Source organism: Cupressus sempervirens, chromosome 3 (assembly GCF_028749045.1).
Source record: "Cupressus sempervirens isolate cs-2001-9-10 chromosome 3, ASM2874904v1, whole genome shotgun sequence".
Classification (NCBI taxonomy): Eukaryota; Viridiplantae; Streptophyta; class Pinopsida; order Cupressales; family Cupressaceae; genus Cupressus; species Cupressus sempervirens.
Window position 1 is genome coordinate 252,104,111 of NC_143120.1, and position 576,716 is coordinate 252,680,826.

Here is a 576,716-nt window from a genome sequence, read left to right on the forward strand (position 1 = left end):
TACCAAAAGAACAATTGTGAAAGTTGGAATTTCCTTGTTTTGGTAATTCATTGCTTGGTGGATTTATGGATTTGATATATGGGATTGCATATTGTGCGAGGATTTGTGACAATATCAAATTTTGAGTTGTATGGTTGTATTTCATGTGTATGCTCTTATTTGTGTTTGATGTCCCATTTGGTCATTTTCTTATGATTTTTTTTATTGCTTGAGAATTGGTTTTGAGACCACATTCCCAACATTGTATTTGTGTCTATGTTAATAGAATAATAAGAGATTCATAAGCCCAAATTGAGTGCTCCTTATTTGAAAAGTAGAACTAAGACCTTTATGAGATATGTGGCTTATGTTTTGGCCTTTTCACCTTCTTATTGGTTATCCACCTTGTACTAGGATTGATTGATATACTAGAGTAGGTGTTGAGACTATGTCGAACATAATTGAAACATGCTAATTGACAAGATACACGGGATGTGCTCTTGGTTGAGGCCAATTGAGATTATTTTTATCATATCTTGAATTTCACACTTGGGGTCTTTAATTTCATTGGTTGCATTGTCCTCATTGTATAACAAGATGATATCATTTTATAGATGAGTTAAAATTTGGAGCGACTCTTCAAGGCATGGGCATAAAGGGGTTATCAAGGTTACCCTTGGAGGGTTCATAGTAACAATTGATAACTAAATAAATGGATGGGTTTAAACACAATTGCAAGAGTTAATAGTGAGTACTTATATGATTACCTTTTCATCTATGGATATTGATAGAAGACATGTCTTTACTAGGTCATCTACATATGTTAATCGATGGAATATTGTTTGGCAATCTAAGGACATTGATCAAAGACAACATCTAGCCATTTGATTATGTTGATCAAAGATACTTATTATCTTTTCCATTTGTAGCCTTGGAATGAAACCTAATGTAGAGATCCCTTAATGATGGATTTCTCAAATTTGTAGGGGTCATAGTGTACTCTATTCAATACACTCCCCTTTTTAGTCTCTACTTCAAACCTTTGTTTGGGCTTGCATAGTTACCTTGGTTTAATACATCTTTGTACATGTTTTAGTGAGCAAGTACTAGACATCAACTCCACTTGGATCTACACATCTAAGCTTGATATATTTTACTCAAAGATGGCTACCAATAATTAGAGGAATCAATGATCATATCACTATAATATCCTATTCTTAAGTGTAGTTAATTTTATTACATGTACCATCTTTGACTATTGATAGTACTAGCAACTATACTTGATATGTGCATGTTTTAGTGAACAAGTACTAGACATTGACTCCACTTGGCTACACACATCTAAGCTTGTCATATCTAATAACAACATAGTTGATAGTTACATTAAGCATCCATGAACTGTGTTTGATATATTACACCTTTGATATTGAGTGAGTGAAATATGGACTTCATTACACCATTGTGTTATACTAGTATCTATCTTTGAATTGTATATTATCTATCATTATCATGGTGAGTTAGGATTTAAGTGCTAGATTAATTATTGGTAATTATCTCATTATTTTTTACAACTTTTCTATAGTCCATTCTAGATTAATGGAATTGGATTAACTAACCTTTATGGGTTTTTGGATTATTTTATTATCATTACGTTGTTAAGTAGAATTTTGTCGATCTTCATCCTTACCCTAAAAGTGATGAAGAATTGAACTTGATTTACTTACTATGGAATTCTTGGAGAACGAATTTGTAAAAATAGTCTTATGAGCATTTTTCTTAATTAATTTATTAGTAGTCATTGACCTCTCAAAGTTTTGTAAGCATTGAATCTTTAGAACCATTCCATAATTGTTCTTCTTTCTTGAGCTTTTAAAATTATTTTTGTGCAATTTTCAAATTCTTCTTTCTTTTGATGTTTTCACCATTTGGCAAGTTAGAGTTTCTTAAATGTCTCATTTTAAGCCATTTCTTGGGATAATGTTTATTGCATTTAGTTTTTGGGTTGAGAATTAGCATTATCTGACAGTTTTGGATTGTTATATTATGCGATTGGGCATATGTGATTATAATTGGAATGGAAAATGTAATGTTATGCTGACCAAATTTTATTGGTTGATTGAAAACTGAAGTTTACTGCAATTTTTCTTTGCTGGGAAAATTTTGAAGCCAAGAATGTATTTTTTGAAGTTTAATCTTTGAGGTTTGAAATTCTGAGCCTTTTTCGTGGTCTCTAATGACAACTTTGGCCTTGGGACTTATGTGGATACCACAAACACATTTGTCAAAGTTGAAGTTTTCTTGTTTTGGTAATTGATTGCTTTGTGGATTTATGGATTTGATAGATGGGATTGCATATTCTGTGAGGATTTGTGACCATCTCCACAATTTTTGAGTCATGTGACTGTCTTTCACGCATATACTCTTATTTGTGTTTGATGGACCATTTGGTCATTTTCTTACAAATTTTAGTAATTTGTCAATAGTTGGTGTTGAGATAAAATTCCCAAAATCACGAGTCATGTTGATGCAGTACAAGGCAAGTGTACCTCCAAAGGAGATGTCCACGCCCACAAAAAATACAACACACTAAAAATATAACAAGATGCAATAGTAAATAACACACTTATAAAGAAGAGATCTTCATATACATCACTAAATACTAGTTGATTACACAACTTACACAACTTACTTACAAAATGATAAGAAATATGATAAGAGGGATGCTAGCAATTAGAGACAATCGATGATTATATCACTAAAACATCCTATTATTAAGCACACTTTAGTTTATTACAGGTGTCATCTTCGATTGTTGATACTACTAGCATCTATACTTGATATGTGCATGTTTTAGTGAACAACTAATAGATTTTAGTGAACAAGTAATTTAGACATTGAATCCACTTGGTTCCACACATCCAAGCTTTTCATATCCCCAATAACAACATAGTAGATAGTTACCTTAGCCATCCATGAACAATGTATTTGATATATTACACCTCTTATATCATGTGAGTGAAATATGAACTTCATTGCACTATTGTGTTATACCAGTATCTATCTATGTATTATAGATCATTTATCACTATCATGGCAAGTTAGGAGTTAAGTGCTAGATTAATTTTTACAAATTATTTTATTATTTTTGACAACTTTTCTATAGTGCATTCTAGATTAATGGATTTGGATTAACTAACCTCTATGGCAGTTTGGATTATTTTATTATCATTATGTCTTCAGTGGCCTTTTATTGATGTTCATCTTCTAGACTCAAAAAGTGACTCATAATGAGAATTTAACTTGATTTACCTACTATGAAATTTTTGGAGAACAAATTTGTTAAAATAAAAATTTGAGCATTTTTCATAAATAATTCATTGGTAATGATTATCATATCAAATTTTTGCGAGCATCGACTCATTGGTTGCATGCCATAATTGTTCTTTCTTGAGCCCTTTGATTGTTTTTATGCAATTTTCAAATTCTTCTTTGTTTCAGCATTTCATCATTTGGTCAGTTACAATTTCTTAAATCTCTCATTTTAACCCGTTTATTGGGATAATGTTTATTGCATTTAATTTTTGCATTGAGAAATAACACTCTCTCATATTTTTGGATTGTTATATTACTCGATTTGGCATATTTGATTTAATTGGTACGGGAGATGTGATGTTATGCTGCCCAAATTTTTATGGTTGATTGAAAACTGAAATTTGTTGCATTTTGGCTCTGTTGGGAAAATTTTGAAGCCAAAGGGTATTTTTTTTAATTTTAATTTTTGAGGTTTAAAATTTTGAGCTTTTCCATAGCCTCTAATTAGAACTTTAGCCTTAGGAGTAGTTTGGATACCAAAAACACATTTTTGGAAGTTAGAATTTCATTCTTTTGACAATTGATTGCTTTGTGGATTTATGAATTTGATATATGGGATTGGATATTGTGTGAGGATTCATGATCTCCTCAATTTTTGAATTGTGTGAGTGTATTTCATGCATATGCTCTTATTTTTATTTGATGGAACATTTGGTTATTTTATTACAAATTTTTTTGTGATTGCTTGAGAGTTGGTATTGAGACCACATTCCCAACTTTGTAAGTCATGTCTATTTTAATGGAATTATAAGAGACCCCTACTCTTGCATGTGCCCAAATTAAGTGATCCTCATTTGATGAGTAGAGCTAAGACCTTCATAAGATTCGTGGTTTATGTTTTGGCCTTCTTACCTTCTCATTGTTGATCCACCTTGCATTAGGATCACTTCATATGCTAGTGTAGGTGATGAGACTACATCCTAGAGAATAGTTGAAATATGCCTAATTGACAAGATACGAAGGGAGGTGCTCTTGATTGAGACTAGTTGATCTTATTTTATCTTATCTTGACTTTTGGACTTGGATTCTTCAATTTCATTAGTTGCATTTTCCTCATTCTATAACAAAATGACATCATTTGATATATGAGTTAAAAAGTGGAGTGTCACTTCAAGGCAAGGGTGACTAGGGTAACCCTTGAAGGGTTTATATTAACTATCAATAGCTAAATAAATGAATGGGTTTAAACACAATGGAAAGAGATAATAGTGAGGACTTATATGATTATCGAGCCATCTAAGAATATCGAATGAAGACATGTCTTTTCTAGGTCGATGACCTATGTTTGGTCATCTTAAGACTTCAATCAAAAGCCAACATAGAGACTCCTCTATGAGATGGATTGCACATATTTGTAGTGGTCATAATGTACCCTATGATACACTCCCATTTTTAAGTCTATGTCAAGCCTCTGTTTAGGTTTGTATAGGTACATTGGTTTACCTACATCTTGATAAATTCTTTCTAAGTGATTGCATTGCAATTATTGTTATGTCTCCCTAATTACCATAGAGCGTGTGTTAGCATACTCTTTGTGAATGTGCATTACATGTCTTTCTGACTATATTTGAGAACACATTGTGGTGAACTCGAGGTTACCACATGATCAAGTAGCATGACACATTAGTTTTGGGGACCAATGCATAGGCAATGGACTAGTTCCACTAATGTAGCATCAAACATTTTGTGCTCATCTCTATCCCTTATTTTTTCAAGTCAATGGTTTCACATTATATTTCTATGCTTTGGAGACTTCTTCAATTATGTTTATTATGATCATATCAAGTAAGTTGGGCCTTAATTTCATGTATTCAGTACTCCCCAGTGCGGAATTGTTCATTATAAAATTGCATGTTAGAGTTGGCATTTCTATCCATTTATTCATTTCCCATGTACACATGTCCTTTAAATTTTAGCATATGTATTGCAAGATTCGTGCATATGTAATAGTCCCATGTTTCATTTGTGTGGAAATGGATGTTAGATTTGGTTTTCCTATTATCTTGTGAACATTTTAATATAGATACTTCCAATTTTCAATCTTGTTTTGACCTAGTTTAACTCATATTTTGTTTGGCTTTTAAAATGAATCTAGTGTTCACTATCTGAGGGATTGATTTAGTCTCCTTGATTATTGATCGTAGACGATTGTTTAATCCCACCTTGTGAGTTTCATATCACATGGTTTTGGCCTATGCAAAGCATATTAATGAACATGTAAATATGTTTTATGTGTGTTTGGGGTTGTAATAGAACCCTTGGAATTGTTTGTGAGAATTCCTCTTGTGCATGATTATTGTATCTTTCCTTATTTTCTTATGGAATGTTCTTAGTGACACTTTCATCCATGATGTTATCGTGATGCTTTAAAAAAATTGATTGTGCAAGTATTACCCTCATGTTTCCAGGGTTTATTGGTAATCCATTGCAATATCAAGCTTAAGGATGAACATCAAAGCCAACTCCACCAGCATTACTAAAAATGTCAACTAACTTTCTCGGTGCTCTTCCTACACTTACTAAAAATACTTAGTGTAGGAGAATCATCCTGAGAAGGCTCCTATAAAAGGTGTTAAACTCATTAAACTTGTCTAAACAATAAACTCCTTTAGTCAACAACTCCAAGATTCCCTAGGTCCATTGATTAGCCTATGAGAATATCATCAATAGGCTAATGGTCTCTCTATGCTAGATTGACTTAAAGAAGGGGACATTACGTAGTTCAATTGGTTGCAACCTCATGCTACTCCCTTATCCATGCAAGGAAACCACTATAAAGATCTCCCAAGTTCATGTTACTCCTATCTCAAGGCTACTACCTTATTTAGTACTTGTTTAGAATGCTCTACCAACATACCCAACATTGTGCTCCCAAAGTTTTGTAAATAATGCTACAACAATATATCCATTCAAACCCTGTTATTTCCTATCAAAATCCCACATACGACATCACCTATAATATCAAAAAAAAAAAAGAGACTTGATCACCCAATAAATCAATCCTCATGCCCAAGTATCCTTCAAAAAATCTTTAAGAAATGAGACCCATTGTCTCCATTATAAACCTCACTAAAATGCATTAATAATTTATCTTCCTTGAAAAATTTACAAATAAAATTTCTTACTATTAAATCCCTTCATGAGACTTGTATGATTTCACCTACAAATCAGTTAATTAGGAATTATGCACCACTAATGTCAATTTGATCCAATAGATACACCTAGGAATGTATGTGTCGTACTGTACAAGATGTATATGTGCATGTGGGTGTGGGCATGTGCATGCATGTGTCCATTACTATAATATTGTTTCATTTGATATAGGTGTTTTTTTAGGGCATTCCATGACTCCAATATCTAGAAATCCACAAATGGCCTACCACTCAATAACATAAACTATTTATTCCTTTCTTTATCACAACCTTGATATTTCCAACTAAATGCATGACCTCTTGAAAGAGGTAGATGCCATTATAATTTTTGTAACAAATTTCTTTATACATTGGACAATTGTGTTGGCAAGAGTACAAGGAACATAACTTATGAAGAATACATGGTCAAATGGAAAGGGAGGCCAATAGATGATTCAACATGGTTAGCAAAGAAGGTTAATCATCTTGGTTTTCCTCTTAATACTCGAGACGTGGCGGGGTCACTTCTCCAATTACCACAAGTGTTTGATGCAAGAGCATCTTAGGTGTAAGAGCAATCTTGCATCACCCAAAAAATATTTCCTTTCATTTGTTTCAAAGTTGTCTTAATACAAAGTTGTTGTCTGTGGAGGCTTTCTACTTAGTAAGTCAGTCATATGAGCTCAAAATGTTCTAATTTCAAAGGTGAAGGTTCATTTTAGATATATCAATTTGTCAATGGAGTTTCATGGCCAAATTTTATGTATTTGTGAAGTTATTACAGATTTTTGGTGTGTAATTTTGGTATAAAACTTTAGGCTAAATTTTTGAAAGCTTTAGAGGCCCCAGATGAGGCTCACAAACTCAACGGATGGGCACTTGCACAAATCTAAACATGTAGATCAAAAGGTGAGGTTTCCAAGAAGTGGTTATAATAGCCAATTAGAGAAATGGTTCGAGAGTTATGACCTACCAAAGTTAGACTATTTAAAATTTTTAAAATAAATGTCAAAGGTGTATTTGGTCGATTCTATATGTATTGTCAAGGTCTGTCAGCCCTAGGCATTAAGTTTGAGTGTCTAGAACCTTTCTGGGTGGCATAAAATTGTCTATTTAAGAAAGGCTTGAACATTATCTAAGACAACTCTAGGTGATAGTTTGTAACTTGTCCTACAAATTTTTGTAATGAAGGCATCCATGTAGGTTAGCATATTTTAATTCTAACTTCTGTAATTCTACATTTGTGGCGATAATAAGAAGCCAATATTTTGTTCTTGAAGATTTCAATTATTTCTTTGTTTATTTTATGTGCTTATGGTACTAAGGGGAGTACCCTTTATCACAAACCTAGGTGAACCCACAAGCAAACTAGACTAGGACCACATACTTAATGAAACTTGGGCTAGCCTAGACAGCAAGGGGCTCAACTCTAGTATTATAGTAGAAAACATCGTGCATGCTCTATAATAGTTACATATTCTCAAGTTGGAATCTTCTACAACTTAAATTATGGGAAATCTATACTTTTATATTTCAATATTTATAACACAATAATAAACAACTCTAGGAAACTTTCCAAGTTGAAGTCATGGGACTAACTTAAATCTACATATGTCATTAGGCAATACAAAAATGCTAGTTTGGAAGAATTTAGAATAATAAAATTAGGAAAAGAAATTCAAGTTGGAAAATTGGTTCATGGTGGGAGAAGGAACTACAACCAAAAATTAAAAAAAATTAAAAAATAAAAATAAAAAAATAAAAAATAAAAACATAGCTATCAAAGAATTGGGTTTCCTCACAACTTTATTTTTAATGAACATTTACTGGGAGAACGGGCCCCACCCTAGATGCACTCAAGGTTGCACTAAGTCCTCACTAGAGCACATTGGGGCATATTGAGTATGCACTAGAGCACGCAAGGATGCACGATAGACATACCTTCAGTGCACCTAAGACAACTAGAGCACATTGGGGCTGCACCTTGATTTTTGCCCATTTGTCCAACTTTTAGATTCAAGGCACACTATTGGTATGAAGAATAGCAATAAGTACTATTGTGCCTTTTCTCAAAATAATGAGATGACAAATATAAAAAAGTATTTTAAAGTTAAAAACAACCAAATTTACAACTATAATAAATATTAAATGATAAATAAAATTAAAATTTATAATTTTTGCTTCTGGATTTGATTGTGTCAATTTTTTTTAGCATCAACGTTTCGGATCACACTCTGTGATCCATCATCACTTTTTCATTCTTGCATTCTCTCATCCTAATGATGGATCACAGAGTGTGATCCGAAACGTTGATGCTAAAAAAATTGACACAATCAAATCCAGAAGCAAAAATTATACTCTAATGGATTGTGGAAATCTAATAAGATTGGAAAATTAAAATTATCATTTGAGTCAAATGAATTTCAGTGAAAGAAGGATTCTGTTAATATTTCACGATTGTAATTATAGTACAAACAATTACAATTTAAGTCTCTTAGAGGCAAGAAGTGGAACTAGAATCAAAATGCACATATTTATAAAGATGGTATGGAAGTCCTCATAGACAATTTATGTTCTATCACTTGACAAAATTTCGATGCATTTAGACATAATCCTTATAATGTTTCACTTCTCACTAGTATTTTGATAAGAAACATTTTTTTGCAAAAAATAATTTGTACACTTCATGCAAAATTTAGTAGAAGTTGTGGTGTAAGTCATTTGTTTTATTTCTCTTAGCTCTTGTTGATGAAATATAATCACATGAGGAAAACAGGAGAATTAATATGATAGAGGAAGATAATTATATAGTAAGTAAAGTGATTTTGAAGAGATTTTCAAGGAAAACTTCCATGAGACAGTGATGTAAAGAAATTTCATATCAAATCTCCTCACATCTATAGACATAACCATATACATCTCCAAGGTGTATACAAGTTTCTGGTAAAGAATATGAGTATCAAGGGTCAAGATACTAATTGATAGGTAAATATGGCTTAAGGTAATTAATATATACAATTAACTCTGACTTAAAATTTAGAAAACCTTGAATTATTTTTAAATTTAATAAGAATAAAATATTATGATGCTCTAAGTCTTGGAATTCTTCATGTAGTCTTCTGAAAGTCGCATTTTCATAACCATTTGTTGTTCCTCAATGAGGGATTGGCCTGCTTCCATAAGATTTTCAATTGTTTGCTGCCAAAAAACAAATCCAACAATGAAAAAGTGTCATTTCAATTTTCATTCTTAACACCATGCATTGTGACATTATAGACTTTTACAAGAAAACAAAACAGCTCATTGAAAGTCAAAACATCCATATTTGTATGTTTTGGCATTTGCACATGTCAACTATCATCCACTTCCACTTCAAAAGTTTAAACACAAGATGCACCTTCATGTTATAGGGAAATTCATCAAACTATGAACACATTGGACCTGAAGATTCTTATTACAAAATTCAACATCTTTGTTGTTCAAGACAATTGTCACATCCATGTAGAAATTGAGGATATAAATTATTATGCTGGTATAGTTTCCTTTTTCACCAATTTGATAATTTACTCGTAGTTTAATTGTACACTAAACAAAAATGCTAGTTTAGGATCACTCTGCCTCATGAATGCAGTATTTTATGTCTCTAGTTCTAATTTACAAGAACAGTAAGGGGTACAAATGCATCTTAAGATTTCAACTACTGTTGACTGCAAGGTGTGTTATCAGTGTTGCACCTATATATGTGGGTTTTATTGCATTGACGCTACAAAAATATATCTATGAAGTTGATTATTCAAATTATAATAAAACAGTTACATCCAGAAATGCCTAATATCGTACATGGTTCACCTGAAAATCCGTTCTACTAAAAATAATTGCCAATGCTTACTTTTGACTGCAAAATTTTTACAGTTCAGATATTAAGGGATAAAAATGTCCTCGAAGAGGATGGCATTTTTTGACATGTCCAAGTGATTTTGGTTTTGGTACAACAAAATCCATTGTGTATTTGTAGAGCTAAGATGAAAATTGTTATGGGCCTGATTAAAACCCTTGAAAATGTTGCTTGGGAATAATGCCAAAGTGTCAATGAGAAATTAGAACAGAAACTGAAATATAACACCAAGGCATGTTCCAAGACACTTGAACGTCAAGTTGTCAATGAAAATTGTTAAATCTGTAACTTGTTAATCATTTTGATCCGATAACAGATCGATCAGATCTGATATAGCATGATAAGTAGAGGAACAAGCCTTTGCTTTATTCCTTCTTCAAGATCGGTGTCTATCTTTAGAGAGGTTGTTTAGTATTAATCTAACGACATTTGTTTGTGTTTGTAATTATTATTAATTACCCTTAGAAAGTCGCCGACTTCTAGAGGTTAGGCAAAGTGATTTGTTGAAGAGACATGTCCTTTATAAGGACATGTCCCTCGACTCCTATACTTATAGAGGGCAAGGATGAAGTCTAAGAGCACACAAGATCAAAACAAGTCTGCTCCTTAGTCATTATTGCCCACATACGAATTGCAGAATTAAAAGACTTAATTTTGATTTACATTTCTAATTCAATTGAAGGCAATACTTTGAACTTATTCTCAGCAATTCACAAAGAGAAGAAGAAGATCGAATCCAGTCTAAATTCAGTCATAGAATTTGCAGAAACTTTACAAAAATCACACTGAAAAGTGTTGTGTCTAAAATTACAACAAAAATACATAAGTTGTGCCAAAAGACTCACAAGTCTTCTTGAAGAGAGGTCACCTAAGAGGCAAACTATGTCCAATTATAATATAAAGCCAAAGACGCAAAAGCATGTCCACTACAGAGAGAATTTATGTTATGCATTCAAAACCTAAAGGACACCTCTTGCAGCAAGTATTTCAGCATCTCAGTGACCACTAGCAGTAAACTCTGTAAGTTTCATCAAAATTGGCTGAGAATTAACACGTGTTTCCTTTCTTTAAACATCCAAAGTAGTCATTATGGTAGAAATTAGCATCTCCTCCTCCGTTTCAATAAAAGCTTCATCTTCAAATTCAAAGAAAGGTTATACAATATATTCTATTTATTTTTGTTTTGCCCTAAAAGGTGCATACTAAAATGTTAATTCGTAGCTTTGCTGTTAATAAGACTAAAGGTAGACTTTAAATAGGCCTAAACACTTATAAAAAATAAACTCTAAATATAGCCATGAAGCCTGGAAGTAACACTAGTGAAACTGATGCAGAATCATCTCGCATCATAAAATAAAAGGGCGCATGATATTAAAAAAAATTAAAATTCGAGAGAAAAAGTGACGAAAATTGGAGAAAAATAAATAAATAAAAAATTTTAAAATGGAGAAAAGAGGGAAAAGGCATTTAATGTTTGTTGACAAGCCGACTTGTGGCTTGAGTAAGGGTTTATTTAAGGTATAAGTAGAGGGTCTTGTCTTGTCATTATTCATTCAGCATGGGATCCAACGTGCAAGAAGTTAGCTAGAGAGGAGTAGCTGAGAAGAGCGAAGTTTGTTAGCAGAGCTAGTAGCTGCGGCTTGGAAAAATAAGAAGGTTGCTTGGTGGTTTGTGAGCACAAGTTTAGATTCTTCTTGAATTTTCTACTAGATTGTGGATCTGGGCTAACTAGGGTTTGGATCTTGTGAGATCTTGTAAAGCGGTGGTTGCATTTTCTTATGTATTTCGCCATAACCTGGAAGGCCTTTTAGCCGAACATGTTGGATGTAAACTTTATGATTATATTATGAGAATTGACATTATTTGGATCTAAATCTCTATGTTATTGTTACTAGTCTGATGTATGGTTATTTGCTGGGGGCTAGGACATTTGCTCTGGGGATTTTCCTGCCTTGCACCACATCAAGTGGTATCAAAGTGGAGTTTGATCTTGTGGTGGATTGTTCCTTCTAGAGTCCTAGACATCTTTGTTGTGAGGTGGCAGATCGTGGTTCTGACTTACAATTGCAGAGGGCTCGCAGATGGATCATGATACGAAGAGATGGTTGCAAAGATCGAAATTCGATCTTGACCGAAGGTTTGATCTAGTTGGTGATTGTTAAAAGTGTAGATTTGTTGTAGACGGTTTGCAAAGATCTCAGAAGATGCCCTTGAGAAGATTGGACCCTGGGATGACTGCAAATCTCCGTGATGTGGTGGAGACAAGCACTTCAGAGATGTCTACTTGGTTGGAAGCCAGTTTGACCGATCAAGTTAAGGAAGGAATAGTTGAGTTTCGCAGAGATTTCTGGAGCTAGATTCTACCGATCTGAAAGAAAGTGGTCTGGCCAGTTAAGAAGATTGTGCAAAGAAGAAGACACTTTGTTGTTAAGGAAGAGGTAAAGGATGACTTCACTAAAGCTGAAGAGGATATTTGTTTTCATAATCAGTTAGATAGATCTGACATGGAAATTGCAGAACATCTTATTGTGGATGATGAGACTGTTGATTGTGAGAATTCACAAATGGATGTTTCTACTGATGTGGAGTTGGATGTTGCTGGTATGGATCCATTGGTTGCTGATGTGACTGAGGATTTGAATGTTGCTTGTATTGTTGATTTGAGCTTACATGTTGTTTTGGCTCGAGAGTTACCTTATGTTGTTGACATGGATTTCATGTTTGAGGATATTGTTGTTGGTGGTTGTGATTAGTTGCAAAGATTGTTGGTGAAGTATTATGTTAAATTTGTTCCTGGGACTGATTTGTTTATTGGGTTGCTCAGATTCATTCGATTCTGGTATTTGAATGGATGAAGCATAGATGGTTGATTTTGAAATTTGTTCTTCTGTCTAGTTTGGTGAAGATGAAGTTGTGTGTAGATATTTCTTTTGGCATCAAAGTATGGAACATACTTTTCTATCTACCTGGGGAGTCTGATGTAGGAGCATCTTGCATCATAAAATAAAAGGGGGCATGATGAAAAAATATGGAGAGAGAAAGTGACAAAAATTGGAGAAAATAAATAAATAAATAAAAAAATAAAATAAAAAAATAGAAAAGAGGGAAAAAGGCATTTAATATTTGCTACCGAGCCAACTTGTGGCTTGAGGGCTTATTTAATGTAACTTGCTAGACTGACTTGTGGCTTTGTTTGGTATAAGTAGAGGGTCTTGTCTTGTCATTATTCATTCAACATGGGATCCAACATGGAGGAAGTCAGCTAGAGAGGAGTAGCTAAGAAAAGCAAAGTTTGTTAGCAGAGCTAGTAGTTGCGGCTTGAAAAAATAAGAAGGTTGCTTGGTGGCTTGCGAGCACAAGTTTAGATTCTTCATGGGATTTTCTACTAGATTGTGGATTTGGGCTAGCTAGGGTTTGGATCTTGCAAGATCTTGTAGAGCGGTTGCTGTATTTTACTTATGTATTTGGCCATAACACGAAAGGCCTTATCACTAGGCATGTTGGATGTAAATCTTATGATTATATTATGAGAATTGACATTATTTTGGATTTAAATCTCTGTGTTATTGTTTTTGATTAGGAAAATAGGGTTTGAGAGGACCTGAAACCCCATACAGATGGATTTTGGCGGGGATCCAAAACCCACAAGATGGGACGCTTCCTAGGATAGGGATAGAGTCCCAAATCCAGAAGAAAAGAACAGCAGCCAAGAGAAGAAGAACATCCACAGAACAGACTGCAAACAGAGGTAATAAAGGAGCCAAAGACCCCAAACTATTACCAGATCAGCATAGAGAAACAACCACTAACAACCTGCTCACTCGAGGAGCATCCAGGGCCAACAAACAAGCTAACCACTGAAACTGCTGCACAAAGATAGGAAGATAAAGCTAGAGCAGCATGCAAGGCTAGGAGGAAAGAAACCCCCCTTTCACATTGATACAACTTGCCAGACAATGGATGAGAAAGTTAGAGATCACTGGCATACACACGACTCTCCAGATATGGACGAGCCCAAAAGGGTTTTGAAAGGCTCCCCCAACCTTTAATGAAGAGGAAGGAGAGAGGAACACTCCCCTCACCACCTGTTCACAGCCAACCCGACAAAAAAAATACAATCAATGATCACAGGCTTTAAAGAAAATCTCCAGCAGTGGCCACCCAAACCTCCAAATCTCCAACCCACCTCTTCCAACCAGCTTCTTGCCACCTCTATAGGCTGAGCCTCCACCTCTAAAAGAACTTCCACCTCAAAAGGAAGTACGAAAGAGGAGTGAAGATTCAGGGAACAAAACCCAAAGGTCAGGAAGAACCACCACAGAAGCCAGGGGACAGCCCCGCAAAGGCCTCCCCCCGAAGGGATTTGAGAATGAACATCTCCTTCCAGCAGAACAAACCGCAGCAAAAGATAAATAACAAGAAATGGAGCAGCTGCATCATAACACTTTGGGCATAACCCAGATAACTTCCCCGTAGAAGAAAACTCAACTGGACACAACCAGCCACCAAAAGACAATATGAAAAGTGGAACCTTCCAAAGCAATTGAGATCCCTCCTGCAACAGCAATCCTCCTCTATCGGACTTGTGTCCACGTCCATTATTGTTATTATTCTGTTGTGTGGTTATTTTTTGGGGGCTAGGACATCTCCTTTGGGGATTATCCTGCCTTGCATTGTACCGAAAACAAGTAGATTAGAGGAAATAAAACAATGTAGCCCCACTAGAAACAAAAGACAAATAATTCTAAAGCTAGGAAATGGAAAAAACCAATCAGTATCCCACAAGAAGGGGCTGAAAACAACAGAAAGAGGGTTAAAAATCACTAGAAGAAAAAGACTTATCACCTCAAGAAAGCTTAAATCTGAGAAGTTCCAACGAGCTATTTTAGCCCTATCCACCAAATGATTCTAGCACATTTCCTCCAAGCAAATCTTGTTCTCTAAAAGTCAGACACAAAAGGAGTCAAAGGGCTACTAGTACACCAATCAAAAGGATGCACATGAACATCCAATAGCCAAGATGGAGAGCTTACAAAGCTTGGACACACCAATTAAGTCCTCAAGCCCTTAGTAACAATATCCTTCTCCATGCAATCCATCTAGAAGTCATTATGAATGGTAACATTGGCACTTGTCCTTACCAAAGAAGGACCACCCACCACCGCACAGGCAACATTTCCTTTGGTGGAGAGTGACAAGGAACATTCTGATCGTTTCTCCTCCAATAATTCTGAATCCTCCTGTTATTCAAACAAGCACCCTTACAATGGCCAAGCATGTGACATTTTTTGCAAACAACCATGGAGCTGACTAATACATAGCTCTTGTACTTATGAACCAGACGTAGTAAAGTTTGTTTGGGGTCAGAGGTAGACAGACCAGAAAGGGCATAGACAACCAAATCTATGTTTATGTTTTCATTTATAGTATCAGCAGAAAATTGTTTTCTCAATCAAGGTTTTGCATCAGTAAACAGTTCAAAAGAGCCAGAGAGGATATTGATTTTCTTTATTTTGCAGAAAAAGCATTATGTATTTCATAAAGAAAAATTGGAATATATTCCTAAGTTGAATTGCGGAGTTACAACTTACGACACAAATCTCTCTAAGTAAAATCACTGAAAGAAGCCTTCTCAATGGGCTACATATCAACATCTTTAAAGGAGCTTTCATCATCCCACAACAATAAAATACAAGGTTGACTGGGTGTGGGATATTTGTCAGCTTTCTCACTTATATTTGTCTACCAGCAATTAAGGAATTAAGCACCAATTTTGGGTTGATACATATTTGAGGGAATCTAGCAGTGTAGTAGCCCCTCATCCATGGAGTCATGTGAATCAATTCTCTGCTGCAGCTTCAAGGAGGAAACATGGGATTTGGAAAATCAAAGGTAGATCAAAATCCATGAACAGGGCCAAACTGGTTGCCACATGTAAGATAAGGAAAGCATCGTCATCTAAAACGGAAAATCACACCATTAAGGGAAGTCACAAGTCCAAACTATGGCACTACGGAAGAAAAGAAAAAATATTATTGCAATTGCCCGATTGCATGGAGATGTGAAGCCTGGTTTATTGAAGAGTTGTGAAGAGGTTAACGACTCCAGCCAATTTGTGGATTGAAAAAGTGTTAAGAAGTCAGCTTGTGTGAAATTGAATCTATATTGTTTATGTCTATCCTCAAGTTAATAATACATAACTGATTCATTAATTGTATATATATATATATATATGTCTTATTATTATATATATAATAATATACATATACATATATACTTAAGATTATATTTAAAATCTACGTAATGTAATCAGTTTGTATGTAATCAAATTGTCGATAGCACATTATGTTAAATAATAGTTTAGTCACATTGATATAATCATGAGATTCATTATAAATGGTAAATCATCATTAGATATATATTCTTTATACATATATATTGTCATATATATAATATATATTACATATTATATTATATATATAATAATTTATATATTTATTATTATACATATAGTTAGTTATATTAAATATACTAACCAATGATGATTAACTATAGAGACATGTCTCCTCCTCCTCATATTTATATGAGAAGCAAATCTGCATTTGGAATACATCAATTACAATGGCAATGTTATTACATTTGTAGAGATCCTAAAATAACAAAAAGAACATGAGATTTCCATTGGTAATTGATTTTCTTCTTGTGCAAGCTCGCAATGATATTAACGATGGATCCTATATAAAGCTGACACTTCAGTTCATCTTGCTGAGCAAAGAAAGTGATATAGACTTGGGCATAGAAGCTCAATCTGATGATCTGTAAATTCAATAGAGCTGGACATAACCTGTAGACTTTCCAAAATGGAGTTTGATGCTCCTTAATCTGCTATGTTCAAGAGAGATCTTTTATAGTATGAGGTCAGAATTGTAATAGAATTTCTGTCATATTTGTATTTCATCATAGTAAGATGAAGCTCTTTTGTGCATAGCAAATTAAACCATGCCAAATAAGAAATACAACCAACCATAAATCCTACAAGAGGAACTCCAAATTGTTTGGAATGATTCCTAACAGCTGTGTTGGACGAGTGGAAAAAAATTTGCCATTTGAGTTAGCATGGATATTACATTCAAGAGAGTTAAAAGACCGTTAGTTTGATAATTGCAAAATTCTACATTAAGATAATATCTACTTGGCTGAATTTAACAAGGAGTTTAGTGGGATTTAAACAGCCAAAATTGAATATGTACACATCAAAACAAGCTTAAATTCTTCATCAAAAAGTGTCATTAGTTTCTATTATGCACAAAAACAGATAGGCATGAGACAAGTAACAACTAGAATGAATTTACGAGTGAACTTTTTTTATTTGAATTTATTTCATCCATGAAAAAGATATTATTCTTTCATCCAAAATATTTAAGATTAGCTATCACCTTTGGGGGGACGAAAGGAGGAAGTGCATCATCCTTATGCCTTCTAAGAAGTTTTTCGCCAAGTTTCTCAGCACCTCCAATGTCTTCAACCCACTATCACATTAAACAAACTAGATATGAAAATTTCATAGTTTTACAATTTGAAAAGTTAAATATGAATTCAACTCCAAAGGCACTAGGAAAATATGACTTATAGACAAAAATATGATTGTCCATAGTTTTCTCAGTATTGTATTTAATACAGATCTACAAAATTGAACATTCTAGATTGCTCAGTAAACTAAACATATTAGAAGCTTCTATACCTGCATATGTCTAGATCTAACATGAAGCTATAAAAAGTGGTTTGAGCTATTCATTGAGCACAAGAAGATTATAAATCAGCAGCTAGAAGTTAGAGTTCGAATCTTGTTTGAATCTGTAGGTGCTATTTTTACTTTTTTATTTAATGTTAATCATTTTTATGAAGTGTGCTCTATGTTTTATTTCGGTAGTGCCTTGTTTTTCTCTGTTGTGCTTATTATAGTTAGAGATTATTTTACTGGAATGCTAGTAGAACCATTAACATTACTTTTAAATCTATTTCATGTTATTAAAGCATCGTTTCTTTTGCTGAAGTGTTAAGGCATTGTTTGAAATAATTGTTTAAATTGTTTGGCTAGATTTTCTCAAAGTTGCATATGCAAGTCCCTCATCTTGCATATGCAGTTGGGATTGAAAAAACCATTGTATGATCGGAGTATACAAGATTGAAAAAACCATTGTATGATTGGAGTATACAAGGGAAAGCAAGCTAATTGTCACACCATGCAAATGCAGTTAAAAAACCCATTTTCATGCATTCCATGTTCCTTATTCATACATATTCTACTGCTGCCACATGACTTAAACTTCATGATGGTAGTTGCTTGTCAGTTCACTCGTAACAGAAATAAAAATCCTTATTACAAGTAGAGGCCATACCATGCATCTTTCACGTATCCTTCCATTCATAAAGATTCTTGTCTGCACATGCAATCCCCTTGGAAAAACCCATTTTTGGTTTTTCTCAACATATAAGTGACCATTTTGGGCCCAAACCCATTCATCTTTCCACTGTCCCAAAGTTTTTGAGCTGTTTACCTTGTGCATAACATCCCAAAACTCATATGTATGCATCAAAAAGTGTGCAACGGATCCATCTAATGAAGATGTTGCCACCTTTTGGAATTTTCATGTAACAATTATGTGAGCTCATAGGGTTGCTATGCCAGAACAAATTGCACCAACCAGGTTGCTATGTCAGAAGAAACTACACCAGCCAAAGGCAAAGAGAAGAAAAAAATGAAATACCAATATGATCAATATTACAATCTTGTTCCTCCTTCACAGGTTACTTCATACTGTGAAGACATCAAGGACACTGATATTTCACATATGGATATTGAATATTTCCTCAAAAGAGTGGATGTTCTAGTAGCAGAAGATATGTTCTACATAAAGCAGAGCAGTATACACTTGGTTTCCACTTGCCACTTGGCTGCCCTTGAACCAGAGTTTGTGTTTTCTTGTGCTCAAAACTTCAATGATCCATCTATAACCATCAGATATCAAAACAGAAACACTGTCATTAGTCTTGTTTTCCGCATAGGGTAATTAAGAAATGCACAGAGACAATGAACAACAAAACTCCTTAGATTATTCGCATATGCTAGAACATTACATTATCCTTCATAAGATGAATGATGATTTACAATAATCCCAAACGGGATATAAATACTATCTGCCGAACCTTCTCAAAGGAGTTCGTCAGCCACAACATTATGTCCGCTACAAACTATTTACCCATCGGCTACAAAATCTTTACCGACGACGTCGGCTATAGAATACAAAAACACTGATGACAATCAAGTCGACTGACACAGTTTCTATCGACGACATCAACCCATCGGCTACACAATATTTACCGACAACATCATTCCCCCCAAAAAGAAAAGTCGTCTCCTGACGACTATTACAAAATATCTGAGACAAATTAACAACCAAAATACATTAACTGACTAACTGGTCTTTAACACTGTCACCTTAGCCAATCTGACATCTGACCCTGATAGCCACTTGTGCCGCTTTCTCTGCTTCCAATTCCTGGGTACATTGAGCCAAGTGTTGCTCTACTGCCCTCAACTGGATGATCAGCTCCTCTCGAGCTCTCTATGCATCGACCAAGACAGCCTTACACCAAACACCTACTCCACTCTGGTACATAGACACTCCACGCCTGCAGTAACTCCAGGTCTCCATCAACTAGTCATACTTCCCACAAATGATATCTGCAACGACTGGGGGTCGAGGGGCAACGCCCCTCGCCGCTAAGACCAAATTAGCACTTTGAAACCCACACAAAACTGCATGGAACACACTATTTCTGTCAGCTTCTTCTGATCTGATACTCTTTTTGGCAACCACTGATGCCTCGCCTTCCCTTTGACATCATCTACTACTTATTCCGAACAATTTGAATCTATCGTCGTTTTTTTTTTTTTGGAAAACCTCCTGTCACCCTTCTTCTGCATCTACCAGTGCACCGCAATCTTCTTCTCCTTCAGTTTCCACCGTATGGAATGGCCCCCTTCTTGCATTGAGGATGTTCTCCGACGTAAGCCGCAAGGAGTTATAAAGCCACCCGCGGAAGAAACAGGTGAGCAAGCCTGCAGGGAAAAAAGAACCCGCACACTAGTCGTCCGTGGAAGAAAGGTTTTCAAAAGTTGGAACCGTTAGCCACAGAAGAGCACAGACAAGCCGTGGAGAAGTAAACCCAATCATCTCCGTGAAAAAAAGAGATAAAGGTAGCGGGATGAAAGGATGAAACCTCAGCGAAAATAAACAAGTTGCAACCCGCGGAAGAATGAGACACCTGCGGAACACAAGCAATACGCTGGTCTGCAGTGGAGGTCGTGGGAGACAAAATGAAGTTGTGGCTAGAAAATCAAATCGCGAACTAAGGTGAACTTGAGGAGAAATAATGGCAACCCATAACAACAACTTCATCCGCGGAGAAAGAGTGCTTAGCCACGAAACAGGAAGAGTTTGAAGTCGCGAAAAATAAGAGGAACCCGTGGAGAGATAGAACACCCTGTGAGAGAAATAGGAAAATAACTATTCACGGAAGGGAACAAAGACTATCCGCAAGGAAAGCATAAATGCTTGCGGAAAACAACAAACACCCGTGGGAAACAAGCTAGACGATTGGCTATGCAACAAAAATAGAGGCATCCGTGGAGGGGAAAATATAACAAAAGATATCCGCGGGAAGAAATACAAAAGACATCCGCGGAAGGGAGATACACACCAGCGGGAAGACAAGAATCCCGTGGAAAAAAGACTTCCGCGGACAGTCTGCCCGCGGCCCACAATCTGCGGAACTTTTCTTTTCAATTTCTTTTTTTCTTTTTTTCTTTTTTTTTCCCAATTTTTTTTTTTTTTTTATTCTTTTTAATAAAAAAATACAACACCTCAATTGTGTCTCCAGACCTCGCCATTCTACAATGACGACGACAAGGGAGCCATCAGATCATTCTGATCATTCTACGACGAAATCTTCAGCGACGGCGACGGCAACGAAATCTTTATGGCGCGGTATGCTTCCAATTTGGATCTGTTGACTGCCTGAGGTACCTCTTCCCATCCAAGGTTGACAGTTTGATTGCTCCATTGTCGCCAACCTCCCGGATCTGGTATGGTTCGACCCATCTAACCTTAAACTTTCTTAGCTTGATTTCATTCTGTCTGTCGTACTTGAGTACCAATTGCCCCAGCTGAAACTTGTTGAGTTTGAGATGCTTTTCATGCCACGCCTTACGTCTGTTCTATGTCACCTCCTCGCCCACAGCGCCTGCAGTCGTCGCGCATCTAGATTATTTTCTTGCTGTCGGCACCCTTCAACTAATTTTATGGTGCAATGCATTCTTTTCTTTTTGTGTGGTCTGTTCACCATGTACCGAACAGTGGGATCTTTCTTTTTCCCAAGTTCGGACTGTATGTTCTTCCCCTCAACTTCAACCGTAACTGCCTTTCCTTCTTCCGCTTCTCTGTATTCCTTTGAATATTCATTTTCCTGTGTTTTCTCACCTTCATCGACCTTTAACATATTACAACTCGGAAACAATTTGTAGTCTTCTATCTACCAGTGGAGAAGGCCATTCACCGAGGTCGTCGTCGTTCGATCTTCCTTCTAGTGTCAATACTCCTTCGTCTGATTCCATTCTCCTCTTTCCTTCGTTGTCACTTTTGCCTTCATCTTCTAAATCTGACAATGCTACCTCCTCACCTACCATTTGTATGTGCAGGTCAATTATGAATCTTTTGCCTCCGCGCTCCATTGATAGGATATTATGTTTCCAATCATTTTTTACTTTTGCTTGCACCAACCAATTACGTCTCAGAATAGCATCATATCCTTTTCTTTTCAATGGAATGACCACGAAGTCCAATAAAAATGGTTGCGTTTCAATTTTTTCCGATTGCGCCCTCAAGGTTCCCAACGATTTGATCCCGTGCTGGTCTGTCGTGAGCAACTGGAATGTAGGTGGCCACAACATTGGCTTTCCCAACTTCTTCCAAGTATCCTTCGGCAACACATTCATGCCAGACCCTCCGTCGACAATTGTCTGTTAGAACATTTCCCAAAATCCTCATCTCGACGACCGCCAAATGCCTTCCCATTGTGAGTGCCAAAAGCATTGGGTCTATTGCCGTCGTTCCACTACTGTCCCTTCTTGTGTCCTCCGTTGCTTTCGAAAATGGTGTATGATTTAGAATGGCCGTTCGTAACTGGGGCATTGTGAGAAGGTCACTTATCTTGACCAGTACCTCCGTTTGTAAGATCTATTGTACAATGTTTTGTTCCGCGAAATTCCTTGCCAAGGTGCCGATGATGTCCTTCAACTGAGATGTCTCCCCCGATGATGCCTTTTCAATTTCTGCCCGCGCTTCCCCCAATTTTCTCTTTTCTTCCGCTGGGTCCGAGTACACCTTCACTTGCCTCTGTGTAATTGCCAGAACCTCTTTTTCACTCGTGCCGACAGTGATCAAGTTTACTCCAGACTTTGGGCACTTAGCATCTTCATGGTCGCCGGGTCCGCACCATCTACATAAAATTTTAGTGTGTTTGCCATTGTACAATCCCGCGCAAAATGACCCCACAAATTACATGTTCAGCATTGAACGATCGGCCGTCCATTTGCATCATACTGGATTCGACTTCGGTGGCCATTATTATTGTTATTGTTCGCATTGATGTTGTTATTTTGCCCTTTGCTATTATTCCTGTACCCACCCGGAGTAGCACCCTCAATGTTTGCATTTCTGTTCCCTCCTGACGTGGAAGCTACCTATGTAAGAAGCACCTGTGGAGATCCTCTGGTTTTCATGTTAAAGGGGCATTCCTTTGTTGAATGGCCCATGATCTGACAAATGTCACAGAATTGGTTCTTTGGATAGGATCCTTTAGTATGACCGTCGGTTTTACACTTTGTGCACCACAACTCACTGTTCTTTGTCTCCTTCTGCATATTTTTGAACTCCATCATGCGGATCATGTCCTTCTGTAGGGCGCGGACCTTCTTGCTATTGCCTTCATCGTCGCTACTATCTTCTCTGGAAGGCTCGTTGTCATCAGAATCAAAGGAGCTAGTCTTCTTCTTCTTCTTCGTCTTCTGTTCACTTTCGAGGTTCAATGCCCTGTTATAAGCTTCTATGTATGATGACGGCGGCACAATTTTCATTTTCTTCTGCAACTTCGAACATAGGCCTTCCACGAACCATCTTTTCTAAAGTCCGTCCGCTGGCTTATTTTCCATTTTATTTATCAAATCTTTTAATTTTCTGGTTTAGACGCGGACAATTTCATTATTTCCCTGCTTGGTATTGAAGATCTCGCCAACAATTTCATTATCATCGCGCAACAGCTGAAATTCTGCAAGAAACTCCTTTTTAAGGTTATTCCAACTGTCTAGCTTTTGTGGATCTGTACTAGTAAACCAGCCAATTGCCACTCCCCGTAGGGTGGCTGAAAATTGTCTCATCCAGTCGCCTTCATCAGTTATCCCATTTGCCCTCCAGATTGTTTCACATGTTTTGCAATGTCAAATGGGATCGATCGTACCATTGCCATCAAACTTTGGCAGTTTCTCTTTTGATCCCGCCATCATGATTGGTTTCTATAAACAGGCATTGCTCGGTCCTACAACACTGGCGCTCTTCACTCCCACACCGCGGTCTGCACTCCCACATCGGCGGACTGCACTCCCACACCAGCGATCTGCACTCCCACACTGGCGGACTGCACTCCCACATTGGTGGACTGGTCTCCCACACCAGTGGACTACACTCCCACACTGACGGATTGTTTTCCCACACCGTCAAACTCAACAGCTACGAACCTTGGTGAAAAAGGGTGTTCTGAAGTTGTCCCTTGCGGAAGTATATCCCGGATGAAGAGTTCACTCCATGCTCTTGCTCCGTCGGCACTCCAAGCCATGCGAGTCGATGCTCTTCCATCTGAATTCTCTTCCCTCGGCAAACACAAATTCATAAACTCCTCCCATGCTTCTTCGACCAATTCCACCCACTACCGTGTTTCCGCCAACAATTCTTCCGTGCTCCAGTTTCTGTTGGCAATCTTCTGGAATCTCCTTTGGTGTTCGGTTTGCTATGCCAGAATTAAATGTTCTTGCGCAGTACGGATTCCATCTTTTCCGTTGGCCTTATTCCAATCCTTGTTAAGCTGATTTGGCATTAATCTTCATTCCTCCCACCTTCCAAGTTCATAGGGCAATGGCGCCAAATGTTTTCTGCATAGGGTAATTAAGAAATGCACAGAGACAATGAACAACAAAACTCCTTAGCTTATTCGCATATGCCAGAACATTACATTATGCTTCATAAGATGAATGATGATTTATAATGATCCCAAACAGGATATAAATACTATCCACCGAACCTTCCCGAAGGAGTCCGTCGGCCACAACATTATGTCCGCTACAAACTATTTACCCGTCGGCTACAAAATCTTTACCGACGACGTCGGCTATAGAATACAAAAACATTGACAACAATCAAGTCGATTGACACAGTTTCTATCGATGACATCAATCCGTCGGCTACACAATATTTACCAACGACAAGTCTAAATCCTGAGATTATTGATAGAATCTTCTGAGTTCCTCTTGCTCCATTAGTCACCAATATCTTAAAGAAAGAGGCTTTGGGCAAATGGAATGAAGACATTGCATGTTGCATCAAATATGTAAATGATAATTGGCTCATCAACAAGAGGCCAAACCTTGTAAGATGGCCAAAGAGGGAAAACTGCACAAATTTCAAAGAGGAGATCAATGATCTCATCACACTACTTAGCTGCATCGAAGGCCTCAAAGTACATGTCTATCATTGTCAGAACCAAGCAAGAAATCTTTGGGGAGAAATGATCACTGATGTCCTCTGTGAGAAGTTGTCCCATGTAACTATCATTGGGACATTCTACAGGAATTCCTACTTTGTGTGGATTGTTGCTGTCCTGGGTTCTTTCTCAGGACTATCTATCAAGGGGGATCTGATGTTAGTAGATGTGTGGGAGTACTACCATCAGCTTCCTTTAAGGGTTAGCTGAATTCATTACAGAAGAGTAGAGGATGCCTTCTATGGGCATTACATGTGTTTATTTGATAAGGAACTCCCACATAAGTGAGTGTCTAATGAGGCATAGTTCAAAGTGAATCAATATGGCTATCTGTTTCTACAGTTCCCTGACTTCACATACATACAAGTTGGATATTTTAGAAGCAAATTGTATACACTCCCATGATACCCTACTCACAAAATCATTTTGACAGACTTGGGAAGGCAGCTCATGGAAATACCAGGATATTAGTCTACATTGCATAGGCCAAGAGTGGAGATTTCCTCAAGTAATCTATTAAAAGCTGGTGGATACTCTTTGTGCATTTTCCCAAGGTGAAGAACATGGAGTTCAAATGCCAAAGGATCACATTGAAGACGTTCATGCCCATGAGTTGTTTTGACTAGAGAGGCCTCAATGACAAAATGAGGAGGCAATTTATGCATGTACATTGCCTTGAGGACAGATGGATTAATTTTTGCACAGAGGTGGACATCCCAAGGACTATTTCCAATTGACCATCAATCAAATTGTTGGCATCAACCTTGCAGAGATCCTCATTGGTGTTGATGATGAGGATGATGTTCTCGGTTCAAAAAACATGAAACATCATGTGGAGAACTTTCTCATTATACCTTTGACATGGTCATCTAAGGAGAGTACCTCAATCTGGGATCAATTCCGATACATACTTGCTAACACCAAAATCTAGTTGAAGAGAAGGAGCCTTAAATGTATCAAAATCAAGCTAGGTAAAGACTAATTCTGCCGGTTCAGTTGGTTTGAGGTACGAAATTAAGAGCAAGCATAAGGATAGCATGTCTACCTCAACCTCAAAGCCTCTAATTGCATCCAATTCAAATGTCAACATCAAAAGATTTAAGACTATGGGGAGGGCACTTGAGGTAAAGGATGTGGAACCTCAAAAGATCCAAGTTGATTCTAGTGATGATGATTTGACATCAAAGCCAGAATAGTCTACTCTTGTGGCACCCCCTCCTATCAATACGTCAGTTACCACTGCACTTCCTAACTCTTCTTTTGTGCCAAATGAGTCTTCTAAACATATGTTTGGAACATTTGATGATGACTATTGATGGGATGGATTTCATGGATTTGACATCCATTTTGATTTGACAATATGTAGAATTTTAATTTTTTTATATCTGTGTATACTATTTCCTTCAACTACAATGTACCTCTGTACTTCTGACATATGTAATGATGTATGTTTATGGATGTGATCAAATTGCCTTCTATTTCATGATATTATTGTGTCCTTAAGCATTATTCAATAAATAGGTGCATAGAATGTTATTTCAATCCTTAAAAATCTGTAAATTTCAAGGGTTTTGTTACTTTGTTGAGTCACTACTTTGTCTGAGTCAAGTCACAAGTCAAATTTCCCTTACCGCATTAGAGTCAAGTAGGAGTCTCGGCTCTATAATCTTAACAACCAATAACACATGGTCAATGGGTGTTTTCAAGAACTAGTGTACAAAGTAACTACTAAGGATGGTGAGCTTGCTGAAGAAGATTGTCTTTAAGTATTATTCAATAATAGGTGCATGGACTATTATTTATATCCTAAAAAATCTGTAAATTTCAAGGGTTTTATCACTTTGCTGAGTCACTGCTGAGTTTGAGCTAGGTCACACGTCGAATTGCCCTTGCCGAGTTACAGTTAGGTCCAAGTCTCGGCTCTATAATCTTAACAACCGAGAACACATGGTTAGTGAGTGTTTTCAAGAACTCGTATACAAAGTAACTACTAAGGATGGTGAGCTTGCTGAAGAAGATCTTTTGACAGAGTTCATGAGAGTTATTCATCTACAACTTTTGGCAGATAACTTTAATTTCAGCACAATTGAAACACTAACAAGCTGCGAAGCTTCATTAATTAGTCTGCAAAACCAATTGGTAGAGTGAAAATGTTATCTACGAGAGTGTAATCATAATTTAAAAAGTAACTGTTATTTCACAACAAATAGGAGCACCGGATGCAACAGTTGTACATGAGTCTCTACAAAAGTTTGAGGATTTCATCGATGCTCTGTGAAGATATCAAAGTGTCCTAGATGTGAAAGATATAGTAGCAGTTATGTTCCTTTTCCAAAAATGACCAAGGATAGCCTTCCTCCACTGCAAAATTGCACCTTAGGAATTGACTTCCGCTGAGCTTGGAGGCGAAATTAGTGTCCGTATGGTGGGAGGGAAATAGTGGTTGTATGGTGATCACAAATAGGAGCCATATGGTGGAAAAGGGATGGCCATCGGTAGGATATGCAGTCCGTACGGTAACAACCTAGAATACAAGCAGGTTGTATGGTTGAGGGTGCAAGCCATACGGTTGGTGATATAGGCGTATGGTTAGGAATGCTGGTCGTACAGTTGGAGATGCAAGCCGTTTGGTGAGAGGGAAAAGTGTATGGAATGAGGGTTGCGGAAGGGTGATGGGGAATGTGTATGGAACAAGGTAGTTGTTAATCATTCACAAAGGAATTAGTAAACATAGAGCACACACTGATATTTGCATAAAAAATGATGCTCCGACTTACCAGACCTGAGCAAGAAATACAGAGACAGAATAGGGTGAGGATTGAATCCCACCGAAACCGCAAGAGCTAAATAGGGAAGATCTTTCACTTCTGAAATGGCGGACAATACAAAACTCCAATAGGAATTTGCAGTACAAAGAAATAATCTAAATTGCATACCAACTACTACCTACATGTCATGCTTAAATACCTATCGGGGAAACCTTACAAGGGTTTACAAAGATAGCTGATGGCAATACCTATGGAAACAATTAAAATAAAAATGGGTCCGAGATATACTAAATCAATCAAAACAACAAATACAAATATTATTAACTTGGCCACATATTAATTAATTAAAGTAACTAATTAAAGGTTCTTTTGTCATAGTATTTAAATTCTGGGACGAGTTAATTAATTAATTAAATTAAATTATTACATTAAAATGTGGGGACATGACAAATCCTCACTACCCAAAGATTGCTTGCCCTCAAGTAAACTACCATCAAACAAAATGCCATAAGCTCCAAGGTCCCAAATCAAATGCGCAAACGAGACAAGTGAAATGAAATCAATCCTCCACAACACATTGCCATCAAATTTTTGCTACACTACTCTTATATAAATATTGTCATGTCCTAAGTCACCAGGATCCCAAACCAAACAAGCAGGCGAAATGAGTGAATTTTCGTCAAACCTCCCTTGCACCACACTATCGTTAAGCATCCACTACACCACTCTGAGTCACCAAGATCCCAAACTTGAAATTCATCTTGTAATCCATGATGATTGCCACTAGGGAATAGACTTCATAATCAACCAACTGTAAAGATTGCTTCTACAAATAATCCTCGATCGAATTGACATCACCAGGAGGCTGAACAATTACCGGTAGAGCTTACTTATTCAGAGGGTTGCTTGTAGAACCCAAATTTCCATCAAGTTGATCGTCAAGCATTGGTTCAATGATATTTGTGCAAGAACCCTTTTCCAGAATCATTTTTGTTATCTTGGACTCAGGTACCAAGTAGATTTTGTCTTTGTGGTAAATGATTTCGCCAACCACCTTGCATCTCTCATCATGTACTTGACCATCCAATAGTTGGCACGCAAAAGTATTCTTCGAGAGTTTAACTAACAAACGTACCATCCAATCGGCTTGAAACTGAGCCATAGTGTAATCCAAGTCAAAGCTCTCCATTCTCCCAATAGGCTATTAGGATCACCAGCTCTGATGCCACTATAATGTTCCTTTTCTAGTAATGACCAAGGATAGCCTTCCTCCACTACGAAATTGCACCCTAGGAATCAACTTCTGCTTAGCCTGGAGGTGAAATTAGTGTCCATACGGTGGCTGGGAAATCGTGGTTGTATGGCGATCACAAACAAGAGCCGTACGGTGGAAAAGGGATGGCCATATGGTAGGGAATGCAGTCCATACGATGGCAACCCAGAATACAAGCAAGCCGTACGGTTGGTGATGCAGGTTGTATGGTTGCTGATGTAGGTCGTACGGTTGGGAATGGTGGTCATATAGTGAGAGGGAAAAGAGTATGGAATGAGGGTTGCAAAAAGGTAATAGGGAATGTGTACGGAACAAGGTAGTTGTTAATCACTCATAGAGGAATTAGTAACAATAGTGTGCACACTGCTATGAATAAAGATAGATATGTTCCAGAAACACTGATATTTGCATAACAAATGATGCTCTGATTTGCCAGACCTGAGCAAGAAATACAAAGACGGAATAGGGTGAGAGTTGAATCCCACCGAAACCACAAGAGCCAAATAGGGAAGATCTTTCACTTCCAAAATGGCAGACAATACAAAACTCCAATAGGAATTCACAATATAAAGAAATAATCCAAATTGCGTACCAACTACTATCTACATGTCATGGTTAAATATCCATCGAGGAAACCTTCCGAGGGTTTACAAAGGTAGCCGATGGCAACACCTACGGAAACAATTAAAATTAAAATGGGTCTGAGATATACCAAATCAATCGGAACCACAAATACAAATATTATTAACTTGGCCCCATATTAATTAATTAAAGTTACTAATTAAAGGTCCTGTTGTTATATTATTTAAATTATGGGACCAGTAAATTAATTAAATTATTACATTAAAATTTGGGAACATGACAGTAACATCGGTCATAATTGAAGGACAAACCTGGCAACTATTCATTTGTACATGAATGTGTATCAATTTACTTGGTGAACTGAAGTCTGATACACATACATATACACAAACATAAATAATATTCTTACCACCTGCAAATCGTCCTTGCAATTAACTGACTGCCCATATCATGCTAAGCAAATTTTTGATCATCCACTCTTGAACAAACATTATAATTTGCTTTTGGAATGTAAATCAAATCCTATGAACGTGTCTCTTAACGTTGAATAGACACATCTTCTCTTGATCAGCTATTGGTAGATATATTAATATGATCAACTGCAAGAGATATGAACCATTGAAAATCATAAATAGTTCTATCTGTGCAGATCGAACTTGAGTATATATTATTCATATCAACATCAAGACTTATATATTAAACCTGAATATTTTCTGATATACTTACACTCTGAATTTCTATTACCTGCAAATATAATACTGAGATCAGTATTCTGTAATCTCTAATATCAGAGTCTGCTATAGTTTAAGTATCATTTACATGGTATTAGAGCGAAGTTCAGAAGGTCTGAGTTAAATTTGAGAAATCAGACTACCTATCTTGATAAAGTACAATCACACTTTCATCTTTCAGAATGACAGACCCAATCAGATTTGAGGATCGCCTTGAGGGTGCCAACAATTTCATAGCATGGAAACTGAGAATTGTGATTATATAAGAGAACAACATAATAAAAGAGAAAAAGACAGAACCTAAGGATGAGCCAGAAAAATTCCAATGCATTGAAAATAACAAAAAAGGTATGAAATTGATAGTGGATTCTATGAGAGGCCACATAGTGCCTATACTGGAAAAACAAACCACTGCATAACTTATGTTCAAATCTCTAGAGAACACCTTAGAGGTAAACAATACCAATAGAACCCTTGCACTCAAAACACAATTGAATCACATAAGTATGAACAAAGGAGAATCTGTGAATGCCTTCCTCATGAGAATAATAGAATTAAGGGATCGCCTATCAAACATCGGGTATGAAATAGAAAGCAAAGAATGGTCCCTAATAGCTCTAAGTGGCCTACCAAACTCATGGGAATCACTCAAACAAGGAATAAGTGCAAGGCCAAAACTTCCAAAGTTAGACCGCCTAAGATCTGACTGTCTACAAGAAGCTAGATAGTTACCAAAAGGAATTAATCAAAAATCAATAAATGAAGACATTGATGTTCTAAATATCAACCATCATAAGAAAGGAAGGAAGAACTTCAAAAGGAAGAAAAATTATAATGGAAAGGGTTCATTCAGACAAAGAAAAGATGCTTCTCAAGTTCTATCTTTTAGATGTGATGAATCTGGTCACTATGCTACCAAATGCCCTGATAGACTTAAGAAACAAACATCCTATGCTAAAGTTTGAAAAACAAATACAAAAAAATATTCTGAAAAGTTCTTATTCTATTCAGCACTATCAAATCATGTATCAAATAAATTCAATTCTTGGGTGATTGATAGTGGGTCATCTAGAAATATCACTTGATTCTGAGAATATCTAGATACTATGGTTGAAGAAATTGAAGAATAGGTAACAATTGGAGATGACTCTGTACACCATGTAAAAGGATTGGGAACTTGTAACATTAAATTAAATTCAGGCATCACTATTCAACTACAAGTTGTACTATTTGTACCAAGAATTAAAAGAAACCTAGTATCAATATCTTCCCTAGAAGACAATGGATAGAGTCACTTTCATGGATGGAAAAGTCTTGGCATGGCCAAAGAATGCTACATTTAAGAAAGCTAAAACAATAGGTATAAGACATGGATACCTATACAAACTCTACACCGAGTCAAAACAAGCACTCATTCATGAAACCTATGACTCCAATGCAATTTGGCATAGAAGATTAGGGCATATACACTTTCATGCCCTAACATCCATGGAAAAATTAGTGATGGGACTTCCCAAACTAAACCCAATCTATAATAGGACATGTAAGGGGCGCGCTTTGGGTAAAAACACTATAGGATCATTTCAAATTCATTTGAGCAGAATCAAAAATGTATTGGAACTAGTTCAATCAGATTTAGGTGGACCTATGTCTGCCCCTCCATCTGGATACTATGGTTGAAGAAATTGAGGAATAGGTAACCATTGGAGATGAATCCACACATCATGTAAAAGAATTGGGAACCTGTAACATTAAATTAAATTCAGGCATCACTATTCAACTACAAGTTGTACTATTTGTACCAAGAATTAAAAGAAACCTAGTATCAATATCTTCCCTAGAAGACAATGGAGAGTCACTTTCATGAATGGAAAATTCTTGGCATGGCCAAAGAATGCTACATTTAAGAAAGCTAAAAAAATAGGTATAAGACATGGATACCCATACAAACTTTGCACCGAGTCAAAACAAGCACTCATTCATGAAACCTATGACTCCGATGCAATTTGGCATAGAAGATTAGGGCATATACACTTTTGTGCCCTAACATCCATGGAAAAATTAGTGACGAGACTTCCCAATCCAAACCCAATCCATAATAGGATATGTAAGGGGTGTGCTTTAGGGAAAAACACTACGGGATCATTTCAAATTCATTTGAGCAGAACCAAAAATGTATTGGAACTAGGTCAATCAGATTTATGTGGACCTATGGCTACCCCTCCATCTAGATACTATGGTTGAAGAAATTGAAGAATAGGTAACCATTGGAGATGACTTCGCACATCATGCCAATGGATTGGGAACCTGTAACATTAAATTAAATTAAGGCATCACTATTCAACTATAGGTTGTACTATTTGTATCAGGAATTAAAAGAAACCTAGTATTATCTTCCCTAGAAGACAATGGATAGAGTCACTTTCATGGATGGAAAAGTCTTGGCATGGCCAAAGAATGATACAAATAAGAAAGCTAAAACAATAGGTATAAGATATGGATACCTATACAAACTCTGCACCAAGTCAAAACAAGCACTCATTCATGAAACCTATGACTGCAATGAAATTTGGCATAGAAGGTTAGGGCATATACACTTTCGTGCCCTAACATACATGGAAAAATTAGTGATGGGATTTTCCAAACTAAACCCAATCCATAATAGGACATGTAAGGGGCGTGCTTTAGGGAAAAACACTACAGGATCATTTCAAATTCGTTTGAGCAAAACCAAAAATGTATTGGAACTAGTTCAATCAGATTTATGTGGACTTATATCTACCTCTCCATCTAGATACAATGGTTGAAGAAATTTAGGAATAGGTAACCATTGGAGATGACTCCACACATCATGTAAGGGTCGTACTTTAGGGAAAACACTATAGGATCATTTCAAATTCATTTGAGCAGAACCAAAAATGTATTGGAACTAGTTCAATCAGATTTATGTGGACTTATGTCTACCTCTCCATCTAGATACTATGGTTGAAATAATTCAGGAATAGGTAACCGTTGGAGATGACTCCACACATCATGTAAAAGGATTGGGAACCTGTAACATTAAATTAAAATTAGGTGTCACTATGCAACTACAAGTTGTACTATTGTACCAAGAATTAAAAGAAACCTAGTATCAATATCTTCTCTAGAAGACAATGGATAGAGTCACTTTCATGGATGGAATAGTCTTGGCATGGCCAAAAAATGCTACATTTAAGAAAGCTAAAACAATAGGTATAAGAAATGGATACCTATACAAACTCTGCACAGAGTCAAAATAAGCACTGATTCATGAAACCTATGACTCCAATGAAATTTGGCATAGAAGATTAGGGCATGTAAACTTTCGTGCCCTAACATCCATGGAAAAATTAGTGACAAGACTTCCTAAACTAAACCCAATCGATAATAGGACATGTAAGGGGTGTGCTTTAGGGAAAAACAGTACAGGATTATTTCAAATTCGTTTGAGCACAACCAAAAATGTATTCAAACTAGTTCAATCAGATTTATGTGGACCTATGTCTACCCCTCCATGGGAGGATCTCTATACTATGTAATTTTTGTAGATAATTTCTCCAGAAAAACTTGGATCTACTTCCTAAGATGTAAAGAGTTGGAAGAAATTCTCAGGAAATTCAAAGAATTCAAAGCCCTAAAGAAGAACTCATCTGGAGAAGAAATTAAAACCCTAAGAATTGACAATGGGAAAGAATTCACTTCAGAAATCTTTAAAGAATTTTGTATTGATGTTGGGATTAAGAGTGAGTTTATTGTACCCTATAATCCTCAACAGAATGGGGTGGTTGAGAGGAAAAACATAACCATTGAGGAGGCTGCAAAGTCAATGCTGTATGACCAAAACCATGATACTTCATTTTGGGAAAAAGCTTTAAGAACAACTGTCTACATACAAAATAGATGTACCCATTCACATCTTGATAATAAAACACTAGAAGAGGCCTTTATCGGAATAAAACCTGATATAAGCCATCTAAGGATATTTGGGTGCCCTGTATACATGCATGTACCTGAGGAGTAAAGGACAAAATTATAACCTTCTAAGAGAAAAGAGATCTTTGTAGGTTACAGTGAAACTTCTAAAGCCTATAGAATATACCTACCTAAACAAAGCCTATTAGAGCTAAGTAGAGATGTTATCTTCAAGGAAGACATTGCCTTGAAAAGGTCAAAAAGCTCAAATGAGTTAGAAATTCAAGACTCACCTAAACACATGGAGGAAGAATCTACTTCTAAGCCTCAGAGGGAGGAATGAGAAGAAACCTCAAAATATTTTCCAAATTGGTCTTGAGATTCAAAGAGAGCATCAAAAGGAAAGTCAAAATATTAACAAAAGGAAACAACCACTTTACGCTAGGAAGATTGTTGAGGAAGCTGAAAACTTTGTGGCACCCAAAGGAACCTTTAGAGAGCTCAGAGAGTCCTAATATATTATCAAACTATGTGCTCTAATGAACAAGATTATAAACTTAGAACCTACTAGTGTAACAAAAGCCCTTAAACAACAATTATGGAAAGATGCTGTGACAGAAGAGTATCAATCCATTCTGGAAAATGATGTATCAGATATAGTACCTAGACCTGAAGGGAAATCTATTGTCTCCTCTAAGTAGCTATTCAAAATTAAACATGTTACAGATGACAATATAGAAAAACATAAGGCACATTTTGTTGCAAGAGGATTTTCACAAACGGAAGGAATTGACTATGAGGAGACATTCACACTTGTTGCCATATGTACTTTCGTTAGAGCAGTTATAGTCATTGCTACAGCTAAGGGAAGAATGACACACCTAATGGACATAAAAACTGCATTCCTAGATGAGACTATCGTAGAGTTAGTTTACATAGAACAACCTGAAGGTTTTGTGATTCATAATGCAACATCCTATGTTTGCAAATTAAGGAAATCCCTATAAATAAATCACTTTACCTAAGCAGCGATTCAGTGTACCTCTTAGCTTAAAACCCTTATACCTCAACAAGGGCACAGGAAACAGCCTCATAATACATCACAAAGATGACAAGCAAATAGACAAATAAATAATCATATGCTTTTGTGATCAAGTCTCCTTATATTTATAATCTCCAAATGGCACCAATTTCCCAAAAAGAACTCCACTTAAGAAGCTTCCTCTACACAATATTAAAATATAATAAAGTGTCATTAATATAATTTATTAATTGTTTTTGGCTTCAAAAATGACCTTTTCCACCATAACTTAGTATTTTGACATGCAAGGCCATTGTTTCTTGTTTCCATGATTTACAACTTTTCTTCCCAGTTTCAATGAGCTATGATACTTAGGTGACCAACAAACATCACCAACAAAAATAGCTACCTCAATGTATTTATATGAATAATAATAATAATTCACTTGTGTTGTGAAGACAACTAAAGAAGCATCAAAATTGAAATTTGACAACACCAAAGTGATCTTGATGATAAAAGACGATGAATGAACTTGATGGGGTGACTTACTATAAATAGACACTCCCTCCAAGATTCTTGGAGCCCAAACCAGAAGCCTGAAGTAAAAACTGAGAGCATCACTCAACTCTTCTAACTGAACTAAGCTCATCGGAACCAACAGATTGACTTACTATAAATAATAAGTCCCTCAAATGGAGTCAAAATGGACCATAGGCTGTTGAAAAGCCTATAACCCCACAACTGAGACCCTCAGATCCCATTGTTAGCTCACGAGAGTCACAATTGTGAACTGACCAAGCCAACTGCAGGAACCTACTTAAAATAGGGATATTACATAAAGAAACTTGGCATGGTTGAAATGTAATTCATTGAGACTAAATCTCAAACTATGTTCTATTTTTACTAATATATCTATATATCTATGTATATTAAAGATTTTAAATGTTTAAATTGTTTTGTCATATGTGTTACTCTAATAATTTATGGGCTTCCATTGTGTATATTACTGAAAGATGACAATCTTTTTGATAATGTACACTTGCATTCAACATTGTAAGGCGACAACTTTGCGATGTTTACTATCATGACGAATATCATGTTGACTTGATATTCATGGGAGTGTCTTGACTATTAATATCTCTTGGACTTGTTGATCAATATCATGCTGACTTGATATATGTTGTACATCAATATGTTCTTAATGAGATAATCATGGTGGACATTATGTGATGTAATGTCCATGGACATGCCATGACATGTTATGGTAGACACCGTGTGACGTGGTGTCAATGCACATACTATAACTAGGATATGCAAATATCCTGCTGACTTGATACCTTGTATACTCATTGATATCATGTGATAGGTGGTATCCAAACTGGTTCACACATAGTATTCCTCCCTAGCTAAGAGGGAGTGTAAAAGATGTAGTAGGCTCGGTCAGAATTTAAGGGCACACCTAGCAACTATTAATAAGTACATGTATGTGTATCAGTTCACTTGGTGAGCTGATACACATACATATACATAGACATAAACAGTATTCTTACCATCTGCAAATGATCATTGCAATTAACCAACTGCCCAGGCTAAGTGAAATCCCGATCATTCACTCTTGACCAAACATTATAATTTGCCAAATCGGTCATGCACTAGATGACTACTACATTTTCTTATCAGCGATCATGTTTGATAAACTAATAACTACTGATTAAGACCAATGCCTATATTAGTTTGTTAGTTATCATCCAATTAGGATTGGGACTTTTGAAATGTAAATCAAATCCTACCAACGTGTGTCTTAAGATTGAATAGATATATCTAATCTTAATCGGCTATTGGTAGGTATATTAATATGATCAAATGCAAGAGATATGAACCATTGAAAATCATAAATAGTTCTATCTCTGCAGAATGAACTTGAGTTTATATCAGCCATATCAACATCAAGACTTATATATTAAATCTCAATACTTTTTGATTTATTTAGTTTACCTGCAAATATAATACTGAGATCAGCACTTTCTAATCTCTAGTATCACAGTACGTTATAGATTTAACTATCATTTACGCTAGAGACTTCATTTCTATGCTTCCTAGGAATAGGTGTAGTGTTTATGATAGATTGTATGTCAAAGAAAAACACTTTGTAAATATAGGAAAACATGTACCTATATAGTCGCTTCATGCAATCAGATTACAAGTGTATTAGGCAGTGCAACTTTGAGTAAGTCATAGGTAGTTATTGAATAAGTCAAAGTGGTTGTGGGTTTCCTCTTTTCTCTCTCATCTTTTCCCATATAAAGCAAAGAGCTCGTTGTATATTTTCATCTTTTGTTTTAGCAAAGAAGGCTATGCTTGGAAATTTTGTATTGTTGAAAATTTGTGTTTAGAGGTGCAATTTTCAGAATTGAATAAAAGAAGCAAGATTTTCCAAACTTTCTGTTGCAAATCTTAAGATTAAGTGATGTTCTCTTATGTTGCATTGTTTAATCGTTCTTGAGTTCATCTAATTGCTTTATTGTGTGAATCATTTGAGTTTCAATCTATCTTCTAAAAGACTTGAGCTTTAGGAGAGGAATTGCTTTATTTAATAGTGGCTACAAATTACTAAGCGCTAATGACTTTGAGCTTTAGTTTGAAGTATTTCTAGTTTGAAGACATTAGTCAGCAGACTTTGTGCCTTGCTAAGTGTTTTTGTTAAATCATAAACTTGGGCTAATCACAAGAGATTGGGTACATGTTGTCATTCCACCAAAGTATTATAGTTAACTGTTACCTTAGGAGTTGCTCTTATGTCAACCATTGAGTCACCAATATTATTTTAGCGATAGGAGATTCTTGTAGAGTTTTAAGTTGTAGTTACTTGTAAATTATTCCTAAAAATGAAGGAATAAGATAAGTTAATATAAATCCATTAATGCCCAACAAGAGACCACAAGGAAGGTCTAAGGGACTGAAAGCATACAAGGCGGCGACAACCAACAACAACAACACCAAATGGCACCCGTGGAAAGAACACGCAAGAAAGAAAAAGAACCAAAAAGAGAAAGACTCAAAACACTTCTCAAATGACAAGTAATCCATAACCGAAGAATATGGTCAAAGGCGAGAGTGAACCTCGAGCCATCTCAAAGAACTTCTAGAGGTGGGTATTGTTGTCAAGGATAACCTCTACGAGGCCTTACAGACCTAGTGTGTCAAGAAGTAGAAGGGTCGAGTGGCTACTTTGTGCCTTGAGCCGGAAACACAAATGTGAAAAAGAAGATGATAAGCTGATCCAAAGTCTGTCTCGACCGGAATTAAAGCTGCAAAGTATAATCACAAAGCCATGCCACTACCTAGAGATAAAGTGCAAGACATCATTCATCAATGTATTTGAAAAATGAAGAAAGGGATCTGCACTCTTTAAAAAGGCAATAAAACCTCACCCTGATCTTGTAGTATGTGATATCCCCTCTAATAAGAAAATCTAATACTTAGTCAAGATTGATATCCCCAATTATAATTGATTTTAAGGATGTACATATCTAATAGATAATTGATTGATAAACAAAATACATATATATGTTAATAATAATTTAATAAATATATAATTATTGATGGATAAACCAAAACACATTACACATTCAATATAATTTAATTAGTATTAATAATAGATATCAATAAATAACTAATATTAGATAATTATATAAAAAAGTCTAAACTAGATAGCCATTTATTAACTAAATCCTAATAAATATATTAACAAAATAATAACATTTCAATTCATAATATTCACACTTCTATTAGCAAAATAACTTAGTCATGCGGTTTGATGGGACTCGTACCTTTTCCGTGCATATATATTTGACGTCACTAAGGGAGTATTTAAAGGAGCAAAGAATATAATACAAAAAGGAAATTATTTAATAAAGGGTAAAAAGATTATATGGAAAGGGAGAAAGATACGAATGCATAACTTGGTAGGAGAACAAAAACAAATAAGATGAGAGGATTAAGGGAATACATCCTACACAGGAAGTAGGCAACTCAATAGATATCTGAAAAATCTGAGATTATAGGGTGATTGGACTATGAATGGACTTAAAGTGGTAAACACTAAAATAAGGAACTTTCAAGGTATGTTTTATTTATTTATTGTATAATGTTCCTTTCAATGTTTGATATATAATAGGATCTTATAAATGAAATAAGTTGTGATAAATTATAAATATGAATGAATATGTATTGAATTCATTTATTTATTATTATAAAGATTATAGTTAGAAACGAAACCCATTCAAAAGATATATATATATATGGAATATGATTTTTATTTATTATATAATGTGAATGTATTTTATTATGATAATCAATATAATTCCTTATGTGATAAACATTAGATCTTGAATAATATATTGTTAGCCTATGGGGTTAACACCATGGAGATTAAGGGGATCCAGGGCATGGGGTATGAGAGGTGTTAAGGTCTCGATCTTACTACCATGACTAAAATTAATTGATAATCTTCATGTGCCAAAATATTCTAATGATGTCAACATATGCATATGTGATTGGCCTTGGATAGAAGATGTCTTGTCCAAGAAGAATCTTAAGGGGAGCACTCCTAAGAAGACGACTAAATAGCTAAGGGTTATGAAGCCCAATCTAGAGACATTCTTAAGGTTGGGGTTAAAATAGAGGGTAGTATAATTGGATTTATTATTGTTATGATTCTAACATTTGTTTTGCATGTATTACTCATCCCCAACTAACCCTAATAGTAGCGGACATTACAGTGGTACTAGAGCAATGATCTTGCCATCCTATGGGGTAAACACAATTATAAAAAAAATAATTAGACTATTGAATACAGGCGATGATGAATCTTGTATATATGATTAAACAAATGATGAATATATATTTGTATACACAAGTGAGTTCTGTTGATCTGGGATAGGCAGAGCAAATCCTTGCGAGATAAGTGAATTCTAAGATGGGCAAGGACATGGTTTCCAATGCCTTGAGGAAACATTCCAAAAGGCATATGAACATGAAGTCCTAATGCCTTGAGGGAGCCTACTTGTAGATGATTGTCTAGCCCCCTACAACTTTAAAATTCTCATCCTTCTAAAGGAAAGCATGGAAGAAGCAAGGAACACTTTATATTTAAGTCATTTATTAAAGGGATCATTAAATGAATTATTATTTACAACAATAAGATGTTGAAACTATTTAGATCAATCATGCATTCATGTTGTAACCATCAATCAAACAATTTAAGCTGGCTTGATTAGGCAACTCATAAAAAATAACAAATTGCTCCAACTTGGACGTTATGAAATCTATCAATCAAGCAACAATTCGTCATTATAAGCATTCAATCATCTGATAGTAAATAAGAATCATTATCACATTCACCATTATAATTATCCTATAACAAATCAAAACATTCAATTGATTATATCAACAAATTCAAACACTGAAAAAAACAACAATGTGTAATAAAGACTAGGTGTTGGCTAAGATCTATGGACACAATGGAAATTGTAATTGCTTGAGGACAAACAATTTTGGGAGGGCAGGACAGTAATATCCCCTCTAATAAGAAAATCTAATACTAAATCAAAATTGATATCCCTAGTTATAGTTGATTAAAGGATATGCATGTGTAATAGATAATTGATTGATAAACAAAATAAATATACATGTTAAATAATAATTTATTAAAATATATAATTATCGATGGATAATCTAAAACACATTATGCTTGCAATATAAATAAATTAATATTCATAATGGATATGAGTAAATAACTTATATTAGATAATTATATAAATATGTATAAACTAGATAGCTATTTGTTAACTAAAACCTACTAGATATATTAACAAAATAATAACATTTCCATTCATAATATTCACACTTCTATTAGCAAAATAACATAGTCATGTCGTTTGATGGGACTTGTACCTTTTAGATGCGTATATATTCAATGTCACTAAGGGGACATTTAAGGCAGGAGCATAAAAAAGAAGACACCATATAATACAAAAAGGGAATTATATAATAAAGGGTAAAAAGATTATAAGCAAAGGGAGAAAGATACAAATGCATAACTTGATAGGAGAACAAAGATAAATAAGGTGAGAGGATTAAGGGAATATACATCCTACATAGGAAGTAGGAAAATTAATAGAAATCTGAAAAAATCTGCAATTATAGGGTGATTGGACTATGAATGGACTTAATGTGGTAAACACTAAAATAAGGAACGTTCAAGGTATGTTTTATTTATTTATTATATAATGTTCTTTTTCATGTTTGATATATAATAGAATCTTATAAATGAAATATATAAGTTGTGATAAATTATATATATGAATGAATATGTATTGAATTTATTTATTTATTATTATAAAGATTATAGTTAGAAATGAAACCCATTCAAAGGATATATATATATGATTTTTAATTATGATATAATGTAAATGTATTTTATTATGATAATCAATATAACTCCTTATGTGAGTAACATTAGATCATGGATAATATTGTGTCAGCCTACGGGGATAATACCATGGAGATTATGGGGATCCATAGCATGGGGTATGAGAGGTGTTAAGGTCTCCATTTGACTACCATGATTAGGGTTAATTGATAATTTCCATGTGCCAAAATATTCTGATGATGTCAACATATGCATATGTGATTGGCCTTGTGCAGAGGATGTCTCATCCAAAAAGAATCTTAAGGGGAGCACTCCCAAGAAGAAGACTGAATGGCTAAGGGTTATCAAGCCTGATCTGGAGACGTCCTTAAGGATGGGGTTAAAATAGAGGGTGCAATAGTACAATTACATTCATCATTATTATGATTCTAACATTTTTTTTGCAAGTATTACTCTTCCCCAGTTAACCCTAATAGTAGAGGACATTACATAGTAGATGAGGCAACGGAAAATAAAGTATCTCTTCTTCCGCCTCCACCAAAGTACAAAGGAAACAACTCCGATCTTCTTTGTCAAACTGATGGTCTGTTAGGATGCGGAGCTGGTGAGAGTTAACTTTGAAAGAGCCCAAAGAAATGCAAGGGAATGAGTCCAATGATGAGAAAGGTACAAGACGCTCAATAACTACATCCTTAATATCCATATAGTGCTTTGCACAAAATGTCATTCTCAGACGGTACCCAACTCTCGAGGGGTTGCTCCATGTTGTGATAATGCATTGTATATAGATGTCGAATCTGATACACTTGTTCAGTGTCTTCTAAGTGTGAAGGAGGTGAGCAGGAGCATCCAAAGAGAAATGAAAGGGGGGAGATGAATGTAATGACTTTAAATAAACATCAATTTTCTTCATTAATCAATGCTTCTGTGTTTTGTCAAATGCTTGGCAGTCATACCCTAGTAAAGGTGGGATAGTGATCTTAGTGTTTTCACTTAGAATGTTAGCTAGAATTTCGTAAAAACTCAAATATTCAAAGGATTAATTCGTATAACTAGATTTACTGTCAATTCTCCACTTAATTCAATATTTGAACTTTACAATCACATTGATATTAGAAGAATGTTTAATTGTTGAACGAGTAATTCCTCTTCAATTATTATCTTAACTCAAATTACAATTGATAAGTAGGAGATAATTTCCACAGCAAGTCAAATTGTGATATTGCTATCAAGATTTAATTGTGTGATTTTGAGTCAAACTCATTGACCCATGTTTCATGAGTAGTGATTCAACATGAATCCATCTCTCATGAGAATAAATGGCACACTTAGCACTCATTGGATCTAGGTGATGCTCACAGGGGTGAAGCACCGAGACTTCCCAGGAGGTCACCCATCCCAATACTACTCTAGCCTGAGCGTGCTTAACTATGGAATTTCCTCCATGGTTAAACCCAAAGCTTGCAACCCCATTTGCAAAACCTTCACCAAGTGTTGTGCTGTATGAACCATTCATTAGAAAGCCCCTTAAGCTCATCAATTGATAAGTAGGAGATAATTTCCACAGCAAGTCAAATTGTGATATTGCTATCAGGATTTAACTATGTGATTTTTGAGTCAAATTACAATTACTAAACACCACACAATTATATTTAAATGTAGCAATGAACCTAGAGATGATTGGCACAATGAACCACAAGCTACTCCACCAAATCGCTGGTATGAAATATATCACCACAGCAGTCACAAATGGCACTAGTAGTAGTGTAGAGATTCAACAACTGCAGAAGCCAAACATGTTGGGAAAGAGAGACACCCACAGAGAAATTTACCTCTGTAGTTAACATAGTTATACTGCCCTGGGGGACGAGGGGATGGCGGAATGAGGGGACAAGTTACGGCGGTGGGGGACAAGAGGGGTGAATATATCTATGCATATGGTACTTAAAAATGCTAGTTATGAAAATATGTATTGCAATACAGGATATAAAGATATAAAAGAGTGAATACTTGAATATTGCATTGAATTGGAACATTAAACATTAAACATAAATAGTCGAATCTGCAAATAGTGAATATCAAGATGTCCCCCATCTTCGGTGGAGGTGGCAGAATCTGGTGGCGCCGTTGGGGATGGGGAGACAGAGTCCCCAAGTCTCTGGCGCGCTAAAGTCTCTGAGACGTCAGGCAAAAAGGGGGGGGGGGGGGACGCATCCTTGTGTTACTATGGTAATTAATGTCATTTGTGTAGAAAAATATCCACCCTAGACCAATGCTAATCAATGCCCAAAGAGTAGGTCGAATCACCCAAGTTGGCATTACATATCACACTCCAAACTATGTTGTAAAATCACTCCAAATGCCTCCAGTGTGCAACAACACAAGCAGGGATTAAGGCATCTTTGAATAGAATAATGGGCACCCTATTTACAAAGAAAGATTCACACCATAGAGAGGAATTGAAGCCTAGGAAATGAGCTAGAATATTGATGCGAATAATGCAGATTTCAAGGCATCCAATTAGAGCAGTGGAGGTTGAAGAGGTAGCAGGGATTAATTACCTCACAATGAATTAACAAATTGCTACAGGAATCAAGAGGAATCAATACTCAAGAATTTACACTTCAAATGTTACATCTCAATTTTTGCCTAATTTAAAATTGCTCATATAACAGTTGAATTTCATGTGAAGTCGATTGACTGTTAAAACCAGTTTTGATCATGTGAAATGATAAGATGGCTAATCGTTATGATTTCATATAAAAATGACATGTTAGTTAATCGTTATGATGTTATTATGTTGTTAACTTGAAATTTTGGAAAGTTCGATATTCATTCATGGGAAATGAAATGGTGTGATGTCCCCTCTTCCACGTTAGGACCGAATGTTATGCCCTGCAACAAATTGTTAGTACAATATCAAAATTTGCATGTAGAAAATATCAGAAACCTTGAATTAGTAAATATTAATCTAAAATTCTACCTAAGCTACCCCTCATAATCCCTCGGAAGAGATCTTTCTCAAACCACGTAACCCTCTGATGAGATAGATAAGATAAAATAAAGTTATTAATGTCCAACAGAAGACCAAAAAAGATCTATGGGACTGAGAACTATATCTTGATTAGATGATTATCATTAAAAGATCATCTTCCTTAGGCCTCTTTAGGATCTCTGGAAACATTACTTGGTAGAGATCCCACCTCTACCAAGTCTCTTATCTCTAACATATGCATATGACTGACCACTACAATATATATTGTCTCTAAGAGATTCTCTACAAATTTCTCTCTAGGGTTGAAATTTGGAATCCTGACATTCAATCAAGAATGCCCCCTAAGCTTTGAGTTCCCTTATAAGGAACTCGACATTCATAACGAATGTTCTCTACTAAGATCTTCTTGATCTCTAACACTATGAATTATCACTTAATGATATTAAATCTAACATACCTCTATTAGACAATCTTATCTCAGCAATAGTTTCTTATTACTCTGGTCATTAAATGGACAAACTTTAGTTTATATGGTTTAAATCTCTACCATATAATTTAAGTATTTGCTTTTCCCTTGAATAGAATGAGATCTCGTCTCTATCGGTATAGCTAGGAGAGCTCTTGTTTAATATTTCCTTTCCACACACTTTCTCTTCTGTGTAGTAGTTACTATGTAGTCTGGTATTTATATCTTTCTTTCTTGATGATCTTATACCACTTGGTGCTTTTTATATCCCTGATTTCTATTATTTTTCTTTTTTAAGTGTTACTTGAGATGGTTGTGAGTCATCCTTGTTAATCTGCATTTACTATACCTAACTCGTTGCTTCCACATGTCAAGGGTAGTGATAAATTTCCTCTCCCCCACTCACACAATTTTATTATGTTTGGTTTCTTATCCATGTTGGCAAAAGATGTTGGTCTTACACCGTATATTGCCTGTTTTCTTCTATAGTCTTTATTATGTTCGATTGAAGATTCGTAGCTATGTCTGATCATTGTTCCTCACGATGTATAGTTTTGGACTTCTCTAATTGATATATATATATATATATATATATAAAATTATAATTATCAATTCTATGACGATTTCTTATGGATATCAGTTGTGCATGATTCGGTGTATGGAAGTGTTTGTTTTCCATTTTAAACTTCTGCAAAATGTGTGATTTGATCCTTCCTTCAACTCGTGTGGTTTATCTTTTGAGTTCGACAATTGACGAAGGTAACGATAGTCATGTCTTTTCCATTAATTATCTATCACTTGCACTGGAGAAGTCTGGATATGGGTGTCATGTTTTATTCTTTTCTCTTTGATGGATTCCTTTTGCTTTGGTTGCTGTCATGGATTTGTATGTTTTCTTTTGTCTAATCTTTGCTCTTTGTTTGTATTCACTATTGCATACATATTCTGAATCGATGATGACCTTTATTTGTATGATTATCATTCCATGATTTTCCTCTTGTTATATCTTTACCACTTATCTCTCTTTTCTGTGTTAGCACATATGGATTCTTAACCTCAAATCTCCCTACTAATGTCGATGTGGCCTTCACAGCTGAGAAATGGGCAATCTCTGAAATTGCATCTTATAACGTCATAAATGTTATTCCCCTTCATCTTCCCTCTCCTCTTTTCTCATCCCTCTTATATGCATGGGCCCGAACATCCTAGTGCCCCTTCATGGCAGGGATGCGACCCTTAGATATTCATTGAGTTATTATTATTATATTATATTATAATGGTAATTTAATTTGACGTTAGTTATATTATATTGAGTATTTATGAAATGTAATAATATTATTCAATATTATCAATTATGTTTATTTTATGTCTAACATATATATAGTATCAATATTTTAAAGTAATATGAGGTATTATTAATATACATATGATTATCTTATAATTATCAGTCTCATAACTAATTAATTAGTTATATTTCAATATGGTCTCTTACTATTTTGAAGCATTTGTATATTTATATTCTGACTATACTTTCATTATTAGGGGGATATTACAAATGGTAGTTAGCCATTATGATGTTTATAATTGATAACTTGTTATAGTAATTATGATTATTTGAGGAATATGCTATTATCGTGGAGAATTTCTTCTTGTAGGAGCACATCGAAGGGGAGAAGCATTACAAGGAAAGGAACTCAGCAAGGGACACCACTTCACGTATGAGTTAACAGGTATGAATTCTAACCACCAAGGCTAAGGGGTAAAACAACTAGGCAGGCCAGAGTATACTAGGGATTATCATGAGCTACTTGGTCAATAAATATGCATTTTTTAAAAGATCACTAAACATTTACTTAAAAGGTGTTACTTTATAAATATGATGGCCTCATAGCTTCATGTGATATTGCCATACCTTAATACAATATTATCATATTATCTACGTATGCACATATATATACACATATATGTATGTATGTGTGAATTAGAATAAGATGTATACGTTAAATACGATATTATAATATCACGCATATATATAAGTATATATATACATACACAAGTATAGGTAGGTGGTGTATGATATTATTATACTAAGGTTATTAGCATGGGTTAATATTATTCCTTGGCAATAGTTTATCATTCGTCTTGAGCGGCTATATTTCTACATTTCTTTTCATCGACCTTATATTATTTTGTTTCGATGGCCACATTAATAGTTTTTGCCACATTGAATTGATGGCCTTATATCTTGTAACTCCTTACCACCCTTGCGATCTTGCTCACAACTCAGCATGCAACCGATAAGGCTAAGTCCTTGGTGCAAAAGCTCATTTTGATATAACATTCTCATCTCTAGCAGAATTATACAACCACGAACAGAATTACTTATTTCTATTGCTCTCATTCTTGCTTCACAATTATCCCTTTGAGATTTATACACACCTTCTACAAGCGTTGAATCAATCGTAGTCAATATTATGGTGCCTAATTAGAGCGACAGTAATCAATTGTTGCTTCCTTGCTTCGATAGCCATCAGTGTTTGGGCATTCTGAGCATCATTCAAGTATTGTTCAAATTGTGCAAGGACGACCACCATTAAGGTCATGATATCATCATTGTTTGCTTATGTTTATAATTTAAAATGATATAGTGAGGCTTAGGTGAAGCTACTTGGAAAGTTTAGGTAATGCTGATTAGAATCGATCATGATATGAACCAATGTTCTCTCTTTATGCACACATTGTAAGAAGGTCCCAGAATTGTGGCATTTCTCATTTAAGAAAATTCTCATTTAGAAAGCATAAATAACTAGAGTGTGACTTACACAAGGATATTTGAAATATATTCCCTAAGATAAGAAACTGCACCTTGTGAATCAAGAAAAGTATTTTTTTAAAAATTGATTACCTTTTCTTAGTGACAGAGCCAAAGTGATAGAGGTAATGGTTGTGAATATTAATGCTTAAACATACAAAGCTATCTTTTATAATGCTAACGCTAGAATGGAAGATGTATTGGTTGTGCATATAAATGCTTTAACATTCAGATTTCTTTTATAATGCCAATGCCAAAATGGTATATGTATTGGTTGTGTATATAAATACTTTAACATTCAGACTTTCTTTATAATGTCATTGCAAGTTCGATAGATACATTGGTTGTTATTACAATTGTTCATACGTCCACCTAGTGAATCATTCAAGATGACCAACATGGTCAAGATTAAGGGTGTGAAATGGCAATCATTGAACTATGGTTTATTCCCACGTGATAAAAAGAAAAAAACCATCAGTAACTCAAGAAAGTAATATGATTTGTTTAAAAACGTGTGTCATCGCATGATAGGCCTTAGTGCAATCTTGTTGTCAAGTAGAAAAATGCGTGATCGGGTACACAGTGCCTTCACAAATTCTTGGCCAAGGCAGGTTAGTGGCATCCTTGTTGTTGTGATCACTAGAGGTGAAGGTTGCTAACAGTTGGCAGATAGGTGTATGGATGGTATCCTAAGCCTAGCTGATTGTTTACCCGACGCTCTAACACCAGGATGCTCAATCGCTGGATAGTGGAGCCCCAAGCTTAATTCCCAAGGTAGGGAGGGTCTTTCTCAGTAGAGATTGTGTGGGTATACTTAAGGGTTTGTGGTTGGGAGGTTAAGTCAATAATAATACTTCTCTTCTCCTTTGGTAACCAAGGCTGTAATGTCCCATCTTTTTAGCCTCTTAGTGGAGTTCTTAGTCTTTACATTCTCCAAAGGCTAAATGGATTAAGGAGCAATTGATTAAATTAATTTTTTATAAAGTCATTAAATAAAGTATGATTAAAAGGTGACTTTATATTTAATTAATTTAATTAAAAGTGAATAAAGTTAAATAAATAAATTAAAAGAATCTTCTAGGAGGAATTAAATATTATTTTATTTTTTCTAGAAGGAGATCCATCTATTGGAGGAAAAGAATAAATAGGGAGGACAAACTCATTGTTGATCATCGAATGTGTTGTCATTTACTCTACCTAATAACTTGTGGAGTCAAGGGTTTCTATAGTTGCTACATTGATCTTTGGGAATAAACACTCACATTGATTTGCATAACTGACGTGGTGAAATATCTTCCAAAGTGTTGCAGCTATTGGAGAAGACAAATCAGTCTTTTCATTGTGCCAAATTTGTGCCTTAGGGCCAAATTTGTGGAGTGAGATTGAAGGAATAAGTCGGATATTACTACAGTAACTCCATTACAATAACGCTGCTACAATAACTTGCTACAGTGTCGTGATACTATAGAAACTCGCTACAGTAAAAATTCAGATTTTCTTGAGCAATTTCCAATTCCTATCCATTTCATTTTGTATTGCATGGAGGATAGATTTGAATATCCTAGGGCAGGTGTAAGAATTTAGAAATCATTTTTAATCTGATTTATATAAGAGTTTTACATCAGAATTTGTTGCCCTAATGTCATATTGATGTAGATGCATATTTTATCATTTATAGTCAATGCTCAATGTTTCAAAAAAATACCAAAAAAATTGTGTCTTCATTGTTAGATGTTTGGAGTGCTTTGCAAGCATATTTATTAAAGTTTGGCATTTAGAAAGAAATTAGAATTTAGACCTACAATATATCCCTTGTGTGCAAAGTGTTTGACAAAATTCTCAAGTTAAGAAATCAGAAAATTAAAATCAGAATTGCAAGGGATATTACAAAGGCTTGCACAACTCAAGGTCAAGGTTTATTTGCAAACATGTAAAATTCGGGTACTTTAATTTATATTTATGTTTTGCATTTTCAGTTAAGTATTATAGATTGATGATATGGTTAGTTCAGAACTCTTTATTTGGATTAAAAATAGTTAATTCAATTATTCTTTACTTGCTTATGTATAAATGGAAAGGAAATGATACCTTGAAAAGAAATGTTATTTTTAGATATTTCCAATTCACTAATTTAGTATGGATTTGTTCTTGTTACATCAAACCTTCACCAGAAAATATCAAAAAGTCATAGACAAGAATGAATATATTTGCTTCATGAAGCTTCTATTATAAAGCACTTGGCTTCTCCAATACAACTTTCATTGAAGCTGCTTCATCAACACACCTTTCAAATTGTAGCTTCCATCTAATTATTTCAAATAAATATCTCTCAAGCACGTGGCTTCATGAAGACACTTTTCACTTAAGAGGCTTCTTCAACACACCAAAAAAAAGACACTTATATGATAAATTCTTTTATTAAGATAATCTTAATAAACAACTTATAGTATAAAACTCCATGAATTCACCCAATCAATCATTGGAGAAGCCAAAGCACCTGTTGCCTCAGCTGCACTGCTAATAATAGAAAATGCCAACAATTGACTTACTATAAAGAGCAAGTCAATCCACAAAGACCCTCAAATCACACTATTAGCTCACGAGGGTCACAATGATGAACTAACTAAGCCCAACTATAGGACCCTGCTAAAATAGGGACATTAAAGAGTCCACAAGGGACATTTTGGATGTGATGTCGAGAAAGTGATGTCTGAAGCACTGTCTCTCTAGCATAGCCAAGCAGCTCAAAACCTTATTAACATGGAGCTACATTGCAGGTCTTAGCTAAAATGGGGTCCAAAGAGCTTAACCCTTAAGTGTAAAAGGATGAAATCTCAATCTCCATGCCTTGAAAGTAGAAGTGGAGATGGGAGGTCTTTAAGCAAATGAAGATCATCACCTGACTCTTGCTTAGGTTCACAACTAATTGCCGTGAATCACAAAAGGAAACTAGACCATCAAGAAGTCGTTGAAGGCCCTCTGGAATGGAGACCAAAAGAACCACATCACCAGTGAACAATAAAATGGAGAACAGTATCCGGTGCAAGTAATAGTCATCGACAGGGAACAAGAAATCCCGAATAGATTGAGAGAACTACCCCTTTGTATAGTTTTAGTTAAAATCCTATTGTAGCCACCTACGGTAAGAAGGAAGCCTCCCCATTGCTAAGATGGGAGAATTATTTAACTATATTGTTGCCTAAAGTGACAATATTGTATGTTTTAGTCTTAGTGACATACAAAAATTTTAACTAACAGGAGAATTCTTACACCAACTTTTAAATAATAATAAAAACTCATCATCAAGCCCGTATTTGTAGGGCACTCGTGGCATTCTTTCATGTGTCTTTGTGCATGTTCCTTGGTTATGTTGATTTCCTTTTGCTTTCTTCTTTTTTTGTGTTGCTTGAGTGTGCCTTGTATTTCATGACCTAGTGTTGTCTAATGTTTGATTTGTTAGTGTATAGATTAGTTAAGATGTTATTAATAACTCTTATATTATATTTGTATTATTACATGAGATATTATATATATATATATATATATATATATATATATATAGATATTCTAATATACAATGTGAATAAAATAATAAATCATTTACATCAATATTAACACTTCCTTCATTGACTTTAATATTGTTGATTGTTATCGGGCATCTTTAATATGGACGTCGAGTGATATGAGTTATCGGGCAGGATTTGTGTAGACTGTCGATTATACTAGTCACGCTAATAGACGTGACTCAATTATGAGTCACAGCTATTGGCCGTGACTCCTTAACCCAACGCCCATATATATAATGCAGATCGACCTCTGTTTTGTATACAATAAACACAAAATTAATACAGTCTTCAAGTAATTTCACAGCAGGAGATACTTATTATCAATGTGCAGAACGTATTATATTGCAAAGAGTTTTATACCAGTTTCAGTCCAATAATATCTTGAGCAGTTATCCTTTATAATAAAAGTCTGATACTTTAAAGTCTGATAAATATTGAATATAAAAATTATATTTAATATATACATTGATCAAATATATATTTTGAGATCATTTATATATTGACATATATATAATTCAAGAACTTAGAAATTCAACTGTAAATTTTAAATAAATCTGATCATTAATTTTCAACATGATTAACAAGGTTTTCATCTGTGTTTTCTTTATTTGGTGGTGTTGGGTGGATATTTTGCAACCAATGGTTTTGTGAAAATCTAGTCACAAAATAGCATGACCAGCCACAATGTATGAGACAAAGTCTCTCCTACCTTAAAGGGAAGGCTCCCCCTTCTCACCGTTCCTTGTATCAACTCAAGGTAAGCAAGAAGTTAAGAGATCTCAAAAGAGTATCACCAATATTCTTTCCTCTTAACTTTCAGGAAAGAATCCACTTACCCGCAAAGTGAGTAATGGGAAAAATGAAATCTCTAACTACACTTCTATCTAAAGCTAAAAATAGTGATACCAATAAACCAACACTAACTCAAAGGCTAATTAAAAGCATACCAGTTTGGCTCTAAGTGTAGTCTCAATTTATTCTATAAGAATGATCTTTACTATTGGAGCTCAAAGACTTCCACAAGTAAGGATTCTAACTATTTTTGTGAATTAAGAAGGTAATAAAAGCTATAGTTGGTAATTCATGGTTATATGTTCGACATCTTGGACGTTATTGTGAAATAATGAGTTATATACATGTAGAGAATCTTTTGGTCTTATTATAGAATTGTATTTCATTTTTGCTTACATCTGAGTTCGAATGTTGTATCTGAGAAAAGTTGATTAAATTTCTATTGGAATTTCTACTAGTTTCCAAATGTGTTGGAAATGATCTACAAAGTTTTATTTCTGATTATATTGCTAAAAGAGAAATCAATAAATATCCGGTTTAGGATATTACAGTTGTATTAAAGTTGGTTTTCCTACTAGCCTGTGTGGGTCCCTAGTAATAGTTTTAATAGAGATTACAGCTTTAGAAGTCATTTCTATCCGGTTCAAAAGGAGAATATAGTTTATATCAGTTGATAGTTGTGAGGAGTCATTCTTGTTGTGGCTTTTGGGATAGCATAACAGTTGTAATAATGGAAGGCATGAGATTTTAACAAGGTCGATTCTTGCTGCCGGGAAGGAAAGATTACCATTGTACATGGAATTTTAGATTTGAGATAAAAGCTAGAAGACACAGTAATCTCCACATCATATTGACTAGTTCAAATTTTGTTCAGGGCATCCCATTAACCAGCATGGTTGCCAACTTGAACTGTCAACCACATTTGGTTGCCATTCTAAACCACTAAGGACCAACCGACATAGTTGTAACTAAACACACCATTGGTAAGGGTGTTAGATGTCATGTGTAGGCATTAAGTATACCATACCAAAACAAGAGAGACAAAAGAAAAACATCAATCATTTCTATAGGCATCGCATTTTTTGAAGATGTCACTGATAACAAGGGAGATAAACTTCTCCTTATGACATCTGTTGGTGTAGTGGATACTAGTCCAGATACAACTTGAGACAGTCACCAGTCTTGACAAGTCAAAAAGATACGAATGGGACATGTTGACTAGTGACCTAGAGTTGATTAGGCGCACAATGATATAGTTTATAGAACATACACTATCTTGCTAACTTCAAACAAGGAATCTCCCAAAAAGTTTGGCATTAGCCGAATCAAGCTAAACTCAACTATTTCGGAAATCGCAAGTGCAAGCACCCATAGATGGCAGGTTCTATATAGAGGGTGAGCTTTGGGAATAGGAATTATCAGCTAGATGGTAAGGGGAACATTGACTACAATCAGAAGAGGATTTAACGTCACTGCTAGATATTTTCAGATTGCGGTAGTGTAGACGGTTCCATACTTGTGATCCTCAAGCATGACTGAACAATGTACATCTCCAGTCGGGTTACCCCCTTGAGACAGGCTGGTATTGATAGAAGTCATACGTCTGAAAGGGTGTGAGAGCACACGGATGCAAGTTCATATCAATTCAAGGAGTATTGAAGGAAGCATTAGTTTCAGCGGAAGGAGTTACGTTCCCTTTGAAAAAAAACGACAAGAATAATATAATGCCCGTCAATTGATGATTTTACTATAAGATGGACCTTCTTTCGAGAAAATAAAAAACTTTACAATGCGGAAAGTGTTGTTTCTTCTTACACCACATCAGGGTCCCACTGGCAGTGAAAAGAAGAGTCAAGTTGCCAAGAAATTTATACCAAAGGAGAATTCATAGGAAAATGTAAGCTATTTTGGGAGAATTGGAAATTTCGCAACACACATACTACAATATTATGTTCAATGGCCAATGTTCGACTATAAATTTGCATTAGAACCCTAAAGGAAAGTTGGTTTGGTAATGTGGAAGGAATTTTTCAATTTCTGAAAGTAATGGCTTATCATTGGTGACAATTAATAAATAATTTCTTGAAGGTAACGACACCCACACAAAGACCTTATAAAGCATACGTGAGGAAGCACATAGAAATGAAAACATTAGTATTATAACAAATACATTTGTGGACAAGTGCATGTGCTGGCACGTTATTGTTTGCCATTTGTGGTTACCTCCTTTCCGAAGTCAATGAACAACTAATTTCAACGTACTTCCTAATAAATGAAGCTTCTAATGTCCCTAGTGATAAAGTAGAAACATCGACTGTGCATAGGGAAAAGAGAAAATGCTTAACGTACAAATAGTTACAACATCTAGATGATTTTGAACTTACGAATGTTGTAGTCTTTGGTCATGAAAAATTTCAACCAATACAACACCAAGCATGTGAGGTAGCTATGGCTGGAAATGATTGCTTATTCTTATGCCTACGAGTGGTGGGAAAAGCTTATGCTATCAGCTACCTGCAGTGCTCTCTCCAGGTGTGACAATTGTAATATCACCTCTACTGTCTCTCATCCAGGACCAAATTATTACTTTGGTTGCTAAGCTTGGCATACTAGCAACATTTTTGAACTCTCAACAAACCAGTCCCCAAACTGTGGCAATTATGAAAGAACTAAGGTCATCTTAATCTCTATGCTTGGTCTGATAGGAAAGTTAAGTCATCATGCAAATTTTTGTATGTGACTCCTGTAAAGGTTGCCAGAAGTGCGTCTTTTCAAGATATTTTAACATCCTTGCAGCAAACGGGACAAACTATTGTGCCTTTGTATGAGCATATTAAGAGAAATATCCTACAAACAGGATGTCACATCTACATACAGGAAGTAGGCATATCACAAGGAAATGTGGAACATAGATTACCAACTATCTTAAAATTGGGGAAGTTTATGAAATCGGGAGACTGTGAAGAGGAGTTTGGTTGCAGTCGGGCTGAGGAGACTCCATAGTCACAAACAACATAGTGACTAAGTGTCCGGAAGTGGATGCCGAGCAGGCACTTACAGCACAATCAAAAATTCACATCAGTACCTCCCACTAATAACAGGAATTCGATTGAGTAGCAGTGATATTGTTTTGGATTTAAATTCAGCACCAGCAATGTTAAAGTCTGACTGATGTGAAAACCAGAGATTTGGGGAGGGTTCTCATGTAGGAAATAAAAGATCTCAGAAGCAACGAATAATTATAGTGATTTCATTTGGTGTGGCAGGGTTAGGATTAAATCATGACTAATTATGAAGTTACAAGAACAGTTAGCCCAGAAGTCTGAGGCCAACATGAGAGCAGAAATCCTTGACATCTACGAAGAGTATAAAGAATTCCCTATCCAAATTCAAAATGATTTATCATTCAGCGACTACATGGAATTTTATCTAGGGCAGCAAAATATGACGGATATGGCAAAAAGAAGGTATCTCGAGTTGGTCCAGGATCTCTTTGCAAACAAACAGAACATAGGGGTGTACAAAGAAAGTCCGATACACCAGAATATCATTTCAATGGTCTTGAAATAGAAGAGCAGACAACTACCAGAGATTTGCAGCCTTCTCACGATCACGTAGAAGATGTTACTCGAGATAAAAATTTCTTCATTGGTGACTTAGAGGTGAGCTTGGTCAAGCAGAATAATGAAGTAGATTGCACACAAGGTAATAAAAGTTTAGGACTTGGGTATCATAAACTATATAATCATGATACTCAAAACATGAATTTAGAGGAGCAACCTAAGATGACACAGCAAGACAATGAACAGTTTCAGCAGGGAGATAATGAAATACATGCCCTATAGAATCAACTGAAGATTAGTGAAAACATGGTTGTGGCATCCTTGGTGCAGTATGACAGTACCCACGAATTGGTTGAGGAGCTCTACAGGAAGGTCCGAAGGGAAGGGAGAGGTCACTGGCATGTGGCTGAATTACAGAAGGTCAAAACAGCCCTCGAGACTATGAAATCAGATTACTTATACCTGTTGTTCGATAGGGATTATATTCTTAAGGTTGTTGAGATTTATGCAGCACAATCAAATAGGGAACAGGATGAGATTAAGGATCTCAACAGGATGCTTAAGTATGTTCGGGAGACACTGAATGAAACTCAATTTTCTCTACAGGGAGTAGAAAATCAAATCAATCTCATGGAACACTCTCGAGAGCATGAGAACATAATGAGGCAGGAGTTCTTCCAGGAAGTAATTGATGAGCTTGAAAGCATTCAGCACATGTATGACTTGGATAACTGCCCCAAATGGTTAAGTAGCAAAACTTCAGAACACTTTCAGCTTGTTGACAACCCTTTGTTTGAGTTGTTGCTGATTGGACGTCCAACAACCCTCTTTTTGTGTTAAATGAGGGATCATCTCTTGTTTGCCATGAAAAGGAAGAGTTTGATTTCAGACTTTGGGATCCTGGCTCATATCCTAGCAGTGAACCCGGATCTCAGCATGGGAATGGTGAATCAACTTCTGTTGCTTATCATTTGATCAGCCCCAACATATTTTCAGATTTCATCCCATTCAGGAGTTGGGTGAATTTTCTTCATCAGCCTCTGAACAATTCTTGGTGGAGTATTTATATAAGGTTTTTGGTTAGATTCTTAGCATCTTTCATACTCATAGCACCTATGCGTTTGAGAATTCTCCAAGCTTATGCCAACAATATGAACTTTGATGTCCATGGGATGGTGGTTTCAGCTTTTGAGCAGTTCATTTCTTACATCATCCACTTAGGTCAGGGCTTCAGATTCTATTGGATTATACATGGATCCTAGATATATTTCTATCTCATCATAGCAGCAAGGCAACATAACAGAGTTTGGGATCTAGGTGTTGACAAATTGTATCTTTAATTGGATGAGGTTTTTTTTTGTGGTCCTATCCAATTTGAGGTTGAGTATGGTGATGATGATTATTGATCAGTTTACAAGTGCTGAGTTTTTTCAAAGAGTTATATGGGATCCAGGGATCCGGTTGATAGATGGATTACAAAGAGTCATCTGGCTTTGTAGTGTGGTAGGAATTGTTCTCAGTTTGGACTATAGGGCTGCCTGCAGACTTGAATGGGATCCTAGTACTAATTGTCCCAGGAGAGATCAATTCAGATGTTTCACATGTGCTTACAAGTTCTTATTTTAGTATTCCGATCTGAGTGTTAATCTGTATTTAGGATTGGATTAGTAGTGTTGGTTATTGTATTGCTATTGTATAATACAATAATGTATTTTAGAGAGTTATATGAGTTGCTGGTTTTACCTTTTTAATTGGTAATCCATGGTTATATGTTTGACATCTTGGATGTTATTGTGAAATAATGGGTTATATAAATTGGAGAATCTTCTAGTCTTATTATAGCATTGTATTCCATTTTTTCTTACATCTAAGTTCGAATGTTGTATCTAAAAAAAGTTGATTAAATTTCTATTGGAATTTCTACTGGTTTTCGAATGTGCTGGAAATTATCTACAAATTTTTATTTCTGATTATATTGCTAAAAGAGAAATAAATAAATATCCGGTTCAGGATATTACAATTCCACTTAGATAGCCACCATGGAACATAGAGCAAGTTTTAATGCATACCAATTTAAAAAGAATCATAGAACTTATAAACACACTATACACTATAATACTCAAAGTATTTGGAGATGAAGGTTATTGTTTGAAAGGTATGCGTCTATGTTAATGGGAGCAATTGAAGAGTTTTCTTTAATCATATCCTTTCATTACATGAAATGAATATTCTATTTTGGTATAATTCTCAAGTAGTATATTCCTAATATAGTAAATCCCTCATCTTTTTTTTTCAATACCTACTTTAAGAGCTATTTGCCTTGATCTTTATCTCCAAGTATGTTATTGCATGAAAAGGGTGACTGATATCAAATTCAGAGTGAGTCTAAGACATCTTCAAAGACAATTTTGGATGAGGAGCTCAGATGAATGATATTCAGAGGGAGTTTGAAAGTCCATGTGTGTGACGAAGCTATTAATCACTTGTACATCATCAGTTTGAAGGAAGGTTTTTCTAATGCTTTTATAGCTAGAGATTGAGCAATTAAGTTTTAACTTTCTATTGCTATGTGAATTCTATGTTGATAAGGATTCCAAGTTTTGGTGTAGCTCTATGAGGTGAATTGTAAATTGAACTGAGATCAAGATGATAAATTCATTGGTGGCAGCCTCTTGAGTAGATAATTTTCACGAAGACTTTCCTTGCTGCATGTTTTCCATAATTGATGCAGAATTGGTTAATGATTTAAGAGTAAGAATTTTACATTGTGGGGGGTATAATAACTAGTTTTACGGGACTCGGACTCACCTCTAACTTGGAAAGGTCAAAATCAAACTCGGACTCAGACTCGGCGACCGGACTCGGCAAGGACTCGAAAAATTGAAAAACTCGTGAAATCCAAAGATTTTTAAGGATTTTAAGATTGTTTCTTGCATCTTTTAGTCAATTAACATCAAATACACAATAATTGATATAAATAGAACCTACTTAATACACATACACAATTTTGCATAGATCACATAAGTATAAAAGCGAATTTTTGAAGGAAAAAAACTGAATAACCACAATATAAAGTTATAAACTATAAAGTAATAAACACAGTGTCACTCCAATATCAAAGACTCAAATGTCTACAACATTCATGGATTACAAAATCCATGGTATCAAATTCAAAGGTTCAAAACATATATCAAAATAACAACTAGAGCCATCGTCTATGTCCTCCTACGAGTGCACCTAAAATAAGTCATGGAAGACTCTAGAGCCATCCTCTCTGCCTGTGTCTGAGGCTGACCCTGAACCTCCTCCTCATCCTCATCATCATCATCCTCCTCACGCACATAATCCTCGTCATCAGCCTAGGATCCATCACTCCTAGTCTCAGGGTCCACTCTGTCTCCTCGTGCTCTTGCCTCCTCAACTGCAATCGCTACTGCCTCAGCCTCTCGATCCACCTGATCTACCCACTCCACATCTTCATCATTGTAGACAGGATCATCCACCTCTGTGTTCCACTCTGCATGAGGATCAACATTCTCTAATACAATCGGAGTTGTATCGGTGCCAAGGATCTGTCTATGGCGAAGGCGAAGGTTGTAGTGAACAAAGACAAGACCATTTAATTTTTGCACTGCCAACCTATTGCGCTTCTTTGAGTGTATGTGCTCCAAAAGACTCCAATTACGTTAGCATCCTGATGCACTAGATGGCTGGCTCAAGATGCGAATCGCAATCCTCTGTAAATTTGTCACCTTTGTGCCAAACATCTCCCACCATGCATCTGAAACAAGAAATTTTTGAATCATATCAATAACTTTGAATTTATCAAATTAAGATGGTAATAGAATTACTATTAGAAATTAGGATGTAGAATCAAAGATTTTTAGTGTTTGTCAGGCATCAATACTGTCCTATTTCTTTTGCACAACTCTCGTGCAAATAAGTCCTCTTGAGCTTTCTTAAATAGCTCAATCTCACGGACTATATCTGTGCTAACTGCTAAATTAGGTGACATTCTCTCTATAACATCGTAGAGGCCGCTCCACACCTCATCATCAGCTTTGAAATGTGGGCTGAACTGGTATGCTAGATTAAGGAAGTAGGCCGCTGCATGTATAGGCCTGTGAAGAAGATTGTGTCATCGTCTATCAATGACATCCCATATAGGCCCATACCTATCTCGATTCCCTGCAAAAAAAGTGTGAATGGCCTCCTTCACCCTATCCATGCCCTCATAAATGTAGCCCATTGAGGGCTTCTCTCCATCAGTTGTTCGTAGGAGAACAATAAGCGGCTTTACAAACTGCAATCATTATGAAAGTTGGAAAAGAAATAATCAGCTTTAAGTTTTTTCTTTAAAAAATGAACAATAATTTATAACATAATTTCATAAACAAAATAAAGTTGAAATGAGGACAAAAAGGAAAATTACCGTCACAATATCAGCAATAGGTGTCCAAAAAGAGGGCTCGTCAAAAATATGATCACCTGCAGCAATCCCTGCAGTGGTCTTTGCATATGAGGATGCAATCCACTTCTCACTAACAAACATATGTCTCAAACCTCCCTTTGAATCAAGCAAGGATTTCAATGTGAGAAAGTTGGTTGCAAATCCAGTGACCCCTAGACGAGACAACTCACTTTGCTCATTGTGTTTCCTCATGAGGTTGAGGACCCATGTATGATTATATATGAATTTGCATACACTCCTTCCTCGCTCTATAACTGTTTTGATCCAAGGGAGTTTACCAAGATCCTCTAACATGAGGTCAATGCAATGAGCAGCACAAGGGGTCCAAAATAGGTGAGGGTGTCTCTCCATAAGAAGCTTTCCTGCAGCAACATAATTTGCTGCATTATCAGTAACTATTTGCACCACATTCTCCTCACTTACATCCTTTATCACTTCATCCATTATCCCACAAAGATATTCAGCATTTTTTGTTTTTCTCAAGGCATCAATGGATTTCAAAAAAACCGTGGCACCTAAAGAAAAAGAAACAAATTAGTATAATGATTACTGATGAATCATAATTTATAAATTCAAAATTTATAAACTTAATCACTTAAGTACAAGTTCTACTTCTAAATTTTTAATGTCTAAGACTCTAAGTACAATTACAGTTTACCTGATGAAGAAACAAGAAAGTTGAGGAGTGTTCTACTCCTTCTATCAGTCCAACCCTCAGTCATGACAGTGCAACCTTTTTTCTTCCACACCTCACGCTACTCCGTGATTTCAACTTGTACATCAGCCACCCTTTGGTTCAAAATAGGACCTCCTAGCTTTTCAGCACTAGGGGCTTTGAACCCCAGACCACAAACAGCAACAGCATCGATTCCAATTTGCCAATAAGGGGACCTAAAACAAATAGAATAAAATTTAAAGTTAAACAAATTAGTATATTATAAATAAATTTGAAAACAAAATACAAATTAAAATAAACAAAATAAACATATTATTGAAAGCTGAAAGCTGAAAGCTGAAACTTGTAACTTTGAAAGCAAGAGAAGACTTAAATTTAAATTTACATAAATAATTACCTTGCTGCATTGAATGAAATGTTGTTGTAGATGAAGAAGTCCCCAAGTGCCAATTTTGCATAATCATGTTTATCCTTGTTCCAACCCATGCCCTCAAGCGATGGCTGTGAACCTGGAGCCGTGCGTGGAGCAAACATAGAATCAAGTGTCGATTTTTGCTTACGAATGCGAGGCCCAATCCTCACACTCGTAGAAGCAGTGGTATCCATAGGTGGAGCAGTGGATAATGGAGAGCGAAAACTAGAAGACCCCTGTTGGGCTCCGGCTAGTTGCGCCATTTCTTCATGTTGCTTCTTTTTCAATTCTTTTTGCTCCATTTTTTCCTCTAGAAGAGTTTGGATGTCTTGCATAACATCTTGGGGTACATCTTTACATTTTTAGCATCACGTCTAGGTATATGTGCTAGGTGATACTTCAATCTATTTATTGCTCCCCCATTATATACCACACCACAATGCCAACATGTAACAACTCCCTTTTTGTGCCCCGGAATGGCATGTTTCCAAGCCCTATCCCTTGCTATTGCAATTGGGTCTGCATTAGGGTTAAATGGAGGCCTATTTCCACTTCCCTCACCTTGTTGTTGAGACATTATATCAAATTTCAATAAGTTACTGTTTGCTGTCAGCCTACTGCAATATAAATGTAAACAAAATGAGAAGTAAAAAAATAGTAGACTAGTAGTAGAGAGTAGAGACCAAACAAATTTAAACAAAATGAGAAGTGAAAATACTTAAAAAATATGAATGTAAAAGTTTAAAACATAGTATAAAACAACACAAAGAAATGCAACAACTTGTAGCTTACCTCTTCAAATTTGCACAAACAATGGAAATGCAAGTTTGTAGAAACCTCCTCCAAATGCTCCCTCAAGCTCCTCTCAATGCTTTAATGCAAGCTAGAAAGATGCACAAACCATTAGCAATCAATACGGGAGAGCAAACCGGTTTGTTGATTTCTCTCTCAAAACCCCAATATTCTTCTTTAACTCTTTCCTCTCTCTTGTGAGCACAAGCAAATGGTGGAATGACCTTTTTAGGTCAATAACATGTTATACAAACCAAAAAAATCCAATTAAACAAAGCATTTTATGTTTTTTTTGCCTTTTTACTTGTTACCTGCCGGTGAGAGTCCTGGCATCGGGACTCGCCGAGTCAGGCGAGTCCATGGACTCGGACAGGACTCGGCAGAGATCGAGTCAAGAGGAAGTCTACCTCAGAAAGGTGGACTCTGCCTCTGACTCGCCGAGTCCAAGGCTGACTCGACGAGTCCCGTTACACTGATAATAACCAATGGTCCATTCCCACTTAAACCATTAGTATTACAAAGTAACTGGTAAAAATACTTTCTTATTATTAGCAGAGACTGAAAGGTCAATATATACAAAAGAATAAAACGATCTTTCTGTAGGAAATGATCGCAAAGAATAGAAACATTCTATTCTAACAAAAAAAGCAGAAAAAGTGAAAGCTAACTAAAGCTAACTAGATATTTACAATACATTACCATTAACTAATAATAGACCATTATTTATTATCGTAATACCCTCCTTTAATGGTTAATCTATCTAGAACACCAAGCTGTCCTCTGAATTTGACAAACTTATTAGGACCAAGAGGCTTGGTGAGAATGTCTACAATCTCATCTATGGTAGGAACATACTACAAATATATAGTCCTGTCTTCAACTAGTCGTCGTATGTAATTATAGTAAACATCCACATGCTTGGTTCATTCAAGGAAGACTAGATTTCATGTTAACTTGATAAAGCCTTCATTATCAACAAATAGAGTAGTCGGTCCTGCTGGTGACATCTGCATATCCCAAGCATCTGACGAAGACAAACAACTTCACATCCTGCCTTAACAATCCCTCTGTATTCGGCCTCTATAGAGGAGAGAGAAATTACCTACTACTTCTTACTGGTCCATGTAACTGTACCAGATCCAAAATTGAACACATATCCAGAAGTGGACTTTTAATCATCAACAGAGCCTGCCCAATATGAGAATATGAACCCATTGAGTTTAGGATTAGAATTTCGAGAGTACTGAAGTCCATAACCTGAACTGCTCTTCACATAACAAAACACACACTTTGCTGCCATCCAATAATCAATCTTAGGAGCTTTCATAAAGCGTGAAATATAGCTGACTGCAAAGCTGATGTTAGGCCTAGGAGCAGAGAGGTAGATGAGGCTGCCTATTAGTTGCCTGTATGTAGTCTCATCAAAGGAAGGAAAATCAGAATATGTTTGAGGTTCAAACACACTATAAATGTTGGCCATGAGAGCAAAGTTAACAGACTATAGTTTTGCTCTTTTTCGAGCAGTTCTCCCATCAATGAGCTCATCATCATGAAGATCAACAACTATCTTATCCCACCACTTAGGTCGTATAGGAGAATATCCAACATTAGTATCAAAAGGTGTGTGATCATCAGGTTCCTCATTAGAAGAGTCTAGATCAAACTTAGGTGAAGCATCTACAAAGTGAGGTGATCCTACAGGAGAAGCTAGAGGTGTCTATATAGGTATCACTGTATAACTGGAGTTGCAAGGTAGCCCTCTCATCAGGTGGACCTAATGGAAGCCAAACTCCCAAATCATGAATCGTCATAGACTGGTTTGCTGGATCAGGAACAAGAGAAATAGGCATGAATGGTCCTCGTTGCTCATCAAAGACTACATCATGACTGTAGATGAGACGAGATATCTCAACATCGATCAGGCAGTAGGCTTGCTGAAGACTACTGTATCAAGCAAGCATGAGTTTCTGACTCATTGCATCCAACTTGGTGCGTGACACATCAGGGATCTAAAGAAAAGCAAGGGAACCAAAAACCTTTAGGTGACTAATTCTGGGCTTCCAACCAAACCAATCCTCTTCCAGAGTTTTACTTTTAACTCCCACTATGGGTGACCAGTTCAATAGATAAACTGCAGTGTTAACTGCTTCTACCCAAAACTTCTTTGGAACATGTCTGTGTTTGAGCATGGATCGAGTCATCTCGGTGATTGTCTGGTTCGGACACTCAACTACACTATTCTATTGTGGCGTGTGGGGTGTGGTTAACTGGCGTTTGATGCCATGTGTATCCAAGAAGCTAGAGAAAACATTAGAACAAAATTCCCCCTAATTGTCTAATATAAAAGTAATAATAGATTTCCTAGACTAAAGGTTTAAACTTCCGAAATACAAGAAACACATCTAATATCTTTTTAAGGAAATACGCCCACATTTTTCTACTGAAATCATCAACAAACAATAGGAAATACCCGGACCCAAGGATAGGAGTGGTCATAGGGCCGCAAATATTGGCATGAACAAGCTGAAGTACCTAAGAAGCTTGCCATGAATAGCCATTGGTGAAAGGTGTGCAATGTTGCTTCCCAGCTTGAAGTGTATCACAAAATCCAAGCTGTTGAGTCTGAATCTGTAGTAATTCAAGAACAAGCTCATCCCAAGAAAGTTGTGAGAGATAATGGATATTTAAGTGCCCATATTGCTGATGCCAAAGTGTGCTGACAGAAGACCACTGAGCAACCATAGCTAAGTCCCGAGAATCACTAGACTTAGTAAGTTTGAAAAGACCATGATCCTCAAGACCCATTGCAATGGTAGACTAAGTCACCCAATTAGTGATGGTGCACTAATGTGAACTGAAGGTGACGTTCAAGGTGGAAAATGTTGTAGCAACTAACTGATTGAGAGTAGATTTAGTTCCATCCCTCGAACATAGTACACATCGAGGAATATGAGATTTCTCCCTGCAAACTAAATCTATATGTTGCCATTGCTGACAACCGTATACTCTTCTCCGCCACCAAAAATAACAGTGTCTTAATAAGGTTGGTAATCAGTAAACTAGTCTCTGCAGTGAGTTAAATGACGAGAGGCACCTGAATTAATGCATCAAGCAAACGACTTTTCATGATCTACAGGTCTTTTAGCCATGAAGGCGTAAGAGGTAGACTTTGTCTACTCAATGTGCTCTGCATTGTTCGGTTTGGGCTACGAACTTGATTTCTTAGATTGTGCAGCTATGCGTTTCCGACATTCAACCTTCATGTGTCCAAACTTGTGCTAGTAGTTGCATTGAATGTTCTTCTCTCGGAAGCCATTTGATGCTAGAGCAGAAGACTTCTACTGAGATGGTTGTTGAAACTTGGCTTTATCCTTCTGAAAGGATTTTGCAGCAAAGGCTTGCTCTGTGGAGGTGCAGCTGGAGCTACTACCGAATTGTTGTTTCCACCGATCTTGTTGAAGCAGAAGTGTGCAGAGATCAATGAATTTCAAATCAACACCAGAAGATGTGATGTTGAGTCTTGATAAAATGCTCATAGGACTTAAGTATACTCCGAAGAGTGATAACCACAATATCATCTTCCTCCATCTTGCGACCGATGGCAAGTAACCGATCGTGGATTTTCTGAATCCGATTTAGGTGTGCCTAGAGTGAGCTGCGTTCATCCATGACAATAGAAAACAAAGTGTTCTTCAGAAAGAAAGCTTTGCTTTTGTCAGAAGTTTTATGAAGACCTTTGAGATGTATCTAGATCTCGACAATTGTCTTGTCAGATCGAATCTGAGAAAGCTAGTCATCAACCACGGATAATTTGAGAAGCATTACTGCCTACTGATTATTCAAATCTCATATATCCTGATCAGGACCCGAAGCAATCGGTCGCTTCGTAACACCCAGTACAAGTTGATCCGCGTTCCAATATTCAAAAATTTCGATGATCCACTACTTCCAAGTGCCATAGTTTCAACCATTGAATTTGGAGTTGTGCTCGAGTAGAATGTTTGTTAGAGATGCCACGGCATGTTTTTTCAATGAAAAGATGTGAAAATCTGTGAAAAATGGAAGACCTAGAAAATTTAGAGTGAGACCCAAAAGAAAGCTCAAATAATTCAAAAGGAATATGGTGCCATTTTCTAGATCTATTGGCTCGAAAATTGAGGCACCCAGAAAAATGAACGAAAACCCAGTTGAGCTCTTGAAAAACCCACCACAAATTTGTAATAAAAAAGATTTCGAGTCCAAAAATTAGGGTTTTATAGGAAACCTTGGTTGGCAGCAATGCAAGAAAAAATTCAGAAAAAATGGCAAATTTGTGGAAAAAAATGTCATTTTTCATCACAAATCGCAGCTACAGGAAGATGTGGCATGGAAGATGATTGTTTGGCTCCAAACAAGGGTCGAATGTACCATCACAGGTGCTTTAAAAAGAGGCAGAGTCGTTTGATAAAAAATGCAATTTATGCACAAAAAAACGAGTTTTTAAGGCGCGATTTTGTTGGAAATGACCATCAATGGAAAAATGGAAGAAAGAAACCCACGTTTGCAAACCAAAGATGACCAAAATGGAAGAGATTTTTGAGCCGTGATTTTGAGTTATGCCTAAAAACGCGAATTTTTCAGATCTTCAAAAAATAGAACCCTAAAACGACAATCGGAAAAGAATTTCCCAAGCCAGGAATCTCTTGGGAGGTTGTAGAAAAAAGAAAAACTCGAAAATAATTTTGAAAATTTAGAGCATAGATAATTTCGAAAAAAATTATAAAATTTTCGAAAAAAGTTGAAGTATTGCTATAATACCATATTACGAAGTAATTGGTAAAAATACTTTCTTATTATTAACAGAGACCAAAAGGTCAATATATACAAAAGAATAAAATAATGTTTCCTTAGGAAACAATCGTAAAGAATAGAAACATTCTATTCTAACGGATAGCTGAAAAAGCGAAAGCTAACTAAAGCTAACTAGATAATTACAATAGATTACCATTAACTAATAATAGATGATTCTCTATTATCGTAATATTTAGATGAGAGATGTAAGGGAAGGGACATCATCAAAGTTTCAAATCTGAATTATCTTTTGATTTGATGCATATGGGTCTTCATTGGAGCAACTTGTATTAAGGATGTTGATGTGCACAAGAATATTCTTTTAGGAAAATAATAATGATGCATTAGGAATGTTGTTGAGTGATAACATATGAGACTGAAATAAAGACAAGGGGCTCTTTCATCAAGAGTGAGCAGATTGCGATGGAATTTTTTTCTATAATCAATATTGATTGTTTAGATGATCTTATAACATTAGTTCAAGAGCGAGTAACTAGCAACCTTGGATCTTGGTCATTTTGTTTCATCAGAGAATCTTGGACATTTTGTTTTAGAGGGAGTGCAACAAGCAACCTTGGACGTAAAAGTCAACAGATTGAGATTTTCTAAATGAGGAAGAAGTTTGAGGTGAAATTCCTTGTAATGCATTCTTCTCTATGAGAGAGAAGCTTGAGGTAAAAGCCTTTGTTCCACCCTCTACAAGCAGCTATGATGGATCCACCCACTGACATGATTCATGGTGGATATCATGTGAGTTACTAGTTTGCATATATGGATTATGTCATGAAAGTTGATGATCTTTTATTGATCTATGTGTGAGATCACTATTGTAAGGTGACGATCCTACCAATAGTTTAACATATTATCATGATAAAAAATGTATCATGACAGACTACATTAAGTTGTTGTCCTCGACTATGCCGGAAGTCATGATACTTGTCATGATAGTGATTATGATAGGCTGATTACTTGTTATCTGATAGAGTACAATAAGTTGTCCTCGAATGCCGGAAATTAGATAACTCATATCCTACTAGGACATAATGTATTCTCTTGGTAGGCATCACAGATTTGATGCCAATGCACATACCACAAGAATATGAGATTAATAAATATCATATGGTTGATATTCCATGTTGAATCATACTTCAGATGATATTGAAAGATAACATGTATCTTGATAAACATATGTGATATCCTTAAATATGCCATTCAAGAATATCACATTGAGATGATATCTATATATGCTTGAAAGCCTAATGTGTCCTACATCAATCCTCCCTAGCTAAGAGGGAGTGTTAAGGTCATAGCTTTGTTTGGATTGAACTGACAGGAAACTGGCAATGACAATGTACATCAGTTAAATCAAGGAAATTGGGTACACAACGAGCAATCTTGGCAAGCCACCATTAATGCTGAAGATGCTGCCAATTCCTTCGTGCTCTTGACAACCACATCCCAAACTGCAACACCAGAAAAATTAACCAGTGAAAATGATTTTACGTTTTCCTTATTCGATTTTTGTTTTCATGTGCATACTTCCAACCGGAATGTATAGTCCAGCAGGGACATAATGTAATAGCATAACATTAAACACTTTGATAGTAATGGTTCATATTTGAATTGGTGATTCTTTCACCCCGGTCATAATGTTCTCATGTACCTAGCTTTTCACACTATATATATATATATAATTTTTAAAAAGGCTCAAGGTCAACAAACCATAGGCATGCAAAGATACATTGCAGCTCAAGAAAAAAACTTGATTTTGTGGGTAAAGAACCCTAGCTGCATGAAAAATACAAGAGACACTGACAAAATCACATAGGTCTACAAATCACAGCCTCAAAAGAAAAATAGAGTGCTATTCTCCAACAAATGATGCCCAAAAATTGAGCTATAGAAGCTTACATCATACAATCGTCTTGGACAAGTTGTAGACAAAAACATGCAGCTTGTAAACAAAGTCACCCGTAAAGAAAAATAATATTTATTGGCTCACACAAAAAAGACTTGGCATGATACAGGTAGAAGTTCCTTGCACAGGGTGAAGAAAGCACGAATAGATCAAAAAACTGGCCCAAAAATCCTTGGTTGGCAACCTTGACATTACATTTTTCTGCAAAAATCATGTGATTTGTCAAGATTTTGTGCAAGTAGAAATGCAGGTAGAAGAAAAGCCATTTGCAATCGCTCACTGCAAAAAACCTCAAATTTCAAAAATGATTTTTATTGCAAAAGAGCCAATTAGAAACAGCTATAGTTTTTGAAGAAATTTATGGGTACAGATTTTATTTTAAAAAACTTAGCTCTAATACCAGAAGTGCTAACCGAAAGAATTGAATGGGGTGAGAAAGAATCCTTATAAAGAGATTGCAAAACAATGTTGCTAAAACAAAAACAATCATGAACTTAAAATAAAAGAAAGTTACTAAAACTAACCAACCTTATTTAAATGATTAATGTCACCATTAAATATAACATTAACACTTTAATATAAACAATTTCTGTACATCTTGATGCTTCTTGTCCTTTATAAATCTAAAAGCTTTACCAAGAGAATAACACAGGCTGTTGGGAGTTGTCTCTAAATTCCTGTAGAACTTTAGTGATTACTCTCTTGTTTGTAGATCTTGATGGTTGGTTAACTAATTCTGTAGTAACTGAGTATTACATTTTAATCTTAGCTTTATCCTCACCATTTGAAAATCTGTATAACAACACTGGAAGGTGCTTTGGTAACATCTTTGCATCAATATGTTGTCTTTATTCTTTTCCAAAATAAAAGAGTAATATGAAATATCACTCCAAGCTATACGGCCCAATCCTAACACACAATCAGTCTTGATCAATTACTTTTTTGTTAATATAATTACTAAATATCATGCAATCTCAAGAAACAGATATTGGATATAAATCCATGATTTGACTGCAATGTTCCTACTGCGATTTCCTCTAGTTTTTTAAGATAAGTTTCCAAAGGAAGGTAAAGAAAAATACCTTTAGAACAATTCGATCGTATGTGCGGGATCTTAATGCACCATAGAAGTCAAGTGCTGCAAGAAAATGACCTAGTCAACATGTGTATTCCATATGCACAAACCAACAAAATCTATATAAAGCTGCTGAAAGAACCAAATTGAACAAACTTTGTTGAGGATATTGGCCAAATTAAAACCCAGTCTGTTATATTATATATGAGGAAATGAAAACTATATGGAATGAATTGTGTTCTATGTCAAGTGATTCACAGCTTGCACAAGCATTTTAAGTTTTCTCTTTAATGTCGTTTTGTTCCATGTGCATAAATCTCTTCAAGAGTAGTCACCACACTAATGGCAATTTTATTCGTGTATGATAATAATTACCAGGGGACCCATTGAACACACTAGCACTTATAACTCTGAGCATTTTTTGTAGGGAGGGACAACAAGAGAGAAAATTGAAGAATGCAAGTTAGGAATAATGAATTTGATCAATTAGGTTGAGCTTTTATTTAATAACCCCATTTTATTTGTAGCTGCCAGCATGTTTAGAAGGGTAATTTGATGCTACCAATGAGCTCGGATGAGTTAGAGGAATCATATGATACTTTAAGATGTTATTTTCAGCTTCTGATTTGGGCTCCAAGACTCGTGGAGTGAGCATCTTTTTTTAGTGACTCAGTTGGGTCCATTAATAATTATTCATCATTAGGATCAATCCTACACGGTCAAATTTCAGTTCTGATGAATTTCAATCATTTTTTTCTGATTGAGTGTATTTTTGCATTTTATTTAACATTTTTCACTAAAGTTACTTTTTTAAACTATGTTTATTGGAAACCTCAATGTCATAGCTTGTTGGCAAGAAAATGGAAAAATTTCAATGAAGAGGTGCTTAAAAGTGACTAGGTGCTGAAATGTTTTTAATGGTAAATTAAATTGCTTTTTGGAGTTTAAAGGCTTAATATGTGAATAAAGTGTTTTTAGAAGGGAGTTTCTAGAAGTTCCATAAAAAGCTTATTAAAAGGTGGATGGAGAGGCTCATTTGGTATGTTGAGTTTCATATTTTTGACATGGTTTTGGCGTTGTATGTGAGGATGAAATCCCTCACAGGCAACATTCGTTGTGGTGTTCAAAAAACCAATTCTGGAGAATCTCTTGGTGATATCACCTAATGATCATAGATGGGTTTTATTGGTGTTTTGTTAACCTCATCTTTAGTTCTTAGAACTTCATATCTTCGTAGGGCTGATAAGAGGATTTTAAGTCTTTACTGCAAATCTTTGGGTCTGATTTCTGCTGGTCTTACCTTCTATGGTTGGCCGTACCATTGAAGGAGGCAAGTGCTTGTTGGAAGAGATTGGGACCAAAGTTTTGAGTTGGTTTGATAACTTGTTGGGTGACTTTTGGACTGTTCTCAACTATATTATTCACCATGCAGCCCTTTGAGAGTTACTTAAAGTCTCATATACATTTCTACAGAGCCAATTTGCATATTTTGTTAACAACTCAAGCCATTTCATTCCTACATTTTTTGGGTGTGTTGTAAAGACACCTGTAGTGATATTTTGTGAACTGGGTTTCTCTTACATTGGAGAAATATTGTATATTCAAGTAAAAATTTAAATCAAAAGTTTCAACTTACTTTTGAATTTTGTCAATTTTATGAGTTCTTGATTTGCTGCAAAATCTTTATTATCTGCACCTTATTTGTCAATCCAAAATGATTGCAAAACACTTCTCAAACAAAATGGAAAACAAGTTAAATAGAGCAACATATTACAATGTTATTAGAGCAGTGTATCCCACAATCCTGTAGGGTCCAATAAGAAGATGAAGAATCTTGGAAAGCAACAACTAAAGAACTGATAGAATTAAAGCAAAGTTATCAAAGACCAAATGCAAGTTTCAAAATTATAGAAATGTAATTCCCCCACTTAGCCAGTTTGGAGGTATGTTGTCGTTAGCCCATTCTTGTATGGTCCCGAGGGCTAACTAGGACTTCAAAAGGGATCCTAAGGTTATTTGGCCTAGTCAAATTTAATTACAGGCCAAACGGAGTTCGTTTGTTGGGTTTTCAGAAAGACTTACTATTTTTAGTAAGCCAATAGGGGGATGCAGTGCCTTCAATTTTCAGTGACAGGATGAGATGCGTTTTGTTGGGCTCTTTTTGATGAGCTATTATATGTGGGATTTCGAGTTTATTTGGTATATTATTTTAATGTTTGAAGTTACAACGGTAAAGTGACTATTTGAATTAAATATTATAATGTTTCATAAAGTCACTTTATAAAAAATCAAGAGTCCCCCTTTTGAGTACATACATGGACTTTGTAAAAAGAAAAAAAAAAGAAGTAATATTAAAACTTATGTATTATCCCACATTGGCAAGACGGAAGCGTGGAGCAAGTGAGGAAGGGATTAAAAGAAAGAGGATAGCTCTTATTTATTCATGCTTGGAAATATCAAAGAAATTGGAAAATTTTCTGGAAATTATATCTCAATAGTTTGAAAGACGAAATCCCTTCAAGCTGGAAATCTTGACGCCATTGAAAGATATGGTCTTGAGATTCAACATAGTAGCAGTTCGAAAAAGCGGAACCGAAAAAGCGGAACCAAAAAAGCAAGCTGAAAAAGCGGGTATGAAAAAGCAGTCCGAAAAAGCAGAACCGAAAAAGCAGGCCGAAAAAGCAGTTTGAAAAAGGCAAAGCAGAAAGGGCAGCATTGAAAGAAATTATTACAGCCATCTACAACCAGGTTCTTTTGTTAGTATTGTTTTTTAGGGTGTTATAAGCTTTCAGCTGTAAGTGTGCATTATACCAGCATTATCATTTTGTAATCTATGTAAATGCCAAAGTCTTGGCCATATTTCATGAGCATTGTAATTTTCATTGCAATTAAGAAGATAATAGTTGCTGGTGTCATTTAAGCAATTTGATATCATTATTTTTCAGCTAGTTAGTTTGCATACCAACTGTTTGTAAAAATGTCAGTTGGCTCTAAGTGTTCATTTCTTATGCTTAGATCATATATATGCACTGAATATTGTCAAAATTAGTAGCACACTCATGTTAGGTCATTGTGTAGTCCATTGTAGTCTTCTAGCACAAGATTCTCATTGATGCAAATTGAAGAAAAAGTCATTGAAGCCAGCTGAAATACTATATCAGTCATACGTACCTTGCATGTGAATTGTTTGATGAAATTCCTTGAGCTTTCATCAGCATTTTTGAGAGCAGGTTTGAGGAGGGTTATTACAAGAAATATTTGAGAAATTTTAAAAGTACTTGCGCGAGCATTCTAGGTGGTTAAGCTTCATGTTTAAAAATAAAGTACAAGTAAATGAAAAGGATTCTTCTAGTACAAGAAAAAATAAGAAACAAGAAGTTGGAAACAGGTATGTAGCAGATTATTCATATGAAGATATTGCCTTGGCACGCGAAGATTGTATGACAGTTTAAGGAAGGCTTTTGGGACATGACTGTGGTCACTATTGATCAGTGTGTGCATGAAGGGAAAGATAATACAATAGCCTTGATTACACATTTAGAGCTTTTACAAGGAAGATGACAATATTGCAAATGTCACGGAATAGTTGATATTATTGATTCACCTTCAGAGGATGGGCATAATGAGAAGATATGATGATGTCCTTTTGCAAGCTAATGATGATTCCATATCTTAGTTCAGTGATAATGATGCAAATGGTTTTTTGTTTGATTTTCAACCAAGCCCATGGAGAGGGTTGGCTATGACAATGTTACTAATAAGCAGTTAGAGAATGAAATATTTATAGAGGCTGCCAATCATCAGGAAAATGACAAGAACATTATTTTATGTACAAAGAAATCAAGTTTTCAGCACTTGGGATCCAAGTGTATTAGCACTTAGTGTTGAGGTTGTTTGTTACTGATGTCAAATCAGATTAAGTTAATGTTTAAATGCAGAAATCAGATTGTAAGAAAAAATACACATAGAACATATTTGACCAATTTGAGACGAATGAACAGAAATACCTGATCATTTTATACTGTGTTCAGTTGTATATCTGCAAATAGAATGACTGTTGAATAGAAGTTTAAAAATTACAATAACATAAATTCAATGTCCAGTAGTTAAAAAGGAATATTAAAATACACCATATAGATCATTGTGCACAAAGATACCTTGATTTGGAAAAGTATCAACTATTCTAGCAACTGCATCTTTCAATATGCCATCATTTTGGTACATTCGATGAACTATATTTATGAGATCTTCACGTGTTGGCTGCCTGTGTTTGTAAAGAATGTGAATAAGTTGATGCATATAGAAAATTAACAAAACTCATCTTTAATGAGTCACTTATACTACGACAAACAAAAATGATTTTCATTAATTGAATATGGAACAAAAAGATACAAATGGAAATCTTTTAAGGTTTAGATCCTCCCTTAGTAAGAGCTTTAAAAAATTGAATTCAAAAATCACATCTGAATGGAAACAAATTCCAAGACAAATAGTTTATCCCTGAATTACAAATTGTGATTCCTTTGAACCAGTCTTTTCACTTGGATGCAACAGGCACTTTGAATTCTATATATTTTGATGTTTGAATTGTGAACAACTACATTTTGTTTAACAGTGGTAGTTCGTGATTTTGTACTCAGAATGACTAATTTATTAACAATATCCAAGTTTACCTCACATCATGCATCAATTACAATCCTATTGATGCACACAAGTGATTGATGGTCATGCATAAATTACAGGTCATCTGGAGTTTACATTTCATTAGTCCCTTAGATTAAATATAGTGATCAACTCAATGAGTTATCTGAACTCAATAGATCAATCAAATGATAATCTGTATTTGTTTACTAAACCTTGTTATACAAAAAGATCTTAAAAATTTACAATGAAAATACCATTTATCTTGAAATTTATTGGTAAAATTCATCAATATCTAATTACAGATTCAAGTAATTTTTTTTTTACAAAATTATTTTAAAAATAATGTCTGTTGGCACTCAATTAATATTGTTTTAAACCTATCTGAATCTTCTGGATTTCAGGAATTTATTGTCAATGTCGTTAGTATGAAATTCATTATCTTGAATTGTAACCGTTTCTAACTACAACAAACATCAAATTACTTCACTTTTAGATGTTTGACATTTTGTCAAACACTTTGCATGAAACCTCTATCTTGCTGTCACTTTGTTTTAAGATTACTTTTGCTTACTTGTAATGGTTTCAAATTTAGTTTAGACACTTGCAAATGGTTATGAAATATCTAGGCAAAGAAATTGAAGTACAGATACAATTTTTTATGACCATTCAGATGTATATATATGATTTCAACAAGAAAAATATGCATCTACAGCCAGTAAACAATTTTACAAACACTGGCATGCATACTAATACCTTAAACACATAGCTACAATCTGATATTTCATCAAACAACTGTGGTACAACCTTATAACTCCTTATTTAATGCCAAACAATTTACAATGAACACTAGTAGAGCTGAAGTAAACAATGCCAAAATCAAACTAATGATATTGCGATTCATGGTATCATCTCTAGGGAAATTACAATTAAAAATTTAGGAGCCTGTAAGTGGCTGCTATAGCTAACAACTTGCAGCAAAATAGTAATACGAACGGCCTACAACAGTGAGTTCAAACTCAATGCAGATCGCAGCCAATGTATGCTAAAGGCTGCCCAAACAAGGTAGCGCCAATCTCCTCCATGTTAGGCTCTATGCAGACTATCAATGATCAAAACTCAGTTCAGGAAGATGCAGAGGATGATGGGATAAGCTTAAATGTGAAATACCAAAACCAATTTTTTGTGTATTTTCTATTTTTTAGTATTTTGCAGTTTTGGAGACCTTCGGAGCATTTATGGGCCTCGGCGATTCCAAGGTGTAGCACTATGCTTAAACCTTTCAGCACCAAATGTAGAACTTTTGAAGATATTTCTAGGAAATCCAACGGTTTCTGATTTCGAGCTACGAGTAGAAAGTTGACTTCTACAATTAGATGTAATTTTTAATATAGATTTTCATAGTTTTAGTAGTTTTTAGAGTTTATTTTGTAATTAAATAACTTGTGGACTTTTCGTTTTCATTTCCAAGGGCTCGTGGTGATCCTTGGGATCCATCAAACATTGTATAAACTTTATTTTCAATTTCAAAGAATCACTTTTGGCTTGCTGAAATCAATTGTTTATTTTCTACCATTTTCAACCAATCACAGCGCCGCAGGTTCTACACAAGTTATTGAAGTCTGAATTCTTAATTCAGATCAGTCAAGAAGGCCAATGTCAATAATATGAATCCACGCCAAAAGGCATTGAAAAGACACGGCAGGGATTTCCCTTCAATGGCGTCCAAATGCAGGAGATCAATTGGATATTGTGACACAATCAGAGTGCCAACCGCTGAGCGGAAATGTCGCTTAACTAGAATGTTGACAGAAGATGACTCTATTCCTAATTTGCAGTGCAAAATTCATCCTCAAATCACAGTAACCACAGTCCTGAAGGCTGGAATAATCAAACACCCAATTCCGTAGAAAGCTTTGAAACAAATCGTTGCAAATGAATAACAATCTTGGCATACAACAGCACGAAGATTAATTGTGCAATTCAACCTAAAAAATTAGGCACAACTATGTGTTTCAATGACTCAAAGTGCAAATCAGTTTTGGAGGAATCAGTAAGAATTTGGGATTGTACTCACCATTGCCTGTACCAAATAAGCCTTAGAAAGATATCAGTATGGACTTTGTTCACGGTTTGCCTAGAACTTGGAGAGGTTATGATTCTATTCTATTAGTGGTTGACAGATTTTTTAAAATGGCCCATTTCATACCTTGTAAAAAGACATCTGATGCAGTACACGTGGCTGAATTATTCTTTAAGGAAGTAGTGAGATTGCATGGATTGCCTAAAACTATTGTTTCAGATAGAGATACAAAGTTCATTGGTTATTTCTAGAGAACACTTTGGAAGAAATTGGATACAAAACTAAAGTTTAGTTCTACATTTCATCCGCAAACAGATGGATAGACTAAAATCATGAATACGAGTTTGCGTAGCTTTCTGAGATGCTTAGTTGGAGATAATCCTGCTATTTGGGATTTTGGTTTTAGCACAAGTAGAGTTTGCATATAGCCATTATATGCATAGAAGCACCAAGAAGACACCTTTTGAGATTGTCAATGGATTGAATCCTAAAGGGGCTATTGAGTTAAGAGATTTGAATATGGGAATGAAGAGAACTATTGAAGTAGAAGAATTTGCAAATTTCATGAAGACTCTATAGAAGGAAGAAAAGAAGAATCTGGAAAATAGTAATCTTGAGTATAAGCAGAGGACAGATAAAGAAAGGAGACATAAATCTTTTGAGGTTGGTGATGAGGTAATAGTTCATTTGAAGAAGAACAGATTTCCAGTTGGTACCTACAAAGATGAAGATGAAGAAATTTGGTCCTTGTAAGATCCTAAGGAAGTTTGAGAGTGGAAATGCTTTTGAAGTTTAATTACTGGAAGACATGGATATTTTACTAATATTCAATATTGCAGACATCTTCAATACTTTGAATCAAATGAGGAATTAAAAGATATCCTAGATTATCCCAAGAGGAAGACTGACAACATTGAGAAGGTTTTGGATAGCAGAGAAAGTGAGGGTACTAGAGGAAAGCATTACATAGAGTATCTAGTTCAGTGGAAGGATAAACTAGTTGAAGATAGTTCACAGATACCACAAGCTGAGTTGGATCTTTATAATTCGACTCAGAATATTAAGGTTTTCTGATGTGGACATCAGTTCTTTAATTACCACAGGTGTCTGATGCAGTAGTATCTAGGGTCAATGAGTAATCTTGAATCAACCAAAAATATTGCTTTGTTTTCTCAGATAATTCTTGTTAAGGAAGAGCTCCACCATCAAAGAAAGAAAACTAAAGAGTTGTACCATCAAGAAAAGAAAGATAGAAACCCTTACTGCCAACATAAAAGGCCCTAAGAATTTCAAATAATCATCATTTCCTCACAAAACCATAGTGAAGTGCGAAACCTATGTAATTGCTTTTTCAAATAAAATGAGATCAAGATGGCTATAACTAGGTTAGGCATCGCGAGAGTATTTGCACTATTGATATTCAGTGCTCATATTGCTTTCCTCATAGTCGTAATTTAGACAATGTAATGGACACCCAGGAATGCCCAAAAGATGAACAAAGGCTGAAATTATATTAATGCTGTGAATGCTGCAATCAATTACAAAGAGATGTATTCCAAAGGCCAAACCCTAAGGGAATGACATCTAGAATGTTACAACAGAGAATGAACGTCCTCTATTGCCAAAAGAAGGGAGTGTGATTCACACATCCAAGCTCTTATCAAATGCAAGTCATAATCATCCGATGATCAGCAATGAGACTTTCAGCCCTATTTATCCTTTTCTTCATCCTTTTGGAAGGAACTAAAACATTAATTAATTGCAAGAGCTAGAAGCTTCCTCCTTCCAATAATTAATGCATACCCTAGAAATTCCTCCCCGGCAATAATTAATTAAATCATGAGAGGCTTCCGTCCTTCCAATAGTTAATACATACCCTAGAAGCTACTCCCTTGTAATTAATAATTAAATTAATTAAATACAAAGTCACCTTTTAAGTTTTAATTGAATGACTATAAGAAATTAATTTAATTTCTTCTTATCCTCCACTTAGACTTTGGAGAACATGAAGGCCAAAAGATGGGATCATTACAGACAATCCAATATAGATATTATTTAACTTACCAATTTTAAATTTCATGCATAAGGAACAGTGAGACTAACATTTCATTATACACAAGGTTACAAGAGATAAGCGTTTGAGCTAAAACTATACTAATATTAGATTTGAAAAACAAAAGAAAAAGCATTGGCATATACCAGTAAAATTTCTCCATGCGGCCATCACGAATGAGAGGGGCATACAATGTTGAAAAGTCATTTCCAGTGACAATGATAGGCACACGATTGGTAATATCTGATTCCCTCCAATCTTGTCCAATGCTCACCCTTGTAGGATTATCTGCTAAATTCATTAATGTTCCCATAACTATTTGATTGTTAACTGTCACTTGAGTGTTCGCTGTAGTTAAACACATGGAATGTGTAAGCAGTGAGATATGAATGACAAGGAAAGGAAAATATAAACCCTCTTTCCTGATCTACAATGCTATTTAACCTAAAACAACGTCCGTCCTGAATGCACTACTCTCTGTTAACATAGATGGACACATTAAAATGTATAGAATTTCAATCCCTAGAAGCATATATGTGATGCCAACTAGTCTGAATTATAACAGATGAGATCAACACAGTTCAAAAGGAGATGCCATATTTTCTGGGTTCAATAAGTGTCCTTGCTTTCTAATATTGAAATGCAATTAACACTAATTTTAATTTAAACCATGTCATTTTATACTTGTTATACATGAAGATATAAGCAGCAGTAACACAATAGATGAAGTAGTCTCCTAAGAATAAGTGTATATAAAGTGCTTCAAAAGATGCATACCAAATCTTCCTACACCTGCATCAAGATCATTGATCATCAAACAACTCATTTTGCCCTGTATAAAATGAGGCCACACATTATAAGTATAGAAACATACATAGGAAGTTTATATACCAAAAGAGTAAATAAGCAGATCCCACAATTACACATATACATATATATACGTACATATATACATTTATATGTGTGTATGTATGTATACAGCAATAAATGTGAGTACAAAGACAGGTGTGCTCTCCACAATCCCATAATGATGTTTTCTATGACATATACTGTTATGCTTTACAAATCTTTACGGCTAATATCTTCTCATAGAAACCTTTACAACAAAACTTGGAGACCAAATGAAAATATATATTATCTTATTAGCATTCAAAAGAACTGAGCTAGCACGTATTAATCAATATATAAAATATACATGGAAACTATGAGCATCATACAGTTTCATACTCCTCCCCACATGCTTGCAATAATATCAGGATTGGAGCTGTACTTGATAAACTTGTTTACTTAAAGCCTTTATGCCTTAACCCACAATCTTCTTGTACATTGACAATATATTAATCAAATTCCTCCAATTCAAATAGTTATCAAAAGCCACAGTGACAGCCTTCACTAAAGCACGCTCTACTTTTCATAATCTAATATAATCAATCAATTCTAACTTGTGTATAAAAAAGTGTCTTTCTCAAATGCTGATTCCAGGTCTAATCCATACAGACTTACGGAGAATCTCAAATAAGCAGAGGTAATCATTACTAATCTTTTAGGCTATAAAATGCTCTAGAGGAACCAGAATCATAAGCCTACCAGTGTTAAGGTAGGGTTTCGAAACCACCAATTTCCTAAAGGTGTAGTTTTAACTACCAGTTTGATGAAACGGTGAATTTGTCCCAACTGAACGCATGAGGAGATAAAATAAACAGTTCAATGATTTTAAAGCCTTTCAATGCAATGGAAGAAACATCAAACAATTACTTTGCAAAATGAAGAGGTTGCATTGGATCATCAAAAGTGTTGGTTTTCTGATCACTGCAAATGTACTTGTATTGCCCTGTGTTGTATATATTTTCTGAAGGCAGCTCTCTCTAATAAGCATAAGCCATGAAGAGATATCTCACTTCAAGGCACATGCCCATTTCAGAATATGATAATTAATATAATAACGGATATATATATGTATGTATGTATGTATGTATGTATGTATGCATGCATGCATGCATACATACATGTACATACATACATACATACATACATACATGTACATGTATGTATGTATGTATGCATGTATGCATGCATGCATATATATATATATATATATATATATATATATATATATATATATATATACATATTTATACATACATACATACATACATACATACATATCATAAACTTATATCATACATAATCAAATATATTCTTAGGTTTATCTGATTGAAGCTACCAATCATCAACACTCCTTAGCTAGGGAGGATAATCACATGATACAATACTACCTCAATGTACTATAAGAATCTATATTTGATCAAAATGTATTCAACATTTTAGATATCACCACATCATATCAATAACAATGGCATTTGCATGTCAAGTCAAATGACATTCACCAAGTACTTAAAATATTCATAAGGTATATACACATGCATTCTCAATAATGCTTACCATGAATAGCCATGGTCTGTTTAAGGAGCTTAATCCACCATGCAAGTAATCTTCTACTCTTATTTGCTTAGACATCATAAGATGTCCATCACAATAGAAGGTCATGGTCTGTTTAAGAAGCTTAATGCACCATGCAAGTAATCTTCTTTTGTGATCTGCTTAGACATCATAAGATGTGTAATGTCCCCAATTTTGGCAAGTCTATACAGTTGATGGAGTTAGCTCATCATAGCAACCCTCGCAAGGTGACAGGATGTTTTGGGGGTCTCAGTTGTGAATTTACTATTTTTAGTAAGTCTATTTTCGGCAGTTGCTATTTTTAGCAGTGCAATGGGTGGCTTTAGCAATTGGTTGTCACCTAGAGTTAATAAAGGAATAAATTGCATGAGTTCTTATTTACTTTTTAATCATTGAGTGCATTATTATAATAATGTTTATATTATTAAAATAATGACTTTAAGAAATATTTCTTAAAAAGCTAGTTGGAAAGTTTGTAATGTTGAGTTCTTTACGGAAACTTCCACAATTTCTGAAATGGATTTTAAAGAAACTTTGGCAAACAAAAGCTTATAAAAAAGAGCTCATTTCATTTGGAAAAGCACGCTTGATTATATATTTGATTTTGTACCTTTGTGGCTTTTTCCTGAGTTCTGAACTGTATGTCGTTGCTGATGTATAAGGGTTTGGAAATTCTTTTTGCAATTTAGCTACTGAGGTATAGCTAAGTTTGTCCAACTTTTCTACTGTTCATCACTGTATCTGAGAAGTGTTTTCATTCCACTGCTGAAGTATAGCGGATTTGATATTTGTTGGATTCTCCTATTGTAGTCACTATGGCTAAGGAGATGAACATCCTAGAGATTAATTAATTGTTGTTGTTTGTCAATTAAAGAGGGATCGAACTGGTTATTGTGATAGCTGGAAGTGTCATTCTAGAAATACATGTGGTATTGGGGATTTCAGTTTGGACATTACTGAGGTATTGCAAGTGATTGGCAACATTGAAATGACTAGCAAGTGGCCAAGTAAGTCTTCTGCAATCACGTGGGTAACCCATGAAGTGACATTGACATTAGACGTCCTTTATAATTCTGCTGATGTTGTAATTGGGATCGGAATTCACCATTCAGATATTGGGTGTGAAGTCCGGTTGCATTTGAAATTGGAGGTAGCAACCGCCAAATATTGAAGCCACGTGAATGCATTCTAGATGTCCTTGCTAAATGGAGGCAATAGCAAACATATTCAGCAAATAGGTTCTTGCAAGATATTTTAATTTGATAATAACTTAGTTAATAAAAACTCGCCTTTCCATTTCAATAATTTTAATAATTCTGGAGTTGTGTTTACGGACATTGTGTTCTCCATTGTGTTAATATGCAATCTGAAGAATTCAAAGAGATATAGTTTAAATAAAATAAAACAGTGGAATTAGTTCATTGATTGTCTAAGATTTGCAAAGGAAAAACCAAGGGTTTTTACAAGATGTCTATCATAGTAGAAGGCTATGGTCTATTTAAGGAACTAAATCCACCATGAAAGATTAATCATGATTTGTTTCAACCATCATTATATATCTATCATAATAGATTAAGTAATTGAAAGATCATCACCATTCAATAACTCCTACAAATACAAGTGATAATCATTTGGAATTCGTCACTTCCTCATGATGTACACAAGGGGTAGGCCCAAATAGTCATAAAGTACATTCATGAATCACAATCTTCTTGATTGCTACAATTTATTGATCAGTGGAGAATCCATCTCAACATGGTCTACTCCCTCTAAATAAATATGACTAAGATCAACAAAAGGTTGAGTAAACTATATCCTCCATCTACTCCCTTTGATTATCAATCATTTGAGCTACTCGTCTAAAGTTGCCTTCTCAAGAAGTGTCAAACTCCATCTGAATCTAATATCAATTTCCCTTTTTCTGGTATAACATAGTAAAAGGAAAAGATCAAGGCACATAATTCTTATGATAGATATAGAAATACAACTAAGAGGTTGACCACAAAAGAAATAATCAGGACAATACTAAAGATATAATAAAGAAATTCTTATCTCATTATTTTAGGAGCAAGCACTCATCGACATGCCTCATGATGTAATATGCTTCTTTCCTCCAAACAAGGAGTTAAAGCTTGGTTTCTCATAACGCCTTTTTAACAAGTTAGCTATAACTTGTAGCATGATGAGAGATTCCTTCAGTTTTTGACTTGAAGAAAACATGGAGAAGTCCCCTGAGATGAATCAACATCTAAACAAGCTTTTAGAAGTTTCTTCCTATCTTGATTGTTGTTCTATGAATTTTAGAATTGTCACATCCTTTCAAACAGGCAATTGTTGTAAGACCTTTATAGTTGGTTAGATTTGCTCAGTCTTGTCATGTCCCCTTCTCAGTGCTAAATAGATGGGCATAATTTAATCTATCTCCACATCCGGATGGATTAAATATTATTTGACAGGATGTTTACCAGTCACAACAGGAGTTAAAGCGACCTCACTTCAGAACTTCATTAAACTGAGAGGAAAAAATTAAGTCATTTCAATATTATAAGCTATACACTTTATAAAATGTCTTAAAGGCACTACAGGACGAAAATGTGGTTTTATCCCACATTCCTCATGCCAACATCTTTCCCTCACTTCGAGGTTATAAAAAGGAGAGCCTACATTGGGATTGTCACCATGAAGAATGATATTAAACATTCAGATAAACTACTGGTTGCTTTAATGTGACTGGATTGTGACTCTGAGGACGAAAACCCTCAAGTCTGGTAAATTTAGGAGCTGGACGAAAACCCAGGCTTCCCCAAATTGCAGCTAAGTGCGGATGGGCAGATTCGGCAAAGAAGTGTTGACTGGCAAGTGCAGAATATTACAGTGGTTGGAAAGAAACTGTGATACACGGGTGATAGTATCCCGAGTTTGTGAAGGAGAACGGCGTATTTGAACAGCCGCAGGGGTCATACGGGTTAACGTAGTGCTAATGAAACTCCAGTCGGGCGGTTGGTAACCGTGGTAGGCCTTCGCAACGTGATTAAATCCCGAATCTGCCGCTTGGATGTCTACAGCTGACACCAATATTGCACAATCTGGAGTTAGTCGATTGTGGTATTCTCAAGAAGTCGGAGCAGACTGCGAGCTTATTGGTCTATCCCGCACCCGCGTTATAGGAGTTTTGCTGCTGCTTCAATACTGTGTTCGGGTTTATGGTTGAAGTTCCAGTCAAGACGTTTGAACGTGGGTTACCTCCAGTGTTTTCCAACCACGTTACAACGACGGGTCTGTTGCTATATATCCCTACTTTTCATTGATTAATAGACTTGCGATTTAATTTATGGGTACCAATTGTTGTATGTGGAGATATAATGCAAAACGATGTCTCTGCATACTACCTGTTTCAAAATACAAGGAAACATTTAATGTCTCGCTGTGTGTAGTTTGATTTAGTCTTGGTTTTCAAATTCGGTCTGAGACTTTCTAATAGGTTGGATTGCTCAGTTTATTGCTGAAGTATCATCTTCTATTTAAAACTTAAACAGTGATTTGGAATTAATTGAATAGCTTGGTTAAAGGGGTCATACGGTGTTTTGGGGTGGCAACTGTTTGATTTAATGTTCAGATACTAAACATACAACATTTTAAGGACAAAATCAAGTGCAGAATAGTACAAGTCTCTTTTGTATCCATAGTGAGCAGAGAACATTGTTTTGATCATCATTTTGACACTTTTTACATTCTAGAAGGTTTAATATCCTTATTTGAATTCTCAAGCACAAGCCAACAACAAAGTAACTTCTACTAGCAAGTAACAAATACCACCCAAACTCTTTTATGAGTCTCTAGGCACCTGCAAATATAGTCATGATACATCCAATGTCATTGATTTTTCTTTGCAAGATACAATTGTTACGAGAAATCTTTCTCAATATGTAATATCCCGAAGGTGAACTCATCTTAAAAGCAATCTTGGCCTAAAGGGAATCTCGTTCCGAAGGGGATCTTTGTTTAGAGGCAATCTCGACCTAAAGGGAACCTCTGTTTGGAGCCAATCTCTATCCGAAGAGAATCTCTCTCTGAAGGAGAACTTGATCCAAAGGGAATCTTGGTCCAAAGGAGAACTTGATCCAAAGGAAAACTCAATTCAAAGAGAATCTCGACCCGAAGGGAAACTTGATCTGAAGGAGAACTCTGTTTGAAAGGAATCTCGACCCGAAGGAGAACTCGATTAGAAGGGGATCTGGTCCTAATGGGAAACTTGAACCAAAAGAAAACTCCAATCGAAGGTAATCTCGGTCCGAAGAGGTATTCAGTCTAAAGGGGTCTCGACTTGAAGGGGAACTTGATTCGAAGGGAAACCTAGTCCGAAGGGAATCTCGACCCAAAACACAACTCGATCTGAAAGGGAACTTAATCCTAAGGGAATCTCAACCCAAAGGGGAAATCGATCAAAAGGGGATCTTGACCCAAAGGAAATTACTCTAATACCACTATAATGTTCCGCTCCTATGTTGTATGTTTCGTACTATCAAAGACTCAAAAGTAAGTCTCAAAAACCATGAAACGCAAACAACATGATGATTGTAGATAGGTGTGTTGGTTGTGCGGTGATGCTAGGGCTGACCATAAGGTGGAAATCAGGGAGAATGCTTGGTCCTACATTGAAGTGTGGTTGTACGGTGAAGGATGGAGCTGTCTGTACTGTCCATACGGCGAGGAGGGATGCTTACCATATGGCATGAGAGAGATGTCTGTACGACAGCCAAGAAGGTGTAAGGAGACCGTATGGTGGGAGGATATTATGGCCGTGTGGAACAAGGTATTGGAGGGATTAATGGAGGGATTCATGGCATACTAAAGGAATGTGTAGGGTTTAAGTGTTACAAATAAATGCAGAGATTTATAATTACCTTCGGCCTACCAAATGAAATAAGCAATGAAGACTGAATATGCACAAAACATCAATTTGGAAACAAGAAGAGATCTTATTTGCAAATAGTGATGGCGCTCCGATTTGCTAGATCTGAGCCAAGTTATACACCGATGGAATAGGGTGAGGGTTGAATCCCACTGAAACCGAAATAGCAAAATAGTGAAAATCTTTCACTTCCAAAATGGCGAACGATACTGAACTCCAACAGGAATTCGCAATACAAAGCAATAATCCAAATCGCATAACAACTACTACCTACATACTATCCTTAAATACCCTTCAGAGGAACTCCCAAGGGTATACAAAGATAGCCGACGGCAACACCTATGGAAACAATTAAAATAAAAATGGGTCTGTGATATACTAAATCAATCTAAACCACAAATACAAATATTATTAACTTGCGCCCCATATTAATTAATTAAAATAAATAATTAAAGGTCCTTTTATTATATTAATTAAATTCTAGGACCAATTGATTAATTAATTTAATTTAATTATTACATTAAAATTTGGGGACATGAGAGATACTCGCTGCCCCAAGATTGCTTTCCCTTAAGCAATCCGTCATTAAATGAAATGCCAACAGCTCCAAGGTCCCAAATTTAACGTGGGGGTGAAACAACTGAAATGACATCAATCTGCCACAACACCACATTGCCATCGAACTTTCGTTGCACCACTCTAATATAAATATTGTCATGTCCTGAATCATCGGGATGCCACACCAAACATGCAAGCAAAATGAGTGAATTGTTATCAAACCTCCATTGCACTACACTGTTGTTGAGCATCCGTTGTGCCACTCTGATATAAACATTGTCTTAGCCTTCAACAAGATCCCAATGACACAAACTAATGAAATCTTTCACGTCATTATGTTCAAAAATCTCTTTGGGTATGGTCATGCACACAAATGCTGATGCTAGCACAAACTTACCAACTGACACAATCACAAGGACCACAATTATATTCCTGACAGACGAAACCTGAAGGAAGAGAGCTTCGGTGGTGAGAATATTGCCGAATGGGGTTACGGTCGTGAGTACCTCGGCAACAAGAGCTTCGGCAAAGGGTGCCACAATTATGGGAGCCTCAACAAAGATTACCTTAGTGAAGGGAACCTTGACAGAAAGTAACTCAGTAAAGGGAACTCCAACCATGAGTACCTCGGCGAAGGGAGCCTTGGTAGAGAAAGCCTCGACGGAGAGTACCTCGGCAACAAAACAAAATTTTAGCTACAGATAAAACCTCGGTGCCATACAAAACCTTGGTTAAAACCTCGATGATGAATAGAGCCTTGACAGTGAGCAACGTCTCATCTCAATGCCACAAACGTAGCTAACACAATAGATGCTACCATGATGATTGACACAGTGATGACAGAGACAACCACAACGACACCAACGGATACAAACTCGAAGAGGGACATAGACTCTTCGTTGGTGATAGACACAACAACAATGACGGACATTACGACGTTGACGGACATGATGATGAACTCGGCAACGAACACGATGATGGACTCGAAAAAGGACATAGTGGCAGTGACGACAATGGACACAATGAAGATGACAGACATGGCGATGACAATGGTGAGAAACATGACGATGGGCTCGGTAACAGACATAGTGGCAGTGATGACACCAAACACAATGACGATGACGGATATGGTGACAATGACAATCAAATACAATGACGATGACAGACATGGTGACGGGCACAGTAATGATAAGAAAAAAAGACACAACTACGATGATGGTGACAATGACGACAACAAACACAACTATCGTGATGGATACAACCACAGTGAAAGACATACAACCTCAGCAACAGACATGACCATGATGATGGACATAGCTTCAGTGACAAACACACAACCTTGGCAACAAACATGACCTCGGTGACGAACACAACCTCGGGGATGACCATAGCCTCAATGACAGATTGAGCCTTTGCAACAGACACAACTTCTATGATGGACACAATCTCGGCAATTGATAGAACTTCCATTATAGATAGTGCCTCGGCAACGAGCACAACCTCGGGCACAACTTCAGTGATGCGCACAACTTGATCCGTCCATATCTTCACAAGATCTATGCAAGCAACATCTTCATTCTTTTGTTCTCCCCATGTTGGTGTAGTAGAAATATTTAGCAAGTCCTCCTGGAGCAGCCCTATAATCATGCTTTCATTCTCCTCATGTAATACATGACCCTTATCATTGTCATCCATTTTCTCCCACTTCTACAAAAAAGATATTAGTTTTTCTTCAAAATGCTTAAAAACATTACTGACCAATCTATATGCTACTATAGAGGGGATACATTCTAGAGTACGAAAAACCCATACCATAGATGTGATGGGCGGGGATATTTCAACCATCTCTTCAATGCACGAAATCATAAGAATCTCCATAGCAACTGAAATCTTAGTATCATTATCTTCCTTGATAGTGACCAAGAAGTGATGAAACATCTCATGAACCAAATTTTGCAATTTGGGATCTAAGAGGAGGTTACTTACTTTGACATTTGCATAATTCTCCAATATTTTAGATCTCCTAGCAAAAGGTTTAAAGTCATCAAGACTCTTAAAGTTGTCAACTATCAAATGCAATATCTCTATCAAGGTGTTATCATCTTACAGTGCTCTAGGAGCCGAAATTCTAAAGACCGCACTTAGATATGCTGCAACTGCCAACCTTTTTTCCTTGTCATGGTGTCTCAAAAGCCCAGGATGACTTAAAACATCCTTAATCGGTGAGAGGATTCTCTATATAAATCTTCAATGTAATTGGTGTTAGTGTAAATAATTAATTATTATTACACTTTACTTCAGTTTACTTAGGTTAATGTATTATTTTATTATTTATTAGTTAGACACCTAGGAGTTTACATATTTATCTAAGTTGTCATGTAGACAACACAGTTGTTCGCACTCTAATTAAGCACCTGGTGTCTACAACATCTTTTTACATGATACACCTATGTTAAGCTTATCCTCTCATCCTCGCACTAACTTCTATGCTCAGTAGAGGATAATCCACTCTTAGTGGACATGTGCTTAGTGGTGAGTCTTATCACTTTGCTGACTCGTAGTCATTCTAGAGGCCTTCTATTCAGGCACTCCTAGTGTGTATGTACAACAATTCAATTTCATATTGCTATTCTGATCATACTTCATTGGTCCATATTTGCTAGTGCTTGAGCTTCTTGATCTTGGGTGATTTTGCCCTAAGGCAAATTCTTACATGGTATCAAAGCTGAGAGAGCTTCTCTTCACATAGCCATTTGAAAACATTTTTTGGTTCACCTCTCGGAGGACCTTAATTCAAATTTAGAGTATCTGCACTCATTGGGAGCGTCTAGAACCAAAGCGGACCTCACCATTGCATCCGGAGCATCGATTCGGTGAATTCTAACTATAAATTTGCCTACCCAAGGCTATAGTAAAATCTAAGGCAAAAAAATTTCTGCAAATTGAAACCTGAAGGTCCGATTTGCGAAATTGGTATGATCTCTTTAAATCTGTGCAATTAATTTTTCAGATCTGAATATTTTTGCGTCTCTGCATTTTTTCTTTTCGGATTTGCATTTTATTTCCAAAATTCTACGAAAAATTGGCCTTTTAGGCCAGTATGAGAGATTTTTTGTAGGACAAGATTGGAGCTTGCTAATGCAAATCAGATATTGGCATCATATTCAGAAGGTCAAAAAATCCCCCAATTCAACTTTTGTTTCATCAAAATCAGACAATCTGAGGTGAAACCTAGAGTCAATTGATTTTGGGAGGTGCGACAGCGGCAATTCAAGAAAAATAATTGCAGAGGTGATTTTCAAACAGTGATATCTCCCTCATACGGACTCCTTTTTCCGAGCAATTTTTTTTGTTTTGGGGTAGAATTTCATAATCTACACATTGGTGCAGAATATTTGAGATCTTTGTTCCTGAATTTTTTTACAAATCGTAAATCTCAATTTTTGAAACTTCAAAAGCTTAGTTCGTGCTCATCTGGACACATATTCAAGTTTCGTTTTTTTGAAAGTGCATAATTTTTCGTCTACATTCCAGATCTGCAATCAGATTATAGGCTTGTGTGGACAGAAATACCACTTTCAGAAATAGGTCCCTTTTTGCATTGTATTGCTTTGATTAAATTTCAAATTTGTTGTATCTCTGAGCTACATTGCTAAGTACCAGATTTGAACTCCAAAAGGAGGTTGTAAACAACAAAATCAAAAGTCCACTTTTGTCCATTTTGACAAGTGGCATATTGTAAACACACTACATATAAAGTGCCAAAAACATCAATTTTGGGGGGCTTCTTTGATTGAGTGAAGAGGGGGTTGCGTCTTGTGTTCTTTGTCTCTCCTTCTCTCTTGTGCTCTTTTAATTTTTTGCATCATGGGTTCACCTAAAACTCCACTTTTAACTACACACAATTAGACTACATGGAAAGATATTATATAGAGTAGACTAATGGAAAAAGGTTTAAATCTATATGTTGATGGTACAATTGTAAAACCCACTGATGTTGTTGCACAAGTTGATTGGCAAGTTAAAGACAACTAGGCTTTAGGAATTATTAGGAGTTGTGTTCATAGAGATCTCTTCTTCCACATTTCTAGCATTAAGGATGCCAAGAGTGCTTGGGACAAACTTGAAGGTTTGCATGGTAAGGTGGATTAGGAAAAGGGATTCCAAATTGAGGATGATCTACTTCTCTTGGATCCTAAGAATTTTGACACAATTCAAGACTATGTCAACAAAGCCAATGAATTGATAGCACTACGTAAGGATTGTGGTAATCCCATGAAGGATGATCGATTGATTCATCACATCTTGAAGAGGCGACCTTCAGAGTATGCATCTTTTGTTTCAAGTTACAACATTCACACATTGACCATGAGAAGTGCCTTCACTAAGCCTTCATTTGATGCATTTGCAAAAATGTTGATGTTGCAACAATCCAAGTTGATAGATATGGGAATTCTCAAGTCATCCAAGTCTAAGGCATTGGTGGCTAGTAATGAGAACCAAACAAATCAAGGTGGAAAAAGTTTTACCAACAACAAGAAAAAGCAGTGGAATCCAAAATCCCAATTAGAGACACAACAATCTTCCTCATCACAACAAGGCAATTCTTCTTCCAACAAGAAGGGAAACAACAACAAGAAGGATAAACTATTTTGTGCATATTGCAACAAACCAAATCATGATGAGCATCATTGCAAGATTAAGAGAATAGATGAGTTGGGAAACTTACTTAGGAAAAACAAAATCAATGTGCCAAATGCTTCCAAGGATTCAAATTCATCCACTTCAAGCACTTATGGCAAGTTCAAGTTCTTTAGAGGAATGAATTCTTGACTTAGGTGCCTCACATCATATGGGATCATATGGGTTCTTCAAAAGGACATTTTTCTTCATTGAAGCAATCTAAGGTACCTCACATCTTTGTAGGGAATGATACACAAGTGGAAGTTGAAGGGAAAGGACAAGTTGAGATGGAAAATGGATAGTTCAAAGACGTTCTCTATGTTCCTAACCTTAGCACTAATCTCCTTTCAATTTACCAAATCACTCACTATGGAGGTGGCAATAAAGTTGAGTTCCTTCCTGATTCAATAATGGTCTGAAATCTTAAGGATGGTTCCTTGGTTGCAGTGGGTAAAGTTAATCATGACACGAAGCTTTATTCTTTTTCCCACTTTGTGCCTAAATCTCCTTCACATGCCTTGTTGACACATTCACATTCACAAAGTAAATTATGGCATAAATGGTATGGACATCTTGCCTTCCACTATCTTCATCAACTTAGCTCAAAAAATCATCAACTTAGCTCAAAAAATATGGTCAAAGGTCTACCTACAATCAACTTTTCTAAGGCTGAATATTCAACTTTACAATCAACTTTTCTAAGGCTGAATATTCAACTTGTTCAATGGATATACATTTAGAAGAGAAGTTTGACAAAGAGAAGTCTTGGAGAGTATCAATTGTTCTTGAGTTGGTTCACACAATTCTAGTAGGCCCTTTTCCAGTGACATCAGTTAGCAAGGGTCGCTATATCCTCACTTTCATTGATGACTTTTCATACTAAACATGGGTCTACTTTCTTAATCACAAGAATAAAGTGTTTGATAGGTTTCTAGCCTTCAAGAGTCATGCTGAAAAGCAATCCAGGAAAGATATCAAGGTTCTTTGTATGGACAATGAAAGTAGATATGTGAACTCAAAACTTAGAGACTTTTGTGACCTTGAGGGTATTGATCTTCAGAATCCTGTAGCATTTAGTGCACAAAAGACAAGTGTTGCAGCAATGAGGATTAGAACTCTTAAGTTAATAGCAAGTTGCATGATTCAAGCTAAGTGTCTTGATCCATCACTTGAGGTAGAAGCTATAAGTAGTGCCAATCACATCCTTAATAGGTCTCCTCATAATGTCTTAGACGAAATGATTCCTTTTGAGGCATGGTGTGGAAGAAAACCAGTTGTGAAAGACTTCAGAGTTTTTGGTTGTCCAACATGGGCACACATATCTTCAAGGGAATGCAAGGAACCACCACCAAGGCCTTGTACTTTCATTGGATATGATGAAAGTGTTATGGCATATAGACTTATGGATCCTGAGACTCATGCGATATTCATAGAGAGGAATGTTCACTTTGAGAAAAGTTCACCTAGCTTATCCTCTAATCCTTGGCATACTTCATACATTGTGGAAATTGATAGCGACAACAGTGATAGTGATTCAACAAGTTCAAATGTGAGGGATCCTATTGACAGACGAAGAAAAAGGTCACAATATCAGAACATTCCACATGCATACATTGCTACAGTGATAGGTCCATGTAATTCAGTACAGTTGGGTACACCTTGTCTTCCAGTTCCAGCATCGGGGAATGACTACACAATAGATATTTCAGGTTTGTTTGTGGAGTCCTACATATCAGATTTGGGAGACATTATTGATGATATACATCTTCTCTTTGATGAAGAAGATCCTTCTTCAGTTGTTGCAGGGGAACATTCTGACCCTCTTGTCCATTCTCTACATGATCAGCCTTTCAAGGTTGATATGATTGTGGATCCTTATGTACAATAGTTGCAGGAGGTCTCTTTATCATTCGAGGAGCCAGTTGGTTCTTTGGGATATGTTCTACATCCATCCTTGCTAGATCTGAACTTATTCTTTTCAGCAGTGTTGGAAGGGGCGACCATCAGTATTGACACAAGGACAGTTGAACAGTTTTTAGAGACACCATTCATCTTTAGGATTCTTTCTACACATTGGGGAAGCATCTCATATGTACCTATGACATTGTTTCTTCCTAAAGGGAGGAACATTATCCAACAGTCATGGATCAGCTTTTACATTCATCTTGGAGCAACTATCACTGATCGGCATTCTACAGTTGCGGGGGACTACATTGTCTTCTTTCTTCTTCTTCTTCTCTCTTATGGGGGGGACTTTTTCCTCTTATGGGGTTTTGTCCTTCTCATACTTCTCTATTGTATATACATGATGTATGTTGTAATGGGGGGGTCTTAATTACTCCATGTATCTTGTTTTTTCATCTCTCTTTTTGGGGGAGGGTTTTTCCCATTAGGTTTTCCCACTTTCTCTGTTTTCAAAGAGATTGTATTGCATTTGTACATGGGTACCTAATATGGCCTAGTAGCTAGGACCCATCATGCATTTTCATTACAGTTTTCGTAAGCTTAAGTGCATTCCCCTAAGTTGCACTTAAGGGGGGGGTGTTAGTGTAAATAATTAATTATTATTACATTTTACTTAAGTTTACTTAAGTTAATGCATTATTTTATTATTTATTAGTTAGACACCTAGGAGTATGCATACTCATATGAGTTGTCTTGTTGACAACACATGAGTTAGCAACTCTAATTTTCCACATGGTGTTTACAACACTAGAGTTTGCATATTTATCTGAGTTGTCATGTAAACAACACAGTCGTTCGCACTCTAATTAAGCATATGGTGTCTACAACATCTTTTTATGTGATACACCTATGTTAAGCTTATTCTCTCATCGTCACACTAACTTCTGTGCTCAATGGAAGATAATCCACTCTTAGTGGACAGTGCTTAATTGTGAGTCTTATCACTTTGCTGATTCCTAGTCATTCTAGAGGCCTTTATATTCAGGCACTCCTAGTGTGTATGTACAACAATTCAATTTCATATTGTTATTCTAATCATACTTTATTGGTCCATATTTTGCTAGTGCTTGAGCTTCATGATCTTGGGTGATTTTTCCCTAAGGAAAATTCTTACAATTGGTTCTCCTTACACAAACATACTTCAAATATATCTAATGGAAGATCAACACCTTCACTGAGCTCTTTCCCAATCTTTTGTAGTGCCTTCAACCACCACTCTCCATTTTTCAACACCATAATGTGTTCCAAATACCAAAATCTCTCAATCATTCCAACTAGATGGCAAGATCACCAACTCTCATACCACTATAATATCCCGAAGGAAAACTCAGCCTGAAAGCGAATCTCAACCCGAAGGGGATCTCTATTCAGAGGCAATGTCGACTTCAAGGGAATCTCTATCCAAAGGAAATCTTAATCCGAATGGGACCTCAATCCGAAGGGGATCTTGATCCGAAGGGAATCTCGGTCCAAAGGGAAAGTTGATCCGAAAGGAATCTCGGTCCAAAGGACAACTTGAGCTTCCCTACTTGGCTTTCAGTATTATTCGCCATTTCGAAAGTGAAAGATTTTCCCTACTTAGCTTTCTCCGGTTTCGATGGGATTCACCCTCACCCTATTCTGTTAGTGTATTACTTCGCTTTGGATCTAGCAAATCCAGAACACCGTTTTAGTCTGGAATATATCTATCTATGTTTATTTCATTATACTCTGGTGTATCTTGTATAATTTCTTGATTTGTCCATTCATTCAAAGGGCTTACTATTAGTGCATCTGAAGATCAACTTTCTGCTGCATTTCACCCTTGTCGAACGCTTCAACCCATTTCTTAACAGTAACTCTTCTCCTAACCGTATGGCCCTCAATCCCAACCGTAAAATCTTCCCAATCAACCGTACAGTCTCCCAGACAACTGTACAGCCTCCAATCCCCCCATACAGCCTTCTATCTCCATCGTACAACCCCATATCTCAACCATACAGACACATATCGCAACTGTACAACTCCCCTGTCTCAGCCGTACAGCCTACCAGCTACTACCATACGACCCAGACACTCCCTCTAGGCCATCCACTACCTCCAATTCGCTTTGACATGAAATTTGGTATACAGTGATATCATGTCTCCAACTATGAGGAACGAAACATTACAGTAGTATTAGAGCCAGTGATCCTACCAACCTATGGAAGTGAATGGAAGTTTATACCTGATGAAGAAGGTAAAATAACCTTGTTGGTAGAATGGCAAACCCTCAGGATCCTATGATAGAACTCATGAATCTTTTAAGAGAGCTTAGTTGAAACCAAAAGCAAATCAACGAAACCCAAAAGCTTATGAAGGAAACCCTACAAAAAATTGGCCGAACAAAAAACAACAAGAGAACAAAATGGGCATAGTGATGACACTGTTATAGGAAGGACAGACTCTCAACCCTATATACCCATCTTCCTTCCAAGAATGGAAGCACCACACAAAGAAGGAGAGCCAACTTTTCAGGAAATGCAAGAAAAACTTCGAGAAGATTGGAGGAAAGCAAATATGGAAGGCGATATATCTTACAGAGACTATGTTGATCTAGGGAAATCGTGGTTATTTTAATCATCATCTCAGGAGAAAGATTAGAAAAGTAAACTTATCACTATTTGATGGATCTAGAGTCATCACTGCACAGGCATGGATTCTGAAGGCAAACACCTATTTCCAACTCAACCCGATGCCCGAAGAGGAAGCAATGAAGTTCGTTGCACTCCATTTGGTAGGAGTGGCGCAAGAGCGGGGGCACTATGGATTGGTCACTCTTGGCCATGACCAACTAACCTCTTATGTCAAGTTCATTGAGAGACTCATTGACCGTTTTGAGGGGAAGCATCTTGAACTAAACTTCAAAGATTTAGCTTAGCTAAAGCAAACAGGTACGGTAGACAATTATAATCACTGAGTTCCAAAGGTTGTCAGTACTAGTCATGGACATCTCTAAAAGATGTCCAATCATGTTATTCATGGATGGGCTGAGAGAGCCTTTGAGAAGCTGGATCAAAGGGTTCAACCCGTGCTCACTCAAAGAAGCTATTAAGAAGGGGCATGACATGGTCGCATCTTCCTCCAAAACTCACATAGCTACACCAACACCGTCCCCATAGGAAGACAAAGACAAGGAGTCAATTCAAAAAACACCTTTGTTGGATGAAGACTCTTGGCAAGAGCTCCAAAGGAAAAAGCTTTGTTTCACGTGCAATGAACCATGGGGACCAAGCCATTGCTGCCTTGGGAAGGGAAAGATTCATTGCATTGAGGTGCTCACTAATGATGACGTACATGTACCTACAGTGACTGGTGAAGAAATTAAACCAACAAGAGAGAATAAATGCCCTGATACAAAAAGGAGGTTCCATTGCTACCCTCACCACAATGTCTAGAAGTAGTATCTTTAGGGTTTGTGGTACACTTCACAGGAAACAAGTCACAGCCATTATTGATAGTGGCGCCACACTCAATTTCATTAATTCATCTTTCGTCACTAGTAAGGGCTTGCACACAGTAGAGCATGGAGGATTTGAGATTAAGGCTGCTGAAGGAACCTATTTACACTGCACTCATATGATCCCATGGCTAAAAATTTCCATGGCAAACTATACCTTGACAAATGATTTCTTTGTCATACATTTGGTTGATACTGATATCATATTGGGCATCCAGTGGATGGAGACCCTTGACCAGTACACCCAAAGTTTCAAGAGGATGGACTTTTCATTCAACACGGATGGCAAGAAGGTGCTGCTAAGAGGAATGTCAAATAAAGGAACAAACGAAGTCACAATCAAGAAGATGGAGGCCATTTTTAAACATGATATGATCCCAAGCACTGCAAGTAAAAACATGAAAGTCAACACTTTACCCAATTCCTTGCATAATTGATAGTAAAAACATTTAAAATAAAAACGAGTCTGAGATATACTTTAATGTCAAACAACAAGAATCTCCATGATTATCAGGTTAAATAGATTTTTTGTTCGCACAAAATATAGACTCAATTCATTACAGGCAGCATATAAATGATATGATTTTCTGAAGAAAAACTTATTGCTCAAAACTAGGGGCTCGACATCATTCAACACTAAGTCACTATATTGTTTCAAGAATATTCAAACATCCTTCATGTTACAGTATCTATTAATCAATGAATGTATATAGCACATGACATGAATGGAAAAATAAGAATGGACTCAAAATAAGGTCTTCAGGTATGTTCAAGAATATCCCCCAAGTTACCAAAATAAGAATGAACATACTAATCCAAGTGGTTTGTTACATCCCCTACCTATTCCAAACCATAAGTAGGAATGCATCTACATGGACTTAATCACTAGGCTACCTATGGTGCTAGGTAAGGACTACATTTGTTATGAACATATTAATAAACAATTGTGAAATTTTCCATTTCCACAACATACACAATAGTGTCAGGAGAAAATTTCTTCTACACAGAGGGTTTTCAGGCTTCATGGGATGCCTAGGAGTATAATCAGTAACAAGGAAAGCTAGTTCCTAAGAATCTTTTGCCAAGAATGTTTTAGCTTGACTGTGATTAATCGTACTCCCAACACTAGTCACCACCTAGACAAATGGTTAGACATATATACTGAATAAATGGGTGGAAGAGTATCTCAGAAATTACATCTCAAGGTAGTAATGAGCATGGTTAAATGAAAGCACCTCGGCGAGTAATACTATGATTCTACATATCAGATGTTCACCAAGATGTAGACATTTATGTCATATGAGGATGAGGCTCCAAACTCTATTGTTTTCTTCTTTGGGGATAGTAGAATGCCTAAGATAAGAGACATGTTACACGAAAGTAAAGACATCAAGAATTTATTGAAGGAAAGAAGAGAAACAGCAAAATGGTGTGTTGATCAGCATTGTGCAGAGCATAGCTTCAAGGTGGGTGATGCAATTTATCTGAGGCTCCAACCATATAGATAGTCTACTCTCAAGAAGAGTGGGTTAGGAAAACCTAAACCCAGTTTTAGGCTCCTTTCAAAGTCTCAAAAAGGTCGATAGCTACTGATACAGTACATAATGCATTCCATGTGGCATGACTCCAAAAACCACTTGGACATAATATGGTTCCTTATTCAAAGTACCCACAATTTGATGAGAAGAAGTTGAATCTAATCCTTGAGGCTATTACTAATTTTAGGAAGCATAATCTATGGAGGCCAATTCTCAAGGAATATTTAGTCAAGTTTAAGAATCTATCGGTAGACAATGCAAAGTAGGAAAGTGAGCAAATTATGCAACATTAGAAGTTGACATTGCTTTGAGACAAAGCATTTTTGGGTGGCAATATTGTCATGTCCCCTTTGTAAATGCAAACAACTTGTTGATTGCTACCCTATTCAGTCAATCCCCATATCTTAATGAACTAGGGTTAGAGAACTCATTAGAGGTTTAGTGACCACTTAGTACAAGTTTGCATTGAGCTCAATTGGTTAACAAATATGTTATAACTCTTATTCGATCGTACAATTTATCTATTTTTACTATTTTTAGTAAGTGACAATTTGGGCATCCAATTGATTAATTGATGATCTTTCGGTTTTGGTTAAGATGGTAAATGCATTTGATTGTATCATTTTGCCAATTGATGTTGTTAAGAGCAGGGCTAGTGAACTCATTGGATGTTTGGTGACAATATAGTCAAGCTTTACATTGAGCTCAATTGGTTAAGAACTCTTTTTGGAGGGGCTTAATACAATTTGTCTATTTTTATCTAATGTCCCCATTTTCATTAGCATTGGAGTTTGAGAGATTAGCCTAATATTTTGACACTTGTAAGATAGTATGGTGGATCAAAGGGCGCAATTTGAGAATTTTGGAGCTTTTCCGGGGGTGGTTGTAAGTGTTGATCTTTCCAAATCTTTCATTTGTTTTGAGGCATCGATTTTAAAAAGCTTTTGGTTCTATTTTGAGGGACTTACTATTTGTAGTATGTCAGAGGATGTTAGAGAGGGATCCTCACTAATTTTCATAAGGAATCCACATTGACAATGCAAACATTTGGTTGGATGATAATGAAGTCAAATCCACTAAATAATGGTTATTAATGGACTTATGGCATTTTAAGTATTATTAAAGTATTACCTACACAATAATAAATTATTTCAAGGGAATATTATATTGAGTTTACATGACTTTGAAATTAAACGTGATTTTATATCATAAAATTAGATTATTAAGTGAGAAAGTTAATGGCTTTATTATAAAAGGGGCATTTAATGATTTTAAAATCAAATTATAAAGTGCATATGACGAATTATTAATTTAATTCCATATGCTCAACTTAAAACATTCATTATAAATGTGTTAATGTGGCTTGACAGTGAAGTCTCACGAGGTTTAAACTTCATGGGAAAATATATAAAAGGCCAATAGAAGAATTAAGCCTCATATGCTTGAATGAATTTAACTTTGTTTATTGTGAACATTGGGATTTAGCAATTGAGTTGCAGGTTTCAGCCATTATCCTCATCCGAGAACAAAACTCTTCAATGGTCTGCAATTTTGAGGTTGTGAAAGACCAACTGAATTATTGCTAAGTTTGTGGGCCTCACCTAGGAGTCTAATTTGTGTTAACAAGTGGAATATGCCACAACTAGTAATTGAGGCATGCACAACACAAATTTATTTTTCTTAGCCATTATAATCAATAATTAACCCCTCGATCATTGAGTGACAAAATTAATTAACCAAATCAATATTAATATTATTATTTACCAATTACTCAATCAGCAATGATAATCAAATTAATATCAAGAATATTAATCGAATTAATAAAATTAATTAATACCAATAATAACGCATGTCAATGTAATATTACTAATTAGTCCAATTCCTAATTAACAAATACAATAATATTAGTTTTTAGATTGAATTATAATACTAATCTTCACCTTTAATTAATAATATTATTAATTAACATTATAATAACAAAATACTATTTATAATGTTATAATAATATTAACATTATCCTTGAACGACTACCCTATTAAACTATATCATTTAACATTATGAAGCATCATATAAGGAGCAACCACCTTACACAATGCTATGACCAGCCGTAGTGATTGTTGATTGGAGGGACCTGGCCATAGATGCCATACCCTACATACTGCAGATATAAGAAGGAATTGTAGAACAGAAGGTATAGAGGATGGGAGATAAGAGATAGGACCAAATTGAGAATCACCACAGATCGTAAGGAAAGGCTGAATTAGAGAATTATATATTCATCGGTTGTGACAAGAATCAGTCCATATTTATCTACCAACAAGTGAGGGTAATAGCGAATTGGTTGGTTTTGTCGAGGAGCATAAGTCAAAGGGGAGTAAGATATTATTATATAGTTTTTTTGTGGACTCATTAACAGATGAATACAACATGTTTGGATGGCCAAAAAAAGAAAACGATTCATTATTCATTGAAGAAAGAATGGGAAGCATAGGATACAATTATGAGTTTTAGCATTAGATTAAATTTATTTTGATTTAGTTGTTTGAATCTTGGAAAAGCTTTGCTAGCAAAATGCAAATTACAAAATAATGTTGCATCAGAATTCTTCAAACTTCCCTCAATACCTAGGAAATGATTGGACTTTTGTAGTGAACAAATGCAGATTGCATTTAAAAGCTTAGGAATCTGATTTAAGATCTTTTAACCAGGAGTCACTAAGGTTCAAACAATCTTGTTGAAACCCTAGCCAATAAGGCACAACAAGAAATTTGATAGAATTCTAGAATAATTTAGCCAAGAATCTCATCACAACAACACTTCCTGCCAATCTCATCCTCTTGCAAACCTAAGCATCAAAATAATGATCAGGTGAAATGTTTTATGTATTATATGGTTATAAGTAATAATTGATTTATTTATATTATAACATTACAATTTTCATTAATTATAATATTATATCATCAAATAATAAAATAAAATATAGGTACAATATTTATACTATGGTATATTTATTGATAATATTCATTCATCAATGATTTATTTATATTATGTTATTGATGTTTATTCCTTCATAATATACTAATTAGTCATGTAATTTTATTATAATTTATTATTATTTACTTGTTCATTTATTAATTTATTAGCTATTATAAGTTATTTATTTAATCTCAAGTATATGGGACATCACACCTCATGACCCTTAGCATTTAAACTATTGTATAGTTATTACATTTCCTCTTTGTGATATATTACTAGATATGATTATACTATTATATTTATATCACTAATTATATAATATTATTTATTTTCATATAAATTAGTTATCCTTTTGATATTATAAACTTTATCTTGAATGTTTGTTTGTTATTTAGTCTTATCTCGAAATGGGGATATCACAGTTATTCCTTCTACTTCCTCAATTCTTGTTTTTGTCTCAAGAGCAACCTGTAAAAAATTGGGTTCAAGGGAGAATTCGGTTATTCTAGACAATCTAAACCTCCGCCCAGCAACAAATGGAATGATGCAGTCCACAAGGAGAGTGAAATTTGTTACTAAATCCCAGCCCTCTTGTGAACTTAGGACACACATATAAAAAGTTACTGGTCACACATCAATCATGTTGCATAAGGCTTTGACCATTGCAAAGCCCTCCACTGATCCTTACTATCGAACCTTAAAGAAAACAAGACTAATGGCTATGTGGAATGATTCAATCTCATATATGGAAGGTATGGAAAAATGGTGGAGGATTCGTTCTGTGACTAGGTACAGATAACACACATAGCTAGGAAATTCCTCTTAACTGAATGTAATATAGATAATCTTAAGGAAATTTCGTTATCCAAGGTCATGTTACATTTTAATGCTTATCCTTTTCTTTACTTTGATTGGGTCCCAACATTTGGTGTGCTAAATTTTTCCTCGAAATCCTACCCTTCCTAGTTTAGCTTGGGTCATCTCCCTACTGAACTTATTAAATGGGGTTCATTAGAACAAATATGGAATAGCCTTGGCTCTTTCTTAGGTTTTGAAAAATCAAATTTTGAATATAGGGAGGTTAAAATATTAGTTAATGTCAACCCCTACACAAAAATGTCTAAATTCACCCCAGACCACATACGGGACCCATTGAGAAGGATAGAATTGTCTGGTCAAAGGCCTTTATTAACACATTCGAGGTTTCTCAAAATGTTAGGATATGAGTCCCTCCCAGCAACAAGAGGAAAGTACCGAAGTTATGATCAAGTTTACGGAGTAGGGTGGTAGTTTTGAGGTTTTATCTCCCCCATCCTCTCTCGATCATGAGGTAACAAATGATAAGAAAATCGAACAAGGTATCGAACAAGAGATTCCAATGCAAGAAAACAAGATAAGGTAGAGGGCTATGCACCAAAAAATTGTGAAGAGATTATCTTTAAATTAGAAGCTAACCTCAAAATTTTGTCAAATCTTATAGCGGAAGGAATTGAATTAAAGTGGGTAAAGATATCAGCACATGCACAAAGTAAGGGAGGAAACGAAGCCTAAATCTATAGAGATGCAAGAGATTGATGTGACGGAATATAATAATAATCTAGGTCAACATAAGGATCATTAACAAAGTAGAGAACTAGGAAATAGTTCAAGCAACTTTTAATCAAAACAAAATTCCAATGGATTTGGAAACTATATACAATATAATGAATATCAACGATACCATTGATGAAGATCTTGTAATTGAAAAAGAAATGAAAGAGAATCAACAAAGCAATCACTTTCTGATTCTAGAGAAGATTATAACAACGGAAAAAAATGATATTGATATTGATGAAATGGCTAAATGAAGAAGTACATCTTACTAGGAAAGAAAACCTTCTTGGAATAGCTTAAACATATGAATGTATAGACAGTCCAAACTTTGGTAAAGTTAACAAGAAACGAGGTAGGAAATCCTTAGCTGAATTGAGATTACAAGCAGTTTTAGCAGAAAATCAAGCAATGCTTACATCCATTTTTCAAAACGGGAAGGGGAAGTGCCTATATATAGTCATGAAGTTGACACCTTGTAATGTTAGTGCCTTGAATGTCCCTAACAAAAAATGACTACTCAAACGATCTCCAAAATCCATTGACTCAAAAATTCTTCTAATTCAAGAGGCAAAACTATCATCAAAAGAAACTAACAAATTATGAAAGAATTTAGGACTTTCACAGTGAGAGGCTTCTAAGGCTCAAGGAGCATCGAGAGGTCTTCTAATATTATGGGATCCTAGAAAAGTAGCATTCAAGATACGTGAAAAATAACAAATGCATGGGTGGTTGGACAAGTAGTATCAGCAGTAACTTGAAACTGTTTCTTATAAACACATACAACCTAATATCCACAGCAGGTAAAAAGGAAGTTTTGAATGAATTAGATCTACTATTTGATTAAATCAAAAATTATAAGTGTGTCGTTGGAGGGGATTTCAATGAAATTCTAAATAAGGATTAAAAAAAAGGAATCTTGTATGAACCTCAATCTATGAAGGATTTTAAAAGTTGGGTCAATAGAAATAATCTATTAGACGGTTGGATGCAAAATGGATGATTCACTCGAAATAACAAAAGGAAAGACACAAATTTCATAGTGACAAATTCATGTTCAAACGAGATATTTCTAATTTCAAACATACTCTCTCAACAACCATCCTTAATATTAGTGGATTAGATCCTCTTCCTATAAGCATGGAAATAACAAAGGAAACAAAACATATAAATTGCCCATTTAAGCTTCAAAAGATGTGATTTCAAGATGGAATCCTTATGGACTTGTTAGAACAATACGGAATGAGTACATCTTTGAAGGCTCAAAACTCTTATTTGTTTTGAAGTTGAGATACATTATGAGAGAAGGAATGGATAATGATTCTTATTTCAAGGATAAGTCTTTACTAAAAAAACATGAAAATCTGCTATCTAAAGAAGAAGTGTTTTTGAGGCAAAACTCTACAGAGATTTGGCTAGCAGAAAGAGAAAAAAACTCCATTTTTTCACAATAGCACAAAAGTCATGAGTACAAACAAAATAATAAAAATTAAAAACAATAATGGTCTCACCATTGAAAACCCAAAGGATATTATAAAAGAATTTTAATTTTTGCCATAACTCCAATAACAATATAGATTGATATGATCTGATCTGATAGCAGACTAACAGTTTCCTAAATAAGTAGCCAACACTAGAATTAAAAAAGGCTCTTTGTAGTGCCTCTCGTGTTTGCAGTCTATACCTTGTTATATTTTGATACGAGAGATACTTGTTACTCATGTTATTTTTACATTTGAGATGACTTGATGGTCAGATGTTATACTTTGATTTCCAGTATCATAGATTTTAGATTACTATGTTGATCAGTTGATCATATTTGCATGATGATGCCCTTTTGAGATGACAGTATATTTTATGATGATATCTGGTTATCTAGTATTGGACTTATCCTTTGATTTCGTTTATATGGTGGATTTAATGCTATGGTTATATACTTCATTCTTGCTTTGTGATGCTTTCTGCGAACATGAGTGATGTACATGGATTAAATCAGTATAATTAAAGAAATGGTTAAAATACGTTATTTAATGCATTTATTGCTTCGGCTATGTTATTATATGCAATTGCACTTCATCATGTGTTTTACTGTGCAAGATTTCTATCCCTAGCAATGGCACATGGAGTTAATGATTCAGCTATTCATAGTTAGCCAATGTCATCCCTGTATGGTCGACGTATCTTGTTTAATTGTTTAAATTAAAATCTTCTAGTGATTTATTAAATCCGGACTCATTTGCATTATGTGATTAGACTTGTCAGCATGTATGTGCATTTAGAGGTTCACATTTGTCACGAAAGTTATTAAGAAATTCTTTGATTTTGGTTTAAGGGAACTTTGGGCTTTATTTTATTTAATTTTAATTCATGGCAACTTTGTCGTAGTTGAATTTCAATTATTGGGAATAGCCTATTTTCGTTTGGGTTGAATTAGGGTTTAACTAGGTGACCTGGTTATTTTACCTAATTGATTATTCACTCTAAAAGTGAATAAGTATCCAAAAAGGAATTTTATTCCTCACCTCACTTTCTGAAATAAGAAAATTGAGAGCTTTTTCCAAATCCTCTTCTGTAGGATTGCGTTTACGTTCGTTGTAGGAGCTATGGGCGTGGAATCTTCGCGAGATCAATCTCGTTGGATCCAATTCAAGGAGGATTGTTGTGACTTTCGGAAGCTTCTACGGGATATTTATTTTATTGTGATGATTCACGTTTTTGCCCTTTTGGCTATCAAGTAGGGCTCTCCTGTTTTTATGTTTGAGCTTTGTTTTTGCTTTCGTTTCTGGTACCTGTATGTTAGGAGGATGAGAACTAATGTTCCACACCATTTCTAATTGTTGTTTCTACCTGGTTGGTCAGGTATGAATGTTTTCCTAATTTTCGTGATGAGGTTTTGGGGTTTCACACCATTATGTTGGTCGTTTTTGCATACGGTGTTCAAACCCAATTTTTATTGGATTTTTGTGGCTTATTCATCCTTGGGGTGAATGGATTTTATATTCGTTGATTTTCATCAATGTTGGGTTTTTGAAGTTTTCACCTCGATTTAAGTGTCGCCCTGCTTTATCGGGTTTCCTTGGCATGATGTTGGTCGTGGACTTGGATTATCCATAGGATGTCAATCTAACCACTGTTACACTTTTATGTTGCATTGGGATGTGTGTCACATTCGTACTCTTGAGCTTGTATTCAGCTGTGTTATTTTGCTTGTGTTCTCATATAGCCCTTGTTTATGATCTTTGTAATTGTGGTGCGCCAACACACGAGCATGTGCACATGCAATTGTCGTGTGACTTACGAGGCCTAAACTCCCAGTTGTATTCAGTGGAGTTATGTTCATTGGGGTTGGGTTGGGAATGGGAATTGCCTACGAGCACTCATCATGTGATGAGCATGGGTAGGGCAGGGTAGCACCATGGAGGGGCCTCTACCGCAACCTTGGTGACTATTCCTAGGTTGGCGTGAAGAAGGCTTAATTTAGAGATAACTAAATAATTTAACAAGGTAATAAATTTAAGATAATTAAATGTTTGTGAGTACTTGGAGTTCACCCAAGGACACTTTATTGTCAGCACCCGAAGCTGACCCGAGGACACAATGTGTGTGCCTCCCTACATAGTTGACCCATAAAGTGTCTGATCAGGACCTGTTGTACTTGCATTGTCTCATGATCTTGGTTGCAGTTCTATTACTATCTTGCGTGAGTGTTAGCCATGGACGTTTTCTTTATGTGTGTTAGTGGTTGGATCATTATCTCCATCAGCACAGCAGGAGTGGACCTATAGGTCTCACATGGTTGGGAGGCTAAGCTACCTATACCACTGTTGGGGACTGGTGTACAAAGACAATCTAGTTCTACTTGTAACCAATGCTTGATGTTTACTAGGTATATTCAGGATTTCGGAGTATGCTTCCTTGTGATTTATGCTTTAATTGGAATGCTTGGATATCATGTTAGATGATGTAGTTTATTTGGCACATTCCTTCTTTATGATGTTTAGCATATGACTAGATGATGTGATTCACGTAGTTGGAGTATCTATTGCTTTATCAATTTAGCATGTTAGATCTTCTTGTTCTTATGATGTTATTACGTTGTAGTAGTCATGTCCTCATAAGACAACTCCGGCTATCTAGTTGGCAGTTTGGAATGTTACACACGGGGGATGGCTAGGGCCTTTGAGGCCTCATGATGCTATTATAGTTGGGAGGAACCGCGCAACAGTTTAGTTGATTTTGTACATTGCGATCTTGCTTTCCACATGTTTTCATATACTACTATCGTTTAGATGATTAGTTGTGTTTCTTTCATGTTACTCTTGCGTACGAGTGTCCAAGCCTCGATTTGTGGATCCGATACTCCCCAGTGTGGAGGAATTATTTTCCTACTTTTTTGTCCCTTTGTTTTCGCTGTTTGCTGTTATACTTTCTCGCGTCAAAGAAGTGTTTCCTCATGCAAGATTGTGTTCTCTTGTGCGAAAAAGCGTTCTCTCGTGCAAAGCACAGTGGAAACTCACGCAAGATTGTACTCTCTCATGCGAGACGTGGTACTTCCTCGCATGGCACCTGGCATTCTCTTGTGCAGAACTCGACATCAGTGCGGAGAGAATTGTTGGTTAACCTTGCGTTTCCTCGGGCAGGAAGGTAGTTCCTCATGTAGCGCGATGCACTTCCTCGCACGAGATTGAAGGTTGTGTTTTCTCACGTGGAAAACAGGGGTTATCTCCGTTGTTTTTCGCCAAAAGTATATTGGTAATTTGAGTACCCTTTAGGTTTTCTCTTGTTTCTAGGCTTTGACAAATCAGAGATTTCAGGTTCTATTATTCTCTTTCTTCTTGTCTTTCGGTTTGAGTGCGTCAGTTGGTAATGATGCTCAAAGATTTGTTGGTTGCCTAGATTGGTTGGTTTGGAGATCTTATAAGAAACTAGAAAGGTAAAGGGCCAGAATTCTCTTCAAACAAATACTTAAAGGAAGAAGATCATACAACTATATTCAGAACCAAGAGTCCTCCAAAAGGCTCAAATAGTATGGAACATTACATTGCAGTGCAGAGATATCATCTCAAACTACATAACATGGGACATAGTTCTTGGAGAGCCAAATCTCTTTGAGGAAGATTCATGGGAAGGCTTCCCAAGTTTAATATCAACCTTTGCTCATAAAGGAAGCATAAAGATTCTCAAAAACCTATGCAGGGATAAGTTGAGATATTATATTGAATTCTCCTTAGGGAATGCTAGCTTGGGGTGGAATTAACGAAGCCTTACAAAAAGCCCCCTCTCTGAATTAAAAAAAGAAGCATTAACAAACATTGTAGCAGATAAGAACATAGGTATTAAAGTAAGACCACATAACTTGACTTGGGGTGAATCCAATTTAGGGGAGTATATGGTTAGAGTAGGATATGAGGTGATTACCAAATCAAAATGACCTCTTCACTTATGTTGGGATAAAAATTGCCTACCTAAAGCAAGTATGATTTTATGGGTAGAATTTCTACAAAGGATGCCCATGGGCAATTGATTTAGAAAAACAGGATTTAAAGGGCCTTTGAGATGCCCATTACGTGAACTGGTTGAGGAAAAAGTAAATCACCTCCAATGGACACGAGTATGTTGGCAATAGCTAGCGAATAAGTTATGATGGATGTCAACCCGTTCCCTAAACCTTCAAAATCATCTTATTTCTTGGCTTGTTGGCCATTTTGAAAGCACATATGGCATATTATGGAAGCTTTCTCCTTCCAAATTAGTCTGGAAAATTTGGAAGGAAAGAAATAGGAGAATCTTTCAAGAAAAAGGGATCCAAGCAATCTCTTGAACAAAATAGAAAGTACTATTGCAGACGTCAGAAATAATAAACTATGTAATAGAAACAATGTTGAGGGATCATTTAGTCAATGAGATGCTGATGAGGTCTAATTAGTTTATCTTATATAGGGCAGGGAAGGAAATCCTGAAAGGAAGCATGAGCCAATTAAAAATGGTCTCCCTCACAACCAAGAAGGTATAAGCTCAATTTTGATGGAGCATCTAGAGGTAACCTAGGGATCGCAGTTATTGTTGGTATAGTCCATGATCAAAATGGTACCACCATTTTTATTCGCTAAGCCAATAGGAAACACTGCTAATAATATAGCAAAAATAGAAGCATTAGTGGAAGGATTATGGATGTGCTCTAGTAATAGCATTCAAAACATAGAAATTGAAGGAGAAATTCTAAACATAGTTAATGTAGTTAGAAGAGTTCAAACCCCTAATTGGAAAAATAATTCTAGATTGCGCTTTGTATAAAATGCATTAAAAAAAATCAAGAACATAAAGGATCTCACACATACAGGGAAGGCAATTTGTTAGTGGATGCTTTAGCAAATAAAGGGGGACAGTACAATTATTCAAGAAGTAATTTCCAATTAATTAAGTCAATTGACACATATCTCATATCACAAATTTGTATTTTTATGACAACTTTGAAATGAACTATTATATTTTGTACCTTCCCAATGTTTAAAAGTCTTTCTTTATCACTCACTTTACTCTCCACAAATCTCAAACTCCAGTGCTTACGTTCTCGCAAGGATTCTTAGCTTGACAAGTTCTTATAATTAGAATCTTGTAGTGATTTTCCTTTAGTTGTTTCTTCTTATTTAAGAAGTTTCTGAGAGTTTTCACCAGAGGCTTCTTAGGATTTTGTGTTTTGCTTGTTTTCTTCTTCATCTGCAGTCAATAATGGAGACAAATGTATGTACTTTTCATGTCTTTTCATGTCTCTCAGCCAAGACATAAAAGGTGTAATCGCATTTTAAAGCCTTAAGATGATCTTGCTAGGAGGGTTGTAGAACTGGTAATTGGTGAACCCTACTTTCATTCCAACTTCACATATCGTCAGAAAGAGGATATTGTGGGTTCTTTCATGGCTTATATGTTATTAGGGAATTTCAAAAATGAGAATGTGATTATCTTGTGTAGAAACTCTTTATTGATGAAATTTTAGGGGGTTTAGAAAATGCAATTCATATTGTCAATAGCAAGAAGCAAATCCCCAACCCAAAAATTTAAATGGTGGCAGATGTGGGAATGTTCGAGAAATTGGAGGACATTACCAGGAAACCCATTATTACTTTCAAAGACAAGGCAATTTCTAAATGTTCACTAGGGAGATATGAAGAAGAATATTCAATACCTCCTAAGATGGTTGAAGATTATTCCTTTCTCTGATACAATGTGTCAATACCACTATCTCAAAGCAAAAGACTACTTGGTACCAAATAAAGTTAAAAATTTGGACCTAGAACATTACAAAGCAATTCTTCATGTCATCTTAAAAAAGAGAAAGGGCAAGAAGTTTACTTGCATTACGGTCGACAATGTTGCAGAGGACTTGAATGATGACTACATGCTCATTCGTCGTAGGAGCTAAAATAGTTTCCTTTCATCCTTTAGCATTAGACTTTTTTCAAACTATATCGACGTTTACACACTAAGTTGGAGGCTTAATGATGCTCTTTGAAGCTAAACATTGTTGTTTTTTTTGCTTAAACATATAAATTGTGGACATATATTAGTATTTAATATGTTGTCAATGACATTTAAACTATCTGCAGTTTATCTCTCTTGTTTGTTTCTAATAACACTTTTTGTTCTGGCTTTTTTGGGTTGTATATATTCTTTTCATATATATATATATATATATAGACACATACACTTAGGCAGATTCACTGATGTTTAGCATGTTTATCTTGATTCAGTTTCTAATTTTATGCCATGTATGTGTGTGTGTGTGCATGTCTGTTTTATTCTTACTATCTCTGATGCTCTAGGCTCCTTGTTTTGTTATGGATTGTATTCAAGGCAATCTATTTTTGGGTTTCCTCCTTTCTTCAACAAAGCTACTAGTTACATCGTGTTGTCTCTCTTTGAGATTAATAATGGGTTTGTTGTTAATTGACAGTGTCAACGTTTGATTCAATTTAGCAGACGTCATCATTTATGGCTTATTTCATACTCGCATTATGGTTTATAAGACTTATAGAGGGTGCGGACATTTGGTTTGCATGGAAAGGTTTACTTCTTCATTCCATGCCACTCTTCTTCTCTACTACTAATAGTTATAGGCTAGCCTGTGTTCATATTTATGGTTCTTTTCAATATAAAATAAATTATTTTAACTATAATGGCAAGGGTGGTTTGTATTTCTAAAATATGATGGTTTAGTATGATAAATTTTATTTCAATCATCTTTTCAAATGCATGGGGCATTTGATAATTATCATTTTTGTTAATAAGGTGGTCTGGACGTAGGCTTTTATAGAGCAGATTTTTTTTAATATCTTATTTGTATCCCTTTAACGGACTAAAACATGTCCAGATGTAACATTTGCTTACGTTTTTACATTGATAATTTTTTCTCTTCTTAGGTTGTTTAGTACTCATGTTGTAAAAATTCTTCACAGTATTTTGAGGTATTGCATTTTATGGGTGACTCTGAATCCTTAGATTATTTCTATGCATCATAGGCAAAAATTATGGTATTTGGAAAAGCATACTAGATTCTAAGAGAATCTAATGAATTTTATCTCCCAAGTTAGATTGTTAGTTTCTATATACTAACAGTTACTCTTATTAGAAAAAATGGAAGCCTCTTTCTGCAGGTGGAAGTAAAGGAATAGGGTCCCACATGAAGATAGAAGATTAGTATGCTTTCCAACAACAAATGCAATTTTGTCAAATTTTGATATAGCCCCCTATAATAACATTGAAGACCTATGTTTTAATTTAAGGATGTATTCAGATTGTAAGGGAGGCTATGCCCTCTCAAAGTCCCCATATATAGAGAAAATGTATGATTTTTCTCCTCATAAAGGAAGGATATGCCTTTCCTAAAACCCTTGGAAAAGGGGCATTGTAATCTTTGGTAAACAAGATGTAATCTTCCGAGCAACCCTGGAGGTTTTCTTCCCCTGTTCTTTTTCCCACAGTGCCCACACCTCGAACAGGAAAAAATGCTAGGTTGCAAGGGTATGCGTACTTAGACCCTTGGTACGCATACTCAAGTACCACGTACATGTACCCCACAATGGAGAGCATCATAGCTAAGACCTTGATTAAGATTTCATTTATTTTGTTTAGGTTTTTTGTTTGTGTATCAGCTTGTTGTTTATCAAGCTCAATTCACTACATAATCAATTTAAAACTTTGATAGAATGTTGATTAAGAAATTTATCATTTGCAATATGGCATTGTTATATGATTTATGATATTCTTCTTCATGTTCAAATTCTTCCTTGTTTGCTATGCATCTAGACATTTATCCATTCATATGGCAAGCAACGATCGTCAGATTAATCCACATTGGCATATACAATCTCTTCACTTACTATGAAGATTTGATTGTAAAAATTTGTGAATTAATTGTGAATAATCACCAGATGAAGAGAAACTGATTCAGCAAACCAGATTTTTATGTATGGACTCTACATTCTGCACTTTTTATTTCCCACCATTTCAGGTCAATAGTCAAGGTTTGAGCCACCAAGCATCAAATTTTAAAACATCAATTCTGGCTTTCGTATACAGTTCAGGATGTTTTCTCATAGCCATCAACGTGGAGTCGTTTTGATGAGTCAAAGATCTCGAACCCCTCATTAAGAGCTCACACGATCTGCCAAACTAAAACTCCCAAGTAGCTTTCAGTCTATGTGAAAGACTTCGGTCCAAGCGTTTCTGTTTGGATGAAAATTTGTTGTCATAGTAGAGTTCAATCCATTCTAGCAAACAATTTGTATGCACCCAATATATATACTTGGTGCATTCCCCTTTGAATGATGCTATACGGGCTTTGGGTATTCCTGTTGTGATGTTTAATTCACTATATTTACTCTATGAGCTTCATTTCTTAGGAATATCTTGATCATAGACGCAATTGTCATAGGCTTTAATAGAGATGGGTAAATAGAGTTTCACGGTGATAGTGAACAAAATGCACTCAAGAAGTATGGAGAACATCAAATAGAAACAAACTAGAAAACTTTCTACCAAATGTGATATGCATATGTAAAGCCTCCCAGCCCCAGAGCCTTGGAACGAAATTTGAACGATTTAAATACCACCACCATGACATGATGAAAGTTAGCAAGGGATAAGTTACCATCAAAGCTAGTGTATATTCACTTACTCTATTATGTGAGAAGTACATCGAACGTAAAGCCCCTACGAAAGTGTATGGAAGGCTTGATCAAATCCAACAAAGATATCAACATCTAAAGAGATTAGTCAAGGTGTCCCAAATTTCCATAACAGTGGTGGAGTCATCAATGATATGTGGCGACTAAACACATTATTTGTTAATCTACCCTTTTGTTAGAGGTTATGCTTTAAAGAAAAGAGAAAGTAATTATAAAGACTCTAAGGAAACTTACCGTCCCTGATTTCTCCCATGTCAGCTAGTGCAAGAAAGATTATAAGGTAAGTATATACATGTATGTATTATTTCTTCTTCTGATCTCATTTCAATATGTTGAATATGAAATAGTTTGAGTAATATAGAACAAAGTGAATCGATATTAAAGTTCCTTTTATATTATTAGATCAATGAACATTTATATATGTATATATGTGATTTTAAATATATAGAGATTATATATGAGGTCAAATATATTTTTTAAATGGTTTGAAAATAATATAAGTGAAATTGATCACTATAGATTATTATATGTGACATTAATAAGAAAACAATATATTGAAAATATAGATTATAATTTAGATCTATATTTTAATGATTTTATTATGTAGAACTATTATCCTTGGGTATTATAGTAGTCTCCTTATTTATATTTCTTTATGTACTATAAGAATTATGTGCCTTGATCTTTTCTTCCGAGAATGTTCTTGCAAGAAAAGGACGATTAATGTCAAGCTCAAACGGAGCTTAACACTCCATCAGAAGCACTATTGAATGAGGAGCTCAGGAGATTGAGATTCAAAGGGAACCTCACATTTTATTAGAGGCAACCTTGAAAGAGATGGAGCAGATAGTGGATATGGTTTCGTCAAAATTCAGTGATCTCGATCATATTGATTCAAAGGGAGTAAACAATGTTGTGATGGAATCTTCAGTGATTGATAAATTGTAACAATAGGACTATAATTCATGCAACTATGTGATTTCAATGAGCCTACCCCTTGTGTAGATCATAAGAAAGTGGTGACTTCAATTGAACTATCTACGATAAATGATAAATGAAACTTGACGTATGAGTTATGGAGTTATTCAAGTGGCACAATCATACTCAATCAAGATATTGGTGTATTATGGACAAGTTTGTGTTCACTTATACTATTAAGCTAAAATGAATGTTTGGGCCTTCAATGGATGAAAAGAGCAAGTTGGAACTTAGAAAGGAGTAGTCATATTTGATACAAAATTGTTCAACAATATAAGAATGAGTGGTTTTTACATTGTAGGGGGAATAATAGTCAATGTTCCATTCTCGAATAACCTAAAAAGACAAGTTCTAAATCATCATGTGCAAATAAGTATTCTTATCTTTTACATTTATCTATTGTTTTTAGTCTCTCTCTTATTTGTAAGTCTATACATACTATAAGGGTTATTTGCCTTGATCTTTTCCTTTGTGTTTGAGGATTTTCTTATAGGAAAAGAAAGTTTGTACTTTACATATGCTACCAATATTGTGCAAATTCAATCTAATGACAGTAGCCCCAAAGACCCTGATGATAAAGATGGATATAGTGAGGCTCTTGAAGCAAACATCCTTGATGATTGAGATTATGAGATTCTTCTACATTAAGAGGGAGTATGAAACTTCTTCTAAACCAACGCAAGAGCTTAGAAGATTAATAATCAGAGGGAGTCTAGAAAAACATGTGTATGATTGCATGATGTGTATGGGCCTACTCCTACGTATATCATGAGGAAGTGATGACTTATCACCAGGAAATCAGAAAATTGATATCAGAAAGTGAGTTCAACTGGCATCCTTGGGTAAGAGTTTCTGAGGAAGTAAATAGAGGACCTAACTTCCCAGGATCGATGTTCAAGGGGAGAAATTTTGAGATGAAATCCTTTGTGGATGATATATTATCTATGAGGAGAAGTTCTAAGAGAAATTCTTTATAATATTCTCTCCTCTATGAGAGAGAAGTATGAGGTGAAAACCCTTTATTCCACCCTCTAGTAGCAGCTATAGTGGGTCCACCCTCTGACTTGGTTCATGGTGGACATCATGTGAGTTACTACATGATGCTGTTGTAATTATGTCATGAAAGATGACAATCTTTCATTGATGTATATATTTAGAGTGGATTTGTTGAAAGGTGACAATCTTATCAATAACTGGATTGTTATCATAAAAGACTACATTAAGTTATTATCCCAGTGTGCCGAAAGTTATGATAACAAACAGAAGGTAACTATTGTAAGGTGACGATCTTATCAATAGATGACCAACCTTCTAACATCAAAAGTGTTGAAGGTTATTGGTGTCATTGTTATTAGGCTGGATTTTGCTGGAGAAATTGATATCCATCATGGTTATTAGGCCAGATCTTGCCGGACATCATGAAACAATTGACATCATTCTTATTAGGCTGAATTTTGCCGGACACATTGATATCCATCATGGTTATTTGGTCAGATTTTGCCGGACACCATGAAAATCATTTGTTATGGTTCCTTAGGCCGGATCTTGGTGAACACCATAACTTAAATCTATCATAGACCACACTTAAGTTGGCGCTTAATCTTGTATTATATTTGCTTCAATTCCCTCTTTACTAAAAAGGAAGTGTTGAAGAATTTAGCCTCATAGTGAATTAAAGTGAATCCCATATGTTAAATATGTTAATATGTGTGTTTGTGCGCGTGTTGATGGATTCATGTTGATATCCTTAATCTGCCATTCTAGGAATCTCTTCATATACTCAAGAGCATAATGTGTTATATATCAATCCTCACTAACTAAAAGGGAGCGTTAAGTTTGTAGTTACCGTCAGATTGATTTGATCATGAGATTCATTGTTGTTGGTAAATCATCCTTTAGTTATATATTATATATACACTTATATATATACCTATTATATTATATATATATATATATATATATATATATATATATATATATAAAGATACATATTATTGTTAATATGTTATTTATCTAATGATGATTAACCACAAGAAACATGTCTCTCCATGAGACATGTCTCTTACTCTTATATTTATAAGTTATTTGATATGCATTTGGAAAACAATCAATTACAATGGCAATTGTTAGTACATTTGCAAAGATCTAAAATTAACATATTGCAGATCTAAAATTGAAAACAGTAAATTACATTTGCAAACTTTGTCATTGTTCTTTAGAAAACCATTATGACTCATAATTTTAGATTCTCTATAAATATTAAATTATATTTTAAAAAAAAGTTTGAAGTACCCAAGTATCCCTATTTTGAAAAATTATCATACCCATACCCATATTGGTACCCTAAGTACCCAAGTACCCTCGTCCCCGTGCAACCTTGGAAAAATGTAAATAAATTAATAATAAAAAATAATGGCTTAGTCGTTTATTGATAAAAAAAAGTGAAATTGTAAATAAAGTTGGCAATAAATAACACAATATTAATTACAATAATATTATTAAGGATAATGGTTTATAATGTATGTTTGTATGTATGTATAATTCATAATTCCCAAACTCGGACTCGACAAGGCCGACTTCACTTAGCTACGAATCACCAATGACTCGGCAAAATGAGAAAACCCTTCAAATTTTGACGATTTAAAACTATATTCATGCACCCTTTACTGAATATGACTTAAAGACACTATAACATAATCAAATAGAAGCTAATTTGTAATTACATACACATACAAGGAACATAAATTATAAATCTGTCACAAACTTAAAATGTAATTTCACTAAATTGTATCTGAAGGAAATAGAAAACATAGAATCATATGACATAGATATATAGAATTATAAATATTGTCAAATGCATGTAAAATTCATGAAACCCATCACATCAAAAGTTCCATGAAACACGTATATGTAATTATAAAGTGTAAACAACAACATTGTAAACCAAAAAACAAGTCTATCTGCCCAGGTTCTAGCTTAAGCCTCAGCCTCAACCTCAAAGTATCATGTATGCCTTCTATAAAGGTGTCTAAGGTAGGTCTTGGAGGTCAAAGAAGCCATAGCCCCCGCCTATGAGGTGGACTCATGATCAACAAGAGTATGTCTGCATGTGCATGTGTCCAAACATGCTCTATCCTCCTCTTACAGAGCCACGACCCCAGCCTCTATGTCTGCCTGGTCAACCCACTCATGGTCCTCCTTAGTAAAGACTGAAGACCAGATAGATAGGCTCAGTGAACCACTCAAACTCTAGATCAATCTCCTCTAGAGTGTTCGGAGAGGACTAAGTGTCCAAAATCTCTATAGTCAGTGTCCAAGCATTGAATATAACTAGAAGAAATTATTATTGATCACTTTCAGACATTGTATTTAAGTTGACGGATATGATTAGATGGTATATGTGCACCTAGGAATAAGCTACATATAATATTTGGAAATAAAGTTTGATCAAATTTATATGAAGTGATGATTGGCAATAATTGGAATCCTTAATCTGGTGTTCATTGTGGTACTGTCTTTGATTCTATAACTCTATATCTCTGTCACTAGGCTGTGTAGATGTTTACTAGATATGTTTGTTTTACTCTATTTATGAATTGTCCTTGAATGAAATTGATGACTCCAAAATGCACAACAGTACATTTTGATTAGTATCAGTCCCAGCCAATGGTATGACTATTAGAATATATGTTGCAACATCTCCAAAATAAATGGTACAAGACTGAAATCTGTATCTTGCTCAGCACTGTTGTCAAGTCCCTTACCAAGCCGAACTCATTTGATATGTATTTATATATGTATCTGCAAACTTCTGTGCTAATTTTCTGATTGCTATCTTTTGCTCCCTTATCTATCGCCAATATTCGTTGATGACTTTCTTAATTTCCCCTTGTCCTCTTTGTGCACCAGATGTGCCATTAAAGACCAGTTGCTCTAAACCAATCCAATCTTGGAATATAACCAATAAGATAAAATCTCTTCCCAAGTTTGCACCATCGATTCTTCTCTAATCTTAAGAGCCTCGATTTTATTGCTTCCTTTCATTCCGTTTGCCCATCTGTAAGTGTCTCCCTGCTATCCTTTGACAGCAATGACAGAGTTACAGTACGTGAGTAGTGGGAGACGCCATTGGCTCATACATATCCTTCTCATTTATGGATTGTTGTTTTTATTTGCATATTCTTTCTCATTTACACTTCCTCTATAATTATTCTATGTTGATTTTAATAATTTATTATCACCAATTTGTATCAAGCCCCAAATTATCAACATGTTCCTTTAGAGGTTGTCGGTGAATTTGGAGTTGATCTTTGATCACGAATATATTTTCTTTTCTTGTTTGCCATACCACTGTGATTATTCTAACCACTAGTGATTCTCGTTTGAAGCTTCCAACCCAAGTCCATGATCTGTGATGGTTCCACTAATTTGATGCCATTTCTTGGCAAATAATTTGATGCTCCCCATTATTGTAACCTAATCACTGACTCATTTGTCGTTATAGTTGGACGATAACAAAGATTATTATCACCCACTGCAGGTTTATTTGATGTTCCTTGTCATTGCATTTCATCTCCTCTTTCCCAATTCTTTGTCTCCTATAGTCTTGCAGACCAAACCATCTAAAATCTCAGAATTCATTCAAATGAGTACGCCGGAATATGTTGATTATATCACATCCAATGTGGGCTGGGTTTCTCCCAGTCAGACCTTTTCAAAATGTTATCTTCTTTTCCATTCCCTTATCGAATGATTAACATTTGCCTTAAATATATTGCATATGTTCTGCCATGAAGAGTTATGATTCTCTATTAGAGAATTAATACTAGGTTTAAGGTATTATAATCAATAGTTGTTATCATTAATGTATCTATTATTGATATCCTTGGAAACTATAAGACTACATTCTCTGTCTTAATTCTGGGAGTTTATATATATATATCAGAGGTAACATATCTTAAATATCAGAGGTAGCATATCTTTACATTTGTCTAAGTTTATAACAGTTATTATATATTATGTAGTTTAATAATTTATATATATATATTAAAATATATATTATTTTATTTTATTAATATGATTATAATTATAATTATGCTATTTCATTTATTTATTTAACCTTATTATTTTATTAAATTTTATTTTGGAGAAAGAGACATTAAATCTTGATATCATCAATCATGCAAGCATTATGTGTGAGTTATACGCAATAATGAATCAGTGCAATATATACTGATCTGTATTAGCAATTGTTTATGCTGACTAATCTATGTTAAGATACGGTGGTGAATGGTCATGTCTCTAGCTTAGAGGCATGCCCATTCACCCATGTAACTTATCATTAGATTATATTTATCAAATGAATTCATTCTTGCTAGTATTGAAATCAATAAATACAAAGCCAGATCTGGAGAACAATAACAGTTCAGTGATTAAAAGCATTTCTTATCTTTATAACAGTGCATATATATATTAAGTCCTGAACTAAATCAGATCGATTGACATTGAAGTTTGAGTCTGCAACATATCAATATTCAAACAGTAAGATTCTGAAGCAAGAGAAAGCCATACTATAAATCTGATATAAACTTAGTAAACATTTACATGGTATGAAAGCATAGGTAAGGAAGATCCTATAAATTTGAGACATCAGATCTATACCTTGATATTGCAGTCACATAATATTCTTCAAAATATCAAACATGATAAGATTCAAAGACTGTCTAGCAAGTGCTGACAACTTTGTATCTTGGAAGCTTCGAATAATGATGCTGCTAAAAGCAAACAAAATAGAATCATTTGTGAAAGAAGAAAAGGAAGAACAAAACGATGATTCGGAGAAAACTCAATGGATCAAGAACAATGAGAAGGCCATGAAAATTATAGTGGATGCAGTCCGAGGATCACATAGTACCTATAGTAGGAAAACATGAAATTGCCTACCACATGCTCAAAGCCCTTGAAGATGCATTTATAATAAATAACATTGGCAGAACACTTGCCCTTACAAGACAAATGGATCATATCAGCATGAATAAGGGCGCATCTATACGATAAGATAAGATAAGATAATATTAATGTCCACGAAAAATCAAAAACGGTTTATGGGACTGAGCATACAAACAAAAGAGCCAGCCAAAGCAAAAGCACCAAACAGTGACTGAGAAGAAACAAAAGCAAGAGACAAACAATAAAGAAGACAAGGTAAGGACTAAGGGTCCTTCGTTGCCACAAAAAAATCAGTAATAGAGAGGTACGCTTGTGAACAATCCATAGCCTTAGAATGCCATGAGGAACCGTTATAAGACCGTCGCTGCCTAGAGAGACTAGTAAAATGTTTGACTGATCTGGAATGAGAAGTCATGGAAGGCCTTTTCAAACCCTGTGGAGGAGACAAGGGAGAGAAAAAGGCGGTAATGAGTTGATCTGAAGTACGCTCCTAAGGAATAAAAGACTACAGGGTAATCTCTCAAAGATGGGTGGCCTCCTGAAGAAAAAGGGCAAGACAACGCTGATCAATATAGCTGAAGAACATCGAAAGAGAAGAGCAGTCTCTGAAAAGGCAATAAAATCTCTCTCTAATCTCATAGTAACGAGGACAACAAAATATGAAGTGAATCTTAGTCTCAACTTCCACCAAAGTACATAACAGACATAACCTATCAACCCGATCCATATGGTGGTCAGTCTGGACCCTGAGGCGATGAGAGCCAACTCTAAAAGAGCCAAGAGAAAATCGTAAGGCATGATTCCAATGCCGATAGAGATAAGAAAGGCGAACAACAATACCATCTTGAATCTCAAGAAAATGCTTAGCGTAGAAGGCCATCTTAGGCCGTAAACCCCCCGGGGGATTACACCAAGTAGTGGCAATGTACTGTCTATAGATATCTTGTTGGACATGCTCATTCAACTCCTGACATGAGGGGAGAAGATGAGCTGGAGCATCCAGTGAAAATTGATATGGAGGAAGACGATCAATGTCAATCCTAATCGAACCCAACAAAGAGGTGGCCTGAGCATACCAATATCGAGACCTAGCAAAAATGTCAAATCTTGCAATATCCACCGAAGAACACTATGCCAGATGAGAGTATCTATGCTAGTCACCACATGTCTCCGTAAAACCACGAAGCCAATGAAGAAACCAAATCAAGTCAAAAATGACAGCAAGTTTGAGAGGATGAGCTCATCTATCCTCTGGATGGGGTACCTGTTTTTTATTGCCCTTTTGTTCAACGCACGATAGTCCACACACATGCACATCGTTTCGTCCTTCTTTTTGACCAACACCACGGATGACGCGAACGGGCTAGAATTGGGACGGATCCATCCTTTCTCAAGCAACTCTTGGATCGTCCGTTTGATCTCATCCTTGAATTTCTTGGGGTGGCAGTACGGTGTGGTTATGACTGGTTTTGCCGCCGATTCCAACTCTATTGTGTGTTCAAAGCCCCAATGTGGTGGTATGCCAAGTGGAATATCCATGAAAACTCTTTCATGCCTACTTAAAATACCCTAAAGTTCATCATCCTGTGGAGGTGTTCGGTGCCCCTTCATAGGTTCTGCCAAGATAAAACAATGCGCAGCCCACTCAATGACATCATTCCGCAAGACTGCCTACATCCTATGTGCGGAAACTTCCTTCGGACCTTCATTTGCCATCCCTCGGAGGACAACCTTCTTTTCGTCAAACACAAAAGTGAAGTCCATCCACTTGAAAATTTGAGTGTATTCATCAAGTGTCTCCATCCACTGCATGCCCAAAATGACTTCCATGTCCACGAGGTCCACTACGAAAAAGTCCTCCGTCACCGTTTGATTTGCCATTGTGATGCTCAGCTGAGGAACAAGGTGCGTGCAGGACAAGAAAGTACCTCTGGCAACCTTGACTTGAAAACCTGTGTGTCCTTTCGTAGGAAGACTTATGCGCTTTACCAAGGATGAGTTTATGAAGTTCAAAGTAGCTCCGCTATACAACATCACCGTGACCCTTTGTCCTTTAAGGGTGCCCCATACACGGAAAACTATGCACCTCGGACTGCCAACAAATCCAATGGATCACCCGCGCTGTACCAAGGCAGCAATCCTCTCTATACGGTTTAAACTGGCCATGCTGGTGTCACTACTAGCTTGAATATCTTACCCTGGCATTTCCTCTTGTTCGTGTTTGACCTCTTCATCGGAAACTACCTCGATGTAATGGATCTTCCCCTTCCCGAGGCATCGGTGGCCAAGCTCCCAAGGGCCCTTGCAATTGAAAAACAACTTCTTCCTTCGAAGTTCTTGTCGGGATGCTTCATCCAATGATGGCTTCTTGGGCAGAGGTTTGTCCCTCGAAAACGTCGACAGTTTCGGATGTGAATGACTCCGAGAGGATGAGGATGATGCCAACGACAATGCCATGCTTCGAGCCTTACTGATCGCTTTTGACAAGGTTGACAGATTGAATCCCTTCACCCAACCCTTCAGTGGTTCTACCAGCCCGTCCATAGAGAGCACGACTTGCCTTCTTTCATAGATATCCATGACCAACACAGAAAGTCTCTAAAATTCCGCAATGAACTGATCTACGGATCCAATTTGCCTCAGTTGTGCCAAATCTTTGAAATTGAGCTCAGGGTCTTTCCCATTAAATCGTTCTATTAATCTCTCACTAAATTCCGCATAGGTCTTTATTTGATCATGCCCTAATGTGATGGTACTGTGGTGCCACCATTCGTGTGCAACTGCTTCCAAATGCAATGCGGCAAATTTGATAGTTGCTTCTTCAAGCATAGGATTCAACTAGAAGTAGGTATTGGCTTTCATCACCCATGCCTGAGCTAAAATGGAACCCGATCCATCAAATGGAGACAGATTCACCTTACTCAATTTTCTCCTGAGATCATCATTAAAATATCCTCCTCGTTTCCGCCTCCTGAGTATCTCATCCTTAGATCGGCGTAATCTTTGTAGGAAATGTCCTCCTCAAGGTTTGCATTCCTCCAGTCCTCTGTTATTTCTTCGAAAGCTGGTAATCTCTCTCGTTGATGTGCTTTCATCCATGGTGGGAAAGTTGGCATGAAAGGTTGAGAGCATGCTGGCTGAGGGTGTGGCTTACCCGATACTAAGTCCGCATTGTGTCCATTTTGTTGTCCAGATATTTTGTTCTCCGCCAACTTTTTGATGGTTTCCTCCATGAGTCGCTATGTATCTGTGATCTGTGCCTGAATCCAAGCAAGTTCCCTTAGAAGTGCCACAAGTTCGGCGCCCGTCGGTTCCCGTTTGTCAGCCATTCGACCAACGGAGTGTGTCCTTCTCCTCTTCTAGCTATAAACTCTCATTCACCATCCACAAGCTGGCAAGATCTAAGAGCTCTGATACCACTGTAATGAGTCGTACGTACTGAAACCCTTTAAGATCAATCCGACAACTTCAGAGTAGATGCCGTACGGTCTATAGAATGTAGGCTGGGTACTATTCACTCTAACTCCACAATTCGACTTTGGCAGTGGTGCAAGGTTGGCGATCAAACAATCAATTAGCAGGAAACAATAAGTCTGTACGGTGGATCTGGGAGATGCCACTAAGTCCGTACGTTGCTTGAGAGTGAGGACCGTACGGTGATCCCAAGAAGGCCGTACAGGAATAAGGAAGTCTGTATGGAAGATGAGCTTCAAGATGTCGTACGTGGAGTGTAACAGCCGTACGGTAGATATGATTATCGTACGATGGTGTTTGGATGTCGTACGGTGGTCTTAAAGACCATACGGTGGTCAGTCGTACCTCAATATTATGAATGGCAGGAATTGTGAGCCGTACAGTGAGAGCAGAAGTTGACATACAGTGTTTGGAAGTGATGTAGGTGGAGTATGTGTTGCAAAAGGGTTGTACGGCTTCTCTAGGTACCAGAATGGTTGGAATGGAAACCAAGAACCTACTGCACTAAACAGATCAAGGCCATAAAGAAGCTAGGAAGGGTGTATGGAGAGTGTGGAAAGTGGAATGAATGGAGTAGTTTCAGGGTGCAAGATAAATGAATAATGCTACTTAGAATTGCAGGAAGAAACATACACGATTTGAAGAAGCAAAGCCAAATGATTCAGCAATAGGAACTGAGATATATATAATTAAGCCTTCAAGTTCTGAAGTACAGAAGCGACGAACACCAACGGAATAGGGTGAGGGTTGATTCCTACTGAAACCGTGCAAGCCAAATAGGGAAGGTCTTTCAATTCCAAAATGGCGAATAGTCCCAAACTCCAACAAGAATCTGCAGTACAGAGAAATAAAATCCAAAAGCATGCCTACAGACTACTATGAGCTGTGCTTAAATACCCGTCAGGAAAACCTTTTCGAGGGTGTACAAAGTTAGCCGACAGCGACACAAACTACGAAAACAAAACAAAATAAAATGGGTCCGAGATAAAATAAATCAATTGACCCATTACAAAAATTAATTATTTATTTTATAACGGGGACGTTACATGGACCTCATCCCTGCAAACAGACAACCACTGATAACCAAGATAACCTGGAAGAGGGCGCATAGGGCTCTCGTGAGTCTCAATAATAGCAAAAATATATGAGGACCCCACTGCATCCTGAAAAAGACCAAGTAATGACCATAAATAGCCATTACCATTCCAACAGTTGACAAGAAGAGGAGGTCCCTCTTGTCAGACTGTTGTTGGGACTATCATGCTGGTATGGAGGTTGTCCTCTCTACCCAACCAGTAGGAGGAGAATCACGAACCACTGCTCTAAGATTCCTAATAACAGCCCATTTCCCAGCACGTCTAGCATCTGCCACAATTCCCCAAGCCTGTTTGAGTTCTATAACTTGTGCCTTAGTAAGATCCTCGTCCAAATAAATTTTAGAGGGGAGAGACAATAGCTTTCTCTTCGCTCTAACGGCACAAAGTCTATCTAGAAAAGAGAAGAATTTGATAAAAAGGATGTCCCCCGTACCAAACCAGCATCCATCCAAGGTAATGTCTGTAATACCAAGTTGATCAGAAAGAAAGGAATGCCCAGCCGAAGCAAGGTCAGAAGTGCGTGAAAGACCACGAACACGCAAGTTGAGCTCATCTGCACGCCGCACCCTTTCATCATCAATATTACCTTAAACAATCTTGTCTATACTCAGTCTCGAGGTAGTAGTATCAGTATTGGTGCAAACTGAAGCCCATGATTTCACCTTTTGTTCCATTTCCGCAATCAGAGAAGAGTGTATGGTTCCCATCTCGGTCTGCTATTCTTTGATTTTGTCAATCCCGTCCAACTATTCAATGAAAGTCCCTATGTTGGATTTTAACCCAGCTGTTTCAAAAATAAAAGTGTCTGAAAAATGTTGAATCTTCATGGTGTTCGATTCTGTGGACTATTTGAGGTTTGCAATTTCAGCTGTCAATTCAAACAATTGTTCTTTCAGTAGAGTGTTGTCATTTTCCAATTTCAAAACCCGATCACATAAGCGGTGGAATGTGATGGTTTGATTATCACCTGTAGGCATTATTAGGAGCTGTATAAAAACCCTATGGCAATAGCAGCCTACTTCCCAGACCCGAATGCACAGAAAAGTCAAAGGCAAACAAATTAACCAAAAAACACCAGTCAATATAGCTCACTAGACATTACAGCAAGTAAGGAAAAGCCGACAAAGAAAGAATACCATAGTCACAGCAGTAAAGAAACCCTCGGCCGCTACAGAAAACCTCAGCCGTTGCAAGAAAGACCACAAATAACAAAGGCAATGGAACACAAACCATCGAAGTGAAGAGGAAAAATCACCCTCGGCCGCTACAAGAAAGACCACGAACACAATTGTAATGGAGAAAGGAGGGCACATAGGTAACAACCCGTCACAGGACACAATCCGTAACCTGTAACAGCAGGTAACAACCCGTAACCCGTAACCACAGGTAACAATTGTCACAGAAGAAAAACGTAACCCACAGCAAAGCACAACCAGCTCCAGCAAAAGGCAGACACGAGCAGAACGCACACACGAAACATTCTATATGAGAATAACCGAACTGAGGGATCAACTATCATCTGTTGGATATGAAGTTGATATAAAAGAGTTATCCCTAATATCCTTAGGTAATCTACCAAATTCATGGGAATCATTTGTAGAAGGTATAAGTGCAAGACCTAAACTTCCAAAATTTGATCGATTAAGATCTGACTGTTTAAAAGGATACAAAAATCTATAGATGAAGACATTCATGTACTTAACACCAACTCTCATAAAAAGAGCAAGAAAAAGAAATTTTCATGGAAAGGGATCATCTAAATAGAACAAAGACTTGTGTAAAACCAAATGCTTTAGATGTGATCAATATGGGCATTATGCAATAAATTGCCTTGACCAAACAAAACTACAAGCCTCACTTTCCAAAGTTGATAAGACAAACATAGAACAAGATCCTCAGAAGTTTTCCTTCTAATCAACATTGTCCAGTCAAGTGTCAAACGAATCCAATACATGTATAATTGATAGTGGATCATCAAGGCATATCACAAGATACCGAAACAATCTAGAAACCATGCAAGTAGAATCGGATAAGGGAGTTACAATTAAAGATGATTTTACACATTCCAGAAAAGGGGTTGGAACCTGCACTATCAAATTGAAATTCGGAAACTCTATTTAAATTTTTGGAATGCTCTATGTGTCAAGTATTAAAATAAATCTAATATCTATATCAGCTATTGAAAATGATGGATATAGAGTTACATTCATAGAGGGTAAAGTTCAAGCATGGACAAAGATGGAACATTCCATTCTAGAGTTGCTTTATGAAATCCAGAATTATTGCTATAGCCACTGGCATGTTGTTTTCTTTGTCACTTTATTTTCCATCTTTCCAACAACATCCCGTAATATGCTTCAAGTAGTCTTGTCATGTGCTTCAAGTAGTCTGGTCGTGTGCTCCAGGTAGTATCCCTTTGTAATGTTTCGTTGTCTGATTCACCTTCAGAGACTGGGGTGCCATATGTGAGTCTGGCAAACACCAGAATCTAACTCCAAATAATACATACACTAAACCGTACAGAGTACCTAGAAGAAGTCATACGTTGGGCAATGGAAGATGTACAAACCAGCCAATGGATGAAGATCTAGTCATACAGTAGTGGGGGAGGACTATACAGTGTCTATATGGAGGTCGTACGGCAAATGCCTTGAAGGTCATATAGTTAGTGTGGATACCCGTACGGTATGGGTCCGTACAATACTTGTAGGTGGTCATACGATTATCACTCTAGAGGTCCTACAGTCAGAGAGGAAGTCCGCACGGTGATGAAGGACTGCACAGCAAGGGTTGGAGGTCGTACTGTGGTTGTGGGATGTAGGTACGGTGATGGGTTGGAGAAGAAACAATGTCAGAGATAATCAAATACACTCTTGCCAATACACAAACAATAATATATGAACATGAATATATTCCAGAAGTTGTGTGACTTGTAAATAATGATTCTCCAATTCGCCAGATCCAAGCCAAAAAATACAGTGACGAAATATGGTGAGGGTTGAATCCCACCGAAACTGCAAGAGCCAAATAGAGAAGATCTGTCACTTCCGAAATGGCGAACAAACCAAAACTCCAACAGGAATTCGCAGTACAAAGAAATAATCCAAATCACATACCAAATACTACCTACATGTGGTGCTTGTCGTCAAGAAAATGCAATGCCAAATGCTACAAAATGTGTTCACCTTCCCAAGTCGCGTCATCCAATGGCAAGTGTTTCTAGTGTACCAAGTATTCCTTCAAAGGACAGTTCCGCAAGGTCTTCTTACGTACATCAATGATCTCAGTCGGTTCCAATATGAGCTTCCCTTCTTCAATGAGTGACGAAAGGTCTACAATTATCATGATGTTCTATCCCATAGCTTTCTTCAGGCAGGAGACATGAAAAACGTTATGAATGCGGCTTCCTTCTAGAAGTTCCAACTCATAGGTAGCTTCACCAATGTGACGAGCTACTCGATAAGGGTTGTAAAACTGTCACTTCAATTTTTATTTCCCTTTTTCCTTCAAAGAGGACTACATGAATGGCTAGAGTCTGAGGTAGAACAAGTCTCCCACTATGAAAACTTCTCTCGATCTGGTGTCTGTCGCCATACATCTTTTGTTTATTTAGCACCCTCTGTAAGTTCTCTTTCAAGCATCTCAAGATGTCTTGCCCTTCCTGAAGCCAGTCTCTCACTCTTGGTGCGTGACTGTCACCCAACACTATGTCGATAAATGAAAGGGGTTCATAACTGTATACTGCTTTGAAGGGTGCCATCCCGATGCACATGTAATAAGAGATATTGTAACAATATTCCCCCAAATGCATCCATTTGACCCATGTCTATTGTTGTGACGAAATGTAGTTCTAGAGGTAACCTTCTAGCCACTTGTTCAAAATCTCCATCTGTCTGTCTATTTGACGGTGGTAGCTCGTACTTGGCAACAATTATGTTCCTGCCAACTAGAACAATTATGTCCAGAATATACTGATAAACAGCCCATCTCTGTCACTATCAATGTTTGGAAGTAATCCATGGAGACGAACAAATTCTCTAAAAAATAAGTTTGCTACCTGTGCGGCCTAAAATTATGAGGGATGCCGAAGAAGTGTGCATACTTTGTCCGCCTGTACACCACCACGAAGATACAATCCTTCCCGTTTTCTTTCGGAAGTCTCATGACAAAGTCCATAGAGATGCTTTCCCACTTCCGTTCCGGTATAGGTAAGGGTTGCAATAACCTGACAGGTAAAGTGTGTTAGGATTTGTTTTGTTGGCAAACTGCACAATCCCATACATACTACAATACATCTCCTTTAAGTCCCTTCCATGAAAACCTCTCCCTAAGCTGTTTATAGGTTTTGAGAAATCCCGAGTGCTCAGCCAAGTGTGAGTCATGTATTTCCTTCAAGATTTTTTGCTTCAGTTTGGATTCAGGCACCAAGTATATTCGATTCTTATAGTAAATGATGTCATCCACCACCTTGTATTGGTCATCCTGAGTGTCGTCGTCCATTAGTTTACATACCAATGTATTTTTGGAATATTCCACCAAGTGTGCTTTCTAGTCATCTGAGATCTGAGATAGTAAATAGATGATAGGTTTTCTTGACAAGGCACTTGCGACCATATTGTTCTTACCCTTCACATTTCAATGTCAAAATTAAAAACCTGAATCTTACTTACTCCTTTTTGTTGCCTTTCATTTAGATCTCGTTGCTCTAAAAAATATTTCAAACTATTATGATTGGTACAAACAACAAACTTGGCACCTACCAGTTACTGTCAAAATTTGGTTAATGCATGCATGATGGCCAACATCTCCTTGTCATAAATGGAATATAGACACTCTACTTTTGTAACCTTTCGACTCTCATAGGCTAAAAGGTGTCTATCTTACATTAATACTACACCAATTCCCTATCCGAATGCATCACACTCTAAAATGAATGGTTGTGTGAAATCAGATAAAGTGAGAACCGAACAAATGCTCATTACTTTTTTAACTTATCAAATGCGCATTGCACTTTTTCATTCCATTGGAAAGAGTCTTTCTTAGTTAGATCTGTTAACGGTGTGCTCAACTAAGAGAAACCGCCTACAAACCTCTGGTAGTAACTGCACAGACCTAAAAACCCTCATAACTCAGAGAGTGATTTTGGTGTGGGCCAATCCAAGATAGCTTGAATCTTCTCCTAATGTGTAATGTTCCCATCATAAAATAATTAATTAATCAAACCTTTGTTAATGGGCCAATTGATTTAGTATATCTCAGACCCATTTTTAATTTTGTTTTTGTAGGTAGATGTCGCTGTCGACTATCTTTGTACACCCTCGGTAAGACACCTCCAGTAGTAACTACACAGACTTAAGAACCCTCATAACACAGAAAGCAATTTTGGTGGGGACCAATCCAGGATAGCTTTAATCTTCGCCTAATGTGTAAAGTTCCTATCATTAAATAAATAATTAATCAAACCTTTGCTAATGGGCCAATTGATTTAGTATATCTCGAACCCATTTTTATTTTTTTTTGTAGGTAGGTGTAGTTGTCAGCTATCTTTGTACACCCTCAGAAAGGTTTTCCCCGATAGGTATTTAAGCACGGCTTGTAAGTAGTTGTTGGTATGTGGTTTGGATTATTTCTTTGTACTGTGAATTCCCATTGGTATTCTCTGTTGTTTGCCATTTTGGAAGTGAAAGATCTTCCCTGCTTGGCTATTCTAATTTCAGTGGGATTCAACCATTACCCTATTCCATTTTGTACTTCTCGACTCGGATCTAGCAAATCAAAGCATCATTTGTATGTCGAAATATCATCACTATTCGGTAATAAGTATGTATCTATTTGGTCTCTGGCTTCTGCAAGTTATTTGTGTTTAATATATTGCATTTGCATTTCAAACGGCACTGCTGAATTCCTTTGCACTTCCCCTTGCTGTGATCACCTTCACCACTCCATTCAACTTCTTGCTTGTAACCCCGTACGGACGTGCAACATCCGGCAAGCACTCTCACCCCTTCGTACTTCTCTCCCAGCCTCCATCTTGCCCTACTGTACAAACTATTGTATGACCTTGTTCGTCCTCACACCGCACTCCCTTCCTCCCTTCATGATCGTACAGCCTCCTTGATCACCGTAAGGCCAAAACTATTTACTATACACCAGTTCCCACCACCGTATGGCATACAGACATCTTCTGCCACCAATCACCGAACCATACGACATCTCAACCTAGTTGTACTGGTTCCCAGTATACCATACAGTTTCCACAATAGCTCTATCGGATTCACATTGTTCGTAATTGACAGGAGAAAGATCATTTTCAAAGAAGAGGTAGGGAATGGGACCATGACAATCGTATCAAAGCTTCAATCCTGCTAGACTGTGGATAGTGAATGAGAGTTTATAGCTGAAAGAGAAGAAGATCCCATTCAGTTGATAGAATGGTGACCTTGACCTAGAATCCTGTCAAGGTCACCAGAGGAACCCTTCTGCCCTATACACACCTTGTTCCCCAACTAAGTATCACCATTACTAACCACACTGTGACAAAGGATTTCTTTATAGTGGGCCTAGAAGATATGGAGCTTATTTTGGGTATACATTGGATGGAGACACTTGATGAATACATAGAGCTTCAAACGAATGGACTTCACTTTTGTTGTCGATGGGTCGATGGGAAGAAGGTTGTTCTCCGTGGAATGGGCAACGAGGGACCGAAAGAAGTTTCAGCACATTGGATGGAAGCAATCTTTCGACATGATGACATTGCATGGGACACCTCACCAAGATGACGATCTTTAGAATATCTTGACTGCTCATGATGATGTTTTTATGGACATTCCTCCTAGAATACCTCCCCATCATGGATTTAAACATACTATCAAGTTGGAAGTAGGCGCCAAGCTAGTCATAACCACACCCTACCGCCATCCCAAGAAATTCAAAGACAAGATTCAAAAGACAATTCAAGAGCTGCTTGAGAAATGATAGACCCGTCCCAATTCTAGCCCTTTTGCATCTTCAGTAGTTTTGGTTAAAAAGGACAGGATGATGCGCATATATCTAGACTACCGTGCACTGAACAAAAAAACGATTAAAAATAGATATCCTATTCCCAGGATCGATGAATTTTTGGATGAATTACATGGTGAGTTTATTTTTCAAAAACAGATCTTCATTTCAGATACCATCAGATCTGCATGAGGGAAGAAGACATAGAGAAGACGACTTTTCGTTGTCACTACAGGCATTATGAGTTCCTAGTCATGTCATTCAGGTTAACAAATGCACTGGCTACATTCTAGTCATGCATGAATTGCATCTTCAACAAACAATTGCATAAGTACTTACTAGTATTGTTCCATGATATCCTTATTATAGAAAGACACGAGAAGAGCACCTGAAGCATCTGAATAAAGTCCTCGGAATTATGAATGCTCAGTCCTTGTTCGCCAAGTGATCCAACTGTGAATACGGTATGACAATAATATTGTACCTAGGGCATGTTGTCAATAAATATGGAGTACAAGTTCATCAAGAGAAGATTCAGGCGATCCTTGATTGTACCCCCCCCCCAAAATCGCTCTCTAAGTTGCGAGGGTTTTTTGGACTGTGCAGTTATTATTGGAGGTTTGTAAAAGGATTCTCTCAACTCAATGCACCATTAACAAATCTAACAAAAAAGGGCTCCTTCCAGTGGAATGAAAAGGCGCAACGCACTCTTGATAAGTTAAAAGAAGCAATGAGCACTTGTCCAATACTCGCCTTACTTGACTTCACTCAACCATTCATTCTGGAGTGTGACGCATCCAAAGAAGCCATTGGCACGGTACTAATGAAAGATCGACACCCCATAGACTACGAGAGTCGAGAAATTACACAAGCAGAGCATCTATATTACATCTAGGAAAAACAGATGCTGGTTATCGTTCATGCACTGACCAAGTTACAACAGTATTTGGTAAGTGCCAAGTTTGTCATCTGTACTGATCATAATAGCTTGAGATATTTTCTGCAACAACGCAACTTGAACTGAAGGCAACAAAAATGGGTAGGCAAGATTCAAGATTTTGATTTTGATATTGAATATGTCAAGGGAAAGAACAATGTGGCTGCAGATGCCTTGTCCAGGAAACCCACCATCTGCTTACTGACCCACATATTAGCTGACAAGAAAGCACATTTATTGGTGAAATATTCCAAAAACACATTTGCCTGTGAGCTAATGGATGGCAACACTGAGGATGATCGGTACAAAGCGGTGGATGACATCATTTACTATAAGAATCAAATATACTTAGTGCCTAAATCCAAACTGAAGCAGAAAATCTTGACGGAGGTACACGACTAACCCTTGGCAGGACAACCAGATTTCCTCAAAACTTACAAACAACTCAGGGAGAGGTTTTCTTTGAAAGGCCTTAAAGGAGACGTATTGCAATATGTACGAGAATGCACCATCTGCCAGCAAAACAAATCCGAACATACTCTACCCATCAGGTTACTATAACCTTTGCCTATACCAGAACAAAAGTGGGAAAGTATCTCGATGGACTTCATTACTAGACTTCCCAAGGTGAATGGAAAGGATTGTATCTTTCCGGTAGTTGATAGACTGACGAAGTATGCACATTTCTTTGCCATCCCCTCAGATTTTCAAGCCACACTAGCAGCCGATTTATTTTTCATAAAAGTCTTTCATCTACACAAGTTACCCGAAAACATTGTTAACGACTGGGATAGATGATTTATTAGTATCTTTTTGACAAAAATATTTCGGTTGGTAGAAATAGAATTGTCGCCAAGTACTAGTTACCACCCTCAGACAGATGGACAAATGGAGATTGTGATCAAATAGCTAGAAGGCTATCTTTGAAACTACATTTCGACAAAACAATGGGCGTGCGTCAAATGGATGCACCTAGAGGAATACTGTTACAATACTGGATGACAGTCACGCACCAAGGGCAAGGGACAGACACCAAATCGAGAGAAGTTTTGAAGTAGGAGACTTGGTCTATCTCAAACTTCAGCCATTTAGGCAATCCTCATTAAACGCAAAGGGGAAACGAAAATTGAAGCCACGATTCTAGGGCCCTTATCATGTAGTTCGCCGCATCGATGAAGTTGACTATGAGTTGGAACTTCTAGAGGGGAGCCACACTCATAATGTTTTTCATGTCTCATGCCTTAAGAAAAATGTGGGATAGAACAGCATGGTAGCTACAGACCTTTTTGCCACTCAATGAAGAAGGGAAGCTCATATTGGGACCAACCGAGATCATTGAAGTACGTGAGAAGACCCTGTGCAACCTCACGTTGAAGGAGTATTTGGTACGCTGGAGGCACTTGTCGTTGGACGATGCGACGTGGGAAGGCGAGCACATTCTTCAGCATTTGGCATTGCATTTGCTTGAGGACAAGAGAAATTTGGGACAAGAGGATTGTAATTTTCCCATCATAAAATAAATAATTATTCAAACCTTTGTTAATGGGCCGATTGATTTAGTATATCTCGGACCCATTTTTAATTTCGTTTATATAGGTAGGTGTAGCCATCAGCCATCTTTGTACACCCTCAGAAAGGCTTTACCCAATGGGTATTTAAGCATGGCTTGTAGCTAGTTGTTGGTATGTGATTTGGATTATTTCCTTGTACTATAAATTCTCGTTGGGATTTTCTGTTGTTCGTCACTTTGGAAGTGAAAGATCTTCCCTATTTGGCTATTTCAGTTTTGGTGGGATTCAACCCTCATTCTATTCCATTGTGTACTTCTCAGCTCGGATCTGGCAAATCAGAGCATCATTTGTATGTGGAAATATCATTACTATTCAGTAATAAGTATGTATCTATTAGGTCTCTAGCTTTTGCAAGTTATATGTGTTTAATATATTGCATTTGCATTTCAAACAGCACTATCAAATTCCTCTGCAATTCCCCTTGTCGTAATCACTTTCACCACTCGATTCAACTTCCTGCCTATACCACCGTACGAACGTGCGACATCCTACAAGCAGCCTCAACCCTCCATACTTCTTTCCCGACCTCCATCTTGTCCTACCGTATGGAAAATTGTACGACCTTGTTCCTGACACAGCATTCCCCTCCTTTCTTCATGATCGTACGGCCTCCTTGATCACCGTACAGCCAAAACTATTTACCATACACTTCCCACCACCGTACGACATACAGACATCTTCTGCCACCCATCACCACATCGTACGGCCTCTTCCTTGATCATACATCCTCATTTGGCAACTGTACGGCATCTCAACCTAGCCGTACTACTTCCCAGTATATCATATGGCTTCTACAATAGCTCCATCGGATTCACATTGTCACTAATTAACAGAAGAAAGATCATTTTCAAAGAAGACGTACGAAACGAGACCATTACATGGTGGACCTCCACTCCATATTTGTTGACAACGTGCCCTAGGTATAATATTTCTATCATTAAAAATTCACACTTGGATTGCTTGGCAAACAAGGACTAAGCCTTCATGATCTATAGGACTTCATTCAAGTGTTTCAGGTGTTCTTCCAAAGTTTTGCTGTAAATAAGGATATAATCAAAGAATGCCAACTAGTACTTACGCAATTGTTTGTTGAAGATGTGATTAATGCAAGACTGAAAAGTAGACGGTGTTTGCTAATCCGAATGGCATGACCAGGAACTCATAATGCCCATAGTGGCAATGGAAAGCCATCTTCTCCACATCTTCTCCTGCATGCGGATATGATGGTAACTGAAATAAAGATCTATTTTAGAAAAATAAATCGCCTCATGCAGCTCATCCAATAATTCACCGATCCTAGGAATACGGTGTCTGGTTTTTATTGTCTTCTTATTCAGTGCACGGTAGTCCACACAAATGCGCATCGTCCCATCCTTCTTTTTTACCAAAACCACTGATGAGGCAAAATGGCTACAACTAGAACGAATCCATCCTTTCTCGAGTAGTTCTTGAATCATCTTCTCGATCTCATCTTTGAATTTCTTGGGATGAAGGTAAAGTGTGGTGATAACTGGTTCGGCGCTAGCTTCCAACTCGATCGTATGTTCAAACCCGCGATAGTGGTGTATGCCAGCAGGAATGTCTATAAAAACTTTATCATGGGTCTTCAAAATATTTTAAAGGTCATCGTCCCAATGAGGGGTCAGTTGTCCTTTTATAGGTTGTGCCGAAACAAAACAATGTGCAACCCATGAAATGTCATCATGCTAAAAAATTGCCTCCATCCCTTGTGCTAAAACTTCCTTCAGTCTTTCATAGGCCATTCCACGAAGAAGAACCTTCTTCCCATCGACAACAAAAGTGAAGTCCATCCGTTTAAAGCTCTGGGTATATTCATCAAGTGTCTCCATCCACTATATGCCCAAAATAACCTCCATATCATCCAGGTCCACTATAAAGAAATCTTCTGTCACAGTGTGGTTAGTCGTGGTGATTCTCAGTTGGGGAACAAGGTGCATACATGGAAAAAGTGTCCCCCCGGTGACCTTGACCTGGAATCCTACATGCATCTCAGTAGGTAGACCTCTTTGTCTCACCAAAGATCAATTTATAAAGTTTCAAGTGGCTTCGCTATCGATCATCACCATGACCCTTTGTCCTTGAAGGGTTCATCGTACACGAAATACCGTACACCTCGGGCTCCCAGCTAAGGTGATGGTTCCTCCACACCATACTAATGTTGCGATTCTCTCCATATGATTCAGATTAACCACCTTGGTGTCCTCATGGGGATCATTGTCTTCTATAGGTAGATCCCCCTGATCGTCCTCATCCTCAGATACAACTTCAATGTAGTGTATTTTTCCTTTATCGAGGCATCTGTGCCCAAGCTCCCATGGTCCCTTGCAATTGAAGCATAATTTCTTCCTTTGTACTCCTATCTGGTGGCCTCATCTAAAGAAGATTTTTTCGACAGGGGTTTGTTATCTTTGTCCTTTGGAAATACTGGCAATTTGGAGTGTGAATAACCTCGAGAGGATGATGTAGATGAAGATGCCATTCTTTGTGCCTTTTTTATAGCCTCCAAAAGGCTGGAATAATTGAAACCTTTTACCCAACCCCTCAGTGATTTCGTTAGTCTGTCCATGAAGAGCACTATCTGTCTCCTTTCGGAAATGTCCATGACCAAAATAGAGAGCTTCTGAAATTGTGTGATGTACTAATCGATTGATCCAGTTTGCCTCAATTGTGCAAATTCCTTAAAATTAAGTCTCGGATCTTTACCATCGAATCAATCTATCAATCTGTATTGTGTTAAAATGGAAGCACTTTCGTGTTAAGAGTGTTTAGCCCTCCAAGTAAGTGGTTTGGGATCATGTCAAGCGCTATGAATGGTTCTTTGCATGGATCCAATTTCTTTTTTATTGTTTTGCTTCTCTCTCTCTATTTCCAGCCTATTTATGAAAACTTTCTCTGTGAAATTGAGGACTTTAACTTCTAGGTCAAGGATGATCTTTTAAGTCAAGGTCGACCTCAACCCTGACCTAGGTCAAGGATGACCTCAACCCTGACCTAGGGCAGGGTCAACCTCGTCCCTGACCCCAGGTTCATTTTTCAATTTCTGGAAGTTTTGGGATCTCGGGCTTTGGAAAGTTTTGTTTCTCGCTTCCAAGTTGACTGTTTCATGTTTCAGAATGGTAGACTCTTAAATTACATTTAATCTAGGTCCACTTCTAAGGGTTAAGGTTAAATGGGATTTAATGCTCCCATGTCGGCCTTCTTTAGGACTTAGTGCCCTAGATCCCAATATAAGGAAGCCTTCCTCCCTCATTTTGACATCTACAATCTATCTATGATCTACTTTCTATGAACTAGGAGCTACCCTTTATGAAGTGCATTCATTATTCTATGAAGGGAAGATCTACTATCTACCAACATTCAAGCATACAAGTGTTCAAGCATCCAATTCATCAAGGAGATCCATTGTTAGCCATTGAAGGATTCAATCACTATGGAGCCCTCTTGTTGAAGATTCTCCATCCATATTCATCCAAGCCTTTTCCTATGCAAAGATACATTCAAGATTGGTGTTGAAGATCTAATGTCATTGATTTGAAACATCCTACATACATTTCTACATACATTTGGAGCATCCGTATTTGTGGATTCAACGATTTGAATGCTCCACAAGGATCTCAACATAAGCAAGGTGAATAGTTCCATTTACTTTGTTTATGCATATTAAAATTTCAATTATATTTCAAGGTTAATTCCAAACTAGGGTTTGGCTAAGGCAAACCCTCCATCCATACATACAAACCATTTTTCTTGCAAATACAGGTGTGGAACAGCGAATTGAAGAGCATATTTGGATACCCTTTTCATCAAATTTGCAAGATTCGCGAACAGAAATTTCGTCGGAGCAGTGCAAGTCAAGATCAACCTCCCTTCGAAAAGACAAAATATTTCTGGGTTTTCTCCCTCTCGACATTTCTAGTCTAAAACAAGATGCGAAATTCCCCGAATATGTACACAGACATCAGAAAACAGCATTTTCAACTTTCAAGGTTAGCATTTGTCTTTTATCTATTTTAGGATTTAAGCACATACTCCTCAAAATAGAAAGACCATAGAGCCTCCTTTCTCCCTATTCTCCGTCACATCATCCATTTCTGCATTGGTAACTTTCTTGTGCATAATCAATTTGGATCATTCCTATTGGAAATTAGGGTTAAGAAAGAAAACCTTTTTTTCTTTCTATTCACAATCTTTCAGTGAATTCTACATAAGTATTTATTTGGTCATCCCCCAATGTGATGGTGACATGATGCCACCTCCATGCACCACTCCTTCCAAGTGTAGTGCTGTAGATTTGATTGTTTCTTCTTCTAGCATTAGATTAAGTTGGAAGTAAATGTTGGCCTTCATTACACATACCTGAGAAGATATGCTCCGAATCCATCAAATGGTGACAGGTTTACCTTACTCAACTTTCTTCTAAGATCATCGTTACAATATCCTCAGTTCCCGCCTCTAGAATATCTCATTCTCAGTTCTACGTAATCTTTGTAGGATATATCTTCCTCCAAATTTGCATTCTTCCAGTCTTCTCTAAACTGTTATTGAACTTCCTCAAAAGTTGTCTACTTTCCTCCATGTGGGATCCTCGTTCGTTGAGGGAAAAACGACATGGAAGGTCAAGATTGTGCAAGATGAGGGTTTTCTTTTCCCAACACCAAGTCCACGCTATGACCATTTAGTTCACCGGTTATTTTATTATCTGCCAATTTCCTAAGAGTTTCTCCCATAACTCGTCGAGTATCATTGATCTGGGCTTGATATGATCTCTTAGTAGTGTCAAGAGTTCAGTAGTAGTGGGTGCTTGTTCTGCCATTCTATCAACTGAATGGGATCTTCTCTTCCGGCTATAAACTATCATTCACTATCAACAAGCTAGTAGGATGATTTACTCTGATACCCTTGTAATGTTCTTATGTCTAATTCACCTTTAAAGACTGGGTTGTTGTATGTGAGTCTGGCAAACACCAGAATCTAATTGCAAATAACAAGTACACCAAGCCATATAGAGTAGCTAGAAGAGGCCATACGATTAGCACTGGAAGATGTACAAACAAAATGGTGGATGAAGGTCTAGTCGTATGGTAGTAGGGGAGGACCATACAATGTTTGTATGGAGGATGTACGGCAAATGCCTTGAAGTTTGAACAACTAGTATGGATACCCGTAAGGTATGGGTCCATACAGAACTTGTAGGGTGGTTATACGGTTATGACTCTAGAGGGTGTACGGTCAGAGTGGAAGTCCATAAGGTGATGAGGAAGGACTGCACGGGAAGGGCTAAAGGTCGTACAGTGGTTGTGGGATATGGGTACGGTGATGGGTTGGAGCAGAAACAATATGCCAGAGATAATCAAATACACTCTTGCCAATACACAAACAATAATATATGAACATGAATATATTCCAGAAGTTGTGTGACTTGTAAATAATGATGCTCCGATTTGCCAGATCCGAGCCAAGAAATATAGTGACGAAATAGGTTGAGCGTTGAATCCCACCAAAACCACAAGAGACAAATAGGGAAGATCTTTCACTTCTGAAATGGTGAACAAACCAAATCTCCAACAAGAATTCGCAGTACAAAGAAATAATCCAAATCACATACCAACTACTACCTACATGTTGTGCTTAAATACTCGTTAAGGAAACCTTTCAAGTGTTTACAAAGACAGCCGACGGCCACACCTACCTACAAAAAAAAGTATATAAAAAATGGGTCCGAGATAATACTAAATCAATCGGCCCATTTAACAAAGGTTTGATTAATTATTTATTTTATGAAGGGAACATTACGCCCTTAGTGCTTCCAGTAGTTCTCCCTCAGTGCTTCAAATTGTCTTTCCCAATGCTTCAAGTAGTCTTCCTCAATGCTTCAAGTAGTCCTTTTCAATGCTTCGGTAGTCTTCCTCATTGCTTCGGAGAGCCAGTGCTTCAGGTAGTTCTCCCTTAGTGCTTCAGGTAGTCCTTTTCAATGCTCTGACAGTCTTCCTCAATGCTTCGAGTAGTCAGTGCTTCAGGTAGTTCTCCCTCAATGCTTCAGGTAGTCCTTCTTTATGCTTCAAGTACTCTTCCTCAGTGCTTCAGTAATCGTTTTCAATGCTTCGATAGTCTTCCTCAATGCTTTGAGTAGCCAGTACTTCAGGTAGTTCTCCCTCAGTGCTTCGGGTAGGCTTTCTTTATCCCTCAAGTAGTCTATACGGTTCAAAAAAAGGAAGACAATATGGCCATACGGCCTGAGGGTGATAAGAGGTGTTCGTATGACTAGTTGATGATGGTCGTGTGGCATGGAGCAAGATGGTCGTATGGTATGTGTGCAACACAGGCAGCAGTACGGAATTGATTGAGGTGTCTATTCGGTTTGAAAGGCAGTCATACGATGAAGTGTGGGAGTTGTGTGGATGGGTACAGAAGTCACAGAGGGTCATCGGGGTGATGGGTTCAGCTACAGGTTGAGATGCAAGAACAAAGCTCATATAATTGCCAGAAATGCCAATTAATGCTAGTACAAATATTGAAATCCAATCATAGATATATAGATATATGTATTTGCAAACAAAGATGGTTCACAGAATTGCCAAATCTAAGCAAGTAATATAGAGACGAAGTAGGGTGAGGGTTGACTCCCACCGAAACCGGATTAGCCAAGTAGGGAAGACCTTTCAATTTCGAAATGGCAAACAATACTGAACTCCAACAGGAATTCACAGTACAAAGAAATAATCCAAATCGCATGACAACTACTACCTACATGCCATGCTTAAATACCCTTCCGAGGAACTCCCGAGGGTTTACAAAGATGGCCGATGGCAACTCGTAGGGAAACAATTGAAATAAAAATGGGTCTGAGATATACTAAATCAATTGGAACCACAAATACAAACATTATTAACTTGGGCCCCAAATTAATTAATTAAAGTAACTAATTAAAAGTCCTTTTATTATATTATTTAAATTCTGGGACTAATTAATTAATTAATTTAGTTTAATTATTACAATAAAATTTGGGGACATGACAAAAGATACACTATAAAGAAGGGTCAAACTATAGAATCAGACAAGGACCTCTTACAAACATTGCACTAAGCCAAACCAAGCTCTTATTCATGAGACCTCTAACTTAAATAAGATTGGGCATCGAAGCTTAGGTCATATCCACTTTTGTGCCCTAACTTCTATGGATACATTTATAACTGGACTACCTAATCTAAATCAATCCCATAGTGAGACTTGTAAAGGATGTGCCTTTTACCTAACCATTTGAGTAAAACTAAAGTTGTGTAAGAATTAGTTCACTCTGACTTATGTGGACCCATGTCAGTACACTCCTTAGGAGGATTTTTGTATTATGCAATATTTATTGATGACTTGTCCAAAAAGACCTAGATATACTTCCTAAAGTGCAAGGAAACCGAAGAGGTTCTTAGAAATTTTAAAGAATTCACAGCAGTTACTGAAAACTCTTTAGGAAAGAAAATTAAAATTCTAAGAATAGATAATGGGAAATAATACACTTCTGAAATATTTAAAGAAATTTGTACAAATGTTGTGATTGTAATGTCCCCGATTTAGCAGGTCTCTAGAGTTTGGTTTTTGTCAATTTATCATCGCAACCCTCATGAGCTAATGTCTAGCTATGGGGGTCTTTGTCGAGAGATTGCTATTTTTGGACTTACAATTTTTAATAAGTCACTTATGGCCAGTTGCTACTTTTGGATTGAACAGTTTAGGCAAAATGGTCGTCTGATTTTGGATATTTGGTCTCTCTTTGAGATTTCTTTATTAAAGTCATATTTATTAGTGAGCTTGTTAGCTTAATGATTATTTAATTCACATTTAATAATCATAGTATTTTATATTATAAAGTGTCATGACTTTATATTATAAAGTTTCTTTTTAAGAGAAAGGTGTGAGAGTGAAGCTGAAAAGCTCAAATGGTGTTATAAATGTTGGTTCCCAAAACCACAGATTGAAATCCTACGACTCTTGCCAACTTGATGCTGGGATATCCAACTGGTTATGGCCAACTTGACAGGACTAATCGATGCGATCCAAATCCCCTGCGCTCCTGGCTCTGCAAAACCAAGGCAGGTGTATGTACCCCTAAACAAAACACTTGAGTCCAAGACACATAGCAGATCGGTTACAATGTGAATGTATTAAAAGCTTCCCAAACGGAAAGAATTATACAAAACTTGAAACACACAAATTATGAACTAAGCATAAAAGTAAATGATTGTATGAATGTGATAATGTTTTAAATAAAGAATAATTATAGATTAATGCAACAAATGAATATATTAATTTCTCAAAGGAAAGATATGAAACAATTGCCAGCATATGGATTGCAAATTATGAAAAATACAAAGACCAGTGCCGAAGGGCGATAGAGTCAGTATTATAAGTTTAAAACATACAACTTTATAAAATTCTACGCACATCAATTATAAACAATTTAGTAATCAAGATGCAACAGATCAAATATAGGATGCAATTTTAAAATAGTCTAGAATGTATTTTAACTCCTGTGGTTTGGAGACAAACCAAACATGGATTCAGAAAAACCTAAATATTTCTCAATATCTATGATGTTCAATTTTAAAATGCTATAATTGATCCTGTCCACATATCTATCATATAAATTATTTATAAAATTAAAATAATAATTATAAAGAATGAAACTATATAATATCTTAACTCTAAAGCTTCATGCAAATAAAATATATATTTCTTTCTGATCATGCCGGAAATAAAATTGCACTAGAGACACTCTTTATGGATGATCCATCCAATGCAGTTTGATTCCAGAATCGCATAAATATATTTACTCAATAATCCGAATTCATGAGCTCAGTTCAGAATTTCATTTCTTTACCAATGAAAGAAAAAAATATACCAAAGTGCATAAACATATAACTTGGGTATGTAAAAACTTGTTGGAATATGAATTGTATGTTGTGTCTTTTACGTCTCATATTTATAAGAGGGTAAGAGATGTCAGTTGCTTTCCAAGCACCACACCCTTCCATAACAAATAACTAAACATTAAACATTAACATAATTTTGCTAAAATGGTTGATATCCGGATAATCTAATCACCTATTTATCCTTCAGCAATGATTAAGATCAATCTTGGAAGGTTCATTCAAAATAAAAATATATTTCTGCCTCCATATCCGCACAAGCTTCTATTTTCCTTCGGATAATCTCAGCAACTATATTCCTAATCACTTCAAAGACACATCTATTTGGATGTTGTATGTATGCTTGAATCTGGGCACGGATTCCTCCTTAGTTTCTTCATCTTGCAACAACACATAACAATCATTAGACACTGATGATTAAATAAGATACAAACCCATCGGTTTGACAGTTTTGGAGAATACTGCCACAAAGATCTCAATTATTGTGGGAGACAAAAATCACGTAGAACATGGAGTTCTTCAACAAAGACAAAGTCTAGTATACCTTCATGCTATTTGAAGAATACCATTTGTTATTGTCGCTGCACCTATGATCATTCATGGGCCCTAAAATACTTCCTTGCATTATTGCTAAAAAGGATATATTTATCATTTGTCGTAGATGGAGAAGCAGTTTTTTATTCGATATAAATTAGTGTCATCATCATTCATGCCTTATTTTCCTGTAGCGATCTGTTGGGTTTCCATGAATCATATTCGTCTTTCCTGACATTTATTTGTATACCAGACATTTGGCAGCAATGTAATACTAGTTTTTGGTATCAATGCGTGCTTAAAAAAACTGACCATCACACTTATCTCATGGCTTCCCATACTTGGCAGCTCCAGACTATTGTTTTTTTTAAATGCACAAAGGCTCAAAGTACTTATTTCCAACATAAATGATTTAAATAAATTTTAGAACTCTTGCCATCCAAATCATTTGTTTGGGACACAGATAGGCTAAGTCTACCTCGCACGGGCTCCAAGAAATCGTAGTTATTAATTCTTTGTATTTCTCATTATATTATGAGTTTCACAGCATCTGTATATATTCATCCTTCCGCTAAATCAGAGTATTCCTTGATGGTGAAGATAGTGTCCTTATGTTAAATGCTTTCATTCCATTACATATATGCTTGGTGTGAATTGACGCATATTGTGCATACTTATTCTAATGACTTCTAATTTGATTTATGTGTTAGCCCTCACAAATTCGTGATATTCTAGTGCTTCCTGTATGCTGCGAACTCTGCCCTTTGGTTAGGATATTTTGAACATCACTGCTATGTTCACTTTCATATGTTTGGTTCAATAAAGAGCATCAATTATCGCATTCATAATCAAACCAATTTGTTATTTACTGACCATGCTATTTAGTGTTGAATGCTCCATCATTCATATAGAGGCTTGTATCTTCTTCAAAAAATGTTTGATGACCAACACCTTTGCTTACTCTGTCATGAGTTTGAACTCGCTTGTTCCAAGCAATAGTTCCAATGTAAAATGCTAGCCAAGTCCTCAATGGTTGTTGTATGTAGCCATTCTCTGTTTTATAAAGCATTAATGGTTGTTGTATGTAGCCATTCTCAGTTTTATAAAGCATTAGTAATATTTAGACCGTCTGTAATCCTCTTTTTAATTCAATGATGAATGACAGGTATGTTGTACATAAAAGAAAAAATAAACTTGATCTCTCCTTCATTGTCAATTATTTATGGTCTGTAGCTCTTTTGTGCATCCTTCAATAAACTTGACTGCATAACTCTAACATCTTTGACAATAATTCCCTCAATTTAATATTATTTCTTAGTGGAAGACATAAATTTTTGGAAATAATTTGGGCTTCATCAATAAATACGGCTTTTTTGTGAGGAGAAAGGACATCTTGAATATTATATCTTTTCTAGCCCATTTTAGTACCTGAGGGTTTTAAGAATTTCTGACTTTTCCATTGATAATTGTGCTGAGGTAAACAATTATCGGATTCTCCTACTGTGTCTAACTATGGCTTGGAGTAATTGCTACTAGTTTATTCTATAGGTGTGGAGATTTTCGTTTTTGGTTGAGAGCTTGTATTGGAGCTCAATTATGATATTGGGAGTCTGCTATTCATTAATTCCAATGGCCAAGGTTGAAAACAAAGGTGATCACATCTGAAAATGTTGGGCATCATCATTATTAGTACACAGATATTGTCCACAACCCATGTTTGAGTTGAAATGGCTAACAAAGAAGCCGTGACGCATTTACTACAGTTTGTGTCTTGAGTCTGAAGTCGTACCAAGGGATTTAGGCAAGCTATGTCTGTATTCCGGCTCCTCTACTTGTCATTTTCTACATATGCATTTCTGTGAGCCGCCCAAGGACATCTAGCAATTGTGGTTGGGTTTGGCATTAAGGGATCATAGTGAACAATAAGGAATAGAAACAAAGAAACAATAGCAAATACCAAAACAAAATATGAACCTCTTATTTGCGCCACAAATGCGGAATTACAGAATTCACAAATACAATATGCAAACCCATATGGGCGTCTTCATTATAGTAATCTGCAGGACAAGCTACGAACTATCACCCAGAGCTGTCCTAGACAATGTTCAGGCTTTTCTTAAATAGGCAATTTTATGCCACCCGAAAAGGTTCTAGACATTGAAACTTAACACTTAGGCCCGACAGACCCTAACAATACATATACAGTCAGCGAAATACATCTTTGACAATTATTTTAAATATTTCAACTAGCCCAACTTTGAAAGGCCATAACTCTCGAATTGTTGCTCCGATTGGCTATTATAACTACTTTTCGGAAATGTCAGCTCTTGATCTACAAGTTTGGAACCACGCAAGTGCCCTTCCGTCAAGTTTTTGGACCTCATCCGAGCACCCTGCAAATTTTTCCACCAAAAATCTGCAATAACTTCTCTGATAGTTATGTTTGAACAATGAAATTTTTATGTTAGGCTTACAACTCTAAAATGAACCTTCCTGTAGAAAATGAGGACATTCTGAGCTCATATGACAAACTTACTGAAAATAGCAAGTTCCCATAAATAGTAACCACCCTGTCTACTAGTCCTTATTAAAATAGAAAAGACTAAAAAGAAAATATTTTTGTGTGATGCAAGATTGCTCTTACACCAAAGATGCTCCTGCATCAAAATCAGTGCAATATATACCTATCTATATTAGCAATTGTTTATGCTAACTAATCTATGTTAAGATACCACGGTGAATGGTCATGTCTCTAATTTAGGACATGCCAATTCACCCACGTACCTTATCATAAGATTATATATATCAAATGAATTCATTCTTGTAAGTATCGAAATCAATAAATACAAAGCAAGATGTGGAGAAAAATAACAGTTCAATGATAAAAAGCATTTATTATCTTTATAATTGTACATATACATATAAAGTCTTGCAGAAAATCAGATATATTGACATTGATGTTTGAATCTGAAACATAACAATATTCAAACAGTAAGATTCTGAACCAAAAGAAAGTCATACAATAAATCTGATGTAAACTTAGTAAACATTTACAGCTCCCAATGCAAGCTTATGGCCTGCCCAAAGTGATTTGTGGTCCCATTGATGCTCTTCTCCCTTGGTGATTACAAACCTATGGCTTCTCTTTTTTCTTCCTCTCTCTCACTTTTCCCCTCTTCTTCACAAACCAAGCAATTAGAAGACCTTTTAGGGTTATAGCAAAAAGAAACGTGCAAAGAACTATAAACAAAGTGTTTTTTTTTTGTTTTTAACTGCCCAACTTGGCACTACCATGTGGCCAAGTTTTGCAAGCATGGACTTGGGGAGTTGGGTGAGTTATGCCCACTCGCTGAGTTAGGCAACTTAGAGGCCAAAGTTCAGGGAGCAAAGCAACCAAATTGCAACTACTCCGCAGATTCAACCCTACTAACCAACTTGCCGGACTCACCCAACTCGCAGCGAGTTTGGGGACTCTAATATGTTAAGAAATATATTCAGATCTTTATAGAGGAAGTCAGAACTCTTGTATATCAGTTTGATATTTGGATGACTGTCACATATATTATTTTAGACTGAGAATATATACTAAGACTGGATTTGATTTAACTTATGCAATGACTGAACTGTATTTGATTTGATTTCTTTATGTGACTGCTGTTAGTCGAGAATGCCTTGTAATTGATTGTCTTCTACAGCAGTCATTGAAGTTATATTAATACATACGATGGGAGTCAATGTCCATGGAGGGACATGATTCTTCCGTGGCATATGCCATGGAGAGTCATGGCCCTCCGTGGCTTGACTCTAAATAACTAATAATCACCGAAGGGTGACTTACAATAACTCATCCGATAACCATCATGATTACCAATATTAATCCGATTTATCTTATGTATGCATTTTGAGGAGAATTATTTCAGAAGTACATATAACAATATTAATATTAGGACAATATTTTGAACCTTCGATCCGAAATATATATATATATATGTTTACATTATTTCACAAGTACATAGAACAATATTAATATTAAGACAATATTCTGAACCTTCGATCCGAAGGAGACTATAATCTTAATCTAATACACACACACACATATACGACAATTTGTAACGAAATCTTACAAATGACAATTTGTAACGAAATCTTACAAAGAAATTTGTGCCAATAAAATTCAAGCTTACAAACCCTCAAAACTTGACTACCTAGCTCATTAAATCGGTTTCTGTTTAATTTGAAATGCAAACACTAATTTCTACATCAAAATATATGGTACAGATTGCTAGGGAACCCCAAAATCCCAAAATGTATGGCCAAAGACAACCCAAAAATGCAACAATCTCCCACCAAAATGTTTCAAAAGAATTATCAAAATACCAACTGTCAAATCAAGAATCAAAAAAAAATTGAAAATTTTTATCGCCTGAAACCCCAATGTTGCGAACAAAGTAAAAACAATTATGACTCTTGTGTATAATCATTCCAACCAACTAGGGATCATTTTCCAATCCCAAAATTAGCAATCAAATGAGGATTTCATCCTCAATCGATCTTTGGAAGAACTCACAGGTCCATTTGGACAGTCTCTTGTTTTGTGCACTCTTTTGCATTACTGAATTGAGAACTCAAACATCCTTTGTAGAGTTGAACTGGGCAAGGACCAATTTAAAATATCAAATAATTCATTTCCCATCAAAAGCATACTTCCTACTATTTAAATGACTTAATGTGCAAGCCCTTCTTCCCTAGGCATATACATAAAGGGCATAATTTTGATTTAAAAAATATGACACTAACGTGAAATATTATAACATTATCATTAGAAGTTTAGTGCGTATTTTAGATACACCTATCCATGTTGTGGAGAGCACTATCAAGGTATCAAAAACTGAAACTAAGCATGCCATAACATAACTAAGACAATATGATGAAGTCTAATGTCAAACGAGAGACTTGAAAAAAGATTCATGTGCTCTCCAAGAAGTCTTAAGAACAATCTGGGAGGCCAAAAACTCTTCAGAAAGCATTGTTACAATCCTAATCACCAACTAAGCTCAGCACCACAAAGAAAATACAAGAAAAACTAGAACAGATTTCTCCAAGATCATTCAAGTCACCTAAACACTACCAATTAATCTACAGAAACTTACGAAACAGGCTAACAGTCATGTCGGTTGTGTTAAAAATGAACAGGAAATCATAAAACATCTTATTTATCTTGGGAAAAACCCTCTGCAAAGAGGGAAACAACCCAGCCCCACCAAATGAAACTCTTTTATTCAAGATGTAAATAATTACAATGTTTCAGAGATACAGCTCTCACATTCAATACACCAATAACCAAATTGTTGAATAGCAATATATCATCAACAAAAATGATAATTACTAAAGCATATAACAATCTGAATTGACCAAGGATATAAATCTAAGAAAATCGATTAACAAAGACTTTGATGCTATACAGTAGACTTTTTAAAGTATATACTGTTCATGTCTAGAAAACCTTGAAACAAGAACACGACTGGGACAGACCTCTAAAGACATTTCCAACTAGAATAAAAATATAACATCCAACTACCACATATATCTTCCTTGACGACTTGCACAAAGCCTTTTTCTTATTATTATAACTATCCAAGACTAAATGGTAACGAGAGTTCTTGGCAGCGGTAACGGTTTCATCCATTCAGAATAATACAAAATAATCATTGAGTATCATACATCACTCGAATTGATGTTACAAATTGATCACTACCTAGAAATATTAATTGTCCTCAAGAAACGATGGAGGGAGAAAGCACAAAAGGCATCATTTGTGAAACCTTCATCTAAAGCGGGACTCAGACAAAGACGTGTGACATCTGTACACAAATAAATAATAGATTTCTCCACAAAAAATCGTTAGTTCAAATAATATATTTTTATGCACATAAAATTGTTATTTCCAGAATTTCATATGACACTAATTTTTAACACTCCCTCTTAGCTAATATGAAATTTGAACACAGTAACTCCAATATTGACAATCATAGAATTGCACAACATAAAAATTTCATAACTAATAACCATGGAGTTTCTCGACACGAAAATCTGTAAGACTCACAGCTAAGCCTTTATTCACGGAATCTCTCAACATGAATAGTCATGGAATCTCTCAACATGACATTCAACTCTTATCACGGAATTACTCAACATGATAATATCATGGACTCTCTCAACATGATATTCACTATCGCATAGTGAAAGAGTTGTCATAGCTGATCTTACAATATTTATTAGTTCACACATCAAAAAATGATAGTAGATAAATATTAAAAAATTAGACTTTGTTCCATTTAAGTCTTAAGATTTACCATTCCGAGTTTATTTCTAAAATAATAAAATTTCACAATAGAAAGAAGCTTTGTGAAAATATCAGCAGTCTGATCATCAGTGCTAATATACTTCAGCTCTACTACCTTTTGCGGTACCATGCCTCTCAGAAAATGATACTTGATTTCTATATGTTTTGACTTGTCATGAAACACTGGATTTATAGAAATCTTTACGCAGCTCTAGTTATCACAAAAAATTGTCGTAGGTTCAAAGAAGTTTCCAAACAACTTCCCGAGTAGATGAACAGGCTGCTACAAATTCAGCTTCAGCAGTACTTTGAGCTACACATTTTTCCTTTCTACTGCACCAAGCAATCATGGCTGAACCAAGACTGAAACAAAAACCTGATGTGCTTTTTCTATCCGAAATACAGCCAACCCAATCAGCATCTGAGAAGCCATGAAGGTGCAGATCATTAGAAGAAGAGAAACTAAATCCAAACTGTAAAGTTCCTCTAACATATCTCAAAATGTGTTTAGCTGCAATGAAATGGTATAGTCCTGGCTCACTCATAAACTGACTCAAAGTATTTACAACAAAGAAAATATCAGGCCTTGTATTAACAAGGTACATTAGAGAACTAATGAGCTGCCTATAAGGAGTACAATCAATTAATTCTGAATCAGCTGAAACTGCTTGAAGTTTCTTCAAATTTGATTCCATAGGAGATACATTTGGCTTGCAATCAAGCATACCAAATCTCTTAAGAATCTCTAGAGCATATTTACCTTGACTGATAATAATTTCATCAGATTGTTGCCAAATTTCTAGACCAAGAAAGTAGTGCATTAAACCCAAATCTTTCATCTCAAATTCAGAAGTTAAATCATTTTTGCATTTAACAATCATTTCATCATCTCATGTTATAAAAAGATCATCAACATGGAGAACTAGAATTAACATTAGAGTTTTATACCTTTTGAGATAAGTATTTGAATCAGCCTCTTTTTTGTGAAACCCATAGCCATCAATGTGCTCATACTAGGCCCGAGGTGATTGTTTAAGGTCATACAGTGCCTTATTTAGTTTACATACATGAGATTCTTTTTAATAAACAATGAAACCATCGAGTTGCTCTAAATAGACTTCTTCATTATTTACACCATTGAGAAAAGTTGTCTTAACATCCATATGATGAAGCTTCCACCTTTTACTTGCAGCAATAGCAATAATTGTTCTAATAGAAGTGTACTTTGCAACCAAAGCAAAAATTTCATCATAATCTATACCTTCCTTTTGGTTGAAACCTCTAGCTACAAATCTAGTTTTGAATTTGTCTACACTCCCATTAGAAGCATGCTTTATCTTGAATAACCATTTAGAAGAGATGACTGATTTATCTTTAGGACGAGGAACTATATCCCATACTTTATTTTTTAGAATAGACTGATATTCTTCTAACATGGCATCTTTTCAAACTTGCTGGACTATTGCTGATTCAAAACAAGAAGGTTCAGCATCAATAAGATTGCACAATAAAGGAGAATAATTATTAAAAGTTAAAGGTCTTTTACTTTCTCAAAACATTCCTTTAGGAGCAGCAAAATTTTCAGCTTCTTGCATAATGTTTCTTGCCCACAAAGGTCTCTTCTTCTCATTCAATGGAACACTAGGACCAACTTCAATGTTGTCAAGAATCTTAGGAGAAGAAGGAGATTCCTCCCTCTCAAGGGAGGAGAAAGAAGAAGGAGCAGCAAGAGGTGAATATTGAGAAACCAAGGGAACATCCAAATCAGAATCAACAGAAGAATCAGCAAATTTGCAACCGTCAAGATTTTCTTCAAAGGTAACATCTCTACTTAGCTCAATAGATTTTCGACCCAGAATATATATCCTATAAGCTTTTGATGATTCACTATAGCCAACAAAAATTCCCTTCTTACTTGAAGGATCTAATTTGGATCTTTTGTCTTTAGGAATATAAACATAAACTGATGAACCAAAAACTCTCAAGTGACTTACAACAGGTTTAATGCTGGAGAAAGCTTCTTCTGGAGTCATATCATTTAGAACATGATGAGGGCTTCTATTTTGAACATAAACAACTATCCTGCAAGCTTCTGCCCAAAGGAAAATCTACAAATTCTAATCATGAATCATAGCCTTAGTAGCCTCAACAATAGTCCTGTTCTTTCTTTCAGCAACCCCATTCTGTTAAGGATTGTAAGGGACACAGAACTCCCTCTTAATTCCTAATTCAATACAAAAAGTTTGAAAAGAACCTGAAATAAATTCTCCTCCATTGTCAAATCTAAGAGTCTTAATTTTCTTTTCCAAAATGTTTTCGACTAAAGCTTTAAATTCCTTAAATTTGGAAAGGACTTCATCAGACTCTTTGGATTTAAGAAAGTAAATCCATGTCTTACGAGAATAACCATCAATAAAAGTGACATAGTACCAAAAGCCACTTAAAGAAGCTGATGACATTGGTCAACACAGATCTAAATGAATAAGTTCTAACACATGCTTAGATCTGCTATCACTTGAATGAAAAGGACTCTTGGAAAATTTTCCCAGAGAACATCCTTTGCAAACACCATCATGAGAGGGATTGAGAAGGGGAAGACCTACAACAAACTTTTCTAGAGAGAAAGTGATTTAAAGTTGAGATGACCAAATCTCTTATGCCATAACAAATTATTACCAGAAGCAGCATGATGTAGGACAAGAACTTAATTAGCTGACAGCTTATAAAGAAGTCCATGACATTCTCCAATAATTTGAGCAGAACTGAAATCAAAATCTTACTTCCAAGCAATCATACTTCCATTAGAAAAAGCAATATTGAAACCTTTATTTTCTAAAGCTGAAATGGAAATTAAATTCCTTTTAATACCAGGAACAAATAATACATCACTAAGATGAAGGGGAATACCATATTTTAATTTTAAAAGAGAGTTGACTGCACCTTTAACAGAGTAAGATGCATCATCACCTATGATCACTTGAAGATGAGAATCTAATTCAATCATATTCGAAATATGTTGCTTGAAACCAAAAATGTGACAAGAAGCACCACTATCAATTAACCTAGTATTGCGATCAGCTTGAACATGACTAGATAAAGCTGAGATAAGTACAAGACCTTCTGAATAATCATAAGAATCCTTTGAAGGAGAAGAGTCTTTTCAATCAGTCACAGTCACATTGTGAAGATTGAGTTTCACAATGCAATGCTTAGCAAAGAGACCAAGTTTTTCACACCTAAAATATTCAATTTTGGAGAAATCCTTTTTTCTTTTAAAATCAGAAGATGAGGAAGGATACTTATCTTCAAACTTTTTGAAATACTTCTTTCTTCCTCTCTTCCTTGACGTGAGAGAAGTACTTGATCTTCTACATTGTGAGATTTGCGAGAGCACCCTCTAGCCTCCTGCCAACATTCTTTTAGAATACAATCAGTTCTCAATCTTTCAAAGGATGGAAAATCACTTCTGCTGCTGATACCTTGAATGAATGATTCCCAAGGAGGAAGACCATTCGTAGCGAGAAAAACCAGTTCTTTGTCATTGACAGTATCTCCAATGGTACTTAACTGATCCTTTAACTCAGAAATCCTTCAAAAGAAAGATACAATGGAATCACTTTTACTCATCTTAATGTGCAGGAGCTGCATATGAAGTGCCAAAGTTCTGCTAGTGTTATTTATCTCATACACACTATGTAGGGAATCAAACATTTCCTTGGCTGAATTTATCTTGGAGACAGTAGGAACTAAATAATCTTTCATGGAATCTATAATAATTCTCTTGGCTAGAATTTTGTTCTTCTTTCAAGTAATTTTTTCTCCAGGATCAGTATTCCACAAAAGTAAGATCATTTTCTTCAAGAACTAAAAGAATTCTAGATTTTCAAGAAATAAAATTAGATGCTTCTTCCAATCTATCTTCAACCTTCAAACCAGGCACCATGATGAAAAGAGTAAGCAAGATTGAAAGAAAAATACTGGTTCAACTGAAGTATCAAAAACACTGCTCTAATACCATGTTAAAAATGAGCTGGAAATCATAAAACATCTTATTTATCCTGGGAAAAACCCTCTGCAAAGAGGGAAACAACCCAGCCCCACCAAATGAAACTCTTTTATTAAAGATGTAAATAATTACAATGTTGCAGAGATACGGCTCTCAGATTCAGTACACCAATAAACAAATTGTTGAATAGCAATATGTCATCAACAAAAATGATAATTGCTAAAGCATATAACAGTCTGAATTGACCAAGGATATAAAACTAAGAAAATCGATTAACAAAGACTTTGATGCTATACATTAGACTTTTTAAAGTATATGCTGTTCATGTCTAGAAGAGCTTGAATCTAGAACACGATTGGCACAGACCTCTAAAGACATTTCCAACTAGAATAAAAATATAATGTCTGTCTACGACATATATCTTCCTTGATGACTTGCACAAAGCCTTTTTCTTATTATTATAACCATCCAAGACTAAACGGTGATGAGAGTTCTTGGCAGTAGTAAGGGCTTCGTCCGTTCAGAAGAATACAAAATAATCATTGAGTATCATACATCACTCAAAGATGTTATAAATCGATCACCGCCTAGAAATATTAGTCGTCCTAAAGAAATGATGGAGGGAGAAAGCACAAAAGGTGTCATTTGTGAAACCTTCATCTAAAGCGGGACCCAGACAAAGATATGTGACACCTGTACACAAGTAAATAACAGATTTCTCCACAAAAAATCGTTAGTTCAAATAATATATTTTAATGCGCATAAAATTGTTATTTCCAGAATTTCATATGACACTAATTTTTAACAGGCTGGCTAATCCTAGGGGGGCATTACAAAATTATATGCCAACAAGTAACAACCATTTCAATAGTCTTCTAATAACTATAATAAAAAACAATAGAAATGCAAAATGATATGAAGGGGTATGTTGCAACCAAAATTGATAAACAAGAGACCTCAGCTGAGCTATAGCTAGATGCAAAACGACAATGTAGCACTTGGAATATGATGTCACAATGAGGGTATAGCACGAAATGTAGAAATCATGTGATTTCCCAATTACCAAAGAACCTCAACAAGGTAGATCTAATAAATAAGTTGTGATTACTTCACAAATTGAACAACTAATAAAAAGTGTTGTCCAGTACATAAAAGCACACTTTAGCAGTTGTAACTAGGATATGAATTCATGATGAACAACTAGAGAAAGCCATATATAGAAAAAAAAAATGACCAAATGACTCATGTTAGGAGGTACATGGTTCTTATTACATAATATATCAGATTAAAAAGGACACAATTGAGAAAGTGGAGCAGGAAATCAAATTAAAAGTGCTAAATTAATCTCAGACCTTGTCCCATTTAAGTGTGGCAAACAATAGGAAAACATATACTATGAAATATGTTTTGATTTCTTTTAAAACATTCAAGCATTATTTCAAGTCGTATGATTGACCCACCATCAGCAGACTTGCGATATAAGATTTATTAAAAACAACAATAAGAAAGGGTATGGCAAAAATAATCTAGTATGAAAAAAAGCTTCATTCAAATATTGATACAGTAGTTTTGACAATACCGTGTAGTATGATTACATTGATTAGGCATGTAAGAACTAGTTACCCCTTTGGACTCTAACATGGGGGTGTACTTTATTATGTTATTTAACTATTAATATGGTGGTATATTTGGAACTTAATTACCAATGCAAATATGTATATATTTCTGTCTTTTATATGTTTTCTGTATGGACAAACGTATCCCAACTAAAACATTTGACTAAACCTGCAAACCAAACCCTCAAACCCAATCCTATAACTTAACTCTTGCGTAAGAAGACTAAATAATAATTTTTTTCTTGGATAAGAGTCGAATTAATTCAACACAAATGTCATTTTAATCACATAAAGAAAATATTGGGGAGGGTCTATAAGGAAGCAAACTATGCTGATCTATTTTTTAAGATTTTTCCGAGCTGATGTTATTATAAGAAATACTTAAGAAAAAAATTTGTTCACTTAGTCCAATGCCTTAAATGTTAAGAAAAAATGGAGCAACAACTATGATTAAAAAACAAATCAATTGTAAACATCCCACGTTGATAATTGTATATTCAAATACCAATACATAAATAATGTAAAGAAATTTTTTTACTAACTTGGTTCTTTATAACTTGAGATGCTGTTCTATAGCGCTCACGAATGAGTTTACCTGGTTCTCCTGAAATATTCACAAAAGTTCAACTTCTTAGACAACAATACAAAGAAAATGTCTCACCAATTTATCTAACCACTAAAATAAAATAAAATGGGTAAAGGCAATACATAACATAAAATTATTAATGCCCAACAAGAGACCACAAATGGATCTATAGGACTGTAGAGAGTACACGAAGACCACAAGCCAACATGGGAACACCAAACAGTGTTAGCAGAAAGAACAAAATAAGAAAGCAAAAAGCAAAGAAACCAAACAAGAGGACAAAAGAGCCTAAGTACTCCTAAAGGCGAGAAGTAGCCAAGAAACAAAGGATAAGCTTTGAGGCGAAGGTGAATACAGGCCTTGGACTGTCTCTAAGAACCACCGAAGGTAGGGTGAAGTTGTTGAGTGTACCCTGTGAGAAGTCTTACAGATTTGGTGCCGTTTTGAGAGGCAAAGAAACGATTGAGTGGCATCTTCATCCCCCAACCAAGAGGCATCAAAAAGACAAAGTTCATGAGCTTGTGGGTATTTTGTCTCGAAGGGGACTGAGACTCGAGCATGTAGGCCCGAAACCGCATGACTTTCTGTAGATAAAGAGAAAGGTACCATTGGTCAGTGTATCTAAAAAAGGAGGATAGACCATCACACCCTCTAAACAAGCAATAAAATCTCCCCCTAATCTCATAATACTGGAGTAATGAAAGAAAAAATGTGTCTCGATCTCAAGCAATAAAATTCAAACCAAATGATCTAAATACAAATATAGGCTAAAGAGAGGATGTCTTAATGAAGGATTGAATTGATCAAGACTGAAATAGGACGGGATTGAAAACTAACGTTCTCACATGGCTTACAAGGATCAAAGACAAAATAAAATCAAACAATATTGTAAGAAGACCAACACAAGGTATAATGATGTCCATTGGCAAAGTCCACAAAAAAGGGGACCCACGTTGGATAATCCAAAGAGGAGATGCAATACCACCGTAAACATCCCCTAGAACCCAAGATCAATGAACCTCTTGTGGTAAGGACAATGATAATGATGTGCATCTTTTGCTAAGATCAAGATTGTGCATTAGGGGGCACTAGAAGGATTTCATGACAAAAGAAACAAACATCATAAATAGACAAAAGTGAGTAATATGCAAGGATGCATATCATTTCACTAAAATGTGTCAATCTACAGCCTAAGAAATTGAGAATATCTTGTCAGTGAATGACACACTACACATTGGAGACAAGTTGAAAAGAGGTAACCATCACTAGCTAATGGTATCACATATAATTTCACAAAGCTGAAAGTGATAGCACCCCGCCCCACCAAAAATGTAATCAAATTGACAAAAAGATGTGAATAAAAAGAAAATTGTGTAAAGAAAGAAAGAAAAAGAAAACCGATATCCATAGATGACCAAAATTGAGAGTATGACACTAGAGGATACACAATCAATAATAAAAAGTTTTAGAACTAGAGAACCCTAGAAGAAAACAAATAGAAGTACATACGAAAAAAGAAAGAATTGAGCCACTAACACAAGAAGTAAGGAATCAAATACAAATAGTTATTATGGGAAAACAAAAGACCTGAAAGCATCTGCCAATGAAGAATAGAAAGAAACCTCTTTCTAAGATAGCATCAATGTCTACAAAAAACTGATAAATGCTCACCAAGGAGTAGCCCAAGGTTGGAGAGGCCGTGTTGGGAAATCCTAGAAGGAAGCAAAGCACTTCATCCAAAAAACTCAACCTAAGATCTAAGGACAACGAAGCTCCTATACTAAGATAAGATAAATTTATTAATATCAAACTGGAGACCACCAATAGGTCTAAGGGACAAAAAACTACAACCAAGAAGAAGCCAATAACGAGAACACCAAATAGAGCTCAGGGAAAGAAAAACAACCAAGAACAAAACCAACCAAGAAACTCTTGAAGGAAAGAAGAAGCATAGGATCAAAGGGTAAGGTCTGGGGCAAGAGGAGGCCTTGGACCATTTTTGCAGACCCCTGGAAGTAAAGGGCTTCTAGTACAGCATTTGGCCTCTACGTAGTCTCATAGATTTGCTATGACCAAAGGAAGAAGGGTCAAGAAAACGCTTGGCGCCCCTAGCTAGCATAACTAGTGCAAAGGTCATGAGCTGATCTAAACTGTATCTCAAGGGAATCGAAGTTGTAAGGTGAGGACATGGAGCCAAGCATTCTCCTGGAGATACAGCACAAGACACCGCTAGTTGGTGTATCTAAACAAGGAAGCCAAGAACCAGTAATCCCTGAAAACAAAGTGAAACTCCGCTATAATCTTGTAATAAAAAGGGCAATGAAATATGAAGTGTGTCCCTATCTCCATCTCACTCATATCACAAAGGTGGCAAATCTAGTCCTTCCTATCAATCTCGATGCAGAGTAATAAGAGCCCATTTCAACGAAGCCTAAGGGGATACAAAGAGCATGAGTCCAACATCATGCAATGCAAGAGGGACGCACAATGATCCCATCTTCTATGTCTAAAAAATGCTCAACATAAAAGCCATCTTTGGATAGAGCCCCACCGGGGGGTCAATCTAGGTCATTATGCAAAGTATGATTTTCTTAATTGTTAATTATTAATAATATGAAAAGGTTACAGAATAATTATGTCTTCTATGTGACATATTATAAAACATCCTCATAGTGGTCTTGTATCAAAACATAAATAGACCCATTAATATTTCTAAGGGTAGCAACCACAAACTGAATCCCAAATGTCTTCTACATATGTAATGCCTCTCCCATTTGATTTCTATAAGTCATCCTCATGGATTCAACCTTGTTGATATTTCTTTGTGAAGAGATTCTGTTTGGGACCATAAGTGGTCTACACCCTTGAGGTGATTAGATTTCTATTACTGTATCAGTTGCTTTCATTATGCTTATCGCTGATTTATGAGTTTATGATGTGTTAGATGGTTTCACTAAGGTTTGTGTCAGTGGTTACCAAGATTGATGTGGTATCATGATGTTGTTCCATGATCACTAAGGTTTGTGTCAGTGGTTACCAAGATTGATGTGGTATCGTGATGTTGTTCCATGATCACCCTGAGATGTGTGCAGAGATTTCACTGTGTATTATTATCTTGCTACACTGGACTAGGTTCCTATAGCATTGGTTAGTAATGTGTTTGACCATGCTAACTTATCTGTTTTAAAGTGACTTTAGTAGTGCCTCTCATGTTGTCATTCTACTACAGTATTCCATTTTGTTCTTGGAGATACTTGAGACACTCTAGTAATGATCATTATGTTATTATTTGATAAGTGAATGACGTTTACTTTATAGTTCAGTATCTAGATATTGCTATATGATGGTTTTTGTGTTATGTACCTTATTTCATGTTATGTATCTGGTGGATTATGTTGTTTAGATATTTGGATTCATCTTGGAAATATGTTGTGGTACATTAGATTCATTTTGATATACTGTTTACTGTTTTACCTACTTGATGTGAGTGTTGTGGCATATGAGATATCGTGTTATCGAGTTTATGCATAGGTGGTTTAGTAGATATGTTCGAAATGGATATCTATGCTGATTATACATGTTGCTTCAGCTTTGATATTTGTATCATTGCACTTGACGGATTGTGTAAAGTATGCAGGATTTCTAGTGTCGACAACGACATGGGGATAGTGATTTGACCATTCCTTTTGCCAATGTTGCCTCTAGTATGAGCAACATATCTTTCTTTTTATAGATTAAATTATCTTCTAGTTCTCAGAGATAACTCAGTTTCCCTTGTGTTTAGACCAGCCATCTAAATTTTGTTTGTGTTTCTAGATTTGCTTAGGATTTGCTTATGTCTCTATGGGCTTTTTGCTTGATTTACTCTTTTTGGTTTTCGGCCAATTGGCTGTAGATGGATTTTCCAAGTCTATTGGATCATTCAGATTTTTGGGACTTTCGGGTCTTAATTAAATAAATATTATTTTTGATTTATTTATTTATTTTATTTTAAATTAATTAATTTATTATTTTATTTTAGTGCGTAGATGGCTCTTATTCATCTACGCAATTCTGACGATGGGATCCAACTCACCCGTCTACAATCACTTAAGTCTGTTTTGGCGAACTTAGGTGATGGGTTTTAAGAAAGTTTCTAATATTTAGAAAGTATATTAAATTTCCCCAAATTCTATCCTTTTGGGAAAATTTTCTCTATAAAGCAAAGTTTTGCCTTTGAAAATTTCATTATGCATACTTGGGTGAATTTTATTTTTGGAGAGCAAGTTTGGAGGTTTTTGAAACCCTCTTCCTGAGGATTACTGTTTTCCTAGATCTGATAGTTTTGTCGGACAGAATTCAGCAAGATTTGTTGCAAAGTGTTAGTAGTGCGTAGGCCATTGTTTGTCGAGCTTTTTGGTAGATTTGGCAACGTGTTTGTTTTTCTTCCTCTCTTCTTCAGTTTCTTGGAGTTGCTCGTTCGTTTGTGAGGTAGGGTTTACAAATTTTTTTTAAAATTGAAGGTTTTAGTTTCAATTCTTGCTTGATTAGGCTTAGAGCATTCCACATGCATTTTCCTGTTTTTTGAGGGTTTTATATGCAAGTTTATGAACAGAAATGCTGGCCATTTTTTGGGTTTTCCCGAAAGTTATTTTTTATTGGATTTTTGCTTGTTTGAGCCTGTTTGCTCAATGAGTTTTCAATCTTATAGTTTTTGGTTAAACTTTGGTTTTGGGCTCAAGTTTACTTCACTGAAATAATTAGTGCAGTCCAAATTTTGGACGTTTTAAGCATTGAATAGAGTTGGAGTTGATTAATTGTTTGATTACCCAATCCAATCTCTTTTGTCTTTCTGTTTCACTCTTGAGTCTTTGCTTTCTAATCCAACCCTAGTTCTATATTCGTGATCATGGCGTGTCCTGTCACTTGCACAGTTCTTTTATACGTGCCTACCGAATCTTGAGAGATTCTTACCACCATGATGTGCTCCAATGACTGTTGGTTTATCATGAGGGTTGGGGTGGGAAATTGCATGTCTTCGGACACTCATCACTTGGTGAGATAGTTGGGTATGTATGGGTAAAGATGTGGAGTAGCTTTGCTACAAGAACCAACTCAAAGCGGCTGGGATGACCGCATACATGAGGTCTATACTTAATAAGATCAAACTAAATAAAATATGGTCAATTAATCAACATACAATATATTTGGGATGTTCGGATCGTCATTTGGCGTGTTACCGTGCCCAGGGAGGTTCAGAGCATTATTTGGCATGTTACGTACCCAAGGAGGTTCGGAGCGTCATTTGGCATGTTATGTACCCAGGGAGGTTCGAAGTGTCATTCGGCATGTTACGTACCCACACTCCACTACAGCCCCATCATAGTATCTTAGAGGTTTTTGACCAAGACCTGATCTATGCATTGTCTCATATTGTTTTCAGTCCTTGTTACTATTTGGCGTGTGTGTAAGCCATATGTGACTATACTCTACTTGGTCGGATTTGTATACCTTCAGCACAAAGTTATCTTCATCACTGCATTGGACTGACGTACAGGTTTTCCTTGGTCTTGTTTGATTACTTGACGCTTTGTATTTCGGCACTGTGAGTTCTCTCGTGATTATTGCTTATCTACTTGGTTGCATGTGGTTTCTTGCTTGGTAGAGGTTGCTTGTTCTACGTGATGCACCACTTGAGAGGTGTGTCGTAGGAGTATGTTCATTATGATGTATGTTACACTATAGTGATATTGTACACACACTTTCATAGATGCTTTTGTATTGTTGTAGTATATTAGACCTTTAGGGTTCTGTTGATCACTATATTAGTACAATGACAATTCCAGCTTAGGGCCACAGATTGGGTGGTATGGAATATCTTGTGCGCGGGGGCCGACTAAGGACCTGATGTCTTATGAAGTTGTGACTGTGTTGGGTGGAAACGTGCACTTAGATAGGTTGTGTGGATTGTCTGTTAGTTCATGTTATATATCATTGAGATGTTAATTCAATACTGTTGCATATGCTCTTATTGGTTTATAAATGCACATGCATAGATGCTGAGATTAGATGTTTTACTTCATTGATTTAGTCTTTCATCATTTCAGCATGTGTAGGAATTAATCTTGTGCCTTTTAAATGAATCACGTAATTTGATGTTAGAGATGAAATGAACAATGCAGGTTAATCACAGTTAGATGGTTTATGGTTTTGGTAATAGAGTGTGGTTGTAAGTAATGACACTTGGGATTCTTGGAATGTTTTTATGTTGTTAGTCTTTCATTGCTTATGTTGTCACATATTGATGTTATTGTATTTTACTTTTTAAAAAATATATGTTGGACTTGTTTTATCCTTGTTTTCCAAGGATCGTCGGGTGGGGCATTACAACATACCTTGGATCATAGACCATCTACAACTCCACACCTCTACATGAATACCAATCACCATGATGTGCCTCGATATGAATTACAAGTTCTAAAATTTGGAAAGCCTCATACCCCACCAAGTAATCTTCATTATGATAGAGTTGTGTCCCAACACAAGTAGACACCTTGAGCTCCCCAAGAATGGCTAAATGCCCCACCAAAATTGAGACAAAAAATTTCATCCTCACATGCACGCATATCCCTATTAGCTGGACCATTATGTGTGTGCTCAACTATTTCATCCATACCCATGACTTGAGCCCTCCATGGGCTCTCCAAATAAGAAACTGCATAACTCATATTAATAATTATGTGAACAAACAAAATTTTCGTATTCGTACCTCTTCTCTTATTCACACACTTCTGCATGTTCTTCATTCCTCACCATAGAGGGCTCATGCTCAACCACTGCACATTCTCCCCATCTAAAAGATATGGTTTTAAGTTGTGCTTCGCTTGGTTGTTTTGCTTGACCCATGAGGTTCATTTGTTCCTTAAGTTTTGAAGGAGTTGTCTTTTATGGGTGGCCACTAACATAGCCTATTTAGCTCTTCTCGCTCATCCATTACATAAATTTTGGGTATTAAATACATCTTCCATCTTGTGATACATTACATCAAACCTCTTGTACATTGAGTCTACAACAAAAATACAATCTCTAACTCTTGAATCTTGAGAGACATCATTTGGAGACTCAATAAAATTTATATATCCATGCTTTAGGTATGTCATGTGATGATTGCAAGAAGATAGATAGCTAATCTTGAACTCAAAAACATAGAATGTGGTTTACTCCATAGAATAGAGTCATTAAGACTCTCAAGTACCTCTCCTTCCATGTGAGGTTGTCCATCAACTAGTGTTGATTCATGAGATATTTCCAAGTTCCAACTGAAAGTCAAGTGTATCATCCATGTAAAAACCATCAACGGGCTATATCTCGGAAATTGACTTCTAACACATGAAATATGGATTGCAATTCTCAAGAAATAATCCAATTTACTAGCAAGCTCAAAAATACATGCTCTTCGCTTATAATCGCAGGTGCTCTAAAACCTGATTGTTGCCCTCCAATAATTGATTGCAGCCTTCCACAAGTCTGAAATTGCTGCCAAATACAGGGACAACAACCACAGTAGATTCCTCTTTAACCACGCCAAATAGCAAACAATAATGGTGTTCCAAATCACAAATTCTCCAACCACAATGAAATTCCCAGACACAGTACATAACAGTCGGGAAATACTATAATTTAATTAAGACAATTCTCAGAATTAATTCACAATACCTCAATTGTGAATTACCAAGCACTTCTTAATTCCAAACCCTTATACTTCAGCAAGGGCAAAGAAATCGGCAAACTCAAAAACTCTTCGCAGGCAACAAAAGAAAATAATCGATCGGGTGCTTAACTCATCAAATGGGCTCATATTTATAATCTACAAGTGGCACAAAGTTTCCCTAATGAACTTCACTTAAGAAGCTTTCAACACACAACATTAAAACATAATAAAGTGTCATTATAAACTAATTTATTAATTGCTTTTGGCTCCGAAAATGACCTTTTCCACCATAACTTCAAATTCTGACATGTAAGGCCATTGTTTCTTGTTCCCACAATTTAAAACTTTTCGTCCCAGTTCCAACAAGCTATGATAGTAAGGTGACCAACAAACAACACTAACAAAAATAGCAACCTCAGCGCATTTAGATGAATAATAATAATTCACCCCTCTTGCGAAAACAACTGAAGAAGCATCAGAATCGAAATCTGACAACACCAAAGTGATCCTGATGATGAAAGATGATGAATGAACCTAACGGGGTGACTTACTATAAATAGACACTCCCTCCAAGATTCTTGGAGCCCAAACCGAAAGTCTGAAATAAAAACTGAGAGCCTTCTACAACTCCTCTGACTCAACTGAGCTCATCGGAACCAACAAATTGATTACTATAAATAGTAAGCCCCTCAAACGGAGCCAAAACACACCATAGGATGTTGGAAAGCCTATAACCACACAACTAAGACCCTCAAATCCTACTGTCAGTTCACGAGGGTCGCGATGGTAAACTGACTTGGCCAACTGCAGGAACCTGCTAAAAAATGGGGGCATTACAATCCATCATAAATGTCTTTGCATGGCTGCAAACGAAGTCTTCATTAATACCCTAAGGTTTTTCTTCATGCAAAGTGAGACAACATTAGAATCATTTATATCTGTTGGTCTCGAATGAGGGTATCCATCAACCTCATAATGTGTACCAAGATTGACACCAAGCTGGAAATCACACTCCAACTCAACTCCAGGATCCCATACCTTACAAATTCAATCAAGTGTAATGCTACGACCAAGAGTAGTTATACCACCGAACTCAAACATTGGATTGTTAAATGTCACCTCATCATCCATCTCAAACAACAAGTTACCAATGATCACCTCAAATTGATCCTTTCAGCCAGGTTTATGCAAACCAAGAGAACTTTTGTTATAATGAAAGCCACAATAAGTCGTGTCATTCCTAACATTAGAGTGTCCAAGGCAATCAAAAAACAATTGTGCCTTTCAATTAACAATTCCAACAATTAGTTGAGGGTCCCATTTCAGCAAAGACATTAAACCTCTGCTCAAAATCAGCTCCATGCAAAGATAATTTAGATTTGTTGTCAAGAATAAAATCAACTCCATCACTGTAATCAGATAAAGAATCAACGTTGTTAACTGTTTTGAATACTTCATCCTTTCTTCCTTCATCAAACCCATCTTTTCAAGATGAATTAATGATGCTATCTATGCCAACTTTTGCATTTCTTTCAATAACTTCAATAAAAAGCTCAAGAGACATATTCAAGGCTGGTGTTATATTATTTCCTTCATGCACAACCTTATCCACCGTAGCTGTGTGTATGAATGTAGTGACATCTCATGGCTATATCATAAAGTAGTTACAGTGCCTTCCCTATCCAAATGAAAGTTATGAGCTCATGTCTAGGTCTCGTCACTACTTAAAATACCCTTTAATATTTAGGTCCTTCATTGAATTAGAGAGTGCTTGCTTTAACTCAAATATAGACTTCTCAAATACAACTAAAATATCTCACCCTGATTTGTATTTTTAATTCCTAAATTTTGGGTATTTTTCACTTACTTGTTTTTCCTTTTTGGTTTTTGTGTTCTTTTTTTCCTCTTTTATATTTTAGGCTTCTAAAAAGAAAATACAAATGATTGGAAATAATTGTAGACGTTGGAAATAATTGTAGCCGTTGAATATGTCATAAGTAATTAAATAATAGTTTGATAATTAAGTTGTACTCAGTGATGTAATAAAAAATTTATTCTAGAGGGTTGTTATCTATTGATGGTTGCCAAGCTTAAGCAACTGTTAGACATTATTTTTATTTAGCTTGGCATAAGTCATATGTGTTGATGATATAGACTTGCAGTCTTGCGCTGGAAATGAAATGATATATCCTTCTACCATTTGACTATGCTATACTTTCTATCTAAATTATTATGCTCTCCATATTTTTTTCCTATTTACTCTTAAGTATTAATTATATACTTTCAAAGGAGTGCACTTTTTGGCTTTGTTGATCAAACATGACATCTGAGGAAAGGCAAATAGGCGAGATGGGTTGCACCTTTGATGAGAAACTAACAGTGACTAATAGAAATGATAAGGACACTAGGGAAAAGACTAGGGAAGATCAGTCGGTGGAGGACTTGGTTCATGCATGAGAAGTCTTGGTTGATCAATAGGTGCAGTGGAAGGCTCAAGAGAGAGCAGTCTGGGATGACATTGTACACGTCAAAAAATTGACTGCACACTACAATATATAACTATTTTCAGAGCCTTCCTTGGTTATTGGCTCACAACACGATTGAATTCCAAGAATGCTAAGAGAAGAGGCAACAAGAGCAATACACACAATCGATACTACAACGCTTTGAGGACAGGAACCAAGAGAGGACAAGCAGCATGAGAAACAGACATCATGCCTCCAACAAATCCAATAATTAATATCTGTTTTTCCAAACAAGGACACAAGGACACATTAGGAGACAAAAAGAAAAAGAGAGAGAACAAGAAACATCTAAGAGAAGAACTTTTTGAACCAAGGAACAGAGTGAGAAGTGATGAAGATTGCAGAGAATCATTGTAATGATCCCGTGTCCTATGACCACTGCAATGGCGTTGCTAGAGGGGCCGTATGGAGGGCTGGAGGGTAGTACGGACTTGAGAAGAGGGTGTACAATTACCAAGGAAAGAAAGTCATACGGTATGCAATGTACGGTGGAGCAAGAGGATGTTTGTACGGTAGCATGGATAGGTCGTACAGTGCTTAGAGGTGGTCGTACAATCAGCAAGGGAGGCCATACGAATGATGTAGGGAGGTCATGGGGAATCGGAGGCCGTACAGTGGGGAGGTAAGATGTGAACAAGGCTGTACGGTGGCGGAAACACAGAGCTATAAAAATGAAAACATCGAGTAATATGGATGTATAGAGGGGTGAAAGCCGTATGGTCAAGGAATGAGCAATATGGGAATGACAGGAGGCCGCACGGTTAGGTATCTTAGCCCAATTCTAAATACAATCTTGTTCATACACAAAAGAAATAGCTTTAGATGAAATCCAGACACGATGTTAGAGGTTGAACACGAATAATCCTTTAAGTAATTTATATGCGCAAAGATGATGCTCCAATTTGCCAAATCCAAGCAAAGTATTATAGGCAATGGAATAGGGTGAGGGTTGAATCCCACTGAAAACGGAAATAGCCAAGTAGGGAAGGACTTCCACTTCCGAAATGCCGAACAACAGAGAATCCCAACAGGAATTCGTAGTACAAAAAATAATCAAAAATTACATACCTAATGACAACCTACAAGTCGTGCTTAAATACTCGTTGGGGAAAACCTTTCGGGGGCGTACAAAGATAGCCAACGGCAACACAAACTACGGAAACAAAAATAAAAATGGGTCCGAGATATATTAAATCAATCGGCCCATTAACAATAGTTTGAACTTTGATTAATAATTTATTTTATAGTGGGAACATTATAGTACTCCCGTCCCAAATTTTGCTTGTCTTCAAGCAAATGCAATGCCGGGTGCTAGAGAATGTGCTCGCCTTCACACATCACATCATCCAATGGTAAGTGTTTCCAATGCACCAAATATTCCTCCACTGTGCGGTTACGTAGGGTCTTCTCACGCAATTCAATGATCTCGGCTGGTTCCAATATGAGTTTTCCTTCTTCATTGAGTGGTGGAAGGTCTGTGGCTACCATGACGTTCTGCCCCACAGCCTTCTTCATGCATGAAACATGAAAGACGTTATGAATACGGCTTCCCTCCGGAAGTTCCAGCTCGCAAGCGACTTCTCCAATGCGATGAATTACACGGCAGGGGCCATAAAATCATGGTTTCAATTTTTCTTTTCCTTTTTCCTTTAATGAAGATTGTCAATATGGCTAGAGCCTGAGATAAACCAAGTCCCCTACTTTGAAACTCTTGTCCATTCGATGTCTATCGGCATACATCTTTTTGTTGATTCTGTGCCCGTTGTAAGTTTTCCTTCGCGTATTGTAGGATGTCCTGTCCCTCCTGAAGCCAATCCCTCGCCCTTGGTGCGTGACTATTTCCCAGCACTATGTCCATGAAGGAGAGGGGTTCGTACCCGTACAGAGCTTTGAATGGTGCCATCCCAATGGACATGTGATACGTGGTATTGTTATAGTATTCTCCTAGGTGTATCCATTTGACCCACACCCGTTGTTGTGCCGAAACATAGTTTCGAAGGTAACCTTTAAGCCACTTGTTTACAATCTTCGTTTGTCCTTCTATTTAAGGGTGGTCACTAGTACTTGGTGACCATTTTGTCCCTGCCAATCGAAACAATTTTGTCCAGAAGATACTGATGAATAGCCCATCCCGATCACTGACAATGTTTCGAGGTAACCCATGCAAACGAAAGACTTCTCTAAAAAACAGATTGGCAACTTGTGTGGCTTGAAAATATGAGGGGATGGCGAAGAAATGTGCATACCTTATCAATCTATCAACCACCACGAAAATACAATCCTTTCCATTCACCTTGGGAAGCCCCATTATGAAATCCATTTGACATACTTTCCCACTTATGTTCTTGAATCGGCAGAGGTTGCAGTAAGCCAGTAGGTAGAGTATGTCCGGATTTGTTCTATTGGCAGACCCAACACTTTTTTACATACTACAATACGTCTCCTTTAAGTCCTTTCCATGAAAACCTCTACTGGAGACTTCTATAAGTTTTGAGGAAACCTAGGTGTCCTGCAAAGAGTGAGTCGTGTACCTCCAAGATTTTCTGCTTCAATTTGGATTCTGGCACTAAAAATGTCCAACTCTTATAATAAATGATGTCATCCACCACTTTGTACCTATCATCCTTGGTGTCGCCATCCATTAGCTCACAAGTAAATGTGTTTTTGGAATATTCTACTAACAAACGTGTTTTCTAGTCGGCTGAAATCTGGGTTAGTAAGCAGACGATAGGTTTCCTTGACAAAGCATCTACAACCACATTGTTCTTTCCTTTTACATATTCAATGTCAAAATCAAAGGCCTGAACCTTGCTTACCCATTTCTGTTGCCTCTCGTTCAAATCTCGTTGCTCCAAAAAATATCTCAAACTATTGTGATCCACTTGGACAACAAATTTGGCACCTACCAGATACTGTCAGAACTTGGTTAGTGCATGTACGATGGCCAACCTCTCTTTGTCATAGATGGAATATAGGCGTTTTGCTTGCATAAGCTTCCTTCTCTCATAAGCTATGGGATGTCTATCTTGAATCAGTACCGCACCAATGCCTTCTCCGGAAGCATCGCTCTCCAAAATGAAAAGTCGAGTGAAATCAGGTAATGCAAGTACAGGACAAGTGCTCATTGACTTTTTTAGCTTATCAAAAGTCAGTTGTGCCTTTTCATTCCGCTGCAAAGATGCCTTCCTTGTCAGATCCGTTAAGGGTGCGCTAAGCTGAGAGAAACCTTTAACAAACCTTCGGTAATAACTGTACAATCCAAAAAGCCCTCACAAATCTATGAGTGATTTTCGGTGAGGCCAATCAAGGATAGCCTGAATCTTCTCCTGATGAACTTGAACTCGATATTTGCTGATGACATTCCCCAAGTACAATATCTGTGATACCGAATTCACACTTGGATTGCTTGGCAAACAAAGACTGCTCCTTCATGATTCTTAGGACTTCATCCAGATGCTTCAAGTGCTCCTCTCATGTCTTGCTATAATTAAGGAGATCATCAAAAAATACCAATAAGTGCTTATCCAATTGTTTGTTGAAGATGCGAATCATGCATGATTGGAATGTAGCGGGTGCATTTGTCAATCCGAATGACATGACCAGGAACTCATAATGCCCGTAGTGACAATAAAAAGCCGTCTTTTCCACCTCTTCTTCCCGCATGAGGATCTGATGGTATCTGGAATGGAGATCTATTTTCGAAAAATAAACCGTGCCATGCAATTCATCTAGCAACTCATCTATCCTTGGAATGGGATATTTATTCTTTATTGTTTTTTGTTCACCACATGGTAGTCCACACACATGCACATCATCCCATCCTTTTAACCAATACCAATAATGACACGAAAGGGCTAGAACTAGGATGGAACCATTCTTTCTCTAGCAGTTCTTGAATCGTCTTTTCAATCTCATCTTTGAATTTTTTGGGATGGTGGTATAGTGTGGTTATGACCGGCTTGGCTCCTGCTTCCAATTCGACAGTATGTTCAAACCCTCGATGCAGTGGTATGTCGGGGGGAATGTCTACAAAATATTTATCATGGTCACTCAAAATTTTCTACAGATCATCATCTTGAGGTGTTCGTTGCCCTTTTATAGGTTCCGCCAAGACAAAACAATGTGCAGCCCACGCAATGTAATCACGCCGAAAAATTGCCTCCCTCTAATGTGCAAAAGCTTCCTTCGAACTTTCATTTGCCATTCCGTGGCAAACAACCTTCTTTCCATCGGCAACAAAAGTGAAGAACATCCGTTTGAAACTCTGAGTGTACTCATCAAGTGTCTCCATCCACTGTATGCCTAGGATAACCTCCATATCATCAAGATCCACTATGAAGAAATCTTCGGTCACTGTGTGATTTGCCATTGTGATACTTAGCTGAGGAACAAGGTTTGTGTAGGGTAGGAGAGTCCCTCCGGCAACTTTGACTTGAAATCCTGCGTGTGTTTCAATAGGTAGACCTCTTTGTTTCACCAGAGAGGAGTTTATGAAGTTTAGCGTAGCTCCACTATCAAGCATCACCATAACCCTTCGTCCTTGAAGGGTTCTACACAAAACACTATGCACCTTGGGCTACCAGCTAGGGCAATAGTTCCTCTGCATCGTACCAACACTACAATTCTTTCCGTATAGTACAAAGTAACCATGTTGATGTTGTTGTGATGTTGATTGTTTTCAGTAGGTATTTCTTCTTATTTGTCCTCATCATCGGACACAACCTCAATGTAATGGATCTTCCCTTTTCTGAGGCATCTATGGCCCGGTTTCCAAGGTCCCTTGCAATTGAAACATATTTTCTTCCTTCGGAGCTCCTATCTGGTAGCTTTGTCCAACGACAACTTCTTGGGCTGAGGTTTATTATCTCTGTCCCTCGGAAACACCAGTGGTTTGGAATGAGAGTAACTTCGCAAGAATGATGTTGATGATGATGCCATACTCTGTGCCTTCTTAGTGCCCTCCGACAAGGCGGTAGGATTGAACCCCTTTACCCAACCTTTCAGTGGTTCTGTCAATCTGTCCATCAAGAGCACTACCCGTCTCTTTCAAAGATGTCTGTAACCAAAACAAAGAGTTTCTGAAATTCTGCAATGTACTGGTTGACCGGTCCAGTTTGTCTTAGCTGTGCCAAATCTTTGAAATTGAGTTTTGGATCTTTACCATCAAATCGATCTATCAATCTCTCAGTGAATTCCACATAAGTATTTATTTGATCATGCCCCAGTGTGATGGTGTCGTGATACCAGCATTCATGCACAACTCCCTCCAAATGCAACGCCACAAATTTAATTGCTTCTTCTGGCATGGGATTAAGCTGGAAGTATCAACCTTCGTTACCCACTTGTGCAGATATGGATCTAGATCCATCAACTGGAGACAGATTTACTTTACTTAACTTACTTCTGAGATCATCCTTAAAATATCCTTAGTTTCCGCCTCTCGAATATCTCATTCTCAGATCCGCGTAATATTTGTAGGATATATCCTCCTCAAAATTTGCATTTTTCCAATTTTCTCTCAGTTGTTCTTGCATCTCTTCAAAGGTTGGTTGTTTCCCTCCATGTGGTGTCTGAAAAGACGGCATGGAAGGTCAAGAACATATTGGATGAGGGTTTCTTTCACCTGACACCGAGTCCATACTGTGACCATTTTGTTCTCCAGATATTTTATTGTCTACCAACTTCTTAAGAGTCTCTTCCATGAGTCACTAAGTATCGGTGATTTGTGCCTGATACTTTGCAAGTTCTCTCAGTAGTGCCTCGAGTTCGGCAGCTGTTTGTTCTGGTTCGGTAGCCATTCTCTCGATGGAATGGGTTCTTTCTCACTTCTGACTATAAACTCTCATTCACTGTTCATAGGCTGGCAGGATCGAAGCGCTATGATACCACTGTAATGATCCCATGTCCTATGACCACTACAATGGCGTTGTTGGAGGGGCTATACGAAGGGCTGGAGGGTAGTACGGACTTGAGAAGAGGGTGTACAGTTACCAAAGAAAGAGAGTTGTATGGTATGCAATGTACGATGGAGCAGGGGGATGTCTATACGGTAGTATGGATAGGTCGTATGGTGCTTGGAAGTGATCGTACGGTCAGCAAGGGAAGTCGTATGAATGATGTAGGGAGGCCCTGGGGAATAGGAGGCCGTATGATGGGGAGGTAAGATGTGAGCACGGTCGTATAGTGGTGGAAACACAAAGCCGTACAAATGAAAACACCAAGTAATATGGATGTACAGATGGGTGAAGGCCGTACAGTCAAGGAGTGAGTGGTACAGGAATTACAGGAAGTCGTACAATTAAGTATCTTAGCCCAACTCTGAATACAATCTTGTCCATACACAAACACAATACCTTTAGATGAAATCTAGACACAACGTTAGAGGCTTGAATACACTAAGTAATATATATGTCGAAAGATGATGCTAAGATTTGCCAAATCCGAGCGAAGTATTACAAGCAACGAAATAGGGGGAGGGCTAAATCCCACAGAAACTAGAAATAGCCAATTAGGGAAATAGTTTAAAGAGTTCCAAGGTTTCGGTCTCTAATAATAACCTCGATTAGGGTAAAGATAAGTTGAAGTACTCATAGAGGATTTCATTCCAATCTCTTATTAAGGATTTAACAAAGAAATTCATATTTAAATAAGTACATACGAGGAGGGGTTTGGTCTTACATCCTCCCCCACTAGTCTATGACTTCCTCCTTGAAGTCACATAACTAAAACGTTCATCTCATGCTAGACCTTGTCTAGACTTATAACAAAATTTGCTCCTACAAAAAGAATGATTAACAATTCACATAAATACTCAAGGATGATAACATAATTATCCAATTTTCCTTACTAAAAGCAAATTCAACCCATACTCCGATGTGGGTACGTTTTCCAGGGTCGAACACTTCCTAAAACATACAAGTCACATGTATATAACATTCTAAATTGGTATAAATATACTTATAGAGTCTCTCATAGTAATAGTAATAGCATAAAGTGTTACGAATTCCACATACTCGTTGAGGTAACAGTTGTATGAGACTCCCTCAAATGAGATTTCTTACAATGCAACTTGGATCTTTATTCAAGGTTAATCACTTTTTCTCTAGAGTTTCCATTGCATATCTCTTCTTGATAGGACACTAAACAAGTCCATTACTACACATACACCTTTTGCATCTAAGAGTCCATTAGATTAACTCGTAACCTTAACTAGTTTTGTGTTGGGGTGCAATCCATTACTTGTGATAGTCAACAAATATCCACTATTCCTATTCTAGAAGTCCTAGGAGAGGGTGGGGCACAAATACTTCCACTAATTGTCTCATGCCCCAATGCTATACATCCACTTGATTGTTAGGAATCCCTTTGGTAGGCCTGTCATATGTCACTTTGCCAACGGAATTTACAAGAAGATACCTCAAAAATTTTAATTCAGAAATCAAAGATGAAATATTCAACACAAAAGTAAGAAACAAAAGAAATCAAGAGTGGCAACAATAGTAAACTTTTAATCAAGAAATAAAGACATATCCTAGAGGCAAAATAGAATCATCCACAATAAATTTGGCTAAGCGGCCCCACATCACACTATTGGCAAGAAGAAAAGAATATTAAAATACTGAAATTTGAAATCAATAAATAAGGAAATAAATCCAATTGCTTACAAAATTTACATTACTGACATAGTGTGGTCGAACCAGGGTCACTAAGGGAAAGGAGGAAACTTAGGTCTTTCAAATACATTGCTGAGATCTTGAATTGAAATTAGATGGTGGTCTAAAGACCATATTGCTCAAATTATGATTGATCCTACATTATAACTACACATCTATCTTTATTGATATCGCCCTACGACTAGGATTTACTGTACTAAAAGGCGTGTCTAGACTAGAACACACCTGATAGTGCAAATCCGAGCATAACCAAAATAAGTTTCCCTTCGTTTTTTTTCTTCTTACAAGGGTCTCCTTTCGAAGAATCTAAATATGTGGGGACATTAGTGTCAGTAGATTTGTACTTTGAGTCGAAGTTATAATACCAAATCTCTTATCCTCAATCCACTATAATTACATACTGGGGCACCTACCCACAATCTTTCTTAGGTCAAATCCACCACAATATACAAGTTAAAGTTGTGCTATCAAATTTACAAAAATTGGTATGATCCTATATACATATATATCCTTGTCCTATATTATTCCATTGGTTAAACAATTTCTAATTATCATCAGAGAATGCACTAAATGATATTGTTCTTATCAATAATCCATATTTCATGTCCCCTAGTCATAAATGACTTGCAGATTCATCCTTAGCTTACAAGTTTGCAACTAGGTAAGTATGAAACCATTATTAGGATGTTGTCAATGTTTACTTGTCCAAATGTCAATGTTTAATTATCCACTTTTACAATATCTCCTCACCAAAGGTATAGATCATCCTCACTTTTCTTATCATGCCTTGTGGCTTATAATCCTTTTATTGAACTTAATTTTGAAATCTGAACCTTTATTTCATATTGGGTTGATAATCGCATCGCGACTTTACTTTCTCTATAATATAGGGTTATAATTGATCCAATAATTTCCAATACTAAGGTCTAAGAGTATACACTTGATAGTTATAATTTAATATCACTCATGCTTTATACAATAAGACTGCAAACATAATCGACACACATAACCCAAACTTAGAAGTTTGCATTTTCTATCTTACCGGTACAACACAATATGTTACATACTTCTCAACATTTAGTTACGTTCTTATCATCATATGTAGATAGATCTATTCCTTGATTAGGGTTATATTCCTCATACTAGACAAATATACTCCCATTCTTTGTGTGTTCCTAGCTATCTCGCTTGTTGAATAGTTTCTCAAATTAATAATCCTATCATTCGAGGTTTCCAAAGGTTACTTGTGTTAAAGTTTGTAGCTGTGATAGAGATCTTTATCTCTTGAAATTTGGATGTTATTACCGTTATTGTCATCTTCAGCTGAAAAAGACACGTTAATTTGTAATATTAAAAGTAAATGACATGTGTCATTCACATGCATTGAGGCATGAATATTCGAAGTCTCATAATTAATTATAGGAGATATGAGAATCTCAAGAGACCTTCAATTATAATGTGAAGAATCCCTCCTAATGTTATATATTTGCATCAAGCAAAGGATATTGTACACTTGAACTTTCATTATCAATAAAAATATTTTTTTGTTGTGTGGCTGGGTTTTTCCCTTCCTTCTCGAAGGGTTTTCCCATGATATTTTTGGCGTCTTTGTTTCAGTTTTATATCTTTCTTATTGCTGGTTATCTTCATTGATTTCTAGGCTCTAGCTTTAACATGGTATCAAAGCCAAGTTATTTTTTGGGTGGGTAGACATTATCTGCCTTTCACCTTTCGCAGGTCAAATTGTTTGACAATGGAGAAGAAGTGCTCAATTGGGTTATTCATTTTGTGTCCAGGGTGTTCGAAGTTAATCTATCTGCACCTTAGTCTATGTTGGTGTTGGGTTCGCATTTTTGCTTTTATCATTTGTGCTAGTCTAAATTAATATCTTCAAAGTCTATTGAGGAATTATCTTTGCAAATTCATCAATATTGTGGGAGGCTAAACGTTGCCTCTAGACTTTAAATTTTGATTGTTTTTTTGGTCTGGTTACATTTCTCTTTCTGTCATTGTGATTCCATCTCTTCCTCTATATGAGTAATGGTGGGGGTTTTCAATTTTGGCGGAGCCAATTGTTTTTCTTCTCTGACCATTCGTATCTTTATTATGGTTTGTCGGTTATGAGAGAGACGGTTACGACTTTTGATATCTAGCTTCTTCAAGCCGCCATTGCACTTTCTTTTGGTTTTCTAAGGTTTTTTTTTTGTTTCTATGATCTTTTCCCGACTAACCCGAAAAGTGGCTTTCATGAAAAACTTTTTTTAAGAATTTGAAAATGGTCTTCTTGTGATTACTATGGATGAAGTCATGTGAAATGAGAATCTAGAACAATACGTCCATAGGTGGAGTTCTCCCTGCCCAAATAACATTGTCGAAATGGGGCACTGTTGGCATGTGAAAGGTAGCGGAGTCACGAGAAAGCAGGGATTTGGCATGCGAGCATGAATGCTTGATGGGCATGGAAGAACACAGGTGGTTGAAGCAAGGAAACACACCATCATGAATCGAACTGCCCTACTTGCTCAGGACCTTCGCATTCTGGATGCTCTCCTTTCTTACCCCTCCACCTTTCTTAATCCATGAATTTGTTTATATTATGCAATACATTACAGAAGTGAAGGCTTCGATTCATATTGTGGATTGTCGTGTGTCGCATCTCCCTTATTTTAACATTAAGCCACATGTGTCTCTATCTTTGCCTCATATTATTCTGTATATGTGAGAGGTAAATTATTTTGAATGCATATTCTCCTCCTAAAATCTTGTCAAATTGTGCTTGCATGATTATATCTTGTAACTAACATCTCATAATCATTTTTTCTCCATATGTCATTCCAATGATTTTTCGAGCTCGTCAACTATGATTATTCGTTGTTTTGTATTGCATGTCTTTCATCTTGCTGTGGCTTTCACCGTGCAATGATTTTTATTTATTTTTATTGCTGATGGTGTATCTATTTGTCATTTATTTTTTATGAAGTTGGGTCTATCATGCTAGCTCTGCATACAATATGGAATTCAACAGTGATGCCTATGTGGCATTCAAGTTCGACAAAACCATTAGTATTAAATATCCAAAGTCGTTGACAGCTCTCTTTTTCTTCTCAAACTCGGCAGTAACTGAAAAGGTCAAGAGCATATATGAAGGGTGTTATTGTTAGGGTCCAGCACTAGGATTCATAATGTGTGCCAATCTTGGAATATTAGAAGTTAACGTCTGCAAATAGTGACAAAGAAGGGATTCCATCAAGATGATGCTCACAACAACCTACAAGGAGACCCGCAGGCATGGCAGAAGCACAGACCCCTTCTTCTTTGTGTTGGTGGATCGACCAAAAAGGTTACTCTTGAGATGCATGTTGGGTTCCTTCAACTCTCTTAGACACAATGATATTTTTATTAGAAGAGGATAAAGCATTCGAGTATGGATTATTCCAATTGACATCTTCTGTCCATATTGAATTCTTTCTATACAAAGTACGGTCCATCTCTTTAATCAAAAGGAGAATTAGTTTCTGCAAAGGGTGATGGTTGAGTAAAGGTCCAGTACCTTGACTAAGTCACAGAAATATTTGGACCAGTTTTTAAGGTTGACGGTATTTTTCTATAAAGGAATAAATTGGATGCATTGTTTGGAGCAGTTGATAGATATAACTGAGTTGTTAAGAAAACCAAGCTGCTAAGGAAACCAAATAACTTGGAGAAAAGTATTTTGTTAATGAAAGTTATTATATCATTGAGAATAGTTTATGCTTTAGCATTAATCTATTTGATGGGTTGATTTTATGATCTCTCTTTGTTACAGGATGAAGCAATGAGATTATGTTGCTTTGCATTAAGATGGAGAAGTTGAGGGAGATTTTAGCCTTAGAGGGAAGCTTCATAATTAAGAGGGAGTTCTTATGGAATCCCCTTCATTGTTATATATGCTTGTGATGCTGACAGTATTTGTAAATTTGACTTAAATGGAATTAAGTCTTATTTTGTTATGCATATTTCTATTCTTGTGTGAATAAATGAGATTGTAAGATCAGCTATGATAACTCTCTCACTATGCAATAGTGAACATCATGTTGAGAGAGTCGATGATGTCATCACGTTGAGAGATCCGTGATGGCAGTTGGATGTCATGTTGAGAGATTCCATGACAGTTCACATTGAGAGAGCTCGTGAATAAAAGTTAAGCTGCGAGTCTTGCAAATCTTTTCATGTTGAGTGATTCAATGAATATGACTCATTGTTACAGGTTTTCATGTTGAGTGATTCCATGAATATGACTCATTGTTACAGGTTTTCATGTTCAGTGATTCCATGAATATAACTCATTATTATAAGTTTTCATGTTGAGTAACTCCATGAATTATGTTTTGAATTCATCTTATCAGAATTTATCATTGACTTTTTTGGTTGCAGCTTTGTGTGACTATTCAGCTAAAGATCTCTCTTGTGCTAAGAGGGAGTGTTAAAGTTTGTAGCTGCGATAGAGATCTTTATCTCTCAAAATCTGGACGTTATTGTCATCTTCAGCTGAAAATAACAATTAAGTTTAATTTGTAATATTAAATGTAAATGACATGTGTCATTCACATGCAGTGAGGTGTGAATATTTGAAGAGTTATAATTAATTATAATAGTTATGAGAATCTCAAGAGACCTTTTGTTATAATGTGAAGAGTCTCTCCTATTGTTATATATTCGCATCAAGAAAAGGATATTGTACACTTGAACTTTCATTATCAATAAAGATATATTTGTGTTGTGTGGCTGGGTTTTTCCCTTCATTCTCAAAGGGTTTCCACAAGATATTTCTGGTGTCTTTGCTTCACTTTTATATATTTCTTATTGTTCGTTATCTTCATTGATTTCTAGGCTCTAGGTTTAACAACTTGCAGTTTTAAATTGCATTCTTGTTTGCTTTCCAAGGATTACTGGAACAATACATTTTAACACTATGATAGGTTAGAGGTATCCAAATGCTTGATAAGATGGTATACTTTTCAAGTGTTACCTTCCTATTTACTCACCATTCATTTTATCTATTCAATATTTTAATCCGAAGGTACAAAATTAAATTATGAAGATCATAGATTTCCTTTACTTATGTTTGCAATGTCTAAATCAATACTAGTCTACTTGATCACCTCCATACTTGATATGAACTACACTACTTCCACAAGTGATATGGTTAGGCATAATCTGACTCTACTAAAGATGATGAGAAACACTTTCTCTTTGATTTCTAGATTATTTGCTCATTTCCTATTACATGATTGAAAAATGTTTTAGGGTCTTTAACTTAATTTTTCCCCAAGGTGATAGTGTTCAATATAATTTTCGAAACTTTGTGAGATCATAATCTACCATAATACAAATATAATACTATTGCATCTAATCATTGGTTTGAAGTAATTAAGACTGGGTTATCTATTATGGTTGACCATTTGAAATCATTAATATTGATTTCAAGTTTTCAGTTAGGTTTACTCATCAGTGTCACAATTTAGAAAGAATACGTTAGCTTGATAAAATTCTACAATTGGGAAATCCCTACTTCATATAGTAATATTTAAACATCCACACTTAATATGGACCCATTGTTGCCCAAGTGTTATGAACCTAGGCTCTAATACCAAAATGTCATGCCCAAAAATCGAGGCAAAAACACACCAACAAATTTTTTTTTTAAAGTAATAAAGACTATATTAAATACATACTAACATCAAATACGTTGCAAAAAGATGACGACAAGATTACTTTCGAGTTATAAGGTTTCACAATTAGTTTAAAGAGTTCAAGGGGTTTCAATCTCTGATTATAACCCCGATTAGGGTCAAGATAAGTTGAAGTACTCATACAAGATTTCATTCCAATCTCCTATAAAGGATTTAAAAGACAAATTCATATTTAAATAAGTACATACTAGGAGGGGTCTTACAATTCACAAGTGATGAAAGGCAGATTTTCGGTAGCTCTTGTGATGCGGTGGATTCACCAATGAGTTGTGTCACAGTTCACAGCATTAGACCAACACAAATTAATCATCTTCACATAGAATAAGTGATTTGTCTTGCCTGGGAAAGCCTCAGAAATTATAGAAACTATAAATCAATAACTTCTTATAGGTGATAAACTGAAATATAAGGTGATCCATTCCGTCAAATGTCCTTTTTGTCATCATATTGAAAGCTTAAAACATATTTTCTGGGAATGTCTATTGGCTAAAAAAAATTGTCTGCTATTTTAATAATTTTTGTGTTATATTCAATCATACATTGAAAAGGAAAGATACAATTTTTTGGTGTTGGTTTTTATAACAGTATTGTGGATGATTCTGCGAGACAATCTATTTTACTCATTATATGGAACAAAAAGTACTTGGCTAAGTTATTGTACACATTAGTTCATCAAGTAGCAAAATCAAAGGTTTTACTTTGATATTTATATTAAATAGATTATGTCTTTCCATCTACAACAGGACAACAAAAGGGGGTAAAGAAAGCAGCATTATATTGGGTAAGATTGAAGTTCAGATCTTCAGCGCCATAAAGATATATATTCTGCTCCACACAGCTTCAAAGGTGGTTTAAATTTAGATTGTAATCATCAGCTATGGCCCATGTTTCATTTTGTTCAACTTTGCTAAAAACATTCTCTTTACTTGTTTCTCATGCTCTTTCCAAAGCCTTTTGTTTTTCTGTTCTTGGCAGTTTATTTGCTGCTGCCTTCTTTTTAAATATTTGATTTGCTTTGATTCAATACAAATCACTCAGTTTAGAAGTTCTAAATTTACCACTAAACAGCCTGTGGACACCAAGCTTAGAAGTGTGTTGCTAATGTTGGGTGATGAAATTTCAGAGATACCGGTTGAATAAAAGACAGTTTCAGCTAGGCACTAAATTTTATTTGTTTTTGAATGACTGAATGTTGGTTTGAGGCCACCATTGCCATTTATTGCTTGGCAAAATGGAATAAAGGAATGAGGTGGAATTTTGTAAGGTAAAGTGTGTACATTTGAAGGAACTAAAACTGATCAACCTTCATTTTCAGAGATTATGGGTCAAAACCCTTGTCCAGGAGTGACATTTGGGGATGAAAAACAATGTGACCTAGTGTGAAAGAGGAGTGTGAACCCTGTCAACAGTTGGTATCATTAGCATGAAGATTTGGAGGATTGTAAAGTGACATCACTGCTGAATATTAATTGTTCAAACTGTTTTTATTTATTGTAAATTTAAAACCTTTGTGAGGATGGGCATATCACTGGCTTAGAGGTCAGAAAATCAGTTTATTTCATATCTGAAATTTCTGTACATTCAGCAATTTAATGAATGAGATGTTGCCACTGTAAATTGTATGTTCTGGTGGCCAATATTTTATTTAGTGGTAGCCAGTTCAGTCTTGAGCATTTATGTATGAACATCAAATCAAAATTACTAGAAGAATCAAACCTTGCACAAAATTCTGCATCAGAAATATACACAGAAGAAAAGCTACAAACTAATAGATATAAATCTTATATGGGAAAAGTATAAAGATCTTAGTAAAAAAATCAAGACAGATTAACTGTATTTATAGTATTTAGACTATGTACAATGCAATTGAACCCATAAGAGGTGTTTTTGACATTTCCATTTTGTCATTTGAGGCCTTTTAATGACATACTTAGCTATATACAGTCTGAACTAGTTCAATCAACAAAAGCTTCCAAGCTCACTCAATATGGCAACTATAACTTTCAAAGCAGAATATATTTTCAGTATATTGAAAACTTTTTAAACTCAATTTACTCTAGCATACATTGAGAACTTATTTCTGAATTTGAGCACGTATTGGAGCCAGTGATTGCTACCACTGATTGTCATTTTCAAATCATTTCAATTGTGTATTTTCTATGTCGAAAAAGAGTCAGGTATTTTAAATGTAATAGAATATGCAAGGAAGGCAAACTAAGAAAATATTATTTGGACTTCTTAAATGAAAAATTTCATATTAAAATGCTGCCTTTCAAATTTAAATACAACCTGCTCTTTCAGATTCAAGTTCTCCTGCAGACATAATAACAGGCTCAATTCCCATTGCTCTGAAGATAAGTTCTGTCTGGAATGATTTCCCCTGGCCCTTGCCTCCCCAAACACCTACATTGAGAAAAGTAAAATATAATATATAGACTAGGCGATACTTAGGATTTCTATAAATTGTCAACAAAACTTATTAATTTCTCATTCACTGTTGTATTAAGTGTCTCAAGTTTGTCTTCATATGTGCATATTAATAATTAGATTTACTAAGTAATTTGAATAATTTTTGAAATACAAGACACCAAGCACATGAGGTGAGAATGAAAACTTATATATAAGGGTTAGCTGTTAAATGAATGATATATGCATTCGTGGTATTGGCATCCAAGGACCAGTTATCTCCTTCATTAAATTGGTAGATATTAATTTCTCCTCTGACACCCCTGCTAATTCAGCCCTTTTAGTGTGACGCAAAACTATATATATATAGTAAAATTCCTATTTGAATTAGAGGGGTAGCCTCCTTATAAACAATGTAAGATTTGACTATGGAGATAACCATCCAAGATCTAGAACCAAATGGAAAGCACAATAACAAGAGAGAATGAATATGAGAAGAAAAAACAATATTCTCACCAAGAATGCAATAGAATTTATCAACTAGAATTGACTGACTCAACTAGAATGACATTACATAGAAGACCCCTTGGCCACAAAGCCAAGGAGAGTACAAAGGAGTGAAACAGACAATGACAAGTGTCGTTGTCTCATTACATAATAACCAATGTAAAATTGCTATCACTCCACAAAACATAGAAGGTGATAGAGTGATAATACCACAAAAGATGGATTGCCACCTAAGGTAGAAAAGTCCATCCACAATAGGTAGATTTTATAAAGTAACAACATGGTAGTTCTAGCTAAAGTGGAATAAGTAGGCTTAAGTGTAGTGTAATTATGACCTAGCTAGCAAAGGTAAAATGGATTAATTATACCATTACTTTATATAAGTATGCTTAAGTATAGTTGTAATGAGAAAGATGAAAACCCATCTAAGGAAAAAGTTCCCCCAAAGAAGAGAACCCAAGTAATCCACCATCAATGTAGAATATGCACCAATGCTAGATGCTCCACAATCACCAAATATCATTCCTCCTCTAAGGGAGAAACAATCCCAAAGGTGTACAAATGAAGTATTGCATATCTTAAAAAGAATACGGAGGAAGAAATCTCAAGATGTAGTCTTTGAAAACTACCCATGTGCCCTCAATGTCAATGTTGAAAGGTGCCTTGTCCAAGTCAAGTATACTAGGCCACACTACAAATAACGACAATCTAGGTTCTAGTGTCAAATGGATGTAGATAAGATAAGATAAGATAAGATACTGATATTAATGTCGAACAAAAGACCAAAAGAGGTCTATGGGACTTAAAAGATTACAACAGTGAAGCAAACCCTGGCAGGAGCATAGAAAGATGCCCGAACAAAACGAAAACAACCAAAGAAATAACAATAAAGAATAGAGACCAAGAAAGCACTCAGAGTCTTTCTTGGGCGAGAAAAAATTTGTTACAGAATGAAACAAATGCTGATGCGAAGAGGCACTACCTTGTCTGTCCACTCCCAGACGAGCGTCGCTAGTGCAAGTCGTCAGAACGAGATCTGACACATCTGGAAAGCCCATTAGCCCGAATATAGCTAGAAGACCTTTTCACACCACGCAAAGGGGATAATGGCATAAAGAAGGCAGTAATGAGCTGAGTAGATGATTGCTGGTGGGGAAGCAGTGTCTGGATTGTGCTATCACAGAGCGTGGTGGCCTCACGAATATAAAGAGCAAGACGTCTTTGATCATAGTAACTGAAAAAGTCATGGAGAGAAAAGCATTCCCTGAACAGACAAAAGAATCTCACTCTAATCTTGTAGTAGATGGGACATCGAATAAGGAAATGAGCCTCATTCTCCACCTCCCCTAGAGTACAGAGCAAACAGATGATCAATATGATGATCAATCTGAGCTCGAAGACAGTGGGAACCAACTCTGAAAGAACCTAAAAAGATCCGCAAGGCATGAGACCACCGTCGTGAAAGATAGTTAGGACAGGCAATGATCCCATCAAAAATCTCTAAAAAGTGCTCCGCATAAAAAGAAATACGTGGACGCAGCCCGCTAAGAGGGTTACCCCAGGTAGTAGTAATGTAGAGTCTATAGATATCAAGATGAACATGCTCATTTAACTCATGCCAAGAAGGGAGAAGATGAGCAGGAGCACCCAAAGAGAACTGAAAAGGAGGGAGATGATCCATGTCAATCCCGATCGAACTCAGCCAAGAAGAAACCTGCGCATACCAACCACACGTGCGAGAACCAGACTCAACATCCGCAATGGAGACAAAAGAACAATAAGCTAAGTAGGAGTAGTGGTTCTGATCCATAGCAGTATTAGCAAACCCACGAAGACAATGAAGGAACCAAACCAAATCAAAAATGGCCGCGAGTCTGAAAGGATGAACACCAAACTCAGCAAAAATGATACTGTGAGGAATGAACCTGTGACATCTGATGATGCACCTCAAGAACAAAGTCTAAATCCACTCAATCGAGGCCTAGTTTGAGCTAAGAAGAGAAGGGCCCCAAACCACAAAACCGTAAAGGACTGTCGGCAGCACCAAAATGTCTAAGAGGGATAACTTAGACGAGGTATCCTGGAAGTGATGTCTGAAACACTATTTCTCAAGCATAACAAGAGAACCAATTCCCTTATTAACTCTGGGCTGAATAGTAGGTCTCATACTGAAACACGGACCAGAAAACATGACCCCCACATAAGTGTAGGATGAAGTGATCTCAATCTCCTGACCTTGAAAAATAAAGTGAAGATGGGAAGTCTTTAAACAATTAAAGACCATGATCTGAGTCTTACCCAAATTAACCACAAGTTGTCTCTGATCACAAAATAAAGCCAAACCATCAAGAACTCTCTGCAATCTATCTGAAGAAGAAGCAAGGAGAACCACATTATCCGCAAATAAAAGGATAGAGATCAAAACCTGATGAAGATAACAACCATCTCCCAAGAGCGAATACTTCAAGAGAAAGTTCTCAAGCTCATCAATATATAGCCCAAATAAAGTAGGAGAGAGAGGACATCCCTGCTTAACCCCAATAGTGCTATGGATCGGATCCGAGAAGCCCTCCGAAGTTCGAAATCTGTCAACTGCAGTCTCATAGAGTCTCATAAGCAATACAAAGCATCTCAGAAATACCAATCTCCCTAAGTCTCTCGAACAGAGCCACCCTAGGAACAAAATCAAAAGCTTTGCGAAAATCAACAAAGCAACAATAGACCTTCTCTGATCTGTGTCTAGCTTCCTCAATAATAACCCGTAATGTGAAGATATGATCCATAGTCTGATAATCTACCCGAAAATCAGCCTGCGCTCTAGCCCTACCTCCAATCCTGTCGAGCTCCACAGATAGCATAGCATTAAGAGCTGTTGCATACAGTTTGGCAAATGTATGCCCAATCATGATGGTTCTATAGTTCCCCTGATCAGAGACAGGACCGGTCTTGTGCATGGGAAAAATCAAATGCCTAGACCAGGAGGTCGGAAACCCAGTGTGAATCACTCTATAAAAAAGAATAGAGAGATAGGGAACCAAAACTGAGGCACCAAACTTGAAAAGCTCAGCCTGGAAATCCTCCTCATGAGCAGCACAACTACACTTCATGGATCTGATAGCCTCATAAATGTGGGAAGAGGTGAAAAGGCGGATGAAAGGAGGTAAAGGGGGGTGAATAGAAGGCTGCCCAAGAATGTCGTAAAGAGCCATGGTGTGCAAGGTGAGGGAGTGAAAGTCAAGGGTGGAGGGCAGAGAGGTATGGGGGAAAAGAGTGCGCCAAAAGAGCTAGGGATTGTGAATCAGCGTGGGGCAAAGAGATTTGCACTTAGAAGCAACAAAGTTATGCTTCTTATTCCGAAGCAAACGGAGATAAGACAAGCGAATATGTAATGGGCACCCCTGAATGTCCCAAATAACTAAACAAAATTGCTGAAAGGAATTATGTCAAACAGTTTGCATTCAACCTCTTATTTCTCCGTTTAATGTTTTAAACCCCTTATAACTCCGGAAATCAACGTTTATTTGTTTGTTGTGTTTTTTGCATAGAATTGGTATCATACAACATAAACAAGAAAGATACTACAATAATATGCAAAGTGGAAATGAACTGTTGCCAATAAAATATTATTTTCAGAATTCATAAAACCAAATACATGGCAGATTTATCAACTCACTAATTACTTCAGCATTATTGACATAATACTCCAGCCCATGCTTTCGAACTTGCTGCTATAGTGCTGCTACAGTACTTTGTCCTTCAATCAGTCCACTACCTTCGTAATATCATTCCCTCAAAGCGGCATAAGCATCAAACAAGTAGTGAAGAAGATATGAGCAAAAATACCAAATCTACCTGTAGCTGGAAATGCAACTAAACTGCCTGATAATGAAGCCGATAACAAAGAATTCCAAAGGCCAAACCCCAAGGGAATGACGTCTAGAAAGTTACAAGAGAGGATAAATGTCCTCAAATGCCAAGAACAGAGCTGCAACTCACACACCAATTTGTTCTCATATTCAACCTCTCTAATGAAGCCACAAATGCTTGCTTTTATTATAGTTCCAAGGGTCCGCTCAACTCATATGGGCAATGTGGGATAAAAGATGTGTAATATATAAAACATATATTAAAATACCCCTTATGTCTCCCTTGGGTACACATCCCCATAAAATAAATATTAAAGTAACACTTTAATATTTTACAATTAAATTAGATGTTACTTTAATAAAACTTCAGACATTAAAATGTATTAGCAATCAGACTCCGAATAATGCGAGTGATAGCTCATTGGAAAGCTCTCACCGAGGAGTATCAGATACAATCACCAAAATTAACCTGCACTGTGTCCTGCCGACTTACTTAAAATAGTAAGTATGCCTGAAACTGAGTAAATCAACTTCGTTTTGGCCCAAACTGGAAATGACTAGGCCAAAACACTCCAGGATCCCATTAAACCCTTCGTTAGCCCTCGAGACCATGTAGAACAAGGCTAACGCACACACACTTGGTCAACTGCTAAAATGGGGACATTACAGTCCGCCCCCCTTGAAATTGCTTGTCCTCAAGCAATCTCAGTCCAGCCTGCTGAATAACCTGCTCACTCTCCCATGTAGAATCTTCCTCCAGCAGGTCTTTCCATCTGACCAAATACTCCTTCACTATCCTATTTCTAAGCTTCCCCTCTCTAGTGTCCAGAATAGCCTGGAGTACTAACACAAGTTTCCCCTCCTCATCCAAAGGGGGTAAATCTGCAGAAGGCACTACACTCTGACCAATGGCTTTCGTAAGCCTAGACACATGAAACACATTGTGCACTCGATTGCCCTCTGGAGGCTCAAGCTCATAGGCGACTTTGCCCACTTTGCGAATTACCCTGTAGGGACCATAAAATCTAGGTTACAACTTTCCAGCTCCGCTCTTCTTGAGCGATGACTGTCTATATGGTTGTAGCCTCAAGTAAACCATATCCCCTACCTCGAAGCTACGCTCTATTCGGTGCTGATCAGCATACAATTTCTGTTGATTCTGGGCCTGTTGTATATTCTCTTTGAGCACTTTCAGGATGTCCTGACTATCCTGCAATAAGTTTTTGGCTTTGAGCACTCCACTGTCCCCCAAAACTAAATCCATGAAGCTAGGTGCTTCATAACCATAGAGTGCCATGAAAGGAGTCATCTTGATGGACATATGATAAGTGGTGTTATAACAATACTCTCCCATATGCAACCATCTGATCCAAGCCTTTTGTTGTGCAGTTACATAGTTCCTAAAATATCCTTCCACGCATTTATTCACAATCTCTGTTTGCCCATTTGTTTGCGGATGATAACTAGTGCTCGGTGTAAGATATGTACCACACAACATAAACAACTCTTGCCAAAAAACACTCATAAACTTACCATCCCAGTCGCTGACAATGAATCTGGGCAGCCCATGTAACCTGAATATCTCTCTAAAGAAAAGATCTGCCACTTGTGTTGCTGTGTAAGTGGACGGAATAGCAAAGAAGTGAGAAAACTTCGTCAAGTGGTCCACCACCACATAGACGCAATCCCTTCCCTGCACTCGTGGTAAACCAGTGGTGAAGTCCATCGAAATACTTTCCCATTTCCTATCAGGAATGGGCAAGGGCTGTAATAAACCTGCAGGAAATGTGTGCTCTCCCTTATTCTGTTGACAAACCACACACTCCCTGACATACCTTTGAACATCATCCTTGAGCCCTTTCCATGAAAACCGCTCTCGGATTTGCCTGTAGGTCTTGAAGACCCCCGGATGTCCAGCTGTGGGTGCATCATGAAATACCTTCAGTATCGCCTCTCTCAAATGTGATGACAGAATCAAATAAACCCTGTCCTGAACTCTGATCAATCCATCTATCACCTTATACCTGAAATCAATCCAGAAGCCCAAGCATCTCTGACATACTCTGCTATAATCCGATCTCTCCAATCTCCTGAAATCTCTGCCAGAGCACATAAGTGAGGTCTCCGAGATAAGGCATCGGCCACCACATTTTTCTTACCTTTGACAAACTTTATGTCAAAGTCATAAGCCTGCAATTTAGTCACCCATTTTTGTTGTCGGTCATTAAGATCACGCTGGCTCATGAAATATTTAATACTGTTGTGATCAGTCTTGATCACAAAACGTCCACCTACCAAATATGATCGAAATTTGGCCAATGCATGCATTATGGCCAACATCTCCCGGTCATAGACAGAATAACTCTTCTCAACTCCCCAGAGCTTCCTACTCTCAAATGCAATGGGATGCTTCTCTTGCATCAGTACTGCTCCAATCCCATCACCTGATGCATCACAATGAAGCTCAAAAGGCTTCGTAAAATCCGGTAGAGCTAGAACTGGACATGAAGACATTACCTGCTTGAAATGCTCAAAACAACTCTGTGCTGCCCCTGTCCACACGAAGGCTCCTTTCCTGGTAAGATCTGTCAAGGGTGTAGCAATCTGTGAGAATCCCTTAACAAACCTCATATAAAAACCACATAAACCAAAGAATCCCTTAAGCTGTGTAAGGTTTGTGGGAGTACGCCAATCTACAATAGCTCTAATCTTTTCGGGATCAACCCGAACGCCATCTGCACTAATGATATGCCCAAGGTAAAGGAGTTCAGTCATGCCAAACTGACATTTAGATTCCTTGGCATACAATGACTCTCTCTCCAGAATAGATAACACCTCCTCCAGATGATGTAAGTGCTCCTCTCAGGTCTTACTAAACACCAAGATGTCATCAAAGAAGATCAAGACAAATCTCCTCAACTGCTTCCTGAATACCTGGTTCATACAACTCTAAAATGTAGCGGGTGCATTGGTTAGACCAAATGGCATAACCATGAACTCAAAGTGGCCATAGTGACATCAAAAGGCTGTTTTCTCAATGTCCTTTGCTCTCATCCTGATCTGATGGTATCCGGATCGCAAATCAATTTTGGTGAAGAAGCATGCCCCATGCAACTCATCAATCAGCTCATCAATCCTAAGAATGGGATACCTATTTTTAATTGTTTTCTTATTCAGTGCCCTGTAATCGATGCACATGCACATCGTCCCATCCTTCTTTACCAATACTACTGTTGAAGCAAAAGGGCTCTTACTGGGCCTGATATGCCCCATCTCCAACAAATCCTTAATCGCCTTCTCTATCTCATCCTTGTGTTTCTTAGGATGACGATAGGGAGTAATCATAACTGGTTTGGCTCCCTCCTTGAGCTCAATAACATGTTCCGTCCCTCTGTCAGGAGGAACCCCATGAGAAATATCATTAAATACTTTAGCGTGTCTATCAAGTATCTTCTGGATATCTAGTGGATAACTCTTTTCTTGTGGCTCTGGTGAAGTTGGCATAATGTAGCACTCTGCCGCCTACTCTATGTCATCATGACGAAAAAGTCTCTGCATTCTCCTCAAGGACACTACTTTGCAACCTCCATCTGAAAGTCCTCTAAGTACCACAGTTATGCCCTCATGCTGGAATCTCATCTCCAATTTCGCTAGGTTGAGTGTGAACTCAACTAGTGAAGCCATCCATGTCATGCCGAAGATGACATCATAATCTCCCATGTCCACAACATAGAACTCATCCTCCAACTCGTAGCCATCTCCAAACCTGATGCGAAGATTAGATATCTTCCGAGTGCATAATAATTTATCACCGTTAGCCACCATGACTCTAAACCCATCATGCTCCTCTGTCTGTAACCCTCTCCTGGCTACCAACTATGCATCTATGAAGTTATGTGTAGCCCCAACATTAATAAGAGATATCACTTTCTGCCCCTGGATGGTACCCCTGACCTTAAATGTGATTGCCTTTTGGGCCCCTGTCAAGCATGCCAACGATCTATCATCCTTAGGAATGCTGCTCTCCTCTATAGTGTTACCCTCATCTGAATCGGAGTGCTGATCCTCCCCCTCTGACTCTGACTCTTCTGCTGAAAAATACTCCATTTGATTTGCCTTAGCCTTGAGAGAACATTTATGAGATAAGTCCCAAGGCTCTCTACAATGGAAGCACAGCTTCTTCTTTCGAAGTTCATTCAAGGTTTCATTGTCTAGTCCTTTTGATCCTTCTTTGGGTTTGCTATACTCTTTCTGAAACGGTTTTTTGTCTTTGTCCTTGCGGTAGGAAGAATCTGTTGAATGATTTTTTCCTTTGTATACCAAAGGGGCTAAATCTCGTGCCTTTTTAGTTGCTTCAGCTAAGGTGAGTGGATCATGTCCCTTCACCCAACCTTGTAATGGATCAGCAAGACCATCACAAAATAACACCACCAATCTCCTAGGAGAGATATCAGTAACAAGTACAGACAAGCGCTGAAACTCGGCAATGTAAGCATCCACAGAACTTGACTGTTTTAACTGTGCTAACTCCTTGAAATGTAACTCGGGATCCCTAGTGTCAAATCTCTCAATCAATATTTCGGTGAATTCCTCATAGGATGTAATCTGATTATGCCCCAAAGTCACCATGCCATGATGCCACCATTCATGTGCAACGCCATCCAAGTGCATAGCCGCATACTCGATAGCCTCCTCCTCAGGCATAGGATTTAGCTGCAAGTATGTATCTACCTTCTGCACCCAAGCTCGTGCAGTCATCTTCCCTGAAGCATCATAATAAGGTAAAGAAAGTTTCCCAACTTTCTTTCTCAGCTCAAAGTTTTGATTCCTCCCTCCTGCTCTACGCATGTGTCTCATCCTCAAGTCCATATAATCTCTGAGGGAAATATCCGCCTGAAACTCCGGTCCACTAGCCTCCCAATCCCTCCTAAACTGATCCTGTAACTCGGTAATCTGCGGTTCATTTACTGGTTGAACCGGATCTCTGGGTGGGAAAGTGGGTAGAAGAGTTCTCGAGCTCGCAGTCCGCGCTGGGCGTGCAACCTGTCTAAAGTTATCAGCCTCATTCCCATTGTTGCCGTGTCCATTATGACCATTAATGTTATTCTCAAGACCATTGTTGTTGCCTTGGCCTCCATGGTTATTGTTTCCCCCCTGGTTATTGTTTCCCTCAATGTTATTGTTTCTGTTGTTGCAATCACCTGGATCAAATCCAATCACCAAAATTGACCTGCACTATATCCTGCCGACTTACTAAAAATTGTAAGTATGCCTGAAACTGAGTAAATCAACTTCATTTTGGCCCAAACTGGAAATGACTAGGCCAAAACACTCCAGGATCCCATTAAACCCTTCGTTAGCCCTCGGGACCATGTAGAACAAGGCTAACGCACACACACTTTGTCAATTGCTAAAATGGGGACATTACATAATACTAGCAAAGTCAGTGGAGTGAACCTCAGAAGCAAATCTCAAAAGACGATGGAAAGATTTGCAGTCCGAATCGAACCACTGGTTCATGCGGTAGCTATTACACGCTTGTTGCGAAGGAGCAAAGGGGGACGATGAGGAATGGAAAGGGTGGCAGACTTAAGGATAGCCAACACGAGCAAGTTAAACATGGAGGTGGCCTCACACGAGTCCAAGAAGCATGTAGGGCTGAAGAGTCTCGAGAGATGAGCGGAATAGAGCTCAAAATCACCATCGAGAAAATGGAAGCGAATGGGCGAGCGAGCAGTGATAGAAGAAGAATGATGAGGCGACATGAGATGGGAGAGGCTAATATGAGTACTGAGGAGAGCATGATCAGCCAGAGGAAGGCGCAAAATGGTGAAACTGCGGATGCTCGGAATGGAGGAAGGATAGGTTAGAGCGTAATCAATGACACTAGCGCCACCACCATGAGGCATTCATGGGGTAGCTATTACAACGCTTGCTGCGAAGGAGCAAAGGGGGACGATGAGGAATGCAAAGGGCGGCAGACTTAAGGATAGCCGACACGAGCAAGTTAAACATGGAGGCGGCCTCCCACGAGTCCAAGAAGCATGTAGGGCTGAGGAGTCTCGAGCGATGAGCGGAATAGAGCTCAAAATCACCATCGAGAAAATGGAAGCGAATGAGCGAGCGAGAAGTGCTAGAAGAAGAATGATGAGGCGACATGAGATGGGAGAGGCTAATATGAGTACTGAGGAGAGCATGATCAGCCAAAGGAAGGCGCAAAATGGTGAAACTACGGATGCTCGGAATGGAGGAAGGACAAGTCAAAGCATAATCAATGACACTAGTGCCACCACCATGAGACCAACAAGTAAAGATCTTAGAACCCAAAAAGCAGGAGAGGCCGTTCAAGATCACCAAGCCAGAAGACTCACAAAGCCGCAACAAATGTCTGCCATACATGGATAACGGCCCATGCACATCCTCGGAACACCTCTGAAGCCCTAAATAGGCAGGATCAATCTCAATGCAACATATGGAGTCTAAACTGCGATCATAAAATGGAGTCTGGAGCATTCTAGTTATCACATTAAAGTCCCCGAGTAAAATAATGTCCCCTAGAACAGCGAACTGAGAAATGGTCTCACAAAGATCAATAACAGAGTCCCCTTCATCAGTAGCATGAATAGCATGGTGAGAGGAGGCCGGTGGAAAGTAGCAAGCAGCCAAATAAAATTCTCTCTGGCAGTGACACTTACGTTCAATACGGACCCACATAAATCTAGCAAACGTGTCTGACTGTACAATAGAGGTGTTACTAAAAATATCATCCTTAATCAAACAACCAACACCACCTGAGCCCCATACAACACCAGACACACAAACCCCATCACGACAAATGGATAACCACAGAAAACTAGTAACACCTGGAAGAGGACGTACGGGACTCTCGTTAGTCTCGGTAATAACAAATATCAGCGGTACCCACAGCATCACAAAGAAGACCAGGTAATGATGATAAAGATCCATTACCATTCCAGTAGTTAGCAAGAAGGGAGCAAGTGGGGGTCTCCCTCTTCTCTGACTGCTGGTGGGACCATCATTTGGCCTTGGGGGCTTGTCTCTCTACCCAACCACTGGGAGCGGAATCTCTAATAACTGCTCTCAGGTTTCTAATAACTGCCCACTTACCATCCCACCTCGCATTTGCAACAACTTTGCGAGCTTGTTTGAGCTCTATAACCTGAGCCTTCGTGAGATCTTCATCTAATAAGATTTTAGAAGAGAGAGAGAAGAGCTTTCTCTTAACACGAAGAGCCCGAAATCTATCAGCCAGTGAAAGAAATCTAATAAAAAGAACATCACCATGACCAAACCAGCACCTATCCACTGTGATGTCCGTAAGACCAAGTTGGTCTCAGAGGAAAGAGCGTCTAGCAGCAAGAGGATCATGAGTAGAGGGAAGCCCAAAAACCTGCAAGTTAAGCTCACGAACCCGTCTCAACCTCTTATCCTCGATATTACCTTGTACCATTTGATTAATATTAGCTAGAGGTTGACAGTCAGTATTACTACAAAGAGATGCCCATGACTTGACCTTCAAATCGGTTTTCGATACAAGGGAGGAGTGTTTAGCTGCGATGATAGCTTGTTGTTCTTTGATAAATCCAGTCCTTTCAATTGTGAAATAATAGAGCTGATACTAGTTTGCAAACTAGTTGTTTCAGTAGTAAAGGATTCAGAAAAACTTTGAAATTGAGCTACATTGGAGGTCGTGGCACTCTTCAATTTAGAAATGGTATCTGAAAGAGACGCAACCTGTGCCTTCAATTGCAGGCTGTCTGATTCTAGTTTGGAGATCCTATCACATAGCCTCTGATAGGTGTTGATTTCTTGTCCATGGGTTGATCCTAAATCCATATCGTCCTCTATAATGAAACCACAGACCAAACACAAGCAAGGAAGACCTGCAAACCAACCAAAAACAAGAGGTAAAGCACCTGTGGTATGCAGAAGAAAAACCCCAACTTGGAGAACAACTAAACTTTGTTGAGAAATAACCCACGAATAGAACAAAACAACCGGCTCGACTGGAAGCAAACGCACCTAGCAAAAACCACAATGCGACCTTCACGAAAGAGCTAACACACAGATGGAAGCAAGGGAAATAAACGTGGAGCAAAAAAGGTCACAAACATCAGCGGAGGAGCCACGGCAAGGATGCAGTCACTACGAATGCAAAAACCTGCGACGAAGGAAGAAAAGAACCCGCGCGAAAAAAAAAAAACCTGACACCAAAAAGCACTATCGATCTTGGCGGAAAACCCTTTCGACTCACAGAAATCCAACAAAAGCAGGAGACAGAGGTTGCGCAGGTCACGAAAGGGGCCATGGAGCCACGCAGGAGCAAAAATGGTGGTTGCGACAAACGGGAAGCATGACACAAGTGGTCACGCGGGAGCACATTTCAGAAGAAAAAAACCATTTTACAAATTTGAAACTCCCTTGATGAAGTTTTCTTTTGAGATGACTCTCTCATCCAGAGCTGAAGACGTTATCCTTTGAATTGTCACCTAATACAGAGGGGTTGGACTTGCCATGCAGAGGGCATCTATCTCATGGATTGTTCACTACAACGAGATGAGTATTTTGATGCAAATATAAAACCTTGGGATGCCAAAATACTCCAAACACTCAAGTATTTCCTCTAAAGATAAAGAAGCATCCTCCAAATATCGGTCCAAATGATCCACACTCGTGTGTCCACCTACGAAGGATGATCAATGTGGAGAATAAAGAAGAGGGTCAAAGTGCTTCCTTGGAACATTTAAAGAAGTATGGTCTCCATCAAATTCAAGATAAATATCATCAATAGTATCTCTCAAATTTGCAAGAGACGACTCTGTATAAATTGCATTGTTTGTCAAGTAGTCATTCCAAGGAATTGTGCCTAGGAGACAATGTATATCTTGCTGCATTGAATCACAAGAAATCAAAACTATACAACACAAGCATCACTAAAGTTACAATAGATGTGATCTCAATAGTAGGAGATGGAATACAAGGCTCAATAATTGGATCACATGTGAGAATCCCCACATTCAAGTAGCCAAAATTCTCCTCAATATCAAAACCTACCTTACAAATGTGACCATCATCTTTAGAATCAAATTAATAAATAGGAACAAAGTCTAAAAATGAGCATAATAAACATGCATAATCTGCCACCCTAGTAGCACAATTCTTCAAGTCTCTTGTGAGAACTGAATTAGGAGTGAACTCCACAATCTTCCTTGCTACACCATGAGTGATTTGATAGGTGGAAGGAAGAATATTGGTCAAGTGAGGTCCACACAACTTATCATTGAAGGTGGCCTGACATCAATAAATCCTTTCCTAATCACATTCATATGTGTATGATAGCAATTCAAAATAGGTGGACCATGGCATGTTGCAAGGCTCAAATGAAGAGAACATGCACTGTGAAGATGCCATATGATCAGTAGTCTATAAAGCTACAAGCCATCTTCGTGAATAATGACCTCGACGAGTGGAAAGAGCTTGGCTTTCTTACGTGTCCCAAAAGTGTGACTCATTTCCTTATCAAATTTTGTTTGTTGTGAAGAAGTTGAAGTCAGCATTCTTGTAAGAAAACTAGTTTTCTTCTTCTCAAGAGAATGCCTCAATTCATCGATATCCTTCTTATAACAATGGTGTACTTGATGTTCAATCTTCTTGCAATATCCACAACTAAGCTTTTCTTTCTCGCATAATTCCCCATTAGGAGAGGATGTACAATCTCCTTGTTGAGGAGAGGAAGAGTGTGCATGATTATTGGGCAGCTTTGGCTTTGTTTTATTCTGCTTGTTGTTTGAACCTTTCTCATGACTAGTCATCAATGCATGTGACTTCAATGACTTAAGAATGCCAATTGTGATCAACTTTGATTGTTCAAGCATCAACATCACTACAAAAGAATCAAATGATAGTGAAGTGTAGGCGCTCCCCATTGTAAGTTTGGAATTTGGAAACAAACATTGTATACTTCAACGGAAGCTTCCCCAACAAATTAGAGACAAATTATGCATCCTTCTTAGTATCACAATCTTTACATTGTTCTCTTAGTTTATTTGCCTTACTAAAATAGTCTTGAACTATAGTAAAAATCTTAAGATCCAAACTGAGAAGTTCATTATATTGTGTGTATCTCCTAATCTCATTCATTTGACCATACAATTGAGCAATTTCATCCCAACCATCTTTGATAGTCTTAAACATTTCAATATGAAAGATAGATCAAGTGATATATAACTCTTTAACATTCCAAGAGCCATAGAACATTTAATGAGCCATTGAATTTTCAAATTAGCATTGAGAAGCTAAGGGTTCTGAAACTGTTCAAATAGCGTAATGTTATAAACCCTTTTCCATTTATTTACTCCATACACTAATTTCCATGTTACATAATTATGTGGAGTTGATATATAAGATCCCCCAGATAATTTTGTCCTTAACTATTTTCAGTCTTGTTACATATGCATATCATCAAACAATTGGTGTACAAGATCTCTTATGTACTATCTTAGTTCTTAAAAAACAACCACAATACACAATTGTGACTGCTTTGCATGGTAATACTATCAAAGGGTTTGGTGACGATAGAAATCAAACATTTTACTTGTAAATGAAAACACAAAAAGTCAGAAAAATTGATAAGTACGATATAATTTCCACAGAAAGTCATATTGTGATATTCCTAGAAGAATTTAATTGTGTAGTTTTTGAGTCAAATTCATTGACCCATAATTCATGAGTAGTGATTCAACATGAATCCATCTCTCATGAGAATAAATGGAACACTTAGCACTCACTGGATCTAGGTGATGCTCACAAAGGTGAAGCACCAAGACTTCCCAAGAGGTCACCCATCGCAGTACTACTCCAACTTGAGTGCGCTTAACTACAGAGTTTCCTCCATGGTTAAACCCACTTTGCTTGCCACCCCATTTGCAAAACCTTCACTAAGTATTGTGCCTTATGACCCATTCATTAGGAAGCCCCTTAAGCTCATCAATTGATAAGCAGGAGATAGTTTTCACAGAAAGTCAAATTGTGATATTGCTATAAGGATTTAACTCTGTAGTTTTTTAGTCAAACTCATTGACCCAAGATTCATGAGTAGTGATTCAACATGAATCCATCTCTCATGAGAATAAATGGAACACTTAGCACTCATTGGATCTAGGTGATGCTCACAGAGGTGAAGCACTAGGACTTCCCGAGAGGTCACCCATCCCAGTACTACTCCAGCTTGAGCGCACTTAACTACGGAGTTTCCTCCATGGTTAAACCCACTTTGCCTACTACCCCATTTGCAAAACCTTCACCAAGTGTTGTGTCTTATGACCCATTCATTAGAAAGCCCGTTAAGCTCATTAATTGATAAGTAGGAGATACTTTCCACAAAAAGTCAAATTGTGATATTGCTATCAAGATTTAACTGTGTAGTTTTTGAGTCAAACTCATTGACCCATAATTCATGAGTGGTGATTCAATACGAATCCATCTCTCATGAGAATAAATGGAACACTTAGCACTCACTGGATCTAGGTGATGCTTACAGAGGTGAAGCATCGGGACTTCCCGAGAGGTCACCCATCCCAGTACTACTCCAACTTGAGCACGCTTAACTACGGAGTTTCCTCCACGATTAAACCGACTCTGCTTGCTATGCCATTTGTAAAACATTCACCACGTGTTGTACCTTATGACCCATTCATTAGAAAGCCCCTTAAGGTCCCCCATGGAGGAAACTCCATAGTTAAGTGTGACCAAGCTAGAGTAGTACTGGGATGGGTGACCTCCTGGGAAGTCTCAGTGCTTCACCTCTATGAGAATCACCTATATCCAATGAGTGCTAAGTGTTCCATTTATTCTCATGAGAGATGGATTCATGTTGAATCACTACTCATGAATTATGGGCCAATGAGTTTGATTCAAAAACTATCAATTGATGAACTTAAGGGGCTTTCTAATGAATGGGTCATAAAGAACAACACTTGGTGAAAGTTTTACAAATGGGGTAGCAAGCAAAGTGGGTTTAACCATGGAGGAAACTTCGTAGTTAAGTATTCTCAAGCCGGAGTAGTACTAGGATGGGAGACTTCCCGGGAAGTCTCGATGCTTCACCTCTGTGAGCACCACCTAGATCCAATGAGTGCTAAGTGTTCGATTTATTCTCATGAGAGATGGATCCATGTTGAATCACTGTGCATGAATTACTGGTTAATGAGTTTGACTCAAAAACTACACAGTTAAAACCTTATAGCAATATCACAATAGCTTGTTCAATTCATTTCCAGCTTGTGTAAGAACATCAAAATGGTTTAGTCACCTTCTCATTTTTAGTTCTATAAACTAGCATAGATGCACAACATATGATAACAAAGTAATTGTTGTGGTTACTATGGTAAACATACAGCTATGTGTTACTATAGCAGCGCAAATTTGTTGTAGGCTCCTTATGAAATATGTTATGGAACAAGAATCTTCTTGAAGTTTACACTTGAAAATATAGTTACCCAGTTCAAGCCTTTGTGCTAACTTTAAACATTTCAGTAGATTGTAAGATAGATTGCTAAAAAGAAAATGCAGTCAAGAAACTCATTTGAGCCTTGCTGTCATAGGACAGTGTGAAGAATGCATAATGTAGAAAGTGGTAGTTTCCCTTTATCAATCTCATTTCAAGAAAATAGGACATTATAGTTCAAAACCATAGTACTACCTTACAGTTTGTTAAAAATGAGAGCAACAATGTTCTTATAAGACTCTCTACAAATACTCTAAAACAATGCCTTAGATTTAGATATACTCTTCAAGGGTGAACTACCTTGCCAACAATCTAAGCTGATACATCATCATGTGAAAAACAAATTGGCTATCATACATGGAAAGTTAACAAACAGAAACAAACAATGTGAGTAGATGACAAACATGTGCATAGGAAAATACTACACATGCTCAAACCACAACCTTAAACTTACTATCTTTAAGTTATAGTAGATGTTCAGGAATGCCGCCTGATTTGCTCTAGTGGGTGTATGAGGACGAAGAGCTGTTAGGGATGGATAAGACCTCGAAAAGGTTTTATCCCACACCAATTACATCTAAACAACTAGAAACCGGAACTACATATCAAAAAGTGAGTAGTTCAAGGGTCTTGATCCTATGGATATGGGTATGTAGGCAGCCTGGTAGGCGAAGTGATGCCTCCAGTGTGCAGATGCCTTGGACATAGTTAGGTAGCACTTAGCTATTTTAATACATTAAAAGTTAACTCAACAAAAGTTAAGATTCTCAGGAAGGTACCTATACTTGGCCAGACACTCAAAAACTGAGAGGGAGTATAGGACTTAGAAATCTCTCAGTAGTCTAGCACCTAGTTGTATGCACGATCCAAGGAAGGGTGCAGATTTGAGTTAACCTTGCTATGAAACTTGGCACACTTGTGGGCTGGTTGTGAAATTCTGGCAAGCGACCTCGCACCCATATGGTCCCGAAAGGTAAAAAAAACTTTGATTAGAGTACAATGATATCCCTGTCCATGCAAAAACCATCCCAAAAGGATAGAGGAAGACCATTTAAAAATCCTGTTTATTTCAACTCTCAACTAATTGAAGTTGGTCCGGTTGACAAATTCGCTACCCTAGACAGAAGAGTCCGGATGGCTAAATGAAATTATGTCCCGTATGCACTAATCTCCTAAGCAATCAATAATTAAAAATAAAAATATTGTAGATTCTTTATTGAATTGTTATAATCATCTTCTGGTAACTCTGTTAATCTTTTCTAAGGACAGGATGGTCCTTACAGATGGTGTTAGGTTAATGACTTTCAGCAAGGCTTAAGACATATTTGTTACGCTCAATAGGTATAATCAAGACCTTAGTAGTGTGGAAAGTGGTCTTCAACCCAATCGCTTCAATGAACTTTCCAGTAATAATAAAAAGCTCTGGAAGTCTATGTGACCAGTTCTACAAGTCTATGCTGAAGTCAAGGCTTATGTGGCTGCACTAATGTGACAAGGGTTCCAATTTTTCTTCAAATACCTAAAAACACTACATACAAAAAGTAGAAACTTAATGTAATTGATCTGGAGGTGTGCTAATTAGAGAGGATAGGATTACAAAGGGCTTTTAAAGTACTGCTGAGGTCTTCTGTTAGCCATTCTTAACAGAATTCAAGATTGAAAATTTAGCATACAACAATTTTTTGACATAATACAGAAATTCATGAATTTAGTCCCTAAGCTATTAGTTATCAACGGATGATGTTCCATCATGCCAACAACCAGTAATTCCAGCTCAATGTATGATGAACAAAACATGCACATTCCAAACACATTCAGATGCTCTCAACAACATTGCTCATCATAAAAAAATATACACCAAAAGTTCAACATAAGAATTGAATATTTAACATTTGACCACTCAGGCTGTTTGCATCATCATTCAAATGTAATGTTTCGTTCGTGATGTTACTTGCTAAATGCCCAAACTCAGAGAATAAAATTGGTCGTATGATTGTATTCAGGTAGTCCGTACGGTTGGAGTAGGTAGACAAGTTGGCCATACAGCCTGAGAGTGAGGGGACTGATGTTCATGCGGCTAGTTGGAGGCCATACGGTAGGGAGACCAGATGGTCGTACAATATGTCTTTGGTTGTACGGTCTGTGTGTAGTATAGGGGGCCGGATGGTCTAGGATGATTGAGGTGGTCCTACGGTATGAGAGTGTGTTCCGTATGGTGGAGTTTGGAGCTATACGGATGGGTTACAAAAGTGAGTGTCATCAAAGTGAGAGAGGACGATGTTTGCAAGTTGCTTCACCATAGATTCAGCCGTACTCTAAACTTCCAGAACAAGTTCAATATATTCGCCAGAAACACCAAATAATGCCAATAAAACTATTGAAATTCAATCAAAGATATATATAGATATATGTATTTGCAAAAAAAGATGGTGCTCGGAATTGTCAAATCCAAGCAAGTAATACAAAAATGGAATAGGGTGAGGGTTGAATCCCTATAACAGCCGGTTTCTTACTAACTAATTTCCATTATTAAACTAACCAGTTATATTTCATATTCACATGACAAAGGTTTTTTTCCAATAACGGTTTAAACTGAAATTAAATCCAAATTGCATTTCTAATCTATCAAGAATTACATTGATAACATGATCTAATAAATTACTTGTTCAGAAGAAAAATAAATTCTTGTCTAATTCTATGATATTAACTGATTTGAAATGTAAGAACAACGGAGATAACTACGTTCTAATCTTAAACATCTATTCTTTAAAATAAATGGCTAATAACTTGAAAAGAAATAAGCCTACACTGCTTTTATGTTATTAGTTCTTATCTATATATGTAATATTAACATATATATTTATTCGTGTACGTTTGTATGTACGTGTGCGTATATATATATATATATATATATATATATATATGCTTATTTACATATGTAATACGTGTATTACATATATACACCAAGTATATATTATTAATTATGATATTTGCTCGTATTTTTGTTTTTTAGGTGTATTACATAGTTGCCTGGATATATATATATATATATATATATATATATATATATATATATATATATATATATAGACCTTTGTAGCTATTGAATTTCTTGGTCTTTATTTTAATTCTTTTTTAATTAATTTTTATTTTTATTTTTTGCTTTTATTTTTATTTTTGGTTTAATTTTTTACTTTTATTTTTATTTTTAGTTTTATTTTATTTTATTTTTTTCTTATTTACCTTTTTCTTGTGTGTTGTTCCTTGTTTTAGTCATTCACCCCTATTGTCTTGTTTTATTTTTCTATTTTTATTTATTTATTATTTTTTGGTTTAGCTTTAGGGTTGGTGCATTCATCTCTCTTGTTCTCCTTTATATGGTGAGACTTTGCTAAATCTGCTACTTACTTTATGTGACATCTCTTGCTCTCTCATCCTGATGATGGATCACGTAGAGTGATTCGAAACGTTGATGGTAAAAATCTCCACACAATCTAATCCAGAAACTGATTTACATAACTATGAAATACTAAACTTATAGATTTGATAAAGAGCATTCAAATTTGTGTAAGGCTTCCTTAATAGATTGTCCAAGCTCTCGCTTTGGTGAGAGGAGAAGCATTAACATAGGCTTAACCTCCCAGCCGCAAACCTTTTTACTTATCCCCATAGGTTCTAATTTAATAGAACGGCCCTCCCTACCCAAAGGTCGGACTTGGGATGTTCATTGCTCCAACCATCAGAGTATTCAGGTGGGTTGAGGTCCCAACAGTTATCTGATGGCATAGCTGAAGTGTCTGGACAACAACAAGATCAATTGTTTCTGGCAAGTCTACCTAATTCCACCCTGGCCAAGGATTTCAAATGTGAGTTTATAACCCGACCTTCACCACTCAGCTTGACAACTATTTCAAAAGTGGAACTTGCATGAGCTAATGCATTTATTTATTATTTATTGTATAGCTTGCTGATAACATTCTTAATATTTGTTGTTAACAGATTCATCTACACCTCCTCACCATAAACAGGCCAATCAGCCGGTGATTCCTTGGTGCCTTCAAATTAACTTTATTTGTATAACTCGCACCTTCATCACCTCATTCTGGCATTTAGCCGGGTGATCTCCTTGGTGCTCTCATTACTGTTATCAGACATTATATCATATTTTCAAATGAATAGCAGTAAAGTTTTTATGAAGAACTTCAGAGATTATTCATAAAAGATTGGCAAACTTGATTGTAATCTATCTCTTTAAGACATTCAACTAAATCAAAAGTATTACTTTGGACATGAAAGATTATATCCAACGTTGGTATTTGCCTAATTACAGTACACATAAATGTAAAGGCAGACTTTTAACAGAAGATTTCGACTAGTCAGTAACATAATGAAGGCAGCATGCTTGAAACGAAATCTGGAAACATGGAACTCTTAAATGAAAATAACTCACAGCCGACTCTGCTTAAGCATAGTAAATAAAAAAAGAAAGAAATATAGCACATCTCCTTACGTGACACACTTTTCTACAGTTGAAAAGCTTTCACTTGACTCAAATCGTCTCCTACTCGGAATCCCATGGGTCTGCACTTGTTTTGGAATGCAAAATAATAAAGTTTGGGTGTTGTTGACACCGTAACAGAGCAAGGAAATTCAATGAGAAGTTGTAAAGAAAAGAAAGGCGGATACCAAAATGGGTGCTGATACACGACAAGGCTAACATATATTATTTCGAGCCGACCCTACAACTTCCCTGCCGTTACAAGATTCATACTCGAATTCTTTACTCAATTGGGTGAAAAGAAAAATAAAGAGGAGAGGGAAAATAAAATGAAAAGGAAGATGATGAAGAGTTTATTTAAATAATTAATATTATTCATATTATTTTATTTTCTTAATTAAGTTTATAGGTATGTAGTTGTAAGGTGGCATAATTGGATTAATGATTTTAATGTAATGATGCCACTTTATAATTATTTATCTAAGATCTTAATTGAGAGAATAAAATAATATTAAAATGATATTATTATTTGATAATTTCTAAAAGGTAAGATCTTTGTTTATTTTTAATATTTATATTGTTTTTACTTATAGCTCATGCGGTTCCACCATGAAATAAACTGCCAAGTCCTAATAACCTTGCCAGGGCGGTTTCTAGGTCAAACCTGTCACTCCTGATGACTGAACCTTATGACCATCCCCTCCCAATGACCTCGTTTCATAATGCTTCCCCTCTCTCTTTGGTCTTCTTCCTGTAAACATTTAAGAACATTCTCGCCAAAAACATCAATTCAAGATTCATATTTTGTTAAATAAAATCATCAAGTGACCATTAGGAATAACTAACTTATTTATCATATATGTACAATGGTTAGAATTAACTAACTCAAAGTCACATGATCATGAATAAATTAATACAATGGCTAGAATTAACTAACACAATTTCATATGATAATTAGATCGATAGAACGGCTATAATTTACTGATTCAATTTCATATGAACATGAAGGAAATGGCTATAACTTTAACATATTAAAACAAATGCTATAATTAACTAATTCAAATTCACATGAAGAAATAAATTGGGTTCAACGGCCAAAAACAGTTTAAAATTTATAGGGCAAAAATTGGGATGTAACATATCCACCCCCTTAGGTTTTTCATCGTCCACGATGAAATAGTATCAATTTGTATTTAACAAATAAAAGAAATGAAATATTCAATTTTCACTTTCTATGAAAAGATAGGCATATTTCTAATAAATATCTTGGTAATCTTCCCATGTGGCATTATCTTCTGTATATTGGTCCCACTGGACCTTGCACTAAGTTAGCTCTCGATTTCGTAAGCGCAGCTTACGTACCTCAAGCATTTTGAGTGGTTTTACCTCTACCACTCCTGGCTCTTGCACCTACAACAATTTCCAATCAATCATGTGCTCATGGTGACTAACAAACTTCTTAAGGTAAGACACATGGAAGACATTATGCATCCTGGCAAGGGATGGTGGTAAAGCAATCCTGTAGACCACTGGGTTAACAACCTCCGAAACTTCGAAAGGTCCTACATATTTGGGAGCCAATTTACCATTTTTGTCAAACTTAATAGTACTCTTCTAAGGCTTAACTCTCAATAACACCTTGTCCCCTACTATGAATTCTCTAGGTGTTCTTTTAGAATCAGCATAACTTTTCTGCCAATGATTTGCTTCCTTCAACCTCTGGCGAATCTAAAGCACTTGCTCTTCCATCTCTTGAAGCATTTTCGATAAAACAATGACCCTATCTTCTAATTGATTCCAACTTATTGGGGTTCTACATTTATGGCCATACAAGGCCTCAAAAGGAGCCATTTTAATCAAAGACTGGTACGAGTTATTATATGCAAATTCGACCAAAGGTAAGTACATTTTCCAGTGATACTGTCGATCCATGCAATAAACCCCTAGGAGGTCCTCTAAAACCTGATTTAATAGCTCTGTCTGACCATCTGTCTCAGGATGATAGGCTGAACTTACATTTAATTTAGTGCCCAAAGCTGAAAACAATGTTTGCCAAAATCTAGAAGTTATCCTAGTGTCCCTATCTGAAATAATTTTCTCTGGAATCCCGTGTAATCTGAAAATCTCTTTTATAAACTTATGGGCTATCTCAAGTGCTCCATTGGTTAAATTCCCTCGAATAAAACGTGCAACCTTAGTCAACCTATCAACTACGACCAAAATAGTGTTGTGTCAATTCCAAGTCATCGGCAACCCTTGTACAAAGTCCATGGATATTACTTGTCACTACCATTCAGGTACCTCATTTGGGTGCAACAATCCTGTTGGATATCGATGTTCTACCTTCACTCTTTGACACTCCAAACAACTTGCTACAAACTCAATTATCTCTCTTTTCATTCCTTTCCAAAAGTATAAGGGTTTTATGTCAGATAACATTTTTGTTACTCCTAGGTGTCCTGAATATGGGGCTGAGTGAAACTCACCTAGAATTAATCTTTGTAGCTCAGGATGATTGGGTACATAAATTTTGTGGCGATATCTCAACAATCCATCTTCTTCTAAGTTAAAATCTAAATACTTGGGGTCCTGCAGATCTCTAATAAGTGTCATGTTGATTTTTGCATAAAACCCGTCATGCTCCAAATGTTGTAAAATCCGATCCCTCAATTGGAAGTTTAGCATAGTCATTACTAAAATATGTCTTCTTTGACTTAAAGCATCAGCCGCTTTATTTTCTTTCCCTTAAATGTAGCTTATGTCAAATTCATAATCTGCTAAAAATTCTAATCATCTTCTCTGTCTAGCGTTCAAGTTTTGCTAAGTGAAAATATATTTTAAACTTTGAAGGTCGGATCAAAGTTCAAAAGGTTTTCCAATTAAATAATGCCTCCACATCTGTAAAGCATGTACTATAGCTGCTAATTCCAAATCATGAGGTGCATAATTTTGTTTGTAATTTTTCAGCTTCCTAGACTCATAAGCAATGACTTGTTCTTCTTGCATTAATACACCCCCTAATCCTTCACCTGAAGCATCAGTAATTACCACAAACGGTTTATGCGGATCAGGTACCCTTACGATAGGTGCAGTAGTCAATTTTTTTTTTAGAAACTCAAAAGATGACTGACATTTTTTTGTCCAAACAAATTTATTTCCCTTCCTTTGAAGTGATGTGATTGGATTGTTACAAGATTCAAGAAGAGTTGGTAGATTAACGGATTTCCGGATGATTGATTGATTAACAAAAGAAAAAATGTGTTCCTTATAAAGAATTACAAGGACGTTGTTTCTAAAAGAAACAATGTAGACTGAAGACAGAATTAGAAACAAAACTAGAGACAGGATAGGAAACATTCCTATCTAAACTGAAAGACGGACTACAGACAAGTAGTTGACTATTATAGAAAGTATAAGATATTATCTCAATACCCTCCCTTAATTGGTCAACGTAAGGATGTCGGAACATTCTTTGATAACTGAGACCCTCCCTAGATCTATAGAATACTGAAACCAAGAAGCTTTGCCAAAAGAGGGCTATGACTCAAAATAAATTGCAATTAAAAAACTTTGTTTTTGTGGAAAAAACGGTAAAACCCAGAATCTCACGCAACCTTGCGTATTACAGAGAACTTGAAATAATTTTTGAGGAGAAAATCAACAAACCCAGAAAACAGAAACAAATTCAAAAGGCGAAAAATGCAGCTTCGCCTTGATCAGGAAGCTCGACAACTTGTGCTGTTGGCTGGGAAGCATTTTGCCTTGCTTGGGCAGCCAAACGTTTCCAGCACTCGAATTTCATATGGCCGACCTTGTGACAGTAATTACACTGTACATTTTGCTTCGTAGAGCCATCCAAGGATTGAGCAGAAGGTTGATGCTGGGAAGGCTGAGAAGACTGATGGTTGCCCATGTTCTGTTGAAAGGATTTTGCAGCAAATGCCTGCTCTAAGGAGGTTGTAGAAGCACGGCTGCCAAATTGTTGTTTCCAACGATCCTGCTACAGAAGTTTGGTGCATAATTCTGGAAACTTTAGATCAACATTACTTGACGTAATGTTGAGTGTTTCTATAAAGTGCTCATAGGATGTTGGTAGACTTTTCAGAGTGATGACTACCATATCCTCTTCCTCCATTTTCCGACCAATAGCTTTGAGCTGATCGCGGATGTCCTTAACCTTTGTCAGATGCTCTTGTAAGGACATACGTTCATCCATCATAATGGAGAACAACTGATTATTTAGAAAGAATGCCCGACTTTTGTCAGATGTTTCATGCAGCTCCTTCAGATATTTCCAGATTTCTGCAATTGACTTGCCGGAAGGAATTTGCGGTAGCTAATCATCGATAACAGAGAGCTTAAGAAGCATAACAGCCTCTTGATTGCGATCATCAAACTTGTCCTGTTCTACTTGGTCGGAGATCGGACAAGTCTTTGTGCCTAGAACAAGCTCTCATCCAAACAATGATATTCAAAGATTGCCAACATGCGCTACTTCCAGTGATTATAATTGTGGCCATTGAATCGTAGACTGCCCTCCAACATCAGATTAGTCAAAGATGCCATTTGCAAGAAGTTCGAGGCAATGCTGAGGCTGACCCAAAAAAAAGACAAGTGGCCTAGAAGAGTAGACAGGAAACCCAGAATGAAACTGCAATCGCAATGTAAATCCACCGGCTCGAAAATTGAGGCACAGAAAACGAGGTACCCAGAAAATTCTAACGAAGACCCAGATGAGGTCTCGAAAAACCCACCAAGAATTTGTAAACAAAAAAATTTTCCAACCCCAAAAATTAGGGTTTCAAAAAAAGCGGCCGTGGCTGAAAAAAGCTTGAAAAAACTTCAGATTTCTTGATAAAAATGGCGGATTTTTTTTCAGAGAGCGCAAACGATGAATAATGTAGACAAAACGAACTAATCCTTGACCCTACAATCGCGATTTTTCTGTCAAATGAGCTTAAAAATATATGGACGTGAGTTGCTTCAAACGCGTGTGATTTGGATGCGATTTGCAGAAAAAAATTGCGAGCTTTCCCAAGGATATAGGCACGGATTTTGCAGACCAGGAGGCTGCGAGTAGAGACGACTGTCGTGGTGTGCAGAACTCAAAAAAAAAAAAAACTTTAGCTATTACGGACACAACTTACAGACCAAACAAAAACTCTAGGCCGCAAACAAAATAATATCAGACGTGATTTGCTAAGCACGATTTTACCAATCGTGAGCAAATAAAAACGGCTTTCATTTTGCATGGACACAATTTTCAGATTCATAAACCCTAGCTGAAACTTAGATGGGCACAGATAAATCTCTAAACAAAGTAGAAATCTTGAAAATGCTATGGAGAAATCCCTAGAAATAATTTCAAAAAATTTAGCAGATAATTTCAAAAGAAATTATAATTTTTTCGAAAAATTCCTTATCATGGCTCTGATACCATGTTACAAGATTCAAGAAGAGTTGGCAGATTAACGGATTTCCGGATGATTGATTGATTAACAGAGGAACAAATGTGTTCCTTATAAAGAACTACAAGGATACTGTTTCTAAAAGAAACAACGTAGACTAAAGACGGAATTAGAAACAAAACTAGAGACAGGAAAGGAAACATTCCTATCTAGACTGAAAGACGGACTACAGACAAGTAGTTGACTATTATAGAAAGTATAAGATATTATCTTAATATGGATAGGCTATCCTAGAGAAGTTCTTGAAAAAATTTCTATAAAATCCGGCTAATCCCATGAAGCTCCTAACTTCAGATACATTTTTAGATATGGGCCATTCTTTAATTGCTTTAATCTTAGTTGGATCTACTACTGTACCCTGTGCTGAAATAATATGCCCTAAGTATTGAATTTCTTTCTGGTAAAAAGCACACTTTGATAATTTTTCGTATAACTTATGTTCTCTAAGTCTTTGTAGTACTACCTCTAAGTGTTTCTGATGTTCTTCATTTTTGGAAAATATTAGAATATCATCTATAAAAACCAACACAAATTTATCCAGACAATCTTGAAATATACTGTTCATTAAATTCATGAAGGCCGCGGGGGCATTAGTTAATCCAAACGGCAACACTGTAAACTCATAATGTCCATATCTAGTTCTGAAAGTAGGTTTGTGTATGTCCTCTTCCTTAATTCGCAGTTGATGGTATCCTGATCTTAAGTCAATTTTTGACAACACAGTCACACCCTTCATTTGATCGAAGAGATCATCTATCCTAGGCAATGGGTATCGATTTTTGATGGTGACTTTATTAAGCATCCTATAATCTATACATAGCCTCATGGTTCCATCCTTCTTTCTTACAAATAACACAACGGCTCCCCACGGTGAGACACCAAGTCGAATCATCTTCTTATCCAACATATTTTGCAATTCCATTAGCTCTGTGGTGGTCATTCTATATGGGGCTCTAGATACAAGTTCTATTCTTGGTATCAAGTCTATGGTAAAATCAAATTTCCGGGAAGGGGGTAAGCCAAGGAGTTCCTCAAGAAATACATCTTGATAGTTCTTCAAATAGGGAGATTTTTCTTCAAATGATTCTTTTAATTTGTGCTTAATTTCTCCATCTTCATTAATATAATCATCCCCATAAGTGGTTTCTCTTATATCTTCAACCCTTACTGTGCATATTTCACAGCCTTTCCTTCCATATCTCTTAAGTTGTATTGTTGAAATCTGGTGGGCTCTAATTTCATGTTTGATCCCTGAAATACTTGTGGGTCTACCTCTATCATCCACACAATTGACGGTTTTGGCAAGGCAATCTACCTTAGTCTTATGTTCACTAAGCCAATTTATTCCAATGATAATGTCATAAGACCCTAGTGGAGCTACATATAAATTCAGTTCTGTAGAGAAGTTTGGAAAATCAACCTGAGCTTCAAACAAGCATTGCTCTACCTTGGCCCTTGACTGGTTTGCATATTCGACTGTCCATGGTTTTGCCATAAAACCAATTCTTTTTGGAAATCTACTTAACAGTCTAGGTGAAATAAAACATTCAGTTGCTCTAGTATCAATGAGTATAGTCACAAGGTTTCCATATATCTTACCCGATGTTTCAATGGGACTTATCTACTGCTCCACCTGTTTGTTATCCAAGGCTCCGTGAATTCTTTGTTGAAAAACCTGTTGTTGTTGTTGTGGCAAAGATGGGCGTTGTGGCTGAATGAAGTTAGGACATTGCTTCTAATAATGGTTCCCTCCACAAATATAATAATCCCCTGGTAGTCCCCCTTTCTCATTATTCCTGTTACTTTTGTTCGCATGAAAATTTCCTTTGATGTCTTTAGTTCCACTACTTTTGTTCTCAGGTTTGTTGTTCTTATAGTCCCTAAACTGTTTTCTTGGTGGTCCAGATTCAATGCCTTCTGGTCTCCAGATGATCTTTCTCTTATTGTCCCGAATAGAATCATCTTTTTTAACCTTATATTCTTTTTGGACAGCTTTTTCCAAAGCCTCCTCCATGGGTCGTGGTGCAAGTACATCTATGGCTCCCCCTATCTTGTTATTCAGTCCCATGATAAACTTTCGTACCTTTAGGTTGGTATCTTGTTGGTATGGTGGTACATATTTAAGCAATCTGGTGAATTTCTCCCAATATTTATGAACTAACAAGTCCCCCTGTTTCAAGTTCTAAAATTCCATGAGTTTCTTATCATAGAAAGTTTGAGGCAGCCATCACGTCCTAAGTATGTCTACAAACTTTCCTCATGTAATATCAGTACATCTAATGTTTAGTTCCACCTTCATGTTTCCCTACCAAGTTGTTGCTTCCCCGATGAATTGGTATATGCCCCAAACTTCCTTTGAGGTCTCTGAAAAGTTTCGGATCTCGAAGTATTGTTCCATCTCTATCAGCCATGCTTTGGCTTCTTCTCCGGACTCAGTACCAAAGAACTTAGGGGGTTTAATTTTCTTAATATCTGCTGATAAATAAGCCACAATTTCCTTTTTCTTTTGTTTATCAACTTGTTTAGGGGAGGGGGTTTTAGATGATGCTCGAAATTGCCAAATCCAAGCAAGTAATACAAAACCGGAATAGGGTGAGGGTTGAATCCCACCGAAATCAGACTAGCCAAGTAGGGAAAATCTTTCACTTCTGAAATGGTGAACAACAAAGAATCCCAACAGGAATTCACGATATAAGAAAATATAATCCAAATCGCATACCAATTACTACCTACATGCCATGCTTATATACCTTTCGGAGAAACTTTCCGAGGGTTTACAAAGATAGCCGAAGGTCACACCTATGGAAAAAATTAAATAAAAATAGGTCTGAGATATACTAAATCAATCAACACATAAACAAAGGTTTGATTAATTATTTATTTTATGACAGGAACATTACAGTCCTCCTATCCCAAAATTTGCTTGTCCTCAAGCAAATGAAATGTCGGATGTTGTAGAATGTGTTCACCTTCCCAAGTCGCATCGTCCAACAGCATGTGTTTCCAATGTACCAACTATTCCCTCATGGTATAGTTCCACAAGGTCTACTCACATACATCAATGATCTTGGTCGATTCAAATACGAGCTTCCCTTCTTCATTGAGTAACGGAAGATCTATGGTTATTGTGATGTTCTATCCCACGGCTTTCTTCAAGCAGGAGACGTGAAAGACGTTATGGATGCAGCTTCCTTCTAAAAGTTCCATTTCGTAGGCAACTTCACCGATGTGACGACCTACCCAATAAGGACCATAAAAACGTGGATTCAATTTTTCTTTCCCTTTTTCCTTCAATGAGAATTGCATGTACGGTTGGAGTCTGAGATAGCCCAAGTCTCCCACTTCAAAACTTCTCTAGATTCGGTGTCTATCAACATACATCTTTTGTTGATTCTGTGCCTTTATAAGTTCTCCTTTGAGAATCTCAGGATCTCTTGCCCTTCGTGAAGCCAGTCCCTCGCCCTTGGTAAGTGACTATCACCCAATACCATGTCAATAAATGAAAGAAGTTCATACTTGTATAGTGTAGTGCAGCGTGACATCCCAATGGGCATGTGATAAGTTGTATTATAACAGTATTCCCCCAAATGCATCCATTTGACCCATGCCCATTGCTATGTCGAAACGTAGTTTCGCAGGTGGTCTTCTAGCCACTTGTTCACAATCTTCATTTGTCCATCTGCCTGAGGGTGGTAACTAGTGCCTGGGGACAATTTTGTTCTTGCCCACCGAAACAATTTTGTCCAGAAAATACTAATAAACCAACCATCCATTTCACTAACAATGTTTCGAGGTAACCCGTCCTGATGAAAAAACTTTCCTGAAAAATAAGTTTGCTACTTGCGCAACCTGGAATTTGAGAAAATGGTGAACAAGTATGCATACTTCGTCAGTCTGTCAACCACCACAAAGATACAATCCTTCCCATTTACCTTAGGAAGTCCACTGATGAAAACCATAGAAATACTTTCCCACTTTCGTTCTAGTATAGGCAAGGGTTGTAGTAACCCGACAGATAGAGTGTGTTTGGATTTGTTTTGCTGACAAACTGCACATTTCCGTACGTACTGCAATACATCTCTATTAATTCCTTTCCATGAAAACCTCTCCCTAAGTTGTCTATAGATTTTGAGACAACCTGGGTGTCCGGCCAAGGGTGAGGCATGTATTTCCTTCAAGATTTCCTTCTTCAGTTTGAATCCTACGAAAATCGGACTAGCCAAGTAGGGAAGATCTTTCACTTCAAAAATGGCGAAAAACAGAGAATCCTAACTAGAATTCGCAGTATAAGAAAATATGATCCAAATCGCATACCAACTACTACCTACATGTGCTTAAATACCTTTCGGAGGAACTTTCCGAGGGTTTACAAAGATAGCCCACGACCACACCTACGAAAACAATTAAATAAAAATGGGTCCGAGATATACTAAATCAATTGACCCATAAACAATGGTTTGATTAATTTTTTATATTATGACAGTGTGATATCCCTTAAAATAATATAATCTAATATTTATATTCATATATAAAATATATCATGAAAATTGAATAATAATAATTATTACAATCAAATTATAATTAACCAAATAAATAATACTATATGATTAACATTAGTGATTGCCAAATAATAATTTAAGGAATTAATAAATTGATAAAATGAACTATTCAATGATAATTGATTATAGAATAGAAAATTTATGCATTTACACCTAACATAAGCTAGCCGACATTAAATGCTAAAACAGCCCGAATAAGTCACGTCACTTCACACCCATATAAACGAGTGGAGGAGCGGTCAAAGGAAAGGGGATATAGAATATAGAATGAATTGAAACAATACATATCTAAAAATCATGTTTAAGCATAAACTCCTTATATCTCGTTGCATACTCTATTACATAATCAATAACTAAGGATGGGTACCAAGAAATATGAAATGCAATTCAGCCAAGATATTCAACTCATACATTTTGACATAAAAAATAACCTTGGAAAGGGTGGTATTCATCGAATAAAAGGGAAAGAGAAAGAAGGGCCAAAATTGTAGGAGGTAAGTAAAGTAAGGTATCACATGGTAAAATAAGATATTTTATTAGTTAGAAAGAAGTTAGTTTTGTTAAGAAATTAATCATATAGTTTCTTCTTTCAAATATATATATATATATATATATATCTATATATATATATATATATATATATATATATATATATATATATATATATATATTTGTTTGTATAAATATTTGAAATATATTTTAGTTTAAAATGATATTCAATAATTTAATAATTTGTATATTTCACATTTGAAATTAATTGAAATATTGCAAGATTTAAATATAATTCTTTATAGATCAATGTAATTGATTAATAGTGCTAATGTAGGGTTGAGATTGTGTCTATTTGAATGGCTATCGTAACCCTATATGAATGATTAGATGATAAATGGAATAATATTGTGTTAACTTATGGGGTTAGCACCGTGTTTATTAATGAAACTCGAAGCATGGAGAAGGGGCATTATTATTATTTCTATTTTTATGTATATAATTGTATATAATAAATACAAGAAATTGCTAAGGTATTGATATTGGTTTAAGAAGTGATATTTATGAATATAAGTTAATTAATTATTTAGTAAATATATTTCTTACAAAATGATTAAGAACCCATAGTGCCAGTATAAGCACATTGCTCACCTATATAAATGGCTTCGTGCTAGTCTAGAGTCAGGAGTCGTCTTTATATAAATGGCTAAGATGGGTATTGATGGAATCTTATAGTGCCAGTGCAAGAAGTGAGATCCTCATATAAATGGCTATCGCGTCAGTACGAGAGATGAATAACCTTGCATAAATGGCTAGATGAGAATGAGATAATGGCCAGAACTATGGAAAGAATAGTATATCTATAATTGTTAGTATTTAAACCTAACATTTATTTTGAAGGTATTAGTATTTCAAATCAACCCTAATAGTGGGGACATTACAGACATGAACATTACATCAAATTGAATCAAATAAATGACCTCAAAAATATACATTGAATTAGAATTAGGATACAAACACATGCCATGATTAGTTTTCATATGCAGAGATAAAGAAATGTATTACGAAATCATTAGCTTGAGACATAACTATTTCTTCTTTTAGATTAAAATTATAATGAAGCTTTTTCATTGAAAGGAAAAATGAATCCAAGCAAAACAAATTACAAAAGTATAGTCAAAAAGGAATTTAAGAATATTCAAGTTAATACTCACCCAAAATCAATGGAATTGAAATATCCATAAGATGTGCCATGTAATTCTTTACAATATGTAACACTACAAAACAAAAAATATTAATCAGTTAATAAATAGTCAAAAAGCTATCGCAGACAACCATGACTATAAGAAAAAAAATTGAGACAATGAAAAAATTAGGTTTATTAGGCATATGAAAACCTTGAAAATTAATAATATGTCTTCCATATGCTAAATTTATGAAGAAAGATCCCAATACAAAAGATAGGACCTGGATCAACCATGTAGAAAACAATGTATTGTTTTTTTCCCAACTAGGCAATTCCTCTAAAGACAAATTTCTTATATTGAATAAGATGATTATATAACATTAAAGAAAAGAGATAAACAAAAGCACTAAAAATTTATTATGTGAATATCATTCAAGAAAAGACCAAATGATACAGATATAGCTGTTAAATATTAAAATGTTTCTATAATGATCATCTTAGTTTTAATCATTTACATAGTTTCTATTTTGTTAGTTCGTTTCTGTTTTTGACAATCTTTGTTTATAGTTTCTCTATCTAAAGAGATTGAATCTCCTTTGTTTAATACATCAAAAATTTATAACATGGTGTCGAAGCATGGGGTTTTTGAGATTTGAAAAGTCTTTAAAATCAATTGTCGCCTCTTGTTTTTTGACAATTGTTTTTCAAATTCAAGAGGGTTATTTATGTTCAACCTGCAAGGGTTTCATCAAGGCTCTTTCATCTTTCTTGCCTCATGCATCTAAGGGTTTCATAGTGTTTTCCTTCTTTGTTTCTGACCTCGCATTTGTGACATGGTTAATGACAACCCATGCAACTCATACAACGGCTATTTGTGTTTGACATCCTTGCGACTATGGTTTATAGTTTTTGGAGTTCTCCTCCTATGCATTTCACACTGTGAAAGATTCTTGGATCTGCATTATTTTACTGCACATTGAATCCTTTGATGGCATCGTTGTTTTGGAGTCGAAATTTCTCTGTTCAAACGGCTCATTTCGATATTGCGTGTCATTTCTCCAGGATTTTTATCTATGAAAGGACCTGATATTTTTTTTTGTTGCAGACTTGTTCTAAGCTGCGATGAGGATTTTGCCATCATTTTTGGTTGTATATGGGTCTGTTAGAAATGGAAAAAGAAATATGTAAATAAGCAAAACCAGGAAAGAATCTAAGTGAGTAAATGCATGATAAGATATTACCATAAAATAGGAGAGAGAAAGCTTCAAGCTCCAACACCATGAGACAAGATATTTGGAAAAGGGAAAGCAAAGAAAACCCCTTGTGACATTATGAATGAGGCATGAAAAGCCTAAGAAGAAAGAGAGAAAGAGAGAGAGAGAGCAAGAGAGCAATTGCTCATACAATAATTGAGAAGAGGAAGAAACCTCATTGTAAATGAGAGAGGAGGGTCATCTCTTAAATAGAGATGAGAGAGAGGAGTTAGAATGTAACTCCCATGTCTATGAATGCCACCATTCATAAGTGTGCGAGGCCAAGTGCGAGATTCCTCTTAAGGAGGAATAATCTAAATTACAAATAATGATATATATTTGTCCTCACATATTCCACTAGATGACAAAATAAGATGTAGTGGAAAAAGGACAAAAAAAAATATATTAGGATACCTTGGCTTATATCCTAATATATTACAACAATAAAGAAAGGAGTTCTAACTTTGGTTTATAAACACACCAAGGAAAGATTACAACTTCTAACACCCCCCTTTAATCTTTACTTGGGGTAATTACATCAAAGGGTATTAAACCCATAATTTACAAAAATCTACAACTTAATCTTCAATATGAAGTAATTTGATTGTCTTCAAGCCATATGGAACATTTGTAGATCCAAGAGAAGTACATGAGTCCTTTGAATTTGATCAAGTGGAAGCGTAGACACCTCTTCATATGTGGAAAACCAAGAAGGTTCCTTGATGGATCACCTCAAAAAAAGAGAACAACAAGACAACTATCCACAAGTAGAAGTACATTGAATTGTCCAGTTAGTAAAAAAATGAAGTTATAATAATTTAATCAAGGAGGAACTAAGAGAAATGAGAATAAATGAATGTGTTCACCAACATGCAATGGAGTTAACATGATATCTAAAATAAGTCATAAGCTCAAAATGATCATAATATGGGTCAAAATGACCAATCTTTATGCAATAAGTCTCTCATGAAAGAAACATACTAATGCACAAATGACCACAGACAAGGCCAACTAATGAAACCTACATCAAGATTGTGTCAATCTCATGGATATAGACAATCCACTAATGAGTCATCCCACTGCAAGCTAATGGGGGCGTCCCTCCATAACATGCATGACTCATGATCTAAGCAATAATGTATGCAGATCATTATCACATTAATATATGAAAATAACATAAAGGAGAGACATGTTGATCAAAGTAGAATTATCATGATTTTTGTTAGGATAATCAACAGAATGGATTACGAGGATATAACAACATATTGCCTTCAAATTGGATCAAATTATCTGAATTTGAAGGGGAAAACTTCAATAATAACATCCTCTTCATTGAAGAACAAAAATGAAACAACATGGAGGGAAACTCCATAAAAATATTATCCTATCAAAATGGAACAGATAGGATCAAATGGAGGGAAACTCCATATAAAATGAGTGCATACCAATATAGGATGGAGGGATACTCCATGGGCCAGATAAGGAAACTATGTATCAGTTATACTGAGGGGACCTACATAGTTATCCTTGAAAAAATTGGCTCCCTATGCAACTCAAAATATCATATAAATCATGTATATCAATGGTATAAAACCATAAAGTGCCAACATGGGCATGGAATGATGCTATAAAAGCATAAAACTGCAACCATGTGCAGATAGATCAATTAACTCAAATCATTAAATAATGAAGGCAATAGTGTAAGATACTCATAAACCTGAATAATTGAGATAAATAAGAAGTATTTGGAAGAGCAATAAGCATAAGTTATCAGTTAAAATCTCCATGCAAGGTGAACACAAGTGAGAAGGTATAACGGATGGGCCCACCATCAAAGACAAGAATCCTCAAAAAAGGAATTATAAATGAGGATTTTAAAAAAAACTTAACTTTTTATGTTAAAAATAAAAATAAAACTTTGATTAGTTTTAATTTTTAATTCTAAGAAAACTTCTCAAAAGGAAAATCCTCCTTAAACTTCTCCCTTTTCTTACTTAAAAGTACGTAAAGGAGTAAGAGAGATTTAAAATAAAATATTGCACTTGTCTGATAATGAATGATTACATGCCAAAAATAGGTTGACAAGAAGCAATAATAAAAGTAAATGATGCTTCTGTCAAGAGCTCAAAAAAGAAAAAAAATCTTGCATGCTAAAAAAAGGTTTTGACAGCTATAACGATATGGACGAGTTTGAAGAAATGATGGCAAAGCGCAATCTTCCTCCTCGTCCACTGCGAAGCCTCCAATTTAAAGTATTCGCTTTTTGTGAGTATGCAAAAGCAAAAGCGAGCAAAGTGTAACAGCGGCAAAGAATGAGCATATCACTACAAACCCCAACTATCTTCAACCGTGTTTTTCTATCTTTGCAGAAAATCAAAAAGATCAGGGTGTATATGATTTTTATGCCAAGACCTATGCCATTTATCGTAGCCACAAGTATACTATTCGGTTTTACAATAGGCAATCCGTACAAGACCCACTGTGCACAATTCAGAATCGTCATAGCATATGGAATCCCTGAAAACCCTCGCGTGTTTTTCCATTTGATTATCTTGTAAAAGGTCGTGGCTAGCGCCAGAAACATAAGAAACGAAATCACATTTCCTATGATCCCGAGAGCTGTACGAATCGTGTCTTCGACCGCCATTATTTCCAAAAACAGGAAATGCAAAGAGACCTAAAGGGAAAAAATCAAAACCCTACAAACACCCCAAATTTACTGGCGCTCGGAGAATAGACGAAGGGGATGAGAAGCTTCCCCCGCATGAGTACCTGGCTCGTGAGCAGGCTCGCAGCCAAATGAATTCGACTTCGGTCTTCCATGTCGTCGGACGGACTTTGAACATCCCAGAAATATCCGGAAACAAAGCATACAGAATGAGCCGTTCAGCGATAGAAACTAGAGAAACGTGAGAAGAATTGAAAGGAATAGCTCCAGGCGGCAAAAATAAGAAAAGTCGGTGGTCTTACATGAGAAAGAAGGGGGTTTTCAACGCCAAGAGCCCTTCCGATGGGGGGGGGGGAAATCAAGTTGTTAGCCCGGTGAACAGGCAAATGCTGAAATGTTGTATGTGATTCACACAATTGTAACACTAAAAAATGGCAGCCAAAGAACCTCGGCAAACAGCAACGCAACTTGAATAACAAGACAGCACGAAAAATTTTCAATATTCCATCAAAGAGGCTGTCCGATAAGACTGAATCATACTTAAGAAAAAAAATTTTAAAAATTAATCACAATTTAACAAACATTGATATCAAGATAGGAAAACCCTTTGGCGGCAAGCCTTCCAAAGGGGGTTAGATGAAAAATAATAGAAAATAAAAAGTAACCTGCACAAATTAGAGCAAACAGAAGTTAATTGGGTTTGGCGGTAAAAAATTCAATTTCTTCCATCTTAAGAAGATTAAAGAAGAAATTAGTGAAATCTCTCTCAAGAGTCTCCTTCGAATCGTACCTTCATGCAAACACTCAAAACAAAAATTAAACTGCTCTGATACCATGTTAGAAATGGAAAGAGAAATATGTAAATAAGCAAAACCAGGAAAGAATCTAAGTGAGTAAATGCATGATAAGATATTACCATAAAATAGGAGAGAGAAAGCTTCAAGCTCCAACACCATGAGACAAGATATTTGGAAAAGGGAAAGCAAAGAAAACCCCTTGTGACATTATGAATGAGGCATGAAAAGCCTAAGAAGGAAGAGAGAAAGAGAGAAAGAGAGCAAGAGAGCAATTGCTCATACAATAATTGAGAAGAGGAAGAAACCTCATTGTAAATGAGAGAGGAGGGTCATCTCTTAAATAGAGATGAGAGAGAGGAGTTAGAATGTAACTCCCATGTCTATGAATGCCACCATTCACAAGTGTGCGAGGCCAAGTGTGAGATTCCTCTTAAGGATAATCTAAATTACAAATAATGATATATATTTGTCCTCACATATTCCACTAGATGACAAAATAAGATGTAGTAGAAAAAGGACAAAAAAGAAATATATTAGGATACCTTGGCTTATATCCTAATATATTACAACAATAAAGAAAGGAGTTCTAACCTTGGTTTATAAACACACCAAGGAAAGATTACAACTTCTAACAGGGTCGATTGCTATTATACCATGAGAAGGATGCCTGAGTGTATGTTACATCCCAAATTTTTTATCTTTAAAAAATAATGTCATAGCCATTGTAATGGTTAGTTAGATACTCTTGATATCATGATCTTGTGAAATGGAAGTCATGATTACCGAACTGATTCATTGGAAAATGATGTGTTAGTTGATTTCTGTTATTTTGGCAAAATGAATACTCATATTTTAATATGAAGATTTTTGGTGGATAGTCGTTGTGACAATTATCAATTATTTTATTTTATTTGATAATTCGATTTAAATGGAGGAACATGTTATTATTGTGGTAAAATGCATTTTGGATGCAATAACAGACGAAGGGGGGGGGAAGCATTGCTAAACGGGATTCAAGGAGTGGGGCACCAATTTAGTCCATCTTCACACTACCAAGTATGCACTCTAACTACCTCAATGAAGGATTTAACAACCAGGCATTAGAGTACACCTTGAATAGTCATGAGCTACTTGAACAACTTTATAACAAGAGAAATAATAAACCTTTAATACCATGATAGAACTGTTACCTCATTTCATTTATGAGACTATGATTGAGCTCACCATTATAGATTTCTCAAATATATATATATATATATATATATATATATATATATATGATGCCACTAGTACACTCTAATGACATCTATGAATTGCACTTACATGCATATATAAGTATATGCGTACATGACTAGAGAGAATATAATAATAAAAATAAATTATATCTACTCTCAAAATTACATACGCATATAGATACATATATATATATATAAGTAGGTACCATCCTAGACAAATTATGAAAGGCATGATGACATAATACTATATATATATGTATATACATATATATAGACATTATATTGTGCAAGGATTATGGAGAACAATAGATATATTTCTTTATGTCCCAACATGAGCATTGCCACCTTAAAAGCATATTCTTTTTAAAATTTGAATTTAAATATTCTTGTAACTACAAGTCGAGCACTTCTCTCGTAACCATAGCAAGGAGACTATATTTCCATCCCCACAGTAGGGAGAGCTCTCTCTCCCTCACGCATTCTTTCTCTCCATTCACACGATTCTCTTAAGATCTTGTTTTCTATTTATTTCAAAGCATATCACAAAAATTCAATACCAAGCCGCTCATGTAGAGCTGTAGAATTCATAGTGGTTGCTCCGCACTAACACCTGGTCTTATATCTTCTTCTATATCCAGGTCACATATTTTCCCTCATGTCATTTGCATTGTGAGTAATGCATTTTCAATTGGGCATGTATTTTCCATCATGTTATTCACATTGTGAGTAATGCATTTTCGATTCAAGAAAGCTCCATTTTCCATTCAAATGCAGTGTTAGCATTGAGCATTGAGCACGATTAGCATTTGAGAGGCTATGGCATGCTCCCTATTTCGCACTCTTATTTTGATCAATTGTTTACATAAGCATCGATTGCTATAGATTTGGGAAAGGAATTCCTAGCCGATGAAATCATATAATGCTCTATGATATGTAAAATTTGCCTTGCAATAACCTCTATTTTTTTTTTCTACTTTATATGAAACAATTTTGTATGATTTCAACATAGTTCCACAAACAATCTTCTTATTTAATGGAATCTCATGACTATCAACAGTCTCCTAGGAAGCACCCATGGCCCAATAGAGCCAAAAGTATAAATGGGTGAAGAGGAGAGGAATCCTGCAAGAGAAAGGAAAAGAAAACTATTAATCAATGTCTTAAATATTTGATCAATTTAAGAAATAGAATTGCATAAGTCCAAGTCAGCTCATGTTTGTCCAAGATGTAATTGGTTGTCAAGTCGAGCGGTGGTGATCGGGTTGTCTAATACCCACCTAAATCATTGGCCAAAGTAGTATAGAGGCATGATTGCCATAAGTGATCACTGGAGGTCGAGGGTGCTAACTGACAGAGGAAAGGTTGACGAAGTAATCCCTCAGTCTTGTCTGCTACTTAGTCAACACTCTAATACCAGTATGCTCAGGATGGTAGAACTACGGTGCCCCAATCTATCCCAGAGTAAGGAGGGCCTTTCTCGTAAGAGATTTTGTGGGGATATGTTAAGGTCCGCGGTTGGGAGGTTAAGCCTATGCCAATGGTTCTCCTCTTTACCAAATGTTGAGCCTTGTACAACACACCATCAATTAATTCAATTAGCATAGTATGTATCCTAAAAATTTTACTTGCACATACCTTTATATTACTTGAAATGTATACTCGTAGATGTAGTTGAAATGATTTGTATCTTTTAAATTGAAATTGTAGAAATCAGTTAAGAAAGTTAAAGAGTTATCTTTCATATGAAATGGATATAAGCATTGTTTAATTTTGCATTATAGTTATGTTGTATTGTTTCTCAACTGCTTCATGTCATTCTGTTATGATATTCAGTTATAATCCTAGAATGTGTACTTATTTCCAGCTTAGGAAAAATGGATGTTATAATTTATAATTTTGTCCCTTGAAATCATTGTGGGATTTCTAATTTTTGTCCTTAAAAAATTACTGATTAGGTTTTAATAATTTTTTCCCTTTAAGAAAAGTTTAGTGGGTTTTCAATTTTTTCTTCAAAAACTAAGGGTTTTGCAGTTTCTATTCATAAAAATATTATTGTGAGTTTTGTGCAATTTTTTGCCTCAAAAAAACCTATTCTATTATAATCTGTGTTTCAAGATTGTGTTTTGGGTTGTAATTGATTTTCTCCTTAAAAAGATGTAATTGATTGTCAAGTCGAGCGGTGGTGATCGGGTTGTCTAATACCCACCTAAATCCTTGGCCAAGGTAGTATAGAGGCATGATTTCCATAAATGATCATTGGAGGTCAAGAGTGCTAACTAACAAAGGAAAGGTTGACAGAGGTATCCCTCAACCTTGTATGCTGCTTAGTCGACACTCTAACACCGGTATGCACAGGATGGCAGGACCATGGTGCCCCAGTCTATCCTGGGGTAGGGAGGGTCTTTCTTGTAAGAGATTGAGTGGGGATATGTTAAAGTCCGCGGTTGGGAGGTTAAGCCTATGCCAATGCTTCTCCTCTTTTCCAGATGTTGAGGCTTGTACAACACACCGTCAATTAATTTAGTTAACTTAGTATGTATCCTAAATCTTTTACTTGCACGTACATTTATATTACTTGAAATGTAGAGTTGTAGATGTGGTTGAAATGATTTGTATCTTTAAAATTGAAATTATAGAAATCAGTTAAGAAAGTTAAATGAGTTATCTTTCATATGAAATGGATATAATCATTGTTTAATTTTGGATTATAGTTATGACGTATTGTTTCTCAACTGCTTCATGTCCTTCTGTTATGATATTTGGTTATAATCCGAGAATGTGTATTTATTTCCAGCTTAGTAAAAATGGATGTTATAGTTTATAATTTATCCCTTGAAATCATTGTGTGATTTCTAATTTTTGTCCTTAGAAAACTATTGATTAGGTTTTAATATTTTTTCCCTTTAAGAAAAGTTTAGTGGGTTTTCATTTTTCCCTTCAAAACTAACAGTTTTGCAGTTTTTATTCATTAAAATATTATTGTGAGTTTTGTGTAATTTTTTGCCTCAAAACAAACTATTCTATTATGATTTGTGTCTTGAAATTTTGTTTTGTGTTGTGATTGATTTTCTACTTAAAAATTGTGTGTTTCTTTCAATTTAATCCTCAGAAATCATTTTTTGTCATTGCATGATTTTGTCCTCAAAAATGGTGTTCATGTTTGGAGGGTTTTCTAATTTATCCACACAAGAAACGAATGTCAAGTGTTTATATTTAAGGGTTTTAACCCTTTGATTTTGAAAAGAACAATGCTTTGTAAACTTCAATTTCAGGGTGTGGCAATTTTTTTCTCAAAAATCGTGGTTTCTTGCAATTTGTTTTTAGTTTCACCTCGAGTTGTTGGGACGAACATTTGCAAACATTTTTTGTAGTTTTTGCCAAAGTCATATCTGAAGGGCTTGCAGATTTTTCCACAAAATCATGGTCTCACGTTTTTGTCAATTTCAAAAGATGATTTCAGAGGGATAGCTTTATTGCCCAACATCAAGTTGGACAAATTTTGATACTCTTGGTCATTTCCAGATGTTTTGCAGATTCAAGGAGGGTCTCAACAACAGGCTCGTGTCGCAATGGTCTAATCAAAATGAGGGTTTCCTTCTATGCTTTTTTGACCAAACAACATGATGATTGTCTTCTATTGGATAGATAGAACAATGACAATTAAGGGAGGGTATTAAATATTCTAATGTTTCTATAATGGTCGTCTTAGTTTTAGTCATTTAGCCGGTTTCGATTTTGTTAGTTTGTTTTTTATTTAAAAACTCTTTTTGTGTAAGTTCACTATTTAAGGAGATCGAATCTCCTCTATTGAATACATCAAATTATCAAGTTTTATATTAAGAGGAATCCTAAAGGTAGTAACATTATGATATTTCATTTAGCAAGTAACTATTTTTAAGTTTTCACATACCTAGCAAGAAATGGTGTTCTTTAATGCAATTGTGTTTCTAATACTATAAAAATTGTGAATTGGGAAGGTTTAAAATTATATATTTTGCAATAAGGCCCAAATCATGAAGGTTATTCTTAGGTAGCAAAGAATATACCCCATCTCAAATAATTTCTCAATGAAGGGCTTATTTTATAGAAAATGGAAAAAGTGTCAATGCAAATTTTATTATAACACTAGATTCACTATTTATTTATAATACATAGTTCACAAAAGTTTGTAATTAGTTTGTAGTGTTAGTGTAAATAATTAATTACTATTTACACTTTACTTAAGTTTACTTAAGTTAAATGCATTATTTTATTAGTTGTCCTGTAGACAGCTAGGAGTATGCATACTCATATGAGTTGTGTTGTTGACAACACAAGAGTTAGCAACTCATTTTAGCACATGGTGTCTACAACACAGGAGTTTGCATATTCAACTGAGTTGTCATGTAGACAACACAGTTGTTCGCACTCTAATTAAGCACATGGTGTCTACAACATCTTTTTACGTGACACACCTATGTAACCTTATCCTCTCATCATCGTACAAACTCTTGTGCTTAATGGAGGATAATCCACTCTTGGTGGACATGTGCTTAATTGTAAGGCTTATCATTTTGCTAACTCCTAGTCATTCAAGAGGCCTTTATATACAAGCATTTCTAGTGTACATGAACAATATTAATTCATTCTCATATTGTTATTATAATCATACATTATTTGGTCCATATTGTGCTTTGTTCTTGAGCTTCTTGATCTTGGCATCATTTTGCCCTAAGGCAAATTCTTACATGGTATCAAAGCCATTGGAGAGTCATTTCATAGCCATTGGAGACCATTTTTGCTTCACCTCTCGGAGGGCCACCGATTCAGATCCGGCAAATCTACAGTCATTGGGAGCATCTACAGCCAAAGCGGACCTCACCATTGCATCTGGAGCATCGATTCAATGAATTTTGACTATAAATTTGCCTAACTTAGGCCATAATCAAAATTGAGGCAAAAAAATTTTGCAAACAGGAACCAGAAGGCCCGATTTGTAAAATTGGTATGATCTCTTCAGATCTATGCAATTGATTTTCAAATCTACAATTAGATATTGGCATGATAGTCAGAAGGTCAAAAATCCGCCAAATCAACTTTTGTTTCATCAAAATCGGACATCTGAGGTGAATTCTAGAGTCAATTGATTTTTGGAGGTGCGATGGCGGTGATTTAGGAAAAATAATTACAAAGGTGATTTTCAAACAGTGATATCTCCCTCATATGGACTCCTTTTTTCTAGCAATTTTTTTTTTGTTTTGGGGTAGAATTTCGTGATCTACACATTAGTGCAAGTTGTTTCAAATCTCTATTCCTGGATTTTTCCACAACTCCCAAATCCCGATTTTTGCAACTTCAAAGGCTTAGTTTGGGCTCATCTGGACACATATCCAGGTGCTATTTTTTTGAGAGTGCATGATTTTTTGTCTACTTTCCCAATCTAGTATTAGTTTGGAGTAATTCTGAGTAGACATAGTACTTTCCAAATTTGGTCTCATTTTGGCCTATTGCCACTTGTAATTAATTAGATCCTTGAGAGGTCTTATGACTTATTTTGTTGAGTCTGATATAGCTTCATATTTGTTGTTGTAATCAGCAAAATCAGAAGTCCACTTAGGCCCTAAATTGGCAAGTGGCCCATTGTAATCGCACTAAATATAAAGTGCCAAATCATACTTTGGGGGGTTTCATTGATTATTCTTGCATTTTGGGGGGTGCATACATTTATTGATCTCATGGAGTCTTGTTTCACATGTCAATTTGGTGCAAGACCAAGGTTGACTAAGAGGAACTATCACAAATGGAGTGCTTTAGTGATTGATCATCTAAGAGAGCATAAGGAAGTATTTCCTTTTCTATGTTCCAAAGAAATGCCCTCTTACACTGATCCGACATCTATTCACATAATTGAGTCAATCATTTTTTTCAGTATCAATGCTTATTGCTTTGATGTCATTGGAAAGCTCACTAAACCTTATGACATTTGGATGGCTCTTTGGAAAGCATATGGAGATCCAACAGTTCCTCCATTTCCAGAAGACATTCTACCTCCAGTCACTCCAATTATGGTACCTTTAACTCCAGATGAGATCATACCTCTTGATGCTCCTGTTGCTTCTACTAATCCAGTTCCAGCCACAGATGCTCCTGATTTAGTGTCGCAGGAAACATGTCTTCCTATTTCAGCTTCATGGGATGACTTCCTTTCAGACATTGCAGTGTTATTTGTGGAGTCTTACATTGAAGATGTGAGAGACATCATTGATGACATCCATCTACTCTTTGTTGAGGAGACTTCTTCTTCACTTGTTGCGAGGGAACACTCTGACCCTCAACCACTTGAGCTTTTTTTTGAGATTGACATGATTGTGGACACTTCTTTACAACAGATGGAGGAGGACTCCTTTACTTCAGAGGAGACATCTCTGTCTTTGGAGATTGTATTCCAGTTTCCTCAGACATCATATTTTCTAAAGATTCTTCCTACTAGTTGGGGAGCATTCTCTACAACACCTATGGCACCATTTCTTCATACAAGGAGGAACTTCATTCAACTTTTATGGTGCAGCTTCTTCAGTCATCAAGGAGCTTCTTTCATGGGTGTGCATTCATTATTGAGGAGAGGCGACATTGCTTCTCTTCCCATATCTTCCTATCAGGATGATTCATTGTCTTTAGAGTTAGATTCAGTTTCAAACAAGGACATGTTACCTTGTTTCCCACCTTCTTTTGGGCATCCACCAAGTTGGTTCATGGCATCTACATTCAATAAGGACTTGTCAACATATGAGCAGACTTCAGAGGCCGCATCCACACCATACTACATATAGATCCCTCTTCCATCTTCCTATCCACAGTGGAAAGCATTCTTGCACCTATACATGGTGTATCTTCTTCCTAAAGGGAGAAATGTTGTTTGTAGGCATTGGATTCTATTTTGTCTTCAAGCACTCATCATGAGGAGATCCTTCACTAAGGGGGGGATTTTGTGGAGGGATTCTCTATTGTATATGCATGATGTATGTCATAATGGGGGGGTCTTAATTACTCCATCCATACATGCATCTTTCTTTATTGTACTTATCTCTCTTTTTGGAGGAGGGTTTTTTTCATGACGTTTTTCCTCTTTCTCAATTTTCAGAGAGATTGCATTGCATCACATTGTATGTAGAGCATTGCATTTGTACATGGGTACCTAATATGGCCTAGTAGCCGGGACCCATCATGCATTTTCATCATAGCTTTTGTGAGTTTAAGTGCATTCCCCTAAGTTGCACTTAAGGGGGGGTGTTAGTGTAAATAATTAATTACTATTTAAATTTTACTTAAGTTTACTAAGGTTAAATACATTATTTTATTAGTTGTCATGTAAACACCTAGGAGTATGCGTATTCATATGAGTTGTTTTGTTGACAACACAAGAGTTAGCAACTCATTTTAGCACATGGTGTCTACAACACAAGAGTTTGCATATTCAACTGAGTTGTCATGTAAACAACACAGTTGTTCGCACTCTAATTAAGCACATGGTGTCTACAACATCTTTTTACGTGACACACCTATGTAAGCTTATCCTCTTATCATCGCACAAACTCTTGTGCTTAATGGAGGATAATCCACTCTTGGTGGACATGTGCTTAGTTGTAAGGCTTATCATTTTGCTAACTCCGAGTCATTCTAGAGGCCTTTATATACAGGCACTTCTAATGTACATGAACAATATTAATTCATTCCCATATTGTTATTATGATCATACATCATTTGGTCCATACTGTGCTTTGTTCTTGAGCTTCTTGATCTTGGCGTCATTTTGTCCTAAGGCAAATTCTTACATGGTATTAGAGCTATACCAAATTCTTACATGGTATCAGAGCTATGCCAGATTCTTACATGTAGACTTGGCTACTTATTTAGAGATTTGTCCACAAAGGTTTATTGTCTACTTGCCATTGCAGATTGAATCAACTTTTCAAAGACTATTCATTCAAAGACATTGAATGTCAGTGACATTAATTCAAAATGGTTGACATTCTATGACTTTTTCTAATGACAATTCATCAATTTGTGGTGATATTCTGTGGTGAGTTTAGCACTGCAATTTGGCGCTCTGCTTTGTCTATGGTGATTTTGACGCTGGTGTGGAAGCTTGAGCATCAAGAAGAGATAAGTGTAAGTGATATCTGCAAGAGGCAAACAAGAACAGGACATGTTTGAAATGGGAATGATATTAGTCTGATTCCAGAAAAAAAACATCCCTCAAGCTGCACTACCCAAACAGTCAACTCCAAACACTGGAAGGTAATATGTAAAATGAAGGAAGCGGACACAAATATGACGGCATCAGTCAAGCATCTCGAGAATGCCACACCCCCACCATAAACACCTCAATGCAACAAGTTGTACACAATGGCTTCTAAAGATCTCTGCTACTGGTCTCCATTTTTCAGTGATCACTATTATGGCTCTTCATATCCTCACAATTTGTTTCTTCATCCAATATATGGAGGCTCCCTTGCTCCTCATATTTATACGATTTATTTACTTAAACACTTTGGGATATCAATTTTGAGTCTGGAACTTCAATTTTAGGGAGCTTGTGTTAAAATTAATTCAATGATTTCAAAATTGGGGGTGATTTTCATAGTTAAGTTGGAATAGACAAAGGGTATTTTAAAAATTCTCATTGGTACCATTTTCAGATTACCGTGGGAGAGAAATTCATCCTTCTCAAATAGTTAAACCAATAAGTTGTCTTTTGTAAAATTACATAATGTATTGCCTAAACAATTACCCAAAAGTTGCAGTTTTCACACAATTTTATTATGGAGGCATTTAGTCAAACAGTTTGCACGCAACTGCATAATTCATTGATTTTGTAAAATAACTTTGTCTACATCTCAACAACAATATTTAAATTATGTTTTTAACAATATTTAAATACTAAGTGTGACAAATATGCATTGATATCATTGATCAGACATTCAATATTAAATTTGGTGTTGCAGATTTACATATATTCAGAATCGCACTTACTACAATCTGAACAAATCAAACAAAAAATAAAAATAAAATTATTTTATGATCTTAGCCTTCATGTGGACCAATCAGAATCCATCTCATACTTTATATCCATTTGTAGCTGTACATCTGGCAGGAAGGTACAAATCCTTGAATGGATGATACAGCAACTTTGAATGTAGTATGGCAATCTTTAAGGTGCTGAGACGACTCCTTGGACTGATATGTCAGACTTCATCAGCATTTTAAAGGCCGTGCTAGGTGAATAAAGAAGTCCTTCAACCTTTTCAATGTGCATTCACTTCTTTTTTAGAATATGTACGACCCTCTTTGGGTCAAGTACGGCTCAGTTGTACTCGGCATAAATAAACAATATAATTTTTAATTATTCATTCACTACACACATGACATGCAATATTTTATGTTCTAATTTTCCTCTTTGTAGACACCACTTGAAAATTTATCGAATAAAATATTTCATCCCCAAAGGCGAATTACGCATAGAGATTTTGTCCTAGGGTTTTGAGTTGAGTATATAGTTCATACTTCCCAATGACAAAATAGGAAATGGCCACTATATTCTAATGAGCTTCTTCATTCTCTTTTTATTTAGTCTGATGGAACTTTGTGGAAATTATTTTAAAACTCACCTTTTCCTAAAATGATAATCCTCCATCAAAGCCATGGTGTATACTCCGAGCAGGACTCCAACTAGATCAGAATGAAGTCACAACCAGACTTGAGATATTATCTGAGGCACAGGATGTCATGTCCCCACTCTAGCTCAGTCTAACAGAGACATGTGAGTTAGCTTATTATGGGGTCTTGTATGCTGACAGGGTTGGATAGACACCCAGTATGGTTATTCAGTGTTGGGGACTTGGTTTTCTGGTGGGTATTGATCAGTTGGGTGACGTTCCTTGTTTTTAGGAAGCAGTTCCTACATTTATGGGGTTCATTCCTACTTTTTAGGAGGTATGGTCATGCCCAGGGCTGGGTTTCCATGAGATGACCCTTTGGGTTCAATTTCAAAGGGATAGGGCTTGTTTCCTAAATTTTAGGAGCATCCCTAGATTTTAGGGATGAGACTGCCAGTGGATCCTTGATTTTCGACTTCAGTCACAGAAAGGTGACAGGATGATTTTATGGTTTGTGATGTCAGTTGGGCAGTTTATGGCTATTTAGGTTATATTTTTAATATTTCCTAAGTTAGCGTTTAATATTTAAATAAGGCTAAGTTATTAGCCATTTTGGAGTAATAAGGGAATTTTGGCCTCATCTGAATGTGTATCCCATGTTATGATAACTCGTTGGAAAGGTCTTGAAATTCTCTAAATCTTCCTCTTTGGTCTCAGGGCAATTCAATGAGCGGATTTATTACTATGGTGGAAAAGGTCATTTTCTAGTGACATGGTCACTTTAATATAAGATTTAATTCATTTTTATAGCCAACACCAATTGGGGGTCACTTTAGGGTTCGAATTGCTTTGCAAGGGGTTATAAGGAGATGGGCGCCATTTCTCATGATTATGCATACTTTTCAAACACTTCTTTTCAGATTTGCTCTGCTTGAGCGATTTGCATTCTGGGACGCAAACCCCAGGGTAATTGTTGGCTGAGACTTAACCCTCAGTAGCATTGGGTATTGGTTTGTCAGTAGTTTCAACAGTATTCAGGAGGACGGTAGACGCCACTTCAGCTTGGGCCTATAGTTTGTTTTGTTGGGCATGTTCTTTGGCGTATGGGAGGTGAATTCTAGCAGCCGTACACTGTCATTTCTTGCAGCCGTACTTGCAGTCGTACTCTGTCATTTGCATCACTTGGATACATAGAAAAATCGGTTACTCAGCAGCAGATTCTTGTATCTTATCAGCCCGTTTTCATCAGCCAATTGTGGCGTCATTGTTAGAGGAAATGTACTGGATCTTTTATTTGGCTCTATAATTCAGAGATCTGCCTGGTACGATTTGTATCAACTCTGACTTTACAACATATTGTTATTTATTTCCAGACTCTTTTCTTGCCATTTGCTACTTCTCATTTCTATGTGGAATAATCATCAAAAACACAAAAACAAACAAACTCTTCTGCATTTCCGTCTAGTTCTACAAGAAAACATTAATAAATAGGAAAAAACAAAAAAATAAAATAAATCTACAGCAGATTTGCAGAAGAGATCCATCAGGGATCTTTCAGTGGTATCAGAGCTTACATCCTGCCAGCCTGTAGGGTTTGTGAGAAATTGTCACAACAGATTTTGGCATCTGAGTATTGGATAAAAGTTTTTGATAAATCATTTCAGCATCTGGGTAGTCACTAGTTGGTGGATTGAATACAAATCTATGCATCCTGGTGGAGAAATACACAGATTCTATGAGCGCAGGAGAAACCAGTGGCAAGCAGAGGCCGCCAGAGACGCACAGATACCAGCTATGGGTGAGGCACAAGGTGTTGGTGGCGATTGCATGCCTACAGAGGCAGAAGAAAGAGAGATGGTGCGGACCCTATTCACTACTCAGCCCAGGATCGCTTAGGCTCTAGACAGGTTACAGGATACCTTGGAGCGTTTGGAGATGGGTGGACACAGAGGCAGGCAAAGTAGATCAGTTTCAGTGGCTGGTAGTCAGCGCAGCCATCAGTCCCATTCTTCAATTGGGAGCTCCCTTCATTCCAGTAGGAGGCATCGCTATCGTACACCTACTACGAATAGGCCATTGCTTCCCCAATTCATACCAGGTGAACGGCCAGCACAGGTGGAACCACCAGAAGTGGGATTTCAAGAGTCAGTTTTGACGGCCACAGCTGAGTGGAGAGCTCTACCTCCTGAGGTTAGGGACGTCTTCCCTCTTCCCCAGTATTGTGCACAGCGTAGAGATACAACCAAGTTTAGGGGAGATCGTGGTAATAGACTACCACAACAGCAGCAAAATTATGACCTCAATAGAGCTACTGGGAAGATTACATTGGCCCCATATAATGGCTCAGGAGACACTAGTGCACGAGCTTGGGTCCACATGCTGGACATATACCTTTCATTGAGGCCCATGCCTGAGCGTGAGGCTATTCAGTTTGCTGTGTTGCATTTAGAGGGGATTGCCTATGATTGGTGGCACCATGGATTGGTCACCCAGGATCATGCCTTAGTTCACTCCTATGCTGAGTTCACCGAGCAACTCATTGCACGATTTGACCGTAAGGATACACAACTTTATTACAGGGAGTTGGCTCACCTTAAACAAACTGGACATGCAGAAGCCTATATTAATGAGTTCCAGCATATTGCAGTTATGGTACCGGATATGCCCCAGAAACGTAGTGTGATGTTGTTCATTGAGGGTTTGCAGGATAGACTAAAAGGATTGGTACATGCTTTCCAACCAGCTACTCTTAAGGAGGCTATTGATGTGACATTGAGATTGGATACTGTTCCCACTTCTTATCAGGCAAATAAGAAACCATTTAGAGATTCACGGCCTGCACAGAAGGCCAATACGACACAGAACAAAGGAGGGACCTCATCTAAAACTCCTTGGATGAATCAGGAGACGAGGAATGAATTGAGGAGGAAAAAGTTGTGTTTTTCCTGCAAAGAACCATGGGAACCAGGACACCGTTGCATGGGTAAAGGAAAGGTTCATTTGATTGAGGTGACTTCTGAGTTAGGAGATGAGGAGGTTCCTGATACTGATATTGAGGATAATACAGAGGATGTTGAGCATTTTCCGACACAGTTGGAGTTAGACACCGCTGAGCCTGTGGCATCAGCTAAAGTAGCAATGGCTACCCTCTCCAATTATCCTAAGTTTCATGCCTTCCAGTTGAAAGGTACACTTAAGGGTAAGCGGATCACCAGTTTGGTAGACACAGGTGCTACGCATAACTTTATTGATCAAAAATTAGTTGAGAGGCATGGCTTACAGTACAAGGAGTTTGGTGGTTTTGGAGTGAAGGTGGCTGATGGTGCCATTTTGGGTTGTACCAAGCGGATTCCACAGCTTAGTATTCAAATGGGAGATTATACTTTGATTGATGACTTCTATGTGCTTCCCATAGAAGATTATGATGTGGTTTTGGGCATGCAGTGGTTACAGGGTATTGGGCGTTACATTATTGATCACCACCGTATGCAGTTAGAGTTTCTTTTTGGTGGGCAGAAGGTGATTTTGAGGGCAGCGTCAGATGGTGGAACCAGGGAGGTGACTTCTCGCAGGATGGAGACCATCCTTAGGCATAATGATGTGCTTTGGGCTACACATTGTTTGGTTAAATCCAAAACACCCATATCTCAGGATGGCCATGTATTTCATGTGGACATTCAGTCAGTGATGGATCGTCACAATAGAGTGTTTGGTGATATACCTCCTGGAGTGCCACCAGATAGAGGGTTTGAGCATGGTATAGAGTTTGAGGATGGAGCGAAGCCAGTGATTACTACCCCATACCGTCATCCTAGAGCCTATAAGGATAAAATTGAGAAGACTATTCATGAGCTATTGGACATGGGTTTCATTCGACCTAGTTCCAGCCCCTTTGCTTCTTCTATAGTGCTTGTTAAGAAGAAGGATGGGACTCTACGGATGTGTGAGATTATGGAGGGTTTGATAGTGGATGACAAATACAGTGTGGTAGATGATATTATCTACTATAAAGACAGGATTTACCTTGTTTTGGGTTCTCAGTTGAAGGAACAAATTTTGCATGCTCTCCATGATATTCCTACAGCCGGACACCCAGGATATGGTAAGACTTACAGGGCGGTACATGAGAGATTCTCTTGGAAGGGTCTCAAAGATGATGTTTTACACCATGTCCATGAGTGTATGACTTGTCAGCAGAACAAGTCGAAGCATACCTACCCAGCGGGATTATTGCAGCCCTTGCCTATACCAAAACAGAAGTGGATAGGGATCTCCATGGATTTCACTACAGGTCTTCCTCGGGTTCAGGGGAAATATTGCATCTATGTTGTTGTGGATAGGCTAACGAAGTATGCCCACTTCTTTCCCATTGCATTAGATTTTACAGCATCGCAGGGGGCTGAGTTGTTCTTCAGGGAGGTGTTTAGACTTCATGGTCTTCCCAAGACCATTGTGAGTGATAGGGACAGCAGATTCATGAGTTCCTTCTGGCAGGAATTTTTTACACTAGCTGGTACTTTGTTAACACCTAGTACTAGTTACCACCCTCAAACGGATGGGCAGACAAAAATAGTTAACAAATGGGTTGAGGGATATTTGCGTAACTATGTGTCAGGGAAGCAAAAAGCATGGGTGCGTTGGTTGCATTTGGGCGAGTATTGTTATAATGCTACGCATCATATGTCCATTGGCATGACGCCTTTCAAAGCTCTCTATGGATATGAGGCATTATCTTTCATTGATTTGGCATTTGGTGACAGTAGAGTTCCCTTGGCTCAAGATTGGTTACAAGAGAACCAGGATGTCATGAGATCTCTTAGGGAGAATTTGCAGCAGGCCCAAAATCAGCAAAAGATGTATGCTGACAGGCACAGGATTGAGAGGGCATTTGAGATGGATGATATGGTCTTTCTGCGTTTACAACCATATCGGCAAAGTACCCTAAAAAGGGGGGGAGCTGAGAAGCTCAAAGCATGTTTTTATGGTCCATACAGGATACTCAGGCGAGTGGGAGAGGTTGCATATGAGTTTGAGTTACCACATGGCAGCAAAGTTCATAATGTATTTCATGTATCTTGCCTGAAAAAGGCCCTTGGACAGCATATTATAGTTTCACCCAAATTACCTCCTATGGATGAGGAAGGTAAATTGATTTTGGTCCCTGATGAGATTCTTGAGGTGAGGGAACGGCGGCTGAGACGCCGGGTGATTCAAGAGCATTTGGTTCAATGGAGAGATCTTCCCATAGAGGATGCCACCTGGGAGGGTGAGAGCATTTTACAGCATCCTGCATTACAGTTGCTTGTGGGCAAGCATCTTCGAGAGGGGAGGACTATCATGTCCCCACTCTAGCTTAGTCTAACAGAGACATGTGAGTCAGCTTATTATGGGGTCTTGTAGGCTGACAGGGTTGGATAGAGACCCAGTATGGTTATTCAATGTTGGGGACTTGGTTTTCTGGTGGGTATTGATCAGTTGGGTGACGTTCCTTGTTTTTAGGAGGCAGTTCCTACATTTATGGGGTTCATTCCTACTTTTCAGGAGGTATGGTCATGCCCAAGGCTGGGTTTCCATGAGATGACCCTTTGGGTTCAGTTTCAGAGGGATAGGGCTTGTTTCCTAAATTTTAGGAGCATCCCTAGATTTTAGGGATGAGACTGCCAGTGGATCCTTGATTTCCGACTTCAGTCACAGACAGGTGACAGGATGATTTTATGGTTTGTGATGTCAGTTGGGCAGTTTATGGCTATTTGGGTTATATTTTTAATATTTCCTAAGTTAGCGTTTAATATTTAAATAAGGCTAAGTTATTAGCCATTTTGGAGTAATAAGGGAATTTTAGCCTCATCTGGATGTGTATCCCATGTTATGATAGCTCGTTGGAAAGGTCTTGAAATTCTCTAAATCTTCCTCTTTGGTCTCAGGGCAATTCAGTGAGCGGATTTATTACTATGGTGGAAAAGGTCATTTTCTAGTGACATGGTCACTTTAAAATAAGATTTAATTCATTTTTATAGCCAACGCCAATTGGGGGTCACTTTAGGGTTCGAATTGCTTTGCAAGGGGTTATAAGGAGATGGGCACCATTTCTCATGATTATGCATACTTTTCAAACACTTCTTTTCAGATTTGCTCTGCTTGAGCGATTTGCATTCTGGGACGCAAACCCCAGGGTAATTGCTGGCTGGGACGTAACCCTCAGTAGCATTGGGTATTGGTTTGTCAGTAGTTTCAACAGTATTCAGGAGGAAGGTAGACGCCACTTCAGCTTGGGCCTACAGTTTGTTTTGTTGGGCATGTTCTTTGGCGTATGGGAGGTGAATTCTAGCAGCCGTACACTGCCATTTCTTGCAGCCGTATTGTGTCATTTGCAGCACTTGGATACATAGAAAAATAGATTACTCAGTAGCAGATTCTTGTATCTTATCAGCCCATTTTCATCAGCCAGTTGTGGCGTCATTGTTAGAGGAAATGTACTGGATCTTTTATTTGGCTCTATAATTCAGAGATATTCCTGGTACGATTTGTATCAACTCTGACTTTACTGCATATTGTTATTTATTTCCAGACTCTTTTCTTGCCATTTGCTACTTCTCATTTCTATGTGGAATAATCATCAAAAACACAAAAACAAACAAACTCTTCTGCAGTTCCGTCTAGTTCTACAAGAAAACATTAATAAACAGGAAAAAACAAAAAAATAAAATAAATCTACAGCAGATTTGCAACAGAGATCCATCAGGGATCTTTCACAGGAGCAAGGTATGCCTTGTCAACAAAGGTACCTAGTTTTGCCAATTAATGTTTCGATCCCAGCGGTCACTTTGATAAATATATCGACCCAGTCCAAGCATTCACACATCATCCAACCAAGTATCCAAGAATATTCTACAGTCAGCAGTGAGGTAGGGTGCAATCTGAGGTCGATACCTTTGGAAGAATTTGAATCATGTCAGAACATTAACACTCAAGTTTGATGTAGTTTCTCCTTGCACATCAAAGAGTAATGCGCAGCAGTGGTTATGAATCCAGCAACCAAGTAACTAAATGCCTGTCATAAATGTTTAATGTTTCAAAATATTTTGTCACTCCAAATATTTAAAATTGCCCAGCAAAAGTACCCATATATATTCTAATCATCAAGCACAAATAAATCTACAACATAAGCCAAGCAAATACAATCATCATGACTGATTTACTTGTCAGCAATAAAGTTAACTGATCCAACGGCCCACATGAGATTATCCATCAAGTTGAATGTTTGATTCCTCCCTAATCCCAGACACCATTTACTCCAAACATTCGCCCAGCTATAGTACTCAATATTAAATTCATTTCAACAAAGCACTAGTACCTCTATTTTCACTCTTGTTTTTGAAGATTGTCAACTAAATAATGAGCCATTCCCAATCATAGTCTTTTGCATGTCTAAACGATGGAGTAACCACAAAGGAAACAGCAAGGGTTTTTTGCATGTCTAAACAGAAGGACATGGGCAGACCAAGATTAGAATTCCCAAAGGACAGCAAGATTTTCTTAGGCATAGCAGCCTTCAACGAGTGTTGGTGTGAAGCAGTCCAATGGCTTCAAATGCAAACAGGATCCTCACCTCTAAAAATCACCAAAACCACGGGAATTTTCCGAATCATCTAGCAAATGAAGGTACAGATTGGGAAAATACTCAAAAAAAATGTGCAGAGGTCGAAGGAGCAAAAATCATCAACAAACCCTTCTCTTGATCGCACTCAAACACGAAGGTTGATGGACTGTCAAGAAACAACAAGTCTCTCTCAAATGTGTATTCAAACCCAAAGTGTCTGTAAGTGATTTCTAGCCCAAATAATATTATTCAAGAACACAGACATTTATTATTTAAAAAAGAAGTGAACATATACAGCCCAAATTGTTGAGAGAGTTTGACTAAAACTATAGAAATAGTTACAAAATTAAATTACCAAAAACAACTCTCTAGATAACTAATAAAATAAAGAGCACATAGGATTAGCTATCATTCCCCCCTTAATATGAAGGGATATTTGTCATGGCAAGTATCATTTGGAAATTGATCAAATTTTACACGTCCTAGTGTTTTGGTAAAGATATCAGCAATTTTTACTTCAGTGGAACAATGTTTCAAATGTACGCTTCTGGCCTCAACATAGTGTTGAATCAAGTGATATTTGGTATTGCTATGCTTGGTTTGATCATGTAACAAAAGGGTTATTTGGATTAATGTTGAAGACCCTAGTAAGGATAATTATGTCAAAGTTTCAAACTAGTGAAGGAAAAAGGATTTTAAATGAAGTGGGTGGGGGCTTGGTCTGCCTTTTCATAGATCAGAAATGGTACGAAGACTTTTGGCCTTTCAAGGTAGAAATCAAAACTTTACTGAATAGCTTTTACATGATCATATGTAACACAACCCAGGCCAGACAAAGGATTTTCAATTGAGAACTTTGCATGATGAGAGGTATTGGGTTTTTCTCTAAGTTACCAATTCGTGCATCCTACCCCTAGGTGCAAAAGCCAAAGCGAACAGATTCTAGATGCGTCTGAAAGCCCTACGGAAGCTAGCCGAAAGCCAGTCGTAGGCTCCCAAATACGTTTGGAAGCCAATTCTATGGCTGGCTTCTAGCCAGCTACCATACGTCTTTCGGACGCATCCAAGAGCATTCACGGGCCCAATGGCCAAAAGGCCCAAAAAAAAATAAAAAACTAAAAGGCACCTTAACTTGCCCTTTATGCACATGTTTTAATTGCTTTTTTAAGGTTTTGTTTGCTATGAAACCCTAAAATGACCCTAAAAGTGAATGTTGAAACATTTACAACTCATTTTGGAACTTTGTTTGCACCTACAGCCACTTCTCATTTGGTCTCTAGTTTGCATTGCCATTGTGAAGCCAAGTTCAACATTTTCGAAGAGGATTGATCGAAGAGCAAGAGATAGCTTTCTCAAAGAAGTTTAAATTAGTCAAGGTAAGTGATCAATCCCATTCTTAAGTATTTTGATGATTTTTTCTTGAGTTGTTGATGAATTTTGTCAAGCTCTTGAAGATTTGTTTCAAATTTTTTTTTGAAAGATATGTAGAAGCAAGTTTGGGTATCTATTTTAGTAGTTTTTTCCTCACTTCTTTCCACTTGCATGCATGATGTTCATAGTTGTTAGGACCTAATTAAAATTTATTTATTTTCTTATAGAATAGGTTGGAAAAAACTAGGCAAGAATGGATACCGGTGGTAGTGTTAGTCAAAGTTCAATGGATGGCCAAGGAGGGAAAGGGACTAATAATTTCAAAACTAATACAGGTTCTCCTTTGTGGAGACATACAACATGGATATCACAAGTTGCAGGAGGTGGCTCATTCTATTGGAAGTGCAATTACTATCAAAGTAATAAAGGAAAACCTTTCAATAGTTCATATTCCCAAGTAAAGCTTTATTTTATGGGCCCTACTAGCAAAGGATTTGGAATGTGCAAAGGAAAAAATGGTACTAGGATGACTAGTGCATAAATACTTTCATTTGTAAGAGAACAAGAAGTTGTTGATGCATTGATCAATAGATCAAAAAAAGCTACTATCAAGACCCATCCTCAAAGAGCAAGATGCATGCACCCACTGAACCAATTGCATCCTCCCAACACCCATTCTTGCAAGTACCTATGCCAAGAGAGGATGAGGAAGAAGTGGGAATTTCAACCCACAAAAGAGGTGCATTGCACACCGCATTTAGAATGGAGGCAAGAGACCGCGCTAATGAAGCTATTGCACGTTGCCTCTATGCGAATGGGCTTCCTTTCAACTTGGTGAGATTACCATATTGGAAGGAAATGGTGGCAGCAATCAAAGAATCACCAATTGACTACACAAGCCCAAGGTACAAAAAGGTGCCTACGACTCTATTGCAACAAGAGAAGACATGTATAGAGAACGACTTTCAACCAATCAAAAAAATTTGGAAAACTTCAAGTCTAATTATTGTGTTAGATGGTTGAAAGGATACAAGAAACTGGCTATTGATTAATGTGATTGTAGTTTCCCCCAAAGGGGCAATGGTTTTTAAGGTTGTTGATTGTTAGGGGTAAGTAAATTGTGAGGGGTAAGTAAAGGATCCCGAATTCATTTCTAGAATTCTCATCGAGGCCATTGAGATAGTGAGTAGTGAAAATGTGGTACAGGTGGTCACAGACAATGTGGTATAGGTGGTCACAAACAATGCCAAAAATTGCAGGGGTGTGGATACTTTAGTTAAGAGTCGGTATAAGCATATTTTTTGGACCCCATGCACTGTTCACTCTGTTAACTTGATCATGCCGAGAATTGGCACTCAAATAGTTTGGGTGAAGAAAATATACCAAGAGGGGGAAGACATACAAATGTTTGTGACAAACCACTAAATGTCACAATCCATTTTTAGAGCATACTCCAAATTGGAGTTGCTGAAGGTAAATTGATTTTTTTAAATTACTAAGTTTCATGGATTTGTAATTTAGTTAAAAATTAAAATTTATAGTTATATTGTCAATTGACATATTCTTAACTTGCTTAGGTTGCTAAGACCCGTTTTGCATCTCATACAATTTTTATGGGACGACTCCTCAAGGTAAAAGATGCATTGAGCCAAATGGTCATCGATGATCAATGGGGAATATGGAAGGCCTCAAATTTATAAAGAGCAAAAAGGATCAAGGATTTGATCTTGAATGAGAGTTGGTGGGCTTGTGTGGCATATGTATTAGATTTCACTGAGCCCATTATTACTATGCTCCATTTTGCTGATACAGATACACCTTGCTTGGGGGATGTGTATGATGGCATGGACACAAAACGAAGCCTTCTACAAACAAGTGTAAACAATTATCCACCATCATTGGAATAAGATGACTACCCCATTGCACCTCCTTGCATATGCCTTATCTCCTAGTTACTATAGTGAGGAGGTAGTTGGTATGCCGGGTAGAGTTGCACCATTTGCAAATGAGAAGGTCGCTGAAGGGTGCCACAAAGCTCTTAAAAGACTCTTATCACTAGAAGAAATGCATGAAAAAGTGAGGAAAGAATTTGGGCTATTTGCTTCAGGGTTAAAGCATTCTCCATTTGCACTAAAGGACCAAAATAAAATGGGAGCTATCACATGGTGGTACATGTATGGTCAACCTTTCAAGCATCTTCAACCTCTTGTAATCAAGGTCCTATCACAAGTAAGTTTTTTATTTTGTTTTGTTTTAAACTTTTATGTTTACACTTGCATTCTAGAATTTAGTGTTTCACACATTCTTTAAAATTAATTTTCTTTTCATGTATATGTTTTGTGACAACTATCTAGCTTGCTAGTTCTTCTGTTGCTAAATGGAATTGGAGTACATATTCCTTTATCCATTCAGTGAAGTGCTACCAGTTCAGCTCCAAGAAAGATGAGGACTTGGTCTTTGTCCACACCAACTTGCGTCTTTTGTCACGTAAGAATGATCATTACAAGGAAGGGGCAACAAAGCTTTGGGATGTAGCCCCTGAGTGTCCAGATTTGGATGCAACACTTCATGATCTTATTACAGGTTGGAGACGGTGATGATGATAGCATGGCACATGGTGCATCTAGCATAAATGGAACCATGTTTGGTTCAAATAATCTTTCAACAATTGGAGATGATGATGAGAATGTGGATTTTCTTGCGAATCCCTATGATTCAAAGGCTAACTCTGATGCAAGTTGATCGAATCTTCAATCATTAGCTAAGCTTTTTATTTTGTTGGAATCTTGAACATGACTTATTTGAACTTATTGTCTAAGACTAAACTCTAATGTTGGACAAGCACATATTGATATATCAAATGAATTTTGAAATATCTTGAATTTTGATAAAGGGTTAAGTATCATAGTCATACTATCAAATGATTTTTTTTTGTATATTTCTTGCATTTCTTCGCATATATTTCTTGTTTTTGTATATTTCTTGCATTTCTTAGCGTATATATATATATATATATATATATATATATATATATATATATATGTTTCCTCTCGCATCCGCATAAAAAAAAAAAAAAATCCCCGCATTCCATATCTACTTCCAAACTCTGCTTCGGAATCCACATCCAAATCGGTAACTTAGGAACTTTTTCTTGAAGGAATTTAAACCCAACTAAAACTCCTTAAAAATGAAGATTGATGTGTCAGCCTAGAGAAGGATTTACAAATCTCCCATTTGACTATGGGGATATTAAGACCTTAAGAACCATTGATGATAGAGTAGGGAAGTTTATCAAGGTTGATGGATTCGAGCATAAGGATTACAACATGTATCCAAAGATATATATCAGTTGCAAATTAGTACCAATGCTACATAATGCAGTGGAGATTTGGTCCCATGTTGGCATCTCGTGGCAAATCATAGATGTTGAAGAAATGTTGGAGAAACGCAAGATATACAAAGCTCTAAGACACATGGAGGTGGCATGCACCAAAAATGTGAAAGGTAAACGAGGGGAAGCGAAAGCCTTGGCCAACAAAGTAGCCTGATTGTCAAAATCAGGAAAGAGACAAATGTGATGGTTCTATCTCATGTCAAGAGAATGAACAGATTTTCAACCCAAATGTTGGTTTTCCAATGATGAACCCCTTTGTACCCGTAAAAGGAAAATGTTTGTGAGGAACATTCATGTGCTGCCCAACCCATTAGATGGATCTTGGTCAAGTATAGGTTATCAACCATTTCCCTTCCCAAATACTAGGGGAAATCAAGACAACACGAGGATAGATAATGTGATTGCCACAAAAGGGACCAAGCAAAATGAGAGATTGCTAATCTCTCTTGATGGTTGGCCAACATTGGAATTGGCAGATTCTAGGCAAGTCCCATCTAACAGTGCTGGAGCAGTCAATATAATTAGAACTGTTACCCACATTAACTGTCTACCACTTTCTAAACACTCCCAAGCAACCAAAATCGGAGGAGAATGAAAACAACCTCACAGATGTTGACTTCCGCATTGACAAATAGAAGGGATTCTCCAATACTTTAGAAGAGCTAGACATTTTTTCTATTGTTGGAAACTGGGTTTCTTGCCCCTTTATTTTTTAAGCTTACATTTACCTTTCTGTAGGTCTAATCATTATCCTTGATCCCTTTTCTTTCGAGATGATAATTCCCAAATAAGAGCCCCCTTTAAATTTGAATTAATGTGGCTATGGGACAACTGTCTCGCTCAGTTAATTGAAACATAGTGGAAGAATGCCCACATCTTTCACATTAAGAAAGCTTATGTTTTATTTGAAGAAGCTGCAATTCATTAAGGAGAATCTCAAGTCTTGGAACAAGAGTCAATTTAAGAGCATTTTTACAGAATAGTCTAGGGTTGAGGAAGCCTTCAAGGCTCTTCATACCCATATCAAGAGTAATGGTATTTCAGATGTTGAATTCCGGGAGAAAAATGTACTTGCCAAGGAAGAAACCTATGGTTCAAAAATAACATGGTATCAAAGCTAAATATAAGGAAAGATCCAGAGCCAAAATTATTCAAGCATCAAAGTATTAATATTTCCAATCTGGGCTTTATTAAAGGCTTCAATATTTGAATCAATAGTTTATTGAATGTTTCAACAATTAAATATAAAACTAAATAGTTGGTTGGCCTGTTTCACTTCTCTGGTAACTACAATTTTTATTTTTCCTATGGCCACATGAATATTATTAATCCTTTGGGGAGATGATTATAATGTTATAATCCATCCTCCATAGTTTTCAGCGGATTGATATTCTTCCTCAATCAAGGGCTCGGGCAAATTATGAAGGGTTGTATTCAATTTGAATTATTATTCACATTCATTTGCAACAAATGGCATTTGGGCCACTTTTAATATTCCACTCAAACCCTGCTGCTAAAAGTTACTTTGGTCAGATGAATACCGTGGCATGAAGAATGTATAGGTTTTCGATGTTATTGATGTAAAACATATATCTTGAAGCCTGGTTCCATATTTGAAGATCCAATAGTTGGCATGGGTATTATTGGGGCTGCCCTTCGAAGGCTTATTGATCATGTGAGTGCAGTGTTTCATTTTGGATGTTAAATGCATAGTCTTTGGGATAGTCATTGAAGAATGGCTTTCATAAACTTGAACAATCTTGCTCGAGATATACATTTGGAGACAGTATTTCTTTCAAGGAATTCCATCCTCTGTAAACTTAGCATTGTCTGAATGGGCTTCCTGAGTGGAGACATATCTCTGTTATGGAAAGCGGTCTTCTCTGCTGTTTGAATACATGGCTACGATATTTCTGATCATTTTTCGGAAATGTGGTCACTGCTAAAGGATAGAACCCTGCATGGTATAGATACCAGGGTTCTTGTTAAAATTGACTAAATTCTCTGCATAATGTAATGTTTATTCTTCTGATTTGACGACAGTCTACTTTATACTTCATTTGGCTCTTGTTGGTAGTGATGTTAAATCCATGTAAAATTTTAAAACAAATAAGAAACATTACTCCAATCAAACATCACATTGAACATTAGTAGCCAAATTGTTTGACATAATTCCTAAGTACTATTTGTAGAAGAAAAAGAGTAAAAACTTGTAGCAAATCAGAAATTTAGGAAAATATCCTGTTGGGGATATTATTCAGTGAATGAACAATTGACTAGTGGAGAAAGCATCAAAAGTTTCAATCAAAGTAACAACGATAAAGATGAGAAGTTTGTGATCAGGGTCTGTTATTTGTAATGCGATGTTTTTCTCATGCATGAGTTGGTTCGGAAAAGCATGGTATTTTTGGTGATAGTTCCAGTGGTGCCGGCTTTGAGCATCAAATCTATTGAGGCACTTGTTTAATTCTACACTCTAATTTAGTCCGGATGCTGCTAATGTGATGTTATAGGAGAAAATGGTGTGGAATAGATGGATGCTTTCTAGGAATTACCATCAATTTTTATTGCTACCAGGATATTAAAATAAATCCCAAGTGATGTGATACAACTAAAAGCTGGACAAATTGTCGGGTTGGTTGGGTCTCCTATAATCATCATTTATAGAAATTCTCAATGCCAGCACATAACTCTGTACAATTAGGTTGTCAAGCTTGTGAGATGTTTGGAGTTGGGGATTTGATTAGTGGCAAAAAGAGGTATTTATTCAGAGGTGTGTTTAACCATCTCTAAGGCAAGCATTGCAGGTAATCTTGAATGACGAGATCAACAAGTTAATGCAAATGCTTGAAGATTCAGAAGAAAGCTTGAGTAGAAGATGAAGAATGTCAAGTCCTTTGCAAAGGATCCGCAAGCTCAAGAGGTAGTGTGGCTTCAAAAGATCCTTGTTTGGACACACATTGCAGTCAACAGTAATTTATGATTTTATTGTGAAAATCAAAGTTGTAAGCACGTTGCCTTTACTGAGAGGGAGTCTCTGCTAAGAGGAAGTCTCAAGATTCAATTGTTCTTATTATGTGTTGTAATGCATTTTTCTCTGAGATGGAGGAATTTGAGGTGAAAGCCCCTTGTAATGCATTTTTTTCTGAGAAGGAGAAATTTCACGTGAAAGCCCTTGTAATGTATTTTAGATGGAGAAATTTGAGGTGAAGGCCCATATTGTTTCTTCCACTCATGGGAGTAGCCATAGTGGATGTCATGTTGAGAGACTTCATGAAAACATCACTTTGAGTGACTCTGTGATTTGAGTTTGTGTTTGTTTCACATATGGGAGTAGCCATGGTGAACACCATATTGAGTGACTCCACGATGCTACCATATTAAGAGAATATGTGATAAATTTTGTTTTCCTCACAAATGGGTGTAGCCATTGTGACTGTCATGTTGAGAGACCCATGAGATGAGAATTTGGAATTGATACCTCCTTTCCTAAGAGAGAATGCTGAAAATTGCAGCTGCAGGAGAAAATTTCATACCTGTAATTACATCAGCATTATGGTTGAGATATTTGATATGTATACTTTGTTGTGTTATCTAATCCTTTCTCATTCTAAGACTGCAAAGAGCCTATGCCGGAACATTTTCAATATGAAGTACGTCATTTGGCGACTAGAAGAGTCTTCAGGAGATGAAAGGGCATATGCGGCTGGGCATCAAAGAGTTCCTCTTGCGTGATTTTTAGTAAGATAAAATTCATATGTTGCATTACTATTGGTCATCAGAGATCAAGCATATGGTAACTATTTGGCTAATTCATTGTAGCATCATGTCATGTCCCCTTTCTAGCGACATAACTTTAACAGGGAATTTGCCTATCATCGACTCTCGTAGGCAAATGATTATGGAAAGAGGGTCATTTTTTGTCTTCCGATGATTACATTTTTGCTCTCAGAGAATAATAATTCAGTAAGTGGGGCCTACTCGTTCTAATATTAAATTAAGGTTGTACTCTAACTTTATAAAGTTATTTATTTAATTTTATAAAGCTTAATAATTAAAGTACATCATAAAAGATGATTCCGGAAAACTTCCAGTAACTTCTCAGCGAAGTTAATAAATAGAGGACATAAGGCACCCATTTGAACAAGCGGTTTTGTGGATTCGATCTCTCTTTCAATTGGAGCAATTTGTAGTCATTGGTCTGCAAATTTCCATTAGGTCTTTGGGAATGAAAACTCCCTTGGATCTGCATAACTGAGGAGGTGAAATATCTTCCGAAGGGTTGCACATTGGAGGTGGTCTTCAGCCATTTCATGTTGGGCTTATTTGCATATCCAGTTTATTTGAAGGGTTACAATTTCTTGGAGTTCTGAGAACTGGTGAACTTAAAAGGAAGCAGAGAAGATATTAACTCCTCATACCCATTCCGACTTCATGTTGATTATTATGATATTACCTTAGTTTCCAGACAATTCAACCCTACTGTTTGCAAGCTGATAAAACAAGATTGTACCAGTCTTACAATCTGCAGTAGGAACGGAATAGAGTCTTTCTTATTTACTTTCAGATCGGGCTCAGACCAGTACTGCCAGCGGATACAGTTAACCTGCACAGCAATCCGGAATTCACGATTAGTCAGGTCCTTTCGAGCTCTGTCTTATATATATTTTTTGGCACTCGACTGAGACGCGGAGAAAAGAAAGCAAATAGCTGACGGGCTATTGAAGTCGCAGGAGTAGAAACCGCGGGTGAAGACGAGATGCGAACTGATACCGCGGGTGAGGACAGGACGCGAACTGTTGAAGACCGGACACGGTGACAAGTTGCAGGATCCGTCAGGGGTCATTCCTTTCAAAAATCCGTCCAAGTCGAGTGAAGTTGAAGGATAAACAAGGCACAGGGATTATTCCGACTCATATGTAAGACTGCCAGATGAAGCGTCGACCCAGGTCCATTTCATTTGATAACGAATATATTTTTGGATGACGTTGCTTTGTAATAAGGGTAACAAATCTGAAAAATCATTCTTGTTTTCCCCAATTTCGATACAATGTTACCTTCAGTTTTTCAAGGGTTTATGACAATCAATTTTATGAATTGTTTGAGACATTTTCAGTTGCATGCTAGTTTGACAAAATTCAAATATAATATTTTCCCATAAACATAGTTCAGTCTACAAGACAGGGTTTGACGAATTGTTTGTAGATTAAGCATTGTTTTGAGTAACCTTAATAGATAGGCTCATCTCACATCATCGGTGTTTTGTACATGACTAAGACAATGTAGCATCTCATATTTTGAATAGTTCTCCTTTATGCTGGCGTGCTTGGAATTCTAAGAGTCGTTTTGTGCAACAGTCTTTGTTTCTAGTACCACATGTGTTCCAGGCTATTGAGTTATTCGACATTATTGAAGAGTCTTCAACATTAAAATATAAAAGGTCATGTGCATGTGTGTCATCACCATCAGCAATTAAAAGGTCTCATGCTAGCATAATGATTGGAAATTGAAGTGTCACTAGTACAGAGGCAGACAGAAGCCTAAGTGCCCCACCTTCTTGTTTCACAACAATGGAGTTCTTTTCATTGAGACATCTGTTCAGTCATTGTGTTGCTTCTTCTCAGATGGTCACCATTCATCTGGAGTTTGAGATTACTGTGATCATTTGCAGTTATCAGTTCATGTAATTAGAATAAATTTTGACCAGTTTTGAATGTTTAATAAAACATTATTTTTCTATAGCTAGTCTTTGATACTGGTTATAACATTCTACAAGTTTGTAGTTCTTTCATTGCAGAGATGATTAGTACTGTAAGGAGAGTACTAATTATTTTTAGCGACTCAAGTCTCAAGAATCTGTAAGCTTTGTTTCTTATAATTCCATTGAAATACAATAAGGGATTGACTTTTGGTGTGGCTAGGTTTCTTACCATCATGTGGAGGGTGTTAACAGGATAAATACTTTTGTCCATTTGTTCTTTGTGTTTTAAGATATTTGTTCTATCTTTTCTACTATTCTAGTTCACAAAATTAACACAATAGAAGTTTTCTAGGTCATGATAGAATGTGTACGACCCAAATAGTGTTGTGGCATGAGCTCTATTATAGGAAAAGCAGACCTGGGGGTTGATCTGTGCACACAGCAAGGTGACTATGTGATGTTTTGAACTTGATAAACTGGTCGTTCACCCTTGGACCAACCTTTGTATATTGGTCTTTCACAATTATGGCACATAAGATATTGCTGAAGCTGTACAATGTCAATACCAAGTCGTACGGTTCAGGAGGATACCAGGCATACGATGTGCAGGATACAACTGTATGGATGCTGCAAGGTTAGTCGTACAGTATTACCAATTCTGGTCGTATGAATAGTTGCAAGTCCGTATAATGTGGGAGGAAGATGTCATATGACAGTATGGATGGAAGAGAACTAATGGTGTACAACGAAGGGTCTCGGAGGCAGTTCGTACAGAAGAATGACAGAGGGTGTACAGTATGCAAGATGTCTGTATGGTGTGAGCAGCTGGAGAGCGTACAACAAGTAGGGCACATAAGGCTCGTATGGGGATGAATGGGAAGAATCTGTCCAGTGCTGGTATGGAGATTTTAGATGCACTTTTTAAAAAACATTGTTGTTATTGATTCTAGTGTTAATAGTGATCATACACACAGTGGAAAGAAAAGTTGATGCCAAAAAATATAACTACCAAATGCATAAACATCCAAATTGATTGTCGCTGAGTTCAATGGCACAAATAATATTCTTAGATCTAATAAGACTTCAATGTTATATGTGTGTCGGGCAATAACTGAGCAAACACAGAGTAGTTGCCATATGACAACGATTAGCAGATCCAGTGCACAAAGTGAGATATCCGAGCGATACCTCCAACAGCATAATAGGGGGGTTGTTGAATCATCAAAACTGCAAGGGCAGAATAGGGAGGATCTTCCACCTTTGAAACTAGGCACAACTGCCTCAACCTTGAAGCTACAAAATTACAAAGAAGAAACAAATCCAATCCATGACGATTTACAATGCCCAAACATCTCCTTATAAAGGCCTCCAAAAGTGTCTAGAGATTTACAACAGACTGAAATTACTAATATTTTATTATTATTAACTTGGGTCTCATATTTGCTAGTTAAAATAATTAATTAAAGGTCCTTTTATTATATTACCTAAAATTTTGGGACCAATTATGTCATGTCTCCAAATTTGAATGTAATAATTAAATTTAATTAATTAATTAACTGGTCCCAGGATTTAAATAATATAATAAAAGGACCTTTAATTAGTTACTTTAATTAATTAATATGGGGCCCAATTTAACATTTGTATTTGTGGTTCTGATTGATTTAATATATCTCGGACCTATTTTTATTTTAGTTTTCGTTAGTAAGTGTTGCCATCGGCTATCTTTGTACGCCCTCGGAAAGGTTTTCCCTAACGAGTATTTAAGTATGGCTTGCAGGTAGTCATACGTATGCATTTTGGATTATTTTCTATTTACTGCGAATTCTTGTTGGAGTTCTCTATTGTTCGCCATTTCAGAAGTGAAAGACATTCCCTATTTCGTTTGTCCGATTTCGATGGGATTCAACCCTCACCCTATTATGTTGCCTGTAACACTTCGCTCAGATCTGGCAAATCGGAGCACCATCTATCTACGAATGTTAATTGAATATACCTATGTTCAATTCTCATTATTTGGATTTCATCTTGTTCATGGTTGTATTGTTCAAACTCACTTCCACTACCCCCACGTCTTCTTTCGTACAACTACGCGAACATACAAACTCTGGATTGGCACACAGTCATTTCGTAGTAACACTGTACAGTCGATCCCATACAGCCCATCCTGTAGGGCTCATCCTGTATGGCTTGCATGCATATACCATACAGGCCTTCATATCTCTATCATACAGCCTTCATTGCTATTGCTCCGTACTTGGTTGCTTTACCTTCACCGTACAGCCATCTTGGCCTATTGTACGACCCTCTAGCACCACGGGATTTAGTTTCCCTTACCATACATCTAACCTCATCAATTTCGTACGGTCCTTCCTAATTGTTTCCTGTAGCCACCGTACAATAGTTCCATTGCTATCAGACACAAGCGTACGATTATTCCTAGCCAATAATTGATAGTTCCGTGTAGGGTTGTGACAAAAAGGAATTTGGAACATTAGAAATTAATTAATTCATTTCATTTCATTATTACACTATTATTTGGGGACATGACAAATCCTTGCTGCCCAAAGATTGCTTTCCCTCAAGCAATCTACAATTGAACAAAAGGCCATCAACTCCAAGGTCCCAAACTAAACACGTAGGCGGAACGAGTGAATTGGCATCAAATCTTCATTGTGCCACCATGCTGACAAACTATTATTGCACCACTTTGATACAAGCAATGTCGTCTTCATAGTCATCAAGATCCCAAAGACGCAAATCTTGAAATTCATCAATGTAATCCTCCATGATCACCACTAGAGGAAAAACTTTTAAAATCAAATAATGGTAGCAATTGTTCCTACAAACAAGTGTTGATAACACCTACACCTCTAGGTTCATGAGTCCATTTATGTGGCTCCAGCTCCTTATCTATATTCTCCTGAAAATTTGTAGCCTTACTATCCTTGCACACACTAACACTATTATCAGGGTCCACTTGCACATTGGCTCGATTGTCATTCTATTTTTGTCTTGTTCCCTGACCTCAATGATGTCTCCATCATCAACCTTGTATGAATCATCAATGATTTCTCCATCTTCAATCTTCTAATTGTCTTGAAATTTTTGTTGTTGTCCATATCCTCTAGTGTTTGTATGACTTCATCCTGTAGCCACTTATTAATGTCGTGCTTCAAGCCATTGTTGAAGAGAATATTGTGCTTAGATGATGGATACTTCATTCACAAGTCTATAAAATATTTAATAGGGATGTCCTTCTGCCATCCACCAGTAATCCAATCTCATTTGATTTGCTTCGACAATTCATCCATAGTGGGAGTTCGAACCTCTTGTCACTTTTCCCAAGGCTTTGCGTCTGCCAAGAGGTTGAGTGTTTCCTCTGTCTGTTCCTAGACCTTTTGTTCACTTCTTAACTCTCTCAACATTTCACTCAACCATCACTCGGCTTCATGATTCGATCTCAATACACGATATGCTAGCGAGATCACCAACTGTGATACCACTATGATGTTTCAAACTTGATATACTAGTCGATTACCCTTGGACCAACCTCAGTATATTGGTCTTTCACAATTATGGCATATGAGAAACTACTGAAGTTGTATGATGTCAATACCAAGCTGTATGATGGAGGGTACCAAGCATACAATGTGTACCGTAGGAATGTTACAAGGTTATATCCGAGCGATATCTCCAAGGGCATAATAGGGTAGTGTCGAACCATTGAAACTACATGCAGAATAGGGAGGGTCTTTTGCCTTCGAAACTGTGCACAACTTACTTAGCCTTAAACCTCAGGATATACAAAAACAAGTCAAATTTCATCCATGATAATTTACGATGCCCAACCATCTCATTATAAAGGCCTACAAGAAGCATCTAGAGATTTACAACATGTCAACATTATTAATAATTTATTACTTTATTAATTTGGGCCCCACATTTATTGATAAAAAAAATTAAGTAAAGGTTCTTTTATTATATTATTTAGATTCTAGGACCAATTAGTTAATTAATTTAATTTAATTATTACATTAAAATTTGGGGACATGACAAACTATGTAAAATTGGTAATCTTCAACCATCCTCGTAACCTTTCCTTGTCTAGGGTGCCACCAACAACAAAGAAACAAGGTGTAAAGAAGCTCTGGTCAAATGGGAATCCTTGAAGGACAACTTGCAAGCTCGTGAATTAGAATGCAAGAAGGTGGAGTCAAAGATTGAGGCAAAGAGCAACAACAAAAAGGTGATCTCTGGACCTAAAGACTACTAATTTAATGGGCCCATGGGGAAACCCAAAAGGCTTGAGATAGTAGAATTTCCTCTCTCCTATGGGCCTATGTTTCAATGTCTCTCCTTGTTTTCTCCTAGATAGTGCTTGAATTCTTTTTTGTAGGGTTCAACTCATTTTTGTAGGAAGGTGGCTTGATCCATCTTTATGGTGAGTTGTATAGAACAAACAGTACAGACACATTTTTAGTTAATTTCTAGGGTTTGAATGGTGAATAGCCTAGTTTTGGTAGGGCAACTGTTAATTATATTTTTTTTCCAATTGTTACCAATTGTATTGCTACCAATTGTTAATGTTATAAGGCACTGAGAAAGTGGGGTGAAACAGTACAATCACAAATATAAATATTGTTACCAATAGCCTCTACAATATCCAACATGCAATGAAAACTAAAGCATAGAAGTAAAGTAAATAAAGCACCCACATGTGCAACTCCCAGAACGCCGGATTTTTCATGAGGAAACCCTTGGTCAAAGCAAAAAGAAAAAGAGAGATTAGTTCCCACAATCTCACTACTGCAGTAATAAGGTTGCCCTGTTAGGAGCGTTACATTCACCCTGTTAGGGGCATACTCAATTAAGAGTATCTATTGCCTAGTTAACAACTATCATGAAGACCCTTTAGGTTGCCCTATTAGGAGTGTTACATTCACCTTGTTATGCATTTTTGCACTAATGCCTTCAAGCATCACAATCTGCCACAACATCAACAAAATCATCACAATTAAATCTACAAATCTATATATAGTTGTTTTTAAGGTAGCGGAAAACCCCTAAAATGTATTACCATGAGTTAGCTTCACAAGCAATTCAAATTTCATGAGCAACACCAATCTATTGATTTATGTGCCTTGATGTCAGTTCAAAATAATTCAATAAAAAAACAATCCATCCTTTGACTTTGACCACTAGATTACTGATTCAACACAACTAATTTTGTTGATTGCTCTATTCTAACTATTGTCATCAATTCAACTTATCAAATCTTTGTTTGTACTTCACTCCAATTAATGTGATTCAAATCATAGACTGATATGATTGATGATTCCTCCATATCAACTGCACACTCCTAAACATCAAACTCCTCATCACACATCATGAATACTATAACTAGCTATCTAGTATCCGGTACACTAAGCACTTCATAATTCTGACTATTTGATCTATTCCTCCACCAATATGGCCAATCCATCAACTTCAGAGCGCAATTTGCCAGAAATGATAACACTAAAATGATGATCCATTCTTTCTGATCTCACCAAACTTCATCATCATGCCAACAGAAATTGCAATCATTTTGCTCTCATCTCCTCCTCTTCCTACTTCTCCTAAATGAAGTCGAGCCCAAATCCAAAAATGCAATAACATGCCCTCAAAACAATTTTGATGATTTTTCCTTTTAAAAAAATTGCAAAAAAAATTGTGAATTGCACCATTAGAGAGAAAATATGGAAAACCTTAAAATTGCAATAGCTCAGTCAATATTGATAATTTAAAAACTAAATTCTGGACCTAATCTAAACCACAAATATAAGAAAAATAAAATGCGTTAAATGCTTAACCAAATCTTCAAAATTAGAGATTTGTCCTTGCTAATGATTGCAGCTTCAATCGGATGATTCCAATTGATAATATCAAATGTTTAAGGCCAAAATTTGATATCTATCTTTCTCTAATAATATTAATTATGGAGCATTATTATTAGTGATTAATAATTTATTAGGTAGATATATATGTGTCTGTATATTACACATATGAAGATATATTATTATGCATATATGTATAATATCTATATGGGTATATATATATATATATATATATATATATATTAGTATCATTATATAATACATTGAGTAAATATTAATTGTGGTAACTAATATGAGTTAAGAAGTGACATGTCTCTTCATATAATACACATATTTAAATGTAAGAGTAACTTGAAACACACAGCTTTCAATAAGTGATATTACAAGTTACAACAGAGACAAATCGATCCTACTTTAACATGGCATCAAAGCATTGTTACAACCGGGACACAAGATCAGAGATCTGGTATCAGAGCAAGCTCTCCTCCCAAATCTGTGAAATAAATCTACAGAATTTCTGATTTTTTTGCAGTGAATATATATGGGGAGTCTAGGATAATATGGAATGTTACTATATGTGAATAATGTTAGGGACAATTAAAGAATCACACAACAATACTAGGCAGGAAATCAAATCCATCGGAGACCAAGACAAAGTGACAAATACTTCTATTTAAATACTAGTGGATCAACTTTAATTATCTGCATGAATGGTGAAGGCCTGAACATTGGGATCGATACTTCTAAATATAACATGATCTGCATACATATCCATAGAATACATTGACTTCAATATTGATTTCTCAGAGTTGGGGGAATAATCATGGTGCGTAAAACATTTTGAGAGGCATTTGACCATTATGCTAGAGGTTAAATAGAAAATATGACCCCGGTTTATTGACTTTCATTTCCAGTTTCCACAAAAAAACAGTCTGCAAGGCGAGCAGGGCAATCAACTCCCACCCACCACCAAATCGGCAAAAGTCAGATAGGAGGCAAGTCATCATCAGCCCAAATGAAGTCAAAATCGGCCAAAAGCAAGCAAATCCAATAGAAGTCAGAGCAGTGATTTGAATATAGGCAGTGACGTCTCAATTAAAGTACACACCAATAGGAATATCTAGTATTTGAGTATACCTTTGCAATTAAAGAATTATTTTTTGCTACTTCTGAATAGTTAAGGATAGTAATGGTTGGAGATTGTTTCCATATCCATCTCACTATTAAGTGCAAGCATTCCTTGGAGATATATGAGAACCTAACAAACTCATCAAGTTATTCGTCATTCAAAAACATACTGTGATTGTCTCAAATATCAGGTTTGGATACTTCAACATATCATCATAATCAGGCACATCTAGACAACAGTTAGTATCTTCAGTAACAACAATATACAATGAAAATGTGAGTAATAAGTACTGTTGAACTTTGGTGACTCCATGTCATACCAAGTTGTGAGCTCAAAAGTTGTCCACTACAAATTGCTATTAGGTAGGATGATGTGTGTTAATGGTACGGAAGAATAAAGGCACAAACACCTGACATAAATAATGAGACAAGTTGATTTTTACATCAACGAACGGGGTTTTTTATGTTACAATCTGAGCATTACATAGAACAATAAAGTGTGAGAGATCAAATAAATGCATTCGTAGGCAGATTGGAGTGCATTTGATTACCAATGGTACAATGAATGCGACCACAGTGGACACGTGACAAGAGTATCAAGAAATGTCAATGGAGATATTTGTTGTGAATGGCAGTATCAAAGGATATGTGGATGCCAGAATATTTGTCAATGGGGTGATGTGATACATGTCTTCAAGTATTCATCTTTGTTAGAAGTTTACATGAGAATTGATCGTTGTGTTGAAGCATGCTGGAAATTATACAAATAAATTCTCATAATTTAATATGGGCTTCTATTCATTAATTTAAGCTCAAAATGTTATGAATACTCAATTTTGAAACTTATGATGAAAGAGGAATTGGCTACAAGTTCAATTGATTTTGATAATCCCTATAATCAAGTATTGAGGACACCGTTGATGGGGAATTCTCCATATAATTTCCATCTAATTTTCATACATGATACCCTGTTGTTGACTGCTTTACTATTGGAAAGGTGAAGGATGTGAAATAAATCTGCCAGAATAGAACTATGGTGAACAAAGAAAATTGTTGTCTACACTCCCGTGAGGGACTATATCTATCATGTTTCAAAAATTTACGAGTTATGGGTCACCTCTGTGGTTACTCTGCCTCCGATCATGTGTGTAGAGTTGCTTCCACTTCAGTATAGATTCTTCAAATTTGGAAGGCTAATTGTTTCACGGTATTGGATACACTATTCATTGCTGAGAGCAAAGAATTTATATCTGCAAATACTTTGGACTGATTGGGTATTTGAGGATTGAAGTCATCAGATGGTTGCTTCAGATATAGAGGTTGATGAGTAACACAGTTAGAGGTTGATATAATTCATGCATATGACTGTCTCTCATTGGACTTGATAGTGACTTAAAACTCTAAAAAATGAAGTGGTGATTTTAAATCGTGGGGGATAATAATAACCAATGTTCCATTCCCATTGTTTGACAAATGCTTATAAGGAGATGTTTTCTAATTTGCATATGGACCCTCTTTGGAGCAACTTGTATCAAGCATGTTGATTTGCAGATAAGTATGTCGTATCCTTGACCATTAGATTTATCTACTCATTTTAGTCTCTCTCTCTTGATCTTTTCCCTTGTCTCTAGGATGTTTGGTACATTAGACATGCTACCAAATATTGTATAGGACTCAATCTTATGATAGTAGCTCCAAAGAAGTTTTGATCTAGGATTCATTAGTCATTTGATGATCATGCTAGATAGTTTGAGGCTCTTGAAGCGAATATTTTTGATGTTTAAGATTATGAGTATCCTTCTACATCAAGAGGGAGCCTGACATTTCATTGGAGGCAACCTTGGACAAAGAGGTATGCTTTCATGACAGAGGGAGCAGATAGAGGAAATGTTTCACTCGATTTTTTGAGGATCTTGATCATATTTATTCAGAGGGAGTAGACCATATCAAGATGGATTCTCCAGTGATCAAGAAACAATAGTAGTCAAAGGACTATGATTCTTGAGATGAAGTTCCATATGTACAAACTAAAAGGTCTTTCTGCAAATGCCTAAATCGTAGATGGATACTTGGAATACTATTTATTCAGAGTACATTATAATTGAAGATCTGATAACCGATACTTTCTCCAAGCCTTCTCCCCTAAGTCAAGTTTATATATTATTAAAGACAAGCTTCGAGTTAGGGATTAGAGCCTTTAGTAAGAGGGACCCTCAACATCATTGATTACCTAAGATGTACTTTAATGCATACTTCTCTATGACAGAAGTTTAAGGTGAAAGCCTTTATTCCACCCTCTGGAAATATTGATGGTGGATTTCATGTGAGTAACTACATGACTCTGTAGAAACATCATGGAAGGTGATGATCTTTCATCGGTGTTAATTTATGGTTACTATAGTAAGGTGATAATCTTACAATGGCACTTAATGGCCCTTGTCAGGTCTTTTCCAAGATACCAATGGGTTGACAGACATTGTTTGGGTTACCAAGACTCGTGAGACTCTTCATCCTCTCCCCGATATCATAAGTTTCAGTGGTTATCTTCTTTCAAAGATGAGGTCAAATTTTTAGGTGGGGTCAGGGGTTTCGACGACGTCACATGCCTTGTTAGTGACCACCATTTTGGCACGACTTATTTTGCTTACTCTGACAATTATGCCAAATTCATGTGGATTTGTATTGGGTAGAGGGATTCTTTTACAAGGGATATTATTATTGTAATTTGTTACTTCCATCGCCCACCTCGTCCTATGTTTCCACAGAGTCAAGGATGGGGATTCCTATAGTGACTTGCAGGATTGTATCAACAGGCTTTCAGCTATCGATGACATCAACATTTTGGGTGACTTCAATTACCACACTAGTATCCTTCAATTACCACACTAGTTTGACCTGAGTGCTCTGGGCCTTCAACGTTCATCCTAATGAGGAAAGTGGTCCTGTTATGCACTATAGTCGTCACCTATTGCAGTTGTGCAAGTCTTCTAACTTAGAAATATTGAATGAGCTCCCCAACATTCCTAGATTTGGTCTTTTCATATGTTGGCCTCATTGTGGTGGTTTGAGTGTGGTGGGCTATACTTTGTCTTGCACCTCCTTTATTCCCTCCATCAGCCATTTCACCATCACTCATCCTCCCCAGTCAATCACTCTCTCCTCAGCCTCATTATTAGGGCCTTCCCTCTTCCCCCCCAACCCCTCCTCTAGTATCACCCCCACTCGCACACTTTTCACCTCCTCCATGTTTGACCGCCTAGCCTTAGCCATTTGAGGGTTTGTTGTCCTCTCCTTCCCCCACTACACCACCTCGTTCTCCGCAAACACATACATTTGCATTCTGGCACTTTGAACTAGTGGTTTGACGAGCAAATACTTTCACCACTCGATTCATGTCGCCTTTGCCTCTCAAGCACGCTCATCCCCTCTGTTGAGACTCTCTTATCATTGCTTCCTTCGTCTTAAGGAGCGCATGTTTTTCTTATTGTAGTATCAAGCCCTCTATGCTTCCCTCTTGTAGTCCCCAAGGCTTTTTTGGCATATCCTCGACAAGACCTGAATTATGGTCTTCAACTGCCTGAAGACCTCCTATCTACACTTTGTTTTTTCAAAACAAGGAGGCTAAGATCTGTTCTACATACACTTACTTGGGTATAACATTCTTTGGACCCCATTTCAATATGATACCGACCATGTAGCTCCAGGTTAACAAAGGTTTGGATTCCATTGCTCTGCTCAAGAGATTGTTTCTGACACCACTTCCAATATGTCACTCATGGACTCTTTAATTCGATTGACTATTTTATATGGCTTCATGGTTTGGGAGCCCTCACTCTTGACTTCGGGTTGGGCATTGATTGAGAGTGTGCAAACCCTTCTTCGGTCCAGTATCATATGTCATCACACTAACCCTACCAGCATCAGTTTGGTCAGGTTCAAAGCTCATCCCTTCAAACTTGGGGCCATCTTTGACTTGACTTGGTTTTTTCACCAATTTTGGGGGTTTGATGACTCTTCTGAGGGACGCCAAAGATACTCTTACTTGGCTTATCATTCCTTGGAGGGCATTGCAGCAACCAACCCCTCAAATCGTGCCTACTATTGGTATGCATAGGCCTCTATCCGAGGCAGGCATCAATATTGACCGTCTCCCTCCCTTCTAATATTTGATGAATGATCTCACTCATCTCCTCCCTTCCCAATAGGGTTTGAACAGGCTTATCAAGATGGGCATCCACAAGAGATATATTCATTCGACCCGGGTCAACCCCCTGGGGGGGCTTCGTCCTAGGATGACCTTTTATATAAACCACTGCATGGACATTCAAAATGGGATCATTGTGAGCCCCACTTACGTTGACCGACATTGGACACATGCCCTACATATCCCTCTGGGTTATCATAATGGGATCCCATCAACTTCACATTCAAACTGACCACCAGATTGACATAAAGGATCGGATCTACCACATGTGATTGTAATGTTGCCATTTTTGCCAACATTAGAATTTCAGGGATTAGCCTATTATTGTGATCCTCATAGGCTAATATGGTGGTTAGAGGGTTTTATTGGGGATTGACACTTTATGATGGAGCATAATTTCATATTATATTATTATAATAAAGTGAAAATATAAGAATATTTTTTATCCCACATTGGGGAGAAAAGTAAGTGAGCTCTCACAAGGAAAGAATAAAAGGGGCATGAAAGGCTCTTTTCTTATCATCTTATTGTTGACATTTACATTTGATGAGTTGTGTGGAGCCAAAGGTTTCAACATTTGCCACTAGAGAACGGAGTTTTTTTGTGTGCCTCCATTTGAGTTGGTGAAATATACAGTGAATTTGGTATTGGGAGGACATCATACAGTTGTTCTATTCGAGCATATTGGTGAAAGACCCTTGAAGTGGCTGTAGTTGTTGGAGAAGACAAATCAGTCTTTTCATTGGGTCAAATTTGTGGCCTAGGGCCAGATTCATGGAGTAAGATTGAAAGAATAAGATGGATGTTGCTACAGTAACTTGCTATAGTATCGCTGCTACAGTAACACCACTACATTAACTTGCTATAGTAACATCGCTACAGTAACTTGCTGCTATAATGTCGTCGCTACAGTGATCTGCTATAGTAATTCGTTATAGTGTCGTTGCTGCTACAAGAACTCGCTACAGTAAAAATCCAAATTCTCTTGAGCAGTTTCCAGGTTCCTATCCATATCATTTTGCATTGCATGAAGGATAGATTTGAATATCTTAGGGCATGTGTAACAATTTAGAAATCATTTGTAATCTGATATATATTAGAGTTCTACATCAGAATTGTTGCCCTAATGTCTTATTGATGTAGATGCATATTTTTTTATTTATAGCCAATGCTCTATGTTTCAAAAAAATACAAAAACATTTGTTGTTGGTTGTTTGGAGTTTTGCAAGCGTATCAATTAAAGTTTGGCATTTATATATATCCCTTGTGTGCAAAATGTTTGACGAAATTCTTAGGTTAAGAAATTATAAAATTAGAATCAGAATGCAAGGGTATTACATTGGTATCAGAGCTTGCTTGCAAAGTGTTTGGTGAAATGTCAAACAACTGAATTAGAGAAGAATTTGGTGTTTGATGAAGTTATAACCGGTTGGGGTTATTATAGTGATCTAGATGAGGTGGAGACAGAGTTACACATCATATCTTGTTGCCCCATCTATTATGAGATCCACAAGAGCTTCTATTTCCTTTTCACAGATTATCAATCCTTAGCTTCCTTATTCAGATATGCAAGCCAACGATGTCTTGCACTCTATACCTCCAAGAGGCTACGCATCTTCGGCGCCATACCATGCAAACTCAATTTCCCTCAAGAGGTGGCTTAGATCAGCTCATCACTTCCTTCTTCACACCAGTCACCTCGGCCAAAGGCACCAAGCATTCGCTAGCCCCAACACTATTTTGATTTCTTTGTAGTAAATGTGAAAATGTCTGGTGCCTTGATGTCCCAGACTAAACTTCCATACTTTGATTTCAAAGTAAAATTATATTATCTTGATGATGAACATTTTGTAATTATGGTGTATGGAATGCTAAGAGAAACAAGCTTCTACAAATTGAACTTTATTTTCAGCCTCAATTAGTAAAAAATTGATGAAGAAAAGGAGAAAGTCAAATTTGAACAAGGTTAGGAAAGAAATTCTGATAGGAATGTTGAATAAATTTGATACTGAGATACTAAATTTGATTGAGTAACTTTTTATTTGGCTTTCATTAAATGGCATGAGAATTTCTTCCAGCTAGTTGATGGTATCTTATTTGGCATTCTTTTTGATAAATCGCACATGTATAATGAAAAAAAAATGGCATGTGGTTGATTGTGTTTCAGGTCTCTTAATAAGTATCCTAATAAATATGTGCAAAACTTAACCACCCATTGTCCATGATAATTTCATTGTGACAACAATCTATTTATGAAATGGGAAGTTAAGGAGGTCAAGACAAGAAATTAGTAACAAGCAAGTAGTGGACAAGATTATTGAGCTTGAATCTTCTCCTTTGGAAATAACAGCAGACAATGTTAATTTCTTTGGGACTTCCATTTGTTTTGCATATGCTCAACAAATGTTCTCTCCATCACCACACTAGCATCAGATACCTAAATAGATGATAATATTGATAGACATAAATATGGCCGATTTCTTGGCTGACTGGACCAGCATGATATCTCGAGCATCTACAAAAGAGTTCAATTAAATTGATGCACATTATCTCAATGAAAATGACAGAGAAGTAGAATTAGTAAAAGATGCATATCGTGTGCATTACAACAATAATTTTCTCTATGTAATATTATTTCCTTTTATAAGTCTGAATTTTTTCATAAATATTATTTATGTCGGTGCTAATAAGTACTGGTGTGGTTGTATGACTTGTTTGAGAAGCTATTAGTAGATACATTGTCTAGTCCATGAGGTTATTTAGGTATCTTGGGAAGAATATCTATAAAGAACAGCAGTTTGTCATATAAGGGTGTTGTGAGTGTGCATGGAGTTTATTTCTTGGGCATGTAGGTGAGACCCATTCTCTTATATTTGGTATATACATTTGGACCATTTCTCTAAAACCATACTACACCTTCCAATAATATCAGAAATGTTAAAGGATGAGCATTAGAGTGATTGACTGGAAGAGACTAGGTTCAAATGGAAACAAACTATAGCTATGCTAATGTAGCTAATTATATTATGAGCCCACTGACAAATGAAAATAAATATTATATTTCATTCCATCTATCATGGATAAAGTATACAAAGATCAGAGATACTTGTACCCTCAAACAAAATGAAAATACAGAACAAATTTCAACTTACCTACCATAGAATGTTAAGAGAATCATTAACGAAGATGGCAATTAAATGATTTGAAAATGAGAGTAGAACTTTCATTTAATAGAGCAATCACTAACCAAGATTGGCATAGGATGTTCCAAAGAACTAATCAGCAAACTGTGTACACTTACCAATCTTTTCCTGCACATTCAATAATTAAATATAAGTAAAAAATATATTCAAGGTGGTAATTTAAGCTCAATTTTGAATCTATAATAGTAAAATGTGAATAAACAATGAGAATTGACTGTCAACTTATTTACCACAAATTAAAAACATTCATATCCTTTATCAAGATCACAGAAGGACCACTGTTTCTATATGGCTTCTTCTATTTGATGATAATTCAGGCAAGTAAATATTTTCCCAACATAATCATCATCTGAAGTTGAACTACCTAATTCACAACCCCACCACCACATCAGACCTTGAGTATGTAATGTCCCATTCCACTGAGTGATCTAGTGGGAATCATTAGCCTAATTAATTCCCATAGGCTATAGTCAGAAAAAAGGGAATTCGTCAATTTAATAATTTGATATTATCCAGTACTCTGTGGTAATATTAGTTAATTAATTTAATAAGCTGTGCAGAAAATGACTTTAGTGGTTACTTACTGTGCTCCATGGAGACCCGTCCCTGCCTCAGTATGCCTATCCCCATTCCAAAAATGTTTCGGCCCTTTAGGGATTCAAGGACTTGGGGACTTGAGGTTCCATTGCCTAAGCCCTTTATACTAAATTCTAATGATGACTCAAACTCAATCTCCAATTTTATACATATCTACCGATTGCATCTGCTGATTAGGGACAGCCATATATTTTGCATGTTTTTGTCATTTTATAATTGACACATGGAGCCTTTGGGCATTTTGTTATAATTCTTGTATAATATATATGCATATTGACAGTGAAAGCATTTGAATTTTGTTAATTTGTTTGTCAATGCACATGTGATATCTCAATTCAAGTCTAATGGTATTAAGCTTTTACAATGTCAATGATGAATGCTTTAACAAAGATATGATATGAATATTTGAAATTTCTCTATATTTTTAAAAATTAATCTATTTTTTAGTAGACATTCCTTAACGTCCCCATCAAAACAGCAAAAAACTAGGTGGAGCGTAAGTTATTTATGAAATAGTTCAACGAAATTGTTAATTTTTTAGCCCAGAAACTAGAGATAAATAATATAATGAAGAACAAGATATGTACAAAAGACACAAGAAACTATCCTAGGAAAACCCTTCCACTTGAAGGGAAAAAACCTAAGTTGCCGATTTGGGTTCAAGGACGGGTTCGGGTTCAGGGTTCGGTTCATGGATTCGGGCAATTTTTTATTTCCCCATTTGGGGTCGTGGGTGGGTTCATGAGTATATATATATATATATATATAAACACACACACACACAAGAGAAACATGCATAGTTGCAAAACAAAGTCATTTCACAATATGAACAATTGTTGCTTGATCATTGATCAATGCCAAATGCCAAAGGGTTTCAGGTCCCTTCAAAACTTGTTTTTACCTAAATCTAAAAGCATTAAATACTCACTCATTAATCTATCTTCATGATTGTAAAGAAAATTATACATTGAATTACTAAATTGCAAAACATAGACTTCTTCATCAAATAATACATTGAATTACTAAATTCCAAAAGAAAGACTAGTTCATCAAGTAATAAAGATTGAAACATGATGATAGATGACAAGTTTTTAGTAGTTTATCAATAATCATAGTATCAAATGCCCTTCAAGGGTCAAATGGATCATCACAAAATGAGAGATCAATGGCTTCATCCCCAACTGCAACTATATCTAGATCTTCATCATTGGAACTCAAACTGGTTCCACTAGTCCCATATGTTGCTATATCATCGTCCTCCTCCTTGACATAAGGGATTAGATGAGTGAAATGTTTTTTATTAAGTTCCTTTGAGAGTTGCATAAGAAAACAATTAAAAAAACACTCTTTAATGTTGTTTTAGCCTTGGGTTCGCTGTGGGTTCCTCTGAGTTCGCTTCAGCAAGGACCCGAACGAATCCACAGTCAAAACTAAGGACCTTGCCCAGACCCAAACCGAACCCAAGGACGAATCCGGACCCGTACGGACCCGAACCCGAATCCGGGCAGCAGGGGACGAATTCGGCAACATAGGAAAAATCCAACCACACTAGAAAAATATCTCTTTTGTTGATATTAAATTTTCAAATACAAGGATTTCGCTTAATTACATTCAATACACTGAGAAATCATATAAATAGATTGGAATGGAACTCTTCATCTAACACAAAAAGGTCTCAACAAATTCCAAATACAAAACCCTTCAAATTTCCAAACATTCAACACTTCATATTTCCATGTGCGTGCCTCTTTGCATGATGTATGACACATGTCTCTATAAATATTATCACAAAATGTCTCTTTCAGTTGAAGATGATCATAATGGTCATAACAAACATATTTCTATTTCAAAGATAAATATCTCTATTGCAACTACAATCTTTAACACACCATCTTAGCAAGAAAGAGATCTTAGTAAGGTAGGCACTGCAAGCTGCAACCAAAGATAAATTCACATCAAATAACACATGTTATATAATTCACCTAGTTACTTCATTAGTACTTCAAAAATGGAGTCAACCACGACTTTCACCATGCCTACTCACAAAGGGTGATCCACCACACCTGCCGCAGAGGGTGGAATAAGGGCTTTCACCTCAAACTTCTCCCAGAGAAGAATGCATTTCCACCATGCCTACTCCCAAAGGGTGGTCCTCCATACCTATTCGTAGAGGGTGGAACGAGGGCTTTCACCTCAAACTTCTTCCAAAGAAGATTGCATTAATAACTAAGATTTTCTCTTAACAGAGACTCCCTCTCAACAAGGACAACTTTAATCATCAATAATAAAATAGTTGATTCCAATTTGCAAAGAGCTAGACATCTCCCTCTATCACGTAACCTCGCTCTAAAGTTGTATAGTCTCCCTCTAAATATAATTTTCCTCTTTTAATGAAGATAGTGTGCCACCAATTTAGTATCAAGAGTGCAAGCAACTGCCTTTTACAGCTTGCATAAATTTCACCATCGCACTCATCCTGAAACCAAAAGAGATTCATCACAATCTTAGTTATCAGGTCCAAACCCTCCTACCCAGATCCAAGTCCGAGTTCGCGCCCGAGTCTGGGCAGGGTCCTTATTTTAGACTGTAGGTCTGCCCAAGTTCGCTAAGGACCCTGCCCGAACTTGCAACGAACCCAAGCGAACCTACACAGACCCACAGCGAACCTGAGAGGACTCGTGGTGAATCCAAGAGGACCCACAAGGAACCCAAGAGGACCCACGATGAACCAGGAGGACTCAGAGGTTTCTCTTAATTTTTTGTATATATAATGCATATATATATATATATATATATATATATATATATATATATATATATATATATATATATACTCACAAACCCACCCACGAACCCAAATGGGAAAAACAATTGGCCCGAACTCACGAACCCAAACCGAAAACCGAAAACCGTCCTCGAACCCGAATTGGAAACTTAGATCGCAACTCATAAGATCCGCTTATCATAGAGATCAATGAAAGATGTCATCTATTTCCAATTATATACAAAAAAAATCATAGTATGCTTACCTCTTAGAAGTAATATGAATGCAAATTAATGCCTTTCAAAACCTTAGCAACTCATAGAAGCTTCTTGATCTGAAAACTTTAATCACATGCACAGTAGAACCTAACGGGCTTAAGCTAAAGAGGATAATAATCTTACCAAAGGTTGCTCCTTCCTTGCAAGGCATCATTGAATCAAGGCTAAGTCCTCTTTCCTCCTTCAATATGTGGTGCATAGAATTAAATTTTTAATCCTTGCTAAGAAAGATATGATACAGGCATACATGAGCACTGCCCTTTCAATAATGAAAGATCAAAGCAAGGAAAGGACCTTTGTCTGGTGAAAGAAGTGACTAAAAATAAACCGTCTAACTTCACTGCAGGTATTGTATGACTTGGGCTCATTCTCAAAACCATGACAGAAAAATAGAAAGATGAATTCAAATATATCACATTGCACACCCCAATAATTATCACAAACACTGCAGGCGGTCATAAACTACTCATTAAATATATAAATGAACCAACTGTCACATTTTGCAATGCTAGAACCTAAGAATTCTCCAACAAGAAATTACTAAGAATGTGATTAATGGCTTCTTGACTTTTCTTTAGGTGCCACTATCTTAAAAATAACATGAAGTTGCAAGTATGAAAACTCCATTCACAACAAGAAGTGAGTACTCCTATGGTCATGCATACATGTCAACATTAAGTTTCACTTTATTTATCTTTTAAACAATATAAGTCATCCAAAAGTTATAATGAGAAGAACTAAGGAAAAAATAACTTTCTGATGCTGTTATTTGATGTCACAGCCACCATTAGAGCGATTACCATTTTAAACACAAACTACTACACCTCGTTCACAGTTTTGACCTCTGCCCTTAGTACTACAAGCTTTTTTAGATATGACCAATCTTGATGTTTTCCCTCTCATTTGCTCCAAAAGCATCAACACTCTTGGGAGACTCTCAAACCAGCACACCAAATATATCAGATGCAAATGGAAAACATTGGAACAGAGGATCGATTCAAACCAAATTATGCATGAGGGCTTAGGAAGATTAGCAACAAGAGCGCATCCATGAGAAATCATATCCTAGCTTCTTCATTCTTCTTCCAGCATGTTTATTCTTCTAAGGTATTAGAAACACTTTATGATATAAGAGGAAAGAGTGTAGTCGATGAGAGTTAAACAAGATATATCCTCCTCTGAGTCGACATCGAGCTTTTAGCAACCGAAAAGAAAGTTGGTTTAGAATCATATTAGATATAGCATTTCATTGAATATGAATAAAGTATATGACGGAGGAAGAATCGCAAATATCCTAGCTATAAAGCTTCGCTCAAGAAAGAAAAATGAAATGATAATATGAAAAATGACCAAAATTACTTTGCTTGGTATGTTGTTTTTTTAAAAATGTATATCCTTTAATCGCTGCAAAATTAAAATAGGAAGAATAATACTTATCTTCCATAGGGGTTATCTCTGATCCAAGCAATTTAGCTCCTTAGCGCTCAAATCCCAATCTTACTCCATACACTTTGTTGCTGATATCTTTGCCAACTTCAATATTAACACTAACAAGAATTTCTTTCAGCAAAAGAATTGCTCCTGCTTGGCTTCCTTCCTATCTAAGAGTGTTTTCCCGGTCTAAGACACAATTGTTCCTTCATCTCAAAATTTTGTCCATTTTCACATATATAGTGATTGAGCCTACCACCATAGTTGGAAAACTCGCCAAGCCCCCCAAAAGTTTAATCGGGAAAAACTCGGCGATTTAAAAAAAAAACTCTGGAAAAACTCGGGAACCTAAAAAACCGCTGAAATTTAATTAAAAATACATTTATTTTGCAAAATTTAATGAGAAGATGCATCTAATAAGTTAATTAAAAACAATACAAAAGAAACAAACAAAGTTTAGATATATATAAATGCATAATGCGTACAAAATTGCATTCTCATGCAGAATGCTCATGGTAGGAAGCAAAATAGTAAATTACTATATAGTTTCAATCTGTCAAACTAGAAGTAAATACTAAAAGTCTAAATACATCAATACAATGTCAATCACATCTTCCTCTTTCCACTTGCACTAGCAAGAAAGCGAGGGGGTCTAGTCCTAGAAGAAGTGCCCTGCACTGGGATAGGGCGTGAGCTGCGTGACTGTGAACTCTGTGGTTGTGCCCCCTCGCTCGACGTCCCTACTGACTGGCTCGGCGTCCTAGAAGAGGATGCATCTCCTCCTAATGGTAATGCCTGATCCTCGCCTGAATCATCATCATCCTCGTCCTCATCCTCAATGTCATCCATAGTGAACTAAAAATCAGTGTCAGCCTCCCCCTCCATGGCCTGCCTCTCCAAATCAGCGATCTCATCTGGTGTAAACAATGGACTTGGCTCCTATGCAGTCCAATCAGAATAAGGATCTATCTCATCTAGATCAAGCGGACCAGGTAGTTCTAAGAGCTGTGACTTTTTTATGCGCAACTTAAGATTATAGTGCACATAAACAAGGTCATTAAGCCGTTTTTGAGTCATTATGTTTCTTTTCTTTGTATGGATGGACTCAAATAAGCTCCAATTGCGCTCACAACGGGATGAACTATAAGGTTGGGATAGGACTCTGAGAGCAAATTTCCTTAAATTGGGGGTATTGCCAAGCCAACTTGCCCACCAAGCATCTGCAAAACAAAATTTAAAAAGTTATAAAGCAATAAAAAACAAAATCAGAAGCACAACTTATCAATTAGCAAAAGTTTTAAAGTTTGACGCTTTACCTGGTGCTTGAGTAGATCTTGCTCTCTTTGCTAACATAGAAGAGAACAAAGGATCCCTTGATTCCACATAGATTTGTTGTTCGGTCACAATAAGGTCTCTCTCCTCTTCACTTGATATCATTCTCTCAATGCATTTAGAGAGACCTTCCATGACCTCTCCATTAGGATCTGAGTAGGAATCATCAACCCTAAAACAAATAGAAAATGATATCAAGTCTTACTACACAACCTTAAAAAGTAAAGTAAAATAAAGACTTATTAAAATCCCAACTTCAAGGACAATCAATTATCATAGTACCTGAATTTGGGATTGAGGAAGTAGCCTGCTGCATGAATAGGTTGGTGGAGCATATTGTTCCACCTTCTATCAATTATTTCCCAAATGGGGTCAAATCTGAGACTGTCCCCGTAATAGTAACTTCTAACAGCCTCTTTCGCCCTATCCATGGCCTCATAAAGACCTCCCATTGGGGATTGCTGCCCATCACATGTGCGCAAGACTAGAACCAGGGGCAGAGACATCTACATTTGAAATTTGAAAAATATAAATTAGTTAATAACATAGTAAGTTATGAATTGAAAATGAAACTTGAATACACTAAAAATATAATGAAGTTACCTCCACAATCTCCTTAGCCTTTGCAAAAAAGCTATCATCAAAGACTATTCGTGCCACAGCTTCTCCTTCGGGCTTCTTTGAGTAAGGTGAAGCAACCCAATCAGCACACACACAAACATTTGCTTCAAAGCCAATATGTGGTCAAGAATACTTTGCAACGTCAAGAAGACCGTTGCAAACCTTGTCATAGCAGGTCTCATCAAATCTTTGCCTTTAGTGGCTTTTCTCATCAAACTGAGAACCCATGGGTGATTATAGATATATTTCGTGACTCGCCTAGCATCTTCCACAACTGGACTCACCCAATCAAGTTTTCCTATGTCCTCCAAAAGAAGGTCAAGGACATGTGCTGCACAAGGTGACCAAAAAAGTGTGGGATGCCTCTCTTGGAGGATTCTACCTAAAAGATTAGCAAAAAATCAATAATCAGTAACAAACTTTCCATATTTAGTATTTACAAATTACATCAAATCTAAATTGAATAATACCATAGCATTACATTCATGATTCATATTGATTCAAATATAAAAAATTAAATCTACCTGCTGCCACATATGTTGCTACATTATCTGTGATTATTTGCACCACATTCTCTATTCCCACCTCCATGACAACATTCTCCAACATTAAAGCCAATGTGGCTGCATTTTTCACTTTGTTGGAGGCATCGACAGATTTCCAAAACACCACATCATCTTTGCAAGCAATCAAGAAGTTAATAATGGTTCTACTTCTTCCATCTGTCCACCCATCAGATAAAATGGTGCAGCCATACTTCTTCCACTCTTTCTTTTGGTCTTCTATCAACAATCTTGCCCTACCAACCGCTTTGTCAAGCAACCTACAAAATTTAAGTGTAATATTAAATAAAGTGTAAGTGTTAGTAAAAAATTAGGAAATAAGTTATAACAATTCAGATTTAAAATATAACAATGAACTAAAGTGAATCTCAATTATTTACAATTACTAAATAGTAAAATACTAACCTTCCACTCATATCCTTGCGATTAGGCGGCTTGTACCCTTTGCCTGATATTGTCATTGCATTCACCATATTGACCCAATAGGGACTATCAGCGGCATTCATTGAGATATTGTTGAAAAACCAAAAATCAGCTGCTGCAATATCAGTTTGCTCATGCACCTCCTTAAACCATGCAGTGCCCTCTAATGATGGCTGTGCTCCAAGTGTGTTCCTGGGCACAAAATAACCACCTATCCCTGATGGGGATCTAGATGGTGATGATGAAGAAGTAGGAGATGTAGAAGAAGTGGAACCGGTAAAAGAGAAATTTTGTTTGCGGATCCGTGGGCCACGAAGAGATCCTGGTATGTTCTCAAGTGCTTCTTCTTCCTCTTGCATATCAAAAGGAGCTCCTTCAGATTCAGCTATGGCTGCCCTCATAGCTATTTTTGCCCTCTCCCTATTCAATTTTTTCTCTTCAGCAGCTGCAAGTAGGGCATGGATGAATCTTTTTTCTTCATCAGTTACCTTGAGACAAGGATTTGAATCATGTTTCTTTATGCCTGCAAGGTGGTATTTGAGGCGGTTTATGCCTCCAGAAATAATTCTCTCACAGGGAATGCATATCACCTTCCCAATATCATTTGGATTTGGAGCTTCATAGGCATACTGCCATGCCTTATCTCTTGCATTTTTAGGCCGAGTGCCTATATATCCAGATGGACATGGTGTTTGTGGCCACTCTTCTTGTGGGTTTGTCATTTTTTTAATGGTTGACCGCTGCCCTACACATAAATATATAAAGAAATGAATAAACAAAGTTAAAACTTAGAAGCTAGGGTTTCAAATGATTCAAACTTCAAACTTGAACCATATCCTTAGCAAACAACAAACTTCAACCATATCCTTAGAAGCTAGGGTTTCTTATGATCCAAAATGATTTTAAATGATTTGAAAACATTTACAAAAAACAACAAAAACAAAAGAACATTTGTTATAAAACTATAAAAAGTTTTCAAACTATGATAAGATGAACATACCTGGAAAGAAATTTGTCTTCTAAAATCAGTTAGAATCCTCTACAATCCACTCAAATCCACCTTGAATCACTTGCAATCAACCAAGAATGCCTCCAAACCTTCTTCTCTTCACTCCTCAAGGTTCTAAACAATGCAAATACAAGAAAGAATGAGAAAAAACACACTCACTACCGCTTAAATCTGTCACAAGCCGCGTTCACCAGTAAATCGCGAGTTTTTAGGAAAAACTCGCCAGGTTTTTGCCGAGTACTCGCCGATTACTCGGCAAGTTTTTACCAGATTGCCGAGTTTTTAAATCGGCGAGTTAACTGGTTAAAAACTCGCCGAGCTAGGAAACTCGGCGAGTTTTCCATCTATGCCTACCACTACCAATGTTGATATGACACACGGCTTCACAACAAGATTCAACAGTACAGCCTTGGGCGAATGAAAAACAATATCATTGTTTACTTGCATAAGTGAGTAAATGAAACAACGAACCATCTAGCAATGTTAAAAGTCAGAACGATATGATTTTCCTCAACATGTGATGCCAAAGATACAATATAAGAGCACGTATGAGTTACACATGATAACTTTCAAATTCCCAATGTAATAGAAGATCCTTGAACAAATGTCTGCCATATACATGAACAGATGGCACTGTCAACTCATCTCGACTCATCTCCTGCATAGTGCTGACACCTCATACTGATGAGTGACTTAGCAAACCATTACAACAAATAAGGATTGCGGTGACCTTTTTCATATTTTGTTGACGTCTCATACAACAACCGCATCAATCATGAGGTAAGAATTTGACGAGCTCAATGCTATCCCTATGTATTGAAATGGCAACATACACAAGAGGTAAAGGCGAAACAGCAGTCATGGTGTGACTCTCAATCACAACCTCCTTGACGTGACTCCATCTCGATTCCACAACTACCTCCTCTTTAGAAGATTGCTTGAAATCATAATTGAACAATCCCCCTTCGAAAGGTCGGTCTAAATATCATTCTCTCATATAAAAATCTCTGGATAAGTCATGCCACCACTTCTTGTACTGTATTGATTCCTTGTTTATCGCAGCCCATTTGAATTCACTTGCCCATCCATAATAGTTTTGAGTTTCATCCTATGTTTCAAACATAACCAGGATTTTTTGTCTAGTCCACTGCAACAGCTAGGGAGCTTTGTCCTGACTATCACAGTTGACAACTGACAGACCATTGCACCCAATTGTCGTAAAGGTCACAGATGATGGAGTCGTCATGACTCATGATTATCCAACTAAATCGGAATGCCATGAGGCAAGTCGATGACATGACATCAAACGCTTGATACAAGATAAACTCGACACCAAACTCACGACCATAAAACTCAAGAAACACCAATGAAGGTTGACAAGAATGATGAGGACATTCAAAACCAACATTCATATAAAACCAAATTCACTCACATATATCACATAAGAGTTGAGATGAATGTCAAAAAACTTGCCGTTATAGAAGCATGCACAATAACATGCCATACAAAAATGGTGGCACAAAATATGTAAAATTTCCACTTCACTTGTTGAAGCATATAAAAAAATTGAGTGTGCATAGGCAGAAAGCTTTACACATTATAATAACCTTTTTCATCATCTGCGAAGCTCAGAAAAATATGCTAAACCTGACTCTAGGATTTGTACAAGACTAGAATTGCATTTAAGGGCTATGCAGCAACTATGAGCACATCCTTGGACCAAAACCTCAAAGACCCCTACCTCGAGGTACCGAAACCACCAAAAATATTATCCCCCCTAAACGACACTTGATAGGATGAGCAAAATGCAGCATATCAAGGTCACTCCTTTATTGATTCCACCGCTTCCAAACAACGAAAACATACTCCTTTGTTGTTGTTAGCTAACTTAGATCTGATACCATGTTAAGTTTTTAGCCCATAAGTTAGAGATAATAATGAAGAACGAGATACGTACAAAAGACACAAGAAATTATCCTGGGAAAACCCTTCCACTTGAAGGGAAAAACCCAACCACACCAGCAAAATATCTCTTTTATTGATATAAAATATTCAAGTACAAGGCTTTCACTTAATTACATTCAATACACTAAGCAATCATATAAATAGATTGGAATGGGACTCTTCATCTAACACACAAAGGTCTCTACAAATTCCAAATACAAGACCCTTCAAATTTTCAAACATTTAACAATTCATATTTCCATATGCAGGGCTCTCTGCATGATGTATGACACGTCTCTTTAAATATTATCACAGAATGTCTCTTTCAGCTAAAGATGACCATAATAGTCATAACAAACATATTTCTATTTCAGCGATAAAGATCTCTATCGTAGCTACAATCTTCAACAAAAATTACCTTATTTCCCTAGGCTAAAGTTAAATATTAAAAAGCATATAAAATTTGGAATGTGTTATATCAATTTCAACGGAATGTTATAAAAGAGCCATTGGAGGCTTATTACAGAGATGCTTTGTTATTCTCTCATATTAGATTTGGAGAGCCTCTTGAGGAGCTAGAACCCTGGAACAAAACCATTACAAGTAACTAATTTAGTGGTGCAATGATTCTACCCTATCCAGTTTGTCGAAAAGATTGTTCAATTTCTCATAGTACTGTAAAGCAATTGGAATTTGTAAAATTTGTAAAGTCTCCTATAGAGACATTTTATAAGTCTTGAAGATTATTTATATATGTTATTGCAACTAAAGACCAAGAAGCTAAGAAAATATTATTATTTGAGTCAACTTAGTGAATATTTCTTGGACAACTTCGTAATACTAAAGCGAACTTGAGCAATGTTTGAAAGAATAGATATGGTTTTAGTCAGTGGACAAAGATCGTTGATCTTATTGGCATGTGGCTAAAGGTTTGCCACTGCTTTATCAATATATTCAGGTCGCATTTCCTTTTGAAGGACGTTTATGCCATTTCCCTCTCATACTTTGGACACAAAGAAAGAGATAAAACGATGGGGAGTATAGCAGGTCATAAGTAGAAAAATAAAGTTCATGAAAGGTTATTGGAGGTCTTTTGAGCTCCAAATCATAAGAATTTTACCCTTTAAACAACATTCATAAGCCTTACATGCAACTATCTCTTGTCATTTGGATTTTCATTCGTATTCTAAGCATCATAGTCATATACATTAAGCTTCTATAACCACATCATCTTGATTTAAGAGGTGTGGTGCATAGGATGTCATCCATTACCTAGAATGTGATGAATTTGGATGACATTTGCAGAAATGAAAGTTGTGATTAGTTGCAAATTTTGTTGCATAAACTCCATGGTTTAATGCCTTTTGTAACATCCACTTTTCCCAAGTCTCAACTAACAACTAGTATATCAAAGAAATATAGTTATTGCTTCATATTCATAGGAGACTATTATATCAATTATGTTCATGTGAATGAGATTACTGATTACAATCAATTAAACGGAAATTTCATAACTAGCAATTGAAGACACCATCGATGAATTTAACAAGAAATTTAAAATCTACATACCGTAGGATTCAACACTAGAATCCATCTAGGGATGCTTTTGCAAAAACCCAGGTTAATCCATATATACCGCTTAGGAACAATTAGCTATACCACTTTATCATTTAGGGCACACATACAATCAATTACCATAGTATCATTTAGGGCATTACATATCACTATATCAATTAGGGCATCAATTTCTATTGTACCATTTAGGGCATCACATATCACTATATCAATTACCATTGTATCATCTCTTCTCCTTCCATTGCTAACTATGACAATAACATTCAGTTAGGAAAATACAATCATATTCATTACTCAAATAAATGGAAGACAGAAATAACAATCCATCAGATAAACCTATCTCTTGCATATAGATATATTCCATGTCCAGTTGAAAGATCAACCGATTTAATTGGTTGCCAATTACATTGACGATATGAGTTTCTTAACTGAAACGATGATATAAATCAATCCATCTTATCTTCTACTTGAGTAAAAATCATAAAAGTAAATTCCCTGTTACCAATAAATGTTTGAATGCTTGATTTATCTTTGTCTGATGTACGTCCTGACATCTTGTGGAGAGGGAAAACATTGTCAAAGGGCTTAACCTCCCAAACACGGAGCTTAAACTTATCCCCACACTTTCTCTAACTAGAAAGGCCCTCCCTACCCGGAATAGACATAGAACACCAACCTGTTACTTAATTCCACCACTCGACTTGACAACAGAGTATATGAATTGGACAACATGAGCTATTAAATGGTTCTTTAAAAGTAGTAAAAATTATTATATCAAATCTGATTCTAGTTTCTTGTTCTGGCAGAACTTTCTCTCACCTCTTCACCCCCCTTGGCCATTCAGCCGAGTGAGTGCTAGGTGTCAAATCTCAGAGTAATTCAACTCCTTTTCTGAAACTCAGCTGGTGGAAAGAATAATATAAATTCAGTACTGTCATAATACAGTTCTTGAGATCTGAGAACTTTTCTTAAGGTACTACAGAGAAATAGTTGAATCTGGAATCCCACTGAAACAAAGAGGTGACTTAGCATAACATATATAATTGGTTCAGACTTAACATGGTGAGATGGACACATCAAATGTACCATTCCATATTACAATCCAACATTGATACATAGAAATCATTGATGCAATCCTTGCATCTACATTATCAAATGCATAACATATATTTCAAATATGATATGGGAGAGCTGATCACTTAACCTAATCAAGAAAGATATCAAGCTTTGGGCTTGACTCTGTACAGCCGGCTCTCGAAGTGTGTGTTCCAAAATGTAGAGCTAAAATCGGAGATCTTTCAATCATAACAATGACTCGGATTTGTCTTTAAATCCAATGGCAAAAATAATGAAGAGAAGAAAAGGAGAGAACAAAGGTAAAGTGCTGACCTCGAGTTTTTGATTCACAGACTTGTATTCCGCAAGAAGACATGTGGAAAAATATAAAGGCTTGGAAGAAGCCGTGGCTCTTGCAGCAGTTATAAGAAAGAAAAATTGGCTTCTTGATTCACCGATAAAAAGAAATGCCAAGTGTATTTCTCGTCTCTTATAGAGACTTATAAATACGAGGAAAGAATTCAAAAGTTTTCTAAACAAAAGAATAATTTAGAAAATTATACATACATACATACATATATATATAATTTTGAGTGGTGACATCATATTATAATTATTTTTTCCAAGGTTATACTTATGTGCCCATACATATATATGTATTAATTTGAAGTGATGAGAATGTCAACATAAACCATTAAAGGTACAAAGTTTGATTATGTTTAAATATTTAATGTTTTATTTTGATTATCTTTAAATATTTAATGTTTCATTGATTTTCCAAATAGCTCATGGTATTGTCCAACGTACACTCTTGCTTGCCTACTCGTTTACCCTTAGCCATGGTGATTCAAAATTCATACCTATTTGCCCAATAATGGTGGTGCCCTTGTGCCCCATTCTTTTCTAACAATGCTCCCACCCCTTTGACATGCTCCCTACAAGGAAATTATCCACAGTTAAATCATATTACCATAACAAGTTATTAATCATAAATGATCATAATCGGTAACCGCCTTTTCAATTCCCATGAATTCATGATAAATAACCAACTATCTGAAATAGCTTTAAAATATCATCATAATGGTTAACTAGCATGTTATCATCATACGAAATTATAACGACAAACCATCTTACCATTTCGCATGATTATAACAAATTTCAGCTATCAACTAACTTCACGTGAACCTCAATGGCTATATGAACATTTTAATTTGGGTCAAAATTTGGGATGTTACACCTTTGATAGTTGGCAGTCAATATCTTCTCTATTGCCTTCATTCAACTTTAGAGGCTATTTATTTTGCTTTGACAGGTCAAGATAGACAATCTATTTCAAAAGACACTCCTACAAAAGTGGGTAAGTGTTTTGCTCCTAGATGTGGACTACTAACAAACAAACAAATTTCTGAAAAGATTCATTCTCCTTTTATTATATATCTCTTGCAGCCAGGAGTCCTCTTACGAAGTCAATTATATTTGCTACAGCAAGGTATCTACTTAGGGAGGATGCTCCACTTGTTTTTAAGCAATGCAGTCATATTATAGGAAGATTGGGGCTTTTTGTGGCATTCCCTGCTGCCATAATTCTTTTTGGACGTGTGCCCCCCAATATCTCTGCATTTCCGAGATGAGCGCATTTTTGGAATGTAGGCAAAACATCCCTCACCACACCACCATTGCCAAGTATGTCACCAAGACACTAGGAGCAATGTGACATGGATCAAAGCTATGAAAATAACATTAATATGAAGGTTTATAAATTTTTGGAGGCCATATCTATGCTGATTGATATGCATTCGCCCCTAAACTCTAGCCTATATCACAATAGGGAGTACATCTGGTGCACTACCCCATAACCCATGAGGGTTACCACCCCTTGACTTGTTAGGGGCTCTACCTAAACCCCTAGAAGGGGCACTACCCTTTGAGCCTATTGGGATCTCTACTTCAAATCCCCACAAGGGGTACTACCCCTTGACCCCAAATATCCACCCAATGTTGTTACTATTAATGCAATCAATGCCATGTTTTCATGTTTATAATTTTAAATTTCACCTTAGAATATCAAGGTTCCATTTACAATTTGCATTCTTGATTCGCTCCCAAAACTTAAACTCTACCAACCATTATTAATATTATGATGCAAGGGTAGCATTAACATGTTTTTAATGTTTATTACTTTAAACTTCACAGTGTACGTAAATTTCATCAAGAAATATATGACATGTTGGCGTAATTTAAAGTAGTAGGTTTGCAAACTATAGTTGTAGCCAACATGGTTTGAGATATTTTTGGTTTGCCATAAGTCTAAGGAGAGGTGATTTCATGATACAAAGGGGTTGACTCATGCTATATTATCCTACCCCTCACTCTTTCACTTTTATTTAGATTTTATTCTCATTGAATTTGGAAGTGGGAAAATTTAATGATCCGAGATCAACATAGCATGTAGAATGAGTAGCTTCATTATTGCTAGGTATGGTATTCTATGATTTGGGATTACGATTATTATAGTACATGTAGGGATTTGGGTCTCCTACTATAGTGATCTCAACTCAATTATAAGGGAATTTTATACATTGATGATAAGTAGATGATACATCTTGCATAGTGTGATCTATGGTCTCCCTAAAAAAATATTGTAAGTGGAATCAAGATCAAGGACTTGAAAAAACACATCTATAATCATACGACAACCCTAATCGACAATGTAACTAATTCCTTAGAGGAATGTTCTTCTTCATTATCAGCCTTGATTGTTGTTTTTTTTAGGTCCCATTTCATTTTAGAAAACTCCAAAGTTGTGACAACTTTTAAGATGCAAATATTAAGGCTTACTCCCCACCTATCATGACTTGAAATGAATCCACATTTAGATCTATGGGTATCGTGGCTACTGTGAGCACTTTTCCTAAGTTATTTTTGTTCTTTGGAGATTAGCATAATAGATTAATTACAAATATTTTCATTAGCACATGCCCTAAATGCTCTAAATTATATTGCATTGCTAGTATAGAGGGTTTAGAATTAGGCCCTCAAAGCATGGGTTTTACTCTACAATTACAAACAATACCTTCAAGTGTTCTTCCTTTAAGGGTAAAGGTCTTCATATGATAGTATATTCCACTAATGTGGTTTATGCAATAGTTGTTATTAACATTGGTATAGTTTCCACTATGATAGGATTTAGAAGTTTCCCCTTTATCTTTTCCATTCTTAGGAAGAAGATCCTCAGACATTTCACAATTTAAGTTACCAAATGTGTGTCCATCAACAAGAAAATTTCTCTTATCATTGAGGTCTTGTATTATTACGAAGTAATTGGTAAACTACTTACTTGATATTAACAAAGACTGAGAGGTCAATAGATACAAAAGAAAGAGATGATGTTTCCTTAGGAAACGATTGTAAAGAATAGAAACCTTTTATACTAGTTGATAGATTTATAGTCACAAACAGAAGAAAACAACCATGTAACAGAAAAACAAGCTATATAGAGGTGCGATTTAATTGGATTTTTCATAAAAAATGTGTTTTCATCTACATTTGAATTTCTCAAAGTAGAAATTCTAAATGGGCTGTAGAGAAAGAGTCCGCAGTAATTTCCAAAATTTGAACAAATATTTCAAAGGACATTATAAATTTGTCAAAAAAAAAAAAAAGTATTGGCTCTGATGCCATATTATGAAGTAATTGGTAAAATACTTCCGTGATATTAACAAAGACTGAGAGGTCAATATATACAAAAGAATGTGACAATGTTTCCTTAGGAAACGATCGTAAAGAATACAAACTTTCTACTCTAGCTAATAGAAAATTGACAGTTATCTACAACCTATCTAACTATTAGAAACATTCTGATATTTATAATAGATTACAAATAGACAACCATTAACTAATAATATACGCTATATATTATCATAATACCCTCCCTTGTGGTTAATCTATCCACAACACCAAGTTGTCCTCTGAATTTGACAAACTTATTAGGACAAAGAGGCTTGGTGAGAATGTCTATAGTCTGATCTGTTGTAGGAACATACTGCAAGTCTATTGTCCCATCTTCAAACTTTTGTCATTTGTAGTGACAATGAACATCCACATGCTTAGTTCATTCATGGAAGACTAGATTCCGAGCTAATTTGATAACACCTTCATTATCGACAAACAAAGTGGTCGGTCCACTAGTGACATCTGCATATCCCCAAACATTCGACAAAGCCAAACAGCTTGACATCCTGCCTTAACAATCCCTTTGTATTCAGCCTCTGTAGAGGAGAGAGAAAATGCCTACTGTTTCTTAATGGTCAATGTGACGGCACCAGATCCCAAACTGAACACATATCAAGAAGTAGACTTTTTATTGTCAACAAGGCCTGCCTAATCTAAATCTATGAACCCACTAGGTCCAAGATTAGAACTCCAAGTAAAGAAGTTCGTAATCTGTAGTGCCCTTCACATAACAAAGCACTCACTTTGTTGTCATCCAATGATCAGCCTTAGGAGCTGTCGTAAAACGTGAGATGTAGTTGACTACAAAGTTGATACTAGGCCTAGTAGCGGAGAGGTAGATGACATTGCCTACTAGATGCTTGTCTGTACAATGGAAGGAGAATCAGACTTGGCTGATAACTTGAGAAATTTCTCCATGGGTGTAGATACAAGCTCGCAATCCTGCATACGGAATTTGTCTAATAGAGCCCCATATTTCGATTAAGAGACGAATATACCAAAAGACTGTTGCCAAACCTGAACACCTAGGCAATAATGCATGAGCCCAAGGTCAATCATATCAAAAGACTGCGATAAAGTTTGTTTGATTCCCTGAATTAAGGATGTCGAACTACCAGTGATGATCAAATCATCCACAAAAATAACCAAAAGAATGATGTCATTGTCAGTAGTCTTGATGTACAAATTTGAGTCTAAAGAACTCCTCTAAAAGCCTTGATCACTAAGGTACTTGCCAATTTTCATGTACCATGCCCGAGGGACCTGCTTCAAGCCATAGAGAGCTTTCACTCATCTCGGAAATTGATGTTCTTTACCAGTAATCTTGAAACTAGGAGGTTGCGTCATGTATACCTCTTTGTGGAGATCACCATTCTGGAAAGCGCTCTTGACATCCATCTGATGGACCTTTTAGCCAAATTGTGTTGCCATGGCTAGGACTAATTTGATTGTACTCATCTTTGCAGTACGAGCAAAGGTCTACTCATAATCAATGCCCTGATACTGAGAAAAGCCCTTTGCAACTAAATGAGCTTTGTACTTATCAAAATACCATCAAACTTGTATTTGATTTTGTAAACCCATTTGCAGTCGATGGGTTTCTTGCACGGTGGAAGATCAAAAAGGACCCAAGTGTTATTCTTCAACATGCTCTGGTGTTCTAATGTCATTGCTAGTTCCCACTTTAGAATTCATTTAGCTTCGGAGTATGTTTGAGGTTCAAACACATTGTGAATGTTGGCCACGAGAGAAAAGTTAACGGACTCTGTCGGTTTTCTCTTTTTCCGAGCAGTTCTCCGACCAATGAGCTCATCATCACGAAGATTTGTAAGTGTCTTAGCCCACCACTTAGGTTGGGGAGGAAAATGACCAACATTAGCATCAGTAGATGCTCTGTGATCAGGTTCCTTATTAGAAGAATCCAGATCAAACTCAAGTGAAGAATCTACAAATATGGGTGGTCCTGCAAGAGAAGTTGTAGGTTTCTGTACAAGGATCACTAGTGTAAATAGAATTGCAGGAGCTACTGGAGCCCTCCATCAAGTGGACCTACTGGAAGTCTAAGTCTCAAATCATGAGCCTTCATAGGCTGGTCTGCTAGATCAGGAATAGAAGAAATAGGCATGAATGGTCCTTGCTACTCATCAAAGACTACATCACGACTATACAGGAGACGAGGTGTCTCAATGTCGATCAAGCGATAGGCTTTGTGAAGACTATTGTATCCAGCAAACATGAGTTTCTGACTCTTGGCATCCAAATTGGTGTGTGACGCATCAAGGATCCAAACAAAAGCAAGAGGGCCAAAAACCTTAAAGTGATTGATTCTAGGCTTGCAACCTGATCAGGCCTCTTCGAGAGTCTTACCTTTGACTGTCACTATGGGTGACCAGTTCAAAAGATAAACTACAGTGTTAATTCCTTCTGCCTAAAACTTTTTCGGAACATGTTTGTGTTTGAGAATGAAGCAAGCCATCTTGGTGATTGTTTTGTTCCAAAATTCAACTACACTGTTCTATTGTGGTATGCAGGGTCTAGTTAATTGGCGTTTGATGCCATGAGTATCCAATAAGCTAGAGAATTTAATAGAGCAAAATCCTCCCCCCCCCCCCCATTGTCTAACCTAAGAGTAATAATAGATTTCCCATACTCTTTTTCAACTATAGGTTTAAACTTCTGAAATACAAGAAATGCATCTGATTTCTTTCTTTTTTAAATATACCCACATTTTTCTATTGAAATCATCAATAAACAACAAAAAATACCTAGGCCCAAGACTAGGAGTGGCCATGGGCCACTGATATCGGCATGAATAAGCTTACCTAAGAAGCTAGCCATGAATCGCCACTGGTAAAAGGTGTGTGATGTTGCTTCCCAACCTGGCATGCATCACAAACTCCAAGCTGTTGAGACTGAATCTCTAGTAAACCAAGGGCAAGCTCTTCTCGAGCAAACTGAGAGAGATAATGCACATTTAAGTGCCCATACCATTGATGCAAAGTGTGTTGACATTAGAGTGTCAAGCATCCATAGCTGAGTCCTGAGAATCACCAGAATTAGCAAGTCTAAAAAGACCATGATCCCAAAGATCCACTGCAACAATAGATGAGTCGCCCTATCAATGATGGTACACTAAAGTGAACTGAAGGTGACATCCAACTGTGGAGAGTTTCGCAGCAACTGACTAACTGGGAGTAGATTTAGTTCAATCCCTGAAACATAGTACACATCGAAGAAACTAAGATTCTTCCCAATAGACTGAATCTGAATGTTGCCATTGCTAGCAACTATGTACTCTTCTCCGCCACCAAAAATAATAGAATCTAAATAAGGCTAGTAGTCAGTGAACCAGTCTCTTTGGTGGGTGAAATGATGAGAGACACCTAAATCAATATGCTAGGCAGACAACTTCACATGATCTACAAGTCTTTTAGCCATGAAGGTGTAAAAGGCAAATTTTATCTGCTCAGTATACTCTACACTGTTCGCTTGGATTGTGAACCAGATTACTTAGATTGGGCAGCTAGGCGTTTTCGACATTCAATCTTCATGTGACCAAACTTGTGGCAATAGTTGCATTGAATATTTTCCTAGAGCCTTCTAAAGATGGAGCATAGGACTTCTCCTGAGAAGATTGTTGAGAGTTGCCTTTGTCCTTCTGAAAGCATTTTGCAGCAAAGGCTTGCTTTGTGAAAGTGGAGCTGGAATTGCTACCGAACTGTTATTTCCACAAATCTTGCTCAAGCAGAAGTGTGTAGAGATCTGTGAACTTCAAATCAACACCAGTAGAAGTGATATTGAGAGTCTCGATAAAATGTTCATAGGACTTGGACAAATTTTTGAGGGTTATGACCATGATGTTCTCTTCGTCCATCTTGCATCCAATGGCAAGCAACTAATCACGGATTTCCTGAACCCTTTCAGGTGTTCCTGGAGCAATTTTCGTTCATCCATGACAATAGAAAACTGAGTGTTCTTAAGAAAAAAGGCTTTTCTTTTGTCTAATGTCTCATGAAGTTTCTTCAGATGCTCCCATATCTTAGCAGTTGTTTTGTCAGATGGATTTGATCATTAGTTACAAAGAATTTGAGAAGCACCACTGCCTCCCAATTATTGAGATCCCATGTAACCTGATCAATATCAGTTGCAAACAGATCCGACTATAAAAAACATCTACAAACAAGTCCAAAAAAGTCATGTGGTGAAGAACTCGCACATACATGAGTAGAGAGAAACAACCCTTTGCTAGGTATGAGCAAAGATTTCCAGTTGCAAACAAAAGAAAACAACCATGGAACAGAAAAACGAGCTATATAAAGGCGCCATTTAATTGGATTTTTCATTAAAAATGTGTTTTTATCTGCATTTGGATTTCTCAAAGCAGAAATTCTAAATGGGTTGTAGAGAAAGAGTCTGAAATAATTTCCAAAAATTTGAACAAATATTTCAACGGACATTATAAATTTGTCAAAAAAAATTAAGTATTGGCTCTGATGCCATGTTATGAAGTAATTGGTAAAATACTTCCTTTATATTAACAAAGACCGAGAGGTCAATATATACAAAAGAATGCGATGATGTTTCCTTAGGAAACGATCATAAAGAATAAAAACTTTCTACTCTAGCTAATAGAAAACTGACAATTATCTCTAGCCTAACTAAATATTAGAAACATTCTAATTTTTACAATAGATTACAAATAGATAACCATTAACTAATAATAGACATTGTCTATTATCGTAATATGTATGATAGATCAAAGTGCATTTAAGCTAATTTTCTTATATCCTTTATGTCTATGGAATTCATAATCATGTTCATCATTCCACTATGGAGGTTTAACTTGAGAATTATATTCACTTTCTTTAGGATATGTATTGAGATTATTTCAAAGATCCCTTTTATTGAAGATTCAAGTGATTCTCCTAAAGGTGTAAATTTTCTCTTTGCATGTCTTTTTAGTGTACCTTTTCCCTTTTTTTGAGGTCAAAATTTTGAGGTTATAGATAGATTTGTGAAATCTTAGAGGTTTAGCATCAGCAACTCCATGTTTGATGAAATTTTTTGTATTTAGTCCAATAGAGGGTTTTGTTATTATTTCTTGGACTAGTATTTCCTTTGTGATCTTTGTTTTTGTACACTTTAAATGGCTCCATCATCAATACGAGTTTTTTAAAATCTAACTTCCATTGTGTATAACTTTATCAAATTACTCTGAGAACTTAATGTGAGGTACAAGTTGAATTTCCTTATTCAAGTTTCAACAAAAGAGTTCAACCAATTATTTGTCAGGGATTTTATAAGGTGCTTTCTTGGTCAAGTGTCTCCATCTTTGTAGGAATGATACAAAAAGTCACCCTAGTTTTCAATTAGTGTTGCATAAGGCAGTCATAGTAATCTCAAGTTTGCAATTATAGGCAGAGCGTACAATGAATTTCTTTGACAAATCTTAAAAATACTTTATTGTTGAGGGAAATAAAATACAAAAACATTCCATCTCATTCCATCCAAGACTATGAGGGAAGAGACTCATAACATATATTTCCTCACTGGAAAACTCTAAGGTTGTTGCACAAAATTATCTCAATGGCCTTTAGGAAATCCCTTTCCCTTATATTTGTCAAATTTAGATATCTTCCAATTGTTAGTGATATGCAACATTCAAATCCTAGTATCAAATGGGTAAGGACATATATCTTCGATAAAGAACCTTGTTAAATATCCTATTGCTCTTGATATTATGCAATTATTTTCTTAGTTCCTATAAGTTCTTCGAACATGAGATCATTAATTGGTGTAGGTTTTGATGTCTTAGTAGGACCCTTGTAGTTTGGTTGCAAATAAAAAGGTCTATAATCATTCACTCTATCTTGGTTTTCTTAGCATGTCAACTAGAGCCAACCTTGTCTCTTTGAGTAGATATGCATCAAATTTAGTGGGTTATTCTAGCCCTTTATTACCCATAGATTTGAAATAGTGATGAGGATTATATTTCATCATATCAATTAATAATTTGAAACAAATCAGTAGTGAGTGCTTTTATATGTCTGCGTAGTATTTCCTTGTTATTTCTATCACACGCTAGGCTTGCTATCTAATTTTTTCATCACAATCAATATTCTCATGATGATGCTCACCTTATTGTATCATTCATCTTAGAGTTTGGGACCTATTCTTAATGAGAATATGATGGTTCTAATCTTTTAACCTAGGTAAGTGATGGATGAAGTACTCAAGATTATGAAAAGATGTAGACTCCTAGAAAATATGAATATGGAATCTAGGTCTAATATGATTGATGTGATAGAAATAAACTTAAAAAAAATTGAGGTAGTTGTAGATCTAAAAATGGTGAGGCAAAATTTACTTGATCTATGATGAATAGGCGCACACAATATGATCAAGAGAGGTTTGCAAATCAGAGATGATGAACCCCAAAACAGGTTACCCTACTCAAAGATGTTGATATGTTCTGTCTTGCTGATCATTGTTTGTATGTATAATTATGCTTTCAAAAAAAATCTATGAATTGATGTGATAAATTGTATATCGGTCTAGTGAATGGGAGACGTCAATGTAATTCCTTTAGAATAGGTCTAGCCTCTTACATGTTTGTTTGAATTAACTCGTTTCTAGCAATGCTCTCACAAATAAAATTGCCACCCACATAAAGATTGATACCCTTTGATGAAATTTAGCTCCTCATGTTGAGTAAAAATTTATTAGGCTTGTTTCAGTAAATTCATTTCAGTTGGGAAATCTCATTATTGCTATTGCGTATATTTGCAACATCTCTATAGTTCGAATATGGTATTTCATATCTTCCATATTCTTTATGTAATCTCCATTTTTATTCTTTTATATTTTTATCTTAAACTTAATATCTCTTCCTTTTCCATTTGAATGGGTTGAACAATGCTGCTAATTAGGATGATTTTCTAGTCCCCTCAGGCTGGTAGAACATGCTTTGATACAACTATAATGACCAAATTCTGGCTATTCTAAATAAAGAACAAAAAATCTTCGGTATCTCTTGGTAACATTATTTTCCTCTAATATATGTGTGTAGGTGAAAGTTTACAAATATTCATTTAGTCACTTTTGTTAATGTATTTGATTTGACTCATATATATATATATATATATATAAAGAACCAAAAATCTCTAGTATCTCTTGGTAACATTACTTTCCTCTAATATATGTATAGGTGAAAGTTTACAACTATTCATTTAGTCACTTTTGTTAATGTATTTGATTTGAATCATATATATATATATATATAAAGTTTAATTATAATCTAATACAAACTACTTATAATAAATACTATATTAAAATGCTTGCATTAAATATTTATATTATATTATTAAACTTAGAATAGGTTGCATAGATATAGTACTTCATATATATAAGTATTGATTATATATCATTGCACTAATGATATATATTATAATAATTTATTATTAATATATTTATTTAAATTATGATCACTTATTAATTTAACATTATCAATATGATTTAAATTTAACATTATATTTTATTATTCATAATCTTATATAAAAATGAGGACATGACATCCCACAAGGGGCACTACTCCTTGGCCCCAAATATCTACCCAACATTGTTACTATTAATGCAATCATTTCTATGTTTTTATGTTTATCATTTTAAATTTCACCTTAGAACACCAGGGTTCATTTGCAATTTGTATTCTTGGTTTGCTCCCAAAGCTTCAAAATTTTGCCCCATTATTAATGTTAAAATTCAAGGGAATCATTGTCATGTTTTTAAGGTTTATTACATTAAACTTTACATCACATACCTAAATTTCATTTACAATTCTATACTTACTCCTTCAAAATCATTTTATAACTGGTTTTTCAAGTACCATAAGTATTTGTCCCACCACTATCCTCCCCTGCCATCCCCAAACTTAGGCCCTTGGTTCTCCTTGATGATGTTGTAGCTGCAGGAGTTATCTTTCTCTTCTGTATTTGAAATAAATAAATATTATATTGAAGCCAACTCAACATATAACATCATCTTATTTGCAAAGTCAAGGCAACGAAGGGTCAAGACAACAAAGGGTCTTCACTTTGTAACAACAAGACAATGAAGGGTCAAGACAATTTTGTATATTCTTCCAGGAGGAATTTGTATGATGATAGATTGATATCTTTTATTTTCTAAGAGATTGATACTAAGAAATTTATTACGATCTGCATATTGTTATATGCTATGATTATCACTTCAGTTTAGCCTAGTGTTTGAGAAAGCTATAAAGCAATCTTCTCCTAAATCATTATATATAAGTGATATAGTTGTGGAGGACCTTATTGTTCATTATTTTGTTTGTTGTCTATCTTCATTTCTGATATGAAACATTAACCCTCTCATCCCTAAAACACATGCCCTCATTCCCCATCAACAAATAATATAGAACTACTCCCATTACATTAGTAGCCGATGGAATGTTGAGAAAATAAAAGTAGGAAAGTAAGACTTTAATATATGTCTATTTTTCCTTTCTTTCACTAATTGGCTAAATTGCCACAAAACTATATTAAAAAAAAAATCAAATATCTCAAGTAAAACGTTCTGAAAAATCATTCAATACATAAAATGCATTCATCGAGTATTAGACTCACCAATGTTTTCTACAAAATTCAAAACATATCTATCCTAAAGCAATTTCTATGTTTATCCTTGTCACGTATCTATAACATGTATATTTCTCACTTTTTGAACTGAAAAGACTTTCCAACCATTATATACTATTAAGTATCTCCATTTCTTTTAATTTCCCCATTGAAGAATAAAAATAATTAACCTTAAAATTCTAAAACTAGTAAGGAAATGTTTGAAGAGTAACTAACCATAAATGCAGGCGCAATATAATAGTCTCCTTGCAAATGCTCAAATGACCTGGTCACCTTTTGTCTGTAATCAAACACTATGTCGGCTGCAAAAAATGTAATTTTAGCATTTGCATCATCACATTCAATTATTCGTGATTATTAATAATTAAGGAATATTATTATTATTTCCAAATAACAAATTACGCTATCCATTCTATTCTGATCCAAATTAATAAGTCTTCAAGTTGAGGTGAAATCTGTCAAACTGCAATCAGAAGATGCATCACTTCATCCAAAATTTACCAATAAATACTACTAATCTACTGATACAAAAACTAGAATGGCTGCCCAATTTGATCATCAATGGAGAATCCTTGAATTTTGATTCCGAGGATTCCCAGTTCATTAACTAGGTACTAAAGGCAGTGCTGGATGGTGTTTCATTTGCAACAAGTGGACACCAATTAATGTGCTACAATAAATGCATTATTTTCCTTGCCTAGGGGATCCTCTAATCTTGTTGTACCTCTAGAACTTAGAGACGATATTTCAAAACAGTGTTTCAAAGTCTGTTTAAATAAAGTAGCTTTTCATGTTCCTGTATAAATGTTTAAAACTGAATTGACTGTAAGTAATGCCAGAATTAATACAAAAGTACTTAAAAATCCTTTCTACTCTACTTTTATACTATCAGGACTGCTCCCTTGTCTACAGGCTACAGCTTTCAGATAAAATTTTCAACTTCTTGATATATGAAACCAAAAAGCATCTCTAAAATTTGTTTGTAACAACATTTTGGCAATCAAGATCCTTTATTCTGCTTTCAACTATGCGGCAATGGTGGAAGCCTCTGGGGACAAAACATTGTAATGGATGCTGAGATGCATTGTGCTTCAAAAAAATTATGATCTAATCCTTGCAGCAATATTACCAAACTTGGTAATGCTAGTGCAATGAAGAAAGCTAAGTGGCAAAATATAAGCAAAGCAGCAGACAATATTTCTCAAGCCAAAGAGATGATAACAAATGATATTAGAACTTCCAAGGCAGTAGGGCTTCCATAAGGAGGTATAATGGTGAAAAATACATTTAATTTTGAGCCTAGATTAGGACAATGCCTTGATACATTTATCTAGATGCAAATGCCAGATTTTTGGGCACAGTTAGACCTACAAAACATAGCCTTGCTTGCACATATCCCTGTGCTTGTGTGCATGGAAACCCAGTCTACTTGGCTTATTTGTCTGATTTAAATCATCAATGATCCAGTTTCACTTTGAGAACCAAACAAAAACCTTGTAAGTAGCATCAAGGTTATGAAACAGCAGTAAGTGGTGGTAGATTTGTGTTCATTGGGCGATTAAATATGCAAGCTTTGTTGGAAGCTCTGTAGGAGGAGCATGACAACAAATAAGTAGTCAAGCCAATCGTAAGAGAAAGACGTTGTCTATTCATTGATGGTGTGAACGTGTTATGTTGCGCTGGCTAAAGAGTTTGTAAGTGATAGTGATCACAACTTACAAGATTGTCTGGGCAACACTTCATGAGATTTCTCTCTCCTCTCAGCAATAGGGGAGGCTCCCTTCTTGCTGTACGTAGGTGGCTTCAACAGGAGCTTAACTGATATAACAAAAAAGGTAGTTCGCTTAATCAATTCCTCTTTTTTCGGGAATGGTTTGCATAAAACTACAACTTTCCAACTTAACAAAAAAATGTCTTATTGTAAAAACCCTTACTTGCCTTTCACGAATTTGCTGGTTTGAAAATGAGAAATGTTTTTCTTGTTTCCAATTTTTTCCAGAATATATACTTTGTATATTTGTTTTTATGCAAATAGATACATGAGCGAAACAAGAATTAACCTTGCCAAGAAAAATGGTACTTTCAGAATTTCCAGAATTACACATGCTAATTAGAAAAGTCTGAATATTAAATTGCTTCCACTAATTAAATACAATTTCACAAAATGAGAACCTGTTGTATTTGCCAATGTCAACCTCCAAATTGGCTGCCGCTCCTTTTAGACAAAGGAAATGCTCATTTGATTTCAAACGCAGACCTTAGGTAATGAAATGCAGACCATGAATGTTAATCGCTGAGCTGATAATGTAGCTGTAAGTCTAAATATATGCCAAGTACCTCTCAATCTGCAATCATATATGTTGGGAGATGAAACACCTTGCTTCTTCCACACCAAAAACACCCTCAGACCCCCACGTGCATTATCAGGAACTCACTAATCATTAATTGCAGAAATCGAACCATCTAGATAATTCCAGAATTTGCAAAAATAATATAATGGAACCCTTCACCGATTTTGAATGCCACGAGCAATGATCTAATCTTCTTAGTCACAACATTTACAGTGGGAGAGAATTGCAGATTATATATCTTAGCATAATTTCCAAACACCAAACTTCAAATTATCAAAAGCCCTCAGCCAGATAATCATGAAAGACATTATTCAAGACTATTCTCCTTAGCTACAGGAATACAGTAGGAGAATGTTGGCCAATTGTATACTTCAGCACAATTGCCAAGAATTTCTCAAACGAGACCCTTATGCTTCAACATGGGCTCACAAGACAGAAATCAAGAAAAGCCACAAAGGCACAAAAGGAAAATATATTTTCAAGCGTGCTTTTCCAAATGCAATGAGCTCTCATTTATAATCTTCCATTGGCCAAAGTTTCCTAAACAACTCCACCTCAGAAATTGTGGAAGTTTCCCAAAAGAACTCAACACTATAAACTTTCCAACACACTTTTTAGAAATATCTCTTAATGTCATTATTATAATAATATAAACAGTATTATAATAATGCAACTCAATGATTAATAAATAAATAAGAGCTCATGCAATTATTACTTTATTAACTGCAAGTGACAACCAACTGCTAAAGCCACTCACTACACTGCCAAAACTAGCAACTGCCCAAAAGTGACTTACTAAAAATAGTAATTTCACAACTGAGACCACCAAAACACCCTATCAGCTCACAAGGATCGCCATGATTTGCTAACTCCATCAACTGTATAGACCTGCCAAAATGGGGGACATTACAGTCCTCCCTCCCCAAGATTGCTTGTTCTCAAGCAATCCGGCATCATACAACAACCTCCACCAAAGCAAGTGGTGTCCCTGTCCTCACTGAATCAATAGAATGCCAATACCATCAACAGAACCAAAAACGTGACCTGCAATATAACACTGAACACTTGTGCCAAAGTGTCACCTGTAGTCAAATCCGTAGAAGGTCCCTATATGTCCTCTGCACTAACCCAATCATTTCACCAATCATCGGACGTAGGTACAAACAATCTCTGCACAACATACGAATCCTGCACAAATCTGTAGTACGGACTCCCCATAAAATATACCTCACTAGAATCCTGATCGTCTCTAGTAACCCCTGTAAAAGATGAAGCCACAGGAGAACTAGGTGCAATATGCGGTTCTCTGTTGCTCTCAACAAATGTACTCACCTCTATTGTATCCACAGCACCCACATCCTCATCAGAATTGGCAAATATAGAAACACCACCAACTGCCACTATAAGAAACTAATAGATGGTGTAAATTGAGCCTAGCTCCACTTAGGTGAGTGATCATTGTCAACCTCAAAATCAATAACATGTGTACTATCAACAGCACACAACTGAACATCTAAGGTACTACTGCTAAGTGCCTCACTAGATGGCTCATTTATCACAAAAGTAACTGTAGATATATCATCACACACACTTACCCGCATTATCATGGCATCCCTAGGCGAAGAATTACGACCTCTACGAGTATAATATCTACCTGGAATGAATCTTCTATCACCATCCATAATGTCGGTAACCAAATCACAAAATCAATCTAAAACATTGATAATAACTAAGCCCAATTCCTGCAAGCTAGCAGGAAACCGCTCTGATACCACTGTAAAGACCCTTACATTTCACGAATTTGCTGATTTGAAAATGAGAAATGTTTTTCTTGTTTCCGAATTTTTCCAAAATATATACTTCGTATATTTGTTTTTATGCAAATAGATACATAAGGGAAACAGGAATTAACTTTGCCAAGAAAAACACTACTTTCAGAATTTCCAGAATTACATATGCTAATTAGAAAAGTCTAAATATTAAATTCCTTCCATTAATTAAATACAACTACAAAAAATGAGAACCTGTTGTATTTGCCAATGTCAACCTCCAAATTGTTTGCCGCCCTTCTTGACAAAGGAAATGCTCATTTGATTTCAAACTCCGACCTTAGGTAATGAAACACAGACCCATAAATGTTAATCATTGAGCTGATAATGTAGTCATAGGTCTAAATATATGCCAAGTACCTCTCAATCTGCAATTGTATATGCTGAGAGATGAAACGCCTTGCTTCTTCCACACCAAAAACACCCTTAGACCCCCATGTGCATTATCAGGAACTCACTGATCATTAATTGCAGAAATCGCACCCTCTAGATAATTCCAGAATTTGCAAAAATAATATAATGGAACCCTTCACCGATTTTGAATGTCATGAGCAATGATCTAATCTCCTCAGTCACAACATTTAGAGTGGGAAAGAATTGCAAATTATATATTTCAGCATAATTTGCAAACACCAAACTTCAAATTCTCAGAAACCCTCAGCCAGATAATCATGAAAGATATATTATTCAAGATTATTCTCCTTAGCTACAAGAATACAGTAGGAGAATGTTGGCCAATTGTATACTTCAGCACAATTGCCAAGAATTTCTCAAACGAGACCCTTATACTTCAACAAGGGCTCACAGGTCAGAAATCAAGAAAAGCCACTAAGGCACAAAAAGAAAATATATTTTCAAGCATGCTTTTCCCAATGCAATGAGCTCTCATTTATAATCTTCCGTTGGCCAAAGTTTCCTAAATAACTCCACCTCAGAAATTGTGGAAGTTTCCCAACAGAACTCAACACTAGAAACTTTCAACACGCTTTTTAGAAATATCTCTTAATGTCATTATTATAATAATATAAACATTATTATTATAATAAAACTCAATGATTAATAAATAAATAAGAGCTCATGCAATTATTACTTTATTAACTGCAGGTGAAGGCCAACTATTGAAGCCACCCACTGCACTGCCAAAAATTGACTTACTAAAAATAGTAAGTTCACAACTCAAACCCCAAACCACCCTATCAGCTCACGAGGGTCGCTATGATGAGCTAACTCCATCAATTGCATAGACCTACCAAAAACGGGGAGACTACACTTATTGTTATGATAATGCTAGTGACCCTAGAATTGACACAAGAACGATACTAGGGGCAGCAATTTACTTTTTGTATTTTGTGGAATAAGTACAAAAACCCAAAGTCTCTTGCAATTATCCCAAATTAAGATTCAAGTAGAATAACAAGTAAGGAACAAAGTCTCTTGGTAGACTCTCAAATTTAATTAAAAATACCGATTGAAGCCCAAAGTTTTCAACTCGAAGTAATTGCAACCACTACCAACTATAACAATATGTCCTCCTATAGCACAAAGTCTTCAAAAGTTTAAATTGGTTTTGAATGCAATAAGCAGCTCAAAGTATGCACAGTTGAATTCAAGGTTTTTCTTCTATTACCAATGACCTAGTTCTTCTTTAAAAATTATGTTGCTCTATGCTTTCTTCTTCTAGACACTGGCATGATAAAAAGTAGAGTTTTGCCAAATGTGTGAGGCCACAAAAAGACAAAATGAAAAGAAGGTTCTGCCTCTAGTACCAATGATAGAGTTTGTTGTGTCCCCTTTTCAGATGTAAAAGTTAATTAAGGAACCATTGCCTATTTCACAATTCATGTATGCTTAAGGATAAACTTAGATATAATTAGATAATTATATTTTGAACTGGTCTCGGAAAAATTTATTTTTTAGAATGAAAACTTAAATATCATTATAATCATAAAGTTATCATCTAAATGAGACATCATAAGGTCCTGTGTAGCTAAATGCTCAACAAAAACCATCCATTATTATGATTTCAATCAAATCCTTTTAAAGAGCTCAAGCACTTGTGTTCATCTTTTCATCTAAGGATAGAGAACCCTTGGCAAGCAGAGATATAACGGACGAAAATCCTATTATCCAAGTGAGATGATTCCATCCAATGGTCGCATATGTGCTAAAAGATTGAAATCATTCTAATTTGCTACAATGGCATATTTGACGTTTACTTTAGACTTCATTTTTTGTTTGGTAAAAAAGGATACGGGAGATTTTAGTAGTGTGAAGTATAGCAGATCAATTCTTATTTGTGAAGATAATTAATACCTATTCTCTAATCTCCAATCATTTTCTACTATGAAGCAAATCACATCAAAGTTGGTGAAAATATCTTTGATGCTAGTCAATGCAATTGGAAATATCAATAAGAAGAATATTCTAATCAACACCAGTGCAACAACGCAATCTACTCTAGGTTGATTGTGCCCAACTATTGCATTAAATTAGTCATTTCTTTTTCAAAAGTTTCAAAAGGAAACATATCCAAGCCCCCGAGAAACATGAGAAAGCTTTCTGAAATCAGTGTCTGCTTCATTGGTAAATGCACCAAAGATTTCACAACAAAGCCTCAGATTCAGATCCCTATAAGGCATGTCACAACGTTAAAAGCAAAAATCTACTTTAAACACCAAATAAAACAAAATAGTTTAAGAAGACATAATAGGATTGCACGAATAAAATACTTCAAAACAAAAAGAAAGGAATCTAGTACAAAGAGGGGAGGAAATATATATGAAAATATATTCACTTAATATAATCAGAATATATTAGATGTTGTTACATAGATACAAGTGGCATACTTATGATATCCAGAAGAGGCAAAAGTGCAATAAGTCGAACCCTTTCGGTGTAAATTAGAACAATTAACTATATTATAAACAGATTGATTTTAGTAAACTATCAAAGCAGTTTACAATTCTAGGAGCACGATGTAGACATTTCATTACTGTATTTCAGTGTTAAAAAGAGCATGTCTTTCACAACAGATGTGCAGATTCATATTCCCATGAGATAATGAAAAAGAGTAGAAAGAAAAAGTATTACTTGAAAACCAAACTGTAAGAATTTCAATTTGGTGCCGATTTGATCAGCTCAAGTGGTAAGACATTGCAACTTCCACATCAACCGCAGAAGTATGAAAATTGATGTTTTCATAATGAAACCTCAGTGGGAGCAATATTGAGCCTTTCATAAGGGGGTTGATAGTTCAGCCTTTCATAAGGGAGTTGATAGTTCAGCCTTTCGTAAGGGATTTGATAGTTCAAATCTTCAAGAGACGTGATCTAAATGTAAAAGAAGAAAACATCTAAATTTTCATAAAAAAAAGTCTCGGGTAGAGATTCACAATTGTTTGGATAATTATAAAGTAAGGAAAATATTTCAGAATAATTTTCTGAACTTTTTTCAAATTGGGGAAGCTAGTTTTAGCAATCTGTCAAAGATTAGCTAATCAGAAACAAACAGCACTTTAAAAGCACCCTTCCAAGGACACATGAAAGAAACTTAACACATTATGGAAAGAAAGTCATAATTAGTTTGCAACAGAATGCATCCAAAAAGATAAATTTTATATTATACCTTTCGTATGAGAACAATGAGCTCAATTGGCTAACATAACATATGGGCTTTGTTTCCCTCATGCCCAATAGGGCACTAAAAATTTCAGCATTGAATATGTTTTTATACAACAATTTCCAGAAGCCTTGAACAAATCTTAGATTTCACTAGGAAACCTATGAACTGACAAGAGATGAGACAAAGTATGGATATTTGAAATTGATCATATGTTGTGTATCTCAACTAGTTCTAAAGATGTTCCCTGATCCAAAGGAAAAGTTACTAAATAAACAAATGAAAAAAATATATAGCAATAATTATAATATTTATATGAAGCACATGTCTACGGATAGTGTCATGGTTTAAACACTTAATTGGAGAAACAGCCACCAAGGTTCAAACCCTTGCTTGGTCATTGTACTCACAAGCCTTGTACCTTCACTGGGTCGTTGAGCTCACAGGTTTGAACGAGCGAGTGAAAATGAAGTGATGTGTTAGTGACCTCACCAATTTATAGTTCTGGGTCAAAAGTGTGTCGTGTGGAATCAGAGTGTGTAACATGTCATTGTCAACAGTCATATTAAAAAGTTTACCAGACATTAATCAAATATATATATATATATATGAAGCACTTGTTAATTAAATTTTAAAAAATTAAAAAATATATATCTTATAAGGAGGATTAACTAACTAATTAACTATCCAAAAGTTTAAAATAATAATAATTACCGCGTTTTATAAATATAATTTGGTAAAGAACGAAAAATAGTAGATTTCAGCCTTCTGTAGAGAATAATGTAAGAAAGGAATGTTCAAAACAAATAGTGGATGATTTTCAAAACAAATAAGTAAGAATTTAGGTACAGAGAATTTACAAAAGATCTACTATTGCCCTAATGCCCTACCCTATAATGGAGGAGACAAAGATCAATTTCTCATTGAAAATAAGGAAAGAATACCTCTAAACCTTATCATCCGTACAGTCAATGCCAATCTTTATGTGCTCTAGAAATTTACTGAAAAGGAACCATACATTAATTTTGCTAAAACTTGCTTCTTAGATTGGTCAAGTTTGAGGAGAATTACCATCTTTTCCCAGGAACTTGCCAACAAAGAGGTCATCGACCAAGCCCTTTCGTGCCCCGACAGTGACGTTTACATTGTCAGCTTCTTGCCCTAATCTGTATAAGTAATCTTTCCCTTCACTGTTTTTAGCGTCCCATGAAGATTGACTTGATTTTTTAAGGCTTTTGTCGACTATTTTTTCTTCTGAAGGAGAAGAGTTGGAGTTTTCTGAATTTGAACCGAGGGCATTTTTGGCGGAAACAGGAACATTGATTTTGCTTCCTTGAAAGCGCTTTGGATTGGAAATGGCAGCTGGTCGTGATGGTGTTAAGACAAAAGCTCTCAGCGCTGCCATTTTTCTTCCTTCTTTGGAGAAGAGTTTTGTTCAATAGACCTAAGCACACCCATATCCAATTTGTGTGAAGAATGATACCGCTAAAACGTTTGTATTTTTCTCGGTTTTCGAACATCAACGGTAAAGATTGTGCGAATTCGAAATTGAAATTGACTGCTTACAACATAATTAAAATGATTGAAGGTGTTATGGTGTTTTTTTAATTTTATTTGTCGTTTTTGAGGTGTAGAAAAGGATTCCTTTTTTAAAGATATGAATATTATTCAATAAATAGTAATAATATGAGCATTGTTAATGAATATTATTAAATAAATAGCAATAATATGAACATTGTTAATTATATTGGTGACAATTGGACCTTTTTTTGTTTTGTTTTTTACTAATTTATTCTTGTTTGCGTTCTTGAATCAGATATTATTCTTATTAATAAAATATATTAGTTGCTTGTCGATTTTGTAAAAAATGATCATATTGTATTATAATTAATATGTGATTATAGTTTATATTATTTGAATAGAAAAAAATGGTGAACTATGCGAAAAAAGCAGCTTATTTGCAAAAAGCATATTCGAACCCTAATTCTCGCTCTCAAACAAACATTTTAGAGCAAGGAATGTTCCCTAAACAAATTTGGAAACCTATAGCCAGAAGATCAGAGATTGTCAGCAATTTTAAAATAAACAACTGATATAATGCGTTAACTCCAAAATCAGTAGCACGAATTCACCCAACAAAAATAAGCAGTTTTGAAGCTCTAGTTCAACTTCATAAAAGTTGAAATGAAGCCATTGTCATCAAGAAAACAAACAATGAATTACAAAATGGAGATAAATGGCAAAAGGTCACAAGTTGAAGAAACAAAAGACTAGGCTCTGCCACACTCACTTCGGCTCCAAATAGCAGTAAAAAGGCAGAAGATGAGCATTTGAAGGACTAGAAAGTCTTCTTCAAATAGACCAAGTATACAAAATCAGAAGAATTCCAAGCCAAAAAGGACAATATAAAGGGTAATCGCAAGCCTTTGTTTACAAAAATCATCTCTTGACCTACAAAGGTCTTGGTTGCTAATAGTATTGAACTTGGGAGTAGGAAACCATTTTCCTCTATGCTCAAAAACCCAACTCATAGATCGATTAAGACAGCAGCAGTTGCCCCTAAGCCACCTGTTTATATCCCCTCGCATAAGAAGAAACAACTTTCCATAAACAAGCAAATTGAATCTAAAAATCCTCACCCTAAAGAAATAAACCATGTTGAATACACTGATATGATCACAATTAGCAATGAATACAATGAAGCAAAATGGAAGGAATTCTCTGATTTAGGAGTATATGCAATTTGGAACGGTCTGGAAAGATACAAAGCTAAATTGGAAAAGAACCTAATAAATATCTATGGTACGAAGATAAGTAACATCATCCCTTTTGATAATTACTCTTGGTATTTTCAATGTCAAGATCATAGAACTAGGAACAAATTAGTAGAAATATCAAATTGTTACTATAAAGGGCACCTAATCAAATTTATAACATGGCAACCTAATTTTAATGAAAACAGTAATCATAAATTACAGATAACAAAATGGATGGAATGTGCAAATATTCCTCCAAAACTAAATGGCATTAACATCATAAAAAGAATAGGGCAAGCTTTAGGAAATCTTTTAGGTATTGAAGTAAACCATAATAAATCAAGTAAGATCAAATTCTTAGATACTATCAAAGCAGAATAAAATGAGCCTATAATGAAAAAAATTATAACCAATAGATCAATATATAAATTAACCTTCACTAAATATGAAGGAGAAATCAATGAAATAATTGAAGCAAAATTCAAAAAGGAAAACATAAAGAACAATATGAAAGAAGTCTTAAGAAATATCAAAAAAAGGGAGAAGAAGGCAAAAGACAACAAGGAAAAAAGAAAACTAGTTGACAAAGAGAGTCCAAACATTCAAGTCTTGAGGGAAAAAGAGGTAGTGCAAGAAGAACAGAGGGAAAATATAAGGATAACAGAAGATCTAGAGATAGAGAGGAAGAAAAGCATGGATTATCAATTCATAATAGAAAAATACAAAAAGTGTGAAGAGTGCAGACAAGAAAAGGAAACCCTAGAAGAAATAGAAGTTAATATGAAAAAATTGAGCATGCTTTCTCATAAGATCTTGCTCCTCCAAAATGATCTGGAAGATCAATTTATTCTAGCAGATTGTAATTATATAGAGCACAAAGGCAAGTCGGTCATGGGATTAGAATCATAAAAGAGCACAAATAGAGTATGTAAAATAGTGACAACAGAATCAAAAGAGGAGATTAACATGGAACAAGGTGCAATGGAAAGCAAGTTGGAGTTAGTAATAGATAAGAACAAAATTGGGGAAACAGATAAACATATAACTCAAGAACAGAACCTAACAAATAAGGAAGAAGCAATAAATAAAAAGCAAGAATAGATTCCTAGCATACTGGCTACAGATTCAACTCAATGGAGTAATGTGACCATCAGGAAAAAATCAAAGAAAAAAAGCTACAAGTTCTATCAAACACCCATCAATGGGAAGGATATTTTTGGCTTGCATAAGGAAGAGGAAATTAGGATAGAGGAAGAACTACACAGGCCCTAATACCAGTGTATATAGAAACTCTAATTAGAGAAGCAGAACATAATAACAGTCAATCAAGCATACAAAAACAAGATCAGGAAAATCAGCAAGGGGGGAATACAAATTGGGAAGAATTTGGAATCCTGGGGGATAAAACTTCCAAGGAAGGAGTAGAAAATGTAAGAATTGAGAAGGAAAGTAAGAATATAGAAGAAGAAGAAACTCCAATAAATAATCAAATGATTAGAGAGCTTTTAATAGAGGGAGAACAAGAAGCAGAAGAGTCAGAAGTCTCAACAACGGTCAAACATTAGTAAAATTTGGAAAACATGGGAATAGGAAGGTCTAAAAACACCTAATTGTAAAAAACTAAAACTAAAAAGAGGACAGAAATCATTGAAAGAACTTAAGGAGGTAGCAGGGCAAGCAAAGGAACAAACTAAGATAAGTGAAATACTACAAGTTGGGAAAGGGAAGATCCTTCCCAAGGACCAATGAGAATAACAACATGGAATGCTAGAGGCCTAAATGCCCCTAGCAAGAAATGCTTGCTTAAGCATAACCTCACATTATTTGAAATAGAAATATTATTATTTCAAGAAACAAAATTAAATAAAGAAGGAAGTAAGTTAGGATAGAAGTTAGATCTATGGAAAAAAAGAGTTAAAGAATTGAATGGAGCTTCAAGTGGACTGGGAATATCATGGAACACTCATAAGATCGATCTAAAAATAATAGCTACTAACTCTATTGGATGGGATGCAGAGTTTCAAGTCTTAAAAATAATCTTCAGATCATAGTGATAAATGTTTATGGGCCTACCCAAATAGCAGGTAAATTAACAGTATGGAATGAGATCAACACCTTTATACTTAATCATCAGAATGAGAACTTTATCATTGGAGGAGATTTTGATGTAATACTAAAAAGAGAAGAAAAATATGGAGTATCTAGACAATTCCACGAACAATAGTGGACTTCAAAGAATGGGCAGAAAATAACTCACTCATAGATATTTCAACCAAGAATGGAACATATACATGGAAAAATAGAAGAAAAGACTTCAGTTATATAGCAGAAAGGTTGTATAGTTTCTTTTTTAAAGGAGACTTAAGCAACTTAGACAGAGAGATCAAGGCAGACATACTACCATTGGCAGGTTCGTATCACTTTCTAGTAAAAATAGATATTGTAGAACCATCTAAACTTACTAGAAATCCATTTAAATGTGAAAAAATGTGGTTCCTAGACAAAAAAAATCATGGATAACATAAAAAATTGGTGGCAAGAAGGACAAGTCCAAGGATTAAAAAAGTCATGCTTTGTATCTAAACTAAAGATGGTCAAGGAAAAAATTCTAAAATGTAATGAATCACAATTCAAAAATATATTTAAAGAAAAATTGGATATAGAAGAAAAGTTGGAAAAATTAAATAGAGAAGTTATTAAAAAGGGAATGAATAATGAAACACACGCACAAGAAAAATAACTCCTATCAAAACAAGAAGAAATTTTAGCTAAAGAAGAGGTGTTCTAGAAACACAAATCTAAGGAGAAATGGTTGGTAGAAGGAGATCATAATACGAAATACTTTCATACAAGTGCCTTACAACATAGAGCTACTAACTATATATCAAAAATTAAAAATATAGAGGGAAATTTAGTAGACAATCAGGCCAAAATTGTAGAGGTTTTTGTTGATTACTTTAAAGATATCTTTAAGAACTATGAATCCTCTAACCGAGTAGCACAAGAGGAAATGTTGAAAGCAATTTCTAAGGTTATCACAGAAGAAGATAATAAAGCTCTTGATAAACCTTTCTCTCTACAAGAGATTAAAACAACTCTCTTAATATTAATTTGGATAAATCACCAGGACTAGATGGGTTTCAAGCATTCTATTTCCAAAAATGTTGGGAAATTATAGGAGAAGATTTGTGGAAAGAAATTGAAGCATCAAGAAATGGGGGGAAACTACTATCAGATTTTAATCACACATTCCTAACTCTAATCCCAAAAAAGAGTAAGGTTGAAGAACCAAGAGACTTCAGACCAATAGCTCTTTGCAATATGATCTATAAAATCTTATCTAAAGCTTTAGGAAACTAACTTAAAGAATATCTCCCTAAATTAATATCAAAAGAACAGATAGGATTTATACCCAGGAGATCCATTCTAGATTGCCTCTCAATCATTAAAGAAACCATCCATTCAACATCAAAGAATAAAGAGGCATGCATATTACTAAAATTAGACATACAAAAAGTATATGATAAAGTGGATTGGAGATTCCTTTGCAAAACCCTAGAAGCATTTGGATTCTCACAACAATCGATTAACATCATTTATCAATGTATATATACCCTAAAAATATCTCTCCTTATAAATGGAACCCTGGAAGGTTTCTTTAGTATTTCTTGGGGGGTCCATTAAAGAGACCCTATCTCTCCCTTCCTCTTCATCATTATGATTGAAACCTTTGGGAGAATAATAAAGATAGCACAAACTAAAAAGCAAATTAAAGGAATTAAGGTAATAGAGAATGTTGCTAATACCACACATCAGCAATTTGCAGATGACACAATACTAGCTGGATTAAGAACTAAAAAAGAAACAGACTATTTTAAAAGAACCCTAAACAACTACACAAAAGCATCGAGGCAAAAAATTAACACAGAAAAATTAGAAATTTTCTTCCTTAACACAATATTAGAAAGAGAAGAATATATCTACAATGAATTAAGATATAAGAAAGGAACCTTACCTTGCAAGTATCTAGAAATATATCTGGAAAAATGAGTTAAAAAGAATCAAGACTAGGAGCAAATATTGGAAAGAATAGATAACCATACGATAATATGGAAAGGAAAATGGTTAACCAAAACTGGGAAAGCAACAAAAATCAAAGTAGTTCTATCAGCAATACCCACTTGCCAACTATTATGTCTTCAACTACCTAAGAATATCAATCAGAAAATAGAAATGAAACTGAGAGATTTCTTTTGGAAAGGCATAGAGGACAAAAAGAAGGCAGCTCTAATAAGATGGGAAAAATTTTGTATGCATAAAGAAGAAAGGGGATTAGGAATTAAAAATATAGAATGGAAAAATGAAGCACTAGGTCCAAAACAAGTCTAGAGAATGTGTCAAGAAAGAGATAGTAAATGGGTAAGAATTTTGTATAATAAATATATGAATGCAGCAGACAACACATCTTTATTGACAACTAGGAACCCCCCCAAAGGTTCTAGAGCATTCTACTTCAATTGAAAGCTATCTTCTTCTTATCTTCTCTCAATTTCTTTATTCTATGACATGTAAAGGCTCATGCATCCAATTAATGAATATAAAAATAGATGGAGTCCTACTAAGCACCAGTTAGATTCTTAGTTTGTATATAATTAATTTGTTTTATTAATTGAAAAAGTATATTATTGTATGAAGATATCTCTCACTCTCAACACAAATTGAGGAGATGATTTCTTATAAATACTCCATTGTAATATGTAATTGGGGCCGCTGTTATTTTGCAATAAAATTATGCTTTTGGTGCTCGCATTTGGAGTGTAGTGATTCTTGCCTAAATGTGTCCTATTTTTGTGGATTTATGTTCATGGAATTGTGATTGAGCCAAAAGTTTATTGCTTTGTTTCTAGTTGTGTGATCTTTTAGTTTCAATGTTTGCTACAGTTTTATGAATTTTGCTAGCATATCTAGCGCACTTTCTGTGGCCTTGCGATTTGATAGAGAGTGAAAAATTATATGGTTATAAAGTTTCACATTGATGATTGCATCAGTGGAATCTAGGAAGCACTGCTCTTGTTTTCATTGCTTACCTACTGATTTCTTTGAAAGCTTAACTCTCAGACACATTGTTTTCTATAGCTTATGTCTATTAGGATTTTACTTCCACGTTATTTGCTTTAAAGTTCATGTTATTTGCTTTACTAACCCCTTGTTAAATTAGGAATTCATATTAGTTGCATTGTTAGATTGCATTCATTGGAAAACACAAAAAAATGGGTAAAAGCACAAACCTATGTCACCCTTTATAAAGAAACAAGATATCAGAATGTGACAGTTCAACATTAATGACAAAAAGATATGGTATTTGTGTTTAAAATATGAAGATGATGTAAACTGATAAAATTTGTAGAATTGGATGAATTTTATGCCTATAATTTTTATTATTATTTTGAGTAAGAATTTATTCATTTTATTTTATTTTGAAGTCCTTTTTTTAATTGCAAAAAATATAGGGTGTAGTTCCCGTCAAACAAGTATATGCAAATCACATTTTTTTGTTCCAATTTGAAAATATCTTATAGATGACATGTATAGCTAGTGGGAAAAAAAAATTATTATTTTTTATGTATATTTTCTTTGTTATAAGTACTCAAGTTTGACCTTATCAAAATCCAACAGTTCTTTCCTCTCGTCAAAACTTCCCTATCAAATCTATACCTTCCTGAAAAAAAATTACATATTCATGAAGAGGATTCTCTCCTCTAGAGATAAATATAATTTTTAAATTTATTTGATATGATTTACTATTTTTCTTCTTTTTTGAGGGAGCATCTTCTAAAATGTTGAAATATTGACTTATAATATTTTAATATTATAACATACTAAACTAATCAAAACATTCAAAAATTTATATAATGTTGATATTGAATCTAAGATCTATAAAAGGGTATTTTTAGTTTTTGAAAAATTTTGAGTTTTGATAGAGAAATGAGATTTGACCAAAATGGGTTTTGGTATCATAAAGGGTGACACAGATCTATGATTTTACCCAAATACAAAAACACAGTTCTTTTTGTGTGTTTTATTTTGAAGCAATGAACAGATTCTACATTTCATCTAAAATCATTCAAACCAGCAAAGGCCTCCTTGTGAACAAAAACATTTATCTTCAACTGAGCAGATTCTAGTAGGTCACAAGATCACCCAAAACCTTGTAGTTGATTCACAAGATCAACCTTTCAAGAGAGGAGTTCAAAATAATTCCTACTATTTAGCATCATGCATAATGACAGCTCAATAAATATGTCATCAATCAACTGAACTCAATCACCTAAACCTATCACGCAGCTTGATGTCATTCAAATATTTTGCCACCTCGCTAATCAATTTCTTGTGTTTGACCCATGGACTACCCTATTCACGCCTTCATGACCTATTTCTTTTATTAGTTTTTTGACCCTATAAAGCCATAACCACCCTTCATGTTTTATGTTTGTCATTGCTTTGCAACCTTTTATCACTTTTAACCCTTAACTGTTGTGAACCTACGACAATGTGAGACTAATTATTCACACCATTGCAATAGTTTGGGCTTAACTACTTACTAACTGCATGATGATGCAAAAGCTATTGCATTTCCTCTATCGCCAATTTGTAGTTGAAACTAAATTTGGTATCAAATGTTTACGACTATGCGAAGACTGCGTAGCTTGGCTGTTCAATGTTGATTGCCACTTCGCAAGCTTGATCCTAGGTTCCCTTTAACTTTGTGCAAACATGTGATCAAGGCACTAAAATTTGACTGTAGCTAAGACTCGTTGTAACATTGTAACTTGACCCTCTAACCTCACATCGATTCAATGAGTTGACTGAATCTTTTTTCCCTCGTTTGATAAAATATTTCTGCCTCCTACAACAATGCAAATAGGAATTCCCTATGGACCTAGCCCACCATGAAATGTGTCACAATGTCATTTCCCTGTATTGGTCAAAAATCATGCAACTTTAGGAAGCAGGGAAACGTTGAATGTTGATTTGCTGAGATTTGACAATTGTGATTGACCTATCGATCATTATGTCACCACCACCAGATTGATCTATTCATTTTTTATGGCCCACAAATAGACGTGGACCCACCAGCTCCACGTGGCAGCTAGTGGCTTGCCCACTTTAGTTAAATCTTGTGCATCTCTAGAAAGTGTGCAAATGTTGGATGTTGATCCACTCTCGATCAATGGTTGAGGAAGGTTAACTATAGATGCCCATGTCCTTTGCAGTCTCACAGCTTCAATTACAATTAGGTGTTGATGGCTTACAACCATGCAATGAAGAACGGTCGCAAGGTTGCAACTTAAATATTTTTAGGATAAAGCATGCACAAATGAAAAGATTCAAGACTTAGGGATAAAAGAAAAAGCTAAATTTTTAATATCCCTATTATGCATTCATTAAAATTTAAATTTAAAAGAGTTAAAATGATCGTTGGACATGTTTGTCACCCTAAAATTCAAATTTTGGTGGAGGGCAAAAAATGGCTAACAGAACCTTTTGAAACCTTCTAATTTTTATTATTAAAAGTAATTGTACGACCATCATCACCTAGTTTCCCTACTAAAATTAAATTCCATTTAGCCTTGGAACATGTCTTAACTCTTGTAGTAGCCAATGATTCACATTCTGAAACTTAATCTTAATTTTTTCCTTTCCAACAATATGACAAGGTTAATTATCCACCAAATGAACAAGCCCAAAATCCCCTTAGACATAATCAAGAAAATAACCTCTATGGGGAGTAACATCAAATGAAGGCCTAGAATCTAAAACCCATGAATCATCAACACTTTCTAAGGAAAGAAGCAAAGCATCCTCTTTAGATTTAGTGTTTACCACATTTGCTTCCTTGTTTCCATCTTGTTTGTCTCCTTCATTGTTCTTTTGAGTGCAACAATCTTTCTTCTTGTGCCTTAGTTTCCCATAGTACCAACGATCTTTTGGTCCTCTTGATTGAAACCTCTTTCCCTTTGATTTTTCTCTTGATTTCTCATGATTTACAAAATTGTTTCCTCTCTTAGTCATTCTGCCTCTACTTTGTGAATTCAAAATACTTACTGATGTACACCCACTTGAGCTTTTCCTATGACTTTTCTCACTCAGAATAACACCAATCACATCATCAAATTTTAGGGTATTAGATCCATAAATATAATTGCTCACACCCATGACCATGCCATTCCAGCTTTCAAGAAAATAATATGAAATCAAGAGAGTCCTAATTTCTTTAACAAAATTAACATTTTACATAAGATAATTGACTAGTAACCATATTAAACTCATTTAAATGATCAACAATATATTCACCTTCTACCATCGTCATATTAAATAAATGCTTCATGAGAAATACCTTATTTGAAGCGAAGGATTTTTCATATAACCTTGCTAGCATTTGTATCAACTATTCTGTCATCTTTTCTTTTGTAATATTAAATGTCACCATTTGTGCCAAGCATAAAATAATACTTCTAAGTGCCTTTCTATTCAAAATCTCCTAGTCCTCATCTATTACAGTGGTCAATTTGTTGGATTTTCCTTCCAATGGTCACCATAAATCCTTTTGATAAATGTAGTCCTCCATTTTCATTTTCTATAGCTAAAAATTCTTCCCATTAGACTTCTCAACCTTTAGCTTAACCTTGTCTGATGCTACTCCCACTCAACTTTGAGACCTTCCTGCAAAGGATAACTCAAACTACCTCACTTTGATACCACTTGTTAGGATTAACAAGATAGAAATAATAATTACATGCAAATATAACTAATATCAAAAAATAAAACACACAAAAGAGAACACAAGACACAAAGATTTAACATGGTTCACCTAATCCCTAGACTACGTCCACCAAACATCAAGTCCAATATTTTATTATGTAGTGATTATAACTTGATTACAATATGTAATTCCTTATAGCTCAATACTGCCGCAAGAAGCTACTATCACATCACACATTTCAAAATCCCCAATCCAAAGTCATTTGATACAATATTTTTTCCACTTTAGGGTTATAATTAGTTACAATATGTCAACCCAAAAATTATCAATAAAATATCCCCCAAAAAAAATTTAGGGCCTGACCCAACCCCAAACCATGTCGAGGAATTGTAGAGAACGTACAATACTTCCCTAATTAGTCACCACAAATAATCGGATTGTAGTATTAAGAAATATAAAGAACAATTTATTTCTAGAGGCTTTTCTCAAAAGGAGGGAATTGAATATGAAGAAATATTTGTTTTAGTTACTCAACACATATTTGTCAGGACCATGATTTCTATTGTCACATTAAAAGTATGAAAAATTCACCAAATGAATGTAAAGTCTACTTTTCTTAATGACACAATAGAAGAGAAATTATACCTAGAGAAACCCAAAGGATTTGTAATACATGGTAATGACATTCATGTTTGCAAATTAAAGTAGGATCTTTATGGTCTTAAATAGGCTCCTCGAGCCTAGTATGATAAATTATATCACTATATTTCAAGCTTGGGATTCTCCAAGAATGATGCAGATTCAAATCTATACTTCAAGGTAATTAATGATGAAATGTTGATGCTCATTCTTTATGTTGATGACTTATTGATTATAGGAGAATACCATCTCACTACCAAATGTAAACAAGATCTAGCATCTAAGTTTGACATGAATGATTTGGATCCCCTACAATATTTCCTTGGTTTAGAAGTATGGAAATAGGCTAATGGTCAAGGAAAAATACACTATTTTTTGAACTAACCACCAATGTTCTCCTTTGGGATTTGTGGCATGGATTAACCATCTCCTATGTTCTATAAGTCTAGTGGTTGTATGAGGCATTAACAGGTTGATCTTTTCGTGTAATGACAACTCGATATTGTAACAAGTGGTATTAGAGCTTGGTCACAGGTTTGAATCTCCTTGGGTAACTCTTAGGGGGGATTGTTGGACTATCCACCAATGTTCCCCTTTGGGATTCATTACATGGCTTAACTGCCTCCTGTATTCTATAAGTCTAGTGATTGTATCGAGTACTAACAGATCGATCTTTTGGTACAACAAAAACTCTAGCTTGTAAGACTATTGACATTCTAATTTATATTTTAATGTATTATAAACTGATGACCACTCTTATCGAAACAAACTTACATATTTTAAAAGAATTTTAAAAAAACATAGAATTGGCATCTTCACTCTTTATCAACAAATGATTGTATCCTTGATATACTTGGTAAACATTAGACCAAACATTTTTTATGCAACAAATGCACTTATTCAATTCATATGTGAGCCAAGAAAATTGTATCTAGTTGCAAAAAAATACATTCTGAGGTACAAGTGTAGTACAATCAGCTATGATCTGTAATATAATAATGCAAGTTTTAATTTACATTGGTATACTGATTCAAATTGGCCTAGAAGTGTAGTTGATCATAATTGCTTTGGCTTGGGATCACCTATGAGATCTCCTAGTTTAGTAAGAAGTAATATGTAGTTGCACAAAGTTCTATAAAATTAAAGTACATTTTAGTAGCTATGGGAGCTCAAGAAGTTGTATGGTTAATGAAACTTCTTATGGGATTGTTTGGACAATCTTTGGATCCCACTACCTGACACAGCGCAACTCAGGAGAATCCCTGAAGGAGATGTCCTAGCTCCTAGAAAATAACAACACAGCTTAAACACAACACAAGAAATAATAATGCAAGATCTAATACCAAATCACAACTCTATATTTATAAAATAACTATTTCATGCAATGTGTTGGGTTGTAAGGCCTTCCCAGTTATGGCAAAAAAAAATAGCAATTACAATAACATTTCTACAAGATCCCTCAAGATCCAATCCAAACCCTAGCTATTCCAAATCCACATTCTAGTAGAAATCCCTAAGGAAGATCTCAACTTGTGCTTGCAAGCCTCCTAGCAATCTCCTTGTTTTCCAAGCCGCAACTATTGGCTCTTCTCCAAAATCGCTCTTCCAAGCTCCTCCACTTCTCGACGATGGATCAATAATCCTTAAAAAAATCCCCACAACCCCTACTTATACCAATCTAAGCCACAAGTTGGCCCAAAACACAAATTAACTACAAATACATAAATTAAATGCCATAAGTCGGCCAACAACAACAATTAAATGAACAAAATTGATGTCTTAGAAAAATTGTGCTATCTCCTAGCTCTGAATGAATTAGAACCCATGCTTCGAACCATAGGTAGAAATCTAGGCCCTCTTCAATTCCTAAAATTATTATCCTCTAACCCATTGTGGAAAATTAGTTATATAGCCTGGATTAGACACCAAATTCCTAGACCATGCCAAGCAACCAAAGACACTGACGAGCTCCAAAGACCATGCTGAGTTCAAAGACCATGCTAAGCAACCAAAGATCATGTCGAGCTCTAAGACCATGCCAAGACCCAAAGACCATGCTAAGCTCCATAGACCATGCCAAGCTCCCAGACCATTTCAAGCTCCATAGACCATACCAAGCTCCAAAGATCATGTGGAGCTCCCAGACCATGGTAAGCTCCATAGACCATGCCGAGTTCCCAAACTATGCACCCTCCAAAGCAACTACTGAGCCTCCTCCCATGAACTCTAAAGTAAGCATCAAGAAAACCCAAGATGCTTGTACATTAGACTCCCCAGGTAAATAGAAAAGTGTGTCCCACACTTTGATGCCCAAAGAAAGAGCAACAACAATCTTCATCTTTGCCAAAGGGTTCTGCTCCTACAAGGACAAGAAAACCAATCTGCACATCATCCACATCTACATCACTCTATCAAACACCAGAATCTCAACCACCCAATTAGCATGCTCGCTCCCATGAACAAACTGAACATAATGCTTCATCAGCAAATCCTCATCCACATTAACAACTAGTGAATCCATACCAATAGCAACCAACTCCACATTAGTAGGAATATGAAGATCTCCATCAACTTATGCCAAACTCACAACCCTAGTAATCTCATTACTCACAATAAGATCCTCTGCAATATACAACTCACCACCAATAGCAACTAGATCATCCATGAACAAGTGCTCTCCAATTTCCATGTCAGACTCAACCAACTGATCATAAAAACCAATCTCCATCCCAGCATCAACAAGGTTAGGAATATCCTTAGCAACAACCTCTAGTTGCTCTGCAAGTTATGTATTAGACTCCACAATGTAATCAACAAAACCAACCTCTTCCACCTCAACCTTGGTATGCCATCTTCTCTTGCGAACAAGTCTCTTAATCGACCCAACAACTCTCTTCCAGATCGATAGAATCCAACTCCACAAACAGCTATAGAATTCCTTCCTCACCCCATCCTTAACTCGATCAACTAGGCTAGCTTCAAACTAAGCGATCACCTTCTTAGTTTGATCAGCCAAACTAGCTTCAAACCGAGCAGACATTTCAAAAAACCTCCTCTCCACCACATCATAAAGATTCACAATCATCTCAAGGTACAATCCTCTCGAAGCCATCTTCCAAGATTTTTGTAAACCCTCTGCAACAAATCCTTCCCACACTCCTTGTGACAAAACTTAATTGTTTTCAAGTCAAATCGCAACCTGTCACCTCGCACGAACAATCAAGAACCACATCACAAGTCTAGGACCATGAATCTACAATCCACAAAATCTCTATGATCATGCCTCAACAAGATCAATCTTCCGTCTTCGCATCCATCGATCCATCTATAAGCCCTCTATAATTGCAAGTTAGAACCACGATCTGCCACCTCACAACCACGAGATCTGGGACTCTAGAAAGAAAATTCACCACCATATCAAGATCAACTCAGATCTACTTCTCCAACCCAAGTCCTGGTGTAAACTGCCTCAATTTTGATGATCTGTCTACACACTCAGGAACAACCTTCACTCTAATACCATCTGATGCAGTGCAAGGTAGGAGAATCCCCAAGGGATATTTCCTAGCCCCCAGCAAATAACAATGTAGTGGAAACACAACAGCAAGAAATAATAATGAAATATCTAATACCAAATCACAACTCTTTATTTATAAAATAATTGTTTCATGCAATGTGTCAGGTTGTAAGGCCTTCCCAGTTACGGCCAAATACAATAGAAATTACAATAATAGTTCTACAAGATGCCTCAAGATCTAATCCAAACCCTAGCTAGTCTAGATCCACACTCTAGTAGAAACTCCCAAGGAAGATCTTAACTTGTGCTCGCAAGCCTCCAAGCAATCTCCTTGTTTTCCAAGCCACAACTACTAGCTTATCTCCAAATTCACTCTTCCAAGCTCCTCCACTTCTCCACAATGGATCAATAATCCTAAAGACTTCTCCATAACCCCTACTTGTACCGATCTAAGCCACAAGTCAGCCCAAAACACAAATTAAATACAAATACATAAATTAAATGCCATAAGTCTGCCAACAACAACAACTAAATGCCCAAAATTAACGTCTTAGAAAAATTGCAATATTTCCTAGCTCCAAATGAATTAGAACTCGTGTTCAAACCATAGCTATAAATCTAGTCCCTCTTCAATTCTTGAGATTTTCATCCTTTAACTCATTGTGGAAAATTAGTTATACAGCCTAGAATAGACACCAAATTCCCAGACCATGTCGAGCAACCAAAGACCCTATCAAGCTCCAAGGACCATGCCGAGCTACATGGACCATGCCAAGCTCCAAGACCATGTCAAGAAACTAGAGACCATGTTGAGCTCCAAGACCATGTAGATCTCCAAAGACCATCTTAAGATCTATAGACCATGCTGAGCTCTAAGACCATGCTGAGCTCCCAGACCATGTCGAGCTTCCAGACCATGTCGAGCTACATAGACCATGATGAACTCCATAGACCATACCAAGCTCCAAAGACCATGCCAAGCTCCTAGACCATGCTAAGCTCCATAGATCATGTCGAGGTCCCAATGCCAAGCTCCTAGACCATGCACCCTCCAAAGCAACTACTAAGCCTCCTCCCATGAACTCCAAAGTAGTCACCAAGAAAACCCAAGATGCTCCTACATCACTACCATTTACTATGATAACAAGAGTTATATAATGTTTTCAGTGGATCTTGTATTCTATGATAGATCAAAACACATAGAAATTCCCTACCATTATGTTAGATACATGGTGGAGAATAATGTTATACAATTGGGATATATTTGTACAAGACAAAGGTGGAATACTTTAGAGGTAATCTTGGTATGGTAGAAATGTAATTTATCTGAGATTGTATCAATAATATTTTTTTTTGTATTAATTTATTCTAGAGATGGTTTATTTGTACTCTTTTATTATCATGTGTGTGACTCCATGACTTAATGGGTCCATGCGAACATCATTGCGAGGTAATAATCTTTAAATATCGAACACATGTACTTATGGTTATTAACTTCACAATATTAAACCACACCATCATGATGGATATCATGTGACTTGATATTTGCAGACTTGTCATTATAGTTATTATATCTTTATTATTATTAAGAGAGTGGTCAATATTATAAGAATTGATATCTATGGATAGAAACAATTAGTTATACTACCAAAGATTTCATGGTGGATATTATGTGACATAATATTCATGGATATGACATGGACAAATATATTTATAAGATAGGCATCATATGACTTGATGGTTATGCACATATCATAATGGATATTGTGAGTATGGTGGATATCATAAGACTTGATATCCATAACTATATCCCTTGATATCATGATGAAGTGATATCTTTATATTGTACAATAAATGGATATATTATATAAATAATAGGTAGAGGTTCTCCTCCCTAGCTAAGAGGGAGTGTTAGAGAATTGTACATTTAGTTGGATTACTCTAACCAATAAAATTAACTGCATGAGTGATCTATTGACATTAATAATTGGATCTATCTCCTTTTGTGTACATTGATATGATTATCACAACACATGATTAATAATCATCCTTATATATATATATATATATAGCTTATTTAGTCTAATAATTATTAGCTAGCACCAAGCGTTGGATACAAGCCATAATATGTTTTCTAGGGAGGAGCAGAGATAAATAAGTAGCTTCTATGCAATATGGCTTCACCTTAGAGAGGGTAGATTGGGGGAAAATAGAACATGTTAGAGAACCTCTACCTAATGGTAAGTGTCGAAGTCAAGGGTGGTTGGGGTTAGTTTAGTGAGTGCAATGGGCCTAGTCAGTTCATGAAAGACCCATTCACTAGTCAAACTCTTAGGATGAAATAAAACTAACCTTTCAGTTAAGATCTTTAACCACCACCTATTATTTGGCCTAACACAACTATGAAATATGTTTTTCCTCTCACCTATCAATACACTATCATCAGTGCCCAAGATATAGAGACCCTTTTCTTTCCTTAACCCCCCAAACCCTAAAAGGCCCCTCAAAGTTGTATAGCTTGTGGGGGGTGTGACCTACTCGACTATGGATGATTATTAGTTTACTAGTTATTGTTCAATCCTAATAGATCATGTATGCATTTAATTTCACCAGTTAGAGTAATCCAATCAAAGCTAAAATTATCTAACACTCCCTCTTAGCTAGGGATGAGAGCTTCTACCATTAATATAAACATAATAGATCCATTTATCGTGTGATAAAGATATCACTTAATCATGGTATCATGATGTATATCCATGAATATCAAGTCTAGTGATATCCACGATACTCACAATATCCATTATGATATGCACACATGCATCATTTTTATTTATTTATTACTTAAGTATTAGCTCTACAACAATTTCTCATAGAATTGATTTTGCAAATTTAAAAGGGGAGGGCTTATATAGAGACCCTAAGTACAATGGATTTCTCAGATGGGTCCAAGATCAACAACAACGAATATTTAAAATAATCCCCATTAGGGTTTTCTTAATTACCACTTACAATTGTTAAATGTTCTCCAATGAAATTAAACTATTTTTTAATACCCCCCTTAAAAATTTGATTTATATTTTTTTGCAAATTTGTGAAAAAAATTACAATTTGTATGCAATTGATTTATATTCATCTTTGAAAACCATATAATTTTACATAGAAAAAGAGATATGATTATTGTCATTAAAATATATAAATTATTAAGACCTTATTTTGAGGATGATATGAAATACCTCCATTATTGCAAGAATTGTCTTCAGATGAAAGCTTCATAAATTGGCTAACTATAAATTTCGTTGTTGATTCAACTCCAAAGATAAATTGGGTTTTCATCTAATCCATTTAAAAGTTGTGAAGGTTTTTGTCCTTAGGTTTTCAATATTGAAAACTGAGTCTTTCCAAAGCTCTCCAAGAGAAAACAAAACCAAGCATAAACCAAACATGTTTTGAACAATCCTCTCCTTGTACATTTATAGGCTTCTCTAGATAAATCTTGGCATTCCATCAACTTGTCTTTCATTGTCTTTTAATGCAATAAAGTGACTCTTATTTTAGAACTCTTGAAAATATCATAATGGATATTGTGAGGATGATGGATATCACAAGACTTGGTATCTATGGATATACCCCCTAATATCACATGATATCTTTATATCTCACAATAAATGTATCTATTGTGTTTACATTATGGGTAGAAGTTCTCCCTAGCTAAGAGAGAGTGTTAGGTAATTTTAGCTTCGGTTGAACTACTTTAATAAATGAAATTAAATGCATAAATTACCTATTGGCATTGACCATTTGATGTCTATCAATTTATATATATTGATCTAATTATTTGCTATGATTATCATAATTTAAAAAAAAAAATTTAAAAAATTAAAAAGTAATTAAAAATATGTATTTAATTTATAAAAAATAAATTTAATAATAATTTTTTGATTGCTAATAATTCTTTGTATTAATGGTTCGTTAATGGGCTTGCAAGGGTTGATCCTAATTGAAGAAGAGAAAAGTATAGTTGGCAACCACCACATGAGGGATGGATCAAAATAAATTTTGATGGGTTGCTTAAGGAAACTTGGGCAAATCTATTTGTGGATGTATAACATGAGACTACAAGGGAAATTCCTTAGAATTTGTGGTAAAACACTTAATGTATGGCACAAATAATGTTTCAGAATGCAAAGCAACCAAGGAAATTTTAGTTTTAGGAGTAAAGCTTGGTATTAATAGAGTGCATGTGGAAGGAGATTCAGAGATTATTATCAATGGAATCAAGAAAGGGACAATGGAGTCATGGTACCTTGATGAATGCATTAGTCAAATTAAGTTCTTGCTGACAGAATTTGAAGATTTCAAGATAACCCACATCTATAGGGAGGCAAATAAGGTGGTAGATAAGTTGGCCAACATGGGAGAAAATGTTTCCTTGTGGAACTAGGATGATATTTTTAAAGACCTTAGGCATCTCAATTTGGAATAAGAGCTATGGGTGATGGAGTGGCTTTTTTGTGTGTTTATATTTCCCCATTGCATGCATACCTCTCTCAATTAGGATTTGAGCTCTCAGAAGGAAGGGAACACATAAAGGATTGATCCCTCACATGTGACAGAGGATATGAAATTATTAAATAATACCTCTAAAAGTTTGGTCTTCCAAAACCTTCGAGGGCAAGATAAAATAAGGGAGGGGATTGTTTTCAACAGGGTACTTTTATTGGAAACTTGAGATGGAGGCCAATTTCACATTGGAATCAAACAATCAAATCCACTCATATGAAGGGTGGATCACAATGAAGAGATTGAAGAATATTTTCTTGTTTGATGATAAGGAATTTATGAGTGGCATCCATGAGATTTTTGGGCTAGAATATCTGGACGCTTATTGAAGGAGAAGGTCCAATTTGGACATTGCATCTCTCTTCATAGCTTTGGCTCTATTAGTTGGTGAAATAAAGGAAGAAGTCTACAAGGGTGTGGCAACTTACATGGAACTGCAATGGCTACTGAGGATTAAGGATGTAGTTGACAAAGTTGTGCAAGGTGTTGGCTTAGAAATGGCATAGGAACTGTGGAGGCTAATTGGGGGGGAGGGGGAGATTCTCTGGTTCAACCTCTGGTTATTTGGTCTTCCACATCTCCACAAGGGGTGCATTTTCCAAAAGTTGCAAAATGATGGAGGAAGGTGGTAACTTTCTTGGAGGAAACAATTTGGGTAAAGGATGACAAGAGGAGGGGTTTCATGAAGTCGATTCCATGGAAGAGCATGAGGATGCTAGGTCACCTGTTGAGATATTAGATGACAAGGGAAGGAAGGGGAGCTTCAAGGGAGACCTCAGAGGCTGGAGCATGGATTGATGTGTTGATGGAAGAGGAGGCCTCCTCGGAACAAATGATACTTGGTTCACAAAAATATGCTACCTTTACTTCTCACTCTTTAGTAGTATCTTGAATGTTATGGGGAATTTCCTACTCCAAAATTCTATTTTCATCCCAAGAGTCACTCCAAAAGTTAACCAATCAACCATTACCAATTTTTAAGGTGATATGATCCATCATGAGGCTCATGTAACTAACCAAAAAGTTCCACAAGGATAATCCCCTAGGGGGTTTGGAAATAGTCATGATCATCTCATTCTTCATGTTGTCCAAATACATTGCTCTAAAAATTTGAACCCATCTGTGCTCCAACTAAGTATACATTTGCAAGATTAGTTTAACCCCCATAGCAGTATTAAGTGGCTTCCAATCCCTCAAACTTGTGCCTCGCTCCCTTGGGTTGGAAAACTTTATCCCAAGCTATTAGGGGTACTTTTTTATGATCATGATTTCTATTCCAAAGAAACTTGTGCATCCTTTGTTAAATAACTAAAATAATATTCTTGGGATACTAAAGCATTGCATAGAGAAAATTGGCATCACAAAGATAATTGTCTAAAAGCATTATCAACCATCCTACCAATGTGATCTATCTACCCTTCCATCCCTCCATTCAAGAACAACACCCATCCACTAGTTCCTTCTAATGTGCATTCCTCCCAACTCCCTCAGAAAGTGTCATGCCCAAGAATTTTTCTAGAAACATCCCAATATAGATGTCAAATAACTGAGTTATTGCTCATTTCTTTCCTACCTCGGTATTGAAGAAAAATTCCTCATAATTTTCCTAATTCACGACAGACCAAAAGAAAACAATAAGAATAAAAAATCCCTCTCATAATTCTTTCTTATGTCATTGTAACGATCTAGAAGAAGCATATGTCATCTATGAATTGTCAGTTCATAGCTGCCTCAATGTCCCTCACAACGATGATTCTTGAAATGTGGTTTCCCAACAACTCATCCAATTACATGAAAAGAAAAGGAGAAACTGGCCTCCCCTCAAGAATGCCTTGGGAAGATTCAAAAAAGCCTTGGGAGTTGTCATTCACCAAGATCTATGCCCTATAGCCTAACTTTGTCCAACCCTTCCCAAAACAATTTTTTTTCATTGCTTGCAATAGGAAACTTCTATCCAACCTATCATATGCCTTCTTGGTGTTTATCTTAATCATCATATGCCTTTCCTTCCTGGCCCATGAATAGTAGATTGCTTCATGAGCCAAAATGATCTTGTTAATAGTGTTACAATAAGGGATGAAGCCACTCTTCTCTACGGAAATCAATTTGTTAAGAATGATCTTTAACCTATTCATCACAACCTTTTTAATAATCTTGTAAACTATGTGACACAAAGAGATCAGACAAAAATCATTAAAATAAGGATTGTCATGCTTCAAGATTAGAGTTATAAAGGTAATATTCAAAGATGAAACCACACTTCCTAGATTCTTCCACCACTGTGAGGAGATCTTCCTTTAGCACATTCTAAAAATTTTGATAGAAAGTTTCTTGAATCGTATCTAACCCCAAATCTTTTTTGCCTCCTAATCCAAAAACTATGGCCTTTAATTCTTTGATGGACACTAGCTCCATCAGTATCCTATTGTTTTCCAATGTAACCAATTCTAGAATTATTTATAGAATGTCCTCCTGGGTGTGACATCTGTCAACTAAATATGTACCCCAAAAATCTTGAGAAGTTGATTGCCTCCTGATTGATTATCTCGAGATCATCAGTCACTAATTCATCCCCATGAGCAATAGATAGGATCCTGTTAACACTCCTTCGGGTTTTCATAGAGAAATAAAAAATAGTATTCCAATCACCCTCTCTTATCCAATTTATGTATGACTTTTTTTTCCAAAGTACTTCTTCTCTCTGAAGAATTTCACAATAGTGGCTCAAAGATCCTTCTTTGTTTCAAAGTCCACCTTATCCATGCCTACAACCAAAACCTTACTATTCAAATCCTTTAGATTTCCTTCTAATAATTCAATTTCCTTGAAGATATCCCCCAAATGACTTATGTTAAGATTCTTCTTGATATATTTCAGCTTTTATAAGAACTGAAAAGCTTGGTTCCTATTCTTAATTGGAGCAACTCTCCACCAATTTGTCACCATTTCCAAAAAGCTCAATTCCTTTCACCACCTCAACTTGAATTTGAAAGTGATGTCATTGGGACCCATTCCTTTAGAATACTTAAAGAAACATGAAAGTAGTCTAAGCCAAAGATCCCAAGATGCAAGCCTCAAAAAGGAGAGGAAGGGAATTCCAATTTTTGAAAAAGAAGAAGTTATTTAGCTTCTCAGCAATGTTGGAAAATCCAAGATTCCTATTTTTACAAGTAACAAAATCTCCTTTTGCAGCTACCTCCCATAAACCATTCAAAAAAAAAAACATTTGATAGTCTAATTGTGTCTGATTAACTACACCATTATATCATCTATTCTCAATTGGAGATAAAGTGGCATTGAGATCTTCTACTAGTATAATAGTCTCCTGAATTGGTGCAAGAGCACTTAATTAGTTTGCCCAATTTTGGCTTGTAGGTGGTTTTAGCTAGCCACTAGGATTTAAGGACTAGAATAAAGCCCCATTACTGTTGGGTCAATAGGTTTGTTTGATTTAATAGGGTTGCAAAGGTTACAAGGTCATTTTGGCATGCTTTGTGCATTTTTTGCTAAAAGTTGCTCTCACAACTAACACAGTCAAAGGATGGTCAAAGGGTGCAATAATTCATGGAAGTGAGTTAAAAAAATCATATTTGGAAATATTATGCCTTTCCTCGTCATATTGGAGGTTTGTGAAGACTTAAAATCAACAAATTGTTAAAGTTACAAAAAATTGCTCATGACAACTTTGCCACTTTGAAAAGTTGTTATGGAAACTTTGCATTCTAAGGGTAAAGTGAAAAACCTAGGTGTTAGGGCATGGTCCAAGTTTTAAAATATGTGTAATAGGGAAAAAATAAATTAATGAATTCCAAGGAGAGGCAAAGAGCAATCAGTTGTATAGACTGTAGAATGTTTTGGAGGTTTTTGTGAAGACTATGATGGCAGTTTTAGCAATCAATGACTTTCTTTCCTAGTTAATGGATTGGAATAGCCAAATTTGTTTTTTGATTTGTTAGAACAATAAATCTTGATCAAAATTATGCAATTTGAAGTTCTAGAGTTGAGTTTTCTTTTTGTTTTTAAAGATCTTTTTTATTTCACCAGTTTGTTGTTTGTGACAGAACTATTTGTACATATTTTGATGTAGGAGAACATCCACATAGTGTAACTTGTAAATTTATTATAGATATGGAAAGTAGACTCTCTAAAACTTGTAATTATATCTCTTTTATATTTTTAAGTGTAGGTTTGAAGAGGTTGTAATGAAGCCCTAGGCGACAAATGGATGCTCGATTAGGGAATAATAGACTGGAAAAATGAGTGGAATGCAATAATGTTGCATTGAAGGAACCCTAGTTTTCACCTTGTTGGAAGGAGAAAGGTAAGGTGATATAGTGTGAGAGAGGAGAAGTACTAAAGTGGAGGTTTGATCATCCAAAAATCAAACCCTTGGTTGATGCTAATACACACCCTTGAAACCCTCAATTATAGCCTTGAATATAGCTAAGTTCTATATGGATGACTTGGTGACTTGAAACCTCATGAATTTGTTGGTATGGTGAAAAGGGTATTTGATACCAATTTTTTTTTCCAATTTTTTTGGGAATTTTCATAAAGAAAGTGCAAAAACTCCATCAAAAGGCCTAATTAGGGCTCTATACCTACTAGGTTAAACCAACAAGAAATATAGTTTTAGGAAGTGGGTAGAGGAGTTAGGAAACATATTTTTGGGGACTACAAACCAACCCTAGATTTTGTATTTGGATTTGTGCCCATTCTTGACTAATAGAGGTGAAAAACCTTCAGTTCAAGATTGGGGTGATAGAAGTAGATAGAGATAATTGGTGTAAATAGATCTTGAGGAAGGGGATAATAAGAAGATTTCCTCTTAGGGATAGGGTTATGAAGGAAACCTATAGGCTTGGTAGAAGCCTTTGATCAGTTTGGTCACTGTGGCCTAAACTAGTGAGATTGATCTAATTACATTAAATTGTTATCAGATCCAATTAAAGGCTGGGGATTAGGCATTGTATATGTCTGAGTTTGAGGGTGAGTGAGTAGGAGAAACCATCATGGTGACCAATGTTGAATTGGAAAAATAAGTGACATAACATAGGGAGAGGAATAGTCTCCTAGAAGAAGCCTTAGAGGCCATGAAGAATAAACTTGATGAAGTAGTGGAAATAGCTGGCAAGATGAAAGAAAAGTTGGGTATTGATGAAGAGATGGGAAATGAAGTTGCAGAAGAAGATGTAGAACCTAAACCTGATCCTTCGATCTAAGAAGAACCTTTTCTAAAAGCTATCAAAGCCTTGAGTGGAGAATCTCTTAAAGGAGTGTCTTTGTTCATCGGTAAGGTGGATCCTGATTTAGTAATGGAATGGATTGAGGGCATGGACTGAAGCTCAGAAGGTAAAAGTTTCCAAATCTAGGTTAAGGGGACCAACCTTAACTTGGTGTAAGTTTCTCCAAGAAGAAAGAGAGAAAGAAAAGAAGAAGCCCATAACAAATTGGAAGGTAATGGTTAGACAATTCAAAGAAAACTACTTCCGAAAGGACAATGAAATCCAACTGCATAAGAAGAAGCAAATTTTGAAGAAAAAATATATGGATGAAACCTCTTATACTGAGGAATTTCAAAAACTATGTCTAAGGTACAATATCCAAGAGGAATAAGTAGTAAAGGTTTTTGGATACCTTTGAGGTTTGAGGTGGGATATCCAAGAGGAAATCAATTTATGGACACCCACTATAGTTCAAAAATGTTTTTAGTTAGCTCTCAAAGTGAAAGAGAAGAAAGAAAACAAGCAAGAATCTCATGCTAGAGGCCATGGTAGAGGCAGAGATGGAAGAGGAACTCATAGAGGAGGATATAGGGGAGGAGATGGTGATTCAAAGGCACAAGGAGACTCTAAATCCAATGAGAAGAGTTGTGATAGAAGTAGCAAGGGTATTTATAGTAGAGGTAGAGGTTTTAACAATGGAGGAAGAGGAAGTTATGGTAGTGGAGGAAGAAGTTCACACTTCACCACCATGAAATGCTACAATTGTGGCAATCTAGGCCACCCAACTTATAGATGCCTTGAGAAAGCTTCATCTTCACAAGGTGAAAGGAAGATTAATCATGTTCAAGAAGACCAAGGCAGCAACATCAATCAAGAGGTGAACCTTGATTCAAAAAAAGGGGAAAATCTTATGTTTAGGAGAGTTTTGCTAAAAGAACCAAGCAAGGAGAAGCCCAAACAAAGAAGAGCACTTTTTAGGGTCAACTGCAAGATACAAGGTAAGGTTTGTAAGGTCATAGTGGATTCAACATCAACTAATAACATCATATCTAAGGAGGTTGTTCAAAAACTTCAATTGGTAAGAATTCCACACATTTTTCCTTACAAGGTTACATGGTTGAATAAAGGCCACAAAGTTTTGGTAAATGAACAAGTTTGGGTAGATTTCTCCATAGGAGGTTATCAAGACAAAGTACTTTGTGATGTGTTACCATGGATGCATGCCATCTACTTCTAGGTAGACCATGGCAATATGATAGAGAAGCCATCTATCATGGAAAAAACAACTTGTACACTTTCAAGAAAGATGGGTAACTTATTAAATTCAATCACTTGTTGAAGAAGGCATGGATAGTACCTCAGATAAAAACCTCCTAGTTATGAGTGGGAAAGAGTTCCTAAATAATTTGAAAGAGGAGCAAGAAGTTGGTTTTGCAATCTTGTTGAAACCCAAGGAAGAAGAGGTGAAGAAGAAAGTTATTCTACCAAAAGAGGTGCAAGTTGTATTGGATCAATTCAAGGATATTATCAATGATGGTACACCTTCTACTCTTCCTCCACAAAGAGAAATTAGTCACCAAATAGACTTTGTACCATGGGATTCATTACCAAACAAAGTTGTTTAAAAAAACACCTCAGAATAGAACAAGGGAATAGAAAGACAAGTTCAAGAGCTACTAGATCAAGGTTTGATTAAGAAGAGCATTAGCAATGTGTTTTTCTAGTGGTTTTGGCACCCAAAAAGGGAGGCAAATGGAGGTTATGTACTGATTCTAGAGCCATCAATAAGATAAACATAAGATATAGGTTTCCTATTCCTAGGATAGAGGAATTGATGGATTTCCTAGGAGAAGATAAGTACTTTTCTAAGATTGATCTTAAGAGTGGTTACCACCAAATAAGAATGAAGGAAGGTGATGAATGGAAGACATCATTTAAGAACACTGAAGGGTTGTGTGAATGGTTAATTGTGCAATTTGGCATCACCAATGCACCTAGTACGTTTATGAGGCTTATGAATGAAGTGTTGAAGAACTATATAGGAAATTTTTTGGTAGTATACCTTGATGATATATTGATTTACACCAAGGATAAGGAGGAACACTTGAAACATTTAGAGATTATTTTGAGGAGATTGCAAGAAGAGAAATTAACCATTAACCTAGAGAAATGTGAGTTTCTTAAACAAGAATTGATTTACCTTGGATTTGTTATTTCATAGGGTAACTTGAAGATGGATGAAGACAAAGTCAAAGCAATCCTAAGTTGGCCCACACCAAAAAAAGGTACAATTGTAAGGAGTTTTCATGGTTTGGCAACATTTTATAGGAAATTCATAAGGAACTTTAGTGAGATATGTGCTCTTATTTTAGACACTATCAAAGGTGGTTTGACAACTAAATTTTTTTTGGACTAAAGAGACAAATGAAGGGTTTAAAAAGCTGAAAAAGAGGTAGCTACCAAACCTATCTTATTCTTGCCTAGTTTTGAAAAACTATTCATTGTTGAGTGTGATGCAAGCAATGTTGCTACTGGGGCAATTTTCAGTCAAGAGGGAAGACCAGTTGTCTTTTTTAGTGAGAGATTAGATGAAGCTAAGTCAAGGTATTCTTCATATGACTTGGAGTTGTATGCACTTGTCCAAACACTCAGGAAATGGAGACATTGCCTCTTGACAAAAAAATTTCTTGTCTATATAGATAACCAAGCATGGAGTTATATTAACTCACAAGAGAAGTTGAGTTTAAGACACATCAAATGTGTGGAGTTATTGCAATCTTACACCTTCACCATCAAGCACAAGAAGGCCCAAGTCAAAAACGGTGTTGATGATTTGAGAAGGAGGTTGCTCTTAATTCAAGAGATACAACTTAAAAGCATAGGAGTGGATAATTTCAAGGGCCTATATGCTGGAGATGAAGATTTTCTAGAGATTTTTAAGGTATGTTCATAATTTAAGAATCATTTCCATAGAAAATATTTTGATTTTACTTTGCAAAATGGCTTGTTATTCAAGGAGAATCAATTATGTGTTCCTAGAGGGTCAATGAGGGAGAATTTGATTCAAGAGAAGCATAATGGAAGTCTTAGTGGATATTTTGGTGTTAATAAGATACTAGAGTTACTACAAAGATTCTATTTTTCCCAAGAATACAAAAGATGTGAAAAGGTATGTGGAACAATGTGTAGTATGTCAAAGAGCCAAAAGGACATCTAGAAATGCAGGTTTATATCAACCTTTTCCCATACCTAATAGACCTTGGGAATGCATCAACATGGACTTCATTGTTGGTTTGCCAAAAAAAATTAGGTTGGGGTAGCATTTTTGTTGTTATTGACAAGTTTAGCAAAATGAGCCATTTCATTATTTGTAAGACCACACATGATGCAAGTCACATAGCTTATCTTTTTTTCAAGGAAATTGTAAGGATACATGGATCACTTGTTAGCATTGTCTTGGATAGGGATGTCAAGTTCATGGGACACTTTTGGAAAACATTGTGGAAAATGTTGGGTACTAATCTATCTCACAATTCAGCTTACCATCCACAAATAGATGGTCAAATTGAAGTGATCAATAGGGTCCTTGGAAACCTATTAAGATTCCTAACAACAGAATATGACCAGACTTGGGATCAATTACTTTCACAAGAAGAGTTTTCTTACAATGATAGCATGAATAGGATTATAGGTAAAAGCCCATTCCAAATAGTGTATGGATACCATCCAAGGGAATTTGTGAACTAAGAGATTTGAAGAAAAATGAAGAGGTGAGTGAACATGCAGATGATTTTGCAGAATCCATGTGGGAAGTGCATGAGCAGGTCAAGAAGACATTAAGTGAAGCTACCCAAAAGTTGAAGGCAAAATTGAATGAAAGAAGGAGAAATGTGCAATTTGAAGTTGGGGATTGGGTGCTAGTACATTTGAACAAGGCTAGACTCCCCAAGAATGTACTGACAAAGCTACAAATGTGTAGGATAGGGCCTTGTAAGATTCTTGCAAAATATGGTTCTAATGCCTACAAAATAGAACTCTCACAAGACTTGCCAATTTTTCTTATCTTCAATGTGAAGGATTTAGTTAAGTATAAAGGGCCTATAATCAGACAAGGACAAACATCATCAAAAGGTAAAGAGATCCACATACCACTGCAGTCTAAGCCACAAGTTGAAAAGGTTTTCGATTCAAGGATCAAGAAGAAGACTAGACATGGAACCTAAATGGAGAATCTCATCAAATGGAAAGAACAACTAGAATCTGAGGCAACATGGAGAGCTATGAGTAAGTTTAAAAAGGAAGGAATACCTTCTGATCTTCTTCATCTTAAACCACCATGAGTTCTTTGTCACAAGAGGATAATGGTGCAGGAGCACCTAGTTAGTTTGCCCAATTTTGGCTTACACGTGGTTTTAGCCAACCACTAGGGTTTAAGGACCATAATAAAGTCCCATCAGTGTTGGGTCAATAGGTTTGTTTGATTTCATAGGTTTGCAAAGGTTACAAGGTCATTTGGCATGCTTTGTGCATTTGTTGCTAAAAGTTTCTCTCATAGCTAACATAGTCAAGGGATGGTCAAAGGGTGCAAGAAGTCATGTAAGTGAGTTAAAATATATTATTTGGAAATATTATGCCTTTCCTAGTCATATTGGAGGCATGTGAAGTCTTAAAATCAGCAAACTATTAAAGTTGCAAAAAATTTCTCATGACAACTTTGCAACTTTGAAAAGTTGGCATGGCAACTTTGCATTCTAGGGTTAAAGTGAAAAACCTAGGTGTTAGGGCATGGTCTAAGTGTTCAAACAGGTGTAATAGGGAAAAACCAAATTAATCAATTCCAAGGAGAAATAGAGAGCAGTCAGTTGTACAGACTGTAGAACATTTTGGAGGTTTTTGTGAAGAGTGTGATGACAGTTTTAGCAAGCAATGACTTTATTTCCTAGTTCATGGATTGGAATAACCAAGTTTGTTTTGTGATTTGTTAGAACAATTAATCTTGATCAAAAATGTGTAATTTGAAGTTCTGGATTTGATTTTTCCTTTATTTTTATAATCTTTTTGATTTCACTAGTCTATTGTTTGGGGCAGAACTATTTGTACATATTTTGATGTAGGAGAACATCCACATAGTGGACCCTGTACATTTCTTATTGTTGGGTGATGCGACGCGCTCCCCTGCCCACAGGTGGTTAATTATGTGGTGTTCCATGTTCACTAACAGTCATGGCTTTTGGTGCAACGACAAATGGGCCCTACACTTATAGAAATGGAAAGTAGACTCTCTAAGCTTTTTAACTATGTCTCTTTTAGATTTTTAAGTGCAGGTTTGAAAAGGTTGCAATGAAGCCCTAGATGAGAAATGGATGCTCGACTAGGGAATAACAGATTGGAAAAATGAGTGGAATGCAATAATTTTGCATTTAAGGAACCCTGGTTTTCACCTTGTTGGAAGGAGAAAGGCAAGGTGATATAGTTTGAGAGAGGAGAAGCCCTGAAGTGGAGGTTTAATTGTCCAAAAATCAAACCCTTGACTGATACTGATACACACCTTTAAAACCATCAATTATAGTTTTGAATATAGCTAAGTGTTGTACAGATGACTTGGTGACTTGAAACCTCATGAATTTGTAGGTATAGAGAAAATGGTATTTGATATTAGTGTTTTTTTTCCAGGTTGTTTGGGAAGTTTCAGAAAGAAATTTCAAAAAACTCCATTAGCAGACCTAATTGGGGCACTAGACCTACTAGGTCAAATCAACAAGAAATAGAGTTTTAGGAAGTGGATTTTTGAATAGTGCATTCAGATGCTTAGAGTAGTTGGGAAACATCTTGTTGGGACAACAAACCAACCATAGATTTTGTATTTGGATTTGTTCCCATTCTTTCCTAATAGAGGAAAAATAACTTCAGTTCAAGATTGGGGTGATAGAAGTAGATAGCGATAATTGGTCTAAATAGATCCTGAGGAAGGAGATAATAGGGAGATGTCCTCTTAGGGATAGGGTCAAGAAGAAAACATATAGGATTGATAGAAGCCTTTGATCAGTTTGGGCATTGTGGCCTAAACTAGTGAGATTGGATCTAATTACATAATGAATGTCGGCGTTGATGATCCTAGTGATCTCCTCCCAAACTAGTTTCTTTTGATAAGATCTAATGAGACCATACACATTAATTAAAATTCTAGATAAATTCACAGTTTTGGAAGTGAATTTAACCACCTTCCAATATCGATCTTTCAAAACCAACACAACCAAAATCGTCCTAGGATTCCACAATATGCTGAAACCACCATACACACCCACTAAATCAATAAAGAAGCCTAGCCATCGTTGTTAGACTTGAAATTCTCTAGTTGCATTTTTTCCCTCTAATTTTATTTCCTAAATACAAATTACATTGGTTTTTGCCTAATCAAAACATCTTTTGATTAGACACATTTTGTCAGGGGTATTGCAACCCTTGACATTCCAGGTTAGGAACTTTATGGCTACCTAGAAGAGATCCTAGATCTCATCTTGATTTGACCCTTCACATTACTAGCATCCTCCAAGAGATATTGAATCAGTTTCCTCCCTCAAGAATGGTAGTTTCCAATATTAACTTCAAAAGACTTTACCTCAGTTTTCTTGATACATCAAAAGTCTTCAATACCCATTTCCTCAAAAATCCCAAAAATATCTTCACACACTCCAAGATCTCCACTCAAATATTTTGCCCTTTGTAATGACACCTGACCTTATACTGGGGATGGATCAGTATCCATGGTTATGTATTGCCCCTAAGAAACCTCCAAATTGACACAAAAATTCCTATGCTCCATTGCCGAGGGAGGAGCAAAGTTTCTACAATCTAGATCACCAGGATCTAGTATGGATTGATCCCCTCTCATAATCATTAAGGCCACATACACCTTATAGCACCGGTGATCAGGAATGGTATTATCGATATTTGAAGGAGAGCCATTACAACACCTTACCTTATTAAGAACCTCTATCTCTTTTACTATTTTTCCCAATCCTAACTCAATCACTCTTGGGTCACTAGTCAAGCCATGAGATGGTGTTAAGTGATATCTGTATCCCTCTCATCCATAAACTCAACATTCTCTAGTTGAGCTACGGATGCCATAAGTTTTTCCTCTAAAGTAATTGTCTCCTTACCTTTACCTTTTTTTTGGACTGTACACTTTGCTTCGGAATGACCCCACTCATCGCAAGTATTGCACCTCTCCAAGATCTCCTCCACCTGCACTTCCTTCCACCAAATACCCTCTAAAAGGTGGATCTCAATCACTTCTGGGAGCAGAGGATATGGATTCCAAAGAATGCATATTCACTCATACATGCAAAAATCCTCCTTTTCTATTTCTTCATCAGATTTGATAAATTTACCCAACCTATTTCCAATCGCTTGAAAAGTTTCTCCATTCCAATATTTGTGTGGTAGGTTATACAGACGAATCCAGATCAAAAACTCCCCAATTGATGCTTGTTTGGGATTGAAATTGGGGATCCAATCTTTGATATAAAGATCGATTCCATCCATCATAAGAGTGTCATTGAATAATACTCGATTCTTCTTCTATGCATTCCCCATTGGGATAAAAAAAAGTAACCATTGGGAAGGGTTTTGATGGAAACATGCTCTCCCCAAGCCTCATTTACCCACTTCTATAATTTTGGAAATGCAATCCAACTTCCTCCTCACTTGACGACGAAATCCCTTTCCCTAAGGAATTAGACTGAAGCTTTATGTGCATCAGAATCAATCCTGATATCCACCACCTTGTCTTTGTTTATTGACGGGAAATCTTTTGTGATCGCTTAAGGCTAAGGAGCCACCCCCAGATGCCACGATTTCTTTTCTAGCGGATGGAAACTTCCCTGAGCGTCAAACAAAACCTTTGAATAACCCCATTGGTTGTGAGGGGGACTTCGAGAAGAGATTGGAGGTTTTGCCTAGAAGTTGTGGGCTCGTGATAAAATTTGGATTGCGGAAGAGACAAGTCGTGTCTGCCTTGCCCCCAACCTGACCTGCCATAATCTTATCTACCAAAGTCCCTGGCTGAACAACCATGCCTTCTGCCCTTCTGCTCCTCATGACATTCACTCTACCCCTGCCACTGTCGTTCGATCACCATTGGAGGAAGTGTGTCTTTCATTTTTTGTTACTAAATATTATAGTTTTATTCATTATTGTATATTATTTTTTCCTTTTCTTATATTGTATATATTAAAAATATTATTAAAATAAAATTTATAAATTTATGTGTAAAATTACATTGTTTACTTATATTTATAAATAATATGTGAATGTTTAATTTTGTATTATTAAAAAAAAAGCATTTTTTTAAGATAAATTTTAAAATAATGTTTTTATTTCTAAAATTTTAATAACTATTTTTACATGTAGAAAAAATCTAATAAAGATATTATATGTAAATAACAAACTATTGAGGTCCCTAGATGTGAAGAAGAGGAAGAATTTTTTTGCATACAAAATAATTAGGAAATTTAGAATGCTAATGACATGCCAGAACTAGAAGGTACACAGATTAATAGTGGTAATGACAGATAATATGATTATGCCCAAGTATTATCTCTCCAACAAATGCCTACTCTTATCTTGACACCAAAGAAGACACCTGAAGTAATGGGTAGAAATCCAAAAAGTGTGAAAGATAAGGAAGAGGTAGAAGTAGGTATCCATTCCACTCTTGATGAAAGTTCACAACCTTGACATGTTCTACAAGAAGAGCAAAGGGCTCTCTTTTTCAGTTATGAAGATTATTACGCGCAATGTGAGAGGCATTAATGCCTCTGACAAGAGACATAGAATCAAGCAATAACTTGATTCTTCAAAGGAAGACATAGTTATGTTGCAAGAACCCAAATTATCTCAAGGAAATTATGAAAAGACAATCATAAAATGGAAGGCCCGGTCCTCTTTTCATGGCAGGGTATGGGTGCTTCAAGAGGATTGATTATCTGATTGAATCCAAAGATTGTACAAGTTCATCTGATTCAACAAAAAGGAAATAGGCAACTAGTGAAGGTTTGATGTTTTCAACTTTCTTTTCATCTTTTTAATGTTTATGGTCCATCTTCTACAAATGACAAGAGAAGGTTACGAGAAACCTTAACTAGAGAAATTCAAGGAATTTAGGATCTTAATATCATTTTGGGTGTTGATTTTAATGCCATCATAAAGGAAGATGAAAAAATAGAAGGTCTTTGTCCACATGCACAAACCATCCAAGATTTCTCTTCATTCCTAGTGGATATTAGATCATGATTAATTAGATGTGATACCTGAGTTGGTTGTCTACACTTGGACCAATAAGTGGAGGGGTTTCCTTCAGATAGCCGAGAGGTTGGACATATTTCTAATTTCTTGGTTGTGGAGATTACAAAATTATGCTTTTTCATCAGATATTTTGGCATTCTTAGGGTTTCGACTATTTTCTAGTTGAGTTAAAAATTAACTCCTCACCCCTCATGGCTTCTAGTAAACATAGGCCATCTTTTAGATTTGAATGGATGTAGTTCATACATCCCCATTTTTCTACATTATTGAGACAATGGTAGCTTAATGAACAATCCTCCAAGTTCACCAAGATGCATCAGTTTTGGATAAAACTCAAGTATATGAAATTTCAAATAAAAGACTGGAATAGAAATGTCTTCAAAGATGTTTTCTCACAAAAAGAGATTGTCAAGCAACAAATTTATTAGATTAACAATCACATCATTCATCATGGTTTGGATAATGATGCATACCTCAAATAGAAGCAATATAAGAAGAATGGGAGCATTTATGCTCAAGAGAATAGGCATATTGGAGACAAAAATCTTGGCAACTTTGGCTACATGAAGGGGATAAAAATACAAAGTTTTTTCATGCCGGGGAAAAACATAAATGTGTTGCTAATACTATTGTTTCAATTAATGATTTAGATACAAGCAATGCTATCCTTGAATTTGAAGGTGTTTAGCACGAAGGGGTAAAAAATTTCAAAAGTTTGCTAGACCCTTAGGAGGTTGATTTACCCTCATAGCAACAACAAGATGAGTTGTTAAAAAAAAATCTAAATTTAGTCTCACCTCATGAAAATAGTATGTTGATGGCACCATTTACCATAGCTTAACTTCACAGAATGGTGTTCTTAATATCACCAGATTTATTCCCCAAACCATATGGGTTTACAACACTTTCTTATAAAAAAATGTTGGGAATTTTTTTTTGGGATCTCTTGGCAGCATTGGGAGAATCTAGGAAAAGCAAGGCTATATTATGATATTTTACTACTACTAATATTTCCCTCATACAAAAGGTTAAAGATCCTAGAATATTTGCAGATTTTTGATCTATCTCATTGTGCAATGTGGTTTATAATTTTTTAACTAAGGTCATACAGCTCAGGTTGAAAAAAATAATACCAAGTTTAATCTCCTTGGAGCAAAGGGGCTTTGTACCAGGAAGGGAAACAATAGAAGGCTCCTTGGTGGCTCATGAAGTCTTACATTCCATTAATATGCACCAAAGCTCAAATTTTGTGATTAAGCTAAATATGATGAAATCTGATGGGATTTTTTGTTTAAAGTTTTTGGAGAAATTTGGGTTCTCCATTGCATAGTGTAAATGGGTCAAAGCATGTATATCTGGTGCATGGTTTTCAATTCTGATTAATGGTACTCTAGCAGGGTTTTTTCCATCTTTACAAGGGGTTAGACAAGATGACCCATTATCTCCAATCAGTTTTACATTAATGGATGGAGCATTGAGTATAACAATTATAGCCCAACAAACACAAGGGTTATGGAAGGGTGCTTCAATCACATGTATTGATGAGTAGGTCACACATTCTCTCTTTCTAGATGACACATTGCTTTTTGGTAAGGCATCAATCCAAGAAGCTCAACAGATTAAGAAGACTCTTTCAATTTACTCTTTAGCCTCAGGTCAAAAGGTCAACCAACATAAATTAAAAAAATCTAGTTCTACAACACGTCTATAGATCTAGTTGATAGGATACAAAATATTTTGGAATTCCCAATGGGAAAACTTCCATCAACTTATTTGGGTGTTCCCTTCTTTATGGGTGCAAACAAAGTAGTATATTGGAATAACATTATTGAGAGAATTAGAAACATAATGTCAACAAGGAAAGTGAGGTGGTTATCATTGTCAGAGAATTTTGTTAATTAAACAATTCTAATAGTGATCCCAAATTATTACTTTGTTGTCTTGAAAGCGCCTACATCAGTTATTTATCTTATTAAAATTTTGATTAGAAGCTTTCTCTAGAGTGATAACATGTCTAGAAGTAGAAAGATTCCCCTTGTCTCATTAAAAGAGATGTCCTAGTCCAAGCCTACTAGAGGAATGGGTTTACATGAACTTTTAAACATAAATAAAGCTTCTGGAGGTAAGATTGTTTGGTTCATATATCAAAGGTCAGATAGTAAATGGTGCACCATCATGCGTAAGAAGTATTTGCATAATAACGATCCCTTTATAATGTTTACATTAGAGGATCCCCCAAAGGGCTCAATAATTTGGAATTTTATGATGGCTTTGAGAGATGTGGTGTCAAATTATATCACATGGGAAGTTCAAAGTGGAACACATGTCTCCTTTTGGGTGGATTCATGGTCAGGGATGCCATCTTTTCTTAATAGCCCTCAATAATTGGACTTCATTGAGGTAGTTGAGATACAATCAGGGATGGTTATTTGGAAGCATCCATCATCTTTGCCTCTTGACTTTAATTAGTGCTCTTTTTTATGAAGAATTTTTAGTGAGAATTATTTTCTTCTCCCACAACAATGATGTGATTATGTGGCCCCACTCTAAAGATGGGAAATATAGTGTTAAAGAAGGTTATAAATCACTACAAAATCTGGTTGAGATTAGACCATCACACTGTGCCTTCAATCTATGTTGGAATGTTGTGGTGTTCCCTAAAGAAGGATGCTTCTCATGGCTTGCCTTAAAGAAAAAGATGTTAACTAGTGAAAAATTTACTAGGATTTCTATAGCTCAACCATTCAAGTGTGTTCTGTGTGATGAAGCTTGGGAGACAACAAATCACCTACTTTTACAATGTCCATATGTGTAGCAATGTTGGTTTCATGTGCTCAAGAAATTGAAGTACGAAATGCCATTTCCAAATACTTTATGGGATCTTTTTCAATCAATGGCCCACATCTTGTAATAAATTACTATTTCATGGTATTTGAAAGTTTTCCCCATCAGCAATTGTTTGGGTACTTTGGTGGGAAAGAAATAAATGGTTTTTTTTCCATGAGTTTATGGAGGTGGATAAAGTGCAAGAGAGAATAGAGAAATCCATATCTGAAAGCATTAACTCATCAATCTCTTCTATATGCTACAATCATTATTTCTCAGTTTTAGACAATACTATTATCATTCCAATGAGATATCATCCAAATTTAAATCAACTGTTAAATTGGATAGAGCAGCTATCAAGTGGTATCTTCCAACATCTGGCTTTATTAAGATTAATTTTGATGGCACATCTCATAGAAACATAGGTGAGTTGGGAATTTGAATATGCATTCAGGATGAATTTGGGAAGCTATTGACATTCAAAGTTCAATCTTTACCTTTTGGGACAAAAAATTTGGAAGAGGCACATGCCTTGTTAGCGGGCCTAATTTTAGCCAAAAGGAACAATTTTCATTCAATACATATTGAGGGTGATTCAATGGTTGTAATCAATGCTTGCCTGACAAGAAATTCATGTAATTGGAAAATTGCATACATCTTAAAGAAAATTTGGAAGTTACAAGACTTGTTTAGAGATTTCTAGATATCCCATGTTTATAGGGAAGGTAACTTAGCAGCAGATTATTTAGCAAACATTGGATGTGATGGTCAAAATCTTGAGTTCGTTGCTTCTAAAACATGTCCTAACCTCATTAAACATCTAGAGGTAGTATTGAATTTTCCTTTTTAAGAAGATCTTTGTAGTAAGGATTCAAATTAACTAAAAATGCCCAAGGCCAACTTGTCAAGTCTTATTGATTGGCTTCAGTTATGTCAATCCCATTGAGGCTTTGGTTTTGCAAATTCTGGTGAGGCAATTTTTATAAAGCAACTTCCTTATTGAGTACTTCAAAATATAGCTAAATCCGTTTGCTACAATTTTTGGATGGAGTTAGTATATTTTGAAACAAGGGAATAGGATCTAGATTTTTTGCCTTGTAGAGTTCTATATGCTCTTATTTGCACTACTCGATAATTTTGTGGGTAGGTTTTTGGATATAACTAGTTGTATGGAGTACATTTCAAACTACAATCCTATTATATGTAATGTTGTCACTTGTATTTGGACCTCCTTTTTTTTTTGTATCTTATATACTAAAACTAAGAAATGAGGTTTTCTTGCTAGTTCTTTCTCCATGAAATTATCGAACTAATTTTTAAATATTAATAAAAACTTTATTTAAAAAAAAAAACTTAATAATTTAATATTCTACAAATACTTTTGAATTTATTTAAATTTTTAATTTAGACGTATATAAAAAATTATAATATTTTTTATATTTAATCCATAATTTATATATATTTTATATTAATCCACAATTTATATTTTTTTCATTCATAATAAAAGAGAACAAATTTAACAACATTAATGATTTTATCATCTACTCACGAAATTGAAGAAAAGCTTTGCTACGCACATCTACAACCTTTCCCTTAAATATCCAAATGTGTATTTTATCAAACAAAATGATATCTCCATACAAAATATCATAATTTTATTTTAAAAATAGCTAAAAGCCCCACTCACTGCATATATGACAAATCCTACTCACCAACCTTTAACTCTATTATTGCTTACTGTTAATAGGATAACATTAAAAAGTAGCTAGAAACTAGATTTCTTTCCCTTTCCCAATGGACCATTAGCCAAAAGTCTCCAAACTTGAAGTTGGCATGGCCTTGCTTTATCTCCTTCATGCAATCCAACACTTGTTCCTTCTCCTTGATCCCCACTTGAGCAATAAGAGCCACTCAAGATGATCTTTTTCCCGATGAGCTTTGTAGCACTACATCATTGCCATGATCATCAATGGACCTCCACACCATTTAGATTTTACAATCTCTCATCACATGCTCCATGTCTATCCTTGAACCAAGCTCCAATGTCCAAGCTAGGAAGGCCAAAGCAATGTCTATATTGGAACAAGGAAAGCCTCCTCCAAAATGATATCGATGATCTACCAAAATTATGGATCATTTATTTTCTTCATTTGTTTCAGCTTGATTCCCTATGAAGCAATACTTCTATTGAATACAAATTAGTAGAAATTCACTCTCATTTCCTTTGGCTCTGCACTCCCCAACTCACATGCCAGAAAATGAAATGCATCCCAAAATAACCCATGGATTTTAATCCTCCCTTTGAAGTGTGAAGAAAGTGGTCATTTCAATTAATTTTACCACTTTACATCGCATCCAGTGCTAATGCCTCTTAATTAATTTCTCATATATCTTCATGCAAGCTTGCATCTAACACCTCTTGTGATGAAATGGTGCAGGAGCACCTATTCATTGGATGTCTTATGGATAACTTCATATTTTACATTTTATTTAATATGATTTCAATGTTATGTAAGGACCTAAATACCATTCAGAGTTCATTCAAAATTATTTTGTAAGGCTATAAAAATTCATTATAATCATAGTGACCTATAAGGTCCTGAAAAAGTTAAGCATGGTAAAACCACTCAAAATCTTAAAGTAATTTTAATCATATTTTAAATTTTTAGGGAAAGTTTGAAGTCATTTAGATAACAGATGTAAAAGTTGTTCAAATGTTGTCAAAATTGTAATGACAACTTTTACAACTTGGTGACAACTTTTTAAAAGTTAGTTTAAAGATGTTAATGGATAGTTATAGCCTGGGTGGAGAGTTTACCGTGCTTCCAAATTATATATATTTGATCTCCAAAATAATAAATTTTAAGTTGGAGAAGTTGGAGGAAGGGTTTGGAATGGAAGAAAACTTTTTTGATGTTGTATATTTCAGTTTTGTGGCTATTATTTCCTATAATTTCTCTAATCTTTTGGTTGATGTGAATTAATTTTAAATGAGACAGACTAGAAAATTAATTTTTCAGAAAGATACTTGATTTATCTTTCATTTTATTTTGGTTTGGATTATTTTCATTACATTTGGAATAGGTTACGACCGTTTTGGTGAAGACTAGTCATATTATGTCATAATATGAATAGTTTTGAGGAAATTGCAATAACTTTTATTTCCTTTCTTATATTTGGATACAACTTGGGGGAAATGTTGGTAATTCACTTTTCTTGAATATCACAAAAGGAAATGGTTTAATTATTTCATTTTTGAAAGTTATAAACGACTAATTAAGGGTTTTAAATTCTTCCCTCATTGAGAAATTATTCTTGAAAGTTGCAACATTCTTGCATTCATTTGAATGGCTAGAAAAGATGATAAATGTGAATCATACCTAAGAATTTAGGTGGAATAATATATCTAAAGTTCTTTGTTGATTCTATATACCCATTCTTTATGACTTACTTTGTTAACCAATCCTAATTAGGCTTATTAGGTTTGTGAACATAGTAAGCATTAAGGAGTGTTGGAGTGCAATTGGTTCTACAACTTTAAAATTGTATGGAAGTGTAAGAAATCGAGCAAAATGAAAACTAATAAAATAATCCAAGAGATCTTAATGTGAAGAATATTACCATAAACCAAATGAGTTTCCCAATGGATCAACAAGAATGGAGACAAGAGATTTTGAAAGGGAAAAGCAAAGAAAACCCTTTGTGTAATATTAAGAATGTGGCAAAGAAGCCTAGGGAAGAAGAGAGGAGGAAGAAGTATAATGGAGCAAATTATCTCATTACAATAACATCAAGAATATGTGTAGAAGTAGTTGTAGAAGAATGAGAGAGGCATGTCTTTTATAGAGATGAGAAAGGAGTTGCATGTGTGACTCCCATTTCTATGAATGCCACCATTCATAATAAGTGTGTGCAAAGTGTCAATATCCTCTTAAGGAGGAATAAACTACTTTCCTCAATAAAGAAATTACAAAAAAGATTTGTCCTCACATGTGGACTAGAGGACAAGAAAATAACACGTCCTTCACATGTGTACTAAAGGATAAAATACATAAGGGATACCTTGGTTTATCCCATTTAATAAATAAATACAACCAGGAAAGATTACTACTTCTAACACCCCTCTTTAATCTTTACTTGGGGAGATTACGTCAAAGGGTATCAAACCCAAGTTCTTACAATAAAATTCAAATTTCTCTCTAGAAAGAGGTTTTGTCAAAATATCAGCAACTTGATCTTCACCCTTGCAATAGATGAGGGACACTTTCTTTTCTTCAATGTGTTCTCTAATGAAGTGGTGGTGGAGAGAAATATGCTTTGACTTTGCATGGTAGATAGGATTCTTTGCCAAGGCTATTGCACTTTGATTGTCACAATACAAAGGTGTAGGGTCTTGTTGAGGGAGACCCAAATCTTCAAGAATTTTTCTAAGCCATAGAGCTTCTTTAGATGCATAAGTACAACTTTTATATTTAGCTTCGATAGAACATAGAGAAACAGAGGTGTTTTTCTTACTTTTCCAAGATATAGCACCTGAACCAACAAAGAAACAATAACCACAAGTAGATTTCCCATCGTTGGGATCTCCACCTAAATCAGAATCAATAAATCCTTGTAAAGTAAAAGTAGAACTTGCATCATAAAATAAACCTAGATTAAGAGTTCCTTTGATATATCTTAATATTTTTTTAGCTACTTTAAAGTGTGTTTGTTGTGGTTTGGACATAAATCTTGAAACTAAACCAACACTATATGCAATATCGGGTCTAGTAAGGGTGAGATGATTTAAACTTACCACAAGTTGTCTGTACGAGGTAGCATCAACAAAAGGAGTGTTTGTATCAATCATTAACTTAGTTCCTAATTCACCTAGAATAGAAACATGGTTAGAATCATTCACTTGAAACCTATCCAAAAGATCTTGAGCATACTTTCTTTGAGAAAGAAAAATGCCCTTAGGTGTTTGCCATATTTGCATTCCTAAAAAGTAATGTAAAATTCCTAAATCAGTCATTTGAAACTTTTGATTGAGTTGAAACTTAATATCAAAAATCGAAGTGTTAGAATTTGAAGTAAGAATCAAATCATCAACATATAGAATAATAATGATAATATCATCTTGACTATGTTTAATGTATAAGTTAGGATCATTTTTACTTCTATCAAAACCTTGAGAAATAAAAAAGGTATTAATTTTGGAATACCACTCTCTTGGAGATTGCTTTAAACCATAAATAGATTTCTTTAGTTTACATAGTAATGCTCACTACCTTCTTTGATAAAACTTGGTGGTTGAGCCATATAAATTTCTTTATGTATATCACCATTTAAAAAGGAACTTTTAACATCCATTTGATGAATAGGCCAATTCATTTTTGAAGCTAAAGAAAGCACAATTTTTATAGTAGGCATTTTAGCAATAGGAGCAAATGTTTCATTGTAATCTAAACCTTCAATTGGGAAAATCCCCTAGCTACTAGTCTAGCTTTAAACTTACTAATTTCATTATTTGCATTGAGTTTGGTTTTATATAACCACTTGCATGAAACTAAATTCTTACCATGAGGCAAAGAGACTAAATCCCAAGTTTCATTAGAGATTAAAGTATCATATTCCTCTTGCATATCTTTTTGCCAATGAGGTTGAATCTTAGCTTGTTAAAAAGTTTGAGGATCATTAGAGTTCATGAGAGAAGTCATCAAACTATAATTACAATAATTAAGTCTCCTAGTTTTAAGTCCACCAAATTTATTAAGGTAATCATCACTTTCATTAAGTAAACCTTGAACCCATTTAGGTCTTCTCTTAGTAGTAATAGATTCATCACTAGAAGAAGAGGCATGATCTATAAATGCATCATTAGTATCAACATCATTACTAGAATTAGAAGAAATAGGAGAAATAAAAAAAGATACTTGAGGAGTAGGGTTTAGAGGAGCAGGGTTTAGAGAAGGAGGTTGGTCCTCCACTACTACAATCTTACTTCCACTAAAGTCATCATCTTGAACCTTGGAACAATCATGTACTTCATTTTCTGCAATACAAATATCTCTTGCAATTTGAACTTTGTTAGTAAGATGATTATAGACTCTATAACCTTTAGTATTTTCATCATACCCAACAAATATAAATGGAGAAGATTTAGCATTTAATTTATGCCTTTTTTGTTTGGGTGTATGAACATAAGCAAAAGATCCAAATATCCTTAAGTATTGTAAATTGGGCTTTCTACCTGACCAAGCTTCTTCAGGAGTTATATCCCTCAAAGCCTTAGTAGGAGTTCTATTAAGAATATAAGTGGCACAAGACATAGCTTCAGCCCAAAACTTATAATCCATATTTTTTGCATGTAACATGCATCTAGCCATTTCCACAATAGTTCTATGCTTCCTTTCTGCTACACCATTTTGTTGTGGTGTATAAGGAATAGTAAGCTGATGTTTAATACCAAATGATCTTAAGTAAGAATGAAAGGCATTATTAACATATTCAGTACCATTATCAGTTCGAAGAATCTTTATCTTAGAATCAAATTGCCTTTCCACTAACATATGAAATTCAAAAAATGTATCAAGTACTTGATCTTTATTATGTGAGAAATATATCCAAATTCTTCTAGTAAAATCATCAATGAGAGTAAGAGCATACCTTGAACCTTGAATGGAGATATTTTCCATAGGTCCTAAAAGATCACTATGAATCAATTGTAACTTATGAGATGCCCTCCATGATGAACCATGGGGAAAGGGCTCCCGATGCATTTTGTCACTCATGCACCCAGTGCATGTAATCTTAGATGGAACAATATGAGGTAATCCTTCAACCATATGAAATTTTAGCATCAATGATATATAATAAGAATTCAAATGACCAAGCCTTTCATGCCACACATTAAAATCAATATTTTCTTGCAAAGAGTACCTTGAAGAGGTAAATTCATAAAACTTGAATAAATTATCATGACCCAACTTAGCATTAGCAACAACGACATTAGTGCTAGGATAAATAATAGAATACATGTCCTTATGAAATTCAACTTTATAATCTTGACATAATTTAGCAACTGAAAGAAGATTGGTTTTCAATTCAGGAACATAAAGAACATCATGTAGGTTTCCATTCGGAACATTAACATCACCAAATCCTTCAACTTTGCAACTATGATTATCAGCTAATTGAATTGGAGTATTCAAAAGATCGGGTTGCAAAGAATCAAACACTTCTTTATGAGATGTAACATGTTGAGAAGCACCACTATCAACTATCCATTCTAACATTTAGAGGCATTGTAACTAACAGTAAAAGCATGATGAGATTGATTACCATGAGATTTATTATTATTATTATTGACAGGTTGCTTATCATTTTGCTTTTTAAAACAATTGTTAGTCAAATAACCATCTTTCCCACAATAAGTACAATGAGGTTTCTTATTAGAACTATTATATTGATTAGGATGGTTATTATTATGATTTGTATTTTGATTATTAGTGTTGTTAAAAGAAGGTCTAGAATTAAATAGGTTGCTATTATTGTGACGATTATTAAAGTTATGATTGTTATGATTATTATTGAAATTGTCAGTATTGAAATTTTGATTTTGATTATTATTGGGAGCATGATTAGATGATCTAAGATTTTGATTTTGATTTTTAGACACAAATGCATGTTCATTAGATCCAAGAGTACCAAATTGCAATAACTTAGCTTCCTCCTGATGCAACAAATTTTGAAAAATACTATACGTTAATTGATTAGACAAAGTAGGAATAGAAAGTTGAGAATGAACTTTAGTAATAAATTCTTGAAATTGTCTAGGAAGACATTTCTTTAAAATAATGATAATTAATCTAATATCAGTGAGAGTAACGCCTAATCCAATTAGTTGACTTTTAATATAATCAAATTTAAGTAAAAATTCATCCATGGATTTGAAATCAATATACCTCAAGTCTTCCAAATTCTCTTGCAATTGAATCTTGCATGATTCAGATGGCCTGTCATACGTTTGCTTCAAAATATCCCAAGCTTCATGGGCAATAGTGCAATGAGCAATTAGAACATATAAATCAGGGTTAAGGGAGATACCAATGAGGCCAAGGGCGTCCTCATTTTTAGTATTCCATGCATCTTTTTCATCTTGTGTAGCTCAGGTACCGGGAACTACAGAAGGGTCAGTAGCAACATCTAAAATATGCTTAAATCGAAAAATGAAGGAGAGATGTGTTTTCCAAGCATGATAGTTTGAGTTATTTAACTTGATTTCTGGAATTAAAGTCGACATGATTACAAGATTAAATGACCAAGAAATAATAACCTCCTTGATTAAATGAATGTGAAAAATAAATTACTTGAGAAAAAGTAAACCTTGTTAAAAGAAATGAAAGGAAAGGAAAAAAATAAAATTGCAAATTATAAAATATATCTGTATTGTAGGAATTTTATAAACTAATATTAAGTATAAACAAACTTAAATATTTTGAAAAATAATAATGTGTCAAATATTTTAAAAAAAATTAAAAGATTTCCAAAAAAGAAAAGAAAATGTGTAAATGTTCAAAAAAAAATAAAAAATTAAAGTTTTATTATAAAAGAATATATATATATATATATAATAAACTAGTGAAAAAAAACATTTAATATTCAAATTTTATATAGTAAAAAAAAATTATATTTAACTTATGGAATGTATATCTTAAGTTATTAAAAAGGTTTTGTTTGGAATAAACAAAAATAATTAATTTTTTTAAAGAAAACAAAGTGAAAAGTGAGTTCTCACGTGCCTTTAAGTAGAAGGATTACAAATCAAAGCTTACCTTTTTGTTTTTATTCATTGATCAAGCATTTTATAAAATGAAAACAATATTACTAAATGATTCACTTTTACAAGTGTACGTTATAAAAAGTGATTATAATATGATATGCAAGGAATTATAGAGATGAAACACTAGAGACTAATAATAAGAAAATGCTTCTTAACAGGATTCCTGAACTGAACTACCGCAGGCAGAGAATATAATGATAAAACAATACGTACATGTAGGTAACAAATCAAAAGGATAAAGATGCAAAGAGGCAGCTGAACGAACAAGATAGAGAGAAAGATGATTGCCTATGAGAGGATTGAAACACAAACCTTCAGTTCAATTAAATTTTAAAGGCAATAATATAAACAAAAAAAGTCAAGAATATAATTAACCTACAATTATAGTCCTGTAATTATTGAGTCAAACTAATAAAGCAATACATGGAATGAAAATAATGAAAGGAATAAGATTTCAGAGACGTTAAAGATTGCGGAAGGAACTGGAGTAGACTTATCAAAGATAATATGAAAACTTACGCAGGTGGCAAAAGAGCGGTTGCGTAGAATTTAAAAAAAAAACAAGAATTGAAGATGTTAAAAAAGCCAAATAATGGCAAGGAAGCATAAGGATAGACAATTAGAAATCTATTTAGAAGAGCGCTTGAGTTCTTTTTGTAGGAAAACCTCTGGAGCCGGATAGCTGTGAAGTCAAATGGACTATTTTCGCTACTCTTAACATGGTTTGGGAGGTAGCCATAGAAAGAAGGCATGTAGAATGAAGGAGCCACAAAAAGAAGGCACACAGAATGAAGGAGACAGTGGTAAGGGAGCAACAAAGCTCACGTAGGAGAAGGAGAGTCGGGCGTCAACAAGAGAAGAAGGCTCAGGACATGCAAAGGGGAGCAAGAATGGAACAGTAGGCAACAGGTAAGGGGTTAAACTTAGCAAAAAAAAGAGCAGCACTCTAATGACAAAGTGGGTCACACAATAAGTAGGCACATAAAGATATAAATGAAAGATCACGCAATAGAAATCAATGAAATGAAGGTTCACACAATCAAGCAGTGAGGAAGAGATTAATAGATGAGGGAGTAGCTCAGAAAAAAGAAATTAAAAGGAAAGATCTAATGAGTGGAGAACAAAATATAAAAAATGCACAGTATTTCTAAAAAATATATATTATTAAGAATTAACTATTTAGAAAAAAATACATATGAGAGACAATTTTAAATTTTCAAAAAATAATATCAATTGGTTTAAACCTATCAATGTAAGTTGACTAAAGATATAATCATAAATAATATTATTTAAGTGTTCCCTATAATGAAAATATTAGGGAAATAACTTTTTTATTTTTTAAATATTTAATAAAAAATAATAAATGCACACTGTACAATAATAATAAAAACTTTTTAAACTAAGAATTTATAAATGCTACTTGTTAGAAATATAATTTTTTTAAAAAAAATATAAATATCCTTTGACGAAAAGCCTTCCAAAGAGGGTTAGAAAAAAAAATTATAGAAAAGATTCGCAACACAAAGGATTAAAAATGAAGTTTTGCTCCTCTTCTCCTTTATTAATAAAAAATCTCCAATATGGTAACCTTCACAAACGCTCAAAACAAGGATTAGAAAGCGCTGATACCATGTAAGAAATCGAGAAAAATGAAAACTAATAAAACAATCCAAGAGAGCTTAATGTGAAGAATATTACCATAAATCAAATGAGTTTCCCAATAGATCAACAAGAATGGAGACAAGAGATTTTGAAAGGGGAAAGCAAAGAAAACCCCTTGTGTAATATTAAGAATGTGGCAAAGAAGCCTAGGGAAGAAGAGAGGAGAAAGAAGTATAATGGAGCAAATTAGCTCATAACAATAACATCAAGAAGATGTGTAGAAGTAGTTGTAGAAGAATGAGAGAGGCATCTATTTTATAGAGATGAGAAAAGAGTTGCATGTGTAACTCCCATTTCTATGAATGCCACCATTCATAATAAGTGTGTGCAAAGTGTCAATATCCTCTTAAGGAGGAATAAACTACTTTCCTTAATAAAGGAATTACCAAAAATATTTATCCTCACATGTGGACTGGAGGACAAGAAAATAGCATGTCCTTCACATGTGTACTAAAGGATAAAATACATAAGGGATACCTTGGTTTATCCCATTTAATAAATAAATGCAACTAAGGAAAGATTACTACTTCTAACAGGAAGGCCCATAAAGAACTTTAAAATTTGGAATAATTTATGACCATTTTGATGAAGACTGGTTAGATTCTATCATAATATGAACAATTTTGAGGAAATTGCAATAACTTTTATTTCCTTGCTTATATTTGGATACAACTTGGGAAGAATTTTGGTATTTCACTTTTATTAAATCTCACAAAAGGAATTGGTTTAATTATTTCATTTGTGAAATTTATAAATGACTAATTAAGGGTTTTAAATTCTTCCCTCATTAAGAAATTATCCTTGAAAGTTGCAACATTCTTGCATTCATTTGAATGGTTGGAAAAGATAATAAATGTGAACCATACCTAAGAATTTAGGTGGAATAATATCTCTAAAGTTTTGTATTGATTCTATGTACCCATTCTTTATGAGTTACTTTGTTAACCAATCCTAATTAGGCCTATTAGGTCTATGGACATAGTAAGGATTGAGGAGTGTTAGAGTGGAGTTGGTTCTACAATTTTGAAAATTTGTGGAAGGCCCATAAAGTACACTTTTTTTGTGCCCTCTGCATCATGAAATCCCCACCTTTTGTAGGTATCTGTCATTTTTTTCCACCTTTCTTTATATGCAATATTTTAAATTCTTTAATATGCTAATAAAAAATAAATTTGTTTGATATATTAGTTGAAATATGATCACACCCATTTCTCTTTTGATTGTGTCATTTATAATAATCAATAAGTCTCCTTCTATATAAGGTTTTGAAACATATTTGTCCCATTTGAATGCTCTTAACGGTGGCCAATTTCTCAACCTCATTACTTTCCTCATCAATCAAGCAATGAGCGCCCATTGCCACAATATTTCCATTACCATCTTTCAACACGTGTACAACTCTAAAAGTGTTCAAGTTTCTTCTTTGATGCTCCATCAAAATTCACTTTTATCTACTCCACCTCAAAAAATTCCCACATCATTTTTGGGCTTCTTTGATTTGTTACATCAATTCAACCTTGATAAAAAAAAAATATTTTAATTGGCAATAAGTTGAATCCAAATAATTTTATTAATAATGATAAACCTATATACAATCCAGCTCACTAAAGGCACGACTATAAAAGAGTTGGGTGGAGAAACCCTTCTCTCTTTCCCCCAAAAAATATTTAAAAAGCATATAATATCTTACAAACTCTTGTTATATAGTAGAAAAATTCATGAGAAATTTACAAACCACTCATTGTGGATGATTGAAATCCTTTGTAACTTAATTAAACTCTCACAATGGTTGGGGGTATTATCTTGGTGAAGGAGATAACCATTGAATTATTTACATATTTCATGTATGAGATCTTTAGCCATAAGTATAGTTCTCATTAACAGAAGTTAAGATCAAATAACTACACGATACAAATTGATGTAGTTATCCATTGTAGAAGATAGCCTCATCCCTAAAATGAAACATAGATAACCCTAAGAAACCTTATAAAGAGAAAAATCCCAAGGGGAATGTCACATCCCCTTATTTTTTGTTTTGAAAAATTTATTTAACTGTTGATATTTCAAGTAATTAGTTAAATTATCTACTGATTTTGAATTTCATATGAATGAAAATATATGTTGATCATGATGTTCCATAAGAAGAGGAAGATATTAATTAAATTACCTTCTATTACATTAATTTGGTTATTAGTTATGATGACTAATTTTAGTTGACCAATGCAGAAGTATGTTTTCACTATGCTAATTCTTCTTGCAGGTAGTGTAGCGACAAGGGTAAGACTTGGCAAAGAGGAAATTGGGTATGAGATCACCATCATGCTACCAAAGTTAATAGGTATGAATCTAAACCACCATGATTAGGGAACAAAAGCTAGGAAAAATTAGGCATACACCAAGTGACCACCATGAGCTAGCTAGGTCAACAAGTTTAGTAAGATATATAAATATTCACTAGTGCTATAAAGAAAATTAAAAACAAATGTTACATTTGAGAAAATGAGTCAATCTCAAATCCTTCTTGTAATATTAGACATGTTCTAGTATAATGGTACCCATGGTACTTACATACAATGTACATGTTATATACATGTATATGTATGTATGGTATAATAAAATATGATGTATATGTATGTATATGTCTACTTAAAATATAATGCATGCATAAGAACATGTACATTTTGAATATTATGTGTATGTACGTATATATGTATATAGCACATACAAATTTATGTAAAGAAAATAGGTATCATTATAGTAAAACAATGGAAGTAATTTATTATTTCTAACTTATTACAATGGATTATTATTTAGAGGCCATAGATTATATTATTTTTACTTATTATTTTGGCCTTCCATTCTAATTCAAGATTGCAACTTTTGTTTTCCACCTTGCTCCTTCTTTACATGCATGTAACACTTTCTCGAGCTCATATTATCAAGTAACCAAGCCTCATTCTATAAGATGATCAATCACAACCATTTAGAGGTTTCTTCTGAGTGAGTATTCTTGCATTTTCTACATATTATTTCGCAAATATTTTCTTGTCAATATGATATCACCTTACTGGTGGTGATTGAGAAATATCACGAGATTATAGAGCATTTTATTGGTATTGCATTTTCAGGTGGCCTCTGCTATAATAGTTCATAGGTGGAGCATTTGCATCATATTTTCAACATCTCATACTCATTAGGTTGCATCTCAAATTGCTCATAATTTGTTTAATTATATATCATTCTTGGTTTATTTGAAAGATTGTTATCATTCCCGTATATATCATTAAATTTTAGATGTCTATTTCTCATAAAAGAGTTGTTATAGAATTATGTAAAATTGCATAACTAGTTCTAATATAAAATCCAAACAACATTGGGAGATATGAAACCTGCTATAATATATCATAGCCATGTTCAATAAATATTTTTGTATTGATTTTCGAGGGGAAGCTGCAAATACAGGAACATTAAGTATCTCTATGTATCTAAGACTAGAAGACTTGCCTCTCAATAGTGTACCTTCTAGCATGTTGATCATGATTTGAGTCATGGGTTAGTATCATAAAATCATTTAATAACCCCCTATAATGAGTGGGGGAAACTTGTTTTGTAAAGTAAAATAAAAATTGCAAGTACCATGAATGTTGGATGGGTGCATCAATGATCATCAAGGACAACCAAGTGAGGCTGAGATGAAAGGTGTAAATCATGGAGCAATGGACTATGTGGGAATGTCCTAGAAATTTTAGAATCATGTTAGTAATAATATAAAGAAGAAAAGTAAATCTAAGTCTAGAAAACTATAACTTAGTTAGCTCATGGTGGCTCATTGAGGAATGTCTTGTTTGTAAAGTTGAGTGGCAGGTGAACAGGCACATAGCATCCATGAAAATCCCTGGATAGGGTAGGCTTAGTAGTAATTGATGTTGTTGTGATCGCTAGAGGTCGGAATAACTATTGTTCATATAGATAGAATATTAGGAGGATGTTGGTCCTAATTGGTACTGAGAGGGTGGGGTGAACAGTGTCAACTCTAAAACTAGTTACTCCCTTAACTACTCTTAAAAATTGAATACAGAACACTTAATAACTAAAACCAATATATATGCAGTGAAGTAAAAGAAAGTAAATTCACATACAAAAGAATTCATCAAGTTGACATAGAGTGTGAAAACTCTTGATTAGAGGATGAAAACCATGGTGGGGATAATATACCCACTTTCCCTTATGATGCATGTAAAGGGTTGCCATGTCAAGAGCTATAGTTGTTTCTTCTGGAAACTGTAATGTCCCCTTTCTAGCATTCATAGCATGATGTTGTCATTATCCTATTTCCCCACAGTCCCGTAGGCTAACTAGGACATTAAAGGGGCTTAGAGGCCATTTGGCCTAGACAGTTTCAGTTGCAGGTCTTTTTGAGGGGTTCTGGGGCAACTTTGGGCATACTTACTATTTATAGTAAGTCATCTTGGACATGGCTAGACATTCAGTCATAGTGGTATGTCGATGGTAATTGTTTAAAATTGACAGGAAAACTTATTTATCATTGATAAGATTTGTTATGCATTGATAAAGCCATTTTATAAAGTTAAATTTAAATATTTAACTTTATTAATGCATAGACTATAGTTTGTGGGAAATATTTAAATTAAAAGAGTTCCCTTTATTTTTATAACACATTGGAGACATAAGGTACATAAAGGGAGTTATGTTTTATCCCACATTGAGAAAACGAAGGATTGAGCTCTTGTGAGAACACTATAAAAGAAATGGAAGAGCTTTTTTTTGTATGCTTGGATGAAGATTAATGTTATGTTGCTGGATATCTGATTATCGGGCTTGCAGGACAGAATCCCTCTTTGCTAGCATTCTCTTCGCTGTTGGAAGACACAGTCAGGAGGATCAAGGATGTTTTCACTTCAGGAAACACACTGGGTTTCATTTGGGGCGTTCGCATAAAGAAATTTACAAGGGTTTGAGGTGCAGATCTGAAGTTAGTTATTGCTATAGTGTCGCATGAACAGTATTTTGCTACAGTCGGCATGAACAATATTTTGCTACAGTACGGTGTGAACAGTGTTGGTATCAAGTTTACTTGTTTTTTCGGCTGATTAGAAGTTTGGAGGGCTGCCGACTACATCTGCAAAATACTATGGCAACTAATTCCAGGTTTCTTCTGTCAAATTTTAATACTTTGCATAATAATTGTTGAATACAAGTCTGAATAGTTGTTGCAGCCTTTAAGGCAGCTGTAAGTGCACATCTACATTTAAAAATCACCCTTTTATCAGCAGATTGAAAGAGTTTCCAAATTTTTCATATACTGTTGAATGTGTGCCAAGTGTTTGTGAAAATGTTATGATGTGTATTATGCATTTTAATGTCACTTCATAGTTGTTCGTAAATCTACTCATTGGAAAGCAATTTATTGAGGAAATCAGCTTTATGAGTTTGCATACAAAGTGTTTGACAATATTCCTTAATTTAAATTTCTACAAGTCAAAGTTCAAATCAGGGGAGGATATTACAGTGGTATCAGAGCTATAAGTCCTGCCATCCTGTGGAGGTCTTATAGGAAATTTGGAACTGGCGGATAGAGGGGAAAGTGTTTGATGAAATGTCAAAACACTAAAATCAGAGCATTTATGTTTGAGCATGCAACAGGGGCCTTATAATTTCCACAATACCAGAGCAAGAAAAAGTAGGAGTTCAGACCTGCAAAGCAAACAGTCTAGTTCATTCGTACAAGGGGGTATAGAATCCAGTCATATAGACACAGCGGAGGTATTCTTTGATCAAGACAACAATATGGGTGACTGAGATGATAGGAATACAAGATTAGGTGGAGGCGGGAATGCCAGTCCAGAGCCTGGAGAGGAAAGATTCTTGCAGTTATTAGAGACCTTGGTACAGGGTCAGCGAGTAGGAGAACAAAGGGCACAGGAACAGAATCAAAGATTGGATCTTATGATGCAGATGATGGCTCGTCAAATGGGGTTGAATGCTAACATGGGTGGAGGAAATAATCAGAATGGTAATAATCAGAATGGAAATGATCAGGATGGGACACATAATGGAGATGAACAAGTTGGGAACAATTTTGGTCATGCACCCCAACGAGCTAGGACAGTGAGTTCAAGGCCCATGATTCCTACATTTCCTCCTAGAGCTCAAGAGTAGCTCATACCAGAGCCCCAGATTACTGATATACAGGACCAGTTGAGGAGAGATTGGGAAGCTGGAGGGCTAGATTTTACTGCTGCAATTACCTTTAAGGAGTATATGGATGCGCGGATGAAACATATGCCACGTGGACATGACAGGAACCAGAGCTATGAGCTACAGAAGAAAGTAGGGAGACTTGAGTTACCATATTATGATGGCTCAGGAAAGTCTACAGCAAGAGCTTGGGTTCAAAAGCTTGACACATACTTTCAATTAAACCAATGCCCGAGGAAGAAGCTATTAAGTACGCAGAAATTCATCTGGATGGGTTAGCACACGAGTGGTGGCATCATGGTATGGTCACTATGGGACATGCACACATTACCTCATATGTGGAGTTTACAAAGAGGCTGATTGAACATTTTGATAGGAAGGATCCAGAACTCCATTTCAAGGAGTTAGCTCAGCTTAAATAGTGGGGATCATTGGAAACATACATTTTAGAGTTTCAAAAACTTGCAGTGTTAGTAACAGATGTATCTGAACGGAGGAGACTAGTTCTATTTATGGATGGGTTACCTGATCCATTGAGAGGGTGGATTAAAGCTCTCAACCCTCCCACTTTGCAAGAAGCCATTAAGAAAGCTCGTGACATGGATTCCTCTTCATCTTCAAAAAATAAATTCCAGGCAAAGAGTTTCCCTTCAAGGAAAGATAAGGACAGGAAACCTTTTCATAAAGAGGTTCAGCCAGCTAAGGAGGAAAGTAAGAGGTGGGACAATGAGACACTTAATGATCTCAGGAAGAAGAAGCTTTGTTTTCATTGTAGGGAGCCTTGGGATTTGTCACATAAGTGTCCATTGAAAGCAAAAGCTAAGCAGATGGAGTACTTTTCAGCTGAAGAGTCAGTAGATGGAGATTCAAAGCAGTCATCCGAATCAGATGGAGATGATGATATCTCTTCACAGGAGGAAGTACGCGGTGATAGCACGATAGCTCAGTTGTCAAGTATACAGGAGGCCGTCACTTTCAGAGTTAGGGGAACCTTGGATGGACAGAGAGTTGTGGCACTCATTGATACAGGGGCGACACATAACTTCATTGATGAGAAGTTTGTGACACGCAGAGGGCTACATACAGAGGAGCATAGGGGATTTAAGGTGATGGTTGCCGATGGCTTCAAAATTGAATGTACCAAGAAAATCTCCAACGTGCAGCTTCGTTTGGGAGATTATGACATGACAGGAGATTTCTTTGTGGTCAACATTGGTGATCAGGATATGGTGCTTGGGATGAACTGGATGAAGTCTCTGGTAGAGTTTACATTTAACCTGGAGAAAATGGAAATGAGGTTTGAGGCAAATGGTAAGAAGATAGTGCTCAGAGGTTTGTCAGATGGGAGACTTTGAGTGGTGTCACTCAAGCGGATGCAGAGTTTCTTTAGACATGATCAGGTGCAGTGGGCAGTAGAGTTTAGAGTAATGCCTAAGATGATAGAGCAACATAAACAAGAGTATCCACCTGATGTACAAAAAATAATAACCAAACATACTAAGGTGTTTGGTGAGATACCTCCAGGGAGACCCTCGGATAGGGGAATCGAGCATGTTATTAAATTAGAGGAAGGGGCTAAGCCAGTTATCATCACACCTTATCACCATCCAAAGAGATGTAAAAAAGAAATAGAAAAGGCAATTAAGGAGTTGATTGACATGGGGCACATACGGCCAAGAAAAAGTCCTTTCGCTTCTTCAGTAGTATTGGTGAAGAAGAAGGATGGTACAATGAGGATGTGCATTGATTATAGGGAGCTAAACAAGAAGAAAATCAAGAACCGATACCCTATCTCGCGCATCGAGGAGCTTATTGATGAATTGCATGGTGCATGCTACTTCTCCAAGATTGATTTGAGATTCGGCTACCATCAGATACGGGTTAGAGAGGTGGATATGGAGAAGATAGCTTTTAGATGCCACTATGGACATTTTGAGTTCTTAGTCATGCCCTTTGGGTTGACAAATGCCCCTGCCACTTTCCAGTCCTGTATGAATAGAGTGTTCAGAGATCAGTTGAGGAATTTTGTGTTGATATTTTTTGATGATTTATTGATATACAGCCGTACTTGGGAGGAACATTTGAAGCATATTGATACAGTGCTCAGTATTCTAGAGAGGGAGTCATTATATGCCAAGATGAGTAAATGTGAGTTTGGGATGACAGAGTTGCTCTATCTAGGGCATATTATTAGTGCAGGAAGTGTTCGGGTTGACCCAGACAAGATCAGGGCCATTATGGATTGGCCACCATCGAGGAACACTTCACAACTCAAGGGATTTCTCGGGCTTTGTGGGTTCTACCACAGATTTGTGAAGGGATTTTCATAGATAGCAGCACCACTTACATATTTGACATGGAAAGATAGTTTCAAGTGGTCAGAGAGGGCTCAGGATTGTTTTGATAGGTTTAAGGAGCTGATGAGTACATGTCCTATTTTAGCCATTCCAGATTTCACTAGGCCCTTTGAGTTGCAGTGTGATGCCTCGGGAGAGGGTATAGGAGCTATTCTCATGCAAGACAAACATCCCATCGCATATGAGAGTAGAAAATTATGAGGTGTGGAGAGAACCTACAATATCTACTACAAAGAGATGCTAGCAATCATGCATGCGCTAGCTAAGTTCAGGCAGTACTTAGTGGGAAGCCGGTTCACAGTAAAAATAGATCATAATAGCTTGAAACATTTCCTTGGACAGAAGGACCTTAATGATAGGCAACAGAAATGGGTGAGTAAATTACAGGCCTATGATTTCGATATAGCCTATGTCAAAGAGAAGAAAAATATTGTTGCAAATGCTTTATCTAGAAGGCCTCATTTGCTTGCTATTGGGATAGTCATGGATGATTGGAGATAGATGATCTTGGCAGAATATGCCAAGGATAGTTGGGCATCTAGCATTATTGAGGGAGCTATTCAAGATAGTCGATACACTGTCGTAAATGATCTGATCATCTACAAGGAAAGGATTTATTTAGTACCTGGGTCTGCTATGAAGCAGAAGATTTTGAAGGCATTTCATGATTCACCAATGGTAGGACATCCCAGATTCTTTAAGACATATCGGCAGGTGAGAGAGCGCTTCACTTGGAAAGGACTCAAATCAGAGGTGCTTCAGTTTGTGAGAGAATGCCCTGTGTGTCAGCAGAACAAACAGGAACATTCTTTTTCGGGTGGCTTACTACAGCCCCTACCCATACCAGAGAAGAAGTGGGATAGCATTTCCATGGATTTTATCACAGGCCTCCTGAAGGCACAGGGTCGGGATTGTATCTTTGTTGTGGTAGACAGATTAACAAAATTTGCACATTTCTTTGCAATTTCGTCTACATATTCAGCAACACAAACGACAGAACTATTTTTTTGAGAGGTATTCAGACTACATGGGATACCACAGAGCATAGTCAGTGACAGAGACATCAGATTTATGAGCCACTTTTGGCAGGAGTTGTTCAGGTTATGTGGAACAGAGCTCACTCCGAGTACCAGCTACCACCCCCAAACTGATGGGCAGACAGAGAGTGAACAAATGGGTTGAGGGGTACCTTCGAAACTACATTGCAGGAGAGCAGAAGGCTTGGGTGAAGTGGCTACATCTAGGGGAGTGTTGCTATAATACCTCTTTCCATATGTCTATTCAAATGTCCCATTTTATGGCACTGTACGGGTATGATGCTCCTAATTTTTTGGATTTGTTATTTGGGGACAACAGGGTGCCTAAGGCCAAGGATACTTTGCAGGAGTGCCAGGACATTATGTGATCCTTGAAGGAAAATTTGCAAAAAGCACAAAATCAGCAGAAGCAATATGCTGATCAGCACAGGGTTGAGAGATCTTTTGAGGTGGGAGATATGGTGTACCTCATGTTACAGCCGTATAGACAGTCCTCTCTCAAGAATGCATTGGGTCACAATGTGGTGCCTTCAGTAGTATTGCCACCTCTTGATGATGAGGGAAAGCTTATCTTGGTTCCTAGGCCATACTTGACTCCAGGGAGAGGGTGCTTCATAGGAGGACTATCAGGGAGTATCTAGTGAAGTGGAGGAACCTACCTGTCGAGGATGCTACTTGAGAAAATGAGCAGATATTGCAGCATCCAAAGCTGAAATTGCTTGAGGACAAGCAATTTTGGGAAGGGCAGACTGTAATGTCCCCTTTCTAGCATTCATAGCATGATGTTGTCATTAGCCTATTTCCCCACAGTCCCGTAGGCTAACTAGGACATTAAAGGGGCTTAGAGGCCATTTAGCCTAGACAATTTCAGTTGCAGGTCTTTCTGAGGGGTTCTGGGGCAACTTTGGGCATACTTACTATTTATAGTAAGTCATCTTGGACATGGCCGGACATTCAGTCACAGTGGTATGTCGATGGTAATTGTTTAAAATTGACAGGAAAACTTATTTATCATTGATAAGATTTGTTATGCATTGTTAAAAGTTAAATTTAAATATTTAACGTTATTAATGCATAGACTATAGTTTGTGGGAAATATTTAAATTAAAAGAGTTCCCTTTAGTTTTATAACACATTGGAGACATAAGGTACATAAAGGGAGTTATGTTTTATCCCAAATTGAGAAAATGAAGGATTGAGCTCTTGTGAGAACACTATAAAAGAAATGGAAGAGCTTTTTTTTGTATGCTTGGATGAAGATTAATGTTATGTTGCTGGATAGCTGATTATCGGGCTTGGAGGATGGAATCCCTCTTTGCTAGCATTCTCTTCGCTGTTGGAAGACACAGTCAGGAGGATCAAGGGTGTTTTCACTTCAGGAAATACACTGGGTTTCATTTGGGGCGTTCGCATAAAGAAATTTACAAGGGTTTGAGGTGCAGATCTGAAGTTAGTTATTGCTATAGTGCCGCATGAACCGTATTTTGCTACAGTCGGCATGAACAGTATTTTGCTACAATACGGTGTGAACAGTGTTAGTATCAAGTTTACTTGTTTTTCTGACTGATTAGAAGTTTGGATGGCTGCCGACTACATCTGCAAAATACTACGGCAACTAATTCCAGGTTTCTTCTGTCAAATTTTGATACTTTGCATAATAATTGTTGAATACAAGTCTGAATAGTTGTTGCAGCCTTTAAGGCAGCTGTAAGTGCACATCTACATTTAAAAATCACCCTTTTATCAGCAGAGTGAAAGAGTTTCTAGATTTTTCATATACTGTTGAATGTGTGCCAAGTGTTTGTGAAAATATTATGATGTGTATTATGCATTTTAATGTCACTTCATAGTTGTTTGTAAATCTACTCATTGGAAAGCAATTTATTGAGGAAATCAGCTTTATAAGTTTGCATACAAAGTGTTTGACAATATTCCTTAAGTTAAATTTCTACAAGTCAAAGTTCAAATCAGGGGAGGATATTACAGAAACACATCCTATTAGGAATGTCTATAACTTATTAGGGTTACATAAGCCTATGAAAGATACCCTTTTAAAGGATTTACAATTCTCCTTCCCAGAGATGCCTTGTTAGAGTATTTTACAATAAGCTTGCTAATGACGCTTGCCCTATTAAGAGCTACAACTAGATGCAATTGTGAGAAATCAATCTAATGTAAAATACCTAAAAAGTGGAGCTAGATTGCCTTGTAGATCCACATTGCATATCATTGAATATGCATTGATCTCCTTGTTAGCTTAGTGATTTCTTCAGTCTCACTTCTCCCCTTAGTTGTTCTAAACAACTGATCGTTGTATCTTCTTTCTCTACAACTACTTCGCTTGCTAGCTTGCACTTTGACAATATTTTTGCATTATTTCTACAACATCCTAAATTAGAAGTACTTCAATTTATGATCGTTTAGCACCTATTCAATATAATTTATTGATACAATTGCAGTTAAGTCTCTCACCTATCCTCCTCTTAAATGGGATCTATGTAGGACCTTATAAGTCCTCCTCAACATTCTCTTTTTACAACACAAAACTTGAGGTAGGATCTATTCATCTAGGTCCTCCCCTTTCCTTTCTCTTCAATCAAAATAATGTTTTTTTGCACCAAAATAAGATTTCCTTATAATCTGGACCCAATTTTTTGATTTTGGGACCTATTTTAGAGTCTCGAGATAGTCCCAGGGGCTTTTGCACCTGATTATTAGGGGCCTAGTGTGCCCTTTATTTGGTCTCATTTTGGGTCTCGACAATCGAAAACTTCTTAGGATTTGATCTAAAATTAGGTCTTTGACCTTTGTTGGCCAAGGGAAGGAAATTAATCTAAATCCTATACAAACATCCTCAATTTCTCTATTTGGCATAAAAAAAGGATACATCATATGTGTGTGGAATATCAAGTGAGAAAGAATACTTACAATCAAGAAAGTGTTCTCATGTGGGACAAGCCATTGTGGACATCCCAATTCGTATTAGCACATTTGCAAGGTGGAGGCAAGGAGGCTTGGGAATATCCTTTGAAGCAAGAGAGTTCTTCATTTTATTCTTCACATTCGATTCAAAGCATTCAAGATTCAATCATGGAGTAATGAATATAGATCATGAGTATGGCCTAGATTACTTTAGCCTTCAAGGATTTGCACACTTTCTATGATATCCTCATATCTATGTATTACTATTTCATCCATATTTAAGCACAATACTTCATGCTAGGGTTTTAGATATGAGATTTTAGATCCTTGCATTTGTACATTCCAAGCTCATACATGAGCATCACACACATTACATTTCAAATTGACAATCTATGGAGATGGAAACAACCAAAACGAGGGGTTGTCTAAGCCAAATCCCTACATATCTACTCAATATCCCATAATTCAGATATTAGTGGATTTTGAAAAGGAAAAATAGTCATGGATCATAGTACCCTTTTCCTCATTTATCTAAATTAAAAAATCAAAATCAATGTCGGACACCTTTTATGAAGGGTACACTACACCCCTGATGCACTTGTTTGCCCCCAATAGATCCTTGAAAGATTTATGGGTTTCATCTATCTCTCAGTTTTAGACCTAGATTTTATTTTTTCACTCCTAACATCATCACAACACTTAGGAATTAATGCTTGAAATATCAAACAGAATTACCTTTCTGTCCTCCTTTGTCAATTTAGCATTTTCATCTAAGTGTTTTGTATCTTGTTTAGATCTAGAAGTAACTAGTTTGAATCTCAAGGAAAAGAGTCATTAACTAGTTTGATGCTCCTTTATCCCTTGGATTGCATTAACCTTCTAAAATTTGACACCTTTGAGGCTTGGCTACAAATAATCTCTTTCTTTGGACTCTATCCTTTTGAGGTGTGTGGTTGTGTGATGAACTTAGGGATACTTTCCTTGATTCACATTTCCCCCACAACATTTTTGATGAACCTAAAGTACAACATTTCCACTTGTGACATTGGTGTTAGATCTCATAGTACATGTTCTTTTTCATATCTTTTAATTCAAAAATAAATAAATAAATAAAGAATATTTTTGCATTGCATATAGTTTATGTTTGACTTCTTTCATGAATACTTTGATGATAGCTTTACAAATGAGACCTTTGGTAAGGAAGATGCTTTGGATGAGAAATCAAATGATTTACTTAGAACTTTCTATGATAAGTTGCATGTATGGTTTCCCTTTTATGCAACTGTTTGTTCTATTGATACACCTTTTGAATGCTATGAGAAGCCTTTGATGACTATTAAGGGTTATCCTAAACTTATTGTTAAGGGTAAACCTACAAATTATTTGAACTACTCCATCAATCGAGATTTTGTGGCTCATGCTTATCGCATCCTAATCTTCAACCTATTGTTCCTACATATTTGTCACCTTCTCAACCCATGCTTCCTCAAGCACATCGATTACCAAATACTTATTTTAAAGATTATTGTTTGGTGGAGAAATTGTGTGCTACTCCTGCTGAAATTTCTCTCTGGGATTTTTTGCAAACTTATCCTACTTACCATGAAGCTTTACAAAAGGCTTTGTCTACTCTTCTTGTTCCATCCCCTAATATGAATACTATTACTTCTTTCTTGGATTTTATGTATACAATACAATCTCATCCTTCTATTGTCTTCACTGATGAAGATGACCTTCCTGTAGTAGAAATTTAAAATAGATATGATGCTCTTATGGTCATTGTGTCTATTAATCAAAACACTATACATCACACCTTAATTGATAATGGTTCAGACTTGAATTTTTGTAGAATAGGCATGTTAAATGCTATACAAGCCAATTTTTCAACTATTCAACCTGATTATATGCCTATTTGATTATTCGATAACATTGCTAAATATACTTTGGGAATTATAACATTTCCCATCAAGGTTGTCCCTGTCATCTTGGAGACTTCTATGCATGTTATGCCTAGTCCTTTGAATTATGACTTACTCTTAGGGGGACCTTGGCTATATGCTATGCATGTTGTTCCTTCCACAATCCACTAGAATATCTGTTTTGTTCATAATAATCTCATCTATATTGTGAGGCCTCACTCTAGCCCATTATAGTATAGCATATAAGTTTATTTACATTTTAGATAATTTATATTTTGAGACCTTGTTAAATGTTGGACTTATCTTGGATTGTTATTCTGACTATTTGATACTATGGGATGCTTTATTTTTATGGTGATTATTTATAATGTTAGAACTTATTGATGATGTTTGATGATTATTTATATTCATGTACTTGATTGGTTATTTTGAGTTTTAAACTATGTTTGAATGCAAAGGTTATATGGATTATATATTTGAAATTCTTGAAATATTGCAAATGGGCATATCATGATCAGTTTGATTATGCTAGTATTATTTATGCATAATGATTTAGAAATGGAAAAATATCATTTGAAATTCGATTGAGAAATGGTTTTTTTAAAATTTAGTTATGAATATAGAATTGATTTGGGATGTATATATACATATGAATTATTTATCCTGGATTACTGATACACAGTTTGAGTGTGTAGGAAATAACCATGGTAAAATGGAGAACCAAGACTATACCTTTGTATCAATTGAGAATTCTAAGGCTAGATCTAATGAAGATATCTTGGTCTCCTTGTTTAGTATTTTATTTTTGTGAATGTAACGTGAAAGAGTGTTTTAAACTAGATTTATTTTTGTGAAAAGTGATTTGTCACCTGTAATGTAAAGTGTATTGTATAGTGTCACTTGACAGTTGTGATGTTATGTGTATAGTGGAAAGTCAAATTGCACTATTGGCAAAAGATACCCAACTTTAATTAAACTAATTAGAGATGTTTAAGATTATTTCAACTGCATAGTATGGTCATTTGAAGGTTTTTAGTTTAATAAATTTAGAACTTTAGGTTTAAGGTGACTTTAGAGAGCCTTATAAGAGTCCTAGAGTGTTCTTTTAGTGAAATGAAGTTACCTACATGTTTTTTTCTTTTTTTTTTTATCGATAAATGGCCAAGGCTTGGATCTTATATTAAAATAAAGATAAAATAAAAGTTACAATGTATTACTCTGTTCAAATGGACACTGGTAGGAAAGAACGGAGAAGAAAACCTCCAGTCTTGCCCGGGACTTTTGTCCTATATTATTACATTTCCATAGGGGCATACCTCGGATCTCAAAATTACATGAATTTATAAAAAATTACATAAACATACTCCTGAGCATTCTAGGGAAATTTATCTAAGAGTAATTTCCAGCTGTCTACAATTGGAGTCCAGAGTCCATTACCTATCTAAAAAAATTCTTTCTTCAAGACACAAGGATAGTTAGTATGTCAATGAAAAAACTTAGAATAGAGACATAAATATTGTTAACCTTGAAAACCTAGAATTTTTAAAAGCAATCTATTTAACAGCTCTAATTCTAGACTAAAATCTATCTGATTAATTATTGATTCCTTAATTTAGACTAAAATGGAGATATAGAATTAATAATAGAATTTTATGAACATCTAAAATAGAGCTCTTAAAACTCTTATAACTTGTAGTTTGATATTTTATTATCTATTTTTTAGTCTTCACATAATCAAATTCTTCCTCATATCCATCCTGATAGTGAACAAATTCCTAACAAAAATTCTACCCCTCAAATCCATCTAATAAATTCTAGTCAGAGCTGAAACTAGTAAATCTACGGCCTTGTATATTGATCCGACAATTACTGAGGGATAACCATAGTCTTGACTCCTAGGAGCAATCATAAGTTGCAGTCATTGTCGTTCTGAGAAAATTCTGGGGCACCTCATCCAGGTTTCCGAATACGAGTAAAGATCAAAAACCTATATTATATAAATTTAAAGAAAGAATTACCATTTCTTGATAAAACATCCCCATTTTTATGAACTACCTCTAACAGAGCACTTCTTAAATGGATATTGTAATGATCATTTGTTATAAAATATTTACCCTAAATAATCAAATTCAGCAGGACTAAAATTCTGAACCTTCAACACACCTAACCATTAGGAAATCTATTTCTATTAACATATATTAATAGTTTAATACTGTATTGTCAAAGGTTTACATTTCAAAACTAATTGTTATTGTACCAGAGATAGTTATATCACCCTGCATCACACAGAAATATGAACCCTAAACAAACCTGAAGGCCTACTATATAAGCCCTTAATATCTAGGGGCAAAACAACAGTCTAATAGCAGGAAACCAAAACTTATATACAATTCTACTATTTCCATGAAACCATAATCACTTCTGGAACAGAGTCTGGATCATCCATAACCACATTGGGAGGGAGTACATAATCAACCCTGAGTCTACTCAATTTTTTTGTGTTAAGGATGCAGAATTCCAAGGCATTGAGGTCGTTGAAATCTACTCCTGGGCTCACATAAGATTTAAACAGATTGACATACTTGACCACCCACTCCAGATTCTCTTTTGTCCTAATCCCACGCCAGTTCAAAAGGAAATTCACACTCGCTTCCATACGTGGCCATGCCCTAAGAAAGGCTAAATTATACCTAACCATTAGACACTGTCGTCAAGGGGCAACCTTTAACTCCTCCACACCCAGAGGGAGGCTCATGTATTTCTCAGGGTGAGGGATTCTACCCTTGTCATCTATACTGACCGGATTGAAAATATCCAGACAAAGCCTAATAATCTCTTCTCTTTCAATTTTCTCCCTTACCATCACCCCAATGAATGATCCAATAATGGAGTTGTTGGTTCTCCAGGTCGCCCTATAGTCAAAAGCATCTTCCCCTATCGCCCTACTCATAGCAAAATGCATCATATCATTTGAATTTCTTAGGAGATGACTCCATCTTTCTGGTTTTACCTTCCCAAGGAAGGCCATCATTCTGTTCTCTGTCACATGGAATACATTCACATTGGTTTCCATTGTTATGACGAGCAATCACAAAGAAATGGTAAAATTTATCCCTCTCAATCAATTATTCCCCTCAGCACTAATTTCCATTTAACAGAGGAAATCCATCATCATTCAACCTAGCCTATGTAACCCTTAACCGAGGATACATACTTAAGATTAATAGTGACCTTAGCTGCTCACACTCGACAATGAATGTCTAATCACATGTTGCATAATCTTACCTTTGTAATCCAAGTGGCAAATTTCAGACTCCCTCCATCCTGAACTCATAATCATTACTTAATAATGACCATTCTCTGGACCTAAATTCATAATAATTACCAAGATCTACGTCTGAATGATAGTTGGAAAACATGACATAGCGAACTAAATAGGAGGTGGGTTAGGTTAGGTTTGATTTAGTAGATAATCTCTATATCTTTCTAAATTAGAAATACCAAATGCGTTATTCACTTGGAGAATCTTTATACTAAATCAATCCATCAATCTTAAAGGAGGACAATAATGAAAGATTTTGGAGTAACTCCTCCGTAGTTGCTATAGGATTCTAATCTAGGGGACTTTAAATGGGTAGAAAATCTCCGGAATGAAAGAAATATCAATACAACTACAAATATTTTAATAATGGAAGGAATTATTAAATATTAATAATAAGGATTAGAAATGAATTGTTCAAATATATCTTAAATTCTTCTCCTCTCTATCTTTATCTTTCTTACTTTATATTAAATTATTAAGTATCAAATAATTTCAAATTTCAAATTTTGTAAACGTAAATTATGGAAAAATCTTAATATAATTTATATCTATATATACAAATGTATATATATATATATATATCTATATTTATGAGTCTACATACTTATGTAAATATACATTAATATGTAAATATATATATATTAATAATGAAATATATGAATGAATCTAAATGAAAATACCATCAAGAGACTACAAGGGAGGAGGAGACTCTAAGTTGTATATCAATACCGATTCTCCATCAGCACCCCTATTTGCAAGTCTGTCAGAAAATGTGTTACCTTCTCGATAAATATGGGTGATCAGGACATCCTCAAAATTTTCCAAAAATAGCAACATTTCTTGGAGTTTTGAATTCAAGGTCCAATTAGGTGTCTTTTTTTTCCTAATGGCATTAAGGACTACTTGAGAGTCGCCTTCGATGACTACTTTAGGAAGACCTAATTTATGGCAGAGTTGTAGCCCTTTCTCCAATGCTTCAAATTCTGCTACATTGTTTGAAACTGGGGGCAGAGGCGAGGCTAACTTAGCTATCCATCGACAATCCTCATCATTGATGATACATCCTATACCAGCTATACCTAGATTCCCTCTCGAAGCTCCATCAAAATTTAGTTTATGCCATCCTGGGGGGGGGGAGGAGCCCATTTGCAGTTGGCCCTTGCCTCCTTATTGCTGGTTGCATATATCAGAGGAGGGTTGATCAGGTTGGACCATTGTTTCTTCATAATACCATCCCAGAATGAAAAAGAGCCTTCTTCATGGAAAGATTTCCTTAGATTGGCATTCAAAACTTTGATAATAGATACTTTGAGTTTTAGTAGAAAGTTGTCTAAATTATGCTCTTTATTTTAGAAAATGCGATGATTTCTTTCTTTCCATAGTTCCCATACCACTAGGGATGGGCAAATATTCCAAATTTTTCTATATACCCTGCGAACCAAATGTGTGGGCCAGGAACTGAGGAGCCCCTTAAGGGAATTCTAAAAAGTGGTTGACCACTTTAGTCGAGATTTAATCCATTCCCAACAATTTTGAGCAAAAGGACAGTTAAGGAAGAGATGGTCTACATCTTCATAACTATGTTTACACATGACACACCAATTGGGACCCAAGATGCCAAATCTAGCTAATCTATCTGCAGTCAAAACTTTGTTCTGAAGGGCCATCCATAAAAAGAAACCTGCCTTGGGAAGGCAAGTTGAATCCCAGCATAATTTTAAGGAGATGTCCACAGTGTTCCACTGTTGCGAGTAAATAATAGATTGGTATCCAAGCTTTACACTGTAGATACCATCCTTTGATCCAGCCCATATGAGTTTATCCGACCTTTCAGATTGTTTTAATTTTTTATTCGAGATTATCTTTTTGAATGCTACAACTGAATCCGATTCAAGTGCTAGATCATCGATAGAGTGCCATTTCCATCAAAAATTCCCATCCACTAACTCTTTAACTTTATAATATTTGACCTTATTACCTCACAATGATTTCAACTTAGTCATGAGGTTCTTTAAGTTAGAGGATGAATGAATAGGAGGTTGCCCATCCCAAGAGTCTTCCCAGAACAAAGCTTTATTCTGAGCCACCACATCCCAAGTTAGATATTTGCTAATGATTCCCCGGCATTTAGACATGAAATTCCAACATTCTGACCCTTTAAGTAATTTTTCCATCCTGAACACCGATTCTGGGTCTGTTGGATCTAGATATTTATAATATAAAATTTTGGCCCATTTATGTTCATTTTCTTGATATAACCTCCATACAAGTTTAGCTCCTAAAGCCTCATTTTGCCATTGTGGTTTCTTAATTCCTAAACCCCCACATTCCTTAGGTTTGCATAAATTGTCCCACTTAATAAGAGCAAGTTTCTTGTCATTTTCCTTATCCTTCCACAGGAAATTTCTGAGTTTAGATTCAAAATTTTTGGACATCTAATTATTGAGAGGAAGGCATTCCATGGGAAAGATTGGAGTGGCTGAAAGGACTGCTTGGATCTTGATAATCTTTCCTGCCTTAGAGAGCCACTTATTCTTCCAGCTACTAATCCACTTCTCCACCTTATCGATTGTGTCCTTCCAAACTTTGTAATACCTTGAATTATTCTCCAAGGAGATACCCAAATATTTGCATGGGAACACCCCCTTTTTGTATCCCAAAATTCCACATATCCTATTTTCCATTCCAAGAGTGGTATTTAAGAAAAAAAATCAGATTTTTCTTTATTCACCTTTTGACCTGAGGCATCCATATATTTCTGAATAATACTTTTGAAACCCATGGCCTCTAGGACCGATCTCTTACCGGGTAAAATGGTATCATTAGCGTACTGTTGATGTGTTATGTTAGGGAGATTCCTGGTAACTGAAACATCGGAGATCCTCCCTTCCTGATAAGCAAAGGAGACTACTCTCCCAAAGGCTTCAACCATTAAAAGGAAGAGAAAGGGGGATAGTGCGTCTCCCTTTCTGATACCCCTGGATATATCAAAAAAACCCTCAGGCGTTCCATTTATGAGAATTGAGATCTTCGGAGTAGAAATAAATTTAAAAATTAAATTTACCCATTGGTGAGAAGAACCAAATGTTTCTAAGACTTTACAAAGAAAACGCCAATCTACCATGTCGTAAGTCTTTTGGATGTCTAACTTCATAAACATACATGCTTCTTTATCTATGATAGCCGAGTGGATGGCTTCTTGAATTATAATTATACCATCCAAAATAGATCTTCCTGGAACAAAGCCTATCTGCTCTTCTGAGATCAATTTTGGCATGATACCCTTGAGTCTATTAGCTATGACTTTTGAGAATATTTTATAGATAGTAATGCATAGGGCTATAGGATGAAAGTCTCCAGGGTGTTCTGTGCAATCCTTCTTAGGGATAAGTATGAAGAAAGAATAATTAATTTCGTCCAGCAAGGATCCACCATTCTTGGATGCTTCAATTGCTTTCCATAAATCTTCCCCTATTATATCCCAACATTTTTGAAAAAAAAAGGCTTGGAACCCGTCTGGGCCTGGAGATTTATCTGGACTCATATTAAAGACCACAGTCCAAACCTCTTCCAGATTTATTGGTTTGTTTAAATTTTTGTTGTCTTCCGTAGTGACCAATTTTGGTATAAATTTGAGCATTCAGGATTGTGCCTCCTTATTAGACCCTTCATAATTATTAAGTAGATTCTTAAAGTGAGAGACTATTGTGTTTGCTATTTCAATTGGATTTTCCATGTAAGAGCCCTGTGGAGTCAAGATTTTAGTGATTTTCTTAAGTGATCGATCCAACATAGTCGAATTATGAAAAAAATTTGTATTCCGATCTCCCTCATCCAACCATTTCTCTCTAGACTTTTGTCTCCAGAAGGTTTCTTCTTTGGATAAAATAACTTCTTGTTTCATGAGGAGATCTTTTTCTAAAGCGTATTTCTCATAATTCATACCATATTTTATAACTTCCTCATTTAGGTTTTTTAGTTTTTCTTCAATTTCCAATTTTTCTTTAAAAATATTGTTGAAGTGTTCCCTATTCCATTTCAAAATATTTTCTTTCAAAATTTTGAGTTTGGATACGAAAATGAACATTTTGGACCCCACGAAGTCTGCTTGAGTCCACCATGTCTTTACTAATTTCATGAATCTCGGATCTAAAAACCACATCTTCTCACACTTAAAAGGATTTCTGGGCGATTTAGATGGTTCTGTAATCTCCAAACATACAGGGAAGTGGTCTGATCTTGCAAAGGACAGAATGGAGGATTGAAAATCCTTGTTATAGGAAAAGAGATTTCCTACAATAAAGAATCTATCTAACTTTTCCACAATATAATCATTATCCTTTCTTCTATTATTCCACGTAAATATTCCATTACTTGATGGAATTTCTAATAATCTGAGTTTGTTTATCCATATTTTGAAGTCTATAGATGAGAGCGACAGGTGTTCAGCACCCCTTATTTTCTCATCTAGACTTAGAATCGAATTAAAATCTCCTCCTAATATGATCAGACTATCTTTGTATTTAGAAATAACCTTACTTAATTTGTCCCATACAGTTTTTTTACTAATATTACTGTTAGGACCATACACATTAATAAGGATGAAATTCATCTCTGATTTTAGACTCTGTATACTAACACACAACCAATTATTATTATTTACCAAATATGTTAGAGTTACTTTCCTAGAATTCCAAATAATTCCTAATCCACCCGAGGCACCTAATGCCTCTATAAAGAGAGAATCCCACAATCCTAGCATCTTACTAAATTTATCTCCTTCTACCTTATTGAATTTTATTTCTTGGATTAAAATTATTTCTGAGTTAAAAATTTTTAAATGGTGAATTAATTTTGACTTTACTTTAGTCTAAATCGCTTTTCTAACCCTTTCAAAATCCTATTTTTCAAGTATTGCAAAAATAGAAGAAGTCTTACCAAACTTCCCATCTTATCCTCAATGAGTTAGAGTTCCAAGAAAATAGGGAAAATTAGGTGGAGTTAAAGTTATTCTTCTCTTTCATTATGGAGAAAAAGTAGGAGCTTAGTTTCCTATTAGAGGGGAAATCGAAAATAGAGTTGTTGTTCACCCACTCTCTAGTTTTAGAGATTTTATGGTTTGGAGATTGCTCTAATAACCTATCTAGTTAACTCTTTCTTCTCATTTCTCATATGAGCAATGTTTTCCTCCAACTACTCATTCTCACTCATTAAGTCAGATATAGCTTCTTATGACTCTTCTAAACTTCTATTATCTTTTAGTTGTTCAATAACCTCTTGACTTTCACTAAGTTGTTTCAACTTCTTCCTCTTAGTTAAGGAATTTCTAAGACCGTCCTTAAAATATTCAATAGTGTCTAGTGCTTCTTCTAGCTACCTTATGAGTGATGTCATTGGGTCTTCCCTCAAGTTTTTAGACTTGTCGAAACATGAATATCTACTCTAATACCAATTTTTAGTCCCAACCAGTATTGAGAGGTCGGCAAAGGGGGGGGGGGGGGGGGGGGTGGCGGGCGGCACGGTGGGAATGAATTAGTACCGACTCTAAAACTTGCTCCTCCCTTAACCACTCTAAACAAATTGAATACAATCCACTTAATATCTAAAACCAAGACAAATGTAGTGAAGTAGAAGCAAGTAAATTCACACACAAAAGAATTCATCAAGTTGACATAGATATTTATACATGGAAACCCTCGATTAGAAGATAAAAATAACAATGGGGATAATATATCCACTTGTCGTTATAGTGCATGTAAATGCAGTGAAGCAGAAGCAAGTAAATTCACACACAAAAGAATTCATCAAGTTGACATAGATATTTATACATGGAAACCCTTGATTAGAAGATAAAAATAACAATGAGGATAATATATCCACTTTCCCTTATAGTGCATGTAAAGGGATATATTATTAAGAGCTACAACAATTTATTTTGGAAATAGATCCTACTATGAAAGTTGATAACCTTTCAGGGTTACATAATCTTGCAAAAGCTATCTTGTTAAAGGATTTACAAATATCCTTCTGAGAGACACCTTGTTAGAGGATTTTACAATAAGCTTGTTAATAAAGCTTACCTTGTTAAGAGCTACAACTAGAAGCAATAATAAGAAGCCAAATGTATAAGACCTGAATGGCAATAGATTTCCTTGTAGATTTGTGCTCTGTATCCTTGAAGAGGAATTGATCTCCTTGTTATCCTTTTGATTTGTTTGGTCTCACCTCTGCCCTTGGTTGTTTTAAACAACCTATCATTGTATTTTCTTTCTCTATAATTACTTCACTCACCATCTTCCACTGCGATTAGCTTTCCACATTATTTCACACACTCTTCTCTCACTCTCCTTGTCTTCTTCTATAGTGCTCCACACTCTAACAATAATAACCTTCGATTCATGAACAACAAAAAATTCTCTGCATCACCTAGATCCAATGAGTGTTGAGTGTTCCATTTATTGTCATGAGATATGGATTATTGTGAATCACTACTCATGAAACATGATTTAATTATTTTGAATAAGAAAACTACACAATTAAATCTGGATAGAAATATATAATTAGACTTTTTATGGAAAAATATCTATTGAATGGTTCATAAGGCACAAAATTTGGTGAAGGTTTTGCAAATGGGGTTGCAAGAAAAGTGGGTTAAACCATGGATGAAACTTTGTAGTTAAGTGCACTCAAGATGGAGTAGCATTGGGATGGTTGACCTCTCAAGAAGTCCTCATGCATCACCTATGTGAGAATCACCTAGATCTAATGAGTGCTAAGTGTTACATTTATTGTCGCAAAAGATGGATTTGTGTGAATCACTACTCATGAAACATGATTCAATGAGTTTGGCTAAAAAAACTATACAAATAAATCTTGATAGCAATATCATAATTTGACTTGTTGTGGAAAAATACATCCTACTTATCAAATGATGACTTTAAGGGTATTTCTAATGAATGGTTCATAAGGAACAACACTTGGTGAAGGTTTTGCAAATGGGATTACAAGAAGAAGTGGGTTTTGCTATGGAGGAAAACTCTGTAACTAAGTGTTCTCAAGCAAGAGTTGTATTGGGATGGATAACCTCCTAGAAATTCCTAGTGCTTCACTTCTATGAGCATCACTTAGATCCAATGAATGTTAAGTGTTCCATTTATTATCATGAGAGATGGATTCTTGTGAATCATTGCTCATGAAACATGAGTCAATGAGTTTGACTCAAAAAACTATATAATTAAATTCTAATAGCAATATCATAATTTGACTTGTTGTGGAAAAATATGTCCTACTTATCAATTGATGAGCTTAAGAAGATTTCTAATGAATCATGAGGAAAAAAACTTTGAGCATTTTTTTCAAATGGGGTTGCAAGTAGAGTGGGTTTAACCATGGAGGAAAATTTGTAGTTAAGTACACTCAAGTTGGAGTAGTGCTAGGATGGGTGATCTCTTAGGAAGTCTTAATGTGTCACCTTTGTGAGAATCACCTAAATCCAATGCATGCTAAGTTTTCCATTTATTATCATGAAAGATGGATTCTTGTGAATCACTACTCATGAAACATGAGTCAATGAGTTTGAATTAAAAAACTACATAGTTAAATCTAGATAGGAATATCATAATTTGTCTTATTGTAGAAAAATATCTCCTACTTATCAATTGATGAGACTAAGTTGATTTCTAATGAATGTTTCATAAGGAAAAATACTTGGTGGAGCTTTTGAAAATTTGGTTGCAAGAATAGTGGGTTTAACCATGGAGAAAACTGTATACTTAAGCATGCTCAAGGTGGATTAGTATTGGGATGGGTGACCTCTCAAGAAGTCTTGCTGCTTCACCTCTATGAGTGTCACCTAGATCCAATTAGTACTAAGTGTTCCATTTATTTTCATGAGACATGGATTCTTTTGAATCACTAATAATGAAACATGATTCAATGAGTTTCACTAAAAAAACTACACAATTAAATCTTGATAGCAATATCATAATTTGACTTGTTGTGGAAAAATACTCCTACTTATCAATTGATGAGCTTAAGGGGATCTCTAATGAATGGTTCATAAGTCACAAGACTTACTGAAGGTTTTAGAAATGGGGTTTCAAAAAAAGTGGGTTTTACCATGGAGGAAACTTTGTCCTTAAGTGTGATCAAGTCGAAATAGTAATGGATGGGTGACCTCCCAAGAAGTTTGGGTGCTTTACCTAAGTGAGAATCACCTAGATCCAATGAGTGCTAAATGTTCCATTTGTTTTCATGAGACATGGATTATTGTGAGTCACTACTCATGAAACATGAGTCAATGAGTTTGACTCAAAAAACTACACATTTAAATATTGATAGCAATATCATAATTTGACTTGTGAAAAAATATCTCATACTTATCAATTGATAAGATTAAGGGTATTTCTAATGAATCATAAGCTACAACACTTAGTTTGGGTTTTTCAAATGGGGTTGCAAGCAGAGTGGGTTTAACCATGGAGGAAACTTAATAGTTAAGCACACTCAAGCTGAAGTAGTGTTGGGATTGGTGACTTCCCAAGAAGTCTCGATGCTTCACCTCTATGAGAATCACCTAAATCCAATGAGTGATAATTGTTCCATTTAATTTCATGAGACATTTATTCTTGTGAATCTCTACTCACGAAACATGATTCAATGAGTTTGACTCAAAAAACTACACACTCGCTAGTAAATTTAGGCTTAAATTGCAACTCAAAAAGGTCAAAATTTCAACAAGAGTAGGTCAATAAGGCGACCAAGATTGCCATCGATCTTTTTTGGTCAATTTTTTGCCACATACATTCTGCATCAAAATTTTGACTACATAAAGGAGGACTTACCGACATGAATTTCATCGATTTCCCTGGTCCAAGCTAAACTGGTATTTCCTCATTTGCGAGCGGCGCTAGTCGAAATTTTGACGTAAACCTTCATAATTTGGCATCAAAATTGCAATGAAAGAAATTTACTTTTCTACGTCGGTGCCATACAAGCGACGCCAAAAGGGGCTAGTTTTGGGTCAAAATTTTGACCAAAATATTGCATTTGTGTCGAAATTGAGACCAAGATATGTAGAAATTTTGACGAGCTATCCCATTTATTGTAAAAGCTTTGCTCTCATAGGAGCCTTCTAAACTGCACAAAACTTGATTCTAAAGCGTAATTGCTTGGTACATGAGAGTCAAGGTATCATGCACATTTCTATCTCCATACCATTGTTTCGTTTGTCACATGATTTATTTCATACAAAACAATGGGAAGGAGGAAGAAATGTGCACGATATCCTGAGTCTCCACTGAGAAATTATGCTTTACAACTCAAATTTTGTGCAGTTTAAAAGGCTCCTATGAGAGCAAAGCCTTTGCAATAATTGGCATAGTGTGTCTAAATTTTGGTTCCTGCAAGGAAGAATAAAATTAGGAAAGAATTATTTATCAGGAATGAAAGCCAATAATTTCATCTATTTTTCAAACAAATAAACGTGACAACAAAACTTACAGTCCCAATCACATCATCATAAGAGCGCATATATAACTATAACTATGTCTAAAACCAACATAATTTACAAATATCCACAATTCAAATATTATCCTTTGATGTTTTCTTCAATGCAAAGTTTTAAGTCAACTATGTTATCGCCTTGGATGTAATACCAAACTGTCATTAGGCTAAACACTGCAACAAGATTTACAATTTACAAATGCAAGGAGAACTACCCAACCAAAGTAGAAAATGACATGAAAAGTTAACAATCTATTAACTAACAATCTAGATGAAATATTTTTGGCAATTAAAATGTACATTATAGAAACAAAAAATTGCCTTAAAATTGACACCTCACTAGTTGTTCATTTGCATCCGTAATGGCTTCACAAAAGTTGAAAGCTTACGATTTGTCAAGAACACAAAAGGCACTCATAGTTCAGCTGCATTAATAAAACTAAAGTAGTTCAGTTGCACGATGAGGGAAAGAGACTATCAATATCGATTATGGAGTTGCAGATAGGTAAGCGACAAACATAAAAAGGTAGTATAAGATTTTAATAGCAATTGTGACCTTCACAGTTTTTCTCAGTAGTGTTGGGTCATTAAATTGGATAAAAAATTGATAGTAAAATGTGAAAGAGAACAAACATAATGCCACATCAAAATAAGTTTGCATCCTACATATGAGTATGCATCAAAACTAAATTTTTACCTCCTCAATCTATCTGTATCAATAAAGAAATAAGACATTTTTGTAATACAAAATTCTTGAACCCTATTCCACTATAATCTTTCAAACCTACAAAATAAAACAAAAGCCATAAGAACTAAAATAAAAGGATTTATTTCTAACAAACTATCACAGATGCTTTGTATATACCTAGGACATGATACAAGCTATTTCACAAGCAACACTAAACATTCCAATTTTTTTCTCGTTTACTAGAGTGATGATAAACTATATGCAAAGTAGAAAGAGTGCAGCATAATAGATGATTAGTATCTACAATTTTTAATACTAAAAATTATAAAGAATGTGTAGTGCCTGCCCCTAGTTTACATTTTTCGAGCTACATTTATGATATGATTGCCAAACTCTTTTAGGCCAATTTATGTTTGATGAGTAGTATCATTATTTTAGAGATTATCAGAGGATGTTTACACTCAGTTTATTATATGATGATATTACTTGGTACTCTATATTTCGTGCATGTATGATGATTATTCAATGGTTTTAGTTATCGATGATGATTAGTTAGATGGCTTATTATTTCATGTGCCTCTTATGGATACTTACCCCATACTGCATGTGTATGGTGTGTGTGTTGTTTTATTTATGTATGGTGTTTCTGATATGGTTAAGGAAGGGAGTCGTAGTCACCTGCTAGTCGGGATCTACACGATGCACCACTTCCTGCCATTGCCTGTTTAGCTTAGAATATTGTGTTTGTACATGCGTGGATTTTATGCAGGTTGCAGGTACCGGGTATCGACTTCCCTGAATTGTCAGGATGAGCGTACCCTATCGCACTGTCTCAATGGTAAGAGAGGGGAGATAAACTCTTAAGTCCAAATCCTAAACCCTTTAGCCAATTGTCCTAATTGATAATTAGGACAAGTATCTGAGTTAAGTACCCTCCGAATGCATCAAATGATGTAATTTTGTGATTATAACCCTTTTGTTTGATTTGGTATGTATTTTTCTATGATGGGTTTTCGTATGTTGCTTTATGAGTCCTTGGTGTATTTTCTATTAATTAAGTCTAATTAAAAAAAGACTAATTAATGATTTAATTTAATAAGGAATTATTATGATATCTTTATATTTAATTAATTAATTAATTAATTAAATAAAAGAATTAAAGTTGGAAATTAAAGTTCAAGATATATTTAGAACAGGATAATATTTATTTAATTTAATAATAATATATTTGGAGTTCATTTTAAATAAATGCTAAATACTATTGTTATTTAAATTAATTAAATATGTTATCAATTAAATTCTAAAATAAATTAAAAAGTTGAAAGATATTAATTTATTAAGAATTCTAGATCGCATGATCTAAACATGAGTTAAATATAAGAATTAAATTAAAAGATTAAATTATAAAAATTAATAATGTTATTTTAATTTCTTAAAAGTGCACATAAGATTTAAAGTAATAAATTAATTAAGAATAGAAGTCAAGTGAAATTTTAAATAAAGTTATTTAATCATTCAACTTAATGTGCATGAAAGTTGAATGCAAAAGAATTAGAAAAGATAATAAAAGTTAATTTGGAGTTAACTGAGTTGTGCAAAGAGTCTTCTCAGGTAAATGCACAATTAGTGCCCCGAATTGAGGAGAATTTGCTTATCACAACTTTGGGGGTTCATTTTTGTGGGATACGAAGTTGGACAAGAATTTTTGGGGGAAGACAATTTTGGAAGCGAATTTCAAAAAGCTGATACCAAGAAAGTTTTCCAGAGGAAGGTTATTGAGAGGAGCGAATTCTTTTACAGTTCCTGGAGATTGCATAATAGCATCAGAATCAAGTAGGGTCTGGTGTTTTCGATTATCGATTTAATACGCAATTATCCTTTCCTGTCTTCTTCGTGTCTGGGGTTGGTAAATCTGAAATTCCTTGTGAAGAATACTTAAACATTACGATATTGGTATTTATCAGTTACTTGTTTATAAACTTCTTCAAACATGAGATTTAAATGGGAAGGGTTGAATTTAATACCGAGATTCTAGATTAAACGTTTGGATGAATGACTATATTTTCTATATCAAGATAGAGGAGGAAACAATCTTTCAAGGCATATATTTATATATATATTAAAAAAAAAAAAAAATTAATTAATTAATTATTTTAATATATATATAGTTTAAAAATGTTTATATATATATTGATTGTACCTTTTTAAAAAAAAACAAAAAAAACAAAAAAAAAAAAAAAAACGAATTAAATATAATAATTTTTATAAGTTTGTGGGGGGGGAGGGAATTACCCCGTGCCCACCCCCCACGGTCGGCTTAGCCGACAGACCTGCGTCGCAAGTACTGCGACCGCAGGTACGACGTACCTGCTGCCGCAGGCCCTGCGTCCGCAGGACTGCGGCAGGCCGTCGGCTTATATAAGCCGGCGGTTTTATAATAATGAATTTGATTTTTTTTTTTTTTTTTTTTTTATTATTTTTAAAAAAAAAATAATATATATATATAGTTTGTAAATTCGTTTTTTTTTTCTTTAATATATTATTTACAAAAAACAATTTTTATTATTAATTAAAATTTTTATTTAATAAAATTATTATATATTTTTATTTAATAAAAATTTTATTTTATTAATACTTAAATAATAAATATTAAATGTATTTCACATAAATGGTAAATATTAAATTATTGATAATTTTGGTTAAATATTAATAATTTAACAATTAATGGATAGATTAAAATAAGTAATTAGATCAAATGATTATTGATTTCTTTAACTAAAATTAGTTTAATTAAAGTTAATTAATAATGAATACTATCTGATTAGATAGTAAATTTGGAAGATTGACTTAATGGAAGTTATTATAGAAAGGGTTAATCGTAAAGGGGGTAAATATGAAAACTTTGTTACTTGAATTCGACATTAAACTGAAACATAAACCTTACCTTAACTCAAATAATATATTTTCAGATCCAATCTCTGAGACTTTGATGTTGTCTTTGTACTTTGAATGTTTTGGGGTTGGTTTAGCGTTGACCAGTTCAGGTTGTTACCAGAGGCTCGAGGTTGTGAATGTGATGTCATGATGATTTGGTCTCGATCTTTCTTAACCCGACCATGGTAATGTGATGAAGTGCTCTATGACATGATTGTGTTTACTGTTTGTGATTGCTTTCCAGTTTCCTTGTGTGAAGCTGAGGTGTATGTATTTGAGAATACCTAACTTAACCATTTTTGAGTCTCGATCAGTTATATTTGATAACCATTTCTGAGTCTCGATCAGTTATACTTGTATTACTTTTTGGTTGCTCATTAGAGAACCATTGGATTTTGTGACTTATCATTGATGCCTTCAGTTGCTGATAGAGAACTGTCGTGATTACATGATTACTATTTGATGTTATCTGTTGCTCATGAAGAACTGATATATTTTGTGGATTATCTTTTTATGATATTTTTAGTTGCTCGTATAGGACTGAGATGGTTTTATTATGATTCTTTGATTTATGAGTTCATGAGCTAGGGTAGGTTATCTATGTGTAGAGTCGGGAAGTGGCTGCAATGGGGGTCGGAGCCCTAAGAGGCTGCCTTGAGAAACCCATTGTAAGTCATTTTTAATAAGTGAAAACATTTACACTAAATAAGAGAAAATGAACCTAACAAGATAATTGTATGTTCTCTCCCATGCCATGAGTGCTAGTACAGACTAGGATGGGGTAGAGAGGACGCTTGGTTACGACCTTGCATTCCATAGTATGCCTCGTCAGTACGAGAGGATACTAGTGGCCGCAGGATCAGTAGGGACCCGGGATTCCTAAGGGATTGCTCGGGTAACTTCTACATGACTTTTGCGATGACACTTTCCCGCTTGCATATTAGGTTTCCTACGTGTCTTGTGGTACCTCTGGGATTTAGATGTCGATCTTTTTAGGAACCCTTGAGTTAGCATACTTATAGGATTTCCTGGACTTAGAGAGTATTTATGATTATAGGTTTTGTTATCCTATTTGGGACTTGAGACTATCTCCTCAGCGCGGTGGGAGTGGACCATTTAGGTTCCATGCGGTCGGGTGGTAGTGCTTTTACTCTTACCATTGAGATCCGTTCCGTGGTCACCGTGGTTGGAGATTTCGTGATTGGCATTTACCTACACTATGTTCTTGGATTAGTATGATGGATGGTTAGATTTTATGATAGATGTTTTATCATTATGGATGTATGGATGTATCATGTATGGTAAATAGTTTCATATATTTTTATTGTACTTTGTATCATGGATTTGAGGATGTTGTATCTTGATCTTTACATATGTATATTCTTTTAAGCCTTTCATACCCTGTGACATGTACAGTGGATGAATGAGCATTCCGAATTAATTGGCCAAGGAGCATTCGGAACAAATGTATATTATGGACATTGGAGTTTCTGATTATTCTTTTATATGTATGTGTTAGTTGTTAGACTTAGAATTAATTAAATTTAAACGTGACTCAACGTCTTGGGATCTTTAAGAAATGTAACTTGCAATGTATGTTTGTCGATGATTACATGTTATTGCTTCCGCTACTATTTATTTGATGTGTATGTCATACTTTCTTACTTTAAAAAAAAAAATGTTTAGCAAACTTAGTGAAACTTTAGGTTAATTCTTTTGGATCCCTTGGCGGGGCGTTACAGAATGTAATACTCACAAGTGTCGTTTCCTAAGAGAATGCAACCCAAGTTTATCATGATCTCTGCAACATTCATTGCATTAGGAATATCCTACTTATTTGCAAACACCAGTAACATTGCATCTCGTAGTTCATCTTGCAAGAACAAGAAACTTAAATGATAAAAAATAATTCTACGGATAACATGAAGATAATTGTTAAAAGAATGAGGCCAATTTTACACATAATAACCAAAGTTGCCATGAGAAAGACATGAAATCTTCTTGATCCATTTTCCAATTGTGTTTATACAATCCTAAAAATTCACTCTGATAGTTTTGACTAATTATTGTTGGAAGGATTTTATTTGCTTCATCAAATGAGTGTATATTATAGTCTTGGCTTCTTGTATTTTTCAAGATAGTATCATTACTCATCTAGTATTATTCAATTTGAAAGCATGATATTGATATGTTGTTTTTCAATAACAACCAAAACAAGGGGTTATTAACCTTTACACAAACAAAGGATGAAAGCATAAACATAGGGCATCAACAACACAACAAAATAGACCTTTTCCTATGCACTTGGACAAAAGTCTAAGCAACACTATTGTTAGGATTACAATAAAGGAAACCCCACTACAGCCTGTCAACAAGGCCTAAGAGTGATTATTTAAGAGTCAACATTATCAGTAGAATTTTGTTCAAAACAGAGGTGGGAGCAGTAACTTCAACAACATAGGCCACAAGGCTAGCAGGCATCGCACCTAAAATACGATCTAGCATCCAAAATTGTGACAAGAATGGAAGCGATAGAAGTCTAGCTCAGACCAATAGCATGAGAAGCATCAATATAATCAAAAAAAAAATCTTCTTCATTAGAAAAAAAAGTCCTCAAAAGGAAAATCTAAAACAGAATCAGAAGCTCTAATTGTCAAATGGTCATTTTTCATGGCCCTCCATCAAGTGACAACACCTATCCAACACAAAATGGCAATCATTAGGCATGTATCCTATAGAGATGCAATCTCTACAAAAAAATGGAAAACCCTCATATTCAATGCTTCACCCATGGCCTCTCATCAACCATGATTGAAGTGGAGAGATATCTATTTCAACTAGAATACAAACATAGAATAGCCCAAAATTGTACTAGATCCATCCAATTTTAGGAACTAGCAAAGGGAATTTCCAATGGCCTCGGGAAAAACAACTCACAAAAGTGAAATGAAGATGAGGAAGGAAAACCCAAACATAACTCACATAGGTATAGCTCAATGTCACCAAACATTAGGGACTTCAAAGAATTAGTCACCCAACGGTGTAAATCTTAGAGGCACTAGACTCTAAGAATTTATAGACCATACTTCTGCACTGATAAAAGTCCATGTTATCACCACAAAATAGGACAAACTTTGCATAAGACTTGACAGCCCAAGCATAGCTCCTTCAACCAAAATTTGACAGACAATTATCTAGAGCATTCAACAAGTCTAGAACCACAAACAAGAGCAAATATCCTCGGACCTAGAAGCCTAGCTTAGCACTACACCAGGAGAGTCAAACCCCAACAAAAACCATCCAATGGATCTCTTCTGATGGGGTTAGTTACGAGTATATTAAGTTTCCCTCTTTCTCCATAGTGGAAAACATCATGAATTTTGAGTTCAGATCTACGTTATGTAATACTGCTTTACTCATGTTTAGAGACCCTTACAATATATTCAAAGATACTTATTATATATACTCTATAATAAATGGCAGTGTAATAGCATACTAGCATCAGAGTTCATAACCCACATCAAAAGTGGTTAGTTACTCAAGAAGAAGCATCGAACATGGGACATGAGAAACAAATTCAGATTGATTTGTCCTCTATTATCAGAGGATCATAGTAAGGCACAACACAAATTCTCAAATATAAATAATAGTCAACTATCATTTTACTTAGCTCCCTATGAAAATGTAGCACTGAAATACAATATAAATTAGAGTTAGGAATTTGGTTGACAACCAAAATCAATTGAATTGAAATAAGAAACTTCACCAAAGAATCAACTAAATATGTAATTTTAAGCATATTTTGCTACTCAAAATGTTACGACTTCTTCCTTCTTGACCTTAAACTCGTGACATTTTCTAGTTTAACGAGGGGAAACACGATCTCTCCAACTATTAGTTCTAAATGGCTTCCACCTTAGGCGCATAGAGTCTTTGAACTAGATAGATAAAATACACAACCATGCTGAAGACCATGGAAATAGAGGATAACATGGAAAATACCAAACAACAAGTTGGATGATGATGAAGACTACAGTGAAGGTAGAAGATCCCAGACATCATCAATTAATACCAAACTACCAAATGGAGTATACAAACTTGAAAAGATAAGACACACCTTACAACTAAATGAAACTCTAGAAGCTACCATCAAATGGCATGACATTGAATCATTACCAATAAATGAATACAATATAGACAAGCTACTAGATATGGTATTTCTATTCATTTTTCAAATGAAAGAGTGCAGTAGGTATGCAACCACAACTAAGGAAAGTGCAATTTCACACCATTTGCCATGTTGATGTTGAGATACAAACCTATGCAATCCAATCTCCCAAGGAATGGACAGCACCATGTATCACCATCTTTGCCAAAACAAGATTTGTCATAAAGCGATGTTAGAATAGTTACTAAAATGGTCATAAATTATGTTGTCATGGTAAAAGAATACTTTAACTTAAGAAAAAAAACTATACAATATTAAAACATGATATTGTGCTTTAAAAACTAAAAAGGTACCTATAACAAAGAACTTCATTTCGACTTGCTGATTGGTTATCACTATTAACTATAAGCTTATCTTTAAAGTTTGAGCTTCCCTTGGTTTCAAGAATAGTTAAATATTCTCTACTTAATAGGGCCAACCATGTGAAGGTGGAAGCTCATTTGGCCCCTCCCCCCTCGCGCCCCCCCCCCCCCCCCCCCCCCCCCCCCCAAACATCACTCTAAATTCCCCATTAACATTTGATAACATTCAATTCATCCATTTTTGAAATATAACATTCAATCATTATAATCACATGATAACATTCATTAACACGTAAAATTCATAAACACACAACATTCATGAATAATTCAAAAGTAAGTCATTCATGAATAATTTATTAACACAATATTCATTAACACCCAATATTAATGAATACTATTCATTAACACAATATTCATTAACAATATTCAGGAGTAAGTCATTCATGAATAATCATATCTTTTTTGCTTTCTTGTCGTTTCTTTTTTTCATAAAATTTCTAAGAGGAATATCAATGTCCTTGTCATCCCCATTAACATTTAATAACATTCAATTCATCCATTTTTGAAATATAACATTCAATCATTATAATCACATGATAACATTCATTAACACATAAAATTCATAAACACACAACATTCATGAATAATTCATTAACACACAACATTCAAGAGTAAGTCATTCCTAAATAATTCATTAACACCCAACATTAACGAATAATATTCATTAACACAATATTCATTAACAATATTCAAGAGTAAGCCATTCATGAATAATCATTTCTTTTTTGCTTTCTTTCTGTTTCTTTTTTTCATAAAATTTCTAAGAGGAATATCAATGTCCTTGTCATCCCCCTCCTCTACTGGTTCTAACACATGTCTCCTACTCATCCGTTTAGGAACATCATGAGGCTGTTGCACCAAAGGGGGGTCCGCTGCAATAACAAGTACTCCATGAGTTAAATTTGAACCATTTTATATTAGTGAATTACGAGTTTTTATTTAAGTAAAAGAACTATAAATGAAAAAATTAATTTAAAAGAACAAAACATAGATTTTTTTTACCTGAATGTGCGACATGATCTACCTGCTAATCAGTCTGAACATCCTCTGGCACTCATTCAGCATGACATGATTCTATATCCTCAACACAAAAAGGTTACACCAAGTTCAATTAAAGATATTAAATTGTATTAATAATTATATAATTAGTTTTAAATAAAAAATGAGCACCTCCATCGATAGTACAATGCACATCAGGGGCTTCATGATGCTGTGTATCATTTGTGTCACGATTAATAGGCTGCATTGCGATGTCATGCACATTATTATCAAATAAATTGTTGCTCAAGTATTCAATTTCTAATATATATGTTGGCATATTTACCTGTGCATATGATGTAGGAGACTGTTCGGTTGGGGCAATGGAAGTTTTTCGTAGGCATTCAACCATCGATGCATAGCCTTGCTTGAAGGCAATTTTTTTGTGTTCTTCTGTGGCCTCCAGATTAAAATCAGCGCCCTGCATTTTTTTATTAATTAACAAAATTATTTTCATTTTATAAATAATTTTCCTTTGCGATTCATTTATTGCTACTTACAATGTGTGGTTTGATTTTTTAATATCCCCCAGAGCCAAGTTTGTGCTGCCCAACCTTTTCCAGCCTCACCTTTGTTTCCTTTGATGTGTCCTGCAACCTATGAAAAGTTTGAAATATGTTAGATGATATAGATATAAAGATCAGTACTAAATAGTGGATTATTATATGGTATGAAGGTTTTAGCATAAAGTAGCATGTTCCACCAAAAATTTGAAAAAAGGGAAGAAATTATAGCATCGTACCTTTAATTGACATGTGTAATCATGTTATTTATCCATGGAGTTCATGCTAAGTATTTATCCATATTCTGACATGCCTCTCCATAAAATTACACATCAATTTCGACAGTCTATATTATCCATTGTCACACAAAGTAAATGATAAGCTAAAAGTTGAAACAGCTAGTAGATTTTATAGATTCAATTTTTATCCCTAGGTTCCACACTCAAAGTGTTTTTATCCCCAAGGCTACAATAGGTATAAACTTGAGGGCGAATGTCAGATTTCAAATTGTTTTAGTAGCATTCCTTTTTCCTCGTAGCTGAAAAGTAAGTATTTTTTTGTTTTCAATTTAAAAGACATCACCTTTGTGCATCAAGTGCTTCTTTAGCCTCCACACTACATGGAACTAATTTTATAAATGGTGGTTGTAACCGAAACAAAATCCCCACTGATTTGCTAAGATAACTAGCAACTAATAGGAACTACCTAGCATTGTTCCAGCAGAAGACTCACGACTTAAGACTTGTCTTAATCTATGTTTATTTTGATTGCTTCTAGTAGTGGAGCACCATTCAGAATGTTTGAGAAGATCAGAAATATTGCATCATAGTTTGGAGGATGTTTCGTATAGTCTACATCCACAACAAACGATTTCAAAGCTGACACTTGGATAGAAAACTATTTAGATAAGCTTCAACTATTCTTAAAAGTCACACAGTTAAAGAAGAATTAAGGATAGAAAAAAATAAAAAGTCAACTTTAACACTTTTACTGTAGAAATTAAGAAAATTAGTATGTGATCATGTTCAAACCATTCACTTTAATAATGCCGCATAATTTTGATCCTATAAATAAGGTATAAGAGTTTAAGAAACAGTAAATTTCATAGAGTGGAAAGAAATAGAAGAAATTATTAGCATTATTTATAAGAATGAAATTTGGGTTAGAGTTTTCCCAAAAAAAATTCATAACTTTAAATGCTTGCAAACAAATGCTTTCATGCAGATTAAAATAACATAAATGCTTACACTTGTAGGGGACACGACCAATAATGGAGAATGCACGCACAACTCCTCCAAATAAGGAAAGCATTGTAGAAATTTGACATTAGCAAAATCTTCGTGATTTTCCTGATCGATTTCACTTTTGCAAAATGTTCCAGAAGTTGAGTGTCAGTTTCCAAATAGAGACATTTAGGTAAACAAAAGCTCACCATTATCTTACTGGGAAAATTGCAATCAATAATTCTAATGCTTTCTAAGAGTGGAAAATTCACATCTAGTGTCATATATATATCATTGACATGTCAGAGGGGTGATACAATCAAAAGATCAAAACTAAGTGCTAATAAGAGCATTATCAATATCTCAAGTCTCAAAATGATACATCAAATATACAATGAATCTCATGATCAATATAAAGATACAAAAAGGAACAAAAGATAGCATGGACCTAACTACAACCTTCCCCATCATCACCAGGAGGAGGAGGAGGAGTCATGTGCAAGAGGCACTACACCATCAGAAGCTCAAGCATAATCAAAGAACCTTGAGACATGTTGAGCTAGAGGTATTGCATTTTCATATACTACATAATAATGAGCAGCCCGAGAGGTATGATGACAGGTCTCATCTCGCTCTAACTACAGGTCTTAGGTATGATTACTATATTATATTACAATTATTATATAACATTATATATTACAATTACCGAATATCATTTATCACCTATACTGCTAACACATACAACTATGGTACATGTAGTTGTTACTATATTTTCAAGACATAATATAGCTATATGTGAAGTTATATATCATTGAAAATTCATATCCAATGTCATATATATATCATTGACATGAGCAGCCCGAGAGGTATGATGACAGGTCTCATATCGCTCTAACTCTATCTATCTCTTTAGCTCTATGATCTCAAACCATATATCATTGACAATTCACATCTAGTGTCATATATATATATATATATATATATATATATATATATATATATATATATATATATCATTGACATGAGCAGCCCGAGAGGTATGATGACGGGTCTCATATCGCTCTAACTCTATCTATCTCTTTAGCTCTATGATCTCAAACCATAGATCTACTATCTCATAGTTCCCCTCTTCTAGTTGGTCATGCATCTCTAACTATAACTTGCACCTATCACTTGCCCACCTACCTCTTAGAAGTCCTCAATCTCTCCCTCACATGTCATAGAGAATCTTGAGTCTGTGCTAATACATCTCCTATGGGTGAAACCTGTGGAGGCTAATTTGGCATGTCATCATCCCCTCCTCCACCCACATCCTATTGTGGTGGCTCCTCTACCCTATGTCTCCTGGCATCACCTCCTACTACACCCATGGTGCTCATCTCTCTGTGAGTTCTCACATGAGTAGGCCTATGTGCCTATTCATTATTGCTTGATCTAAGATCCAATCTAATAGTATGAGAAGGAATTGTAACAAGAACTACCAGTGGCTATTATAATGGTCTCTCCTCCCTCAAAAGATGTTCTTGTGGTTGCTGAACATCAGGGTGTGGTGCCTAACTAACTACCCCTATAGGATCAGTTATATGAGGAAATGAATGTGTGGCCAAATGCTCTATGTACTAAGGAGTGACACCATCATTCACTACATCTAGAAATTAGTCCCACCTATAAATGGTAAGGCCACTAACATTTTCCATACATCTAATTGGGTCCAATCTAGGAGAACAACCTTTCTTTACCTCCTTGGTGAAGCAAGTGTAACTACAGTACTCCTGTGATATACTGTATTGATAGTTGAACTTTCTCTAGACATGGGTTAGCAGAAATCTCTGTATCTTTAATGAAGAATGGCCATTCAGTGGCTAAGATACCAACATGAATCCTAGCTAGGAGAAGACATTATCTTATGGCTCTATGCCTAGCCATGGTGTATAGGTAACATACATCATGTCATCCAAATGAAGTCTCAAATAGTTTGTCTTACCTAGTGTAGGCTGGATTATCTCTCCACAATACCAATAAATATAAATCTATAAGGGTTGTTATCAATCCTTAAAGATAGGAATGTTATTGTTGTCATTAACTTGTGTTTCTGGCATTGAACGTGATGCTTATTACTTTTAGGAGACTGACCATTAGTAAAATTCTTGTAAAGTTTTTCAAAAAAATTGTACTTGTCATTACAATTACTGAATATCATTTATCACCTATACTGCTAACACATACAACTATGGTACATGTAGTTGAACATTACTATATTTTCAAGACATAATATAGCTATATGTGAAGTTATAAGCGCACTATTTATATCTTATGTAGGATTTATGCCCAAATTGAGATATATATAGTTGTGTCAGCATTGAGATTGAGATTGAGATTTATAAACAATTGTGTTAGCATATGAATTTAGGATTTATAAGCAGTTGTGTCAGTTATATCTTATGTAGGATTTATGCCCAAATTGAGATTGAGATTTATAAGCAATTGTGTCAGCATATGAATTACATACCTTTCATTAGTAGATAGATTAAATTGAGCTAGTTGAAATTGTTGATACTAAAGTTGAACCCTAAATTTGCTCATTAATGTACTAGTAGTTAATACTATTGCATACCTTTTCGAATTTTCTAGTGTACTTTCTTTTGGATTTGCTAGTGTACTTTCTTTTGGACGTTCCCTTTTCTCCTTTGCATCCAAAATGAACTCATTCTAGTCTCTCATTGAAACAAAGGGAGGACGCTTGTACTTCGAGTTTAGGACGAGGCTCTTTCTATATGTGTCCCTCACAACCTTAAGATGTCTGGAAGCTTTTTGTAACAATTTCTTATGATCAAAAATATTACTACCAAACTCATGCTCTATATCTTTGATGAGCTCATCTTTTAATTTTTGATCTTGGTAGTTCCACCTTTTAAGAAAAAACACAAAATTGTTAGATATAGCTAGTATAAGAAAAGACCCGAATGAAAGGAAAAATGTTGCACCAATTAATGATATGAAAAAAAATAGTGGGATAAAATTAGTTCAATTATGATGTTCCACCTTTTACGTATGGTGGGCCCGAATCTTCGCAACGTGAGGTCATAAAGCCTCCTATAAAATGTATCATTTCCTGCAAAAAATGTCATGGGATAATTAATAGTAAGAACCATTAAAATGAATCATGCGAAGAATACTTTTTATAGTGAATAACAAATACATAAAATGAGATACATTTCATCTTTTTAGTGATCTATTTCAGGGTTGGAGGATTAACTTGACCAAAATTGACCAAAAAAGAAGTTTGAATTTTTTTGTAAAATGTCTAAAACCAGTCAAACTCTACCAAGGTTCTATTGCTGATGTTCTGAAACTAAAAAATGTACTGCGACTATATTAATCAGTATACCTTGAAAAAAAATATAGTGCATAATACATATAACTTGCCATGACCTTCATTTTTTGTCATTCTTAAATAATGTTTTCATTGATCATACCTGGGATATTAAGGAAAACAAATATTGCTAAAATAGACAGTGAAGCTAAAAGTGAGCACTCTAAAACTCTAACGGGAAATAGCAATGATGTGGGAAATCATTGAAAACTGAAAATTGAATATGAAAGAAGACTCCCACTTTTGGTTCTTTATAGAAAAATTGGTTAGTATCTTCTACTGAAAGAATGAAATTGCAATGTACCGAATTACTAAACTAGAGAATTACTAGTATAGATAAAAGGTCATTGATAATTCAGATGATCCTACCAAACCACTTCCTATCATGTTTATGTCTTGCAAGAAAACCCTTATTACAATATAAAAAAATATTATTTAAAGTACCTGGAATCTCAGGACATTTCAAAGGCATTGATTCATCATCGTCAATCAACAATGATGTCTGCATAGCTCCCATGCTAGAAATACGGGTAGCTCCAAGAAATGACGGTGAATTATCACCAATACATGCAGTATGATCTGCATTTGGCAGCATACCAGATGTGGCATCTCCTACCACAAAAAAAACAATACACTATGTGATGCACCCAAGATTAAATTACATATTATCAACTCATAATTAACACAAAACCAAATATAGCAAAACAAGAATTTACTAGCTAGACGTCCCCTTGTTGCCGACATTGCAGTCGGCAATCTTGTACAGGCATCCGTCAACCTCTTAGGAGTCTCGTACACTAGATGACTTGAACAATACATTGTTACCAAAGACATTCTGAAATAATAAAAGTAAGAGTTAAGAAGTTTTGAATGTTTGAAATAAAAAATTCCTTCTAACTTGTCAACTAAAAGATTATTTTACCAGTGGCAGTCGAAGCTTTGCTACTACCGGCCTCATCACGTTGTCCTTGACCAAGTTGTGGATCAATAGCCAAAAATTCCTATATAACAAGAATTTAGTAGTTAAAGTTTCTTACAACTCTTTAAAAAAATTGCATCAATAAAGTATTTTTGCTAATATTACATATTTTACTTCACAACATAAAAGATTATAAAATACAAATCTTTATTAAACTTTTCTTATAACTAAATATTGATTGGAGCTTACTTTATAACGACGAGCTTGCTCTCTCAAATCTGATAGCCTCTTCATCATCTCCTCGGATTCCATATTTGCCTCATCCAAAATTTTCATTGCTTCTAAATTAATTTTTAAAAAAAATTTCTTCAACATTTTTATGAAATTGGGAGTTTCAGCAATATCCTCATCAGAAGGCATAGCTAGTGGCTCGGCACTTACTGATGCTGCTTTACCCTTATCCTGAACATCAAATTGTGAGAGGAATATCAGTAAAACTATCATAAAAACTAAAAAATCATAAATAAAATAACGTAATAATATAACATTTTTCAACTATCTAATTTGTACAATTTCAAAAAGGTTTACCCTCACTGAAGAAGGGGTGGGAGTAGCATCCTGGTGACCTCTATCATCTTTCAGATCCATATCGTTATGTCACAAAGATTAAACATAAAAAATTCAGCTAACTGAAAGCAATAGACAGCAAAAAAAAATTTATTAACAAAATGGTAAATAATACTTACACCGTAAATAAAATAACGTAATAATATAACATTTTTCAACTATCTAATTTGTACAATTTCAAAAAGGTTTACCCTCGCTAAAGAAGGGGTGAGAGTAGCATCCTGGTGACCTCTATCATTTGTCGGATCCATATCGTCCTGTCACAAAGATTAAACATAAAAAATTCAGCTAACTAAAAGCAATAGACAACAAAAATAAAACTTATTAACAAAATGGTAAATAGTACTTACAGCCCTCATGATAGTAACTTTGTTTGTATCTATGCGATTTAAATGGTAATCGATTAGCAGTTCTTCCCTTGCACTTATTGATTTTATTGCACAAACAAAAACTTCATTCCCCTCACGCGCCTCAAATATGCAATTGGGTTGCTTACTAGTTAAAGAAGGTCGCGTACTATTTATAAAACCTACAATATTACCTATTTCTTTTGGTCTCCCATCAATGTACATAGCAAATCTTTTACTTTGATCATTTTCTTTCTATTGTATATAATTAGCTGATACCCCGTACCTATGCATACTTTTTTTATACCGAACAATCTGCATCCAATCATTGTAATTGTAACATGGACTGACATACTTGAACAATTCGACAACTTTGTTGTAACCTACCTTTATCCCATCCATGGAAAATAGGCCCAAACCATGTAATGAGGATGGAGCAATGCGATATATCCTCTCATTAACACAAAAATTTGTGTTAATTGGAGGTAGCTCATTGGGTACCCATTCTTTCTCAATGTGTGAGTACCGAAAGGGCACCTTGATGTCACCTTTGGTCTCATCATCATAAGAACATGACCCCCCATTAGCAAGGAAAAATTGCATGCGTTTATCAATTTTTTCCTATTCTTTTGACCTCTAGTTGATCTCCCTATTTTAGTCGTACTACATGTAGAGCTTTCATCTACCAGTTCCTCATTTCCCTCATTTGATGTAGATAGATCCGACAAGTACCTATTTGGTGGGTCCTGCAATCCATCAAATGGGAAGTGAAAGTGACAAATATAAAATGTAGTAAGTTGAAAGTGATTATACAATTATATTTCTATATGGACCTTCTTTGTCTATATATACATTATATGATTATATAATATGTCTATTTATAACATACGTGCTGGATGATAAACAAGAAGAATATAAAAAAATTATGTCTATTTATTGACTTATACCTGCTGATCCATGTCACTGTGCACAATCCACGCCAAATGGGTCAAATTTCCTGTAGTCAATTGACTATTTGCAAAAAGGGTGACAATCAGACATAGTATAAACATTGGTAATTATAAATAACATATGTTGTAATCATTAGAAATGAAAACAATAAATATGTAATCAAATTTCCTGAATATGTTAATCATTTACTTTAAGTTAGCTAAAAATTACATGATACACGTTTGCTACAAATAACTTAGAAGACAACATGAACAATAGGCAACATCGTAAACATGAAAAAATTATAATTATATATGGAATGCAAGATCATCAACAGAAGGGGTGACGATGTACCTGTAGTCAATTGACTGTTTGCAAAAAGGGTCATAATCGGACACAACATAAACATTGGTAACTATGAATAACATATGTTGTAATAATTAGAAATGAACACAATAAATATGTAATCAAATTTCCTACATATGTTAATCATTTATCTTAAGTTAGCTAAAAATTACATTATACATGTATGCTACAAATAACTTAGAAGACAACATGAACAATATGCAACATCGTAAACATGAAGAAATTTACCTTATATATGGAATGCAAGATCATCAATAGAAGGGGTGACGACGTTTGTAGTCATTGATTATCTTCTTCTTCTTCATCATCATCATCATCTCCATCATCGCCATCATCATCGCCATCATCATCACCATCATTGCCATCATCATCGCCATCATCACCATCATCACCATCACCATCATCATCATTATCATCACCATCATCATCATCATCATCACCATCACCATCATCATCATCATCATCATCTTGATCTTCATCATCTGCTTCTTCATCATCCTCAATATCTTCTTCTTCCATAACATTATACTTTATTGGCCTTCCTCTTGGATCATGTCTAACAACAAATGACCAACCCTGTTTATGTGGAACCTCTGAGTAAAACACTTGCTCACATTGGCTTGGAATTAGAACATAGGGCTCATCTCCAACTAGCTCAAATGACCTTGTATTGATCATTGTAAATCCATTATCATGTTGAATAACCATTCTATCTGGATCATTTTGATTTAATCGTAACCTATACCATTTGATGATGAATAGAACTACTTTGAAGTTGTTAAATTCACACTCAATTATATCATCCAAGATGCCATAGTATTGATTTTGAGATTGTTGAGGATGTATGTCATTTTTAGATGATATATTGGTGACCTCAAAAACTACAGTTATCTCGGAATCACAGGTTTTCTTTGTATCATCCAACCTTTTTATGTGAAATTTGTGGCCATGATAGTACATAGCTTTGTGGTGCTTGACCTACAATTTTTGAAGTGTGTGTAAATTATTTTCATCATGAGTTGATACGAAACATATGTCGAGTTATGATCATTAATAAATTTCTACGTACCTCTCCACCTCCTAAACCCTTTACTAGATCAACTACCATCGGCATAACATTGGAATCTCCATTACGATGAGCTTCTATAACCAATGAAGCAACACCTTCCCATGTTAATGAGCAACCATTTTGTTGACATCGTTCAATCCATTCCATCAACTAATCAAGATTGTTCGCAATATACAAATGTATTGCATCCCACTCTCGACCACCTATTTCAAAAAAATACACCAATTAAAAATAAATTATATTGAAGATTTATAAGAATTAATTAACTACAATAACATCTTAGATTTACCTCTCACTTTTCTCAATCTACCTTTTCCCATCAAGTACTCCCCTTTGAATTTGTTAATTGAGTTGGGATCCCAAATATGATCTACATGAATCTTTGCTACAAACTTAGGAAGATATTCACTAATGTACACCATGGTCTAGTATACCATATATCCCTCCACCATAGAACCCTCGAGATGTGCTCTCTATCGAACCAAGCCTTTCAAAAATTTCAATTGCCTCCCAACCATCCACATTGACCTGGTTGGTACAGGTCCACACAATTCAATCTCCTCAACTTGATGTATGAGGTAGTGTTCTTGTGCATTGAAAAAATTGGAGGTAAACACTTTTGCATTTCACACATCAGAAGAGGAATTTTTCTCTTCCAATATTTTATATCTTCTTTATTGATTTCTTTAGATGAAAACCACCTCATGTATTTTCCAAGATCATATATAACCTGTTTGACATTGTTGGTGAAGTGGTGTGGGAGAGATAGAGGTAGAACGTACTGCAATATTTGTAAAATGATCTTGTCAATATTTTATAAAAGAATGCAATTGAAACTACATGCAGTATATAAATATAGAGTGAATACAAAATAACATGAATTGCCTTAATAAACGTATGCCAATCGTGTGTTTTCAACCCTGGCCCAAATTCACTTTTATTTGATATGACATTGTTTATGTTCAGCAAATCCTATGGGAAATTGTATTTTTTTTATGACTTCTTTTATAGCATTGCTCTGCTGCTCTGACAATAACCAACTAAGGGCACTTGTATCAATCTGGTCTCCATTGTTATTTGATTGAATGCCATTTTTCATTGCATGGTTGGATTCTTCAATGTCACTACAAGTTTTGACAATTTGATCTTTGTCACACCTTCCATCCAAGATTTTTCATAATGTCTCTACTACATTCTTTCCAATATGCATAGGATCAAACAAATGCACAATTGGGAGTTTCTCGTAGTACGACAACCTAGTAAGTTGCGTAGGATAAATTTTTAGTCCTTTTGGAAGTTGGTCATTGATGTCTTGACGACCTTCACAAGCATCAATCACATCATCAATAAACAAAACACAATATCGAAATATAAATTTGAAACAAAAACCATCAAATGGAATGACATTACCTCGACGATTTATTTTATTGTATGCCAACTTCCATAGGTGAGGTGTCATTCTCTGTAGCTTTGACGTAGTCTCCTCTAGACCATTGAAAAGATGTTTTTCGGTAATTCGGTACTTATGATTTTTGTGCAGAAAGTGTCTATTCTCATCAAACACCTACTTTCTTAAACTTTTTGAATGATGAGATTTCGTCTTTGGACCACAAACTGGACATGAAAATTTACCCTTTATCTAAAGACCTACAAGATCTTGTATAATTGGATTAAATGTGTTAAGTTTAACATACCAAAAAAGAGGTGTCAAGAAGAGAACATACCACAAAAATGTGTTAGCCCAGGGGCATCGTGTATTGTGCATACAAGCATTGCATGAAATTGAAATTGTCTTTGTCCTATTGGTTTGCAAATGTCATACATAGTAACCCCATTCCATAACACCACCAAATTGTCGATAAGGGGTTCAATATATACGTTGATATCTTTAACTTGGTACTTACCTAGTTGAATGAGTAAAAACATTACATAATTATTTTGACCATTTGATGGATTAGTAATAATAAATTAATTTAGATGACCACTAAATAAAAAAATACTTGGAACAATCAGTGTCAGCATTATGTGCTCTCTCTTTATGGACAACCAAGGAGGTATGTTATTGTTGATAACAAAAACAGGCCACACCGAGTAAGTAGATCTCATCTCTCCATAAGGATTGACACCGTCTGCTACCAATGAAAGCTTGAGATTACAAGGTTCTTCTTTAAAGTGTGGCCATTTTTCCTCTATTTCCTTAAATGTCAAACCATCTGCAGGCATTCACATAATGTCATCTTGACTTCTATTGCATGCATGGTAATCCATAAATTGTGCCAAACTATTGCACTTGAATAATCGTTGCAGACGTGGAATAATGGGAATATGTCGAAGAACCTTGTCAGGCACCTTTTTTGTTAATCGATCTAATTGATATCTACTAATATGACAAGTAGGGCATTGTGTTGCAAATTCATGATGTTTATGATATATAATATGATCATTTGGACATGCATGTATTGTTTGATACTCCATTCCAATATCTTTCATAATGGCAGATAATTCTCGGTACGAGTGAGGTAGAATGTTTGATGGTGGTAACAAACACTCACCTATCAACCTACAACCAAAAATATAATTTCTTAATTTAAAGAATATTAATTGCTACACAAACCCAATGTTAATTGTAAGGGAACTACAAGTAAAATAATGAAAGATGATGGCATACCTTAACATATGTGTCATTGCTACGTTGGATAAACCATTTATAACCTTCAAGTTCACCAATAGCAATACAATGGCAAGAAGAGTTTTTTTTGGAGCCTTCATATAGGGACTGTTGTGCCTTCTCAAGTAAAGGTACATCAAGCTTTGCGTCATCATCATCATCATCTTCATCTTGATCATCATGATCATTTTGATCATCGTGATCTTCATCATCCTGGTCTTCTTCCATGGTATCATTACCTTCTACTTCAATATTCACACCTCCATGTTCCCTCGTTTGGAAATCTGCATTCTCCGAATTGTCATGGTCCATAACATGAAATTCAAGGATGTTGACCTATATGAAAATGATGGCCTTATATTAACCATGACCATGATGTCATCATCAAATCATGTCTGTAATTTATAAACTATTAAAATACATACCAATGGGTGATACTCATTTCCCCCTTCAATGTGACCACATTGCCTACAATGTTGCTCAGCTGTTGTGATTAGATATCTTTGAGTCTTTAAGCCCTTACACATTTTTCAATGACAATAACATTTTCTATCACCTTTTCTTTTTAAGTTAGACCACAGTCTAGCAATTGTCTCCCTATTTCTTTGTGCATTGATATCATCAAACATGGTCTTTCTTGAATGGAATGACTCGTTGGTGGAAGAAGGATGATTTGTTTGCAACCTGCAGATGGAGTAGTAAGAGAAAGACACATATAAAAAGGAGTTAGGACATCCTGGAGTGGGGTCAGCGCAAGATATTTTGGAATCTTGCAGAACCTGGTAAAGGGTATCTGGAAAGGTGAAAATAAACAAGTATTTTTACAGCTACATAGGAGGAATCGAGAGCATTATAAATAATGAAGAAGAAACTTAAATCCATACAACTTCACCTCTATTTACAATTTGACCTTTCTGCAAGTGAAATATGACAACATACAAAATTTCCAATCACATTTTCACTTAAAAAAGAACACCAAATATACCTTTGCTACAATATCTTCTTCAAATTCTTCGCTATCAGTTTCTTCAGAACTACAAGCTCCTGTGCAAAAAAAAGATGAGATGTACTAAGTAATTTTTGATGGGCAATATTTAAACAAATCAACTATCAAAATTTTTTTTATAAAATTCAGTTGCTTTATTATGTACTGAAGACTTGGCAAGATGTTCCCAAGTCTATCTATAGAATGCCTATCTACATGGTTGTTTGCAAATAGTCTAGTATGGTGTCGCTTTTGAACAATAACAAATGTCACTGGGGCTGGTAATTTGGCTCAAGAGATGCACAAGCCTGTTGACACCACAAAACTTTTAGTTCATATAGCATTCAGCTGTCTTCTTTAACAAAATCCAAAGAGAATACAAACAAACTAATGAGCTATGTCTATCTCAATTAAATAGCAAGTACTATAGTGAGTATTAGGAAACCGACCTTGCGAATAGCATCTAGTTCATAAAGTATTAGGAAAGTGACCTTGCTGATTAGTTTAACATAGATTGGTGAACAAAAAATTCGTAATAAAAATCTGATTTTTTTCCACAATTGTTCAAACTATATAATGAAATGACAAAAAATGAATTGTATATGAGTCACTCCAAACCCTTAGCTTTTAATACGCTTCATAGATGAGATTGCATTATATGTTTTGAACAAGATGTGAAAAAAAATCAAATGACATAGATATAAGCATTCTCACACCATGAGTGAAGCAACAATTACATAAAGCTTTATTGCAAAAAAATTGTCAATATTATTTACATTGTACATACTTGTTTATATAGTGCTTCAATTCCTAAACTAAGAAACTATAGCTAGTGTTCTAACCATGCATAAAAATAAAATTATAGTGCAAATGTATGAAATTATATGCATAACTACTCCTATACTAGTTTATAATACTAGATTATAATATAAAAAATCCTCATCTAAGATTTAGAATACTACTTTGATGATAAGCCCGAGGCTTTTGTGACCTAGACCAACACACAAGCTGATGGAATAAGATGGTCACATAATAAGGAGAAGAAAGAGGATCAAAAGTTTAGAGTTACTAACTCAAAAAACCTAAAAATGATCCCCTTGAGGTCTTCTATGAGGGACTCTCATGCACATTAAAAACTACACATGCACCCATATAGGTAAAACTTCAAAAGATGAAAATAAAAAGCCTGCATGCAGTTTGGCAGGCACTACTCCATGTGGGAACTGTTAGTTAAATGACACAATTCCCATCAAAACATGAAAAATTGCCTACTAATTATTAAGAAGAAACACTTTGAAAACAAAATTCAAGGGGCATATGGGAATGTGATGAGAGGATTGCCATTACTAAGGGAAGCCGACTCTTTTTTCTCATCCATATTGGATCTAGCGGATGGGATCCAACTTTAGGATATGTCCTAAGGATTTCTACTTCTCATCCACTGAAGAAAAGTATGTCTGATAGTAACAACATATGTCATTTGGTAAGCCAATAGAATTGCTAGAAGTCTTCACAATCTACTCCTTCCATGCTACAAGGCTTTTGAATGATCTCTTTCAATGCCTTATCAATGGCTTCTCTTGCCTATTTTCCCTTGGATAGTTAAAAGCTTGATGGTGAGTAGAAGATACAAAACTCTACTATTGCTACTCTAATAACAAGGTTAAGAAATGATGCCCACAACTATTTCTTGTATGTTTCATGATCCTAAATATAATTTAAATTGATTCATACAAACTTCCATTGTATTTATCTATTTTCAATGGTCCAATTTTGAAAAAGCTGTTGTTGGTTCAATTGAGAAGTTCAAGAGGGCATAAAGTGTTTTAAGCACTTTCTGACTCTCTAGCACACATCACAACCTGTCAGGCACTATTTGACACCCTACTATACTGATGCCCACCAAGATCTTGCTTACAGTACTTTATGTTGCATCATGTCTATATATATTCCATCTGCACATATTGAAATATAAAAACAAAAACAATGACAACGAAAATAATTGGATGACACATAGCAGAAAAAGGCTTGATTTGGGGAAGACTCTCTGACAGTAGACAACTGAATATAGTAGGGCTTTATTAGCTCCTTCTTGGCCAAGGAAGAATGCCTTACAAATAGTCTATACAAAAGCATGAGCAGAGAGTTAAAGAAGACTTTCTAGGCAAACAAAACAACATCCTTTCATTTTAAGATGATATATAAAGGCATTCTTCCAGAGAGGGGCCAACTCGGTTCATTTTGAGTTTGTTGGGTTTAACCCCTAGGCATTACTACACCGAACTAGATCTCAAATAACCTTTATATTAGACTCAGATCCAAGGACTATGAGTGCCAAACTGATAACTTAGCTTTTTGTACAATCAAATCAACATATTAAAGACATAAAGCCATTTGTACAAGGGTGATATTTCCTCAAGTTTTCTTTGTTGCCAAATTCCTTTAGATAAAGATAGCTACTGTAAATAAGTGGATAGATTCACCCAAGAATCTCTCCTGTAAATGGAATTCCTTCTCAATTTTGGAAGGATAATTTCACAAATATTGTAATGTAAACTTCTAAAATTAGTTCATCTAGACACAAAACCAACAAATGGCTGCCAAATCTTATGAGAGAGAACCAAAAAAAATGATCAGGAAATTGAAGTGGGTTATAGGATCAAACATTTCACATACATTTCCATGTAATTATTGGTCTAAAAGGTTGAGCCCTATCTTCCTTATGAGAGTAGTTTTGGTTTGGATAATAGTTTATAAAGAAAAAAAGCTATGTTGTGGACTGAATCCTTTGGTAGATACATATCCAAATTAGAGAAGATTATAGTGCCAGGTTTTATTATAAATGTTTTTTTTGTGATTTGACTTCCATATCCTTGAATCTTGATCTTAATTTTTCGTTTTAATTTGTATTTTCATTATGTAGGTATAATGGGAGAGAATTGGGGTATGTATAATTTCTTTTGTTCCTTGTAAAATTGAGCTTCAAATGAGGTTCAAGGGTGGACCCAATATCCATTTGCATTGGATTTTTTGTAAGGTTTATAGTTTTGCCAGGTTTGAATTGCATTTTGAATGGGTGTCATGGGTGGTGGCAGCATTGCTCTATTCCAGCATTGCTTCAAAAATCCAGAGGTGAGTCATTTTATCCAATTAAATTGGATTTGCTAAAATTTTTTAACATTCTAGTTGATTGGAAAATTATTTTATTCTTTTAGTTGTCATCTTTTCTTAGTTTTCAATCTTATCATTATTAGACATGGTTTGTTACTCTTGTTAATTGAGACTTTCACTCCTTTATTAATATTTAATCTCTAGGTAATCATTTTGTGTGTCATTACATTTTGCAATACCCTTATCCCCGAGATATTTTGGATATCCAGGCATTATATTAATCATGGCCATGCATCCATATGGAATTTCATTTTAAGCCACTAAAATCTATATATTCAATGATATACTCCTCTCTAATTAGTTTTTAAGAAAATAGATACTAATAATATAATTACGCCGTGGGATTTATCCTTCTATGAAATACATAAATTCTCAAATCTTTGAACTTAGGAAAATTTGACATATCTATCTATGAAGTCTTCAAAGATAACTGAAAATATCATGACTTTATCTTTGATGCCTTCACAGATCACACAAAGTGAATTTTTTTTTGATGCCCTTGAAGATTACTGAAAATATTGTAAATTAATATATGAATCCTTCAAAGATCAGTAAAAAATAATTGTAAATTTTGATCTATGAAGCCTCCAAACATGACCGGGATCTCAATGCTGAAGAACAATGTGGTTGCATCACAGATCATCTGTTGTAAAAAAAAAACATGTTAACAAGGTTATAGTAGTATATTAGTTCATGTTAAGGGTTCCAATATCTATCTTCATAAGTCACACAATATGATCATATCCCCCTTATTTCATTAATTTTCTATATCCATTAGGAATGATTTTTGAATTTTTATGTGCATTGATGAATTTTTTTGTGCATTAACTCTTTTCTAACAAAATGAATATGTTGAGAAATCTTTTCTAACAGTGCCTTATCAACCATGAACATGGTTGTGAGGTAATATGTTTGGTGTCCAACCTCAACAAAAATTGGTTTCGTAGAATAAGAGCATAGCATAATTTCATAAGCTATGTCAGCTTCTTCCCTTGCATGCTCCAAGAGGCTTGAAAATTATATTTGGAAAATAAATGTTGATGGCAGTCCTCATTAATTATAATCCACCTTTTCCTATTCTATTTAGAATAATATTTACTCTGTTAGATCTAATCTGTTAGTATATCAAATAAGATTTGGGGACATTACATTGTGATAGAGGAGTGAATCTAAGTAAGAAAAAGACTAAAACTACACTAGCAACCAAAGTAGGTCATTGAGTTACAAGCTCAATCACAATCACAATCACAAGAAATAGCTCATGGATAGATGAATGAAAGGGGGTATATTTTTTGGATGATAATAGCTCATAGATACCGCAAATCAGACTTCACAGTCCATCAAGCTTGAGTTCCTTTCTAACATCTCAATGTATCATACCTTGAATACATAGGATTAGCAGCACATAGATCAACAAAATATAGCAATTCCAATTGATAGATGAATATGTTTAAGTTCATTTCTATAATCTTGGTGTATTAGACCCTTGATGTACAACAATATCAACTCATTGACAATGACATATGCTTGCAGTTTTGCGAATTGACTATTTATTATTTATTCAATATTTTTAGGCGTCTGTCCCAATTGATTTTGTAGTTCCAATATCTCTATTCTTTTGCATTACTATTTTTTGTCTTATTTTTCATTCTATGATTTGTTTCAATACATACATAGACTATTGTCTTAAGATTTCTTCCTTTTGTCTATTTCTTACAGGTAGCCCAGAAGTGGGTATTATAATGGGCTCAGATTCTAATTTGCCAATCATGACAGTTGCTGCAGAAATTCTCAAATCATTCTGTGTCTCATATGAGGTTGGTTTGTGAAGCCTATTTGAATTGCACACAATTTCCTGAAGAATAATTTTAAGAAATTCTTAAGTGAATGGAATGCAACAATATTTGGTACCACACATTTTGATAAGATATTTGAATTCTGGTTGTGTTGCAGATAACCATTGAATTTGCTCATTGAACACTTGATGGAATGGCAGAATATGCTAAAGAGACCCATGGAAAAAGAATCAAAGTCATAAAAGCAACTGTAGGTGGAGCAGCACCCTTGCCTGGTGAGTGAACCTCTAATGAATGAAATAATAATGTATAAAGTCATTTGTGGTTCACATCTCTAAAAAGAAACAAAATGTTTGATAGGTTCTTGAATCTTTATTAATGAAACAATTAAGTTATAACACAGGTATGATAGCTTCAATGACTACACTTACTGTTCTTGGTGTCCCAGTTAAAGGTTCATCACTGGATGAAATGGAATCCCTACTATCAATACTTCAAGTGTTTGAAATGCTAATTCATCTTTAATGTTTGAAATGGACCAAAAAAAAAATTGTATGACAAGAGACAAGATCGTGAAAGACCATATCCATCCAAAAAAAAGAAGGATAGACTAGAAAAAAAACTAGTCAAGTCCTTCCACCAACAAAAAGACACTAAGAGCTACCATTCTTCTTTCCCATATATGAGATCGAATAGTCATATCAAAAGAGAACACAAATTTAGAGTTTTTTTCCTTTTTACAATAATCCAATCCTCTTTCACCTTTGTAGCCTCAACTTGCTAGAAAATGGAATCTAGTAATGGAGTCCCCACACAAATCAAAGAGCCAACAAAAACTAAGGAAACGAAAGCACCATTAGAAAAGGAACCAACATCCACTAAATAGATAGCACTAGAAACACCTTCAAGAAGCGTAGAAGAAGCACTAATTGAGGTCTTATCAAAAATATTAGCAAAACCATAAATTCAAAATGGAACACTATTACTTGTTGAGCCTACAGAAAGAAAAGAACTAGTAGGAAAAACCAAAGAAGCAACAACATAACCAATAGTGCCAACAAGGACAATAGTGTATGCTAAGCCAAAAAAATGAGAAGAACTAGAAAGAAAATTCTCATAAACACCTACAATAGCATCATCCCCCATTTGGGAAGAATCTATGCCAATTGCACCTACCAGAGGAGAAGAAATAGGATAATCATGAGCAACCATCTAGGACAAGCTCAGCATGGATGAATTCTTCTCAATAGTATAATGTTGGAAAGAGTAATCTTCCCACTAAGAAACAGATTATTTAGACTTCAAAAGATCATAATTAGCAACAACGTGACATATTTTAATTAAATTTCTACATATGAAGGGGATCCCTTCATAATTAAAAGGTTGAATCCAACTGCCAGGTGCCATAGCTAAGATTGAGCATAAAATGGCAGAAAAATGTGATAAGCACCTTGATTCCTTGCCTCTTCCTTGATTTTTGCCTCTTCTCCTAAATTGCTTGTGCAGCTCCCCCACACGCGCTCCGTAAAATCTTTCAAACTAGTGGAGGCGAGAAAGATGGTGTTCACATCCGTATCCCAAGCGTATTCACATCCAAATTGAGATTCCCTACGAGCGATATGCCTTCCACCCTCTGCGCTAATCTCCTCTCAATTTAACAAAATGCAATGGAATGGGCGGCCAAACCCTTATTTAACAAAACAATGAAATGTGCAAGCGCAACTCGTTTTCATTTTGACATGTTCAACTAAGTGTTGGTCAAAATTTTGACCAACATGGGCATGAATTTTTAAAAAAAAAGATTTTTCCTTCCATATTGCGACCAATCTAAAACATTTTAATAAATGGTCACAAATTTTGGTCGCAAAATCACCTCAAATGTACTAGTGACTTAAATCCTAATAGCAATATCATAATTTGACTTGCTATGGAAAAATGTCTCCTACTTATTAATTGATGAGATTAAGGGGCTTTCTAATAAATGGTTCATACAGAAAAATATTTGGTGGAGGTTTTGAAAATGGAATTGCAAGAAGAGTGGGTTTAACCATGGAGGAGACTTCATAGTTAAGTGCGCTCAAGGTGGAGTAGTATTGGGATGGATGACCTCTTAGAAAGTCCTAGTGCTTCATCTCTATGAGCATTACCTAGATCCAATTAGTGCTAAGTGTTCCATTTATTGTCATGAGACATGGATTCTTTTGAATCACTACTCATGAAACATGAGTCGATGAGTTTGACTAAAAAAACTACACAATTAAATCCTGATAGCAATATCATAGTTTGACTTGTTGTGGAAAAATATCTCCTACTTATCAATTGTGGAAAAACATATAATGAATGGTTCATTAGGAAAAACACTTGGTGAAGATTTTTCAAATGGGGTTGCAAGAAGAGTAGGTTTAACCATGGAGGAAACTCTGTAGTTAAGTGCACCCAAGCTAGAGTACTACTAGGATGGGTGACCTCTAGGGGAAAAATGCACAGTTAAATCATGTTAGAAAGATCATCATTTGACTTTCTATGTAAAAATATCTCCTATTTATCATTTTATGTTCATTTTTCAATTTCAGGGAATAATTACCCATAACAAAATTATCTCTCTTGATTTCAAATTAAAATTTTGAATTCCATGTATGGAATGCTCACTAGAAACTCATGACCCCTACTCCTAGGGTCTAGTCTGGTAGCCCTACCAGTTTGTCTGTGAACCTATATGTAACCCTTGTCCTTTCCTTCTTTTTTCATTTAACTCTTTGCTTCTGTCACATTCATTATGCCCATTTCTCTCTCATGTCACATCCATGGCAACTCACTTTGTTGATGATTTGGATCAACTATCTTTCACTCTTATCTACTAGTGGTGGTGTAGTGTAAATGTGTGTACACCAGTTTACTCTTCTACTGATGACCATATTACCTTATGAACTCTTCTTCCTTTGATCAATTTCCAATCACTAACAACAAACTTTATATTTCATAATCGGCATGCCAATGAGACTTTTTGGATCAACAAAGGGTATCCAGGGTCTAACCAGTTGAATGGTTGACACTCTAACACCAGGATGCTCAGGTGGTAGGATGTGATGGTATTCGTGTGCTCTTTCTCACAGAGGATAGGGCCAGTCTCAACTGATGGTGAGAAGGGATATACTAGGTCTGTGGTTGGGTGGTTAAGCCTTTGCCAATACTTCTCCTCTCCCTAATGCCTACACTTGCACAAGACATATTAGAATTCCATTCATATTCTAATGGGGTCAACGGTTATCTTATTTCCTCCCATGTGTATCTACATTAAATTATATGTGTACTTAATTTTGTTGTTGTTGCATTACTTTCCTTCTAGTAATTGAAAAGATATTTAAGTATATCAATTAGTAAATGATCTTTTGTATCATGTTATTAATAGTTAGTTTTCAATTTCTCTTGTCATTTGTCAGTTGTGATATTTTTGAGAAATAGTTGGTCTTTTATAACAACTAATTTCCTTGTTTATGAACATATCATTTTCTCGTTATTATATGATAATAAAAGTAAATTAAAGGATAGGAATTTAGGTCATTACAAGGAGAGAGAAAGGAAAATAATAAATGTGTGTAGCAATAATACCAAGAAACCATACAATCACAAGAAATCAAACATAGATAGGTAAGTCCATAATATTATCCAATAAATAGTATGATCAAGTATATACAACAAGATATGAACCAATTATTATTTCTTCACACACACACACACACACAAGTGGGTAGCATAAAGGAACCAATTAAATTTATATTTATAGAAGTGAGTAGAAATAAGGAACCAATTAAAACTAAGATAGGGATAATGTGATTTCTATATGTACTAAAATGGCCATCTAAATCTTATGGACTATAACATGTCTATTGTGGACAAATATCAATTTACCTATTGCCCCTCTCTCCATATTATTGAATTCTTATATGCCCCTTTATTTGCTAGTCTATTTTCCCTTTAATTTTATTCCTTGTATATATTATTAAAGGTTCTTTTTTTATAGAACTTGATTAAAGTTATATGAGTAAAGGTGCTCTTTTAATAGAACTTGATTAAGGTTAAAGTTCTTGAGAATACTATATAAATTTTACAATCAAGCATTAATCCTTTTCTTAGTGTATTTATAAATATTGTTGAGTCTCCTATTTCTAGAAAATTCTTCTACCAAATCCATAAGTTCTCTTGTATTGTTGGTTTTTATGACTATTTATTTTCCTTACATGCAACTTCCTTACCCTCAAAATTTTGGATGCAACATCTTATGTCCACTTGTCTCTAGTAACCACAAGATGTACTATCAAATTTAAGCTTTAACCATTCCTCTTTAGGAGGGTTCCATCTCACATTATCTATTTTTCATTTATTACCTTCCTTTCCCAATCCAACATAAGGTCATATCTTTAAACCTTGATAAGTAGGAGATATTTTTCCACAAAAAAAGTCAAATTGTGATATTGTTATTAGGATTTAACTGTGTAGTTTTTGAGTCAAAATCATTGACTCGTGTTTCATAAGTAGCGATTCACATAAATCCATCGCTCATGACAATAAATGAAACACTTAGCACTCATTGGATCTAGGCGATGCTCACAAAGGTGAAGCCAAATCATGAGTTAATGAGCTTGACTCAAAAACTACATAGTTAAGTCTTGATAGAAATATCAAAGTTTTTAAACCTATCCATCGACATCTCATTTTTTCATCCCAATAAGTCATTGTAGATTTATTCTTTGGTTAATGTATGATTCTACTATTAGCGGCTTCTATAATAGTTACCTTGATTTTATTTGTTAGTTGCTCCAATGTTCATTTTATTTTCTTTGAACATGTAGCTATTGTGTTCTTTCCATAATTCTCATATGACAATTGAAGGTTATATTAGTTGTATGGTACTATATAAACATTTCCTCTTGTTGATGGACCATGATTGGAACAAGCTCAAAATAAAATTAGGAAGGCTTAAGATCCATCTTAATCTATTACATAATCACTATCAACACTAACTATAAAATCTACAAGTTAATAAGATGTGACCTGTAATTTCCTCCTCTTGCTTACATAGAGGGCACCTACTAGGGCCATCATAGCTCAATATTTTGAATCTATCTCTAGATACATTTTTCTATGATGCAATTGAAGAGAACAACTTTGAGTTATGGAAGACCCTCTTGTCCCAACAAAATCTTAGAGGGATGTCAATTTTTTCAGTCTTTTGTTTCTTTTTTATATAAATTTTTAACTATATTGTTATTTAACCTTTTAAGTATATAAACAAATTATAATAATGTTTTAGCCCATAAAATCTATACTATAATTATATTTATTATTATATACTTTAGTTTATTTCTCACATAATATAAATATTGCATATGTTCTTTATATAAACTTAAAATTATATGTAAATATATTTTTTGGTATTTATATTTGATATTATAAATTATAACATATACAAATATTAAATTTGATGTATAAATAGATAATATATTTAGAGGTTTTTAAATGACATTTTATGTTTTTATTTTAATACAATGAGTAACATATGCGCAAAAAGTTTTTTTATTTTTTAACTTTATTTCTTCTTGTTGTCTTTGTTGTTGTTGTTGTTGCTGCAGTTGTTGCTACTACTACTATTTTTATTTTAATACAATGAGTAACATATGCTCAAAAGTTTTAAAGTTTTTTTTAACTTTATTTCTTCTTGTTGTCTTTGTTGTTGTTGTTGTTGTTGTTGTTGTTGCTACTACTAATACTACTACCACCACGACCACCACGACCACTATCTGGTACATGCACCCAATCACAAATTCTCATCATGAAACCCCTCCTTGGTCCAACATATTGAAGGGTTGCATCCAATTCCAATTGTTATTCTAGTTTCACACATCTTTGCACCAATATCCCAACTTTCTCCACCCAATCAACGTCCAACCCCCACGCACAAAATATTGAAGGAATATATATTTGTATGGTATATGTACTCCAAGAAGGTACTTTATCCTCAACAATCCTTTCACCATGACTAGAAAGAGAGGGTCATCTACTATGAACACAATTTATAACCTCAAATTAGAAATCCCTACCCAAATTGACATTTTTTTGTTTTCTTGCCTTTAAACTCTGAGGCTCACTTCCTTCTCGACTATAGACCACCTCCACAAATGTAAATGTAAGGTTTCCATTCAATACACCTCTTTTATAATGCCATTCCCTGGGTAGTGTGAACATTAAATATTTGTATTTCACATCATTCCATATCTACCACAAACCATCCTTCATTAATGCACTTGCCTTATTTTGTTGTCACCTACCACCACCCCAAAGTATGTCAAAGGGAGTCACCAACTTGGATGATACATCGTCATTTAATATGTCTACATGTCATATTGTGATATTCACTGCCAACTTGGTTAATAAGTTTTCTAGGGAATTTCCTTCTCTATATACATGTGAAATTTAGAAATTACAAAAATTTATCAACTTAATCCAAATTATTTTATCTATTTTTCATTCTAGGGAGTGTCAATTCATAATTTCATCTAAAGTGATCTTTGAATTGCCTTCAAAATGCAATTGATCCACTTTAAGTCAATTAGCCATCTCTAGCATTCATAGTGTTGCTTGCACCTCTACCTTATTGTTGGTTTACAAGTTTTTTTAGATTCAAATGTTAGTATGTCATACATAGCATCTCTAGCTACTTTTCAAACCCCTAATGCATTGGGCCTCCTTAGGATACCCAATTGAAGTTGACCTTGATCTAACCAACTTTCAAATCCCTCACTTGGATTATTGGTAGGATTAAGCCCAGGAAGCTCGCGAACTAGCCTCAATAATTATTATTATAACTATTCTACTTTTTAACTTTTTAAAAATATATATAGATCAATAATTTGTATGAAATATTTTTTAAATGATAATATTAAAGTAAATATTATTCATATGTATAATTTGAATTAAATAAAAATAAATTATAACTCATATTTTGATCATTTTAATAGATTTTATTTTATTTTCAAATTTTATTTAACATGTAATTATTTGATAATAAAAAATTCTTTATTGAGCTGCTACAAATATCATTTTAATTAATTCAACAACTATATTCATGTCATGTATCAATTTTAGCTTTGGGTGTGTACGAATATATGTTTGTGAGGATGTGTGTGTGTGTGTGTGTGTGTGTGTGTGTGTGTGTGTGTGTGTGTGTGTGTGTGTGTGTGTGTGTGCATGTTTTGTTAACTCCACATACATCTTTGATATGTTGTCATTGATGGTCAAGTATATCTGTTTGGAAAAATCTGTGACAACCAATTGAAAGCAAGCAATAGAAGAAAGAGATCTAGAGCTATTGATCAAGAAGTACATCAGCATACACTAAGGCACACATGCTTGCAAGAAGTAAAAAATGGATATCAGTTGATCCAAGTCGTCAACATAATGAATCACCACCGATGTGATAGAAAGGAGAGGCTAAAATGATGCAAGAAAGAAAGGACAATAGGCCACCATTGGCATACAACTAGGACTAACAAAAGCTACGAGCCTGGAACCTAGATGTAGGGTTCATGAGACTTTCATGAATAAGAGAAAACATGGAATTTAAATCCAAAAATAAGCAGGACAATTTTGGTTATGGGTAAATGAGCCTTGACATCAATAAAAGGGCATATACAAAAAAGTGTGAATGTTGTTGAAAAGGTTGTAGAAAACATAGAGTGGAGAAGTCAAAGGAGAGTAACTATTGCAGGGGGAGAAACAAGCACAATAGAGTAAAAGAATAGAGTGAAAATTTGTTGTAGGAAATCGAGGGAGAGGCGAGTATAAAGTATTCAGTAAACAAGAAAGAAGATCATAACATCTTCATGGAAAATCAGTGCCACATTTTGGTCAAATACTTAGTATTATTTCTTACCATTGCATCTCTTTGTAAGCCCCTAACATGGATAGCTTCATTTGGAAGCCTATTGTAAAATCCTCTAACAAGGTGTCTCTCAGAAGAAGATTTGTAAATCCTCTAACCAGGTAGTTGTAACAAAAAATTTGTAACCCTAACAAGTTGCAGAAATTCCTAATCAGATGTGCTTCCAGAAGAAGCATGTGTAGATCTTAACTAGGCACCTCTTTACATGCATTATAAGGGTTAGTGGATGTATTATCCCCATCATGGTTTCCATCCGCACATCAAGGGTTTGTACATACAAAATACCCGTGTCATTTGATGAATACTTTTGTGCATTTGTTCACTTGTTTTATCTTGAGGCACCCATCTCATGATTAAAGTGTAAAGTGGATTGTGCTAAGGTTAGAAAGAAGAAGGAAGGAAAACTAGTATTATGACCAGTACTAATTCACCACCCCCTCCCGGCCACCCAATACCAGTTGGGACCAACAATTGGTATCAAAGCCTGGATCATTGTTGCAACAAGTTTAATAACTTAAGGGAATATCAAATGACATCGCTACAAAGACAGATGGGAGAAGCCTTGGATACTATCAAGGACTTGAAAGAAAAGATAAGAAAATCCTTACCTAAGAGGAAGAAGTTGATGCTAAAGCTTAGTGAAATCCAAGAAGTTATAGAACAACAACATAGCGGCTTAAAGGAGTCAGAGGAATCCATCTCAGATTTAATGGCCGAGCTGAAGGGAACCAATCCATTGCAATGGCCAAGAGTGCAGGTGAATTGAGAACTGAATAATGTAGTCACTTAAATATGGAAAAGTTCATTGAACTAATAAATCAAGTTCTCAAGCTCATTGAAGAGATAAGAAGCATAAATGAGAAAAATGAGAAACTAAGGAGGTTCAACGAGACCTCTGAAAATATTGCTAAGAAAAATAAGACCTCAGAGAAAAAAATTGAAGCATAATAGGTCTTTGTTACCAAGGAGACAAAAAGAATGAAGGAGAGACCTTTGAAGAAAAGAACATGAACAACAGAATATTAGGGAACAAGTCTCCAAAAGGTAAGGGTGCTTCTAAATCCACTTGTAACTTTTGTGGTAAGGTAGGACACACATCTAGTGTGTGTTGGTTTAAGAAGATAACACATCTTCAACAATGTATCTATGAAGGCTATTGTAACAAATGTCATCTCTATGGCCACACAATACAAGAGTATATATCTCTTTTCAATGAGAAGAGGATATACAGGCATTGCTACTACTACAACAAGCATAGGCATAGAGAAAATATTGTCCAATCGAAGCTCAGGACAATCAAAGGGATCCTAAGGAAATGAGTCATGTTGGATGGAATAGGTTTCTTACACCAATTTGCATGACCTATAGAAATTATGGACACCCAAAAACTCAATATAAGATTAGGATGAACCCAAGGAACAACACCAAACCATGGAAAATTACTAGATTGACATGTTATATTTTCCACAAAATTAGGCATCTTGCAAGAGACTATAGAGGCAGTAGAAGACAAGGAAATAAGTCCCTAGTAAAAAAGGAGAAGACCGTGACCATGGAATAGCTAGAGAAAGACTTTGCCACTAAGTGGACAAAGAAGGGTGCAAAGGTTGAGACTAAGCCAGATGAGGTGGAAAACTTACCGGTCATTGGTGAAATTGACCTTGCAAACTAACTACTCTTGTATAGTGTACAGGGGTCAATAGACTATAGTAACACTCAAGATTGGGTCCCCTAATACAAAACTGTTAGCAATGAAAATAAGAAGGAATAGAGACGTCAAGCATAACTTATTGATCCTGTCTTTAAAAAAGTAATTGTTGCAAATGACTCGATGCATTAATGATATATGTCCTTTGGTGGGTAACTGATTTGTCAACTATTGTAACCCTAATGGTGAAAATTATGTGACATAAATACAAGGATTGAGAGTCATTTGATACTTTGTATTGTGAAAACATTTTTACTTTCACTGTGAAAACCTAAGAACTCAAAAGCGAGAGACTATAAAAGTATCATCTACAAAAATTCTTAGGAATCTATTTAGTGAAGAAATCTTGAATCAAACAATGGAAAAATAAATCAACAAGGTAAACCTAATGGACATTAAGCAAAGCAGCCACCCAGACTATCAAAGAATCATAGCAAGATGAAGAGATGTTGAAGAATGATTGACACTATCATCTATGTATGATGATGTCCTACTAATAGAAGAGGTAAGTGCATATCTAGGACTTGTGATTCAAGAAATTGGACACAAATAAATAAGGGATTTGTAGAACACATTATGTGTAGAAGGAGCCCTAAAACAACACAAGGGTCTAGTGGAATCCACACTATACAAAGTAGTGGAAATACCCAATTTCTCTCATGATTAATGGGTAAGGTATTTTCTTTACAGAATCATGACCAATATATGTGCTTGGACAAACCATATAAGATTACTAAAACTCAAATTGAAAGGGTAACTAGGTTCAATGTGTCTGGTATTGATTTGTCCAAGAATGTTGTCTCAACAAGACAAGAAGCCTCACTCATAGGAGGAAGAGAAACATAGGATTGAATGGGGTGCACCATAAGTGACATTCCAATCTCGAAATTGAAGTTTGTGACTATGGTATTGGGCTACAAAGTGTGCCACACCAATGAAAGTGATTATGTTCTAGGTAGCACAGCCTACGGAGCAGTTCAGATTATACATAAAAAGTCAAAGGTTGATCTATGTGGATATCTTCACAGACAAGTACTAGAAAATATTCGAAAAATAATGAATGATCGTTGGAATAAAAATCAGATATATGGATCCATGCCAGTATGCATTTTCCTCTACCTAGGAGGAGAATTCCTTGGATCCCCAAAGATTAAATGGAGTGAAGTCCAACCTGTCATGGCTAAGATAGGAGAACTATACAAAAGGTTGGAAGGAAAACGAAATTCCATGATGTGGGATTATTTCAAGAAATTCTAGAAGGATTGGAATGATAGAGAAAGGATATCTACCAATCTAGTGGAGAGCTATAAAGAAAAGATTTTATTTTTAGCAAGCAAAATAAGTGTATTGCATGCTTAGCACAACCTAAAAAACTATGGCTAACACCTTTTGGCTATGAGAAGAAGGATGAAGAAGCCAAAAACCATATAGAAAGGGTTTTAGCCTTGGAAGAAAGAATTATTTTTCCAAGGTTTGGCACATGTGCGGAGATAAGAAATAGGCTCTTATTGGGGCAAAAGGCAATGTAGAAGTCCACTCAACCAAGAATAACCAAGAGTAAAGAACCTAATCCCTCCATAGTTATGTCATCTAAGATGATGAGCACAAAGAATATGGAACACAAGCAAGCAACTAGTCCAACAGAGATGAGAAGTGAATCAACTCTAGAGGAACCAAAAGCTAAAGAAACTAAATCAGATGATGATGAGTCAAAGAAATTGTGATCATTGAAGCTACTTAAGAGGAAGCATCACCAACACATAAGAACTGACAATAATAAAATAGTAGGGCCGATACAATAGGCATTGAACCGACTTCACCCCTTATTAGAAGAGAGGTTCACCAAGGAAAACAAATAAAATTTTGCAAATGTTTTATTATCTAGTTTAAGGGTAAGAGACATAAGACCATATGATGTTGGATTAAACCTACCCAAGGACTTAAGAAAACTATTAAATGAAAAATGGAGCATTGAAGTAAAATATTCTAAGAAGATGGTGGAAGATTCCTTGATGAAGATGAGACCCAAAATGAGTGAGTCTCAAAAATATTGTATAGTAAGGGTATACCAAGGAAAATTCAATAACACAAGGCATATAATAGATCTTGTAATTAGTCAAAGGAATCAAACAAAAATAAGCATATTCAAAATCTGAAAGAGCTAAAACTAGACTTTGATGCCTACCTAAAGGGAAATAAATTTCCATGAGGTGAAACAAGTACAAGAATAGATAGACCCAAACAAATAGATATAGCGATCCACTCAAGGATAGAGGCAAAGAGAAAAGAACAAGAAAAGACAAAGGAAACTTTGAGTCCCCAGAGGAAGATGCTTCAGATGAAGAGGAGGCAGCAACACCCAAGGACACTAAGGTAGACAAGACTATAATTAGAACAAAGAAAGATGGCCAACTAGTAGACACCTCACTCATCACACAAGCGACTGAGAAAATGACAAAGGAGAAAGTTGGGTCACCAAAAGACATGACACTGCAAAATATTACAGAAACAATCAAAACTATGACCATATCGATTAACTCATAATAAGAAAAGGAAGAAAACAAAAGGGAGAAATCTCATGTAGTAGTTCACATTCAAGGTGAAGAACTGCAAGAAGAAAAGTCCCCAATTATGTAAGACGATGTGGAATCCCCACCCAAGACATAAGAAAAAGAAGTTGAGTCGCAAAAGGAAAGACAAAGTGTCACTACTAGACCATCACTATCACAATCAAAGGTTTCAAAAAACAAGACACAAAGACAAGCAAGTCAAAGGAGAGTGCCAAGCCTATCAATAAAATAGGTGGAGAACACGTGAGAAATAGAAGAAAATCTATCAAATAGGCAACAAAATCTTCATTTACAGCATAGTCATCATCTTCTTGTTGGGAAGATGAGCGACAATTTTATGAAAAAGATGTTGGGCCAACAAAAGGAAAAGATGAGTTGGATGCACTTATTATTGAAAAGAAAGAGAACATCCAAAATATGGATCTAGAAGAGATCATTGAATACAAACAGCATTTGAAGAGGCAGAAGAACTTAAAAAGGAACAATGAGCTAGCACACTAGTACCTACTAGAAACATCATTGCAGAACTAGCATTTAATGTGCGATATGATGCCAAAATGGATCTCATCAACCAACTTTCCACATTGGTTGATAAAGTGAAAGACAACGAAGGAAGTGTAGAAATATTGGCTAAGAAGAAACTTGAAACCAAATGAATTAACGTTCTACAAGAGAAAGTGACAACTAACCAGACCACTCTATAGGAAATTAAAGAAAAGATGAAAGAAACCTTTCACGACTCATCTCTTGTTCAGATATCTCATAAGAGATAGAACACACTCCCTATGCTCTTTTCAGACTCTTTTATGAGAATCTTCTATAAGCTAGACTCTATAGACTCTATATCTCCTAGTCTTTTTATTATTGGCTCTAGGGAGTCATTTCGTTATTGGCTCTACCTCTCCCTATCACTCTACATTGCTTCTCCCCTCTCTTTGTCTAGATATATCATTCTCTATCAATGTGTCCCTCTCCCTCTCCCTCTTTTTAAAACTATATATTTCTCTCCATTTTCCTCCTATCTTCCCCTCTATCTTTCGCTTTTTCATTGAGACCTTTGTTAAACCAACAATGTCATTTACAGAATTACCTACTAATTCACATCGTGTATTACACAAATGCCTGCAAAAATAGAGGTCAATTTTATTCTTAATTCAACATCCACACCTCTTGGTGTATCAATCGCACAAAGGTAAAATTGCTCGTATCTACTTATGATATTTATATGTCCTTTGTTTTAGCAAGGTAGGAGACAAAATAGAAATTAAAATAGGATATTTATAAATTCTAAGAATCAAATAACTAGTGCTTGATTAAGATGATGTCACATCAAGTTATATCCCTTGTTTTTCTCATATACAAGTAAAATTTGAAGAAATTAGCTACAAATCAAGAAATTGGTCCCACCATCCCTCTTAATCTTCAAAAAGATTAATATTGATTCCCTACTCTTTCAAAGCCCAACTTGGCAAAATCAATTTTAGTTGAATGATTATCTTAGTGAGCTAAGATGGACTCGGTATTTTTCACTTTAAAAACACCTCTTGTAAAACATCTAACCCCTATTCTACCTTGATTTTTTAAATTTTGATAGTTCAAACAAGTGGTATGCAATCTATTTTTCTAATCTCTAATACAATCTCGTAAGTTGCCTATTTGTATTTTATTTTTTTTCAATGCATAGATGTTTTTGTTAGGGTATGAAGTAGTTAGATAAATATTTAACATATAAAATCACAACAAATATATGGACTGGAATTACAATTTAAAGCTTGATATAGCTATGAACAACAAGGTATTATTGAAACAAATAAGTTTCAATACAATGAAAGGCCCAATTTTGCATTCCATGTTATATAAAATAGCCACAAATATATGGACTAGAATTAGAATCATAAGCTCGGTATAGCTCTAGTATTACTAAATTCAATAAGTCTGAATAAAACAAAATATGCCCAATTTTGCTTTCAATGTGATGATGCATAAGATGTCAATCAACAATATATGAACGTTGATTACAACTTTGATCATGAATTAAATATAAATCTAACTTTGTAATAGAGCTAGACACAAGGACTAGATGGTTTAAGAAAATAAGCACAATTTAGCAATGAAATACAATCAAGCTCTTGCTCAAACAACTCCAAACCTTCTAAACTAAAGTCTACTATAAGATATACAAGTTTGAAACACAAATATGAATCATGAAGTACCAAAAATCACAATAAACCCTTCCAAAATATGGTGGTCATCTCAGAACTGTAGCCATCCAAGTTGTCAAATTGTCTAAAAAGATTTCAAATTGAAAGCTCCAACAATCTAATAATGAAATGCAACGGTAAATTCTAGATTAATCCAAACCAAAGATGAACTTGGGTTTCCCTTCAAACCATAATGAAATTCTCAAACTTCTCAAAGAGAAATAAAATAAGCCAAGTACATCAAATGAATTCCTTAAATCTCATCTTATAATCCTCTCATAAAGTTTCTAGAAACCATGTTAAAAAAAATTGTCTTCAATATTTTGACATGTAAATTGCATATAAGAAATAATAATAAAGTGATACACAATATAATTTCTTCAATAATTTAAAGTCACTTTAATATCCTTATACCTCTATATGTTGGTCTTCCATTTGGTATAATAATTAGATACTTTATGGTGTTAATACATTAAATATCTTTATACCTCTATATGTTGGTGCCCCATTTGACATAATAATTAAATACTTTATTATATGAATACATCAAATACACACTTGACCCTTCATATCTCCTTCAATCATTGAAATATTTCATTTATTTGATTGTATTAAAGTCAACTCTCGATCAGATATTAATTAATCAAATTAACTCAACTGCATTACATGCCAAATATCAAACCAACAGCTAATCACGTCAACTTTTCAGTTATAATTCTTGTGCCCTTTACATCCAAATGGTAACATATATGATAAGTGTAAACCTAAATGTCCAAGTGATTTACTCAAAATAGGAAGTGTATAAATAAAGCCTAAAAAGACTAGTGGAAGAGATGCACTAAGATGTAGAATACTGAAATAGACACCCAAAGGAACAACTAAATAATTCAAATCACCCTCAAAAGCTCCTCCTACCATCACATTAGCCTACAATTACCACCAATAATAGGCTAATCTCTAAAAATAACTATAATGCTTAGGAAGGTGCAGAGGTGAGGACATTGTACCCTATAAATCCATTTTTGCACAGTACTGTACAAACCATTTTGTATGGAGAATAGACATAGCTAACTAAAAGTTGCAACTAAACTAATAGTTTGGCCTTTAGTTACCTCTAAACTGATATTTTGGCCTTTAGTTACCCCTAAACTGACCAGCTTGGTAGATTATATTACCTTCAGGTATAATTTAGTTTAAACAAGATACAAATCATGAGCCTTTAATTGTTAACTAGGGGAGAGGGCCCAGTACTTGGTTGTGACAGGACTTATTCAGTTGATACCCACATCTAAAGATTTAACATCCATATTTATTATGTTAATGCCCAACTTTTTTGACAATATTGTACCAATAATTGCGACTTTAAAATTGTTAGTACAATAATAACCACCCATAATTGAATGAAATGTACCCTTCATTATTAAAAAACAACCAATGATGTGATGCCACATCAGTTGTGCAAGTATGCGAACCATTTTGCACGACCATTGGTCTCACTTTTTATTTGGGCTATTTTGGACAACTTGGTAAAAAAGCATGCTGATGTGGCAACATAATTGACGATGTGGACTTGAAACCTTAATTATAAGCAAATGACTTGTCAAGTAAGCGGCTGTAGAATATTGGGATTTTTTTTTTTTAAAATTACATATGACTTCGATAAGCACGAAGTTAGGGTGCTCAAGTACTGGGTCCTCTCCCCTAATGATGCAAAGGTGGTATGCCATGCTATGATTACTGCTGGTTTGGCATGATGGTCTTGTCGTCTCTGTTATCATCTCTAGTCCAAAATTAAAATTAAAATGTTTCAGGTTGTACAAAGTTACTGAATATTTAACATATATCACAGTTCTTTCCTAAGATATGTTGTACAAACAAAGTTTTTAGCACATTCAATGTCAACGGTTCCTTGCTTTAAGGGATCTTTTAACTATTTATGGACTTCTGGATATCTGCGCCTTCATTGTTTAGTCATTTATTTGGCTGGTGTCATCCCCTAATATTCATAATGTCAAAACCAACCGTTTCCCTGCATACGACAATTGCAATTGCTAAGTTCGATATATTTTTTGTATTGTTTCATCAACCATCTAATTACATCTTTCGATATTCAGAGATAAAAGGCTATTATGTGTACTGTTAATATTATTATTTGCAACTAAAAAGGACCCAACGACTGAAGCTCGAAGCTTTTTCACTGACATGTCATTTGCAGAGGATAAATATATTGATTAAACTGCACAGACAATCAACAATTAATGAAATTGATCAAGATTGACCAGATAGTATATGCAATTTTTAAATCAAGCTACTAGAAATGTTTCAACGTCAGAAAAATTGATACATGCATTGAGCCCCCATTATTGGGAGGAAGACCTTTCCCAGCTTTAATGCCGAAAGCTTTCAAAAATGCGCACAGAAGATTGGATGGTTTTAAGTTCCTCCAACCCAAAATGCTTGAATGATCCATCAGAAAATAATTGCCCAAGAATTGCTGAATCTGGCTGGGATTTTGCAAGATGAGAGGCACCCGGTGCACTACTTCCATCTGTAATTTTCTTTTCATGTTTCATTTTTAGTTTCTTTACATTCTGCTGGTAAGGCTCATCATAATAATTGTCTTCGAGATCATTATATTCACCTTCTCTGACGTCAAATGCATGCTTACCATCAGCTCTCACAAGCTTATTTGGAAATGTCACTTGATCGAAGTGTTTATTAAAATTTCTCAATTCATTTTCCTCCATCTGAACATCAGGGCTCATGATTGGAGACCTGCCTTTCATCGCTTCATAACTTTGATTACATCTTTCATCATTTAAATATACTTCACTGTCTTTCATCCTAGTCTGGGTACGTTCAAGAACAGGCAAAACTCCTCTCAAATTTGAAAGAGATGGGAGCATACCAATGGCGCAGGGCTTCCAATTTTCAACAATGCTCCAAGGTCCTTCCATGAGAGATAGTTCCTCATCCAACTTCCTTTCATGAATATCATTCTCTGAAATTGTTTTATCAATATATTTTGCATGAAGCATTTTGAGAGACTCAAATTGTTGCTTTGCTTGCTCAAGGAGAACAGTCTGTCTTGCAAAAGTAGCTTGAGTATCTGGTTCAACTAGAGAACTGTTGCGGTACCTAACTTCAACAAGTTCTTTGTTATGAATCAATTCTTGACCCACAATATTGCGTGTATAACTCTGGTCTAGAAAGTCTGAAGCACAATGTTGTCTTTCTTTGTCAAACTTCAGGAGGTTTACTAGAATTTGTATTTTACATGAAAGAGACTTGCTGCCAAGCAAATCAGTAATAATCAGTGCTACTTCTGAGAGAGCACTGCTGTAAACTAAGCTCTTTAGACACTCAAAAAGTAGCTCTTGCAAATATCCCTTGTGTAAAGGACCACGGCAGAGAGAAATATGTGCATCTGCTGAATTAAATTTCTTAGACTCCGTTTTCCAGAAAATTCCCAGATCCTTCAGAAGCCAGGTGACCCAAAACACAAGTTCTCGAGTGTAGGGATGCTTGATAGCAATCGAGTTTCTTGGTTCTAATGGTTCACCTAGATTGTCTGACAAGTCCAAATTTCCTGTAAACAAGAATACGATATCATCAAGCTGCTTATCATTTCTTATGATGCACAAACAAAATCCATAAAATGAAGATTTTACAAGTTATCTAGTACCTTTCTTTTGCTCAAATGCGTCGATTTCAATAGCAGTAATTATTTCTACAGCAGCCTTGATTAGCATAGTTCGTATCTGTGGTTTCCTGAGGCATATTGCATCTACAACTAACTTCCAATTCTCCCTGTTAAGTTGGGATAAATTTAAATTATCTAAAAATACATCTTCCCGCATAGCATTTGAGAACACAGGCATAAACTTGTTTCCCAGATCAACTTCCTTCAACAGACACTCTTCTAGCAGTACAGACACCACATCTTCTGGATATGCTGTACAAAACTTCACGAGTCTCCTCAAATTTGCATTAGCCTGTTTTGTAACACCTGAAGGCAGATATCAGTACCATTTTAAAAACAAGGTGAGTCTTAAAATTGAAACTCGTAAAACTCGCATAATGGAAGAATTCAAGAATCAATACAGTTTTCTTTTGCAAGGTAAAACATTTATTTATTTTGTTTGGTAAAAGCTTGAAGCTGAATGAAAGGTAAAATATTTATACTAAAAACAGAATTGGCATAGAAATGTTAGGCAGAGGTGAATCAGATTGACAGAACATTCCAGAAACAGGTAATGATTTACAGAGAGCAGCAGGCATAAACATGATTCAAAAGAAGCAATTGCAAGTCACCATGGACCACGGTGGCAGCTTTGATAAGAAATATGTTTCATCATATACTCTAAGACGAAACTATAAAATACATGGCAGCAGCAGGATACCGAGATTAAACAATACTTCATAAAACTGCATCTATATTTTATAATGTCTCTAAGGTAGCAAGGGAGGATTTAAATATTGAAATAAGGGGGAAAAAAGGACGAGTCCTTTTAAATCCTGTTCAAAAAAAATAGACAAACAGGCATGCTGGAAAATTGAATTTCATCACAATAGGTGTGTACCTTGCGCACATGATTAGGAATCAGAATTACATCGCTTCCCACATTTTGCGCTTTCTGTTCCTTTTCTTGTGGAAAGAGACCTCCAACAATATTTTGCAACATCAAAAATTACACACATGTTTCGTGTTGTTGGACTCAGATACTGTTTGCTACACCTTGACTTTTTATTAATTATGAAAATGCTATGTACATATTCTGCCAGGCATCCAATTCTCATATCCTAGCCATTTTCTGGCCTTCTTAATCACTGAATTTTGTCATGTTAATTAATATTCAAAATGCAAGAATCATTATCAAGTAAATTAACATTCTAAAAGGTTACATGCAATCAAATGTACCTAGCCTACAATCTACTAAACAACATCGGCAAAACATTTAAACACACTAAAAATAGTGTTCATTTACTCTTCTCGGTATCCTTTTATTTGTTGATGGGGAAATTATGAGAGGAGCTAATGAAAATATCAGAGTTGTGCAAATGGCTAAAAAAAGGTTGCAGTGTGCAAAGATTATCAGGCCCTGTTCCAGTATGTGAATTTTACTTTAAGCAAAATTGAACTGTTTCAGGTCATATAAAGAGTTGCAACTTTTAACAGAAGTTCATGCGCACAATGGTAATGCAGTTCTCATTAGTAAAACCTCTAGCAAGAAAGCAAGACTAAGTGGAAGAAGATTAACTCTAGAATGAGAGTGATATCAATGTTGACTTGGTGAAAATTAAAAAAACAGCTTTGTGGGACCTCATCAATGATCTGCACTATTATGAGGCCCTGCATACATAGTAGGATAAAAGTGTTGAACAGGCCAGATAACTGAGGGGGAGTGGGGGGGAGGTGAATCATTTATCATAAAACAATTTTCTGAACTTCAATTAATCTGGAGCAAACATAAAGCAATCAGATTATTAAAACAGATACAATCATAAAAGAACATAAACACCATACACCATGAACACTAGAATTTTTGTCGGAACCCAAGATAGGAAAAACCACAGAAAAGCTAATTATCATGAATAAAAACATTGGTTAAGATGACATTGGTTAAGGTGTTTTTTACAAGGGTTCACTATTAGTTTGCTCACTACAAGTAAGGTTCACTGCCCAAAAGTGTAAAGTTTCTGCTAATTCCTTATCTCTGAATCAGACTTTTAATCCAGTCTTAAACGCTGAGAATGGTCTTTTAAGAATTCTGAATATTGATGAAATTAATGCCTATTTTGATGCAGATCCAATAATGAATATTTGACCTTTGATTGTGAGGGAGTATCTCTGATATAATTCACAGGATATAGATGCTTAGAGGAGAAGACTTTGTTGTAGCTGTGTGTCCTTAATCTGCATTTATAACCTCCCTATATATCCTTCCTAAAGGGTATGTCCCTCAAAGGGACATAACCCTTCCTAAACTAGCACTAACTAAACTCCCTCTAAGTCGGCGATCTGGGAAGACACATTTAATAACACCTAACTAACTATGTGTTAGTTTATTTAAGCATCATATTGTTGCTTCATGAGAAGTCGCCGGCTCCTATACGAAGAGTTATATATAATATAATGCCAGTTTAGAGATATATTATAATAAAAAGAGGAAGTATGGTCTGTACTATCAAACCTGTAGGTTATCTGGTTAATATTCTTAATACTCCCTCTTAACCTGATAATCCTAAAGAGAGATATTATATCTAGCAACACCAATATAGATGAATAAGCAAGAATTAATACTCTATATTTGTCTATTTCTTCTTAGTATGTGGTATCATAGAACACATGATACAAAGTCATATTACTATACCTGTGATATGACAAATCACTACTACTAGTGATATTATACATGATAAATCTAAAGAGTAATCTCTTCATTTATCCAAGTTGTGATTTCATAGAAACTGGTATTTCTATATCACAAGAAGATCTTAAGTTTTAAGATCTACCAGAATACAGGATAAACCAAGAGAATACTAATATTCTTCCTTTATCCAATTTGTGACCCATGAAAATAGCAATGTCAACATCACAATATGATCTAAAACTCATCTAGATCTTACAGTAAAATCTATTGTTTAGTACATTATCTAAAAGATCGTCATCTCTCATAATGCCTTTTATACAAGTGTTCATTATTTCAAAGATCGTCACCTTTTTAAATAATAAATACACATGGTGAAGCCCATAACAGTCAATAGCCTGACAAAATAAAAATTATTTTATTAGTAATCAAAAGAGTACAAATGGATTATAACTCAACCATACCAAGTCTCCTCCTAAAACATTCTATCTTCACTCTAGATAGAGGTTTGGTGAGTATGTCTGCTGTCTGATCTGCAGTGCAGATGTATTCCAATTTTACAAAAATTTTGTCTACCATATATGTTACATAATGGTAAGGAATTTCAATATGCTTGGACCTATCATGGAAAATTGGATTCACTGAGAGCTTGATGGAACTTTGATTATCACAATGAATAATCGTAGGATTCATGGCTTGCCCAAATAATCCCACAAGTAACTTCCTCAGCCAGACTATTTCTCGAGAGGCCATCACTGCTGCAATGTATTCGGCGTCTGTGGAGCTCTGAGCTACTGAAGACTGCTTTCTACATATCCAAGATATCATAGCTGATCCTAAACTGAAACGGCATCCTGAAGTACTTTTTCTATCTTTAACACTTCCACCCCAATCTAAGTCGGTGAATCCATGCAAGTCTAAAGCAACTTTCTCATATTTGAGTCCAAAAGTAAGCGTGCCTTGTAGGTATCTCATAATGTGTTTAATCGCAACTAGGTGAATCTCCTTCAGTTCATACATAAACTAACTTAAGGAATTAACTGCATAGCAAATATTCGGCCTTGTATTTACTAAATGCATAAGGGACCGAATCATTTGTCTATAGAGAGTAGAATCTATGGAAGGTGATTTTGCTGCTACTTCCTTAAGTTTATGTAGATTAGTTTCCATTGGAAAAGACATAGGTTCGCAATTCCACATTCCAAATCTCTTCAAAATGTCTGATGTATACTTTCCTTGATTAAGTATGATACTGTCAGAATTCTGCCATACTTCCAGACCTAGGAAGTAATGGAGTCCCAAATCTTTCATTTCGAATTCTCTAGCTAGATCTTTCTTGCACTGATCTATGAGATGATCATCATTTGTTATTAGTAATCATCGACACACAGTATCAAAATTACCATATCATCTTTATCTCTTTTATAATATAAATTTGGATCAGCTTCATTCTTGGAGAATCCTAAGCTGGTGAGATACTTATCAATTCTTTCATACCAAGCCTTGGGAGCTTGTTGAAGCCCATAGAGAACTTTCTTGAGCCTGCAAACAAACGCGTTAGAATCATGAGTTTCAAATCCTTCCGTTTGCTCCAGATATAATTCTTTTGAAATCTTTCCATTTAAGAATGTTGTTTTTACATCCATCTGATGCACCTTCCATCCCTTTGATGCGACAATTGCTAAGACTGCTCTTACAGAGGTATCTCTGGCAACAGGAGCAAAAGTTTCTTCATAATCAAATCCCTTCTTTCTGAGAAAATCCTCTGGCTACAAATTTGGCTTTATACTTCTCAATACTACCATCAGCAGCATGCTTTATTTTAAATATCCATTTGGAAGAAACAACAGATTTTCCTTTAGGTCTTGAAACAATTTCCCAAACATCATTTTTCATAATAGATTGGCATTCTTCTATCATAGATTCTTTCCAAGCTGTATGTTTAATAGCATCAAAAGAATTGATTGGCTCTGTTTTGGATAAATCACTCGTGTTTGCTGTATAACCAGAGAATCTTTTAGGTCTTTTGCTTTCTCTAACTGTTCCGGAAGGTGCAGCAAAGTCTTGAGCTGCTTCAACTATTTTAATGGCCCAAAGTGGTTTTTTCTTTGAATTTACTTCAAGGTTCATATTTTGAATTTCATCTTCGATTTATTCTAAGTTCTCCCTTTGGGACCCAGATTCACCATTTCTTTCAGAACAAGATAAAGGAGAAGGTTCACCAAAACTTATGGCTCTTTTGAATGCAAGATCTTCTTCAAAGATTACATCTCTGCTAAGTTCAATATTTTTCTGTCCAAGTATGAAAATCCTATACGCCTTGGATGTTTCACTATACCTTACAAATATATCTTTCCTCCCAGAGGGTTCTAACTTGGTTCTCTTTTCTTTTGGAACATGAATATATACAGGACACCCAAAAATTGTAAGATGACTTATATTGAGTTTTATTTTAGTAAACACTTCTTCAGGGGTTTTATCTTTAAGATAGGAGTGAGGACTTCTGTTTTGAATATATACAGCAGTACAAGAGGCTTCTACCCAAAGATAATATTTTAGATTTTGATCAAAAATCATAGCTCTAGCAACTTCTATAATTGTCCTATTCTTTCTTTTTGCTACCCCGTTTTGCTCTGGATTATAAGGAACCTTTTAAACAAATCTGAAGTATATTCTCTTTCGTTATCAATTCTAAGGGTTTTAATTTTATGCCTTGAAAAGTTTTCAGTTAATGTTTTGTATTCTTTAAACCTTTGTAGGATTTCTTCTAATTCCTTGCATTTTAAAAAATAAATCCATGTTTTCCTAGAGAAGTCATCCATGAACAAGATATAATACCAGAATCCTCCAAGAGAAGGAATAGACATGGGTCCACATAAATCTGAATAAATTAATTCTAGTATATTATTTGTTTTCCTAGTACTATCTTGAAAGGGACTTCTAGTGTTCTTACCCAGAGCACACCCTTTGCAAATACTTGGGTGGTCTTTATTTAGTTTAGGTAATCCAGTAACCATCTTCTCCATACTTGATAAAGTTTTGAAATTTAGATACCCTAATCTTCTATGCCATATTTCATTTGTATATGCAGCGTCGTGAACTAGGACTTGAATAGAACGACTAGGTTCTGTATTCAATTCATACAAATATCCTTTTCTTTGACCAATTAACTTTGCTTTCTTGATAGAGGAGTTCTTAACCCCAGTTAATACTTTGCCATCCACGAATGCAACATTGTGCCCATCATCTTCAAGTGTTGTAATTGAGATTAGGTTTCTTTTAATTCCTAGTACATAGAGTACACCTTTAAGAAGAAGAGTATTTCTTGATTTTCGTTTCAAAGTACAATTTCCAATTCCTTCAACAGAGTGTGTTGAGTTATCACCAATGGTAACTTCACCATTAACCTTCTTTGATAAAGAATCTAGAGTTTCTTTGTAGCCCATTATATGTCTAAAAGATCCACTATCAATTACCCATGTTTTATTTGAAATTTCATTTAATAGAGAGGAATACAAAACACGGTTCTATGATCATAAGTATCTTCTTCTCTAATGACATTTGTACAATTTGCTGCTTGTTTGGTATTTTCAAGACAATTAGATCTATAGTGTCCAAATTTTTCACATTTGAAACACTATTTTAGATAGATCTTTCTTGAGCCTTTTTCTTCTTGAAATGCTTCTTCTTGCCTTTATAGGAGTTTGTATTAAGAACGTGAAATTCTTCATCTTCTACTTTTGGTTTCCCTCCTTTCTTTAGTTTTCTAGATTCCTCTTGAAGACAATCATTCTTGCGTCTGTTAAAGTCTGGAAGCTTATCTCTAACACTTATTCCTTGTGCAAATGTCTCCCATGACTCTGGCAATCCATCTATAGCCATAAGTGTTAATTATGTGTCACTAATGATGGTTCCTATGCTTGATAGTTCATCTCTAATGCAGCAACTCTTAGGAAGTAAGAAATTATCAATTCTCCTTTATCTAAATGTGATTCAGTTGCCTTTTGAGTGCAAGAACCCTAGTTGCATTGTTTAATTCATAGGCATTTCGTAATGCATTTGTTTACCGTACTAGTAAAGAAATCAACACATACAAACAATGAAGCTAACACAACACTACCTCCTTAATGAAGCTGACCTTGATAGCTGCTTGTGCTGCTTTCCCTATTTTCAATTCCTCAGTACCCTGAGCCAAGTGTCGCTGCACTGCCTCCAACTGGATGATTAGCTCCTCTCGAGTTCTCTACGCATCCACCAAGACAGCCTCCCAGCCAACACCTACTCCCAGTGCCTCTAGTACACAGAAAGTCCATGCCTGCAGCAACTTCAACTCTTCTCAACTGGTCAGACTCCCACGACTGATATCTACAACGACTGGAGGTCCAGGGGGGGCGGGGTCGAGGGGGCAGTACAGGGTAAGGTCGAGGGGCAGTGCCCCTCGCCACCAAGACCAAATTAACACTTCGCAACCCACACAGAAATGCACGGAGCACACCGTCTTTGTCATTTTCTGTCGATTATACACTCTTTCTAGCAACCATTGATGCTTCCCCTTCCCTTTGGCATTATCTGTCACTCATTCTGAACAACTTGAATTTGTCATCATTTTTTTTTAATTTTTTATTTAGAAAACCCCGCACACCCATCTTCTACATAGACTCAACAATCTCTCCTCCACAAATGACAAACAAAACTCCAACAATCTTTCGCTAAAATCACTCCTCTGGCAATGAGAAGCTCAACAATTCTTCCGGCAATGAAAACAGACAGATAGATCATGCTGCGGAAGACCCCTCACAAAACAGTCCGCGGGAGCTACTCCTGGGACAGTCCGCAGACATCTACCGCAGGACAATCCTCGGGAGCCACCCGCGGGACAGTCCACAGACCTCTACTGCGAGATAGTCCGCAGGGACTACCCGTGGGACATGTCCACGGGAGCTATCTGCAGGGACTACCTGCGGGACATGTCCGCGGGAGCCACCCGTGGGACAGTCCGCGGACAGCTGCATCTGCTCGCGGGACTTTTACTACCTTCTTCTTCTTCTTCTTCTTCTTCTTTTTTTTATTTTTTTTTTAAATTTTTTGTCAAAAATAAAATAAAATAGAAAGACAACACCTCAATTTTGCCTCCAGGCGCCGCCATTCTGCAACGACGACGGAGTCAGCTGGCCATTCTGTGACAGCAACGGAGTCTTCCTAGCACCATATATTTGCAATTTAAATCCATTGACTACCGGAGGCACCTCTTGCTCGTCCAATGTCTCCAATTTTATCACCCGATTGTCGTCGACCTCCCGGGTCTGATATGGTCCAACCCATCTTGCCTTAAACTTTTCCTGTTTGATTTCATCCCGACCATCGTACTTAGGGCCCAACTGCCCCGACTGAAACCTACCGAGTTTGTCATGCCATGCCTTATGTCTGTTCTGTGTTACCTCCGTCGCCCACTGTGCCTGCAGTCGTCGCACATCTAACTTTGTTGTCGGTACCCTTCAAGTAATTTTATGGTGCGATGCGTTCTTTTCCTCCTGTGCGGTCCGTTCACCGTGTACCGAATGGTGGGATCTTTTATTTTTATGGGTCTGTATTGTATGTCCTTCCCTTCTTCAGCCGTAATCTCCTTTGCGTCATCTGCTTCTCTATATTCCTCCGAACACTCATTTTCCTCCTTTTTCTCACCTTCGTCGACCCTTAGCATATTACAACTCGAAAAGAGTTCGTAGTCTTCTATTCGCCAATGGTAAAGGCCATTCACCGAGTCTAGGTCGTCGTCATTCGATCCTCCCTCTAGTCTCAATATTCCTTCTTCGTCCAGTTCCATTCTCCTCTTTCCTTCGTCATCATTTCTTTCGTCGTCACTGTCGCCTTCACCTTCTGAGTCTGACGATGCTGCCTCCTCACCTACCATTTGTGTGTGCAAGTTAATAATGAATTTTTTGCCTCTGTGCTCCATTGATAGGGTATTTCGTTTCCAATAATGTTTTACTTTTGCTTGCACCAACCAAGTCCGTTCGAGAATAGCATCATATCCTTTTCTTTTCAATGGAATGACCACAAAATCCAATAAAAATGGTTGCGTTCCAATAGTTACCGGTTGCGCTTTCAAGATTTCCAACAGTTTGATTCCATGTTGGTCTGCCGTGAGCAACTAAAATGTAGGTGGCCACAGCGTCAACTTTCCCAACTTCTTCCACGTATCCTCCGCCAACACATTCACGCCAGAGCCTCCGTCGACAATTGTGTCTGTCAGAACAGTTTCCAAAATCCCCATCTCGACGACCACCGGATGCCATCCGGAGGTGAGTGCCAGCAGCATTGGGTCTGTTGTCATCACTTCCCTATTGTCCCTTCCTGTGTCCTTCGTTGCTTTCAAAAACGGTGTATAATTCAGAATGGTCGTCCGTAACTGGGACATTGTGAGGAGATCACTTATCTTGACCGATATCTCCGTTTGTAAGATTTGTCGTACAATGTTTTGTTCTGCGAAATTCCTTACCAAGGTGTCGGTGATGTCCTTCAACTGAGATGTCCCCGCCGACGATGCCTTTGCAATTTCTGCCTGCGCTTCCCCCAATTTTCTCTTTTCCTCCACTTGCCTCCGTGTAATTGCCAGAACCTCCTCTACATCCATGCCGACAGTGATCAAGTTTACTCCAGACTTTGGACACTTGGAATCTTCGTGATCATTGAGTCCGCACCATCTACATAATAATTTCGATGTGTTTGCCGTTGTACAATCTCGCGCAAAATGACCCCACAAATTACATGCTCGGCATTCAACAATCGGTCGTCCGTTTGCATCATACTGAGTTCGACTTCGGCTCCCATTATTATTGTTATTATTTGTATTGTTGTTATTTTTCCCTCTGCTATTATTCCTGTATCCTCCAAATGTGGCACCTGCACTATTCGTGTTTCCGCTACTGCCCGACGGGGAAGCCTCCTGTGTAAGAAACACTTGCGGAGATCCTCTTGTCTTCATGTTAAAGGGGCACTCTTTTGTGGAATGGCCTATGATCTGACAAATGTCACAAAATTGGTTCTTTGGACACGATCCTTTAGTATGACCGTTGGTCTTACACTCCGTGCACCACAATTCACTGCCTTTTGGCTCCTTCTACATGTTTTTAAACTCCATCATGCGAACCATATCCTTCTGTAGGGCACGAACCTTCTTGCTGCTGCCTTCGTTGTCGTTGCTATCATCTCCAGCAGGCTCGTCGTCATCAGAATTGGAGCTAGTTTTCTTCTTCTTTGTCTTTTGCTCACTTTCAAGGTCCAGTGCTCTGTTATACGCGTTCGCATATGACGACGGTGGCACAATTTTCATTTTCCTCCGCAACTTCGAGCGTAAGCCGTCCACAAACCATATTTTCTGCAATCCGTCAACCGGCTTGCTTTACATTTTGTTTATTAAGTCTTTTAATCTCCTAGCGTAGACGCGGACAATTTCGTGCTTCCCCTGTTTGGCATTGAAAATCTCTACTACGATTTCATTATCATCCCGCAAGAGTTTAAATTCCGCTAGGAACTCCTTTTTAATGTTATCCCAACTATTTAGCTTTTGTTGATTCGTATCGGAAAACCAATCAATCGCCACACCCCGTAGGGTTGCCGGAAATTGCCTGACCCATTCGTTGGCAACTATGATTCCATTTGCCCGCCAGATCGTCTCACATGTCTTACAATGTCGGATGGGGTCGGCTGTACCATCGCCCTCAAACTTCGACAGCTTTTCTTTGGGTCCCGCCATCACAACTGAATTTGGTAGAGGCGTTACTGGGTCCTGCAACACTGGGGCTGTTTACTCCAACATCGGAGGTCTGCACTCCCGCACTGGAGGTCTGAACTCCCACATCGGAGGTTTGCACTCCCACACCGGCGGTTTGAACTCCTACACCGGAGATCTGCACTCCCACACTGGTGGTCTGAACTCCCACACCGAAGGTTTGAACTCCCACACCGGAGGTCTCAACAGCTGCGAACCTTGGTGAAGAAGAAGGATCTTCTGAAGTTGTCTCCCGCGAAAGTGTATCTTAGACGAAGAGGTCACTCCACGCTCATGCTCCCTCGGCACTGCGTGCCGTGTGAGTTGATGCTCTTCCATCTGAATTTTCTTCCCTCGGCGAACACAAATTCAAGAACTCCTCCCGTGCTTCTTCCACCAATTCCACTCGCTTCCGAGTCTCCTCGAACAATTCTTCGATGCTCCAGTTTCCGTCGGCAATCTTCTGAAATCTCCGTCGGCATTCGGCTTGCTGTGCCAGAATTAAATTCTCTTGCGCAGTATGAGTTCCATCTTTTCCCTTGACCTTATTCCGATCCTTGTTAAGCTGATTTGGCATTAATCTTCATTCCTCCCACTTTCCAGATTCATAAGGCAACGGCGCCAAATGTTTACCGTACTGGTAAAGAAATCAACACATACAGACAATGGAACAGAATAGCAAAATTATATTCGCATATGTCAGACATACATTATGCTTCATAATATCAGTAATAGTAAATGATTGATGATTTGCAATGATCCCAGACGGGATATAAATACTATCCGCCGAACCTTCCCGGAGGAGTCCGTCGGCCACAAACATTATGTCCGCTACAAACTATTTACCCGTCGGCTACAAAATACAAAACACCGACGACAATCATTCCGTCGGCTATAGAAACACTGTCGGGACCATCCAGTCATCTAACACCATTCATCATATCAAAGGCAGTTTGATGTTTTGTAAGCATAGGTACAATATCATTTTTCACTCCATCTAAAGATGATTTGAATAGCTTTTCTATTTCCTCTGCTCCAGATAGATTTGTGAGATTCAACTGGGGGTTGTTTGGATGCTCCATCAATGAATTGTTTTACATTGTTCTCTTCAAGAATCATCATGATTCTGAATTTCCAGGCTTCAAAGTGTTCTTTCCCATCAAACCTGTCTTGAGGTTTGATTGTGTATGCCATTGAAGATAGAAGATAGTTGCTAGATATATATAGAGTTTAATAATTGAATTTTGCAGAGCCTAGGTTCGACTACTAGAGCTCTGATACCATGTAAAGTTTTTGCTAATTCCTTATCTCTGAATCAGACTTTTAATCCAATCTTTAAATGCTGAGAATGGTCTTCTAAGAATTCTGACTATTGATAAAGTGAATGCCTATTTTGATGCAGATCGAATAATGAATATTCGACCTTTGATTGTGAGGGAGTATCTCTGATATAATTCGCAGGATATAGATGCTTAGAGAAGCAGGCTTTGTTGTAGTTGTGTGTCCTTAATCTACATCTATAACCTCCCTATATATTGTAATAACCCCAATAGGTTATAACTCCCTCAAACACCAAAAATCTTTATACTTCAGTTGTTTGACATTTCGTCAAACACTTTGCAAGCAAGCTCTGATACCACTGTAATAGCCCTCCTCAAATCTGCCCTCAAAAACGCTGATTGAAGGCTCAAAAAATTTTGTCAAACAATTCACATGCAAGAGACATATGACTAATATAGTACTTCAGTTTGCTTTAAATGACTTTTTTCCAATTTGCATCAATGAGAATCTAGTGATAGAAGATTACAATGAACTACACAATGACCTAACATGAGTGTGCTCCTAATTTTGACAATATTCGGTGCATATATTATGATCTAAGCATGAGAAAAGAACACCTACAGCCAACTGGCATTTTTGCAAACAGTTGGTATGCAAACTATCTAGCTGATAAATAATGAGATTGAATTGCTTAAATGACACCAGCAACTATTATCTTTTTGATTGCAATCAAATTTTTAATACAATGCTCATGAAATATGGCCAAGAATTTGGCATTTACATGGATTGATAAGTAGGAGATAATTTCCACAGCTAGTCAAATTGTGATATGAATATCAGGATTTAACTGTGTGATTTTGAGTCAAACTTGATGACCCATATTTCATGAGTAGTGATTCAACATGAATCCATCTCTCATGAGAATAAATGGAACACTTAGCACTCATTGGATCTAGGTGATGCTCACAAGGGTGAAGCACCGGGACTTCCCGAGAGGTCACCCATCCCAATACTACTCCAGCCTGAGCGCGCTTAACTACGGAGTTTCCTCCTTAGTTAAACCCAAAGCTTGCAACCCCATTTGCAAAACCTTCACCAAGTGTTGTGCCTTATGAACCATTCATTAGAAAGCCCCTTAAGCTCATCAATTGATAAGTAGTTGATAATTTCCACAGCTAGTCAAATTGTGATATGAATATCAGGATTTAACTGTGTGATTTTGAGTCAAACTTGATGACCCATATTTCATGAGTAGTGATTCAACATGAATCCATCTCTCATGAGAATAAATGGAACACTTAGCACTCATTGGATCTAGGTGATGCTCACAGGGGTGAAGCACCGGGACTTCCCGGGAGGTCACCCATCCCAGTACTACTCCAGCCTGAGCGCGCTTAACTACGGAGTTTCCTCCTTAGTTAAACCCAAAGCTTGCAACCCCATTTGCAAAACCTTCACCAAGTGTTGTGCCTTATGAACCATTCATTAGAAAGCCCCTTAAGCTGGAGTAGTACTGGGGAGCCTCCTGGAGAGCCAATTGAATACACACCAAGGAATTCTGAGTATCCTCTAGCTCATGAGAAAGCTGGTCAACCTCCTCCTCCTTCAATGCATCTAAATAGATCCCTGCAAGATTAAGGAGATGATCGTGATCTGAAAGTCAATGTATGTAACTTACCTTCATTGCCTCCATGCCTTCCTTGATCTGTTGTAAGTCGTCACAAGAACCTGTTGTGACTCCTTTCTGTCTCTCCTACAGTTGAATCATCCAAATGTGATTCTCAATCAATCCATACATCCTGTCATGATGAGATAAAACCGCGACAATATCCTTGTCCCTTGTCTTCAGCTAGCTTGCCAAACCAAGTGAAGAGCTACTAGCCTCTATCTCATGTGAAGAAGCATCCAACTGTGCTTGATACTCATTCTCTGCAAAGTCTTGAATGCTCACTTTCTAATCAACTGTACTATCCTCAAACATGACAGTATCCTCAACTGTTGTAACTTCATCCAGCCCAACTGTATTGGAATCACTATCTGTGTCAATCATGCAATCCGGTGTGCCTATGATATCACCTTCTGATGCAACTGGCTCAACCTGCACAACATCTGAAACCCCTTCTACCTGTGAAGATGATGCAAATAAACCATTACCTGAAGATGTGCTAATGTCTCCCTGTATTGAATCAACATGTCTGTTAAACTCCTCATACAAATTTCTGCCTGTCATAGGGAAGGTACGATCCTTAGGCCTATCAAAACGTTCAATCAGTCTCTCCTTAAACTCCACATAGGAGGTAATGTGTGCATGACCCATAGTGACCATACCATGATGCCACCACTTGTGTGCTAACCCATCCAGGTGAATTGCTGCATACTTAATAGCTTCTTCCTCAGGCATAGGGTTCATTTGAAAATATATGTCAAGCTTTTGAACCCAAGCTCTTGCTGTAGACTTCTCTGAGCCATCATAATATGGTAACTGAAGTTTCCCTGCTTTCTTTCATAGCTCATAGCTCTGGTTCTTGTCATGTCCACGTGGCATATGCTTCATCCGCACATCTATATAATCCCTAAAGGTAATTGCAGCAATAAAATCTGGACCTCCAGCTTCCCAATCTCTCCTCAGCTGGTCCTTTATATCAGTGATCTAGGGCTCTGGTACAAGTTGCTCTGGAGCTCTAGGAGGAAATGTTGGAACCATGGGCCTCGAACTCACTGTCCTAGTTTGCTGGGGTGCATGACCGAAATTGTTCTCAACTTGTTCGCGTCCATTATGTGCCCCATCCTGATTATTACCATTCTGATTATTTCCTCCAACCACATTAGCATTCAACCCCATTTGACGGGCCATCACCTGCATCATAAGCTCAAATCTCTGACTCTGTTCCTATGCTCTTTGCTCTGCTGATCGCTGTCCCTGTGCTAAGGTGTCTAATAATTGTAAGAATTTTTCCTTTCCCTAATTTGGACTGGCATTCATTTTGTCAAACATTTTTATCTGGCTAATCCAAATTCCCAATAAGACCTCCACAGGATGGCAGGACTTATAGCTCTGATACCACTATAATAACTCCCTCAAACACCAAAAATCTTTATACTTCAGTTGTTTGACATTTCGTCAAACACTTTGCAAGCAAGCTCTGATACCACTGTAATAGCCCTCCTCAAATTTGCCCTCAAAAACGCTGATTGAAGGCTCAAAGAATTTTGTCAAACAATTCACATGCAAGAGACATATGACTGATATAGTACTTCAGCTTGCTTTAAATGACTTTTTTCCAATTTGCATCAATGAGAATCTAGTGATAGAAGATTACAATAAACTACACAATGACCTAACATGAATGTGCTCCTAATTTTGACAATATTCAGTGCATATATTATGATCTAAGCATGAGAAAAGAACACCTACAGCCAACTGGCATTTTTGCAAACAGTTGGTATGCAAACTATCTAGCTGATAAATAATGAGATTGAATTGCTTAAATGACACCAGCAACTATTATCTTTTTGATTGCAATCAAATTTCTAATACAATGCTCATGAAATATGGCCAAGACTTTGGCATTTACATGGATTACCAAAATGACAATGCTGGTATAATGCACACTTACAGCTGAAACTTATAATACCCTAAAAAAAACAATACTAACAAGGGAACCTAGTTGTAGATGGCTGTAATAATTCTCCTTCAATGCTGCCCCTTCTGCTTTACTTTTTCGAACTGCTTTTTCAGCCTGCTTTTTCGGTTCCGCTTTTTCCGCTTGCTTTTTCAATTCCGCTTTTTCCACTTGCTTTTTCAGTTCCGCTTTTTCCGCTTGCTTTTTCGATTCTGCTTTTTCCGCCTACTTTTTCGGTTCCGCTTTTTCGGACTGCTTTTTCGTTTCTGCTTTTTCGGATTGCTACCCTGTTGAATCTCAAGACCATATCTTTCAATGGCATCAAGATTTTCAGCTTCAAGGGATTTCGTCCTTCAAACTATTGAGACATAACCTCCAGAAAATTCTCCAATTTCTTTGATATTTCCAACCATGCCTAAAAGAAGCTCTTCCATTTCTTTTATAGTGTTCTCACAAGAGCTCCATCCTTCGTTTTCTCAATGTGGGATAAAACATAACTCCTTTTATGTAACTTATGTCTCCAATGTGTTATAAAATAAAAGGGACTCTTTTAATTTAAATATTTCCCACAAACTATAGTCTATGCATTAATAAAGTTAAATATTTAAATTTAACTTTATAAAATAGCTTTATCAATGCAAAACAAATCTTATCAATGATAAACAAGTCTTCTTGCCGATTTTAAACAATTACCATCGACATACCGCTGCCACTGGATGTCCACCCATGCCCAAGATGACTTACTATAAATAGTAAGTATGCCCAAAGTTGCCTCAAAACCCCTCAGAAAGACTTGCAACTGAAACTATCTAGGCCAAATGGCCTCTAAGCCCCTTTAATGTCCTGGTTAGCCTACGGGACCATGGGAAAATAGGCTAACGACAACATCATGCTATGAATGTTAAAAAGGGGACATTACATATATCCTTCCTAAAGTGTATGTCCCTCAAAGGGACATAACCCTTCCTAAACTAGCACTAACTAAAATCCCTCTAAGTTGGCGATCTGGGAAGACACATTTAATAACACCTAACTATGTGTTAGTTTAGTTAAGCATCATACTGTTGCTTCATGAGAAGTCGCCGGCTCCTATACGAAGAGTTATATATAATATAATGCCAGTTTAGAGATATATTATGATAAGAAGAGGAAGTACGGTCTGTACTATCAGACCTGTAGGTTATCTGGTTAATATTCTTAGAATTTTTGTGGAAACCCAAGTTAGGAAAAACCACAGAAAAGCTAATTATCATGAATAAAAACATTGGTTAAGATGACACTGGTTAAGGTGATTTTTACAAGGGTTCGCTATTAGTTTGCTCACTACAAGTAAGGTTCACTGCCCAAAAGTAATAAAGCTCACCACTGATAGAAAAAGATTCACTGTCTGAATGAGAATAATGAAAGGGAATCCACCACTGAACTGACTATAACCAAGTACAGCAACACTGGAATAATATAATTGTCTTCTACTGGTTGCAATCTTTTGCATACAATTCAAATATCTTTTCCTTGTCAAATTTGCATTCACTACAGGCATACATTGGTATCAAACAGAATCATCACTTTCTTATACCATGCCAACACAATTTGAAATAGATCACCACATAACATTTCAATGGTGGTAAGTAATGAAACGTGGACCACACAAATCCTTCTTGCTCAAACCAAGACGCCTCCCTCAAATCAACACTACATATTCACTGTAATATGCGAAACCAAGAGATAAAATATACACAGTACAATGAAACCACTTGTTCTGAAGCACATTAACCACTTTCCATCTAGACCCAAAGGGGTGAACCATATTATGATGCAGAATGAATGGGATGAGAACAAACATAGCCAAAGATAGATCTAATCATAACATTATCCAGAGCATGCTAAGATATGTTGACCTCCTTATCACCAAAGCACCAACTCCTTATCCAAAATAAGATATGTTGACATCAATGACAACAACAATAACAAAAACGGATCACATACCAACAATCTTCCCCTTTGTCATCATTGATGACGACATTCATCAATAACAAAGCAAACAACTTAATCATCAAATAATATCAGCATTGAATCCTTTGTTCTTCTCCCTCTTTGACAATAATGACAAAAGGGCAAAACTCCCTCTAAAAAACTTACTCTGCTCCCCACTGAGAGGAAGCTGCCAAGCATTGATCCAAAAATAAAAGAGCATGTAATACCCTACACCAATGCACACACCGATGCATTTATTGTACTCTAAAAAGAGGCAGAACCCCCAACTTTTGTCTGTGATACTCAAAATTATCTTTGCACAATGGTTTTGTAAAGACATCTGCAATCTGTTCTTTTCTCAGTACATACTCGAGTCTGACTTGATTGTCCAATACCTTCTCTCTTGAAAAATGATATCTAATGGATATATGTTTTGTTTTGTAGTGTTTTACCCAATTCTCGGAAATGCTTATAGCACTGATATTATCACACATAACTGAGATTGGTTCATCAAATGTTATGCCAATATCCTTCACAGTTTGTTTCATCTACAGAACCTGAGTGCAACATGAGGATGCAGCAATTTATTCAACTTCGGCAGCAGATAATGATACGAAATCTTGCTTCTTAATCGACCATGCAACCACCCGGGAGCCAAGTAAATAAGCTCCACCACTTGTACTTGTTACCAGCGCATGCAGCCCAATCAGAATCAGTATATCTTGTCAAAGTGAAATCTAGGTCCTTTGGATACCATAATCCAAAACCTTTTGTACCAAATATCTAAAGATCCTCTTTACTGCAGACACATGATTCTTTTGATTTTTGTTGAAATCTGGCTGCTAAGCAAACAGCATACATAATATAGCAGCCAAATATAATAAACCTACAATCATTGACTTGTGCTTACTTGCACCAGCTTTTGGTGAATCATTTTTATTTGTCAACTTACATCGGATAACAATAGGTGTACAAACTGGTGGACATCTCAAAATTCACTTTACATCTCTTCTACAAATCTCTTATACAAATCATATTTTCTTCCAAGAACTCATCAACATAAACCACAACAAATCAGATTAGATCTAAATAAATCTCTAATATAAAAACCTGTCAACAGATCCCTTTTGTGTTAATGTTTTATATGCTGCAGGAGAAATCATTTACCTGCATTGACTTCTCTTTGTTATATTTCTATCTTGTTCCAGGTTTTATTGTAGTGGAGAGTTCCTCAAATTATATGCTTATGCTAACTTTGCATTACCGTGTGTATTCTGCGTAGTCACTTGGCTGTGATGAGATGTCTTCAGCGATCGGAAATTTATCATAATACTTAATTTGTGGTGTTGTTTTGATGAGAAGCTTCGACATTATATTTTATTGGGTCAGCATTGATTGGGTGTTACAACACTAACTGAGAGTGTCATTTGATTTTCTTCATGCAACGATGGATATTCATAACTGCGAAGTCATACTATGAGTCATATAGACTTGTCTTTTGGTATGTCGTTTTTCTTCTCTTTGCAGGTGTTAATGTTTGTTGAGACAAATAAGGAGATGTATTGTCACTGTTGTGCATGGTCTCTACATATCCTTTAGCATTGTTTCAATATATTTCCATTAAGTGTATCTGGTGTTTACAATCTTCAGTAGGGTATTATTATGTGTAAACTATCTGCAGCAGTTGTGGAAAAAATGATATAGTGTGATCATTATCGACTGTGAATTGTGTTGATTCAAGTATAATCTTGTGAGAGATCATCATAACTGCTACAGACATTACCTATTTAGTAATTGATGTATCTGCTATAGACATTTTGTGAATGACCAATGTGAGAGCATTTGAAGTGCCAATTATTTGTATTCAGTATCTGTGAGATACATATGACTTTGATTATACTGCAGATGCCAAGCAGATTTTGCTTATATTGTAAAATGTATTCTATGTGGGAATTTTAAGCGTCAACAATCTTTCAGACTTGGTGATTCAATAAAGGATCTAACTTTTGTGGGTTGGGTTGTTTCCCTTGAGTATATGTGTTCTTATTTTATTTGTGATCTGTTATGTTATTCTGGTCCCTAAAATTGATTGTGGTTTCTGAGCAGGTTTGTGTAAAGATCCCTGAATCAGATTTATACAAGTAGCGTTTAGGCAGCAAAAGTGTATAGCAGACATGATCTCAATTATATCAGAGGTTGTGATGAATGCTCAATGATCATCAACCATCACTTAGCATTCCACTCCCAACAGCTCACAAAGATCACCTTGGAGGGGATCTTTATAGCATTGATATGGTGAAAGAGATCATGTTATTGATAGAAGGGAAAGATATGGAGATCGAAATCTACATGGGCATTTCAACAATAAGGAGATAAGTATTTTATATTACTATTAGTACATTTGAATAATGTAGTTAATATTAATTCATGGTATATCACTGGGAGTAGTGATTTGTGTATGCTTCTAACATTGGTCTGTATATTTCTCTTCATGAATAGTTGATTCTATGAACTTCAACTAATCTCTCTAAAATGCTTCCACGTTGGATCGAGAAGTAATGAAATGATGAGAGATTACATGCAAAGTCATGCAAGCTATAGAAACAAACATGGGAATGCTGCTTGTAGCCATGGGACTCAATTAAAGAGGAAGAACCTATACAGTTCGTCATTCTGATTTGTTTCTTCAAAGAGGAAGAAATGACATTCGGGGGGAGACTATTCAGCTGCAAAAATCAGATTCACAGGGAGTTTGAGTGACAGAGGGAGAAAATCAAATCATTTTGTTGAGGATCAACAAGCTTGTGTAGCATTACGACTGTTGAAAATCCTTGTTTGATCAAACTTGAAATCAGCTCTTTTTTTGTAGTAATCTAAGCTTGAGTATGTTGTCCCTGTTGAGAGGGAGTCTTAGCATTCAGATGATCTTTTATGCTCATTAATGAGGTCTTCTCTGTGAGGGAGAAGTTCAAGGTGCAATCCCTTGTCCCTTGTTAATAAGTTCTTCTCTGCAAGAGAAGTTCAAGGTGAAATCACTTGTTGATGAGTTTAAATCCCTTGTTAATGAGTTATTTGCAAGAGAAGTTTGAGGTGAAAACCCTTCTTAATGAGTTCTTCTCTGCAAGAGAAATTCGAGGTGAAACCCCTTGTTCCACGCTTTGGGACTAGCTACGATGGATCCACCCTCTAGGGGTAGCCATGGTGGAAGTCATGTATGTGACTCCATGACTTAATTTTCTGTTTTCTTTTATTTGCCCTCTACAAAGTGGCTATGGTGAATATTGTCATGCTGAGATAAGAACTTTTTATTGAGAAAATCTATAATGATATCTTGTTGACATTCTTTTTTATGGCAGCTATGTGTTCTTGTCATGAGATGACATATGAATGATTTCTCATTTGCTAAGAGGGAGTATTAATGCTGCAAGAGAAATCATTTACCTGCATTGACTTCTCTTTGTTATATTCCTGTCTTGTTTGAAGTTTTTTGGTAGTGGAGAGTTCCTCATATTATATGCTTATGCCGACTCTGCGCTACCGTGTGTATATCATGTGGTGACTTAGCTGAGATGAGGTGCCTTCAACGATGTCGGGAGTTTATCATAATTCTTATATTGCGCTGTCCTTTTGATAAGAAAGCATCGTCATTGTATTTTATTGTGCCAACGTTGATCTGATATTTTCTTCATGTGACGATGGATATTCATAAACATAAAGTCATATCATGAGTAGTATAGACTTGTCTTTTGGTATGTCGCTTTTCTTCTCCTCGCAGGTATTCATGTCTATTGAGACAAATAAGGAGATGTATTATCACCACTGTGCATGGTCTCTTGATATCCTATAGCATCGTTTAGATATATTTCCACTAAGTGTATCCAGTGTTAATAATCTTTTAGCATGGTATTATTGTGTAAAATATATGCAGCAATTGTGGAAGAATGATATGGTGTGATCATTATCAGTTGTGCACTGTGTTAATTCAAGTGTAATCATGTGAGACATTATTGTATCTGCTATAGGCATTACCGTTGTTGATAATTGATGCATTTGCTACAGACATTTTGTGAATGACCTATGATCATTTAAAGTCTCAATTATTTGTATTTAGTATCTGTGAGATACATATGACTTTGATTATATTGTAGATGCCAAGCAGTTTTTGTTTATATTGTTAAAAACATTCTATGTGGGATTGTTAAGCATTAACAATTTTTCAGACTTGGTGATCAATAAAGGATCTATCTTTTGTGAGCTGGGTTGTTTCCCTCGAGTTGGAGGGTTTTTACTAGGACAATCTCTGATGTATTTGTGTTCTTATTTTATCTACGATTTGTTATGTTATTCTGGTTCTTATATATTAACATTTTGACATCCTTATCCAATCAAATAATTGGCCAATCTGCCATACCAGACTTCTGGTGCCTGCTTCAATCCGTACATTGCTTTCTTCAAGAAAACAGCATTCAGATCACTTTTGAACATAAATCTCTCTGGTTGTTCAAAATAGACTTCTTTTGGTTCTCCGTTCAGAATACAGAGTTAACATCCTTCTCAGAAACTTTGAAGTCTTTAAAGTTTAAATGCTATAAAAGCTAAGAACATATCAATCGCTTCCATCTGGGCAATATCTTATTTTATCAAAATCAAAATCAATACCTTCAATCTGAGTATAACCCTTACAAACCAATCTTTTCATGTTTCTCATTACCTTCCCATTTTCATCCAGCTTGTTCTGGAATACCCACTTTGTTCCAATTACACTTTTATCTTCCAATCTAGGCACAAGTTCCCAAGCCTGCTGTTTATCTACTTGATCCAGCTCTTTTTCCATTGCCTTCACCCAATTCTAATTATTGCATGCTTCTTCCACAGTCTTTGGTTCAGTCTCTGAGAATAAACACGATAACACATGTTCTAGAGTTGCTCGACTCCTTATGATATCTCCTTTGTTCTTATTGCCAATAATCAGATTTTTTGAATGACTTCTCTCTACATCTATTGGGGTTTTTGTTATAGATGTCAATTTGCTCACTACCAGTAGGGCTCACTGCACAAAAGTAATAAGGTTCACTGCCAATAGAAAAAGGCTCATTGCCTGAATGAGAATAATTAAAGAGAACCTGCAACTAAAATAACTGTCACCAACAACAACAAAACCGGAAGAACATAATTGTCTGCTACTGGTTGCAATCTTTCACATACAATTCACAGATCTTTTACTTGTCAGATTTGCATTCACTACACACATATAAATTGGCATCAAACAGAATCATCATTTTCTTATACCATGCCATGTCATCATAAACATCTAAGTCAGCTTAACACAAATTGAAATAGGTCAACACATAACATTCTCACAGTGGTAAGGAATGGAACATGGCCCGCACAGATGATCTTGCTCAAATCAATACGCTACACATTCACCGAATACACGATATAATGCTAACTCTTGTTCCAAAGAACATTAAACACTTTCCAAATTTGTCCAAACCCAAAGGAGTGAGCCACATTATGTTGCAAGAAGATAAACACGACCAAAGATAGACCTATTCAGCAAATCATGTGGAGCGCACTAAAGTAGATCAACAAAGTACCAAGCTTTGCAATATTTGAACAGTCAAGGAAAGATGAATCAGAGTCATTTGAAATGGGTTGAGTTTTTGCAAAATTACACATTTGTTTTGAAACGCAGGAGTGGAAAGTCTAGCAGGGTTGCAGATGGTCTTAACAGAAGACAAATTTTGTTGACAGTGATGCAGATTGAGGTTGTTGGATTCAAGGAACTCAAGAGTTTGTATCTAGAGGACCCTAATTTTGGTGAAGCTTAGAAGGCTTGTACAAAACCTGCTATTCTAGACAAAACCAGGTAGTTGGAATTCATAATCAAGGATGGTATGTTATTTAGAGGTAGTCAGTTGTGCATTCCAAGGAGTTCTACGAGGGAGAATCTCATCAAAGAAAGGCATAGTGGAGGTCTGGCTGGACATTTTGATCAAGACAAAACCATTGCTCTAGTTAGTGAGAATTACTTTTGGCCATAGTTGTAACAAGATGTTAAGGAATTTGTACTCAGTTGCAGAATATGTCAGCTGGCAAAAGGATCCAAGCAAAATACAGAGTTATATCAGCTACTACCTATACCAAAGAAACCATGGGGGTATATCAAGATGAACTTTGTTCTTGGTTTACCAAGGACTCAAAGAGGGCATGATTCGATTTTTGTGGTCATTGACAGGTTTTCAAAGCTGGCACATTCATCCCTTACAAGAAGACTAATGATGTTGTTCACGTGGCGGAATTGTTTTTCAGAGAAGTGGTGAGACTATGGCATACCGAAGAGCATAGTTTCAAATCAAATGCCAAATTTGTTGGGTACTTTTGGAGAACATTGTAGAAGAACTTGAAAGACAAATTTGAAGTTCAACTTGGGACATCATCCACAAACTGATTGAAAGGCAAAAGTGGTGAATAGGAATTTGTAGAATTTGATTCCATTCTTGGTTGGAGATAAACCAAACACATGGGATTTGAATTTACCACAGGCGGAATTTCCATACAATAATTCTATCAATAGGAGCACTAGTAAATCACCATTCTAGATAGTATATGAAAGTAGTCCTACAAATGCTTCTGAATCAAGGAAGTTGGCCAAAGGCAAGACAAGCAATACTAAAGCTGAAGACTTTGCAAAACACTTGAAGAACTTGAATGAGGTGAGGAAGCTCATTACCAAATTGAATACACAGTACAAAGCTACAGTAGATGAGAAAATGAGGTATAAGAAATTTCAACTTGGGGATGAAGTCGTGGTCATTCAAAAAAAGAGAGATTTCTAGTGGTAACATATAATTAGTTGAAGATGAAGAAGTTTGGACCATGCAAGATAATGAAGAAGCGCGATTCGTGAAATGCCTATGAAGTAGAATTGCCCAGTGATCTAAATATTTCATCAGTGTTTAACATTTTAGATCTAACAAAGTATCACAAATGGGGTGTTGAAGATGAGGTCACAAAAGAACAATGGAGTATTCTAGCAGCTACTTCAGCTACAGAGGAGATTGAAGACATTTTAAACAGTCGTGTATAAAGAATATTTGGTCAAATGGAAAGAATGACCAGTTGAAGATTCATCATGGCTAACTAGTGGAGATTAACCGTCTTGGTTTTCCTTTGAACATCGGAGATGTGATAAGGTTAATCTCAAATTACCCTAGGTGTCTAATGTAGGAGCATCTTGGGTGTAAGAGCAATCTTGCACTACCTAAAAATATCTCTCTTTTCAATAAGGTTTATCTCAATTCAGAGTTGTTATTTATGGAAGCTTGCTATTTTTAGTAAGTTGGTCGTTAGAGCTCAGAATGTTCTGATTTCTTCCCTAAAGGTTTACTTTAAATATATATCAGTTTGCCAGTAAAGTTTCATTGCAAGATTAAGTCTACTTTTTAAGATCTGAAAATTTTTGATATTGTCAATAGGATATAAAAACTTTGAACTCAGTTTTGAAGGATTTAGAGGCTCTGAAAAGGGGTCAAACCTCGATTAATTAGAGCTTGCACGGGTCAAGCGCTATAGACCAGCTTATGGCATTCCCTAAATGGAGTCATAATACCCAATCAGAGCAACTGGCAATGAGTTATGGTCTACGAAAGTTGTGCCACCAAAAATTGAAGAAAATGAAGTTCCTTCAAAATTTCTTTTAAGAAATCTGAAAGTTGTTTGGGTTTATTCTAATGTAATAAAATATAAATAATATCTTAGGGTTGGTCAGCCTCAATGTTTAGGATTAAAATTTCTAGAACCTTCTTAGGGGGTGCAAAATTACCTATATAATGATGGTTTGTAGGGTTGTCTAGGACAGTTCAAGGAGAATTATGGTGGCTTTGGCTTACAAAATCTTGTAAGGAAAATGTCCATGTGGCTTTGCATATGATTTTCTGAATATTGTGATCTTATTTTTTTGGAGATAATAAGAAATCATTTTCCTATTCTTGCAATTTGTTGGTATTTCTCTATTTTGTTGTATGTGTTTGTGTTAATAAGGTGAGTACCCTTCATCAAAATTTTATCAACAAGAGTTGTTAATCAAACAATAGGAAATATTCATAGCCTTAGCCTAAAAGCACCAATCCATAATATACAATTCATAGTTCTAGCTCATTCCATTATGGTTCAATTTATCGTCTTTGCAACCACATTTTGTTGTGGAGTATAAGGGTTCATTTTCTACTACACGATACTTACATGCCTACATCAATCATCAAATTGCTTAGAACAATCTTCACCTCAATTTAACAACTTATCTTCCTATCTAATTGTTTGCCCACCAAAGCCTTAAAAAGTTTTTGTAAGAATTCGACAATAGCAATAATGCAAGATCTAGAGGTCAATGAATAGCACAAAAGCAAGAGACAAAATGGACAAACAAATTTTATTCTCATGTTGCAATAGCTGAATTACAATCAATGAGTACAATGTAGATGTGGTTGTGTATATAGGCAAGGGCATAAGAGACCATGATAAGCAAGGGATAACTTATCACCCACAAAAGGTAAAATTGCATGTCCACCAAAGGTAAATCATCCTCCATTGTGCATGCAACAATGCATGTGCAACATGTGGAGGATGATAGAGTTGGTGACAACATAAAGTGGAATGTGATAACAACTATTACCACCTAAAGTGGAATTTATACAACACCATGTGCAACTAAATGTGTAAACTTCTAGTGTCTCAATTTTCAAATGCAAACTAAATGCATGCATTATCCCAAGTAAGCTTAAGTAATTAATTACAGCAACACCTTTTAAAAACTCATTAGATTTAGGACCAAAGAAAATAAACATAGTTGTCTCTTAAGTAATCACCTATATAAAGGTACAATAGAATAATTTATCAATAGAACACACATCTACTAGACCATAAATATCTGAGTGAATGATGTGAAATCTAAAGTGGTACGTGAATATAGGAAAAGTCCTCCAAATTTCCCACCCTCATATGGTAACAAAAAGTGATTATCGGTTATCACCTCGAGCAACATGATTGATTTAGTCATCCCTAAAAGAGGTAAATGTGACCATTGTACTCCAAAATCATCTCTCGCTAACTTGCAAACAAATTTGTCAAATATCATATGTACTCCAAAATAATAACTAGAATACAAAATGAAGATTTTTCACGAGCACTAGAATGTGAAAAACAAGATTTTCCACTCTCATCACTAAAAGACACTTGTACTTTTTCCTTACCAACACACTTGTTCATAGGCTTTCGGAATTTACACTCTTCACTAGCCAAATGAGCCTATATGTGGAGCAATTTCTCTCTATAATTAAGGAACAAACAACTTGTAAGGAAAAGAAATGGCAAGCATCCTCAATTCTACCGTAACCTTGTTATGTCATTTCTATTATCCAATAGGGTCAGTTTGAGCTAATATTGTCCTATATGCCATTGCCACCCCAAAGATGGCTAAGAGCTACCAATCACATTTTAAAGTAAACTGTCCTTCTCATCACTATATATTGTTTGAAGGGTCTTCATGAACTTTCCTTTCTGTTCTTCATCATCAGAGGACATTCTTTTGGGCCTTAGAGCATACTACAAAATAAAGGCATAGGCCGCCAATATGAAGTTCAATGATCATAGTGTTCCATTGCTGCATCACCACGGACCTAACATGATCCTAGATCAGAATCACTGCTATGAATTACTCACTTCATCTACGCAAAAATGTCATTGCATGTCTCATTAATCTCTCCCAGACTAAGACTAACAAAATAGCAACCTGCACCCTAAATGATAAGGACAAAGGTGTTGAATTTCAAGTAGATCGGCTACATCTTCCAAAACTATTCACTTATTGCCTTGAAGCCAAAGAGAAACATTGAGTAACAACACCACCTAGAGTGCAAAGATTATCATGGGTAACTATTAAAAAATTAAAACTGGAACATGTTATATTATTTGCATTCATATTGGTCAAAATAACTTTTTGAGCTCATGCACTCTCTGAACTTTGACCTTACACTAGTTGATTTTTTTTAAATGCTTTACCAGAGAAGATATTTTTATCGCTTCATCAACCTCTATCACTGCCTATTTGTTTAACATGACAATGCATATATGATATAAGCATTGTCATCACCCTAGATGCTTCCTTGACCTCACATGTCAACAATTCAACCTTACTAGTTCATCATGATGTTGCATCTCAATATATGATATAAACAGTATTATTATTATTATCCTATCCAGTTCAGTAAACAGACAATTCTAGAGAATTAAACTATTTTTTGCGGAAAACGGCTAATACATTTACACATCATTGAATGTCCTGTATCACTTTTCTAGTTTTGCACCTAATGCTTAACAATTTGCAGGGCACTCACACATTCTCATGTGTGTTTGTCATATTGCCCATAAACATAAAGAGCTATAAAAAAATATTCTGTAGACTATTTCATTAGATACTGATTATTATACCACCTTGCCTAAGAAAGAGTGTACAATGAAGTATATTTCTAAGAATCTTATTTCTTAGGTCATACTTGAATACGTCGTCAAATACAAATTTAAAAACCGAACAGAATTCAATTGTTCTTAGCAAATTCTAGATACAGATATACTTACTGTGCATTTCTTCCTGTAGACCAGCTGCTCTTGCTGATTGCTTTCTTTGGGTACTCAGTGCAAGCACATGAAGCCGTGACCTGATTTCAGGTCGTATATTAGGGAAAATATCTTTCTGAGGTTCCCAGTAATTGGAATTCAACCAGTTAAGAGCCTGCAAACAAACAAAGAAATTCCAGCACAAGTTTGACAATGGATAACAGCTCTTCAATTGCCCATGAAGATTCTATGTGGTAATTCTTCTAAGAACGAAGCTTCCACAGCCCCAGTATGTTATACCATACAATCATTTATATCTTTTTGTTAAATAAAATATTTATATGATATTAGAATCACATTGTTTACTGCAGTTCTAAAAGAAAGGAAAATATGAACTTCCAACATAACATGACTTGATTTAGTGAAAAAAAATATAAAGTAACAACCCAATTATAATAAAAATCAGCATTGCTCTGGAGTTGGAAAATATAAATCTTTTCACCTTTGAGCATTGAATAAGGAAGGTTTTCAAAATTTAAAAGAAAACAGGGATTCCCTCAATCAACCGTGTCAGCAGTTGGACAGACAAATGCCTCCCTGATTAACTATACTAAAATTCTGATAACAGCGAATTTCTAAATGAGTAATAAGAAAATTGCAACCAGTTCTTAAGTATAGTGATTGTTGCTATTAAGACATTTAAATGTGCTATTATAGAGACCAAACATGCTAATAGAGAGAACATAAAAACTCATACTGTACCAAATGATACAAATTTAGAATTCTCAAATCGATCTGCTGAGAGTAGTTTCCTAGTTTGTGTAGTGTCCCCATCCTTGACCAACCACACTAAAGAAATAAGATACTTCTGTGGACAAGAATGGCAGTCCTTGGACAGCAATAGCGATTAAGAGTTGGCACAACTAGTTACACTTTGGTGTTCATAGGGGAATAAGTGTTGGGATAAAGTGTTTCAAACTTAGCCCTAACATGTTGAATTATTTAATTAATTGATTTATGCTAAGTTATTAACTTCCTAATTTAGCATTCACTTTATGGGGCCTTTTGGTGAGATGGAATCCTACATGGCAGGTGATGAGATGGCATATTTCTTATTTTCTAGTGTATTGGCACCCACTTGGAAGATTCTAAGTTTTCAAAATATATTATCATATTTTGTTAGAAATAGGGAAGAAGGTGGCTGAATCATTATTCCAACACTTTTTGCCCAATTATGGATATCACCAATCAAACATATACTTGCATAAATAACCAAACTGAAAAGTAAAGTGCATAGCACAATGAAACTCATAACACCGTATTTGTTAACTAGGGAAACCCTAGCCAAGGAAAAACCCTGGTGGGGATGGCATCCATAAAATGATGCGCTAATCAAAAGTACTTTGTAAGGAGTGTTGACCCTGCTAGGAGTCGATTACATACATTTTAGTAGACCAGTCCTTGTTAGAGGCCTCAACCCTGTTAGGAGTTGTATTACAAAAGGAGCTCACTGCTCCTACAATGAATTATAATCTATCTAAGAGATTTAGATATAGTACCAAACTGACTGCACTGATATCTTCAATATCTGATTAGTCCTTGTGTGTTCCTCGCATCTGATCATGCCAATATAACATCTGATCACCTCTGACATCAATACATAAGTATACCAATAAAGCTCACATAACATAATAATAGCATTGTCATACTTCGCATATCCAAAATGCCTTCTTATATACCCTTTACATTTACTTTGTCCACTCCGCTTGAATTACAAAGGTGTAAGCACTTGTCAATATTTATTATCACAACTTGCTAAGTGAGGGTTAACATCTAGGATGTCATCCCTACATTGTCAAGTTCTTATCAGTTCCTTAGCCAAATTATCTGTTCTTTGTCATATGTTCTGACTCTACGATAGCAAACTGACATCATGTTTTCCATCCAAAACTCATTACAACTAACATGCTAATATTAGCGAACACAGATATGTCATCTATAATTTCCATTGTACCATACAAATTTGTGGCAATATATCTACTTCCAGTGAAGCTCATTGACTGAATCTATTCCTCTGCTGACAGTTATCCTATATCATACTTTGACAATTTCTTCATCAACTCTAACCAAAACTGTACCTTTACTTCATGCAACCTTAACTAATAAGAGTGTTGCGATAAATGACAACATCCATGTAACCACATTAGCCAACTTGCCAACAATTTCCAATTTGAAGTGGCTATTGGTTTGGCAATTTCCTATGTTGACTGTCTTCGTTTACAATCTCTATTCTGCATTGGATTTATATTTTGGAAATTGACATTTATGTTGGAGTTCATTTTTGACAAGTAGTGTGAGATAAGGAAGCTGGTCATTCCTAGTCATGGTAATTTCTATGTTGTACTTACATTGTATTTGGCAACATGACGAATAAGGATGAGATAGGTGTAAATGCCTTGGAAGTTGCAAGGAGAAACGTATCATAGCATTAGCAAGTTGATAACATTATGACATGACTTCCATCTTAGTTGTTGAAGATAGTTTTAAAACCCTTGGACACCTACCTCTGTGTTCAGCTCTATATATGTTGATGTCTTAGCTGGTTTAGAAGAGAGAAAAGGAGTTCATTGCACAAGGGTTATGCTACTAGATATTGCCTAGGATGTAACAAGATAGAAATCTCCATCTGAAGGCTCAGAGCCAGAAAATGTGTTGTAATTTGTAGTTGACTAATACATTGGCTTGATGTTTTGGAGTTTTAGGTTTTCTACCTGAAAGGATTTTCCCCATGTATATCTTTGTTTTTCTCTTTTGTATCATTCTTGTACTTTCATGATTTTGAAGTATTAAATCTTAATGCCAGAATGCTGCTGAAATTTTCTTCGATCTGTTATTTGCAATCACTTTCCTCTAAGGTTTTAATTGTGAGAAATAAACCATGTTTGTTTCTGCATGTGTGGCATAGTACTATGTGCTTGAATTAGTTTGTGTGTGGATTATGGTGTCTCATCCTTAGATGTGTTTGGCGCCTAATATGAAGATCTGAAAATTCTAATAAATATATTATAATTTTTGTTGTGGGCAAACCTATGTGAGCATCATTATTTGAAGGATTTAATTTGCAAACAAATAACTTAAATAAGGGGTTGTCTCCTTTGCATTTGAGTGCCCAAGTTTGATATTACGAGGTTCACATAAATTGAGTGTTGTTATTGTCTTGGAAAGAGACATATATTTTCAATCGTTCGCCCTCTTTGAGATGATATAAGAATTGTATATGGAGAGTTTTGTAAACAATCAACAAATGGCATGCCCGTTTAAGAGAGATTTGAGCAGATCTTTAATAGTTTTGAGCAGACTTTTGAGAGTGTTAAAGCAGATTTTGAAGATATTTGGAACAGATATTTAAGGCAAATTTTTAGCAGGTTTTTAAGTTATTTGAAGCTAATCTACAGCAGAGCTTTCAAGATGATTTATAGCATATTTCGACCAAGACTTGAGCAGATTAGTTAGCAGCAGTTTATGAAACGTCCCATTGATGAACTAAGATTTATTGATGAATAAAAATAAATGAAAATATAAAGAATAAGAATAAAATTTAATTTAATCAAAATTTAGCTAAGATTAATGAATGAACATAAGGCATGAAAAAGAAAAGTTGTGATTCCTTGAAATATTCAGGAGGGGATACGCGTTTAAGAGTAAGAGATCAGGGAGCAAAGGGAATTAAGAAAGAATTAATGGAAAAAGAAAAGAAGGGGAAGAAGATAAGGAAGTGATGCTTTCAAAGGTGTGGCAATGACGAAGGGTTGTGACCCTTTAAATGGGTGGTAATTGTGAAAGATTGTGAGCGTTATGAAGAGGATGTTGTTGGGAAACTTGGGTAATTAGATAACAAGGGAGGTACACAGGTGCAAACTCTCCTCATAGAATAGATATGGAAATGTGGAGATACTATTGTGAGGAGGATTTATGAACTCCCTTGCATTGGAGGATATAAAGAGGGGAAGATTTCATTTGAAGAGGAGATCCAAGATAGATCAATTTAGGAAATAATAAATTATTCTCAAAAGCAACAATGAAAAGTGGTGACTCAATTTGTATGAAAGGTGGTGGTCATTCGAACAATAGAGATGAATTCATTCCAAGCATTGAAGGCAACTTATCAATCATTACTTGCCCATACCTCAAGGAATCAATCAAGGAAGATTGAACCATTGATAAATTACACTAATCCAAGAGAGCAGCAATCAGCATCCAAAGTGAGAATGTCAGCACACTTGATATTTACAAGGTGCTCAGGCAAGATTTAGGACGATCCCAAAGGGGGGCATTACAATTGGTGACTACAAATTGTGGGGATTGTTGTTTCCTATGATTGGTGTGTATGAAGCTTCAAAGAGTTTTATATAAGCAATACTTTGTCATTGTTTTCTCCTCTAAGGGTTCCCACACAAATCTTGTGTTCCTCATGTGTTGCATATTTGTTTGCTCTTACATAATTGATATTTCTATGTTAATTAAGTTTTGAAAAATTAAAAGATAGTCATATTAGTATAAGTGTGTGCTATTCACAAAGAGTACATCTAGTATTGTATTATGATCTTAATACAATATATTACAAAGGGTATCTAATGTATTCTTGAGTATATGTAATGTTCCCCCTTCTGAAGTTGTTTCTTAATGAGATTAATCTACAAGATTCGTTTGCAAAACCTACTAAATTCATAATGATTAATATGTATATATTCTCTTGTGTCGACATAAGCCTCAAGGATTCCTTCAAATCAAGCATCCTACCCCTCTGGGAGGATCCCTTGCATTTTGGAGAATGGCCCTCGATTATTATTGTCTTCCTTGAAACTACTATCCAAGTCAGGCCTCATAACCCTCTGGGAGTACCCATTGTGCTCTCGAAGAATGACCCTTGATTAGTTAGCCATCATCTTTGCAAGTCATCCCTAAAGGTCTACAAGATTTGCTTATCAAATCTATTACATTTCCTTTGAATGGAGTCTTATTATATTAAATATAAATCAATGTCATTCCCTACATTTTGGAATGATCTACATTTATTATTATATCTATTTCTCTATTATTCTACTATAAGTCCTAATTGAGATCCTTGGGAATTTGTATATTATAAATCATATACACTAAGTTAAAAATACTATTACACTCTATTCGATAGAGTGACCTTTATACCTAATACCCTGTTGATAATGTGGTCCTTACCGATTTGTCCTTTCCCCTTTAGCTGCAAGATTTCGTTGATCTCTTGATAGAGGGCCACGTGTCCTTTTGGGGGGGGGTCTTGTATCACTTACCTTGGCTTTGAATGCTCTTCCCAACGATTTTTTTGCCCCTTGTACCTTTTTTTCGTATCCTCCTATCACGTTGAGTTTGCTACTTAGTAAGAACTTCATCTATTACATTATGGACCTTATTCCTTATTTTGTTCAAGGCTTGTCAGCCTCACTTTGGAAAGTGATTGGGTTTTATTTATTTAAATTGTCCACATTTCATATTCCCCTATCGTATTGGATCTATCACTCATTGCCAATTTTCTTCTTGCATCAGCTTTGAAGCCTTAAACGTATCTACTAATACCCCCCTCCTGTTGGTCCATGTAATGGCCTTTTCATAAGGTAAGTGGATGATTGGATTGGTACGACCCTACTAGATGGCTAGGGTCGCTCGGAGTTGCACCCCACCATTTCTTATTTTGATTATTTTGACTATTAGTCAATTTATGGTTGTTTAGAACATAGATAAATAGAGGTAGATAACTTGTATTCATTAACTTCACAGTTCTTAATATGGACCATTATTATACTTTATCTTTAATGATTAATAAGATTATACTATAATATGGCTTGATATTCATTATTAATTGTATTGTTTGTATTATAGATTGCTTATTATTATGGACTATATTGCTTGATTTATGATAATCTATATAATATACATGTTTTAATATACTAATTATTTTTATTAATTTGGGCTCATGGCAGTCAACCCTTTCCAAATTTGCTTGTCCTCAAGCAAATATTTAACAGCAAAATTTAGCATCCTAAGACAATTTCCTCCCACTCCACAAGGAAATGATCTTATAGGTTATCTCGCAATGTCGCCATAAATTTATCAAATATTATGTTCTTGATCACTAGTCTTTGTTATTTTCCTTGGACTTTCATCACATCTTTCTTCTATTTGGTTCATTTGCCCTCTCTTTAATTGATGATCATGACCCTAAGGTTCCTTGCATTTGAAATATACATTTTTCTTTAGTAATTCCTCCCTTTGTTGATACCGATGTCCCTTATTCCATGGTCGGTGACATATATAATATGGTCTTCCCTGATTATCTTTCTTCAATCCTTCATTTTGATGGGGTGTGTAGCTTAGGAAACTATTAGGCCTCTCCTTTATCACGTTAGATTCAACCTTTTTTTGCTTTCCTAATGGCTTCCTCCAAGTCCTGGGGTTCGACGGGTTTTACAAGTATCTTATTAGAGTCTCTAAGTCCTCCTTCAAACATATAAGTGAGTTGCCCTAGGGATAGATTTGGGATCATTGCTGATTAAGTCTTGAAATTTATTAGCCAATTCTTCTACTGTTCCTACTTGTTTGAGGTGAGTTAACTCCTGGAAGTACCATTTGCGGTCTCTTTGGTTTTAATCAATAAATTCACTATAGGCGGTGATTTTTTTGTGGCCTAGGGAAGTGAGACCATAGTGCCACCACTTGTGGGCTAACCCTGTTAAGTGAAGTATGGAAAATTTAATGGCACCATCTTTAGTCATGGGGTTGAGTGATAAATGTCTCATTTTTTGAACCCATAATTGAGCAGTTTCTTCTCCTGACCCATCAAAATAGGGTAGGAATATTTTACTTACTTTCTTGTTAAGATCTTCATCAACACGAGTTTTCTTTTTTGTTTGTTCTAGCTTTGGTTCATAGTATTCCTTAAAGGGAATAAATTGTCAAATGTTTGGATCCAAGTGCACATACACTTGTGCAATTTCGTCCACACTTTGTGTTTGTTACTTCTATAACATGTTCTTCTCTTGGCATGAAAGAAGGAAAGGTATCTCGAGGAATTGAACTTCATGATTAGGACTCATTTTCCTCATGATTAGAATGCAAATCCCTCTGTAGATTTGGGTCCTCCCTCAATAGGAACTCAAAATTGAATGCCCTTGCCGCCCCCCCTTCCCCCCCATATATAAATCATGCAGAGGTAGCCTATAGAATGGTAGGGCGCTTGGTGGTGCCCCTACCCTTAGGATAGGTAATGCACTTCTATATACGACGCACCAATTCACCAGCTTTCCCTTACTCCGTTTCACCATCTAGCTCTTTCACTATGATTGTTCTTGTTGCTTAATTTTTGTATAGCTTCGAGTAATCTTTTGTTTTTTCTTTCAAGCCTCTCATTAGTCTATTCCATAAAGCTTCTCAACTCTTGGGCTAGTCGTTTTGCCATCGTTATCTAGATGTGCTGACCTATGAATTACCAAAATTCCACAAGATAGCAGGATTGTAGTCTAAAACCATTGTATTGTCCCCCCTTCTGAACTTGTGTAACATCCCGATTTCCCGGGTCTAAATTAACATCTAACATACTCGAATACAGTTACTACTTCGTTTCATAGGAAGGCAGTTATATCATTCATGTTCGTGTGAATAAGATTTGCCGTTAAAAAGAAAAATCTGTTATACAAAAGTTCTTAACTAAAAACTTGAAATACCATCAAATGAAATTACTACGGAAATTGAAAATCACATACCTTGAAATATTGAGACCGAAATCAAAACTAGGAATACTTCTGCAAGTACATGGGTTAGTCCACAAATACACTATAGCAATTTCACATGATGACTAACATCTAAAAATCGCTATTTCAAAATCAAATGATAATTACAATTAAATACCACTTTATTTTAATTTAGGGCACCATTTACCATCGGTTCATTTAGGGCTTCTGATACTGCTATATCACTTAGGGCTTCCATTACCATGAATTCAAATAAGGCTTCCAATACCATGGATTCAATTAGGGCTTCCGATACCATGGATTCAATTAGGGCTTCCGATACCACTAATTCAACAAGTGCTTTTGATACTGCTGTGTCACTCAGTCCATTAGGGCTTCGAATTCCTTTCCTTCTGATTACTTTCCTTCTGATTACTTAACTGGTAACTCAAGAATTAGAAATATGCTTATCTCTGATATTCATATAAATGAAAAGCAATTCATGATTTTATCTCTTATATCTAGGTGTAAAATAACAGTAACAATGAAATAACTCAATTTAATCTTACCTCCTCATAATAAAAGTGGTATTACCTGTTTTCCAATTAATAATTGAATGTATAGCTTATCTTTGTCTGATGCATGTCCGACATCTTGAAGAGAGGTGAAACATTGTCAGGGGCGTAACCACCCAACCTCGAACCACAACTTTATCCCCACACAATCTCTAATGAGAAAGGCCCTCCCTACCCAGCACAGACAGGGAACATCTTGCCATCTACTGGGCTTCTTGATAATTAACTTCACCATACGACTTGGCAACAGAAGATCTCAATAACAGGAATGTGCATGAGCTATTAATTCATATTAAATGATAAATATTGAAATATCATAACTGATATGGATTTGATTATTACAAATTTTCTCTTTTTCACCTCATCACCCTTTTTCTTGGCTACACAACCGGGTGAGTCTCATGTATTTTGAAATTCTCAAAGCAGACGGCTCTGTCAATTATTCAAGAAGATTAAATACATCCAACATTTCACACTTTGTAATTACATAATTATGTTCTTTAAAGATCTCAACAATTTGACAACATTCTTCATGAGTGAAACATGCATGAGCTAATGTTATTATTTATCATGGTTTTATCTTATTCTGATGACAATCTTGATTTTTGCACCTCCTCACCTTTCTCAGGCCATCAAGCCGATGACTCCCTGGTGCTATCAGATTAATTTACTGTGGTACTTCGCACCTTCTTCGCCATACTCCGGCATTTCGCCTAGTGAATTCCTTGGTGTTCACTTAATTAGATATTTGTGTATGCAAAACAGGTTGTAAAGGTTTTATACTGGAACGATACACTTTTGAATTGAATCATAAAGAATTCAAAGAAATTTATCTTCTCTCATATAAAGAAATACAGCAAGCTTAAATCAGAACAAGGAGGGCATCAGACTTTATTATCTGTATTATGTTTTCCAATTAGGTACGATAGAATAAGAGATATGATTCACTTGCTACTTGAAAGGATTATAGCTGGCTTCAATCATTGTCTTGCATTACTATTAATTTTAAAGGCAAACTAAAAAAGAAAGCGATTGGCTTCAATCTCAGATTGTAGTCACTACAATTAATAATGACATACTTGCAATGAAAGATGATCAACATGTACATCTGCTACAGGAACAATTACTTATGCACTAACAACTATGATGGAATGGAAAACGGTTTCAATGAAATGCAATATAAACCTTACGTGACTCTGCCTGGTTACTAAGTAGCTTGGGTGTTAGGGGAGACCTCCAATCTGTGGCAAGTTTACTCAGTCGTATGCAAGTATACACCCGTTGTTACCTTTGCAATTATTTGTATGCTAGCTGGGGGGTTCGAATGTAAATGGCTTGAAAGCCAAGAGCAGGAAAGAAAGCCAAGAGCATGGAAGAATGTCGAGAGCAAGGATGGACGTCGATATACGTTTAAAGGTTTCATATTATAGACTTGAGTCAGACCTTACAGCTTCCTTCAGTTACAATAAGCTATTCGAATACCTCAAAATATTCAAATTAAAGATAAAGAAGAGAAGTTGGAAAAATTCAAATTGCCATATGTTTAAATCGATTAATTATGCCAAGTGTTATCATTTAGAATAAAGTTGGAAGGTTGCAATTCAAATATTATAATAGTTCTAATGTTATTATAACTCGAATATTATTAAAATCTTATATGTACTTATAAACATCACTTTATTAAATTATTAAATGATAATGGTGCTAAATCATTTTATATTTAAATGTACGTTTATAAATAATTATTAAAAACAATATAATGAAAGATAAAACAAAATCCTTTAAGATAAGTTTTATATTTTAACTCAATTATTTTTATTTTTATTATTTATTTAAATAACTCATGCAATTCCACAGATGTATCCTATTTCAAATCGCTAGGTCCTCTACCTGTCTACCCAATGATGGTGATGCCCTCCCTAATTCTTTTCTAACAATGCTTCCACCCCTTCGACATGCTCCCGGCAAGGAATTTCTCCATAATTAAATTATAAATTATATAATCGTAACAGTTATCCTTTCATCTTAATTCCATGAATTCGCGATTAACGATCAACTAAAATGTCATCTTCACTTGAAATCATAACGACCAACTATCTTACCATTTCGCCAGATTATATCAAATTAAACTGCCAACTGACTTCATGTGAACCTCAATGGCTATATTTCAAGCTAGGTCAAAAATTGGGATATAACAACTTGTTTCTTAATAGATTAACCTACAAGATTTGTTAGCAAAAACTATTAAATTCATAATGATTAATATTTATACATTCTATTGTGTCTACATAAGCCTCAAGATTTTCTTTAAATCAAGCTTCCTAACCCTCTGGGAGGATCCTTCGTGTTCTAGAGAACAACCCTTGACTATTCTACCGTCTTCCTTTAAACTACTCTTCAAGTCGGGCTTCATAACCCTCTCGGAGGACCCCATGTGCTCTCGCAGAATGACCCACATTAGTCAGTCATCATCTTTGAAAGTCATCCATACAGGTCTACAAGATTTGCTTAGCAAATCCATTACATTTCCTTTGAATAGAGTTATATTCTATGTTCCCCCAAGTTTCCGGTACGGGGACGGCGGGATGGGTTTCCGGGACGGCAAATTTTTTTGGCGATTTTGGGGACGGGGGGGACGGGAACGGCTATATATATAGGAAAATTTTAAAATATAGTATATAAATTGAAATTTGTAAATATACATGTCATTCATATGAAACTAAACACAAAGTATGTCATTTAAACATTATAGAACCATAACATACAACATTTGAATGCCATCTATGAAATAATATCCGATTTTAGTATTTTACTATTTAGTATTTTAGTATCCAATTCTCAAAATGCATATCAATACAATATCAGAGAACACTGAACAATGAACATTAAGTTATAAAACATTGTCAATATCATAAGACTCATAATGATAAGCATGATAAATCATAAATCTGAAAATCAAAATCAAAATATGCCCAAAGCTATAGGCTGCCATAAAGTAATAAGTATCATATAATCAATGTATCATAATCATGTTCATGTTCAACATAAAAAGCAAAACATAGAAAATGAAGCAGACTGCTGCTCCTATTCTGCCTCTACTAATCCATTGCATCAAAATCAGAATCCTCCTCACTATCATCCTCCACAGGAAGCGTAGTCTCATCTAATGGAACCCCAACCAGTCCTGGTGCTATGTCATCCTCATCTATCTGGGCCACATCCTCAGGCTCAACATCCCATCACAAAGCTGGTGTCTGCCTATACTCTGGAGTCTGGCGATCGGCAAGTCAAAGAGCATGATGCACTGTCACTAGCTTCTCCGCTCTTTTAGAGGTAAGTCTATTCCTCTTGATAGAGTGGATATATGAATATGTGGACCAGTTCCTCTCTGCAGCTGAAGAACTAGCAACCTGTGAAAGGAGGCGACCGGCAAGTATCTTTAACTCAGGTGTATCTCTCCCATGCCAAGTCCACCATCCAATAGGATCCCTCTATGCCAAAACAACTCTATCCAACCTTGCTTGTAGCTTACCCAAGTTTGGGCCACGAAGGTTGGTGAAGTCAAGGAACTGTGCACGAAGAGTAGAGGCATCTTGAGCTGAATACATCTTATCAATTGCTTTTGTGAAGCCATCCAAAACCTCAAGATCATCACATGGGAGGCCCCTTCCACCTAACTGTGCATACCATTTGGGATTTAGAGCAAATGCTGCCATATGAAGTGGGGTATTCATTATGTTCCACCTCCACGTCACGATAGGCCTAATATGCTCCTCATAAAAGCCCAATGTAGGATCCTTTGCCGCAACAATTCTCTTCATCTTACCCAACATGCTCTCAATAGTCTCATAGATCTCTCCTAAACTAGGAGCATCAGTATTAGCATATCTAATGACATCAACAATGGGTGCTATGACAGAGCAAATGTATCTGCAAGATCAAAATGCCAACAAAAAAAAAAATCAGAATTAGAATTTTAAGAATTTTAAGATTATTAGTAGAAAAATCAGCAAGCAAAAGACTAATAGTAAATTTAAAAACCAACAACTTACTTCATTGTGGACCACCAACTCTCATCAAAGATCCTTTGCCTCACCGCTTTTCCTTCAGTGGACTTAGAATGAGACCATCGTCCCCACTCTAGATTCACCACCATCAATTGAAGGGCCTCATACACCTCAATCATCCTCTCCATCAAGATGAAATATGTGCAATACCTATAGCAACAATTAAAAATTAAAAATTTAAACTTAAACATTAAAGATTAAAATTTAAAACAAAAAGCATCACATGTAAGTAAACTTATAAATAATTTTTTTAAATAACTTAAAGTTAAAACAAACTAAAAGTAAACTATAACTATAATTGGCATACCTTGTCTCGGCTGGTTTGAGGAACTCCTTCTTAGAGAAGGACCTGAATAGAGCAAGTGAAGTGTGGTGGTTGCAAATAAACATTTGCACTTCTCTAGCTTTTAGCACCGCTTGCTTCACCCATTCAATCTTCCCTATGTCCTTCAATGCATTGTTCAAGGAATGAACACAACAAGGGGTCCAAAATATGTGCTTATAAGCACCCTCTATCATCAAACCTGCTGATTTGCACACAGGTGCAGAATCTGTGATAACCTGTACAACATTAGAGGGCCCAATCTCCTCTATGGCATCTCGCAAAATGGTGAACTGAAAATCTGCATCCTTCTTCTTTCCTGAGCAATCTATGGCTCTCAAAAAATAAGCACCAGCAGGGGATGTGACAATGATATTGATGAGTGGCCGATGTCTAACATCGGTCCACCCATCCATCACAATAGAGCAGCCTGTCCTAACCCAAGTGCGTCTCATATCCTCAAATAATAAAGCAACCTTTGAGTACTCTTCATCTAGGATAGTGGTTCGTAGCTTATGCTCACCGGGGGGCACAAATGAGGAATTCATGCTCATAATATCTTTCACCATTTGTTTATAATAAGTGGAACGGGCTGCATTATATGGGATACCATTAACAACAAAGAATCTACCAATGGATGCCTCACACTTCTCCTTTGCCTGTGCATTAAACATACTTTCCACCAAGCCCTTCTCACTACTACTTATCTTTCTCTTCCCTCTAGACCCACTAGGGCTGCCACTAGTACCAATGGCGGATGAAATATGCCTAGATGATTGTGAGGGAATGGATGGTGATGTCACTGTCAAATTTTGCCCCTCCATTTCAGCCTCTAAGTGCAATCTTTGACATTCTAATTTTTGTTCATCGGTTAGGTTAGGACAAGCTTTGACTCCTTGGCATGTAACACCTAAAAAATGTGACTTCACTCTTGTATAGCTACCCCTAAAATCATCAAGACAAACATGACAATCCCACACCCTAGTCCCTCCCGAATTCTTTTTATCTTTTGGCCTAGGTGTGACATATTGGAGAAGAGGTTTTTTCCTATTGAAAGGACCCTTTGCAAAAAATTTCATAATGTCGGAAGGGCATTTAAACAAATCAGCTTTAGGATTGGGTTTTTACCTAGTGTCACTACTAACAACATCAACCTCTACATTTTCTTCTTCACTACTACTACTTGTACTCCCACTGCTGCTCATTGTGTTTAAATATGCAATTGAATAGATATATGAGCTGAAACAATGAAAAAAAAAAAATCAGACTTTGCAAGCTACAAATTTATTAAAAAAATGATAGATGAAAGCACAAAGAGTTTTATACTTACTTGGTGGACAAAATAGAAGATCAAACCCTTGGTCAAGCTCTTCGAAGCAAAACTATTACCTCCTCTACTTGCAAAATGAAAACTTCAGCGGGCTGCAACATAAAATGAAAACCAAAGAATGGTTAAAACAATTTAAATGTGTTGAGATATATACATTTTAGGGTTTTTGGAGGAGTGGGGCCCACTAGCCGACCAAAAAAGACACAACAAATGTTTTTTTTAATGTTTTTTTTTAATGTTTTGAGCTTGCAAAAAAGGGGGACGGCCGGCCGTACCCAGTACGGTCGGGGGACGGCTAGACGTCCCCTTTTGCGTACCGGGGACGGCCTTTTGTTCCCCCCACGTCCCCTGCAAAAAAAGAGAATTTGGGAACGGCTAGGGGACGTCCCATACCCATCCCCCCGTCCCCGAGATGTCCCCGTCCCCGAAACAGGGGGTTTTAGGCCGAGTACGCGTCCCCGGGGAACATAGGTTATATTATATTAAATATAAAAATGGTGTTCCTTAAAATTTTAGAATGATCTACACTTATTATTATATGATATATCTATTTGTTTATTATTCTACTATAAGTCTCAATTGTGGTCCTTAGGAATTCTTACATTATAAACAATATACATTAAGCTAAAAACACTATTACACTCTATTCAATATTGTGACCTTTATACCTACTTACCATGTTGATAACATAGTCCTTACCCATCTATCATTTCCCCTTCAGTTGTAAGATTCCACTGACCTCTTGATGGAGGGCCACATGTCTTTGTGGGGGGTCTTGTATCACTTACCTTGCTTCGAACGCTCTTCCCAATCATGTTTATGCCCTTTGTACCTTCACTTTTCATATCCTCCTATCACATTGGGTATGTTGCTTGGTAAGAGCTTCATCTATTGCATCGTGGACCTTATAGCTTGATTTGTTCCAAGGCATGTCGGCCTCACTTTGGAAAGTGACTACGTTTTATTTGTTAAAATTGTCCACCTTCCTTTATTCCCCATGTCATATTGGGTCTGCTACTCATTGCCAACTTTCTTCTTGCATCAAGTTTGACTCCTTAAACATATTTACGGTTATCCCACTCCCATTGATCCACGTAGTGGCCTTTTTATAAGGTAAGCGGATGACTGGATCGGTATATTTATTCTTGCTATTACTTGGATTACATTGTTATTTAGAACACTGATAAATATAAAGGTAGGTAACTTGTATTCATTAAGTTCACAATTTATTATTAATTGTATTAAATATTGCTTATTATCATAGGCTATATTGCTTAATTTATCATAATCTATATAACATACATGTTTTAATACACTAATTATTTTTATCAATTTGGGCTCGTGACAGTATAATATGTTGAGCACTTGTCACATACTGAACCTTAACATTAATTTTAGTTAACACCTTAAATACTCTTAATTAGGATAAAATGGTATGTCCTTACATTGTTAAGCTTATAAATAAAGGTGGAGATGTTTCTCCCAGAGCATCATATGATGTAAAATTGAATTCATAGGTTATCATTTGATAATAGGAGGCCACTCTCTTGAAGTGGTTGATTGTAATTCTGATTTTTGTATTTATTTCCATTAAATACCATAAAAAGTGGCATCATAGCATGTTTTTGGCATTGTGAAGGCAAGGTGGTGTCTTCAAATTTTTAAGTAATTTTGGAAATCCCGAATCTTTCATATTTTAGCGACTTATATATAAATCCATTATCTCCTCGATCTAAAGAGATTTCTTCCCAATTTTTAAAGGGTTCTTTAGGCGGTCATTGAAGACTCTAAACTCAAATTCACAGACAAATTTGAGCGGAAAATAAATTATTTTTTGTGAAATTAGGTTTCCCAATAATTTCACTCTCAGGGCTACAAATCAGCTAATTCTAAGAGATTTTGGTTGGGAAAGTGATTTCTAGGCGTTTTAGCAAAGGATGATGAAAAAGCAAAAAATGGAGTGAATTCAAGAAGTAGAACAGCAAGAGCAAGATCAAAAACAAGAATAAACACGAACTGAAAGCCAAAAAAGCAAATTAAGAAGAAAAAGGAAGTCATTATTGAGGATAATGCTTTTGTAAAGAGGGGAGCAGTGTTTATTGCATTACAAGTGCTTGGCTTGTGGGTACCGTAACTATCAAATAAGATACATAATCATTATTATGATCATTTGTACGTATTTAAATCATCCTAGGAGCTATGTTTAAGTATCTAAGTTGGCCTAGGTGGCATCCAAGGGGTAAGTATGCTCTATATATATGAGGTCTACATTAATTATTGTCATCAGGTTGAGTATTAATTTGTTATTAAAGATTTTTGGAGGCATCCCCCTCAAAGTGAATTAGGAGGCTGCCCCCTCAAAGTGGCATATTATTATCAAGCATTTTCAAGTGTTATAATCTTCTTGTTCAAGTTATTTTCTAACAAGTGATAGCAGAGCTACAATTTTGGTCCAAAGTCAGATAACATCTTTACAACTCCAACGCACTATAATAGCCGCACCCAATGCAACTGATCCTAACATTTTTAGTGAAAAACAGAGAAATGCATCTGGTGATGATGTTTTGTGAACTCAATCAAGTGCTCTCGATTACTTGGATCTTTTTGAAGCTTAAAAGACTTGACTCCTGATTGCTTCTTGACAAGAGCACTATGTCTATAATCATGATTTCATATGTTTGTTATAATTTAACATTAATAATATATTATGGTTAATAAGTTCAAGCATGGTTTTCCGTGGATTTAAAATCTATTCAGCAGCAGTTACCTGTCTCGACACTGTTGTGGATTTATTTCTTGAAGTTAAAAATTAAATTTGCACATTACTATTAATTGAAATTTAATCATCAATTTTCCCTGAACTTTTTCTTCGCCAAACCCAAACACAACCCTTGTGACTCTGCTATCTATGAAAGGTTAAATCAGCCAATCCTTGTGCAACTCCAATCACAGTTCTCGTGTAGAACCTCAGCCCTCAGTTAAAATGAGACAAGTTAATGTAGGGCATTTACAATTGCACAAGTCCAGTTTTGAAAAAAATTGCACAGAACAATCGGGAGTCTGCCTCCACAATTAGGGGTCCAACAACCTTGGCAACATTATTCCATGGCAAACCAAATTATTTTTAAAAACTAATACCAAGCATCTAGACCAACATTGTGGTTCATGCACCCATGTCTATGTTAGGTTGTATCCAGACATGCCAATATGTTGAGAATCAAGATTGACAAATGGAGAGTTAGGAGAGCCCTTCAACGTATCATATACTCTTCTTAGCCTAACCCATCACTGAGGCAGAGTTGTATCATACTTTAATATATTTAAGTCACTACTGGTGAGGTAGATGTTAGAATGTCACTAGCAGCATCTGTACAACAACAGGACCTCAACGCTGCTTAAATTTCCAGTGAACATGATCTACAAAAACTTTGAATTTCTGGTCGCTAAATGTTCACAAGAAAAGGATAAAAAGAATATTACCCAATGAAAGATATGCTTACATGCCAAGATAAACAAAAAAGATTCAGTTAAGCAGAACAAATGCTTATGAAAATATATCTCAAAAAAATCACCTTCTTACTTGCAAGACGAAGTAATGGTAGTGCAGGAAGCCGATTATGTGCAGACTCTACATAAGATATAACACAAATAATCAAAAAAGAAGAACAAAAAACCTGTTCAAACATATTTTCCCGACAAGATAAGCTACTGGAGAACATGAAGGGATATAAGTTTTTAACAAGCCAATTGCACGCAATAAGTTGCAGGTTTATAAAATGGTAAAATTGAAATTACTTAAGGTAAAAGCTTAGGAAAGTACAATGACAGTACCATGACGAATATCAACCAACAACCGAGGAAGACCAATTTCTTCAGCAGAGTCATTAATAGATCGTTTTTTCTTCTTATCTGATTGATCCACTACACCATTGAGAAGCCTGCATATAAAGGTTCAGATAAGTGCAACTGAGTAAACTTCATCAGATAAAATATATGTAGTTCTTCATTTACATAAATGAACAAGAACAGAAGGATGCCTTTATTCAATTGGGAACATAGAATAAAAAGTACAAAATACAGTAAAACATCACTACAGAACGGATAATAAGAAATTGCACCTTAGTTCACATGAAACGTCAATCATGATATGTTTGACATGCTTTATGTAAAAAAAAAAGTTATATTCAGGTAAAAAGATATCTAAATCAATTAAAAAATAGATCAATACATTATATAAATCTTGAATTGTTTCCAACGTAAGTACAGAGGGAAAACATTCAAATGGAGAGTAAGTGTTATCAAATTTTATAATTATCTGAAAGAAAATGTTGCTAGTACTAACAAACAATTCCCTGATATAGAAAAACCCAGTAAAAATATTGTCACTGCTATCCTAAATCCATTCTTCTATTTAATAAAAAAAACAGATCAGCATGATCCTATCAGTCATAGTTGTATGTTCTTTTCACTTAAAGTGCAATATAAATAGACAGTAAGTCCACCGCTTAGAAAGAAAAATGAATGTCCTACTGCCAAGGTAGTCAATGTGCCAAGAAAGCAAGATTACCACCCACATTATTATTATTGTCTTCAGATAAATGAAGTGGGTGTTGATGTAATAGTCATAGTTCACATATGGCAATTATTTAATAAGTTAATTAGAAAAACAGATTATTTATTTATCCTCACCTAGGTAGTCAACAATGACGTGTGTGCCTTAAATTTCATGAGTGCCACATCCTCTTCATTAAGTCTTGACTGATGGAATTTTACTGCTGGCACTGTCTAATCAAGGCAACCTTAATTGTAGTTGACTAACTCACATCCTGATTGCAAGTGATTGAAAGGTAACTGATGACCTCTTGCAAATATCACATCATTGACTCATGCCTCCACAAGTCCTAAATATTTTGGATCCATCCATTGTATAACATTGTGATATCCCTATCAAAATAAATCCATATAATTAAATAATAAATTAAAAACTAAAAATTAAAAAATCAATACTGTTAAATTTGTTATTTTCATAATATATATTAATTATGAGAATTAAATATTATTATTTATAAATAAAGTAAATATTTTATGCAATATTATTAGTATTAATAATATATTAATTATGAGAATTAAATATTACTATTGCTGTCCAAAAAATCATATATATATATATATATATATATATATATATATATAATTATTAAATTGAATTCTGAAAATGTTTAATGTGCAAAAGTCATTATATAATACTGACTGCCTAATATTTGTTTGATCGACTAACAAGTTGAAGAGCAAGCATATTAAACATTAGTTTGTTAATGATCGGGAGCCCTGTATGATGGAACGTGACTCCACGGTGGAGTCACTCCCATTAGACATGACTCCTATCAATGCCATATTGACCGCTCGACTTGGAATTAAAAAACAAAACAAGAACGCACCAAAATATATTTTATAACTCTGCTATGTGGAACACACTAAAAGCACTCACCTCTTTGATTGTTGTATTGGCAGAGAGTCCGGCAATGACTAGACATCAAGTCCATCTGTCAAATCAAACATAGACGACGAGCTTTCATAAAACAAAGATACGAACACAAACATTACAACAGTCTTACGTCTTGGAGTTGCAGCGCATCATCTGTCTCGAATAATTGGTCGGGGTTTATTAGGAAGTCTGGCTTCATACAGATTACAATCAACATTCTAATACATAAACATTTAAATTCATATCATAAATGGTGTGTGTGTGTGCGTGTGTGTGTGCGTGTGTGCGTGCGTGTGTGCGTGTGCGTGCATGTGTGCGTGCGTGGGTGTGTGTGCGTGTGCGTGTGTGCGTGTGTGTGTGTGTGTGTGTGTGTGTCTTGGAGTTGCAGCACATCGTCTGTCTTGAATAATTGGAATTTGATCTTCTTCTTCATCCCATCGGGTTTATTAGGAAGTCTGGCTTCATACAGATTACATGTGTGTGTGTGTGTGTGTGTGTGTGTGTGTGTGTGTGTCTTGGAGTTGCAGCGCATCGTCTGTCTTGAATAATTGGAATTTGATCTTCTTCATCCCATCGGGTTTATTAGGAAGTCTGGCTTCATACAGATTACATGTGTGTGTGTGTGTTGTCATATGAATATAAAGAATTCAGTTTCCTCCTTTCATAATAAAGTATGAAACTTAACATGGTATTAGAGCCTAGATTAAAGGGATGATCCTGATCCACTGCACTCAGAATGTTTATCTATCAAAATGGTGAATGGTATGAGACTAGAAGACAGACTCAAAGGTGACTCAAATTTTGCAGCTTGGAATTTGTGAATAATGTTGATCTTGTGGGAGCAACATTTAAAACAGTTTATGGAAAAATCAGAAATTACAGAACTAGACACTACACATGAAATGTTCGAAGCACTTAGAGAAATGTTTGAGATAAACAATACAATCAGAATTCTCACATTGAAAGACAAACTCTCCAACATTAAGATGACTAAAGAAGAATCCATCGCTTCATATTTTATAAGAATAACAGAACTAAGGAACCAACTCTCTACAATTAGTCACATCTACGATGACAAAGAATTGACCATGATAGCACTAAAAGGACTGCCACCATCATGAAAAACGACAAGGTGTATGTTCTCGATCCAAGCTTCCTAAACTTACTCGACTAAAGGCTGACTGCATAAAGGAGGAGTGCATGTTAATGTCTCAATATGATGCTTCTACTAGAGGTGATATTCAGATTCTCACAACCTAAGTTGATAAAAGGAAGAAACCTAAATTCAAAGGGAAAAGGAAACAGATAGATTATTCTAAAATTGAGTGCTTTAAATGTGACAACTATGGTCACTCGGCATTTCAATGCCCTAATAGACTGAAACATCAAGCATCCCTTGCCAAAGTCAGCTATTTAGATATAGATTATAGAGATGTCTATCCTAAAGAACTTCAAATATCCCATGTGTGAAATATTCGATTAAGAGGGAGATCTCTATTTCCTTATCATTTTCATCAAATTGCAAAATAAATGTGAAACGCTTTTAAAGCGAATTTGGCTTGGTAAAAATTTCTGAGATAGAGTCTCATAATACCAAATTATTGTAATATACATTTTATATAAATCTAACCTTAAAATCACATTTATTTGTTTGTATTTTCAATACATACTATAAGAGTAATGTACCTTGATCTTTTCCTCCAAGAATGTTATTGCAAGAACAAGGAGTCTAACACTTCTTCAAAGGCAATCTTGAATGAGGAGCACGAATAATTGATATTCAGAGGGAGTTCAAAAGTCCTTGTGAGTGACTATGATTTTAATGGGCCTACCCCCTGTGTACATCATGAGGAAGTGACAACTTCCAAATGATTATCACTTGTATTTGTAGAAGTTATTGAAAGGTGAAAATCTTACAATAACTTAATTTACTATTATGATGGATATCTTACAATGTCTTTGCAGATCATGATAAATTCTACTTTGCATGGTGGATGTTTATATGGTATGCATTATGAGAATGTGTCTGCGCATACCTTATAAACAATTTTTAGTGCTTAATGAATATGATGTGTCAATTTTTTGGGAGACCAATACTCGTGATATTAGATGTGATATCAAATTTTTTAAGTACTTGATGGATATCATATGTGATATCAAAATTTTTGAGTACTTGGTGAATATCATCTGTCAATATTCTGGGAGACTGATACTCATGATATCAGATGTGATATCAAAATTTTTGAGTACTTGGTGGATGTCATGAGTCGATATTCTAGGAGATCAATACTCATGATATAAGATGTGATAGAAAACTTTTTGAGTACTTGGTGAATATCATGTGTCAATATTCTGGGAGACCAATACTCATGATATCAGATGTGATATCAAACCTTATTTGAGTGTCCAGTGAATATCATATGTTGATATTATGGAAGAACAATACTCATATCAAAGTGTTGGAGATCTTCTAATTAAAGATTTCTTTAAATGTAGCATTCCTAAATATTAACAATGATATAATATCTATCCAAGTGTTTATCCTTCTAAACTAAGAGTGAGTGTTAATGTTTAGTTCAATTGGATAAAAGAGGTTGAAAATATTACTGTAATTTGTCATCTATATATTATTATTGTGCAATAAATCATATATATATTAAATTGAATTCTAAACCAAAAGAAATTATTGCTCGCAGGCTCTCGCCCTACAATTCTATAGGCTAATTTTGCAAGTCTGGCTATACCTAGAACCTGATTGGTAGTACGCATCCAGATCAATTGCTCGGTAAACCGGGGCGACCCACCATTTTATTATGATCGGTGAGCATCTAGTCCATTCCATGATCTGTAAGCATCTAGTGACTGGGTATGGGTAGCATCTATCCAACGATGTTGGAATGATGTGATGTTACCGACTACCTAAGATTTGTTTGATCGACTAACAAGTCAAAGATCAAGCATATTAAACTTTAGTTTGTTAATGAACGGGAGCCATGTACGATGGGACATGACCCCATGGTGGAGTCACTCCCATCATGAATCTTATCAATGTCATGTACTTGACTGCTCGATTCAGAATTTAAAAAAAAAACAAGAACACACCAAAATATATTTTATCTCTCTGCTACGTGGAACACACTAAAAGCACTCGCCTCTTTGATCATTGTATTGGCAGAGAATTCGGCAGTGAATAAACATCAAGTCTATCTCTTAAATCTAACATGAAAGACGAGCTTTCATAAAGCAAAGATACGAACACAAACATTACAACAATCTTAGGTCTTGGAGTTGCAGCCCATCACATCTCAATCTTGAATAATTGGAATTTGATCTTCTTCATCCCATCGGGTTTATTAGCATATATAGAAAGAAGTCCGGCTTCATACAGATTTCTGTCAACATTCTAATACATAAACATTTAAATTCATATCATAAAGGGTATATATATAAGGATATATATATATATATATATATATATATATATATATATATATATATATATATTGTCATATGAATATAAAGAATTGAGTTTCCTCCTTTCACAGATGAAGTCTGAAACTTAACAGGTAAAGAAGTACTAATATTGGCAACCAGATGTAATAGTTTGAAGACAGTAATTACTAATATTGTTGTCGATGTATATAAATAATTTATTCTGCATAATTTGGTGGGTCTACATCACTACTTGTTTCAGAAGTATTGCCAAATAAATTATCATTACCAAACCATATCACATAAACATTAATTTTGGGACAGAAGCTTTTATATTGGCCCATCCTGTAGCCAGGAGTTTAATATTGAAGCCCCTAAATATATTTGATGAGGATTTAAAATTTCAGTTATCGTGTTGTTGATTCACATGATCTGATAGAGAAGGAAATATTATGTTGTTGTGAAAGGAAAGTAATTTGTCGTGAGTTTTGAAGAAACAGAGCAAAATATTTAACAATTCATTGAAGGCTTCAATATTTAAAAATAGATTGATGGAGCACATCAGAAGACAATAGTGAAAAATAAAAAAATAAAATTTTGGTCTGGTTATTATGGCAGAACGTATGTTGGCAGAATAAACATCTGGCTCTCACTGGATGGAGTAGCGGGCATGGCTTGATACCATGTGCAGAGATATTTTATTTCAGGAGAAAGAATAGCATCTTGTGAACATTTTCTCTGTCGTCGGATAAATAAAACAGCTATAATGAGGCAACTTCCCTAATGTGTTGCACCTGATAATTTCCGAGTATGCTAAATCCGTGTATTTGGTTACTGGGTTATTGTCGAACAAAAAATCAAAAACAAAGAAATAGTTTGGAACCAAAGGTCATTAAAGGGACGACTATAAAAAAGATAGACTTATTTATATTTTTGCGAATACTGACGGTAGGGTGCATCTAAGAACATTACGGGCCAATGTGAAGAATCTTTCCAAACAAGGGTGTGTACGCTTCTGTTCATCTTGGAAATACATTTATCAGAAACAACAGCAGCTGTTTTTTTGTCTGTTTGAGTCTCTTCATATTCCACAGTTTAAAGGGTAAATTGCTAGGAAGACGAGTTCCTGCAGTCCCCCGATAATTGAGGTATGCTCATATTTTGAATATGGTAGCAGCCAAGTTTAATGTGCACTGTGAAGAGGGTGTGAGGGATAGACATATACTTATAAATGGAAGCTCAAAATGGATGATAGAGTAGCATTCAGACATGAAAACAATTACTACAAAAGAAAAAGTACAGTAATCAGTTTTGAATTATCAGAGGCATACAACTTAGCTTCAGTTGCAATATTGGTCATTATATGTTCTAAGCCACATTAAACGGTGAAGAAAGGTGAATAAGATTTTGTTATAGTGTGTTGGCTACCAATAACTTGTAAATAAATTATTGCGAACGGCTTAAACAGCCAGTAACTGGCCGACAATACAGAGCTTCCAGCATCTATTATAACCAAAGGATTAGTAACATGGAACGAAAAGAAAACAAGAAACGTAAAGTAATGAAAAATACCTAGACTAATCTGCAGATTTCAGAAAGAATCTACTCTGTAAGTGATCATCGGCAAGTTTCAGAAATTATTTATACTAATACTATTTTCGTCGGGTAAAACCAGACAAACGTCAATGCACAGAGAAACATGGTAAATGGCTCTAAATCATTGATCTATCTTGGAAATATTGAGGTATGTATCCCACACCTCCTGATATTAAATTAGTATATAATATCATAATCATTAGAACACTGAATTAGAAGAACAAGGTATCATGACGCAGTGCAAGGCAGGTGTACCTCCAAAGGAAATCGCCTAGTCCCCAACAAATAACCACAAAGCGGAAATAAAACAGTAACGCAGAGATCTAGATCAATTGCAACTCATTCTCATAATAGAATCATAAATTTTACTTCCATCATGCTCAGCTGTAAGGCCTTCTGGGTTACACCCATTACAAACAAGAATACAACTCAACCCTCACATGTGAAGATCCACCTCCTAGCTATCATCCCTCAAGATGCTCCTAGCTACTCCATGCTCCACAGACTCATCCCCCTCATTCTTTGACTCTAAACATCACAAACCCTCGACTTATACCAAACCAAGCCAGAGGTCGGTGTAGCAAGTTAAATTAAATAAACACTTACATTAAATAAACACTCAAGCCACAAGTCACTCTGGCAGATTAAATAACACTTAGGACAAGCCCCAAGGTTACAATGCATAACTAATTCATAAGGTAAAATAACAATAAGCAGCCTCAGCCATAGGCCCACACAACATCCAATGATCCACATCTAAGATCACACAAGCCAACTCCGACGGATTGAAGCTCGCAGAAACAATCTCCAATGTTTGCCCAGGAAATAAGGAACACGTTACCAGCAGCCATCAAAAGAGCTCTAACTCCAATATGATCACTCCAATCATTATCCACACGTAGGACAAGGTCTACCAATATGCTTTGAACATAACCCTAACCACACGAAACATAGGGTCCACAAAATCCAAGCTCGATGCTCCTGTATCATAGAGAAAAGGCTTGTTTAATCCAAATAATAAGTCATTCCGAGATAGGTAGGATCAGCATCCCTATAGTTGCCTTGAGGTTTGATCAAGATGGGATCAAGTTGCCTTGAGGCCATTCCAAGCTGGGATCGTGGGCTTGGATCCATAGAAACCTTGAGGAAGGTTGTTAATGTTGGATTCAAACAATCTTCTATGTTCCAACACTCTTCTAATTCAGTAGTGCAATTGAAATAGATCAAATTTCTTAATCCAACCAATCGGTTATTCTGAGATGGGTAAGGATCAACGTCCTTGTAAGATGCCTTAAGGATTAACCAAGATGGGATCAAGTTGCCTTGAGATTACTCCAAGATGGGATTAAGGGCTTGTATCCACAAAAACCTCGAGGAAGACCGTTGAGTTTGGTGCTTGCAATCTGTTTACATCCTAAGTTTTCTCCGACTAAGAATGATAATAAGAGCAAAACAAGGCAGCATTCCACTCTTGGAATTAGTATGCATTGGTTTGGATAATTTATCACGACTCACATTTTCTTTTAACTTATATATACACGTGTACTAATGATCACTTGTGGTTGCAGGATTCTATCTAAGAAGTAAATTTTGTAAATCATCTTCTTAGCTCTTGTGAGCTATAAGGCATTAATCAAGAATGCATGTATCATGTGTCTACATCGTGTCTGCTTCGAGTTTTCATGCATTCATGTGTCTGCTTTGTGTTTTCATGCATTCATATGTCTACTTTGTGTATGCTTGTGTTTTCATGCATTATGATGCATACTAGAATGTTCTTGCATCCAATATATGTTGTGCATGATGATTCTAAAAAAAGTCATTTTTGCTCGAGGACAAGCAAACTCTAAGAGGGGAGGACTCTGATATCCGTGTCAAAATAAATTCATATAGTTAAATAATAAATAAATAAAATAATAATAAATGTTAATAATGTTAAATTTGTTATATTCATATAGCATAATACATAGTAATTATGAGAATTAAATATTATTATTTATATATAGAGTAAATATATTATGCAACCATAAATATATTATGCAATATAATTACTATTAATAATAATATATTAGTAAGAAATATAATTTATATTATTATTAATATAATTAATATTATGTTCGTAATATAATATATATAATTAATATAATTGATATATTTAAATTATTAATATAATATAGTATTTATTTATGAAAAGACATGACTCTTAAAATGAAGAGTATATATATAGAATAAATAACTTTGAGAGATCATCATTCAGAAATTGGGAATATGGAGAATATATTAAATAAGTCTGCTAATAGCTTAATAGAGAAATATTTAAGTAAAGTCCCAACAGGGGACAGTACAAACATATTTTCTGCCTTCTTTGTATTTGAATAATTGTTCAATTTCCATTCTGCAATCTACTGTCTATATGCTTATAGCTAGTTTAACTTGGCTCATCTTGGTTCTAGTGTTTGCATTTTCATCAAATCTAATATGATATTAAAGCCACTGCATGGCTTGGAGCTTGTTTGTGCCCACTAAAGATTAAGAGTTTCAATTAGGGGCATTGAATTGAAAACTCTGGTTTATTGGATCTTGGGTCAAATTAGAGCTAATGATTGCATTCAAAGCTTGCTGCAACACTAAAAGTTGTCATTCATTTTGTTCAAATTGACCACCCAAAGGTCCATTTTTTCAATTTTTGATTGCTTACAATTTTTGGTGATACTTTCAACAATCTTTGGAGCACTTTGGCACAAATCTGAATGTGCTATTGTCTCTCGAAGGAATCAAAACTCTGGGAAGGACTATCAAATCATCCAGATCTAGATAATTGACTAAAAGACAAAAACAAATTGGTCCCAGGCATGCAGCCTAAAGCAATACAATTGCCTATGAAGGCATACACTATACATCAAGTTTTATATTTTTCAATAAGTTCAAATAAATAAGTAATTTAAATTTAAAAAACTAGAAATAGGCATTGCTTTACAAGGCTTCACAATGCACTTAGCCACCATATTCAATAGTTGGAGGAGGTACCCCGTACCCTTTACCAACACTAGGTGGTGGCAATGATGAACCCCATACCCTATACCAAGCCTCACAACACTAGGTGGTGGAAAGGATGGGTTGAAGCCTATCACTACCAAATGGCAGCCCTTGTTACCTCAAGCTCCAGCCTATTTCATATGTTCATCAATCAAAACCACAAACTTGACACCTTATTAACAATTATAAGACAGCAAAAAAAAAGTCTTCTTTTAAAGTAACTCAACTCCTCCAACCTTCCAACAGGAGGCCATTTCTCATCTTTCTACCAAGGCACTGCCTCAACAACCACCAATTGTAGAACAGACGGAATAACTGAGAGGGGGGTGAATCAGTCATTCCTGAACAAATTATAAATTTTCTTCTCTTTCAGTAAACATATAAACAGAAACACGAACCACTTCTACACCAGTTAAGGTGATTTTTACAAGAGGCTCATTGTTGGTTATGCACACTGTAATTTGGGTCACAAATTCAACCAACTGAGAAATTCCAAATCAATATGTTGAGTACATTGAACTTGATTCATCAACAAGAAGATATTTGGAACGCACTGAATTAAATGTTTCAGTCAATTTTCTCACTGATTCATCCTTGAAAGCATATGTATTCAAAGGCTAGTAATGTTCTCACTGGATGATATTAAATGTATATAGGTTAAGAGTACATTGAACTTGATTCATCAACAACAAGATATTTGGAATGCACTGAATTCAATGTTTCAATCAATTTTATCATTGATTCATCCTTGAAAGGATATGTATTCAAAGGCTTGTAATGTTCTCATTGGATGACATTAAATGTATATAGGTTGCAATTGTAAGTACCCCAATTAGGGTTTAATTGGATCATCTTGATTCAGAATAAATGTGGGCCCTTCATTTGTAATTGGGAGGTCTATAAAAGGCTTGACACCTCATTTGTAAAGGGTCTGCTCGTTAGAAGTAGCAGTAGGAGATCATAAATTGTTAATAAGACTATTGAAATTAATATACAATTTTCAATGAAATGTGGTGGACCTTTGTGTGTTGCTTCAACATTTTGCATGGTTCTTGTTTCTGAATTTAAGTTTATTGATTTTAATGGAGAAATGCGGAGGTATGTGATGAATTCCTTGGTTCATACCAAGTGTAGTTTGTTGATTGCGAATTGTTGTGTATGGTTATTCTGAACCTCATTTTGGTTATAATTTGATTGTGAATATTCATTTGGGCCAGTATTGGGTATTTGGATGGATTATTTGCAATATGAAAACCTTTCACTTCCTTAGACGATTACACTTTCTATTGCATTGTGAGATATCTCTAGTTAGGTAGAAATTAGTGCCATAAGAAATTTGTTTATCCAAATATCATCTATTGTTATCATTGTCCTTAGATGTGGATTCAATTTATCTAAACCCTTATCCTTTTTGTCTTTTATTCAAGTTTTAGCTGCTTTAAAGGAAAATAGTTGATTAGGTCTGGGGAAAATTTAAGTCCCCTCATGATTACCAGAAAAAATCAAATCATTTCACTGTTTATATCCAGATTTGAGATTTCCTTGTTCTAGAGAGGATAGAATACTTGGTATTTTACTTTGTGATTGGCTAGTGTCACAAAACACCCATTAACAAGTAGCTAGCAAGATCTACATGGGAGTAGGAGCAAGCAAAGTTGGCTAGTCTACAAACCTGTCATTACCCCCCTACATTATTTTGTTGTGTACCAAAAATATACTAACCAATAAAACACAAAGGAAATCTTAGAAATTGCAAACAAATTCCTTATATACCTTCACTAACACTTGTAAAATATTTGCCTATGTAGATAGTACAATTCGTTGACACTTACAAAGATTCCACAAAACATGCCACTACACAAAGAATACTCTCTGCAATAAGGATTGGTCAAGGATAAATATATTTTTTTTTTTTTAAACTGCTTTAAGATCTACAAATTTTATGTCAATTTGAAGGTTCTTGAAAGTATTCTATATGATAGATGATATACAAATATGCAATATAAAAATCTTTCCTTCTAACCTTGTCAATCTAATATTTTATGTTTGACTTGGTTGAAACAAAAGGAAAATCTAACCTTATTGAATGCTCCAAATGTATGGTGAGCTCCAATCCGCTTCACAAATCACCAAAAAACAACCTAAAAAAAAGAATCCCCAAACAATAATACTCCAACTCCTACTATCTCTCTAAACCTTTCAGACTCCAAATCAAGAGAATAGTGATTACAATTTCAAGAGAACCAAAAAATTACAATCCTACATTTTCTAAAAATGAACAAACTCTAGGTGATCCCTTACACTAATACATTAATAGGATTAAGTATGGAGTTGTTATCACAAGAACAAGATGTCTTGGAGCTAATCAGCAGACTCGTAGAAGATCAACATGATAGAATAACAACAATCTATAAAAGCATGATATATTTTGTGGTACATAGAGGACCCTTGTACTATAGGTAAGGGTGACAAGGGTGATAGGGAAAAAGAGAACTTATCATAATATATGACTTTAGACACAATAAGTAAATGCCTTAAGTAGCTTAACTAACTAAAGTGCATTGATCTTGAATGGAGAATCAATCAAACCCTATTCACACCAACAAAAATCATGAAATAAAGAGGCCTCGCGTGTTTGAAACTGTATATAATATCTAAAATAGCAACTTATACAATGTAAGCTACAACTACTGAAACTTCCTAAATAAGAGTGCATAATTTAATGATTCCCTCATAGAGTATTTTAAGAGTATCTTTCTTTACAAATTCATCTTCCAACAAGTAAGAAGCAACTATAGGGGTCCAACAACATTTATCTTTGTCCAAAGGGTTTAGCTGCCAGCATAGTTGGTTGAAGTAATGTATTCTCTTTGTGGAGACCTTGGTTCAAATCCCAAGAGGGGCATCTTTGTTGCTTTCTAAGTTGTCACTCTCAGAGTCTCCCAGATGTTGTTGCTCGTAAAGAGCTAGAATCTCATGTTATTGTATGAATGAACACAAAATTTGTAAATGATATTCAATAGAAAAAACAACCATTTATCTCACCCTAGAAAAGCCATGTAAACAACAAAAAGATAAAGTAAGAACCTTAATGAGAAAATTATCAATTGACACAAGCCACGTAAGAGAAGGTTAACCTATGTAAGAAGACTCCTCTTCAAAAGCAATGTCCCTTGAAATCATGGCCTTTCTAGAAGCTAATATATGACAACCAGATATACAAAGACTCCTTTTTGAAACCAACAAAGCCAAATTTGTGGCTCTTTAACTCCAACTTATTCCTCATCTAAAATGTGAGTTCCAACATCACCTCTAAACAACCCAACGTGAGATACAAAATACCATCTCTGACAACTCCCATTGCCATCCAACTCTATAAAAAATGCACATCATTGATCTTTACCATAATTTGTGCTATGTATCTCTAACAATCAACATACACCTAGCCACTTCAACAATGGTGTTTACAATTACGACAACACCATACGTTGTAGGATATAAGCTGCAATATATTACCAAGTAATGCAAAATTCCTCAAATGCATGATTTTTATTTTTTGAAGGCAGATTTTATATAATCTACAAGATCATCTTAGCTACTCAATACAAAAGCCCAAGCTTTAGGCAAAAAACTTTTCAGAGCCAAGGATAGAGAGGTATCCATTTTGGCAAATTTGTTTTGGACACAATCTCAGCTTCATACCTAATGGTGTTGGAGCTGTGCACTCAACTAGACTCGATCCCCCATGGGCTTCAAGCAAAACTATTAAGCTTCACTAATGCTAGATTGACATTAATATCTTTACCTACAGCTTGTTAGCTGACTTTATACTTTCTTTGACCTGTTATTATCTCATATACAAAGAATGAATTTACATTAAGTATTGGCACATGCTCTAAAACATTAATCTTCCCACTCTCAACAATGCTATTGGCACCAAAAATAAGTAATACAAAATTATCCCCATTATAGATTTTCTAACCATAATTTTATCATGATCTAGAAAAAATTGATGATGCATGTCTTACTCTCCCAATATGAGTAACACCAAATGCCCAGTCAATCCGTGTTTACAAGAATGCTTCTTTCCTTCTTGCTTGATGGGCTTTGAGGCTTATCACATTTTTCGGAACTGTGATGAGATCACTACTACAGCTATTACTGCCCTCAGTAACATGAGGGTTAGATTTAAAAGTGATTGAAAGATACCCACAGCCAATTGAGTAGGTCATCATAATGAACATTTATCAAGACAAAAATTGCTCCATGGGATATTATTATGTCCTCAATCATTTGAGTGAACCATTATCATTTCGCATACAGATAAAAAAATGCACTAGGACTTGGCACATGATGAACAACATACAATTCACTGTTCTTGTTGATAATGTTTCAGGTACCAGAAACTAACAAAATAACCATCCACAGCATAAATCTTCTCATCACAGCTTTTGTAGTGACCTTGAGTGAAAAGTAATGATAAATCTCTAGTCACAGTGAGGACGAACTGAAATCCATAACCAATTCATTTTTGAGTTCGAGTGTGCAAATCAATAGATATCGTGTTAAATGCATTACCCTTATAATTATTCACAAATTAAAATTGGTACTGTTGCTTATGTTGATGTTGTGAATCTTCTATTCATTTTTCTTGACAAATTCATCATACATCTTGGAGAATATATATTCAGGATGCCACAACTTGCAACAACAACCAAAATGATTTTCTGTAAGTTCTTTCATTCAGAAACTTAACACCCTTCTGAGCTTTAAAGATTACTATTTTGTTAGGAACTATCTCTAGGATGCTTCTACTATAATTACATACCACCCTTGGCAACATAAGTAGTAAATTCAAAACCTTTAGAAGATAACCCCAACAAATTGTGGCCCTTTGTCCTTGTGAAATATCCAGAACCTCAATGGATCCAGAATAATTTTTCTTACATCTGTATATCTTAGTCTTGTTGTGACTTATTATGAACTCCACACTACTTAGCTTCTATACCAATCCTTCCTCACATTATATAACATGTATGTCAATCTGAAAACCCAGGGCCATAAAACTAGAGATCAGCTTATTTGCTATCAAAAGAAAAGAAAAAATTACAGATATTTCATGTGCTTGATCATTTGGTTTTGAAAGTAATACAACGAAAACACAATATTCTATGCTTAAACCCTTACTAGAGTCTCATTCCTATATAAAGGCTGGGATTTGGAAACTTTTTCAACCATAACACCTTTCCTATCATCTGAGTTCTTACATAACATTGCAAGTCATAAAGTTTGCTGTTATCTTTTTAAAATATTGGATGTTCAAGCAAATTTCCAACAGAATATTGATAAGTCATCCAGTTTGCTTAAGAATGGTTTTGCCAAGAAAAAGAATGGGCATTTAGCTTTTAAAGAAGATATCTTCTAGAGAGATCATAAAGACGATATAAGAAACAAAAGACAATTTACATATACTAGGAAATACTATGGAGCAATTGGAATTCCATATACAACTTGCAGAAAATTAAAATTAAATTGTTTGGGGACATCTACAGAAAGGGGGAGGAATCTCAGCATATGCGATCTTTATAAAACATACTTAATTGTCATAGTTGATATGATGGCAAGCATTGGATCAAAATAATGTAACATAAGTAAACTCTGAAATTTTAAAAAAGAAACAAAATAATGACAAAATATCCCCTTCAGAGTCCTGCTGAAACAACAAACTCAAAGCTTAAAGTAGTATATCTCACCTTGTAATTATTCACCTTAATGACAAAAAAAAAAATAATGACAAAAAACTTATATCCCCTTCAGAGTCCTGCTGAAACAACAAACTCAAAGCTTAAAGTAGTATATCTCACCTTATAATTATTCACAAATTAAAATTGGTACTGTTGCTTATGTTGATGTTGTGAATCTTCTATTCATTTTTCTTGACAAATTCATCATACATCTTGGAGAATATATATTCAGGATGCCACGACTTGCAACAACAACCAAAATGATTTTCTGTAAGTTCTTTCATTCAGAAACTTAACACCCTTCTGAGCTTTAAAGATTACTATTTTGTTAGGAACTATCTCTAGGATGCTTCTACTATAATTACATACCACCCTTGGCAACATAAGTAGTAAATCAAAACCTTTAGAAGATAACCCCAACAAATTGTGGCCCTTTGTCCTTGTGAAATATCCAGAACCTCAATGGATCCAGAATACTTTTTCTTACATCTGTATATCTTAGTCTTGTTGTGACTTTTTATGAACTCCACACTACTTAGCTTCTATACCAATCCTTCCTCACATTATATAACATGTATGTCAATCTGAAAACCCAGGGCCATAAAACTAGAGATCAGCTTATTTGCTATCAAAAGAAAAGAAAAAATTACAGATATTTCATGTGCTTGATCATTTGGTTTTGAAAGTAATACAACGAAAACACAATATTCTATGCTTAAACCCTTACTAGAGTCTCATTCCTATATAAAGGCTGGGATTTGGAAACTTTTTCAACCATAACACCTTTCCTACCATCTGAGTTCTTACATAACATTGCAAGTCATAAAGTTTGCTGTTATCTTTTTAAAATATTGGATGTTCAAGCAAATTTCCAACAGAATATTTATAAGTCATCCAGTTTGCTTAAGAATGGTTTTGCCAAGAAAAAGAATGGGCATTTAGCTTTTAAAGAAGATATCTTCTAGAGAGATCATAAAGACGATATAAGAAACAAAAGACAATTTACATATACTAGGAAATACTATGGAGCAATTGGAATTCCATATACAACTTGCAGAAAATTAAAATTAAATTGTTTGGGGACATCTACAGAAAGGGGGAGGAATCTCAGCATATGCAATCTTTATAAAACATACTTAATTGTCATAGTTGATATGATGGCAAGCATTGGATCAAAATAATGTAACATAAGTAAACTCTGAAATTTTAAAAAAGAAACAAAATAATGACAAAAAACTTATATCCCCTTCAGAGTCCTGCTGAAACAACAAACTCAAAGCTTAAAGTAGCATATCTCACCTTGTAATTATTCACCTTAATGACAAAAAAACAAAATAATGACAAAAAACTTATATCCCCTTCAGAGTCCTGCTGAAACAACAAACTCAAAGCTTAAAGTAGTATATCTCACCTTATAATTATTCACAAATTAAAATTGGTACTGTTGCTTATGTTGATGTTGTGAATCTTCTATTCATTTTTCTTGACAAATTCATCATACATCTTGGAGAATATATATTCAGGATGCCACGACTTGCGACAACAACCAAAATGATTTTCTGTAAGTTCTTTCATTCAGAAACTTAACACCCTTCTGAGCTTTAAAGATTACTATTTTGTTAGGAACTATCTCTAGGATGCTTCTACTATAATTACATACCACCCTTGGCAACATAAGTAGTAAATTCAAAACCTTTAGAAGATAACCCCAACAAATTGTGGCCCTTTGTCCTTGTGAAATATCCAGACCCTCAATGGATCCAGAATACTTTTTCTTACATCTGTATATCTTAGTCTTGTTGTGACTTTTTATGAACTCCACACTACTTAGCTTCTATACCAATCCTTCCTCACATTATATAACATGTATGTCAATCTGAAAACCCAGGGCCATAAAACTAGAGATCAGCTTATTTGCCATCAAAAGAAAAGAAAAAATTACAGATATTTCATGTGCTTGATCATTTGGTTTTGAAAGTAATACAACGAAAACACAATATTCTATGCTTAAACCCTTACTAGAGTCTCATTCCTATATAAAGGCTGGGATTTGGAAACTTTTTCAACCATAACACCTTTCCTACCATCTGAGTTCTTACATAACATTGCAAGTCATAAAGTTTGCTGTTATCTTTTTAAAATATTGTATGTTCAAGCAAATTTCCAACAGAATATTGATAAGTCATCCAGTTTGCTTAAGAATGGTTTTGCCAAGAAAAAGAATGGGCATTTAGCTTTTAAAGAAGATATCTTCTAGAGAGATCATAAAGACGATATAAGAAACAAAAGACAATTTACATATACTAGGAAATACTATGGAGCAATTGGAATTCCATATACAACTTGCAGAAAATTAAAATTAAATTGTTTGGGGACATCTACAGAAAGGGGGAGGAATCTCAGCATATGCAATCTTTATAAAACATACTTAATTGTCATAGTTGATATGATGGCAAGCATTGGATCAAAATAATGTAACATAAGTAAACTCTGAAATTTTAAAAAAAGAAACAAAATAATGACAAAAAACTTATATCCCCTTCAGAGTCCTGCTGAAACAACAAACTCAAAGCTTAAAGTAGTATATCTCACCTTGTAATTGCCATAGAGTAAGCCATGCGAAGAACCTCCTCAGACAGGGCACACTCCGCTGGAAGGTCATTCCTAAAGTATCACAAATAACCAAAAGATAACTTCCCTCCAATAATGAATCAATCTAGAATAAAGGTATTAAGTATCATGATGAAAAAGAACATAAATCTTTTAATTAAATAATTTTGACAGACTTTCTTATGAACATAAGATGATTGATGAATAGCAATCAATCTCACAAACCCATTTTTTCTTTTATATGATAAAATTGTAATTTAAAAAGGACATGATCCAAAAAAAGAAGATAGCACTGCGGCATTTTATTTCTCAAAGCTTGATTGCCAAAATTAACATAGGTTATTGCAAATTATATGAAACTGGGAAAAAATACAGTAGGAAAGCTTCTCTAAAATAAATCCATTGTTTTTTTCCCAACTTTCAACATGCTCGCTGCCCAAAGACAACTAAGATTAATGAAGTTCTTTCCATTGCAAAGGCAATATGTGCAATCTTGCTTTGGTCTGGGAGACTGATTTTGCTTGTCTTTAGAATCTTATATATCAGAAAGCTTTACCTCCACAACCTGCGGTAAGATCATATAGTTCTATACTTCCCAAAAAGAACAAACATTTCAGAAGGCATGAATATCATTTATGAGAAATGTTGCATCCACTTGTAGATACCAGTTTGGTCACTGAAATTCCTAGATGAGTATCTATAGTGAGAAGATGTGAAAACGAAAAAATATCAAAAGAGCTATGGGTTTGATGAAGATAAGTGCTAGGTCAAAGTCATGAAAAGTTCATAGAGTAAGCGTTAAAAAATTTCTTCCAAATTCATCCTTTTCTTTTGAGGAAAACCCAAAGAATCAATGTGAAAATGGCAGCTTAGTTTTTTCCTCAATCTAAAATATTGTTTACTACAAAAACGATTGCAGTATTAAGATGCATTGGCATTATTAGATAATATTGTACAAATGTTCAACATAAAGAAAAGGAATATACCTAAAATAAGTATCTCTTTGTTGAATATCCTTGATTGCTGCTGTGATTTCCACAGACACGGGGAGGCAACCTCTGCTTTGCCATGCTATTATCTAAACATCAATAAAATATTAGTTGTAAGTTGCTAACTACATGATCAAGCTATGCACAAGTTCCTATATGAAAGCCATGTGTAAAAAGCAAGTAGTTCTTACCCTGTCTAATCCCAAAATAATCGATTCTGTGGAAGAAGAGAATATAGCTTCACGCACAAAATTCCATTCCTCCCAGCTCAACCAAGGCACTAGTCGGTAACCCAATAAGCTAAAATGGTCTTTGCAATCATCAAGCTCCATTTCCATCTTTAATACATGCACTAGATAAGAGTGAAGAACCACAGGTTATTTTATCATTCTACTAATATAGTCCTTGGACCTACACAAAAAAACAATAGAATTCGTATAACAGGGTACGTGATATGGTAGGTTCACCTCACATGCAACATCAAGTGAAATTGAAATCTAAACAAAGCATTAACAGTTGATATGAAATGATTTCTGGTAAAATCATATTTATTGATGAATGCTTGGACATCCAAAATATCACCAATTCCAGAAAAAAAATTAAATTATTATATATTTTAATGCTTACAATGAAAAGCTTAGTATTTATTATAGTGAATAGCTAAACATATGAGTCATAAAAGCAATATATAATCACCACTGGCAAAGAGATTGGCAAGAAGCATGTATTGCCCATTATACAATACAACAATTAATGTTGATCTGATTTGAAATGGTGGGATCCCAAGGCACTGAACTCTTAAAGTGTCAACAATCAAATTGCAAATACTTTAGACTTTCTAAATTGACACGTAAAATTTTCCATTTGTTAATTTCTATTCAGAGTTTACAATCAACCTTGTTCCTTTCTATTGTCTACCCAGTTTGATAATGTAGCTTGAAATTTATATATTCATTCATAATGTACGTCAGAGGTAAAACCCAGATATTCAAATCATTTATTTACCCCTGGTCAACTGATGAAGTTTTCATAAAGAGGACCTGCTAACACTGAGAAATGAATTGTGCAATTGAAACTGATCCACGAGTTGGAAAGAATTGCAGTAAATAACTAGTTTGTTTCAGGGTTAGCCACAACATAGACCAATTTATCCAAGAGTAATACGGTCAATGATGCAAGACAATTGTAATAAACTCCTCAATATCTCTAGACTGTGACCCTTGGTCTAGTCAAGTGTCAACCATGGGAAGCTTTTTTAACAGTACCGCAGTTATGATTGATGAAAATTCCTTTATAGCTGATAAAAAATTCAATGGAAGCAGAGAAGCATGCAGAACAAAAATTGACACGTAAAATTTTCCATTTGTTAATTTTTATTCAGAGTTTACAATCAACCTTGTTCCTTTCTATTGTCTACCCAGTTTGATAATGTAGCTTGAAATTTATATATTCATTCATAATGTACGTCAGAGGTAAGACCCAGATATTCAAATCATTTATTTACCCCTGGTCAACTGATGAAGTTTTCATAAAGAGGACCTGCTAACACTGAGAAATCACTTGTGCAGTTGAAACTGATCCATGACTTGGAAAGAATTGCAGTAAATAACTAGTTTGTTTCAGGGTTAGCCACAAAATAGACCAATTTATCCAAGAGTAATACAGTCAATGATGCAAGACAATTGTAATAAACTCCTCAATATCTCTAGACTATGACCCTTGGTCTAGTCAAGTGTCAACCATGGGAAGCTTTTTTAACAGTACTGCAGTTATGATTGATGAAAATTCCTTTATAGCTGATAAAAAATTCAATGGAAGCAGAGAAGCGTGCCGAACGAACAGATTAAAACTTGGTAAGCAATCCAGATTCCGTAGTACCATAAAAATTATTTACAAGTATAGCACACAAATATGATCCAATTGCTCACTTACCATTCCAAGAAACCCGTATTTGTGTAATGTCACCTTTATTCGGATATCAGAAATTAATTAAATAATTAAATCTAACTTGTCAAAATATACAAAAATTAATGACTTAATTTGATTATTTAACAGAGTATTAATACAAATTCAATGGTGAATTTAGAAAAATTTAAATAAATAAAGTTGTTTTATTATTATTTCCCAAAGTTCAAATCAAATTGAAAGGGGAAATAGAAAAGATAAAATGAAAGGGAAATGAAGAGACAAACAGAGGAAAATGCAATGGGCTTTAAAGGAAGGGAAGGCTCATCCTAATTCTGCTTGGTTTATGCTTGATTATTGTTTTCTCTTGGAGAACTCTGGGAAGCTTTGGCTTTCAGTTTTGAAAATCTGAGAATGGAAACCTATAGGGTTTCTTGGTGGATTGGACGGAAACCCAATTCATCTATCGAGGTGGCTTCGCAACGGATTTCACCACTGAGCAAATTTGTGAAGATTTCATTTGAATACATTCTTGCAGCAAAAGACGTTTTTCATATCTATTTGGTAAATAAGATTGTAATTTGAAGGCAATATTCATAATTAATTTCAGACTGATATTATTATATAGTTTTCAATAAAATCTGATGAGTAAATAGAAATCAGTTTTCTTGTAAAATATTTATATAAACTCTTATGGAACATTTGAAAAATCTCGAGCAAATATCCTAGGAGGATACTACAGTGGTATAAGAGCAGCACATTTTGCCAGGTCATGAGGTTTTACAAGTCACAGAGAAGTATTTTGAGTATTATATATGTTTTTGGGTATATCAAGCTTTTTGGTATTATTGGTCAAAGTCTATTTGATCAGTTTTAAAATTTCCTCAGATCAATTGTCGATAAATCATAAGTTCATATCTTTTTGCTATAACATTATTGTATTTCAAATCAATACATTTGAAGGAGCCACAAAATATCTGTCTGTAGTTATATATAGATGAAAGTATATTGGCCGTGGGTAAAAACGTTGCATAGGGGAGGAAATGGATTTGCATATTGAAATATTTGCCATTTAAAATGACCGCTAAATTAATACTACTAAAGCTAAAGATTGGTGTCTTTATTAAGAGCCTAGGAAATATTTTGATATCATCATTGATGTTGACTGTTGTTTGGAGAAAATTAGTTGATTTTGCTATCAAAGCAAAATATATTAAGTATCAAGCTATATTTAAAGGCTTCACAATATGCGTCTTGGTTTGGAAAGCACATAGATGTAACACGGCAATTCTGGGAAACACTAAATGCCATTACAGTTGTGGAGCATCTGCTCCTGTCATATTGAAGAGCAATCATATAATTTCTTGTAGAAGGAATTTCTGTGACAAGTGTTTCTGCAATCAATGTGATATGAACAAATAATCAAAGATGTGCATTGCAATAGAAAGTGTGCATGTATATGTGCCCATTTCCTATAACAATTATGTACCTGTGTATTGACGGTGAAGATTCTACTAATGTATGAAAAGCAAATCTCATATGATTGTTGTGAAGTGTTGTTACAAGAACATTTGGGTGATGAGTTGTTCTACCCAAACTAGTGATGGTGCAGGAATATTTCTTACAATAGTCAAGATTGTTCAATGATATTGAAGTTGTTAATTTTGGGTCAGCAACATAGTTCAACCAGATGAAGGATGATAGCAATCAGAAGTGAAGTGACATGGTTGTATGTTCAAATACAAGATGCTATCTTGATGTCAAAGAACGTTGCTGTAAAAGGTGTTGAACTACTTTTAAATTAATACCAAGCAGTCTCTCGGTCTCCCTACCCCTGAACACATCAGGTTTCTGAGGCCTCGTAATAGTAACTCGCAGTAGCAGCTCTCCACTTCTAACAGTTCTCAAAACCGGCACAGAGCTTCCTCTCACCCTGAGCTTTATCCATCGATTCTGGATTTCTTCTCCACAGCGGGGCACACCTAGCTTGTGGTTGACAGCTGCCCCAAGTCTTTGTTCTTGGTTCTTGTTTGTAGTTGTTTCTACTTTTCCCCGGGCACCATTTGATGTTCCTGTTGTTGGCTGGCTTCTCTTGTTGTGTTTTGGCAGTCCCTTAGACCCTTCTTTGTGGTCTCTTGTTGAACATTAATAAATGATTTTATCTTATCTAGATTTGGAAGAAAAGGAATGCATGATGAATGATGAAGCTAGATTTAGGAGAAGAAATGCATGATGAATGATGAAGATTCTGAATGCTTCAATGATGGAAATGGATATCTTGATTGCTTGTTTGCTTGAAAACTCCTTAAATGCACTTGCTTGATTTCTTGAAAGTGAATTTGCTAGTTGCATGGGTGATATAAAGATTGTGGATGATCAAATGAGGTGAGTAAGCCTCCTTTTAACAGAGTATTAAAATGACTTTGAAGTTCGAAAATTAATAGGAATTTTGTTATTATTTCCCAAAGTTCAAATCAAATTAAAAGAAGAAATTAAAAAAAGGAAGGAAAATGGAGAGACAAACATAGAGAAAACCAAAGTAACAAGAATCAGAATTGGATCGGAAACGGTGGGGGGGCTGAATCAAATCGTGAATCAACCATGAATTGCCCATGAATCGGCAAATTTCAAAAAGCTCTTTAAATTTAGAGATTTTAACAATTTAAAACTTATTTCATGCACCCTTTATTGAATATAACTTGAACACACTATAACATCATCAAATAGAAGTTAACATACATAAACATGGAACATAAATGATAAATCCATCACATACATAACTATGTTACACGTAAAATGTAAATTGTAGGCTATAGCTCAACTAAATAGAAATTGTATAATCATAATGATTCAAAGTTGAAACACACAAAAATCCTTGCTCTGAATGGTTCCATAAATGGCACTTTTGAAATATTAGATACACAATAAATTACTCGACATTCTTATTACTTTTTTGACGCAGCAAGTTTGACTTTTATCGCTGCATAGGCATATACACACCACAGCTCGAGTCTTTTTATTGTTGTTGATCAAACTTGGGAGATTTATTGTTTTCGCTGATTACTTCTTAACTTTTATTGCCACACCCTTAGATTTATTAGGTTCCATGTGTATGCCTCTACTTCTATATTGAATTGTTCATACTAATCGTTGAATATCTTACTGACTTCATCCTCTTATTTTATTCCATATTAATAGTGCAAAACTGGTTGTTGTACATGGCATGATGTGTATCTAGTATTATGGTTTTCCACTAATACTTCATGATATGCTGATTGGAATATTTGTCTTGCTACAATATTTTTATTGTGTACATTATATCCTTCAACGCTTCTTTAATACTGGACAATATTCCATCACCCGTATGCTTACAAAAAGAATGCAATACATATACCTTCAGCACTGCATTTACTAGTTATGAGTCTCCAACGATGAAGTTCTTGTTCTGGATCTGGTAAGTGAAGTATATATTATTATATAGTAATATACACAATGCCATGGATGTTATTTTTGTTCCATTTATGTTTTGATGAGTCTCCTAAAAGTCTGCTCAAACATACCATGAATGACGATTCTTTAATCCTTTGTATGTTTCTTTAATTATTGTATGCCTTGCCTTGTCGATTCATGGAGCCGATTTAGGCGATTTTTTCCATGAATCGATGATTCAGGCAATTCATGAGAAAAATCAGGTGATCCGATTCACGACTCATGAAAAATCGCCTAGGTTGAATCAAATTGCCAAACCGGCAATTTAGGGGATTTCATGGCGATTCTCAGAACTCTGGGGAAAACAAAGAGTTACTTCAATGGGCTTCAAAATAAGGGAAGGCTCATTCTAATTATGCTCGGTTTATGCTTGGTTATTGTTTTCTCTTGGAGATTCTAGGAAGCTTTGGCTTTTAGTTTTGGAAACCTCAGGACCGGATTTCTCAGTCTATTGGATGGAAGCCCGATTCATCTTTTGAAGTGGATTCACAATGGAGCTCACAACTAGGCAAATTTGTGAAGCTTTCATCTAAGGACATGCTTGCAGCAAAAGAGGTATTTCATATCTGTTTGGTAAATAAGATCATAATCTAAAAGAAATATTCATATTCGATTTCAGACCTATATTTCAGACTGATATTATATGGTTTTTTATATAATCTACTAAATAAATAGAAATCAATTGTCTTGCAAGATATTTATATAAATTCTTGTCAAGCATCCGGATTTATTGCAAGAGTTTGCATCTGAAGGATCCTAATGTTGGTGAATCTTGGAAAGCTTGTACAAAACCTATTACTATAGACAGAACTAGATATAATCTAGGATGGTATATTATTTAAAGGTGTTGGAGATTGTAGCTGTGATAGAGATCTTTATCTCTGGACCCTATTATTGTTGTGGTCACCTTCAGCTGAAGAGACAATTATGATTAAATTGTAATATTACATATAAAGACATGTGTCATTCGACATGCATTGAGGCATGGAAATACGAAGAGTTGTATTTGAAAATAAAGAATAATTACATTTTGGGAAATTAAAGAGACCTTCAGTTATCCATCCATCCATCCATCCATCTATCTATAGTTAGTGAACAGATAGTCCTCTAAGAAAATACGTGCAAATATAACCCTGAATGCCCAAGTCAGAAGACTAATCAGCACCAACAGTTAGACAAGTTATCATTGGATTGATAACCTTCCTCTGAATTTTATCGAGTATAGCTCCCCATGTAAGATATACAATGAATTAACTATGGATGCTTTTAACTGGAAAGCACAAAAGGATTTCAAACATCTACTTGTAAACACAAAGTAGATGCGGAAAAACTAAACAACTACAAGAAAATAAACAGCAAATGACACAAAGTCCATTCACCCCGACATGCTACAAAGGACGAAATCAAGAAACACGTTTGCCATCTTCTTGAGAAAGTGCAGAAATAAAGCTATGAAGATGTCTTGCGATCAGAATGTATACATGAAACAGTGACAGTAAAAGTGTATCTTAGAGAAAACTAAAGTGACACAAAGATCACGATTAGTGGAAAGAGGATCGCTCAAACTCTAGGTTTTGATATACAATCAACTTCCAAGTCTCCCTTCCCCAAGCATAAAAGATACAAAGACCTTATTACACATTTGCAATTACAGTCACCAGTAAAGAAAGCTGAAACTCCTTCTCTATATTACATAAACAAATCAAAACTCTCCTATTTTCTAACACACAGTTAAGAAAAGAGAAAAGAAAACCCTCGCTCTACTCCCTATAACCTTCACAAGAAAATGGGATAATTCTGAAAACCTCTCCCTTTGCTGTAGTCCACAGTCTGCAGTCTCGGAGAGAAAAGATGGAACCCCTTAATTCACTTGTTGTTGCATAATTATCCTTCTTTTGTCGGTCTCAATCCAATTTGAGTAACTGATTCTTTGAAAGAAAACCCTTTCTTTTTATCTTCCCCTTTTCCTTTTAATATTTCCAATCTCCCACAGTTGTAATGCTCAACTCCCAATTGAATATTAGATAACAACTTGTAATGACACATGTCATTAAAGTTATAGTATAATACATAATCTTTCATATTCTTTCATGGAAAGATCATACGGGAGATATGCTTATAACCCAGAATTTTTTTTATATTTCAGATTTATTATTTGATGTGCCCTTGATGAGAGTTGTCGGTTATAGATATGACACATTAAAATCCTTTTAAACTCGACTCAATTGTTTCAAATGTGGATGAGAATAAGGGTAATGAGCTTACGAGAAACCTTTCTTCATGCAGAATAACACTCTCAACATTAAAATATGCAAAATATCAGGGCCAGGTGTTCGTTCTAGAAGAATTGTAACTTGAAATGATGCCCCACTAAATTCAGTTACTCCAATTGTCTTATGTGGGTTTCCTCCTAGAGTACCAAGTGTATAATTTGCAGCAACCTAAGAAAACATTTCCTCATCTGCACCTGTTATGACAGAAACCCAATTGTCCTAAAAGCCAAATCTTGGAAACCTGAAGACCTTCCTGCAAGATTCCAAAATCTTCTTTTGAGTTTTCTCCTCCAACCTTCTCAATCCTGCTGTTGCCATCAAATGGGTAGCTTGTAACCTTCTGGAGGAGGGATAAGACACTCAATTCTTCAAGAAGGTGGTGGGCAATGTCGCTCTCTAAATGCCAACCTGTGCAAATCTTACTTCCTCCATCTCAATCTTTAGAGATAGGTATGAAATTGGATTTCATCAAGTATAATCTCTCGAGCTCTCAAATCCGAATCAAGAGATTGATTGCTAACTAGGAATCCAAGCTTGTCGTGCTATCATTTAATAACCACTCGGGTGGCAAACTTATCCCTCAAGCGTCGGTCTGCCTATATGTTGCTGAATTGGTGCGGTCCTCGAGCTTGAATATCATTATGCCTGGTTCTTTATATCGTGCCGACTCATATTCCATCTGCACTTTCTCTATGAAATACTATAACCACGGCAATGACAAGCACTTTCAATTTGGATGTCGCATCTTCCAATTGCAATGTTGTTCGTAGTCACGAATTTCCATGAAGAGGAGTCGGGTTTTCCGTGCCATCGCGTGCATGAGTCTTCACCTTTCACTTTGAATGCCACGGTTTTGAGTTTTGTATTGGCTTGGCATTCAAGCATTTTGGCAAATAATTCATATGTATGTCCTATATGACTAGTTTTGTCTCAATGGATGGCTTGCACCTTCATTTATCGTAGTTTGATCATGTATGTGATGCCGCCAACATTTAAAAAAGACTTGGTCTTCATATTTGCACGTAGGAGAATGCCGTGGGTCTTGCCATTTCTTCACAGTGGCCTCTGAAACCTGTGGCTTGTAAACCTCTCATTCTCGCGCAACAGTGGCTGCATGTTTCATCATTGCTACTTCTTGACTCCAGTTACTTTATCGGGACACGATGCACAAAAGCTATTTATTGGCCTACGGCTTCACGTGTTGGAGCATAAGTTGTATTTGCATACACTTCATCACTTTGGACCATGTAGCTTTCATTCATGCCTTGTCTTCAGCTTGGGTGCCACGGGCTTTGAATGCTCATCAAATAATGAATATAATTTCTTGATTTTGATTCTGAAATTGAGCACAAAACTTGCACATGGCGGTACTTTTCCATGTTAATCCAACATTATTGCTTTATGACTTGAACTAGGTGTCTGAATGCTCAATCATGGAAAAATTGGCACTCGATTCTTCCCTGGATTGTGACCAAAATTCTCCCTTGGTGAACCCGATATATGCAGATGTCTACTCATTACCTTTAACACATTTTGTCAAGCAGTTTACATGGTTCTTTGATTTAAGATACTTCCTATTGTTCATTCTCAGTCTATCTATGTCTCACGAGCTACTTGAATATATTGCAATAGTGAATAAATGATATCAACATTGGAGGTCACAGTTGGCTTAGAATTGAATTCTTCCATTAAGGTCACTTAAGTTTAAATGTAAATGGCATGTGTCATTCACATGCATTGAGGCATGAATATTCGAAGAGTTATAATTCATTATAGGAGTTATGAGAATCTCAAGAGACCTTCGGTTGGAATGTAGAGGGTCTCTCCTTAAGTTATTTATATCGCATTAAGCAATAGGCATTGTACACTTCAATTCTATTATCAATAAAATGATAAGTTTTTGTTGTGTCGCTGGGTTTTGCCCTTCATTCTAGAAGAGTTTTCCCAGGATATTTCTAGTGTCTTTGTTTCAATTTATATCTTTATATTGTTGGTTATCTTTACTATTTTTTGGGTTCTAGTTTTAACATGGTATCAAAGTCGGGTTTGTCAAGAAAGGAGTTTTCTCATATCATCTTCAAGAGTACTATGATCTTATTGTATTGGATGTAGCAGGCTATCAAACTTTTTGATAGTTTCCTCCCTGTTCTTGTATGGTTTGAAATGTCGTCTGAATTACTCCAATTGCTCCTAGATTGCACTAAGATCAGTTCTGATCTTCAGGTCACCTAGCATGATGATTTGTTTTTATTGCCGTGAATTTTAGTCTCTCCTTCGAAAGATGGAGGACTCTCCTCTCTTTCTTGTCAAATTATTATTATTATTATTTTTAATTTAAAGATACTGGTTGATCAATAGAGCCATTGGTTTTCAATCTCGATATCGTATCTTTTGGGATTAATTCTTGGCCGACTTTTCTTGTTAAATGCCTTCAAACAGCTTGGAGTGCAGGGGTTGGGTAGGCCAATTTTCCAACAAAGAAACCCATATGATGAGAACAGGGTAGTCTTTTCTTTGTTTTTTTTTTCAAAACTTTTTCATTTGTAGAATCAGCTTTCGTTGAGAATATGGAGGAGCCATTGAAGGAATCACAAAATAAAAGTTTGTCGAAGGGTTTATACTGGAAGATCTCTGATGCCTTTCAGCGAAATCGATACTTGAGAAGTGGGTAAATGATGGCAAGAAGTTGGACAGAAGTAACATGTAGGGCCTTGTGCACGGCCTTAGCCTCTATGGCAGATACAATAAAGCTTTGAAGGGAAGACGTCAATATTTATGCTGATTATTTGTTATACGACATAAATATATTCTCATTTTTGTTTACTAACGTATTCATTGTGACATGTTTTGGCATGACATTTGGGCAAACAACTCCTCCTTGGTAATGCATCATGGACTCTCAGCATGTCTACATGTTTCTAGGCGATGAGTATTCCTCGATAAAGTAGAGACTTTGTAATGGCAACGCAGATTGAAATTTTCACCGCCTTAGTTAATGATGAACGCATCAGTCGACAAATTGAGAAGTTTCTTCTATTCATGGCGTATCTCTAAGGAAGATCGACAGTATCTACAAAGAAAAAGATTGGGATCTCGTAGCGGTGTGGATAAAATCTGCATGCGACCATGCCTTGCTTCTTCTCTAAGATGCAGAGTATCACATCCTTGTAGGCAACATGAGCATGGAAATTAGAAGACTAAGAAAAGAAGTTTGTTCGCATCGAGAGGTATTGACATGACTACTTAATGGTATGCATTGAAGGTAACGTGTAAATTTTTCTCAGTAATGTCTTCATAAATCTTGTTACAACCTAGATTCGTGCATGTTGCCTAGAAGGAAATGGATACTTAATATTTATCATCCAAGTCACCTTTATTTTTATGAAACAATAAAGTGAAGAAGGTAATCTTGATAGAAAGGAATGCAAAAATGTCATTTATGGGTTTTCAGTCATGAATACTTTTCTTATGGGGGAATTTGTTCTGAGATGGTAATTTTTAATTTTTTTTTTAGTAGGCGTAGCACTCAATTCAAGAGGTAACTCAATGATGTTGAGAACTCTTTGTTGTTGTCCGAAGGATGTTAGATTTCTCTTCTACGTCTTGTTGTTTCTTGTCTTCCCTTAGATCACCACTGGAAGTGTGCAGAAGTACAATTTTATTTTTTCAATGATATTAAGACATGCTTATTAGTTTTTTTTTAAGGCAATCATGGTCAAATATGTTGCAAATTTTAATATGCATGATTTGGCAAAATATTGTTGAGACCGGCTTCTTACTCTCTAATATCAATGAAGTCTATAGAGATCCTTGTTAGCATCCATATATGGAGATATATTGAGGAAATGTTAATCTCATAAGATGTTAGAAGTTGTTTGATAAGAAAAAACGTTAATTATCACTAAATGGCATATATGGTGAATTATGCTCTTTGATTTTTACATGAAAGACAGTCCATGTGAAAGAGATAAGTATTCTATAGTGTTTATTTCAAAAATCTTATCTCTATTTATCTTTATGATAGATTGATTTAACCTCTATTAGTTGTAGGATGCAACAAGAATCATGCGATGGAGATATTGTTAAAGAGATATAATTGCATTTAGATATGAATGCTCAGAGGGAGCTTGTGTTCTAGAGGGAACTTGTGCTCCAAAGGGAGGCTTCACAATTAAAGAGGGAGTGCTTCTGGAATCCCCTTCATTCTCATATATAGTTATAATGCTTGTGACATTAGTAAAATTTGAGACTTAAATGGAACTAAGCCTTGCTTTTATTATGCCTATTTCTATTCTTGTGTAAATAAATGAGATTGTAAGATCAGCTATAGTAACTCTTTCACTATGCGATAATGAACATCATGTTGAGAGAGTCCATGATGTCATCACGTTGAGAGATTCTGTGATGGGAGTTGGATGTCATGTTGAGAGATTCCATGACAGTTCACGTTGAGAGAGTCCGTGAATAAAGGCTTAGTTGCGAGTCTTACAAATCTTTTCATGTTGAGTGATTCCATGAATATGAATAATTGTTTTCATGTTGAGCGATTCCATGAATATGAGTCATTGTTATAGGTTTTTCATGTTGAGTAACTCCATGAATCATGTTTTGAATTTGTATGATCAGAATTTAGCATTGACATTTTTTTTTTTGTTGCAGTTTGTGTTATTGTTCAGTTAAAGATCTCTCTCTTGCTAAGAGGGAGTGTTAAAGTTTGTAGCTGTGATAGAGATCATTATCTTTCGAAATCAGGACATTATTACTGTTATTGACATCTTTAGTTGAAAAGGTCACTTAAGTTTAAATGTAAATGACATGTGTCATTCACATGCATTGAGGCATGAATATCTGAAGAGTTATAATTCATTATAGGAGTTATGAGAATCTCAAGAGACCTTCGGTTGGAATGTAAAGAGTCTCTCCTTAAGTTATTTATATCGCATTAAGCAATAGGCATTGTACACTTGAATTCTATTATCAATAAAATGATAAGTTTTTGTTGTGTCGCTGGGTTTTCCCCTTCATTCTAGAAGGGTTTTCCCAGGATATTTCTGGTGTCTTTGTTTCAGTTTATATCTTTATTATTGTTGGTTATCTTTACTATTTTTTGGGTTCTAGTTTTAACATGGTTGTGTGGAGTTGGGTTTTTCCCTTCATTCTCGAAGGATTGTCCTAGGAATATTCCTATATCTCGCTTGCATCTTTTCTAGTTATCAGTTATTGCTATTTACCTAATTTTTGGGTCAATTCGGAAGGTAGGCCTCAGATGGAAAGGAAGAGTCTCTTTCCACCCATCCCATAGATTCATTGCAAAGTGAGAAGAATGAATTGGTCTATCGGAACTTTCGCCCCTATCAATTCTATGGACCAGAACCTCAATTGTAGGAACACTAACTAGTCCTGGAACACGTGAAATCCAACATTGTATTAGAGTCAAGTTATTGATAACATCTATTTAGTGTTAAAAGTCCTTCTAGCTTCATGCAATAATTTTAAAGAAGTTTATTTTGTGTTGGATTAATTTATAAGGTTTTGCTTCTCTAGTTTGTCCATTCTGCAGCTTGTGTTTCTAAATAAGCAATGAACGTATCCATCTTTTTTTTGTTTTGAAAATGTTGAAATCATAGTTGCATATGAAATTATATTATTTACCTCATTTAAATTAATTTTGATATAATATCTTTAATGTGAATAAAAGTAATTGAGCTCCTCTCGAGCTCTTGCATTTTCCAAGTGCTGGTTTATTATATTTAATGTGTACTTGAATGCTATGTGTTCGTGTACTCCTATGGTTGATCATCGATGAATAGAAAACAGTTCATCATCAGTGAAAAGAAAATAAATATTAAGTTGATGTTACATTCATCCTACCTGGCATAAGTCAAATATGATTTGTATGAGTGTGGTGGATGTTCATCCAATCATTTCCAGCTCTCAATGACAATGTGGGCATTCAAGTGATAATCGTCATAAGTCTACATTAGCTTTCTCTCAATGGATGCATTAATTGAATTTTCGAACACCTCAACATGTGTTCAAGGTAGGGACAGAGTCAATGATCGCTTGACGATGTTTCTCGAAATTATATGTTTCTCACTTTTTCAGTTCATTATCAGCATCGCTATTTGATTTTTGGCAATTGCCCTTCATCTTTTTGTGCGATGGCATAAAGACTTCTGTCAGGCGATTATGGAAAGGGGGTTTTCTATTGCTTATGGTGATTGATATATATATTTATATCATGTCTTCCAGATAGTTTACTTATCTTTGTTGATTGTGTGGTCTATGAATTCTTTCAGGAGGTTTGGTGCAATACCTTTCATTCTTGTCTTTGAGAACAATGGGTTTCCATGAGACACAAGTATTGGAAGTATATCCTTTTGAATAGTTTGGGGTTCACATACTTAGCCCATGGAGATTTGTGCTTATTATTGCTTGCTTAAGTTGGAAACTGCCACTGGAGATGGGAGTACAAATGCAATCATTGTTATTTCCTTCGGTTTCAGATCACTCTAAGTTTTATTTTTATGTTTATCGCATTTTAGTCTGTGATATTTTTTTATATACTCTTTTGTTTGATTGTGTGTCACCTTTGAGCAGTCTCTTTAAATCATCATAGTTTATATAGATTCACTCGTACAAGTCTTTTCATATTCTATTACAAGTCTACCATAAAATGCAGGATGAGAAGAGTTTGGCGATATTTTGAATAAGAAGAGTTTGAAAATATATATTGCGTTATCCTTCGATCGATGTAAGTTCGGGATAAATTTCTAGATTGACAGGAATCATAGAAGATGAAGCTCAGGACTTTATGAGAAGTGTGGGGTCATCCTAGATTTCAATCGTGTGTAATCCTTAACGGACCAGGATGGCCTAGTCTTTCTGTTGGATCACATTTTTAAATCTTTTCAATAAAATCTTAAGCCCAATATCTAATTGCTTGGAAGGCAAAATCCAAATGCAACTTTAATGGTCTTGCAATATAGTGGATATGATGAACAGTTAGGAGTCCAAATTTTGATTCTCAATGGGGAAGCATACTCACTCTTTTTGAGTCTGTGACAACTGTCAGAGATTGGCCCACAGATATGGAGGTTCCTAGATTTCAATCGTGTGTAATCCTTAATGGACCAGGATGGCCTAGTCTTTCTATTGGATCAGATTTTTAAATCTTTTCAATAAAATCTTAGGCCCAATATCTAATTGCTTGGAAGGCAAAATCCAAATGCAACTTTAATGGTCTTGCACTGTAGTGGATATGATGAACAGTTAGGAGTCCAAATTTTAATTCTCAATGGGGAAGCATACTCACTCTTTCTGAGTCTGTGACAACCATCAGAGATTGGCCCACAGATATGGAGGTTCCTAGATTTCAATCATGTGTAATCCTTAACGGACCAGGATGGCCTAGTCTTTCTGTTGGATCACATTTTTAAATCTTTTCAATAAAATCTTAAGCCCAATATCTAATTGCTTGGAAGGCAAAATCCAAATGCAACTTTAATGGTCTTGCACTGTAGTGGATATGATGAACAGTTAGGAGTCCAAATTTTGATTCTCAATGGGGAAGCATACTCACTCTTTCTGAGTCTGTGACAACTGTCAGAGATTGGCCCGCAAATATGGAGGTTCTTGTTGACGAAAACTGTTTCTTATACATACGAATCATTATAATGAAAGGAGGACAAAATCAACATTAATATTTTTGGCAAAGATGGTTACAAAAGTTGGACTTTGGTTTAGAGATAAGTAATCTATTTAATATAGTTTATGAATTTATGTAACCGGAATTAATATGCTTTATGATAAGTTGATCTTATCTCTCTTGACTGCAAGATGCAATAAGGAGCAATGGGATGAGGATATTGCTTTAATTAAGACGGAGATGTTTTAGCTTCAAAGGTAAGCTTCATCAACTATCTTCTTGTGATGATCGTTGTTAAGAGGGAGTATTTATGGAATCCTTGTCAGATCTTATACATGCTTGGTATTGTGATTTTTGCAAGTTTTTCATGTTGAGTGATTGCATGATTGAGTAACTGTTTCAGGTCTATCATGTTGAGTGATTCCATGATTATTAACAATGAGTAAATTGTTCTCTTAGTGTCATGTTGAGAGATTCCATGACAACATCATGATGAAAGCTAGTTGTGTTTCTTGCAAGGTTTTCATGTTGAGTGATTCCAAGAATTTTATAGGATCCATGTGATTAAATTTTATCATTGACATTTTGGTTGCAACCTTGTGTGATTATTCAGGTAAAGATCTCTCTATGGTTAAGAGGGAGTGTTGGAAATTGTAGCTGCAATAGAAATCATTATCTCCAGAAATATGGATGTTATTGTCATTATGGTCACCTTCAACTGAAGAAGACACTTATGCTTAAATTATAATATTAAATATAAAAACGTATCATTTGACATGTGTTGAGGCGTGGAAATACCAAGGGTTGTATTTGAAAATAAATAATTATGTTTTGGGAAATTAAAGAAACCTTTAGTTAGACTGTGAAGGCTCTCTCTCTCTCTCTCTCTCTCTCTCTCTCTCTCTCTCTCTCTCTCTCTCTCTCTCTCTCTATAAAATGATCTTTTGTTGGTGTGGCAGTGCTTTTCCCTTCATTCTTGAAGGATTTTTCTAGGATATTTTTGTGTCTCTCGCATCTTTCCCGGTTATTCGATATTATTGTTTATTTGATTTTTGGGATAAAAATCCAACAAAAGGTAGTCAATTGTGTCTTCCAAGGAGTTCTATGGGGGAGAACCTCATCAAAGAGAAGAATAGTGGAGGGTTGACAGGACATTTAGGTCGAGATAAAACCATTGCTCAAGTTAGTGAGAATTATTTTTGGCTACAGTTGCAGCAAGATGTAAGAAATTTATACAGAGTTACAAAATATGTCGAATGGCAAAAGGAGCCAAGCAAAATGCAAGGTTATATCAATCATTACCTATATCAGAGATGAAATAGGAGGATATCAGTATGGACTTTGTTCTTAATTTGCCAAGGACTCAAAAGAAGGAATGATTTAGTTTTCTAGTTAGTATATGGAAGTAGTTCCATAAATGCTTCTTAATTAAGGAAGTTGGACAAAGGAGAGACAAGTAGTAATGAAGTTGAAGACTTTGCCAAAGACGTGAAGACCTTACATGAGAAAGTAAGAAAACATATTACTAAAATGAATACACGGTACAAGGCTAAGATAGATGAAAGGAGGCATAAGGAATTTCAGATTGGAGATGAAGACATAGTTCATTTAAGAAAAAAGATATTTCCAACGGGAACATGTAATAAGTTGAAGATGAAGAAGTTTGGACCATGCAAAATACATAAGAAGCATGATTCAGGAAATACTTACGAAGAAGATTAGTCATTTGCTATATCTATCTCTTCCAAACCATCTTGCAAACCACCGTAGCAAGCACATATGGGGCTAAAAACAAGCATACATTTGTTAATCCTCTAGATGAACAAGTATCCAATTCACTTGTGAAACTACCTCAACATTGTTTAACATAAAAGTACAGTTCAAAAAAATTTCAAAAAATTTAAAGGCTAGGATAACATGTATAAAATGTGTTGAAAAAAGTTACAGGACAAAAAAATTACATGTCTTTGATACGTCCACAAATTAAGTGGCAGCTCCTATGGATACCTCTTTCATGTGTTGTCTCTTAATATCTAACAAATTTATCACTAGCACTTGCATCCGAAGAAGATGCAAGACTGACACTCGATGGTGAAGTCATCTCATTTTTTTTATCATACCATAGCCATTATGTCTTGAGGTCAATGCATTGCTCATTACAATTTTCATCTTGAAATCAATGTCACCTTTATATAATGTTAGTCATGACATTTGACCATTGCACATTGATGTTATTTTATCACTATGCATTATAGTTGATACTTAATTCTTGACATGTTTTTACAATGCTTGCATCATTTAATAGCTATCTCGATGATCTAACCTTATCATGCATTAAGTATGACCATACATTATCAACTCCATTCTCATTTATTATACAATACCTTGATTTTATTAATGTATTTAAGTTTTTCAAATTTGACATTAGTGACAACAGTGGGGAATTTTACTTTTGACATCCAAAGTCTTTCTTATCTTCTCACTTTTTCTTCTCTTTTCATGATGAGTTGGAGTAAGACAACACCCTAATTGGAAACCGTATTTTGAGCACTCGCAATTGAATACCCAAATACAACATAATCTAGAACATTCAGACATAACAATTCTTGTTATGTGGTTAGGTTTCCTATTCTTTACTTCCCTTTTAATCATTAAACCATTTTTGCCATTTCTCCATGTCTACTTGACCCACACTAAGCAATTTTTTCACATTTCCAATCAATTTCCACTTTTCCCCATCTTTGATGCACTTTAGAAGGTGTTATTAAGTTTTCTATGCCTAGTCAATTTTTCTATCATTTTTACCTTCTCTCAACCAATGCTTGGACAGTTTTCACACTTTCCCTCACAAAAATTTCTTTTTCTCACATAAGACAAATCATCAATGTAATTCAAGGGTCGGGAGAAAATACCAACTACAAAAGACTTCGCTTATTCAAAAAAAACAAGGGATACCCATTTACAATGAACTGATGAGCACCGGAAGTATTGATGTGGGAAAAATATCAGGCTTGTAGCTAGCATATAATTACGCATGGGATACAAGCATATCCATACACATATACAAGGCATGAAGCATTTACATGGATCAATAAAGTAATAGGGCATGAAGCATAAATTAATGTAGAGAAAGCAATGAAAACCTGAAAGGCGGAAAGCTATCCACATGAAAACACACAAGGTATGAAGTAATGCTCATAAGGCATGAAACAACAAAGGTATGGAGTAATGCTAATGGAGAGCTCCTTTTCTACCTGTTAATTTGTGGTCTACTTAGGTTATTTTAGTGTGGCGACAATTTTGGAGTCAGATGAGGATGATGAGGAGCCTCATGAAGATGAAGCAATTTGGGACAATGATTCACAAGAAATGGATAGTTTCTGAATAGTTAATCAAAGTTGGAAAGACAACGTTAAGTATCAAGAGATATCTCCTCTCTATGATGAGCTATGATTAGGCTGTAGGGGCTCTAGAACGAAAGAATCTTTTCAGAGAAAGGAAACTGTGAAATCAGTCTTAATGGGAATGGGGAATTGCAAGGTGAATGATAGTTGAAGCCTGAAGCTAAGCCCGTTGTTTGGCTTCAAAGGGGTTCATGTACCAAAAAATAGATGGTCGGCTGCCCAATGTTAATATCCATGTTTCTGCTCCTTTGATCTCTCTAATTTTCATACTCGGGTAATCTAGCATTGCAGATAAGTAGTCAAATATACGTCATCATTTAAAATACAAAAATGGAAATCACTTTTGTGTATATTAAAGTAAATATTCAAAAGGCAATATTTATTTTTAAGATTTTCAAAACAGACTAGCAAGCTAAGCAGCACTAATTATAGCGATAGATTCCAAGGTTGAACATCAGACAACGAGTCCATTGAGCATACCTATATGCAATGAGTAAATAAGTCAACAAATTGCACATAAGGTGTGCAGTTTTCAGGACTGGAAATTACATACGATATATGTTAGGTATGTTCAACTGATCGATTACTACCTTACACTTATTGGCAAATTATGTCATTCAAAATGCGTTGGAAAGTATTATAAAATGTCTTCTATTCAAAAGAAAAATTACTGGCATGCACGAGCAAAGCATGAAGCTTACTTCAGCTACTAAAATAAATCAAATAGACAGCCTAACAAATTTATTGAGCAGAGCTTTAAAATAGATGTTATAAATAGACAGACACAAACTTAAAAAATTATGCATTTCCTTTGTAAACTTTTATCCTAGACTATTTTCTCTCCAGGATAGGCAAGAACCTGGGGTTTGGAATGGCACTGTGCTAATGACTGTTTGTCACCTTGTGAAATATGCGTATGCGGTGTATTACTGCAAGGAATTGCAGGGGACAAAGGCGCCATTGATTGATCTTTCTTTCGTAATTTTCATCACTGATATATTTGATTTTGCAAAGATCTTTGGATATGGGATTCTCATTTATTTCTAAATGGGCAGTTTCCAAAAACTTCTGGTTTTTACGTACGGACAGGTTTTGTCCGAAATGCTCACCTATAATAGCCTATCGGCTAATTAGATTCTAGCTTGCTTCCATTATTAAGAATAGTTTATGCATAAACAGAGAAAAATATAAAAACAAAACTTACCGCCAAAAGAGGCATTTCTCGAATTGACAGGGATTTAAACTCTGGTCCTCAGAGGAGCCGAAGACCAATAGTAATATTGTAAACCCTGTCCTCCTACTGTCGCCGCCCTGTGACTGTATGCTAACGTTGCAACAAACTATATTTTCCGAAGGAGCAGCACAACCTCCTTCATAGAATTCAACAGAATGCAATATGTGGAACCTAGAGCAACATAGAGCAAGGTTTAGGGCTTACCTGAAAAGGCGCTTGCCTTTGATCAAGGTAACATGTCATATATACAACGAAGTTGTGAAGATGATGAAGTGCATTGCAAATGAGAAGAAATATGTTCTTTGATCAAGGTAACATGTCATATATACAACGAAGTTGTGAAGATGATGAAGTGCATTGCAAACGAGAAGAAATATATTAGTGAAACAAATTACTTGAAATCTAATTTAATAGTTTGGTAAAAAAATTACAAAAAAAGTAATTTTTGGGTCCAAGAACCATTGTTTTAAAATCTTAAAACATAGTTTTGCCTTTAGGACCAAGATTATCTTCAAAGAGGTGAATTAAGATCATCAAAAGTTAAGAAGGTTAAGTTCTCATTCAAAGAGGTGAATTAAGATCATCAAAAGTTAAGAAGGTTAAGTTCTCATTCAAAGAGGTGAATTAAGATCATCAAAAGGTAAGAAGGTTAAGTTCAATTGATGAGAGTAAATATTCTATCATGGAATTCAAACTTAAACCTAGTGGGATATTCTTACAAGTGTCTTATACAAGATTAAAAATATTGAAAGGTGAAGAAAATTCTTGTATCTAATATAACTTTAATCCTAAGGCTTGTACTAGGCTTAAGCTAATCAATTGATCAATGACTTCCTATATAGTTGACATAGGTGTCCTTACAGAGAGTGTAATATGCAAGTAAGTTAACATGATTACTGAAGTTCAATGAACTTGTGGATTTCACAAATGACACTTGCATGTCTAACTATTAGTATGAAGTACAATTAAATATACATGCAATTTTAATATAATGTTAAATAGTTCTTTTCTTAAATTGTGTGGGTGATTAGATTGGTAGTTCCCAAGATTAATGTCTATCTATCGGGAATTAAAGTCATAACTCTTCATAAGAAAATCAATTGAAACAATAAATATTAATGATCATTAGATTCACATGCATCAAATGAGAGGATTAAGAACAGAGTGTACTTAAACTCTATCATAAAATTACATTAATCAATGTATAGCATTGAAATAGGTTTTTATAAGATATTTGTAATAATTAGGATGTCATTACATTTATCAAATCCAATAGTACACCCATGCCAACAAATATGACAAAGAAGAAACTCTAGTTGTGCATAAAAAACTTTTCTAGACTAATGCAAACTACAATAGACAAACCTTATAAAAAATCACTTATTAATATTAACTCTTCTTGGTTTTATAGAGTTATATTGTGAATTGAAAAAAATAGATTTCTCCAGCAACTACATGGCTTTAGAATAATAAATGAGTAAACCACTTGAATGATTGCAAACTAATATTTATAACCTCCATTATTCATCACCTAACAATCCAGAAATCCTAAGGAAGAGAGGAAAATATGATCAATCATGTGACAAATAACTAAACATTCAAATATATGTGACCTACAAATTATGTGATGGAAATCTACATGAGTGGACCTACTCAATTGGAAACACAAAAAATACATGTATGGAAACATGGATGTCCTTGCCTATTTGTAATTCAAATTCTCATTTTAAAACATGACTACAGTATGAAACATGGAGCTTTGAGTAGAGAAAGAACTATGGAGATTTAGGGGTAAAATCTAGCATAGTGGTATGATCTAAAAATAGTTGAGGAAATTGACTGAGTGCACCAAGCCATCACATAAATTTTGGATTTTTTTAGTGGCAAGAATCAAGGTCCAAGAGGGGCTTAAAGAAATGTATTTAAGCAAATGGGAGTTGGATTTAAGGGGGGAAATGAAAGCCTTAGGGAAAGTGAAATTTTTTACATTATATTTTGAGGTCTAAGGCATGGTAGATTTAGGAGCAAACCAAGGGAAGAATTTGGAAATGGAACGCGAAAATTGAATGGGTTAGGAATTAGATAGTAGAGAGGAATACAAAATAACAAGTAAAGATCATGTATTAAGATTAGGAGCTACCTAGAACTAAGTCCATGAGAAAATAAGGTTTGGTATTGGGGTAGGGGTGGAGGTCTAGCACCTAGAACTAGTTGTTAAAGCTAAGTTACTTGTGGACTTAATGTCTGATGATGAACATTATTGATATGGAAACATAAGGAACAAGTACAAGAACAAAAATTGAGACAGATTTAGTCTTTGGAACCATGTCTCTTGGTCCAAAATCCACTAGAGTGAGGATAGTAAGTGTAAGGAAGTTAATATAGTAGAACCATTTATTGCATTAACCTTGAGAGGAAGGTTATGTTAAAAAAAATTAGATCTTTACAAATATTATAGAAAATAAACTAAACTAACACAAATTGCATCCATACTATAACATAGTGATTTGTGTGTGCAAAACCTTTTCAAAAGGAAAATAATGAGCACTCAAAAAAATTCCCAATATATTATTTAAAAATCAACAATAAAATATGATATGCTTGCAAATAAATCTTCTCTTGAGAGTATCACCAAGAAGATATTTGGAGGTAACTAAATAGATAAAAGACTCTCACATAAAAACTATATCTCATGAGCCTAACATGTAGGAGGTAAAACACATGAAACCGTCAAATAATATAGCAAAACTATGAAACTAAACAACACAGAGAGTGGTTTCCAACTAATCTTCATCCCAATATGTTTTGGGATGTGCCAAAACACACACCAATGTGTGTAACTCACATTTACAATTCATTCACGTATCTGGCACATTTCTATATTTCCTATTTCAAGACATCCAACTTCTAGAGGCCACAATTTTTTACTAAGTGTCTGATAGATGAATCATTTGAAGTGTCAATAGAGATTATAAAATGTCTATTAAGTTATAATTTGATACATTGACTGGAACTACTTTTAAGCCCTTTTTCATCATATAAGTCCCTTAAAAATCACTTTCAAGCTTTCAAACATAAAACTTTAAAATCTTAAAATCTATATTTCATCTTATAATGGAAATAAATTGGCATGCTTATTTAACCAATTTGTAGCTTTGGGGACGATTCATATCATTTTGTACTCAAATATAAACTTACTAGTAATAGTAACCTAATGCATAAATGTAATATTAAGACATCATTATCCAAACATTTTTCCACTTATTAAACACCCTGTAAGAGAAAAGGAAGTATATTCACTATAATTTAATTGTGAGGGTCCATGAGGCTCATAGACTTCCAACATCATATGAACTTATTTTTGTTTACAACCTTAGTTGAAGAATTTGCAACATTCATTAAATTTCTAGCCTAACTAGCTTAATCAGGTCATCCTTGACTATATCTCCAACAAAATGATAATGAGCATCAGTGTGCTTGACCCTAAAATGTAACATTGGGATCTTATCTATTAAAAGTTGCTTAACTATCACAATAAATTGTCACTAGACCTTGTTTTAATCTAATATCCAAACATACTTACTTAAGACAAATGACTTATTTACAATTGTGACTAATTGTTATGTACTCATCTCCAATGGTGGAAAAAGAAACCACAACCTTTCACATGTTTAACTAATTGCACAACCAAATAAAGTAAACACATAAGCACTAAAGGATCTTCTACTATATATATTAACTACCTAAGATAAATTCGCATAACCATGAATGTCAATAGAAATCTTATATGTTATAAAAAAAATTACCATGATAACAAAAATGCTACTCGAAGGTACCCTTCAAACTAATATACCCTTCAAATATCTAAAGACTCTTCTAACTACATCCTAAAAAACATTTTTTTGAATTACATAGATATCTAGAAAGAATTCACATTGCTTGGGAAATCTCAAGTTCATCATATCGTAACATGCATAAAACTTCTAACTACATTATGATAAGGTTCTCTACTCATGTCTTTCATCCCTCATAAGGATGTATGCTAATCTAAAGAAAATAACGTTGTTATAACTATAAAAGAAACACATAATGATATATTATATTGTGTGTTAAACCTTTATAAAATTGAATTAATGCACTCACTCTTTCCTAGCCATATATTTCTATTCACTATATATCTTCTAATTTTTATCTTAAGAATATGTCTAACTACACCAACATCATTCATTTTAAATTTAGTACCAAGCTAAGACTTTAGTTTTAAAATCATATGTTCCCCTTTATCAATGAATAAAATTTCAATAACATATAATAAAACTTATAGGAAATGATTCCTACAAATTTATAATAAACATAGTGATTTGATATAGAACCCTCAAATTAAAAAAAGTCAACACATATTTATTAATTTTTGGGTATTATGTCCCAGGACAACTTGAGGCCATAAAAATATATTTTTTAATTTACAAACCAAAATTCTTTTACCTTTTACTACTAAGTGCTTTGGCTACACCATATAAATATCCTCCTTCACTTCACCATAAAGGACAGACGTTCTCAAATCCATTTATTATGTAAAGCCCTTCTAGAGAATCAAAGAGAAAATAATGTAAACATATTATTAAGTGTACTGAATAATTTTTATTTTTTTTAAATATCATACGACATCAATGATAAAAATGCAAAAGAAATACAATGAAACACATCACAAACACATAAGGAATACAATTACGGTTACATTTCTCAAGGGTTCCTTAACATTGAATCACATTTGTGTACAAATTTATTAATTATATTTAACTATAAGTAATGTTCACATCCATAATGAAATAACAACTACACAATCTCATAACTGAATACATAATTATAATTGATACAATAAAGTACATCCAAATCTATAATATCCACTACACATGACATAGGGTATGTAAAGATAATATAATACAATGCAACACATCATCACAAGAGACCTCAAAATACATGAATATATTCACTAAAGATAGGAGCAAGTCATTGAAAGATTATAAATAGAATGATATGATTACAATAATGGAACATCCAACACTGGTACAAGTTTGTTTGACCTTAATGATAAAAGAATCACTACTACTTGACCTTGTGGTAACCTAATGTAATGCCCCCTCCTAGGATTCCCTTCTTGAGTAGCTCCTGATGTCTAACCTGATATTTCTAATATTGTGGACAAATTCTAAATATGTTTATGACTTCTTTTTATTGGAAACATGCAAGGTCTATTTCCACAAATATATGAATTCCCTCCTCTCTCTTTTTTTTTTAGATAATAGATCTTTAAGACCCAAAGAAACAAATAGTATTAGAAATCCATCTTAGTTGAAATTCAACTTCAAGATAATGCTCCTTAGAATGCCCTTTATGATATTTTGACTTTATCTCTTGTTTTATATTTCTAATTTTAAAGCCTTTTTCCTTTTTAAGCTCTTGCAAATTAAAATTGCCTAAGATCACGTTGTTAGCGAGTATAGTCAAGATTCTAATTATACATATAATTTGGTTGTTCTATATACATATTCACGAAAAGGAAAATTACCTTTTTTTATTCATTGCCAAAATCCAATATAGATTGCATAAAATAAGAAGGGTTCAACATTCAGATTGTTCTCTACATTTTGATAATAAATATAAACATGTTATTGAGAATGGGACTCTAAATCATAAATTTCATCAAAAGGATGATTTGGCTTATATATTTGATGTTAATGTTCTTGTTATCTTCCCCCAAGTCAACTTGATCCTCCTTAAACTGGTCTATCTAATCATTCCTAGGAGCATATCTAGCGTGAAGAAATTACATTAGAAAATTCATGTTTCTTCTAACAACATTTTTGCATTTGTTGAATCTCCTTCTGTCTTTAGTAAAAATGATAAGAAATAAAGGTACATTATTTCTTCACATCAAATTTATATTATAATTTCATGGCCTAGGGATCATGTATTTTCATTTTTATTAATCAATACCTTTTCAAGATCGCCTACGAACATATTTTTGAACAATCTCCTACATGACAGTTCTATTCCAAAAAAAATTGCTTCTACTGTGTGGACCATAGCTACCAACATTGAAGTGATATCTATAGGGAATCTATATCTATCTATATTAAAGATGAATTATTTTCCCAAAATTTGATATATTGCCCTTGTAACCAAAAAATATGTCGATATTAACATATCCTTAATTATGGTGCCTGATACATGCCCATCAAAGGTTATTTGAAACAATGGCCCACAGAGTTTGATTATAGTTTCCATAGCTAATCCTTGAATCTGGCAAGCCTATACAAATAGAGTTACCCATATGCCCTTTTTATTGCTACCAAAATCAAGAATATGAAGGGACAAAGGATCAAGCAACCCAAACAATTATGGCATTAGAAAATGAAGAGTCATTTAATATTTTTTATTTTTGTTTTGATTGATAAACGAACAAAGCCTAGATTAATTATTATTATTTGCTCGAATTAATTGTTATTTTATGTTAACTGAAAGTAGATTCGAACCCAAGACCTCCCACGTGAGAGGCTCACAAGTTAATGTTGCATTGTAGGCTTTTGCCTACTATTGAAGAGTCATTTAATATTAAGTCGAAAGGGCTAATATTTATCAGATAATTATCTAAATTTAGAGTGATTTTATTGTAGCTAGAATATATCTACTTTGTAATGTACTAATGAAATACTAAAGTTGGGCTAAATATTAAATACCATCCCAATTTAATTAATTGGAACACTTCAAAATTTGTATTGGGAGGGGATAAGAAAACAAACCCAAAACTTTATAAAGTTAAAACACTATCTACCTTGAAACCTAAAATGTCAAACTAAGCCGAAAAAGAAAAAAAAACTAGATGAGATCTAAAAGCTGCTAAAAAATCTAAACATACAAGGAAAAATAAAGGAATCGAAGGCAAGGAACATAAAGGGAAAATGTATCAAGGGACATTGTAATGTTCAAAAAATTGTTCTCAAACATGCAATAACCCTTACAAGGATTCTCCAAATGAGAGGCAATATAAGTTGAGCTAGGAAAACAAAGAAGACTAACCTGGAGAACAAAGACTAATAAAATCCAAAGAAGCATAGAACCATATATAAAGAGAAAAAGAGAACAAATAGTGCAAACCAGAACAAACCTAAAACTAGAAAATTTTATCCTCTGAAAATAGAAAGTCACAAGCAAATATTCCCATACAACTAACAAGATATAGAAAATTTTCTAATGGCTAAGAATCTAGGCTATGAAAGAGAAAGGAAAATAACTAAAGTCTAAAATAATGCAATCCTTAAACAAGATGAATATCTCAAGGAAAACAGAAAGGATTAGGACTATCTGACAACAATCTAATTATAACTAAGAATCTTTACAAATTAAATTCAACATAAAAGTCGAGAAATATTTGCCTAAGGTTAATGATAGTTAAATGTTTTTTTAAAGAAAGTTTTTTATATAGGAATACTAGATAAATCAAATCAATTGTTGTTAAATTGGATCCATTTTTATAGTGGTCAGAGTTTGATCATTAAGCTACTCTTTGAGTTATCAAGCTTTAGAATTTAAACAATCCATTTCTTATAATTAATTGTCTTAAATATATACCATCTGAAATGATAAATGCCTCTTTCCAAACTAAATTTATTACTTATGATCTTCTAATACTACATTTTTATCAACGACGTATCTTTGAAGTCTAAATTAGGATTTGACATTCAAAATAAAGAATATGAATTAAGGCATAGTTAATAAAACTAGTTGAAACATAATATCTGAATTAACCTTTAAAAATAAAGCAATATGAACTAAGATTATTCTTTTAGGTATTAATTTGAGACAAACTATCTTCTTGATAGACGATCCTAATTTGGTTGATTATAATATATCCATTCATATTTATGAATTTTGATCTAATAATTTTTTTAAACCAATTTCAAATATATTTCTAGAATTCAAGAGCTTAAATATAGTGTTAAAATGATCGTATCATGATGGAGTTGAATCCTCTTTGTGAAAGAGATATGATAAAAAAAACTCAAAGATAATATCATAAAAGTTATTTTTAATACTATATTCTAAGTCTTCACATCTAGTTTGTGTATAGTAGAGGATTATCCAAACAATTCAAAACATTCCTGTACTTAAAATTATATTGCAACTAAGATTCTACTATCTTAATATAAGATGTTTAGTTGATATAAATGAACTAGTTCATATTGTGAATTTAAATCTACACATAATACTAACAATATTATGTTGACCCTAAAGGCAATCTTATTATTGTCTATTAGTGTAAAACACCTAGTCATTTACTACATAGTGTTGGTTGGTCTACACTATGATTGAGCCACAATATAGGCCAAGCCATAAAGTGCAGAAGTATACAAGTTCATTGTGTGCCTAGGTAGATATAGTTGTTGAGCATTCCAATTGTTGCCAAGCACTACTTGAGCTGAGAAATTCAAAGAAGACAATTGAAGCTGAGCCAAGTTCATGCCAAGAGACAACATGAAGAATTAAGTATAATCAAGCATCAGAAGCTAGATGTGCCAAGTAATAAATTTTTGTATTTGAGTTTGGAATGACACAACATCTTATGTAAACCATTTTTTCTGAGTTGGGAACAAGTTTCTACGTTCAAGGAGAGAATCAAGGAGGTAATTATGCCTGTGATTATGCATCACTAATCCCTATGTGCTATGATCAATTGATCAAAAAATAGGAAAGACTAAGCAACAAAAATGATGAATCCTAATTGTTGATCAAGATCTAGAAGTTTCTTAAGATTGCTATTTAAGAAGGGTTTCACAATAGAAAACATTTTTACGAGCGAGAGGAACACATGAATTGGAAGGTGAAAGTGAATCAATGAGTTAAGTATTGAGGAGGAGTAAGACAACTAAGAAATGTAGTGGGGAGATATAACAAATCAATCATAGAGAGGTAATTACACATTAAATAGAGAACATTTGTTATTAGCATATCAGTGCAAACTGAAAGATCAAGGTAATGTTATATTCTAACCAGTTTATCAGTTGAATCTCTTAACATAGTAGTCCTACCAGGCCTATTATAAATCTCCTAATAGAGTGCTCACTTAATTGTGATGTTAAAATCCTTTTGTAAAGGTAGACTTAATAGTCTTATTAGCTCTTAACATAGCAGAACGCTCATAGGGTAGATCATCATAAGTGATCAAATTATACCTATAACAAGCACTTTATTGCTACGATAGGGAAGATTTTGTGGGTGTCATCCCCTCTGCAATTTTACCTTCACCTTGGAGGGTTTCTACGTTACCAAATCTTATGTTATGTGTTGATTACTTGTTTATGTGTTTTATTCATGCAAGTAGATAGTAGATCTAGTGTTGCATGTTATTCCATGATGATGTATGATCAAGGTTAATAAGGTGAGCAATGTTAAGTATGGTTTATGTTTGAAATGGTAAAAGTTTTGAAGTTTCTAATTCATCTCCCACCCCAATGTCTCACTTTCCCATTAGATTTCCAACAATTGGTATCAAATCTGAGTTCTCTAAGCAAGAAGTATAACCAATTGAGATTCAAAGATCTTGGAGGTGAAAGCCTGCAAACTGGGAAAGGTGATTGAGAATCAAAAGCTTGATTTTCAACTTGCATTTGAGCAAGTTAAGGTTGCAAAGGAGGAACTGAAGAAATCCTTGAAAATAAGAAAGGAGATGACAATCCAATAAAATGACACAATACCGGGAAGAAAGAATTGAGGGCATATGTGATGAAGGCAAATCTAGTGAAACTGATACTGAAATAGCAGATCTATTAGAGAACAACAACATCCTACATGAAGAATTAAGAACACTAAAAAGAGAACATGAAATACAATTTAGTAAGACTATGAGTAGTTACTAAATAAAAGAAAAAGATTGAAGAAGATAAAGCCATGGGAGATGAAGACAAAAGAGAAATGGCTGCAAGACTTAATGAGAGGATCACTAAAGTACAAAGGCTGACTCACAATCAATTTGACATGGTCAATCAATTATTAAGTGCTAATCATGATATTTCTAAGTAGGTGGAAGAGATTGCAAATATGAGATTAGAGAATGATCGATTGAAAACTGAGTTGAAATGGAAATCATTGAAAGAATGAACAAATTAAAACAGGTCATGAAACAAGTTGGTGAACACTTAAAAGCACAAAGAAGACCTCATGAAACTATTGGATTAGGTTATACCAAGTTCATATTATCTACCAAGCAAGTAGAGTCATCAAGGGATGGAGAACAAAGAAATGCAAAATCAAAGAACAATAAGCCTACATGTTATCATTGTGGAAAACCAATTCATTCAACAAATGTTTGTAGGAGAAAAACTGGCAAGTCCAATCCTAAGCCTAAATTTGATGGTAATTGTTTCAATTGCAACAAGTATCAACATGAAGCATATGAGTGTAGATCTAAGGTTAGCAAAACTCAAGCTACATATAGATTTGAGGGTTATTGCTACATATGTCACATGTATGGTCACAGAGCACAAGGTCACATATCTAATGCAAAATATAGTTGGACAGCCAAAGGTCAAGGCAATGCAACTAGGTAAGGCAATGCAATAAATTGGGATTATAATACTTGGGTCACTTGATGGTTATGTGGAAAGCATGGACATATTACAACAAATTTTGCAAGGACATATCTTAGATGAAGATTAGGAAACTAGAGAAACCTTGGTCCAATATGTATTCACTGACAAAAGGTTGATCACCTAAGCAGAGACTATAGGAACCAAGCACCACCATCTAATAATGAAAAGAACAATAAAAAAATAAATATTAGTGTTGACAAAGTGAGAAGTCAGATGAATCAAACCTGGAAGAATAAATTTGAAGGAGGCAACAATGTAAATGATGAGACTGTGATCACCCAATCCAATGGATCAGGTGATTCCCCCATCACAAACTAAATAAAGAGGCATGCATGGAATTTTATTTCAAATTGTCAAATCATACATTAGTTCTTAAGATTGAAATCACAAATGTCTAAATTAGCATGTAATTAGATGCATAAGGACAAATTTGTAGTATGAAGAGTGAATGTGTTTTGATGTCGAGTTGAAAAGGTAGTAATGGTCAAGTGGTAGTAAAAGGCATTAAGTAGTCGAGTATAATTGACAGTACTCAGTGAATCATAGTTTTGGTCAAGTTGAGTTGAAGGAGTTTTAAATTGCTATTGTCGAGCTTTGCAGTATTGGCTGATACAATTGTTATATACCCACCAAAGGTACAAAGAATTTGTAATACCCCGCCATGTGACCAAAAAGAAGTTAACTTGAACTTTCACTAAGTTTGACAAACATTTTTTTAAAAAAGTTAAAGATAATAACTTAACAACAATAGTTACAACACAGTGGAAGCAATTAACACTCACATAAACACATACCATAAAACATATTACAATTCTTAAGTGTCCCATGACATTGAATCACATTTAAGTTTAATTAATAATAAATCTAATATATAATAAATCCACATCAAATAATAATATACCAGTATGAATCCATTTAAATAATATACAATTATATATGATGCCACTTGGCAATAAATAAAATGCACAATCATCCACTGTATAGATCACAGTGTATGAAAGGCTAAAATAATATACATCATGAAATAAATTGCATCATCTTGTAAGATCTCTGAAATCAAATACAATACACTAAGTATAACCATCCATCATAGAAATACAAGAATAGATAGGAAGGAACATCGGCACAATCACATCCAGTAGTGGCATATGACAATCAGATCTCAATGTTATAAGAAAAAGTACTACCACCTAACCTCGTGGAACCTAAATGGCCCACTCCCACCACATTGAGGTGATAGTCTCAAGTCCCAAACATGATAACAAACTCAACAATTAAATCCAACATCTAGGTTCAAGGAATCACCTGAAAGCAATCTAACTCAAAGGTACCAAGTCACAAGTATCAACTAATCCCAGAGGCAACATAGACATGTAGGAAATCTACTATGCAAGCAGGCAAGTGTCATGACATAATTCAGTGCTAGAGTTATCCTAGTAGTCTAACTTGACCCCAACTCCCTAGTGACTCTATGCAGCACTAGTATCCTTTTGTACTAACAAGGCATACTAACAATGCATGGTTGCATAAACTTGATTAAGAAAAATTATTTCCATTATAGAATTATTTGTGATTTAATCTGAAAACTTTTAGTAAATATTGACCTTTAGGGTTTTCAAAACCTAATGAATTATGAATTTTACTTTTGTATGCACTTTATGTAACGTGTGATTTACTGGTGTCGGGGTTTTCGAGTTTGACTTAGCTTTGGCCAGTCAGGATGTTTACCAAAGGCTTAGGAGTTCTATTTTGTGATGTCATGATGATGTTTTAGTTTCGATCTTTATACTCAACCACAGTAATGTGTTTGGTATGCTCTATGAGATGTTTTGATGCATTGTTGCTTTCTAGTGTTCTTGTGTGAAACTGAGGTGAATGGTGTGACCTATCTGACATAACCTTTGAGTCTTCAATTAGTTGTATTTGGATTGCTTTCCAATCACTTTTATAGGATTGAGGTGTTTGTATGATTTATTCTTGGTGATGTCATGTTATGACATGGATTGGTTTATGTATACTTGATTTTGGGATTAGTTCTGTTAGGATAATTGTATTGGTAGAATCCGTGATTATGATTGGTGTTTTTCAATACTTATTAGTTGCTTATTTAAGAATTGATGTATGGTATGTGGTCTTTTGTGATCTTTTGGTTTTACTGAGCTTAGGGTAGGTTCTCTATATTTCATGTTGAAAAGTGGCTTGCGATGGAGGTCGAGGCCCAACGTGGCTACTAGGGTAACCCATTGTAACCTGTTTAATAAGTGAAAATATTACACTAAATGCAAATAAAATGAACCTAATAAGAGTCTTTTTATTTCCTCACACATGCCTAGAGTGCTAATACAAACTACAATGGGAGTAGAGAGGACACTTGGTTGCGACCATGTATTATTAGTATGCCTTGTCAGTACAAAAGGATACTAGTGCCACATAGAGTCACTAGGGGGTCGGGGTCAAGTTAGACTACTAGGGTAACTCTAGCATTGATTTGTGTGATGACACTTGCCCACTTGCATAGTAGATTTCCTATGTGTCTGTGTTGCCCCTGGGATCAGTTGATACTTATGTCTTGGTACCTTTGAGTTAGATTTCTTTCAAGTGATTACTTGAACCTAGATGTTGGATTTGATTCTTGAGTTTGTTATCTTGTTTGGGACTTGAGACTATCTCCACAGCATGGTGGGAGTGGGCCATTTAGGTTCCAAGGTTAGGTGGTAGTTCTTTTTCTTAGACCATTGAGATTCGATCGTTAGATGCCGCTATTGGATGTGTTTGAGCAGATGTTCCTTCCTATCTATTCTTGTATTTCTATGATGGATGGTTATACTTAGTGTATTGTATTTGATTTCATAGATCTTATAAGATGATGTAATTTATTTCATGATGTATATTATTTTAGCCTTTCATACCCTATGACCTGTACGGTGGATGATAGTGCATTTTGTTTATTCCCAAGTGGCATCATATATAATTGTATATTATTTAAATAGATTCATACTAGTATATTATTATTTGATGTGGATTTATTATATATTAGATTTATTATTAATTAAACTTCAATGTGATTCAACGTCATCAGACCCTTAAGAATTGGAATCTATTTTATGGTATGTGTTTATGTGAATGTTAATTGCTCCCGCTATGTTATAACTATTGTTGTTAAGTTATTATCTTTAACTTTAAAAAAAATGTTTGTCAAACTTAATGAAACTTTAGGTTAACTTCTTTTGGGTCACATGGTGGGGTGTTACATCCACTCCCCCTAGACTTAGGCTTACCCTTGGAAGCCTACAAGAAAGATAAAACTAAACTAGGGGAAGGCACCATAGAATTAATGAGCCCCTAAATATACCTAATTTTACTATTCGTTTTGATCACATTGCATTAAAATTTTCAAGGGAAAATAGAGACCAAGTGATTACTGAGTGAATTTGATCAAGTTTGGGAAGATTTGTGTGTGTTGTTGACATTTGAAGTGAATTGTGAGCATTTGTGTTGTGATCGAGAGAAGCAGGAGTTTCTTTGATCAAACCTTAGCTGTAAAAATGACATCCAACTCATTTGGAGTAGAGAAGAAGATTGAATCAAAGGTCAGGAGTGTTCAATTGATTAGGAATGAAGTTGTTAAACCACCAAAATTCAAGGTGTGTCATGAGATTGCAGCAAAGGAAGATTATTTTAGAGTCTTGTCCTCGATCCTGCTGAAAATTATCTTAATTTATGATGTTCAATCCTATTACATGTGTAAAATAAATGTGGTGGGAAATTTTGAGTTGAGGAATGCTTATAAGAAGTTGTGCATTGATGGTAAATTGAAGGAAGAACATAAACACATTGTTGAGAAAGGGTTAACACATGCCCTAAATTTTCTAGAGGGTTTTCAAAATTGAATGGATTAAGATTTTTTTGAGCCAAATTCATGACATAAAGATATGATTGGAAGGTGGACCAATTGAGATAACAAGGAAATTCATTCACTGAGTTACTAGATACCTGTCATAGACAAGGTTAAGACAATAAGCTGCGAGAACAAGATGTAATAGAGGTAAACACATTGGTATTATGGAACAAGTGAGGCATGACTACTTCCACCATCAAGGATGCAAAAATTAAATTTATGATGAGAGTGATTGCACATAAATTTTATCATTATAGCCAAGCAGATAATGTTCCCTATGTTGCAGTTGATGTTGTTTGGAAAATCATAAAGAAGGATCACAACTATGATCTTCCCGACCTGTAATTAACACAATTAGATGAAAATTTGAAGAGCATCAAAAAATCAAAGAACACCATGTTTAAGTTTGGTTCACTATTTGTTTGTATATTGTTTTATGTACATAATTATTTTCCTGCCATTGGTAATGTTACTAGGAATAAGAAGAAGCCAATCACTCAACAAATCAATGAACTCATCACTCAGTTAGGAGACATTATGGATGGATATTTTTAAGAGTAGTAGAAGAAGATGAAAAATAGGACAAGGATTCCCAAATCCCTAGTTGATTGGTACTATGATGATGTTTGTTTCCTAGTTGAAACTGATATAACTTACATTTAGGCAATGATAGTAAGGATGGCATGGTTGACACCATTGGGATATGAGATAAACATTGATGAAGCTACAACTAAAATAACTACATTATTAGATGAACTCGTTGATAAGGATGTCAAGCCATTTGATAGATATGAGACAGCAAAGGTTAAGATCATTGTGCAAATAAATGCTCCTAAGATTGAGAAGAGAAGGAAAGGAATGATAGATAACTTAGAGAGAGCACTGGGAGAAGGAGTCGAGCATGAGGCACCATTATAGATCATTGATGATAAGGGTGAGGATATGTCCAGTGAAGAAGAGGAAGAAGGAAATGAAGAAGAAGAAGTGGAAGGCAAAGGTAAAGAGGTAGTGCTTGCCAAGCCTTAGGCAAGCAAGAGCATAAAGAATATCACCAAGCCTATCTCCACTATACAAAGAGTAACAAGACAAAGGATTAGGGCATCTACTACTCCGGTGGATGAGCCCAAGAAATAAGTAGCTAAAGTTACTAAGCCTACTCAAAGGATATTATTGACAGAGTAGAGGAAGTTGAGCCGAGTAATCCTATTAAGAAGAAAGGTTATAATGGCTAAAGATGATGATGAAAGGATTGCATCATAATAAACAAGACAATTTAGAATTGTAGTATACAAGTCACCCTAGACCATAGATGAACCTTGTGAGAATATCAGGGGAAGTGCAGGAATGGTAGGATTCAAGTAAATAAAGTATGATACCTTATGCACTATAGAAAAAAAAAGATTGAAGAGGAAGTTTTGGATATGATGAAAACATTTAAGTATACAACGTTAGAGCTAGGTAATTTGATACCTAATGAGTTATATGGAAGAATTGATGAAAGGTGGCAGTATGCTTTGAAGACTGAGAGGTAGTTAAGGGAAGACATGCTTAGAAATGTAATGCTTGAGTTGAGAAGAAAATAAATTTCCAAAGCCATGAGTAAGTATAACAATAAATTTTTTCCTAAGAGAAGTGCATTTTTAATAATGAAAGTAAAAAATAGAGAATGTGGTTGAAGAGAGAAAAATCATTTGGAAGAAAGTTTGTGGACTTCTAATTGATGATGAAAAGAAATATGAGGCTAAGAAAACTGAGGTTGAACATGTTGAGTTGGATAACACATAAGATTTCAATGATGATATTGTTCAACAAGGTGGAGAACAAATAGAAACAATCATAGTTAAAGATGAGCTAGAGGGAAGTCTACTTAAAGATGTTGCAAATGAAAATGTAATGGTTGAATCTGATAAAAAGAGTGCTACACTAACCAAGCCAGAGAGTAAGGAAGAAGTTCCATTATCAAACTTAGCACATGAAATTTTGTTGAATCCAAATCCAGTGTTGGAGCAAGTAAAGATCACCACAAGATTAACACATAAGTGAGTACTCAATAGGTAGATATTGTACTTGTTATTCTAACTACTCCTATTATTTCACTATGTCTAAATATTGATCAAGAAGATGTAAATATTGGTGAGGCCGAGAAATAGGGTGAGCCAACCAATGAAGGAGAAGTCACCCATATACTTGAACAAAAATATGATGCCAATGAGGATAATGGAAATGTAAATATTGAGGGTGAGAAGAATAAGAAGAGTCAAGAAGATACAATAGATCAATCTATTATTGGTGTGAGACCACATGCCTCATGACCTCTACAAGAGGAAGAAAAGGAGGTAGGACAATATAGTTCCACTAGTGAACTCAATATTCAAGGTGAAAAGGAGTAAAAAATGAGTGTGTACAATAGGCAGGAACTAAGGAGAGTAAATGAGAGGAGAAAAAGTCAAATAAGTAGCCTAAGAAGGCTAAGGAAATCAGAGAGGAGAGCTAAAGGCTGACCCTGGAGGTCTCAATACAAGAACATCAAACTATGTCGAGCTCCAACACACCAGACTCTAAAGGAAAGAGATTAAAGAAGAAGGTGAAGTAGATGCCACAACCAATGAAGGGTAAGCATGTTACTCTAGATGAGGAGATTGTGATTCTTAATCGAGGGACAAACAATTTAGGTTATGATTAGATGAAAATACTTAGTGATTTCCTAATTAGAAAGGCCAAGCAAGAGGAGATGAGGAAAGAGCATCCACAAAGAAAAGTATTATATCACATCAAAGATATATTCCTTGTGTTGGAAATATAAGAGGAGTAATTGAGAGGGGAGGAGTGAATCAATTACTACAAAAATAAATCCCAGATCCCTTAGATGTTAGTACAAAACAAAACTTTGAAAATTGAACTCTGTTGAAGCTCAGCAAACACACGTAAAATGCTATAACTCGGTAAATACTTAATATGCTTGGCAAATACTTAACATGAAAAAATTAAGATGTTATCTATGACTACCATTACTTTAACTTAGTTGCAAACACATAAAAGAAATAACATGAGCACTTTTGACACCAAGATTTAACATGGAAACTCAATTTGGGAAAAACCACCAATTGCTACTAGTTATTGATTTTTACTCTTTTGAAGTAAGCCTTGTTAGGAGCCAACCCTGTTAAAGGTTACAAAACACACTGTTAGTTGTAACCCTAATCACCCTATTAGGAGTGGCCTTGTTAGAGGTCTTTAGACACTTCAATAGAAATTCCACCTTGTTAGAGGATTTAGAAATAGCTGTTAAGCCAACTCTGTTAAGAGATTTAGATCACTACTACAATGGTTAGAGAGTAACAATGAGATGACCTGATTTCATATGCAACTAATTTTTTGATTACAAATCTCAATTCTAGTTTGTGTAGTTGATCCTTCTTGATCAAATGTATCTTTTCAGCTCCATAAGGATATTATGCTTATCCTTTTGATTCACTTCCTCTTAGCATCATCAAATCTTCCACACATTCACACTTTCTAAATCTCAACTTGACCTTATACTTATATTTTTTTTATTGTCAAGTTGGCGAGAATATAACTTAGAATAATTAATATTCATCTCCGCAATTGACTAGAACCAACAAATAAATCAATTGAACTCAATATGCCAAAATAAGAAAATCCTTTGTTAGCTGACCCAACTCGGTAGATACTAACTTAGAGATGATTTTCATGTGTTAACCAAGTGAACTTGGTTAACACTACATGCTCACAAAGATCCTTTGGTAATTGAGAGAGCTCGGTTAGCATTGGTTCCATCCAATATTTCCTTCATTAACCAAGTGAGCTCGGTTAACACTCATCTTTCGCAAACTTTTCTTTGGCACCCTAGTAAACTTGGTAGATACTGTCTTCTGAACTTGGAAAACTCTAGAATGATTGGTAGACATAGACAACTATCTTCAATGCCTGAGTGAGCTTGACATACATTGACTGGTAATGATATGACATTTTGTGTAACATCAAAGATAATACACAATTAATCAATTGTTCCAAAAAAATTCGTCTTTGGCATTGATGGAAACAAAACATGTCATCATATAATGAAATTTTTGGAGCAGGAATAAAGTAAGGAACATAGCATTAGTTTCATTTAGATTTTCATCTATGAGAACTCCCTCTGTCAGTGTGAACTCTTTCTGCCTTCAGTTTCTCCCTCTATCAGAAAGCTTGTATGCTACAACTTCATTTGATAGCAAACTCTTCCTTTGATATCAGACTAAGTTCAATCTTTGTCTTTGGCATCTCTTCTCTTTAAAAAAAATCCTATAACAACAAATTTCTCTACAAAATTTCTATAGGATATGATAACAAACTTCTTCTTTTTGACATCTCATGCCAAAGACAATGCTTAATGAATATCAATGTACCTCAAGTACTGATTCATTTGCAATATGCCCTTGTCAATATTGCACCAACTATTTGATCTTCAAAATGCTCTAGTTGATGCATCACTAAACTTCATTTAGTGAGCTTCAAATAGGGGAATGACCCCTAGCTTACCTCTTAGATATAGAAATGCATCCTTAGGTAATGGCTTGGTGAATATGTTTGCAATTTGTTCTTTTATATTTACATATTCCAATCTGACTTCTTTATCTTATACCAATTCTCTCAAGAAATGAAATTTTATAGCAATGTGTTTTGTTTTGGTATGCATCACTAGATTATTTGATATATTGATTGTATTAGTGTTATCACAATATATGACTACTAGATTCTTGATCTCTATCTTCATACCTGCCAACAAATGTTTGAACCAAACAATATTAGAACAATTAATTGCTATTGCCACATATTCTGCCTCTATTGTGGACTAAGAGATACAATTTTGTTTCTTGCTTGTCCAAGACACTAGTCTTTTACCAAGAAAGAATGCTCCACCACTAGTGCTTTTTCTGTCATCAATACTTCCTGCCCAATCAACATCTGTGAATACTTTTAAGTCCAAATTGCCTCCTATTTTGTACTATAAACCATAGTCATCAGTACCTTTTAGATATCTCATGATTCTCTTGATTGCCATCATGTGATTTTCTTTGGGATTTTGCCACCATACCAAACTACTAATGTAATATCAGGCCTTGTATGCGCTACATGCTGCAATTTTTCAATCATTGATCTATATGTGGTCTGATCTACCTCTTTGGAATCATCATTCTTGGAAAGTTTTTGTCAAGTAGACATGGGGGTTCCAACTAGTCTTGAGTCTTCCATTCCAAACTTCTTTAGTATCTCCTTGATATATTTAGATCGAGTAATGTGGATACCATCTTTCTTCTACTAAATTTTCAATCCAATAAAGAATTTTATCTCACCAAATATAGACATCTCAAATTCTTTACTCATTCATCTAAAAATGCCTTGCACAAGTCAACATTTCCTGTGAATAAAGTATCATCAACAAATATTTCTGCCAAAAGAATCTTCTTGTCTGGTCCTTCCTTGATATACAGACTACTGTTATCATTTGTTCTTTGAAAACCAATATGTACCAAGTAATTATGAAGTATTTCATACCAAGCTCTGGGAGCTTGCTTTAGTCCATATAATGCCTTGTGTAATTTGCAAACCGTGTCCTTTTTGCTAGGATCTACAAAACCTTCTGGTTGTTCAATGTAGACTTCCTCATCAAGAATTTCATTCAAGAATGCATATTCTACATCTGTTTGATAAACTTTAAATCCTCTGTGAGATGCATATGCTAGTAAAGTTATAACAACTTCTAATCTTGAAACAAGAGCAAAAGTTTCACCATAATCAATACCTTCTTCTTGATAATAGCCTTTACATACCAACTTTGCTTTATTTCTGGAAACTTCTCCATCTTCATTTAGTTTGTTTATGAATGCCCACTTTGTGCCAATTACATTTTTATCCTTGGGTCTAGGAATAAGAGTCTAAGTTTTGTTCTTTTCTATCTATTATATTTATTCATTCATTGCTTCAATCCAAATTTCACTATCCAAAGCATCTTTAATATTTCTAGGTTCAGATTTAGCAAGTAAACATGTACCTTTTAATTTGTTGTTTGTTATTGTTCCATCTGATTTATCTCCAATGATCTGATCAAGTGAATGATGCTTTCTAACATAGCTTGCTAATATAGGTTCTTTGGATTTGGAATGAGTTTCGCTGATTTGATCATAAACTTCAGTATCAAGATTGGGTCCCACTATTTATGACTTGGGTGCATTAGACTCGATTGCACTAGCTCAATAGCCTCTAGCTATGACTCGGGTCCTTAAGACTGTGACTTGGGTTGCACTATTTGCAACTTGGTAACTATTGGAGATTTTGGGGACTTGAGAGGTGAAGCCTCCTTTCTTCTAGATAAGTTTGGCAGGGTATCAGGTTCATAGTAAACAAATCTTTTGTAATCCTCTAGCTCTTTGTTGCTTTCTTTTTCTTTTTTTTCTACAAACTCATCAATTCTCACATGTGCACGTTCTATGATTATATGAGTATAAAAATTCAAACACTTGTATGCTTTACTTTTGCATGAGTATCCTAGGAATATGCCTTCATCACCTTTGATATCAAATTTACCTTTCCTAGATTCTTTCAAGATATAAAATTTGCTACCAAATACTTTCAAGTAACTTACATTAGGTTTGTAGCCATATCATAGTTCATAAGGAGTTTGATTTGAGTCTTTCTTTAGTTTTACTCTATTGAAGGTATGTACTATAGTGCTGATTGCTTCCTTCCAGTATTTGATTGCAACATTCTTTTCTATCATTAGTGTTCTTGCACAATCCATGATGGATTTGTTCCTTCTTTCAACTATGTCATTCTATTGAGGTGTACCAGGGGCTGATACTTGTCTTTTAATTCCTTTTTCGATGCATAATTCATTGAATTCATTGGAGATAAATTTACTACCTCTATCTGATCTTAAACATTTCAACTTCCTTCCAGTTTCTTTTTCTACTCTTGCTAGTTACCACTTGAATTTTTGAAAGGCTTCTAATTTTTATTTTAGATACATTACAATCGTCATTCTAGAATAATCATCAACAAAAAAAATGAAAAGCTTATCTTCACTATAACTCTCTATTTCAATAGCTCCACATAAGTCTGTATGCACAAGCTCTAAGACTTCTTTGGAATGATAGTTCTTGCTTTTGAAACTAGTCTTTCCCATCTTACCAATTTGATTTTTTTGCATAAACCCATATCAGGTTTCCTTAAATGAGGAATACCTCTTACTCTTCCGTGTTTTCTTATCTTAAATAGATTATCAAAGTTTACATGACATGATCTTTTGTGCCATTACGAGCTTTCTTCTACTTGAGCAATAAAATATGAACTTTCATTGAGATCAAGATAGAATAGGTTACTTTTTGTTTTTTTTCCAGATCCAACTAGATTTCCTTTTCCATCTAGCAGTTTGGCCTTTCCATCCATGAATTCTACCTTAAATCCAATGTTATTCAACTATGCCACACTTAGTAGATTGTGCTTTAGTCCTTCAACCCAATAAGCATTATCACACATAAGCTCTTTAGTCAAAGAAATACATCCTTTTCCTTTTATGCAACAAGGTTCATTGTTTCCAAATCTTACACTAGCACCATCATAATATTTCATGTGCTCAAACTTTGTTTTGTCTTCAATGATATGATGTGAGCAACCACTATCAATAATCCATGTATCATTTTGCTAACGTGAGAGATAAGTTCCATCTTATCTCCTTCATCATCAAATTCATCTTTTACAACAATATACACCATTTCATCTTCATTGTTATCAAAATCTTTAGCCATAAAACAAGATTTCTTACCTTTGTCCTTGTAGTTTTTGAATTTCTTCTTGCCTTTGTGCTCATTACTTTTCTTTTCATCTTTTTTTTCTCCATTTGGACATTTTGTAGTAATGTGACCAACTTCTTCACAAGAAAAAAAAATTAGAGGGATTTTATCTTTGTATTTTCCTCTGCCTTTGGAATATTTCCTTCTAAGTAGGGCTTCAACAACTTCAAGATCATTGTCAGAACTTTCTTCTTCTTCTTCTTCACTTCCTGATTGATTGGCCTTTGATTTCTTTCTCTTTTTCTTGAGTGAGAGTTTAGCTTCAAATGCAGACACAATACCTTTGGAACTAAGACCATAGTTATTATAGTTATCCATCTCAATAGCTGTCAATCTTCCAACTAGAATATCCAAAGATATTTTTCTATTGGATCACAACTCATCTCTTGAATAACATATACTCTAATTGCATAGATAGGAAGAAGGGTTCTAAGTACCTTGCTTACAACTATTTTGTCATCAATGTCTCCTCCGAATGCTTTGATTACACTCATACTTACTTTGATTCTTTCTACATATTTTGCAATGTTTTCATCTTCTCTCATTTTCATCTGATCAAATTGACCTCTGAGACTTTTAGCTTTGTGTATTCTTATATTGCCATCTCCTCCATAAATGTCTTTTAGTTTGATCCACATTGCATGAGTTGTAGTGCAATATTTTACTTCATCAAATTCAACATAACTAAGAGCAGATGCAATATCAATCATTATGTTGTTATGATTTTTCTTTTCAGCAATATCTTCAACTGATAATATTCTAGTGGGAGTCTTGTATTCATCATTAAGATACTTACAACTTGAATCACTGATAGTTGCCAGATGTAATCTCATTAGTCCTTTTTATGCTACAAAATTGTCTCTGTTCAACCTAGTAATCTCTCTTCTATAAGACATCCTAATCTTTAGCTCAGGTCTTTGAAACCTTCTCTATAGGCACCAAAAGCTCTGATACCAATTGTTGGAAATATAAGAGGAGTAATTGAGAGGGGAGGGGTGAATTAGTTACTACAAAAATAAATCTCAGATCCCTTAGATGTTAGTACAAAACAAAACTCTAAAAACTAAACTCTATCAAAGCTCGACAAACACAAATAAAATGTTGTAGCTTGGTAAATATTGAATATGCTCGGTAAATACTTAACATGAAAAACTTAAGATGTTATATATGATTCCATTAAGTTTCAAACACATAAAAGAAATAGCATGAACACTTTTGACACCAAGATTTAACGTGGAAACCCAATTTGGGAAAAACCACCAATTGCAACTAGTTACTGATTTCCACTCTTCTTAAGTGAGTCTTGTTAGGAGCCAACCTTGTTAAAGGTTACAAGACACACTATTAGGTGCAACCCTGTTAGAGGATTTAATCACCCTATTAGGAGTGGCCTTGTTAGAGGTCTTTAGACACTTCAATAGAAATGTCACCTTCTTAGAGGATTTACAAATAGTTGTTAAGTCAACTCTATTAAGAGATTTAGATCACTACTACAATGGTTAGAGAGTAACAATGAGATGACCTAATTTCAGATGCAACTAATTTGCTAATTACATATCTCAATTATGGCTTGTATACTTGATCCTTCTTGATCAAATGTATCTTTTCAGTTGCATAAGGATATTTTGCTTATCCTTCTAATTCACTTCCTCTTAGCATCATCAAATCTTCCACACATTCACATTTTTCAAATCTCAACTTGACCTTATACTTATATCTTTCATATTGTCAAGTCAGCTAGAATACAACTTAGAATAATTAATATTCATCTCTTCAGTTGGCTAGAACCAACAAACAAATCAATTGAACTCAATATGCCAACACAAGAAAATCCTTTGTTAGTCGACCCAGCTTGGTAGACACTAACTCAAAGATGATTTTCCTTCTCACAAAGTTCCTTTGTTAACTGAGTTAGCTCGGTTAGCACTAGTTCCATCCAACATTTCCTTCATTAACTAAGTGAGCTCAGTTAACACTCATCTTCCACAAACTTTCTTTTGGTGCCCGAGTGAACTCAGTAGATATTATCTTCTGAACTTGGCAAACTTTGGAATGGTTGGTAGACACAAAAAACTGTCTTCAATGCCCAAGTGAGCTCGACATACACTGAATGCTAATGATATGACATTTTGTGTAACATTAAATATAATACATAATTAATCAATTATCTCAACACCTTGATACTATTGTTGTTGATGATTTGGATGAGAAGTCCCTTGTAATTAAATAGTTGATCAAGATTATTGATAATCTAAATGATCCTAACATTGATACACAAGATAAATTTATGTAATGGTCAGAGAGAAATATTGAAAATAGAGTACTAGAGAAGGTTGCCACTAAAATTGCAATTAAGAAGGTTGAGCTCTCCACTATAATTACAGACTTGGGGCAATTAGTTACTAGTGCCAACACATTGTTTGGACAAATATGCAATGTTCTAGGATTTACAAAGGAAATAAGGGAGAAAATGGATAAATAGATGAGGATTTATGGAAGCATGGATCAGATCTGAACATGGATCCTAGTTCTAGTTTAGTTTATTTCTTAAAGATTAGATTTTTGCAAGGTAAACAGTTAGTTGCTACATGAGAACTGCAAAAGGAAAAATGAGGTCACTTCCATACAAGCATTATTATTACCTCATTTGGGAATAATGAAAAGACATATATAGGTTGAAAAGTAACCAATGTAGATTCAACAAGTGTCTATTGCAGATAACATGGTGGATCTCATAGCCAAACTGCAGATTGAACAACAAGTTCTTGAGATACTCAAGAAAGATTGAGATAATTCAATGTCTATTGTAATGAGATTGCACCACCCATTTTTGAAAGCATTTGGTATACTTGTTAGGACATAGTTGAATGTCACTAGTCAACCTAAGTGACAAAAACAAGGGGGAAATATATGAAGATTTTGAAGCTTTTGTAAAGGGGGAAATACAAATGATATGTATATTATGCCTAAAGAGTATAAGGGGAAATGGAGTAATATGGAGACATATTTTATTACTCTGATGTTGAAATCAAAAAGATTTTTGAAAAAGGTTTTGAAAATACAAGTTACAACATACTATGTGATGACCAAGCTATAGGTATGGAGTACACCCTAAGGGGAAGTAACTATTAAGATTTTTCATTACAACAGTTTTTTGATAAAGCTAATTTTTTTTGCCACTAACACCAAAGGGGGAGATTTTTGACCCTAAAGTCAATCTTAGTATTGTCTTTTAGTGCAAAACACTTAGTCATTTACTAGGCACATTTGGTTGGTCTACACTACGACCAAGCCACAATATACGTTGAGCCATAAAGTGCAAAACTATACAACTTTAGTGTGTGCCAAGGCAAATATATTTGTTGAGCACATTACAGTCATCGAGCATTGTAGTTATTTTTGAGTGCTACTTGAGAAGAGAAATTTAGAGAAGACAGTTGAAGTTGAGTGAAGTTCATGCCAAGGGACAACATGAAGAACCAAGCATAGCCGAGCATCAAAAGCTATATGTGTCGAGTTATATGGTTTTTGTATTTGAGTTTGGAATGGCACAAAATCTTATGTAAATCATTTTTGTCAAGCTAGAAACATGTTTCTATGTTTGAGGAGAGAATCAAGGAGGTAATTATGCCTATTATTATACATCGTTAATCCCTATGTGCTATGATCAACTAATCAAAAAATGATGAATCCTAATCATTGATCAAGATCTAGAAGTTTCTTAAGATGAATATTTAAGAAGGGTTTCATGACAAAAAAATTGTTACAAGCAAGAGAAATGCATGAATGTGAAGCTGAAGGTCAATTAGTGAGTCAAGTGTTGAGAAGGAGTAAGGAGAACAAGCAATTTAATGAGGAGATATTGCAAATTAGTCACTGATAGGTGATTAAACATTGGGTAGAGAAGATCTATTATCAATATATTAGTGCAAATTGAAGGATCAAGGTACTATTACATTCTAACAAGTGTGTTAGTTGATTCTATTAATCTTAGATTGGTTTTGACTAGTGAGTGTCTACACACTTAAGTCATTTACTTAGTTCATGTCAAACAAGTAGTACATGCCAAGCACATGTATATGATAGAGCATGCTGAGTCCATAGTGAGTTCTAAGTAACTCATGTGCCAAGTCACTCAAGTACCAAGTAGATAATGTATGCCAAGTGATACAAAGGCTAAGTAACCAATGCATGCCTAGTCATTTAGATGCCAAGTCACAGTATAGAAATTAGTATATGCTGAGCATTAGAGACTTCAGATGTCGAGTGAGATAGTTTTGTCATAGTTGTTTGTAATGGCACAAACTACTATGTGAACCATTTTTGAGTCAACTTAAAGATTAAATTATGATATTTTGGAGATAAGGATGAATCTTAAGTTGGAATTCCTATGAATTGTATGCAGCCAATTAGGTAAAGGGAAGGTTTAAGTGAAAAAATGGATGAACCATAACTATTGATTCATACCCAACCCTAAGTCACTTAGGTCTTCTTAAGGAGGACAAACCCTAAATTTTCTAAGGTGCATGGAAGGATTGAAGAGAGAAGTTTGCATGTGCAAATAGAGCATTCGTGGTGGCTAAGGAATTATGATATGAAATTGTATTACAGAATTGGTTAAAGGAGAACAAAGGAAGGAGATAGTATACAACAAAAAGATATCTGATCAAGAAGGATCAAGAATACGTCAATTTAGAGGTAATCTATCATCAAGAAACATAGTGCTAACCACAAGATCATTGTTGAGTCATTCTAATAGGTGAATTAGTTAAATCTCTTAACAGAGTAGTCCTAACAGGCTATATTGAAATCTTCTAAAAAGGTGCTTACTTAATTATGAGTTAAAGTCCTTTACAAGGCACACTTCTAACAAATTGTTGAAATACTTTAAAAGTGTGAGACTTAACAGTCTTTTTAAGCCTTTAACAAGGCAAACCTTTCACAGGGTAGATCATGTCTCATGATCAAACATTGTAACCTTCATTCGATACACTTTATTACTATAGTAGTGAAGATTTGTGGGTGTCATTCCCATCCTAGTTTTATCTTCCCATTGGAGGGTTTCTGGGTAATCATATCTGGTGTCATACATGTGTGAATGTTTACTTACTTTATATGATTTAGATGTGTATGTTTTACACAATATTTTAGTTTACTTATTTAATGTATGAGATGGATGTGTGGTGAACATTTTATTGGTCAAAGTATAAGCTACTGATTCACCCCCCTCCCCCCCCAGAAGTTTACCTTTCCCATTGTATTTCCAACAATTGGTATCAGAGGTAAGTTCTCTAAAAGAGAAGCTTTGCAGCTTTGAGGAAAAATCTTGAAATGGAAGTTTACAAGTTGGGAAAGATTATTGAGAATCAGGGAATTGAAATACAAATCATTCTATGTCAACTAAATGAAGCAAGAGAAGAACTAAAAAGTCTTTAAAGAGAAGGAAGAAAATTGCTATTGAGGAGAATGACAAACATTATAGAGAGATGGACACTACTAATCTATTTGCTAATGGGGACTCCAATGAATTTGATGCAGTAGTTGCATATCTAATGGAAAAGAATAGAGCCCAAGTTGAGGAAATCTGAAATCTCAAGTTAGAGAAAGAATCACAAGCCATACTACTATGTGAGGTGACTGGACAAAAGAAGAAAGCTATGGAAGAAAAAGTCATGATTGAAGAAGACAAAAGAGTTTTGACCAATAGACTGGAAGAGAAATCATTAGAGCTAACTAAGATTTCCAACATGCAATTGGATAATTTGAGTCAAATGATGAATGCCAACTATAAATTGAATGTCAAGAACATTGAGATAACGATATTGAAATTATAGAATGGGCAATTGAATAATGACCTAAACAAGGAAAAGGAATTTGCTGAATGTTTCATTAAACCAAGTGAAGCCATCAAATACTTTGAGAAATTATTGAGATCCCCTAGATCCAATAATGACACATCTAGACTGGGATACACAAATACTAAAGAAGGAGAGTGATCCAAAAGTGCTAAAGAAAGGAGCAACAAAAGTAAGAATTCTAAACATACTTGTCATAATTGTGGTAAGAAAGGACCTACTACTAATGTGTGCAAGAGAAAAATTATAAATCAAAATGTTAAGCATAAGAGCATGGTTCACTACCATAAGTGCAACAAACAAGATCATCAGGCACATGAATGCAAAACTATGACTATGCACAGACAAAGATTTGAAGGATATTGCTATAACTATCAGAAGTACAGACATAGAGCTTTTGAATGCAGATCCAAACTTGTGTGCTCATTAGACAGGCAAACAAAGGTAAGGAACAATCACAACTCTTACAACTGGGATTATAATACAAGGTATAGCTATCATTATTGTCAAGAGTATGGACATGTTCCTGAGAATTGTATTAGAATAGATTTCAAAAGTGACTACAAAAGGTGGTTCAGTCAAACCACATGTTTTAGCTGTTTGAAGATTGGTCACATTAGTCGATATTGTCCGACAAAGTGAAAGGCACCAAATTGTGAGTTTGGTAAAGACAAAGGCAAGACAGATATTGAAAATGTCATAAATGAAATGAGAAAGACATGGAAGAAAAAAGAGGATTGTAGCACATCAAGTGGAGAAGAGATCACTTCACCCAATGGATCAGGTGATCACACCTCATCAAACTAAGAAATCAAGAGGTATGTGGGACTGATAGTCAAAATTTATATCATACATCAGTTCCAAAGGATTTAGTACTGAAAAGATTACATAAGAATGAACAAAGATGCAAGATGTTGTTAGGAATCAAAGTAAAATTTTCAAGTTTTTCATGTTACTAGGAGCGTGAAAAGTTTTCTATGATTGTCGAGTAAAATGCTAGAGGATACCGAGCTAATAGATTGACTAGTTGATGTCGAGCTCATAATGGTTGTCAAATGAATAAAATGCCAATGGATGTTGAGTGAGCTTGAAATTGGTTGATGCTGAACTTATAGCTATGTAAGCACTTAACATTAATTATGGTGTTTAAAAAGGGTATTTGATCATTTTCAGCTCATTTTACATCATTTCAAAATCGAGAAAGAGCAAGAAGAGCAAGAGGTGATCTGGAAATTCATCAAAAGTGATTGCAGAAGATCTGAGCAACGATTCAACACCATTTTGATAGATCTTGCAAGGTATTTATCAAGTGCCAAGTTATGCTATTTCTATTTTCATAAACCTTAGTTTCACATAATGGCATCTAGTTCAAAGGGTGTAGAGGGTAAGGAGGTTTTGACTGTTCAGCTAGTCAGTAATGAGGTCAAACAACCAATTTTCAAGGCCATACCTGATATTTCTTTATAAGATCCCTCTAGTGCATTATCCATGATACCATCAAAAGTTTTAATGGTTGAAGATGTCAAGAAATGTTACAACTGTAAGATTGGGAGTATTGGACACATGGAGATTAGACAAGCATATGATATATTTTGTGAGAATGGTGCATTGAGAGAAGAATACAAAATTGTAGAGAAGAAAGGGTTAACTTGAGCCCTAGATTTTTTGAATGTTTAAAAAACTGAATGGATTAGGATTGTATTGAGTAGGATTCATGATAGTTCACTTTGGTTAGACAATGGGTCAATTAAAATAACCAAAAGAATAATCTATAAGGTAACAGGGTATCCAACCCTAGATCAACCTAAGACTTTAAGGAACGATTCAAAAGAGGTTATTAAGAAGAACACGGGGGCTGTGTGGAATAAGAGAGGAATGAAAATTGACACCATCAAAAATCCATTGATAGACTTTGTAGTAAGGGTAATTGTACATAAGTTTTACCAATCAAGCAGATTAAACAATGTGCCCTATATTGTAGTAGATGTTAGTTATAAGATTGTGAAAAAAGATCACACATATGATCTTGCTGACTTACAGTTACAACAATTGAGTGAAAACATAGGAGCAATATGGAAAACAAAGAGTGCTAAATGCAAATTTAGTTCTATTCTGATATGTATCTTCTTTTATGTCCAAAACACATTTCCTACATTTGGCACTCTAGCATGGAAAACTAATAGGTTAGTGGTAGTACAGATAGGTGAGTTCATCAAACAATTGGGTGAAAATTTTAAGTCAGTAATGACAAGTTACTTTGAGGACTTCAAGAAGTCTATGAAGAAAAGATTGAGGATTCTAGTATCATTAGTGGAACAACATTATGATGATGTTTATTTCCTAGTTGATGCTGATTATACATTTGTTCAAACAACAACCCCAAGGGTAAGATGGCTAAGGCCATTAGGATATGAAATTAATGTAGATGAGGCATCTGTATCAATAATTGCACTACTTGTTGATGATATAGATAAGGATGCCAAAGCATTTGGTAACTATGAGATGGCCAAGTCTAAGATTACCATGGAATTGAAGACTACCTCTGTCATAAAGAAAAGGATAAATTAGTAACAAAATTGAAAGCTAAATTTGGTGAAGGTGTCGAGTAGGAAGAGGATGAAGAGGAAGAAGAAACCCAAAGCTAAGCACTAGTTTCATTAACACAAGGAATGGGTGAAGATCAACAAGAGGAAGATACAAAAATTGTAGAAGGTGCTGAGGAAGAAGATGCCAAGGAAGCACCTACTCCTACTAATCAAAAAAAGAGAAAGGCGAAGGCTCAACTAGTGACAAGAACCAAGAAAGTTGCTAAACTTAGCCAACCCAAACCTACAACACCTACCACAAGGGCTAGTGCACGTGTCACTGCACAAAAGGAAAAATAGAAGATCAAACTAGTAGAGAAGGAAGGAGGAGCATTGAAAAGGCCAAGGAGAAAGTACATTGCACAAGGTGAATATGATGAGGAAAGAACATAATCAAATGATAATAACCAATTCAAAGTGGTGAGTCACAACCCATCTTTAGATCTATATAACCTATGTGAAAATGTTAAGAATAGTGCAAATCTGTCAAGATTTTCTTATATTAATTTTGATAATCTTGGTAAAGTTGAAAAGAATCAAGTGGAGAAGGCTATATATGCCATGATGACAAATTTTAAGAAAGCCCCACTAGAGCTTGCAAACTCTATGCATAAAAGTTTATATGAAAGAGTAGAGTAGAAATGGCATTATTGTTTGAACCTAGAAAGACAAATTAGGGAAACATCCCTTGCTCAAGTTATGCCTGAACTTAGTAAGGTACAAATTGCTAAGGCTATGAAGAAATATGCAGTTAGATTTGTTCCAAAATATAGAGCCTTAAGCATATTATAAAACAATATTGAAGATGTGAAGAAGTCCAAATAGATGTGGAAAGTCACATATGGACTACCAACAATAAAGGTAGGTGAACAAGAGCCTATAGAGATCAAAGATGATAAATAAGATGATAACAATGAAGACACGGTTGAGGGAGGTAAAAAAATGAATGTGGATGGACAGGCAATAGTTGCGGCAAAGCAACAATAAGAACAAAGTGTACAAGATACACAATTGCCTAAAGTCAACCCTCAACAAATAACAAGTATAAACACTGAAATAGTAATAGTGAAGGATGTTTCTAATCTCACTACTCAGAACATCAAATCCCCTAATAGAGAAAGATCTGAAAAAGATACTTGATCAATCTACACTATAGGAAAAATTATGTGATAATCTTGTATTGGTGAGTGTAGATGAAATTCGAAAATTAGTGACTAACACTACAAGGGAAGAGGTGAATACACAAGAACCACCTACTATCACCCCTTAAGTCACTAATGTACAACCTTCAGATAAAATACCATAAACCACATTAGAAAAGGTTGACATAGTTGGAAAGGACACCATAGAAACTCAAGGCACCACTAAAGCACATAGTGAAATAGGTAAGATAGATTTATTTGCACCTCCAACACAAGTACAAGGTACATCGCAAGGCATTATGGAAAACAAGGATAAGCCTAAAGAGACTGAGTTGACACCAAAGCTAAAGGAGCAAGCAACAATTTAAGCCTTAGTAACTTTACTAGAATTTGGTATACCTTCCAGTCACACTCTTCAGAAGCTGAGCACAGATGCAACACCATTGCAAATCTTTGTGCTGAGTTCAAGCTCATCAAAAGCAAAAGAGGTAATACAATATGGATATGTAAGCCTTGATGAAGAAATTGTTTTACCAAAGTATGATTATGACACAATGATAATAGAGCAGATGGGTATATTGCAAGAAGCCTTGGCTTGAAAGAAGCATCAGGAACTGCTCAGAAGGGAGCACAGGTAGAAGCAAGCTTTACTAGATATTAAAGACATATTTCTAGATGCATTTAATCTGTCTACTCTAGATGAAACCAAGCCACTTATTGAACAATTAACAAATATAGTGGAAAGGGTAAGTGAGGTAGACCTTGATACAAATGCCAAATTATTACAGTGGTCTGAAAAGAAATTTCAAAGTAAAGTGAATGTGAAAATATCAGGTGACATAGCACTTACACAAGTTGCATTGGCAACCAAGGTAGATTGTGTGAAGAAGGTACTTGAGAACATTTTCTCACTATACACTAAATTGTGCAACCCAACACTCTTCACACAAGAGACAAGAAGTCACATTTTGAGTTTGGAAAGTCAAATTAATTCAACAGGTGCAAAATTGTCCATGACTCCAATTCAAAGTGAGAATCACTTTAGAACATTATTGAAAACCTAGAGTCAGTCAGCAACATTATTTGTAGATGAAGCCAACATAAGGGCCAAACTAATTAGCATCCAAAAAATGTTGAACCCACACATGGAGGTTTTGTACAAGGAGTTAGGCTATGCAGAAATTCTTATGAAGAAAGACCCCAATCTTTCTACATTAGATGACCTTGTCCACCTTGCTGCCAAGCTGGCCATCTAGATTAAGTCTTTGGATGTAACATGTGAAAACTGGGATGCAATTCTTAAGATTATACTAGAGGTCCATAAATCCTTTTTGGACAAACACACTATCAATGTATAGCCCATTGACATCAGTGTCAAAAAAAGGAAGAGTAAGAAAAGGGGGAGCTAGAGAAAAAGGGGGAGAATAAGAGCATGGGGGAGCAAGCAAAGAACAATAAGAAAAGAGTATCAGTTGAAGAATATCTACTCAACAGGAGCACATAATCTTGAGTACAGAACTAGACCTATCAACTCAAGGGAAGTATAAGATTTTGAGGTATATAAGTTGTTGCAAAATTTTGAAAATTTGTATGTAAGTTGAATAAGAGATATGTTATGCTTGTAATAATAAGGATAATGAACAAGTGTTTTTTACACTCATGTCAAAGGGGGAGATTGTTGATCTGAGATTGGTTTTGACTAGTGAGTGTCTACACACTTAAGTCATTTACTTAGTTCATGCTGAACAATTAGTACATGCCAAGTCCACAGTGAGTGCTGAGTCACTCATGTGCTAAGCAGATAGTGTATGCCAAGTGATACAGGAGCTGAGTAACTAGTGCATGTTGAGTCATTAAGATACCAAGTCACAATATAGAAATTAGTATATGCTAAGCAAGACAATTTTTTCATAGTTATTTGTAATGGCACAAACTACTATGTAAACCATTTTTGAGCTGATTTAAAGATTGAATTATCATATTTTGGAGATAAGGACAAATCTTAAGTTGGAATCCCTATGAATTGCATACAGCCAATCAGGTAAAGGGAAGGTTTAAGCAAAAAAATGGATGAATCACAGTCGTTGATTCATACCTAACCCTAAGTCACCTAGATCTTCTTAAAGAGGATAGACCCTAAACTTTCTAAGGTGTGTGGAAGGATCAAAGAGAGAAGTTTGCATGCACAAATAAAGCATTCATGGCGGCTAAGGAATTGTGATATGAAATTGTATTGCAAATTGTATTGCAGGATCAATTAAAGGAGAACAAAGGAAGGAGATAGTATACATTAGAGAGACATTTGGTCAAGGAGGATCGAGAATACATCAGTTTAGAGGTGATCTTTCATCAAGCAACGTAGTGCTAACTGTAGGATCATTGTTCAGTCATTCTAATAGGTGAATTGATTAAATCTCTTAACTAAGTAGTCCTAACAGGTTGTATTGAAATCCTCTAACAAGATGCTTACTCAATTGTGAGTTAAAGTCCTTTAACAAGGCACACTTCTAATAGGGTGAGACCTAACAGTCTTTGTAAGCCTTTAACAAGGCAGACCTTTCATAGGGTAGATCATGTCTCATGATCAAACATTGTAACTGTTGCTCATTTTTTGCGTCCCACCAATATTTCAATTTTAAATACTGCCCCACCAATGGTCACTCCCCAAGTTTAATATTATTTTAAACGTCCCAGGGATATCAAAAAAATTTAAATGATCAAACCTTATGATATGTTTTTACGGCCTGCAAGTTCTCCATCATCAGATATGAGGATATCAAAGGATGGCACTATGTCGCCATTGAGAGTTGCATGTTGTTTTGCGTTGGTGACATAGCACCTTTTTGCCGTGTGTCAGGTGGGTCCCTCTTTGCCTAGTTGTTTCTCCAGCATGAATTTTGGATAAATCAATAGAGGGCGCTATGGTGCTATCGAAAAATTTATGCTTCTCGCCGTTAGCGACATAGCGCCTAGATGGGAAATGATACGTAAGTGACATCAGGCGATTGTGGGTGCTACTTCCCTTGGTGAGCCGCAAATGTAGATTTGTCAGACAGGTGGGCACGTGGCCCATCCTCATTGGTTGGTACATTGACAGGTCAGATCCATCTTTCTCACCGCCAGATTAAGGAACATCTACGGTAGGCGCTATCTCGCTATGGGAAATTGCTCAAAGGATACCCATAGTGACATAATGCCTTGGTGACGCGTGTCCCAGGTGACATCATAGCGGATGGTTACAGAGGTTTCAGAGTGCAGATTTTGATCACCGTCAGATCTTCAAGGATTGAGGGTTGGTGCTTCCTCGCATTATCAAGATGCGAAGACTTTAAATAATTCGGGAATACGCTTTGCCGTCGCGTGTCCCTATGGGGCCGGGCTGGTTTCATGGATTGTCAAGTGTTGATAGGTGTTGCCTAATGTGGTACGGATTGCTGAGGTGGCGCTAGGTGTGATGGGCCTTGGGGTAAGAACAAGTGCAAATCTTCCATGATCATTGATCTCGTAGAGATCAACCGTGGGCGCAATCTCGCTATGGAAAGCTATGAGATTTTTAGCCACAGTGACATAGCACCTTAGTGACACGTAGCAGGGTGGGGCCAAGTATTATGAACCATAGGGATGGTACCAGTTCAGGCTGAGTCAGATGCCAAGTTGTGCCAAGTTGAGCCAGGTGTACTGAGTCATTTTGTAGGCCCAAAAGTTTAAAGGCAAAGCGTAGGAAACGACGAGTCTTCACGATCATCAGATTAAGGAAGATCCATGACGGGCGCTATCTTGCTATGGAAAATTGCTCGAAGGATACCCATAGCGACATAGCACCTAGGTGACACGTGCCTTTGCGGGCCTGACTAGGACATCAATAGTGAAGGCATTGATAGTTAGCAGCTGGCAGTTAACGTGACTGTCGTGGTTGGAGTTTGAGGAAATGGCACAGTTAGTAAAGTTAAGATGTGGTCAAACTTGCGAAGACCCACAAGGTGGCATAAAGAAAAAAATTGTTGGACCATGTGGCTCATTTTGGTGCGAGGGTTTAGTTGACTTGCTGACTCTGGTGATTCATGCACCAAAAATGATAAGAGATCGGGTTTTCTGCACGATTTGATATCTACGATCGGTCCCAACCACCCAGAAGTAAATGTTGAATGTAGAAGAACACTCTACCACCTCGATCCAATCTATCTACCTGGTCAGAATGGCTTAATGGCGCTGTTTCTATCTTCTCAAGGCATTATTTGACATAGAAGATCAGATTTCTTCAGATTGCCATGATTGTCCTTGGCAGAGCCTTAATAGCAGGTGGTTGCGGGATGGTTTTGGAGGGAAAATCTTAGTTATGTCTGAACTATAAAGGCAACTTTTGTAAATTTTGTCTGGGTCAATCTTTCTCTATTTTCTCTGCTATTGCTCTGCAATTCCAATGTAAATTCCCTTATGCCTCAGAACTATATGATTCTCTATTTTATCTCCTTCAGCCATTGGTATGAAATTGCAAGAACTCTTTGCCTTCGCCATTGTTTTGTGAAAGTCTGTAATCTGCATGACAGTATCTCTGCTGGCCTTTGAATGATATATAAGTGAACCTCTCTTTCCTTGTGTCATTCATCTTGGTTTTATGATCTGCATGTGGTTATTTGATTAAAGCAGGTCTAAATGTGTATATCCTTAGTTTCATTCTGGTTCAATAGTGCATATATGGGCAGAGATTGGTCTAAACACTCTATTTTGGTGCATCACCTCTTTAGATTAGATTAGGTAGATTTGCTTTCATGCTTTCCTTCTCCCTTTTCCTCTCCAAGAGTAGTTAGGTGCACCCTGATAGTAAGAGGAAGCCGACCTTCTCCAGAGACTCAACCTCATAGTTCAAGTCCCACAGCTTGGAGGTTGTTTCCATGTTTCAGTAGGTTATCCTCACGCATAGGCTCTGGACAAGGGTGCAAACCTAAGTGACAACAATTTTTGGCATGCCCGGTGGGACAAATAGTCAAAAGATTTAAAGTCCGCTGGTTAGCCAGTTGATCCTGATACACTAAGAATTTAGGTGTTATTCTTAGTGTTACCAACCTTTGGAGGCATTCAATCAAACACCATGGTGACTCTAGTGCAAATCTACTGGTTTCAAGCAGAAACAATGCTGGTATGTAAAGATCACCTTTGATCTTTTTGTGATTTTCAAGTTTTCTATGAAATTGCAGCTTTTATGAAAACTTTATTATGGATTCATTTCATAGAAATAGTCATTATTCCCCCCCATATCATGAAAATTTTATTCCTCAGCCCTCATATTGCCAATTTTAATCTCCACCCCAAGCTGTTTATAGCCAAGCTACTCAAAACTTTCACCTTCCACCTACCTCTACTCCATTAGTCCCAGCATCCTTAATTGAAGAACTTAAAGATATGTTTTTGGGATTCCAAAAGAGGATGGATTCATGGGATAGGAAGATAGACAAACGAGATGAGCAGTTATTGGCCTGGGATAGACAGCTTGAGGAGATGGATGAGCAGCTTGATGAGGTTGCAAGGCAACAGGAACTTGAGAGACAACAGGAGGAGATGGCCTACCAGGCCTACCTCCAACACGAGAAATAAGAGAGGGAGAAACAAAGACATTTTGAGGAGAACCTTGCAAGGCAAGTTGGTGCAATAAGAGGGCAGGAAATGAGGCTCCAATGAGCTCATTTTCAAGCCAAGGAGGTAGATACCCCCCCCCCCCCCCCCCCCCCCCCCCCCCTTTCAAAATATGTCATCCCAAGCTTTAGGAAGTCCCCTCCCTCGCAAGAGCCTACTATTGTAGCCCCTCCATCCCCTATAAGAGAGAATTGGACTAGTCATGAACCCCCCGAGCCTATTACTATTAGATTATTTCCAGGTGGGCCGGTTGTGTGGACTTCTGATGGTTCAAATACAGAGTTTTGGGAGAGTGAATCCAAACCCACAAGGATTCCATGTAGGAGTGTTAGTCTACTGAGGAGAACAAAGAGGAGGCTGCTGAGCCAAAGGAAGAGGACCCAACCCTCTTATCTGAAGAGCTCCCCTCTTTTGTTGAGGAGGAAGAAGAAGACAATAAGTCTATTCCTCCTCTTGAGGAGCAAGTCATGGCTTTTGAGCCCTTGCCAGTGAATTAGGATCTGCTACTAGGGAAGGAAGAGGATCATTTGCTGCACCAGATAGCCCTCTATGATGTGGAGGATGGACAAGAAGGCCTTAAGGATAGCTTTGTCCCTGAGGAGGAATATGCTAACCTGTATGAGGTTTTTCCCCAACCTATACATATCTTTGAAACTACAATGGAGGAGATCAATGATGAGGATGATCTTTTGGATGAGTTGGATGCTCTCTGCTCTTCCATGGATATAGAATCAGTATCTCCTATATACAAGGAGCATGTTCCACAACAACAAAAATTGGAAGATCACACCATACCAGTAGATCTAAAGGAAGTTGTTCATGGGCATAATGAACAAGATGTGGAAAAAAATAAAAAGGAGGAGCCACTCCCAAACCAGTTGAAGACTATCATTGCAGAACATAGTCAAGTGGTCAAGGACGATTCCTTTGGCCCTACACCATCAAGAGGATGCCCTATAAGGTATCTAGCTTTGTAACAAATCAACAAGTTGCCCCCAGTCATGTTCACTCCAGAGCATGAGGAAGATTATCACAAGGAGGAGTAGGTATGTTTTGCTCCACAAGGTAACATCCTAGTGCTAGAAAGCTTCACTATTTTCAGCATTGGGAAAGAGATATTTCATGCAACAGTGTGCTTGTCATACCTGTTGATCCATTTGGTTGTCCTTTTGTATGGAACAAGAAACCAGTTGATAAGGAAGGGCAGCTATTTCAGCAAACCAGTCAATGGGTTTGTTTGACCCCTTTCTTTGTAGATATTTGTACATATTAGAGTAGTTTCCTTTCTATTGGTTTCCTATTTTCCAAGAAGTGCACGGGCACAACTGTCTCACTGTGAGATAACAGGTTTTCAAAATTTTGAAGATTGTAGAGATGTTTGATTTCTGGTTCCAGTTGCAAAGATAGGGGTTCCAGTGTTTTCCTCGTAGAGGTAGGGTTAGGGTTTTATAGTGCTCAGGATCTGCATATTTTATGACTCTGTAGCCTGATGGATGCTTCAGGCCACTGGTCATATGCGTAGCAGGCTCGCATCCCCTGTGAGTCGCCAGAAATGTTGCTCATTTTTTGCGCCTGCCAATATTTGAATTTTAAATACTGCCTCGCCAATGGTCACTTCCCCAATTTAATATTATTTTAAATGTCCTAGGGATATCAAAAAAAATTAAATGATCAAACCTTATGATATGTTTTTGCGGCTTCTCCATCGTTAGATTTGAGGATATCGATGAATGGCGTTATGTTGCCATTGAGAGTTGCATGTTGTTTTGTGTTGGCGATATAGCACCTTTTTACTGCATGTCAGGTGGGTCTCTCTTTGCCTGGTTATTTCTTCAACATTAGTTTTGGATAAATCAATAGAGGGCACTATGGCGCTATCAAAAAATTTATTCTTCTCGCTGTTAGTGACATAGCACCCAGATGGGAAATGATACGTCAGAGACATTAGGCGATTGTGGGTCCTACTTCCCTTGGCAAGCCACAAATACAAATTTGTCAGATAGGTGGGCATGTGGCCCATCCTCTTTGGTTGGTACACTGATAGGTTAGATCCATCTTGCTCACTACTAGATTAAGGAACATCTATGGTAGGCACTATCTCACTATGGGAAATTGCTCGAAGGATACCCATAGTGACATAACACCTTGGTGATGCGTGTCCCAAGTGACATCATGTTGGATGGTTGCAGAGGTTTCAGAGTGCAAATTTTGATCATCATTAGATCTTCAAGGATCGAGGGCTAGCGCTTCCCCACATTATCAAGATGCGAAGACTTTAAATAATGCGAGAATACGCTTTGCCACTACGTGTCCCTGTGGGGCCTGGTTGGTTCCATGGATCGTTAGGTGTTGACAAGTGTTGCCTAGTGTGGTACAGATTACTGAGGTGGTGCTAAGTGTGATTGGCCTAGGGGCAAGAACAGGCACAAATCTTCCATGATCGTTGATCTCGTGGAGATCAATGGTGGGCGCTATCTCGCTATGGAAAGTTGCGAGAATTTTAACCATAGCAACATAGCACCTCAATGACATGTAGCAGGGTGGGGCCAAGTATTATGAATCACAGGGATGGTACCAGTTCAAGCTGAGTCAGATGCCAAGTTGTACGAGGTTGTGCCAGGTGTACTGAGTCATTTCGTGGGCCCAAAAGTTTAAAGGCAAAGCACAGGAAACATCGAGTCTTCATGATCGTCAGATTAAGGAAGATCCACGGTAGGTGCTATCTCACTATGGGAAATTGCTCGAAGGATACCCATAGCGACATAGTGCCTAGGTGACACGTGCCTTTGCAGGCCCGACCAGGACATCAATAGTGAAGGCATTGATAATTAGCAACTGGCAGTTAATGTGACTGTTGCAATTGGCATTTGAGGAAATGGCACGGTTAATAAAGTTAAGATGTGGTCAAACTCGCGAAGACCTGCAAGGTATCATAGAGAAAAAGACTGTTGGACCACGTGGCTCATTCTAGTGCAAGGGTTTAGTTGACTTGCTGACTCTGCTGATTCATGCACCAAAAATGATAAGAGATCAGGTTTTCTACACGATTTGATATCTATGATCGGTCCCAACCATCCATAAGTAAATGCTAAACACGAAAGAACACTCTACCACCCCGATCCAATCTATCTACTTGGTCAGAATGGCTTAATGGCACCGTTTCTATCTTCTCAAGGCATTATTTGACACAGAAGATCAAATTTCTTCAGATCCCCATGATTGTCCTTGGCAGAGCCTTAATAGCAGGTGGTTACAGGATGGTTTTGGAGGGAAAATCTCAGTTATGCCTGAACTATAAAGGCAACTTTTGTAAAAAAAAATTCGGGTGGATCTTTCTCTATTTTTTTTGCTATTGCTCTGCAATTCTAGTGTAAATTCCCTTGTGCCTCTGAACTGTATGATTCTCTATTTTATCTCCTTTAGCCATTGGTATGAAAGTGCAAGAACTCTTTGCCTTCGCCATTGTTTTGTGAAAGTCTGTAATCTGCATGACAGTATCTTTGCTGGCCTGTGAATGATATATAAGTGAATCTCTCTTTCCTTGTGTCATTCATCTTGGTTTTTTGATTTCCATTTGGTTATTTGATTAAAGCAAGTCTGAATGTGTATATCCTTAGTTTCATTCTGGTTCAATAGTGCATATATGGGCAGAGATTGGTCTGAACACTCTATTTTGGTGCATCACCTCTTTAGATTAGATTAGGTAGATTTGCTTTCATGCTCTCCTTCTCCCTTTTCCTCTCCAAGAGTAGTTAGGTGCACCCTAATAGTAAGAGGAAACTAGCCTTCTCTGGAGACTCAACCTCATAGTTCAAGTCCCATAGCTTGGAGGTTGTTTCCATGTTTCACTAGGTTGTCCTCACGCATAGGCTCTGGACAAGGGTGCAAACCTAAGTGACAATAGTAACCTTCATTGGATACACTTTATTACTGTAGTAGTGAAGATTTGTGGGTGTCATCCACACCCTAGTTTTACCTTTTCTCATTGGAGGGTTTCTGGTAATCATATCTGGTGTCATATATGTGTGAATGTTCACTTACTTTACATGATTTAGATGCATATGCTTTACATGATATTTCAGTTTACTTATTGAATGTATGAGATGGATGTGTGGTGAATGTTTTATCGGTCAAAGTTTAAAATCCTAATTCACACCCCCTGAGAAGTTTACCTTTCCTATTGTATTTCCAATAGATTCTCTTAAAATAATGGTCCTAATAGGCCTATTGTAAATCCTAACATAGTGTTCACTTAATTGTGATGCTAAAATCCTTTTGTAAAGGTAGACTAAATAGTCTTATTAACTTTTAACATAATAGAACCCTCACAAGGTAGATCATCAAAAGTGGTCAAATTGTAGCCCTAACATGCACTTTATTGTTGTAGTGGTGAATATTTTTGTGGGTGCCATGCCCACCACAGTTTTATCTTTATCGTGGAGGGTTTATGCATTACCAAATCTTGTGTTATGTATTGATTACTTGTTTATATATTTTATTCATGCAAGTAGATGTTAGATTTGATGTACATGTTATTCCATGATGATGCATGATTAAGGTTAATAAGGTGAACAATGTTAAGTATGTTTTATGTTTGAAGTGGTAAAAGTTTTGGAGATTCTAAGTTACCCCCACTATCAGCATCTCACTTTCCCATTAGATTTCCAACAACTTACTTAACCCATATTAATGCTAGACAATTGAAAAAAGAGAGTCTAATATAGGGAAATGGACTACTAATTCAAATTTGTTGGACATGAACAAGTATGCTAATATGAGAAATATAAAACTAAATAAATAATTTCTACAGTTGAAATCTAAAAGAATTATAGACAATGCTATTAATTTAAGAGAAAGAAAATAACATTGATTAACATATACCTAAGACCAAGATAAATCCTACAACTGCTTTGAACCTCCATAACCTGAATTCAAAACTTGAAATAATAGACACTAATAGAATATTTGATTGAGATAAATATGAACTAACAAATCTTTGACTTACTAACAAATAAACCAAAACTTAGCTATTACCCAGAATCTAAACTAAGTTTAGGAACATAATCAAACACAAATTCTACTCTAATGAAAATCTATTACTAGATTACTATGAAATTCCCAAATTGGAGAATTCAAGATCAAAGTTAATACTATGCAACATGATAAAGTTGAAGCCTTAAAAAATTAAACACCCAAAAAGTACTTCAAAGGACAAATTTAAAAATCTTACTTATAAGAGAGTAATCAAACCAAAATATTATGAAACTATTTTATACATTTTTTGCAACTAATCCCTAAGGGATATAATGAATCTTTAAAAAGTTTTGTACTTTAATTGAAAATACTGCCTTAGTCCATATTATCAGAAAGATTCAAAAGATAACTGATTAACAAACTAAAAATTATTTTAGAGCTTAAAACCTATGAAAACCCAAAACATAAATCATTCACATGTTAGAGCAATGAAGCACAATAAGCTCTTCATCCATGTCTTCACCATCCGCCACTGCTTCTAATCCCAAAGCTACCTCATTCTTTATCTTTATAGATAACTCAATCTTTTTAGTCGAGGGAGATGAAAGCTGAAAGCATTGTGATCTTCATCATTTGATAATAGAGGAGGACCAATTTTTTCATTATTACAAATTGGAAGCAAGCAAAGTATTCCTTTCTCTGACTAGATTACACCAACAAAGGAGAAAGTAGATATTAGCTTCCATTTCAAGTGAGACTTTATTAAATAAAATATGATCTCTCATGGTTAAAACTGGTCGTTTGGAAACCTTTGCCCATTTGAAGCTTGTAAGGCCCACACTAGTACCCTACTATAGATATTGATGAAATAAATATGATTATGAGTTAATTAGGTTATGATTGACATTTTTGTTACTTATAATGAGTTATGAGAACCTCTTAAAGACTAAAGTAGATTTTGATTATTATAAGTGTAATACTCGTTCAATAATGTTAGGTTGAATAGATAAGATCATGTGGAAATGAGACTCAACATGTTCAAGCTAAGAACCTAGTCATGAGATTCAAGGTATGATTTACTAGACAATTAGGGGAGATGAATTAACATTCACTCTCGTAAGAAATAACAATGAATATAGATCGTATGATAACAAAACATGATGGTTGCACTCGTAGATTGGTTCCAAAGTAGGATGACATAATTTGGAAACATTCAATGTCATGAGAAATTAACCCTAGGGGCACACACACCTTGTAATGAGATAAAAAGGACATTGTTAGAAAAATATTACTTTGGTTAGTTGTTTTGAAAGGGTACTAGTTAACAAGTCTACACAATAGTGATTTTCACTTATGACATATATACTAAGATCCATTTTACATGTTTTAATACTTTAATAGATATGAATTTGATGTTTCATTATTATGATAGACAAGGATTGTGATGGTACTTAGAATGGTAATTTTGTTATGATTAGAAAGATTGATGTTATACATATCTTGATATTTCAATGTTTTGAATTTTTGATGAAAAATAATTAGATGGAAGTTAACTGAATATGCTAATGCAATTGGATTATTCTATACTTATCTACATGTATTTCTAAATTATTTCATTGGTCTACTGACATTAAGTTGAGTGTACAGGAAAGTTGAACCATGGAGATTATTCGGGGAAATAAGGTTCAAACCTATGTTAACACAGTGAAGCCAAGGTGAATCTTTGGAAGATTCAAAACCTCATTGTATTGTGTTTATTTCATAATATGATTGTGCATGGGTGTTATAGGTTTAAAGATCATGATTAATTAGCGTCATGTCATCATGATGTGTAAAGTATTTAATGTGTGTGTGTGTGTGTTGTTTGACACTTGTGTTATTTATGTGTAAATGCCATGTCATATAGGATTTTGGGCATGAAGTCATTTAACCTTGACTTAATCCCATTATGAAATTAAGTTAACCCACCTTGGAGAGTGTTAGGATGAGTCACCTTTATGATAGAATTCAAGTTTAATTTGATAGGAACTTTAGAGAGCCTAAAAGTGGTTCCCAAGTGTTATTTTGGTGAAAATAAGTCACCCACATGTTAGTAGTATAGGTTGGGGGTTTAAATATAACTATAAGTTGGCCTAGGGGACTTAGGAGACCCTCTAAACTAGTCATTTTCAAGCCAATTCGAAAATCAGAGTGTCACATTACTTCTTCCCTCATCCCACCACTTGGTTAAGTTCCTATTGGTAGAAAGTTACAAGGGTGTAAGAGGGGTAGGTGGGGATGGAAGTGGAGGTCTTTTTAGGGAGCTTGTTCCAAACTTAGTGGTTGTTTACCCACTCTCTACTAGTAGAGACATATAAGGTTTTGGGAGAGGAAGCTTGGAAGCCAAGGAAGGAAAGATCTTGATCACCATTTGATAACCATAGCTTGAAAGGAGGTTAGTGCTTCATGCCATGTTTTCTTCATCTCATGAAGGTTGAAGATGGAAATTATAAGAGTGTTTCTTGTAGGATCTATGTGTTTGATATGGTGCATGTTGTAAATGTTGTGCATGTGAGTGAGCATGCTGAATCTATTTGCATTAGATTTTGTTTTCTTGGATCATGGTTGTGGATTGAATGTTGTGTTGGGTGTGAAGGTTTCACTCACCCTTGGGAGGGAAGATAAGCCTTGGGTTGAAGGGGCTAGTTGGGCTCAACATTGAAGTTGAGAATCCTACTCTTGGAGAGGGGACAATTTTCATGGAGTATGGGCTCCATTGAAGCCATATGCTTTTCTATTGTTCTATGGGAGGTATAAGTGAGGTTATGTGAAGAGGAGTAAGTGTTGATAGCCTTGTTGAGGCATGTGTTATTGATAGCCTTGTTGTGGCACGTTTCTTGAAAACATTATTGAAATATTGCAATTGCAAGATTTGTTATTTCACAAGGATATGGCATTCTCCTCCTTGAAGATCCCACCTTCACCCAATGTTCATGATTCCATTTCTAAATCATTGTGCAAGCCTTGGTTGGGAATTGTAAATGTGTTGTTAAATTGTGGTATTCATGTTGGTTCTTGTTATTGTGATGTTGTTTGAATGTATCCCGGTTGAGCCTTGTTTCCCCTAGTGCGGGGTTGGCCTCTTTGAGGCCTAGGTTGGGAGGTGAGCCTCCATGATTCTTTATTTTCTTTGAAATTGCAGGTTATTTGATGCTATTGGATGCTTGGAAGTCATGAGGATTTCATTGCATAAGAGGAGCGAATACCCTTGTAATTGGATTGATAACAAAGCTACAAAATTGCATCTTGATAGATGTTTCTATTTGTGATTTTAAGAGATTGGTGTTGTTCATATTCTATTGACAATAGTTGGGGGGGGGGGGGGGGGGGTGTTTGAGAAAACATCTATGTATGGTAAAAGAAAGGGTCTTTCCATTTGTGTAATCTTGTTATGGAGATTTCACCACCTTTTTGTGTATCTTCAAGGTTATTGTGGAAATTATGTGCTAGTGTTCAAAAACAAGATATCATGTTTTAAAGTTCTTTGCTATCATTTCATATTGATGTAGTTCCTAAATGGACTTAATATCATGCTAGAATTAGTAATTGAAGGAAGATTACCTTCATTGAACTATCTTATTAATTCAATTTCCTTGCATAATAGATGTTTATTTATATTCAAATTGAAACAAGTATAGGAGATGATTGTAGATTTAAGTTATTGTTCTAGGTTGATTAGAATTCATGTAAAATTGATACCAAAACACATTGAGAATGCCTTAGACTATAGAAGTAGAAAAAAAACAAATAGATGACATAGGATGTATAAGTGCATAGAAAAAAATATTTGCTATAGGTGTCCACTAACTCTCTGGAAATTGTATGAGGAAAGTTAAAAATCACTCCCAGCTATTACAGACATATAAAATATTTAGAGAATATGCCATGGAATCTTCTAAATGAAGACATTATAGAGAAAAAAGAAAGAAACCTTAGATAATTATGTAAGTTCTTGATACAATAACTATGCAAAAGATACATCACCCAAACTACATTTCTTTATGTCTTAAATAAGGTAGCCACCAAATCAAGAAAGCAAATCCCCATGGAGGGGTCAACCAGGTAATTGATAAGACATATCACAATAAAATAATAAACACAAAAAATAAAATAAAATCAAAGTCTACTGTCCTATCTAGACAAGGCAACCATGACATTGCAAACTCAAACCAAAATAAACAAATATAAAAACTGGATGTAACTAGGCGTCCCCATCCTTCCTCCATTTCTTGGGTGCACAAGTATTGGGGTATGGGGGCTGTACACTATTCTGACATAAGTCAGAAAGCCTCCCCTTTTGGCATCTATCTTCTTGGAAAAAAGTAAAGTTCAAAACTAAAATATAGTTCCTTGTTTATTTTTTTAAAAACACATCACATCATGCATTAAGCATCAACGCCTAGTATATGGGCCATGAGAATTCCAAAATTTGTAGTTAACATCCCATTCTTGTTAATAAGGCAAAATAAATGCCCTTAGCTACATGGATGCATTGGGGTTAGAGAGAAATATAGGATGGAATGGGAGTTAGTATAGGGTAGTTTTGATTAGTAGAAAATCCATGTGCATAGTATAGTGTTAACTTAATATGTGTTAGTTAATAGGATATATATATGGGTTGGGTATGTTTGTAAAATTTAGTTTAGTTAATACTAATAATTTTAGATATTGTTTGGTGTTGGAAGTATTAAACTTTTTTTTTTTTGATAGTCTAGGATACTTAGAAATAGGGTTAGGATTAGTAGAATGTATTAGGATAATATTATAGATATTGTGCTATAAAGTGAATTCATATTAGATATTTTTATTATATATGAATAATATTTTTATGTGTTTATTCCATCCCTTAAGTTTAAGTTGAGGATTTCAAAGGCAAATAAAGTGTATTGAAATTTAATATAGGTGTTCAATGATGAATACTTATTATAGGTTATTTAATATAATTTGTTGACTTGTATTAGTGAGTTGATGTGATTGAGGTGGTTAATTAGGATTCAGAGAAATTAAATAGCTAGTCATAGCCCTTTGTTAGAAATGAAATAGTGACCTTGTGTTTAGAGATTGGTAGTAAGTGTTGGTTTAGCTAGTAGTTAGTGATATTAGCTAGCCATAATGAAGAGAGATCATTTGTAATTCGTATTACTTAAATGAATTAGTAAGCAAATTTGTTTGTGATAATGTCGATAAGAATAGGAGTTCTAATATTTTAATATGATATTAAATGGGAAGAGTTTAGTTAAAAGATAAGATGATATGGGTTAAGTAAATTAAGTACAGGTTAGAGATTATTTAGGTAGTATTAAAAGCATAATTAACATTAGCATAATAAATGTATTCGATTATTAAAATATAAGTTTTGTATCCAATTCTTTCTCTTGTAAATTTTTCTGTCAAAGTCAACCTTAGGTATGGTTGATGTTAAACAACTTGGGGAGATATTTTAGTGGTTAATTAGGATAGCTAGTTGGTTAGTGAGGGGTTAGTATTATTATGATATTAAAAACATATGTTTGTCTAATGATAGGTTAATTGTATTAAATAATATATACGAATAATTCATGCATCTTTATATATATATATATGTGTGTGTGTGTGTGTGTGTGTGTGTGTGTGTAGAAACATTACATAATTAATTATTCTTATAATTTTAGCAACACTCATTTCATGTAGGGTGTATTGGAGCCCATTATCGACATTAATAATGAGTGATCATTGAATGTATAATGTTTACTATATGTTATGTGATGGTTGATACATCATGAATAATTATCAAAGGTAACTATAAATATAAAGCATGACATCAAATGGAATTGTTTAGAAAACATTTTATTGATAAGTAGTATGATATTTAGCCCCCACCTGATACATATACTGGGTACCAACATATTATATATATATCAAGAAGATCAAGTTGTTATATTCACAATATATATGATATACTACACTAAGAAATTTATAGGTATGTACTACCTCGTCCTATAATGGAAACGAGCATTGGTGAGTGACTTCATACATACAAAAACCTCCCACTATTTGGGATGCACCTTTCATCAGACCATGTTAACTAACTAGGAAATATCTATGAAATCTTAACTCGTCTTATAAACATCTGGTCCTAAATTATATTTAACAGTGACACCTAGAGCTTAGTTGATTTAGTGGATGTAACCATGACAACAAATTCATCTAGGTGTGTTGAACTTCTATAATGCAACCATTCTATATTCAATGTAATGTCTATTCAATAATAATTCGTCATATTAATGTTTTGTTTTGCTAAGCAAAAAAAAAAAAAAAAAAAAAATTTGTCATTGTGTTTTTGCCTTGTAAAAATTAGGGCATGACAAGGCTACTAATAGACTAATCCATATATATTTCTAGGTACGAAATTTTCATTTTGTGATTGATATTAAAGACTTCTTGGTACATTCCTTTCATCCAAGTTGGGTTGAAAATGACCTCAAATAGCTTGATTGTATCTGAGTGAGTAATTCTAGCTTTCAGAGAAACAACTACAAAACTCCCTACTACTTCACTATTGGTTCTCCATGAATTATTGTAGCTGAAATGCTTTTCTCCTAATGGTCTACCTATAGCAAACCAAATTATATCATCTTGGCTTTGGAGAATATTGCTCCATCTTTCTGGTTTGACCAAACCCAGAAACACCATATTCTTGTTCTCATGTTGATGGATTAGAACTATACTAGTGTCCATGACTCGATAATAAAAAAAGCTTACTAAAAGAGTGCTAACTCCAAATGAGGATATTGACACTACCAAAGAAATATTTACCATAAAAACTAGAGAACCTAGAGACCATAAACATGATGAAGATGACACCAAAGCTCAAGAAGTAGCTAATAAATGTTTATCTTTTATAATGCTGAAAGATCTCATAAAACTAGTCTTGAACAAATGGAAAATGTGTGATAATGATAGATGTACAGATTCATACAAAAAGAAGGTAGCTATGGTTGTCGATAAAACTAAAAGTAATAATTTTAAGAGGACATGAAATCCACCTTAAGTAATAATAATTCTTGTCCTAGGAATGTGAGCAATTGCAGCTAGATATTTATGAACTTCATTACCCATTCATGAGTAGCTTTATATAGTTCCAATACTTGACAAATGGAGACGCCTCTAAGATATTAGCTAACTTTAGTATCATAGGAACATTAATATCATAGTGAAGTAGATTTATAAAATGAGGGAAGCCTCAACTACTTTTAGGCAATATAAATTTTAGTCCATGAGTATTTCCCTTCTTGAATCAAAACCATTGGGTGATAGTTTAAATTTTTTGGGAGAGATCCCCTAATTCCTTAGCTAGCCCATTTGTTCATGTGACCTGAAATTACATAGATACACATCCAAAAAAACTCTATAATACTTGTTAGGAGGTTAGAGAATCCTAAGAAAGACATAATTTTGCTAATGATTTTGAGATCCTAAAAAGATAGACAACAAGGAACCAACAAAACATTAAATTAAAATTATAAAGAAACACAAAATAAACAAAACCGAGTGATTGAAGATCTTTCAAAGGGAATTGATTACTAAAAAAGGGAAATAATTTAAAACAATTTTGAGGACATTGAAAATATGACAAGTTATCATTAAATCTAATTTAGATAATAATTACTAAATGGGACTTGAAGTGAAGATTGATAGTTAATTTAATCAATAGGAAGGGATTTATCAATCTTCATATTAGCTATATTGTTTGCTTGATTATTCCCTTCCCAATAAATATGGTTCATTATTATTTTGTTGAAGGATTTGCATAGTTCTAAAGCTTTTGAGAACTTTATATCTAGCCTCCATTTAGGAAGAGCTTCTTTCCTAAGAGAATTTGTAATTATGCTCGAGTCTCCTTCGATTTCTAATGTATTTATTACCAAATATTTGCATAACAAGATCTCTAACATATCTTATTATATTGGAAATTTCCTCTCCTTTGTCATTGCATGAATGCAACATCCTATGCCAGCTTTACCTGGGTTGCCTCTCAATGCTCCATATAAATTTAGCTTGAACCATCCTTTTTTTGGAATTTTCCATACACATTCTTCCCTTGAAGAATTACCTTCATTTATCCTTTTTTCAAGAAAGGGTGGGATCTTTAACCCAATCCATTGTCCGCGCATCTTTTCATCCCAATAAGTCATCTTGTCTTGTTTAATATTAGAATTAAACAACCTATTTGTTAATGCATGTAGCTTCAGTTTGACATTACTGTGGTAAGCACATACGTATGTATATATGTACAACAACATGATGCACATGTTGTTATACATATATGCATACATAGAGGTTGTTGTAGCTTCCATAGTTTGAAATTGATGAGATATATATGTTTAGAGATCATTAAGGCATGATCAAGATTATTTTTGGTTCCTTTGATGTTTAGACCATGATTGATCTATTCTTTATATTGGGCCACAGATGTAATAATTGGTTATACATTTAATCACTATGTTTAAAAAAGTAACTAAAAATGAGCATTAGTTAACTATGAATGGGTGTGAGAATGAATGTCCATTTCTCCAATTGGAGACATGGCCACACATCCCCACACCCCTTCCATTGAAATTTATACAATCTACCCAATGTAATATTGGCATTGAAATCTATTAAGACAAAGTAATTCAAAGGATCAAAGATAATTCTGAGTTCAATATTATTTCATCTTTGTTATTACTGCACTAGCATTTGTAGATTCTGGAAGTGATTCATTCCATTAGTGTTATTGTTTAGACCTGCAACAAAATTCTATAATCAATTAAATTTGGTAATAAACTTTACATGGCATCAAAGCTTGGCTAAGGAAAGATCACACTAAGTTTATAAGGATCATATTCTACTTTAAATAATAGTCCTCTCTCTCTCTACAAAGATGACAAACATAATGAGATGTGAACATCACCTTGGAAGTGCTGATAACTTTGAATCTCAAAAACTTTGATTAATGATATTGTTAAAAGAAAAAAAATTGAAATAATTTGTAAGAGAGGACAAAGAGAAACCTAAAGATGATCCCGAGAAATTAGAATGGATAGAGAAAAATGAAAAGGCTATGAAGATAATTGTGGATGTTGTTCGAGACCACATAGTACTTATTGTGGAAAAACATACCACAATATATCGTATGTTTCAAGCTCTTGAAAATATATTTATAATCAATAATACAAGCAAAAAACTTGCTCCTAAAAGACAGATGAATAATGTAAGCATGAATAAAGGAGAAATTATAAATGCCTTCTTTATGATAATCATAGATTTGAGAGATCAATTATGGACTTGGTTATGAGATTGAAAATCAAGAATTATCCTTAATAGCATTAGGAGGACTTCCAAACTCTTGGGAATCCATTGTACAAGGGATAAGTGCTAGGTCTAAAATCCCTAAACTAGATCATTTAAGATTAGATTATGTTCAAGAAGAATCAAGATTAATGATTAAGGGAAAAAAAAAAACCCTAGATGAAGATGTTCAAGTTCTTAATACAAATGCTCATAATAAGGGAAAGAAAAAAAACAACAAAAGGAAAATAAATTCTCATGGAAAAGGAAAATCCAAATAGAAGAAGGACTTGTCCAAAATTCAATGCTTCAGATGTGATCTATATGGATATTATGCGATAAATTATCTTGATAGATCTAAACCTCAAGCATCTTTTGCAAAATCTGATAAGTCAAATGAAGGCAATGAATATGAGAAATATGCCTTCTATTCAACATTATCTAGCTAGATATCAACCAAAACTAATACATGGATAGTTGACAATAGATCTTCAAGATGCATCACTAGATATTAGGATAACTTAGAAAGCATGCAATCCAATTTGCCTGATGTAATCTTGGCATCAAAATCTATTAAGGCAAAGCAATTCAAAGGATCAAAGATAATTCTAAGTTCAATACTATTTCATCTGTGTTATTACTGCACTAACATTTACAAATTTTGGAAGTGATTCATTCCATTGGTGTTATTGTTCAAACTTGCAACAAAATTTTGGAATCAATTAAATCTAGTAATAAACTTTATACTATTATTTGTTAACTCAATAAGTTAAATTTCCATTTTGTTAATAAATTGATTAACTAACATCTTTCTATTTTGAAAATTTCTTTTATTCCTCCCCTTCTATAGTTCTTTGGGAACTATGGAAGAGGAGGAGATCCAAAGGATGTGAAAGATACTATCTGATCATAAGAGAGGCTAAGACATTAACGTACAAAGAATGGAGTTAGGGAAGGCCATCAACGAGCCTAATTGAGAGCAAAGTCATTTCCAACAAAAAGTTGACTAAGGGCAATGAAGGAAGAGATGATTTGAAGTTTCTTCCTCAACTTCACATAATGGACATCTAATTGGACTCTAAAATCCAAACTTTCTTATTCTTTTTGCAATGAGGGTCCTCTGGTGAAGGACTATCCAAGAAAATAATCCTACCTTAGGAAGACAAAACTTATCCCAACACAATCTAAGAGGAAGAATTCTTCTAAAAAAAACCTTTAAGAGATTCTAAATACTTATAACCTAGTTTAGAAGTGTACTCTCCATTATTACTTCTAGCCCAGATGAGGGAATACTTACCTCCTCTAAAGGAAATTTTCCTCAAACAAAGAATTTATTGGAGGAGATTTATATATTCTAGTGGAATATATTCAAAATCTAAACCTTTACATTTCTAGTTCATCCCATTGTCCTCAAAAGTCACATAATCCCTAATCTTCAAACCCCATTTTGATTCCAAATAGGATTTGGATAGATGGAGGGAAGGATAAATATCAAGGGCCTTATATCCTCCCCATGAGTCTGTCCAAAACGAGGCATCCCTACCTTCCCCTATATTCCAAGACAAATTATTCTATATAATATGTTAGCATTTCAACAAGAAATTCCAAAACCTTAATCCTTTAGGAGGATGAGCCTCTCTGAAAAAATTAACTTGATCTAGGGATGAAAGGTATTTATGAGTCAAGATCTTGATCCATTTTAGCTTGGGGAATTTGATCATCTACTAAATTAACCTTACTCTCAAAGCTTTCCCTTGAAGATTGATATTTTTTTATGCTTGCCCCTCCTTCTTTTGATTTATGACTTGGTCCCAAGATAGGAGGGAGAATTTCCCATTCTCTACACATCCTTTCTAGAAAAAGGACCTAAGGTAGCCATTAATGACACCTAGTTTACTACTAGGAAGATCCATATAGGAGAGTTAATAAATAGGCTGAGCTGAAGAGATTGAAGAAACCATGGTCTTCCTCCTTGTTGAGGATAGCCACTTGCCTTTCCAACCATCCATTATCTCTTTTAGTTTCTTTATGAGAGGGCCCCAAAGCTTTGAAATAATATGGCCAGAGTTTAGGGGAAGGTAAATATTTACATGGCATAGTGCCCTTTTAAAAATCAAGGATAACACATATTAGTTGTTCTATGCTAGGATCAATATTAAAGAAGAATATTTCTGATTTATCTTTGTTAATCACTTGCCCTAATTCCTAAGAATATTTATTTAAGATAATTTTAAAAGAAAAAGCCTTCTTTATGGAGCTTTCCCCATATAACATGGTGTCATCTACAAAACACTGATGAGTAGTAGGATCTTGGTCACAAGTTATCAAGATCCCTTTGATTTTCTCTAAGGATCTAGCTCAAGAAATTGACCTTCCTAACACATCTTCTGCTAGAACAAAGAGGAATGGAGAGATTGACCCCCCTTATTTGAGACTTTGAGAAATACTAAAAAAACCTACCAAAGTGCTATTTACTATAATATACATCTTCGGGGTTGAGATACATTCAAAGACTAATTTAACCCACAATTTTAAGAAGCCATATGCTTCTAGACATTTACATAAGAAACACCAATATACCCTATCATATGCCTTACTAATATCTAACTTAATGAGCATACTAGGGGATCTATTGCTATGAACAAAATGAATCAATTCATCAGCTATAACGATACCATTATAAATAGATCTTCCAAGGACAAAACTAATTTGCTCCTCACTAATGAGGTTAGATAAAATCTTCTAAAGCCTAGAGGCCAAAATCTTGGTAAAGAGCTTATAAAGAGTATTGCATAGGGAAATAGGTCTAAAGTCATTTAATTAATCTACATTATCCTTTTTAGGAATAAGGGCAATAAAAGTGTTATTAACTTTGCAAAGCAATTTTCCTGAATTTCTAACTCCTTCCAGACCCTTAGTAATATCATCCTCAATGAAGTTCCAACATTTGTGAAAGAAGAAGGTAGGGAATCCATCTAGTCCTAGTGATCTATCTAGATTATACATTTGATTAAGAGATAACTCAACTTCTGACTTAGATATCTTCTAAAGAAGAAGATTGTTTTGTTTCCTGGATACTAGTTTTGGAATGTTTTATTGGGCAAGAAGATTAGAACTAACCCCTCCATTATAGATATCTTTGAAGTAAGAGACTGCCTCAAGCTTATCTTCTCAGGATAATTCTTAATGATTCCATTCCTCCTTTTGATATTTGAAATTTGATTGATTGTCCTTCTCTTCTTGGAACTATTATGAAAAGACTTAGTATTGTTGTCCCCTGCCTCCAACCACACCTCTCTCAATTTCTACCTCAAAAAAATCTCTTCTTTGGCAAGAACTTATTCATATTGATGCATAAGTTTTTTTTAAAATTCCATGTTCTAAATTTCTCCCATTCCATGCTTCATAACTTCATTATTAAGGGATGCAAATTTTTCCTTCAAAGTTAACTTGTCCTCAAAGATGTTCCCAAAGAATTATGAGATTCACTCTTTCAATTTTTGCTTGATTATTTTCAGGTTACTGGTTACTTGGAGTAGTTTGGAGCTTGAGACCTTTGTTTCCTCCCACCATTGTTTAATTTGTTTAAGAAAATTTTCATCTTTAAGCCACATTTGCTCAAATTTGAAAGGGAAATTACTAGGAAATTTATCCTGTATAACCTTCAACTCAACAAGATAGTGGTTTGATCCTGATATTGCTTTTGAGTGGAATGAAATAAGTATAGAAGATAAGTCCCCACAAATAAGAAACCTATCTAATCTTTCTGTGATATTTCTAAAGCCTTTCCTTCTATTGTTCCAACTAAAGGTATTATTTGAACATGCTATTTCCATCAAACCTAGCCTATTAACCCAATCAAAAAAATCTTTTGATACAAATAGAGAGAATTACTCCCACCTTTTTTTTTTGATTGATGAATGATATGTTAGAAATAATAGTCCACCAAGATAACTTGGGGGGGGGGTGTGAATCAGTTATCCAACTAAAACCTAACCATTCAATCAGAGTAAACAAAACCCATAACAAGATGCACACACATAATTACACTAGATTTGTTAACTAGGGAAACCCTTGATTAGAGGGAAAACCTTGGTGGTAATGATACCCACAAAGATATACTAATATATATATTCCTTATTAGAGGATGAACCCTGTTAGGATTCTATAAACACATTCAATACATAAGAGTCCTTGTTAGGAGACTTTGAATCCTTGTTAGAAGATCCCAACCCTATTATGAGTTGTGCCAACCTTTTAAGGAGTTGTAAAAGGCAGAAGGACCCACTATCCAAATGACATCTAGGGAAAGACCACCAAACTTCATTGTCCAACTGATCTCTCAACTATGCCTTGTAGAATAATTGTTTGTATTGTGCTTTATCCTCTTTCTTCTATCTTGTCAATTGGACCAATCACTTCCAAACCGTGTAGGAGGTCACAAACCTTGGATCCAAATATAAAACCTCAGATCTCAAAATAAAATGTTAGAAATTAAGTTTTCTCCAACTTTGCTCTACTTTGCTTATCTTCGCAATTACTTAGTGTTCATCTCTTTTCTCCTCTTTTCCATTCTTTGTACTTCATCCAATTGTTCATGTATAATAAAGGAAAATGTCCTTCCTTTATACTTAGTCTGTAAAACAATTCCCTTGAGTCAGCTATTACACTTTCTCAATTAATTATTATAGGACCTCGTTAAGAACATGTTTTACTTAGCAATAACATCAATCTGTCGCCTTGTAACTTGAATAACTTTTCATATGTGTAATATTATGATGAGAAAGTTTAGCCACACCATCTCCAACATGTCTTCTACACACCTTTAACATTTCTTCTCAGAATAACAACTCTACTAAGAGATAACAATTTTACCAGAACATGCTTCTGTAAAGTCTATCTTAGAACAATCTTCACCAAAACTTGCATAACTTCTTCCAAACTTAATATCTTTTGCACTCGAGGTTTTCTACATACACTAGATACTTAGTGGTATCTTCATTTAACCTTGCTAGTGAAAATACTCAATAATCTATCTATACCAACTTGATCTTTACCTCTGTTCTTCTGTTAGATACCACAGAAAAATGCTATGTTGACATCAATGAAAAACACAGTCATGAATGTAACATATCATCATGAAAATTATCTAATCATATTTCTACATACTCCCCCATAGGGATATCACCAACATTCATGCTTCCAACAATCTCCCCCTTTGGCATTGATGACAACATAGATGAAAAACATCTAGTTCCAAGAATACCAACCGTTAAAGATTGTTATCCTTTCTTTTCAAATCCTCTTCATCAATCATACTGGCTTCTATGTTCACAAGCTTCTCCCCATTGATATACCTCAATGTGCTCTATATAAAAATATTTTTTATCTTGTAATCTCTCTCCCATTGACATCAATGCCGAGGGTTTCAACAACCATCTATCATTGCATCTTGTCAATCTATGCAACAATTGTCTCTGACCTACTCAAGTGTCCAAAGACACTATTCAAAACAACATCTATCAAGAGTCCTAGATGACTTTATCCATCATAGATACTCCCCCATACAGGAAGCATCAACATTCAGTCAAGACAAATAATACTGCTCTATACCACTAGATTGATGCACTCTTGCATCATCTACTCTGATGTAGGTAGGGGCATAACCCCTAACATACCTTGAAAATACTCAAAAGTCTCTTTGGGAAGAGGCTTAGTGAAAATATCTACAATCTTCTCCTTGGTGCTTACATACTCCAATATGATTTCCTTTTCTGCAACTTTCTCTCTCAACATGTGATGTTTGATACAAATGTGCTTAGTCTTTGAATGCAACACTAGATTCTTAGACATACTTATTGTGGTTGTGTTATCATAATGTATGAAAATAGGTTCAATGAGTTCTATCATTATATCCTTCAGCATCTACTTCATCCAAACAAATTGATTACAATTGTTTGTTGCTGCAACATATTTTTCCTCTGATGTATTTTGTGAGATACAATCTTGCTTCTTTCTTAACCAAGAGACCAATCTTCCACCAGGAAAGAATGCTCCACCACTGGTGCTCTTTTTATCATCCATACTGCTTTCCCAATCAACATTAGTATAAGCATATAATATGAAATCATTAGATCTTTCATACCACAATCTAAACTCTAGTGTTCCCTTTAGATATCTAAATCTCCTTTTAACTACTGCATAATGCACTTATCTAGGATTAGCTTAAAATCTTGCAATAGTTCCAACTGCATTTGCTATATTTGGCTTTGTGTGAGTCAGATATTACAATTCTCCAATCATAGATATGTACTTCTTCTGCTCAATAGTAGGTGTCTCATCCTTTGTATATAACTTGTGTCTAGTCATCATAGGTGTTCCAACTAGTTTACATGTTTCCAAACCAAACCTTTTCAATATATCTTTATACTTAGTCTGAGAAATAAAGATTCATTCTTTATCTTGCACAATATGTAATCCTAGGAAGTATTTCATTTCCCCTATCATGCTCATTTCAAATTCCTTCTTTATTTCTTTTGAAAACTTGTCACTTTCATTATCATCTCCTCCAAATATGATATCATCAACAAATATTACCAAAATCATCAATCCATCATCTATTTCTTTCCAGTATAGATTACTATCTTCCATACCTTTGCTAAGTCCAATTTTTGTCAAATGCTTGTCCAACCTTGCATACTAGGTTCTGGGTGCTTGTTTAAAGCCATACAATGCTTTCTTCAATCTACATACCATGTCCTTTTCATCTATTAAAGGAAAACCTTCAGGCTGTTCTAAGTATACCTCTTCTTCAAGTTCTCCATTCAAAAATGTTGACTTGACATCCATTTGATACACTTTGAATTTCTTATGTGTTGCATAGGCTAAGAATAACCTTACTACTTCAATTTTTTCCACAAGAGCATAGGTTTCTTCATAGTCTATTCCTTCTTGCTATGAGTAACCTTTACATACCAATCTTTCTTTGTTCCTTACAACTTCACCTTGTTCCTGAATACCCATTTTGTGTCTATCATGTTCTTGTGTGCTGGTCTAGGGACCAATTCCCATGTCTCATTCTTCACCAACTATTTTGATTCTTCTTTCATAGCTTGCTTCCAATAGTCATCTTTGCATGCCTCATCTACATTATTTGGTTCCACTTGAGATATCAGACGTAGTTCTTCAATGATTCTACTTCTTTTCATCACACCTTTATCTCTATTGCCAATGATTTTCTCTGGTGGATGCTTCTTTGTCATATTCTTACCAGACATAGGAGTTGTTATCTCAACTCTTGGCTCTGTTCTAGGTTTTGAACTTTGTTCTTGGCTTTGCTCACCTTTATTTTGAAAATCATTGTTTGTCTCAAAGAATACTTCATCATTCCTTGGTTTAGTAATAACAACATTCTCATCATTAGAATCATAGACAACTATTCTTTCTTGTATCATGAATTTCTCATCAACTCTTACACTTGCACTTTCAACAATAGTCTTAGTTCTTAGATTATAACATCTATAAGCTCTACTTTTCAATGAGTAACCAATAAATATACCTTCATCACTTCTAACATCAAATTTACCAACATCATCATCTCTTCTGATATAACATTTATTGCCAAAAATTCTGAAATACTTAACTGTAGGCGAGTGACCAAACCATAGTTCATAAGGGGTCTTGTTTGTGACTTTCTTGACATGCACTTTGTTCATAGTGTAAACTATTGTATTCAAAACTTCTCTTCAAAACATCTTGGATACATCATCCTCAGCTTGCATAGCTCTTGTTACTTCTGTTATTGACCTATTTCTTCTCTTTGCAATGCCATTTTGCTCAAGGGTTCTAGGAGCTGAAAGTTGTCTTCTGATTCCATTAGCTTCACAAAAGATGTTAAACTCATTTGAAGTAAACTCTCCTCCTCTATTTGATCTTAAACATTTTCATACTTAATTCATTCTCAACTCTATTCTTGAATATCTTGAACTTGTCAAATGCTCAGATTTTTCTTTAAGAAATGAAACCCACATCATTCTAGAAAACTCATCAGCAATAATCATAAAGTACCTTTCACCATAGAATCCTTCAATCTTTGTAGGAATACTAAGATCTGTGTGTAAAATCTCCAACTTTGTTGTAGTAGTAAACTTCTTGCTGGGAAAAGAAGCTCTGTTATGCTTTGCCAATACACACTCCTTGCAAATTATGTTAGTAGGCTTTACAATCTTTGGAAAATCTCTGAGTACAAACATATTACTAGCTTTCACAATGCTGTCAAAGTTGATATGACAAAATCTCTTATGCCATAACCAACTGTCATCTGCCTTTCCAACCAAGCATGTCATTTCAGTGGGATGCAATTGAAATACATTACCTCTAGATCTCGTTCCTATTGCAATTACCTTTCCATCTTTGTCTTTGATCATGCATGTCTTCTCTATGAACTAAAACTAATAACCTTTATCCACTAGTTGTCCAAAACTAAAAAGATTATGTTTCAAACCATCAAAAAAGTATACATCCTTAGTGTTAGTTTTACCATCAAGAGTTATAGATCCAATACCTTTAACATGGTAAATTGTATTATTTCCAACTCTGATAATGCCTCCATCATAACTTTTGAGATCAACAAACTTGTTCATATCACCAATCATATTGTGTGAACAACAACTATCAATTATCCAATCAGATTTCTTTTCAACCTATGATATCAAAGCCATTTTCTTTGGACTTTCTTCTTTAATAGACACAAGTCCTATTTCATCATCACTGGCAGTTACTTCTTGTTCATCAGATTCATCTTCTTCATTGACATACAAATAATCTCTATCTCTTCTAGGTTTGAACTTTCCTTTATACTTTTTCTCTCTTTTAGGACACTTAGATGCATAATGACCAAACTCATTACAAGTCGAACATTTAAAGATTTTCTTACCGTCTTTTTCTCTTCTTACAAGAAGGGCTACTCCTTCTTCTATCTTTCTGTCCTCATCAGATCTTGTACTACTATCAAAATCTCCTCTAGCAATTGTGCTCCTTAATAAATTAGGTCAAATGTTTAGGGTACTGAAAGCTATCTCTATTCTAGACAATTCTCTAGACTGTCTAAGCTCATTCTCAACTACTTCAAGTCTCCCATGTAATGTTTCTTTGTAAAATATTTGGCACAGGGGATCAACAACTGTATCATTTGAGCTATCTACTTAAATGGTGGTGTTAAACTCTTCAATATACTCTAGATCACTTCATCATCTTCCTTGGTTCCTACTTGAGATATGATACCTGCAACGATTTTTGATATTCTTCCTACATATGTTCTTATAGATTCATCTTCCATCATTTTAGCATCTTGAAATGCACAAATCTAGTTTTGTAGCCTCATTTTCTTAGAATGTACATTACCTTCAAAATTATTTTCCAAAGCTTTCCAAATCTTATGAGAAGTATTAAGTGTTTTTACCTAGTTGTACTCTACTTCAAGAAGTACATACAATAGTGTTTCTCTAACTCTCATGTTGCACATGAAAAGTTCTCTCTCATCCTTGGTATAAGTTTCCAGCTCACTTTCAAAAATAATTGTCTTTTCTGTCAAGATTTAATAACCTAGACCCATACACAATAGATGTGTCTTCATCTTTTCCTTCCAGCTATCATAATTTGTTGCATCAAACTTCAGACTATCCTTTTTGAATATGTTATCCATGGATCTCCCAAAGTTGTTAAACTTTATCTTCAAGGACCTGCTGCTCTGATACCAATTGTTAGAAATAATAGTCTACCAAGATAACTAAGAAGTGGGGGGGAAAGGGGTGAATCAATTATCCAACTAAAATATTTATCAACCTTAATTAATCTTAACCATTCAATCATAGTAAACAAAAACTATAACAAGATGCACAAACACAATTAAACCTGACTTGTTAACTAGGGAAACCCTTGATCAAAGGGAAAACTCTAGTGGGAATGATGCCCACAAAGAGATACTGATATATATATTCTTTGTTAGAGGATGGACCTTGTTAGGATTCTATAAACACATTCAATATATAAGAGTCCATGTTAGGAGACTTTGAATCCTTGTTAGAAGATTCCAACCCTATTAGGAGTTGTAGAAGGTAGAAGGACCCACTATCCAAATAGCTTCTAGGGCAAGACCACTAAACTTCACTATCTAATTGATCTCTCAACTATTCCTTGTAGAATAATTGTTTGTACTATGATTTATCCTTTTTCTTCTTTCCTGTCATCTAGACCAAACACTCTAAGACCTTGTAGACTAGTATACAAACCTTGAATCCAAATATCAAACCTCAGATCTCAAAATAAAACATTGGCAATGAAGTTTTCTCCAACTTTACTCTGCTCTTCTTATCTTTTCAATTACTCAACATTCATCTCTTTTTTCCTCTTTTCCACTCTTTATACTTCATCCAATTGTTCATGTATAATAAAGGAAAATGTGCTTCCTTTATACCAAGTCCATAAAACAATTCTCTTGAGTCAGCTATTACACCTTCTCAATTAATTATTATAGGACCTCATTAAGAACACATTTTATTTAGCGATAAGATCAATCTATCACCTTGTAACTTGAATAACTCTTTTTATGTGTAATATTATGATGAGTGAGCTTAGCCATGTCTTCTACACACCTTTAACCTTTCTTCTCTGAATAACAACTCTGCTAAGAGATATAACAAGTTTACCAGAACATGCTTTTGTAAACTCTCTCTTAGAATAGTCTTCACCAAAACTTGTATAACTTCTTGCAGACTTAATATCTTTTACACCTAAGGTTATATACATATACTAGACACTTATTAGTATCTCCCTTTAACCTTGCTAGTGAAAATACTCAATGATCTATCCATATCAACTTGATCTCTATCGTTGTTCTTTTGTTAGATACCATATAAAATTGCTATGTTGACATCAATGGAAAACATAGTCATGAATGTAACATATCATCATGATAATGATCTAATCATATTTCTACAATAATCCCCCATATGAATATTATCAACATTCATGCTTCCAATAGGATAGCATTGAAATCTCCTCCAATAATGGATAGACCTGCTAGTTCTACAATGAACTTTCTTCCAGTTCCATCCATAGCCTCGACTTATCTTTTTTGTTGATTGGGCCACAAATATAAAAAATCTTATACCAAAAATTAGATCTTATACCCTTTACTAACCCACAAATCCAATTTCTATGAAATTCCAAGGATGAGATAGAGACATTCCTTGGATCCCATATCAAAGCAAGCCCACCAAAATCTCCTTCTACTGGGGAATCTCTTACCTCCCTCCAACCTAGAGACCTCTTAAATTTACCCATTTCTTCACTATTTAGTTTAGTTTCTTAAAGAAGAATTATGTTAGCCTTAGTGTTAGAGATGCAACACTTTAGGATTCACTGCATGTTAGGGGTGTTCAAGCCCCTAACATTCCATGTAATGGTATTCATGGTACTATGGTAAGGATCTTCCCCTTCTCTAGATATAGAATATCAGTAAGTTTAACCTGACCTTTTGCTACCCCATCTCTAGATATCAACTCTTGCAAGGGTTTTCAACAGCACTTCTTCAACACTTTTGCACAATTCAGAGCTCCTTAGCTTGGGAGGGAAAGTCCTAAACCTAAAAGTCCCATTCTATCCTCCCCTATTTTCTCATTAATTTCAAAATCTATTATTTCCTTATCAACAGAGGCTATTTCTTCTTCCCTGAGGTCAAATTCCATAATTTTAGAGATTAAAATAGATTTTTGCAACTTCACCTCCTCCTTATCAAAAATCTCATCTAAAAACTGATTCATTAGATCATCCACTACCATATTGTTTAGAGCATCTATTAACATATTTTCTTTTTTTCCCCTTTTTTTATGGGATTTCACTTGGATCTTCCTCTATTTGGGCTAGATTTTTGGAAACAAACTCCTGTTCTTTTTTATTTTTGACTAGATCAGACTACTTCTTTGGAAGGAGTGACTTGAAAAGCAATTTTCTACAAATGGAACTCTACCTTAACATTACTTGGACTAATGATTATTGATTTGAGGCGAGGAGGGTAGTCCCTGATCTATCCTTCCTCCAACTCCTCCCTTTAATTGATCAAAAAACCCCCATCTATGTCATTAAGGGAGATTTGAATGTTTGGAAAATCTTCCAAAAGATCCTATTGACAAACAACTTGAGAAATTGATTCTACTGTAAAAAGACCCTATGCAAGTCTTGGATTGACAGAGGTAATTTTACCATTTACATTAATATCTAGGGTTTTAAATTCAACTACATTAACATCTACTCGAACTATAAGAATTGGACTAGAGCAAGCAATAATAGGTTTGACCAACCCTACATATGATCCTAATTTGTGGCCTATAATTTTGAGTATATTTGTTAGGATTAACCATGGACATAAATAACAACTGCATGCAAATATAACCAATATCAAAAAATAATAGATCACACAAAAGAGAACACAAGACATGAGGATTTAACGTGGTTCACCCAGTCCTAGGGCTACATCCACCAACAAAAAGTCCAATATTATTATTATCTAGTGATTACAATCCACAATCTCTTACAACTCAATACCATCACAAGAAGCTACAATATCATCATACATTGTGAAATCCCTAACCCTAAGACATTTTATACAAGCTTTTGCCCCTTGACCTTGTCTTGGGCCCCCAAACCCCCATAGAAATAATCTGGGGGGGAAAATCACGTCGAATAAACCTCTGAGTCTAATTAGGCTCCACATCACAACAATATCCCACTTTGAGATTGATTAAACTCCACAACAATAGCCTCCCACTTGGAGACTAATAATATTACCGCTAAACTTGTAGCTCTCACTAGAATATCAAACCACCCAAGACTCTATTATTCTTTTATTCTATTTAGTCTAGAAGACCAACTGAAGCTGAAGAGGAGTTCAACTTATCCCTTTGTTACTACCTTGGTAAACATATCTACTAGATTATCATTTGTATGTATCTTCTCCATCTTTAACTGTCCATCATCCAAAATGACTGAATGAAATGGTACCACAAATGTATGTGTTTTGTATTTGAATGTAGAGAAGAATTATTTGCAAGACGAATAACACTTTGGCTATCTATGAACAAATAATTATCCCTCTTTGGGTGTCCTGATTCTTCCATGAAAAATTGAAGCCATATCATCTCCTTGGCTTCCTCTCTAGTAGCAATATACTCTATCTCTATAGTGGAGAAAGCATTAACCTTTTGTAACCGAGAAATCCAACTCACTACTATCCCACCAACTGCAAATACACAAACTATAGTTCTCCACTTGGTGTTAATATCCCTTGCCAAATCTGAGTCAACAAAGCCCTATAAGTTAGTAGTAGAGCCCCCAAAATGTAAACACTTAGTAGATGTTCCTCTCAAATATTTGTGAATCCATTTAACTGCATTCCAATGCTCAGTTCCTAGATGACTCATATATGTGTTAACAACTCCTACTGCATGTGCAATATCTGGCATAGTACATAGCATAGCATACATCAAGCTTCCTACAACTAAAGCATAGGGTACCTTTGACATATTATCCTCCTCTTCTTGTGTCTTTGGACACATCTCCTTAGTTAACTTCAAATGATTAGGTAAAGGTGTGCTGACAGATTTACCATTCTCCATAGAGAAACATTGCAACACCTTCTCAATATAATCAACCTAAGATAATCTCAATTTTCTATTCTTCCCATCTCTGCAAATTTTCATACCAAGGATTTCCTTTGCTACCCCCAAATCCTTCACAGAAAATGAATGTGCTAACTGTTCTTTTAACCCCTAAATGTGATCCATCTTAGTCCTAGCTACAAGCATATCATCAGTATATAAACATATAATAATTTAGATTTCATAAACTAACCTCTTAAAATAGACACAAGGGTCAAAATGACATTGAGTATAACCATGCTCATGCATAAAACTATCAAATTTAAGATACCATTGCCTAGGTGCTTGCTTCAAGCCATATAAGCTTTTCTTCAATTTGCACACTAAGCTCTCCTTACCTTTGGCCTCAAATATTTGTAGTTGTGCCATAGATATCTCTCCATCCAAATCACCATGAAGAAAGGCTATTTTAACATCAAGCTTCTCCAAATACAAATCTTCAGTGGCCACAATACTTAAAATAGTGCAAATAGAAGTCATTTTAACAACATGATAAAATTTCTTATCAAAATCAATGCCCTTTTCATGTACAAATCCTTTTACCACCAACTTGTCTTTAAATCATTTATTACCTCCATCCACTTCTTTCAACCTGTAAACCTAGTTATTACACAAATCTCTTTTACCTACATGCAACTTTCATAAATCCCATGTCTGATTTTTCAACAAGGAGTCCATTTCTTCTTTCATTGCAAAATCCCACTGAATCTTTGTATCCACTTGCACAACTTCATCATAACATTTAGGTTCACTAGCATTTATTAGTTAAATAGAGTATAAAGAGGGAGAAAATATTTTTGGAGGTCTACTTAGCTTTGTTGACCATCTAACATTCATTGGGGTGTGTGGTATTTATTGTTGCGGTTGTTGCAGAGCATGCAAAATTACTGGAACATAATCTTTTGGAGTATCATCCAACACTACATAATCATTTTCTTTCTTCTCATGTTGTTGCAAAAAATATTTGTACAAAACTTTCTCATTGAATATGACATCCCTGCTTCTCACAATTTTATGATTTTCAAAATAACAAAGCCTATAACCAAATTCATCAATGCCATATCCAACAAATACATAGTTTTTTGACCTAGCTTCCATCTTGGTCTATTTTTAAAATCTATATATGCAAACTCTTCACAATTGAATGTTTTGATAAAAGAATAACTCACCTTCTTACCAGTCCATGCTTCCTTTGGAATACCACAAACCAAAGGATTAGAGAGACCTCTATTAATCAAATATACAACAGTATTGATGACCTCCACCCACATGTTTAAGGGCAGCCCAACATGAAAAATCATGCTTCTTGTACACTCCATTATTGTTCGATTCATGTGTCCAGCCACTCCATTTTCTTGTGGAGTCCTTGGAATAATTTTCTATCTACAAATACCATTAGTAGAGAAATAATCTTCAAATTCTTTGCTACAATACTCACCACCATTATAAGACTTAAGACAATTTATTCTCTTACTAGTCTCATTTTCAACCAAGCATTTCCATTTCATAAAAGTTTGTAATACATCAGATTTTTATCTAAGGAAATAAACCCATACTTTTTTAGTTGCATCATCAATAAATATAACATAATAATGCGAGCCACCAAGGGAAGATACTTGATCTGGTCTCTATAGATCTGTATGCACAAGCTCTAATTTCTCATTATTCTTTTCCTTCCAACTCTTCACAAAATTCACTCTCTTTTGTTTTCCATACACAAAACTTTTACATAAATCCATATTGACACATTTCAAACCTGGTAAAACTTTCTTTTAATGGAGTAATTTCATACCTTTCTTACTCATGTGTCCAAGTTTTTTGTGCCATAACGATGTATCAGAATCTACAACAATTGTTTGCTCTCCCTACTCAACAGCAACAATTGTTCCTAAACATTTATTTTTCTCTAAAAAAATTGAAATAGAGGGAACAATATGACCTATATAAAGATATAAGGTTCCTACTTTCACACCTTTTGATACTACAAGGGAACCTTTTGAAACCTTCCAATTTTTATCATTACAAGTAGTTGAGCAACCCTAATCACTGAGTTACCTTGCTAAAATTAAATTCCTACTCAGCCTTGGAATATGTCTTACCTCATGTAGTAGCCAATGATTCCCATTCTGCAACTTAATCTTAACTTTTCCCTTTCCAAAAATCTGATAGGGTTTATTATCCCCCAAATAAACAAGCCCAAAATCCCCTTGGGCATAATCAACAAAATAACCTCTATGGGTTGTAGCATAAAATGAAGCCCTATAATCTAAAACCCAAGAATCATCAACACTTTCTAAAGAAATAATTAAACCATCCTATTCAAATTTGTTACTTACACATTTTCCTCCTTGATTAAATCTTGTTTGTCTCCTTCATTGTTCTTTTGAGTCAAAAATTTCTTCTTCTCATGCTTTGGTTTCCCACAATACCAACACTCTCTTGGTCTTTTGGATTGAGATCTCTTCCCCTTTGATTTTACTTTTGATTTCCCATGATTTCTAGAATGGTTTCCTCTCTCAGTCACTCTGCCTCTACTTTGTGCGTTCAAAGCACTTCCTGATGTAAATCTACATGAGGTTTTTGTTTGAGTTTCCTCATTCAGAATAACACCAATCACATCATAAAATTTTAGGGTATTAGATCAAGAAACTAAATTACTCACAACCATTACCAAGCTATTCCAACTTTCTTGTAAAGAACACAAAATCAAGAGAGCCCTAATTTCTTCATCAAAATTGACATTCACAAAAGATAACTAACTAGTAACTATAAACACTTCATGAGAAATACCTGGTTTGAAGCGAAGGGTTTTTCGTACAGTTTTTCTAGGGTTTGCATAAACTCTTTCATCATTTTTTATTTTGTAATGTCAAATGTCATTGATGGTGCCAAGCATAATCAAATACTTCCAAGTGCCTTTCTATCTAAAATCTCCCAATCCTCATCTATCATAGTTCCCTATTTCTTGGCTTTTCCTTCCAATGGCTTCATAAATCCTTTTGATAAAGATAGTCCTCCATTTGAATTTTTGATAACTAAAAGTTCTACCCATTAAACTTCTCAACCTTTAGCTTACTCTCATCTTCCATCTCTCCCACTCAACCATGAGACCTTCTTGCAGAGGATAGCTAACAAAAATAAAATAAAAAAATGATGACAGTTTGGTCTAAAAAAAATGATGGTAGTCTAGCTCTGATACCACTAGTTAGGATTAACCACGAACATAAATAATAGTTACATGCAGAACTAACAATTATAGAAAATCAATAGATTGCACAAAACAGAACACAAGAAACAAAGGTTTAACATGGTTCACCCAATCCCTAGACTACATCCACCAACAACAAGTCCAATATTATTATTATCATCCAGTGACCACAATATTCAATCCCTTACATCTCAATACTATTATAAGAAGCTACAATATTATCATACATTATGAAATCCCTAACTCTAAGCCATTTTATACAAGCTTTTTCCACTTACAAAATTAGGGCTAGAATAAGCTGTCTAATAGGAAAATAGTAACTGATGCCTTTTACAAATTGGACCCTACAAGGGGTGCTTCCCCTTGACCCCATCTCGGGGGCACTACCCCCAAACCCCCATAGAAATAATTTGGGGGGAAATTGTGTGAAATAAACCTCTGAGTTTGATTAGTATGTACATCACAATAATCTCCCACTTGGAGACTAATTAGACTTCACAACAATAACAATATCTTTAACTAGAAGTTCAATTAGGAGATTAGGAAGAAGGATTACTTTTTCTACTTCAAATTTCACCATTTTTTGGGATCAAAGAATGGGTTCCATTCTAGAAATTTTATAGGGTAATCATTCAGAACTAGGGTTTCCCCATATAGGAGCTTATTTCTTAGGTCTAAACTATCACAAGACAAAAATATAAATTCATTTTCCATAATTTTTAGGTTGGCCTATTCTCCTAGAGGATTTTTAAGCCAGTTAGCAACATAACACACCCTCATACTGGGGCCTGTCCATTGAGAAACAATCCTTGATCCTGGAATCTTCATTGAACATAATTAATCTCATGTTTTGGTAGGTAGATCACTTCATGATTCATTTTATTTGCTTCCTTGATGCAATTAAAAGTTTCCAGAAGTCCTTGAGTTGGGGAGTCCTTCCTTCTATATGATCTATAAGATTAGATCATATTAGAATCAAATTCTACTGGATCGAACTTTTGAAGGGGTATGAAGGTATTAGATTGATTTGGATGCCTTCTTCCATTATTTTTAGGGAACCTAGCCACAAGTCAAAGTTTTTTTCCTTCTGAAGTGATATGATCAATACCAAAGACCTAAATTTCTACAAATCAAATGATAGAGCTACATTAACCTATCAAATTCCACAAATAAAATTCTCTAAAACACTCTACTATGCAAAGATAAGATCATCTTTTAACAAAGATAAAAAAGAACAATTTGGTAATTTATAACCTAAAACAAAACTAGAAGACAATTAAAATTCAAGGGGGAGAGAAAACTTATCTTATTGCTAGACAAAACTACATATATTTTAGTGAGCTTGGAATAATATGCTCCCTTTTATGAAATAATGTCTACAGATAGGTCTATGAAATATACAGTGCTTGACCCATATCACGATTTAATGTAATATCGATTTGGTATTGTCTGCAAAAAGATGTATGTATTGAGGGCCTACGTGGAATAATGAGTTTTGTTGCCAATGTAAAATTTCACTAGAGCCTTTTGCATGTTGATGAACCTCCAATATCTCTTCTAATTAACACAAACACTTCAAATCTTCCACTAAAGCTTTAGTCATTAAGATAATTTTCCCTTTGGAAGAATTATCCCCGTGTATGATTAACTCAGCCATGGCTTGTGTTTCTTCTTATTCTTCAAGATGATGTAGATGAGGTGAAATGCCTTCTTAATGATAGGAATAGATCTATTATTAATGGAAAAAAATGAACAATTTTCTATGTTGAAAACTTGATTTACTATATCCCAAATTTGATTTTGGAGTGTTGGAAATCTAATTGAAAAACTCATTGATGAAGAACAAAGAGGAAGGTTGTTGCAAAGAAGAAAGATTATTAAAAGAATGTTTTTAATCATTTTTTTTTCATTGATGTCAAACTTGCTATTTGTAGGGATGACATTTTCTTATAAGATCCAAGTACTATCACTTAGTTGATTAATGGAGAGGATTTGGTCAACAAGATGTAACAAGAGTACCTAAGGGAAAGGTTGAGCTATGATATTGTAATGAAGTGCAAGGATCAATTAAGACAATGGTTAAATAATGTATTGATAACATACTCAAAGATAGAGAGGTTGGTCAAACTGAGAAACATTGGAGGAATAAGTTGTAACAAGGTTGACTGCAAAGCTTAAACTAAGAGCAAGTTAGTTGAAGCCAAGCAAGTTAGTTGAAGCTGAGTAAGTTAGTTGGAGCCAAGTAATAGGAAATTCTAGTGTGTGCTGAGTGATCTTCAGGTGCCAAGTGAAGTTCAAGTGCCGAGCATTAGAAAATCTTAGTTGGTGCCGAGTGATCTTCAGGTGCCAACCATCTGGAAAAACACAATTGATGCCGAGTAACACAGTATGTGTTGGGCACCAGTATTTCAATAGTGTCGAGCTGCTGCATCATTTCAAATGATGAAGCTTTTACAAATCTGAGATGACAAAGTGGTTACCTTGAATTTTGTGAATGAGTTGGAAGTTAAGGATGATGAGTTCATGGCACATAATTCTATGTAAACCATTTTTGGATGAATTCTAGAGGATTGTTCAAGAAATTTCTAGAGGAAACAAAATATGGGTTAGATGCAATGAATCCTACCTAATCCATACAAATTGAAATTAAAGGATGGAAGAATCTAGTGGGAAAAGAACTCCAAGGCTTCTATTTAAGGAATCATAGACCAAGAAGCAAATGCTGCTAATACTGCTGTTGCTAAAGTGCCGAACCGTGAAGTGGTTAGAAGGGTGTCAAGGAGAAGGCATCTAAGAGAAGTAAGAGAATAGAGGCTCTGCTTCTACAAGTGGTCATGAAGAGATGATTGCACTAGTACATTGAGCATGGAGACTCAAGGAGACTAAGCTTGAAAGGAGGGCAAGTTGTCAGAGTTGCAGTGATTGAAGGCTAGGCAATGGTATGAGCTGAGAAGTGATCTAAAATCTGCAAATTAAGTTGTATGTTGTAGTCAGGTCAAAGATTTTCTAGTACTTTCTAGCAATTGTATTAGATATGGAAATCCTATAGACATAGGTTGGTTTAATAGCCATTTGTAAATCCTTTAACAAGGTGGCATTCTAAGTGAATGTTCTAAAGTCCTTTAACTAGGCCCACTTCTAACAAGGTCACATTTAACAGTGTGTTGTAAGCCTTTAACAGGGTAGACCTTTCATAAGACATCACTTTAGAAGAGTGAGAATTGAGTAGCATGTTACTGGTGGTTTTTCCCAAATTGGGTTTCCATGTAAATCACTATGTTATGTGTTGATTTCTTATGTGTTATGCTTGCATGTTAATTTATAGTAGCTTTCTAGTTAGAAAAGTTAAAGCTTGGATGAATGAATGATTGAATGGGCTCACTACACATAGTGAAAAGTTTGAATTGGACCTTGAATAACTGATTCACCCCCCCTCTTAGTTATTCTAAAGCATTTCTAACCTGGAGAGGTAGTGTTTTAAGAAATTATTCTCAAATGCTCTCTTTTTGAAAGAGAAAAGCACTGAATCCTTTCATGATTCGTCAAGTTCTTCCTTTCCCTACCTCAAGTTCATTATCAATGGGGTTGAAGCGAAGCTATTTTTGAGATCATAGGCAAGGTTTGCTTCAAGGAGGGCAATGTTAGGGTTTACAATTGTGTTGACATACAAGCATCTTTTTCCACTCTTGAGTATTTTCTTTTTATCATGTAGGTTGCTCAAGCTAAGGATCACCTTGAGTTGTGGGGGGATTAGCTATTGTGCATATTATACTTTGTCTGATTTGTATCCTTCACTATTTTTTTATGCTTCTTGATCACTTGTTTGTTATGAGTCCCTATTATTGGTTCGAATTTAGTTTCCTTATTATTTTCTAATGATATGCAACATTGCAAATAATCATGGCTAACGATATGTATTTCCGCTTTGTTAATTTGAAACAAAAAGGGATTATTGATATATTAATCCTACTTTGGATTCTTCTTTTTTAAAAAAGAAGGTTTTATTAAAATAATTAAGTTAATTGATAACATTGCAAATTAAATATATATAAAGATCCTTCCATCTATAGTATATTTTATAATATTAATAGGCTATTAACTATAAAATTAGGTAAGGAGATAATCCTTATGGGAGGCTATTAAAAGAAATTGATTTTAAAGTATTAAATTTGAAAAGGTCTTTATAAATTTTTATTTTATAATAAATTAACCACCATCTACTCCCTTATTTGTTAAATCATTTACTTCTTTATTACTTTCCCTATATATAAGTTTTATAATAATTTTGTCAAATCTATCAATTGAGATTAAGGCACATTCTAGTTTGGAATTAAGAATCCATTTAGGAGTCTCTCTTTTCCTTAACTCATTTAGAATTATTTGAGAGAACCCTTCACTAGCTAATTTATGAATACCTATGTCTCATCTTTAGATTAATCCTCCTATCAAGGTCTCCAATATAACTGAGTTAATTGACATTAAAACCAAAGTTTTGGCCCTTTTAGCTAAGCATACCCTTTTATCTAAATAAATGATACAACCTAAACCAACTATACCTAGATTACTCCTATAAGCCCCAAAATAATTTAACTTTGTCCATCTAGAAGGGGAAGGTTTCCAGATGCAATTATTCCTATTTGATTTATTGGCATACAATTATAACTACCTAATAAGAATTGTATGGGGTTTTTAAATTTTAATTTCTCTTATAAAAATATTATTCACCATCTTCCCCTTTATTAGCTAGATCATGTGCTTCTTTATTGCCTTCCCTATATACATGTTTTATAACAATTTCCTCAAAAGGATCAACTATGTCTAAGGCATATTCTAGC

At 35.5% G+C, this 576,716-nt stretch overlaps 4 protein-coding genes across 6 annotated transcripts; all 4 read right to left on the minus strand.

Moving 5' to 3' along the window:
- Positions 1-9,246: 9,246 nt before the first annotated feature.
- LOC149565820 (P-loop containing nucleoside triphosphate hydrolases superfamily protein) lies at positions 9,247-299,065 on the minus strand. The gene is made up of 11 exons (XM_089819308.1): positions 298,558-299,065; positions 289,901-289,990; positions 215,670-215,732; positions 182,426-182,539; positions 156,473-156,534; positions 79,915-79,969; positions 79,284-79,485; positions 74,518-74,624; positions 70,368-70,423; positions 17,814-17,906; positions 9,247-9,680 (listed from the first exon to the last, which is right to left on the minus strand). Exons 1-11 carry the CDS (start codon positions 298,889-298,891, stop codon positions 9,573-9,575), a joined length of 1,284 nt encoding a protein of 427 aa, XP_089675434.1. The 5' UTR covers positions 298,892-299,065; the 3' UTR covers positions 9,247-9,572.
- On the minus strand, positions 270,153-273,970 carry LOC149565821 (uncharacterized). Its single transcript, XM_089823356.1, has 5 exons — positions 273,925-273,970; positions 271,698-272,382; positions 271,254-271,552; positions 270,712-270,833; positions 270,153-270,614 (listed from the first exon to the last, which is right to left on the minus strand). The coding sequence occupies exons 1-5, from the start codon at positions 273,968-273,970 to the stop codon at positions 270,375-270,377; spliced, it is 1,392 nt and encodes a 463-aa protein (XP_089679482.1). The 3' UTR covers positions 270,153-270,374.
- A 117,636-nt stretch (positions 299,066-416,701) lies between the features above and the next one.
- Positions 416,702-503,320, minus strand: LOC149565822 (las1-like family protein). 3 transcript variants are annotated; one of them, XM_089819310.1, is made up of 9 exons: positions 502,994-503,320; positions 483,262-483,422; positions 483,068-483,159; positions 482,064-482,135; positions 464,010-464,116; positions 463,759-463,806; positions 446,146-446,299; positions 418,179-418,502; positions 416,702-418,082 (listed from the first exon to the last, which is right to left on the minus strand). In XM_089819310.1, the coding sequence occupies exons 5-9, from the start codon at positions 464,061-464,063 to the stop codon at positions 416,881-416,883; spliced, it is 1,782 nt and encodes a 593-aa protein (XP_089675436.1). In that variant the 5' UTR covers positions 464,064-464,116; positions 482,064-482,135; positions 483,068-483,159; positions 483,262-483,422; positions 502,994-503,320; the 3' UTR covers positions 416,702-416,880. The 3 variants fall into 3 exon arrangements, with proteins under 3 accessions (XP_089675436.1, XP_089675435.1, XP_089675437.1); XM_089819309.1 differs by having other exon boundaries at positions 463,751-463,806; XM_089819311.1 differs by lacking the exons at positions 482,064-482,135; positions 483,068-483,159; positions 483,262-483,422; positions 502,994-503,320 and adding an exon at positions 464,868-465,003.
- On the minus strand, positions 458,397-460,223 carry LOC149565823 (uncharacterized). The gene is made up of 2 exons (XM_089817269.1): positions 458,834-460,223; positions 458,397-458,676 (listed from the first exon to the last, which is right to left on the minus strand). The coding sequence occupies exons 1-2, from the start codon at positions 459,925-459,927 to the stop codon at positions 458,508-458,510; spliced, it is 1,263 nt and encodes a 420-aa protein (XP_089673395.1). The 5' UTR covers positions 459,928-460,223; the 3' UTR covers positions 458,397-458,507.
- Positions 503,321-576,716: the final 73,396 nt, after the last annotated feature.

Coding starts and splice junctions, on each gene's coding strand:
- LOC149565821 (XM_089823356.1), bottom strand. CDS start 273,970: ATGACGACTCCATCATCTGTGACCTTTACGACAATTGGGTGCAATG. Junction 271,553..271,697: donor CGCAAGGATATGAGTGGAAG/GTTAGTATTTTA, acceptor TAAATTTTGTAG/GTTGCTTGACAAAGCGGTTG. Junction 270,834..271,253: donor AGCAACATATGTGGCAGCAG/GTAGATTTAATT, acceptor TTGGCTTTGAAG/CAAATGTTTGTGTGTGTGCT.
- LOC149565820 (XM_089819308.1), bottom strand. CDS start 298,891: ATGGCAGCGCTGAGAGCTTTTGTCTTAACACCATCACGACCAGCTGCC. Junction 79,486..79,914: donor TGCAGGTGTAGGAAGATTTG/GTATGCATCTTT, acceptor GTTTAACTACAG/CGAACACTCAAGTGACAGTT. Junction 74,625..79,283: donor CGCATGGAGAAATTTTACTG/GTATATGCCAAT, acceptor TTACAAACACAG/GCAGCCAACACGTGAAGATC.
- LOC149565823 (XM_089817269.1), bottom strand. CDS start 459,927: ATGAAATTTTTTGCAAAGGGTCCTTTCAATAGGAAAAAACCTCTTCTC. Junction 458,677..458,833: donor CTCAAACCAGCCGAGACAAG/GTATGCCAATTA, acceptor TTGTTGCTATAG/GTATTGCACATATTTCATCT.
- LOC149565822 (XM_089819309.1), bottom strand. CDS start 483,408: ATGGAAATGGAGCTTGATGATTGCAAAGACCATTTTAGCTTATTGGGT. Junction 464,117..482,063: donor TACTCTATGGCAATTACAAG/GTGAGATATACT, acceptor CTTTATATGCAG/GCTTCTCAATGGTGTAGTGG. Junction 418,083..418,178: donor CGCATTTGAGCAAAAGAAAG/GTACTAGATAAC, acceptor TCTTGTTTACAG/GAAATTTGGACTTGTCAGAC.